At 40.5% G+C, this 576716-nt stretch overlaps 5 protein-coding genes and 1 pseudogene across 6 annotated transcripts; 2 read left to right on the top strand and 4 right to left on the bottom strand.

The window, feature by feature from the left end:
- Positions 1 to 18932: 18932 nt before the first annotated feature.
- Positions 18933 to 19593, bottom strand: LOC308347049 (large ribosomal subunit protein eL18-like; annotated as a pseudogene). Its single transcript has one exon. The product of its transcript is annotated as a large ribosomal subunit protein eL18-like (transcript).
- Positions 19594 to 122649: 103056 nt separating this feature from the next.
- On the bottom strand, positions 122650 to 128187 carry LLPH (LLP homolog, long-term synaptic facilitation factor). The gene is made up of 3 exons (XM_080811999.1): positions 128125 to 128187; positions 125742 to 125961; positions 122650 to 123013 (listed from the first exon to the last, which is right to left on the bottom strand). Exons 2-3 carry the CDS (start codon positions 125944 to 125946, stop codon positions 122835 to 122837), a joined length of 384 nt encoding a protein of 127 aa, XP_080668125.1. The 5' UTR covers positions 125947 to 125961; positions 128125 to 128187; the 3' UTR covers positions 122650 to 122834.
- A 4577-nt stretch (positions 128188 to 132764) lies between these two features.
- On the bottom strand, positions 132765 to 162497 carry TMBIM4 (transmembrane BAX inhibitor motif containing 4). Its single transcript, XM_080812503.1, has 7 exons — positions 162322 to 162497; positions 148066 to 148174; positions 146513 to 146618; positions 143820 to 143853; positions 141830 to 141947; positions 134350 to 134395; positions 132765 to 133802 (listed from the first exon to the last, which is right to left on the bottom strand). Exons 1-7 carry the CDS (start codon positions 162416 to 162418, stop codon positions 133596 to 133598), a joined length of 717 nt encoding a protein of 238 aa, XP_080668629.1. The 5' UTR covers positions 162419 to 162497; the 3' UTR covers positions 132765 to 133595.
- Positions 162498 to 174679: 12182 nt separating this feature from the next.
- IRAK3 (interleukin 1 receptor associated kinase 3) lies at positions 174680 to 221118 on the top strand. The gene is made up of 12 exons (XM_080811790.1): positions 174680 to 174929; positions 189161 to 189343; positions 192100 to 192164; positions 192788 to 192842; positions 194091 to 194242; positions 197928 to 197992; positions 204107 to 204221; positions 205142 to 205260; positions 216918 to 217116; positions 217386 to 217448; positions 217537 to 217701; positions 219479 to 221118. The coding sequence occupies exons 1-12, from the start codon at positions 174776 to 174778 to the stop codon at positions 219992 to 219994; spliced, it is 1851 nt and encodes a 616-aa protein (XP_080667916.1). The 5' UTR covers positions 174680 to 174775; the 3' UTR covers positions 219995 to 221118.
- A 37141-nt stretch (positions 221119 to 258259) lies between these two features.
- Positions 258260 to 288033, top strand: HELB (DNA helicase B). The gene is made up of 13 exons (XM_080812332.1): positions 258260 to 258489; positions 260352 to 260762; positions 261672 to 261841; positions 263921 to 264799; positions 267739 to 267916; positions 269079 to 269220; positions 271453 to 271607; positions 274458 to 274539; positions 275272 to 275331; positions 276524 to 276752; positions 277718 to 277861; positions 283574 to 284074; positions 287835 to 288033. Exons 1-13 carry the CDS (start codon positions 258303 to 258305, stop codon positions 287937 to 287939), a joined length of 3243 nt encoding a protein of 1080 aa, XP_080668458.1. The 5' UTR covers positions 258260 to 258302; the 3' UTR covers positions 287940 to 288033.
- A 4853-nt stretch (positions 288034 to 292886) lies between these two features.
- GRIP1 (glutamate receptor interacting protein 1) lies at positions 292887 to 527756 on the bottom strand (the record flags this gene model as incomplete). The annotated part of the gene is made up of 23 exons (XM_080810212.1): positions 292887 to 294660; positions 296838 to 296984; positions 311424 to 311657; positions 316494 to 316605; positions 317397 to 317553; positions 331013 to 331207; positions 331358 to 331497; positions 333859 to 334003; positions 345419 to 345564; positions 347693 to 347762; positions 358247 to 358327; positions 370499 to 370644; positions 371225 to 371411; positions 380542 to 380694; positions 381392 to 381547; positions 387635 to 387804; positions 389782 to 389929; positions 425172 to 425317; positions 427347 to 427422; positions 431713 to 431796; positions 439141 to 439286; positions 441483 to 441618; positions 527474 to 527756. 23 exons carry the CDS (start codon positions 527754 to 527756, stop codon positions 294433 to 294435), a joined length of 3486 nt encoding a protein of 1161 aa, XP_080666338.1. The 3' UTR covers positions 292887 to 294432.
- Between the last annotated feature and the right edge of the window lie 48960 nt (positions 527757 to 576716).

Here is a 576716-nt window from a genome sequence, read left to right as displayed (position 1 = left end):
TGCATGAAGAGTGTCATTTCCCAGCAGTCCTGAGGATCAGTTTTCCTGCTTCTCTTGATATTCCGATTTGTGGCCTGGAGATATGCTTCAGTTGCTCATTTTTCAACACTGTCATACATGGCTTCTGAAGAAAACAATTTGCAACATTTTAAAAACTCAGATCACTCTTAAATTTATATCTAGATCTAATTAATGCATGAGATAGACTACTGATTATTTATACCGGTAATTAGATGCCTACTGAGCACTAGATTTTTCAGTACTTTAACTTTTTTTTAAAAAGATTTTATTGGGGCACCTGGGTGGCTCAGCGGGTTAAAGCCTCTGCCTTCGGCTTGGGTCATGATCCCAGGGTCCCGGGATCGAGCCCCACATCGGGCTCTCTGCTCAGCGGGGAGCCTGCTTCCTCCTCTCTCTGCCTGCCTCTCTGCCTACTTGTGATCTCTCTGTGTCAAATAAATAAATAAAATCTTTAAAAAAAAAAAATAAAAATAAAAAATAAAAAGATTTTATTTATCTATTTGACAGAGAGAGAGAGAGATCACAAGTAGGCAGAGAGAGAGGGGGAAGCTGGCTCCCCGCTGAGCAGAGAGCCTGATGTGGGGCTCCATCCCAGGACCCTGAGATCGTGACCTGAGCTAAAGGCAGAGGCTTAATCCATTGAGCCACCCATGTACTTTTTATAAAAGTACTTTTGCTTTTATAAAAATATTTAGTAAGATTTAATTAACTTTTCAAAATAATAAATTTAAATATATGAAAGTTAGAAGAAGGCAGAGCCCTTGAACTTTACAGTCATCAGCTTCATTTCCTTATCCACAGTCAATGCATCATGGGTATCTCAGTACATTGGTATGAACATTTTCAGGAGATGGAATCATTTTATGTTAATAATTTTTGTTTAAACTATTGATATGCATTAATTTTCATATATATTTTACCTTCTAATTTTGTAACCAACTGGAAATATTTGGAAGAAATAACTCTCTTGAAAACAAAAATAATTTTAACTTTTAATGTAAAACGTAAAAATTTTAACTTTTAGTGTAAAATAGACAAGAGATATATTCAATTTTGTATCCACTAAATACATTCTACTGTTTAATCTTTTAGATCATAACTGCCAAATGAAATGAATATCTTTATTATAATATAATAAGTGATTTTGCTGAAGTCAAGAAAAATCTATTTTGTAGAATAGCTATATAAAATTATACAAAATAATATATAATAATAGTGAATTCTGTGTATCTTTCTTATAACTCATCCAAATAAATTAAATTAAACAATGTTTATAAATTAAACCTATAAATTAAAGAATGTTTATAAATTAAAGAATGTTTAATAATGATTGATAAATTTAATTCAATCATCTTCAATATTTTGCCAACTTCCAGTCTTTAAAAATAATATTTTCTCATAGTTGTTATTCTGTTATTATGGTGATATATTTGACAAGGGAGGAAGAGAGAACATATTTTATTTTATTGATTAGCTTGATTTATAACTTTTAAACACTTGGTCATTTGGTATGCAAGCCTCCATTCATGCTCTTGCTTGGGTCCTATAAATGTCAGGGGCAGCCTTATTCAAAACACCAAGAGAACACCAAGAAGAGTATGATTAACTCCCAGAGGTCAGAGAATGTTCCACTGGGGAGACATATACCAGGGATAGTTAGGAGCCCATCAAGCAAAGTAAAAAGGGCATCTAGAGAGTGGGAACAGCACATGCAAAGCCGAGTAATCATGTATTGTGAAATGCAGTTAGCTTGACATGGTTGGACATAGAGCTATGTGAGGGTAAGGGAATGTTTGGACATGAGCTAGAATAGAACCCAGGGGAAAACATCTAAAACTGATACACATATCTCTTGTTGGCGCTCATCATCTACTGTTTTTATATATCTATATATTTTTTTTTTTGACAGATATCACAAGTAGGCAGAGAAGCAGGCAGAGAGAAGAGGAAGCAGGCTCCCCGCTGAGCAGAGAACCCGATGTGGGGCTCGATCCCAGGACCCTGAGATCATGACCTGCGCCAAAGGCAGAGGCTTTAACCCACTGAGCCACCCAGGCGTCCCTACTGCTTTTATATTTTATTTTATTAGTTTTTATTTATTTATTTGAGAGAGAGAGAGAGCACAAGCAGGGGTAGGAGCAGAGAGATAGGGAGAGGGAGAAGCAGGCTGTCAACTGAGCAGGGAGCCCGATGCAGGATTCGATCCCAGGAACCAAAGATCATGACCTGAGCTGAAAGCAGATGCTTAACCGACTGAGCCACCCAGGCACCCCTCATCTACAGCTTTTATTCATTTAGAAATATCTTTCTGAGTACTCACTATGCATCAGGCACCAGTCTAGATGCTGGAGGTACAACTACAAACCAGGCACCATTTCTGCTCTCTGGAAGTCTAACTACTGAAAGTCCAGTGGGGCAAGGTGTTCTGTAAGTCACTGTGCAGGTAGGAAGCTTTTGTGTCTTAGGAAGCACCTTGAGTGAGGGATCCTGGTACACATATCTTTGCAAGCCTACTCAGCCCAGGATCTGAAACCAAATAAATATTCCATGAGTATTTGCTGAATTGAAGTGAAAAAAAAAATTGCTGCTGGGATATTTGAATTTATTCTTAAGGATACATTGCAGAAAGCACATTTGTGAACTATTTCCCAAGGTTTCAAGTCTGAGGGATGTTTGGAATCTACTGGCTAATGAGAAATGCTGTAACCGAGTCAAAGATTTACAAACAATAAAATATTATGAACGTTAAAATAATAAGTTATTATTACCAATAATAGCTGCCGTCTACCAATCACTTAGTATATGCTGATCTCTGTGCTAAATGCTCTGCATGAATGATCTCTATGACTTCTTCATTCTTATGCCGACCCTATGACATGGATGGAGATACTGATGGGCAGCAAAATGAATTAAGCTGCCCTGATACAACTAATTAGTAACAGACTAGAAGTTCGAACCCAGATCTGCCTGTATCCAGAGAGACTTGGAAGGTGTCCCTTAACACACACACACACACACACACGCACACGCACAAACACACGCGCATACATGGAACAGACAGTGCTTTTAAAATAGTCCAAAGAGCTGTGATCACCCTCAAAATGCACCGCCTTGTGGTTTTATTCTCTCTTGGTGATTTTATAAGATTTGGACAATGGCCACATCTATATGATAAACAGATGGAGTGTGGACCCTTTCCATCTGGCCCATCTCTAAAACAAGCTCAACTCAATGGGCTGGTCCTGGGGTTTCTGTGGTGAGTGAAAGGATCCTGTAGCCAATATGGAAACATAGTCACTCAATTGATAGAGCTAAGAGACAAGGTTTCATTTGTGAGGTTCCTAAGTTCTGTTAATGAGAATCTATTGCCTTGTCAAGGAACCTGTTGAGAGACACAGGTTTTTGGTTTTTGTTTTTTAATTAGAAGATTTGCTTCTATCAAAAATGTTTAGAAGAATGTAAAAACTAAGAGAGGGGAAAGAATTACTTCTCAGGTTATAAAAGCTTGATGAAGCTCTACAGATGAATCTTTGTTACTAAAAGCCAGAAGATGATTGGAGAGTTTACTGAAGAAAGATAAAGAGCTGGGCCACCATGTGCAGCTGTGCGAGTTGTTCACTGCATAAGGATTCCTGTTAGAGGTGGTGAGACTAAACTTTAGCAATCACTCTGTTTGCCAAATCAAGCACACTGGCGCAGGCTGTGTCTACCCAGGAGAAGAATTTCAAATCTATGTAAATTTACCAAATGTACTGTGGCAGCCCTGCCTTAGCTTCCTTCCATTCAAGGGTGTAGTGGTGACACCAGGTGTTCATCGCCACTCTTCCAAATCCCTCCCACAATGTGAAGCATTTGAGAAACCATATGGTTTAGGAGACTCTAGCTCTGAGCTACTGACCCAATTCTGTAGCGATTAGCCACATGAAGCTCTTGAGCATTTGGAATCTGGCTAATACAAACTGACATGTGCCAGGGACATCTGGGTGGCTCAGTTAGTAAAGCGTCTGCCTTCGGCTTGGGTCGTGATCCCAGGGTCCTGTGATCGAGCCCTACATCGGGCTCCCTGCTCAGCGGGGCACCTGCCTCTCCATCTCCTTCCGCCCCTCTGCCTGCTTGTATTCTCTCTCTCTCTCTCTCTGTGTCAAATGAAAAAATAAAATCTTAAAAAAAAAAATGACATGTTCCGTTAAGGTAAAATACACCTCATATTTTGAAAACTTAGTATGGAAAAGAGTGTAAAATATTCATTAATAATTTTTATACTGATTATGTGTTAAAAATCACAATAATTAACATATTGAGTTAGAAATAATATATTATTAAAATTAAGTTCATTTGTTTCTTTTTAATTTTTTAATGTGGCTATAAGGAATTTTAAAATTACATATTTGGTGTGAGGGGGTAGTGCCAGGTGGTGGTGTAGGACCTCACCTCCTCCTATGGACACAAGCCTATAACTACCTATGGAATAATTCCCATTGAAAAAGAACAAAAAACTAGCTGAAGAGTTGCCTCTGCAAGGGATAAAAGGGCTACACTGAGATGAACAGGAGAGGCAAAGATGTGGTCCTACCAACCCCCCTTCCCCACCCCAGTACAGCAATCCACAAAAGGGACAGATCTCACAGACCCAGAGCCTCTCCCTGAGAAGTGAAGGGTTTTTGCTCCACATAAGTCACCCCAACCCTTAGAAACTGTACTAGACAGACAAAGCCCCCAAAACATCTGTCTGTGGAAACCAACAGATCTTACATCCAGAGGATCCAGGAACTGGAGTGATTTGAAGCACTTTTAAGAGGCTTGCCTATGGACTCCATCATCCTGGGAACCAGCACAAAGGCAGCAGATTGAGAGATAAGGGGATTCTATGTGAAGGTGATTCATTTGTTAGTCTTAAAGTACCTGCTGGATGGGGCAGAAATTAGTTGGGATTTTCCTCAGGAATAGAGTGCTAGTGAGTGCCTTCCCTCCCAACTTTGCTAGCACAGGCAGGCACATATTGACACAAACTCGTTAGAGCCAAATGCATGCCCCACTCCCAATGCTCTTCTCCAGCATTGTTAAAGCATGGGCCTGCCCAGCCCCTGGTACTGTTTCCTGGCTTTGCTAAAACCACAGTCACACCCCCTCCTATCCCAACACTCTCCAGCAGCTGAAGCCAGTAGATGACCTCAGAGAAGACAGGGAATGCCCCTTGATCACCTGGTTCTGATGGCCAAAGGGTCCTGTGTTCCTGGCTCCAGAGAACTGTAACAATCAGAAAGACAGTTCTGGGAAGGATACCATATTCAGAGCACCACACAGATGGGAGGCTAACATACACCTCCAGTCTTCAAAGTGAAAAAGGCCCATTTAATTGTCCTGGAGCTTCAGCTTGAGGGATAAGCTTCAAGTTTGCCAAACATATAAAGGCTACATAGGGGCTCTCAGGGAACACAGGCAAGGAGATACCATCTAGTAGCTTGCTACAACTTCCCAGAGGAGCCCCAATTCTTGCAACTTTCACCCAAGAGATGCCTCCAGATCGCTTAGTCTGAAGGTCAGCAGGGTCTACAATGGCAGCCTCATAGGACTATATATATTGGAATACTTTAGAAGTTTCTGCCTGAGGATCTGTCTGGCAGCCTGAACCCAGGTGCTGACTGAGATCTCTCCCTTCGCAACACTGACAAGTCCTGGCAGACCCGCCACCACTGGGACCTATCAAGAATTAATAAAGCTAAAAATATGGAGGCAGCACTAATGAATGGGTAAAGAAGTTGTGGGGTGGGTGTGTGTGTGTGTGTGTGTGTGTATATTACTTAGCCATAAAAAAAGAATAAAATCTAAAATCTTGCCATTCGCAACAATGTGGTTGTTGAAAGTATAATATTAAAGCAAAATAAGTCAGTCAGAGAAAGAAATACCATACGATTTCACTTGTATGTGGAATTTAAGAAACAAAACCAAAGAAAGGAGGAAAAAGGGAGAAACAAACAAACAAAAAGCCAAAGCCAGAATCTTAATTATAGAGAACAAACTTATGATTACCAGAGGGCAGCTGGTTAGGGGGAAGGGTGACATAGGTGAAGAAGATTAAGAGTACATTTACCTCGATGAGCACTGAGTAATGTATAGAATTGTTGAATCACTGTATTGTACACCTGAAATTAATATAACACTGTATGTTAATTATACTAGAATTAAAATTTTTAAAAAAGAATAGATCAGACTATTTAAACAATCACAAACATTTGAGAGAAGACTAAGAGCTAGGGCAAAAAAAGAGGGATCATAAACTAACCACTTCTTCAAGACTGGGAAGGGTAGGTGCTTCACCCCATATACAGAGAGGCAAATGAACACGGAGAATCAAGCAAAATGAAAAAACAAAGGAATATGTTCCAAATGCAAGAATAAGAAAAACCTAAGAAAAAGACCTTAATGAAACAGAGATAAATAATCTACCTAATAAAGATTTCAAAGTATTGGTCATAAAGTTGCTCACCAAACTTGGGAAAAGAATAAATGAACACAATAGGAACTTCAAGAAGATAGAAAATACAAGAAAATCTCAGCACTGAAAAATATAATAACTGCACTCAAAAATACGCTAGAGGGAATCGAGACCAGATTAAATGAAACAGAAGAATGGACTAGTGACTTGAAAAAGAGGGTAGTAGTCTTCACCCATTCAGAATAGCGAAAGGAAAAATGAATTTTACATAGTAAAGATAGCTGAAGAGACCTATGGAACAACAACAAGAAGACTAACATTTACATTATAAAATCCCCTGGAGAAGAGAGAGGGAAAGTAGCAGAAAAATTATTTAAGGGAATTATGACTGAAAACTTCCCTAATCTGGGGAAGAAAACAGACTTCCAGGTCCATGAAACACAGAGAGTTCCAAATAATATGAACCCAAAGAGATTCACACCAAAAAACATTATAATTAAATGTCAAAAGCTAAAGATAAAAAATCTTAAAAGCAGCAAGAAAAACAATTCCTTAAGGCTATGAGGTGATTTTTCAGCAGAAACTCTGCAGACCAAAAGGCAGTGGGATTATATAGTCAAAGTGCTGAAAAAAAGAACTGAAAACCACAAATACTCTACCCAGCTAGGCTAAAATTCAGAATTGAAAGAGAAATAAAAGTTTTCCAGAGATGCAAAAGCTAAAGGAGTTCATCATCACTAAACCTTATAAGAAATGTTAAAGGAACTTCTCTAAGCTGAAAAGGAAAAACATTAATAACAAGAAAACATATGAAAACAAAAATCTTGCTGGTAAAGGTAAATATGTAGTAAGGGTAGTGGATTAACCACTTATAAAGCTAATATGAAGGTTAAAGCACTAAAATTATAATTACAATAATCCATTAAGGGATACACAATATAAAAAGATATAATATGTGACATCAAAACCATAAAATGTGGTCGGGAGAGTAAATATTTAGAGTTTTCAGAATAAGTTCAAGTTTAAGTTGCTACCAACTTAAAATAGACTGGTATATACATAGGCTGTTATATATGAAACTTACGGTAACCATAAAAGAACCTACAGTAGATACATGAAAGATAACAAGAAAGAAATCAAAAAGTAGTACTAAAGAAATTCATCAAACCACAAGAGAAGTGAGCAAGAGACCAAGAAAGAAACAGAGAGGAACTAAGAAACAGACAGAAAACAGTGAACAAAATGGAAATAAGTACATGCCTTTGGATAATTAGTTTAAATGTAAATGGACTAAATTCTCCAATTAAGAGACATCCGTGGTGGAATGGATTATAAAACAAGACTCAACTATATGTTGCTATAAGAGACTTACTTCATATCTAAGACACACAGACTGATCTTAAGGGTTGGAAAAAAGATTATCCATGCAAATGGAAACAAAGAAACAAGAAAGCTGGGGTAGCTATACTTATATCAGAAAAAATACACTTTATTTTTTAACTTTTTTAAAAAACTTTATTGTACTACTGCTACAACATTGTTTCCATAATGTGGAAAAATATCTTTTAAAATAAAGAAAGAAAAAGAAGGACATTACATAATGATAAAAGAGTCAATATAACAGATGATATAGCATTAGTAAATATTTACACACCAACATAGAAACACCTGAATATATAAAGCAGATATTAATAGACTTAGAGGGACAAATTGACAGCAATACAATAATAGTAAGGAATTTTAATATCCCACTTACTGCAATGGGTATATCATCCAGAAAGAAAATCAATAAGGAAACATCAGCCTTAAATGATACATTAGACCAGATGAACTTAATAGCTATATACAGAACATTCCATCCAAAAGCAGTGGAACATACCTTCTTCTCAAGTGTGCATGTAGATCAAATATTAGGTCACAAAACAAATCTCAATAAATTTAAGAAGTTTGAAATCATATCAAGCATCCTTTCTGACCACAATGGCATGAAACTAGAAATCAATTTTAAGAAGAAAAGCAGGAAAAAAAACCCCACAAATACATAGTTTAAACAACATACTACGAAGCAACCAGTGGGTCAATGGAGAAATCAGAGAGGAAATAAAAATTACTTTGAGATGAATGAAAATGGAAACACAATAACCCTAAGTCTATGGGATTCAGAAAAAGCAGTTCTAAGGGGGAAGTTCATGGCAAGACAGGCCTACCTCAAAAAACAAGAAAAATCTCAAGTAAATAACTTAATTTCACACACACACACACAGTTAGAAAAAGAAAAACAAATGAAGCCCAAAGTTAGTAGAAGGAAGGAAATACTAAATATCAGAGAGGAATAAATTAAATAGAAACTAAAAAATAAAAAGATCAATGAAACTAAAAGCTCATTCTTTGAAAGAATAAACAAAATTGACAAACCTTTACGCAGACTCACCAAGAAAAAGATAGAGAAGGTTCAAATAAGTAAAATCAGAAATTAAAGAGAAGTTACAACTGACACCACAGAAATTTATATAAAAAATCATAAGAGACTACTATGAACAATTATATGTCAACAAGCTGGACAGCGCAGAAGAAATTAATAATATCCTTGAAATATATTATCTTCCAAGACTGAGTTATGAAGAAATAGAAAATCTGAATAGACTAATTTCTAGTAGGAAGATTCAATCAGTAATCAAAAACTTCCCAAAAAAAGAAAGTGCAGTACCAGATGGCTGCAATGGTAAATTCTGCCAAACATTAAAAAATAAATAAATAAAAATTAATACCTATACTTTCAGAAAATTGGAGAAGAAGGAACCCTTCTAAGTTCATTTGACAAGGCCAGCATTACCCCGATACCAAAACCAGACTAGGACACTACCAAAAAAAAGAAAGCTACAGATGATTAAGATAGATGCAAAACTCCTCAACAAAATATTAACAAACTGAATTCAGCAATAATTAAAAGGATCAAACACCCTGATAAAGGTGAACTTAATTCAGAGATGTTCAACATTCACAAATCAATCAACATGATATACCACATTAGCAAGATGAAGGATAAAAATTATGTGATTATCTCAACAGATACAGGAAAAACATTTGACAAAATTCAACATCCATTTCTGATAAAAATCTCTTAACAGAGTGTGGAAAGACAGAACATACCTCAACATAATAGAGGCCATATATGACAAGCCCACTGTTAACATCATACTCAACCATGAAAAGCTAGAATTCTTTTTCTCTAAGATATGGAACAAGGAAAGGATGCCCACTCTTACCACTTTTATTTGTCATAATACTGGAAGGTAGCCAAAGCAATTAGGTAAGAAAAAGAAATAAAAGGCATCCAAACAGGAAAGGAAGAAGTAAAACTGTCACTATTTGCAGATAATAAAATTCAACATAGAGAAAACCCTAAAGACCCCATTAAAAACACTTGGAACTAATATATAAATTCAGTGAAGTTACAGGATACAAACTCAATATACAGAAATCTGTGACATTTCCATTAAGAAAAAGAGAAATTAATGAAACAATCTTGGGGTATCTGGGTGGCTCAGTCGGTAAGCCTCTGCCTTTGGCTCAGGTTATGATCTCGGGGTCCTGGGATCAAGCCCCACATAAGACCCCCTTCTCAGTGGGGAGCTTGCTTTTCCCTCTTCCCTGCTGTTCCTGTACTTATCCTTGTTCTCTCTCTGTCAAATAAATAAAATCTTTTTTTAAAAAAAATCATTTACAATGATATCAAAAAGAATAAAATACCTGTGAGCAGTTTTTTTCTATGCTACCTGGAAATAAATTTAACCAATGCTATGAAAACTCTTTGAGACTGATGAAAGAAACTGAAGAAAACACAAGTAAATAGAAAGATATTCTGTGCCAATGGATTGGAAGAATTAATATTGTTTTGTTTTGGTTTGGTTTGGTTTTTTAAAGATTTTATTTATTTATTTATTTGACAGAGAGAGAGATCACAAGTAGGCAGAGAGGCAGGCAGAGAGAGAGGAAGGTAGCTGGCTCTCTGCTGAGCAGAAAGCCCAATATGGGGCTCGATCCCAGGACCCTGAGATCATGACCTGAGCCAAAGGTGGAGGCTTTAACCCACTGAGCCACCCAGGCATCCCAAGAATTAATATTGTTAAAATGTCCATACTACCCAAAGCAATTTACAAATTCAATGCAATCCTTATCAAAGTCCAATGGCATTTTTCACAGAATTAGGACAAATAATTTTAAAATTTGTGTGCAACCACAAAAGACCACTAATAGCCAAAGCAATATTGAGAAAGGGGGAAAACAAAACAAAACAAAAAGCTGAAGGTATCAGACTCTCCGATTTCAAACTCTACTACAAAATGATGGTAATCAAAACAGTATGGTATTGGCATAAAAACAGACACATAGATTAATGGAACAGGGTAAAGAGCCCAGAAATAAACCCATGCATATATGGCCAATTAATTAATGGCAAAGGAGGCAAGAATATACAATGGGAAAACAACAACTCCTTCAATAAATGGTACTGGGAAAACTGGGCATACACAGCTAGTGCAAAAGAATGACACTGAACCACTATCTTGTTGAAATAATTTACAGAGTTGAATGTAAGACCAGAAATTATAAAACTTCTAGAGGAAAACAAAGATGGTAAGCTCCTTGACATCACTCATATATATATTTGTGGATCTGACTACAAAGTCATTAAAAGCAAAAAGAAAACAAGTGGAACTCCATCAAGCTCAAGTCTTCCTCACACTGAAGGAAACTATCAACAAAATAAAAATACAACCTTCCAAATGGGAAAAGATATTTGAAAATTATATATCTGCCAAAGGGTTAATACCCAAAATATACGAAGAATAAGAAAGCAAACAATTTGATTAAAAAAATGGGCAGAAAATCTGAATAGACTTTTTTTTTTCAAAGGAAACATACAGATGGCCAACAGGCACATGAAAAGATGCTCAACATCACTCATCATCAGGGAAATGCAAATCAATACTATAATGAGATACCACCTTACACCTGTCAGAATGGTTAACATCAAAGAGATAAGAAATAACAAGTGTTAGAAAGGTTTTGGAGAAAAAGAAGCCTCATACACTGTTGGTGGGGTTGTAAGCTGGTACAGCCACTACAGGAAAACAATATGGAGATTTCTCAAAGAATTAAAAATAGTATTACCACATGATCCAGCAGTTCTACAACTGGGTATCTTATCTGAAGAACACAAAAACACTAATTAGAAAAGATATATGCACCTTTATGTTCATTGTAGCTTTATTTATATAGTCAAGATATGGAAACAACCTAAGTGTCTGTCAAGGATGAATAAGTACAGATGTGAGATATATATATATATGTGTGTGTGTGTGTGTGTGAGATATCTCTGTAGATGTGTATATACAACAATGTGATATATGTATGTGTGTGTACATATATATGTAGATGTGTATATAAATATATAATGAATGGAATACTATTCATCCAGAAAAAGGGAAGGAAATCTCACCATTTGTGACACCATGGATGGACCTTAAGGGTATTGTGCTAAATGAAATCAGCCAGAGAAAGACAAATGCCATATGATTTCACTTACATGTAGAATTTAAAAAACAAAACAAAACAAATGAACAAACAAAACAAAACTCATAGATAATGAGAATAGATTAGTGGTTATCAGAAGGGAAGAGTTTTAGGGGGTGGACCAAAATGGTGACGAGGGTCAATTGTATGGTGAGGATGATAACTAGACTTATGACGATGATCGCTTTATAGTATAAATGCAGATATCAAACGATAGTGTTGTTCAGCTGGAGCTGACACAATGTGGCATATTAAGCTTACCTCAATAAGTACAATAATAAAATATGTGGCCTGCGTTATATTTCCGTTAGATAGAGCTGTTGTAGAGCCAGTCAGAGAAGACTTAAATACCCTCCTATCCACTTATGAGCTCTGATTCTTTGGGCAAGTTCTTTAATCACTTCTTTCATATAAAAGTGAATTTATCAAACAAAAAGCAGAAAGAGACGTATAAATGCAGAGAACAAACTGATGGTTGCCAGAAGGGAAAAGGGCAGGGAAATGGGCGAAATGGGCAAAGGGGAGTGGGAGACACAGTTTTCCAGTTATGGAATGAGGAAGTCACTGGAATAAAAGGTGCAGCATGAGGGATACAGTCAATGAGGCTGAATGGCAATTTATGGGGACAGACGGCAGCTCCACTTGTGGTGAGCATAGGGTAATGTATAAATTTACTGAATCCCTATATTGTACACCTGAAACTAATATAATATTGTGTGTCAACTCTACTCAAATTACAAGTAATAATAACAAAAATGAGCTTATAATTTCAGAGTGTTAATTCTGACAATTAAGCCTTCCTGAAGCAGGTTGAAGTTTCGTCCCAGAACCCCCAGCCAGGGAAAGAGACCTTGCAAAGGACCTTGCCTTTGAGCATCGTTTTCACTTTTCAGAAATCCTGCCTTTGCTTCCAAGAAGCCTGCTAACACCAAGGAACCATTCTTGCTGGCATTGTCCAGTGCCACCTGCCTGCACAACACTGAGCCCAGGATCCTGGATAACAAGGCCCTCGGGGCCAAGATACAGACCTCCACCCTTCACCAGCGTCCCTACTCCCAGGTTATGTGTTTCCATCAGCACTAGTCATCGCACCATAAGTATACTTTTCTTTTCCTCTGCCAGGGGACTAAAAACAAAAAAAAATCCAACTCTTCTGCAACCATAATACTCACTTAGTTATGTCTGTGTCCAGCTTTTTCTTGAATAGGTGAAGTTAGGAGGGAATGTTCATCATTTCCATTTTTGAAAAGGCCTCAAAGATCTTAATGTCTTGGTCCAGAAGTGTTTCTTTGTAGGTACATTTACAATGTTTTTACTCACAAATTAGAAAGCTGGGACAGATGTGTTCATATAAATGCTCAACTTCTGACCAAAGTTCTGTCTACTCATTCCATGTTTTCGGGGCGGGTGGGGGGGCAAGGGAGGAGGGTCGACACCAGATATCCACAGGCCAAAAAGTCATAACCTGAGTCAATGGCATGTATCACGGATACTTGTTTCTCAACCACAACCTCACATGCCTCATGGTGATTCATTTGGTTCACTTGCCCACTAAGGCTTGTCCCTGGAATGCTACAACTGCAGTTTTCCACTACAAAGAAACTGACTAATTGATAAACTCAAATCCAACTGACAAAGAAAACAGCAATAAAACAAATGGGTCACTATCTGCTGACCAGATCTAATCTCAGAGAATCATGCAACTTTCTGAGTTTTAGCTAAAATCAGAAAGGAGAGTTAAACTATGTGCTGAAGTCTTTGGGAGGTGTTGGGGGGAGGGGTGGGAAGTGGATCAGAATAAAAGACAGGTAACAAGTATCATTAATTTTAAGAAATCTACTCAATTAATCTCCGTGGTCTTTTGGAGTTCTGGAATTGCCTAACATGGGACCTAGCCCTGGTTATAATACATCAGTGTCTCCACACTCCCTAATGAAAACCAAACAAACCCAGCTCCTTAGCATGGAATTTGAGGCCCTCCATCATTATGCCAGCCCATGGATCCTCTTTTCCAATCTTGACTCTTTCCCTTACCCCTGCCTCCTCCCCTCTGGAATGATCTCACTTCTATGGCTCCATCCACACCATGTTGTGTCACGTCCCCCGTATCTTTGCACATGCTGTTCTCTTGGCTTTTCCCACATCCTTATCTGCCAGCACTTCAAACCCTGCTTAATCATGGCCTCTTCTGTAAATTTTCCATGGCTCTGACCCCACAACAGACCCTCTAAGGTCCTCTATGTTTTTTACCTTAGCATTTCAGAGATTACAGGCATGACTACAGCTATGACACAGTGTCCGTTGATCTCTGTAGGTAGCTGTCTCCTCTTCCAATATGTCCATTCTATGTGGATGAAACACTGTGATTCAATCCCCTGATAAGGCTGGGCCTTGTACAGATTTCTCTGAACCATATGGTTATTGTGAGGCCTCCTTAAAAGGCATTCTCTGAAGGGTTTTTCCAGACTTCACCTCCTACACCTACACTTCACCTCCTTCACCTCCTACACCTGGGCCCAGTTACTCACTCTTCTTCCAGTACTTGTTCTACTCTTTGCGGTCTGCTTTGGGCTTAATGTTTAAGATCCATCCATATTTCCAGCCCCAGACTTTGCCTTGAACACCAAAAACTTACAATCTTAGGTCCAGTTTAATCAATCCCAGTACCAGGACAACCACTAAAGCCAGAATCCTGTCCTTTGGTTCTGCCGGCAGAGGGACACTGCTAATCTCTGTACACACAGGAGTGCAGAAAGAAGCTAGCCTCACTTTGCAGAAGGGAGGTACGCCTTCGTTCTTCTTCACTTGTGTGCCACCTCACCCATGCCAACCTCTACCTCCACAGGAGCAGATTTTCAAAAAATCTGAAGGGTGAGTAGCAGCAGCTTCCCAAGCAGATTGGGTGGTCCCCCCAGAGCCCATCAGGCTTATCTTACCCAGCCTTCCTCTCCCCGACCTTGCCTGTCTCCTTTCTCCCTCAAGTTGCTGGAAATGCTTTCAGAGCCATCACTTACAATAGAATTAGTAGAATTTGTCCAGGCCTGTCTGAAATGGGGTACAAAAACCACAAGAATGAAGTTGTGTGCTTTTTTAATTTAATACTTGGCAATTCCTCTCAAATATGTATCCTGATATGGGAGAGGGGTCGGAATAAGCTATCCTCCTTGTCAGACTCTATTATGTGAGCACAAATCTCCTCCTGGGGCCATTTTGCCTCAAAGAGTGTGTTTTGAATCTTCTCTGTCTTGGAAAAACCCGCAGGAGCTGTGAGTAAGAATGGTGGCATGCAGGGGCCTGGGTGTGGGCTGGGAAGGCTTCAGAGTTTCTGGGAAAGCAACATAATTGTGGTAGGAAGAATTTCTAGGCAATACTGATTTCAGGGAATAGAGGTGAAAGTAAAGGGAAAATAAAACTCAGAAATGAACGTGAAGGATCAAGTGATCTTCCTTTTGAATGGCCTGATTAAGCCCATTATTCCCCAACTGATGGAAAGAAGATCCAGCATTGGGATTATGAACTTGTGCTGTCCACGCTGGCTTCGTATCTACAACGTAAAGGGAGTCTCAAGTCCCCAGCTGGAGGAAAAGGCACCTAAGAAGGTCAGAGATGGTGTAGTTAGTTCCAGATCTCACAAAGGGAAGGGAAGATCTGGTCTCGTCCGTGCAGCCTCTTCTTTTGGAAGCCTATGGTGACCTACAAACATCAGCAAGGACCCTTAAATGGTGTAAGTCAGACCCTCTGCCATCTCCTCTACTTTCTTATTTCAGCTTGGATTAATGGCTCATGATATTGCTTGACAGTGCTTTATTCAAACCAGAACTAACTTCCCTTAAATTTTAGATATGGATAAGGTTTATTCAGAGACCACTGAGAATGGGTTGGATTCCAATAGAAAGGTATAAAAGCTTGTTTTCACATAGAACCCCATTGCTCTCAATGTTTGAAATAAGGCCCTAACCCCATAGGAAGGCAATTTTCAGTTCACCTCAGTGAGCCCTGGAGAGACAGGAGAAGCCAAGGAGAAAGTTTCTCTGAGAATCAGTCAGAAGGCTAGGCCTGTGTTTCTCCATACATTGAGATCAGCTGGGAGTTTTTTAATTCCCAGTGAAAGAAGATAAGCTTAGAAGAAAAGCTCTAAAACTGGCAAACTAGGGCAATTATTGGAGTAGCTGGAATATAGCTGCTGCCTCAACTATAAAATGAGAAGAAAATATTAAATATTAAATGATATCCACTTAACATATGAAATTTATTAACCTAATAATTTATATATTAAGTTATAGTATCAATGTATTAATTTGGTGATTATATTAAACATTATTTTATAAATATAACTTATCAATGTAATTACAACCATTAATTTAATAATGATTAATATTAGATTTATTAGATATATGTTTGATTTAACATATATAACTATTGGATGAGATACCACCCAACCTTCAAAGAACATTTAACTCCTGTATTAGATAAGAATTCTAGAGATTAAAAAAAGGGAGTGGCTCCCCAACTCCTTTTGTAAGCTAGAAGAACCTTGATGTTAAAATTCCACAAGGCAAAAAATAATAATAATAATAATAAAATTTCACAAGGGCAGTATAGTATGAGAAAAACTATATGCTAAATATAGTTATAAACATAGATGCACAAGCTTATGGTAAAATTTAACATTTATTTATTAATCTTTTACAAAAGCAAGTGAGGCAGAGAAAGAGAGTAGAGGAAGGAAGAAAAAAGGAAGAAAGAAAGAAAGATGCAGTAAATTTGGAGCAAAATGAAATCTTAAACATCTTAAACAGATGTAGACTTGTCAACAATCTAAACCAAATGTCTTACTAAACATGAAGCATAAGAAGCATTACTTTTTCTTTGATTGAGATATAATTGACATATAACATTGTATTAGTTTTAGCTTTAAAGTCAGGGACAAGGCAAAGATGCTCACTAGTACTGCTTCTATTCAGGACAGAAACCCAGTAACAGAAAAAAAAGAGAAAACTCAAAAAATGAGCAAAACAGTATGGTCAGTATTAACCCACTTGATATGATTATCTACATGTAAAATTAAAAATATCCATAAGTGATTTAGTAAAATTAATGAGAGCTCATTGAAGTTACTGGATAGACAAGCAATAAATAAAAATAATAGTTTCACTATACCTAATAAAGAACCATTTAGAAAATGTAATTAAGGAAAAGATCTCATCCACAATGGCAGCCAGAAGTTGTAAGGCAGGTAATAAATATAGCAAAAGTTGTACAGTTTCTTACTAGAAAATAGAAAAATGTATTTCAGGACACAAATAAATGGAAAAGTATAGACTGTTAATAGGTAAAAATACTCAATGTTTTGAGAATGACAATTTTTCCCAAATTAGTTTATAAATTTACTGCCATTCTAATTCAGATTTTAAAAGAGATTTTGACTACATTTGACAAACTAACCTTAAAATCCATACGGAAGAATAAAGGACCAATTTTGAAAAATAAGAATAAGGAGGGAAGCATCTTGCCCTCCCAAATCTCAAGATTTATTATAAAGCTTTGGTCCTTAAACAATATGGTATTAGTTTGAAGATAAATAGATGGACTAATGGAACAAGATAGAAAACCCCAATACAGACATACAAATATAGAGAACTTGGTACATGTACTTCTGGTACCTGGTGGGGGGCAGGAGGGAGCTAGCAGTGGCAGAATAAATAGTGGGGAAAGAAAGTTCTATCTCATAAGTGAGGTGGAGAAAATTGACGATCCTTATCATAAAAAAAAAAAGAAAGAAAGAAAGAAAGAAAGAAAGAAAGAAAGAAAGAAAGAAAGAAAATCCCTACAGACTTTATATATATGAGTGAATTCTGTGTTAACTAAAAGTCTATGAAATGCAAAACTTCAAAATTATGAGAAGACAATGTGGAGAGTATCAGTAGAGAAAGAAATATCTTTATGACCTTGTGGTACAGCAGAATTTCTTAAATAAAACACAGAATTTGCCATGTGCTTCAGAGGAATTTGTCCCCTTTCCAGGCCAGAGGCAAATCTTGATGTTAAATCTAATAGGGGAGTTCCATTCCTATTCTGGTAAACAATTGAGCAATGGGCATGTGACCCAGTCCTGTTGAATAAGACATGTGGCAAGTCTGATAGGAAGTTTTTGTGATTTCTTTCTTTCTCTTAAAAAATATTGACACGAAAAAGTCATTAATTTTATTTAAATTTTTTATGTGTGGCTTGTTCGTTTTCACCTCTGTGATGTCCAGAACTCTGGTAGCCATCCTGGGACACATGAGGAAGTTACCCTAAAGGACTCAACAACGTCCTGAGAATAGCAGAGTGGAAAAGAGAAAGAACCCAGAACCCTAACAAAATTGTTGACTTGATTTAAGCCTGTACCTCCGCTTTCCTTTCAAATGAGACAATAAAAACTTCTGGTTTACATATTTTGGATCAGATTTTCTTTTATTTGAAGTCCAAAATTACCTGACATTTGGTCTATGAAATAAGATTTGCTTGTAGATGGTTTAAACACCTAGAAATAATTTTTCTTATAGATCAAGAAATAGAGTTTCTGGCCTCACTATGGGATATAGGAAACAAGAAAGAATATGACCAAAAAAAAAAGCTAGATAATTTACAAAATTACAACTTTTCTTGAATCTGTTACAGAGCTGTGGTCACAGGGCAAACAATTAGCTTAAGAAATGCGAACAAAGATGCCTTCAAGGAGAGCACTTGCTTAGCTACAGCAAAACACCAGATGCTATACAAGCTGGTAAAAAAAAAAAGAAAGAAAGAAAGAAAGAAAAGAAAAAGAAAAAGAAAAAGAAAGAAAGAAAGAAAGTTGGCTAAAAAAAATTTTTTTTTCAGCACCAGAATCTTTTTAATAACAAGGCAAGATCTGGGGTTACTTTTTGTAGCTGATGCTGGCCTTGCTGCATCTGGCCTGCTCCAGCTTCCAGCTCTTGGATTGCACAGAGGGTTTGGTGTGGCTGTGTGGTGTCCCTGGGGCCTTGCCAATATACCCCTATCCTATACCTGTGGGCACTTTCATGGACCAGAGAGTAAGATGGTGCCACAGCCCTTGGGAGAGTCCAGGCCAACTGGTCAAATATGAAGATCTTGCCCCCAGCTTTGTGGATGTGGCTACAGTCATGACTGCTCACACACAGTGCACACATCTTCAGTTTGGGCACCTCCTACCACACACAGTGGTTACAGTCCCTAAAACCACCACTGTTCTGTCTTTCTGACCAGGAAGCTTCATTTTCTGGATCATGCAGGAGAGGAACAGAGGCAGCTGGTTGGTATGACTCATGAATGACCTCTTCAACACAACTTCAATCAACAACTTGGTTAAAACTGGAGTTAGTTCGTTTGGCCAGAAACCCATACAGCTTGACCAACAGTCTCAGGTAGATGTCCTGGATAGTGAGCTCCTTGTGCCAAACCTTTTGGTCTTTGTTGTGGCAAATGTAGGTAACATGATTGAACCTCCTACTCAACCAGGTCCAGAAAACAAACAAACAAAACACACTAAAGTTGTTAATGAATGCAGAATGGTCCATTGTGAGAGGATAGGGTATAGAGTGTAAAATGAAAGCAGAAAACTGCTGAGATCCACAGATAGAGAGGAATTCCCACCCATTTGCAGACCCTTTTCACAGACCTCACTGAGTGTGCATGAGAAAACCAAAAACAGAATGAGTCTGAAGAAACATCCCTTGTGGTACAGGCTTGGAGAAGGAAAGAGCAACCCCTGAGGTGAAGGCATGAAGATTTTCCCATATCCTTCTCTCCTGTCTCCTACAGCCTTATCCCACTGGAAGAAGGGCATTACACCCTGTTACCCTCAAGGTACAGGTGAAGACATATTGCAGGTGAGAAAAGGAACAGAAAAACCCTCTGGGGAAGGGCAAGAATACATTAGGGATTGCCAACTTCCAGATGAGGAGAACCACTGAGAAGGCCCTAACTCTAAGGCACAGGGGTGGAACACTCATCTAAAACTGGGATTGAAGCAGAACAACAAAAGTCACCTCCATGCCACTCCCAACATCAGGTAGCAAACTCCAGAAACAAGTAACATTGACCTTCAAAAGTATGGACAGAGTCCTTTCTGAGGCAAAAGTATAATGGGAAGACCTAAGTCTTAGAGTGAAGCAGACATTGAGAAAAACCTTCTCAATGTTTTTGAGATGATAGGCAAACCACTCCCTATCCTAAACACAAGACAATGCTAGAAGCTGAAGCTTGTGGTAGAGTGATTATAACCATAACAAGAAAATAACCCAAACCCAGCCCTACTGTCTGGGTTGATAGTCTCACACACTAAAGGCCTAGCAAAAATAAAAGTCATGCCCATTATCAGGCATGAATATTACTTACCTAAGTCTGTACTGTTCTACATAAGATGTACAGCTTTCAACCAAAAATTGCAAGACACACAAAGCAGCAAACAAAAATAAAACATCATTAAGAGACAATCAACAAAATCATTCAAATATGACAAAGGTGTTGGAACTATCAACCAGTGACCTTAAGCTCCCTAAAAAAGCTCCTTCAAGAAGAAATAAATAACCTGACTAGTTCTGTATCTTTTAAAAGTATTGAATTTCTAATTAAAAACCTTTCAAAAAAAGAAAATTCCAGGCCAGATGACTTCATGGCAAGTTCTACCAAATGTCTAAGAAAGAAATAATAACAACAACCTTGTACAAACTCTTCCAGAGTTTGTATATAGAAAAGATGGGGGAAATTCTCAATTCATTTAATGATGCCAGCGTTACTCTGATGCTGAAATGGAACAAAGATGTTATAAGAAAAGAACAAGCCAATATCCATCTTGAACAAAGATGAAAAAATCTTTAGCAAAAACTGAGCAAACTGGAATAAAAGGGAACATCTAAAGCTGACACAGAGCATCTATCAAAATTTAATACCTTATATCATATTTAATGGTGAGAAACTGGATGTCCCTCCCCACCCCCACACCCAAGATTAGAAACAAGTCAAAGATGTTCCTCCTACAACTTCTTTACAACATCATACTAGAATTCCTAGCCAATGCAATAAGGCAAGGAAAAGAAATAAGATGTATATAGATTGGGAAGGAATAAATTAGTCAAGAATCATATAAATGGTCTGAAATTTTACCCTATTTGCAAATAAACAAGGTAAACGTCTCTGGTTTCATAGATGCTGGCAAACAGCACGAGATTTCTGAGTCATGGAAAAGGCTGTTATTACTTCATGCAATAGCAATCACCAGAATATCAGTATTGTCTGGTGTTGGTAACTCTAATTCCCACAGAGAAGCATGAAGAGGGCCAGAAAATATCACAAATGGTTAGGGAATCCAAATTTTCTATATTGGTTATCACTAATTGTCAGAGAGTGGGGTCAAGGGTAGAATTTGACTACAAAGAGGAACAGAAAATATTCTGGTGTGATGGAACTATACTATATTTTTAATATAGCAGTAGTTATGTGACTGCATTTGACATCTCATAAAAATTTATATGAAAAAAGGTAAATTTTATTGTATCTAAACTACACTACTTTTCTATCTTTTTTTTTTTTTTAAGATTTTTATTTATTTATTTGACAGAGATATCACAAGTTGGCAGAGAGGCAGGCAGAGAGCGGGGGTGGGGGGCGGCGGGGGGAAGCAGGCTCCCTGCTGAGCAGAGAGCCCAATGAGGGGCTCGATTCAGAACCCTGAGACCATGACCTGAGCTGAAGGTAGAGGCTTAACTCACTGAGCCACCCAAGCACCCCTACACTACTTTTTTAATGAAAAAAAAAATATGGAAAGAGATACAGATAAAAGTGTTATCTAAAAAATATGGATCCTACTTCCAGAAGTTATTCAATTATTTAACTTTAATGGTGATCATTTTCTACATTTGCTTCAATTTTGATTCTCCATTCTGGGTTTCACACTTAACTGATTTTTGTATGTAAAGACAATTCCTGTGTTATACCTACATAATTATTTTTAGTTATAAATTAACTGAAACTTGGTTCAAAATGTTATTAATATACTACCTTGAATTCATGGACATTTTTAATTAACAACTTTATAAGCATTATTAAAACTGTTCCCACAACTCCACAAAGAAGAGAAGAAAATGTAATCATGAGACACAGAAGTTAAACAACTTTCTCAGGCTCAAGCTACATTGACCAGTTCAGATCAGTCCAACTAAAGTCAAGTGCCTTGAGTCTTGTGTGCTACACTCTTATGGTTGGATTAACTGGATCTGGCCACTGTTCAAGGTCAAAAATACATAATCCAAAACCGCCAGTCTAGGGGAGAAATCAGGAGTTGGAGCAAGATTACCAGACCAGGTTGACATTGAAAGATGGAGATCTGGGACAAAATAAACACAATCAATAGGAAGCAAGGAAGGCCAAAATTTTGGAAGTTTGACCAACCTTTTATGCTATGGTGGGACAAACCAGAGGTAAAGGGGCCACCCTGAAAAAATGCAACCCTTTAGACTCTCCAGGTGAAAAACAATGGCCTATTCAATGTGGGCAGTCTTGTAACCTTTCCAGGTTCCCAGATTAACTTTTGCATGCTCAGTTCACCCAGCAACACTGCAAGGTCCAGAAAACAGCCAAATGGCTGATTTTGTGGAATAAAAAGCCAAGCCAGTTGACTAAATACACAATGTCAGCAGTTTGTCAGATGTTTTGGTGTCTTTTTGATGGAACTCTTTCATCATCACTTTGCTTAATATTTCAAAATATGGTTTTAAGTTTAAAAGGAAACACAGAGTAGCAGTAAGAACATATATTTTGGAGTCAAGTAGACTTGACTAAAAAAATCATTGCTGTTTCTAGGTATATGACTTCAGACAATTAGAAAATCTCTGAATCTCAGCATCCCTATATATGATGGGTAAACAATACCTATCCCATGGAATTCCTGTGAGAAATAAATAAAATGGAGTTTGTAAAGGACCTAACACATAGAAGGCATTCAGTGAACAGTAATAACAATAATCATTATTGTTTTAAAAAATACTTCCTATTTAAATTGAAGCTTGTGCACTTCACAAATAATCCATCTAGTTCATTCAGGAAATATTTACTGAGCCTACCATACACCAAACACTCTTCTAGGTACACAGAATTTGACAACAAGGAAAACAAACTCTGTGTCCTCCTGGAACTGGCATTCTACTGGGGATTTGTATATTACATGCCACTCACATAGCAAGAGATTCTTCTTGCACTGAGCCCAGAGTAGAGCTCCTTACCCCACTGAAGCTCAGCCAGCAAGGACCAAGGCCACTGAATTAGCTCTCCTGAGAGAATGGTTTGTGATTTCCCAAACAACTTCTGCATCAACACAATGCCCAGCTAAAGAAAAGAGTTCAGTTCTGCATAATGGGTATCTACTCAAAACAGATCTTAAATTTTGCAGACGCCTCTCATATGGATACACAAGTGACACCATTAGTATTGCAGAGTAATCTTCCTACAGGAGTCACAGACAACCGCCAACTGAAGGCCACGGGTAAATGGGTCAGGAAGCCCAGTGTCATGGCTGAAGAGTAGAAAATATTATTTAAAAAATGAAACTGTCTCTTAAAAAATGTGCAGCCACTACTGTTTCTAGTTGGTGTTGCTGGAGAAAATGCTAGTGTTGCCAGAATGGATTTTTCAATAGAAGCTGAAATCTACATTTTAACATGACATTAAGTGATTTTCCAAGTAAAATCCTTCATCAGTACTGATCAGCCTAGGAGACATCAGTTTGCAACTACTATAGAGCTCCAGAAGAGTCCATTTTCAAAAAGCAATAGCATAAATGATCTTTCATCCCTTTTCACATTTTATACTGAAAGATATTCTTAAAATTGCAAAATGCCAAATGGCAAAGATTTCTAATTCTGTTTGTTTGTTTCTTTGATCTGAATCCACAATTGTTATCCAACATCTCAGAACGTAGAGCGCAAACGGTAGATCCCCTGATTTATGGAAAAGCTACAATTAGGTTGAAGTAATGATGGATTAGAGCAAATAGGAGGCTCTCACCCTGATGTCCTCTAGCTTACTCTTGCCCTCACAGTAAGACATGCGAGGACTTGTTTGTAGTCGCAGAGTTTGTATTGTCTTGACATGGCTGCTGTGGAAAGGCACATCTGTGAAATGTTTACCAGCCTGTCAAGAGTAACAGGACTCTCGAAGCCATTTCAAATGTCATGCCAATCCTTGCGCATAACATCTTTAAAGAGATTGTTGCTTTAGAGATCTTAATATTTAAAAAAAGAAAAAACCAGAAATGCAATACTCTTAGCCACTTAAAAGTGGAGTTTTTTCCACTAAGCAAAGTTGAACTTTTTAAACTTCTTTTTACCAAACAAGCCTTTCTGGTGGTGAGCAAATAAATTAGCATGTGGGTCCTAAGTGCTCTTAAAATCGTTTTGCTATAGATCTGTCCACTGTTTATAATTCCTGAATAAATCTAAAAGTACAGAAAGCCATTCTCTAAAGGTTTATGAGCATTTTTCCATGAAGCAGAAGTCAAACAGAAGATCAAAGACATCTAACAAAATGCTTCAAACTTGGGATAGGGTGGCCTGAAGCCTGGGGAAAAGAAACCAACCTCTCCAGATAGTTTGGAAGATATGTCTTGTTCTTTCAAAATAAAAGGAAATTAAAACATGATAGTCTAAGTATATCAAACTGACATTTTTGACCAATGCTGCTAAAAGTATCAGTCTTTGATATGTTCCACGTAGTATCAAAGGCATTTTAAAACTGGTTAGACAACTGTTTTACCAAGTGGCAAATATGAACAAAATCAGGTGAATTTCTTCTCTATTCTTAACAGCCATTTTTCTCTGGGCTTCTCTGTGTCTTTCAGCAAAGACTTTTCCAGGCTCACCAAGAATTAATATATAGTCTTGAGTTATCTTGAGCAGTATAATGGATTCTATATTTTGAATACTAATTATTTGATGCTTCAGCTTTTGATATGGTACCAATTTACATGCCTACAAACCACTCACTGTAAAAAAGGAAAATAAAACAAAAGAACTAAAATGAATATATTTGCTGGAAAGACATGAATCTATCCAGCCATGATTAAACCCTCAATAAATCTGCTTCTAATCATCCACTGGCATTTAAATACATAGCAACTACTCTATTAAATTTAATTCTCCTTATTTAATGACAGTTATTCTAAATTTAATGACAGTTGTTTAAAATGTATATCCACAGATTACTAACAACATTTTAACAAGATTTCAAAACCAAGGAACACAAGTATGAATCCATCAAATGTCAATAAATCAATTGCTATTTAATGTAGAATGCCCGGATTGTTAATTTGAAGCATACACAAGTGAGAATACTTTGAAAACACTTCAATGAAAAGTAATTTGCTGGGGTGTGTGGTGCGGGGGTGGGGGGGTGCGGGAGGAAGGCAGAAAGGAATCCATCTGTGATCTGCTAATACTATTTCAGCATAAAATTAGGGATATATAACTTTAAAATATATTTACTTTGTATGAAAATATGCATTTGGTGAAGCACATTAAATTTTCCTGATTGGGAGTTGATTTTAACCAGAATACCATTTTCACATTATAAGTCACGTGGTTTTAATTTTTCTGTTGCCAGCTAAATGTATGCTAAAAATATTACATACTATTTTATTCTGGAGATGCACAACCAAGTCGATACAGAACATTCCTTTATATTGAATACAAGAAAAAACATTTTTCAAGTTATGGTGACCACCAAGTCACCAACCATCTGGCAAAACCAAGGCCTTAATCCAGATAATTCTGTTTCTGCCTGCTGGTGGAATTTGCTTTCTGTCAGGACTCTGGTGGCCATACCTTTCTGGTGAGCATGAGCTATCCATGCCATTCTTGCATGGCCCTGCCCTTCCCGCTATCCTCATCCCCATCACTGGGGCATTTACTGGGATCGGCAGTAAAGACTGGCAAGTTCATGTGATGTAAGAATACTAACCTATAAAGCACATCAGTAGACACTTTGTAGCATATGCCGTTTATTAGAGTTTCCATTAAAAGTATTATGTTTCCATACTTTACAACCATAAAAGGGTAAATAATTTCAAAGGATTGCTTGATAGGAGACTTCTGTTTTAAATGGAACTTGGAAATATCTGGGAAATCACTGGAATAAATGTACTTAATAGACCCAATGCTGTGAAGTTCTTTTTAACTGTTTTCTTAAGCACATAAAAAGAGATACCATTTCCTTCAACATTTTTTGAAATAGGTTTTGGTTTGGAGTTTTTCTCTGTAACATTTGACTTATAAATATTTCTTACAATGCTTCCTTTGTTCTTTCTTTCTTTCTTTCTTTCTTTCCCGCTTTCCCTCTTTCCCTCTTTCTTTCTCTTTCTTCTACAACTGAGACGTCTTAACACCAACAGATTTGGCCCCACTTCACTGCTCTATCCTATAGGATAAGTTAGAGCTTCAAGCCAGAAAGTAACATCACATGCCACTCAGGAAAACCTGCTATACCACTTGATATGTTGGCAAATGTATACTAAATGCCCCTACTGAGATATTTTTTTAGAGGAAACAAATTCCACCCATGACACCAAGCAAATAGTTCATCAGTCTGGGCATGTGTGAAGCCAGTACACAATCCATTGCATGGAAAACATGAGATTAGGTAAGTTTCAGAATAAAACTATTTTTAAAAAAATATTGCTCATACTAAACATTTGAAGAAAAGTGAAGTAGTCCATCAAGTATTAACATGTTACAATCTAATTTGATTCATCTACATTAGCTATGTCGAGGTTCCTATTCTCCCAGAAATTACATGAACTTCTGTCTGGTTTTGTTTGTGTAGACATAGTGTTAGAGCACTTGTTTTTTTAATGAGATCATTATTTAAAAGGTGAAGTGAAAAAAGTAAAATAAAATAAAAGGTGAAGTGAGACATTTCTGAGCACCAGCAACCCTAGCCATCAGAGAAAAAATGATGAGCAGGTCACACTGATGGTGAAAATCATTTATTTAATTGTACAAATTAGACATCTCAAAAAGGTGGAGATTAACTTTTTTAAATGCCAAATTTTAAACTCTCAGTAACAACCCTTGGAGCTAAGGAAGAAGAGGAAGCATAACATGGTCAGATGAATTTCCTAGACTTGGTGAAGAGGGCACCAGTCATTGAGAATAGCAACTACCAGATTTGCATGCATGTCACGCACTACACTCAATTCTTGGCTCATATCATATCACTTCATTCTTACCACCCCTCCTCAGCTGCATTTTACAGATGAAGAAATTGAGTCCCAGGGAGACTGAGCAACTTGCACAAGCTCACAGAGTTAGTAGTGTTGCTGCATTTAACCCAAGTCTAATAGAATCCAAAGCTCTGCCCTTTACTACCAAGCAGTATCTCCTGGTTCAGGGTCAGGTATGGCCAGAGGAATAGAAGCCAGAGCCAAACCTAGAGAGAAGCTTGATTCTTCAGAGCTGAGAATGCAGTGAAGTCAAGAAGGAAGTCACCCAATGGCTGTTTATAGAACCAAGGCCTCCTCCTGGCACTGTATGTCTGGTTGGCAGCGAAGAATAAATGCAAGATGCAGGTATGGCCTTTTGGATCTGAGCACAAGATTTAATTTCTGTACTCTGACTCCTGGAGATGAGTAAAAGCTATGTCCTTGCTCTGGTGCTGAGCCAGACCTGCATCTCTGGGTGGTAGAAAGTTGGAGGATTCATCTAGCTAGAATGGGTAAAGAAAGAGGAATAAAGGCAGAGAATGACAACCCAAGGCATATCTTAAGGTGTTATCTTAATATATCAGCTTATATCTTAATAATCCAGTAAAGCTTTACTGGATTATTTACTTTGCTGGATTAGGACACGATCTAGGAGAAACTGGGAAATGGAGAAGAGGAATTCAAGGCAATGAATCACCTTGCCTGCCAAGGAAGTGCAGTTCAGAAGCCAAAAAGAAAACAGGGCTCCATTCCACAAAGCACTCAATCTCCTGAAAGCAACAGTATAAATAGAGTCACCTATGCCAATGAAGGTTTCTAAATGTTTAAACTAGCCAGTAACACCACACAAATGGAGAAGCTAATGCTTGCGGAAGTTAATGATTTGTACCATAGTCACAGAGGGAGTTGGAGATAGAGCAGATGTGAACCTCCAATCTCTTGACTCCCAGGTCTGCACATAAACCTTCAAAAATACAAAGCTTCTAGCCCTGAAATCTGCCCAGCCCTCTGTCTACTGTGTGGTCCCCTGTCAACCTCAACATTGTACTATGCAGAAGGGATTTCTTTCCCCTTACACAGTAAGTCTTGGTGAGCTACATTACGGGGTCTCCTTGCTTTCTCTTTTTATCCTTTCCTTCACTTGACAAATATTTATTGAGTGCTTACTATGCGGTAGGCGCTGTTCTAGATGCTGGGAGTATGTGGCAAACAAGACAAAGACCTTGTTCTCCCAGAGCACACATTTTAGGAGGGATAGACAGACAGTAAACAATGAACAACCAACTAAGAAAATATCAAGGAGTGAAAGTGCAGTGTGGAAACGAAAGCAAAATACCCAGATGGAAAGCAACTGCACAGAATACCTTTGATTGGGTAGTCACGGAAGGCCTCTTAGAGGAAGAGACTTTTGGGGTGAAAGCTGTACGCCAAGAAAAGTCAGCCAAGTGCAGATTGGAGGAAAGCAGATTTTTCAACCCAAACACACTCCTATAGACTTCCCCAGTTATGTTTTCCTTAACCTGGTTTTCTTTTCTACCCAAGACAACTTACAAAATTGCAAATGAGTGGAAGTGCCATCCTACTAAAAAAAAGGCAAAACGTTTTATTCTGAATTTCAAACTTTTGTTAGTAAGCTTTGATATTTTGACTATTACTAACATTAATTTGTATTAATATAGAATTCCCTACACATTTGACAAGAGATTAAGACACAGCAGTGTCTTATATCAGAGAGATTGATACACAAAGGAACTGGGATGTTCACAGAAGAGCTCAATGGCCTGACAAATGTCATATCCAGATTATTCTCAAATTTATGCACACAGCAGATCCTACACTCTCTGGGGTTCACCATTATCATCATCTCTCCCCCATTTTATCGTAGCAGCCTCCTAACTGCTCTCCCAGCTTCTCAACAACCAAGGTTATTTTTTTCAGAAACTCTCAGCGTGTCTCTCCACCACTCACCTATCTCTAACTTACAACTTTCTGCAATAGTAGATGGTTATGGACTGAACTGTGTCCCCCACCCCAAACTCATATATTGAAGCTTTAACCATCAAGGTGCCTATATTAGGAATAAGGCCTTTAAAGAGATAATTATGGTTAAATGAGGTCAAGAGGAGGGAGCCCGGATCCAATAGGACTATTGTCCTTATAAAAAGAGACAGAGACACCAGATCTCTCCCTCTTCCTTGCTCCCTCCCTGTCTCTCTCTCCTATACTCCTCACCCCCAAGCATGAACAGAGGAAAGGCTCTGTGAAGTTATAGCGAGAAGGCCATCATCTGCAAACCAGGAAGAGAGGTCTCACCAGAAACCAACCCTGATGGCACCTTAACCTTGGACGTCTAGCCTCCAGAACTGTGAGAAAACCACTTTCTGTTATTTTAGCCGCCAGCCTCTGCTATCCTGTTGCGGCAGCCTGACCACCCTGCTGCATGGATACTCACCATCTGCTCACCTCACTTTCCCCTCTCGCTCATTTCCTGCTGGCTTCCCTTCTTCCATTCCATCCTAGCCATGTGGCTATCATCCTTGTTCTTTTTGCTTGAAATGCTCCTCTCCAAATATCCACATGGCTCTCTCCCCCTCCTCCTGTAGGGTTTTGCTCAAATGTCCCTTCACAGTGAGACCTTTTGACCACCTCTATTTAAAGTTATAAAAATGTCCCCTCCCCCATGGTTTGTTGCATTTCCTGGCTTTATTTCTCCTTAGAGACTTATCACTTGCCTATGTAATTGATAACTGACATATTTATGTTGATGTATTGTCTATCTTCACATTGTTTTGTAAGCTCCAGGAGGGTAGGGATGGTGAGCTGTTTTGTATTCTGCCAAATGGAGATAGAATGGGGAGTATGTGGGCATGAGAAAGAGGAGAGAGACAGAAAGAGACAGAGAGACAGAGGGGGAGAGAGAGAGAGAGAAAGCCAGAGAGGGGGGCAGAGAGAGAGACAAGATCATCAGTCATATCAAGATTGTGCCCATTGGGGAAGTTCTATTGAGTTCTCTTTTTATTTGGCGGGGGAGGGGGGAGTGGGCAGAGGGAGAGAGAGAGAATCTTAAGCAGGCTCCATGCATGGAGCCCAACTTGGGGCTTGATCTCACAACCCTGAGATCATGACCTAAGCGAAATCAAGAGTCAGACACAACTGATTGAGCCACCCAGGCACCCCTCTAAGGAGTTCTTTGACCAAGTTCCCTAGATATTGATTGTAAATGTTAATCAAATAAAATAAGAAAAGATAATTTAAAGACTTCAAAATCCAGTGAGAAGTACTACTTACTGCACAGCTCCTGGCAGAGAGCTTGTTATAAAATAGATCTTCGATGACTATTTTTTAACTAACTAGTCATCGTTATCATAACCATCATCTCCATAATCTAGTAACTCCCAATGACTATTGTCTGATTATGGAAAAGTTTTTCATCATCTGAAAACATATGAGCTTATGATGGCTAGGACAATGCCTGACTTGTAGTGGAAACTCAGTAAGTATTTGTGGAATTAATTGAATGAATTCTAACACAGTAGAAAATCTAAAACCCTTCTGTGTAGTCCATTATAAAGTATCTTACAATTCCTTTTGGTAACTCAGCTTTCCTTATTCTGCTTGGCTCCAAGCATAGTGCTCAAATCAGTACACATGCCAAAAAACACTATGTTTTTATCTTTGGGACTAAGAAAACTCCGAGTTTCTTCCTCGGTAGGATGGGAAAACGTTGCTGCAAAATGTAGTAGCAGCATTTCACAGTATGCATTTCACAAGTTGTGCATGACACACAGTTTATCTACCAAAACTTTGGTTTAAAATTTAACTTCTTAAGTGAACTATTTTTTTTTTGAGATTTTTAATTTTTAATTTAATTTTATCTTTCAGCTTTGCTTTTTTTCTCCAGCTTTACTAAATGAACCATTTTTAAAAATTTTAATTCAGTTAAGATACAGTGTTATATTAGTTCCTGTTGTACAATATAGTGATTCAGCAATCCTTTTTTTTTTTTTAACTTTATTTATTTATTTGACAGAGAGAGAGAGATCACAAGTAGGCAGAGCAGCAGGCAGAGAGAAAGGGGGAAGCAGGCTCCCTGCTGAGCAGAGAGCCTGATGTGGGGCTCAATCCCAGGACCCTGAGGTCATGACCTGAGCTAAAGGCAGAGGCTTAACCCGCTGAGCCACCAAGGTGCCCCATGATTTAGCAATTCTATACATTACTCAGGGCTCATCATGATAAGTTGTACTCTTGATCTGCTTTACCTAATTCACTCATTCCCCCCCTCCCTTCTGGTAACCACCACTTTTTTCTCTCTAGTTAAGAGCCTGTTTTTTGGGTTGTCTCCTTTTTCCTTTGTTCATTTGTTTTGTTTCTTAAATTCCACATATTTATGAAATTATGTGGTATTTATCTTTATCTTATTTCACATAGCATAACATTCTCTAGCTCCACCTGTGTTGTTGCAAATGGTAAGATTTCGTTCTTTTTTACGGCTGAGTAATTTTCCATTATATATATACCACATCTTCTTTATCCATTCATCTATTGATGGACACGTGGGCTCCTACCATAATTTGGCTATTGTAAATAATCGTCAATAAGCAAAAGGGTGCATATATTTTTTCCAGTTAGTGTTTTTATATTCTTTGGGTAAATACCCAATAATGGAATTACTGGATCATACAGTAACTCTATTTTTTAAAATATTTTATTTATTTATTTGACAGAGAGGTCACAAGTAGGCAAGGAGGCAGGCAGAGAGAGAGGGAAGCAGGCTCCCCTCTGAGCAGAGAGCCCAATGCAGGACTTGATCCCAGGACCCTGAGATCATGACCTGAGCCGAAGACAGAGGCTTAAACCACTGAGCCACCCAGGTGCCGCCAATAACTCTATTTTTAACTTTTTGAGAAACCTCCATACTGTTTTCCAGAGTGGCTGTACCAATCTGCATTCCCTCTGCAAGAGCATTCCCTTTTCTCCATGTCCTCTCCAACACTTGTTGTTTCTTGTGCTTTGGATTTTAAGCCATTCTGACAAGTGGGAGGCAATATCTCAATATGGTTTTGATTTTCATTTCCTTGGTGATGAGTGATGTTGAGCAGCTTTTCATGTGTCTGTTGGTCATCTGTAAGTCTTCTTTGGAGAAAGATCTGTTCATGTCTTCTACCCATTTTTTATTTGGTTCTATGGTTTTTTTGGTGTTGAGTTGTATAAGTTCTTTATATATTTTGGAGAGTGAAGTATTTTTTAATGCGATAGAGATTGTTGAGTTAAATAACAACAAAAAGATTGAGAGGGAGCTTTGCATTTAAAAAACCTACCTACAGAGGGGTGCCTGGGTGGCTCAGTGGGTTAAAGCCTCTGTCTTCAGCTCAGGGCATGATCCCAGGGTGTTGGGATCGAGCCCCGTATGGGGCTCTTTGCTCAATAGGGAGCCTGCTTCCTCCTCTCTCTCTCTGACTGCCTCTCTACCTACTTGTGATCTGTCTGTCAAATAAATAAATAAAATCTTTAAAAAAAAAAAAAAAACAAACCTACCTACAAATAATCATCCATTACACAATCCTGAGGATTGGGAAAATTATTTTTTTGTGATTGTTGTTGGCTTATTTTGTTGTTGCTGTTGTTTTATTAAGTGAGATAAAATTGACATACAACATATTAGCTCTAGCTGTACAACATTAATGATTTGAAATCTGTATTTATTGCAAAATGATTGCTCCAAGAAGTTTAGTTAATAGTCATCACCATGCCATAGTTATGAATTTGTGTGTTTGTGTGTGTGTGTGTGTATGAGAGATTTTAAGATATATTCTTAGCAACTTTCAAATATAAAATACAATATTGTTAACTTCAGTCATCTTGCTGTATATTACATCCCAGAAGTTATTATAAGTGAAAGTTTGTATCCTTTGACCACCTCACCTACTTTGCCCACCTTCTATCCCTCACTTCTGGCAATCACCAATCTGTTCTCAGTATAAACTTGAGGGATTTTTGAGATTCCACATTTTTAAAGATTCCACACAATATCTATCTTTTCCTGTCTGACTTATTTCACTAAGCATAATGCCCTCAAGATCCACCCATGCTGTCAAGTGGCAGAATTTCCTTATTTTTTACGGCTGAATAATATACCATGGAATATATATACCACATTTTGTTTATCCATTCATCCATTGATGGACATGTATGCTGTTTCCACATGTTGGTTTTTATAAAGATGCTGCAATGAACATGGGGTGAAGACACCTTTTTGAGTTAGTGATTTCATTTCCTTCAGGTTAAATACCCAGAAGTGGAATTCCTGGATGTTATGGTAGTTTCATTTTGAGTTTTTTAAGGACCCTCCATACTGTTTTCTACAGTGGTTGCACCAATTTACATTCCCGCCTACAGTGCACAAGTCTTCTCTGCTCTCCCCATCCTTGCCAACGCTAGTTTTCTCTTGTCTTTTTGATACTAGCCTTTCTAATAAGTGTGAGATAATATGTCTACTGATTTTTCTAAGGATAGAAAGTTTAATATTGGAATTGACTTTGTTGCATACATCATAAACAGTTTTCAGATAATTTCCTGTTTATTGAAGGCTTTTTGTACTCTTATTCCATCTCCAAACCCCATCCACTGCCAGCCTCTGACTAAGCCCCTGAGCATCTCCACCAGAAAGCAATGCAGCCAGTCAACTCAATTCTAGGTGAGTAAAGAGTATATGGGGTTGGCAGTCAAAAGTATTGTCAGGAATATCATGGTGTCGTATTTTTCTGTAGATTCCCATGAACCTGGGGCCCTAACCCAATGAGCTGGATAACTGAGCCATATAGTTATGTATATCTTTGCAAAGGGTAGACTGATTTCTCAGTAAATCTAGTAGAATTGTATGACTATCTTCTCAATATGAAGAACATAGCAAGTTTATGTTTTTTACCTTAACAGATTGCAGGGTTCATTTTTAATGTGTTCCTTTTTCTATTTATTGTTCAACTGATTTTTATCAAGTTGGTATTTGTTTGAATTTTTTTTCCCAGTAAGCATTTTTTGGTGGTGCCAATATTAAAACATTAGAAAACCAAAATAAATATATGTAAACACCTGTCCTTTAAACATTGGTTGGGTAGCACCAAAAGCCAACTTCTACATCTTGAGGGTGGAGAAATGACGAAAAGAAGCAGCAGGAACATGAGTGTAGGCTGAGACCACTTGAGGGCATTTGGGTACCTTTATATCTCAAGATAGTGAAGTCGTAGAAGTTAATAAATTGGCCTGTCTTTGGAGACAGATAAGCATTAACAGTAGAGGAGGCTCCTTCTATATCTGTGTCAGAGTTCACTCTGGAATCTTCTGCATTTTCCTGATAATAGTTTAGAAAGAGTTCAAATTTGAAACTATAAGAAAACAGTTGAATTAAGTCGCTACATTAAGTATCATATCCAAATTACCAAAAATTGAAGTATAGGGTTAAAAAAAGGAAAGATACAATACACAATGGGATTGTATGAATCTCCAGACCCCCATTTCTGCAAATTACTCTCCAAATAGTCATAAATCTAAGTAAATTCCTGCAGGACATCTCCCAAACAAAATGTGGCTGAACACAGAAAGCTGAAATACATAAAAAACAGGCTTTGAGTATATATTTTGTCTGGAATTTATTAGGAAACAGAAATGCCACCAAAATGGAAATTGCACACAGGGAAAAAAATTCCATCATGCTTTTATCCGGATAGGTTGGAAGTGATGTAATAAGGCACCATAATTTATGTACATAAATGTGTGGGCAACTTGTTCAGGGAGTGACAAATGCAGTATTCCAGTTAAAAAAAAAAAAAAAGAGGACATCAAAGAAATTTGACCAGCTGCCAAGAACCATTAATCTCTTCCCGACCTTTTTACTATATAGATGCCAAATAGAGCTTGTCATTTTATTCCATCCTCAAAGCAAGATATTCTTATTCATGAAGTTATGAGAGAATGTAACATTTTACTTCGTTTGACATACATCCACAGAGTGTATGGCAACCTCAAGAAGATTTCATTCTTAAAAATAAGGACACTGATAAATCAACAGCCGTACACCTCGAGGATAATGGCTTAAGTCTGACCATAGTCCTCAACTTAATGTGACTGTGATCTTCATTCATCTTGCCATGGTCAACAAACCACATCACAGAAACCACTGTATGTGATACATCACCCACAGCCAGCTCACTAACCAGGAGGGACTTCAAAATAGAGACAGCACTGAATTGTTTCAGATGTGGAAGCAGGAAAAAAAAAAAAAACCCTCAGAATTAAGACAGAATACATTAAGTATCACACTCAAAGAAAACATTGGAGTCGTTGTCCAGAAAAGCTAGGAGCTGTTGGCTGCAGTTACCACAGAATTGTAGCTTTCCATGTGCTAATACTGTTAAGTGATAAACCTTTCCAATGATGTGGCTTTACAGGAAGCCACTTAGCACTCTTCAAATTCATAGTTTGATAGGTTTCCATGGAGAGCTTGCCATAAAGATATTTCCTTCTTTGAATTTCTATAATTTTATCTCTTACACACCTCAGCAATAAAACACAATATGTTACTTATTACCCCTTCTGAAATGAATAACCGCTATTTCCCACCTTGAAACATTACTTCACACAAGTCTGGATGAAAACATTTCTGCGTATCTGGACGTGAACAGAAGAGGCCTCGCAAATAATCATTTAAAATCCACTCAAGTGGATAGCCATAACATTGTCCCCCTCACTGCAACCTCAATAAATATTTAGAATGAAGAGTGTGTGTTTAGTATGAGAGAGAGAAAGCAGAGACAGACAGACAGATGAATGGATGGATGGATAGACGGACGGACACAGGTAGTAAATCATTAGATCAAGATTTATTGAGTTTTTTGAGCAAGTTCCCTAAATGTCGACTTACAGATGGTAGTAAAATAAAATAACAACAAAAAAAAAAGCTTAAAAAGTTCAGAATGCAACAAAGAAGTACTACTGCCCAGCCCCCGGCAAAGGGCCTATCACAAAGTAGAGGTTCTAGAAATATTTTATGAACAGATGGATCATTGTTGCTATAACTGTCCAGTCCTTAATCTAGTGACCCTCTTGCTTCGGCAACTATCCTCTGATTATGGAAAAGTTTTCCTTTGGAAACTTCACAGGAGAGACAGAGCAAGGTCTTCTGTGCGGACACAGGCCTGCTAATGGCAACCATCCCTGCTGGCCTTGGAAAATGAATGTTCCCATCTTCTTCGAAATGGTCTAAAACAACGTCACCTGGCACCTTATAAGAAAGTTATGGAGACATAAAATGGGCCCCATTCTCCCCTTGTTGGTCCACTTGAAGAACAGACCAGAGTCAGAGTACGTAATCATGATCCCAAGCCTCTGAAAACATGCTAATGCTGGGTCTGAAGAGACAGAAGATGAAGCAACAGAAGTCACAACTGTCCTTCCAGTTTCCACTATTCTAACATACACAAAGTAGTCACATTATAGATTTGTATTTTCCAGGGGGGCAAAGAAAAATAAAGCCAACAAAACCAGCGTCACTGACCAATTACTCAACACTGGTCCTTCTTCTCTTTCTCTTAGTTAGTGGTTTTTTTCTAACAGTTCCTAGAACCAAAGCAGCCAGCGTCATCACCATGGAAATGGTGACCGCCACCAAGAGAGCAACCAGCTAGAGCTGTATCTTCACAAGCACAAGGGTGGGAGCTGAAACAGAGGGGCACAAAATGTTAAATCACATGCTGGGATCCAAAATAGATCCAACCAAGAGACAGAGAGAATTTGTCCAGGAAACATCCCCCTCAGAACACAGAATGCCTCAGATTTCTGGATGGGTCCTGCCACCCAGGAACACTGGAAGTGTCCCCTATGGGAGGCAAACAACTTAAATAGGGGGGGGAAACAGATGTTTTAGCAGCCTGAGGCATCCAGAATACAGTCAGACATCATACCTACACTTTGGTGCACCCGGACCAGCAAAAACTCTCCCCTGTCCTGCCATTCTGTCCTGCTTCTAATTCAACCTTAAAAGAGCCACCTCCTCTCAGCCACAACAAAGCCAATTCATGTCCGTTTGTTGCCACTCACTGGATTTTAGTTCCACTTTTAAATTACATATTTATATGAACTCGTCTCATGCTCACCACCCAAAATTTACTTAGTCAGTGATTTTTTAAGATCCCAAGCTAATAAACCATTGAATTCACATGGTTCAAATACTAAGTAATTCTTAAAATCTCATTACTTGAGTGAGACATTTATCTCGAGTTAAATCTACAAAGAAAAAAAAAAGATGTGATGGTAATAGAAACTATTGAAACAGAATCATAAAGTTGGATGTCAAACAATAGGGTACTGTAAATGATTGCCTCCCCAGAAGGTTCTCTCTGATAACCACAGCTACAGAAAACATACGCTAACAATAAATATGACTTCCACAACATCACAGCCCTTTCAGCACTTGGTTCATGTGGGGATGATAAGCAATGGTTCTGCTCTGCATTTTTTGTTCAATAAGAAATTCTTCCTCGCAAATAATAAATTTATAACAAGAGACTGTCTTTGTGACTCAAGCCTGCATTTCTTTAACTTACTGCTTTTCTGGACATAAATTCTATTAGCCTACGTGTGGAAAGTTTGTGAGGGCAACCCGGGACCAGTGGGAATTGGTAAATGCCTCCTAGTTGAAAAGGAAAACATACAATTCACTTTAGAATCTTTGTAGCTCTCTACCATCTTCCTGGCCATTTCAACCCAGCATGGGAATTAATACTACTTCAGTCAACAGTGGATTAGGCAACGATCTACATTCATTCATTATAGTGGGGTAAAGAAAGATCAATTGAAAAAAATAACATGGCGTACGTGAATGTGTATATCATGTCAGTTAGCTGTATATGTATTTCAGAATACCATACCTTTATTTACATTTTAGAAATTGTTTCATTCTAAAGACGATTTCGGTGTTAAAATAGATTCATTCTTCCAGTCTTGGAGTACAAGCAGGGCCCATGTGATACTAAAGATACCCCGCGTATGTAGTTTATTTTACTTAAGCGAACATTTCAGTGATTTTTATAAATCAACAGTGCCCAGGCAATTATATATTTTCCTTCAAAAGAAAATAATACATAATTACAGCACAAAATCAAATTATTTGAACAACACCAGAATTTATCTCACTGTCTATATCTCAATAGCACTTTAATGGCTCTGAACTTAATCGATTATCCTTTTCCTTTTGTTTATCAGCATGAGACCATCTACACGGGCACCATTCAAATGGTATTTGAAGAGTAGTGCTAGCCTTGGAGGGGACGGTCACACACTATACTGAGTTAAGTACAGAAACTAAGAATAAGCACTTAGAAATTTTTACAGCAATTTAACAGGTAATTTTTGCTGTTAAATCTAGTATTAAATATTTGAGACTTACCTTCTGCATGATTTGGGGTATTTTTTAATTTAATTTTTCTAGTAATTTATTGTGGTCCTATTTTACAAAAATATCATTCATGACTGATTGGAAATTTTAAAACTGGGCCTTTGCCACCATGGTTTGAGAAGCATTAGTATAAACTACAATGTGATGGGGGTAGTCAGGGAGCGTTCTTTGGAATAAAATGTACAATACCAAATATATGTATTTCTGTGTGCGTATATATATTTATAATCTTTAGAAACTTAGATCTAGGTCTTATCTATGTAACAGAACAATTAACTTGGCAAAAACAAAGGTCGAAAGTCTGTGAACTCCTTCCCTCAATCTCTCCAGATGTGTTGCAGCTGAAGAGATTATTCAGAAATAGAAGTGGTTTGATTAAAAGACTGAAACAACTGGATTGGCTATGCCTTGATCTTTTTCCTTCCATCTTTCCTTCCTTCGTTCCTTCTTCCCTTCTTTTCTATGTAGAGATGGTATCATCTTCTTCTCTTTCTTTAGAACATGAAACCAAGAGCTTCCTGTCACACACATCAATAAAATGCATCCGTAAAATCCACTGAGGTGGAAAAGGAGGGAAAAAGAGCATATGGATATACGGAGAATCAAAACTATGGACGGGAAATGCAGTTACAGTAGGATCTAGAAAGAAGAGTTCACAACAAAAGAAGCATTTCTTCATGAATCCCTCAAGGGCTTTTTCCCTGAATTATGTCACTTTTTATTCGTGTATTTTAATTGTCTAGAAAAGCGATTTTTTTTTTTTAATCTGAATTTTTGAAGAGCTCTGCTTGGTTCTTTACCTGTGAACAGCCAAAGAAATTTCTTTGAAATCCTTAATGAGCATTCCTTTGGACTCTTTTGGGAAGAGAACTGGTGAAGCCATTTCCCCTGTTGCTCGCCCCTCACCCCCCCCAACCACCCCAGATCCACACTGCAGAACACAGGACTTTCATTACGTCCAAGTCATTTCTTCTCCTTTCTGAAATATGGATGGCTAAAAATAAGACACCAAAGCAACCATATTTCCTCCCACGACTCTGCCTCTTTCTATGTACTCAAGACAACTCGGATTTGTTCTGCCTCACCTATGTCTAATGTTAGACATATGCCCAAGAATCTCTGACTACTTTTGTGTGTCATTTCACAATCAAGGGAACGTATAGTGCAGGCTTATAAGAAAACAGAAAAATTAATCTATATCCCTTAAGCTTTGCAATTCATTTTTCCTCTCTGTCTGTTCTGAAAACTGAACTCCTTGGGTTGGCATTTTGTTGTTGTTGTTGTTAAGATTTTATTTATTTATTTGAGAAAGAGGCAGTGAGAGAGAGCATGAGCGAGGAGAAGGTCAGAGGGAGAAGCAGACTCCCCGTGGAGTTGGGAGCCCGATGTGGGACTCGATCCTGGGACTCTGGGATCATGACCTGAGCCAAAGGCAGTCATCCAACCAACTGAGCCACCTAGGCGTCCCGGGTTGGCGTTTTATCCTACAATTTGTCTTCTGCCCTTTTCCCTACTCCACCCCTCCCCCATGGAGTCTTTGGCTCCAAATCAAAATGGCTTTCAAATGGCCACGACCAAGTTCCAAAGCTCCTACATCTCCTAGAGATTTTCCTTCTTGCCCAGATTTTCCTGCATCCCAACCTTTGTAGGAGAGCATGACTCAAGGTGGGGCTCTGACCCAAAGTATTGCACCTGGACCTCCACCCCAACTGCAGAATTTTATTTGAAGTTTGTTACTCTTTGCCTGCTTCTTAACTTGAGGCCCAATAGTCCTACAATGTCATTTTTTTTTCTCCCTACTGTAATTCAAGAGACAGCTGTCTTTGGAATAAATCCTAAATAGTTGGTCTGGAAATGAACTTTGCAATGGGTCCCTCCTCCATTCTGGCTGATGTTCCCCTATTAATTTCTTTTTCTCTTTCAACCATTCATTGGCTGATGCATCTATAAATACATCTCATCTGTTTTTACTTTGCTTTTTAAGAATAAGCTGATACCAAACACACTGTCTTAATTACATCCACAGGCAAAAGCATAACAAGTTTAAATGTTGTCACAATATAGTTTTAAAAACTTGACATCCTTAATTATGCCAGCTGTGATAAAACTGGCAAATGAAAATTCTAATTTGAATGTGTAAATGAGTAATTCATTTGAAAGGCATTCTTAACATTAATAAGTGAAAACAAACTAGCAACCCACTAAGCAAAAGAAGGCAGTCTGGCAGTAAACTGGTAAGTGTAAGGAGGCAGGGAAACATGGCCCCAGGTCTCTGGGTCAACACACTGCTAAAACCAGACAAGTCAGTCCTTCTAAATTCAAATCAGACTTGAATTTGTACCTCAGTGTCCAAATTATGCACTGACTGTACATTCATAATGATCTGAATCCTACAGGCATTTCAGGAAGGAAGGCCCAGGACAAATTCTGACTTGTTCTCAGAAGTTGGTAGGTTTTGGAAAGTTCTGCTTAAGAGAAGCAGACAAAATTAAAGGAAAGGATAAGCAAAGGATAAGATAAACATCTTTGCAGGATCTTCCCAGAGAGACTGCCCTATACCCAAACCAGTGTTCCAAGCCAACTTTTTTGTGGTTATATTAACATTCTACCCTTTTATAAAAAATGCCTTCGGGGCGCCTGGGTGGCTCAGTGGGTTAAGCCTCTGCCTTCGGCTCGGGTCATGATCTCAGGGTTCTGGGATCAAGTCCCGCATCGGGCTCTCTGCTCAGCGGGGAGCCTGCTTCCCTTCTCTCTCTGCCTGTCTCTCTGCCTACTTGTGATCTCTCTCTCTCTCTGTGTCTGTCAGTAAATAAATCTTTTAAAAAAAAAATGCCTTCTATAAATGCGCCCATGAAATTGTCTCTTCCTTTTCTCTCCACGAGATTCAGAAAGGGAAGAAGATCTCACTTTCAGTCTAGAAAAAAAGCTACTAATCTACAAACTGGTTAAATAATGGTGGTCCATTATATGACTTACTATTTGTCACTCAAGTCCAATACCTTTCAAGTTATTAAACCCATCAGGATTCACTTTTTAAAAAAAATTTGCTGATACAAATAATGATCATGATAGCAAGTATTACTTATATGTTCTTATAGAAAATAATGGTTCTGATGGTACGGTTGATAATTTTCAGATAATAGTAGGCTATTGGGGTTAATTAATATTCTGAATTTTATTTAAAAAAATCCTTGTTTTCTTGAAGTATTCATACATAATTACAACGTTTATTTGACAAAAAGCACTGGAGAAATGAATATCCATTTTGAATGGGAAATAAAAGTCAATGGGAACTTTCTCAGGTATGAAGTGATTATAATGTGGAATTTTTCACATACAAAAATGCCACAAGAAAATAGCAGTTGATCTGTTTTGAGTCATGTGTAGAAACTGGTAGACATATTTTAAAAAGTTTTAACCGAGCCAAAAGAAAAAAGACTTACAGATGGCCGAATGTCAAGACATTGATGGAGAAATATAGGAAGAGTGATGATCAGATGTTTTACTATTTCAATGAGGACAACTCAAAATGAACACGATTAAACTGTAGAAGAATCAAGTTTGGCAACATATAAGAAACTTCAGACTAGCTGAAACCAATTCATCACTACAAAAGCTTACTAAAGGAAACTGTGGAAGAATCTATTTTATTGGAAAAGAATGTTCCCCTTTCTTGAAAGAAAAGAACATCAAGGTCTAGGCTGGTGGTTCTCCACCTTCATTATGTCAGAATCACCTAGAAGGACTGGTTAAAATACAGATGGTTGGTCCCACCCTGAGAGTTTCTGATTCATGGGTCTGGGGTGCAAACCAAGAATCTGTATTTCTGACAAGTTCCAAGGTGATGTCAGTGATGTTGGTCTGGTGGCCACACTCTGAGAACCAGCGTTCAATACTAACTCCATGGTAGGCATCGTCGCATAAGTATCTCACTGATTCTCTGTAACAACTCAGAAGTAGTGACATTTGCGAATATCTTCTCCCATTCCGTGGGTTGCCTCTTTGTTTTGTTGACTGTTTCCTTTGCTGTGCAGAAACTTTTGATCTTGATGAAGTCCCAAAAGTTCATTTTTGCTTTTGTTTCCTTTGCTTTGGGGGACATGTCTTCAAAGAACTTGCTGTGGCCAATGTCAAAGAGGTTACCGCCTATGTTCTCCTCTAGGATTTTGATAGATTCCTGCCTCATGTTGAGGTCTCTTATCCATTTCGAGTTTATCTTTGTGTACGGTGTAAGAGAATGGTCGAGTTTCATTCTTCTATACATAGCTGTCCAATTTTCCCAGCACCATTTATTGAAGAGACTGTCTCTTTTCCACTGTATATTTTTTCCTGCTTTGTTGAAGATTATTTGACCATAGAGTTGAGGGTCCATATCTGGGCTCTCTGCTCTGTTCCACTGGTCTAGGTGTCTGTTTTTGTGCCAGTACCATGCTGTCTTGGTGATTACAGCTTTATATTAAGCTTGAAATCAGGCAACGTGATGCCCCCAGTTTTGTTTTTCTTTTTCAACATTTCTTTAGCAATTTGGGGTCTCTTCTGGTTCCATACAAATTTTAGGATTGTTTATTCCAGCTCTTTGAAAAATACCAGTGAAATTTTGATTGGGATGGCATTGAGAGTATAGATTGCTCTAGGCAGTATAGAAATTTTAACAGTTTATTCTTCTTCAATCTTTTTGTGTCTTCTTCAGTTTCTTTCTGAGTGTTCTGCAGTTCCTCAAGTACAGATCTTTTACCTCTTCAATTAGGTTTATTCCCAGGTATCTTACGGTTCTTGGTGCTATAGTGAATGGAATCGATTCTCTAATTTCCCTTTCTATACGTTCATTGTTTGTGTATAAGAAAGCAACTGATTTCTATACACTGATTTTGTATCCTGCCACATTACTGAATTGCTGTATGAGTTCTAGTAGTTTGGGGGTGGAGTCTTTTGGGTTTTCCATATAAAGTATCATGTCATGTGTGAAGAGAGAGACTTTGACTTCTTCTTTGCCAATTTGAATACCTTTTATTTCTTTTTGTGGTCTGATTGCTGTTGCTAGGACTTCTAGTACTATGTTGAACAACAGTGGTGAGAGTGGACATCCTTGTCGTGTTCCTGATCTCAAAGGAAAGGCTGTCAGCTTTTCCCCATTGAGGATGATATTCACGGTGGGTTTTTCATAAATAGATTTTATGAAGTTGAGGAATGTTCCCTCTATTCCTATACTTTGAAGCATTTTAATCAGGAACGGGTGCTGTAGCTGGTCAAATGCTTTTTCTGCATCAATTGAGAGGACCATGTGGTTCTTCTCTCTTCTCTTATTAATTTGTTCTATCACATTGATTGATTTGCGAATGTTGAACCACACTTGCATCCCATGGATAAATCCCACCCAGTCATGGTGGATAATCTTTTAAATGTACTGTTGGATCCTATTAGCTAGGATCTTGTTGAGAATCTTGGCATCCATATTCATCAGGGATATTGGTCTGAAATTCTCCTTTCTGATGGTGTCTTTGCCTGGTTTGGGAATCCGGGTAATGCTGGCTTCATAAAAGGAATCTGGGGGTGCCTGGGTGGCTTAGTGAGTTAAAGCCTCTGCCTTCAGCTCAGGTCATCATCTCAGGGTCCTGGGATCAAGCCCCACATCAGGCTTTCTGCTCAGTGAGGAGCCTCTCTCTCTGCCTGCCTCTCTGCCTACTTGTGATCTCCGTCTGTCAAATAAATAAATAAAATCTTTAAAAAAAAAAAGAATCTAGAAGTTTTCCTTCTGTTTCTATTTTTTGACACAGCTTCAGGAGAATAGGTATTATTTCTTTTTTCCATTTTATTTTATTTTATTTCTTTTCAGTGTTCCAAAACTCATTGTTTATGCACCACACCCAGTGCTCCATGCAATACACGCCCTCCATAATACCCACCACCAGGCTCACCCAACCCCCCACCCCCCTCCCCTCCAAAACCCTCAGTTTGTTTCTCAGAGTCTGCAGTCTCTCATGGTTTGTCTCCTCCTCTGATTTCCCCCATCTCACTTCTCCTCTCATTTCTTCTTTGAATGCTTGGTAGAATTCTCCAGGGAATCCATCAGGTCCTGGACTCTTGTTTTTTGGGAGGTTTTTGATCACTGCTTCAATCTCGTTACTAGATATTGGTCTATTCAGGTTGTCAATTTCTTCCTGATTCAGTTTTGGAAGTTTATAGGTTTCCAGGAATGCATCCATTTCATCTAGGTTGCTTAACTTATTGGCATATAACTGTTGATAATAATTTTTGATGATTATTTCCTTGGTGTTAGTCGTGATCTCTCCCTTTTAATTCATAATTTTATTAATTTGGGTCCTCTCTCTTTTCTTTTGGATTAGTTTGGCCAGTGGTTTATCAACCTTATTGAGTCTTCCAAAAAACCAGCTTCTAGTTTTGTCGATGTGTTCTACTGTATCTCTAGTTTCTATCTTATCAATCTCGGCTCTAATATTGATTATTTCCCTTCTTGTGTGTGGGGTTGGCTTAATTTGTTGTTGATTCTCCAGTTCTTTAAGGTGTAAAGAGGGCTGGTAATTCTGGATTTTTCAATTTTTTTGAGTGAGTTTTGGTTGGGTATGTATTTCCTCCTGAGGACCACCTTTGCCGTATCTCATAGGTTTTGTACCGATGTGGCTTCATTCTCATTGGTTTCCATGAATTGTTTAAGTTCTTTGATTTCCTGGTTGATCCAAATACTCTTAAACAGGGTGGTCTTTAGCTTGCAAGTGTTTGAATTCCTTCCATACTTTTTCTCGTGGTTGAGTTCCAATTTCAAAGCACTGTGGTCTGAAAATATGCAGGGAATGATATCCAAGATCTATAAAGAACTCAAACTCAACACACACAAAACAGATAATCATGTCAAAAAATGGGCAGAACACATGAACAGACACTTCTCCAAAGAAGACATACAAATGGCTAACAGACACATGAAAAAAGGTTCATCATCACTAGCCATCAGGGAGATTCAAATCAAAACCACATTGAGATACCACCTACACCGGTCAGAATGGCCAAAATTAACAAGACAGTAAACAACATGTGTTGGAGAGGATGTGGAGAAAGGGGAACCCTCTTATACTGTTAGTGGGAATGCAAGTTGGTGAAGCCACTTTGGAAAACAGTGTGGAGATTCCTTAAGAATTTAAAAATAGAGCTACGCTATGACCCTGCAATTGCACTACTGTGTATTTACCCCAAATATACAGATGTAGTGAAAAGAAGGGCCATCTGTACCCCAATGTTCATAGCAGCAATGGCCACAGTCGCCAAACTGTGGAAAGAACCAAGATGCCCTTCAACAGATGAATGGATAAAGAAAATATGGTCCATATATACAATGGAGTATTATGCCTCCATCAGAAAAGATGAATACCCAACTTTTGTATCAATATGGTTAGGACTGGAGGAGATTATGCCGAGTGAAATAATTCAAGCTGAGAGAGTCAATTATCATATGGTTTCACTTACTTGTGGAGCATAAGGAATAACACAGAGGACTTTAGGAGATGGGGGGAAGAAGTGAGTTGGGAGAAATAAGAGGGGGAGAAAAACCATGAGGGACTGTGGACTCTGAGAAATAAACTGAGGGTTTTAGAGGGGCGGAGAGTGGGGGGTTGGGTGAGCCAGGTGATGGATATTAAGGAGGGAATGTATTGCATGGAGCACTGGGTGTGGTGCATAAACAATGAATTTTGGAACACACACATACACAAAAAATAATAAAGTTAAATTAAATTTTTAAAAAAAGAAATAGATATGAAAAAATAAAAGTTAAAAAAAAACTCAGAAGTAGACATAACTCTGAGAGATAGATATACAGATATTCCCTAACTTTCATACATTTCATATATCATGTATGGACAGCTATAACTGCCTTTATATACCCAAACCACCCTTTTGTACATCAGTTGATGAGCAAACTTGCTGAGAGACCCCCTGGTCGCTATCTGACAACTATGATTCAGTTTGGGCAGCAAAGCCGACAGGCAAAAGCCATGTGATAAGTTCACCAAACCATTTTGTTTCTCTCCTGGGCAAACAGGAAAACCACATCTCTCAGTTTCCTTGCATCTAGATGGGATCTTGCACCTATATATGCCCAGTGGAATATGAGCAGATGTGATGTAGTTATGTACATGCCTGGCCCTTTAAAAGACTCAGGAGATTCTCTTCATCCTTTCTCTTTGCTCATCAGCTAGCTGAATATAGTGGATACACCAGAGGCCTCCCAGGGAGGCCCTAATGGATGACAAAGACACCAGGAAAGATGTGAGGACCCCTGAGCCCCCATCTTGGAGAAGAACTGTCTAGGCAAGATCAACCCCTTTGGAGTCTGTGTGAACAAAGAAATAAACTAAGCCCCTGAGGTTTAGAGATTCTCTGCAGCAACAGCTAACAGTAGCTACTTCAATAAATAACTTCCATAGATAAAGCAACCCAAACAAAATTCGATATTTGTGCTTAAGTCTAACTTCAGTGGGATTCTCACTTAAGCAAGCTGACTCTGGTGTTCAGTGGCAAAGCAAAATCAAATTAAAGGACATCGGTGAAATGCTAGCATTTTAATCATTCAAATGTGTCTAAAAAGTAAAACTTACATGGAAACAAGATCCCCCATTGAATCCATTTTTCACTATCTTACAATCAACTTGCAGTCACGTCTTAAGGATCAAAAGCCTGAAAGTGCCTATTTCCTCATTTTTGAATACAGGAAAATTAAAAATCAGAGAGGCTGAACAATTCCCTCAAAGTCATGTTAATAAATAATAGAATTAAGCTTCATTCCAACATTTGTATCAGCCTACACCCTCATTCTTTTCACTGTACTTCACTGCCTCTCATCTCTCAAAATTTGGATGTCTGCCTATCTTGGAAAAAGAAAATATATACGATGATCTTGCAGTACCCCCTTTAAGCAACCTAGTTCTGTGAAAGTTATTCTTATACCTTTCTAATCTTATGAATGCAAGAAGCCTGTGAACAATGTCCTTTTGCCTCCCACGTGGAGGAGTTCCCAGAGATAGGGCTCCAGTCAGCCACATCATGCTACCTCTGCAGAACAACCTTGTTTCTATGAAGTATTTCTGTTCATTTAATGTGAAAAACAAAGTTACCACAACATGAACGAGTATGCTACAGTTTCATGCTATATGCTGTGGGCAGAAAAGTTGGCCTGCATCCCACTTTGTGCCCCAACCACATCTCAGGGGGAAAGAATTCCTCCCATCACTCCATAACAGCTCATTCTGCTCAACTCAGACCCCCACAGATGTGTGGTGATGAAGACAAAAGGTTTCCAAAGACAGAACTGGCAAACAAAAAGCTTGGCGATGCCCTAGCTCTTGAGAAGAAGGAAATAAATTATTTATTTATTAACATCACAATGGTCCTTAGATGAATGTTATAAAAAGCGTCCTTTGTCACCACTGCCATATCAAAGCAAATGTGTATGAGATACTTTAACTGGAAAAATTATTTTTCACTGACAATCCCACAACTTTGACCTCATTGCAGTATTTTGAGAGCCCAGTTTTACCATAAGTCAGTCCGACAGTCTCTTGGGCCCCATAAAATATGTACATCATGGTTAGACATTTGCTTGTGGATGTTAGCAATGTAAAAATAAGCTAGAATAAAGTTATTACCATCCATGTACCTCTGTACCCATAACCACTTCCATGCCTCCAGTTCTGCTAAGATTCTTGCTTGATGGGTGTTTCCTATGAAGATTCCCCTGCCCTCCCATCCAGAGGACTTCCCAATGGACTGTATAGTGATAGAAGCAGCCACTGGGAGAAATTATTATTCAGGTGGCTCTCCAGAGTCCATCAGAAATTAAGACCATACATTGTTTAGGGTCCCAGTGTCACAAGCAAACCCCATGGTTCATACATTTCTCTGCAAACCTCCTGGCTCTTCTCATTCACATCTTTGAGCCATGTCCAAAAATGCAAAGTGAAATATGGTGATGGATGAGAGGAAAGGAGAGATCTTGGGGTGAGGATTCATGTCAACACAATGGAATTCTACCAACAAACTTTTGCTACTTAAATCACTCCCGAAGAGAGAGTTGCACACACTAGGAAGTATACTGGGGCTTCCAGCCACAGAGTTTGGGCACTATCAGGAAGTTTGTCCCCAAGAGAAAGGGGTATCATGTAGACCAGTGTTTCTCAAGTGTTAATATGCATATGAGTCACCTGAGAGCATATTAAAATGCAAGTTCTGATTCAGTTGGTCTGGAGTGGGACTGGAGGGGCTACCTTTCTAACAGATATTAATGTGATGATGCTTTGAGGAACCAGGGTGTAGAAAGTAAGAACACAAAATCTAATTTCTGAATATGTGAGCTGTGAAACCTCGGGCTTCAGGTTTCTTTCCTGGGAAGTAGAGATGAAGTACTCTCCTGTAGGATTATGGTGAACACTAAATAACATGGTTTCATCCACCTGACATGTAATAAGAACTCAATACACTGACTACCATTAATATTGTATTTTTACTGCTCTAATACTGGAGCAGCTTCCAAAACAAACAAACAAAAAAATGATGCCAATTTTCAACTTAGTTTTTTAATAGTGAGACCAAGGTGGGCATAATAAGGTAAAATCTATGTGCATACAAAAGTATTCTGGGTAGGTAAAAAAGAGGGTTAAAAAGAAAACCTGGGGATGAATAAAAGGAGACATCCCCCCCATACTTCCATTCATGCTTAGATAGAAACTAGCATAGTAAGAAATGCATCTCAGTGAAATTACACTAGGAAAAGTACGAGCAGTTATTAGGAGAAGACAAAGAACAAGGTTTTTCTTTTCATTTTTCCCCCAAAGCAAAGGCATTAAGGTAAGACTACAACAACCAAAATACCACATCTCTTTAACCCTCATACCTGTGATTCTCACAAATACTTCCATCATAGGGATAACATAGACTTATCAACTGAATAAAAGAAAGTAAATTAAATTACTGTGATGCATTCCCAGAGTACTCTACCAAAATTTTAGTCAAGTACTTAACTCCTAAGTGTTCCCCAGTTCTCTGAGCTGCACATAAGATGAACTCATTAGTATAAATAATATATTACAGTGACTTCCTATTTAACAAGCACATGTTAAGCACTTCCTATGTCAGGGTATGTACTAATCACTTGGAATATAAAAATAAATAAGATATGGTTCTTTCCCATGACCAGTTTTAATCTAGTTGGGAAGACATATATATCAACAACAATTAAAAAAATGAGACTACACTTTAGTAAGTACAACAGAGATACCCACTGAGTATTTTAAGAGCACAGGTGAAGAATTTCTAAAACAGTAGTTGTGTCCCAATGACCCAAAGGCCAAATATAGCCCATGGGTATAAGATATAGATAGGGACTTTTGGTTTGGATTTAGTCTAATTAGTTGACAGCATTAAAATAAAGGACAACAATAAAATAAAATAAATGCTCAACTTCCTTCCAGAAACAATCAACTGTAGCTGAGTAATGGCTGTACCTTTCAGATGAGATATTCATGGTCTAGTTTACCACTGTTTCCTATTGACCTAATCATACACAGGCTTCACTCATTTACCTTATCAGTCTGGACTGTATGAGATGTTGAGTTTGGCCCAATGAAGGATGGTGAAGAAGTAAAGAATTTCTTCTGGGAGAAATGGATACATGTTCCAGGGTGCCTGGGTGGCTTAGTCAGTTAGGCATCTGACTCTTGATTTTGGCTCAGGTCATGATCTCAGCCTTGTGTCAGCCTCCGTGCTGGGTGTGGAGGCTGCTTAAGATTCTCTCTCCCTCTAACCCTCCCCCTGCTTGCTCTCTCTCTCTCACTCTCTCTCTCTCCCAAGAAAGAAAGAAAGAAAGAAAGACAAAATAAAGAAAGACGAGAGAAAGAAAGGAAGAAAGAAAGAAAGAAATGGATACATGTGAAAGAGATGAAAAATTACCCAAAAAACTCTCATTTTTTAAAAATATTTGTCCACATATTTACCATTTGGATTGCTCTTCATCTCTTTCTGTAGATCCCAATTCCCACTTGGTATCATTCTTCTTCTGCTGAAAGCACTTCTTTTAACATTTCCTACAGTGAAGTTCTATTATCTTTTATTGACCTGAAAGGTTTTTATATTTCCTACAGTTTTGAAAACATTCTTTGCTGGGTATAGAATTCTAGGTTGGTTTTTCTCTTTCAGTGTTTAAAAGTTAGCATTCTATTATATTTAGACCTGCATGGTTTATGATGAAAAGTTTGCTGAAATTATCTTCATTCCTCTGTACAAAATGTAGTTTTCCCCTCCAGCTGCTATTTAAATTTTCTGTTTGGCATTGATTTTGAAGTTTAATTATGATGTGTCTTGGTGTGGTTTTCTTTATGTTACTTCTGTTTGTAGTTTGATGAGCTTCTTGGCTCTGTGGGTTTATATTTTCATAAAATTTGAGTACTTTTCAGCCACTGTGTCTCCAAATAGGGTTTTCATTTTCCTGAAACACATTTCTAGGACTCCAGCCACACATATGTCTTAATATAATCCCAGAGTACACTGAGGCTCTGTTTATATGTGCACATTTATTTTGGGTTTTGTTTTTAGTCTTTTTTTTTTTTCATCTACAATTCATTTTGGATAGTTTCTGTTACTGTGTCTTCAAGCATGGTGATTTTTTTTCTGCAAAATTTAATATCCTGGTAATTTTAACTATTCTATTGTTTTATTCCATAAATTTTCATACCTGCAAGTTATATTTGGGTCTTTTTTTAATATCTTTCATTATGTTTGTGATTTTTTTACATATTTAAGCATAAGAATTGTTTTGTAATGGTACTGTTAAGGTCCTTGTCTTCTAATTATCTCTGTCATTTCTGAATCTGTTTCTATTGATTAATTTTTCTCTTGTTGTGAATCATATTTTCACACTTCTGGCATGTCTAGTAATTACTTTTGGAATTTCACATATTGAATTTTATTTCATTGGGTGCTGTATTTTATTGTCTTCCTTTAAAGAACATTGGATTTTATGGCAGCTCAGTTTGATCTATGAGAGCCTTGCCTTTAAGTTTTTTATGGTGGGTCCACAGTGGCTTTTATTCTAGGAGTAATGTAATCCCTTACTAAGGCATGACCTTTCGAGGACTCTAGCCAATGCCTGAAGTATTTTGAAGTTTCTTCACTCAGGTTGGTGGAAACACAAACTCTTCCCCGTCTTGTGGGAGCTCTAGGTATTGTTCAGCCCAGTGCATTCTGGGTAGTTCTACCCAGTCTTGGTAGTTTCTTCACATGTGTGTGCAGATGATAATATGCAGCCAAACATTTGGGGTAAACTTTGCAGATCTCCACAGTTCCCTTTCCATTTAGTTTCCTCATTTCTGGTAACACACCTTGCAAATGCTAGCCTCCTTGTTCTTCCCAAACTTTGATCTCTGCCTCTTCAACTCTGTGAGACCACCAGACCCTCTTCTGATTCCCCAACCTAGGAAGTAGCCTGGAAACTCTCTCCAAGCTGGAAACTGTGGCAATAAGAGGGCTCACTTCATTTGCTTTCCTACTCACAGATTTAAACCTTTTGTCTAATATCTGACCTTTTGTCTGATTTCTAATTGTTTACAGTCACATGGCAATTGCAGTAGTAGTTACTCATTCATGAGCAGAAGCAGGAGTTAGTGTAGTTAGGAGAAAATGAAGACAAGAAGAGGGAAGAATTTCAGGCAAGAATGATCACATAGGCCAAGGGAAATGGGTGAGAGACAGCAAACATGAGTATGAGGAAGTAACAATTTGGTATTGCTGCACCATAAGATAAAGGCAGACAGAGACTGGGAATATGTGAGTCTGGAGCTGGTGTCTAGAGCCAGATTTTGGGACCTCGGAGATCACATGATTCAGAACTGTGGAACAGGAAGAAAAGCAATGGACAAAGAGGAGACTTGGGTGTGAGTTTTAGCCTATTATTAGCTGTGTAAACTTGACCAATTTTTGTGCTTTAGTTTTCTCATTTGTAAAACAAGAGGCCTTCACCAGTTCTTACCCAAGACTATATTTCAAGGCAAAATTTCTCTAATTGGGCTCAGTGGAGGCAGAGGACACTTCAGCCTGGGACGTTTTCAGAGAAAATAGGTTATTAACAAATAGTATTTATTTCTCACCTACTATAAACCAAGATTTGTGCCCAGTTTTAAATACATTATCTTTCATTCTTACAACAACCCCATCTCACAGATTAGGAAAAAGAAAAGCTAATAGCTTGTTAAAGGTCATATAGGCTAAAAACAATGCAAACAGGATCTGAAGTCTGGGTGGCTGCATTTTGCTGCTTCTGTCCTGGGACCAGGAAGCAGTATGTCCTTAAAGCTCCTTGGATGATTCTAATGTGCTTCCAGGATCAACAAACATCTATTAAAAAGGCTAAAAGCAAGTTCGAGATACCTACCTAATAATAACAGGTAACACCTTCAATAATGTCTCCCCTCCCCCATTACACTAATTCAGACAAACTGGGATTACACCTGTACAATACCCCAACTCTGTAAGAGATGGAGAGGTAGATGGATAGAAAAAGCTTTAATTTTTCCAGAAGAGGATGCATTCAAGAGGTGTCCTCTTCATGGACCTTCTTGGCTCAGTGAATGGTCATGTGTCCTAGCTTGCCCTCTCTGTGCTTTTAGCAATCACACTGACTGACTGAAAATATATTATTTAATAGCGTTGGAGTAAGTTGGCCCGTATTTTATGCAACTTGGTTTCTGAAGCACACCGATGGCTTTAGGGCAAGACTTTACTGTACTCACAGCAAGTAACTGAAACCTTCCTCGGGTCCAGCTGAGCACCCTACCTGTATTATCTCAGCTGATCCATATAACAGCACGGTCATTATTTCTGTTTTACAGGAAACCGGGGCCCGAAGTTACACAGTGGGTCATCCAGAAATGAGGCCAGGCCGTCTGGCTCCAGAGCCAAAAATTTCTGAGCTCTGCATTGCCCTGTTCCTCCCCATGCCATGGCTGCTGGTGAAAGGGTGATGGTCTTTATTTCTCTTTCAGCTATAAATAGCGACACTAGAATAATCAAAAGAATTTTAAAATGTTGTCCTGCCACTCTTTGAAAAGGTAGACTACAACAGAAAAAGGAAAGTCTTGATACCCTGAGACCAAACTGTTACATTCTTCTGGTCTATTGTGGATGAAACCTCATTTTTGGCACATGGGTCATTGCTCAAAAGCAATGTGTGCCTTTATCTTTTTAATCTGTGTGTGGTCTCAGTAACGTACGTGTGTTATGGGCCGTGCCACAAATCTGGCTCTCCCTTCACTGGCAAGGATTTTACTACGCAGACCACGTTAACATGAAAAACCTGGAACAAAGAGCAACACTGACTAGCAGCATCGTTTCCACGGCTAAATGGGCTACATGATGTATATGACCCCTTGATGAGAAAAACAATTTCAAAACATTTTCTTGCACTATGGGAATCAACAACTCTAACTAGGAGATGAGTGCTTAAAAGGTCTAGGGAGGTAAGAAGCCAGCAATTACAAGTGTGTCTCTGCATGCAGGTCTCTGATAGGAAGCAAAATGTTTTACAGAAAGGAATTATACCTGAAACAAGTCTTGATTACCCAGCAGGTAACAGGCCTCAGTGAACTTCTCCAGGGCACAAACAGACATTTTTTTCCCCATGTGAAGTGACTTTTCATACTTCTAGAAGAAAAAAAAAAATAGGGGAAGAAGTTGTTTTCCTAGTAGCCTCCAATCATAGATACCCATCCCCTCCCCAGCAAGACTGGCAGTGAAAACAGTATACACAAGAACAATGCATAATGACTCTATCATTTCATTTAGGCATTAGTTCCCTCAAACAAACAGGCAAAACTCTTTGATCAATCTCACCACAAAATATGAACATTAACATATCATTCCACGCATACTCCCAGCTCCAAACACGGAGGAGCTAACAACAGCAGAAAGAGAAGCCAGATCCAACATGATAGCAAATCGGGTAACAGCCCAGAATAAACAGGTGGTCAACCTTACATTTCTATCACTTTTCATTTAAGAAGCTTTGGACCCAGCATAAAGTTTCTCAATAGTGCGGAACCCTGACAGGGGCAAGGGCTCTGTCCTGGGGCATATTCGGTGTCAGTCCTACAGAAGGAGGTCCCCTTTGAGCAGGAGTCTGGACTGAATGATTCTGGATGTTGGATAGCACACTCTGAGCTGGCTGATGGACACATCCATCCAAGAAGAGAGGAATGCCTACACTTGACCTAGAGCTACTGCAGTATGTCACCTGGAGATGGGCTAGTTCCTTCTGAAGTGAAAACCCCACGCAGCCCTGGGTGTGCTCTAGTGGACATTTGCTATGTGGAGGGTGGGTGGGTAAAGGGCGCTCCCCCCACCCCCCAGAGACTAGGTGGCTAGTCTTCCTGTTCTCTGCGGTCCACTGGCAAGGGTCAAGTTCCTGTACTCCACCAAGGCATCAATGCCTCCAGGAACTCAACCCCTTAGATCCTGGATCCATGCAGTGATGGGGAAATCTTTGCTGGGACTCTACTGTATGGGGTCTGAGGCAAAGCAGGGCCTATAGCAGAACCCAGTGACCCTGCGGGCCCCAGAGAGATGATCCCAATGGCTGCTGAGCGGCTCCCGGCCTGCCTACGTCATTCTAACAGCTGGACTCCCACAACACTCTTTCTCACCACCTGGTGAATCAGAAAGGTCTTCTCCTTTCTGATTCCAGTTCTCCGTATTAAAACCTGAACACCCTCTGAATACAGTCACATGGATATTTTCTTCTAGTTCTAAGTTTTAAAAAATCAAAATTACTCTTAAAAGGAAAACCTTCATCACTGCTTTTGTCTTCTGAACTGCTAGTGAGTTATACAACTCACTTGGTCACAATCAAAATGTCCAAACCTGATCTGAAATGCAGCTCAGACCTGCACAGAGCCTTGGACTTGACTTGAGCTGGGCTGGCTGCTTGCAAGCCTCAGAGAATGCAATTCCTTCTCTTTTCCCCGTGGAGACAACTTTTGTAGGGCTGTGAGCCGAACAGTAAGTGTCCAAGCCTATGATGAGAGCTTTCCTGTGCGCTTCATCAAAACCAAAGCCAAGTCCAAAGGGTTATGTCAAGGAAATCACGTTAGACAGTGCCCTTTCAACATCTAAACATCCATGCCTTTAAGACACTGAATAGAATTGATGATTTTTTTCCCCCAGAGCTATTTGCTCTAAGTTCATGACAACACCAGGAAAACCATCTCTCTTTCTCTTGTTTGCAAGAAGCATTAGATCCAAAGGACAGGCAAGAATCAGTGGGGGGAGGTGGGCGTTACTAGTAGACAATGTCAATGAGACACCACAAAAGTAAATGCAAGCTGTTGTACTCCTCTTCTCTTTCGCTATCAGGGGTAGCAAATGGAAATAAATATAAAATAAATACATTTGCTGGTGGTGAGCGGGGCTGGGAGCGGAGTGGGGAAGGGATTCTTTCTGGTGCTTTCCTATGGCTAAACAGCTAGAAACTGCCTCAGGACAGGCTTCGGCCTTTTCCAGCCAAAAGGAGTATTTGGCAATCGAAGGATATGGTTAAGGGAAAAGATACCCTAAGCTTCAGAAAGGCCTGAGTTCGAGGCTTGGCTCTGCCGCACACACACACACACACACACACACACCCATTTATACTTGTGCTTACTACATTGGGCAGTTGTAAATATAAGTAATATTTATAGAGTACCTATTCCATGCTGGATACTCCTCTTAATGTTTTGTGTCTATTCATTCAGGTAATCCTCACAATGGTAGTAGGTACCGTTCTTGATAGAGGATACAACGATGCCCAATGCCATGCAGCTCAGAAGTAGAGGACCTGGGATTCAGATCCAGGTGCTCTGACCCCAGAACACAAGCTCCTAACGACTACACTGTCTTTCACCTGCACGAGCCCCTGTCTTCCCTTCTTAACAGATGAAGGTTATAAAACTCATAGATTTATCATACGTGTTCAATGAGATATGGTGCAGCACAGGGCCTGGGGTAGGAGAGACAACCAAATAATACAAGGTGTGATTTTCGGCCTTTCTTTCCTTACCCTTTCATCCCAGACCCAAAGAGGCAGAACTTGCAGGGAGGACTTGAAGAAATCATGCTAGTTTCTTTTCTTCCCCACCCAGGGAGTCCTGTGTCCATACACTACCGTGCTACACAGCTAATCCACACAGGAATAACAATGGGGCCCCTGGGTGCCAAGAACATGGTAGGCATTATACAGAACCCGTCTTTCTCCAAAACCTGTCTGCTTCCCAAGCCTGCCCAGTCTCTGCCGCAGGTTTAAGATTACTAGCAATATATCCATCGCAAGAGGGTCGGCTCCTTTGTCTTTAGAGCCTTGGGTCTGTAAGAATACAGGACTTGTTTATTTCGGCTGCAAGGGTGTTTGGGTAGCAGCCAGAGTCTGTAACATTTGGGGTCCTTAAGCCTTTATGCCTCTGTTGTTTGGCCATCACGACTGACTGCATTGACTTGGTTGGAGTTACAACTCAATTTACACCCCATATTCCCCCTTTACTTATTCTGCATCATACAGGACTAGAGATTTAACAGCATTTCTCTGACTTTCTGGCCTCCTTTCAAGACTTTATTTGATTTCTACAAGCCATATAACGGTGTTCTCTGCAGCCAATAAGAAGTCTTCAGTAGGATGTTCTAATGAGGCTCATTCCCTTAGCAACAAGCCCCCACAGCCTCCTCTTCACTCCTGCAGGCCCAGAGAGACAACTCGGCCAAAAACAAACAAACAAACAAACAAAATATGCTCCATTGTCAGAAGGAGGCTAAAGTTTGCTCAACAGGTAAAAGCAAGCTATCATCCAAATGGGAAGGGTGGTTCCTCTGGGAGAAAACTCTCCCTCTGCAGGCACGTGATTCCTGAGAAAGCAACGAGGCCCATAGACCTGCTTGTGAGCCAGGCCATGAGGTGTTGTTCCTGATGCTCACTTGGCCCGTGATTTAAGCTTATTTGCTTCTCGGGGACTTAGTTTTCACCTGTAGAATAGTGGTCTCTGGCACTTTCACCACAGAGCGTAAAACATTTCACCGTATGTTACGTCGTCTTCTCACAATTCTGTAAGTCAGGCCAGATGCTTTGCTTTAGGACCTGAAAGGAAGTAGAGGAACAAAGAAATTGAGGGACTTGCCCAGACCTGCAATATAGCTGGGATAGGAATTCACATTGTTCATCGTAAAGGTAAATGCCCTTGTTCTCTAGAAATATCTTTGCCACAGAATGGAATAATATAGAATTAAATCGTTTTGCTTGCAAGTCGCTTGATTTGGATATTCAGATGAACTTGGGGGGGTTGAAAAACCCGTCGAATAGAAAACATTTATGTTCAGTCAGAAAAAAAAAGGTTCACCAGAGCTGCACGTTATAGAAATATTTCATCCTCGGGGTCTGCCACCATGAAACACTGACTACTTAAGCCTACCTTGTGAAATACATTATTAGTCATTATTAGTTCCATTTTACAGCTGGAGGAACTAAGGAAGAGTGTTCAAATGGCTTCTCTGGGGCCTCAGAGGAAGTCAGTACTGCACGGGAGAAATTCTTGTATTTGCTCTCTCTCCCTCACACAGATAGAGAAAACAGGTTGTCTGGAGAAGTTCTCACAGCTGAAATCGTTCCTGCAACTAGAGGCACAGTCAGCTCACGCCAGCTTTGGAGTACCATAGGAGCGACAGGATTTCTAAAAGACAAAATAAAAACAAATGTGAGCTCCATAGTGGAAAAACTCCTAGGAGGTTGTGTTTCTCTAACCGTCGTCACTGGGCCACCAGGAATTTGGGAGGACCCTACGGCAGTCACAGCCTAGGACATTTACTGTAGTCTTCATGAATTAACTCCGTTTTTGATGGCATTCGAAGAAAAGCTGATGTCTTCTGTACATGTGTGCCAGGCTTTCCGCTAGTTTTCAAGATGTGGAGTGTTTGGTGTGGTGCTGAAGTGTGTGTGTGTGTGTGTGTGTGTGTGTGTGTGTGTGTGGTGTCACTTCCTGAGCATTAACTACCTACCAAGCTCTGTGCCTACTTGTGGGCAATAGAAACAAAAGTATTCTCTCTTCTCCTGAGGAATTTAAAAGTTAGGGAAGGAAACAAAACACAATATCCTAGGTTCTGATAAAACCTGGAGTTTAAATATGTTATTTTAAATTTTGCTGAACCCCACATTCCTTTAGCTTGTCGAATTCTGAAAAAGGTGTTTTTTTTTTTTTCAAAATGCACCTAATAATATCACTACAATCAGTTCTTTACATTTGAAGTTAATTTTTTCCTCTCCCAGTCAATATTTAGGATTAGAACTTCCTAAAAGGCCATTGCACTTAAACTCCCGTATAAAGCAATTGCGTAATTAAAATGCAAACCAAGGCTGCTTAAATCACATCTACATTCCCTTCTTTAGGGGAAATCAGCGACTTCCTTCTGCCAGGGGCTATGCCATGTGTTGAGCATAAAGGAATCAAGGTGAGCCCGACTGGGGGTGGGGGTGGGGGTGGGGGGTGGCCGCAGCGGGAGAGAGACAGAAAGCACTGATTGCAATACAGTAAGGTGGATGCCGGTTAACACCCCTACAATCTACGAGGAGAGCCCAGAGAGCAGCCCCACCACCACGTGGGTGCGTGGGGGTGTGCCGAGGGGAGGCCGGCTTTCTTCATGCAGGAGGTGATGTTTGAGCCGTCCTGCAACAACAGCAGGTCCCCCCGGAGGAGGATGAGGACTTTTCCAGGCAGAAGGAGAAGCATGTGCAGAGACAAAATGGCATGATTTGGGAGTCTCCAGGGGTCTGCCGATCAAAAGAAAACCTCCTGAGAAGGTTGACAAGTCGGGCCGTGTCCGCGGGGTGCTTTGCACCACCGGCTGAGTCAGACACCAGACTGCTTCGGCTAATGAAATCTGCCGCCGGCATCCTCTCCCCCGCGCGCGCGCTCCGGGAGACACCCCTGCCTTCTCTCGCGTCTCCCCGTCTTCCTCTGTCAAATAATGGATGGTAGTGTCTGCTTCGAACTTTCCCGAGCATGGAAAAAAAGACCTTGAGCTCCACCAAGGAGAAGACCCGAGAAGCCGCCACGGGTCCTGGGTGGTGTCGTCTTTGTCAGTTTCAGGAAAGAGCTTCCCGTAATAGGAACCTGTAGTGAAAATTCCAAGGCGTAATTGCTTCATATGTGTGTTAGCCAAGCCTCCAAGACCGCCTCCTTCTGTTGCTTACCCATGGGCTATCTCACTGTCTGTTGGCCCTTATGCACACAATTGGTTGTGCCCTTCCAGTCCTGGCTAATGTGACTTCTCAGGGTGACAAAAGTGAACACCGAGGAGGGCGATAAGATTTGGGAATGATTTGCGTGGACTGTTTTCAGTTTGATCTAGATCACAGAAAATTGAGATTTTTTTTTTCTATTTTGTGGAAAATTAACACAACTGTCAAAATGTTCTTTTACATTGTTTTTCAGTGAAAAATGTTTTCAGCTGGTGTCTAAAATCGTTGGACAGCTAGACTGCTGCTGAATTTCTTGAGTCTTCAGAGAAGTCCCCATAGCGAGGGTAAGCCGTTGACATGGATAGCAAGGGAAAACACTGTATAAAGATAACTATGTTGTGGCTAAAGACCTATCTTAAGCTACAGACCTTGAACAAAGAACAGTTCCAGGTATCTGTGTTTGAAGTTTTGTGGTGAAATAATAATTGGAAGCTTATGTAGATATGCCCTGATTTGTAACTGTTGTATGAAAATATTTTTAAAAGGCTGGACATTTACTAGGTGATACAAAGTGCGGTTTAAAAATTCCATATTGACAAGGTTATGTATATTCACTCAAATCTTTACTGAGTTACTTCATTTGTATAGATACACTCAGATATAAAAGCTTGACACGTCATCTTTAAAAGAGTAATAATTAGGAGCACTTGAGTGGCACAGTTGGCTAAGCGACAGACTCTTGGTTTCTGCTCAGGTCATGACCTAAGGGTCATGAGATCAAGCCCAGGCTCTGCTCAGCAGGAAGTCTGCTTGGGATTCCCTCTCCCTCATCCTCCGACCCTCCCACTCACCCTCTCTGTCTCTCTCTTTCTCTGAAATAAATAAATAAATAAATAAATAAATAAATAAATAAGGAATAATGATTATAATTACCCAAGGAGAACTTACAGTGATTACCATTGGCAAAGACAAAAATGTAACAATATTCTATTACTATGTATTAAGCAATTACTAAGTACCAAGCACTATGCTAATCACTCAATGTATATATTACTTCATTTAATCCTGTTGGTAACCCCTTGAGGTAAGTTTATTATCTCCTTTTTTATAGGTGAGGAATCTGAGAGCTAGAAAGATAAAGAAATTGGTCAAAGCTTGTCAAAGCTGATAATAATACACACAGTTAGGTTTTGATCTCTGGAATTGCCTAATTGCAAGGACTGTTTCTTAACCACTACCTCTTCATTGTCTTAGGCAGTTTGCTTCCTAATAGGAGAGCTACTTATAGTAGATACTTATCCCTGGTTGGTAATATGGTGACATTCTAAAACAACAGTCTTTGATGTAGGTATTATTAATTCTTCCTTTTTAGAGCTGAGTACCTTGAAGCTCAAAGAAATTAAGGAACTTGGGGAGCCTAGGTGGCTCAGTTGGTTGAGCATCCGACTCCTGATTTTGGCTCAGGTGGTGATCTCGGGGTCATGATATCAGGGTCATGGGATCGAGCCCCAAGTGGGGATCCATACTCCATGGGGAGTCTGCCTAAAATTCTTTTTCTCCCTCTTTCTCTGTCCCTCCCCTACTCACGTGCCTGCTCTTTCTCCCTCTCTCTCTCTTAAATAAATAAATAGAAGAAATTAAGGAATTTGCCCAAAGTCTTACCACTAGTATAAAGCAGAGCAAAGACTGAAAGCCAGGTCTTTCCATCTTAAATCCTCTGCTACAATTATGATTATCATTTTTATTCTAAATAGGTAGAAAGAGAAGTAACAGAAAGTTTGCTCTACACAAATATATATGCAAAAAAAATATATATATATATGCATATACACTCAATAAGTAAGGAGGCATTTCTATATGTTTTTGTATAAATAAAATAATAATTCACATCAATTTTTATTTTTTTACAAAAACTTAGTGGCAATTAAAACTTCTATCGATCTCATAATAAAGGTTAAGAGACTCAGATATTTATCAATGCTTATGAAATAAGATTTTACTAATTCTAAGATATAATTTTCTTAGTTCAGCAACTTAATAATATTTCAAAAATGGAGACCTATTAAAATTATAAACAATGATGAAAGTCTTTTTCATGGTAGGCCGAAAAAAAAAAAAAAGGAATAACTCACAATCTACCTGTTTTAACACGGCAAAGGGGAAATTTTTCCAAAATGAATTGTTAATGAAAATTCTGAAGAGATGATGATCCTTGAGAACTTTGGATCTTGTTAGTTCTTGGAGTTGAAATTTTTACATTTAAAATGGAGAGAAGAGTAGAACTTTAGCCCTCAGAAGGATGTTTAGAGGATAATATCATTCAAAAAGTCGGTGCCAACAACAATTTATACACAGCATGAAGAGCAACAAATTCCGCTTCTGTGGTTTGTATCTGGAGAGGCAAACAAGCCAAAAGGAAAAATTCCAAAGAAGGTTCAAATTTATTCTCCAACCTCAGAACCTAGTTCAGGTTTGCCTGTGTGGTTTTATTGCTTAGTTCACACACACAAATTAGCACTGGAGATCCTAAAAGCCAGCTTAAAAAAAAAAAATCTTTTGCTCCTGGTGTTGATGAAAGAAAACACTCTTTCTCAAAAATGTGATTATTTGGTTCCTCACAAGTTCAAGATGTGTGAAAAGAGAGAAGGAAATTTCTTTAAAAGAACTTCCTTCTACCACATTTTAAAATGTTGCTCTTTCGTCAGTGATAGGCAATCAGGGGCTTCTAAAAGTAAAGAAACATAATGGTATCTTTCAAATTAGTCAACAGGGAACTTAGTGTCAAATTATGTATATAACCAGAATACCTTGGAGCCACTTTCTGTAGTTATTTCTTTACAGGGAAAAAATACATACACACACACACACACACACACACACACATTGTAATTTACATTTTAAATCATTGGAACTTAACAGTGACCTTTCCTACAGTAAAATCTCATTGAAAAAAAAAAATCTTGCTACAACCTTCCCTCAAGAATAACTTTTTATAGTTATAGCCAGATAAAATATGATTTGCTTGTAAGGTGAAAGCTTCTACTATATCCTACCATCTGTATTATATATTACTGTGAAATTATATTGAAGTTATAGTGAAACAAGTATTAGAATAAGACCAATTGTCTAACCAAAGAAAACATTCACAAATCTAACAGTTAAAAAAAGGATATGAGAAATGTAAGTTACCAAATACGTATTTTGCTCAAGTCCTATACACGACAATCAGGGAAAGAGTGTGCACACGGCACAGGAGGCCAGGAGTTCAGAGTCCTGCCTGGAGCTCTGGGGTGAGAAGAGTCTCTGTCCTGGCGTAAGCATGTGAGTCACTTGGAAACACACCACGTGCATTAGCGTTTGAACTTTATCTAATACATTTCCACGCTTCTCAGGCCACTGCCGATCAAACTAGTTTTTAAAAATACATTGGCTCTTTTTCTCTCGGCCAACCTCATGAGGTTTTTGTAATTTTGCCCTGGGTGGCATCACAGCGCAGTATGGATCTGTGATCAGGAGAATCTCAGAACTCATTTGTTTACTCCTTAAAACAGGTACCAGCTCCTAAATCTGTGTTTTCATTTAAGTGTGTTCATTTTCAGTTATTTTATCTCAGCATCTTGTTACCTTCTGCAGATGAAAGTTTTCTTCTTGATTTAACAATGTCAAGACCTATGACCTCTGTTACATGTGAGGATTTCCAAGCTGCCTCCTAAACTGGAAAGTATTATTTACGTCCCAAATATTTTTTTTAAAAACTGAAAATGCTCAAAACAAAACAAAAAACCAAGATGCACCAATATGCCCATTTCAATATTTTGAATAAATCTAACTTTTAAAAATGATTAAAAAACCCAAACCAAGTCCCTTTGGCTGAACCCCCTATGACCACCTACTCTGGGTAGATGTAATGAAGCTGAGGTATTGGGGTACGACATCTGGCAAGGACTTGTGAATTACAATTTTCTTTTACAACTGAAAACCATATCCTGGGCAGGCCTCAATGGGGTTTAATGCTGTCAGAGCACACAAGGTTTGTTTTGATCTGTTATAGAGCAACACACATAGCTTTCAGTTCACACTAATAACATCTCCATGTCTGGTATACACCAATCCAGAGGCTACTAATTAAAGGCTGGAATTAACCAAACACAGTTTCACTACAAGACATGTGAAACTTATTAAAACTTAAAAGTAACTGCTGATTCTCAATACAGGCAGAACTAAAGAATGTGGGAGTCTTGTGAGGTTACTTAAGCAAAAAATTTTAAAGCACTTTCAAGATGCTTTGGGCCTGCCTGTTCAGTACACAATGTGTTAACATAATAGGAAAATGTGCTAAACTTAAGATTACTGAAACCAAGAGATGAAAAGGATTCAACAAGGAAACAGATCATTTCCCTCACCAGGGTTAACTTCTACTCTGAGTCTTTGGTCTAACACATAATTCTATATACACTTGTTGGAACAATTACCTTACCATTTTCTCACCAGAAACTGTGTGTTGATTTGGAAATGAAGGGGGAGTGGGGACCAATGGAAGACGGCAGAGAGGAGGTAGGTTTCAGCAGCTAAGTTGTATAAGACTTGTGAGACTACAGCTTTATTTTTTTTTCTTTTTTTTAAAGATTTTCTTCAATTTGACAGACAGAGATCACACGTAGGCAGAGAGGCAGGCAGAGAGAGAGGAAGGGAAGCAGGCTCACTGCTGAGCAGAGAGCCCGATGTGGGACTCGATCCCAGGACCCCGGGATCATGACCTGAGCCGAAGGCAGAGGCTTTAACCCACTGAGCCACCCAGGCGCCCCTACAACTTTATTTATTTATTTTTTTAGCAACGTGTAATGTACAAATAGGGAGGTGGCATGAGTGTACAGTTTGCTGAATTTTCACAAATTAGATTTTTCCATGTAACAGGTACCCAGATCGAGGAATAGAACATTCTTGGCACTCTTACAGATTTGTTTTAACTTAGCAACATATCTTCACCCAGAGTAGGCATTTAGATCTCACTCTATGTCGTGATTTGAAAGAAGAGCAAATCCCCGAACCTGGAAAGCAAAAGGGAATGACAATAATTTTGAGTTTTCTCTGCTTAGTAGTTTTTGATAGGGCTTCTGGGTCCCAACAAGGAATGTGTGACACCAGCTGCTCAAGCTGGTTCCAAGAATGACATAAGAGAGGGGGAGAATGCTTCTGTTAATGTTCTTTCCCTGGGAGGTTCCCTCAAAGCTTAGGCTTATAAAAGTTATGGAAACACTGTGGTTTGGGAGGCTAAGCTCCCCCATTTCTGGAATCAGAGATACCATCCCTGCAACTTACTAGAAAGAAGACCCAGTCCAAGAAGTGTAATCTCTCTGAGCCTCAGAGACCTCATCAATAAAATAAAAAAGTACCAGTCTCACTGAGTTGCCGAGAGGGTCCAGTGAGAGCCCTACGGTGGCACACGGGAGTACAGAGTGCAAAGAAGTAATCAGAAGATGGCATTCATCATTGCTATCATTAGTACAGTGCCCAAAAAAGCGATTCCTCCATTGGAGAAAAGACCTCCAGTTTTCCTCTCCGTTAGATACCAACTCCTCCTCTTGGTGCAGACTTTGTTATCTATCTATTAGCCTTTAGAACCAAATTCAAGACCAAAGAGTGTGTGACCCCTCTTGGTGAAAGAACCTAGTGTACCCTATCCCTCTCTTCCGGGCTTACCTAAATCTTTAAACAAATACCTCTTACCATTTACCCTACCTAAAGTTTTCAAACTCTGGTGTGCCTAGGCGTCCCCTGGATTTCTGGGACTCCGCAGCTACACATTTCTCTTTCACCAGATCTGGGGCGGGCCCCAGGAATCTGCATGCTAATCAGTGCCTCAGTGACTCTGACGTAGATGGCCTCTGGGCCACCATTTCAGAAACACAGACCCTCTGATTCTCAGACCTCAGAGGTTATAAAGAGCATCTGTGAAAGCAGATGAACACTCACTTAATCTATTTTCTGTGCTGAGCAGACAGTGTCCACGGCTGACACTTTCCAACCATTAAAAGAATTTTCCGAGGAATAAAAAAAAAATATTCTCCAAACATACGGGCTACTGGTTTTCATTTCAAGTAGATTATTGGCATATCATTTAAGGTCCTAAGCAGAAATGAGATGCTAATGAAATCAGGTGAGTCGAATCAACGCAACTTTAAAATTCATGAAAGCAAAACTAAGATTCCTGCTAACATATAAATGTAGCATTTTTCTCATTATGGTTTCCTATTTCTTGGGCCTATTTCTTGGTAGCTGACATTGACTGTTTTTTCACATTTTCAGTTCCTCTTATTTTTTTTTTCTAAAAATAGGACCATCAACACCACAGCCCAAGACATTTATGTAGAAAACTTTATATGTACATATGCACTTAGAGATATGTATTTATAGATATTCATTGAGATGAAAATAATGCTTTGTTGAATGGATAATTCTTCCTGGCCTTCACATTTTCTCTCTTTCCACTGGCATCATCATCACCTCATTCAGTGTATATTGAATTATGTCCACATTCGCTTAAAAGATATATCCTTTAAATAAGTTCAATTATAGGTCATTGAAAAAAACAATTTGGCTTCCTTAAGTGAGGTTGCAGACCAGATGGTGAGTTTCGATTTCTTCCGTTGTACTCCATAAGCATCTACGTAGGACCTACTGCGTACTCGATGCTGTTTGCCGCGTTGGGTATTCTCCGTAGTTGAGAGGGAGATGAAAACCACATCGTGGTGGGGCACACGTTCAGGTAAGTACCTGGAGTCACTTCTCTCTACCGAAGAAACACCATTAGCAAATCTGAGCTGTGAATAGACAGATCATTTGGCACCCAATACATCTGAATTTGCTTTCATGGAACAGATCATTTTCATTTCCCTTCCTAGACACCCCACCCACAAATTCCTGCCCAGAGGACACAGTTGTTGGAAACTCCTCCCTCACACAGTTCTTGGCTGCCCAACCCTAGTTCATGGCCTGACATTGTCAAATTTGCTTGCCTTCCTAAGACAACCTGAGCCAATCCATCCCTAGGAAACCACCTGCTGTAGTGAGAAAGAAAAGCTTTGGGACTAGGTGAAAATATATCGGTAATAGTGCTTATCTTGAGAAGTGGGGATAAAGAAGAGAGATTTTTTTTTATGTCCTCCAAATTTTCCGTAATTAACATGTTACTTTCATAATTGGATGAAGTAACTTAGAAAAAGAACGAGGAAAGCATACCTTCAGTTGGGGTGTCCCACCATTAAAAAATAGGGCACAGAGCCATTGTAATCAGTGCTATTACCAGATATACTCTCATTGGTGTTTTAAATTCAACTGCATAGTAAGTTCAAAATATTGTTGCTTTGAAAAAGGACCCTCAGTAGAATACACAATTGTTTTTTTCTTGGATGTCAAGATTTCAGGCATGAGTAAGATTGAAGATGGTTTTGTTTTCTTCTTTTTTCCCTTTAAGTTTTCTAAAATAAGCATGAATAGCTTTTATAATTAGAAACATACCAATAAATGCTATTATTTGAAAAAAGATTTTAGGCTTGCTGAAACCCACAGATATTTAGACTGTGCCCAAATTTATTCTTACACTATAGGAATTTGCCCAACCACTTTCAGTGTGGTGGACAATTTCTTAAAATAGCACTCAATGAATTCATTTGCTTTAATGATTTTATAATTAGATATCTTGTAAATATTCTTGATTTTTAAGTATCTGGTATTGGTATGAGTAGAATCCAGGAAACTATGCAATTAACAAAATTCAATCTCCTTTGGATATGGCCTTTTAAATAAGCAAGCTTCAGATTTACAATGTGGGACTTGTGAAAATGTCTCATTACCTAGGATTATCATAATCCTGGAAATGACAAATTTTAAAATTTGTAGATTCATTTTAAGACCACAGAGAAGGCTGAAAGAAGGAGCCTATATTTATTGTGACCAGGTGTGCCTGGCCACTATCTTTAATAGCCGAGACCACATTGCTCTATCCCCAGAGCTCTGTTCAGGAAGGCATAAAAGGTACGAACGTTTAAGAGGGCCTGGTAAACTTTTCACCTTAACTGCTCAAAGTGTACCTCGTTCTTGGCGTAGAACTTAGCAGCTTCCAACTTAAGGTGAGAAGTGCTGAGATTTCTGAAAACAGATGTTGAAGTCAATAAACTCACTCTATGTCTAACACTTGATCCCACTGGACCAAATAAGAGTGTAAGAAATTGAATTCATTAAAACAAACACGAGAAGGCAAACAAACAGGAAAAGACAAATGATAGAACTGCCTGATTCTAGGCTCAGCCCAAGTGCACCCATCACGGAGATCATTTTTATTCTTCTGTTTCCTCTTAGAGGCAATATTTCACACTGAAAACAAAATTTAAGACATACAGTATTTTAAAACAATACCAAGCCGAGAAAAGGAGAAGGAGACGCACATGTGTCTGGTTTAATTTCCAGGACCCGGAGTTGCAAGCCTGGAAAGAGATCAGATGTTTTAAATACCACCAAGGATAATTTTCCTCAATGGAACCATCATTGAAAAGGAAGTTTTCTTATCATTGGACCCTGTAAACAACCTTTGTCATAAAGATTGAATTGACCCTTAGAGGCTGCATTACTTTAAGCAGCAAAGGGATGAATGGCCTCCAGCCAAGGTCACGGGAGCTGACTGTTCTCCAACACAGAGACCCAGAGGCTACTGGTTGCCTTGCAAGCTTCTTGCATAACTTCCATAGTCCCTGGGTTTGAGCTATGGAGGCCCTCTCAGAGGGCCATTTTGCAGATCCTAGGGCTTAAATGGCACTGGAGTGTTGTAGTCAAGAGCTGGTGTTACTCGATGCCAGACTGCTTGGGTTCAAATCCCAGCTCCCTTTCTTACTAGCTTGACCTCGGGTGACTTATTCTAGTTCTTTCTACCTCCCGTTGATGAGGATGATACTACTACTCTATCATCGGGTTGCCATAAGGTGTCAATAAAGTTAATCCACGTAAAGTTCTCCCATCAATACCTAGCGCAGAGTAAATTCTAAGTATTAACTGTATTCATAAATACAGTCAGTGTGACGCTGCAAATGAGAGAGATCAGGAAGAAAGAACAATTACCAAAGAGAACTGTGAACATTGCCTTAGGAAAAGCAGAAATTATATGCAAACGGATTCATAGTTCCAAGCTATGCAGTTCGGGAATTTTCTTCTCTTTTCTCTTACATCCAGGTGAAAGTCTCCAGGAAATAAGACTGGGAACTTCTATATTATCATCCAAACTTCGCCGTAAACAAACACCAATTTCCCACAAGGCTGGGATAGCATTTTTAAAGGAATAGCCGTCACTTGTGAAACATTTTCACCTGTAAAAGTAATAGCCAAAGCTTGTTCTCAGTTTCACTTAGAACCCATTGTGTGAAGAAGTGAATCTCCTGGGGACTGAACATCAGTTACATGTCAAAGTAGAAAGTATTTTTAATTGCACCCCACCAGTGGGAAATAAGACGGAAGACTAAGGAGGCTGCCTAACGAATGCGAAGTACAATGACGAGTCTAATTCACCAGATTTCTCAAAGGCCTTTCCAACAGCTATTACAGCAGTCAAATGAAGGGGGAAGGTAACAGTGGATTATTACCTTTCACTCAACACTTCTCCCTCTGCCAAGAATTTTTAAATGTCACAGGAATATAATTCACATGCTTCACAGATTGTGAACAATTTTCCCTAAACCTTCAACCATGTATCTAGCAAGCACCGAGGCTCCATATAATCCAAGCACGACAGCAACAGGACAACGCACCACGTGCCCTGCCCCCTTCCCCTCCAAAGCCCCAGGATATGGAAGAGAGGACTCCCGTGTGACACTTGCCCTCAGGGGTGGGTGGGGCACCAGTCACACCCTGAAGCTTTGCCAAAACATTTGAAGAACTGTGAACCAGAAACTCTCGCTGATGGTCATTTTGTCAACTTGACTGGTCCCAGTAAGAAAAGGGAAGATACTCTCCAGCATTTCTGGGCCAATTATTCCTAAACCATGAATTCATGAGAGTGAGAATCACCTCCTTTCAAGCTTGGATGGCCAGTTTAACAAAATCATGACGATCACTAACATTGTTGGTGATCGTCACTAACATCAATCAGAAACTTACTACCTGGGGCATCTGGGTGGTTCAGTGGGTTAAAGCCTCTGCCTTCAGCTCAGGTCATGATCCCGGGGTCCTGGGATCGAGCCGCGAGTCGGGCTCTCTGCTCAGCCGGGAGCCTGCTTCCCTTCCTCTCTCTCTGCCTACTTGTCATCTCTCTATCAAATAAATAAATAAAATCTTAAAAAAAAAAAACCAAAACAAAACAACTTACTATCTACCAGGCACTGTGCTCAAAGTTTTACTATAAGTATTACCTCATTTAATCCTAAGAACCCTATCTTACACTTCAGCAGCCCGAGGCTCAGAGGTTAAGTCAACATCACCCGTGGGCAATTGTGATTTCCGTAATCAATACCCAGTATGTACTTGAATGAATAAGTGAAGTGATGCATTTCCAAGTAGGTCTAGTTTCCCAACACACAGATTCACCAAATATGCACATATAACTAGAGCTGAAGGGAAAAGACGCCAAAAAATGGGTGAGAAACTTTGAAAATTACTAGGACTGCTGAACACAGTTGGGAAGAAATATCATTGCCTACTGCAGAGAAATACAGAGATCAGGATACAGCCCTCCTCCTCGTTATCTTTTTAAAAAAATCTAATTTCTTGGGGTGCCTGGGTGGCTCGGTGGGTTGGACCTCTGCCTTCGGCTCAGGTCATGATCTCAGGGTCCTGGGATCGAGTCCCGAATCGGGCTCTCTGCTCGGCGGGGAGCCTGCTTCCTCCTCTCTCTCTCTCTGCCTGCCTCTCTGCCTACTTGTGATCTCTGTCTGCCAAACAAATATATAAAATCTTTTTTAGAAAATCTAGTGTCTTATGAATATGCTTCACCTGGCTTATAACTGTTTTCAATAACTGTGATTATTATTGCTGTTTTGTTTGGAACTAACAGTGTATTGATCTCCAATAAATGGTGGCTACTCCCTCCCTCTTCCAGTAGGAACAGGGAGCAGCATCATTCTCTTGTTCATTCATTCTGCAATTATGTATGGAACATCTATCCTGTGTCAGGCTCCGGGGATATGGTGGTGAATCAGACATGGTCCTGCTCCCAGGAGCTTGCAGTCCAGCCAGGAAGCCAAATGTTAAACAATTGCCTGGAGAGTTAGCAAATTACAACCGGGATACACACTATCAGGGACAGACACATCATACATGAGGGTATTGGGGTGGTACTCGGCCAGCCTGAAGGAGACGATGAAGGTTGGCACTGACATGGCTTTGAAGCTGAGACCCCAATAGAAAGTATGGAAAATGAATGGAAGTTTGCTGGGGTTGAGTAATAGGTAAAAATGTCCCAAGCGGAGCAAACCGCCTGTGACAGCACGTATAAAGACCTTGAAGCAGGAAAAGAGCTGGATGCAGTATGGATATTCATTTTCTTTTCCTTTTTTTTTTTTTTAAGATTTTATTTATTTATTTGACAGAGAGAGACACAGCGAGAGCAGGAACACAAACAGAGGGAGTGGGAGAAGAAGCAGGCTTCTTGCGGAGCAGGAAGCCCGATGCGTGGCTTGATCCCAGGACCGTAGGATCATGACCCAAGCCAAAGGCAGACGCTTAACAACTGAGCCACCCAGGTGCCCCTTCATTTTCATAATTAAATAATTAACACGTCAGTGGTTGGCAACAGAGCAGTATTTTCTAGAAACTGCTATACAAACTGAGCACTAGAAAATAGGATACGGCCAGACAGACCAAGGATAGTATCCAAACCCTAAATGATACCACTGGCCTTGGTGCAGGAAATTCTTGGGAACATTTGCTCTAAGAGCAACCTCAGAAGTGTTCGTGAGCCTACCAGAAGATCCTATTGCCTCTCTCAGTCTCTGCCTGTCCCATCTCCCACCATACAGAATGAGTATGAGAAAGAGAGAGAGAGAGATTCCTACAGAAGAACCTCTTCCGAAACATTCACCCAGTTCAAGTCTCCCAGCAAAGCAAAACAGGGTGGCAGCTGGCCCCATCACATTTCCATTCTCTTCCCCCACACACTTCCTTCCCTGAATGCCTCCACCCACCTTTAACTTGGACTGATGCATCTGCCAAAGTAAACAAGGGTGCCCTGAAAGAGGGAAAGAAAGAAAGAGAGAGAGAAAGGGAAAGGGAAAGGAGAGGAGAGGAAGAAGAAAGGAGAAAGAAAGAGAGAGAGAAAGAAAGAAAGAAAGAAAGAAAGAGCGAGGAAGCTAGATGGATGGAGAGGAAAAGGGGAAGAATGAATAAAATAAATCCCTTTAGGACTTCTTGCACTTTGGGATTCATACAGCAAAACTATCTGAATGCCAACCTGACTCCTGCAGCTTTTCAAAGTCCACAACAACCCCATCACCCAGCTTAAGTGGCAGAAAAAGCAGACCCACCAACTAATTGCATTCATGATGTGTGGTCTAGAAAATCAATCCGGTAGGAGGACAAAGCCCACACCTCTTCTTTGCAAGTTCCTTTGGTTACCTCACTTACTGTTTTCTCCAGGTAAAGCCTGCAACCTAAGTAGGATCAGTAAAGTAAGGAGCCCTTGATAAAGTGCAGGAAACACAGGGGGGAGGGAGAGGGGACAAGGAGGGCAGAGGGGGAGCTGGAGCCCCTCCATTATCCTGGGAGCCAAGGAAAAGTGTGATCAAAGCCTTCAAAGGCTTCAGTGTACTCTCAAGTTATGGAGAGCAGAGCAGAGAGCAAATAGTTCTTAAATGTTTACTTACAAATTGGTATAAAGCTCCATCACAGGTTACTCAGCATTTTCCGAATTTTGAATCCCTGGAGACTGCTCTCAAGAAAACAGTGCCAGTTTGGCATGGAAATGGGGTGAGTGCCTCCCAGCACACCTGGGATTTCAACAATCTCAAACCTTTTTCAGGAGGCCGGGCAGGGATTTAAACTTGCCCACCTTTCTACACAGAGTCATTCACAGTTCATGACTGACTTTTAAAACTGAAGTTGGACAACCCAGGACTAGGTAAGCCTATCCTTAGTTCTGTTTTGAGTTTTAAAACAATCTCATTGTCCTAACCAAACAAAATGAGGTTGGTTTGTTTTTTTTTTAAGATTTTATTAATTTATTTGACACAGAGAGAGATCACAAGCAGGCAGAGAGGCAAGCGGGGGCGGGGGGCGGGGGGGAGGGGGAAGCAGGCTCCCTGCTGAGCAGAGCGCCCAACACAGGGCTTGATCCCAGGACCCTACTCTGTGCTCAATCACAGGACCCTGAGATTATGACCTGAGCCTAAGGCAGAGGCTTAACTCACTGAGCCACCCAGGCACCCCACAAAAAGAGTTTTGACTTGAGCAAAATATTTAAATGTTACCTGAAAGAAAAATTATATATATATATATATATATATATATATATATATATATATAGTATTGGGGCACCTGGGTGGCTCAGTCGGTTAGGCGTCACCTTCCTCTCAGGTCATGATCCCAGGGTCCTGAGATGAAGCCCAACATCAGGCTCCCTGTTCGATTGGCAGCCGGCTTCTCCCTCTCCATCACTTGTGCTCTATCTCTCAAATAAATAAATAAAATATTAAAAATATATATATGTAGTATATATAAATAAAAATTTTAAAATATGTAAGAGTTATAGATATAAATATGGATAAAGTTCTCTCTTTTGCAGAGGAGTGAGTTCCTCTCTGTCAGTAGTTCTCAAAGCAGGAAAAAGTTAGAGCCTGCAGGGTAATGGTCTGGTTTTCATTTGGTTCACCTCAGTTTCCACAAGAGATAAAGCCAAGCTACCATGTTGCCCGACCGCAGGGAGCTCCGAATTTTTGTAAACCACAGTGTGAATGGTGTAAGGTGGAAAAGCTGTTCCACAAAATATTCTGTTCAGAGAACATTCTAGAACATTGGTGAGCTGCTCATCAGCTTCTTCTTTTACACGTGGCTTCTCCCCACCACTCTCCTAAATGATGCTTCTATTTTAAAAAAATTATTTACTTATTTGTCAAAGAGACTGAGAGAGTGAGCACAAGTAGGGAGAGCAGCAGGCAGAGGGAGAAGCAGGCTGCCTGCTGAGCAAGGAGCCCAGTGCGGGACTTGATCCCAGGACCCTGGGGGCATGACATCCTGAGCCAAAGGCAGACACTTAACTGACTGAGCCAGTCAGGCATCCCCAAAATGATGCTTCTTTTCATCACAAATGTCCTGTGCACAGGAGATGAAGCAGAACTGAGGAAGCAGGGCTCAGTGAGAACCGAGTTTTTAAGAAACACACATTCAGGGGCATCTGGGTGGCTCAGTGGGTTAAAGCCTCTGCCTTTGGCTCAGGTCATGATCCCAGCCTCCTGGGATCGAGCCCCGCATTGGGCTCTCTGCTCAGCGGGGAGCCTGTTTCCTCCTCTCTCTCTGCCTGCTTCTCTGCCTACTTGTGATCTCTGTCTGGCAAATAAATAAATAAATAAATCTTTAAAAAAGAAAGAAAGAAACACACATTCAGTCATTCCGCTTAGCCCCTCTTGCCCCAAAGAAGCCTAAATGTCATTCCTTTTCTGCATCTTCTTAAAATGAGCTATTTTCCACGGAGTGCCACCTCAGTCACCCCTCCCGACTTTGTGAACATTACACAGGTTCCCACAATTCTCAGAGCCTGTAACTGTGGTTCACTCCGCAGCTGAGACCCTGAGCTTCTCAATCAGTTTCCCATTTCCCCGAAGCTTTTGCTCTTCAAAGAAGGACATCTCTGGGCAGTGGCACAACTTTTACTGATACAGCTTAAGTCGATCCTGGGCAACTCGAATTTAACAAAGGATTCAAAGCAGGCAGGAGGAGGGAAGGTGCTTGGAAACTAATGGCTTGGCTTTTAAATCCTCAGTTTCCAGGCTGTACTCCCGGGAGTATCAAGCTTCGAGGACACTTAATATGCTGGTAAAGGTACAGAACCAGAGAGAAACCGTCTGCCCCCGGAAGCATTGGGAACGCAAAGATACATTTAATAATACGATTTGACGGGGGTGGAGAAACAACTTTTTTTCCCCCCAGGGAGAACTTCCTTTGGCACCACAAAATTAAAGGATTTTTTAACCCTGTCTTCTTTTCTGCCTTTCCCAGAGGAAGCAATTGTAAAGGCCGGCCCTTGAAAAATAATATAGCAAAATCTAACTTTATTCCCCTAATCTCTTAATGATGCAGCACCTGGCCGTGATCTATCTAGCATCGCACCAAAAATACCGTATTTGTACCAAGCACATTTGAAATGCTTTAAAATAGTGAAAGTTATTTACTTGATTAAGTTAAAGTGTTTACATAAAAGTGTCGTATTTTGACATCAGTCATACAACACCACATCTGGTACTTCTAATTAAATTGTGTGAAAAAGACGACATTTTTTATTCAGTCGCAACAATATGGCTAATGGAAAGTACAAACGTATGTGTCATGCCTAGCCTGGGATCTGCTCTTACGGCACGCGGCTGCCGAAATCCCCAGATTTGGATTTTGCAAAGCCCTCATAGCTTCCAACACATGTTTTGCCTGAACAAAGACGAAGTAACTGGGCCCCACCTCTGTGAGTCAACCGTTATTATTTTTCCTATTTTGATTTAAACCTCTCCAAGCGCCCTTAGTGAGCTAAAATGTAACAAGAATTAGAAAGAAGTTATCTTAAGGAATTGGTGCTCAGAGCCCAGGTAAGGCGTTTTGTTTTGTTAAGCGTTAGGCCTGCAGATTAGGAAGTAAACTGGAGAAACGTTAATGGGGGAACAGGGGAGTGAAACCCTATTCTTCATTCAGAGCCGGAGTTCATTTGTATCTTTGTTGAAGTGTGGAACCCATACAGTACCTTAAAGACAGCGTGCTCCTTCCTGAAGCTCTTGATTTAAACCACTCGTGTTTTTTCTTTTTTTCCTTCCAGAATTGAGATGAAATATTTTAAATACAACAAATAAAGGACAAAATGGCTTGGCTTGTTAAGGCATGCTTACTTTACTTTTAATATAGACAAATAATACTTCAAAATCCTTTTCTTATTTTTTTAAGTTAAATTATGTCCACCCCATGTGCAGATTCAATTTACAGACTAAGTACACAACCAAATCTAGCTTCCCTGGGAACCATCCATTTGCCTAAGAAGGTAGAGGAGACACTGCTGTATTTTCTTAAAGAGATTCCTGGCATTTTTTTCCTCCTTCGTTTTGCCTTAAAGACTACCTTGAGAAATGTTGCCCAGCAGTAAAAGGAAAATGAGTTCAAGCTTCAAAAATCAGGAAATTTGGGCAGTAAAAACGTAAGTTATAAAGTCAGTGTTGATCAGAAAATAAACCAAGCTCTTTTAAATGGGTTAAGTGTCAGCCATGAAAGAAGGAAAGACCATCGGACTTCCTATGGGATTATTCATCCTTCCTCAGGACAACGCTGCCTCCAAAAGGCTCTTTCGCTGCAAGAGGATATGTTGGCCCAAGATGGTAAAGTATTTGAACACACAAATGGGGTATGCACTTATTTACCATGTACTATGTTCAATTTAAAGAAAATAAACGTGAAGGCAGGAACCGTGAACAAATAGAGGGCATGGTTTTCCATAATTGCGAGGAGGCTTAGGTAATGCTCTCTGTGGTGTTTGATTTAAAATGTTAAAATATTAACAGAAGTTTTCTATAGCAGAGTGTTCCTATCACAGTGAAATGACTCATAAGAATGCTAAATTCAAACCAGATGGGCACAAACATTAACTGAAAAAAAAAATCGGATTTTTAGGGGTCAGCATGGGTCTTCATAAAAATGAAGACCTTGTCTGAGTTCGTGAAAAATGAACTTGCAGTGATAAAAAAGAAAACAAGAGAAAATATTAGCAACTTGATTTTAATTATACAAGCCACTGTCAATTAGAAGAACTAACATTTACAAAACTTTACATTGCCATTTTAATTTGAAAAAGATGACGAGGGTAATCTCTGAGACTTCAGACAAACAGGGACTTGGGTGTCTCCTCCTGGTCAGCCCGAGCCAGGGACGCAGGAGTGCAGTTGTGTGCCACCCTCAGATTCTAGAGAAATCTCTCTGCTTCCCACCAAGAAGGAACCCTCCTTGAAGATTTGTGTGGTAGAGAAACCTCCAACAGTCTGCCCACGGCACGATGCCAGACTCTGCTCTTCTTTCAACAGACCACAGAGGAAAATTCTCTTTGCCGGGTCAGACACCCCACCAAATCTCTCCCCGGCTCTCTCGTTAAAAATACGTTCCCTCGCCTTTCTTCCTTTTTGTTTTTTCCTCCAGAGCTTTTGACCATTTGCAGATTGTCTACAACATGGGCTGTGTTTAAATGCGTACATACCCTACAAGAAGAAAAATATGTGGGCTCAGAATTAATATTGTTTTTGACTTATAGGGAAATTCCAGTTGTGTTTAACTTGGACTGTGGGATCCAGGAACTTTACCGAGAGGAGAAGCGAATATGTTTTGCGCAAAAAAAAATGTGTATGGGGAGTTCCCTACTGTTTTGTTGCTGGAATCTTGGACAACACGGGGAAAAATGACAAGCACATAATTCAGTCTGGCAGCCACACGGCTTTGTGCTGTGAGCCTGTCCGTTCTTACTAGCTAAGCGAGGGCTGGTCTGCTCTGGTGCAAGGATGAGAGACCTCCCAGGAACAAGAAGGTACTTCAGGAAATGGTGTTTCTCATTCAGTAGGTGGCCTCTCCTCTCCGGGTCCGTGTGAATCGATGCCCTGCGTGGTGTTGGGGGCACTGTGCTGCACTGAGCTGTTTACCTTTTGGATGAAACCTAAAACCACAGACCTAACCATTTGTGGTCACCAGAGATCTTATGGCAGACTTTCTAAGAGCAGTTGTGTTAACTCTGGAATCCTGGCGAGAGGCCAACTAAAGTAATTACATTCTGCCTCCCTAAAATTCCCCCTGCAGTTTCCACCCAATCCGATGGTCTCAGGCCCTTCCCCCGCCCCCCACCGGCTCCCAGCGTGGCTGGGCATGGCGGTGAGCAGGCCACGTTGGCCCAGCCTGTGAGTCTGTCCTGGAAGAAGTAGGTCCCTGGTTCTCGCCAAGGTGGGAGGATTTTTCGTTGACTAGCGCTCGTAAAAGTGTGTGGAGAACCTCACTTTAAAAGCGCTCGTGGTATGCAAAGGGGCTGAAATGTTCACACGTTCATCTGTCCCTCAGAGCTGGTGAGCGACGCGCTATTAGGCGGCTCCAAGGGAAGTACAGCCTGAGGAAGCGGGAGGCAGGACTAGAGTCCCGCTGCTCTCGAGCTGGAAATACTGGACGCGTTTCCAAGAAGCACCTCATCTAAATAGAGTATTTCTTCAGGGACATACTGTCATGAGGAGGGATCTCAACATGCTGTCAGATGAGGCACAGGCCTGAAGGAACTGGGGATGTTTGACTAAAAAGAAAAGAAGGAAGAACGGAACAGAGGAACGAACAGAGAAAGAGGGAGGGAGGGAAGAAGAACTGAAAGCTGAAGAGGGAACATGCTTAGCAGCTTCACAGAAAAGAACCAGATCCGGTGGGTGGAAGTTCCAGAGAGGCAGAGGAAAGCCCTTCCTCTCAGGCCCAGCCTAGACTATCTTTACCCACCACCCCCGGGTGTCGGTTCAACTCTTACCCATTCTCGAAGACTGAATTCCTGTTGTATCACCAGATGAAACTCATGCCACGGAAAACTTACCTTATACCAAACTCACTCAGTGCTTACTGCGTGTAGCACTACTGTGGCCCTTGTCACAGGCCCTCAATGGGTAACTCATTAATTCTGCCCATCATCAGTATGTCTCTAAGACTTATCCCAGCATCATACCTCTCCATAACCGCAGAAGTGGTAAGCAAAGTACCTTCACTCAGTTCTTCCCAGGAGCTATTTATTAAGGGACAGTGACATATGTTCTGGGTATACAAAGATGAATAAGATGAATAAGACAAGCCCACCCTCAAGAGTGGACTCCCACTGTGGGCCATATATTATTTTTTAAGTTAATAAATAAGAGGGGGGAAAAACCAAAATACTAGAAGGTTCCGGAAAGATTTTCATGAAGAAGTGATATCTGTGGTGGTCCTTGAAGAAAGTGTACCTTTCTACTAGGTCAAAGTGTCAGTGGGAGACATTTTACAGGGAAGGAACCTTAGAAGCAGAGGCTTGAAAGTGGGAAAACAGAGTAATTTCTTGGACCTATATAAAGACGTTTCTGAAATAGAGGAATAAGTTAGGGAAGAGCAAGAAATGAAAGAAAGGGCTAGTCAAAATCTATTTTGGAGGGTCCTGAGAAAATAGTACTTAATCCAGCAATTAACAGGTGGCAGTGAGAGATTTTATCTTTGTGTTCAGGGGGGACAATATTAAGATGAGACATATGCATTAGGATACGGTATGATATGATATGATATGATATGATACGATACGATACGATATGATATGATATGATATGATTGCTAGGATATGGTTGAGGGCTGGAGTCCATGTTAAGGTAATTGCAGGTCCAACCAGGGCGCTAAAGAGATGCTGCAAGGTGGGGTCGGAGGGAACAGAGAAGACTCATTGCACAGAAATTCAACAAGTTTGCCGTGGGGATATGAAGGGAGATCTCTAGGTTGGAAACCAGATTCTAAAAAAATAAAGAAAAAAGAAAAAAGAAATAAAGAAATCAGGATTCAGATTTGGTTTCCATGGGAAAATGATCAGTTTTGTTTTTTATATGTCAAGTTCAGGAACTTGTGCAGAGTCCAGGGGAAGAGTCCTAGCACGCCTTTGGAAATGCAGTACTGCTCCCCAATAATAAAATACACAGTGGTGAATCTACTGCCTCTGTTGACAAGGTATAGAGTGTTCGCAGGAGCAAACTTCTCGAAAAAGAGAAAGGATCTACCAGACCGTCTGCCGCAGAAGCCAGGCAGGACAAAATGACGCAGGATTTAAGATGATCACTGGTGAGCTTCAAGGATTCGGTAGAAAAGTGGAAGTGCAACAACTCAGAGGAAAGTAGGAATGGGAATGAATATAATAAACATTTGAATCCTAGGAGATTTAGAAAAGCTTCCATCAAGCATATGATTTAAAAAAACTGAATCAACGAGGGATGGATTTAGTAGTGTTGAACTGAGCGAGTGCCCCCAAAATATCATATACACCAAAACAAAACAAAGCATGAGGAATACACACTGGCTTATGGTTTTTCTTGGCAGGGGCACTGAGAAGACAATAAGTGAGGGCTGCTCTGGATGCGGATTTGATTGCGAGGGAGACAGTGAGTATAGATGGATGGCAGGTGCGACATGAAATTGACTCTCTCAGATGGAATCTAAGGAGGCTGGTGGTGAACCTGGCCACATGGTCCAGTTTTGTAGAAATAAGAACGAGGAAGGGGTAGACACACTCCCCGACACCAGCCCAGAACCATGGGAGGTGCTGGGGGATGGAGATGAAGATGTGTGTATCTCTCAGGGAGTGTTCAGAGTGGGAACATTCATGTCGATGACGATGCAACGGTATGATGACCAATCCCAGACTCCACCCCTTAATGACTAGGGCATCCTTAACCTCTAAGCCTCAGTCTCCTATTCTGTAAAATGGGCGTGGCAACCTACCTCACAGGGTTGTTATGAGAATTAAAGAAAATGCTTTTGGCTCAAGGTAAGCACCTAATAAATGGATGTCCCATGTTGCCATATTCTCTTTAACCTGTTTTGATCTGTAGACTTCTAGTGTCACTTTCCTGTGGTGTTACCATCCTGACCGTCTGTGAGCGCTTGCCCTGATTACTTTCTCCTCCACAGGCCAACTGTGTTGTTACTCCCTGGGGAATAGTTAAGGATAATGAATCTCAGCCCTACCAAGTCCTGGTGAATTTTCCAGCACTTTCTCTCTCTGTCTCTATAACCCACAGCAGCTCAGATTAATAGTTGAGAGACTATACCCAAATAGGGATGGGGTGTATACTGAGGAAAGTGGATTCACTTTTTAGTTGCTGGGTCTATCTCCAAAATTTCTCTTTCCCCAGTGGAACACCTTAGCTACAAGTCATTTCCCAGGATCATATCCTCAGGGAATCAGGTGAAGGAAGAACATAACTTCTTCATAGAGACAGCCTTCATAGAGACAGCCATACCCTAGAAGTAGAAAAGGGAGAAATCAGCACATGGTGGGGAATCCCAGTCCTTGCACTCTCTGCTTCTCTTGGGCCCAGAGACTTTCTCTTTGTCAACAGTGCCATCTATACATCCAGTGGCTAAGAATTTAGCTCTTTGCTGCACTTTGAGGAGACCACCATATATTTTGCCTTAAAAATAAGCCCCAACATTTTACCAGCCTTGCAGACTTTACATTTCATTGCTAACATCAATTTAAGAGGGAAAAAAAGATGAATAAAATATTTTTTCTAAAATTGAATGAAATCAACAAGGTTTTCTATTTTGGCGGGGGGACATAAATTGTGACTTTCCCCAAAGATTTAGCAAATTACTAGGTCTAAATTCTTGGAATTTGCTTCTGCAGCTCCCCTGTTTTCAGGAGAATATGGATAGTCCAAAGATACAACCGACTACATGTCTTATCAAGAGACGAGAGGGTGGGAACATAGAATAAGGGTCTTTCAAAAAGGGTTCAAGATCAGTAGGAAAAATAACCCAATGATCTGTCTTGGACTGGCGTTCAAACCTGGCCAGGTGTCAGCTCGCTCTTAGAGAGTCACTGGCAAGCTGGAAGTTCCCCTCATGCCCAAATTTTCACTTTATAGGTGAGAAACATGAAACTGAAAGAGAAATTTTCTTAAGTCCCATTTTAAGAAATAAACATGTAGGAACAGACTAGATATATGGCAACTTCCAAAGTTCTAAGGTTTTGTTCACTGAACCTATATTTTGTTGATCTGCTAACTACAAATTCTAATGCAAGAGACACCGCTACCTAAAAATCCATTCCTTGCCTAGATCCTTAAAGAGACAGAAGTATCCAATTATCATGAAAAGAGAAGATGTTAGGATTTATATATTGCAAACTGTCATCTCATTTCAATCTCTTAGAGTCCCAGTAAGGCTGGTATTATCACCTCGTTGTTAAGATGAGGAAACCTATTTGTCCGAAAGTCACACAACTTGTAAAATGTGAAGCTTGGCTTCCAAGCCCCATTGTCTGTTGCTCTGGTCATGACATTGCATTGATTTCTGAGTTTGCATGTTAAAATTCCATTCGTAATTCCATTTTAGAAATGACTCAAAAAAGAAGAAGAAGAAGTAGTAGTAGTAGTAGTAGTAGTAGTAGTAGAAGTAAAGTAAAGTAAAAAAGAAACCCTTCTCCGGGGGCGCCTGGGTGGCTCAGTTGGTTGAACAAACTGCCTTCAGCTCAGGTCATGATCCCGGACTTCCAGGATCGAGTCCCACATCGGGCTCCCAGCTCCTTGGGGAGTCTGCTTCTCCCTCTGACCTTCTCCTCTCTCATGTTCTCTCTCATTCATTCTCTCTCAAATAAACAAATAAAATCTTAAAAAAAAAAAAAAGAAAAAAGAAAAAAGAAACCCTTCTCCAAAAACAGTGACCTCCAAATCAGATCCAGGGATGAGGGAAAGGTGGACAAAAGGGAGTCATTTGATCCCACTTTCCTCTTGCTGGATCAGGACTCTTTCTTCACTCGTTCAGCCATGCCAAAGAGAATTCATTCCACTTAAAAATGGAGATGCAGCAACATTTCATCAAAAAACAGCTGAGGTATCTTCTGCTATTTTTAGAAAAGAAGTTGAACCCAGAAATTCTGAAAGTTTTCCTACACTTGTTCCTGGAGGCCATCTTTTTTTTAAAATTGTGAACACAAAGGCAATGACAAGGAATATTTTCTTCAAAGTGATACAAATTGTTTCTAATGAAAAGATACGTCGCAATGAGCTCTGTAATTAATACATCCTTTCATTCTCTTAACAAATACTTCTTGGGTACTAATTATGGATTAGACACTATCGAACTTGCAATTTAGCCTCATAATTGGGATCTGAAATAAACAAAGATTTAGGAACCCTTGCCTCCCTAACTAGAAATACGATCCTAGCATTAAGGTGTGTTTCCATCTGGTAATGCAAATCATTAGTTAGCCTTTTCCTAAAAGGGGAGGGGGAAGAAAACAGATTTTATTATGGAATTTACATGTATTGATGCTAGTTGCAAGTAGGAAAAGCACAAAACTACCGAAATTGATAATGAATGCTCCAAGCATTTCGTGCTTCCCACACAAGCATATATCCGGCCACTAATATAAACATAGTCCTCCCACGTAGTCCTGGCATTGCCGAGGGGAGGCATAAAGCAGGAAGGCCTCACCTCATGACCTCTTTGTTTCCCAGCTAACATATGGTAACAGAATTCTTGCTGATTTATTTTATTGAAATCCCAATCAACTGTCCTTAAAGGATATATATTTTTTCAACATCAAAAATATTTCCATAATGTTTCCAGTTGGGTCCTCCAGAAAGAAAACGAATTTCAAAGTTTGTACTCAACACTATTATCATTACTGCCTTGGACATAAATGACATTTTTCTTAGAAAAAGTCAGAGGGTTTCTGAGAGTAAGTGAAATTCAGATGATTTAATTAATTTATCCACTCATACAGATGGTTTCTAAAGGATGAACATAAAAATAAAACACTGCTGTTGGAATTGCTACACCTATTTTCGGACACAACAATTTCACTTCCAGGATTTTACTCTGTAGATATGCTCACACGTGTGAAGCATGATTTGAGGGGTGAGAGCAGAGGGAGGAAAATGCCTTACAGATGAGTTTGAGGCAATATTCAATAAATCTTGGGTTTAAATTCAAACATTGAATGCGTTCAAATTCCTTCAGAAGTATCTGAGCCATTGTTACTGAAGCATCCAGATTGCCACTACTACCCAGTGGCTGCACCCTCAAAAGACAAAATTCGTAGAGGAGAAGGATAAAACCAATTTGCCTTATAAAAAAAAGAAACCGACGTTCTCTAATGCTGAGGAAATGGTGTACCAGAATGTACCCAAGATGGGACACGTTTTCACCTTCCATTTCCCTGCCTAGAGAAATCCTCTTACACTCTCGCTTTGGCACCATGGATGTCCCTGCTTTGCCCCTGACAAGGTTGGGTTGTGACGGGCTGCAATTCTCACACTGTCTGTGCAAAACCTATGAAGCTCAGATTTTTCTAAGTATGACTTTCTTTTTTTTTTTTTTTTTTAAAGAAGATTTTATTTATTTATTTGACAGACAGATCATAAGTAGGCAGAGAGGCAGGCAGAGAGAGAGAGGGGGAAGCAGGCTCCCCGCTGAGCAGAGAGCCCGATGCGGGGCTCGATCCCAGGACCCTGAGATCATGACCTGAGCCGAAGGCAGAGGCTTAACCCACTGAGCCACCCAGGCGCCCCCTAAGTATGACTTTCAATGCATCGTGTTGGTGCATCATTGATTAACCATTTAATTCAAATGTAGGGCAAGTTCTAAAAGAACAAAACTATTGGGACCCTGGTAAACTTTGGTTCCAAGAGAGCTCTCTTAGGTTGACAGCTTTGCTAAGGATAGCCCAAGGTCCTGGGTTTTCCCCTGGGTTAGTTTGCGGTGAACCTGATGGAAAGGCTAAGCCTTTGAGACCTCACTTTGTTGGCCCTTTCATGCCAGATACATTAGCCACTGCTTGACCTTCAAACCACTCCAGGGTGTGGCCCCAATACACGCTTCCAGCCTCACAATTACATCCTACCTCAGCCTCTGCTCCACCTTCCCTCATCTTGCACTTTCCCATTTTTCCCTGCAAGAAAATATGACAAATAATATTGTACAATCTCTGAGGTGAGGAAGGCAGAAACTCCCTCAAATTAGCTTAAGAAAAAGACAAGACATTCAGTTGGCTCATATAAGTGAGTGTTCTATTACCAGATAGACATACTTGAGTGGAGGAACTCTGATCATATCATTAGGACTTGTTTTATCTTTTGACTCTGTTTTCCTCAGACTTACTGCTATTTTTATTAAGATGGATTGGTTGATTGATTGATTGATTGATTGATTTGAGAGAGAGCATGGAAGGGGCACACAGGGGAAGCAGACTCCCCTCCGAGCAGGGAGCACCCATCAGACCCAGGCTCAGTCCTGTTGAGAAGATCATGACCTGAGCTGAAACAAGAGTGGGACTGAGCCACCCAGGGGCTCCAGGTTATCTCTATTCTTATGCAAACTCTGCCCTGTGGAGGTAGGATGGCTGTCCATGCTCCAGAAAATCCCCATCTTTTCTCAGCTTTAAGAGATTTTTCTCTTTAACTGCTTTGGTAAAAATTCTGAAACTGAGGTTCATGGATCTGCTTGGGTTCCATGCCCCCATGCACAGTATTCACTCTGACCCAAGGATTGCAATGTTCTGATTGGTTAGGCCGCCGCCACTGGCCCTTCCCAGTGAAGGAGTGAAGTCAGCTCCCCATAATCTACGTGGAGTAAGAATGGAGGGGCTGTGATCAAGAAAAGGGGGAGTATGTGTGGATGGTGTGAAACAGAAACAGATGTCTGCTACAAAGATTGACTTTCCTTGCTCCAAAAGCCAAAATCTTGTGAGGGAGCTATGCGTAGGAATGGATGATGACCGATCTTGTGAAATTTTGCAGTTCTTAATATTTCCCAAAGAAATACATCTGTGCGATAATGATGAGTTTATTTTACTTCACTGTCATTTTTATGAATTGCTGCTGTTTGAGGCAGAAAAACTAAAACTGGTTTGTCTCCAATTCAATAATAAGAGATTGTTTTATTTGGGGGGAAAAATACACGTAACCCCATGTCTGAAAGCTATTTTCTTTTTTTTGTAACTTTGGGTCCTTGTTTTCATGCATGTATTTTCATAGAAACCTTGGTGGTAAGCAACATTTTGCATTCATTTTTAAAGTTAGATAATTATAAATATGTTTCTGTATTTTCACCAAATAACCTAATGATCTGATTCAGCAATTGCCTAATACTCCATGGAGCAAATCTCTTCTGGTTTCCTTAGTCATTCTCCTATTGTGAGAAAGGTAGGTGGTTTCCAATATTTGTTATGATACAACCCACTGCAACAAACATCTGTGCATATGCAGTGGGCTTTCTTTGTTTTCTTTTGTTTTTTTAAGAATCGCTTCCTTAAGTTACATATCCTAGGGTAACATTACTGTGACAAAAAGTTTAAGTATGCAAAGAGGATTAAAAACATGGGATTTGAAATCAGATATCCTTGAGTTCAAATGCCAGCTCTGTCACTTAGTATGTGACCCAAGACAACCACCCAGCCTTTGTGAATTTCCCCTTCTTACCTGTTAAGTAGGGATGATGATAACTATTGTTTTGGGGTTGTTGAGAGGATCGTATGGAATAATTTGTGTAAAGTATTTAACACAATGTATGGCACACACATCCAACATTATAATTAATATTGGAATTATCATCCTAAATCTCTTGTGATACAGTATCATATTGTCTCCTTAAAAAAAATTTATTAATCTGCACAGAAGTTTACCCAGTTTTAATACATTTGCAAAACATATTTGTAAATCCTATAGCTTACCAACTTAAATTGGTACTACAAGGCTATTTTAAATTGGAAGTTTTAGGGGGCGCCTGGGTGGCTCAGTGGGTTAAAGCCTCTGCCTTCAGCTCGGATCATGATCTCAGGGTCCTGGGATCGAGCCCCGCATCAGGCTCTCTGCTCCGCAGGGAGCCTGCTTCCTCCTCTCTCTATGCCTGCCTCTCTGCCTACTTGTGATCTCTGTCTGTCAAATAAATAAATAAAATCTTTAAAAAAAAAAAAATTGGAAGTTTTATGATAACTTAAGTAAACTTCCTCCTTATATTTTAACACCAAGTAGTTCTCAACTAAAAGGACACTATCACCTCGAGTCTCAATAAGTGAGCCACTTACAATTAGTCGTTCTCAAGATTTTTCCAGCCTAAAATACCTGAGGGATATAACGTACTTCATCAATAACAGTGACATATTATGGCAGAGTTTTTCCATCTGGAGACCATATCCCTTGGAAGTTATACTAGAATTAGAAAAGAGGTGGTTTGAATAAGTCTCTCAGGTGATTTATCTCTTTCATTTAAGAATCACCAATGTAAATAAACATATACATTTAATTGTATTTAAAGTTCTATATACCAATACCCACTACTGTATCAGCCTTGTTTTTCTACCTATAAATATGAGATTGCACTGTCTACAAGGTTAGAGGACTGAGAAACAGGCTATGAGGTAGGGGTATGAGCAGAGAAATCCCCCTCAAATGGCACCTCAACGACATACTTGTTCTAATTCTCACAGGTATAGAGGCTTAATCCTACACCCGACCCCTGTAGCTGCTGTAAAAGCAAGCAAGTGATTAGGCACCACAGTGATGGAGAGGATGGTGATGTGGTACAGTGGGAGACTGAAAGCTCATTAACACTTGGTGACAGATTGATTGATTTTCCCATTTCTTCCCTGATCCAGTGACAGAAATGGACTACAACCACACAGGACCATGGATGGCCCCAATCTCAGGGGGCCTCTCTTCACATAGAGTCAGTGTTTCGAGCCCAGGTAAGACAGAGGACAGGATTTTGTAAATTAAAAACCCAGTGGAATAAGGAGGAAGTGGGAGAAAAGTAGCCCATGGGAAGAGGGGGCAGAGGGTCTCTAAACAAAGTGTAATGGTACAGATTATTAAGGAAAAAAAATAGGTAGCCTTAGCATCTTCTTTGCCCATCATCATCCCAGAAAGAGAAATCTAAATTGAGTCTCTAAGCTCATCAATAAGCCTTAGAACACTGACACCCATCCCCCATCATTACTACCACCGGCCCTTACTCAGGATGGGGAATATGTATAGATCATGCACACTGAAGATTAATCTGAGTACCCTTTGAGGTAAAAGTGATGGAGTTGAACCCAAAGTGGGGAGTTTGAGTTTCTTTGAGAGTGGGGAACAGATGGAGGACAAAGTAGCAAAAGAAGCATCGCTTTATAGAGAGGGATAGCTCTGAGATGCTGATTCTGTGATCGGGGCAGATTATTGGGAGAAGCATCTCTAAGCCTGGCCAGAGCATGGGGCTGAAGAGACAGAGGGCAGAGGCTAGGACAAACCAACTACAATGGGCAGCACAGGGCATAGGAGGAAAGCCAGAGTGGTCCCAGACTACTGCCAAGTCCCACCTTTTGTTTTTACTTAAGACTGGGATTCTTGCCTGATAACATAACATGAAAGAAGCTTCCTCAATGACAACAGATCCGTGGCCACTCAAACAGGTAATGGGCTGAAGCAGAATAAACTTTATCTAGAAAAATAAAGTAGGCTTGTGGTTAAAGATGGCCATAGCCTCTGCTCTCTCTCAAAACCCAACTAAAGCAAGAGTAAAGAAAACATTTTTAAAGCATATACCACAAGAATAAAGAAAAAGAGAGAGAACACAACAACACTTTGAAAACTAAAATCTCGTGGACAAATGCAAATGCATTTAGCAGAGTTAAGAGCTAAATCCTAAGCCAACACCTAAGAATACTGACAAGCAACCTGAATTACACCTGCCACTCACAAAGGCTCAAATATTCATGGTATGATATCTCTGGTTGTAGGGGTGAGATGGACTCAGAACAGAAGGATCTGTTGGAAGTCGGCAGGTGAAATCATTAACTCCTCACCAGATCCCTCTAGCTGACTCCGTGCTGTTGGTTAACTGCCCTCCTTCCACTCCAGCAGAAGACAGGAGGCTCAGTCTCCACAGACAAGGAAATGGAAAGTATTCAGACTGGAGATACCAGGCTCAGTTAAAGACAAAGGTATCATGCTGAAAACATAATGATGAAGTGAGAAGTGACATTCTTTATGTTGAGACCACTGAACCTTCTTCCCCATAGAGCTTCCAGAATCCTGATATCCTGGCAGAAGACTGAAAGTCTTCTCTAGGTCATGTGATTAGCCTAAGAGGAAGATCCTCAATCAAACAGCCTGGACAGCTAACCATCCACATACTCCAAGCCCCTCCCACAAGTACAAAGTTCCAATCATCTTTTTACAGCTCAAATATTAAATATGAGCAGACAATAATGATCACCAGGCATTTGAAGAAATCTTATGTAAAAGAAAGGGGTCCAATCCAACAAAGAGCAAAACACAATAGAGTAAATAACTACTGCTAGAAAAATAAAATGTCAAAGATAGTCGTTGCTATCCAAAGAAAGGTAAAACATTCATGACACAGGAATAGGAATTTACTTTTTTAAAAAAGAAGTACATAGAATATTCAGAGACTTAGGGGCGCCTGGCCGGCTCAGTCGTTAAGCGTCTGCCTTCGGCTCAGGTCATGATCCCAGGGTCCTGGGACTGATCCCCACATTGGGCTCCCTGCTCAGTGGGGAGTCTGCTTCTCCCTCTCCCACTCCCCATGCTTGTGTTCCCTCTCTGGCTGTGTTTCTCTCTGTTAAATAAAAAAAATAAATAAAATATTTTTTAAAAAAGAATATGAAATATTTTGAAAATTTTTATTAAATGATATCTAGTCATTTTTAGATACTCACTAGCAGGTAGGAATGAATGTGGAAAAGCTCTGAATGTCAAATTGCCATCAATATGGAGGGCTTTAAGAAAACTGACAGAAACAAGTTCATTGAATTTTAGTTCTTGGAAGCACGACTTCATATCACCAAATTTATACGAAACACTTGCTAATTTGTAAACACCACTACTTCATAGCATCTGGCAGTTCATTGGAACACCTACCTATGGCAGATTAGATTATTTTTCAGATTCCCTCTTCATCTCACCAATGTTGGGCTCAGATATATGATTTGCCTTGGTCAGTGGAATGTGGGCTGAAGTGACCAGGCAATAATTCCTAGCAGGGCCTTAAAGGTCGTTGCTTGGATCCCCTCACTCCCCTGGGACCTTCTGACTTCTGCCATGGGAAAAACATCCCCCAGTTAACTGCTGTTTCTCCCACCTGGGTGCTGGAATAAGACGTGAATTCCTCCTACACCCTAGACAACACATAGACCCGTGCAAGAGTTACCTGCTTATCACCGTCAGCTGCTGATGTACTGTGGCTGGTTGCTGCCCAGTAGAATGAGGGACTTACGGATTTTTAAAATACAGTGTTTCTAAATTCTATTAAGAAAAAACAGACCTAAAATTCCACACTGTTGAGAAGCTATATACAGGTAAGTAAGGCTTCATACTCCCTTCTGCTGTTATACTTCTATCACTTTTCACCTGTTTTTAGTTTTCATTTTACAAATATCTTTTTCTGAATTGCGCACATACACATTTCAGAAACCCATTATGGATAAACCAGAGTGTTGGCCATCCTGCAAAGATGGCAGAACTAAATCTAAATGGCTTCCTACTGAAGAAAACCAAAAGAGCAGACATGTCTTCTTAAAAGCATCAAAGAACTAACAAAATAGCAAAGAACTGCTGGCCCAAAATCCAGGTGAAGGCAAGACCCCAGAGAGATAAGCCCAGGATTCAAAGCTGCTCAGGCCTTAGGGCATTTGCTGATGTGTAAGAAACAATTTTGAAACTTAGCTGTACTTTGAGCAGGCTTCAAAGGATCAAAAGGATGAAGGTAAAAGCCTAGGGCTTGCCAAAGGCAAAGACTCTGGTAAACTCTTTCTTAAGATCAGTAGAAGGATGAACTGAAAATAACCCAGTCTTCACATGGTTTTACATCTAGCATCATCTGGCTTGTTCAGGAAACTTTAAGCCTTAAAAGGAGATTAAGATACTCCCAGATTGGTAGTGTTCCCAGGCTCCTGGTTGAAGTCAAATAATATGCATTAGAAGAAGACAAGCTTTTAGGCCTCAGAATAGTTGTAAATGCAGTGTCCAACACACAGACAAAAATAATCAGGCAGACGAGAGAGCAAGACACTTCACATGACAACTGGAAGAAATAACAACGGACACATAAACACTTGAGAGATTGAAATGATCAGATGAAGACTACAGAAAAAAATATTCTTACATTTTACCCAGAAAAGTGAAGCCTGAAAATTTCCCTGGAGAACTGGAAACTATAAAAAGTGATAGAGCAGACTAAAACGGAACCAAATAAAAATTCTACATATGAGGAACACAATGGGAAAAGTAGACAGAAATCAAGGTAGTAGACAAACCCAAGGAACTATGTGTATCAAATGCAGGACAGATTATGGTACTACTCTTCCTCCAGATTAACAAACTTCTGCAGCATTAATTCTTGCAGTTAAGAGAACCCATTTAATTCTTCTAAGCTATCACTAATAGTTGGTGCACAGCCAAGTCCATGAGAGAAGAATGGCCTATGTGCAAATACGGGGTGAATTCTGTTGAAGAGGAGCACCTTAGCTTACTGTAGTTTGCATTTCTCTCCCCCCACCTCTCCCTCTCTCTCTCTTTCATTTAAAGACTGAATTATTTCTGTTGACTAGGGTAGAAAGCCAAGCCCACAACCTTGATCTGACCTATGATTTGAGGTAGTTGCTGGCAAATGTAGAATCTCCAAATACATAGTCATTTTAAGAAGCAGGTCTGTTGTAAGATGTTGTGCCAGAGTCCCCACTATTTGTGTCTATAAGACATTGTATTTCAGAATGTAGCAGAAATAGGTTCAGAAGAAAACTTAGAAAGAATAACAATGAAGACACCAGGAAATCTGATAATACATCTTTGTTTCTTTCTTTTTAAAATGAGAGTCATAATCCTTTCCTTTCCCATGTTTTTGTGAAGGAAAGAATAAGCTCTATCTTCAGAGGGCCTTGCTAATTAGCTCCTGCATCTTGACTTTCTCAGTCTTTGGGGGAAACAGCTTCTTCCCCATGACACAAAGTCCTAAACCAGCATCTAGGGCATAACTATTTATGAAAAAAAAAATTTATTGAGCATCTGTGTTTAGAATATAGTAGGCATTCAGTAACTATCAATGCAAATGATAATATTTCTATATTCATTGTAGCGTGTTTTCATTTAGTCTTTGAAGTAGATAAGATTGTCTTAACTCAGAGAAGTTAAGAAACTAGCTGACAATCACACATTAGTATGTGTTAGAGCATCAACTCTAAAACCAGGTCTGTTACCAAGACTAGAACTGTACAAACTGTACGATAATACTCCTTTGTTGAATGAGCTGAATAAACTCCCACACTTGCCAACATCGCTAGCCCCCCTGTGAAGTAGAAAGCACCAGACTTAGCTTGTTTTAGCCATTTAGAAGCAATTAGGTATATTTGCTCTCTGTGCTCTCTCCCCTTGAAAATCTGAAACATTCCTGTGGACACTAAAGCAGTATTGCTCTTGTGATTACCTGTTTGCTGAAACAATGGCCCGGTCCCTTTTTGTGTGTTTCAGGCAATTCCTCAATAGTCTTCATATTTACTTTTTATGGTTTGCCATTTGAAATATCTACTTGGAAGACTGAAAGTAAAACTGCTTTTCCCACAGACCAGTCTCCGTTTCCATTTGATAAACTCCAATGATTTGTCTCTCTGCATGTTTCAAATTCAACTGAAGTCAACAGAGATTTGCTCTTGGCCTCCCTTTTACTATTATCATCCTTGTGCATCGAGGTCAATGAGCTCTTAAATACTGTTGCTTCAGGGAAGGGTGATATGAAGACCCTTACAGCCAATTGCGTTTGAATCTGTTTCCAAACGCCACATGCATTTTTTCCCAATAGAGCAGCACTCCTGGGGACACTTCAGACTTTATGACCACTGATGTCAGGCCTTGGGCATGGGTGCCACTGATCAGGATTTCTCTCTTTCAACAGTTCCTCTGACCTCTTGACCCACTCAACTTCCTGAGGGATTTCCTCAAACCAACTTGCAACCCACATGATCAAAATTCCTACAAAAACCCAACACCAGCTCACCCTCTCTGGACATCCCCAAAACTCCAACTCCCCTTTGTTACCAGGTTACCTCAAAGAATAATTATTGTATTTTCTAGAAGATATAATTCTGCCTGCACCCCCGGAGCAAATAATACATTATATGTTAATAAAAATAACTAATAAAAAAGATATAACTCTGTGTCAAAGCTAGAAAATAAATGAACTAGGAATTAATGATAGAAGTCAATATTGGGGATTAAAAAGAGATCAGTAAGTCTACCAAAATTAAAAAAAAAAAAAAAGGAGTGCCATCAAGAAGGGCAAGGAGACATCCTTGCAAGGCAAGGCAAGGCAGATCTTGCATTTTTCCAATGGATTAAACTTATAACCAGAGTTCACCCCAGGAAGCTAACTTTGTACTCCTGCTTACAAATGCTCATCATCATGTGTGTGCATTCTTCATCTGGAGTCTTGAATGTTCCCACAGTTTTCTCCTTTTACATGTACCTCTGGGACTTGGGTGTCTCTCATTAACACCCTTCTGATAATTGTCCCTGACTTTGTTTCTATTCCAAATACACTTGTGGGGTTAGGCTTAAGTCTTTCACCCTCCGCTCTGCCTTACACTTTTTGCTTCATATCTACCAAATCTTGTTTGACCACTCACTCAGCAGGGAGAATGTCAGCAAAGAGATAGCTGAACGTTTTGTCCAGACTTCCATCCAAGGCAATGGCTTGTTTCGTTAAGAGGTAGCTTTTCTTCCAATTGCTGTATCTACCACTGATCGCGAAGAATCATTTCCTACCCCGAGATCTTCAGGTTTGGAAGTGGAGAGGAGTCTGAAAGAGGGATGGCATCCTCTGCAAAAATCGCATCACTTATTTGTCGGTTTGATCAGGAGCTGTTGTTTCTGTACACATCTCCAAACAGGCGCACTCATGGGAATAAAGACAGTTTTTATGCTGGTCTTTAAAAAAAACACACACACAGTGTGTTACAGTGCATTTCAGCTTCTTCCGATAGGAATGAGTTTCTTTTACAGGGGTACTTAGATCATGAAAAATAGTCTCCTGAGTTTTACTGGGCAATGGTATGACACATAACCACTAAACCTCATATTAGGAAAAAGTGAGCTTAAATAAGAAATTGAAAAATCTGCCTGCAAATAATACTGTAAAAGTTTACAGTCCATCCTAACCATCAAGGATATTTTCCATAACTTTAGGGTTTGATAGTAAAATATATACACACACATATGTATGTTTCTAATAACAAAGCACTAAAGTAAAATAAACCTGCTTGTCCAAATACGGTTGCGTTTCAGTCAAAGTTTTGCTTAATATTCTGAGAAGAGCTTTGAGAAGATAAATGGCCTCAGCCTTGGACGTGATAGCAGGTGCTCATGGTGCCATCTACTGGCTGTTGGTTACATGACTCTCGGTTGAGAGACATTCAGAAAGTTGTTTTCACCCCAGAGCAAACTCAATGGTACCCCATAGGCACAGCTCCACTGGTAGCCCAATTTTAAGGTAATGTTACCCGTGTTGATTTCCTTTTTTATAAAAGGATATCCAAATTCTTGAGTGTTTTCAGAATTATGAGGCATCTCGTTTCCGAACAGCAATGCATCTGCTAATAAAACGCCCGAGCTAACCTTGTGCGGTAGGAACCACAGATAAAAAACCTAACTGCACTGCGATGTCTGGCTCTGCCCAAGCCCCAGAATGAGGAGAGGGAGCACACCTGTGGCCAACTGTGTCTCCATGGAAATACCATCTTAGGCGCATAGAACGTTCCCAGGAGGGTGAATCTGGGCAAGAATGGCAGTGTTGGGTGTTGGTCTAAAGTGATCATTCCTCTGTAAAGACAAGAGTTGACATACCCTGTCCCCCTAACCCCCTAACCCCCTTGGAAGTCATGAGATTACGGCAGGCGGCAGGAGATGGCTCACCTTCACCAGGTTCTCTCTTGAGATCCATTCCTGGAGAGCAGATCCAATGTCTTCTTCCTTCGTTACCTCCCCATTGAATGCGTGCTCTTTCCGTGGTATCTTTCGACTTCCATTTGCCTTTCAGAAGTTAAGCTTGGTCTCCTCTTTAATATTTTCTGGGTCTCAGTGCAAAAGGCCTTTATGGAGATTCTGCACGTCACTAATGAGCTCATGGATTATCCCGCGGGACCTCCTGGGGAGATACTCTAAGTTTGGAGCGCCCATGGGCCTGGATGCTTTCAAATGTAAGCCCACCTCAGCAACAGCAGGAGGCCTTCAGAGCCACCCCCGCTGTCAGTTAAGCGGGTTGACTGAGCAGCCATGTTCCCTCTTACATAAGAGGTCGCATGCAAATCAGGAAGTGGTCTGTAGGTCTCTGTGTGGAGACCACCTGAACAGACTTCTGAAATCTCCTTTTTATTAAAAAATCTATGAAGAAACTATTTTCCAAGAATTAAATTAAATTCCAAACCTGATGTATATTTTGAGGCTAGAGTCCAAGATTCTGAGAGGAGGGTAGAGTCCCTGAACCAAATATCAACCTACCCCCTTCCACATGCAATGATGATCTGTGGTCTCCAAGAAAAGATGTAGTGAAATACTTTGTAGAAATTAGGAATCAAAGACAATTCCTTCCTCCCTTCACAGCAAACCCAGGTCTATCTGCTGTCTTTAAAAATGCTGGTAAGACTTACACTCCAATATTGGAAGCATATTGATGATTTTAGCAATTCTCTTCTCCTCCTGAGAAACAAGATTTGGAAACCTTGAAAGGATCTAAGTGTTTATAAGAGCAAAGAGTATCAAGTCCTGGACCAAAGCACGTATTTTAAACAACAGCTTTTATAGGCATGAGTGATTTTAAAATAAAAGTTGTTCCTAAACATTGTTTTATTTTTAAAAAGCCTGTCTCAATTTAGTTGGCATGGAAAAGAGGCCTAGAAGAAAAATCGTTGTTTCCTGAATGATCATGGAACTCTGAAGACATCACTAAAATGCAACTGATGCCCGTGTAACAGTGGGGTTAATGGAAAGGATTCGTTGGGAGAAACAAAACAGCAGTTTTTCTACCCGGGATATCTGGGCTAAGTAAGAAACCTTTTAGAGAAGGGTAAGTCCTTAATAATTTAACTAAAAATGGAAGGATACAAAATAGATTTGTGAAGCACAGAGAAAAAATACAAGGTAAAATACTGACATCACTGACTGCATCCAGTCAGCTAATATAATTTGTGACTTTTCTTTCTTTTTTTTAAAAAAGATTTTATTTATTTATTTGAGAGAGAGAGAGCACAGGCAGGGGGAGGGGCAGAGGAAGATGGAGCAGTGGGCCCCCCACTGAGCAGGGAGCCTGATGTGGGGCTTGATCCCAGGACCCGGGGATCATGACAGGAGCTGAAGGCGGTCTGTCTACTGACTGAGCCATGCAGGCGTCCCTAATTTGTGAATTTCCAATCTGATATGCCAGGAGGTGTAAGTTTTGGTCTGGGTCTCTTGAGGATCATTCTTTTGTTTCAGGTTCTCTAAAGAAAACTACCAGTTCGTAAGTGCCATGTTTACTCTAGGAAGGAACCCAGGTTATTCCAGAAAGGCACCAAAAATGCACAGCTCCCAGGGAAAAAATGCTCCTGCTGAACTAAAACTTCAATCATATTTGCAATGACAATGATGAGATTATCAGAACAGAGAAACTAAGATAACGTATTTTCTTTTTTAAAAAAATATTTTATTTATTTATTTGAGAGAGAGATGGTGAGAGAGTGAGAGAGAGCATGAGAGTGGAGTGAAGGGCAGAGAGAGAAGCAGACTCCCCACGGAGCAGGGAGCCCGGTGTGGGACTTGATCGCAGGACCCCGGGATCATGACCTGATCTGAAGGCAGACGTTCAACCGACTGAACCATCCAGGTGCCAAAAGATAACATATTTTCATGCCCAAACTTCTAAATATCCTAAGCATTCATTCTTTTTTTTAAAGAAACATACCACCCATTCTGCTTCCTTTGATCAATCCTTCTGGTATTTTCCAATACTTGTATCTAAATGGTGTTGCAAAGGGAAAATAAGGTAGGTTGAAAGAAAGAAAAAGAAAAGTGTGAGGAAGAGCGGGAGAGAGGAGAATACTCAGAAAAAAGAGAGATACTCTAAAGAGAGAGGGAGGAGAGACCAAGAGATAAGAGGGGATGAGCAGGGACATAGCAGGAGAGTGAAAGAGCCAGAGAAAGAAATCAAAGGAGAGCGGAAGGATGGAAGGTGGGGGTGGGCAGGCGGGCACCACAAGAAAGCTGAGAAAAGGGACGGCTAAAACAGGAGAGAAAGGACAGAAGAGAGAAGAAGGCAGACAAAATTACAAGAAGGGGGAGGTTAAAAAGCCAAAGAAAGGCTCCTGTGGGGTTGGATTCTTGGAGAGGTTGAGCAAGAGAGGTAAGAAAGTAGCCACCCAGCCATTCAGAAGCGCAGCAGGTCCCAGCTGGAGGGAATATTATGGAACAACTCCTCCAACTGTCCAGAGTACAGATTCAGAAATAGAGGCCAGCAAGTTAAATAACTGGACGGAAGTCACGCATCTAGATATCGCTGGTGGAAAAAGTCATAGAAACAGGACAGAGGAGCACTTGACGTTTCTGCAACGAACTGTGCGCCCACAGCCCGGCGCCTTGGGCAGGTGGTGGGCCAGCTGGTCTGCGACACGGGACAGGGCCCAGGGCAGGGGGTGGCACAGGCGCGTCCAGAGAGGATTCGGTGTCGTCCGATGTCGTTACTCTGCTCCTAGTGAATTCCCAGGGCAAGTGGCAGCTCCACTGTCAAAGAGAAGTATCAAAAACAGAAGAGCAGTACTAACAAAACTCCAATCCCTCTGGTATTTAGAGGAGGAGGCGAGCTTGAACTCCAGGGTCAGGCTGCCTCCATGTGAATCCTCACTGAGCCACTGCCCCGGACCTTGGAAACGTGTTTTCTTGACCTCGGTCTCCTAGTCAGTAACTTGAGATAAGAATAGTATTTACTGCCCAATACTGTGGTGCAAATGAAATAAAATAATCCGTGTCATGTGTGGACCACGATGCCCCACACACCCTACAAGCACAAATGGGGTTTGGATTCCCTGCTGAGCCCTCCGAGTGTCATCGCCCCCCAACCCGTGTTTAAAGCATTGAACCAACTGCCTTTCTTCTGGGTAAAATACTTGATTCTGAAATGCCTTTCATTCATTAATTTCATTCATTAATAATTTCATTCATTTATGAATGAAGGAGGAAGGAGAGTCCTAGGCTGTCTCTCCAAGGACACCGCTTGGTGAAGTATTGCAAGCACCCCTGACCTATTTTGGAGGACCCAAATTTCTGATGTCACCAGTGTTGGTTATGAAGGATAAACTTCATTTGGCGTCTGACATACTTGCCTGCAGATCTACTGAATGCTATTTGTTTTGAATGAAAACAGAAAATTTAAACTAAGGCAGGGCTTATTAACCAGCAAGCGTTAGTGCTCATCTGTGGCTTTTCCTATTCAGAGATCCTTCCTTGTACCCATCTCAGCTGAGGTGCTGAGCCCTCAGTGACGGCCTCCGTGGCTTTCATGTCACTTCTGAGGGCTCTTTCATGACAGGAAGTGAAGTAAATCAGTTGGGAGACTGATTAGAATCCCTGCTAGAGGCAAGTGGATAAAAATGAGATTAGGGAATGTGAGTGAATCTTTAAATCACTGCACGTGCCCAAATCAATTACATGTAAATATGCCTTCTCCTTCAATCCAGAGGAGTGAGCAGTGATCCAGGAAAAGAGAGACTCGAATTCACAGAGTGGTAAGCGGTAGTTCCTGTCTTGGCTTGGCTTGGCTTCTCTCTCTCTCTCTCTCTTTCACAAAAAGACACACACACACACACACACACACACACACACACACACGAGGGCATGCATGATTTTCCTCAGGTGAAGTGGTCATTTTCCTTCTCTAAAACTTCTCCAGATGTTCTTAAATCTGCTTTGCAATAACCACTCTTCTTATTTATGGCGTGCATTCTAAGTACCCAGCACTGGGTTGGAAATTTTCCATATGTAGCTTCACTTCATCTTCACAACAAATCTGGGACGAGGATAGCGTTGCCCTCTTAAAGATGAGGAAATGGAAGCTCAGAAAATAATAATATCAATCCTCAGAGTTACATGTTTTAATACTTACATGTGCTAGATGGCTTTACATATGCTGCTTCATATCTTCTTAATGATTGTGTGAGATAGATTTTTGTTCCATTCCAGTTTTTAAAGGGGAGAAGAGTGTGGCTCATAATTATTTATAATCACTGTGTACTGCATACCAATTGTGTACCAAGCACTGTGTCACACTCCCCTTTTTTCTTTTTTAAGATTTTATTACTTATTTATTTGACAAAGAGAGAGAATGAGAGAGGAAACTCAGGCAGGGGGAGCTGGAAATGGAGAAGCAGGCTTCCCGCTGAACAGGGAGCCCAATGCAGGCAGGGCTCGATCCCAGGACTCTGGGATAATGACCTGAGCTGCAGGACACTTAATGACTGAGCCACCCAGGCACCCCTGTGTCACGCCTCTTAATACAACACATTATTTTTTGTAATTCTTACAACCTAGTAACCTAGTAGCACAAATCTTACCATCTCCACTTTATGAATAAGTAAATGAGGACATAACAAGGCCAAGAACTTGCCCAATATGACTCAACTAAGGCAAGAATAAGCCAGGATTCTACCCAAGATTTTGGTGATTTCAAGTCTGACTCTTTAACCTGTGCCATGCACCATTCCTACTTCATTGCTTTTCTAATTTTGCATTTTTAATTTTGCTCTATCTCTATTTAATGTAACATAAAGGGTATAATGAAAGAAGCTCCAGGGCCGCCTGGGTGGCTCAGTGGGTTAAAGCCTCTGCCTTCGGCTCAGGTCATGATCCCAGAGTCCTGGGATCAAGCCCCACATGGGGCTCTCTGCTCCACAGGGAGCCTGCTTCCTCCTCTCTCTCTGCCTGCCTCTCTGCCTACTTGTGATCCCTGTCTGCCAAATAAATAAAATCTTTAAAAAAAAAAAAAAAAAAGAAAGAAAAGAAAAGAAAGAAGCTCCAGATCTAGAAGACATGGATTTGAAATCAACTTGAAGGGGCTCCCACTGTCTAAATCTGGGACAATTTGAGCATCAAAATAAATAATGACAGTAAAGGATTATAATCCACTTAGTAAGTAAGAATTCATGTGCCCACACTGATATCAATGAATGAATGAAGGAAGGAAAGGAGGAAGGAAGGAGAAAGCTCTTCCTTAAAGCAGAAAGGCAGATAATAAATAAAGAAAGAATGATGGAATTGGAAGACTACCATAGTGGCAATTACCGTAGTCATAATTAACTCTTATAAGAAACATCAATGGATGTCAAAAGCAGTGGGTGAAAAAAAAAAAAAAAAGTCGAGGGTGAATGTGGAGTAGGGAATGAGATTTTATTTTGTTTTTTAAAAGATTTTATTTATTTATTCGACAGAAAGGGACAGCAAGAGAGGGAACACAAGCAGGGGGAGCTGGAGAGGGAGAAGCAGGCTTCCCACTGAGCAGGGAGCCTGATGCGGGCTCGATCCTTGGACACTGCCATCATGACCTGAGCCGAAGGAAAATGCTTAATGACTGAGCCACTCAGGTGCCTCAGGGAATGAGATTTTATAGTCTCAAAGTATCTCCCCACAAAGTATTTGTTAGTAACAAGGGAGAAAATAACTCTACAGCAGAGAGACAAAGGCAGATGCCACAATCTTAATCAAGAGCTCAAAGTTAACACTCCCAGGAACAGGACAGACACATGCCTCTTGATAAGATGCAACAAAAAAGATCATGAAAAAAACATCAGAAAAAAACACCAACTGAGGGACATTCTACAAATCAAAAATGTCAAGTCATGAAAAGACTGAGGATCTGTTCCAGGATAAAGAGACTGGAAACTCAACTGAGTGTAGCGTGTGTCCTTAGATTAGATTCTCCACTGTAAAGGACGTAAGTAGGAGAATTGGCCAATTTTAAATGAGGTGTCTGGGTGAAAAATGTAGATTTCTTTGAGCTATTCTTGCAACTTGTCTTTAAGTTTGAAATTTGTCAAATAAAGAATTTTTTTTACAGAATTGAACCGCTTTTATGTGACCTTGGGCAAACCATCAAAATTCCCTGAGTTTGTTTTTTGTTCTGTAAAAATGGGGAAATAATTCAGTAGTTCTGATGGGACAATAAATGAGATGATACACACAAAAACAGTGCTTATTAGGGGCTCAGTAAATACTGGTTCCTTTTCCTGTTCAATCTGCTTACTAATACTTTGAACTTGATCTATTGGTGGGGAGAGGGGCCAGAAGGAACAACATGATTTATGCTTTGCTTCACAAGGTGAATGTTCAACATAACATCGGAAGAAACATTTCACAAACTCCAAGCTCACTGCTTTTCTTTGAGTGACCTTAACATCTGCTAAAAAATTATCGTTCCGTAAGGCTGTGATTCCAAAATCGGGGTCCACAGATCTATTCTAGGAGGTCCAGAGAGTTTTCTGAAGCAAGTTTTGTGTGTTTTCATTTAAATGTGAATAAAAACCAATACAATCTTATCAGCATAATCATTTTCAATTGAGTGACTTTAGTGTCCATATTTGCAATTGTTTTTGCAATTTCGGAGCCCAGATTTACAATGGTGTTTATAATTGCTTAGAAACCAAATAGTCCTACTTTTATTATCATGGGCTAATGAGAAAAAGAAGTGGATTCTATAAGTAATTTATGAATTGGTACAGAGAAGGTTACTGCTAGTGAATGCAGAACCCTTGTGTTAATACCAAAAAGATGTCCTGTCCTCAAGACATCTTTTTTTTTTTAAGATCCCATTTATTTATTTGACAGACAGAGATTACGAGTAGGCAGAGAGGCAGGCAGAGAGAGAGGAGGAAGCAGGATCTCTGCGGAGCAGAAAGCCCGATGCGGGGCTTGATCCCAGGACCCTGGGATCATGACCTGAGCCGAAGGCAGAGTTCATGAGCCACCCACTGAGCCACCCAGGCCTGTTCTCAAGACATCTTACCTCCATCTGTCAGACAAATTATCCTACTATAAATAATAAGCACAACAAATTGATAAATGATATACTGTTAGAAGGTGTTAAGTATTTTGGAAAGAGAAAAAGTAGAGCAAGTGAAGGGTAATCAGGAATACTGAATCAGGATTGGGGAAAAGCATCAGGTTCAATATTAAATATATTGACCAGAGTTGGTTCCATGGAAAGGTAACATTTAAGCAAAGACCAAACGGAGGTAAGGGAGATGCCTGAGGCAGATGTCTGAGAGAAGCAGATATCTGGCGGAAGAGTATTTGAGGAAGAGAAAGCCAAGTCACCAAGGCAGGTATGCCTGGTGCATTCAAGAAACAATAAAAGGCCAGAATGGCTGGAGCAGAGTGAGGAAGGGAATGGTAGGAGATGGAACAAGGGTGTGGGACCAATGATGTATTAGATATTGTAGGGCGTTGCAAGGATTTGGGCTTTTAGTTTGGGTGGAATGGGGTTTTGAGCAAAAGAGTAACTTGATGTGAGTAACATTTAGAAAGGATTACTCTGAATAAATTGTAGGTGGCAAAAGCAGAAGTAGGAAGATGGGTTGGGAAGCTACCTTAGTAGTCTACATGAGAAATGACTGGTTCAGACAGAGGATGGTCAATGAGGATGGTACGAAAAAAGATCTGGTTCCATTTTGAAGGTAAAACCAATTGCATATGCCTAAAGATCAGATAACAGTGTGAGACAAAGATAAGATTCCATGATGAATTCAAGGTTGTTGGACTGGGTGATTGGAGATGGATTGTCCAATCCCTGAAAGAGAGAAGGCTGGAGGTAGAGGAGTGGGACGTATATACAGAGTTTGAGATGTCCATTAGGCATCCAGAAGGATATATTCTGGGCCTCCAAACTGGTGGAGAAAGAACTGTGGATGTCCTAAGTGTTTATAGCCATGAGTCTACAGTGTGATGAAGAAAGGGACACAAGCAAATAGAAGAGAACGCAAAGGAATGTCCAGTGTTGACTGCTTGGGAAAAGAAAGATCCACAAAAGAAACTTAGCAGAAACACCCATTGCAGCAGGCCAAAAAGCAGGAGTACAACGTCTGGGAAGTCAGATGAAGGTAGGAATCCTTGGTCCAATTCCTCACTTGCCTGTAACAGGACTATACATCCAAACCACTCGCTGGGTCACTCTGGAGCACACTCCCACGGAGGTGGGGATACTTCCCCCCTTCCACGGGGCTTGGGCATGCGAATAACTTGGGGGGTGTGACAAGCAGAGGCTTGAAGTGGACTTGCGTGGTTTGCCTGATCTCTTGCATTCCTGGCATTTTCCATGAGAAGAACATGTTCTGAGTAGCTGTTGGTTGAAGGGAAATGAAAGCCTCATGGGGTACACCTGAACCCAACCTAGAGCCTAAGCAGATCTGCCCCCTCTAACTTGCAGCCCTGTGAGCGTGAGAAATAAACATATTGTTATGAGCCACTGAGCTTGGGATACAACATCATGGCGGCGTTTGCTGACGATTATGATCACACCTACGTCCCCAGGAACATTTACACAACCCAAAGAGAAAGGAAGTCCCCCTTGGTCATAACGGCCTGCATCTGATTTAGATCAATGATGTGACATTTCTTGCACCTGCATGATGTGGTATAAATTCGTTCCTGCCAGTGTGTGCGTGTGTGTGTGTGTGTGTGTGTGTGTGTGTGTGTGTGTGATTTCTCAGGTGATGCTTAGGACCAGCCACAGAAACCACTAGACTAGATGACCTCTAAGGTTGCTTCCAAATCTAAAACTTCATGATTCTTTTTTTTTTAATGTTATTTATTTATTTGACAGAGAGACACAGCAAACAGCGAGAGAGGGAACACAAGCATGTGGAGAGGGAGAGGGAGAAGCAGGCTTCCTGCTGAACAAGGAGCCAGAACAAGGAGCTCAATCCCAGAACCGCGGGATCATGACCCAAGCCGAAGGCAGCCGCCCAATGGCTCAGCCAACCTAAAAATGGCTCAGCGCCCCTAAAACCTCATGATTCTACGTGTTCCAGCTCATTCCATTTTTTTCACCATGTCACATGTAACTCTTCCCTTCTGGTAGCTTCTGCTTTAAGTCAAATATTGGTCACTGTCCACCCCTAGGCTTTAAAATACCATTACTTCTGAGGTCCTCTGCAACCAGCAAATACACATCCTGTAGATGAGGGAGGAGATGAGCACAGGGATGGGGTAGGAGGCAGTGTGGCTCCTGCGTGGTGTGGAGGGGAGCCATAGAGACTGTCAGTCTCGAGGATATCAGCTTCCAGATCCCCGGACATCAAATGACTGCTTGCAATAGACTGGGAGGGGTCTGGGAAATAGGGCAAAATTCCTTTAATAGCACAAATGTGTAAATAAAAGTACCATAGTAGCAATATTGGACCAATATTAACACTTAACAGATTCTTAGTAGATTTGCCATTGGAACAGAAAACCTAGGAGGAAAATGAAACTATGTGGGGTATTTGAAAGTCTCATCATCACAGATGTTCTGCTGATACACTGGAAATTCCCAGACAGGACCTGACCTTAAATGTAGGCGGATATTGGGGAGGGGGGAAACAAACTGTTGTGTTTGCTCTCTCTCTCTCTCTCATTCTCTCTCTCTGTCTTTAAATAAGCTCCCTGTAACTTCTAGAGAGCATACACAACTGATGGGAGATAAAGTCCACCTTTGGGGGAACTCTCAAGTACTTTTAAAGTTGTTATTCATCTTAATAAGGTGTCAACATAGAAAGCAGACCAGTATTTACATCAGCTCCCAAAGAATTTTTTCTAGCCAAAGACACTGAAATTTTACCGCATTCGAAAGGGATTTCCTTCTTTATCTTTAGAGATTTTAGAATTCCTTCTTTTGTTATTTCCTTCTCTTTCTTTCCCGGAGGGCTGAACTATTCCTACGGTTTTCTTCCTGATCCATCTCATCCTATCCCGAAGAAAGTGTTGAAGGTTGGACAGACCACAGACTATGTTTCGTTGTTCAACTACTTTGAAAGAGGCATAAGGATTCTACAAGCCCTGATAACTTTTCTTGCTCATCTTTAGTATCTTTCTTCATGAATCTTCCATTCTACTTCCAGTGGTGTGTCTGTGTGTGTGCATGTGTGTGAGCATACCTATGAGAGGCGACACTATATTTTTAAGACACAAAAAAACCTTTCTTGGCAAACTTACCTGCTGTTCAGTGACTCTGGGAGGCCATATGCTCTTTCTAGTCTTGACTCATTTGTTCCTTAAGAAGTCTTAAAGCCTGGCTACATTGACAGGAGGATAGTCATGTGACAAAATACTTCCCATTGGATTCATCAAACTCAATTACATAAATCAGTTCAACTAAATAAAAATTATGGTTTGTACCTACAATGGGAAGTATTTCCCACTCTCCACCTGTTAAAAATAACTATCTAGCTTACCTCCAGGGCGCATTAGAAAGTGAAAAAAAAAAAGATGCAACATTGTATTGAATGTGCTACCATTTACATAAGGGGAGGAAAGAATACATATGTACGTGTTTCTAAAAGCTCGAAATATGTCCCAAAGAATACACAGGAAAAAAATTAACTGTGGCTGCCAGTGGGAGCATGGCTGCGGGAGGAGGAAGGAGGGACAGAGACTTCTCTGTGTCTGTGTACTTGAATTTATCATGCATATATTTTAATCTATTCAACAAAAAAGCAAAATCGCAGAAAGACATTTCCATTGGCCTAATTTTAGGAGTCATGGGTTAGAGCGCTCTACTGACATGAAGCTAGGCTTTGGGGTCAGGCAGGTTAAGATCCGAATCCACCTGCTAACGGTGAGACTTGCTGCCAGTGGCTGAACTTGCCTGAAGTCCTCATCTCTGCGAAACAGGGGAAATGTTAACTGCTGTAAAGGACTGCCTCCTGCAAATGAATGGAAGAACACAGGAGGCACTCAAATCCGTAGGCCGGATTTCCGTTCTGTGTGTAGGAAGGGGCCGGCTCTGGCTGCATGATGTCCTTCACAAGTCTAATTTTTTTTTAGAAGATTTATTTATTTGAGAGAGAGAGTGGTGGGGGGACGGACAGAGGGAGAGAATCTTTGAGCAGACTCCCCATGGAGCACAGAGTCCCACGTGGGGGCTCAACCCCATGACCCATGGGATCGCGACCTGAGCTGAAACCAAGAGTCGGTGGCCCAACTGACTGAGCCACCCAGGCATCCCCTTTGTTAACTTTAAAGAGTTAATTGATTGTGGCCTGTTCTTTTCCATCTGTCATATCCAAAGGAACAAAACCTTATTAAGAAGCCCCTGACTCTGCCCCAGGGACAAGTTCTCAGTGCCTCAAAACCAAGATCCCATTGCCTTGAGGGGGAGATGCGTTTGGAGAAAAAAGAAGGAGAGAAACTTTTTACTACTTGTCTTTGGTACATGAAACTTCACCATTAAATGTCTCCCTTTTAGATCTTGGTAGCTAGCAAATCCCTAGCAGCCTCAGTATAGATGATATTTAAACCTCATCTGCTAACACTTTCCCAGGAATTAGTTTAAGCAATTAAAATCATTCCCTCTCCAAACATCACCATCTACCCATAAAAGAGGACTTACGGAAGGCGAGGCCCACCAGCCTCCAGTCTAGTCCAAACCAACTTGGTGAGATTTTAGAAGTAACCTTCTCCCCAAGACCCTTTACTGCCACCTTCTGGAGAACTGTGGGTATCAACTAAACAGATGCCCCTGTGACTGTGAGACCTTGGCACCCCTAGGAATTGTGCAACAGAAAGCGTGCACAATCAGAAACAATGTCCCCAAACAAGCTTCACGGTTTTGCCAAGGGCTGGCACTACTCCAGCTTTACAGGCACCTTGGATATATAGCTGTCACCCCCGAGCTGTGCCCCGCAGGAATTCTTGCCGGCAAGGACTCTCCTTGCCCATCCATGGTACTGGACTGCATTGCTCCTCTCTCTCCCCAAAACCTCTCGAATGGACTATCTGTACGTTCCCTCCAGACCATATCTAAAACCCCTTCAGGAGTCCATGACCTCCCCAGGTGAAAAAGGTTTTAAGGCGCGTGAATTCATCTTTCCATCATTGCTCGAGGCAGCACCATAAATTGTGGCAGCCAGGGGAGGTCGAATGGAATGCAGCATTGCATGCAGGCTCCGAGGATGGGAAACAGATCTGACTAGGTGTCGTCAAAACAAGGCAACTGGCCATTGGAAACTCTGCTGAGGTCTCGGGTGCTGGGGAGTTCGGGAGGAGAGGAGGGGGAAGAAGTCCTGCGGGGCGCACACAGCCAGCCAGCTCCTCATCTCAAAGACACAAATGAGGTTTGGCTTCCTTTCAGCCCACTGATTGCTTTATTTCAAATTACCCTAACTACTTAGCATGGTAAATTAAGTTGAAACCCCCAAAAGTTTGCAGAGGATGTCATCTAATCTGATTAAAAGGAATATTCCCGTCACAAGCGAGGGAGGAAATGGAAATTACTCTGAGCCCACTGCTATTAAATAATTTGCATAGACTTGCATATGCTATACATCAGAAAAGCATATGCTGTTTAGATTTAATGAAATAATTTTCCCTCTCTAAAGACTGTTACAGTTTCTGTCCTTCCCTATCTGTCTTTTTCTTTTCCCATCTGTCTCTTTTTTAATGTTAAAATTATTTCATGGGAAGGGCACATAGCAATGCATGAACTACATGAAATATGCTAATAATCTTCCTGCTGGCGGGGCTGGGAGGTCCTGAAGCTGCAGGGCCAAACTTCCCATGTAGCCTCCCCCACGTCCCCCTCACATAGTTGAAGGCTCCCTTTACAGCCCTTAAAAGGCCCAACTTGATTCATTTGGGGCTTCCATTGATGGGGGGACGGGGGATGGGGCAGGGCGGTTAAAACCAACCCTTTGGCTATACTTTGCAAGGGTTGTTTTCCTAACCCTGAGGAATAGCATCTAAATCAAAATGAAAATGAAAGGAAAAATCCCCATCAAGCCCATGTCATCCGTATCTGTTGAGACTAGGACGCTGCCATTGTGGTTGCACGTGTACAATAATCATCCTTGAAAGATTTTTGTGCCTGCTCTGCTTCTCAAGGTTCAAAACCCTTGACAAATGTTGGCTGCTGTTAAAACATCACCCCTATTTTTATCAATGGAGACAAGGAAGCCCAGATAGATGAACACGATGCAGGGGCAGGGGGTGGGATGGGGGGTGAAATCTATCTATTTTTGTATTCTCTATGGATATTCACTAGTTTGGGGTAATATTTTAGCAGATCTCATGTTCAGTTGTAATGTAGCCAACAGAGGAATTCTAGTGAATTCCCCAACAAAATTACATTAGGATCAAATGTGATCGTTATAAACACTATCCAGATGTTGGGGATGGACTGGATATAACTCTTTAAGCCCCAAATTACAGTATAATAAATGCAAGCATGGGGATCTGCCAATACATCTGAACTTCGTGTCGGAAACCAGGTCTGACCTTAATTTAACTCTATAAGGAACTAAGAGTTTCCCCACTTGCATAGTTAGGACACATCCAAAGATCTCCAAGTCCTACTCTGTCACAAGTTTTATCACTTACTTGAAGAATGACCATATCAGATTCTGGAGTCAAGCCAATCTTAATGCAAGCATTTTATTAACACATTTAGAAAGGAAACAGAATTGCAAATAGAAATAACTACTGAGGTTATGAAACAAACCTGTGAAATGAAATACAATATAATACCAAGGTCACATTTGTCCTTGGTAAATCTCAGGGAGTTAAGATACTATAACAAGCACGAAAATATTTTACTACATAAACCAGGGATGCTAACTAACACAGGCCCACAGAGAAAGATAAAATTGAGCAAGGAAAAACCTCATCCTCTGCCCCTGAAGTTTTCCTTTAGGTTGGTAGCGCTGATATAAACTGATAACTTTGTATGACAGCTCAGGACCGGTACTGAATCATACCCTAGTAAGAACATCAGTGGTGGGGCGCCTGGGTGGCTCCGTGGGTTAAGCCGCTGCCTTCTGCTTGGGTTGTGGAGGCCGAGAAAAATCAAGGCCGTCCCACCTCAGGTTTAGCCTTAGCATAAATACAGCCATCTCAGACCCTTGTGCCCAAGGGCTGAACTTTCCTTACTTACTTTAGGAAGCCCCACCCTACTTTAGTTCTAAAGACCCCCCCACCCTACTTTAGGAAGCCCCACCCTGCTTTGGTTCTGGAGACCCCACCCTGTTTTAGTAACAGGAACCCATAAATACCCCTGCCTTAACCAAGCTCGGGGTCCAAGTCCCTACTCCACTGCATCGAGTATACTTGGGCCCAAGCTTAAGCATGTCACCTCCGGGTCCAAGTTCCTACTCCGCTGTGTCAGGTATACTTGGGCCCAAGCTTAAGCTTGTCAAATAAACCCTCATGTGATTGCATCGGTGCTTGGCTCCTTGGTGGTCTCTCAGACATGAAAACACGGGCACAATAACAGGGTCATGATCCCAGAGTCCTGGAATCCAGTCCTGCATCGGGCTCCTTGTTCAGGAGGGAGCCTGCTTCTCCCTCTGCCTCTGCCTGCCTCTCTGCCTACTTGGGTGCACTCTCTCTCTCTCCTCTCTCTCTCTGACAAATAAATAAATAAATAAAATCTTTAAAAAAAAAAAAAAAGAAGAACATCAGTGCATATAATAGAAGATGAATATTTCAAATATTCTAGTGTCATATAGTCAAATAAAAAGAAAAACAGGTACTCCAAAAAGCAGGAATCAGTAGACTAACCGATGTGTTAAGTAGCGTACTATGGCATGCCTACTAGCTGCATACTATTGTTTTGGATGTTGCTGGAAGAAACAGAAAGTAAAAGGAAATGTTTTAAGGAGAGTCAAATATGCATCAAGTCATTTAAGAGATGTATGTTCTTTCTCTGGATATGTGGAACTATAGAATGGTCTCCTCCCTGGAGAAACTTAAAACATAACATCAAAAACCTGAGATATACAACCCCCCAAATTCAGAAGTTAAATCAGCGAACAAAATAATAAATGTCACAAGTCAGTATTAACTACAGCATTGAGAAGCTCTGTGTATCTCCCACCACCGACTTTCGAAGCAAACAAACAAACAAAAGTTATTTGTAGCAGTCAAAAAAGATTGGGGAAAAAAAAAAAACCAACAACATAAAATCAGCTACCAAAAATGTGAAACTTACAGTATGGTTGTAATTGTTAACCACAAGTAGTTTTCTAAATCACACTTTTTTTGTGAAAAGAAATAAAAATCTATCACTATTACATTTGTATAGTCTGTGAACTCTCCCTCTGCTCCTTCCTGATGGTCTTTCCCATTATTTTCGTCACTCAGTATATGAGTTTGAGGCAAAGGAGTTCAGACAAAGGAATTTCAAGAAGGGAAGTTTGTCTGAAAGTGGAGAACCTGGCTCAGCCGGCTCCATATTGAGACTCAAGATATTTTCCGTAGATAACCCAAGTGTCCACTGATTTTTTTTTTTTAAAGATTTTATTTATTTATTTGTGAGAGAGAGCGAAGGAGTGAGCACAGGCAGGTGGAATGGCAGGCAGAGGCAGAGGGAGAAGCAGGCTTCCCCGCCAAGCAAGGAGCCCGATGTGGGACTCGATCCCAAGACGCTGGGATCATGACCCGAGCCGAAGGCAGCTGCTTAACCAACTGAGCCACCCAGGCATCCCTCCACTGATGTTTTAATGGCAAAACAGAAGTGGTTTATCCGTACAAGAGAATATTATTCAGCCATTAAGATGAATGAACTTCTGACACATGTCACAATATGGATGAACCTTGAGAACATTATGCCAAATGAAAGAAGCCAGATGCAAAAGGACAAATGGAGTATAATTCCCCTTGTGTGGGGGGAATTAAATTCTTAGAGACAAAACAAAATAATGGTTACTGGAGGTTGAAGGGAGGATGGGATGGGGAGTGATTGTTCAATGGGACAAAGTTTCTCTTTGAGATGGTGGAAAAGTTCTGGAAACTGATAGTGGTGATGGTTGCACAACACTGTGAGTGTACTTAATGCCACTGAGTTGTAGCCTTAGCAACGGTTACAATGGTAAATTTTATGTTTTGTGCATTTTACCACAATAACAAAAATTTTTCTCTGGGCGCCTGGGTGGGTGGTTTAGTTGGTTAAGCGTCTGCCTTCAGCTCAGGTCATGATCCCAGGGTCCTGGGATCGAGCCCCGCATCTGGCTCCCTGCTGAGCAGGGAGTCTCCTTCTCCCTCTCCCTCTACCCCTCACCCTGCTCATGCTTGCATGCTCTCTTGCTCACTCGCTCTCCCTCTCTCTCAAATAAATAAATAAGACCTTTATAAGAAAAAGTTAAAATTAAAATTTAAAAAAATTTTTTTTAAATACATAGGAGAAAAGCCAGTGGAAACCAAGGTGCGCTGACAGTGATAGATCTGAAATGTGCAAGGGGAAGATTAGTGAGGACTAGCAGAGAAGGTTTGCTGAAGGCAGACTTCCTCGCAGGGTCAGCCCATTAACTGTGTACGAAACAGTATGGAGTAGGGACTACTACAAGAACTTCGAAGTACTTGGGGGCACCTGGGTGGCTCAGTCCGTTAAGTGTCTCACTCCTGGTTTCGGCTCAGGTCTTGATCTCAGGTTCGTGAGATCGAGCCCTGTGTTGGGCTCCCTGCTCAGTGGGGAGTCTGCTCGAGAGTCTCTCCCTCTGCCCCTCCCCCTCCACGTGCTCTCTTTTTCAAATAAATAAATAAAATCTTTTTAAAAAGTAAAAACAAAAACTTAGAAGTGTCTGACCCACCTAAAGGCAATAATTCAGCTAAAAACCAAGCAAACACTGATCAAAGTGTCTTTAGGGCAAGGGTACCAATTTTTCACTCTGGACGTTAGACATCTATGTGATGTTAGACATTTTGTTACAATAGATATTTTGTTATAGGGCTTCTGCTTCTAAGGACATCTTACCAGAAACTGGAGGGAGAATTTGAGGAGTGACAGAGGGAGATCAGATACAACAACAAAACAACCACCAGCACGCATAGTAAGCTGACTGTGTACTTGGTAGGCACTGGAGGTGTTTTACCTGTGTTTTATTTAATCCACACAACCACCTAGGAGGTAGGAACTACAATTATCCCCCATGTGATAAATGCAGAAACAAGGGCACAGAGAGGTTAAGTCTTTCCCAGGTAGGTAAGTGTAAGAGCCAGCTGGCCATCTGGTTCCAGTCTAGAGTCCCAGCCCTCAAAACATTAAAAAATAAAATAGAATAAAAATAGAGTAGACCAGTGATTCTCAAACTGGAAAACTGTTTCAAGCATACAGTGTTGAAAGAGACATGATATTGAAAGCTGGGAGCATAAAAAAGTTGGCAGATGATGATGAGGTCCGAAGCTCATCTTATATCCACACTTAAGTGGAAAATGAGGGATGAGAATGCGTTGGAGACTGAGGATAGGTTAGAGATGGAGGAAAACACCAGGAGTGTTAATGGCACAAGACAAAAGAAGAGAGGGCTTCAAGAACCTCAGAGACATCAAATTCTACAGAGGAAGAAGGACCAAGCATAGGCTCATACCACCAGATCAGAGTACAATCGCAAACAACCCCCACCCTCAGGCTTTAGAAAAGCCAAGTCTAACTCTCGCTCCAGGTACACGTCCATCACTGGGCAGCTGGGGATTTCTCTTCACACTGATGATCTCTGTCCAGGAGCCAGGCTCACGGAGCAACACCTCCAGAATTGCCCTTTGCCATGGGAGAGAGAATGGGAGAGCAGCTGCCTAAGGGCTAGCTCTTACGAGGTTTTGCCTATACGTGCACCTGTCACTTCCATTCCTATTGTGTTGGCCAAAGTCTGTCACGTAGCCACATCCAAATTAAGGGTGGGGGGCAGGGAAGTGAAATTCTACCATAAACCTAAATGAAATTAGAAATATTTGGTGAACAGCACTAATAACTACCACATTACCCCCAAGAGTAGTCTCCATAACAATATACCCCCTAACATTTACAGATTAAAAACATTTCTTGCATATATTATCTCATACATGTCCCACTAATCCAGATCTATTTTTATTATTTCTATTTTAAAGCTGAGGAAAAGGACTCAGAGAAATTAACTTACTTGCCCAAGGTCACATATTACGGAGTGTCGGGGCTGGGGTTTGAACCCTAATTTCCTGACCCTTTGTCCAGTCCAGGACTGTCTCTCTGATGCCTCCAGGCAGACAGATGGGGGCAGATGTCAGATCTCGGTGGTTGAGAAATCAGTTGCAAGTGAAGAAAAGGAGGAGTTTCACTAGGAAGTTTAGATTTGACCTTGCAGCCACAGAAAGTTTCCTAGCTGGAGAGTGACATATTGGAAGGAATGTGTTAGAAGGCTTAATTTACAGCTCTTCACGTGTGCCTCAGACGAGCGGACGCACACTCCTGGAAGAATTATTCATTGTTTCAGCCTTTTGGGAAAGTGGTTTGGCAATATGGATTGGGAGTCTTGGTAAGAAAATTCATTCTCCAAAAAAAAAAAAAAAAAGAAAGAAAGAAAGAAAAAGAAAAGTTTGTTCTCTAGAACTCCTAAAAGAATATAATCAGATAAGGATTAGTAGGAACATTAATATTACTGGAAAATATTTTCATCAAAAAAATTTTTTTCTGAAAAAATTTTTAAATACCCCAAAATAGGCAAACAAGAATAATTTCAATTTCCCCACAAGATAGAACATAAGGGAACTTCTCAAACAACACTTTTGAAGAATTTTTAATGGCATGGGAAATATTCTCCTGATACCAACTGAAGAAGGCAGAATATAAATTTATACAGGATTAAGGCAGTTATGAAAATATACACACATACATATATTCTCTGGGTGTTTGGATTATGAATGATTGTATTTCATCAAGACTTTCCTGGGTTTTCTAATTTTCTACAACAGATATATGTTACTTTCGTGTATATGAAAAAATTAATAAAAATTACAATAAGCCATAGAAGTTATACAAAATAATAAAAGTCATAAAAAGAAAATAAAATTGGCAACCACACAGGTTGAATTAAAAGAATAGAAGCCAAAAAAAAAAAATACAGCCTTTTCTGGGGGGCACCATGGAAGAGGATGGTCTGTTTCTATTTCAAATAAAACATGTGACACAGGGTGCCTGGGTGGCTCAGTCATTAAGTGTCTGCCTTTGGCTCAGGTCATGATCCCAGGGTCTTGGGATCGAGCCCTGCATCAGGCTTCCTGCTCATCAAGAAGCCTGCTTCTCCCTCTCCCACTCCCCATGCTTGTGTTCCCTCTCTCGATCTCTCTCTCTATGTATCAAATAAATAAATAAAAATCTTTAAATCTCTAGAAACTCTAAAAAAATAAAATAAAAATAAAAAATAAAATAAAATAAAACACGTGACACCACATGTGAGCAAGGGGCACGGCCACCAATGGGATGGGCTCGGTTCTCAACCACGGAAGCAGACCTGTGGGAAACAGCACCAGTCACACACCCTCACTGCATTTAGCCACCCCGTCTTTATTTTTTTAAAGACCGTATTTATTTATTTATTTATCTATCTATCTATTTATTTATTTGACTTATTGTCAGAGAGAGAGAGAGAGAGCACAGAAACAGAGGGAGCAGCAGGCAGAGGGTGAAGCAGGCTCCTTGCTGAGCAGGGAGCCCGATGCGGGACTCGCTTCCAGGACCCTGGGATTAGGACTTGAGTTGAAGTCAGATGCTTAACCGACTGAGCCACCCAGGTGCCCCCTTCCCTGCATATTCTTCATTTTTTTTTAAAGATTTTATTAACTTATTTGACAGAGAGAGACACAGGAAGAGAGGAAAGACAAGCAGGGAAAGTGGGAGAGGAAGAAGCAAGTTTCCCTCTGAGCAGGGAGCCCGATATGGGGCTTGATTCCAGGAATCAGGACCTGATGTGGGGCTTGATCCCAGGACTCTGGAATCATGACCTGAGCCAAAAGCAGAAACTTAACCGATGAACCACCCAGGCATCCCTTCTCTTTGTTTTTGTTTTTGTTTTGCTTTAGTGGCCCCTCTCTTTAGCAAAAGGAAAGGAACAGAATTAATCGTAATATTAGTGAGAATGTTACAATTGCACAGCTAGGTGTCACTGCATTATGGTTTAGGAAAAATCTGGTCTGAGAAGAAAGAGACTTGGGCTCCTAGACTCTGTGCCAAACTCCTAATATCTTGGGAAAATCAGGACCTCAGTTTTCCTTATCTGTTGAAAAGCACAGTGCTAAAATAAGTGATCTCTAAAACATTTTTCACCCTTAAATCCTATAGCTATTTTAAATCCATATTAATTTCATGACAATGAAACCAACTGATAAGTGTATGTGTGTACAAAAGTCTCAATGAGACCACCCACCAAATCAAACTGAATTGGAATGTTTTTCTATGTGCCCCTATTCTGGGTGCCATCCTAATTTAAAACAGAGTCTTTTCTCTAGCATCTAACATTTCCAAAAACAGATTGTAGACGTAAAAGAAAAGTTAGTTGTTAGATTTTTTTAAAATATATATTTACAATGGAATTATTTTCCCCAAGGACTAAAAACAGTCCAGTCAGAGGTGGAAGGTGGGAAACACAAGTCAACACAAACACACCACAAACAACCACCCTTCGGTGTTACCCACCTTGTTTGATAGTCAGGATGAGCTTGTCTTTTTTCTTTCAGATACCATTGTCTTCAAGTAAGAAATTTAGGGGAATGTGAAAACATAAAAGACAACTTAATTTCATTAAGTAGGGATGGGAGATCTAAAACCAATCCAAATCACCTGGATTTCCAAATAAAGAACAAAGCCTTCACTTAATACAAAAATATTTTAAAGCAAGATCCAGCAAACTTCTTGAAAAGCTAGATGGTAAATATTCGGGGCTTTGCAGGCCAGAAGATGGTCTTCATGACTACTCAACTCTGTCTCTGTAACACAAAAGCAATCATAGACAGTATATGAACGAGTGAGTGTAGTAGCTATATTCCAATAAAACTTTATTTATAAAAACAAATGGCCAGCCTGTTTGTCTTTCTCTGTTATAAAGCGTATTTCCTAGTCATGCATCCAGTTAAGGTGAGGCAAGAAGGGTGAAAAGAAAGAGGAAGAAAAACATAAGGAGCAGGAAGACTGAGGTGAAAGGGGAGGAACCAAGGGCAAGGGAGTCAGAGGATGCCTGGAGGGTAGTGATTTGAGCCTGGAGAGGAAATTAAGTAATACCCAGACAGAAGAGGACAGTGTAGAAATAGGGAGGGGAAAAAAAAGAGGGAAAACAGAGGAAGACAAAGTGATAAAGAGGAACAGCACAGAAGCTGGAAATCTATTTCTACCATGGTCACTGGGCCACAGAGAAAAATGCCCTGCATCATTTATAAACAAGAAACACTTTGAACTAAACTTAGCAGATTTTTTTTCCCTAAGAGGTAAATTTAAAAGAAAAAAAAAAAAGTCTGACTTACAACTTTAAACTTTCATTAAATAAAACAATTTTAAAAAATAATTTGCAAGAAACACAGACTGAAGGAGAAAGACTAAAAGCGAAGACATGCAAAGAAAAGGGAGGTACGGAAGGGAGTGCCAACTGGGGACAGGGGCAGGGTGGTGACCACCAGCAGGGAAGAAAAAAAAGGTCAAACTTCCCTGATCTTGGTCTTTGTTCTCTGGAATTCAAGGTGCCAAGTTAGATCTGAAACCTCTGGTCTTGCTGGAGACTTCCTGGGAAAAATATTCTGCTGGAACAGGCCCCGCCATGACATGGTAGCTGTACTTGCTCCCCGAGCCTCCCAATCTATCCCAAGCCCAACGGTCTCAGCCTAACCACTTGTCCTTCCAGAGATGGCTCAGTGTCCAGTTCCCCATTGGCACACCACGAACTCAGTGTGTATGCTGGTCTTTAATGATAAGGGTGGAAAATTAACCCTGGGTCCACTTCCTCATCCACTGGTCACACCTTAGCGTTTCCTTCCAATTACAAAATATACCAAAAGGACATCCAGACCTAGGGGTCCCCTGGCATTTTAGTTCTAATGACTGAAGTCTGTCTGTTCTTCAGGTCTGACCTTCTAAGCCTCATAACCTGGGATGGGAGTGTGAGAAAAGAGAATAAAGCCCTCATACCTATTGGGCAGAATTACACTTAAACCATCTTGATTAAGGGGGTACCTCCCACTCTTCGGCCCCCTTCCATTTCTTTCTCTAGCACGCTCTCTCTTCTCCAGAGACAACTCGACAGCCTCTTTTCAATCCATACTTGGCTTTCAATCACACTCACATTCAGGAAGTTCTTCTTTACATTTAACCCAAATCCCTTCTGCTACAGTTAAAACCCGTTTCGTCAGTGGAGATTTGGAACAGCTGGTTCCCATTCTCTTTATGGCAACTCTTCTTAAAGATTCATAGGCTTATGCAGAACGTCCATACCAACTACACCTAAGGCACAGAGCTTCCTTTTCCTTAGCATTATTCCAAGAATATTTTCCTATACAGTTACTGAAAACCAGTTCCCTAGTTTGCGGAGCGCTGACTCATGGAGCGAATTTCTACAGCTAAAGAAAGACAATAGCTGCTCTCCGATTACTCAAGGGTTTACCTGAATTTTAAATACTTCTGCTTTTGTGAAGACACTGTCAGTTTGAGGTTTGGGACAAAACAAAGACTAAAACTAGGGCAGAATGCTTATGGCTGAGTAGGGAAGCATGTGGGAATGACCAGTCTTTGGCCAACTGCCTACAACTCTGGTCAAGAATATCGCCTCTTTGCGTAAGGCGAGGCATTTTAGAATTTTGACAAATGGCACCCAATGTTGGTCTCTCACTTAAATTTGTAACTCTACCTCTCACCCCACCGTCATGTATCTCAAACTATTTCTTCTCTATATTAACAAACAAAACAAACAAACAAAAAAAACCCTGGAGCAAGACAAAAGATCTTCAGCTGACCCTTAGGAGCAGACGACGTATGTTCTTGAACATCTGGGCTTTTCCCAAGCTATTTTTTTCCGTTATTGTCAAGAGAAAAGAACTTGAGTGGAATGTTTCTCCACAGAGGCACAAGTCTATAATACTCCCTGTTGATTACATATAAAAGACACAAAATATTAGTTTATTAAAAGCAGCTTCAACTCTTGCTGTGCAAAGCAGTTCTCCGATGGAACAGATTTATGAAGTAACAGCTGAAAGGTATGCAGATCACAAGACACATGACAAATGTACTTTATTACACGGATCAGAAATACCATATGTACTAGCAGTTACTGTACAATGATACACAACACCAAACTAAGACCCTTTAAAGGTTTTGCCGATATTGAAAACTTATAAAGGCACAATGTGAGAGTGAGAAAGTGTTTCATAAGATAGCATAATGCCAAGACAAGTCATCGCTTTAGGAAATTAAATACATTCTGCATATTATACACAATGTATTATAGAACTATGCCATTCTCAAAATTGAAATGCAAACAACTTTACCCCATTCATTGTTTAAAGCAGATGTTTACAAAGATTTTCCATCCTTTACAGTGGAACTTAAAGGAATAAATACCAGACTGAACAACATTAACAAATTTAAGATCTCAGATTTTGTTATTTCCACCCAAAAGAGACTTAAGCCTGTAATCGTGGGGCACCAACAGATTGTAAAGAGTAAAATAAGCACAACACGTTTCAGACGTGACAACTTCCGGCCAGGCATTTCTTAGCCAGAAAGGACTTTCACAGGTTTCAACCCAATTTCCAAGCACCACATTTGAATCCATTCTGCTGTGTTCCAGCCAAGTGGCTCTCCAACCCCCCACCCAAGTTCGATAGGATAGGGCCTCTAAGGCTGCATGTTCTATTTTCCATATCAGTTAGAAGGTTCTTCTTAGACTGAATCAAAGTCTGTCCCTCTGAACCGACCATCTGGGCATTCATTCCACAGTAGAGGGCAGCCTTACTCACATCCTAATAGGAGCATAACTTGAGGCATGTACACTGACCTCTTCAAAGGTATTTCCTCTTTCGAAAATCGGGACAAGAGTATTGATCCCACAGCATCATTTTAAGGATTAAATGAAATAATATAGGTAAAGCATTTAACACAACATGCTCTAAATGTTGGTTGTGATCATTACTATTATTCTGCCAAATGAGTCTTCTTTGACATCACGTATTTTTCTCTTGCTCTGAAATAGGTGACGACCCTTGGCATTCAACTACGTGAATTTTAGGGTTTTCTGTAAGCAGACACAAATCTGGCCCTGGCTCTCCTGCTGCCTCATGAGGCTCCGGGAACAGTCGAGTGGCCTTTGACCTGACCTGAGTCCCCAACAGTTCACCACGCACACCCCTCCCTACCCAGCATTTCCTTGTAAAATTAGTGTGTGCTGCAGCGGCATTTCAGGGAAAAAGGATCCTATCTTGTGGCTAGCACGGACTTCAATCACTCTGCCAGGTGGCATCAGAAGTTAGTCACTTGGCTAGTAGGCTGCTTCACAGCCCAGCATCTGCTTCTTGAGCGCAATATTTATAAACTTGGGAATTCCTCAACATCTCTTCAGATGATGACCATTTATGGTGTGGCCAGGTCTGTGCTGATTTAAACTATACACCCCTAACCCTCACAGTCACAAACAATCCACTGCAGGTATTTAAACCAAGGTATTTATAGCCAGTTATTTTGAATTTTCCAACTCCCCAAAATCATATCCCAGATATAGAAACCGAATTTTGAAAATACCCAAATTTCCTAATGAGCAAATATATTCCATGGTGTATTTATTCTAGGCAGCATAGGGGAGGAACAAATATATCTACATCAGTGTGACAATAGGGAAAAAAATGATGTACTCAAAGCCACTGCTTGACTCGGCCTCGAGCTTCGACTGCGGCTCGCACGACTCTCTGGGCGGTCCCGCACCACTGACTCGGGCCCACACCTTTAGAATTGGGGCGGCCCATTCTATAGGAGTACTACCTATGGAGCTCCAGTCTGGGTTAGACTGAAATTTGAGAAAAGGTCTATAAATCGTGAGCCTGCAAAATGGATTGAACCCAACAGAGGTGTTGCTGGGAGGATTAAGTGAGTTAATACTTTGACTGAAGAGTTTAAGTAATATAAACAAGGCCTGTTTAACAGATAACAAATAAATGAAATCAATTTTGAGTCTCCTTATTTTAATTTCTTAAAAACAAAAATGGCATGTTCTATTCAAGTCCTATTGTGATTTAGGCCCCTCTACTTCCAAAAAGTGATTTGGTGCTTAGCTTGAGCTCCATCTGGTGGTTTTACAGCAATTCTCTGGAACACAGGAGTCAAATAAGCGAACAATTTTAAAAAGCTAAGCTAATTGTGTAAAAGACAAAAGGACGATGCTGTACTTAACGTAGGACCCTTAAGAATAAAGCAACAAAGAAAAGAACTTCAGTGGACTGTACCCCTGTACAGTACTGACATTTTGGAATGTCAGTCTAAATTTCCTGCCAAGCTTTGGAGGTGGGAAGAATCTTGCTGGCCGTCCAGTTCAGGACGCCTCAGAGGCCCCAGTCACAGCCTCGTGCAAGACAAGTTCTCTCTCAGACCCACCTGTCGAGAAGCCTTGGGATATCTGAGAGCATGTTTCCCAAGTACGTTTTCCAAGAGTGCGGTCTTGATTTATCATCTTAAGTGAAATCCTGAACAGACACATTTCGTCATTGGACAAACATCAGTGAATGTCCTAAAATCAAGAGGCCCTGGATGAGAGCTTAAAGCTGCTACCACTGGAGTCAAATCAGAAGTTACCTACCACAGAACACACGAACATATCTCTGGCATTGGCCTCTGATGTCAGCTTCAAGAAAATCCAGGGGCACCTGGGTGGCTCAGTCGTTAAGTGCCTGCCTTCGGCTCAGGTCATGACCCCAGGGTCCTGGGATCGAGCCTGCACTGCAGGAGGCCTGCTTCTCCCTCTCCCACTCCCCCTGCTTGTGTTCCCTCTCTCACTGGTCTTTCTCTGTCAAATAAATAAAATCTTAAGAAAAAAAAAGAAAGAAAGAAAAGAAAATACAGCGACAAATTACCGGACAACGCTGCTAAATTTTAAGTAGGCACCGAGTTTGCAACATCATTGATGCGGTCGATTCCTATGATAGCATAACAAATAAGTAACTCGGCTAGTATATTTAGGCCGATATTGCCATTGGCTTAGATATTGTTAGCAACTTTATTTCATGGATACACATGTATTTACTTTGTCCTCACAAACTATCTGTTGCACGCAACTATACCAAAAGGCAAAAGGCGGCCATGGGTAACATTTTCTTCCCAACTCTTTTCTATTAGCTTCGAGAAAAATCTATTTTAAGTATTTAAAAACTATCCACTAACCTTTTGGTGAACTAATCACTGAGTACATTGAGAAGAGTCTATTATATAAGATAATCTATATAATATAATCTACTACATAAGATTTTACTGGCATTGAATTTTATCAATTCAAATCTCCTCAAAGACTTCAGTCATGTCCTCCTATTTCTCTCAAAACCTAGCAGCATGCCTGACATGAATCTGTGTCTTGATGACTAAGTGACTTTATTCTAATAAATTCCATTTTTAACTTGGTTATCCTCTAAGCTAACACCTCTTCTGAGTAGATGCCCAAAACCTTCTCGGTCTCCTTCCCTGTCCTGAGCACGTGCAAAAGTCCCTAGCACACAGGAGGCATTCAATCAGTGTTATTCCAGTGAACATGTAAGGATGGTTAAAAGGACTACAGTAAAATTTCAGAGGGAATAAAAAGTTTAAATTCCTTAAATAAAAATAAATAAGGGTGAAATTAGTAAACTGTAGCAAGACAGACTTAACAAAAGTCATCTCATTTTACCAGCATTTCCAACAGTATATTCTATCCTTCAGAACAATAGTTTGAAAGTCAAAGTTGAACAGTTTTCTCGACTGTTCAATCTCTAGAATACTATACTAATACTTTCTGTGAATCTTCAAGTATGTAGCATTTCCCAAACTGATGTGACTATCAAATGTGTTTCTCACCATGCGTTCAGAAAAACTGCGTCTGAAAAACATACTCTGGGGAATGCTGTGTTATATTAGGCTACATAATATAAAAACTGAAGACCATTAAACTAGTTCCAGAATATTCTATCTCCTGAACAGATGGTGTATACAAATTTGTAGACGTTAATACTCTACCCAAAAACTTCAGGTTTTTTTTTTTTTTTGAAGATTTTATTTATTTATTTGACAGAGAGAGGTCACAAGTAGGCAGAGAGGCAGACAGAGAGGGAGAAGCAGGCTCCCTGCTGAGCAGAGAGCCCAACGTGGGGCTCGATCCCAGGACCCTGGGATCATGACCTGAGCCGAAGGCAGAGGCTTTAACCCACTGAGCCACCCAGGCGCCCCAAACTTCAGTTTTTTTAAACAACTTAATTGAAGGTGGTTTTCTTTACTACTAGAAAACTTGAAGGACAGGTGAAAGAAAAGCTCTTCAAGATCTTGACAAAATCTTTTACTCTGAAGTAAACAAAAGCAAAACTCCAAACAAGTAGTGCTTCTACTCCCATTGTATTTTAAATTTTATAAGTTTCTTTAAGCCTGAATCACCTCAAATTTGTCAGTAGGTCTTTTTTTTTTTTTTTTTTTTTTAATCTTTACTGAGGCCAAACAGTTACAGCCACAGTAACACTTGAGAGAACTGTGATATCTGAGAATCCCTCCACACTGGACAGCATCCAATTAAAGTACCAGCGTAGCTCTCATTCATCAATGAGAACATTTTATTCAAGATCCCAAAACAAAGTTGAGGAGTTAAGTTGGGTTTGAATTGAAGAACAAGGTCAAGTTAAATCTGGAAACAAAGTTTTCGCTTGGTGGAAGTTGAAATCCATGTATACATTCTAATCAAAGATCTGTCCCATGTAGGAGTTTTCAAGTTTTTAAGAGTCTACCAGGCCAAACCCTTGGCCGCCTTTGCTGCTTTTGCTTTGCTTTTCCCCTTCCCTTTTTCTCGCTTTGCCTTCAGCCTTTTCCTTTGTCTCTGGTTCATCCATATGGGGTACTGTCCATGCTGGTCAAGAAGACTCTTTTTGTTTCTCTTAATTTCAGTCTCCATTTTCATGTCATCTGAATAAGAGACAGGAAACTATTAATGCTCATCAATGAAGAAACAATCTTATGAAAAAGCATGTTAAGGCAATAAGAACATGAGACTTGAAAGTGGTCTGAAACTACAAAAGAAAAAAAAATCCCTTTTTCTGTGGAGCACTCTTTGACTAACACTGAAAACTTTCACAGCACATTCAATGGACTCGGACATCCTCCCATGTATTCATACAACCATGAAAGACATAAAAAGTACTTATAAGGAACTAGAAATGTCATTTAGTCACTAAGAAACTTTCTGAAGAATGTGTCATGAGTGTCCATCTTTGGAATAGAAAAGTTAAACAGGAAACATGCATTTAGGCTGTGTAGGTTTGTGTCACTGCATGAAAGCTAAGGTGTATGGCTGTGAGCATATGTGCATTAGAAGAACATTTCTCAGATTAAGTGCTTTCCTGAGCTAAATAAGACAGTTGAACCTTTTAAGAGCAACCACGCTTTTAATGGACAGGCCTTAGATGCAAATGAACTATCAGGAATGGCTGGCCACTTCCAGAGAAGTGTACTTGGAAGGAGTGGGGTAGTAAGCAACAAGCCTGTGATGATAGAGATGGGCAGATGATAAAGAAAAATCTGGACGGGGGAGCTTGGCTGGCTCAGTCAGAGGAGCATGACTCCTTACCTCAGGATCCTGAGTGTAGAGATTACTTAAATAAATAAAAACTTAAAAGAAACAAATAAAAAGAAAACCTGGATATACGGGCGCTTGGTTGGCTCAGTTGGTAGAACAAGTGATTCTTCATCTTGGGGTCATGAGTCTGAGCCCCACACTGGGGGGTAGAATTTACTTAAAAACAAAATTTTATGAAAGAAAAGACAGGAAAGAAAGGAAGACCTGGATATACACTGGGCTGCGCCTCTTTCTTACCCAGAAAACACGCAGAGATCCAGCTCCACTGAACAGAAGACCTGGCAGGAAGCTCGGTGCGGCCACACTGCAGTACATCTATCACCAACCTTATCTTCTGTGAATGGTTTGCCCAGAATGTCCGTCTCTGGGAAATTACCAGGGTATACGGGGTCTTCCATGATCTCCACTGCCTGACATTACATTAATTCATTTATCTGGTTTACTTTTGGTCTCCTCTGATATAATGTAAATCACATCAGGATGGAGGCCAGTTCCCTTGTATTTATGTTTCCTCAGTGCCTAGAATAGTGCCTGCTACAGATCAGCCATTCAATAACTAGTTGTTGAATGATTATTTTACATACTGCTCTAGGTTCTGGGGATACAATGGTCCAAATGTGCTGTCATGGAGCTTACGATGTTCTGTTGAAGGGAGCATAACAAAGCAAACTGTAGCCTGTGTTAAGTGGATTTAAAAAAAAAAAGTACCAGAACCAGATTACCGGTAAGCTCTGATGAGCACATGGAAAGAAAATGAGATGTTTTAAGCAAGGGAATGCCATAACTTACGGGAGGTGAAAGAAGTCAGACACAAAAGGTCACATGTTATATGATTTCTTTTATATGAAATAGCCAGAATAATAAATAAATTAAATAAATCCATAGACACAGAAAACACATTAGTGGTTGCCAGAGACTATGGGAAGGAAGGAAGAAAAAGACTGTACAGGGTTTCCTTTTAAGGTGATGAAAATGTTTTGGAAAGAGGTGATAGTTGGCTAACATCATCAATGTACTAAATACTACTTACTGTATACTTTAAAATGGTTAATTTCATGTTATGCGACTTTTACCTCAATGACCAGAGAGCCAATGGGTAGAGGCAGTGTACATATGAGGAAACACGAGTGTTAAGAAGCTTCAAGGAGAGCTGAATAAAGCAAAAGACTGAGAAATGTGAGATCAAGAGGAGGATTTTTCTTTCTCTTTTTTTCAGAAGGAACATTCCAGAACACAACAGTTGAAGAAACAACCCAGGGGAGAAGAGAGACTGATAAGCAGGATGCATGCGGACAGGCTTTGAGAATGGAGAGGATTCAGAACACAAATAGAGAAACTGGCCTTTGAGAGAGTATCAGCAAGCGGGAAAATGTCTCTGATTGGAGGGCTGAGGATCGCTGCTCCCTTCCTTGGACACCACATAAACCTACTTCTATTTTAAGAGCCCGATTATCATGCACGCTTATTTCAGTTTGTTGCCAAACTGTTATAGGATGTGAAAACCAATGAGTCTTTTCCCTTGCTGAAACGAATATGCTGATGTACACAGCATCCCACTGCAGACTATGATTAAGACAGAGGTACCTAGAATCTGTCAAAATCGAATACAGATTTTGAAAAATCCCAATTTTTCAGGAAAATGATATAATGGTGTACAAGGATTCTTGGAATGGGAACCAGGTGTTGCAAAGGATAAAATGAAGAAAGATCTCCCACCTTGCCTAGTCCCTGACTGAATAGTGTACCCTTCCAATGAGGATTCGTCTACGTCTGTCTACTCCTGTTGTACTTTGTACAACTGAGACACTCAGGCTACTGTATAAGCACCTGAGGCACACTATGAATAATCCAAAACACGCCTATTCAAATGAACCAGCTTTAAAATAGTTCAGCATAAACTACCTAGCAGCATTATAAGTCTTCAAAAAATTACACGGGCATGGCAGGAGGCTTGTACGAAGCACATGCAGCAAAGAACGGAGGGCAGTCAAAGAGGAAAGAAGTCATAAAAGAAAACTGATAGAATTACTATTTGTAAAATGAAGCACATAAACTCACCTTTTTCATCTTGTACCACACACTGAGTTTTCTCTTGACAATGTTTGGGTACCACCACGGTTGCTATCTCTTGAACATCTTTCATTAAAACATCACTATCTATTTTAAGAATACTTTTAAGTCGGCTGAGTTCCTTTGGGGCATTCTTTTTTCTCTTTTCTGCACGCATCTTCCTCTTCCACTTACTCCGTAAGCTTTTAGCCATATTTTACCTGGAAAGCTAATAGAAATACAAATACAAAAGCAAAAATTTGCTATTAAATAAAGGGCAAATCCTTGGAAAACCAGGTCAAAAGGTATCTCTACAGAATATGAACAAATGGAAGGTAAAACTCCTCACTCTGTTCATGATTTATGATGGCATAATGAATTATGTGAGGGTCAACACGTCATATACAGCCATTAAATAACAAGAGCACCAAATTAAACTCCCTGTGGCCGCTGGCAAACTCTAAGTCAAGCCAATTTCTGAAAGCTCCTGGAATTTCCATACAAGATGCAAAAATTTAATTTCCCCGCAAATGCAAAGAGCATCATCAACTTATATTTATACAACAACTTACAAATTACAAAATGGTTTTTTGGGGGGGAGGTGTTTGTGTATTTTTAAAGTAGGCTCCATGTGCAGCTTGAACTCAGCACCCTGAGATCAAGATCTGAGCTAAGATCAAGAGTCTGACTTACCTGACTGAGCTTCCCAGGTGCCCCCAAAATGTTTTTATAAATATTTTTAAATTTTATTTCCTCCAAGCCTATAGGACATCCCACCTGTCGGCCTCATTATCCTCCCCTCAATTCAATGTAGCTATTTTAAGCTTGTCTATTTCCACTCCTGCTGTTCTTCACCCCTTAGCCTCAGCCCTGAATCCTCCGCAAAGCAGTTAGTATGAGTTTTTTTGTTGTTGTTGTTGTTTTGTTTTGTTTTGTTTTTTAAGAGAGAGACTAAGAGTACCAGCAGGGGTAGGGGCAGAGGGAGAGGGAGATACAGAATCTTAATAGGCTCCAAGTTCACAACCCCGAGATCATGATTTGAGCTGAAATCAAGAGTTGGGACGCTGACCCAACTGAGCACCCAGGCGCTCCTAGTGTAAACTTTTAAACTTTGAGCTTTTCATTCTTTTTTTTTTTAAGATTTTATTTATTTATTTGACGACAGAGATCACAAGTAGGCAGAGAGGCAGGCAGAGAGAAAGGAGGAAGCAGGCTCCCTGCTGAGCAGAGAGCCATGTGGGGCTCCATCCCAGGACCCTGGGATCATGACCTGAGCTGAAGGCAGGGGCTTTAACCCACTGAGCCACCCAGATGCCCCTGAGCTTTTCATTCTTTCATGGGATTCCTTAATGATATCCCACCTCATATTCATGATCTACAAGATTATTTGTGACCTAGCCCTGCCTCCTTCAACTCTTTTCTCACCTCATGCTCCAAGTTCCATCCCATCCCCAAGTACCAATTACACCTGAAAAGAGTTAACTCAGTGAAAACCTAGGGACAGGGTGGGGAAGGAAGGAATTATAGGTATTACAGAGGGTTTGGAGGAAGGCTTCTGGGAGTGATTTGCAACATTATTTTGATTGTGCTGATGGATGTTTGTATACATAAAGGAAAACTTATATTACACACTTTAAACACGTGTAATTTATTATACACAATCAAACAATTAAATAAAACATTAAGACATGATTTTGGAAAAAAAGAGGGAAAGAAAAATTTACAAGTCCCAACCAGGTCCACTTTAGCACCTTTCCAATGTGCTGCCCCTATGCCTGGGAGTGATCTTCCCAACGCTTGCACCTTCACTTAAGTACCTCAGAGACAGCTTCTCTGACCCCTACCCCTATAGATTCCCCTCCTTTTATTCTCCAACATACCATCATTTTCTTTCCTTTTAAATGGAATCTGGAGTTATATACTTTCTTTTCTGTCATTCCCGGTGGACTGTGGGCTCCACGAAGGCAGAGGCTAACTAAATAGACCTTGCTTACCGCTGGATCCCCCAAAGCAATGCCCATTTGTTGAATGGCTAACTAATGGAGTACCAGTTTTTGGACGTCAGCAATCACAACTCACTCTGTTCCCTTGTCTACAACAACCCAAAACTTCGAGGGGCAGGTATAGAAGGGTTGCGGTAAACGGCCTTGAGGGCGCAGATTAACCTAAGCGAGACCACCGAAGAAGGAGAGCTCCACCTCGCAAAAAGCACAGGAAAGCCAGGGGCCACCACCAAGACCACGGGAGACCCTCGTCCTTGAAACAGGTCTGCGTCTCCCCCGGACTCAATCTTGCCCAGAGACGGACCGGGCTTGAGACGAGATTCTCTAGGGGCGACGGGATCCAACAACAAGTTCCACAGCCCACTACACCGAGAAAGCAGAGAACTCACCGGGAAACTCACCGACGACACTCAGAAGCACGCTGACCGGAAGCCTCCGCACTTCCGCCTTCCGGCAGCCCCTTCCACAAACCGCAGGGAGTCCCGGGCGGGCGCACTGCACGCCGGGAGCCAAGATGCCCCGGAAAGCCTCAAGAGGCGGGCTCTCCCGAGTCCGGCGCTCGCCTACTTCCTTTGATGGGCGGGCGACTCTGGAGCTTGGCTCCTCCCTTGTGGGTTTCCAAGGGGGATTTGGACAATTCGTAAAATAGCAGTGGAGGCTGGGCGTGAGCCTGTGAGCTCGGACCCGAACAGCGATCCTGGCCAGGTGACCCTGCCTGCCAAAGAGTGAGCTCAGAGACGACCTTCACTTCGCAGGTCCTGCGTCAGATCACGTGTTCTTCGAGAAGCGTTATTGAAATCATTTTAGCTTAAAGCCCTTAAATGTTCCCATCTGGGGTGATGATCTCAGGAATGTACCATTCGTCAAAACTGATCAGGAAACAGAAGGCAAGCTGAGGACAAAGCATAAGCCGACACCCTGCAATCTCACCTCCACTCCTAGATGGGAAATGCTTCCAGGAATTTCCCAACATGCTCCCAGGAATTTCCCAACTGTTATTAACATTAACATTAGTGTTAATACCTTGCTAGAGGGAAGAGAACCTTAAATGGACAATGTCAAGACCTCTGTTATCTTGTAGGTACTTTGGAGGTCCGTCCTCTTTAGCATATCAAAGTTCTTTTGAAACCTCTTTTCCTTATTACCCCCAGTAGGGAGTATATAGGCTCCTCAAGACAGTGTGTGGTGCAGCAGCTCCTTCTGAACACAGGTCCTGTCCCCGTGCTTTAATAAAACCACCATTTTGTACCAAAGACGTCTCAATAATTCTTAATAATTCTCAATAATTCAATAATTCTCAATAATTCTTTCTTGGTCCTCGGCTCCCGACTCCGCCCCACCAAACCTCACCTACGTTCCAAAACCACACTCTTAGTTTATTTAAAAATCTTTAATTCATTCCCTCATTCCTACATGAGTATGCATTCTGTGATAGGCTCTATGTTGGTTATACGAAGATAACTGAAACTAAACTACGGGCTTCAGGAAACTTTGGCCCCTGAGGGAGGGTCGAGGCTTAAGAGCCACTCAGAGCTGGAGCCGGAAGAATCCCCTGGGACCGCAGGCACAGTGGGGAACCTGACTGGAAGCACACTGGTTGCTACACAACAAGCGCCAGCCAGTAGGGCCTCTCCCATGGAACGCCCAATCTGAATAATCACTCAGTGAGGACTACAAAGGCTTTCTGGGATTCAGCTGGTGACCCCATGTTGTCTAGGTGGTGGACATATAGGTGGTGGGGACTTCAAGGCAAAGCTCTACAAAGATGAACATACCTCTGGGAAAAGAGAATTGGGGATGGGTGGTATGTCAGGGCCTGCACAGCTATTTCTTATTATAGAGGGCATAGCACTTTTTTTCTAATTGTGTATGTTTATTACTTTGATAAAAACACTCTTGTCATCAACCTGCTCTTCCCTCCTGTACTCACTGGATACTCCTGTATCTGGACTGGTCTTACCTTTTTCTTCTCACAGAGAAGTAGTGTTTTCCTGTCTCATTATCTGTGGCCTAGATCAGTAGTTCTCAGACTCTGCTTCACTTTGTAATCACCTGAGCCATTTTTAAAAATCCAACTGTCAGACCTCACCCAAAGTAATGAAATCAAGTATCTGTGGGTGAAGCTTAGGGAATTTTTAAAATTCTACAGGTGATTCCAGTGTCCAAGTTTGAGAACCAGTAGTCTAGATTCTTGCTAATCTGAGGTCTACAGAATAGTGGTATCAGCACCACTTGGGAGATTGTTAGAAATGCAGAATGTCAGGTTGCACTCCAGACTTACTGAATAAATTTTAATAAGACAACCCAGGGATCCAGGTTGAAGTTTATGACTCTTTGGTCTACATGTCACCCCATTCCTTCTCTTTTGGGTAATTCATCACTGCTCCTTCTGCATCTATCAATTTCTTCAACTGTCTCCACTGATTTCTTCTCCAAACATATTCCTTTATATAGTAAAACAAAACAGAACAAAACAAAAAGAACAAAAACAAAAAAAAGAACAAAAAATTTTGAAAACAAAAACTCTAGAGTACTCCCTGTATTCCACTTTTTACTAATTAACCCCCATTTTCTTCATAATCCATTTTATTGAATATATTATGTACACATTTTCTCCTTTACTTTGGATCCAGTTGTTTATTCATTGCAATCTGGAATCTTCTACCATGACATGGAAACTGCTCTTCAAAAACAGCCAATAAATTTTAATGGACTAAAATATCCTTATTTTTACTATGTGTAACATTTGAAACTATTGATGTCATTCCATACACAGCCCTTTTAAGCAGTTACCCCTCTAACTTCATGATACTGCTGGAAATACACATAAGCAGGCTCTCATTGATCTTGATTGCTCTAAATCCTAGGTTTTGTCCTGCTTTCCCTTAAAAAATTAATGTAAAAGGTATATTGTAAATATGTTTCAATGAAAATAAATAAAATCCATAATACCAAAAAAAAAAAAAAAAGATGAATAAGCAAAATTCCCAACTGTTCCAAAAAGGCCCACAGCTGGCTGCTGACACTACTAATCCCCCAAAGTGCATCAAGTGGATCAAAGTGTGGTGTGGGGAGGCCCGCAGGAAAAAATGTAGGCAGGCAGGCAGAGTCCACTGGGCCTTTCGCAAAATTACATTCCATACAAACAGTTCTCAGATACTGCTCTTTCTCTGTTTTCTTCCTACTTCTGGCTATACTTTGTACCTTGCGTGTGGAGTTGTTGATCACTCTGTCCGAGTCCTGCTAATTCCACTTTTTAATATATTTCTGGAGTCTGCATATATTCACCTTTACTTTTTATTAGAAATTGAAGTTGTATGTACCCTTTATCCAGCAATTCCGCTCCTAGGTATATCCCGCTGTCTAGGCAAACTAGTATCTGTGCACACTGGGACACATAGGGACAAACCCAGCAGCACTGATTTTGCCAGTAAAAAAGAAGGAACCCTATAAAATTCTTCAACAGGAGAAAGTACAAATAATTATGGTTCACTGACAGAATATAATAGTCTGCATCAGTGGTTTTCAAACTTCTTGGTCTTGTGATCTCTTTACAATCTTAGAAATTCATCATTTGTCACATCAGAAATTAAAACAATTTTTTAAAATTTAACTCCTTTAAAAAAGATAACTGAATTACATGTCTATATTATTTTTGTTTAAAAAAAAACTATTTTCCAAACCAAAAAAAACCTTAATGAAAAAGAATGGCATTGTTTTACATTTTTTAAATGTCAAATATGCGTTTGCTTATTTACTATCTTTAGTCACAATTCAGTGCATTCTGCTTTTGGACTGCCTATAAGAATTAACAGTAGCTGCCATTAACTAAGCACTTAGTTTATATGACACATTCATCTCAATTATTCCTTACAGTAGTCCAGTAAGGTAGGTATTATGATTCTCATTATAAAGATGAGGCAAAAGACCTAAGAAAGGATAAGTAACTTGCCAAAAGTCACATCACCAGTTCGTTGCACAGTAAGGATTCCAATTTAAATGTTCTTACCCACTATGCTATGTTAAACTTGAGTATAACACCATGCAACTGAGGATTCAACAATTAATTGATAATGATGGAGTCAAATTTGCATCTAAAATTCACCAAAGGCTAAATCTATATTATTAATTTACTTCAACTTAATGGCTGGAGAATGATGCTTAGTGGGTGTTATGGGCCGAGTTGTGCTCCCCAAAATTAAGACAACGAAGTCTGTCTTAGTCATTTGGGCTGCGACAACAAAATACTAGAGCTAGTTAGAAACAGCAGAAATTTATTTCTCACAGTCCTGGAGGCTAGGAAGTCCAAGATCAAGGTGCTGGTAGATTCAGTGACTAAAGGCTCTTTCCGTAGTTTGAAGACTGTGTCTTTTCACTACCTCATGTGACAGAAAGGGTAAGGGATCTCTGTGGGGTCACTTCTGTAAGAGCACAAATCCCATTCATGAAAGGTCCATCCTCAGGACCTAGGCATGACCCAGAAGACCCACCTCCTCATACTACCATACTGTCATTAAGTTTCAACATGTGAACTGGCGAGGGGGCAAGGGAAGAGACAAAAAACATTCAGACTGTTACAAGGTCCTAACCTCTAGTATCTCAGAATGTGTCCATTTTTGGAGACAGGGTATTTAAATAAGTAATTAAGGTAAAATGATGTCATTAGGGTAGGGCCTAATCTAAAATGACTTGTGTCCTTTTAAGAAGAGGAAATTTGGATACAGACAAGTACAGAGAGAAAACCATATAAAAACACGTGGAGAAGATGACCATCTACCAGCCAAGAGAGAGATCTCAGAAGAAACCAAACTATGATCTCAGACTTCTAGCCTCCAGAACTGTGAGGAAATAAATTTCTGTTGAAGCCACCCAGTCTGTAGTACTTTGTTAATGGCAGCCTAGCAAACTAATACAGTGAAGGAATTTGTGAAAGTTTGCTTGGCCACTGGTACACTGTTATAATTTCTATACAGAACCTGTAGTTTAAAAAAACTAATAAAGTCAATTTTATGTCAAAATATCTAACTTTCAAGAAGACGTCACACTTTTAATACATCATTTTATAATGAAATGTCAATCACATTTTAATATAATGCTGAATAAGTTGATGGAATTTATCTTTTATACATTTTCCTCTCTAAATAATAAATAAGATCAAAATCTTCTAGTAGAAAGAAATTTATAATTTTTTTAAAGGATTTTATTTATTTATTTGACAGAGAGAGAGATCACAACAAGGCAGAGAGGCAGGCAGAGAGAGAGGGGGAAGCAGGCTCCCCGCTGAGCAGAGAGCCCAATGCGGAGCTCGATCCCAGGACCCTGAGACCATGACCTGAGCCAAAGGCAGAGACTTAAACCACTGAGCCACCCAGGCACCCCATATACTTTCTAATGGTAAGAATACCAGTACTTTTAAATCAAAATCAAATCTAACATTAATTAAGAAAAAATTTAGATAAAATCACTAGACACAGATAAACTGACATTCTAATCTACCCAGGAAATTATTTTTCAATTGCAGATAAACAATCTACATATGGCAAATTTAGGATTGAAAAAACTGAAAAACAGAATTTTGATATCTCCTGAGAATCCAAATCAAGGATTTAGAAATGAGACACAATAAAGAATAGTAAGATTTATATTATTAGTATATAATCTAGTAATTGTATCACATATTTAATATATTACACATAATCAGAATTATTATAATCCCTTTTATACAAGTAATACAGATACTACTATTATACTATATAATAGCTCAGAAGTACATAGCATACGAAGGAAGTCACAGAAGTATTTAACAGTTAATTTTATCTCAACCTTTATTAATGAATCAGTTTCCATATACTGCTTTCAATCACTTTTTATTAATTGCTTCCAAAAACCGCAACACATGCATGAAGAGGTTGATGACATCCAAGTAGAGGCTGATGGCAGCTAATACATACTCTTCAGGTGACAGCCTATGCATCAATGAGTGTGTGTCATAGATGATGAATCCACAGAAAAGAAGGGCTCCCATGGCAGCCAAGACCAACTCCATTGTTTCACTATAGAAAAATAACTATAGGCAAGAAATTAATAAGTTTATATTTAAGAACCCTATTAAGAATACTTAAGTTACTCGCTCTTGAGTTATATATAGCTATATACATATTTAATAATGCTTTACAATTTGGAATGCAAATGTTAAAAGTAGAAAAAGACAAGGCAGGTTCATCCTCATTTCTGTTGGATGTAAAGACGAATGGATGAATTCATTATATCCTTTCTATGCCATTACCCACAACACTGAACAGCAGCATTCCAAATATAAATTATTTAAAAATATATTTCTTTTTCAGAATTGTGTGTGCCACTGGGAGGTTAGTAATTACAAGTGAGGGCCTCTTTCTCTGTAATTTAAGTCACATGTTCATCTTTCTCTCAATCAATAATATTAACATAAGATTTTGATGTTTTTAAGATTATTTTTCACAATTCTATATAAAAATGTTCCAGATAATTGTAACTAAGTGTCCTAGCATAAGAGTACCTCTTACAGTTTTTGAGATTATTTATAGTGACATGGCCAGAATCATAGTTCAAGTTACCAATTTAAAACAACTTACCTTCAAGATTCCTGACAAGCACAAAATCCATAAAACAGCAAACAGTCTATAAAAACAAAATATTAGTAATTTAGAATATTGCTCCTTTACAAGCTATGTGATGTAACATTTACTGAAGAAATAAATCCATCCTGGTATTTGCCAAAGAATAAGTAAAATATAAGAGTTCATAAACATATAATGAATACTACAAAATTCTCAGAAACTAAAAAAACAGCCATCTGCTCAACATTTGTTTTTATGGTGAACAAAACTAATTGAAAGTACCATTTTTAAAGTTTTTGACTGGAATACAAAGAAAATATTGATATAAGCAGAAATATCACTAGAAGCATTTTAAGACAAGGACCTAGAAGACTTCTAGAAAATATATACATGAACAAATGAAAGATAACTGCATTTTTAAACCAAATAACAACAGCAAATTATTCTGTGAACATGCATATCTGTTAAAGTCCCCAATGTACTCCCTATTTTACTTTAATGTATTATAGAAATTAATATACACAAATAATAAATTTGCCACTGGTATAATGAGTTACCACTCATATATATTATATATAATGTATAATTATTATAATATATAGTATAAATATATGACAAAGGACACAAGCAATCAGTCCTTTGTTATCAAATATGTCTTACAAGCCCAAACACACACCTGCTGCTTCAGCCCACAAGGAAATACTGGGGTCAAATTTACCCTCCCTCCTTACATAAAAACCACACAACACCTATGACTGAACAGCAGACAGCACAATACAGTAATTCCTGAGATAAGGGAAGCAAGGAAGGTAAGCTCTGTACCTGACCCAGCTAGAAAGTGTTTCCAGATCATGACAACCCATATGAAACCCCACAGTCTCCCTGAATTGAGATGGTGAGAATTCAGAGGTCAGAGAGGCCATGGGGGTTAGAATTTGTGGAGCAAAATTCCAGAAAGGGGAAAGCTATAAAGAGAGCTAGGTAGCTCTGGTGATATGCAGAGAATTCCCTTGAAGTTCTTAGCTGAGCACAGATTAAGGCACATATATGAAGAAGTGACAAAGCCTGTGGGAAGAAACACCATGGAGAAGCAGGCAGAACAATCCTCAAAGACCATACAGGGCCAGGAATAGTTCATGTTCACCCCAGCCAAAGTGGAAAGACTTCCTAAGACGTGGGGCTTTGAATAATTCTTAGAAAGTTACTGTCTCAATAGAGTGGCCAGAGTAGCCCTCACCTAAATGTTGCTCTGGACCCACCTAACAAGTATGTAAAAGCAAGCGTCAAAAGGCTCAGACAGTTTCCAAGGAACATAACAGCTTTCTAGAAGAGTAAAACCAACATATTTAAAGGAAAACAAAAAAACTCACTACCCAACAATATAAAATTTACAATGACCAGCATCTAATAAAAAATCATAAGGCATGCAAAAGAACAAGGAAATATGACCTATAACAATAAGAAAAATTAGTCAATAGAAACAAATTCAGAAATGACACAATGATAGAATTAGTAAACAATGACATTAAAAAAAAATATTCCATATGTTCAGGAAGGTAGAGGAAAGCATCATCATGAGAAGAAAAATGGAAGACATATATTTTCAAAAGACACAAATTAAATTTCCACAAATGAAAAATATGTCAAATGAAAAATATTCTGGTTGGACTTATAGACACTGAAAAAGAAAAGATTATCAAACTGAAAACAGCAACAGAAATTGACCAAAATGAATCTCAGAGAGAAAACGGGGGGGGGGGGGGGTAAACTGAGCATCCCATGAACCACAGGACAACATCAAGAAGTCTAACATACATGTTGAAGTCTCAATAGAGAGGAGAATGAAGGGGTACATAAAAATGTTTGAAGAAACAATTCCTGAAAATGTTCCAAGTTTGGTGAAAACTTTAAACTGATAAATCCAAGGGCCAGAAGAAACATGAAAAAACCACACCAAGGAATATGATAATCAAATTACTAAAAATGTTAATCAAATTATTTAGAAAATATGAAAGGTGGCTGGAGGATAAAAGACATGATGTACAAAGAACAAAGATAAAGAAAAAAGACTTCTTGTCAGAAAATATATGAACCAGAATACTATGGAATGACATCTGAAATACTGAAAACAGAAAAATAAAAAAGAACACAAAAAACCTAGAATCCTACACTCAGCAAAAATAACAAATTCAAAACCAAAGTTGAAATAAAGATTTTTTTCGGACATGCAACAGCTGAGATCAAGACACCACCCAGCACTATAAGAAATATTAAAAGGGGGCACCTGGGTGGCTTAGTTGGTAAGCGTCTGACTCTTGGTTTCGGCTGATGTTGTGATGACCTCAGGGTTATGAGATCGAGCTTCCCATCAGGCTCCTCACTGGGATGGAGCCTGCTTAAGATTCTCTCTTTCCCTCTTCCTATGCCCCTCCCCCCCCACTTATGTGCATGTGTGCTCCACCCCCCTCTAAAATAAATATATAAATAAAATCTTTTCAAAATAAAATAAACATTAAAAGGAAATCGTTCAGGCAGAAGGAAATACAAGATAGAAAAGTAGATTGACAAAAAGAAATGGAGAACAGAAATGACAAAGTAGTGGGTGAACATAAAACACTTCAACTATTTTTAAATCTCTTTAAAAGATAATGGGGCGCCCGGGTGGCTCAGTGGGTTAAGCCTCTGCCTTCGGCTCAGGTCATGATCCCAGGGTCCTGGGATCAAGCCCCGCATCGGGCTCTCTGCTCAGCAGGGAGCCTGCTTCCTCCTCTCTCTCTGCCTGCCTCTCTGCCTACTTGTAATCTCTATCAAATAAATAAATAAAATCTTAAAAAAAAAAAACACTTTCAGAAAGTCATTCTCAGCTTACAATTCCGTAACATCAGCATCATAATGAAGGGTAACCTAATCCCTATTCATAAATAGCGCAATACTGTAAGTGGCAGAATTAAAACAAAAACCAAAACCATAAGCCTCAATGATACCAAATGTCAGCCATAAAATGGAAGATTGACAAAGTTCTTATAAGAGAGATGGATTTCTTTGGACTGCCATTAAAAAAAAAAAAAAAAAAAAGGTAATTTAATGTGGGCACCAGGGTGGCTCAGTGGGTTAAAGCCTCTGCCTTCAGCTCAGGTCATGATCCCAGGGTCCCAGGATCGAGCCCTGCATCGGGCTCTCTGCTCAGCAGGGAGCCTGCTCCCCCCATCTCTCTCTGCCTGTCTCTCAGCCTGTCTCTCTGCCTACTTGTGATCTCTATCAAATAAATAAATAAAATCTTTAAAAATAAAAAAAAAAGAATTTAATGTTTAGAACAAAAATAGTAATATAAGGTGTATACTATATGTGGAATTAAAAGTTATAGCAACAATAGCACAAAGGTAGGGAAGAGGAGATGTAACTATGCTCTACAGAAAATGGTATATTATTTACAGGCAGACTATGGTGCTCTAAAGATATATAGGGATGCCTGGGTGGCTTAGTCAATTAAGCATGTGCCTTTGGCTCAGCTTATGATCCTAAAGTCTTGGGATTGAGTTCTGTATCTGGTTCCTTGCTCAGCAAGGCTTCTCCCTCTGCCTGCATGTCCCTCTACTTATGCTCGCTCTCTCTGACAGATAAATAAAATCTTACATATATATGTATTTTTTTAAGATTTTATTTATTTGAGAGAGACAGACACACAGAGAGAGGGAACACAAGCAGGGGGAGTGGGAGAGGGAGAAGCAGGCTTCCCACTGAGTAGGGAGCCCAATGCGGGGCTCAATCCCAGGACCCTGTGACCATGACCTGAGCCAAAGGCAGATGCTTAATGACTGAGCCACCCAGGTGCCCCATATATATATATATATATATATATATATATATATAAAATACACACACACACACACACACACACACGTATATAAAAATACACACACACACCCTGTAGGGGCAACTGGCTGGCTCAGTCCATCGAGCATGCAACTCATAGGTTCTAGCCCCATGTTGTAGAGATCGTTTAAATAAAAAAACTAAAAAAAATCTGGAGTAAGAAGAAAGGAAGGAAGGAAGGCAGACAGGCAGGCAGGCAAGCAGTATACTGTTTACAGTATACAGTATAACCTAGAGTAATGCTTATTTAAAAGAGCTATAGCTAATAACTAATAAAGGAGATAAATCAAATCAAATAATCCAAAGAGAGGAAAAGAAGTACAAAGAACAGATGGGACAAACAGAAAGAAAGCTAATGGCAAGATGGGAGGCTTAAATCCAACCAGATCAATAATAACATTTAATGTCAGTGGTCAAAACATTCTAAGAGCAGAGATGATCAGATTGGATAAGGAGAAAAAAAAAAAAAAGCAAGAGCCAACCATATGCTCCCTATAAGAAAACTATTTTAACTACAAAGCTACAAAGAAGCTAAAAATAAAAGGATGGAAAATGATATACCATGTTAATGCAATCAAAAGAAAGCTGGAGTAGCTATATTAATAACGTAAGTTTCAGGACAAATATATTACCAGAGACAACTACTTCAAAATGACAAAGGAGTCATCAAAAGGACATAACAATCCTAACTGTTTATGCATCTAAAAACAGAACTTCAAAATAACATGAAGCAAAACTTACAGAAATGGTAAGAGAATCATACTCTAAATCCATAATTGTAGTTGGAAATTTCAATATTGCTTTGACATTAACTGACACAATGAGCGTGCAGAGATTACGAACTGTGCAGGACACTTAAACAATACTATCAACCAACTTGACGTGATTGACGTTCATCACTCGTCCAACAGCAGCACAATATATGATTCTCTTCAAAGAACATTTACCAAGTATCATAAAATGAATCTCACAGTAAATATTATGGGACTGATAACAAGAAAATATGTTATTTAACAACACAAAAATAAAATCAGATATTAAGTATACATAGTATTGTAGTCATACACGGTGAACTGAGGGCATGGTGAGGTTCCAGCTGTCAATTCTCATGCTGGAACAGCCACAGAATTTCTCTGGATACATCTGGAATACCTACTTAGAATGAAGTATCATGCCACCACATAGTATAGGTCCTTCAGGATTAAAATGGACTCAGGACTTACTTTTTCATACTTAAACTGCACCAAGGAGTGTGGGGAAGGTGGTACTAGGAACTATAACGTATCTGAGGTTTTACCCTACTCTCTGGATGCCCGCACAAGACAGGGGACCACCAGGTCTGAGGAAGAAGTCGATCACAGCAATAGCAGCTGTTAAGGAACAAGCACAATAGAGAGGTATTGTGGGCACAAAGAAATGAGAGAGCCAGTAGAAGGCGTAAGAAAGTAAGTCAGTCACTGGCATTTAAGATTTCTTCAGCGCAACAATCTCTAGTGGCAACAAGCTCCACAATGCAGCCATGGCAGAGAAATGAAAAGTTGCTCAAGAAGAGCTCCAGACACATTGAGAAGCCAAGGCGACAGATGGGCCTCACATGTGGTTCGATGCTAAAGTCTTTAAAGAATGAGGAAGGGCTAGGGCGCCTGGCTGGTTCAGTGGAAAAGCCTGAGACTCTTGATCCTGAGTTCAGAGTTTGAACCCCACACTGGGTGCAGAGGTTACTTAAAATTAAAATTAAAAAAAAAAAAAAAAAAAAAAAAAGAGGGAGGCTTGAACAAAGGGAATCAGTGGCAGTAATGGGGAAGATTGGGAAATGTATACCCAGATACTCAAATGTTAAAACATAAACCTTAAAGCACGAATTTCCAGCATGCTAAGGAAATAATGAAAACACAAGGAGACTGGCGCAGTTTTCAATACTAACCCCTCACCCAAAACTACACAGGGTGTGGGAGAATGAGCAGCTAGAGAACAGTGTTCTCAAGGAGGAATCAAGTTTCAGCTAAAATAAGAAGAAAGATTATTATTATTATTTTTATTTTTAAGACTTTATTTATTTATTTGACAGACAGAGATCACAAATAGGCAAAGAGGCAGGCAGAGAGAGAGGGAAGCAGGCTCCCTGCTGAGCAGAAATCCCAATGTGGGGCTCAATCCCAGGACCCTGAGATCATGACCTGAGCCGAAGGCAGAGGCTTAACCCACTGAGCCACCCAGGTGCCCCAAAAAGAAAGAATATTATTATGAAGAGACTGAAATATAGGCAAGATTGTTTACTAGAATGGGATTTCTAGAGACTATACTAGAATGGATGGGAAGAAGCAAACAGCAAATCTTCCATCATATATACCACATGAATGTGTATCCCCTCCAAAACACAAAAAGCAGGAAGTAAAAAAACTGCTGACTCTCCCGACATCACACTTCATTCTAATACAACTAGTTAAGCATCTTGCACAATTGTTAGTGTTGGCTGACCACTTATATTTTATCGCAACAGAGATTTCTGGTAATCTGGATTACCGGGGGAAAGGGGATGAAAAAATGTTTTGCAAGAGCTTTTGTAAATTTTTAGTGTTGTAACAGGAAAAAGAACAAATGTTGACTAAGCGTCAACAGGAAGCCATTGTGAGCGTAGAAAGGAGTATACACATTCTTACCAGGTGAGGGCAACACTGTATCATTATCCTAACAAAAAGCTTCACCCTGTATATTTACTAGTTTGAAGAAGGATACAGGTTAATCTACATAGGTCAAGAAGTTTTTTTTTTAAGATTTTTTTTTTTTTTTTTAACAGACAGAGATCACAAGTAGGCAGAGAGGCAGGCAGAGAGAGAGGAGGAAGCAGGCTCCCTGCTGAGCAGAGAGCCATGTGGGGCTCGATGATCCCAGGACCCTGGGATCATGACCCGAGCCGAAGGCAGAGGCTTAACCCGCTGAGCCACCCAGGCGCCCCAAGAAGTTTTTAAAGTTCATGCAGATATCACCATCACCTGGGTCATTTACCCTGTTTCTGCCACAAGAAGTGGATGGTCTTGGTACACATTTATGTTAAGACAAAGACCTAAATGATGTAGGCAAGTTCCATAGCATTCATAGAGCATACAAGCCTAGCCTCTCTAGAAAACTGGGGAGATTTTTTTGGGCATTCCCTTCCTTTTCAATATAGAGTGGAAGCAAATGACTCAAAGCCACCTTCCATCTCCTTTTATGTTCTGAAAGTATAGAGCCTGGCTTTAGTTGGTACTCAGAGAGATGTCCTCTCATCACCCTCCATTTTATTTTTATTTTTTTAAAGATTTACTTATTTGAGAGTGCACACCAAGAGAGAGAGAAATACGAGTGGGGGGGGCGGGGCCAAGGGAGAGGGAGAAAGGGAATCTCAAGTAGACTCCCCACTGAGCACAGAGCCCCACTCCCGGGCATTCATCTCAAAACCCATGAGATCATGACCTGAGCAAAAATCAGGAGTTGTGCACTTAACCAACTAAGCCGCCCAGGTGCCCCTCATCACTTTCCATTTTAAAAGACAATATCCAAAGCTAAAGGTACAGCCCTTCTCTTAAGATGACCTATAATGTTAAAGATATTTATCTATCATAGCCATGAATATATAACTTACCCTGCTCCAAATTTGCTGAAATCTCTCTTAGATTGCAGAGTATACACAGTCAAACCAAGAAATACAGCAGTAGTCAGTATAAATGCTTGCAGAACAATATATACATCATAGAAAGTAACTGTAAAATTAAAAAAACACTGATTAAAAATGCATTTAAACATACTCTATATAAAACAGCTTTTTCCTTGGCATTTAACAGAAATGCTATTATTTGCTCCTGTACTACTTGCGAATAAAATTAATTATGAAAAGATTCTTTACTCAGCCTTTAGTACTGATACAGTAAAACCACACTCATACTGCAATAAACAGTCATTCACACAAAATAAGGTGGTCACATTATTATGAAGCTAAAGAAATGACTGGAGAGGTAGGACAGAGCCAGCAGGTTTGGAGTTTGAGGGATATGTCTGGAGTTTGAGGGATATGGTAGAATGACTCTCATCTATCTCTGTCCCCGCTTCATTTTATTACCATCTGTGGTGACTGTTCTTTATGACTTAAATATCAATAGGGATGACTCTGAGTCCTATGACTGGCTGGGAATCTCTGGGCAGTAGCAGCAATTTTAGCAATCACCTGGTTAATTGCATACCCAATTCATCGGTCCAATCAAAGAATCTAGGCAAGGTTGCCATTCACCAATCCTGCAGAGAACAGGAACCAACCACTAACTGCTTTACATCCAAAAATGCATACATAATTGGGGGTTTCTCAAATACACACCAAATTCCCTTCTCACTTTTTAGAATGAACATCTAGATTGACTGTGTCTATTTTAATTGTAATACAACTGCTTAGCATTTTTAAAAAAGGCTACATCCTAACCCCTTTAAAGGAAGTTAAGTGCTTTGAACCCAAAACCATTTAAATAATTTTTAATCTGTCAAGGTTTAAATTCTATTCCTAAATACTACATTCCTGAACAGGATTAGGAAAGTGAATGCAGAAATGAAAAAACAAGAGATTTTGCTTGTCAACAATTTACGTGTAGGATTAGGTGGAAGGGGTATTATAATTAATGAGGAAAATAATGTTCTCAGATTATCCCATCTATGTATTTCTACCCCCAATTCCAATAACTCTGAAATAGATCTCTCTCCTTTATCTTTTACAAATGGTGGGAGCCAAGAAGGACAGAGATGGACTTGATGATAACATTAATAGATAGTAACATTAATAAGTAAATATTAATAACACTTCCTTTCTATGCTGAAAAATTTCAGATCTATTTAAGAGTTATTGTTACTTATATTACAGTTCCTTTACAAAAGGAATAAGCGAATTACCAAATAATATATAGATTTAATAAAACTGACATAGAAAGGTTAAAAGCAGTAATGACAAAAGGAAAAGATAAATATATGAAACATAATAATTGGCAATTTACTGTTATTGACAGTTAATAGTTCATTCTAACCTTTTTTGTACCCCAGGTTAATCATTTTGAGACAATCTGAATATTTATTGTTAATAAATCATGAAATTTTTTACTTGAGACATTACATATGGTACATCAATTATAACACATATTTCCTTTCAAATACAAATTTAACATAAAATATACAGTAGAAATTACCAAGTTTCTTATGGGGCCATCTGATGAAATACGAGACTATATAATAAAGCACAGTTCAGGGCACAATTTGAGAAGCTGGGCTCTGTATTGATGATACATGGCTCAAAATATATTTTATCGGTTCCTTTGAGATCCCTCTAAATTAGGGGGAAAAGATTAGCTACAGTTGTCTTGTTTTTATAAATGGATAAACACACATGCATATTATTCTCATTATTTTCCTAGTTCTTTTCCACTTAGTTGAACTAAGTATAAACATTTAATTTTGCATATATTTTACGAATTCTTCATCTTATGCTATGTATTTGAAATGTGATATCCCATGATATTAAGCTTTAGTCTCAAACACCTTTCAAGATTTATCTACATTGAAACGTTATTGTAACATACAGAAGCACAATTATGACTTACCAACAAAGGCCACAGTCAGAGCTTCGAATAGCGTCTAAAAAAAAAAGAAACTAAAATTACATAAATGCACATAACATTTACGCTATGTCATGTACATGTTCTAATTTCTAACAGTTCCATGTGATTCCATATGTATGATCTCTCTTTAGCTTCAAAGCAGCCTTGTGAATTACACGGGACACATGATACGCCTACCGTAATGAAAATGAGACCTCAGTGTATTGAGTGAGAAGACTTAGATTCTAAGAGTGATCCTATCACTCTTTAAACCCTAACTAGATTTTTTATACTTGTAGCAGGAAGATACAGAAATAGTATGGGAAATTCTATTTTTCTCACTCTGTGTAAGTAAAAATGAAACTGCAAATGATATGCACGTTCATAAAACTTCAATTTCACACATAAACATAGGAAGAATAAAATATTTATGTAGCACTTTAGTGTGGCAGTCCTGAAACTGCCTCCCAGTGTTCATTCTCTTTCTTTCCTAGTAACAGAACTTTCACCTGGACACATAGCTATTCAGATTAAACATTATATTTCTCAGCCTTCCTTTTAGCTACCTCTGGTCATAGGACTTTATTCTAGCCAACAGAATGTGCGTGGGGAGGGGTACAAGTACTAAAAGCAAAGTGGCTGGGGCGCCTGGGTGGCTCACTGAGTTAAATCCTCTGCCATCGGCTCAGGTCATGATCCCAGGGTCCTGGGATCGAGCCCCACCTCGGGCTCTCTGCTCGGCAGGGAGCCTGCTTCCCCCCACCACCCCCACCTGCCTCTCTGCCTACTTGTGATCTCTGTCAAATAAATAAATAAAATCTTTAAAAAAAAAAAAGCAAAAGGGCTTGCTCTCCCTTTTCTCTTCTCATTTTTAAAAATAACTGGAGGGCATATGGCTATGGCGGTGAGCTATCTTATGCCATATACTGCTTCATGAGTCCTTGAACCATAGCAGGTGCCTGAGCCCCAAACAACTTCACTACACAATCATGAACATTTTTACATGAAAGAGAAGTAAACCATCTTGTTTCACCCATGTCACACGTAGCTGAACTCATATCCCAAATAAAAGATTAAGGGATATTGAATTTTTATCCTCTAGTTTCTCTTTCTCCTTAACTACATACCTTTATTTTGTTTTAAATGCTTACTCTACGAACGCCTGGGTAGCTCAGTCAGTTAAGTGTCCAAGTCTTGATTTCAGCTCAGGTCATGAGCTCAGGGTCCAGAAATCAAGCCTCACTTCAGGCTTCATGCTCAGCATGGAGTCTGCCTGAGATTCTCTCCCTCTCCTTCTGCCCCCACCCCGCTCTCACACATTCTCTCTCTCAAAAAAAAAAAAAAAAATTAATAAATGCTTACTCTAGTTAGATTTTACCAACTACCTGATAGATCATATCATAAAGGCAAAGCCAGAAGTAACATCAGTGGCTATGTACTCATACTCTTGGTAGAAGCACTCCTTCTATCTTTCCCCACCTAAAATCAAGAAACCTATCAAAACTAGAGCAAAAATGGCATTAGAAATTGTACATGGATGTGGAGGCAATATTTTGTCATAATGTTGTTGACAGTGTCAGGGAAGTGGTAGCAAAAGATGGCAGAAATATGTTTTTTTCTGGAAAAATAAAATTAAACTTCATTCTAGGTATTTGTGACATGATTTTAGGTAAGAAATCCTACCCCATACTCAAGTATCCAAAAGAAACAGGAGAGGATGAACAGGAGAAAAGGTAATACTAGGAAAACATAACACCACCCCAAAACAGTACTCAGGAAACAAAAGAACCTAAGATTTAAATGAATAACCTTTCCTATAATTGAAATTTCTGAAATCATGAGTTTTTCTTTCATCATATTAATATAAACTTGTTACCAGAATTCATAAACTTTCTTAAGATTAAAGCAACTGAATCTAGCAAATAGCATTTTCACTCTTATTTGACTATAAATATCATTAATATTAGTTTGAAATATTTTGAAGTAAATTTTTGGTTAGAACCCAAAGTCATACTGGATAAGAGAACAAGAAAAATAATTTAAAAAACATATAACTTGAGCTTTACCAACCTATTCTGGTCATATTACAGGATTGGGTTTTTATACACAGTGGTTTGGGTTTTCATTTTCACAAATATCTAAATAGACATGACCTAAAGTGAAGTTCCCCACTCATGATTTTAAAACATATTAGTAGAGCACATCGATTGAGCAAAGAGGTCCTTTAAAAGAACAGAGTACTAAGATAAAAAATAACACTGAGGAATTAATCATAAAGATTTTACTTTAAGGTCTATGAAATTAAGGCTACAATTTTTTCCCAAGAAAATCATAGAATATTAGGGGTCCAAAGTATCACAGAGATAATCCACTTCAACATGTTCACTGTACATATAAGCAGACTTAAGTACAGAAAGACTAAACACCCTGCCAAATGTCACATAACCAGAAGCATCAAAGCCAGGTCATGAGATCCCACCTCATTATTTTTTTCTACTATACCATTATTCACAGAAAAAAAAACTCTAAAACTGACAAATGTTAAAAATTCTAAAATTAATTGTAATTTCCTAAAATATTTATTAAAAACATTGATTTTGTTCTGCTACTATTATATATGTATTTGCATTCAATTAAATAAATAAAGTTAAAACAGAAATAAACGCTAAAGTAAAAGATATTGTCAAAATACTCACAAATCCAAAAAGCAGGTACAGGTTAAGGGGATGCTTATGTCTGTTTACAGTCAATACTAAAATCAAACTCAAAGATCCAAGGGCAAACACCAAAATTAAGGCAGGACTGAAAGACAAAATTGAAAACATTTTTAAGTTTAAAAACAGTATAAATAGTGGGGTGCCTGGGTGCCTGAGTGGCTCAGTGGGTTAAGCCTCTGCCTTCAGCTCATGTCATGATCTCAGGGTTCTGGGAACAAGCCCCACATTGGGCTCTCTGCTCAGTGGGGGACCTGCTTCCCCTTCTCTCTCTCTGCCTACTAGTGATCTCTCTCTCTCTGTCAAATAATTAATTAATTAATAATATAAATAAATATATTTTATATATTATAATAATATAAATATAAGTTAATAAATAATAAATAAATAACCTTAAAAATAGTATAAATAGTATTAACCAATTTAATAAAATTGACCAATTTAATAAAATAGTAATAACCAATTTAATAAAATGTTTTATTTGTTTGTGAAGGTAAGAAAAGGAAATCTGGAAGGAATGACACCAAACTGTCAAAATAAATGATTTTTCTATTCAGGGAATTTGAGGGCTGTGAGCTGGGGAGGAGAGCAAGACAAAGAAAAGAGCCCACAATGAATAAGGAAGACTTTTCCTTTTTACTTCATGAACTTCTATCGTATTTGAATAATTTTTACAATTACCATACTGTTTTTTAACAGAAATACAATAAAGAATAACTATTAAACAGTAAATAAATTTTATATACATTTACTAAATGTAATCTAAATTAAAGAACTTGAGCCCAAAGAGCAAACTCATTTTTTCTGTAGGGGGAGGGATGATAGAAATTGTCTACTTCCAGGAAAATATTCACTCCTTATTTTTCCTTTAATATACAAAATCTATATAACTTTTAGCCATGGAAATCATTATTTTGGAGGTCAGATTCTAAACAAATTGGGGATGAACCATACAAAGCTCCTTTTTATCAGTGAAATTTCTCAGTGAAATTATCTTAGTCATGAGCCAACATTAAAAAAAATTACATATACATTTATTAAGTACCTTTATTTTTCAAGCAGTCTTAGGCTTGGGACTTGGGGGACTAGGCATAGGTGTAATAAAAGCAAAAAACAAATAAATAAATAAAACTTCAACTAGTTGCATACAGTAAAAATTCTTACTACTACCTGAGGAGATGTAGGTTTAAACCTATAAAACTGTAAGCTAAAAAGTTCAGAGGTAAATAATATGTTGCAAGAACATTTTCTCAAAACTAGTCTTCTGTGTAAGAGTTAATAATGAATCTTAGAGTAATGTTTTTTACATCCTAACCTCAGGAGTTAATAGAAAAAAGAAAAGAAATATGTATATATTGTTGCAAGAACATTTTCTCAAAACTAGTCTTCTGTGTAAGAGTTAATAATGAATGTTAGAGTAATGTTTTTTACATCCTAACCTCAGGAGTTAATAGAAAAAAGAAAAGAACTTTGCTTATAATATGGCCTTTCGATCATAAGCAGCAGCTGGAAAGATTTCAGAATCATCAGCTTACCTTTCATGTACAACTGTCCGTATAGACTCAAAATATAAAAAAAAAGCAGCTGTCACTGTAGTTAAGAGAACTTGGAGAGAAAGGATGCTGTAGACTTTTCTTAGAAAGGCTGAAAAAGAAAAATAATTATACATGATTATTTTCTTAAGCATTTATCATAGAACAGCAAGATCAAATCTCTTCTTAGAAACATTAAACTTTTATATATAATCTTTAAATCTCAATCCAAGTAATGTAGTCTACAACTTAAACTAAACAACAACAAAAAAAAAACAAAAAAGACACTTCCAAAGAAATCACAAATTATAAATAAGCGTGAGTTTAAAAAAAATTAATAGCCCTGGGACCCCTGGGTGGCTCAGTGGGTTAAGCATCTGCCTTCAGCTCAAGTCATGATCCCAAGGTCCTGAGATAGAGCCCTGCATCAGGCTCCCCACTCAGCAGGAAGCCTGCTTCTCCCACTCCTTCTGCCTACTGTTCCTTCTGCTTGTGCTCTCTATCAAATAAATAAGTAAAATCTTAAAAAAAAATTAATAGCCCATAATGAAAATGTTTTCAGCGGGGGCACCTGGCTGACTCAGTCAGTAGAGCATATGACTCTTGCACTTGGGGTTGTTGTTCAAACTCCCTGTTGGATGCAGAGCTTACTTCAAAAAAAAAAAGAAAATGTTTTCATCAAAATAAAAAGTATAAAACACATATTTGTACACAGCACCATACAACAAAGCAAAAAGATTAAAAATAGAACATTTCTAAATAACAAATCTATCTTGAGACTGAAAACCAGGAAGAGAAGACATATGATTAGACATAAATTTTAAAAAGAAATCCAAATTTCCAAACAGTACAAATGCTTCCTCAAAATGAAAACTTATCCCTAAAAGGCAAATAATATATAAACTTACTTTTACTCACCTCCTTTTATTTCTCACATATAGTACCTCTGCCTCTAGTTTCTTCTACACAAAAGAAATTCTTACTTTCAGTGTATTTTATTATTAACATCCGTAAATCAACTCTAGGGCCTAACGATTAAAAAACTTAGTAAAGTCATCTGCCATACAGATGATATAAATAAGGTGAACACCCAACTCACCACCAATTTCAGAAAAAAAGACATTGTTTCCACCTCCTCTATGTACACATACTGATAATAACATCCTTCTCCCCTCACCCCCTTAGCTGCTAATCTTTCAACATTCAGCCTTTCTCATTTCCCCAGTCCGAATTAAATGCTCCTTCTGTTCCAGGAGACCCTGAACATACATCTAATTGCTTCATTTTATAATTAATAAGCCTACTGGCCATTAACTCTCATTAAACTCTAAAGACTAAAAACCTCCCTAATAACAGGGAACACATCTCACTCATTTTTGTACCCCAAACACCCAGCCAAGTGGATGGCACACAATGCTCAGTACATTTTATTCACTTTTAAATAATTTGTATTGAATTTATGAAAGGTAAATTTTGCCACTCGACTGTGTTACTCTAGAACAATAGTGGAGCCACATAACTTTTGTAGAGCATCGACTGTGCTTAGAGAGGCAGTAAAAACATTGTTGAATGGGGGTGCCCAGGTGGCTCAGTCAATTAAGCAGCTGCCTTCAGCTTGAGCCATGATCCCAGGGTCCTGGGATCGAGCCCCACATTGGGCTCCTTGCTCAGCAGAGAGCCTGCTTCTCCCTGCCACTCTGCTTACTTGTGCTCTTTCTCTGTCAAATAAATAAATAAAATCTTAAAAAAAAAAATTGTTAAATGACTTTCACCCAACAAACCAGATGAAACATCATTTCTTGCTTGTCATGACAATGCCCATACAATAAATGTTCTCTTTGAAAATAATCCCTACTAGACCCAGCTTCCCAAGTGAGGATGAAGTACTTTGATGGCAGGTCAGCTAAATATCAAGTAATAAATATTCTATGAGAATAAAGGAATTTTCCTAAATACCAAAGATTTAATCCTTAAAATGACCCCAAATTAAATCTTAATTAATGTTTCCGTCTGGTACCTTTTCCAAAATATACAGTGAATGTTCCCTGATGTCTTAAACAGGTTTTACTGAGCATATAATTTAACCAACGACTCACAGTAACACTGATTATCATGTGTATTCTGGCCTACACATAGGTATATGACTTAAACGGAAAGGATACAAATAGGACTAATTTGCTCCATAGATCTATAACTTACTTTCTTAAAAAGGCCCTGATGTCTGCATGCTGTGGAAGGTCATTTCCACCTTTCTCACAAGAGCAGAGAAAAGCACATATTACTGTCATGGACAATGTTATTTGGGCTATCTTTCTGCAAATTTAATTATTAAACTAAAGGCCAAATTATTATTCCCTCAAGGGATTTTCCAGACTGCAAAAAAAACATACATTTAATTTTGATACCATATTATGTACCTCACATAACTCAAACCTATTCCATATATTTTCTCAATTAAGCAGTGAAAGTTAATGTTAATTTTTACCATTTCACGGAACTGTTCCAGAGTTCAAAATAGTATATTTAATGTTTATTTGGATATGGCTGTGTGCACACAAGTGCATATGTAATGAAAGTGTGGAAGAATATACATTAAGGTATTAATAATGGTTTTCTCTGAGCAACATGACTGAAGATGGTTTGCATGTTCAGTTCTTTGCTAATCTGTGTTCTTTATATATCACCAGTAAATATTTATTACTTTTGCAATAGAAAAACATTTTAAAGAAACCTGTGCTAAGCTGGGGCACCTGGCTGGCTGGGTCAGTAGAGAATGTAACTCTTGATCTTGGGGTTGTAATTTCAAGCCCCACACTGGGTGTACAGATTACTTAAAATCTTTTTTTTTTTTTTTAAATTAAAGAAGGGTGCCTGGGTGGCTTGGACATTGAGCATCTGCCTTTGGTTCAGGTCATGGTCCCGGAGTCCTGGAATTGAGTCCTGCATCGGGCTCCATGCTCAGTGGTGAGCCTGCTATTCCCACTCCCTCTGCCTGCCACTCCCCCTGCTTGTGTGCTCTCTCTCTGTGTCAAAGAAATAGAATCTTTTTAAAAATTAAAAAAATTAAAGAAATCTGTGCTAAGCCAATAAATTCATATTCATAAAAATAATCCTTATGCCAATATTCTAGATTTCTAGACACTTTTTAAAAACGACCTTAGCAGTGCCTAAGTGGCTCAGTTAGTTAAGCTTCTGACTCTTGATTTCAGCTCAGGTCATGATCTCAGCATTGTGAGATGGAGCCCATCAGGCTCTGCACTCAGTGAAGAGTGTGCTTAAGATTCTCCCTCTCCCTCTGCCCCTTCCCCCACGTGCATGTGGGCATGTGCACTCTCTTGCTCTCTAAAATAAATAAATCTTTAAAAAATAAAAATTAAATTTAAAAGGACCTTAAATCAGATCCAAAGGAAAAGCAACATGGGACACCCATTTTGAATAACTAATACAAAACGTGGCACAGGCTATACATACTTAGCTCACAGAGCAAAATAAAAGAGCCAACAGGAAAAGAATATAAACCAAACAGCAATTATCTTTCAATTTTTTTTGAATCCTGATCTCTCCCCCTGCTACTTTTATTGCCTCTTTTCTTCTACTCAAACTTAACATGGCCAGAACAGCAACTCTTCATTTCTACCCAGATCTATCCTTCTCCCAGGCTTCTCATCAGTAACCAGCACCAACATTCCCCACACCAAAAATGTGGGGGCATCATCTCTGATTTGCCTCCCTTCTTCCAACTATCCACAACTACTGGAGCCTTCACTTATAAAGTACAACAGGTCCACCTCGTTGGTCTCTGCTACCTCTCTAGTCACAGGCTGTAGGAGCTGTCACCTACTACTAAAACGGTCCTCTTATTGGTCTCCATGCTTCCATTCCTGTCCCACATCCTTCACACAGTGGTCAGAGTGATCTTTTTATAAAATGAACGATGTCATGTGACTCCCTGCTTAAACACTTAGAATAAAATTAAAAGCTCTGAGGTCTACAAGGCCCTACCTGATATAACCTCATCTCACACCAACCACTCTTCCTTTCCTCACTAGCTTTACCCACACTAACTACCTCTCTGTTCAGCAAGCATGCCAACTCCTTCTTTGTCTGGGCCTTTGCCTTTGCTGTTTCCCCTGCCTGGAATGCCTGTGTCCTTCTTTACATGGAATGGTAGTTTAAAACATCGACAGTTTTTGACACTCCCTTCAAGGGACTCACTTCCAACAAAAAGAATACGGCAGCAGTGACAATGTGTATTATTTCTAATAGTCATAAATGGCAATTTTTTAATACCTCAGTTAAAAGAAAAAAGTAATATAGCTACCTACTTGTTCTTTCTTAGAAGACTCACTCTATGGCATTGTTTCTCAACTTTTTTCACTGTGTACCTAAGGAGCCTTCTGGACATTATTTCCCCAATAGTCCTCCAATAAAATTTTAATGGCACAAACATACTGTACATCTGTTTATGTATCATGGTTCTTCAGAAGGCTACAAACCATTGTAAAATCTGAAGGTTTTTTGCTCTCCACCTCAAGAACCAGTTTTCATCCTCTTGGCAGCCATTATTGGCCCCACTGAGAATGAATGCTACAGGAGAAGCCAGCTGCCAATGTTGTGAGGAAACTCAAGTAGTACTATGGAAAGATCCACCAAGTGGTAAAGTGAGGTCTCCTGCCAAAAGCCAGTGAGAAGAAGGTCTATTGCTAATAGTGATGTGAGTGAGAATTCTTGGAAGTGTATCATTCAGTTGACTTCAGCCCCAGCCTACATTTTGACTAGAACCTATGACAAATCCTAATCTAGAATAAGTAAGATGCCTGGCTCTTAAAAACTGATTTAAAAAATTATTTATTCAAGCCACTACATTTTGTGGTAATTTGTCACACAGCAATAGAAAACTCATTCAGACCTTGGTACCTGAAAGTAGGGTGCTGCTGCACCAAAAATCTAAAATATGGAAGAGTCTTTGGAATCAGGCAGTAGGTGGAAGATGGCAGGTCTTTGAGGTACAAGCTCAAAACTTGAAAAAACTGTTTATAGAAGGATGATACCTTTGAGGAAGCTGTGGGTCACAGCTTAAAGGAGAGCAAGGAAAACCTTATTGGAAACTGGAGGTAAGTAAGAAAATCCTTGTTTTGTACTGGCAAAAAAAAAAAAAAAATAGCAACACTGTTACCTGTGGGAACACAGAAAGTAGATAATGTACCTAACGAAGTGTGGGTTCAAACTAAAGGAGATTTCCAGACAAAGTACTGAAGGTACTTGCTGGCCTCTTGCTGCTTATACTAAAATGCAAGAGCAGAGACAGAGGATGTGATTGTAAAATCCTTTGTTAAAACCTCACAAATATCCAATTTTGCACCTCAGAAAAACCATTCAAACAACAAGGCTTCTGAGAAGCTTGAGGAAGCTGTCACTCCTCTAAGCTCACTCTAAGACATTTCTCAGTGTGGCTTTTATCTACCAGAATGAACCTCAAGAAGCACCACGGGAAACCCAAAAACGTTCTGAGGAATTTTACTGGAAAAAATACCATCACATTATGCCTGTCCAACCACCAGATATTAGGTGTGTGGATACAGATCAATTTGTCTCTTTAGTTCCGAGGATACTCAGAAGATATATTTAAGAAACTACACCCAAGGGGCCTCCTCCACATCTGAAATTTATTTAGATGACAAAAATTCTGGATCTTGCACTGAGGCTATACTGGAATAAGACTTTTAGAGGGTATTAGCCTTGCAGGTGGAAAACAGAAAAATCTGTGACCAGAGGAAAGGCTGTGGTATTTTAAAACAGGCCCACCAATTATTAGACGCTTACCTTCTAAAGGTGGGGCCTAAATCCCCTCCCCTGGAGTGTGGACTGGACTTAGTAACTTGCTTCAAGTGAATACAAGAAGGGAGACGTGATGGTGCGTAAGTACCATGACTAGTTCATTAAAGACACAGTGGCTTCCTCGTTGCTCTCTAATGCATCACATGCTCTGGGGGAAGCCAGGTTACATGCCATGAGGACACACAGGGGCCTATGAAGAAGGTCATGTGGCAAAGAACTGAGGGGCCTTCTGTCAACATCCACATGAGGAAGATTTTCAGGAAGATCCTCCAGTCCACTCATGCCTTCAGCTGATTACAGTCCCCATCTTGGCTAGAATCTCATGAGACACCTTGAGCCAGAACCAAGTCAAACCTCTCCCAGAATCCTGACTCTCAGAAATTGTGTGAGACAATAACTATGTGTTGTTCTAAGCTACTAAGTTTGAGGGTAATTTTTTATAAAGCAATAGATCGCTAATAAATGTAGCTAGCTGCTTCTCATCACAACTGCCACCTCCTTTAAGAGGGCGTTCCCTGACCATTCCTTACTTAAACTGCTGCCAAATTACAATTCATAAAGACTGAAATGTTGTCTGGTCACTGTTATATCCTTAATATCAGTACAAGGCCCAATAGTTTTGAAAATAAAGGAAAATGCTCAACTTTACTTACAGAGCTAAAGAAATGCAAATTAAAACAAGGCAATATTTTTTACCGATCAGGAGAGTCAACAAACTAAGGCTCCTGGACTAACTGGAGCCCACCACCAGATTTTGTAAGTAAAATGTTTTGGGGCACACTAGTGCTCCCATGTACATATCATGTATGTATCATCTCCAGCTGCTTCTGCACTACAAAGGTAGAGTTGACTAGTTGCAACAGAGGCCTCATGGCCCCACAAAGCTGAAAATATTCACCATTTGGCTATTTGCAGAAAATGTTTGCCAACCCCTGATCCAACAGACTGCCAAATATGAAAGAGTGTGATGATACTCCGTGTTGGTGAGGGTGCAAAAAAGTACCCTCATATATTGTTTGTCAGGAGTCAACAGGTACAGTCTCTTTGGAGGGGAGGTGATGATATCAATCACACTTAAAGTGCACATACTCTTATGATCCTATAATTTCACTTCTAAAAATTTATCCTAGAGCAATATTTGCAGAAATTCACAAAAATATGAGAAGATTTTCCCTTGAACACTATTTGAAGAAATTTTAAAAAAAGTAACAGCCTAAATAATCTATCAAGAGATGATTAAATAAATTATAGTACATACATACTATGAAAGACCACTGTAGTTAAAGAGTATGATAAAGCTACATGTACTTTTTTTAAATAAAAAAAACTGTAAATGAAAATAAGTTGTAGTAACGTGTATCATCCCAAAGATTATAATGTTGTGCTTCTGAGTCTATAAAATAGTATGTTTTAGTGTTTCACAAATATACATATAGCTAAAACAGACTAGCTTAACAGACTACTATGTTACATATATATTACAACTAGTTACATAAACTAGGTTAATTGGTACTGTAAAGAGCTCAGACAGAGACTTACTCAGAAATTCATTCTCAAAAAAAAAAAAAAAAGAAATTCATTCTCACATAACTTTCCTGTAGCTTCATGGTTTGTGCTTTCCACCAATGAGTAATGACATGTTCCAAAAGTATTTCCCAGAAAACACACACACTACATTTTTTTTAAAGATTTTATTTATTTATTTCACAGAGAGAGAGATCACAAGTAGGCAGAGAAGCAGGCAGAGAGAGGGGGAAGCAGGCTCCCTGCTGAGCAGAGAGCCAGACACGGGGCTTGATCCCAGGACCCTGAGATCATGACCCGAGCTGAAGGCAGAGGCTTAAACCACTGAGCCACCCAGGCGCCCCTCACACACATTACATTTTTAAAGGAATCTCTTTTTACTGCATCTAAAGGCAGTAAGGAAATAAAAGTTTTGAAGTCATAGTTGTTCTCCTTAAGGCATTAGGTTAGCTAACTTAACCTGCTTTAAAAAAAAAACAAACAAAAAACTTAATTTGCTTTAAAAGTCAGGGGGAAGGTTCACTTTGTTTTACCATTTATTTAGTAAAGAACCAGAGACAGATGAGAACCAGTTTTTTAATACGGACATAGTCAGCTTAATCACCAGCCCAATTATCAGAGCTCCTAAGTAAAATGCTCCTGCATTATTTAAATACTCATGAATTATTGAGTTTCTGGTATTTGAGCAGCAATCTTATAGTGACATGAGACCTACGGAGGTAAATCAAGTATAAGGCAATTATTTCTTTAAAAACAATCTGCATATGCAGACATGTGGAAAGAGCATTCACCTAGGGATTATGAAACCCGGTTTCTAGTCCCCCAGCCTCACTGCAAAGAACTATGCTATTTTAGACAAGTGTTTGGAAACTTAGTTTTCTGGTAAAACATATGTGTATATTATGTTAGGGACTGTAATTCCAGAGAAAATAACAGTATTGTTATTACAAAATTTTTTCAGCATTTATATATCCAAACCAGTCCTCCACAGGGATTCTACTTCCTCCTTTAAGCTTGCCTAGATGATTCTGGTTCACACACTCTCACTTCCTTCCCTAAATTCCCTCCAGACTTGGCACTTTAGAATTTCATTTAGTTGCTATCACAGATTAGTTTGACCACTGGCCAACCCAACTAATGCCTTAAGGACAGCAACTGAGACTTCCAAAACTTTTATTTCCTCGCTTCCTTTACATTCAATAAAATGTAGTTTTTAAAAAAATGTAGTGTATCGGGTGCCTGGGTGGCTCAGTGGGTTAAAGCCTCTGCCTTCGGCTCAGGTCATGATCTCAGGGTCCTGGGATCGAGCCCCACATCGGGTTCTCTGCTCAGCGGGGAGCCTGCTTCCTCCTCTCTCTCTGCCTGCGCCTCTGCCTACTTGTGATCTTTCTCTGTCAAATAAATAAATAAAATTTAAAAAAAAATGTAGTGTACCTATTAAATGAATATTAATGATTCAAAATTTTCCTAAATGGCAGTATCCTAACTCAATAAGATTTCTCTAATAACTGCCTTCTATTCACACATCTGATACCACCTCCACAGAAATGTAATTTGCCGCACTAGCTGAAGTTGTCTATCCCTGTCCTTTCCTGAAGTAACTGATTCTCTTTCTTTATCACCTTTGGGATCAGCAGAGACCCTCATTTTCCCCTCTGGTATCTATGCCATAACCAGGAGTTCTAATTCCCTGGGTGTTCTTGCAGTAACAGTTCTTAATTACTCTAATGTATCGCATCATCACATCATCACTGTCCACTTTACGGATGAATGGAATCTGACAGTGCCTTACTGGTTTAAGCAAACATATAGTAAAAAGCTGAATTTGAAAACCAATCCTCCGCAAACTATCCCAAAAAGCTGAAGAGGAAAGAATACTTCCAAATTCATTCTATAAACCAGCTTTACCCCAATATCAAAGCCAAAGACACAAGAAGAAAACTACAGACCAATATCCTTGGTGAATATTGACTTGCAACAAATACTAGCAAGACAGACATACAGAACAATGGAAAAGAAGACCAGAAGTAAACCTTTGCATATATGGTCAAGTGATTTTCAACAAGAATGCCAACACCATTCAATGAAGGAAAGCACTGTCTCTTCAATAAACAGTGCTAGGAAAACTGGATAGCCACACGTGAAAGAATTAAGTCGAACCCCTACCTTACGTCACATACAAAAATTAACTTCAAGGCCTAACCATCAGACCTAAAACTATAAAAACCCCTAGGAAAAAAACACAAGGGAAAAGCTTCATAACATTGGGTTTGGCAATGATTTCTTGAATACGACACTAAAAGCACAGGCAACAAAAGCAAAAATAGATAAATTGCCCTACATCAAAATTTAAAACTCTGTATATCAAAGGATGTAATCAACATAGTAAAAAGGCAACCTATAGAATGGGAGAGAATTTTAAGTCATTATATATAAGAGGTTAATATCTAGAATATATAAGGAATTCTTACAATTCAATAACAAAAAAATATGTAACCCAATTAAAATACGGGCAAAGTCAAGAGAATGAGATGCCACAGACTAACAGAAAACATTTGCAAAGATGCATCTGTTAAAACCACTGTTATCCAAAATATACAAAGAACTCTTCAAACTCTACCATAAGAAAATGAACAACTCACTGAAAAAGCAGGCAAAAGACCTGAACAGACACCTCACTGAACAAAATATACAGATAGCTAATAACATATGGAAAGATGCTCAACATCATATGTCATCGGGGAAATGCAAATTAAAACACTACACACCTATTAGAATGGCTGAAATCCAAAACCTGACACTACCAAATGCTGACAAGAATGTCTAGCAACAGGAACTCTCATTCATTGCTGCCGAATGCAAAGTGGTATAGCTATTTTGGAGGATAGTTTGACAGTTTCTTACAAAACTAATCACACTCTTACACAATCCAGCAACTGTGCTCTAGCAGTGTCTTACAAAACTAAACATACTCTCATCATACAATCCAGCAATCATACTTCTTGGCATTTATCCAAATAAGCTGAAAACTTATGACTACAAAAAAATCTACACATGGAGGTTTACATAGTAACTTTAGCCATAACTGCCAAAAATTGGAGGCAACCAAGATGTCCTTCAGTAGGGGAATGAGTAAACTGAAGTACATGCTGACAATGGACAATTATTCAGCGCTAAAGAGAAATAAGCCATCAAGCCATGAAAAGATATGGAGGAATCTTGAATGCACATTACTAAGTTAAAGAAATCAATCTGAAAAGGCTATATAATGCATGATTCCAACTATAAAACATTCTGGAAAAGGTAAAACTATGGAGACAGTAACAAGATCAGTGGTTACAGGGGCTGGTGGGAGGGAAGGATGAACAGGCAGAGCCAGAGGGGTTTTAAGGCAATGAAACTATCCCATATAATACTAAAATGGGGGATCTTTGTCATTACATATTTGTCAAAACCCATAGGATGTACAATACTGAGAGTGAACTCTAATATAAACTATGGACTCTGGGTGATAATGTGTCAGCTTAGGTTCATGGATTATAACGAAGTGGGAAAGGTTATGTATGAGTAGGAACAGGTTATGTAGGAACTCTGTACTTCCCACTCAGTTTGCTGTGAACCTAAAACTGCTTTAAAAAATTAAGTCCATCTTTAAAAAGGGCGAAGTAGGGGTGCCTGGGTGGCTCAGTGGGTTAAAGCCTCTGCCTTCGGCCCGGGTCGTGATCCTAGGATCCTGGGATCGAGCCCCGCATCGGGCTCTCTGCTCTGCGGGGAGCCTGCTTCCTCCTCTCTCTCTGCCTTGTCTCTCTGCCTACTTGTGATCTCTGTCTATCAAATAAATAAATAAAATCTTAATAAATAAATAAAAATAAAAATAAAAAGGGCAAAGTATTTTAAATAACATTTTTACAAAGAAGATACAAATGGCCCATAAGTATATGAAAAGATGCTGAACATCACTAATTATTAGTGAAATGCAAAGCAAAACCACAATGAGATATCACCTCATACCCATGTGGATGGCTACCCTCAGAGAAACAGGGAAAAGAACAAGTGTCAGTGAGAATGTAGAGAAACTGCAACACTTGTGCAATGTTGGTTAGAATAGAAAATGGTGTTGTCGTGATGTAAAACAGTATCGTGGTTCCCTAAAACACCAAAAATACAATTACCATACTGTGAGATGATATAAAATATATACTGGTTTCTGCCCCAAGTTCCTGGCACGGAGTTCTTGGAACCCTTGTAACTTCCTAACGGATAAAAGCACTAGGAGCATCTTTTGTTCTAACATTTGGTCTTTCACCCCAGTTGCTGACACAGGGTTCCTAAAACCCTTGTAATTTTCTGTGTAATAGGTGTGTCTTTTGTTCTACTGAGGTGATCCCACATGAGCTCTTGAATGAGGGCTGGTCACCAGAAAGAACAAGCCATAAGCAAGTGTAGAATTTTCAGCCCTGCTGAAGTGGGGAGAAGGGAAAAGGTTGAATATGGAGCTAATAATTGATATCCCTAAGTGAGGAAGCTTCCATAAAACATTACGAGTATGGGGTCTGGAGAGCTTCCAGGTTGGTGAACACATCCACATGCTGGAAGGGTGACACAACTCGACTCTGTGGGGACAGAAGCTACTGTGCTTGGTACCCTCCCAGACCTCCCACTATATCTCTCTTCATCTGGCTGTCTACCTGTATCTTTTAATAACGTGGTAAATATAAATGTTTCCTTGAGTTCTGTGAGCTGCTCTGGTAAATTCATCAAAACCAAAAAGGGAGTCATGGGAACCTTCAATGTATAGCCAAGTCTGACAAGTTATGGGTAACCTGGGGACCTATTACTTGCAACTGGCATCTGAAGTGGGGTGAGAGCAGTCTTAAACGGGACTGAGACCTTAACCTGGGGGATCCGATACTATCCACTCAGAGAGAGCATCAGAATTGAGTTCAGACTCATGTCTCATGAGTCTCATGAACTCATGTGTCATGAGTTCATGACACAGAGCGGGTGTCATATCAGAGAACTCCCTGATATGGGGAAAAAAAAAAAACCACACTTTTGGTGACCACAAGTATCAAAACTGAAGTGTTCTGTGTGAGTAATAAAGGAGAAACACAGGAGGAAGAACTGGTTCTTTCCCTACTCAGAAGGGAAAAATGGGTTTTTTACTAAAACACATATGATCCAGCAATTCCACTTCTGGGTATACAGATAAAACAACAGAAAGCAGGATCCCAAGTGGGTATTGTGCACACATGTTTATAGCAGTGATTTCATAGTGAGGTGGAAGCTATCCAGGTGTCTACGAGTGGCTAAACAGAAAAACAAAATGTGATTTTGTCACACAATGGAAAATTATTCAGCCTTAAAAAGGAAGTGTGACACATGCTACAAAATGGATACATCCTGGGGCATCTGGGTGGCTCAGTCTGTTAAGTGTTGGACTCCTGAGTTTGGGTCAGATCTCAAGAGTTGTGAAATACAGCCTCAAGATGGGATCTGCCCAGGGCATGGAGCCTGCTTAATATTCTCTCTCTCCCTCTCCCTCTGCCCCTCCCCCACCTCGCTCTCTTAAAAAAAAAAAAAAAAAAGGAAACAACCTAAAAGTATGCTAACTGAAATAAACCAGTCACAAAAAGATACACACTGCATGGTTCCACTTCTATGAGGTTATCTAGTGGAGCCAAATTCATAAAGCAGAAAGTAGAGTGATCATTGCCAGGCACTGAGAGAGGGGAAAAGAGGGAGTTTTTTGATGATACAGAATTTCAGTTTTACAAGATTAAAAAGTCCTGAAGACTGGTTGTACAAGGTGAATACCTACTGAACTGTACATTTAAATATGGTTAAGAACGTACATTTTTAATGAAATGTGTTTCACCACAACTAAAAATTTAATTGAAAAAACTATGCTCATTTGCCAAAATCATTCCAAAATTCAATTCCAGAAATATCACAGATGTCAGGGATCAAGATTCTTAGCGCATCAGATCGTCCTAATTCTTTTTCCAGAATAAGTTCCAGCCACGGGGACAGAATGAAAATATGGGACAACTTCTGTAATCAACTGGCTGAACTAGAACGGACAATGAACTCCACTTACGTGAAACTAAGCATTTTATATTTTTTAAGCATTTTAAATTCAGTAAATACTGCATAATAACTTAAAACTAATACTGCATTTTGATTGGCCTCTAAAGCTTCCATTGCCAGCAACTGCCTCAATTAAATCTCAAACTTACGTTGAGTTCCAGGTCTTGCAGACACTAAATAGTTAAGAACAGAGATGGTCCCTGTCCTCACCCATCCTACAACCCAGCAAAGGACACAGCCAAGTATACAGAATCTCGAAACGCGATCACACCCCTAAACCGAAAACATGTAAGCAAATAACTGCATTCAGGTGCACGTCACAGTAATCACCTAATAAACTTATTTTCACCTTAAAAAGTAACCCTGAATTTCTTTTAATATCAAGATGCCAAATAAAGGCTGCCGAGATTTTCATGTCCCTTTGTACGGCGAGGAAGGCAGGATTAAAGCGGGATGGGCTTCAGCTCCGGTTCCGGAAGGGAGCGCGCAGCTACCCGACCACGGTGCCTCCCCAGGGCCGCGCTCTCCCTGGGAGCGCTTCCTCCCGACTCCCCGGGGAGGGCGCTCTTCGGCGAAGGCGGGGCGGGGAGCCTCAAGCAAGGCTTTCCTCTGAACCCCAAGGGAGCCGCGCTCCGCCAGCGAGCCCGGCCCCGGGAGGAGCTGCCGGCGGAAGCCAGAAGCCACCCCTAGAGGCCGACAGCGCAGCAGGCTCGGCGCGGAGCTGCCCGCAGGGATCGGGGTGGGGGAAGGGGGATGAGGAGAAGGGGGAGGGGAACGGGAAGGGACGAGGAGGAAGGGAGGACGTACCCATTCGGATGTGCACACTGGCGGAGGCCACGCAGCTGCCATAGTTGAAATCATCCTCGATGGAGGAGCAGGGATAGCGGGGGTCGGGGTCGGCCATGTCGGCAGCAGCACCCCAGCGACCCCGCCGAGCTAGGGAAACGACGCGGACTCAACGGCCTTTAAGCCACTTCCGGGATGAAGCGCTCCAGCCCCAACTAGCCGAGTTCAGCCCGCGCTCATCGATGCGCTCACCGCCGGCGCTGCAGTAAGGCTGAGAGGAAGGAGGCTGCTTCAGCTTGGGGCGGGAGAGAAAATGAATTACGTTCTCGGCGTCATCTAAAATGCAGCCTTTCTGAGATTTTCCCTCGACAAGCTTTTTAAAATTCTCTGACCTGGAGAGCTGCTGAAAGTGATAGAAGCGAGGTCCCATCCATCTGTTCTTTCAACAAATACCCAGCTCATTAACATGGTCCTTCAATAACCACACGGGAGATACACTTTTTATTATTTTTAATATTAATAATATTCCCTAAATTTCTTGAGCACTTTCTATTAGCTAGGCTTTCCGAATGAGGTAATGCCCCATGAGCACAGAAGACAAGCGCCAACCAGAGAAGACTGAAGTGATGCGGGTAGGTTCAGATGAGGGGCGAAGCTTAGGGTAAGATACGGGTGACAAAGAATGAGACTGGATAGTAGAGGAAGGGATGGGAGGGCACAGACAGTGCGAAGGACTGTTTTACCAATCTTTCCTTACCAATCGGAGCTTACTATGAATGCAAAAATAAGGCGGTGGTGTTCTAAGAAGCATGAATGTCCAAGCAATCCTAGCATATCCTTTTTTAACTTGTGTCCCTTCCCAATATTAGCCAATTACTAACACTAAAATGAAGCTACTGAAGGAAAGGAAAAGAGGGGCAACCGTAATTTCTTTTCCTGTACATCCTTGCCAGTAAGCTGAAGGTAAAGAGTGTTAGTAGAATGTGTACATCTCAAGAAGTAAGATAAAAATATTTTGAGTTTGTTGTATATAGCTGTTCCACAGTTCTAGTAAGAATGAAATGCTTATGTACATACAGGCTAGGAAATGCAAACTGTAATTTTGGTGATCCTTATGAGCTTGCCTTTAAAACCGATATTACACCATATAAGGATCAATGATAAAATTAGTGCTAATAATTTTTTTAAAGATTTTATTTATGAATTTGACAGAGAGAGACACAGCGAGAGAGGGAATACAAGCAAGGGGAGTGGAGAGGGAGAAGCAGGCTTCCTGCTGAGCAGGGTCCCCCCCCCCCCCAATGTGGGGCTTGATCCCGGGACCCTGGGATCATGACCTGAGCCAAAGGCAGACGCTTAATGACTGAGCCACCCAGGCACCCTGTGCTAATAATTTTAAATGACATTTTTCCTCCACTTAAGTGACATTAAGTAGCAAGTTAAAAAAAAATCATGGTAAATGAGGAGACTGCAAAAGAAATGAGAGCTTTGGGAAGATTATAAATGGCTTCACAGTGTTTTAGTTTGCTAGGACTGCTGTAATAAATTAGCACAAACTGGTGGCTTAAGACAACAGAAATGTCTTCATTTACAGTTCTGGAGGCCACAAGTCTGAAATGAAGTTGTCAGCGGGGTTAGTTCCTTATGGAGGTTCTCATGGATAATCTGTCCCATGCCTCTCTTCTGGTGTTGGCAGTCCTTGGATTTCCTTGGCTTGTGGTTGCATCACTCCAATCTCTGCCATCATCTTCACCAGGCCTTCTTTCTTCTGTGTTTCTGTGTCCAAATTTCCCTCTTCTTATAAGGAAACCAGTCCTATTCCAGTGTGGCCTCATCTTAACTTGATTACATCTGCAGAGATTTTACAGGCATACCTCATATTATTGTACTTCAGTTTATTACACTTTGAAGATACTGTGTTTTTTTACAAATGGAAGGTTTATGGCAGCCCTGCATTGAGCAAGTCTATTGGCATCATTTTTCCAATAGCATTTGCTCACTTCTCATGCGTCTGTCACATTTGGGTAATTTTCATAATATTTCAAACTTTTTCACTGTTATAATGTTTTTTATGGTGATCTGCACAGTGAGTACTACCCCGTGAAAGCTCATATGATGGTTAGCATTTTTTAGCAATATTTTAAAATTAAGAGATATGCTTTTTCTCTAGAAATGATGCTATTGAACACTTAATATGCTACAGTAGAGGGTAATACAGTATAGTATAATATAGTATAAACTTTTATATGCTTTGGAGACCAAAAATTTATTTGACTCACTTTATTGCAGTATTTGCTTTATTGCAGTGGTCTGGAATTGAATCTGCAATATGTTCCATGTATGCCTATATTTCCAATTGAGGTCACGGTCAAAAGGCATCAGTGGTTAAGACTTAAATGTATACCTTGGGAGCCCACAAGTCAACCTACATCACAGAGGTGGTGACTTTTCAATAGGATCTTGAAAGATAATTAGGGGTTCATCAGGTAGGAGATGCTGAAAAAATCCAAACATGAAACAACTAGTTCAAATTGGAAAAGACCCAGACACTCATGAAGGACATTACAGAAGAATAACATTTGGTGATTAAGTGTATATAAGCATCAGCAAGCATAATGTCTGACATAGCAGGTGCTCAGTAAATCCTAACTATATCAATTGATCAATCAGTTGAACAAAAGTACAGAGTTCTTTTGGCTCCTGTGACCAGACAAAAAGAAGCTGATTTTCTAGGAAATGATCAGATTGGGGCATGCTGAATTGAGATGAAAGAAAGAAATCAAAATGCAATTGTTCAGTAAACACTGGAGGCAGGAGTGAGAAGGAACCTACAGGGCAGGTTAGGGCTAAGGACACATATACGAGAGTGGCCCACATAGAGATAATAGATGTAGAGTGAGGGGCGCCTGGGTGGCTCAGTGGGTTAAAGCCTCTGCCTTCAGCTCAGGTCATGATCTCAGGGTCCTGGGATCGAGCCCCGCATTGGGCTCTCGGCTCAGCGGGGAGCCTGCTTCCCTCCTCTCTCTCTCTCTGCCTGCCTCTCTGCCTAGTTGTGATCTCTGTCAAATAAATAAATAAAATCTTTAAAAAAAATAGATGTAGAGTGAGATTATATGAAATCTTCAAGACCTGGAAAAAAAGATCAATAGAATTCAGCCCATGGGTGCACAGTACAAGCCAAAGGAAGAGTTAGTTGGGAAAACAGAAGAAACAATCAGTAATGTAGGTGGAAAACACTGAGTATTGTCTGAAGAGACCAAAAAAAAAAAAAAAAAAGACCAAAATTCACAAAAGATGGTATGATGAGGGACTAATGCTGTGAAACTGTCAGAATAAGCCCTGAAGAAAGACCATTTGGTCAGAAGTTACTAATATTTTTAGATCCAAATATGCTGGATACTTTCATATACAGGCATATTACCTTCATTATCAAGGCACCAGATTGGATATCCAAGGTTTTGTTTTTCTTTCAAAAAAACAAATGAATAATGAAACAAATTCAGTACAGAACAAGAGGAACTATGACCACTATGAAAGGCCAGAAGATACGGATAACTAATTACCAAGTATTGTTAGAACGTGTACTATGAAACCCAACGATGTGACATTATTTCTTGAACTTCTGTGCAGAGGGTTTGTTATGGACTGAATGTGTGCCCCCATTTATATGTTGAAACCCTAACTCCCCTTGTGGCTGAATCTGAAAAGGGGCCTGTAAGGAGTAAAGTAAGATTAAATGAGGTTATAAAGGTAGGCCCTGATCAGATGGAATCAGTATCCTTATAAGAAGAGACACCAGAATGCTGGTGTGCTCTCTCTCTCTTGCTCATTCTCTCTTTGAATGTGTTTGTGTGTGCGCCCACGCACCCAGAAAAGGCCATCTACAAGCCAGAAGGAGAGTTTTTACCAGAAACTGAACCTTGTGGACACCTTGATCTTGGGATTTGTAGCTTCCAGCACTGTGAAAAAATAAATTTCTCTTACTGAAACCATGCAATCTGTGGTATTTTTAATGCCAGCCTGAACAAACTAATACAGGATTTATTTGGGGGATTTACTAAATAACAAGGAAAAGAAAGCCAAATCCTTGAGAGGGAAAAGGCACACGATTTGTGCTGATAACTTGACAAGGAAATTTGGAAATCCTGAATGAGATTTTGTGTGTGTTTCTCCAACAAACATTGCATCCAGAGTTCACATAGCCCGCAACAGTTTTGCTATCTGTAAAATGCAGTAGTTGGATTAATATCCCTAAGCCATTTTCCATTATCAAATTGCAGTCTAAGTAGAATCTTGACTCCAAAAGAAAAAAATTGTGCCATAATCTCAGATTTATGTCACATGTTTGGGGTACTTCTAGAGATAAATAAATGATTGTGTCAAAAATAAAACTTTAGCTAATATTGAAATTATCGTGAAAAGCCCTTTACTGAAATCTCTTCAATTATAAAAATTAGATTTTAGAAATTAGTGGTGACTAGGCAAAAGTTATTATAGCAACACACTCTAGGGTGAAAAATACTTTGAAAATGACTTAAAAAGAAAATGGTGAAACAGGATGAAGCATGAAAATGTTGAAAGAAATTATTTTCTATAGTTGAGGGTTTTCTAGTTGAGACAATACACGTTAACTTTAGAAAGTGTGGAAAACACAAAGTAAGAAAATAAAATCACCAGTAAACATTCCATCAACCCTAAAAGGATAATTGTTAAAATCATAGTATAGATCATGTTATAAAATAATAGGGTTTTTTAAAAGGATTTTTTTAAAGATTTTATTTATTTATTTGACAGACAGAGATCACAAGTAGGCAGAGAGGCAGGCAGAGAGAGAGAGAGGAGGAAGCAGGCTCCCCGCCGAGCAGAGAGCCCAATGTGGGGCTGGATCCCAGGACCCCAGGATCATGACCTAAGCCGAAGGCAGAGGCTTTAACCCACTGAGCCACCCAAGTGCCCCCAAATAATGGGTTTTTAGGACAATGGTTTTTTTTTGTTTTTGTTTTTTTTTTTTTTAAGATTTTTATTTATTTATTTGACAGAGATCACAAGCAGGCAGAGAGGCAGGAAGAGAGAGAGGAAGGGAAGCAGGCTCCCTGCTGAGCAGAGGGCCCGATGTGGGGCTTGATCCCAGGACCCTGGGATCATGACCTGAGCCGAAGGCAGAGGTTTTAACCCACTGAGCCACCCAGGCGCCCCAGGACAATGTTTTTGATATCTTCGATGGGGAAAAGTTGAATTACAAGACAATGGAAGCCTAATGTTCTTTACAAATACACACATATACACACACATCAGGGGTGCCTGTCCCTGTGTTCAGTCGGTTAAGCAACTGACTCCTAGTTTTAGCTCAGGTTGTGAACTGATGGGTCCCAATCTCATGGGTCCCGAGATCACCCAGCGTCAGGATCCATGCTCAGCTGAGAGTCTGTTTGTGATTCTCTCCCTCTGCCCCTTACCCCGCTCAAATAAATCTTTAAAAATACACAAGCAATAAACTGGAGGAATAACTATTGCATGTTATTATTATTAGGTCATTTTTCTCTTTTAAAAATCTTTTATTTAAATTAAATTTAATTAACATATACTTTGTTAATAGTTCAGAGGTAGAATTCAGTGATTCAGCAGTTGCATACAACACCCAGGGCTCATTACTTCAAGTGCACTCCTTAATGTCCATCACCCAATTATCCCATCCACCCACCCACCTACCCCTCCAGCAACCCTCAGTTTGTTTCCAAGAGTTGAGAGTCTCTTATGGTTTGCCTCCCTGTTTTTGTGTTATTTTATTTTTCTTCCCTTCCCTTACGTCCATCTGTTTTGCTTCTTAAAGTCCACATATGAGTGAAATCCTATGGTATTTCTCTTTCTCTTTCTCTGATTGGCTTATTTTGCTTAGCATAAAACCCTTTAGTTCCATCCACGTCATTGCAAATGGCAAGATTTCATATATTTTGATGGCTGAGTAGTATTCCTCCATATATACATATATCTCACATCTTCTTTATCCATTCATCTGTAGATGGATATCTGGGTTCTTTCCATATTTTAGTTATTGTAGACATTGCTGCTATAAACATTGGGGTACATGTGCCCTTTGAATCACTGTGTTTGTATCATTTGGATAAATACCCAGTAGTGCAATTGCTGGGTCATAGGGTAGCTCTATTTTTAACTTTTTGAGGAAACTCCACACCATTTTCCAGAGTGACTGCACCAGTTTGCATTCCCACCAACAGTATTATTAGGTCATTTTTTAAATAAAGTTGGTTTTTTAAAAAAATTTATTTATTTGACAGAGTGAGAAAGCAAAAGCGGGCAGAGCAGCAGAGGGAGAAGAAGAAGCAGGCTCCGCACTGAGCAGGGAGCCCAATGTGGGGCTCGATCCCAGGACCTTGGGATCATGACCCAAGCCGAAGCCAGTTGCTTAACCAACTGAGCCACCCAGGCGCCCCTTATTAGGTCATTTTAATGAAAGCCTAAAACCATCCAACTCTTACTTCTTAAAATTACCAAGTAATATGCCCCACAAACATTCTTACCCCATACTGACCTTTACCTCATCCCAAACCTCAGTACACCTAGGACCTTCTAAAGCCCAGGGATGGGATAAGGCTCAAAGATGGCATAGGCTAGCGATCTTTATTTTGGAAATTATTTCCCAAACCAAAAAAGTCTATGTCCCACAGTTGGTTGTCCTTTGAGCATCCATCCTTAGGGGTGCTGGGTAAATAGCTGATAGTTTTTCATATACACAAAGAGCTGTTACCTGACTCACCTAATTATTTATTTCTTAGACTTCAATACCTGTGCTTGTCTCTGATAATACTGTGTATCTGTGCCATTATGCCATCTGTGCCCTGGCCTTCAGGGTTCCCTCAGCATCTCCATTTGTGGTTCTTTGCAGTTCATTACTCTCTCTCTCTCTCTCTCTCTTTTTTTAAGATTTTATTTATTCATTTGACAGACAGAGATCACAAGTAGGCAGAAAGGCAGGCAGAGAGAGAGGAGGAAGCATGGTCTCCGCGGAGCAGAGAGCCTCATGCAGGGCTCCATCTCAGGACCCTGGGATCATGACCTGAGCCGAAGGCAGAGGTTTTAACCCACTGAGCCACCCAGGCGCCCCTGTTTATTACTCTCTTGCCTCCAGCTGGGATGGAAATGCTTTCTCTTTCTAGCATCTGAAATTGGGGGTGGGGTTAGGAGGGTAAAAAACATAGTGAGAGTGTTTGAGGGTTAAGCACAGCCACGTCCTTGCCAGAAGCATGTATGCTGGGAGTGGGTGCATGGGGTGCAGGGCTGGTCTGGGTCTGCATGGATTTTCAGTGCAGTCTCATGTGCCTCTAGAACTTCATACTGCTTCCATCCATGCTGCCAGGACCATTCTCTACTAACACTTATTTTCTCCCAGGGACACAGCTGTCTCTACAATGCAGTTTCCATACCCATCTGACATTCCAGAGATAGAGCTGTGTAGATCTGAACTCCAGTTTTGGACAGAGGTTAGTTTCCTTCCCATACTCTTACAGGCCATCAACAACAAACCAAGAACTATCACCACATGTCTGTTTGGTGTATCCATTAGGATGCATTTGTATGTGAATTACAAGATTCCCAGTTTAAAAACTGGCTTATAAGGAATTTGTGTGATATAATTTTAAGTCCAGAAGCAGGACATTCTCTAGAACAAAAGAGCTGCTTAATGCCATTATGAAGGATCTGGTTTTCTCTCTCACGAGACCATCCCCAGGGCTCACTTCATTCTAGTAGTTATATCCATGTGGTTACAAAATGGTTCCAGAGATGACCAAAGCTGCTGCACGTTCTTATTCAGATTCAGAGAGAGGGAGAAATCTCAATGATATTTGGTCCCCCAAGCCATATATTATTGCCAGTTCCAGTCACATGCCAGCCTGACTCTCAGTGCATGGGCCACTGCAGTTTTAAATATGGAGGTCAGGGAAGACTGTAGCAAGATGGGAAGAGCATCCCAGGCAAGGGAACAGCAAGTGCAGGCTTTAATGTGGGACTCTGCCTGGTGTGTTCAAGGACCAGCAAAGAGGCAGTGTGGTTATGCAGGATGAACAAGGGAACAAGATCAGAGGGTAACAGTGGAGTGGGAGAGGGAGAATGAATGCAGATCGGATAAAGAGTTTGACTTTTATTCTGACTGAAATTAGAAGCCATTGTTGGCTTCTAAGCAGATGAGAGACATAATCAGATTTGATTTAAAAGGATGAATCTGGCTGCAGTGTTGAGGAAAGTCTATAGGAAGCAACAGTGGAAGCTGCTTTAGTTCTAAGACAACTGTAGCAAAGCAGGCAAGATACGATGATGGCTCAAACCAGGGTGGCAGTAGCGGAGATGGAGAAAAGTATGATTTTAACTATATTTTGAATAGTCAACAGGGTTTGCTGGTGGATTGAACATGGGCTGGGGAAAAAATAGAGGAGCCTAGAATGACTCTAGTTTTTGGTTCAAGCAACTGGAAGCAAGAGTGACTTGAATGGGGAAGAACGTCGAAGAGCAGATTCAGGAGGCATGATCAAGGGTTCACTTTTGGACAAGTCTGAAGTTGAAGGGAGAAGTCGGAGCTAACCATATGCATTTGGCAGTCCTTGGTAGGTGGATGGTATTTAGAGTCTTGAAACTGGTTGAGATCATCAAGGGAGTGGGTGTACATGGAGAGAACTATGAACTGAACCCTGAGGCACTCCAGCATTAAGTTAAGGGAGAAGAGAAAGGACATCAAGGGAAGATGACCAGTGAAATAAGTTAAAATGTAAGACAATTTGGAAGACAAAGTGTCACAGAAGGAGGGAGGCGATCACCTGTGTCAAAAACTACTGAGAGGTCAAATAAGATGAGACCTAAAAACTGTTATATTCAGCAATGATGTGGACATAGATGACCCTGAGAGCAGTTTCAGTGGAGTAAAGTAGGAGGGGTGGCTCTAGAGTTGGCTTAAGAGAAGATAACAGAAGAAAAGTTGGGAGACAGTGGAATATTCAACCCTTTACTACGAAAAGGAGCAAAGAAATGGGGGGGGGGTAATAATTATGGCATCAAAGTAGGGGAAATGGCATCAAATCGTTTTTTAGTTTATTTTAAAGTGGAAAAAATAACATCGTATTTGTATGCCAATAGAATTGATATGGTAAAGAGTGAGAAATTGATGATGTAGCTGAGACTGAAAAACACTGCCCTTGATGTCTTTGAGGAGGAGGCAAGAAGGAGATCAGATCTAGTGCACAGGTGAAGGGATCAGATTCACATAGGAACCTACATAATCTACCTATAGAAAAGGAGGGAGGCATGTATATCTGTTCAGATACGGGTAGGTAGATAGATGTGATGCTGAGATTCTGTGGAAGTTTTTTTTTTTTTCCCGATACATCAGTACTCTTAATAAATATTCTCAAGATCATCAGCTGAGCACAAGGATGGAGGAGAGGGTAATGGGAGTTGAGAAAAGAGAAGGCATAAAACAGTTGTCAAGGGGACCAGCAGAGTAAATGTACTAAAGGCACGTAGTGTGACAGCCCAGCAGCATAAAGGACCCATTTGAAAGTCATGGTTTTGATTTTAAATTAAGTCCAATCAACAGGTTTTTATTCCCCACCCCACTCCCAGCTACATTCTGGTACACAGGTGTGCAGCCCAAAATTAGAAACTTGTATCTAATCAGGATGGTAGATTCAAGAGAGCTCAACAAAGCCAGAGAGGAGCGAGAGAATGGAAAGCATATGCAAGAGAGGGATTATAAAAATCGAGTGTGGACTTTATGGATAAAGAGAAAAGCAAGGGCATCAAGAGGGTAGAGCCAGAGAAGAGGTAGCAAGATTTTGGATTTGGTATCCCAGTAAGGGGGAAGGATTGTTGGGGTCAGAGTACTAGAACGAATGCACTAAAAGGACAGGAGGTGTGGTCAGAGAGTGGATTCATGAAATAGAAATTACAGAAGGGGTGGTCATTGATAATGACAAGATCTATTGTCATGACTGGCTGAAATAGGGTAGAAGATAGGATTACTGGAGGAGAGGAGAGTCAAAGAACTGGGAGGACAGGGTATTGGAAAGATCATCATTTGCCCAACAAATATTTCAAATCACCAAAGATTAAGATAGGATTAGTATTGGAGAGGACTGCAGGGAGCAGGAGCTATATAGCCTAAAACAGAGAGGGCAGAATTAAGGTGGAAGAGAGCAGTGGATGACAGCAACAGCGAAGCCGTGAGTGATACAACCTGGTGATTTAAAATTCAAAAGTCAAAGGCAGTTTTAAGGAATAGGGAGGGAGCATGGTCTGATACTACCTGCCAACACTGAAAATACAAGAATTTTCATATAATCCATATAGATTTCACATAATCTGGCTTCCATATAAAATTCTTTTTTTAAAAAAATATTTTATTTATTTATTTGACAGACAGAGATCACAAGTAGGCAGAGAGGCAGGCAGAGAGAGAGGGGAAGCAGGCTCCCCGCTGAGCAAAGAGCCCGACGCGGGACTCGATCCCAGGACTCTGGGATCACGACCCGAGCAGAAGGCAGAGGCCTTAACCCACTGAGCCACCCAGGCACCCTCCATATAAAATTCTTGCTTCTCTTTAAGTCAGAAGATCTGGAAAAGCAGACCATGTTGACTGCTTCACTCGGCGACAGTGATTCCTGGTTCCTCTGCGTGGGAGAGTTTAAGTTTGGATCCCCTGTTCTACCAGTTCACCAACTCAATAGCTGTCAAATGCTTGGACCCTGCCTCTGTTGCTCAGTTTACTCAGGTAGTCCCTTTGAGAGGTATAGGGCTTCTTAAGCGTGTTAGGATCGACAATAAAAGCTTAGCTATTTGAACAAAGGGATATAGGAACCTTTCCCCCAAAAGTATTGTATTTACCAATTTTCAAGTGTATTTTGTGGTATACTGTAGCTGAGAACGACCTGGGAATTCAGAGAGGGGTAGGGGTACAAAATGATAGTGTATCATCAATGTTGGTCTCTAGGGGGCACCATTGCCAAAGAGTACAAATCTGAAAGCCTTCAAATAGGGTTGCTATTTTTCAGTTGATGACAATTGTCCACTCTACAATCATTAAGGTTGGGAGTTTTTTCTCACCACTTTCAACGCATCTCCGTTTTTATCAGTAACATTTGTATCATGCCTGTGATGGGCTATTACAGCACACACGATAGAATATTTTAAAAACAATAGTCAATTTTACTTAAACTCCCTGTTGGAAGCAAACGACTCTGTCAAACACTTTGAAGAAGGAAAAAGTAGTGGAACAACGTTTTATCAGGAAAGGCCAGGGAGGGGGCGCCTGGGTGGCTCAGTTGTTAACCCTCTGCCTTCAGCTCAGGTCATGATCCCGGGGTCCTGGGATGGAGAGGGGCACCTGCTTCTCCCTCTCCCACTCCCACTCCCCCTGCTTGTGTTCTCTCTCTGTCAAATAAATAAATAAAATCCTAAAAGAAAGAAAGAAAGAGAGAACGAACGAACGAACGAACGAACGGCAGGCAGGCCAGGGAGAAAAGGATGTAGTAAAACCAAGTAGCAATGTGGAGAATGGGCAGCCTCATTAAGAAAACGAACACAGGGGCGCCTGGGTGGCTCGGTGGGTTAAAGCCTCTGCCTTTGGCTCGGGTCATGATCCCAGACTCCTGGGATCGAGCCCCATATCGGGCTCTCTGCTCAGCAGGGAGCCTGCTTCCTCCTCTCTCTCTGCTTAATTGTGATCTCTGTCAAATAAATAAATAAAATCTTAAAAAAAAAAATGAACACAATTTTCTTCTGCTTTGTTCTCTTTTTTGTTTTCCTGTTGTTTTTTGTTGTTGTTTTGTTTTTGTTTTGTCTTTCCCAACAATCACTTCATATATGCACATTTATCTCTTCAACTTCAGTAAAAGTTGGGAGGAAGAATGTACCAAACCTTTTGAATGGTTGTCTTCAGCTAAGTGTTTTCTTCTTCCAGTTTTTCTGGGTTTTCCAACTGTTCCTCAATAAACATGTGTTGCTTCCTGGCAGGGTAAATCAAAATGCATTTTTCAAAGAAGTGGTGGCAGGTCTCTGTCCATCCCGCCAGGAGCCGGCCCATGCCAGGCCGGCAGGGAGGAGGGGGGGTAATAGACCCCCCTCTGTGAGTTCTGCCCTCCTGGTCTTTCCCCAGCTCTCACTCTCGGCTCTGTCACTCCCGTCGCACCCCAAACCCAGAGCAACCAAAGGGCTGGCCAAAACTTAAAGCCTGTGACAAGGGCCACCCAGAGGCAGGGAGACCCCGCGGCCGTCCTCAGGGGCATCGCTGCCGGGCAGCGCCGTGCGTCATGTGGGGCCCGCCCCTTGCGGGGCTCGGCAAGTTCTGCCGCCTTGGCCTCCGTTGTGGAAGCAGGATTTCCGCGGTTGTGTAATCGCACCTCCCGGGCGCGGAGAGGCCTGGGCTCCGCATCCGTCCTCCGACCGGCCTCTGGTCTCCGGCGGCCGAGCCATGGCCTGGACGGCGGCGGCGACGGCGAGGAGCTGCGGGGCTCGCGGCGCACTCACGGCGCACACGCTCCTGTTCGACCTGCCGCCAACGCTGCTGGGCGAGCTCTGCGCGGTGCTGGACAGCTGCGACGGCGCGCTGGGCTGGCGCGGCCTCGGTGAGTGCGGCCCTCGGAGGCTGCGGCGGGCGGCGGGCGGCGGGCGGCGGGCGGCGGGCGGCGGGCGGGGGGGGGCGGGGGGAGGGGTGCGCCGGGCCGGGGCACGCATGCTCAGTCCGACCTGCCGCGCTTGCGGCAGGACAACCTCGCCCGTCCCGCACCGCGTGGACAGCGGACCTGCGGGGGCTTCCCACGGGCGAAGTGCTAGTTCCTCGCCCAGGGAACTACACAATACTCCCTGAGATCCGAAGACGAGCTCCCTCTTCTCTTTCAAAGACGCTGTGGGTCCCTTGGCCGGATTAAGCGGCAGCTACCCTCCTGAAACCATCCAATGTTTATCAACTGTTCCCGCCTTGCTTGGTTCGGAATATTTTAAGTTAAATCGCCCATGTGATGTCTTCTTATGGCAAAATTACCCTAGAATATAATGTTCATACTAAAACACATTTATCCCTTTAAATTGATTCTTTGGTGTTTTCAGGGCACTTCCAAGTGCCCATCTTAATTAAATTCCAGGTGAAATGCTAACGTAAAATACTATTTGTCATCAATGTGGCTCCCGGTTTTCTTAATATTTCTTGCTTATTTATCCAGTCTGTGGCATGAAGGTTTATGCTAGATGATGTCTTTTTATATCCATCTGGAAAGTTGGCTTTAAAACCATTCTGTGCAGTCATTGGGAAGTTGAGCAACTGCCTTTTGGAAGTCTTGAGTGTGATCACTGGAAATAATTCAGGAAAAAAAAATCTTTGTTGTGTTAAGTACAGGTACTTTTGTCAGATTTGATCTTCCATGGTGACACATTTAATGTTAGTTGAAAATAAGCACAATCATGTCAAAACAACTTAGCCTTTGTTCTCTGAAACACCTTCTTTTTTTAAAAAGGCAAGACTAGCAAAAGACCTATGAGAAAAAAAGTTTTGTTGTTAAAGAACAATATGGTTACACTTTGTGGAATGTGGCATTGGGCTTCTAGGTATATTTAAGAAGCAAAACAGGATCATAGGGAAAGGAAAAAAAAAAAGGACGGAATCAGGGAGGGAGACAAACCATAAGAGACTCTTAATCATAGGAAACAAACAGGGTTGCTGGGGGGAGGGAGGTGGGGGGATGGGGTAACTGGGTGATAAGACATTAAGGAGGGGACATGATATGATAAGCACTGGGTATTATATAAGACTGATGAATCACTGACCTCTACCTCAGATGCCAACAATACATTTTATGTTAATTAATGGAATTTAAACTAAAAAGTGAAAAAAATTAAAACGGTTTGTATATTATAAGCTCTGTAATTTTAATGTATGACCCTTATGTAAAAATATCAGAAAAGATAATACTTGACTCTTTGACTTCTGGGAAACATAGAGTATGCATTTGGGGGATAAGATCCTTCCCACACCAGATCTTTTGGAAATGGATGACATGGACAGTTTTAGGACCCACTGGTTTCCTAGAATACATTCATGAGAGAAGAATGTTTTTGTTGCAGTCCACAGGTAGTCAGTGGGGCCAGGTAGCTATCATAAATGAGTAAAGCAGGATGAAGACTGAACATGGAAGAGTGTATGTCCCATCTAGGAGGGGTGGTTAGTTCTCAGTCCCATGTCACTGATGCTTTTCAGGAAGTCCAGCTCAGTATTGCTGCGTTCGCACACTCTCTATCTCTCTCTCTCTCCGCATTCAAATCCAGACACTCACATTTTACATGGGTTGTCTCATAAAGCGCTTAACAGTTGCCCTTTGAGGCAGGTGCTATTATCATCACCAATGTGTTAATAGATGAGGAAGCCGTGGTACACATTCATTAAGTGACACTTGCCCAAACTGACACAGCTAAGGAGTAGCAGAGCCAGGATTTGAACCATGGCAGTTTGGATCCACTGCCTGTGCCCTTACCCACAGCCACACTACTCTTCCAGACCATGACTTCCTCAAGTTCACAAGTACTGACTGCTCTGCTCTTTCCGCTCTAAAGTACACTCTCTAAAATAGCCTCTCTAAAGTACACTCATTTCAGCCGTGAAAGAACAATTCAGTGAGCCATTTCAAACATGCAGCCCCATTTTTCTAGTTGTGGAAATAAGTGGAGACCAAGAACAAGCAAAAGCTATTTATTCAAAGCAAGGGAGTTAGCCACCATCACTTGCATTTGACAGAGACCCAAAGGCAAGCAAGGAGTGGAAAAGCTTTATGGTAGAAAAAAGAGAAGGCTTCAGGTCTTCCACTATTGGAGGAGTTGGCATGGAGAAGCTATGGACAGGCTAACTAGCAGAATTGTTTAGGGTACATATTTGGCTCTTTCAGGAAGGTCCTGAATTGGAAACAGGGGCAAAAATCAGGGAAGCTGACAGTTGTTAATTGAGTCATAACTATTTGGGACTGATTGCTAAAGAGATTATCGTTTGGCTTCTTGGACTAGCTGCTACAGATGCTAATATGACTTCTCAGACTAGTTACTGTGTATAGTAGATTGACATCCTGGACTGGTTAATGTATGTTGTGAGTCACCATTCTATTTTTATATAGAGTCTGGCCATTGTTCCTTTGTATCTTCTTTCACTGGGGAAGAATCTAAAATGTCTGTTCCTTGATTCTCTAGCTATAATTTACTGTGCACATAGCTAGACTACATAGCTCTGAAAGGAGACCTAGTACAGAGCAGCTGCTTCATGAATTATTGGCTCAGCCAGAAGGGAAGCCTGACTCAGCTCAGGGTGGTTGAGGGCACTGCCCATGTTAAATAGATGCTGAGTTTCCCTATTGGCATGGGAAAAGGAGAAAGACGGGAAGAGGTAGGGGAGGAAAAACTTGACCTTAGAGGGTGAAGGTTAGAGTGCTGGAGGACTGAATCAGGGACACAGTCCCTTTTATGTTCAGGACAGCAGAGAGCCTGAAGATACAGTGTCCAAAATTCCATGTAGAAAACAATGCAATATAATAGGGAAGACTGTCTCAAGCTGATCATGATGCTTGATGATGGTGAATATCAGATGACATTTACAAAGGCAGCTCTGACAAAAGTAGATCATATGGCAGCCTAGTTGTTCACAAACCGGAATCATCTGTGCAATCTTTTAAAGATACAAATGCCAGAGTGCCTGGGTGGCTCAGTCGGTTAAGCATCTGCCTGCAGCTCAGGTCATGATCTCAGAGTCCTGGGATGGAGCCCTGCATCGGGCTCTCTGCTCAGCATGGAGCCTGCTTCTCCCAGTCCCTCTGGTTCTCATTCCCACCACCCCCCACTCCAGATAGTGTGTGCTCTCTTGCTCTCTCTGTCTCTCTCTCTCTCTCAAATAAATAAATAAATAAGATAGAAATGCCTAGGCCCCACCCCCAGACTGTTGATTCAGCGGTTGCTTTAAGGATCCGGCATCTTTCTGTTTTTTGCAGAGGCGAGTCTGATGCACAGCCTGGCTTGGGAGCCATTGCTCTGGCCAAATTCTCTACTTTAGTAGCATCTTAATATACCAGTTATTTTACCACACTCTTTCACTTCTCCACTTAATTGTTTTTTTATCCTGAAACATATTCTTCATATTACTCCTCAAGTCCCTTTTGTCACATATGGTTATTAAGAAGAGGAAATCACAAGGTAATACATTCTCTGGTCGATGATGATTTTATGGCTTTGTAATGAAAGGAGGAGCCCAAGCTGAAAATGTTACTGATCTTATACTCCCTTCCAGACGTGGTAACAGAGCCTCTGGTGACAAGTCATTTCATTACATTATCATAAGGTAGTACTTGAATTAAATTGTTTGGAGCAGTGCACACCATGACCCGTTTCAACACTTGTGATACCCTGGGAAAGAAACCCTTTTACAGGTAATCTGGAATGGGTTGTATTCAGTTTTTTTCCCTCTGAAAAAGAGAAATGAAATTATCATAGAAATTATTATTAACCACTTTAAAGCAAATTAAGTATAAAATCACATTAAATATGTCTTTGAGTATTCAATAAAGAATCAAAATAATAGTCATAATAATAATAAAAGCTGCTATCTATCCAGGGCTTGCTCTCAGACACTCTCTGCTAAGCACTTCATGTGGATTATGTCATTTGTCATGAAAATTCTGTGAAGTAGGTATTTTTCCTATTTCCACTTCATAGGTAAGGAAACTGACTCTCAGAGAATTTAAGTAACTTAAGTCACGGTCTAGTAAAGTGCAGACTAGGATTCTAATCAGATGGTCAGACTCCAGAGCCTACGTTCTTTAAAAAAAAAAAATGTTTAGATTGATTTTATTATTTAGAACAGTTTTAAATTTACAGAAAACTTTAGGAGATTGTACAAAAAATTCTCATCTTTTGTATCTTCCGCATATACTCTGCATCCAGTTCCCCTGTTATTCACATTTTACATTAGTGTGGCACAATTGTTACAATATCAGTGTATTATTATTATCAAAGTCAATATTTTATTCAGATTTCCTTCATTTTTTTCCTAACCCCCCTTCTCTCTCCCAGGATCCCATCCGAGATTACATTTAGTCATCATGTATCCTCAGGCCCCTCTTCACTGTGATCCTGTCTCAGACTTATCTAGTTTTTGGTGACCTTGAGGGTTCTGAGGAATACTGGTCAGTACTGGCCTACCATTTTGTAGAATGTCATTTGACCAAGATTTTACTGATGTTTTACTCGTGATTAGACTGAGATTACGGATTTCTGAAAGGCAGGGGCATGTGGGTGGCTCAGTTAGCTAAGCGTCTGCTATTGGCTCAGGTCATGATTCCCAAGGTGCTGTGTCCCGCATCAGGCTCCCTGCTCAGTGGGGAGCCTGTTTCCGCTGCCTGCCACCTCCCCCCACCCCGCTTCTGTGGTCACACGCTCGCTCTCTCTTTCTGAGACAAATGTATGAGTGGAATCTTTTTTAAAAAAATTTAAAAAACAGATTTTTGAGAGGCAGACTGCAGAGGTAAAGTACCATTTTCAGGACATCATATCAGGGATACCCACTATTTACATGACTTACCCCTGTTGACATTAACCAGAGTTGAGGTCATATCCATCGATTTGCTTTGCTGATACTCTCTCTCTTCCCCTCTTCACAAACTCTTTGGAAGAAAGTCACTAAGTGCAGCCTACACTTAAGGAATGAGGAGTGATGCTTCCCCTCCTTGAAAGTGGAGTGGAGCCTGTGTTCTTTTGACGACCATGGAATTTCTCCCATCTTACAGTGTTCTTTCTAGATCTTATTTTTAGTCTTAAGTTACCACCCCATTTCTCTGTTCCCTTTAAGGTGAAATTCTGTAAAAGGGCTACTTATATTCCAGGCCCTCCAATCTCCCTGGAACCTTCTCCAATCTGGCTTTCACCCCCACTCTTCCATTAAAATACCTCTCATCCTGGGGTGCCTGGGTGGCTCGGTTGGTTGAGCAACTGCCTTCGGCTCAGGTCGTGATCCCAGAGTCCCAGGATCAGGTTCCGCATCGGGCTCCCGGCTCCATGAGGAGTCTGCTTCTCCCTCTGACCTTCTCCCCTGTCATTCTCTCTCTCACTCTCTATCAAATAAATAAATAAAATCTTTAAAAAAAAAACAACTAAAAAAAAAAAACCTCTCATCCAAGTCACAGTGGCTAAAGCCAATGTCAGTTCTCAGTTTCCTCTTATTTGATACACTTCCTTCCTCCTCGAGGCACTTTCTTTACTTCTAGAACTTACACTGTTTATTTTCTTCTCATCTTGCAGGTTCCTCTTTATCTCTCTGACCTCCCCGAGTACCCGTGGGATTAGTCCACAGACCTATGTATCTACCATACCCACGATCTTGTCGGTTCCATCCATATGTTAATAACTGCCCCGTGTCTAGCCTGCATCTCCCTCTCCGACATCAGCACCATCTCTTCTATTTGCCTACTTGACAGACGTCTCCAACATAACAGCCCAGAAAGGCTTCCCTCCACCAGAGTTTTTCCCCATCTTGGCTAATGGCAACCCCATCCTTCACTTGTTCAGGCCAAAAATACTGGTCTTCTTGGACTTCTTGCTTTCTCGCCAAACCACATTCATGTCTCTAAGTCTATGTTGTTAACTCTGCCTTCAGTCTCTATCTAATAATCCGACTGTTTCTTAGGACTGCTGCCACCACCAGCCTGGTCCAAACCGCCATCAGGTCCCACTGAATAATGCCAGGAGCCTCTTTTAAAGATTTTTTATTTATTTATTTGACACAGAGAGAGAGAGAGAGAGGGAAGGAGGGAGAGAGCAGCAGAGGGAGAAGCAGGCTCCCTGCTGAGCAAGTAGGCAGATGCAGGGCTCGATCCCAGAATCCTAGGATCATGACCTGAGCCGAAGGCAGATGCTTAAGGACCAACTGAGCCACCCAGGCACCCCTTTCAGCAGCCTCTTAACTGGGCTCCCTGCTACTGCCCTTGGCCTCCTGGAGTTACTTTTCAGCCAGCAGCCAGTGAGCTAAGGTCATTGTCCTATTCAGAACCCTTCAGTAGCTTCCCATCTCACAGTAAACCCCAAAGTCCTACATGGCTTTTCTCCCTTCCTTCTTGTTTGCCCCATGCCAACTGCATTGGCCTCTCCTGGCACACGCCAGGAACATTTTTCCTGCAGGTAACCCTGAGGCTTATTTCTTCGCTTCCTTTGTATTTTTAGCTATATCTACTGTGACCACTTTATAAAAATTGACACCCTGTGGTCCTTATGCTCCTTTTCCTGCTTCGTTTGTCTTCACATCACTTATTGTCACTCAAACACTTTATCTCTCTTCATTTGTTTTTTGCCCATCTAGATACACGCTTCAAGGGGGCAAAAGGTGTTTTGTTTGCCTTGTTTCCTGCTTACTCCTCTAGCATCTAAAATTGTACCTAGCACAGCGTAGGCATTCTGTAAATATATGTGATTGAATGAATGATGAACAGATGCCTGCTAAACATCCAAAGTTCGTGGCGAAGAGTATTAAACAAAGCACTGTACTAGATACAAGTTGTGGTCCCTGCTTGTCGAGATTTTCCAATTTGATTTTGCCAATTTGTATAGGCAGTAGGCCTATACAGATTCTATAAAAAAGTTGAACAAAGGAAGAAAGTGTGGGGAAACAGTATCAATCATTACCCAGGTATGGAATCACACAGCTTCTGAGCTTTAGCCTGAAACGCTGGTGTTGAGGGTGAACTGTTCTTAAATTGTTTCCCAGAGGTAGTTAATGTTACGTGCGTACCTGAATCTGGGCTTGAGGGAGCAGGGCACATGGAAGGATACCTGAGAAATCACGCACAGCCCTGCCATGGAAAATAAGTCCTGCTCAAGTATGGGTAAAAAGTAAACATAAGCTTAAGTATGGCTCAGAATTACTTCTCATAAAATTTATTAGCTGGTGGGTGTTATGGCGGTAGTCTGGTAAGAGGAGTTGAGCCAACTTACACATTTGACTTCTGTTTGACTTCTTTTGCAATTAAAAATATCTTCAGTTGTGTGTTCTTTTAAAGAAGGCGGCCTTGGGGCACCTGGGTGGCTCAGTCGGTTAAGCGTCTGCTCAGGTCATGATTCCGGAGTCGGAGGACTGAGCTCTGCATTGAGCACTGTGCCAGGCTCTCTGCTCGGTGGGGTGTCTGCTTTTCCCTCTCCCCATGCTCCTCCTCCTGCTTGACACACACACACTCTCTCTCTCTCTCAAATAAATAAAATCATAAATAAATGAATGAATGAATAAATAGAAGGCCTGTGTTGTGTGCTTTGTAGAAAGAAAGAACAGAGGCATCTTTTCCTTTTCCCATCATGTTATTTCAAAACAAACTGTGCAGTCTTAACTTACTAGGGGTTTTGGCATGGGGTTTTATGCAAATACAGATTCCAAACAAGGGTGTGTTGCGTTATTCTAAAAAACCCCTTCAGAGAGCTATTTGCATATGAAGGGATTTCTGCAGTTGAATTCCCCAGAGGTTAGCACCACCTATATAGTTCTGCCCTCTCAAAACAAAGCCCGAAAGGAACTTTGAACATTAAATGATTATTAAGCAATCATGTCTTCAGGTAAACTAATCTCTGAACTTTTCAGGTGGACTTTTTGGCTTCTGTTCTGCCAAGATGCCTTTCAAATGAAAGATTTGCCTTCCAAAAAACAATGTTTTGGGGTGCCTCGGTGGCTTAGGGGGTTAAAGCCTCTACCTTTGGCTCAGGTCACGATCCCAGGGTCCTGGGATCGAACCCCACATCAGGCTCTCTGCTCATCAGGAAGCCTGCTTCCCCCTCTCTCTCTGCCTGCCTCTCTGCCTACTTGTGATCTCTGTATGTCAAATAAATAAATAAAATCTCTAAATAAAAAACAAAAACAAAAACAAAAAACCCCCAATGTTTTAAACAATGCTTAACTGCAGCATATTTTTCTTAATTTATCTTTTCCTTTAGAATGCTCGAGTTTACCAACGCAATTAGTCGTTGAGAAGTTTACTTTTTGTTTAGTACTGTGAATAAACAAAGTTCTGTGTTCTGGAAGAAAACAAGGAAGATTAGAGAAAACCATGAATACTGAAGGATATAACTAACTTGTCAAGAGTCTGCATTCCTGTCCCATCACTCTGAAGCTCTTGTTTTCTAGAATCTGTTCCAAATGAACTATACATTTTATGGATGCTAAATAATGCTGTGTCGTGGTGTTTCTGTGCAGAATGCATCATTGTTGAAGAAAACCTATTAAGATTGCACTGTGAATCCCCAGTTAGAGAAAGAGAAAATGTATTTCATGTCTCATCCTGGAAGTAACCCCATACATGCAGTATCCGTTTCAACTGAGCCTGTATCAGTTTTACATGGTGAACTAGTACTATTGGAAAACACTTTGCAGGGTGCCTGGGTGGCTCAGTGGGTTAAGCCTCTGCCTTTGGCTCAGGTCATGATCTCAGGGTCCTGGGATAGAGCCCTGTATTGGGCTCCCTGCTGAGCAGGGAGCCTGCTTCCCCCTCTCTCTCTGCCTGCCTCTCTGCCTAGTTGTGATTTCTCTCTCTGTCAAATAAATAAATAAAATCTTAAAAAAGAAAGAAAGAAAGAAAAACACCTTGCTTTATATAGACCTGGGGCAAACCCAGAACCCTCTGACCCTGGTCAGTGTTAGGAAACCCAAACCTCAGCTCTCTTGGCATCTGTGGTGCCTCAAGTAACAAGATGAAAGGGCCCAGACCGTGGCCTTTTGCCCTTTTAAAAGGGAAATTCAGAAAGTTAAAAATGGGAATAGAATTATGTGGGAAATCTGACTTGAAAAGTTAACTCCAGATCTCCTTGGCAGTTGTAAGTGTAAGGTCCTATTCAGCCAGAGCGGCCCCACCCCGGTTGAACTGCCATTTTGTTGTAAAACTTAAATTGAACTTGCCCTCCACCCCCCAGGGGAACTTATTTAAAAGCAAGTCCGGGAAACCAGTCCCAAGTAACAAAGTCCAAATGCAAGGGTGGGTCAGGCCAGGTGGAGGTATTCAATCAGTGGGGGCGCATACTGTCTCCTAGCTACCAAGGAGTATGGGCCCCGCCCTTTGGGCACCTTTTGGTCGCCAATGCTGAACTAGGTGATAGGCTGGTTCAAATGTCTACTAGGGTAAATTGTAATTCAATTGGTCACCTAGCATCACTGTGGAGTTTCTTGTGTGTGTTACAATCTCATTGGCCACCTGTGTGTGGCCAGGCCCAACCACATGGCCTTTGCTCTATAAAAGTTAGTCTGGAAAGCAGGGAGGGGTCATCCTCTGTAAGGGGCGTCCCCGACTGGTCTGTTTGACCATCGGTTTGATTCCTGATACTTGGTGCAAAATAAGGCTTTGCTTGACCTTCGCTTTGTATCAGTCTTGCTCCTTTAATCACGGACCCATTATTGGGGTACGTGTCACTCCCTCACACTCCTCCCTAACTGTGGGACTCCACAAGGGTGTCCTCTCTCCTCCTGTCTATCCCAAAGTCATGTCATGTCTTATGCCAAAGATTCAAAGTGGAGTGGGAACTGTTTTTTTTTTTTTTAAGTTTATTTATTTTTTTTTTTTTTAGTGACCTCTACACCCATTGTGGGGCTTGAACTCACAAATCCTGAGATCAAGTGTCACATGCTCTTCTGACCAAGCCAGCCAGGTGCCCCCAGAGGAAGCTGTTTTGTTTTTTTTTTTAAAGCCTATTGTATGTTGCATAATATAATAACTGATAGAGTTCATTATGCCTATTTTATGCCTAATACTCTATAAATATTAGCCAATTAATTTACTAATAGAAAAAATAGAAACCTAAACTTTCACTTTGCTGAAATTTGATATTTAGTGTTCCCCTGTTGGCATGTTAATTTGGAGACTGGGAAGTATTCTAAACACTGGGGGTATTTTAAGGTCATCATATAAACAGCAGACTAGAGAAACTTAGTGTCTGTTTTGGGAGGGATTTCAAATGGATTTCAAAGGATATTTATTAATGACAAGTTTGAAACTGCTCAGTGACTTGCCTGGAGTTGCACCATAGGTCAATGGCAGAGCCACCACTAAACCCACATTTTCATGCATATATCCAGAGGCCACAGGGTCCTTGGTCTTGACTGGTGACTTTTCTCTTCTGAAGACAATATAACCTCAGAGTTCATTCTTTTATCTTGTTTTCCAACTGAAAGTCCAGTGATTTTCTTTTTCCTCCCCTGTGTAGGATATTCCATCTAATAATTCCTTGAGAATTGGCCTCTCTTTAGAAAGACTTACAGTTTTAAACTTGGCTCATGCTCCAGAAACCACTCCTGTAAGAAGCCTTCCATGATGGCCTCATCTTTTTTTTTTTTCTTTCTAAGATTTTATAAGATTTTATTCTTAAGTAATCTCTATACCCAACGTCGGGCTTGAACACACCACCCTAAGATCAAGAGTCCCAGGCTCCACTGACAGACCCAGCCAGGTGCCCCCAGGATGCCTCCATCTTTAGTTAGGGAACCCTCTTCTTACTTCACACATGCTTTCTTTTTCTTTTTCTTTTCTTTTCCTTTTTCTCTTTCTTTTTTTTTTTAAAGATTTACTTATATATTTGAGAGAGAGAGAGAAAATGCATGAGCATGGGGGAGGGCCAGAGGGAGAGAGAGAATCCCAAGCAGACTCCACACTGAGCATGGAGCCCAACATGGGGTACAATCTCATGACCCTGAGATCGTGACCTGAGCTGAAATCAAGAGCCAGGCACTCAACTGACTGAACCACCCAGGCGCCCCTCTACTCACACTTGATGTATGCAGTTACTGTACTGCTAGCACATCAAACCAATGTTCCAACTTGTTAAAAAAAAAATGAAATTCAACCAAGTAAATCTGAAGATCTAATTGGCTTTCTTTAATGATTCATGAATCAATCTGTATCCCATCTAGCAAACAGGGAAGTTCAGGGAGTTGTACAAGATGGAAGGTTTCTATAGGATAGATGGTGGGTCAAGAAAGTTATTAGCAAAAGAAAAGGATTGGTCCTGGCAAGATCACTTTCCCTTAAGGAGAAGAACAAAGTTTCTTATCATGAAGATGACCTCATCTTCCTTTGGGGATAGAGAGGGCCCACGTAACAGATTACTTCATTGCCCCTGATGAGAAGATTTCGGACTGACTACAATTTATATTTCTGGGGGAGGTTGAAACTCCCGTTAGATTAGATATCAAGCCCTGTTTGGTGACTTAACCTAAGTGATGCCCTTTGGGGCCCGTGGTTTTCTTTTTAACAAACTATACTGATTTGCACTATTTCCCCTAAGAGCTTCTAAGAATAGTTAAATAAAGTGTTTATGAAAATTGTGCCACAACCAAATAGGCAGACTACGTCATCAAAGAAATGCATTAAAATAGTTACTATGTCTTGCCAAATATTCTTGCTTTGAAGGTCCCCTTCCATTTTTTTTTTTTTTTTTTTTTAGTAATAAGCTATCTAAAATATATATGGACATTTTGATAGTCCTTGTCTCTTGATGAGACATCATCTCTTCTAAGAAAGAAATAATAAAAATATTCTTGCCAGAACTTAAAATATGGAAGAAAGGCAAAGACATTCCAACTTAATGATGTCAGATAATTTATTGTAGCTGTTTTTTCCGATGCAGCCTAAGCATGCGTTCATATGGAATGTCTCAACTTTATGATCCTTTGACATGTAGTCACAAAAGCTGCCACTTCCTCTCACTCTTCTCTGATGCAAGACATGACTGAAGTAACAGAACACCCAAGATAAAACTTTGTGTGTATTCATCAGGGTGGACCCAAGTGAGACTGCAGGAAAATCACCACTAAAATCACTCAGTGGTTAACATGATAGAGTGTGCCTTTTGCTCGTGGGAAGAGGGCTGAGGGTCCAGGCCTCCATGTGTTGGCCCAACATTCCAGGCTGCTTTGATCCTGAGGCTCTCCCATATTGGCATGTGGCTCTGCCATTGCTGTGGTAGGAATGGGAGCCTGGTGCGTTGTGCCCTGGCTCTTCTGTGTTTCTGGCTGAAAGAGATACACAGGCATAACTCACCCAAGCCGGGACCCAAGCTAACTAACCCAAGACCTAATCCTTCCTCTCTAGTGGGGTAGAGGATGGGAAATGTTGGTGGGCACTGGTAATATTTACCACGTCAATTTTGGGTTCACAGAAAGAGGGGAAGTTATGATTTCATATTGTGATCTCTGTCAACTTTCAGGATTTACTTATACTCTCAGCAAAAACATAAAATTAGAGGAAATAGAAGGACCCAGCAAAAGGTGGAAGGACTGAAAATGTGGGGAGAAGGGATGCCATATTGGATCAGAAGATGTTTGCCTTTCTGATGTCTTGACTGAAATACTGTAACTGGTGTAGGAGCTTCCTAAGAAATTGTTTTTAAACTTCAGAGTCTGAAATAGACAGAACACAGATAGTTCCCTAGGAAGTTTATTACGCGTCTCCCATCTGAGCCCCTGTTCGTCTTTTAAAAGGACGGCAACATTTGAAGAATATCATTGATGAATAGGTGCGTATGAGAGCAAAATGAGAGCAAAGTTTCTTGCTGTTTGGGAATAAAGTTACAAATGAGGAAGAGCTAAAATATACCATGTGGTATTGATTGAGAATCACCGGTATCCTTATAAAATCATGGTTTTCAAGATGTGTACAGACAGAGAAATAGAGGTGTGTGGGCTCATGCGCATACCTAAGTTTCTTAGCTCTCTCTGCTTGGACCGCAGAGAAGCAACGGAACTCTGGCAGTCACGAAAGCATCTAGCACCTACATCTTGTCCTCTAAATACATTATCTAATAAAAGCAACCAGGACTCCTGGGAAAGGCAATCAATTCCAGGGCTGGGGTGGGGGAAATGCAGAATGAGCCTGGAGCATCTCATAGGGTCAGAAAATAAGGAAGTGTTCCAGAAACCATGCGGCTACCAGAAGAACATGGCAACCAACCTGAATGGACAGAGCTGGAATAATTGTGGCACCAAAGTCAATAATAATAATACTGGATTTTAATCTATAGAATAAAATAAACATTCATGAGTCCCTACTGATTTAAATATGTTCATTAAATGGGGGAGAGTGGAGAGCACTTTCTTGTAGAAGAATTATAGTTAGCATAGGAGGAGGAAGGGGAAATAAAAGATCGCCATTAAGCAAACACCACAAAAATTATTATGATATACACGATCCACTGGTGGATGCAAGGGTTTGTGGGTAAAATGTGAGGAGAAACAGGGTATTTCCAGAGTCTCAAAGTATCTCCCCCAACATAGTTATTAATTTTAGGGGGAAAGGTAATGTCATAGTAGAGAAACCTATTAAGGTGGCAGATACCACCTTAACTAAGCAAGCAAGTCAGGATCACTAGTGATAGGACATGGACACCGTGAATCTCTTGATACTATGCACTGAAGAAGACGTAATAGTATTTCGCTGTCCTTAAACACAAGGAAAGACTGAAGTCCATGGGAATCGGGATTAAGAAGTGCCAACAAATGGCACTGTGGGAAACTGGGTAGAATCATAGAACAGGAAAAGGACATTTGTAGAAAGAACTGGTGAACATAAAATAAGGTCTGCAATTGAGTTATGACTGGTTCTGAACATTGTACTAGGTAATGTAAAATGGTAACATGGGAGGAAGTTGGGTGGGAAGTAGATGCTGAAATTAGTTCAAAATCAAAAGTATAAATAATATGAAATAAATAGATAAAATACCCCCAAACAAGTATCCCAAAGTAAAAAAAATATATATATATATTATTATTATTATTATTATTATTTTGTTGTTGTTGTTCTTCCCATTGCAATTTCCACAGCGGAGCGACTTTCAAACAGCTGGCTGGATGTTCGCCACATTGAAAAATATGTAGACCAAGGTAAAAGTGGAACAAGAGAATTACTTTGGTCCTGGGCACAGAAAAACAAGACCATCGGAGACCTTTTAGAGATTCTCCAGGAGATGGGGCATCATCGAGCTATCCATTTGATTGTGAACCATGGTAAACATTTTTTGATTCTTATATGTGGCTCTCAGTCCATTTTTTAGGCGATGTAATTTTTAAATGTAAATATTGCCTTTTATTCAAGACATTGACTGGTCATGTTGTGTCATTTGATTCTTTACCTGAGGCTTTCTCTAAAGGCTTTTATTACTTTTTTTTTTTTTTTTTGGGTGATATTTTCTTTCCTTATTGCCTAAGTTATACAACACATTCCTTTCTACCACTTGTTCAGTTTTTTAAATTTTTTACTTAGAAACTATATGTTTTAAAATGTAGAATCAGTTCTCCATCCGAAACTCTGAACCTATTTGAATCATAACCAGAATCACAATATTTGAGTAAAATATACTTTTATAATTAGTTTTATTATATGATTAGAACTCAAAATATAATTGGGTTCTCCTCCCTGTATTTTATTTTTTTTTGAAGATTTATTCATTTGAGACAGAGGGAGAGAGAGCACTCACACACACACATGTGTGTGTGAGGTACAAATGGGGAGAGGGACGGAGAGAGAGGGAGAGAGATAGTCCTTGAGCACACTCCCCACAGAGCAGGACCCAGGGCTCCATTCCAGGACCCTGAGACCAGGACCTGAGCCAAAACCTAGAGTCAGCAGCTTACCCCACCAAGCCACCCAGGCATTCCCCACCCACCCCACCCCACCCACTGTATTTTAGGACAGATGATACCTGCAGACTAACCCTGGGATGTATCTTTTATCTTTACTGCTGTGTTTATGCCATGGCCTCTAACTCTACCATACTTGTCTGCTATCCATTTCACAGTGGCCTAACCTTTCCCTCCTGTCTGTTTCTGATGCTGTGTCTTGCCTTCCATTTAGAGCAACCTGATAAGTAAAGCTCATGAAGCTTTTTCCATACATCTTTATCAATAAAATAATTTTCTAATGTCACCTGTTCTGTTTATTCCCCTTAAGATTTATTGACTTCAACAAGAGTGATCTTGGATCTTACGTTACAGACTCCGGGCTCTTAGGCTGGAAATTCTTTTGAATCAGCATCCTTATTCTTTTGGCTTTTTCATCCAGACATATTTTTAGTCCTTGGTCTCATAGAATGATTTGGGTGTTGTTAACTTCCTCTTCTATTTTGGAAGAATTTGTAAAGAACCGATGTTAAATTTTGTTCAAACGTTTGGTAGGATTCACCTGTGCTTTTGTTTGTGGGAAATCATGGATTATTAATTCAGTCTCTTTCCTTGCATTACATCCATTCAGATTGTTTCATCTTGAGTTAGTTTTGGCAGTTTGTGACTTTCTAGGAATCTGTCTGTCATTTCAGTTATCTGATTTTTTTTATGTACAGGTATTCATCACCTTCTCTTATAATTCTTTTTATTTCTATGAGGTTGGTAGTTGTGTCTCCTCTTTTGTTTTTGGTTTTAGCAGTTTGAATCTCTTTCTTTCTTTCTTGGTTAGTCTATCTAGAGGATTGTCAATTTTGTGATAATTCCAAAGAACCACTTTGGTTGCATTGATTTTCTCTTTTGTTTTTGTTGTCTATTTCATTTATTTCCACTGTAATCTTAATTCTTTCTTTCCTTCTGCTTCCTTCGGTTTAGCTTACTCTTTTTTTTCTAGTTCCTTAAGGTGAAAATTCAGGTTATGGATTTAAGATTTTTCTTCTTTTTTAAGATAGACATTTACAGCTACAAATTTCCCTTTAAGTACTGCTTCTGCTACGTCCCATAAGTTTTGTTTTCATTTTCATTTATCTCAAAGTATTTTCTAATTTCCCTTGTGATTTCTTCCTGAACTCATTGGTTGCTTATGGATTTGTTGTTTAATTTTCATGTATTTGTGAATTTCCCAAATTTCCTTCTGTTATGAATTTCTATTTACATCCTTCATGGTCGGAGAATATGCTTTGTATGATTTCAATCCTTCCAAATCTATTGAGGCTCATTTTATTGCACAGGATACAGTCTATCCTGGGGTTTGTTCAATGTACACTTGTGAAATATGTGTATATTCTTCTGGATGAAATGTTCTAGAGAATGTCTGCTGGGTCTATTTGGTTTATAGTTTGCTCAAGAAGTCTGTTATTAACTGATTACATTTTGTTGCCAGTCTTCTAAGCAAAATAATTTTGAAAACACTAGAATACAATCTAAGAAAAACTAGATGAAATAAAAATTTTCTGAAGTCTAAATAAAAATGTCAGATGTGACAGCGAAATATTTCAGAGTTTTCATCTTTCGTAGGAAGCTACATAGACTGCCTCAATTCAGACAAAACAAAAGTTACAGTGTGTATTCGGGAGGGGGTGGTAGGTATTTGTGGTTGAACACATGCATGTGTGCACGCACGCACACACGCGCACACCTCTAACACCTTAAGGCATAAGACGGGATAAAATATAAACTAATCTCAGGAGATAAAATCCCATGATTGTAAAACTTTAAAATATATGGGCAAAAAGCTGATACAGTGTTGCTTTTTCCTTTCCGTTTTCTGCTTTATGCTCTAATATATTTAATGATGTCTAACAATAATTTAAGGTAGGTCTTTGTGTGTTAAGTGAACAAAAGCATGTTTGTATCATATTTGATCCTTAGAAAGACATTCACGTATACATACTTGTTACCGTTCAAAGAGAATGAAACTGAGCTTTAGAAATTAACATTACTAGGAAGGTGTTTATTTTTACTGCCTAAGAAAGAAAAAAAAAACCCTGCTTATTAGAGACATAAATTTTTTCTGCATCTAGCTCCCCTTATTTCTCTTTCAGGAGCAGCCTTGAATCCTTCAGAACAGAGGCATCAGGGAGATGGATTTCCAAACATGTTGCCCAAGGTAGAGTGTATGTGCATAGATAATGAACCTTGAACTCGGTTGCATGTGTAATTGAGCATGGGAAATGAAATTGTCAGGCAGAAAAAGGCTGGATTTGCAGGAACTTTTCTAAAACCAGAAAAGCCTTAGTTCTCTCATTACTCTTTGTTTAGTTGGAGATTGAGGAAATTAGAGATTTGTGAATGTTTGAAGAGTGAAAAGCTTTCTCCTTATGGTGATCTGTCATAGATGAGGCTTGGAACTATTCAGAGCGCCGTGAGCTATGCATTTGTCTTAATTCAGTTTTTAATTTTCCTCTTTTAGTTGGCATTTTGTATGTTGCTGTTGGTTTTTATTGGAGCAAATAAATTGGCAGTAATCATTTTTTATAGCATTAAAAGTCATTTAAAATTGACTATAACCATGACATTGAGTTTTTGCAGTGGTATGGAAGGCTTAACTGTATATGGCAATGAATACTATTGGATTAAATAAAGTAACTTTGCTTTCCACTAGCTTTCTTCTAAATTAGATTCTACTCTATTGCACTGTATAGTCCAGGGGGAGCTTTGGATTTCTGTTAAGATCCTGTTCTTTCTAGACTTATGAAATGGAATTACTTCAGTATGTATTTCCTCTCTTAGGAAACAGCCCATGTCACAGTGGATAATGTTCTTATTCCTGAACATAATGAAAAAGGTAAAAAAAAAAAATTTTTTTTTTTTTTTTTTTACTTTAAATCATGTTTTGCTTTAAGTTAACTTACAGGGAGAAATAACCAATAAACCTATTGACTATTCATTAATATGCAGGTTTAGGGTAAAATTTTCATGGATATTGAAATACTTGCAGTTTTGACTGACATAGAACTCTGATGGGTGATATATTATGGTGATATTTAAAAAATCCGTTGGCCAATGGGTAACATAATGGTGGTCTCTTCCCTTAAAGGGGTTTCATATTTTCCATTAGTGAAATTTGCATTTTTATGTGTCATTGGAAAACATTTAAAAATTATACTGTGTTCAGTATAGTTTTAGAGATTTCCATAGCCCTTGCAGAGATCTTTAGAGACGTCTGTAGAGCAATGCTGAAGGTCACTATGAAAATCCCGTTATTTTCCTTATCAACTTTATTACTGTATTATCAGGGAGAATCATTCTGATAAACTTTAATGGCTAGTTAAGGCTCTTTGCCTCATCTTTTACCACTAGATCTGCATCCATTCTTTGGTTCACAAGAGAATTAGTAAAGTTGGATAAGGTTTTGCTTCTTTAAGATTTAATAGTAAGATCTAAATCAAACATCAAATGTGGAAATAGAGCCAAAATTGGGCCCCAAAGGATTTAGCTAAGATTTTCCCTTTAGATATGTATTTGATTACCTTTTAAATATTTTCTCCCAATCTCTACTTTAGAGGATTTTTTGAAAAGCTGAAACATCTTCCTAATTTACTCGAGGAAGTAAGTTAGGAAGAGAGAGGATTTGGTTCATGAAAAATGTTTCCATCAGTCATGCTTGGAGAAAATTGTTTAGTCATAACAAAATTTCCACTTCTATGGTTTTTGGGGTTTTTTTTCGTCATGGTTTTGGGTTCATAGTGAATCAAAAGCAAACCATTGATCTAATGACAAAGAAATCAAATCTTGGAAAACTTTCCCCAACTAAGTTCTTTGGGTGACCTCTTTGGAGGGGTGAGAGAATCACAGTGCTATTGTTGAGATATCTAAAAAGCCATTTGCTGTCCGGAATGGTGGGTGCCAGACCCGAGTAAATGGGCAGAGAGCACATGGTGGGCTTCAGTTTCGGTTCCTGGGCCTTGCCCTGCTGGCTCTCTGTTGGGCTCTGATGTATTTCTAGTATGGAAGTCCTGGTTCTTTATACTGGCGGCATTGATTCTTAAGAAGAGAAAAAGTAACTTCTCTTCTCCCTCCTTCCCTTCCTAAGGAATATTGTTTAAATCCTCCATCAGCTTTCAAGACATCAGCGATGGAACCAAAAATTTCCACAAAGACTTCCTAATTGGAGAAGGGGAGATTTTTGAGGTCTACAGAGCAGAGATCCAAAACCGAACCTATGCCATTAAATTATTTAAACAGGTATGGAAAGAATTACTATCCCAGGATACCCATTCCATTTATTTGCTCATATTTCATACTAGAATGTGTCACTTTTCATCAACATTGAAAGGAGGTATATTTGAAAATAAAGTTTCATAAATGGAAAGAAGATATATGAGCTCAGGTGACTGGAGAAAAGACTGTGAAATGAATGCCTGTCTCACAGGAATGTGGAAGGGAAATTCTTCCCATCCCCAGATGTGTCGAAGGAGGGGGACTTTACTGAAAAGTCTTGCCAGGACCGTTGGCCCTTTGTGTTGGTCTGCTCTGGTTCTCTTGTTCTTTTTAGGACGGGCAGTGTCTGCTCCAGGTAGCTTCCCAGGTTAAGGCACAGGCTGGTATTTATAAATCGTCATGTATCACAGTTCAGGAGGGCTGGAAGAAGGAGATGTCAGGTAGGAGGAGCGAGGCAATGATCAGAGTAGGAACTTAGGAGAAAGCTGAGTGGCCACGGGCAGTAAAGCAGAAAGGGTATTGGGGAGTCAAACTCAGGAGTCAGGAGGAGATAGGGGTGGAAACGGACACCCCAGAGAGCTGCTCTTCATCTCCACTGTTAGTCAGTGGTCAGTAAGCCTTTATTAAACCCTTGCTGTGCTGGGTGCGGGGCAGGGACAGCTAAGGCGTAATTCTGTCCTCAGGGAGCTCAGTCTTCTGGGGCAAACAACTGGCCAGGTAAAGACAAGGTGAACCTGCAGGGTGAAAAGTAGTTGAGCAGAGATTTGTAGAAAAGGTCACGGGAGCCCAGGAGAGACAGCCAGCCCAGGGCGCACCCAGCACCTGGAAGAGTGGCTGGCCCAGGGGAACTACATAAACATTTCTGCAACACACAAATGGGAAAGTGGGTGAAAGGAAGTGACCTTTCAGCTGGAGTTTGAAAGATGACTAGAGTTTTGGCAGGCAGCGAGGGACAGGAGGTGCTTTCTGGGTGGAAGAAAGAGCAGGTGCAGGTGCCTGGAGGTGTGTGCGTGGCAGCATACGTCTTACGAATAACAGATCATTTGGTGGAGGAGAGCTTGGCGTGGGGGGTGGGAAGCTTGCAGCAGGCGCTCCTGGAATGACCGGTCAAGTGTGTGGGTGGTTTGCTTCTAAGTAGGAGAGTGAAAGGACTACGTGTTGTGTTTTTGAAATAAAACTTAGATTACAGGTTAGATGATGGGCTGGAAGGAGGTAGAGGCGTTGGAGGAGAGATGACAAGGGCTAGATGGGAGATGAAATGAAGAAAAGAGGGATTTTTAAGATGTGTAATGAAGACACGAATGGGGCTTAAGCCAATGTCTTCAACCCTATAGCAGAGGCACCTTGGGAGCTTTCTGAATGAGCGGCCTCAGGTTAGGTCAGAGTACTGGGGACGGTGGCAGGCATCAGCATTGGTGAAAAGCTCCCCCCACCCCCCATGGTTCAGATGTGCAGCCAGTGTTGAGACCCAGGGCTGCGGAGCCAGGCAGAGGCAAGGAGAAGGTGTGTCTAAGAGCTGAAGTGAAATGGACCAAATCTCATGACCAGTCAGATAGGGCTGGGGAAGTAGGGGAGAGGATGGATCTGAGTCATTCCTCCTCTACAGCTTGGATTATGGGCTCCCCTTTTTCTTTTATTATTAACCTGATTTTTGCAGTTCCCCAAAGTGCATTTTACCCCACTAATTCTACATGGGCATCTCAAGATTCCTGAGGAGATGAACGTTCTAATAAAGGAATGAAACTATCAGGGCATCTGGGTGGCTCAGTCACTTGAGGATCTGACTCTTGATTTCAGCTCAGGTCATGATCTTGGGGTCATGACTTCAGATCCCTGTGTTGGACATGGAGCCTACTTTTAAAAAATTTAAAAAGATATGAAAACATCTACTGGTAAAATCATTCAAGAGGTTACTCTAGAGGTGGCCTAACTGGAGCCTCTTTCCTAGGGCCACATGTCCCCGCCCCATCTGTATGTTCTTTCAGTGTTGAGCCCCAAGGCCAACTCCCCAAAGGCTCCAGCCATCTGCTTTCCTCTTCTCTCTGCAGCTGCCACCAACTCACACTCCCTTTTGGGAGGTTTTTGGGTTTTGGTTTTTTTTTTTTCTTCAAGGAGTCTGGCTTCAGAATGAAATGTCATTGCCTTTAGATCTCCTTTGCTTCCTGTCCCAGAATTCCTGTCCCACAACGCTCATTTCCTTGATTGCCTTCCAGTATAGTTTTGGTGACCCTCTGACGTGCCCACACAGCATCATAGCATTATCTCCTAATATTGATTTCTTCACCCACCTCTCCCAATGACTTGATGGTCTTCTTGAAAGAGTCTCACTTATCTTTGTACCTTAGAGCCTCTTACAGGGCCTGACCCATGGAAGTTGCTCAATAAATGTTCATTAAGGTGAATTGAATGAAGCATGTATGTCCTTTTCATGAATTTAGCTGCTAATCTCTAGCTGACAAAGTTACCAAAGACTGTACAAAGTCCTACACACACATCAGGAAAGATGGGATAATTTAATGAACAGAACATTTGCCACAGAACACTTGTTTTTAAAGAAATGTGGTTTTGTAAAATTGGGACATTAACTTCAGTAACCTGTCTTTGAGGGATAGAAGTGGGGAAATGTACAAGATGTGTTAGATGGGTGTGTACAGATCACCTGGAGATCCTACAATGCAGATTCCGATTCAGCACGCCTGGGCAGGACCTGAGCTTCAGAATTTCTCACCAGCTCCCAGGGAAGCCAATGTTCCTCACACACAGAAAACCAAACTTTGAGCATTAAGAGAGCTAGATTAGCGTGAACACAAAAAAACTAACCCCTTCATTTTTCAGATTAAGAAAACAACCACCTCAAGGATGTTAAGTGACAAAAAGTCACAAATATTGAGTGTTGGAAATAGGATCAAGACCCAATCCACCTGGCTCCCGGGACAATGGCTTTTTAAAATGTAAATTCTCATAAAGTGGTCCTGGAAAATGATTTGTTAGCCTAGTTTATTGTTTCTGACTTCCTGGATTAACTTTTGGAAAATAGCTTCCAGAATTCCTGTTGGATTTCTCTCCCTTTCTTCCTGAGAACAGAGCTCTAAAAACCCTAATCTGTCTTAGAAACTTACAGCTGATGGAGCCAAAGAATATTTAACTCTTTCATGGTAGAAGTTAGGAACGGGAGATGCGGAGACATGACAGTGAGATCAGGTGTAAGCCATCAAGAAAAATGTCCAGTGCCGGGAGTAGATGCTCATACAATAATATTGAATTCATCAATCTGGTCAATAAATACTCATGTGTCAGACGCTGGGCTAGCTTCTGAAACTCCTTTGAAGTTATATTTCTGAATGTCTTAGTAAGACCTTTTCTTTCTTTCTTTTTTTTTTTTCAAAATTAATACAAAGGTAAACGGAGTTGCCATCTCCAAATGACCCAAACCAGAAATGGCAAATTAGTGAAATCACTTCTAACCAGAATACAGCAACAACAAACTGGATTCTTTGTGAGACCAAGTGGGGAATTTCTGTCACAAAAATAAATAAATAAATAAAATGAAAATCTGATGAAAGCTAGGAATCCTTTCCCCATATTTATATGCATTTACATGAAAAAGGGCAGCTAATTTCCAGGAAGGCTATAGGCCCTGGGTTAAAAATCCCAGAAATAGAGAACCTTTCCTTAATTTTTTTTTCTCATTTTTCTGTATGATATTTAGGAGAAAAAAATGCAGTGTAAGAAACAATGGAAGAGGTTTTTATCTGAGCTTGAAGTTTTACTACTGTGAGTATATTTTGTCTGGAATTTCTCCGTCTGTGCCTGGTTTTCAGCTTTGTGCATCTTTGATGCTAGAACACCATGTTTGGCGTGGTCGGCATGTAATAAATATGGGTTGGCCATGAGAACACCGGGTACATTTTTGACATCTGCTTTAGTCTTTCCCTTAGAATACATTTTAAAATAGACCATTTGCGTAATTCACTTGAACATATTTTAACAAGAAACTGTCACAAGGCAGTGGGTGAAATCATGTGTGACTAACGTGGCTCAAGGTCAAGTAACTCCTAGAACATGAGAATTGTATATATTTGACCATTTCCCCCTTCCTTAGAGACACTTTAGTCCAGAAACTGTTTCATCTGTATAACTCTCTGCAGGAAGAGAGTTTAGACAAAGAAATCAAGTGCTTTTGATGTGCATATTATTTTCTGGGAATTCATTCATGAGCCCGGGAGTCCTCAGAGACAAACTAAAATGACTTCATTTTCATATATATTCATATCTGCAGCTGTGCATCTGCTCATCGGAGGCCCTTAACCCTATAGAGCTCACTCATCACCCTTTATGAAAAGAAAATGTTCTTTTCAGATGTTTTCTAAAGCAATAAGTGAAGTGGGTGGTGGTGGAGGAGACTTTGTGCTAAATCCTTCTTTTATCCCCAGGACCAGAAATCAACACATTAAAAGTCTGATCGTAAAAATTTAATGCGTATCATTTAGTCAACCAAAAACTAAGACCCAAATTGTAATAGCAGAGGGTCCAGCTTTATTTATTTGCTGATGAATAAGTCATAAGTTGGACAATTTCAAAATTCCAAAAGTACCAAAGGGTAAACCAAGAACAGATTTTTTTTCCGCACTATTATCTTTAACCACCCCATCAATTTCCGTAAGGGCAACAGTTACCCGTTTTCTGTATCTCTTCCCAGAGATACTTTATGCATAAGCATGTATGTGTTTTGTTTTCTTATTTTCACACCAGGGGTAGCAAATACATTGTTCACTTTGCTTATTTTAGTATTTCACGGTGTGCTGTACTGTGATTTAATTAACCACTCTCATATCGATGGATTTTTAAGGTTTTTTTCTAATCTTTTAATATTAGAAAGTAATGATGCTGCAACAAGAAAAGCTCGTATATGTTATTTTGTACCTATTTGAGTTTATCTAAGTTCCCATAATAAAATTGCAGGGTCTAATGGTTATATGCATTGTGTAATACCAAATTGTCCTCCAAAAGACATACCAATTTGCATATATAAGAGCGCCTGGCTCCCCATGTTTTTGGCAACATAGCGTTTATTCTTTTTTTTTTTTTTAAAGATTTTATTTATTTATTTGACAGAGAAAGATCACAAGTAGGCAGAGAGAGAGGAGGAAGCAGGCTCCCCGCTGAGCAGAGAACCCGATGTGGGACTCGATCCCAGGACCCCGAGATCATGACCTGAGCCGAAGGCAGAGGCTTTAACCCACTGAGCCACCCAGGCGCCCCATAGCATTTATTCTTAACTTTTAATTTTTGCCAGTGTGCTCGGGGAAAATGGTTTCTCGGTGCGGTTTAAATTTCTTTTTCTGGGGCGCCTGGGTGGCTCAGTAGGTTAAAGCCTCTGCCTTCGGCTTGGGTCATGATCCCGGGGTCCTGGGATCAAGCCCCACATTGGGCTCTGTGCTCGGCGGGGAGCCTGCTTCCCCCTCTCTTTCTGCCTGCCTCTCTGCTGACTTGTGATCTCTGTCAAATGAATAAATAAAATCTTAAAAAAAAAATTTCTTTTTCTATTATGGGTGAATCTTTTCACATATTAAGACACCTTCTGGGATGCCTGGGTGGCTCAGTTGGTTAAGCGGTTGCCTTCGGCTCAGGTCATGATCCCAGGATTCTGGGATCGAGTCCCACATGGGGCTTCTTACTCAGTGGTGAGCCTGCTTCTCCCTCTCCCTCTGCCCCTGCTCATGTGCACTCGCTCTCTTTCTCTTTCTCTCTCTCTGTCAAATAAATAAATTTTTTAAATCTTTAAAAAAAAAGAGACCTTCGTTTTCTATGAAATATCTGATACTATTCTTTGCCCATTTTTTAAAAAAATTGGGCTGTTGGCATTTCTTTTAATGATTTGTAGGAGCATTTTATATATTAGAGAAAATTCACATTATTCTTATTATGAGATGCAAATAATTATTTTTTTACCAGATTGACAACTTGTCTTTGCCTTTTCTGGTGTTTGCTATGTGGAAATGGTTTTAATGTAGTGAATTTTTAAATTTAAATCCAATTAATTAATATATAATGTAGTATTGGTTTCAGAGTAATGTAGTGACTTTAATCTATATTTTCTTTTATGGATTCTGAATTTTATATCATATATATATATATATATATTTTTTTTTTAAGACTCTACCCATCTATTTGACAGAGAGAGAGAACAAGAGAGCAGGGGGAGTGGCAAGCAGAGGGAGAGGGAGGCAAAGAGAGAGGGGAAAAGCAGGCTCCCCGCTGAGCAAGGATCCTGATCCCAGGACCCCAAGATCATGACCTAAGCCAAAGGCAGACACTTCAACTAAGCCACCCAGGCATCCCAGATTCTGAATTTTATATCACAGTTTGAAAGAACTTCCCCAGTGAAAGATCATAAAATAATTCTACCATGGTTTTTTTAAGTCTTTTTATGGTTTCATTTTTTACATGTATACATCTGATCCATTTGGATTTGTTCTGATGAGCTGTTTATGTATGACTTTAGAGAGAATTAACAACTCTATGATGGTGAATATTCTTGTTGTGCTGTTATTATTATTTATATTGCTAATATTTATTTAGTTTTAGGCTTTATACCAATTACATTACATGTAGTAATTCTTTAATCTTCACAACAATCCTGTGAAGTAAATACTGCCGTTATCCCTATTTTGGAGATGAGGAAATTGAAGTAGATCCTACCTTTTTGATCCAACTCATTTCCTAAATCGTCTTCAGTCTCCTTCTCAGGTATTTATTTATGAATAAATCAAGTGTAGCCCTCTCCTTTCAGAGCATGCTGCGTGGTGTGGGGTTAGGAGAGAAGTGCATAAGTCAACAGGCAATTTCAGTAAACGAAGGGGTAAGATGGAGACATAGAGGGCGCTGAGGGAGGGGAACGTGGTGACCTGGGGACTGGGAAGTAGAATAGGCTTCTTAGAAAAAAGTCACACCCAAGCCGAGACCTAAAAGTGAGTTTTTTTAGTTCAATATTAAGGGAATTGTTTAACCCCTGTCCCTTAGACAGAACTGTAAACTCCTTGAGACGTGGCTTCTGATTCCTTTTTGCGCTTCTTTTCCAAGGGGAGAGAAGGAGCTAATAATTTTTGAGGACCCGGTACTTGGCTAAATATTTAACTTTTCATTTAATTTAATTAAGAAATTTGGGAAGGGGTGTCTTAATTATTGTTTAAGTTGAAGAATGTTCGTCTGCTAGGGCTGCCGTCACAAGAGAGACAGGGTGACTTGAACAAAATTTATTTTCTCGCATTTCTGGAGGCTGAGAAGTCCAAGATCAAGGTGGATCTGGTTCTTGGTGAGGATGCTCTCTTGCAGATGTCCGCCCTCTAATTCTGTTCTGACATGGTGGAGAGAGAGAGAGCATGTTCTCCAGTATTTCTTCTTATAAAGGCTGTAATCCCATCATGAGTGATCCCATCCTCTCCTAACACCTTTACATTGGAGGTTAGGGCTTCGATGTTGGAGCTTGGTGGGAGAGGAGAGGAGGGGTGTCGGGGGGAGACATAATCCCGACCACAGCAAAGATACAGGCTTACAGACACTAACTCACTTGGTCAAGTTCACAGCTGATGAAAAGAGCACCAGAGATTCAAACCCAGGTCTGTCTATCGTTCAAGTGTGCCTGCTCTCCCACCCCGTGGGGCCCCGCATCATGTTTCCTCTGCAGCAGGCACTCACAAATATGTGGCAAAATGATTTTAAAGCTTTTGTATCTGCAGACCTTCAGATCTATGTAATCTAAAATCCCACCAACTTAAAAACTTGCAGTGAAAGGATGGGTGAGAAGGGTCTGTAGATGCGAAGCCAGAAATCTTTTTCTATGGCTGCCCCACCTTCCATACCTCACTAACTGGTACAGTGTCCAGTTTTCTGCTGGATTGGTAATATCTAAAAATAAGCAAATGGTCGTTTCTGCTCTGCAAGCAGGAGAGCAGAGCACCTGGCCGTGGCTGTGTCTGTATGAAGTCTGCTATCTGCTTTCCAAAAAGATTTATGTCTCTTTGAATGATTTTAAGGGGCAGGACTCCCAGATAGTGGTACAGATCCATTGTTTAGGCAGCCAAAATGCGCCAGCTGAGTTCCTTTTCAGTCCCTTGCTTTTCATTGTATAATGATGGTCTGGATTATAGTAGGTGTAGGAATTTTGGGTCACGGGCATTTTTCGCCATATTTAAAAGAAAAATATGTCTCTGTGTGTGTATGTACACACACACACACACACACACACACACACACACTTCCTTCTTTAAGGAGGGAGGAATAAAAGAAATCTGAAGCTGTGTGTGTGTATGTGTGCGTATGTGCGTTTTATAGGAAAGTTTTGCTATTAAAGAAACTAATAATAAGTGTTTATAAATAGGATCTTTAAAAAAAAAAAAAGCTTTATTTTAATATTCCCAAGTGTGCCCGGAACATAGTAGGCATCCAGTAAATACTTAAATTGAACTGCGTTCACGGTATGGGTGAATTTCACATTTTGTATTTCAGAGTTGTTACCTGGGTTCTACTGGTTTTCACAGTGATGATACAGGCATTCAAGAAATAGAGCTGAGTGGCTCAGCTGGGGTCATGATCTCAGGGTCCTGGGATCAAGCCCTGTGTTGGGATCCCTGCTCAGTGGGGAGTCTGCTTCTCCCTCCAATCCTCCTCCCTACTTGTGTTCTCTCTCTGTCTGTCTCAAATAAATACATAAAAATCTTAAAAAAAAAAAAAGAAATAGAGTTTTGGGGCACCTGAGTAGCTCAATTGGTTAAGCATCCGTCTCTGGGGCTCTGCTCAAGACATGATCTCAGAGTTGTGAGATCGAGCCCCACATCTGACTCCATGCTCAGTGGGGAGTCTGCTTAAGATTCTCTCTCTCCCTCTGCCCCTTCCCCTGCGTGCATGTTCTCTCTCTCCCCGTCACTTTCGCTCTCTCTCAAATAAATAAATCTTTAAAAAAAAAAAAAAAGAAAGAAAGTCTTTAGGAAAGGAGTCTGAAAATGTATGCTACACTGACAGAACTCTGGAATTTAAAAATCAGTGACATGTTCTTCAATATCAGACTTTATTAATCACATGAATTTTAGATAACTGTACAGGTTTATGAAGACACTGGATGTCACAGCCTTTAGTGGTGTGACTGGTGCCTCGCACAGTATCTGGCAGAATGGATGACTAAATGGATGAATGCAAACAGTCTTCTGTACTCTTCTATTTTGGTGACTTACACAGTGTACCTAAAACAATGAAATAAATAATCTCATTTGTACCATATTTCTTTACTTAATAAATAAGTTACATTGATAAACAATTTTGATAAACATGATTTAATATCAGATAGTGTCATCTATTTATTGTAAAGTTTTCAAGACTCCCAAATCTTAAGAAATCATTACTTTCTTGGGGCACCTGGGTGACTCAGTGGGCTAAACCTCTGCCTTCGGCTCGGGTCATGATCTCAGGGTCCTGGGATCGAGCCCCACATCGGGCTCTCTGCTCAGCAGGGAGCCTGCTTCCTCCTCTCTCTCTCTCTGCCTGCCTCTCTGCCTACTTGTGATCTCTCTGTCTCTCTCTGTTAAATAAATCAATAAAATATTTAAAAAAAAGAAATCATTACTTTCTTAAATTTTCTCTTATATTTGGGTATTTTATTTATAGTTGCATGGTCACAATCAATCAGAGTAGCTAGTATTTGTTAGAGCTCTTTAGACCAATTTGGGAAACAAATCTGTGCCATGTGTCCAATGAGATTACGTCTCCCTTGGCCGAATTTATGTTTTGCTTTGGACCTATTCCCCATCCTACCTTATCACCCCCAAACCACAGCGCTGTTCATTTCCTATTTGCATAAACAATCTGATGGATTTGAATATCTTTTCTTTCGAGGTTTCATCATCCAAACATACTGGAGTTGGCTGCCTATTTTACAAAGAGTGAGAAGTTCTGCCTGGTTTATCCATATATGAGAAATGGATCCCTTTTTGACAGATTACAGTGTGTAGTAAGTTATGCCTATGACTCTCCCTGGCCCTCTGACCCCCTGAATCCCTGAAGAAGCTGCTGAAACATCCTGTGGGATCCAGGAGGCCAAAATGGATTCACAGGAAGGGATAGCTTCCAGTTGCTTTCCCAAGGAAATGGAAGACTTTTCCATCAATTAATATTTTATTCTTAAAAAAGACTGCCTAAATGCCCAAGTTGTTGTGTGTTGTACAGGATGGTGGCCAAAAGATTTGCTGGGTTCTTACTCCTTAGCACTTCCCTATTTCAAAGGAGTTTACATCAACTACTCTTATTTCTTAGATAATTTTTATTTGCGTAACTTCACACAAACTACCACTCAATACAAAGGATAGACATAAAGGTGATACAGACTCCTTAAAGAGAAAGAGGTTGAATACATGCCTTGATTTCTCATGTCTTTGAAAGATAAGTTTAAAAATTCATTCTGAATAGGTTACATTTCAGTTAGGATAAGAATAAAAACATTATTCTCGATAACCCACACTATTAGGCCACAAATAATTTTAAGTCTTATTTAATGAACTTTTTTTTTTTTTAAGTGTGGGGCTTGAACTCATGACCCTGAGATCAAGACCTGAGCTGAGATCAAGAGTCAGATGCTTAACCGACTGAGCCATGTCGTGCCCCTTATTAGTGAACTTCTAAACATAGTTACATTACTGGCCATATTTTGATTAAGCTAATGTTAAAATTATTGGGTATTTCCATTGGCTATAAAAAGGCCTGGTACTATTGGCAGCAGAGGGAAATGTATCTTGAATTACAAATAGGTCGTGGGAAACCAAAGTGTTCATTGCCTCACCTTATCCCGCTTCATCACCTGCTTTTCTTCTGGCATACTCCTATGTAATGAGGACACACATTTCACTCCCATACCAACTACTGATGTCTTTTTAGGGTAACACGGCCCCACTCTCTTGGCACATTCGGATCAGTGTTTTAATCGGAACCTCCAAAGCCATTCAGTACTTGCACAACACGGAGCCATGCTTGGTCATCTGCGGCAGTGTATCAAGGTAAATTATCCCAGAGATTCAGGTGGCGCCCAAAAGCCCCTTTCATCCTCATGGGTGAGTCGGACTTCACACTGTTCTCTACCTGTAGTTTCCCTGGTATGTGTATGTGTGTAAAGATTAAGAATTCTCATCTAAGAAGGGTGTCTGGGTGGCTCTGTCGGTTAAGCATCTGACTCGTGGTTTTGGCTTGGGTCATGGTCTTTGCGGGATGGTCTCAGGATCGTGGGATAGGGTTGTGGGATCAGCCCCTGTCGGGCTCCGCCCTCAGTGTGGAGTCTGCTTGGGATTCTCTCTCTCCCTCTCCCTCTGCCCCTCCCCCACCCACCTCCATGGGTGTGTGCGCAACCTCTCTCTCAAGATAAATAAAATCTTAAAAGAAAAAAAATTCTCATCTAAGTATTTACAACCTTACTGTTTTTTTAATGAACTATAATTGACATATAATACCCAGTTAGTTTCAGGTGTACATTACAGTGATTCAAATTTTTTTTTATTAATGAAAATTGTATCTACCCAATTTAAAAAGCCACATTTATATGGCCAAAGGGAGAGTTTATATTATCTTTGGGAATTATTAATGAACAGCGTAGAATAGACACTATTTGTGTAATTATACCCGACACTGAACTTTGAAATGAACCTTATTACTCTCCCTTTTTTCCTTTTAAGTGAGTTTGAAGGAAGGGTTAAGTGACTTAAACAGAGATTCCAAGGAAGATAACAGCAGTAGACAGTAGACGGTAATTAAAATTCTCTGTCCCTGAGTCTCCAGTGTCTTTCTGATTCCACTGAGCCTAAAGCCTCTTAGCTTTATGTATTCATCTGTGACAAGCCAAGCAGCAACTCCCGGTGTTCGTTTTTGAGACACGAGAAAATTAGAGGCAACATCTTCCATCCTTTTTTATTTTTATTTTTTTTCAGGAGACCTAAAGAATCATTCAGACAGAGAGTAGATACTCTGTAGCAAAATCCCCCTGGTGGATTTTTCCTGTGTGCCCTTCATCTCTAATCTGCCCAAAAGTAGGTAAATACACCATGGCTGAGTAGCGGGGATGACTGAATTTAAAAGGCTTCTGCCTCTTCTGAACCATCTCCTGGTATCTTGAAAAAGCTTTTAGAGTGCTTTTGAGTTGAGCAAAGAGGGACCCATTGCTTACTTCTTTGTTTTTCTGGTGGAATGAACTCCGTATCAAAAGACTCTAGATTTTTCCTGAGTCCTGGTTGTGTGTGGAAACCACCCACAGGTGTCTGCTCCCATGGTGCTGGGGTAATTCATCAACTCTCCTGACCCCAGAGAATCAGCACAGAGTGGGTGCTCCCTCAGGGGACCTGGGTCAGAGATGCACAGCAACGGAATCAGGGGTCTGTCCCAAAGGGCTGAGGTGGTCACCCTCAACCAGAAACGACCCACCTACCTCACCACCAACTCAGCCCAGTATTTTATCTGATAAATAAATATCTGGAATATTGCTGAGCTTATATTCTTTTGGTTTAAACTTAAAGTAAGCCTGGCTTCTTTTCCATCCCAAGTGGTAACACATTAATGTTATTAATTTTTCTTTTGTGTGACTGAGCTCATCACATCCTTTCCTGAACGTGGAACTTGATGGAAGAGAGGGGTAAAAAGAGATAAGAGTGTCAAGGTTCTGGTCCTTGACAGACGAGGGAGACAGGGAAGGCCACCAACTGGAACAAGGGAGCGTCAGGATGGAGGGCTGCACATCCAGTCCCTGCCCATGTCCAAGGTTTTCGGCAGCCGGGGATGTGCCCCGCAGCCTCCTCCAGAGATTAGGTGAGAGCTCAGGCAGTGGTTCTGACACCCACTTTTTCATTGTGGATACATGTCTTCAGGCACGTTCCCAGGAAATGGGCTCCGAAAGGAATGACTTGGCCGCAGGAGGGTTTTAGAGTGCTCTCAGGAACAACAGGGCTGAGGAAGGGAAGAAGGAAGGCAGAATTGGGCAGTTGGAGAAGCTGAGCTGGGATATGGTGATAGAGTCTGACCAGCTCTGCGTGGGACTGTGACTTGGACCATGACTTGGATGAGGTAGCTCCTCTCAGCCAAGGGCAGGTTCCAGGGAGAGGTTTAGCTGTGCGCCATCAGCAGCCACCTCTCCCTGTCTGGGGTTTGTCTCCCTGGGTCCTGAAGGAGGGATCTGGGCCACACCCCTGCAGCCACTGCTGTCCCGGGGAGAGAGATGACTGCCTTGTGCTCTGCAAAATGGACCCAAATTGTTTTTCTTTTTCATCTGCTTCCCTCCCCACCCACCTTCTTCCCATCCTTTCCTCTTAGCTCACTATCCCCTAACGTTTCAGAGACATCTGATTTAAGACACCGACTTTCTGCTTAACGTGATTCTGAGCAAATTGCTTAATTGCTGTAATCCTCAGTGTTTCTCTCTGCAAAATGCTAATAAAAGACTAACAGCATCTATCTCTTAGGATTAGATGACATAAACTACATACGGTGGTTGGCAAAGAGAATGTGCTTATCAAATGGTCAAATGGTGGCTTTTCTTATAATTGGTGGAGATGTGGTAGGAAGCCAGTGGCAAAGGCTAAGAGATACGATGGCCAGTCTGTCCTTTTGCTTACTGCTCTTAATCCGTTCAGGGTGCTAGAATCAAAATACTAGAAAGTGGGTGACTTAAACACACTCTTATTGCTCATGGTTCTGAAGACTGGGAGTCCAAGATCATGGCACCAGCTGATTCTGCGTCTTGTGAAGATCCACTTTCTGACTCATAGATGCCCATCTTTCCTCTGTCCTCACAGGGTGGAAGGGGCAAGAGATCTCTCTGGGCCTTCTTTTATAGGGGTACTTATGCCAGTCATGAGGGCTCTGCCCTCTTGACCTACTTCCCTCCTGAAAGTCTCACCTCCACATACCACCCCACTGGGGGTTAGGATTTCAGCTTATGAATTTGGAGGGGAACACAAACATTCTATGAATGGCATTCACCTCCATCATCTGCTTACTGTGTTTGAAAAGTAGGACCCACAAACCAAGCTCTGTTTTAAGAAAAACCACTTCTGTGTCAACATATATTTATTGAACATCTTGAACATCACGTTTATTTTAGGTTACAAATATTTAAGGAACATCTGTTATATGGAGAGCGTTGTATTAGACCACGTGGGGTAGATGCTGGTGGTCATGATGTTGTCCTTGAAGGTTCCACCTGGTGAGCAGAGGGATAACACAAACACAGAAAATACATGGTACAACACTAGAGAAGCCCAATGCCTGGCTGGTCTGAGAAGGGTCATTCTACTTGCAGAGTTCCAAGCCCAGCCTTTGAGGAGATGGGTCATGGCAGTGGATTGGTTGAAAGAACAAGAGAGAATATTCCTAGCAGAGGCAATAATTTGTTCAACGGAAAGATCAAGTAAAGAGTTACCAAGTGTATAATGAAAGCAAGAGAACCGGGTTGACTGGAGAGGAAGGGACGAGACTGGAGAAGGAAAGGGCTCCTGGGAGGGATGAGGAATGTGGGGGGCAGGGGTGTAGTGGGGTTGCATGCTAAGCAGGCTGAAGGGACTCTTGAGGCGTTTCTGGGACTATAGGTGGGAACAGAAAGATTCTGGAGTCTCTTACGATGTCTCACACTTAGAAGGAGGCTATTTCTTCCAGGCCAGTATCTCAGGTACTTGTCTGGATGTGGTCAACTGTAAAATAATTACAGTAACACTGCTAGACAGAGTGCCCAGCAGTATCACAGATACAGAGCAACCAAAAGAGATCTGGTCAGAGACAGAGAATTTCATGAAAGAGGCAGGATTCAAACTGGATATGTGCTACCAGCATATTTTATGTTTTTTAGTTGGTGAAGGGGCTGCTGAGGGTTGTTGCCTTTCTGGGTCTTCCAAAGGGATCGAGGACTCAAACATAACCATCTATCAATTATACCTGCTCAGGCATGTGTCAGGGTGTGGCGTTCCGGGGCTGTGGGCATTTTTTTGAGATTATGGTTTCACAGGGCTTATGAGTGTGGCGCTGTCTGTTCCAGAGCAAATCAGTCCCTTCTACTGCCAATGAACTCTTGGCCTTTCTGCTGAGCCTGCCAGCAAGAATGTTAATTAGTACCAACTATAACTATAGGTAGACCCTCCCCCTCCCCCTTTTCTTGTGTGCACCTGTTCTCTAGAAACTGGAATGAGATCAACTTCTTTCATTCAGGGCACTGAACATCTGATGGTAACGACATTCAGCCTCCAGCAGTCTTGACCGAATGTGGATTGGTTGACCCAGATTATCCTCCTGATTCTTTCAAATGAGCTCTTCACTTTGCTTTAAACTTGGACCTCCCTGATACTTGGTCCCTGTTTGTCCAGGCTAGTGCTTTGAGGAAGGTCTGAGATTGCTACTCTTCTGCCCGTGTCAAATACATTTTCTCATTCTTTGGAAGGAAAGGCCACTTCTAGGAGAGATGTCATTTTATTGCACGGCCCTGATAATTGGCTCAAAAAAAGACATCTCAAAAGGTGTTTGGCAGTGACCTTTTCTAAGACTAAGTCAGGGCTCTGTTTTTGATGGAGTAAGGAAAGGAAGATATTGTTACCTTTATTTTCTTTTCTTCATTTGGACCTCAGATTGATAAGTCACAGGAGAGTTTGTTGTGTATCATTTGACATCACTAAATAATGTTTTTAATAGTATGAAATAACATGGAACAATGCACGCAAAGTAAAATAAAGTTAAAAAAGCCAAATTGAACTAGTATGCAGTGTACTCTTATAACTTTGCAGAACTACAAATTCATGAATTTTTCAAAAATTTTCAAAAGATTAAGCCTGGGTGGCTCAGCAAGTTAAGCCACTGGCTCTTTCTCTCGGCTCAGGTCTTGATCTCAGGGCCATGGATTCAAACCATGTGTTGGACTCTGTGCTGGGCATGGATGGAGCCTAGCTTAAAAAAAAAAAAAAAAAAAAGATTAAAACATACCACACTATGAATTTAGATGGAGAGACTATGGCTTTTTCACGACTGGTTTGTTTTTTCCTTTTCTATCATGTTTTAAAATTTTTTATTTAAGGATTATGTTCTACTGTTATAATAAAGTAAAACTCCTTGTCTGGAAATGGGTAGGTGACTTCTGCACCTCTTCCCAGAGTTAGGGGGAGGCAGTGAGGTAATGAGTGTGAAGCCCAGGGCCAGGCTTGGCAGTAAGCTGTCATTCCTCCCACGTCATGGACACTGTCTCTAAGCATCTCATCTGGCCTGTCCTTGGACCCTTGCACAGCACGTTATTAGTACTCCATTTGGATGCAGCTCTAACCCCTGAACTTCATTTATTTTGAGCTAAAATCTGTCGTCCTGTGACTTGCCCATTAACCGTTGTTCTGCCACTCTGATCATCTGTATATACTCCAAGGAAACACGAGATGAATTTCATTTTACATTTGCTTGGTAATCAAGAGTTTCTTATCTTTTATGAGTAGCTGAATGAAAAGGTTTCTTTCAGCCAACTATGGTAAACTTAAAGAGTAGCAAATGGAAAAAGGAGGGTTAGGCTTTAGTCCTGGCTCTGCCATTAAGAAGCTATTTTGCCAAAAAAAAAAAAAAAAAAGACTGTTTCATCCCACATTCCATCATTGATGGATTGGTAATGACTTCCCACCTGCAGTGTTGAAAAGCAACCTGGGGTGGGTGCATTCTGAACTCAATTAGTGATGTCTGCCAAGGAAACTGGAAGGTGCTTTGGCAACATTTGGGCCATCTATTCGCCATAGAGGGAGTGGTGTGGGTCTGTTTATGGTTTCAAATTCTCTTAATGAACAAATTGATCAGATCAACACATGTTTGCTTGATATCGCCTATGAACTCAGCATTATGCTTATGTAAACAACATAAGCTGGTTTCTGAGTAAGTGCCAGATGGTATCGTTGGGGCGGCACAGTGGGAACTTGGAGAAAGGAACACCACTGGAATTCAGGGTAGCAGAGTGAAAACTTCAAGGAGAAAGTAAATCTTGGGCTGCAAAGAGGATTTGAATGAAAATAAGGATTTGAATGAAAAATAAAATTTCATTTGAATGAAAATGAAAATAAGTACTTTGCAGGTGAAGGGAACAGTATGGCAGATAAACTGCAGACATATTAAGGAACTCAGTGAAGGCCAGCCTGACTTTAGACGTGACATAAAAGCTCATTGAATAACTTACTCCTCCCAACAGCCCTGAGTTTGGGTATCATTGGTCTTATCTCAGTGTGACAGAGGAGAACGCGGACTTACAGAGGTTTGTAATTGGCCTCTATCCCATGTCTGCAGATGGGGAAGGAGGTAGGGTTCCAGGTTTGTGTGGGTCCAACAATCACGGTCTTATTAAGCAATTAAGGGTTCTGAGCCAGGATTCCTGGGAGCATGTTGGTTTTCTGGGCAGATGGAGAAACTGGGCAGGAGAAGAAACCATCACAAGTGCAAACTTGGGAAATGTTGACATTGAGTGCCTAGTGAAAATGGCAGTAGGCAGCAGACTTTTAGGGGAGATTAGGCCTGGAGGTCTGTTTTGGGAATCTTCATCTTGTTCAAGCAATGAGAATAACTAGTCTTCTAAGGAGACACTGAGGACACAGCTGTAGAACACCCAAGGAGGAAGCCAAGCCCACATTTCAAAGGTATTTTCAAGAAGTCTGGTGGTTTACTTAGCCCAAAAATGTCTTAGTAATTTGAACTCTTCAAAGAGAATGTTATAAAAACAAAATTCACTTCCAGATGGTGGAATTTAAGGAGGAAAAGGATTTAAAGAAAAGAATCTTGCAAAGTTGAAGTCTCTGTTCTTGGCAAAGTCTCTGTTCTTCGGGAAACGAAGATGTTTTTGACTTACAGAATCACATAAAAGCATCTGAAAGCAGTAAACCTTCTTGTTATTTCCATCCTATCCCTTAGCTGGCTTAATTGTTTTCACATTTATGAATGATTTTAAAGTGAAATGCATTTTATCCTCGGCATTTTTCATCCCAGGCATTCATTCCTGTTAATGTTTCCAAAGCCGAGATAATCTCAGTGAACATTTCTAATGTTTCCTCTAAGATCATGTTCTCTGTTCCTATTGCCATGTGTCTCCTGCCAAGTGAAACAGCCTTTCATACAAGGGAGGTGGTTTAGGAAGGAAAGGAGGGGAAAAGCCATATGCTTAAAAATGAATTCTTTAAAAAGGGAAAATGATCAGAGATGTATGGTGGTAGTTAATGCGTGGAGAATTCCCTTTGTGAGGAACTAGAAACACTGAGTGGCTGGGTGGGAGGCCAGAAGCCACAGACAGGCCCCTTCCTACAACCATGACGCCCTTGCCTGAGGACCCAAGCTCCACCTACATTTACCCCCAAGACCTGATGTGTGTGGCCAAGACTCTGGCTCAGCTCTGTGTTTGGTAGGGATGTAAAACCTGCCAGGAATGCAAAGTCCATTTGTTTGGTTGATTGTTTCATGAATGAGTCTCCTCCCTCTCCTCTCCCCCGCACCCCCAAAGATGAACTTTTGTTTTTCAGAACCATTTTAGACACAAACAATTGCTTTTCCTCAGATTTCCCTATTCCCCCGAGTGTCTCCCTTCTTCTAAAATGTCCAGATAGGTTCATTTTTTACTCAGGGCTGCCAGCACAATTAAATAGTACATAAATTTAAATTTGCCCTATTAATTATGTTTGCCATCACTGTCTCTAAACCCCAACATTCACTTATTTATACACATGTGTACAGATGTGCATGCACACATTTATGCCAAACAATTCTTTTTTCTCTCCACGATCTGAGAGTATCTGGAAATGTTACTTTAGTCAGGTCTGAACTTCTCTGGAACTCTTCTGAAACTCCACAGATGCCCTGACACTAATTCACCTGAGGATCCTCAGCTTTCCGGGGTCATCGTGCATCCATCCCTCTGTACTGCGGTGACTTCAGACTGGTGCCTTGAACTTCTAGAGCTACCCAACCAGTTTCCTGGGATTTTAGGGTGGGTGTAGGATGGGCAAAGGCCAGCCTACATCCTTCAGAGTATATTTCAGGGCCCTCCCTGGGTAGCAGGCCTTCTGATGACATGTTCTCATTTAATCCTTGTAATAACCCCGAGAGGTGAGCCTTCTCAGATCTCTTACCCAGGAGGAAACTCAGCATTAGGGAAGTTGTGCTGGTTTGGTTAGAGACAAAATTTCATATTAAAAGCAGGAATATGTGTCCCTGGCTGGGCCAGTGGAGAGCCTAGGACTCATAAGTCATCAAAAAAGCAGTAACCACCTTTAATACTGTCTCTGAGTTCTGCCTGGGTTCAATGGAAAAGAAAGAGAAGGTCGTGCAATTGGAGGGGAAAGAAAGGGCTTCAGCTTCGACAGATGCATGGCTTGCTCAAGTGGTGGGGGAGAGGGTGTGTGTGCCCTTTTCCGGTGACCTGTAGGTTCCCTGAGAAGCTGGATCTTGCCTCATCTGCTGAGGGATATCTTGGTGTCATAACAGCTGGTGACAGACAGCAAGATGTCCTGTTGCCTCAGGCTGTCACAAAGAGGGCAGTGGGTCCTCTTTATCTCTGGGACCAATTCGTGGGAGTCCAGACTTTTCTGGAGAATTGCCAGGCACTCAGAGACTGGGCTACTTTGTATCAATAAGTCCCCCTAAAATCCTTTAAAAATACGTCTTTTTAAAAACCAGTTATGTGCTTACCTGCCAAATGTGTATTTGCACTTCCATTCAAAATCTGCATTAAAATCTAGAGGTATCATCGTGCTTTAGATTTTAGGCCCAATGACTTCGACTAAATCAGGAGAAAAACTAGTGTGCAAAGAAAGCAAATCTTGTAGCCTTTGGGAGGTTCAAGTCCCCCAGAAAGAATTGTCCTGGAGGCTCCCGGCAATAGAGAGATGAAGTATGTGACCCTCCAGAGGCAAGATACATATTGACCGTCTTGTGTAGGATTTTCCCTGTCTCCACAGTGTACCACCACTGATCCTTGTCCTAGAAGAATCATCTAGAGAGGTGATGGTCTGTGTCATAGTAAGTAGCTTTGTGGGAAAGAATAGCAGAAGCAGGTTGTGGAGACACGAATTTGAAGGTGTAGACCATTACCTGTATTTCTCGTCTGCCTCTTTGGTAAGCATGATAGCTAGCAACCTGCTCTTTTGTTCAATTAATTATAGGGTTATATGATTGCAGTTAGTTTATGCTATCTTTCTTTTATTAGTCTGTTTTTACCCCCATATTATTACTATATTATATATTATATATTAATTATTATATAATATTATATTATATATAATTATAATTATATGAGATTATATATTATATATTACCCCCATATTCCATAGACCTGCTTGATAGTTGAAGGCATAGTGTGTTCTATTCAAGGCTGCAGTAAGGGAAAGAATTAGGATGGAACTTACTGTTGAAGGGTCTTTTGCAATTCCTACTTTCTTTTTTTTTTTTTTTAAGATTTTATTTATTTATTTGACAGACAGAGATCACAAGTAGTCAGAGAAGCAGGCAGAGAGAGGGGGAAGCAGGCTCCCTGCCGAGCAGAGAGCCCGATGTGGGGCTCAATCCCAGGACCCTGGGATCATGACCTGAGCTGAAGGCAGAGGCTTTAACCCACTGAGCCACCCAGGCGCCCATGCAATTCCTACTTTCTTAAAACAGAACATTCTTCTACCTCAGCTCCTGTTGACTTTTCTTTAGAATGGAGTAAATCACTGCACTCAAAATCCGTGTTATGCACTCAAAAGTGTGCTGGTCTTTTCACCAAATATCATCATTAAAAGTGTAAACGCGGTGCCCTAGAACGATTTCACACTCTTACCACCGGCCTCTCTCTGACCCGAAGTCCTCTGTGGGTGATGTTGTGTCACACATTGTGGTTACCCGTTCCCCCTAAGTCTGTCGGAAGCATGAGTCAGTTGCTGACAGCTTCCCACTAGCTTTGCTGAGGGCCAAACAAAGGGATTAGATTATGATTTTGTTTTTGATGCTTCATTGTTTTTTTTTTCTCTTGTGCTTAGAAAAGACCCATTCTTCAGGAATTCTCAATGTTTTACAAAATCAGCTTTTGCATCCTCATGGGTCTAGCATTTTCTTTTTTTTTTTTTTTTTTTAATATTCTCTTTTTTTTTTTTTAATTTTTTATTTTAATAAACATATAATGTATTTGGGTCTAGCATTTTCAGTTATGATTTTATTATACCTTCTTTGGAGCTGGAGTTGAGGGAGAAGAGGACGAGATGTCTGACACTGAAACTCTAGCCTTCAGAGCTTTGCTGTCCCTCTGGGCTGAAATCCAGTGTGTGCGTATAGGGGGAGGGGGTGTGTGCAGAAGAGAGCGAGGCTGTCAGTATGGCAGAAGCTGGGCGGCAGAGGATGGGGACCTGGTAATGGGAGTTAATGAACCTCTCTGCCCATCTCACCTCCCGGCACATGTGGCAAACTCCTAAATTAAATATCCTGGTGCTCTAAAATGATCAAGAGATCTCCAGAAGCTTCCTCCTTGACTGGAACACTTGAAGAGTACACGTACCTATGGAAGAAGTAATTATGAACTTAATGTCTATTCTTATCTGGAGCTGGAGAGAAGGTAGGGTCCGCTTCTAGGGGACCCACATCTTCAGAGGTTTGTCAGTATAGTCAACACTGTTTTCCAGATGAGATAGAAGGTGAGTGACCTAGATGTACGTGACCCAGGCTGCCCTTGGCAGCTGCCAAGTTTGCCATATATGGAGAAGAGACAAGGCCAGGAGAAAAGTGAGGACTGGGATTGATACAATTGAGGACTGATACAAGTCTGGAGGGCTGGACTCTCTCTAACGTGCATGGGTCCCACAACAGGTATGGGCGCTAGGACTGATACATGAGGTGAGCTCTTCGGATTTTGCAATTCTCCTGCCACCCTTAAAGGACAGAGAGTGACATCAAGTTGAGAATGTGTTCTTCTGGATCCCTAAAGGGTCCTGTGGAATATCTTCATGCTGTCTGTTGGCAACTCAGTTCTAGACAAAGTTCGGGCTAGAATTCTTTTTTTTTTTCCCCTACTTTTAAAAGATTTTATCCATTCATGTGTGAGAGAGAGAGAGAACAAGCAGTGGGGAGAGGCAGAGGGAGAGAGAAAGAGAGAGAGAGAAGCAGACTCCCCACTGAGCAGAGAGCCTGACACAGGGATCCATCCCAGGAACCGGGATGTCTTGCTGGCAAAGCATCAACTTTACCCAGAAATCCCCTATATGTATCTATAAATTTGAAAAGCTCACTGTTCCTGAGCCAGGTTTCCAGCTTACCTGTTGTTTTTAGGATTGAATGATTTATTTGAAAGAGAGAGAGTGAGAGACAGCGTGTGCACAAATGGGGAGAGGGGTGGAGGGAGAGAGAATCCCAAGCAGATGCCCCACTGAGCATGGAGCTCAAGGGGGCTCAATCCCAGGACCCTGAGATCATGACCTGAGCTGAAATCAAGAGTCGGTCACTCAACCGACGGAGACCCACAGGCGCCCCACGTTTTCATTTTAGAGTTTCATATAATACTTGTATTTATACTTTAAGAAAAATGAGAAAATATCCTCTAGTTCCTGGAAGACTATGTATGTCTTTGTGTTGTTGGCATTTGGAATTAACTGAGCTTGTCATTTTGTTTTTCACCGGAATGCCTTTATGTTTTTGTTTTGTTGGTCCTTGATTACAATTTTAGTGCAAACATACTTCTGGATGATCAGTTCCAACCCAAACTAACTGATTTTGGCATGGCACACTTCCGACCCTACCTGGAACATCAGAGCTCGACCATAAGCATGACCAGCAGCAGCAGTAAACATCTGTGGTATATGCCTGAAGAGTATATCAGACAGGGCAAACTTTCCATTAAGACGGACGTCTACAGCTTTGGAATTGTGAGTACCAGCTCCCAGTCAACCAAGGAGGAAAGCTGATGGCCAGGAATGCTCTAAATTCTAAGAATTTTTTTTTAAGGGCTTTCACTTTTAGACCTCTTGACTTCCTGTTGCTCTTGTCTTATATGTTAATGTTATGTAATCAGTCAAATAGTAAAACGTAGTCATTGAGTCGAGTGAACGTTATCTATTGTCAAGGTGAATCACTGCAACTGACTCTATGTAGGTATTTAACATATGTAACTCATTTTATTACATGTTTCCCATAGGTAATAATGGAAGTTCTGACAGGTTGTAAAGTGGTGTTAGATGATCCAAAGCATATCCAGCTGGTGAGAATTGTCTTTATTTCTGTTCCTATCTCTCCATCATTTTGGGGGTAGAGTTCTGAAAGATAAAGTTGTCTTCTTCTCTTCCTAGAGGGACCTCCTTATGGAATTGATGGAGAAGAGAGGCCTCGATTCATGTCTTTCATTTCTAGATAAGAAAGTGCATCCCTGTCCTCGGAATTTCTCTGCCAAGCTCTTCTCTTTGGCAGGCCAGTGTGCTATCTCGCGGGCAAAGTTAAGACCATCAATGGATGAAGTGCGTACACGTGGTTTTATTCAAAACCAAGCCCACAGAACCATGGAAAATCTAAGCTGGATAAATTGTGTCTAAGTGAATTCTTTATTAATGGGGCAAATCCAGCCCCGAACAGAGAATTCTAGCCTCATAGTTTTTGCAAGTCACCAAGTCACAATATTTGGTACTCTGGCAGAGGTCATTGCTAGGTGAGACCAGGGCACCACAAAAATTTAATGAAAACACTTAAGTGAGTAGTCCAAAGAGAATTTTATCCAACACTCATTTAAGGATCTGGTCCATTAAAAACACATTATATATTTCCTCTATTGATTTTTTAAATTTACTCATCAATTTAATCATCCATTCATTGATTTGCTTATTTGTTCAACAAATATTTAGCTAGTGCTTACTTGACATGTGCCAGACTTGGTTCTGGGTGCTGAGGGTACAACAGTAATCAAGAGACAGTTGCTGCCCTCAAACTCACAGTCCAAAGTGAGAATCAGATTAATTAATATGGCATTCCAGGATGGAGAGATAAGCGTGATGGTAGGTGGAAGCCCAGGTCAATATGGGAACGTAGAGTCGGAACACATACCAAGTCATGGAAGCCTGTCGATGGAGGTGACGGCTGAGCTATAGTCTAAAGAATGGTGAATTTAGGCAACAGTAAGGACAGAAAGACATGTTAATAAGGGAGAATCCAGCTCAGAGATGATGGGTTTTATGGCACTAATACCACGGGCAGTTCATGGACGTGGGATATGGTGACGGAAAAGCTGGGGTGCTTAAAATGATAGTTTCAGGTGATGGACATGAATTCCATTCTGGGATTTGGGGTTTCACCCTGAGTCTATGGTAGAGCTATGAAAGGGTTTTAAACAAGAGGTCAACATAATCTGAATGTAAGGAGCACAAGCCTGTGAGTCAGAGCTATATTTTGGGCTTAGCACCACTAGTAAGAGCTATGAGACCTGGAATCTTGGGCCCAAAAAGAGCTATGAGATATATAGTGGAAGAAACATGGAATTGGGGGCCAGATCTGAGGTCAGGCAACAGATCTGCTCCTTACTGGCCAGTGATACTCATTCCCTTTATCTGAGCCTCAGCTTTATTATCTGTGAAATGGGAACAATAATGTTGTTTGTGCAGATTAAATGATGTGATGTGTGTGGAAGCACTTTGTAAGTAGTGAAGTTCTCTAAATGTATTTTTAAAAATTACACGTGTGTGTGAAGAGATGTTACATGGTCTTCCAGACAAGGTCAGCAGTTTTCTCAGCTTGGGCTGCACATCCAAATCAACTGAGAAGCTTTTAAAATACAGATTCCTGGGCCCCTATCTTCATATGTTGTTGGTGACCATCTTTAGGTTGGGGCCAAGGGATCTGTATTTTAAGAAGGCTCCTATAGGTAATTCTGGCATTTGACAACTACAGATTGGGTCCCCTGGACCCTGACCCTTTCCAGTACTCCCATATTAAGGTTGAAGTAAAAAATGTACAGGGACTCACCCCAGGTCACACAGTAGTTGGTGGCAAATCTGAGCCTCAACTCAGGCCTCTTGGTATTTACTTCAGGCGAGTGTCTTTTATATTTGGCTTTAAGTCTTTTAATTTACTCATTAAACTGAAAGGGTTTAGCTTATTTTTAATACCTTCCCATTCAGAACTCTATAGTTGAACTTAATTCATGAAAATAAGAGAATATTCCGGAATAGGTAGATGGGAAAAAAAGGTAAAAGGAGAGGCTATGGAAGTTTAACATAAATATTTCTTTGCTTCTTGGTGAACTAGGTCCTAACCACTCTTGAAAGTGCTCAAGCCAGCTTATATTTTGCCGAGGACCCTCCCACCTCCCTGAAGTCCCTCAGGTGTCCTTCTCCTCTGTTCTTGGAGAACGTACCGAGTATCCCCGTGGAAGATGATGAAAACCAGAATAATCATTCATTGCCTCATGATAAAGGTTTGAGAAAAGATGGACTGACTCAGAAAGTTCCATTTGAATGTAGCCAGTCGGAGGTGACGTTTCTGGGCTTCGACAGAACGATAGGCAGCAAGAGAAATGAGGATGCTTGCAACAGGCCCAGTTCTTCTTGTCCAGAAAGGTGGTCTCCTGAGCACGCAGCTCTATCCCAGGACCCAAGGACCTATGTTACAGATACAGAACCTTCGGCAGAAGCACCAGGCCATTCGTACAGGAGCAGGCCAGTGGAGACCAGCAGTTCCTGTGAATTTTCCTGGAACGAATGTGAACCGTGCAAAAAGGAATCGACTTCACCAGAAGATAAAGAAGGAAGCAAGTATTGCTAAGGCACCTGAGTACAGGTACCGTCTTGGGAAAATATTGTCACCATCAGTCATGCTAAGAGGACCATCAATGCTGAGTTGAGGTGATGGAGATCAACAATCTGGACAATGCTATTCCTTCCTTCCCAATCCCTAGGCTTAAACCTAGGCTAAACTAGAGCCATTCAAAATTATTTCAGATCATGAGCTCTGACTTCAGACAAACAAAACCTACCAAAAGGGGACTGGGTTCTCCTGGCTTCTTCATCATCAGCGCCATGAGCCCTCAGAGCCTACAGTCTGCCAAGTGGGTTCAGTTCAGTTAGATCCCAGGGTCTGGTGTAGCTGGCTTGATAAGGTTGTAGGAAGTGTCTAATTTGTAAATGTTAACAGATGCCTTTTTAAAGAATTACCTTTTGGTTTGTTCTAATTAACCCTTAGTATGTTTTCTCTTCATCCCTGTCAAGCCCGCCGGCCTGAAAATGAGCCAGATTCGCTCTTGCCTATGACACATTCGCCATAGAACGGAGATTCTTGCCCAAGATCTGGATTTCTGTATTTAAATTCTTAGGATAGTTTATCACATATCGTATGTTGTTGGCTATTACTACATTTTTAAAAAACAAACTTAGAGACCTATTATATCCTGAGAAGAATGTATGAAATTTTATTCAAGTAATTTTTGTTTCTGAGAAAAATGGCCGGTCACAAGGTCTATGTCAGCTTTTTGTTTGATCCTCTACCTGCCAACTCTGTGCCTTTACTCCTCCTGTTTACTGGGTCTCCCCCTATTGAAATCCTACCCAGTCCATCAAGGCCCAGCAGAACTGCCTCTTCCAGGAAGCTTCCCTGATCTCTCCAGCCAGAAGTACACACTTCATAAGCATTCCCATAGCATGGTTTTGTGTTTCTATTTTATACTTGTTACTTTCTGAATTGTAGCAAAGCTGCCTGTGCCACCTTCTCTCTCTTACTAGATTATAAACTACCTGTATTCATGTCCTATTGTTCCTATAATAAATTTTGACAAACTTAGTGGGTTAAAACAATGTAAGTTGGGGTGCCCAACTGGTTCATTCAGTAGAGCATCTGGCTCCTGACCTCAGGGTCATGAGTTCAAAGCCCACATTGAGTGTAGAGATTACTTTAAAAAAAAAAAAAATATATATATATATATAATTTTTAAGTTATATATATATAAATTATTTTACAGTTTACAGTTTAAAAAATATATATGTATATATTTTTTAAATATATGCCAAAAAGAATGCCAAGGACTTCTGACCTCCAGAACTATAAAATAATTTATATATATATGTATATATATAATATATGTATGTATAAATTTATAAATATGTTTATAAATAAATATATATATTATATGTATGTGTGTGTGTGTGTATATATATATATATATATATATATATATATATATATATATAATTTTACAGTTCTGGAGGTCAGAAGTCCTTGGCATTCTTTCTGGAGGCTCTAGGGGAGAATTCGTTCCCTTGCCTTTTCTAGCTTCTAGAGTCTACCTGTGTTGTCTTCCTCCATCCTCAAATCTAGCACTGTGGCATCTCTGAATCTAGATTTCTCTTTCTTTGTCTCTTTGACCTATTCTTCATCACCTCTTTCTCTTACTGTGGCTTTCCTGCCTCACATAAGGATCCTTGTGATTGCGTTGGGTCCACTCAGATAATCCAAAGAAATCTCTGCTTCTCAAGACCCTTAATTTAATCACATAATTCACAGATTTCTGGGATTAGGACATGGATATCTTGCAAGGGGGGTGGTGGGAGAGGGGGCGGGGGAGAGGGCATTACTCTATTAGATTTCCTGAGTGTGTAGGAGCCAACTCTTCAAGGCCTAGTATGTGAGCCCGTACAGAGCTGTTGTTTCCTTACAAGTGAAGTTGAATTAAATTCTCTCTAAGAACCCACATACTAAAAAATTCAGCTATAGTAAACATTGCTGAGTCAAGTGGGGATAAGGACTGTCTTTATGATGATGGATAAAAACATTTCAAGAAAACCATTGCCACGGGGTTAATGGAATTTCCCTCTCTAGAACATTTATAATAAAAGGGTAGACCTGTAGCCTTCTGTGCATCAAAGGAATAGGCTCACACATTTTTTCTTTCTTTCTTTCTTTCTTTCTTTCTTTCTTTCTTTCTTTTTTTTTTTTTGGTGAGTTATTAGGGTTGGGTTAATCATAGATTGGAGTCCAGATTTAGGAACAAATGATTAAAGAAGGAAGTCATCAGGAATCAGGGTCAAGTGAACAGACCAAGGTCAGAAACATGAAGCCACAATTTGGGAAAAAGGGCCTCATGGTGAGGTTGAAATACAATAAGCCTTAGTCTGATTGAGTCTGATTGGCGGGCCACATAAAGACCCAGGTAAGCAGTTGGGAGAGGTCATGCTCAGGCTGGTCCTCAGGGACCCTGACTACCCCCTGCTCTCTTCCCCATATGTTCATGGCACCCGTTAACAATGCTCCCAAATTGCCCATGTCCCCAAACCAGCAGGGGCAAAAGGGTTGGACTAGACTTTGGATGATTTCAATTCCTGTGACCTGTCCTAGTTTGGAAACTCTTGGTTATCCATGTTAATGAAAGGAGACCTAAAAGCCTTTGATGTTTGGCTTTATTTATGTAAGCCATTACAAGACTGATTTAGCTTATCTTAGAAATATAGTCAGAAAGTCTTTTGGCTGAACTGGGGAATTAGCCTGGGATTGTGTGAAGTTGCCACTAATAACACAAAAGTGGTAATTAAGATAATCAAGGATTGACTTTATGTTAAACTGCTTTTCACTTTGAATACAGGCCTCCCAGAACCTTCCATGAGAGGTAAAGGAAGGAAGCTGGGGTGAACACAAACCCGTCCATGACTCAGCCCATGTGGAGGCTGTTGAAATTATGTTGATCTGAATGTGCTTATTTGACTTAAAGCAGTGTTTCTCAAACTTTAGTGTGCATCCAAATGATGTGGAAGCCTTGTTAAGAACACAGATTGCTGGAGCCTGCCCCGTTTCTGATGCATGAGTTCTGGGGTTAGGAATTTGGCTTTCTGACAAGTTCCCAGTGGCTGCTTGTGCTGCTGTTGTGTATACTCTTGAAAGTGTTCTCAAATCTTTATAAATCAGTAGCTTCTACCTTTCCATTTAGGTGTACGTTTTTTGAGAGAGTAATCATTTTTAAAAATCCTTTTGTATTTACCCTATTACTTAGGATTTTGCTTAATTGGAGGAGGAGCTCTAGAAACATTGTTAATCAATAATCTTTTTTGATAAGGTCACCTTGCTAAGGTATGACCACTTTGGAAAACTTAAAAGAGCAAGTCAGATTGGCTGGCAATAACCTGATCAATGATATGGCAAGCAGATGTCACTATGGCTGGAAATGAAAAGCATCTTCTATTTGAGTGATATAGTCCTTGATTTGCCTTCTGGTGGGTGTGTCAATAAATGTTAATTGATAGGAATTCAATCTTGCATCCCACTATGGGCAATAAGAAGGTACCCCTGTGGCTTCAGGAGGTGGAGACTCAGGTACATGAAGAAACTGAGAATGAGCTCCCAGTGTTCCCTTCGATCAGCAAACATGAATTAATAAGGAATGTCACTCATTTTCATTCTTATAACGTACCATGGGCAATCCCCCAGACCGATCCCGTTTGCTTGTTAGGTTTTTGTTCCATTTTATAAGGCCCCAAAGCATAGAGAAAAATATTTTGTTGTTTTTGAAAATAGGTATGGGATTTCTGGCATAGTCACTTTTATTGACTTCTTGAGAATTGTTATAATGATCCGTGACTCACGGCATAATGGTGTAGTTTCATGGGGTAGTACGTTAGCCTGTGTAAAAACAGCTTTTAGGACCTGAGGTGTGGTGAGGGTAGGAAGTGACGGTTATCACGAGTAGCATCTATTAAACATCTGCCAGATCAAAGCACCGTATTGGCTCCTGGGATACACCAAAGGAGGAGGAGAAGGCAACTGGCCCACTCTACAGTTTGGTGACATCTGTCCTTCGAACCACATACCTACGGAACTGAAAGTAAAATGGTGAGGTGGTTACTGTGCACTTTCAAGAGGGGAAGGAAGGCTTTTGGAGAAGCTTGCTGGAGAGAGAGAGAGGGAGGAGAAGAAATAGCAAAGGGGGCCCAGGATGGACATCCGGGGATTGGGGGCCCAGTGCTGTTGCAGAGTTCTGCACAGCACCAGCTCTGAGGCCGGAAGGATAGTGAGGGCAGAGGGAGCCGGGTCCAGAGCTTTCTGTGTTTTTTTCCTGTTTATCCTTCACAGCCACCCCAGAGGTCCAAATCCCATTTTAGGGCGGAGAAGACTGACTTAGGTTAAGGAACATGACTGGGGTCCTCCCAGATCTGGAAGAGCCATGATTTAAATGCACATCTGTCTGATTTCAAGGCCCACGCTCTTTCTCATACTCCACATGGTACAGAGAAGCCCCGCAGATTCAAGGTCTGATGAAAAGGGACGGATGTGAAAAGTCATTCGTTGATTCCACAGTGTTCGTAAGCACACAAGTCTCGCCAGGTCTTTGGCCTTTTTCACTGTCCTGCTCCTCTGTTAAAGTTACCCATGTCTGTAGTCATTAGATGTGAGCTAAATATACTCGCTGATCCAACCATTCATTCATTGAATGAATGTTTGTGGACTGCTTCCTTTGTATCAGGCGCTGTTCTGGGAGCTGGGGACACAGTGCAGATCACACCCAACAAAGATCCCTGCCCTCAGGGAGCTTATGTCCCAGTGAATAAATGAATGAATGTGTGAAAGGAAACTATCGTGGGAGAGTTTTAATTTTGGTTCTAATGCTCACTGGTGGCTCTCAGAGACCAGCCTCACTGAGCTCTGTCAAGGTGTTGTCTGGAATTAGACTCTGGCTTCTTCGCCAGCTCTTCCTAGGGATTCACAGAGGTTCCTCCGTATCCTGTCGTACAGCTGATGTCTCCATGGTAGCTGGCTGCTTTGCTAATAGTGTGCACGAGGCAGTATGGCGTGCCCTGTGGCAATCATAACAGACCTGATTCTTCTACTGATGTGGGGTTTCTTCAGGACGTTTATTTGGCTTCTAATGGCGTCTTCCACTGGCCTCTTTTAAGGAGTCTGAAGTACCTGCATGTACCTCGCCTCCCTATCACCCCATCATGTTAATTGTTGACTTCTCTCTTCTCCACAAAACTGAGACTTCCTTGAAGGCAGGGGCTAAAGCCTGCTTCTTTTTGTATCTCTAACAACTAGCATGGTACCTGGCACATGATATGGCTCAATTAAGAAGTTGTAAAATGGGGGCGCCTGGGTGGCTCAGTGGGTTAAGCCGCTGCCTTCGGCTCAGGTCATGATCTCAGGGTCCTGGGATCGAGTCCCACATTGGGCTCTCTGCTCAGCGGGGAGCCTGCTTCCCTCTCTCTCTCTCTTTGCCTGCCTATCTGCCTACTTGTGATCTCTCTCTGTCAAATAAATAAATAAATAAATCTTAAAAAAAAAAAGTTGTAAAATGAATGAACCAAATAGTCCTTTAAAACATCTTCAAATCATTGGCATCAAGATATCAAGACTGTCATCTGCCATACATCCAAAGTGCATCTTTCTTTTTTTTTTTTTTAAGATTTTATTTATTTATTTGACAGAGAGAGACACACACAGTGAAAGAGGAAACACAAGCATGGGAATGGGAGAGGGAGAAGCAGGCTTCCTGCTGAGCAGGGAGCCTGATGCAGGGCTTGATCCCAGGACCCTGGGATCATGACCTGAGCTGAAGGCGGTCGCTTAACCGACCGAGCCCCCCAGGTGCCCCCAAAGTGCATCTTTCTAATACCCATACTACCAGCATTCATTAGCTTAGATGGTTCCATCCTGCTATTCGCAGATAAAAAGTTATTAATGTCAAATAGTAATGTCTGAGATATCTTGGAAAAGAAGAATTAGACATTGTGTACATTGCTTATAAATTTGCCTCATGGTGGAAAAATTCCCAAACCATTTCTAAGCAATGGTAAACCAACATTTTGATAGAGGATAAACTGGTATTTTTAATAGTTTATTTCCATCTTTCTATATTATTTATATATTTTTGATGGTCTATTGAAATTGACATGCAAGTATTTTCTTGGGAAACATTTTTCCTCCAAAGATCTACATTGCCTACCAAACCTTCACTTCAGAGCCTTCTTATTGATGTCATCTGTCTCATTGAAAACTTTGCGGTTATCTCTATAAATAGCAAGGGAATATTTCCAAAGTTTGTTTTATTGGCTCCTTAATTTTAAAATTTCCTGTAGAGCAACACTGATTGCAATGGAGGCTAAGCAGGTGGAAAGAGCCACTTGTGGGAGATTCAAACTCAGTCAACACTGAGGTGTCTAATAGTGTGGTAGATGCATTCATCACTTATGCTTTGAATGCCTACTATAAGTCATTACTGTGAATTCTGTTACTATAAGATCAAGGAAAATGACATTTAAAAAAAAAAATGACTCTTCTCCGGAATCACACCAATATTGGAATGAGGATGCAAACTGAAAACTTTTTATCCAAATCCAGGAAAATATCTGCTCTGAAAAGGGGTGACTTAAAAATTAAAGGTATCCCCCATTTGAAAATAAAAATAGCAATAAATGTTTATTATTTCATTTGTATTAATTGTATCCTCCCACATTGGCAAATATTAAAGTAATTGACAAAAATATGAGCAAAGGGGCATTCTTGTTCATTTCTGGCAGGAGTGAAAATTGATACAACTTTTCTAGAAGACAATATGTATCAAATTTGGCAGTATGTATCAAAAATTTAAATGATACACTTTCACCCAGCAGTTTGTTTAGACTTTATCCTAATGAATAAAAATTGCACAAGTATGTAAATATGAGGGTAAAGAAGTACTTTATGATGTTTACGATACTAAAACTTGGGGGGAGCACCTGGGTGGCACAGTCGGTTAAGCATCTGACTCCTGATTTTGGCTGCAGTCATGATCTCAGGGCTGTGAGTTCGAGCCTTGTGTCAAGCTCCACGCTCAGTGTGGAATCTGCTTCAGATTCTCTCTCCCTCTCCCTTTGCCCCTCCTCCTTGTTTTCTCTCTCTCAAATAAATAAATATATCTTAAAACAACAACAACAACAAACTTTGGAAACAGCTTAAATATCCTTTAGTAGAAAAATGGGTTAAATAAATTCTAGCCCATATATACCGTTGAGTCATATATGACTGTCATTAAAAATTATTTAGATCTTGTTTATTGCTATGGAAATTTGTTCTTGAAATATTATTGAATGAAAAAGCAGGCTATAGGATAATATGTTCAATATGGGCCCATTTATAATACTGGATATTTTAAAATAGTATATGTTTCATGCAGAGATCTTTGCCAAAAATGATGTCTTTTTCCAGGCTATGGTATTTGGCTGATCCTTAGTTTCTTTAGACTTTTACATGTTTGAAATTTTTATAGTGTGCATGTATCATTTTTGTTACTGGAAAATAATAAAGCTATTTTTATGTTGGAAAAAATATTCTATACATTTCTACATTTGCCTGACTCTTTGCTTCGTTCCGCCCCTGATAACAACTGGCAACTACCAGTAATCTTATATTCCATTGCCCTTTATTATTCCTGTCTTCCAACCCTAGCGACCAAAGCCCCCAAGTAGATCTATCTGATATCCCCTGAATAACAGGTTTTGAGAGGACTTAGAGAAAAGCAATGTGAGATGCAAAAACCAGACAAGCCGAAATACAGAAGAGTGGAGAAGAGATCACAGCGCACAGCTGAGAATGCTTTATAATTAATATTAGTTGATTTTGGTAAAATCTTTAAAAATTACCCTTAAGCTCTATACTTACAAATCAGTACTTCAAGGAATAGCCTACAGTTAAATTAAAAAAAAATTTTTTTAAAAGGTCTTTGGAGAAATAGATTTTTAACCAATCAAGTATCCATTCTTCAGACTTGTGTCCCACTATCCCTTTTTAGCCTACGTAAAATTTTTAACTTGATAAATTTGGTAGACTCGGGGCTGTAGTTATCAGTTGAACATAAAACTTGCCACAGTGCAGAGAGCATGTGACAAAATACCATTTTTCTCCAGCAGGTAGAGTTGGAACCTATGTAACAAGGCTAATGGGGCCCACAATACATTAATTATCCAGGGAAATAGCAAAGTAGACTCCAGGGTAAAATATCAATTCTAATGAGTTCTATCTGGAAGGACTGTTTTGTGGGCACAAGTTACAGAGGATGTAAACATGATAAAAACGCTTCCGAGACAAATCCCGGCTAAAAGATAAATTAGTGCTGGCTTCTTAAGAGCATAACACGGCCATGAATTTTGTTCTCTTGGAATCAGATACATGTGTTGCTGCTATTTTTGTGTTTCCTGGAAGAGAAACACCAGGTAATACCATGGTATCATCACTGCAAAGATTTCAGCAAAAGAGAGGTTAAGGAGGGGCGCCTGGGTGGCTTGGTCAGTTAAGCATCTGCCTCTTGATTTTGGCTCAGGTCTTGACCTCAGGGTGGTGAGATGGGGCCTGGCATCAGGCTCTGTGCTGGGCATGGAGCCTGCTTGAGAGTTTCTCTCTTCCTCACCCTCGGCCCCTACCCCTTCTCATGCACATGCATTCTCCCTCTCTCTCTTAAAAAAAAAAGAGAGAGAGAGAGAGAGGGACATTAGGGAATCTAATACATAAAAATAGTGTAAAGTGAAATCATTCCAACAGCACACTTGGGAGAAGCATGCATAACTTCTGGTACTCTTCTTTATCCCATTATTCACTGATGATAATTTCATGTCCTCCTGAAAGTGTATTGGCTAATTATAGTGTACTTGCTGGACCATTAAACATTGGATCTTGTGATATTTCTTTTTATTTTATGTTTGTAGCATGGGATTTTTTTTTCAGGAATTTTTTTTTCAAGAGCTGCAGCGGCTTTAGCCAAAGGCAAATATTAAGCTGTGACCTTTATTATTTTTATTTCATGTACCCTGGAGGAAAAATGTAAGATTCCGGTCTGCCTACAGAGCCAAGTATGCGTGTTTATATTAGGTCACCACCAGCAGCTCTAAGGCAATTGCATGAGACAAGAGGCAGAGCAATCTATGACATTTTCATTATGCATTTGTCTAGCGGTTTGAAGAGGGGGAAATAATTCATGTGACTACTGGTATCCCGTCTCGGCTATGAAAAGGTATTTCCCTAGGGGTGCCTGGGGGCTCATTCTGTTAAGCCTCCAGCTCTTGATCAGGTCATGATCTCAGAGTCCTGGGATGGAGCCCTGTGTCTGGCTCCCTGCTCAGCACGGAGTCCCCTTGAGGATTTCTGTCCCTCTCTCTCTGCCCCTCCCACCACTTATACTCTCTCACTCTCTGAAACAAATAAACAAACAAACAAATAAATAAAAGGTATGTCTCTAATGAAAAAATTATATTTTAGAAGCCATGGTCTGACATGTCCTCATCTCTCTCCCTGTGTCATATCCCAGCATCATCGGTCCTTGGGTCAATGCCCTTTGAGCGAACCACGTAGTGTCTCTGCATCACAGTTACATGATCTTATCGATCCCAGCAAAACTACACCTCCACTCTACTTCTGCCACTATTTCCAAGGCACACTCTGGACCCCATTCTTTTTTTGTTTTTTTAAAGATTTTTATTTATTTATTTGACAGATAGAGATCACAAGTAGGCAGAGAGGCAGGCAGAGAGAGGAGGAAGCAGGCTCCCTGCTGAGCAGAGAGCCCGATGTGGGGCTCGATCCCAGGACCCTGGGATCATGACCTGAGCTGAAGGCAGAGGCTTTAACCCACTGAGCCACCCAGGTGCCCCTCTGGACCCCATTCTTACCCGAGGCTGCTACACATCAGATATCGTAGGATGTTGTCCTGGACTTGATGAAGACATCCGGTCTGACTTCTCCAGTTTTTCCTGGCCTGTCAATGACCATCCTTTTCCTCGCCATCTGTTCCATGTTTCTCTTTGCGTAGGTTGAGCCATGGGTTCATCTGTATCAGAGTTTATCCTTATGGAGAAATGGAACCCCTAGTAGTTGTTTCAAACAGATGGAATTTAATATTGGGAATTGGTTATCAAAGGGTTGGAAAGGCTAGAAGAGAGAGAGAGAAAAAAAGGAAAATGCAAAGTTATTCAGAGATTAATAACTACAGGAAACCATCCATTGTCATGGTTCTGGGTGGAGGAGAAAGAAGAGAAAAGGTGTAACTAAGAGCCCAGGATCACTGTTCTGCTAAGGCTGCAGAGCGCTTGCTGCTGATGCTTCTGAAACATGCTGCCAAGGAGGAAAGCAGGAACGTGGACCACCATGGACCACCACCTGTGCAACTCCTACATGACTGCCAGGGGCCCGATAAGAAGCAGTGAAAGAAAAAGCTTCTCCCGTTCTTCTACGTTCCATAGGGAGGAGCCAGCTGTCAGGGGGCACCCAGGATGCGGTTTTCTCTAAACTACAAAGGAAAGCAGAGGAGGCAAGAACACACAAATCCTGCCCTCTGGCTCTTCAGCATTACTCTCACCTTTCTACTTCAGGTTTAAACCTCCAGTAACAGTAACAAATATTCCTTAACTAACTGAGGATGCTGTCACTCTTGATAAAGGGGAGACACTGGATCTCATCAGTCATGATCTCTGTCTCCAGGTGATTTTAATTTATCTTCTGCCTAAATTTTCTAAGAATAAAGGTAACCATCACCAACACTTCTTACATACTACAGGAGAAGAGAGAGGGAAAATCAGTAATTGGTGAATGTACACGGATACACACAAAGCAAAGGAAACCTGCACGGCTGCTCTAGTCTTTGTTTCTGTAATTTGTCACAGGCTGCAACGTCACTCTCCTTCCACATTCCCTGTGCCCTGGGCTGGCACGTTTGTTGTGTAGGGCCCCCTCCCAGATGGTGTGCACCAAACCTTCACTCCTAAAGGGTGTGAGTCATCCGCGGTCTTTATGAGCACTAGGACCGCACACTAGCTTTCATCACTGGATGTGGAACTGTTAGTAGGCAGGGTTCCCTGGATGCCAGTCGTAAGCCTTCCTATCCTCCCTGTGCTCACCAGTCTGATTTCCCTCCTTGAGAGCTACAATCAATACCTAGAACTGGTATAATAACCTGCGTCTTTCTTCTTGGCTCAGTGGCATGCAGAGCCCAAAATGGAAGTCTCGACCTTCAGGCTTGTAAAACCACTATGCCTACGTGGGATCACTTCTCACTTCAGATCTGAGAGTTTTAAATTAGCAGAGCTCATGGGGCAGCTGGCTGGCTCAGTTGGCGGAGCATATGACCCTTGAGCTCAGGGTTGTGAGTTTGAGTCCCATGTTGGGGGTAGAGTAAGTCCATATGTACAAACATAAATACATAAATACATAAATAGACGAATAAGCAGAGCTCAGAAATGACAAGACGAGAAGCTGAAAAAAAATATATGAGTGGGTGTTTCTATTTTTCTCAGCACCCTTGTCATCGAATAATGGGAAACATTTTAAGATTTTTTTTTTAATTTATTTATTGGACAGACAGAGATCATAAGTAGGCAGAGAGGCAGGCAGAGAGAGAGGAGGAAGCAGGCTCCCTGCTGAGCAGAGAGCCCGACGCGGGGCTCGATCCCAGGACCCTGGGATCATGACCTGAGCCGAAGGCAGAGGCTTTAACCCACTGAGCCACCCAGGCACCCCGAAACATTTTAAATCATCAATAGCTCTCTTAAAATTTATCATACCAAATCAAATATAATACTTTAAGTATTGTATGTAAAAAGAATATTAGTTTATTCTGTTAATTTGGGTCTATTTCTGTTACTTTAGTCTCAGTTGGTGCTAAGTGTGCATCCCGGTGTGTGTTAAAGCCATCACTTCATACTAGCTCTCACAGAGCTTGTGGGTCTACCAAGGCCTTGAGATCATTTTCATGTAAACTGCTGATAGCATGTATCTCCTTCATCTTTCCCTTATGTGATGGATTGTCACAAAATAAAACAGTAAGCTTATTATATTTTTATTGTCCTAACACTGTCCAACGATTTTTCAATGACTTCCTATGGTTGTCTTGTGTGTTTTGAGTCACTGATCCAGCATTTTGAGGTAGCCCCTGTCTGACTCCATTTCTTATCACTCAGCCTGTTGTTCGGCAACCGAAGCCATACTAGCCTTCCTGTGTGCCAACCTTGTTCCCACCTCAGGACTTCTGCACTCGCTGTTCCCCTGTCTGGAACTCTCTTTCCCCAGAATTTCTCTCTCTGCCTTTACTCCCCCTCCCCTTTGACAATGTGTCAGTTTCCTTCAATTCATTTGTCAGTGCATGACACTATATTATACACTTAGTTGTTTATCGTCAGTCTTCTTCCCTAGAATATAAGCTCCACGAAACTAAGGCTGTTAACATGTTCACCACTAGATCCCCAGCACTTGGAAAATTTCTGGAAACATAATAGGTGTTCAATAAACACTTTTAGAATGGTGGAATTAACTAGTTATTCAAATTTTTAATTCAGTCATCCCAACTATTAGCTCATTTTTTTTTCAGGCTTGCATTATTGGCCAGTTGATGAAGTTATCTTCTCCATCCACAAAATTGTTGATAAAAAGTGCTCTACAAGATAAAGTCAACTTTGGAAACATGAGGCACTTCACCAAGTATCCTCTTCCAGGTTAATGTCTTTCCAGTAATTAAAAAATCTTTAGGAGGGGTGCCTGGAAGCAGGAGACCCCTGAAAGGGGCGCCTTGTACAAGCAGACTAGTTCTTAACATTTTCTTCCTGATTAAAGGTATTTTTTTTCCAGAAGACTTAAAAGTAATCTTGAAGACATTATTCTTTTTAAGTTTTTATTTAAATTCTAGTCAGTTAACATGCAGTGTAATAGTAGTTTCATGTGTACAATGTAGTGATTCAACACTTACATACAATATGGGGTGCTCGTCACAAGCGTACTCTTTAATCCCCATCATCTATTTCCCCCATCCCTCCAGCCACCTCCCCTCTAGGAAACATCAGTTTGTTCTCTATAGTTAAGGGTCTGTTTCTTGGTTTGTCTCTCTTTTCCCCCCTATGATCATTTATTTTGTTTCTTAAATTCCACGCAAGAGTGAAATCATCTGATATTTATCTTTCTCTGATGGACTTATTTCACTTAGCATTATGCCCTCTAGCTCCAGCCATGTCATTGCAAATGGCAAGATTTCATTCTTTTTTATGGCTAAGTAATATTCCATTGTATATATATGCACACCACATCTCCTTTATGCATGCATCGGTTGATGGACACTTGAGCTCTTTCCCTAATTTGGCTCTTGTAGATAATGCTGCTATAAACATCAGGATGCATGTATCATTTCAAATTAGTATTTTTATACTCTTTGGGTAAATAACTAGTAGTACAGGGACACGTGGCTGGCTCAGTTGGTGGAGCATGTGACTCTTGATCTGGGGTTGTAAGTTCAAGTTCCATGTTGGGTGTAGAGAGTACTTAAAAATAAAATCTTAAAAACAAAAATAAATAAATAAATAAATAAATAAATAAATATAAAACCTAGTAGTGTAATTGCTGGATCATAAGGTGATTCTATTTTTAACTTTTTAAGGAAACTCCATACTGTTTTCCAGAGTGGTTGCACCAGTTTGCATTCCCACCAACAGTGTAAGAGTGTAAGAGGGTTCCCCTTTCTCCACATCCCACTTTGAGATGTTATCAACATCTATGAATCAATCCTATGGAAATAATCATAGAGGTGCAAAAATTATTGTTTTAAGGATGTACATTTCTACATTGTTTACAATAGCAAATAGCTGAAAATCATCTAAATATCCAACAATCAGAAATTTTAGTTAAAAAATAAACTTCGGCTAAATGTAGTCCTTGACATAATGTTATACAAGAATGTCTGTCTTAACCATAAGAGACTCTTAATCTCAGGAAACAAACTGAGGGTTGCCAGGGGGAAGGGGGTAGGAAGAGGTTGGTTGGGTTATGGACATTGGGGAGGGTACATGCTATGGTGAGTGCTGTGAAGTGTGTAAGCCTGATGATTCACAGACCTGTACCCCTGGGGCAAATAATACATTATATGTTAATTTTTAAAAAGTTTAAAACAAAGATAATATATGGAAAAAAAAAGAATGTCTGTCTTAAACTGTTAACGGTAAAAGGCAGATTACTAAACACTGTGTAAAACAGGATCCTACTTTTTGCAAAAAGGAAGTGTATGGACACATAGTTGTAGAAAAAGGACTAGAAAAAATTAACAAAGATATCTAAAAATAAGTGGGTGTTAGGATTGTAATGATGCCACCTTTCTTTTCTGCTTATCTATATTTTAAATTTTCTCTACAATGAACATGTATTATTTTAACTTTCAAAATAATTGTCATTATTTGAATAGTTTTAAAATTACTTTTGTAATCTTCTTTGATGGGGTTTAAATAAAAAATAAAAAATCACATGCAACAATATGTCCGTATTTTCATGATGCAGCTTTCTGTGTAAGAAACTTTTATTTTATTTCACGTGTTATTAACATCCTGAAGTGATATTTTAGTACAGAAGCTCTTTAAATTTATTAATCACTTGTATTTCTATCTGTATTAATGCAGACAAGGCTTTTTTGTTGTCGTCCTCTGGGAGAGACTAATGTAAGAGTGAGGATAATGACTCAACCGAATATACAAGGGACTAAGTTTAATTTGTTAGAGCGCTACAGTGATGTGATAACAATTATGATTTCGTTTCCAGCGTGAGAGAGTAGGCTGCATAATAAAGCTTACTTATTGCATGGACTGGAACAGACACCACAAGAGAGCAAGGGCAGATCAGCATGAAACCTTTTCCCACTGGCCAGTCAGTAACACCGTGATGTATATGAAGAGCAGGAGCCGTTGGATGGAGGAACGTGAATATTTCATTATAATTCAATTCAATTTTAATTTAATTTCTAAATTCTGGGAATTTAAAACCAGCATAATGAAAAGTAACGAAATGCAAAGTCCTCTGTCCTCTGGTACATATTCTCTTCACACTCCCATCCTTGTACGCTTCTCTTCTCACCGAAGTTCATTTGCTCACTGCTGACCTCCCTCCCAGACGTTTCTCCTCTCTTCGGTGGGATGTTCATTTGTTTGCAAAGAAACTTTTCTTCATCCTCAACCCGCTCAAGGGAGTTTTACACCTTCTCTATTATCTTAACCAAACCGGTTCTCACCAAGAGCCCTGCTTTGCTTCCTTTACAATCTGTCCAGGGAAGGGTGCTCATTCTGCTAGGAACCTCTAGGTCTGGGTTGGGGGAGGGGGTCTGAACCTTCCAGCTCCACACTGTTGCTCCTGCACTACACATCTCCCAGTCCAGGGCTGGCTTCATGGGCGTGGCTGGTGCCGTCATCCAGGGTCCACGCACAGAAGTACCCCCGGGTGGGGCTCAACGCTCTGGTGTTGCTATCTAGAAACTTGTTATGGGCTGAATGGTGTCCCCCCAAATTCATATGTTGAAGACCTCATACTTAGTACCTCAGAATGTGACTGTGTTAGAACATAGGGTCTTTAAAGAGGTAATGAAGGTTACTGAGGTCACCAGGGAGAGCCTTAATCCAATATGGCTGGCATCCTAATACGAAGAAGAGGTTAGGACACAAACAGCACAGAGGAAAGAGCTGGTAAAGACAGAGAAATAAGCTGGCTGTCTACAAGCCGAGGAGGGAGGCCTCAGATGAAACCAAGCCTGCACACGAGACATCTTGAGCCAGGACTTCCAGCCTCCAGAGAAGCGATGAAATACACTTCTGTTGTTGAAGCCACCCAGTCCGTGGTTCTGTGTTCCAGCAGTGCTAGCAAACTAAGAGAACAATTTTACCTTTTAATTTGTGTTTAGTTTGTAAGTGAAGTCTGATGGAACAGTACTCAAAGGGCATGGAGCCATAGCTCACGTGGGGTCCTGCCTCCCACCATGTCACCACCTTCCCTGGTCAGATTCTTGGTTTCTATACTCCCTCTTCCCCACCCCCAGCAATCTCAGTAATGCCCAATCTGCCCCTTCCTGTCCCCTCCCTGGGTCATGTCAGCAGAGCAAGTCTACCTGTGTCCCATCATTGCTCCCGGTCCCTGGTTGAGGACTACATACAGGCACCAGTAGGCTTAAGGCTGAGGGAACATTCCCTTTGACATACGTGGGGAAGGCACAGAAGCACAATCTCTGTTCCAGAAGGCAGTTGGCAAGGGTGAGCATGTTGCCCACCCTGATCCAGGCCCCAAGTAGGTCCTGGGACAGGGATTGCTGTTCGTTCATGGCTGTCCCTCTGCTCTGGGCTGGGGTGGCAGAACTGGGAAGTCAGTGGGCCACACACTGAGTCATGAGATGGAGCCCCCACAGGGCATCTGTGAGGGTCTGCATTCACTCTCCAAGTGTCCCCGTGTCCAAGGAACCATGACACAAAATTGCAAATAAAAACACCATGACAGGTCAAGAGACTGCAGGGGCAAAGAGAGAGTTTTTTATATTTTAGTAATTTTAACAGCATTATATTCAAATGAAAGCCTTCACAGATTCATTTTTTTAAGATGTATTTATTTATTTTAGGGGGCGGCGGAGCTCGGAAGCAGGGGGAGGGACAGAAAGAGAGAGAGACAGAACCTCAAGCAGACACCTCACTGAGTGAGGAGCCCCAGGCAGAGCTTGATCTCGTGACCCTGAGATCATGACCTGGGCCAAAATCAAGAGTCAGACGCTTAACTGCCTGAGCCACCCAGGAGGCCCCACATTTTCATTTTGTACTGGGCCCTACAAATTATAGAGCCAGCTCTGCCCAGCCCCGTACATAAAAGGTACCACTTTTAGAGCTTAAACAACCCGGCTTTCAGTATCCCTGCTCTGTGCTTACCATTTACTCCCTTTGCTCCTATCTTCATCTCTGCTCCTGGCCTTCATGGGGTGGTAATGCCTTATTAGTGTGTCAGAGCCAGCTACATCTCGCTCTGTCTCCCCGACCTTCGAATCCAGTCTAGGAGAGCAACTCACTCTGGTGGCCACCTTTGTCCTCATTAGCCATCCTCCCCACCTCTCGACCTCATGTTGCCATTTGGTATACGTGCTATGGGGAAGAAGAGTGATGTTGACTTTATAGGTTTGCCGTAAGGCTCAATAAAATAACATATAGGATGGGCTTAGCACAGGGCCTGGCACATAGGCGTTCTCCCTAGAAGGCCAGCATTTCCCCCTTGGCTCACGACCTCCGATTCTTCTGTTCCCACTCTTTTCCTCCCACCAAAGTGGCCTCCAACACTATGATCTGCGCTTTCAATTTTCCTCTTTCATGTCAGTCTATCACAATACCTCTCACCATCCCCGGGCTTCATTTTTTTTTTTCTTTTCTTCTTCTTCTTATTTTTTAAAGATTTTATTTATTTTTTTATTTGAGAGAACGAAGGAGCACAAGTGGGAAAAGGGGTAGAGGGAGAGGCAGGTTTCCTGCTGAGCAGGGAACCCCATGCGGGACTCTATCTGAGGTGGGGATCGACCCCAGGATCCTGGGATCATGACCTGAGCTGAAGGCACAGGCTGGCTGTGCTTAACTGAGCTACCCAGGACCACCATCCCCCTCTGTTTTTTTTCTCATGTTGGTAGTATTCTCATTTTTTTCTGCCATATCTGATCTGCAAAATATGTGCCCTGTACAAATTTATCTGCTTCCCCTCTCGTTGCCTGTGGTCTGCTATCTATGCTCTGGAACCCAAGCCCAGCTGTGCAGGCCTCGGCCAACACACCAGGGCAGCGGCTCCAGCCGGCCCCCTCTGGCCGGTCTCCGTGCACGTGAGAAGGCTTCTCTTCCGGCTTCTTGTCCTTTCCTATCTGACTCTGAGTCACTGTCCCTGATTTCTACTTCAGAGGGGAAAAGAAAACAAAAAACAGGCATTGGACTTGACTCGTCCTTTCCTCCTCTGCCTAAAGATAGATGAACATGTGGTGGGGTCCACCTTCCTTCCCTCTCTTCCAGCATCTTCTTGCCCATGTTCCTATATGCTCCGGATCCCCCTTTTCTCCCAAGCTCGGTCAGTCACTCTTCCTACTTTACCTTCAAACTTTTGTCTCCTGTGTTTGCTTCTTCTCCATGCAGAAACTGAATTATATCCTCTTCAATATTTATGGGGGAAACGCCTCTATTCTCCTCAGCCAGGCCCTTGATAAAGCAGACCACACTGGCTTGCTCCCCTCCCCCACTTCCAGCATGTTCCTCAGTTCCCCCTAATAGATGGTTGTCCTCCATGCCACCAACATTTCTCTCTGTGAGACCATCCATGGGCTCCTAGCTGCCAATCTGTGACCAATATTTAGGCTTGTTTTCTCTGCAGTGTCTGACATTGTTGAATTCTACTTCCTTCTGGAAAAGAATTCCAGAATTCTCATTTCTTTAGGTGCTCTCTTTCTCTCTTTCTGCTTTCTTTACCTTCTCCTTTTGCTCCTTCTCTGCCATTCCCTCAGACAGTGCTTCCATATTCCCCTCTTCTCTCTTCCCCTCGCAAGCTTCCCTTGATGAATTCATTTGCTCTGGTGGCTATGTCGGCCCTCTCGTTTCTGATGACCCCGGTAGTGCTTGGGGGCAGGCCCTCCAGACTAGCTAGCTTAGCACAGTGGCTGTACAGTTGATCTGTCACACTGCTGACCAGCTGAATGGACCTGGGGCAAATCATTAACATATGCAAGTTTCACTTGCTCTCCATGGTACAGTGAGACTAATAATATATAGCTTATGGGCTTATTGTGGGGATTAAAATAATGCACATAAAGCCCAGCTCCTGGCACATATAAATGACTTAATAGATCGTAATGACCCTGCTGCTGCTAATGGCAATGATCTTTAAAAGTTGCAGGGACTCGAGCCCTGATGGGTCTTTGTAAGATCTCATCTACACATGTTAACCTGCCATCAGCTAGTGGTAGTAACTGCAGAATCTGGGTTTGGCTGCTGGCCCCGGCTTCCGTCCACACTCATAGCATTTTCAAGTGTTGCATGGTCTCTGCTCCTCTCCTTCATAACCCACTTCCCTTTTCTGTCTTTACTTCCTGACTTCAATAATCTTCTATTCTAGCTGACCAGATCTTCCCGAGATCGGCAAACTTAAAGAAACCCATTTTTAAACAGTCTCCCATGTCTAGATAAGGCCCAGTAACATTCTCCATGTGTCTTCCTGCAGGATTTGTTACAATTCTGTTAATAGCCAGCAAAGACAGCATGAGGGGCACTACACAATAGGATGAAGACCAGGTCCTTGCCTACTTTTCTACTTTCTCCACTCTCTCATAAGGGCGCATGCACCAAATGAAACTGCTGACAATTTCTAGAAGGTACCAGGCTGTTCCAGCTTCTCTGTTCCAAACAGCTCGTCTCTGTTGCTACCCTCCTCTGTGTACCCACCCCTGACCACCTCTCCCCAAGCCCCTTGCCAAATTTGCTACTTCCACCAACTCCTGCAGCTCTGATCAGCTTTTTTTAAAATAAAGGGTTGTCTCTCAGCCATACTGAACTTCGCTTTTGTCATGTCTTTGTCTCCAGAGCGCAGCACAAGGCCTGGCACACGGACCTTTAGCCTCTCTCCAGAGGGCCAAGAGGAAAATACAAAGCCCTAGAGAAATGCTTCATCAGAATTCCACTAGGGGTCACTTTCTTTACATTTTTGGAAGAAACAGCACAGGCACTTAGTAAATCAATTCTTTATGAAAAATTTAGCTCTGTGTTTAATTTTTAAAGTCATTTATTGTTTATTTAATGGAAATTGAAATTCTGCCGTGTCGTACAAGCCTCGGAGCACTATACAATCTTCAGCTCTTCCTGATTTTATGGATAATGTCAAAATTCATGTTTGGGCAAACAACAAAATTGAACATGGCATTTAATTTTGCATATGAAGAATTCAGATCTCTGAATTTATATGAGAGTTTCTTCCATATTTTTTAGGTTAATATCTTTAGAGAGGGATATTAGTATTTCATTAGTTCCTTTCAAATATGTTTATAGTTTATCCCGAAGACCTAATCTTCTAAAGCTGTATTTCTTTATTCATCTCAGTTGCAAAATTAATGGTGTATTCCTACTGATCTCTTGATCTGCCTGGCTTGCAGTGGGCACTGTAATTTGTGTCATTATCATTATTATCTCTATGAGAAGTGGCCACACAGAATGAGAAACCTGTCTTCTAGGGAGAGTCAGGGAAGACTGCCTCGAGGAGGTTACACTTGTACAAGGATCTGGAGCAAGAAAGAGCCCAACATTTGGACAAACTACCCAAAATTCAGTGTGGCTGAAGCTTAGGATGGAAGAGGGCAATGGTGGGAGAGAAGATAAACTCAGGCGTTACCTGAGTGATCTCAGTAGTTAGCTGGCACCAGCCAGCTCAGAAAGAAGCTTGTAATCATGTTTCATGCTCTGAGCAATGAGAAACCATGAATGGGGTTCATTCTAGGATGACTCTGATTGCGTTGTGGAGAATGGATCAGAGAAGCATAAGGAGGGAGTCAGCAAGACCTTCTAGGAGGCTGTTCACAAAGACATAGCGGAGGCTTGGACCGGGGTGGTCCAGAGAAGCGGACACTGGAAGCTTATTCTTGGGAGGTAAAATTTACACAACTTCATGAGAAATTGCAGGGGTAGGGAGGGTGGAGAAAGCCAGGATATGAGGTGGCCTCTAGGATGCTAGCCTGGGCGATCAGGTGGAAGAGAGTAACATTCAAGGAAGGCCAGGTGTGATACGCCTGTCATAACACCGCTTCTTGACCCCAGCAGCTGATACCGATCACCCATTTCTCTGCTCATTTGGTGTATCATTTCTCTTTCAGCTGGAATACAAGTAAACTGTAGGAGTCTCTGGAATACATAGACTGTCGGAGCGGTTCAGGATCTCACAGATTAGCGACAATGTCATTTTTTTAATTTATCTACTTATTCGTGAGAGACACAGAGTGAGGGGGTGGGGTGGGTGGGGAGGAGCAGAGGGAGAGGGACAAGCAGACTCCATGCTGAGCACGGAGCCCAGTGCAGGGCTTGATCCCACAACCCTGAGATCATGACCGGAGCTGACACCAAAACACTCAACCGACCGAGCCCCCCACAAACCCCAGCAACAGCCTAGTTTTATATGAGCTTGAAGAATCACAGAATTCATCAGGCTTCTGTGGTCCTCCTATACACATAAAACATATCAGGTCCCTATGCTGTGTAACTCTAGGAAATACAGTGAATGTCCAAGTATCTCTAGTTATTTCTAGGAGGATGTTTACATGGCATCTTGTCGTCTAGAACCACCAATGCTCCACCCCTTCCTTAATCCCCCCTGATTGCCTCTTCCTCGGCTCCCCTTCATGTTCTGGCTCTCTCTGAATCCCTTCACTCTAAGTTGGCTATAAAGCTCCAGACATTTATTCCTAGGACCTATGAACCCAGCACTGTTGTCTGTAACTTGCTTTATGAAAGTAGGATTACTAAGTCAATTACAGAACTTTAGACTCAGATATCAGACTGTCCCTTATTCCTTGGCCCGGCCCGCTGCCATACTTCTAGGAATGCTCTCATTTACAACAGGTGTCTTCACCTGGCTCCTCTCATCCCTATCTTCTAGGACCCCAATCCCTTGTCTCCAGTCCCATTCCTAAATCAAGGATCATCCAAAGAAGTTCTCTAAGGACAACACCCTTTTCCCTTTTTTCTATAGCAGTTTGATCCGTTTTATTTACTTGTGTTTAATTTTTCTCATCCTTATTAGACTTTGGGTCCTGGCTTTGCGTGGCCAAGAGTTTCCCCAAAGCTGTTATCTCTAGTTGAACTCTGCTGCACTTTTCAAATAGTCATGATTTCCTTCCTTCTGCCTGTACTCTATTTTTGTTTTTAAAGATTTTGTTTATTTATTTGACAGAGAGCCAGAGAGGGAACACAAGCAGAGGGAGTGGGAGAGGGAGAAGCAGGCTTCCCGCTGAACGGAACTGGATCCCAAGACCCTGGGATCATGACCTGGGCCAAAGGCAGACCCTTAATGACTGAGCCACCCAGGCGACCCTGTCTGTACTCGATTTTAATGAGAAAGCAGAAGGTCCCCAAATTGAAGTGCATAGCTTTTTAGTGATAGATATTTGAGCAGAACACCTCTTTCTGAGACATCTGACCTTGAATCCAGTGTGCTTTCTGTACAGACCTCTCGTCTTCTAGCCGGGGACTTCCTTGAGGGTGTGGAATTGCTAGCTAGCTCAGCACAGTGCCTGGAAGGAAGGAAGATCATGCTCTGTGAATGTTTGCTGAATGGACATGCTACGTCCCTGTTCCCTCAGAATTCTTTAAACCCCAGCTAGCCAGCCTTTCCGGTGCCAGTGACCAGCTGTGACCATTAGAGGGCAGCAGAGGTACAAAAGCGCTCCGCAGGGGACGGTGGAGTCCCTCAGTAACCTACAGAACCTAACTTCAGGGAATACAAAGTGCAGGGCTGTCAGGGTTAGGTAAAACCAAAACCAAATCCAAAAACAAGAAATAGGAAACTCTGGGAATACTTACATTAGAAAATTTTCATTGCTAAAAAAAAAAAAAGAAGAAGAAGAAGAAAATTTTCATTGCTTATCTGAAAGTCGAATGATCCTGGTGTCCTGTATTTCACCTGACAACTGTAACAAGTGCCATTGCACATGAACCTCACATTCAGGAGGTGACTTTGGTCCCTCTCAGGAACCTGTGGGAAGGAGTTTAATGGGGAAGGTGTATGGTGAGCTTACAGAAACCAACTGTGGGCACTCGTCACACAGGGGATTAACTAACGTGTTAGCTTAGCCCAGGCTGGATTCTGCCCTGCAGTAGAAAACTGTAAGGGGACCTGGAGCAATCAGGATGACACATCCTTCCTCTCTCTCTTCCTGCAGGAGACGAACCAGTGCAAAAGATGGCAATGGCTGAAAGAAGATGAGCGACATCTCTACATGCGGGCACGGATTGAGCAACCATTGTTGAACTCCACACAGTGACAGCTGTACCTCGTGTTCACCCTCCTCCTTGATCGGCCTCTTTCAACTCACATGACAACCAATTCTCTTATTCCAGAATCTGCCATTTTCCACATAGTTTTCCTAGGATGCCTCCTTTCCCCAAGGTTCTTTTTCTTTTGAGAGACCTCCTGAAATTATGCTTCTTAAATGTACCTTTCTCTAATTAAGCAGACATCCATTCTTAAGCCAACTGACAAACATAAACATTGAGTAAGTTGAGACACATTTGTTTTAATACATATTGATGGAGGGCCTACTAGGTAGGAGAAAGACTTCACCATGAAGAAACTTGTAATGTAAATAAAACATGCGAAACCAGAAGGGAACCCTTCTCCCCTGTAAGAAGTGATTGATCCAGGTTGGAGAGAATGACTGGTTCCTTTACAAATCACTGTTCTCGTAGTCCCATGAATTTACTTTTGGAAGTAACTTCAGAGTAAGAAAATTTATGATTATGTTATAATTGATCTATGGAATTAGGGAAGTTATCAGTAGAGGCTTCTTTTTTTTTTTTAAGATTTTATTTATTTACTTGGGGGGGGGGCAGAGCAAGACAGAGAGCAAGAGCAGGGAGCAGAAGGAGAGGGAGAAGCAGACTCCCTGACAAGCAGGGGCTCAATCCCAGGACCCCAAGATCATGACCTGACCTAAAGGCAGACACTTAACTGACTAAGCCACCCAGGTGCCCCAGTAGACTTTTCTTTAAATTCTTCCTTAAGGAGAAGTTGCTTGCTTCCTCTTTTCGTATAGGCAGATCTGTCAAAATCTAGCCTCAGTTATCATTCTGTATATAGAAGCAACTGAAATACACAGACACACAGACACACACACACACACACACACACACACACACACACACTTGCATGGCTTCAGGATGAACAGGCAGTAGTGACAACTGGCTGGAGGAGGAGGCTTCTGAGTATTCTAGAATGTTAGTACTTCAAAGACTAGCGATCCATAACCTGGCCCAACTTCCTTACTAACAGATGTAGTAGCTGAGGCCCAGATTTAAAAAAAAAAAAATTGTGTAAGGTCCAACACCAAGTTGGACATGAGCCCAACACTCCCATCTGTGTCTAAGATTAGGTTCTGAAGGACTAGATATGATGCTCGGTGACCTCTAGCTACTAACCTTTTCCTCCTTGGAATCTTTAGTTTAATCTTTAATCAAAGTCCTTGGCTTATATGACCATTTCTCCCTGGGCAGTCTCCTCCCTCTCCTGGATGTTCATTCTCCACCTCCTCTGCTAGTCCCTTCCTCTAGTCTGAAAGGAATGTTCTTGAGAGTTCACTCTCCCACCACCCTCGGCAGAATTTCATCAACTATCATTGTCTTAGGCACTATAAAAACTCTTCAACTCCCAAATCTTTTTCTCTTGTTCTGACCATTTCTCTAGGATCCATATGTTCAACTGTTACTTGGATGTCTTTTTTCCATATGTTCCACAGATATCTCAAACTGTCCAAAATGGAACCCTTATCTTTTCCACACTGGGTTCTCTTCTTGTGTTCCATGTCTGAGATAGTGATGTCATTATCCATCCAAGTCTCCTTGTCCCTACCCCCTTCCCACATGCAAATTGGTCACCAAGTCCTCTCAAGTTTGTCCCCTTAACACCTCTTTAAGAAGTGCTTGCTCTGCATTCACACACCCCTGCCTTAGTTTAGGTAGGAGTTAGAGAGTCACATGCATACAGGAGGTAAACACGTGAGAGGGGACACTTCTGTCTATGAGGGAATGCAGGCCCAGTATTGTCAGATACTCTAAATTGAGAAGCCTAAAACTTTAATATAAAATATTCCGATTTTTAAATGGGGCAAGTCATTTAACTCCTAAAAGACACAAATATTGGATGGAAAACAAGCACACCCTCCCTGTCTCCCCACTGCCACTACCGTCACCATCACCAGGCTTTATCTGCCCTAGAGCTCTGCGTCTAGCACAGTGACTGAAACACACTAGGTGATCAGCAAATGCTTGATGAATGAAAATGGACTGTGCAGTTGTAGGAAGCAAGCTATTATTGAGTTGTTTGTAGTTGAAACTTAAAAAATAATTGTAATTACTGGATCATTATGTGCACATTTTAGTGAATGAAACAATCCAAAAGTATTTCAAGAAAAAGCCAATTATTTTCCTGCTCCATTCCTGTACCCCACAGGTAACTGATATTAATAGTTCAGTGTTTATCCAGTGACACGTTCCCTGTGGCCTTAAGAAAATTATGTAAAATTTTCTTTTCTTTTTTTTTTTAAAAGTGTAAAAGTACTTTACACATTACTCTGCAATGTGCAGTTCCCAGTTAATTATCCAGAATCGACATCTTTTGGCTTGGTAACTATCCACCTAACTTCATTCTTTTAAATAGCTGCAGAATGCTCTTTAATATGATTCGCCATAGTTAATTCAACCACTTTTCTATTGATTAACACTCAGATTGCTGCTAGCTTCTTTTTGCTCTCAGAACAATGTATAATAAATATCTCTATAAAGTTATACAAGGTGCTTCCATGCTTTCTATTTCCATGGGAGAGATTTGCCAAAATGGCATCACTATATTAAAGGATGTGTTGACATATTTTAAAAGACACTATGCAATTACTTTCAAAAGGTTGTAGCAATTCACATTCCCATCAAGGCTTTTGGCAGAGCGAACAGAGAAGATCCCACTGAGAAAATGATGTATGAGCAAAGACTCAAAAGATGGTGAGGGATCTAGCCACACATATCCCGGGGCAAGACAATTCCAGACAGAGGGAACAGATTGTGCAAGGGCCCTGAGACTGATGTGTTCACGGAACAAGAAGGAGGCTGGTGTAGTGGAAGCAGAATGAACAAAGGGAGAACAGGAGATGATAGAGTCAGTGAGATTGATGGTAGCACAGAGCAGGTAGAAACTTATAGGCTTTGCCTTTATCATGAGTGTGATGTGGCGTCATTGCTAGATTTTGAGCAAAGAAGTAATATACTAAGACCTTTTTTAAAAGGATCACTGTGGATCTTAAATTGAGAAATACTCTGTAGGGAGAGCACAGAAGCAGGAGACAAGTTAGGAGGCCACTGCAATAACCTAGCACAGAAAGGACAGTAGAGATGAGACTAGTGGGAAAGTACTGGAGACAGTGAAATGTGTTGGATTCTGGGCATATTTCAAAGGGAGGGTCAGTGGAATTTGCTGATGGATTGGTGATGGGATATAGGAGACAGAGAGGAGTTGGAGATGAATCCAAAGAGTTTGACTAGAGCAACCAAGAGGATGAAGTTGCCATCCATGGTGATGGGGAAGACTCTAGGTGGAGCAGATTTGAGAGGAAAAGGTCAAATTCATATTTGGTCATGTAAGTGTTAAATGTGTATTAGTGATGTAAACAGAGTTGTGGAGCAGGCAGTTGGAAATACAAGTCTGTAGTTCAAAAGAGAGGAAGAAACAGTAATACAAATTTAAGAATTGCAGCATATTAGATGCTGTTTAAAGACAGAAGACCACAAATGAAGAGACTGTAGAGAGAAGACCAAAGACAGAGAGCTCAGGGAGAATAGGGGAGACCAGGAACAGAGACAACACAGAAGCAGCAGCCACAAGAAGGGGAGACAATCAAGAGACTGTGGTGTCCCAGAAACCGGGGGCCCCAGATGTATCAAGGTAGAAAGAGAGATCAAGTGTGTCCAATACAACTGGCTGGTAACATGAGAGGACAGCTGATAAGGGCCCCTCGACCAGCTTAGTCCCCAGAACCTGTGAATATGTGACCTTCTGTGGCAAAAGGGGCTTGGTAGACGTGATCATGTTAACAGTTTAGACATGGGGAGATTATTGTGGATTGTCCGAGTGGGATCAATGTCATCACAAGCATCCTTAAAAAGGGAGGCAAGAGGTTTGGGGTCAGGCACAGAGAAGGAGGAGATGGGACAGTGGAAGCAGAGGTTAGAGTAACGTGGCAAGGACCACAAGAAGGAAGGCAGTCCCACTAACCTGGTTTGAATTTCTGATCTCCAGAAGTGTGTGATGATAAATTTGTGTTGTTTTCAGGCACAAAGTTTGTGATACTCTGTTATAGCAGCAATAGGAAACAAATATGCCAACCCTTGGATTTACCCATGTGAATATCACATGGTGACCTTGGACCAGCGGAGTTTCAGGGGAATGATGGGGAGTCTCTGACTGAAGTGGGCTAACAAAGTCCAGGAGGATATGCAGGACCTTTGGGCAAAATCAGTTAAAAAAAAAAAAAAAGCCTGCTTCAGGCTGGCCAATTGGAAATAGTGATGCCTCAAGGCAGATCAATTTCAAATGTTGTTCCTCAAAAATGACAAAGTGCTGTGTCAAGCATTTTGCTTGGCGAACAAAGAATGAATGAGATTTCAGCCTCTACCCATGCCTCCTCTACCGAATGCCTTTGTGCAGAGCACAAGTTAGCAACGGAGGAGAGGAGTCAAGGATTCCTTTTAAGTGGTTTTGCTGCAGGAGAGCCACGAAGTGGGTTGGCGGCTGGTGGGGGAAGCGAGGACAAAGAAAGGATTTTTAAGTTGGCATATTTGTGTGATGATGGAAGTAATTCATGAGAAAGAGAGAGAAATGAATGATACAGGAGAGAGGGGAGGATAGCTGGATTGATGATCTTGAGTCAATGAGAGGGGCTAGGATCTAGACCGTAACCTAAATGAGGACCACAAGTGAGGGCTTCATATTTGATAAAATCAGTAAGAAGGAACATGGTACAAAAGAAGATAGTGGAATATTAATACTATGTTTGCACTATGAGGACAATGAACACAAAAGGAGGGAAGGGGGAGGATGTGAGATAAAAAGGAGGGAGTTGTAATGAGTTCAGCGAGGAGGGACAGAGGAAGCTGTTGCTGTAGCTTTTATACTTATAACTTTGGGCTCCTAACGAGGGCCCCAGGCATCAGGGGTTCTCACTATTTGAAGGGACTTCTTTTAGTCTTCTTAGACCCTCTCTGGTACCTGGGTCTGGCTGAGATTGGATTGGCATTCATCTGGATGGGGTACATCAAGACAGAACTGGGACCCCATATGGGCTCAGTCAGTACCAGTTTTTCTTTTGGGGGATGATCTCCCACCTCCTGTTTAATGAATGGACTTGACCAGATCTCTCCAGTTGCTCAATGATTCATGCTTATGCAGTCATCCTGGGGTTCTGTGGCTAGGTCCTCGCTCTGGGAGGGTGACCTGGTGAGCCAAACACACCTGGGGGAAGTAGAGGGTGTTTTGCTTTGTTTTGGTTTTATTTTTGTTTTTAGGATTGTGTGAAAGTGAGATTGGACTGTCAGAATGACACTGGCATGCTGATTTAGGGTGGCTTCAATTGTTTATATAGACAGGCACCCTGCAAAAAGTATTTGCACATGGCTCGATACACCCTAGGAATGGCCCTGAGTGTGGCATAGCAGTAACAAAAAGGCAATGAAAGAGACATTTTAAAGGAGGAGGAAGAGGGGTACCTGGGTGGCTCAGTGGGTTAAGCCTCTGCCTTTGGCTCGGGTCATGATTTTGGGCTCCTGGGATCAAGCCCTGCATTGGGCTTCCTGGTCAGCAGGTCTGCTTCTCTCTCTCTCCTTCCCTCTGCCCTCCCCATTGCTCATTCTCTATCAAATAAATAAATAAAATCTCTAAAAAAAAAACAAAGGAAGAGGAAGAATAGACACAACTTCGAGATTGATTAGATGTTTTGATATCTGAGTGTCATCTTTTTAGGTAAATCCACCCCCCTGACTACAGACATAGCTCAAACCCTGTATTTACCCCCATCATTTGGCAATAATATGATTTAACACAGAGATAATAGGTGAGGCTTTTTTAAGAGCAGTGTGGGAGCTGTAAGGAAGTAGTTTTTCTCAAAATATGAAGTAGTGGTCAAATATTATGGGGAAGGTATCAGCCAACAATAATCTTTCCCAAACAGAGCTAGCCAGGAAAGAGGGAAAGAACATTCATTTCTCCCACGTGGACCATTGATCTTAAACCACTGAGTGTGGAGTTCTTACAGGTTGATCCAGCAGCTATGTGAAATTAACAAGCCTCCGCGCAATTTGAGTTATTTATCACGTATGGATGACATCACCGTGTGGCCATCTTTTTAGGATTGTTTTAAATCTACAGTAGGATCACAAAGAAATGTGTGTATGTCTTACAAATCTCAAACACCTAAGAGAAGGCAGCACATCAAGGAGTTTTATTTTGCAGCAATGTGCGTCCGCCCCAACCCTGTGTCCTCACTGTGTGTGTAGATGCTGAGAACATAGCGCTGGGTCTGAATGCGTAGCTTTGGAGAACTCAGGCATGGGAGCCAGATTCCCTGGGTTCAAATCCTGGCTGGGCCACTCCCAGGTATTCAACCTCCTCACAGCCGGTTCCTTGTAAGGAAGATGGCTGTTTTATTGGTACTTACTTCACAGGGCTGTTGGGAAGAGCCAATGAGTTCACAAATTAGGTATTATTGTTGTTCATAAATAAAAGAAGATAAAAATACATTAATGTTCTATTTTTCTCAGTGTAAAAACCTTTTCTGCACCCTCTCCAGATTGTTTTCTTCTATTAAAAATGGAATTTCACAGATTTTATATCCCTGAATGAAATAAGCCACTGGATAAAAGAAGCTGTTGTTAGAGCTTTATAGCCTTTTTTTTTTTGCGGGGGCGGGGGGGCGGAGAATTTTCAGACTCTTTTTTCTACTGCCCTGCATATGATGGCTTTATCCTTAGTGTACTTCTCTCCCTGCTACTCATTCCTTCCCTTTTTGATCCTTATCATTCCAACCTAGTTCTTTGTACCTTATTTTTCTCTAATGCTTGGTAAGCTGGGTGATTTTTTTTTTTTTTCTCCCTGTCTTTGGCCAGAAGTATGAGTCATATGTAGAATCTTCTCACAAATGCAGGGGATTTTCCAGCCATTTAAAAGGAGCCCAGGAAAACACACCTGCTAATCTGAAGGCAGTTTGACTTCTGCAACTAGGCTGACCCTTTGGAAAGCGCAAAGAGATTTCCGTTCCACAGAGTCAGTCTTCTTCATCATCTGCTAATTATGGATTGCACAAGTGCTACATTTTTCACTTGTTCCTCGGTGTGCCTTTCTTCTGTTCAATAATTCATCCCAGAGCCTGTATAACACACTATCTCATCAATGTCAGTTTGATAATATCTCTGCCTCTATTTCCATCAATCACCATTATCTGAAATAACAAACCTCCAGTCATCCTCTGTCCCCTTGATCTCTTTTATTCTGGCCTCTCATACTCATCACTACTTGATATTTATATTTACTTGCTTTTTGACTGTCTCCTTCCACTAGAATATGCAGGGAGTTTTTTTGTTCACTGTTCTTCTCTACTGCCCACAACAGTTACTGTCCTCGAATAAGTACTGACTGAATAAATGAATCGTAACCGCTTGCTCTTCTCACTAATACTTTCCAAAGTTCTACTGCTTTTTTCCCCCCACTTATACAGAATGAGATCAATAATTTTCATAAAATGCCCAACAAAGACCAAGATGGCCAACGAGGGATTGATCGGGGGAATCATACCTCTGTGGTAGCGGAGGTGACCTGCTTTCACTTTGGTGCTTATCTCAATGGAGGCATATTTCTCAGGAAAGGAGGGTCCAAAAATATATTTAAGAAAGCAGTAATTTTTGTAATCAACATATTGTCCTATAATTTGAAAACTTATATACTGAAATAGAAACATAAGAGCATGGATTTAGCCCTACAGATATTTTAGCTTGAGTAAAGACTTACATAGCAATGTAGACTAAGTGGAACTGTAACTGAGGTAACTGGGGCCATTGCTTTGTAACATTTAGAGAGAAGGGCTTAACACCAATGGCAATTAATTATATCAATATTTCCACTGAGGCACCCATGTGGCAAAGAAGAGGGCATGAAGTCTTCATGGGATCTTGCGGTATTATCAACCTGTCTCCTCAGAGGGAAAATCACTTTTATCTTTTACCTTAAAAATTTGTCACTTTTTCATTCTGTATATCATTTTTTAAAAGATTTACTTACTTGAGAGAGAGGAAAGAGAGAGAGAGTGCTTGAGAGCCAGGGAGGGGGCAGGAGAGGGAGAAACTCAAGCACTACCCACACCCCACCCCCCGCCCAGCCCCGCTGAGTGCAGAGCCAGATGCAAGAAATTAAGTGTTGGCAACTTAATTAACCTACTGAGCCACCAGGCACCCCTCTGTATATCATTTAAAAAATATGTATGTAGGGTGCCTGGGTGGCTCAGTGGGTTAAGCGACTGCCTTCAGCTCAGATCATGATTTTGGAGTCCCAGGATTGAGTTCCCACATCAGGGTCCCTGCTCAGCAGGGAGTCTGCTTCTCCTTCTGACCCTCCCTGCTCTCATGCTATCGCCCTCTCTCTCTCATTCTCTCAAATAACTACAAAAAATCTTTAAAAAAATTTAAAATATATAAAGACATATCTTACATATTAAACAATATAACATGAGCCAACTAGACACTCCCCAAAGCCTTTTAGCTTCAGTCTTTTTGTCCCTTTTTGATGTATTACTACTTAACTACTGAGAGTCTGAATTCCTGGTTGGAGAATTATGGAACTAGCTATCAGCTCTTTGTGGGTAGGGCTTTATACGTCCTTAAATCCATTTCCCTACTGCACGATGCTGTCTCAGTGTGTCAGCATTTAAAATTCCACTGAATCACATCCCCAGGGCAGTTTTGCAGCCCCTTGGCCCGTGAGCTCCCGATCTACATACCTTAATTAATTTACAGGAACATTTTGGCAAGGGCTATAATTGTTTCCATATGTCTCTCACTGTGCCCACCAGCACGACCACCTAGTGTAGATCAGTCTTAAGTCAGGAAGGATAGGCTAGGTTCTGTTGACCAGAGAAACAGCTCCGTAATCTTAGTGGATTAACACAACCAAGAATTATTCTTACTCATAGTTGACTGTAAGCCTACAGAACTCTCCTGGGCAGTTGTCCATTATACAAGGGCTCACTGTCGCACCTCACATTCCCACAATCATCAAGGTAAGAAATAACCAAGGATAGAGAGCTGAGCACCCCCAATTAAATGCTTCCCCCTTGAAGTGATATGCTGCTCTTAATTCATTGGCCAAAATAGGTCAGATGGCCATGATTCACCTCAGACTGGTAGGAAAGTACAGTCCTACTGTGTGCCTAGAAGGAGAGGGGAACTAGATATCAGGTGACAATAGAACTTTGTACCATACACATGCCTATGTATTGACTGAATGAAATTGAATGCATTTTTATTATAATTTCTGCTCTGTATATAATTACCAATCTTTTCCGTCATCCTGTTATTTAAGTTCTTTCTTGTTTTGATTCTACTATTCCGCTTCAGACATTACTTTAATAAACAAAAGGGGCAAATTGCTAATTCAAAAACACTCCTCGGGATAAATGAGTCGGAATCACTTTCACATAACTGCGAAACCATCGTGATTATGACTTCACATTAATTGCATGCTTTCCTTCATCACATTAATTAAACAGGTCACTAGATCTTATTTCCTCCCTGCTCTCCTGATAAAATGTTTAGGTTTTACTAATGGTAACCTTACAGTTACCTGCCTTGATACCATCTAGGCATTCTAAAACAAAGACATTTCCAAAATAACCAGAGGACACGTTACATATAACATAGGGAAAAAACTTCCACATGAGGAACAGTATGAATGAGATACCAAAAATTCTTTGCTTCATGATTTAGATTGATTTACTTAACAGGCATTTCTTAGGGTAGATTTCAAGGGGGCATTGAAATGAGAGCGTGATTAGTATGAGATGAATAGCCTTGGTTTCAGGAGAAAATGCGTAAGCCTTCTAAAACCTTCTGTGGCTTCTTGCTACTCTTACTGTGACCTCTCAAAGCACTGCGTGGTCCGGCTCCAGCACTGTACTAGAGCCTCAGCTTGTACCTATCCTGCATGCTCTTGACTTCAGCCATGGGCCTCATGTGAATCCTGGAGTCCCTCTTGTTCTTTCCCACCTTTCTCCCCCATGACACTGACTTTCTGGAAAACCCAGGTCAGCTGTCTTAGAGAATGTCACATATGCCAGATCAAGTTGCCCACATTATGGCCTGTTTTTGTACAGCACAGAGCTAAGACTAGTTTCCATATTTTTAAAGGTTGTGAAAAAGAGAAAGAGGAGAAAGAAGGAAAGGGAGGAGGAGGAGGTGGTGGGAGAATTATGTGATAAAGACCATATGGCCTGCAAAACCTAAAATATTTACTATCTGGCCCTTTACAAAACAGTTTTCTGACTTCTGTCTTTAATCTTTCTGTTTCCTTGTGGTATTAGGAAGTACCATGGTTTCTTCGATTTTAGGCAAGTTGGAAATTAGATCTGGAAATGTGCTGTCCAGTATGGTAGTCAGGCGGGTAGGTGTAGCTACTGGGCACTTGAAATGTGGCTAGTTCAAGTTAATATGTGCTATAAGGGTAAAATACACACCAGATTTCAAAGACTTAACATGAAAACAAGAGTGTAAAGTATGTATTTTTTACAATATTTTATTTATTTATTTGACAGAGAGAGAGATCACAAGTAGGCAGAGAGGCAGGCGGAGAGGGAGGGGAGGCAGGCTCCCTGCAAGCAGAGAGCCTGATAGAGGGCATGATCCCAGGACCCTGAGATCATGACCTGAGCCAAAGGCAGGGGCTTAACCCACTGAGCCACCCAGGCGCCCCACAAGTATAAAATATATCATTAGTGATTTTTATGTTGATTACCACCATGTGGAAGTAATAGTATTTTGGATATATTAGATTAAATGAAATGCATCATTAAAATTAACGGTACCTGTTTCTTTTTAAAATGTGGCTACTAGAATTTTTTAAATTATATATGTAGTTCACATTGTATTTTTATGGACAATGCTGGTGTAAAGCCTTAATTTAAATCAGATAAAATGTTTCTGGCAAGAATACTTCTTAGATGATTTTACATACATCATATCATGAGACATACAACATCAGTTCCTCTCATTAATGACACTAAATTTGACAACCTGATTCAGGGGTGACTGACAAATATCTTCATTGTAAAAGTAAATTTTTCCCTTTGCCTTTTGTAATCTTGTATAGCCATGAGACTGTTGAGCCGTGGTTCCCCACTGACTTTTCACTTAATGGTTTTAGTAGCCTTTGGTGGTCCTCGCTTGAATCAATTATGATGTTGGGGATTGCAAAATGGTGTTTTATACTTTTTGAATTTCTTTTTAAATGTCTTACCTGGCATTCTTTTCTTCCTTTCCTTTTTTTCCTTCCATTTCTTTCTTTCTTAAAAAAGTTTTATTTTTGTTTTTAGTGAATATCACAATGGACACATCATTCTAAAAAAAAAAAAAGATTTATTTATTTCAGAAGGAGACAGAATGTTGGGGAGGCAGGGGCAGAGGGAGAGGGGAAGCAGACTCCCCGCTGAGCATGGGGAGCCCGTGTTGTGCTAGATCTCTGGACCTGGAGATCATGACCTGAGCCGAAACCAAGAGTCAGGTGCTTAACCTATTAATCAACTGAGTCACCCAGGTGCCCCCACATCACTTTTTATGTACTCAGTGTGTTACAATCAAGTGCAGTAATTATTCTTTTTGATCAAATTTCCCTAAATTTGGCCAGTGGAAGTCCCTTCAAGCTGACTCCTGAATCTTTTCATCATAACCGCATTAGTTTTTGAGGGCTTCCTTGGCATCTGATTCAAGAAGTCCCAGGTATGCCTTGTATTTTCCTTGTTTTGGAGGTAGAAACAGCTATTCCTTAAGAAGCCTCTGCTTCCTAGAATGGGAGATGCTACTCCAAAGCCAAGATTAGGGAGGTAGATGTGATCAGAGTTACTGGAGTGACATTACTTTTAGGCCCTCTCAGTAGACAGAACTAGAAAATATATTTTAAGAAATCACAAGATCATACTGATGCTTCTAATTTAACTTTAATATTATAGGAGTTTTTCCTATTTTGTTTGTATTTCTTTTCATGTACATTAAAAACCTTCATTTGATGAAACAAAAAGACATTTACTTATTTGCTTTCTCCTTTGATATGTAATTTCAAAATTATAATAACATTATTAAAACTAACATTAACCATAGTGTGCGGTGAAGTTCAAGATTACTTTGTGGATCTTTTGTCCTCAGCATTATACCCTACTAAAGGTATATAGTCAGAGTAACTTAAAATATTTATTTGAAGTGTTCAAAAGTTACTTGAAGTAATTATTTTCCCTGAAAGGTTATGTTATACATTTGAGAGACATTTTGATTTGTTTCTGTTTGTGTTCCGTTTTAGGTTTGCTTTTGGTTTATTTATTTTTGAACATATGAAACATTCACATGGCTCAGAAGTTCAAACCATTACAAAAAGTTAAACTCAGGGTGCCTGGGTGGTTCAGTGCGTAAAGCCTCTGCCTTCGGCTCAGGTCATGATCTCAGGGTCCTGGGATCAAGTCCTGCATTGGGCTCTCTGCTCAGCAGGGAGCCTGCTTCCCCCTCTCTCTCTGCCTGCCTCTCTGCCTACTTGTGACCTCTCTCTCTCTGTCAAATAAATAAATAAAATCTTTTAAAAAAATAAGTTAAACTCAGAGATCTTTTCCCCATCTTTGTCTCCTCTATCTTGTTTCCATTGTACCTGAGGTAACTACTTTCATTAATTTCTGTGTTCATCTCTCCTGTGTTGCTTTTCCTTCCCTCCTTCCTCCCTTCCTCCCTTCTTTGCTTCCTTCCATCCTTCCTTTTCCCCAAAACAAGCATAACCACATACACATAAATTAAACTACATGCACTGTTTTTGCTTTTTCTTATTTAATATATCTTGGAAACCACTCCCTATCAGTTAATAGAGATCTCCCTCTTTCTTTCTTTTTTAAAATTACTGAAGACTATTCCCTTGTGGGGATATGCCGTAGTCTATTCAATAAATCTCTTAAACACGTTTCTGCTATTTCCAGCCATTTGCCACTCCAAAACTCACTACACAGTGAATAACCTCATGTCTGTGTTGCTTTGTGTTCGTGGAAATATACCTTCAGGGGAGAGCCAGGAATCTTATTTTTAGAAACATCCCAAATGATTATAATGCACAGCCAGATTTGAGTACTGTTGCTTACTGTGTAAAAAAGGTAAAAATGGTATTCAGGAACATAGAATTGCTAACATTTTTCATTTAAAAAAAAAAGATTTTATTTATTTATTTACAGACAGAGATCACAAGTAGGCAGAGAGGCAGGCAGAAAGAGAGAGAGAGGAGGAAGCAGGCTCCCCGCTGAGCAGAGAGCCTGATATGGGGCTCGATCCCAGGACCCTGAGATCATGACCTGAGCCGAAGGCAGAGGCTTTAACCCACTAAGCCACCCAGGCGCCCCCATTTTTCATTTTTTTAAGTGAAGAAACAACAGGTAAAGAAGCAAAGTTCTCACCATCCTGAATCCTCACCTACACTACTTAGAAGAATGCAGTTGAGTTATATAAACAGCAGCTTAATTTCTGGAGTCTTGTGCCCAAATCACTATGTTGGTATCAAGAACATCCTATGTAGACTACGTACGCTTACGTGTATAAATGATCTGGTTTTGGGGAGAAGATACCTTTTAGTTTAGATACACTGAGTCTGAAGTAGCCATGGGCCCTCCATGAGTGGCATCGAATAGGTGGTTGTGGGCACCTGTTTGTAGATCAAGTTAGGAGTTATGAGCATGTAGATGACAGAGTAGGTCAAAGATGATTGAGGGAAAGATTACAGAGTGAGAAGGTGCTCAGGATGGAACCCGGGGGGGAAGAGTAGTATTGAAGACAACAGTAGAGGAGTGCAAAGGAACTATCCATGGCTAGAGAGGTAGGAAAACCTGAGAACACAAGTCATGAACAATGTATTACAAGAAGAAAATAGTTACTAGTGTCAAAGGTTGTTGAGAGGTGAGGTAGACACAGGCAAGAAGGTATTCACTGGATTTAGCAACAAGGAGACAAGTAGTGTGACAGAGCGGATTCAGTGTTGCGGAAACAGTAGCCATTAGGAGTGTTAAGGAAGGAATTCAAGCTCACATACTGGAGCCTTGGAAACAATGGTGTTTTGTAAGCAGCAACACAGTTTTTCTAAAAGCAACAAAGGGACATACTTGTACCCAAAGGGAAAAATCAATTTTAGTATTTTCTCCCACAATTTTTCTTAAACCTTTCGTGCTGGCTGTTGTTCATGTATATTACAATCATAAAATGCTTTAGGATTTAGCAGTGTCTGCTTACTTATTTTGGGTTTATTACTAATAGAGTAATTCCATAATAAACAATACAAAAATAGTGAGAATAATATACGTTATGGTGTTCCTCAAAGAGTAACAAGACTTTCAAACAGTATCCCCAGCAGGTGTGGAAACCATGGCTCCAGAACAACGTTTTTAAGCCACTGCGCTTCTCTTCTACTTCCCTTCCCCAGTGCCCCTCTATACTCTTGGCTATAATCAGGGTTTTTTTTGTTTGTTTGTTTTTTTGCCCCACTCTGAGCAGGTGTAGTCCAGCTTAAAGAAGCTTGGGAGACCAGTTTGTACTCAGAGAAGAAAAGACGAAAAAGACTTTGAATGTCAGGTAATCCAGCTGTTCCCAGACCTGGCTGAGCATCAAAATAGACAATCCTGGGACGTAAATTAAAAAGACAGAATCCTGGGTCCCTGCCCTAGATCTCGATACGGTGTGTATAGAATGGAGCCTAGAGAATTGTACCTCGATTAAGAGCCTTTGCTGACATAAATTCAAGTCCTTAAGGAAACGGAGAACAGGAGCAGTCCTGAGTGAACGGGTCTCCCGTCTGGAGATTCGCGGCTCTGTGCTTTGGGTGGTGGCCGTTTGCCCTGAAGCGCATCTGGGTTTTCGTTTCAGGGTGTTGGGGAGGGCTTTGCTTTTCCGGGCTCTCTAGGCTCTCTAGACGTGGCCTTCCCTCTCATTTCTCTCTCCGGAAGTGCTCGAAGTTCTGCGGGTGCCACACCTGAAGCTGCTCAGCGGGCGGTGTAGTCCAAGCACCGCTCGGACGCTCACTTCTGGATGCCGGATGCGCACGCTCTTCTCCAAACCCCCAATCGCCCCGCCTTCATCCCGCCCCTCCAGGGTCTTATCCCCGCCTTCCGTGGGAGTTTAGGGCGGAGCTTCGCCACAGCCCCGCCCCTCCGCCTGCGCTCGCCGCCGTGGGGGCGTTCCCGGAAGTTCTTAATTCGCGGAGCTGATTGGTGGATCGTGGCCGTGTATCCTGCCCGGGTTTTCCGGAATTTGGGGAGAACTGCAGGGGGAACAATATGGCTTTTTCCAGTCAGCACTTGCGGGAACTGCAGGGACCTCTGCTCCCACCCAAGGACTTGTTGGCGGAGGACGATGACTGTCTGAAAGAGGACGTGGAGGAAGATGAAGACCTGGAGTTTGTGGATGCCGAGGAGCTCTGCAGTGGGGGCGTCAAGGCTGGTACCCTCCCCGGGCGCCTCCACGGTGAGGAAGCCCCCTACCCCGAGGGAATGGGATTGGAGGGTGAAATGTTTCCCGTTCTGGCCTTGTCCTAAGTAAGACGCCCCATTGCTGCTAATAGACGTTTTGGGGGGCATGGCCTAGCTGTTTCATCCTACTTAGGATAGCTAAATAACTAAATAACAATAGCCGTGACTTGAGAATACCACGTGTTAAGCTTGTGCTCAATGTGTTTTATCTCGTTCGATGTTCACAACTCTTTGAGATAGTTTTATTTATTTATTTGACAGAGAGAGAGATCACTAGTAGGCAGAGAGGCAGGCAGAGAGAGAGGAGGAAGCAGGCTCCCCGCTGAGCAGAGAGCCCTATGTGGGGCTCGATTCCAGGACCCTGGGATCATGACCTGAGCCAAAGGCAGAGGCTTAACCCACTGAACCACCCAGGAGCCCCGAGATAGTTTTATTTTTATAGTCGAGGAAACAGTTGGATGTCGAGCCTGTATTCATACCCAGAATTAGAGTTTTAAACTATTTTCCTATCCTACCTGGAGTCAAATATTTATTTGCCAGCTACTCAGAAAATACATACACATACACACACACACACAAACACCTCAAGGCATTGTGGATTCATTAACTTTGTGTCAATAACGTTGTGATGAGAGTTTATCTTGTGTAGTTTCCTGTGCTATGAATAACACCTGTTATGTGTGCGTTGTGAGTGATATCTAAGAAAATTTTAGGGGTAAGACCAGAAAAATGTTATGTGTTGATGGCATTGTTCTGAATTTGCGCTGTCCAGTACAACAGTCACCAGCCTCAGGTGGCTCCTGAGAACTTGAAATGTAGCTGGTGCAACTGAGGAGGTGAAATTTTAAATTTTGTTTAATTGTAATTAATTTAAATTTATTTTTTATTTTTATTTTTTTATAAAGATTTTTATTTATTTATTTGACAGGCAGAGATCACAAGTAGGCAGAGAGGCAGGCAGAGAGAGAAGGAGGGGAAGCAGGCTCCCCGTGGAGCAGAGAACCCGATGTGGGGCTTGATCCCAGGACCCCGGGACCATGACCCGAGCCTATGGCAGAGGCTTTAACCCACTGAGCCACCCAGGCACCCCTTAAATTTAAATAGTCACATGTGAGTGGGCAGCACAAGTTTAGACAGAAAGTTTTCAAGTATTTGTGGAGGGTTTAGTCATTTAGTCGTTTACCCTAAAAGTATTAGCAACTGGATACCATGTTCCAGGCAGGGTGCTGTTTGTTGCCAGGGGGGATACCCAAGAGAGATAAGATAATGAGGTTTCTTTCTTAATGGGGCTTGTTCTTTGGTAAATAAAACAGACATTTTAAAAAATAATTACAGAAGTAACTGTAATATTACTTAATGCATCAAAGGAATAATAAGTAGTGCTCTGAGAGGTTATAACCTTGAGATTCAGGGAAGACTTTCCTGAGGAAGTGACAATTAAATTTAGATGTCGGTAGTAAATGGGGGTAAACAGTAAGGAAGAGAATATTTGAGGCAGATGGAACAATTTGTGCAAAGGTCCTGTGGTGGGAGGGACCATGGGATTTTTTAGAAACTGCATGAAGGTCATTTTTGGTTTAGGTCAGAGTAGCAGAGAGATGGCTGTTTTTAGAAGACAAACAGCAGACTTGCCATGTACCATATTTATCTCTTGGAATACAAGGACAAGTGGAACATTATCTTATTCTAGAGAGCTTACAGGACAGTGGAGGGAGACTGATAAACAGGTAAGTGGAATGTAGATGTAGATATCCTAATAAAACATCTGTACAGGGTGCTGTGGGGAGGAACAGAGTGGTAGATTTGGTAAAACATTGAAAAAGAGGTTTTAAAATGACTTAACTTTTTTTTTTAAAGTTGTAATTTCTGATGAAAACACTCGAGAGCAATGTGACGTGTTTGGACGTTTTCCAGTAACGGGTCCTTGGTGGCGAGTGAAGGTGCACGTGAAACCTGTGGGATCAAGGAGCTACCAAGTTCAAGGATTTCCATCTTACTTTTTACAGTGTGATATGTCACCGCCAAATCAAAAACATATCTGTTCCCTGTTTCTTAAAGACTGCAATTACTCCAGTGATTATATAGATAAATTTTTAGCATGGGTAAATGCTGTATCAAGCTATAAAAACCTCAACTTTGGAAATATTAGGGAAACATTAAGAACTTTCCAAAAGGAAACTGGAAAGAAGGGTCAAAAACAGTCTACACAGAATGAAGAGGAAGAGTCTCTACTGGAAAATGAGATGTGCCTCCCTGTGGAAAACACGAGTAGGTGGGATTTTATCATCCAGCTTTATTGTAATTGAAATACTTAATGCCTAATGTGTTTAAGATATCACCACTATAGTATCTTGGCACACTATTCTTTTTTAAAATCTGTTTTTGAAAATGTGTTTCTGTTGCTTTTGAGTTTGTCATTGTAGTTTCCAGGTTACCTCATCATTAAGGTGGAGAGGTTGAGTGAGAGGATCTTTAAGCTCCTTTCAGTTCCTCCCCAGCTCTAAAACTATGTTTCTCTCTGACTTTTGTGTGAATTGGATTACCTTGAGTCATTAAGAAAAAGTTCAGTTGTTAACTATTCGGTTCCAATTATTATTCTGTTTAAGAAGGCAGAGGAGAAAGAGAAGAATACGAGTATTCCATTTTGGAAAGATTTCAGTCCAAAATGGTATAAAATAATTTTTTAGTATAGTGTTTTATCTGGACATTCACCTGAATGCAATATTTCATTTCTTAATTATATGAAATAAATTTGTCAGGACATCACTGAATGATATCAGTGACAAAAGAATCATGATAACAGTCAGAAAAGTGATTATAAAGGTTAATATGTCAACGATTTATTTTTTATGCTTAGCTTTAAATTTATTTTTATAAATGGAATCACAAATTTTACTCTGATTATATTGTACACAAAAGTAAACAGGAGGCTAAGAAGTGGTTGTCTAAGCATTTGAAGAACATAAATTTTGGAGTTACACACAATGATGAAAGCCACTTCAGTCCCAAATCAATTGTTGTAATACAATCAATTTTCTTGCTGGTTCAAGTAAATTTATTTATCTCTCTTTGATTTGGATTTTTGGAACTGGTTGTGCTCCAGGAGGACGTCCATCACATCGTTGTTCTGTGAGCTCATCTGTATGTTTTGATTTGTTCTTTTCTGTTATCCTGTAGTTCCATTTATAAGTGTAATGACAGCTTTGCAGTTTCCAAAAGTAATGGAATTCCTTCCAGTTCTTCTGCCTCGACACTTTAAACGGCTCATAAGCTCAGGTTCTACGAAGGTGTTGGAAGACATAGAAGAGATGTTAGGTACACATCCATGGAAACTTGGATTTAGTAAAGTAAGTAAGACACTCACCATTTAGTAATCTTGTGTAAGGGAGGATTTCTCAAACTTGACAGTTTTTGCATCTCTTTCAGAGGAAGAAAATTTGTATGGATCTCAATGTTGATTTTTTTTTTAGTGTTAGAACCAACTATAAACTTCTTATACTTGTAGCTCTTATGCAGGAAATTTATGAAGGACAACAAAATAACAAACTTGATGACATTGAAATGGTCAATAATTTAATTTAATAGAAAACATCTTTTTGGTGACTGGCCATTTGCAGTGTGAATATAGATCTCATTGAGGACACAAGTTCTTAGGAATTTGGCAAATCCGTTTAATCCCTCACTTTTCTATTTGAACTTTTGAAAACTTTCATTACTCATGTGGTACATCATGATATAATTGGAATTTTTATTTGGCACAATAATACCACTTACATGTGAATATGAATTTACTTCTGTTCTTACCATTAGAGACCAAGAGTAGGAGTGGCACTATGAGACTTCAGTGGTATTGGAAACCAAACTCAGCACTAAAATGTTGGCAGTACTTTGTTATGGGTGGTTTTCCAAGTGAAATACAGTTTAAAAATTCTGAGATAATTCTTGGATCCCCAAGAATGCTTACTAAATCCCTTCCCCCAATCTGAGAAATACTGGAACAATGCATTTGTTTCCTATGTCAAGTGATGATGACTTCAGTATGTCTTGCAAAATGAAATTCTGGAGCATTAGATTACTATATATATCCAGTAGAGAAGAGAGACAGAACAATGCACATTCTGAGACTCAAGTGGGAACAGGAGACTTGAAATCCCACTGTTCGGTGTGGAAACCACCATCAAGAATAAAGACCATTAGTGAGGTATTAGATGGCTGGGGCTGCCAGCCCTCTAAGTCTGTGCTTCACCCCATGGTCTGGGTTTAAACAACAGAATTTTATTAATAGAAATTTATTTTAAACAATAGAAATTCATTTTCTCATGGTTTAGGAGGTTCTAGGTGTGAAATCAAGTTGTTGGTTGGTTGGTTTCTTCTGAGTCCTTAGCTTGTACATGGTCGTGAGAAGATACTTCTCCCCAGGTCCTCACATAGTCTTCTTTTTGGGCCTATCTGTTGTAATTGCCCTTCTTATAAGGATACCAGTCATACTGGATTAGGGCCATTGACCTCATTTTAACTTAATTACCTATTTAAAGACCGTATCTCCAAATATGGCCACATTTTGACATACTAGCAGGTTAGGATTTCAACATATGAATTTTGCGGGGACACATTTTAGCTCATAAAATGTATAGAGGGCTCCGGGAGGGATGTCTCTGTGGGTGGGGGAGAGAAATGGAGCTGGTGGAGAACCTACTGAGGGGATCATGGTGAAGGAAGTTTAGTGCCCCTTCAGTAGAGTTTGGGCAGAATTGTTGAGAGGCATGTTGAAACCTAAACAAGCCAAGAGAGTGAGGCAGTCATGAACTTCACTATATATACAAGAGTTTGACACAAAAGTTAATATTATTGTGGTATATCTTGTCGCTCAGCTGTGAATCCTAACATCGATTTAACCAAAATTGATTAACAAAATGTATAACTTTTTTTCAGAGATGGGAAGAGGAGAAGCAGGTGTGGAGGTGATGGTATAAAAAATAGAGAGCTTTGAAAAAAAAAAGAGAGCTTCCTTAGAAAAAGACTTACCCTAGGAGGGAGTTAATATTAAATAGCAAAAATTTTTAAAAAAAGGATAGTATAAACAGTACTTAGAACAGTGTTGACTTTATAAGCCATGGAAAGGGTGAGTCAGGGGATTCCTATCTTTTGTGAGAAGCTGCATAGTGTTATTTGACTTTGAAAACTGCCTGTGTATTGTTTTGAGAAAATATAATTTTAATTAAAAATGTATGTAGATCTTTAATTACAGTATGGCAAAAACTTGGTGATGTATTAGGTACCCAGTTTTTTTCCCCCAAATTTTGTTGATATACATGTCCTCTGGGACTTAAGCATTACTAACAAATAATACGGTTTTAGGTAATTCTGATAATATTCACCAACGTTTGTAATTTTTATAAACCAACTTGAACTTTATTTTCTTAAAGATAACCTACACAGAACTGAAGCTTTTGCAATGCGAGGCAAGTTGGACATCATTTTGTCAGTGCAAGTCTCTTCTCCAGTTGATGAGTGATTTGGAGAAGAATGCATTAATAATATATTCGAAACTGAGGCACATATGTCGAGACCAAGGGCACACGTGCATTGAAGAAGCTGACTTAACTTCTAAGTTGTCAGACCAGATGTCCTTCCAAGAGGCTTGGCAGTCTCTGAAGTTTTTGAAGGATGTTGGTGTGGTGACGTACGAGAAGGGCTGTGTCTTCCTTTATGACCTCTACCAGGCTGAGCGAGGCATTGCCTCTTCGATATGTGACCTGATGACGAGGCCTCCGTGGCATTTACGGGTGGATGTCAAGAGGGTGCTGGCATTAATTCACACGACGAACCCTGAGAATTCAAGAAGTGACGAGACGCTGAACGAAAGCCAACCAGATGAATCAAGTTTAGAAAACTCTGTGGACGTTCTGGACCCCCAGGACAGTGGTGACCATGTTTGGGAAAACGGTGAAAATGGCGTGAACGCAGAAATAAGTGAAACTCAGCTAGACCAGGATCAAGTGGCTGCTTTGGAAATGGTTTGCTCCAATGCCGTGACGATCATCAGTGGGAAAGGCGGCTGTGGGAAGACCACCATCGTTAGCCATCTTTTTAAGCATATGGAGCAGTTGGAAGAAAGAGAGGTAAAAAAAGCCTGTGAGGATTTTGAACAGGACCAAGATGTTCCAGAAGAATGGATCACCTTTACCAAGCAAAGCCTTCAGAAGGCCGACAAGGCGCTAGAGGTGTTACTCACTGCCCCAACTGGGAAAGCAGCTGGCTTACTGCGGGAGAAAACTGGTTTTAATGCTTACACACTGTGTCAGGTAAAACTTTGCCCATTTTTAAATTTCTTCCTGATGGCACTCAGTAGGTACTTCTTGGATGTCTTAGGGCTCCTTTCTTTGTAGTAGAACATTTAGATCAGAGCCACTCAGAGCAGCCGGTCTGTAAACTGCGACGGGTTTGCAGGGAGGCAGAAGCTGGTGTGGGAATCTCTCACGGAGAAAGTCTTGCTGTGAAAAGGAATTCGGCCAAATGGAAGTGTAGGCTTCACGATGTAGTCTGTGTAGATTCTGGTATAAGCTTAATTTGGGGTGGGGCTGCTTACAGGCATGTTACCATCCACAGACCTTATCTGAGAAGCATTTGTGTGGGAAGGACAAGGTTTTATCCTATTTTATAGAAGGAAAGCTGCGTAGAAGTGAAGGCTTTGATCATCTGGTTCAGTTCTTTAGTTCCTTTACCCACAACAACGCATGGCCAACAGTCACGTAATAAAATTTTCAAATGAATTGATATGCTGGAAAAACATAGTTGGGGCTGTAGTTGGAACTCATGGAATTTTAAACTTGTCTAGAACTGAAGAGGTTTTTCTAGGTCTGACCTGTCATTTTATAGATCAAGGAACTCAGTTGTTGGAAGATTTCTGAAGGAAATAATCATTGACTTGGACTATAAAGGACAGAGAGGCTAAGGTGAGGAGAAGGACATTTCATTTAGGGGGAAGACCTTTCCACGGGCATTGAGGAGAACGATCATAGTGTGGATAGATGGTTTTGAGGTGATGGCATTAATTAGAATGAATTCTGTGTGCTGTAAAATAATGGAAATTGGATTTGGTTTAGAATGGGAACTTGAGCTTTAAAGTTTGCAAAGTATCTCATTAAATCCTTGGTAAACCAGTGAAATGAGTAGGTGGTATCATCTCCATTTTACAGAAGAGCCCAGTTGAAAATTGGGGGTATTAAATGACTTGCTCAAGATCGGAACCAGGTGTAGAGCCACTAGCCCTTGGATTCAGATTTGTGACCTCCTCTCTCATTGCGCTTTCTGTGCTGCCATAATTCCCTCCTTTATTATAGATCTTGCATACCTAACGGAGCTTGGACTTGGTTTACTGGGGAGCCATTTAGGATCCTAAGCAAGAAAGTGAAATGAAGAAAGCAGTTTTAAGGAAGGTTACATAGAATCACAGAGCTGTGAGCCACCTAAGAAAGGACATTACACATTACCTTTATTGGTCACACAAATGAACATAGCCCTAGAGAAGTTCAGTGTAGCTCACTGATGGTAAAGTCTTATGATTGTTTTATGATTTTTCTCATTATGCCTTCACATCTGATTAGTCTGAAGGGTTGGCTTAGAAGAGGAGAGCTAGAGACGTATTATTACTAAGTTTCATCTTATGTACCAACTCTGATCAATGAGTAGTATCTTAATATCTACTTGGGATGCTGGGAGAACATTTCTGAAGCCACATTTCGGGTCAGGAGAGCGTGTAGGGCCGCAGGAAAGGCATGCCATTTATTTATTCCTTGGGCTTCGGGTTGCCAGATGGAGCAGATAAAAAACAAAAGTATTTTTTCAGTATAAGCAAGTACAAACATAGTTGTACTAAAATGTCATTTATCGTTTATCTGAAATTCTTGTATTAATCAGGCAATCCCATTTTGGGTTAGAATGTAGGGGAACATGATTGTAAGGCGGTGGGAGTAATCTAGGCTCATAGATGGGCCTGTATTGAGTTGGCAACACCAAAAATACAGTGGAAAGTGTCAACCAGGCATTTCTAAGATAACTGATTGAATATATAAAATCAAAGGAAGCAGTTGGCTGTGATTCAGTTGTTCTTTTGAGACAAGGCCATTGAGAGAACGGGGGTTTTGTTGAAGGGAATTGATCATTTGGGTAGAAAACATGAAGGCTTTTACTAAATAATAGACATGTTGAATCTAGCTTCAGTAGAAAAATTAAATAAAGATACGATACCATTTAAGAAATCTGTGTACGTATATAGTTGTACATACTTGCAACGTAGAAACATTTTGGGAATGATGTATACCAATATATTTAATGTTCTCTGGTTTTATTTTCCAGATTTTTCTCCTCATCTGTATTTTAAATTTTTATTTATTTTTTAAAAAGGTTTCTATTTGTCATTTTTGCAAGAGAAAGAAAGAGAAAGCACATGCGTGAGTGAGCATGAGGGGGCGGGTAGGGGAAGAGGGAGAAGCAGGCTCCCCACTGAGCAAGGAGCCCAATGCAGGACTCCGACCCAGGACCCCAGGATCATGACCTGAGCCAAAGGCAGACGCTTAACCAACTGAGCCGCCCAGGCGTCCTCATCTGTATTTTTTAAAAATAGTAAATATTATTACATCTTTAATAAATACTTTTAAGTTGTTTTGTTGTTGGTGGTGGTGGGTGGGTTTTTAAATGTTGGGGGCATATGGGAACTAAGAATATTAGAAGAAAAATAGTATTTTCGTCATTAGGATGGGAAAGCAACCTTATTTCCAGAATGGAGTGTTACAGTTAGGAGGAGAGGAGGGCTGAAGTGACCGGGCCATCTCAGAAGGCCAAGAGGTTTATTTGGGAATGGGAAAGAACGGGGCGCTCTGTCTGGTCAAGAGAGACAAGAGAAGGGTTGAGATGCTGCCAGTGCAATAGTGCCGGGGGCGAAGCTTGTGAAAGGAAACACACATAGTACTTATCAGGAAACCCTTTTTTAAACTGTTTGATCTTTTTTGTTGTTGTTGTTTTTAGATTTATTTGATCTACTTCTCTGTGTGTCCATCCCTTTAGGGTTTTAAAAAGTTTTAACTTGTGTGTCCTCCAGTTCTTTAGACTATCTCCCTGTGTGGCTTTACCTACATCCCCCCCCCACCCCATTTAAGAGTTTTGTTTTAAAATTACGTGTTGTTAAGATTTTGTTCTGTGAACTTTATAACCTGAACTTTGAAATGCCATACTTTGCTTGTAGGTCAATTACAGCTTTTATTTATGGGAGAAGAAAAGCCCGGCCAAGAACCGTCCATGGAAGTTTTCTTCAGTTAGGGTTCTGGTTGTGGATGAAGGGAGTTTGGTATCTGTCAGAATCTTCAAGTCGGTTCTAAAGTTACTGTGTGAGCACTCCAAACTTTCTAAGCTTATTATCCTCGGTAAGTTAAATAGTGTTGGAATCCTAATTGTTTAGTTCAAAGCATTGCAGTTGGTAGCGGCTTACACCATTTCACTGTTTTAGTATCCATATCCTACAGGCAGGAAGCCATTTTTCAGAGCCTCCCCCCACCCCCAGCCCCCCTGAGTTCAGTCTGACCTCTCCCTCTATCAGCTCGGGTGGTTCTTCGTTTGGGCTGGAATATTAGCAGAGCAAGCTGCAAAATGAAATAGAGTTGTCAGGGGTTTCTGCTAATCACCTAAATGATGACTGTTAAAACAGTAAAAATGTCCCACATTTAGAGCAAATAATGATGTAGATCGTTTGGAAATAATAAGAAGACTGAACTATAGACCATTTGGGAGTGCATTTATGATTTTCGGCTAATAACTCAAGTTGGATATCAGTAGCTTCTTAAATCCTTTCCCATTCCGGTGAGATTTAGATTTGGTTGGGTACCGCTGGTCTGTAGATCATATGATTTCTTGGAAAATCATACCTTGGAGAATCATACCGTGAGAAGCAAATTGTATGCAAATAATTCTCTTGGGTCTTTGAGGATGTGCTGTAAGCAGTTGATTCTGTTAATGGCTTATTCATTTCCTCAGTTTCCATTGAGAAAATAGTTGTGGTTTGTTTTTTTTCTTTAAACTCCAGGGTTGGTTTGTTTAAAGAGATTTCTAATAGAGCCAAACATTATCAGTTATGTTATGGGAATTTATCTCTTATCAAATATGTAGGGCTTGTTTGTGTTTATATGTTCATTCTATTTATTTGAGGCCATGGATTCTTCTAGGTCCACTAAGATGTTGAGCAAGATTGAGTAGGTGACTGAATACCATATACCTGAGATTCTAAGGCACGTTTTTCTCTAAAATGTATGTCCCTAGACAGTTTGCCCAGGGTTATAGGTATGAAGGAAGTTCAATTCAGGTGTTACCTTACTGTGTTATCACTGTTTTTAATATCTCAACTGTTCCTTCTGAATGCTTCGTTGTTAAATGTTTTTAAAGAGTTGATGTTCTTAAGTAATTTGGGGGACGCTTTTTTCTTAGAATAACCCTTTATAATTATAGCATATGGCAGTAGGGAGAAATAAAAACAACTTCTAAATTTCAGGAACCCCGTTACCAAATACCTACTATATCTTATTCTTCTCTTAGGTGATATTAGACAGTTGCCCAGCATCGAACCTGGTAACTTGCTGATAGATCTTTTTGAGACTCTTAAGTCAAGAAATTGTGCTATTGAACTAAAGAAAAACCATAGAGCAGAATCTGAGCTAATTGTGAACAATGCCACAAGGTATAGTATAATGAAAATTTTGCATTTTCTCTCTGTTGTATTAGGGATACAAAGTAAGAAAATACCTATTAGCTTTTGTATTAGGGCAGTTCAGTGCGGTACGTTTACTGTGCCCTTCTAGCACAGTTATTCTGGCCTTCGGGCATATATGCACCCTTTGCCCCAGAGTTAGAAAAACAAGGTAATGTTTTTCATTACTGGTCTGGCATGAATTATTGAAATTTAAGAGCAAATGTATTTTCCAATTAAAAAAAAATATATATGAATTAAAGTTGCATCAAGCTTAGAGACTAGAATAAGCCCAAGGGAAACAGAGACTTGGAAATGAGTTCATTAGACTTCAAGGGAGAATGGGAAGAATTATCCCCTAATTTTTGTAAGGGGAGCCCCAAGCCAAAAAAAAAAAAAAGGAATATGGTATTTTCCATGATGAATCCTGGTGGTACCCATGGCATATTATTCCCCTTAGAGTAGAAGAGAATCCTTTTCTTCCCTTAGTCTTTGCATATGCCTTTAGAGTGACCCTCTGTAATATATGTGATGGGATCCCAGAATACTAAGCCTGTTTTATTCATTGGGCCAAGATTTATCTTTGTTTTTTGATACTCTTTTACAAAATGTTGTTTTTGTTGCTCGAACATTTTCATGGTTGGATTCAGCAGAAATGAGAACATTCAAAACTTCCTTTCTCTATGCCCCTGTCTGCCCTGGTTAGGACTGTGGGAGTATAAGAAGGATTGACAGGGATAGGACAGGATGTGGTAGGTTCATATTAATTCATTAAGCACAAGAATGCAGGTGGATGTGTAACATCCTTTTTGTCTAACCAGGGTCCCAGGATCGAGGCCCACATTGGCTCCCTGCTCAGCAGGGAGTCTGCTTCTCCCTTTGACCCTCTCTCCTCTCATGCTCTTTCTCTCTCTCTCTCAAAAAAATAGATAAAATCTTAAAAAAAAAAAAAAAAGAAAGAAAGAAAATCTTGGAGGAATCTAAAGCACATTGGATTTCTTAGAAGTCAGTTTATCTGAAACTTAGGAATTCCTTTTATTAACCCTTTTGGTGTCATTTGAGCTGTGCTGCTTTCATCATTCCTTCTTAATTGTCATCACCAAATATTTAATGTCACATAGAATCCCAGTGATAGCAGATAGCAGAGGGGGCTCATAGAGTTAGAAGTGTTTCATGTTCTGGGTCAGAAGCAAAACAGGAATTCCATGGTGATTCTCAGCACCCCCAAATTTAATTCTGGGATATTTATATATCTGGGATATATAACAATAATAGGACACTGCCCATGGAGCTGTTGTGAGGGTTGAGGGCATTCATCTGTTTTGAGGCACTGTATAACTTAGTTTTTTGTGAATAACAGGTATTAAATGATCTATTGCAAATCAGTTTAACCTTTTGATCTTTGTCTTTTTGATCTTTGATCTTCTTCCCTTTCCTCCTTTTCAACCCTATGAGGAAGGGTTGAAGATGGCAGTAGGGTACCACTAGCTTTGACGCCAGGTTGCCATTAGGTCTTTTCAGGGAGTTGGTCTTCTTCCAGATAACCAAGGGGAGACCTTGTTATGACAAGGCACCTGCCCCATGCTCTGTTTTCTGATAGGATTTGCTAGTCTTGGGAAATACAAGAACAAAAGAAGGAGGAGGGCATAGAATCAAAGAGAAGATGTGGATACTTGGTTCAACTGAGAAAATGAGGCCACATGTATGATACACACAAAAGAAAGGTGAAAAAGAGTGTGATGTAAGCCTATGGAAAAGGCCCCAAAGAGTCCAGATTAATTGAAATAGAAAGGGCTGTGGAGCCAGAAGGGCCCAGATTTACCTCCTAGAACTTCTGCTTTCTACCTCTGTGGCTGGAGGCAGCCCACCGCAGTTGCATAAGCCTCATGCTATGCACCTGTGAAACGAGGATAATACCTACCCTTGTATTGGTCTGGAGGAGAGTAGGTCAAGTTCTCAGAACGGTAAATTCCCTGGCAGTTTTATCTAATGCTTTTAATTTGCTGGGGGTAGGGGACTGACTGATAAATGTAACATTACAGTCTTGCTAATTCTATTTTCAAACTCATTTGCTATTTATAATGCCTATACGGGTAGCCTTTTCATCTTATTTATTGTCTATTAGCAGATATCAGTTATTGTAATGACATTATCTCTGATAATATATGAGGACACATTTTTGGATACTAATGTACTTGCTGTATTATTTTATCTTCACTTAAGAATCTCAAGACGCCAATTTCCAATATTTGATGCAGAGTTGAATATCTCTGATAATCCAACACTCCCTGTGTCAATACAAGATAAAACGTTTATTTTTATCAGACTCCCAGAAGAGGATGCCAGCTCTCAATTATCAAAAAATGATCCTCACTCTTGTAAGTATAAACATCTGTATTATGTAGCATTACGATTTCAGTTTTCTAATATACTTACTAAATGACTAGTTGTAATTTTATTTGGTGGTAAAGATAAATATTGCTAGTAAAACATTTAGGCACTGTTAATAAATAAACTATTTATTCATCGTCAAATGCAGAGGAACTTGGATTTTGTAAAGAAGTAAGTTCTCCAGCCCAACATATGTAACCAGATCTGCCTTAACAGATCATATGTGTAACATCTCATGCTGGAAGGAACTTGGAAAAACTAATGACCCACATCTAAATACACACATACCCAAGAAGTAAGCTCTTGACACATGCATAGTAAGAGCTCAGTATTTGTTGAGTGAAGAGGTGGATGTCGATGATAAGTTTAAAATGAAGCAAAGCCCCAGGAACCCAAGTTCATTCAGGAGAAAGCATATCCTAATTAATGAAGATTTTCTTTTATAGCAATTGGAAAAGTAATTACATTTGCCGTTGGGTACATTTGAGAATCAAAAATAATGGTTAAAGTGTTGCCAAGTTGAGTTCCTACTAGTTCTTTCTGTTTCTTATCAAATGGACAGGCATTGCTTCTAATTATGGGTCTTAGGATGACAACATAACAGGGTCAACAAGAGCACAGGATACGGAGTCTTTTCGCTTACGTGTATGACCTGTGTCACATCACATAACCATTTGTAAAATGGGAATGATAGGACACTGCCCATGGAGCTGTAGTGAGGGTTGAGGGCATTCATCCATTTTAAGGCACTATATAACTTAGTTTTTTGTGAATAATAGATATTAAATGATCTATTACAAATCGGTTAAACCTTTTGATCTTTATTTGTATTCTAAACATACCTAGCAAGCTTTTTTTTAATAGTGTAATGGTTTCCTCAAAATTGAATTCATGAAGGTTTAAATGATTATTACTGAGCATTTATTGTAGTATTGTCATCATTCTTCAGGGTATATCCTAACCACTTAGCAACTTTCATTCCAATGGGAAATTCAGGGTCGTACTGCTTTATGTGTAAGCCTCTCCTGCTTTGTGGGTCATAGTCACAGTTCCCTTGGGTTGGGACCCATTCACATGGTATAATAATTTTTTTCTCTTTTGAAATGGGATCATATAATACATAGTATTCTATAAATGCCCTTTTGATTTTTTTCATTATAGAAATAACTTCTATTCCTTAAAAAATGTCAAATAATTCAGAAGTGTCTGAAGTAAAAATGAATATTTCCCTGTCGTCTTCCTCTCCGTTTCCCCTAAGGCAACCCCCAAAAAGTCACGTACTATTTTTCTTCCTCACGCATTACTCTTACTATGCCTTAAGAATTTGGTGTTGATCCTTTAAACCTTATTATATCCAGACACAAACATATAGTATTTATTTAATCTTATGTGAATAGGATGATAAGCTGCATGTTGCTTTGTGATTTTTTATTAATTATATTGTGAATAATTAATAGGTAACATTCTCACAGCAGCTTAGTTAAGAGTAGGTACTAGTACAGATACAAAGATGAGACTTAGCTGGTTAAGGAATGTGCCCTCTTTGCCACTCCATTTGAAGCTACCTAAAATAAGATTAGTTTTATTTCCGGTGCCCATTCTTTATGTCAATGAGAATGTACTTTAAGAGCGGCCTGTTTCAGAATGACAGCAGAGCTTAGCCGATGCTGTTTTTCCATCTCAATTACACACTTCAGCTGGAAAGTTAGTCCCTTCTTTAAAAGAACTGAATAAATATTCTTTAGAGAGAGGCATGTTGTGCTTTTCCATTAATAATTAAGTTACTGAGTAAATGATTCCCATTATTACAAAGTACAGAGACGGAAGACAGGCTTCATAGCTGGGCTAGAACTTCAGAGGTGCTGAAGTGTGAGAAAAATGCGTGTCTTAGAATCAATGAAATACAGTGTACATATTGATCTGTAAGATGTCGAGAGAATGAGGAAAGCAAGGAGCAGAACAGCGCGATCCTGTACGTGTAGTGGAAAACAATATCCTGTGAGACCTTTGGAAATTCCTGCCCTGGCAGGAATTGGGGTTGGCTGAGGGTGAGCTGAGTGGCCATTTGTTAGTGAGAATCTTCCCCTCATCTGAATGACGAAGGGCTCATAAGCAACTAATTTAATCTTCCTCGAGCAGGGCATCACAAGGCCTGGGTTTTTTCATTCCACGGGATTCATCTGCTACAAGGGGAAGGCACAGAAGCCTAGAATGCTCTTACCTAAGTTTTTCTGTCTTCTCTCTCTCTTGAGAAATGTTCACTGTTTTGTACTATTGGTAAGACAGATGAGAGGAAGTCTCCTTCTCAGCGTTTTGAGGGAGGCTCTAATCATTGTCAGTGATCCGAGGTCTAAAAGGGAGGCCGGCCACCGTCTGCCATTTGGAAAGTGACTTTTACTTCCAAGACCCTCAGCTTCACATTTCTATCTAGAATATAATCGGTGTCTGCGGTCCAGCTATTTCCTAGCTGGCTAGGTATGGCCCCTCTTGGGATGGATGCCCCGGCTGTCAGGGGTTAACCTTTTAGTTGCTGGCTCCTGGGGAGGTCTGGGCGTCTTTGGGGAGCAAATGAAATCAGTGCCAAGTGGTTGTATTACAAATCAGGAGCTGTCCTGGCTAGCGGTTGATGCCTCTGTTGAGGATAGGGCATTTGGGACCTTCATCGTTGTTCTCGCTTCTGGTGCTCTGGCTGTTTTCACAAATGACATTGGCGACCCCACGGCCAGCTTGTATTCCATTTCCCAGAGTCCCCTCAGCAGGAATTCTGAGTTGCTCCATCAAAATAATGTTGTACTTTGGTGCTTTTCTGTGTTCACTTTTTTCTCTTGAATTACCAGATTTATATTCTGCAGTTAGAAACCTACTCAAAGAAAATGACCTACAAGACGCACAAACATCCCAATTTATTGCATTTAGAAGGTAAAGCATTTACAGTATTTTAATGTTCTCAGCCTTGCCTTTAAATCTCATAACTTATATAGATGCTGTTTAAATGGGAGACTCTCATCATTCATCACTGCTAATTCTCTCTCTAATCTTGAGGTCTTTCTTTGTTAGACATGGCAGAGGGCAGTTTTTAAACAGGGCTCTTTGGGTGGCTCAGTCAGTTAAGCGTCTTGACTCTTGGTTTTGGCTCAAGTCATGATCTCGGGGTCGTGGGGTCCAGCCTGCATCAGGCTATGCACCGATCGCTGAGCATGGAGCCTGCTTGGGATTCTCTCTCTCTCTCTCTGCCCCTCTCCCCACTTGCACTATCTTTCTCTCTCTCAAAATAAATAAATAAAATCTTAAAAAAAAATAAATAGGGCTCTTGCTACCAAATATTATCTTTGGAAACTCCCATGAAATCTGAGCGGAACAAAGATTTACATTAAGATAAAAATGACAGAGGCCCTTGGCTGCCTCCGTCTGTGGGATGTGGTGCTCTCGATCTCCGGGTTGTGAAGTCAAGCTCCATGTTGGGTGTAGAGATTACTTAAAAATAAAAACTTCAGAAAAAGAAAAGATAAAAATTACAAGATGCTTTTTCCTGGACCTCTTCCTGGAAACTTTTAGTCTTGTGTAGTACATTGACATCGTGGGTAACAGGAGTAAACACAGAACAGATACCATGACGGTGACCCTCGCTTCTTGCTTGTTCATGTGTTCCAGGCAAGACTGTGACGTCATCAACGCCTGCTGTTGCAAGCACTACACGGGCCGCCTGATCAAGTGAGCACGAAAGATCCGAAAGCTCCAGGACAGTCCTTCCTTTAGTCACCGTTCTTTTATTTGTCTTGACCTTTATCACTGTAGCCACATATTTAAAAATCGTTTTCATTCTCACTTGTGAAGTCAGATGATCTCTTCAATAAGTATAATGTGTATGCTTAGGCGCTGACTGTTGTGGCAATCCATGTCATCAGAAAAATAAGGAATACGGTTTTCCTTGTGGTTTTCAAGTTGGCAACCTCCAGCTTCTCCAAGATGAGTGTGGGGAATTCAGAATGTTTTCCAAATACGATAAGTGCCTAGGTGTGTCCGGGAACCTTAGCAACCGGATACCTGCAGAGAGCACCTTAGTGGACATCTGTCAGAGAAATATGAGTGTGAAAAAGTCGCTCTGTTTACACACAGGAAGAATTAACTCTCTTGTCTTGCATTTATCTACACTTACTATTTAATAAGTGTAGAGAACGTAGAGACATGGAAGTTCTAGAAGAAGCTTCCTGTCTGTTGAGGGAAGCCACAATGAAAACCACTTGAGGTAGCATCACAGAGGGTTAGAGAAGAGCGGCAGGAGGTCATCCAGTCTGTGTCCCAGTGACTGTGATCTTGGGCGAGTGTCAGTTTCGCTTTTCCACATACGTAAAAAGAGGATACCGAGCAGCATTTCCCTTGTGCAGTTGTAGTGAGGATGAAATGAAATAATATCTCTAAAGCACTTAGCCTAGTAACTGGTATATCACCAGCGTTTATTCAATTTCCTGCTGCTATTCTGATAAAGGTCATAATTATTAGACTAGAAATATGCATATGTGGGGTTAAGACGTGAAACAGGGTAGTGATAGGAGAGACATTGGAGAGGAGAGGATGAATTTAAAAGGTAGACTCAATAAGATTTTGGGCAACTTTTAGAATATAGAGGAAAAGAGAGATGTCAGCATTTATGACAAGATTTCTAATTTGAAAAAATTTGGCTGGGATGTGTCTTTGGGTTTGTGGTGCTGTGGAGGGGATAGGTGATCAGACCATGACCGTGGGAGCCTGATTTCTTGTTGACATTTGGAAAACAAAAGTGAAGTAAAGAGAGTATGGAAATCATTTTGAAAATTGGATCAGATCTGAGTGGGGATTAATGCTTAAACAAAATGAAATTGAGTTTTTCCAAACCTCGATGACGTATTCTCATTTTCTGACCCAGAGACCATCGGAATAGACTTCAGTTTGGAGTTGGTGATAAAATTTGTTGTACCAGGAATGCATATCTCTCGGAGTTACTCCATGAAACTACCTCTCCCAGTCAGGAAAGTAATGAACGAGAGGCCAGTGGTGAAGACTTTAATGGTACTCCTCATGGTTTTGCTAAAAACAAGCAAGACTTTGAAAGTGATATTCGACTCTGCAACGGAGAAATATTTTTTATAACAAAGGCAAGTGATAACAGAAAAATAGTACCTTTTTACCTATTAGAGATAGGTGTGTTTTTTTTTTAAATTACCCTAGGTTTGATTCAGAATCTAATATCAGAGTTAACATTCTTCCATAATTTTTTGCTAAAGACTTTTGTATTCACTTTTTTTTTTTTTTTTAAAGATTTTATTTGAGAGAGAGTGAGAAAGAGAACACAAGAAGGGATAGGGTCAGAGGGAGAATCGGACTCCCTGCTGAGCAGGGAGCCTGATGTGGGACTCAGACCCAGGATTCTGGGATCATGACCTGAGCCAAAGGCAGTCACTTAACCGACTCAGCCACCCAGGCACCCTGTATTCATGTTTATGAGGGATATTGGTTTGTAGTTATCTAGTAATGTCTTGTCTGGTTTTGGTGTCAGAGTAATGCTGGCTTCATAAAATGAGTTGGGACATGTTTCTTTCTCTTATATTTCTGGAAGACTTTGTGAAGAAACATTTTTAATAAGTTCGAAGAGCTTGGGTAGCAAGAATAAGGGACAAATGACACACTTACTGTATTTTGCAAAGCATCATTTCCTTGGTTGCTGCTTAACTGTAGATATGAGAAGTTTCGTTGAATTTGTTCTCATTGTGTAAATGCCCTCTTAAACTTCGAGGTTATTCTTTACAAGCTGTGAGGAAAAATCAACTTTTTGCAAAGAGTATATGCAGACTTACAGTGCAAGAAGTGAAATGTGTAGACTTCAGGACAAGTCAGACAATACAGAATGTTCTCCAGAGAGTCAAACTGAGGTCAAGTTTCAAGTTGATTAAAATTTGGCTGTATATGTATTCAGTTTGTGCTCAGGTATAGGTTTTTAGCCTTTTGAAAGTTCTTAATAATTGTGAATATACATGCTATTTTATGTTCAACACAAAAATAGAGTATCTCTACAGTATGTATATTTGAAAACATACAAAATAGTTCTTTGTTTTGGCTATAGGATGTCACTGATGTAACTTTTGGAAAGAGAAGATCTTTGACCATTAATAATGCAGCTGGCTTAGAAATAACTGTGGACTTCGAAAAACTAATGAAATATTGTCACATAAAACATGCATGGGCAAGAACTATCCACACTTTTCAGGTAACAGTGGACATTTATAAAGCTATTTGGACAGGTTTCCAGGCCACAGAGTACCTTCAGTGATTTTCTTCTTAACCTTTGCTCTCTTTATTTGTTGAATGAGAGACAAGGTTACCAAGGTTTACATAAATGGTATTGGGATGTTTATTTATTTTTGCAGCTTACTTTTTTACTGTTGTATAATCAACTTTATTGGGGTATAATTTTCATAGGCATTTATATTTATAAAGCTGGATGCATTTTGATAAATTTCTCCTCTTCCTTTGCTCTTGTGAGGCACCTACTTTCTACTTGGGAATTTTAGTTTTCTATAAGAGTTGGAAAGGTAGCACAGACTGTCCCCACGTACCCTTCCTCCAACTTTCCCTAATGTTAACATCTTATACAACTATGATGTTTTTGTCAAAACTAAGAAATTACTGTTAGAAGAATACTATTAACTAAGCTACATACTTTATTTGGATTTCGCCTGTTTTCCACTAATATCCTTTTTCTGTCCCAGGATCTTATCCTGGACACAACATTGCACTTAGTACAATTTGCATGTAAATTCTGGGGGGGTTTTGGGTGCTGGGGGAGTACAGGATGAAGGGTAGAAGGTGACAGAGAATCTTAAGCAGGTTCCACGCTGGGTTTGGAGCCTGACATGGGACTTGATCTCACAATTCCGAGATCATGACCTGACCTGAAATCAGGGGTTGGTTGCTTAACTGACTGAGCCACCCAGGTGTCCCTTAGCTCTATCTTAATACTTTTGAATTCTTGTAAGTTTTTTGTGATTTCGTTATTTAACTCATTGTTTTGAGCACCCCTCTTTGATGTTGGTATGTTGCTTTAATCATGAAGCTGCATCAGCCTACATTTGCATGGGGAAAAATTTAGGTTACCCTGTATCCTCTACCGGTAGGCAAAAATTAATAGTATAGGGATTTTGTTTTTTTTAAGTAGATGGTGTTTTATTTATTAACCTACTCCATCTCAGCTCCAAAAAGAATTTGAAATGACTTACAAAAAAGCTCACAATTCAGCCCGATTTTTTTTTTAAAGACAAAGAAATGATGTGAAGTGGAAAATATAGGTAAGGCTAATAAAAGAATTCTTGCTAAGAGTGGGATGGAATGCTGATCTGCGCACTGACCTATTTGCTTGCTAATGTTGACGGCAGATTTGGCTCTAAATTTTCAAACCAAGAGAGAGGCAGTCAGTGGACTGTGTCTATGGTTTAAAAAACACAAAACAAAACAAAATGAAACAGCCAGTTGTTTAGAAGTACAAATGTTCCTGGCTGCGAGGTCCTGGCAAAATTTCTCCCATGGATCTTTTTATGATGGGCTCTCTATAATTCTGAAAACTTGTATCATGCAATTTTGGGGAATTTTCTTGAATAATTTCATAAGATTTCTTGTCCTCAGTTTTCTCTGTTTCATCTTTCTAGAATTTCTACTATGTTCAACCTCCAGACTGATTATCCAAATATCTTATCTCTGTCCTATTTTCCATCTCATTATCATTTTGCTGTATTTTCTGAGAGACTTTCTCAAGTTTATAATCCAGTCTTTTTTTACATTTCTGGACAAATGGAGTATGAAGGGGTCTTTTTAGTACTCGATTAAGGTTGTAGTAACTGTCTCTAAATGTTCCTTTTATGGAGTCTGGTTCTTATTTTGTGGTTGAAATAGCATCTCTTACCTCTAAGAACATTCACGTTTGCTCTCTTGTATGAGGTAGTTTGTTTCTTCCAAGTTCAGTTCAGTTCAACAAATATTTATTGAGTCAGACTGTTCTTGGTGCTTGGTTTAGATCAGTCCATGAAACAAAGGTACCCGCCACTGTGAAAACTACATTTGGTGGGTAGGAGGAAGGAGACAGACACAGTAGTAAAACACTAAGTAAACTGTAGTTGACCCATGAACACTGTGGGGGTTTGAGGCACCGACCCTGCCTTGTAGTCAGAAATCCATGTGCAATTTTTGATTTCCCAAAGATTTAACTACTAGTAGTCTACTGTTGACCAGAAGCCTTACCAATAATGTAAAAAGTTGATTAACCACATATCTTGTATGTTCTATGTATTATATACTGTGTTCTTTTTTTTTTTTTTTTAAAGATTTTATTTATTTATCTGACAGACAGCAAGAGAGGAAACATAAGCAGGGGGAATGGGAGAGGGAGAAGCAGGCTTCCTGCCAAGCAGGGAGCCGGACGCAGGCTCAATCCCAGGACCCTGAGTTCATGACCTTAGCCGAAAGCAGATGCTTAACAACTGAGCCACTCAGGCACCCCTATATACTGGTATTCTTAACAATAAAGTACATAAGGGGGCGCCTGGCTGGCTCAGTCAGTAGAGCATGTGACTCTCGGTCTCCAGGTTGTAAGTTCGAGTCCCATAATCTTAAAAACAAAGTAAGCTACGGAGAAGAAAATGTTATTAAGAGAATCATAAAGAAGAGAGCATACATTTGCAGTACTGTACTGTATTTATCAGAAGGAAAAATTAGTGTATAAGTGGACCCATGCAGTTTAAACCCATGTTGTTCCACGGTCAGCTGTATGTGTTATGGTAGAAGTTGGCAAATGCTATGGAAACGGGATGGGGGTAGATGTGGGATGAAGCTGTCATTTTAAATAGTAGTTGGTATAGGCCTCATTGAGAAGGTGGCTTTTATTTATATAGTCCAAAAGTATTTTGAACTTTATTTTTTTAATAAGTTCATGTTGCTATTTATTTTATTTTTTCATTATGTTCAGTTAGTTACTGTGTAGTATGTCATTAGTTTGAGAAGGCAGCATTTGAGCAAAGACTTGAAGGAGGCAAGGAAGTTAACTGTGTGGGTGTCTGGGAGAAGAGCATTCTAGGTGGAGAAAATAGCTAAGGCCAGGGTTCTTAGGTGGGAGCCTGCCTCTTATACTTGAAGCACAGGAACAGCAGGGAGGCTGGCATCAGAGAGTGAGAAGAGATGAGGTCAGAGAAGTAATGTGAGGTAAGGGAAGGTAGAAGGATTGGGGGCCAGGTCACCTCCTTCATCCTCGAGGACTGTAGTATCTAGTATGATATCTATATCTGGCCCACTATCAATTTTTTGTAGATAAAGTTTTATTGGAACACAGCAGCACTGGTTCATTTACATATTGGCTATGACTGCTTTTGCATTGCAAAAGAATTGAATAGTTGTGATAGAGAACATCTGGCCTGCAGAACCTAACATACTTATTTTTTGACCCTTTGAAGAGAAAGTGGTTCCCTCCCACCCCACTCTAAGGTCCATATACACATTCTGTAAAATCTCAAAAGAAATTAATGGTTTGTGTTTATTTTTCCAAATGTTGAGTTTCAGGTCATATTTAGAGAAGAGAAGTAAATGTATAAAAACTTGCCTCCTTCAAGAAGTTCAATAGTTGTAATGATTCAAGGGTGATATGAAAAGAGGATGAATGATTTCTAGCAGGTGATGGAGGTGAAAAGAGGACGAATGATTTCTAGCAGGTGATGGAGGTGAAATTCAGTGTCCCCATCCTGCTTTCCGAGCACATCTTTGGCATGACCATTTCATTTTTAGCATCATTCATTCAGTGAGACACTGGATAAAGAAGAGTGAATAAGAAGGAGCTTACAGTCCAGTGAGGAATACAGCTAAGAAGGTGGAGAGTTCTGTTCCAGCTCGGGGAACGTTCTGTGACAGAGGAAGTACAGGGGGCTGGAGGGTGCACAGTCTGGGAGTGGGTCTGCCCTGGCAGGACCACAGACAGGTTCCTTGTGTCCAGTGGAGCGTGGCTTGGGGTGCGGCGGGCGGGGGGGTGGGAAGGAGAAGGGAAGGCAGCAGGCTCAAAGCTGGCTTTTGAAGGAGTGGGTGAGTCATATGATGGAGTCAGGACTTTGTTTTGAGAGCTCAGGAGCTGTTGATCAGCTCTAAGCAGAGTCTGATGCGATTGGATTTGATTGGATTTGATTGGATCATGAGATGCTGCGAGGACAGAGGGTCGCAGCACCTGTGCGTCTGAGGGAGACCGACTATGAAGCTGTTAAGTTTTTCTGTGTTCGTTGATGATTAGGAACTCAGTGAACTAAGTTTAGGCTAGGCATTTACCTGCCTAGGAATATGCAGTATGAAGTCCAAGGGGAGAAGTGGTGCTGTGTATCTATAAAGTGTACTTAGTATTTGATCAGGTGTCATTTAGGTAGATTTCTGAGACTCAGCAGCACCTAAAGGAAGTGCTTGTCACACTTTTATAATCTGAAGACTTGGTTCCCGTTCTCTGTGTCTAGAGAGCTAGAAGTGCTTGCTGAAAAAGAGGGTTTTAACTGTGGATCTGTATTTTCTGCATGCCCTGTCTTGTCATTCATCTTCCCACAATTCTTTGGTCTAGGGGGATGTGGGGACACGAGATAATGATTCAAAGCACTCCTTAGTTTATGTTGGCACTGAAAATATAGGGACTAAGAATAGCCCTGAAACTTGAAGTTGTTTTCTCACAGTTACATGGTGACATTGGGCATTTTTCTTGCCTGTATAATTCTTGTCTTGCTAAACTTAAAAACCAAATGTTCATTGTTCTTTTGCATTGTTTATCATGATGAAAGCAATGAATGGTTCAACAACGGGAGAATACAGAAAAGTAGAAGAAAAAGGAATCATCCGTAGCTCCCTCCATTTTTGGAGACAGACTCGTTCAATTTTTTTTTTTTTAAAGATTTTATTTATTAGAGAGAGCACAACCAGGGGGAATGGCAGGCATGGGGGGAAGCAGGCTCCCTGCTGAGCTAGGAGCCTGATGCGGGACTTGATCCCAGGACCCTGGGAGCATGACCTGAGTTGAATGCAGACGTTCACTGACTGAGCCACCCAGGTGCCCCTAGTTAAATTTTTTTTTTAATTAAAAAAGAACTTTTAAAAAAGATTTTATCCATTTATTTGAGAGAGAGCGAGCAGGGGGAGTAGCAGGCAGAGGGAGAGGGAGAAGCAGGCTCTCCACCGAACAGGGAGCCTGATGTGGGGCTCAGTCCTAGGACCCTGGAATCCTGACCTGAGCAGAAGGCAGTCACCTATCTGAGCCACCCAGGCACCCCACCCCTAGTTAAATATTTGATAGAATTTTTCCTCCTTTCTTGTGACTTGTCTTGTTAGATATTTATGTTCATTTTGCATGTACTTTTTTGGATCAGAATAGTTTTATTTTGTGTCACATAGTTGTGCTCATTTTTTACGTGAAAGTATCCAGTTTTTAAAATGGTGTTAGATTTCAAAGCATCTTTGATATTTGCAGAATAGTTTATCAAACGTCTGTATACAGATGCTTGATATAAATGTAAACAAAGAAGCAAAATTATCTATGTGCTTATTATTGAATATTTAAGTGTCTATTTTTTGCTATTTAAGTACCAATGGGCTAACACATTTATACATAGAGTCCATACAATCACTGAAAATTCTTTTATTAGGGAAGATTTGGCACTTCACGCTGTCTTTCAAGTTTATTGTTGGGTTTCTACACGCCAGTTGCACATCTCTAAGACCTGAACCTAACCGCATAATTAGGAAACATGAGTTTTTGGGTGATGAATAAACTGGAACTGTAAGGTGGGTTCATAGGAACATTCTGGCCAGGTAGCACTTTGGGGACTTCTCTCTTTTCTGTCTGGGTAGATTGAGGCTGTGTGAAGACATGAACCCATGACACAACATTAACTCTTCTTCCTGCATTATCCCCTCCCAGGGATCCGAAGAGAAGACGGTCGTGTATGTGGTTGGGAAGGCGGGCCGCCAGCACTGGCAGCATGTTTACACCGCGGTGACCAGGGGCCGCTGCCGAGTGTACGTCATCGCGGAAGAGTCTCACCTCCGGGGTGCAATTATGAGAAGCAGCGTTCCCAGAAAAACTCGCTTAAAACATTTTTTGCAAAATGAGCTCTCCATGAGCTGTGCGTCTCCAGCAGATTTTGCCTCCCCGTCTCAGAGCTCCGGAGAGTGCAGAGGACCGAGCACACAGCCCTCAGGGTCCCGGTTCCCTCCAGTCACAACCAGCAATGTGACCACCAATGTCCCCGGAAAGGGAAGCAAGGCCTCCGTGGCTGGGGATCGGATGTTTGCCCATCCCGGAGAGTGGACATCATCTTTCTCCGTTGAAGTGGACCCAGAGGAAGATCCAGCAGAACTTCGCGGGTCCAAAAGAGCCTGTGGCCTGAGTGATGCTGAAAGTCCAAGCAAAATGCGGATGGTAGGAGTTTTAAGTTTTTTAAAGTTTTTTAAGTTAAGCTCCAGTTTTAAGTGCCGCTCACTTCGGTGTGCTTATCCGTGGCTGTGTGTTTGTCAGTAGCGTCACCTTGTGCTGGAGCACTTAGAAACAAGGTGTTCTCACCTCTGTCAGCTGTCCTCTGTCCTGTGCCTGTGCGGTTCTAGCACCGTCTGTCACTTGGCTGGAGGCCGGCCACTCTAGGCTAAACGTCAGTCTGTTGATGCGAGGGGTTGTGCGGGAGAAACCGGTCACCCTGCACCTTCTTTCTGCAAATCTTCCATATCCCCCACCCCTCCTTTTGGTGGCCCCAGCCTCACGTTAATCTGCACTCTCCACTGGAGGGGCTGGTGAATTATCCGTGGTCTCCAAACCCAGTTCCGATAGACCCTTAAGGATTGCTGTCTGTGCTGCCGAGTATACTCGCTCCAGTGTCCTGAGGCTTTCAAGGCAGTGCCAGGGAGAAGGGGCCACGGAGGGAGCCCAGGGGAGAATGTGCTCATGGAACCTGCCAAGGCCAAGCAGAGTTTGAAAGGGAGAAGATGTATAGCCTCTGACCCCACGTGGCATGGAGACAGTGAAACAGTTCTCTAAGCGGGTGCCCAGCCTACGACGCAGCGGGTGATGTCTTGGCGTCTTCGGCAGCCACAAGGATGGAGCATTGTGGCTGGAGCACAGCGTGAAAATGGAGGTTGAGCGGAGGACCCTGGAAGAGTCGGGAAGGCACAAAGGCTCTTCCAAAGAGGTCGGACATCCTCCTGAATGCGATGGAAACACTAGATGCATTTTAAGAGCTCTGTGAACTGAAATTTATGAAGGTCACTTTGGAGTTTAGTAGGTTATGTTTTGGGAGGCTGTAGGGGCCAAGTGCCTTGCAAAAAGATGATTTCAGTAGCTTGAACAGAATGATTAGGTTCTGAAGTCAGGTAGTAGTGATGGGGTTGGAGAAGAGGTGTTTGGGGGGGGTGCATGGGATTTAATGGGCATTTATATATTGGGGGGGTGAGGTTGGGCCTGAGCGTGAGTCTTTGGCTTCTGGCTTGGGCATCCAGGGGGATCCAGGTACCATCAATCAGGATTGGGAAAAGAGGCTGAGACCCAGGTTTTGTAAGGAAAGTGATAAAAGTAGGCATAGTAAAAGAAAAGTGTTTTTTTTTTTTTCCTTCTTGGAAGTAGTAGGATCCCTGCTGATTCTAAGGTCCATTCTTTTTTTGTCTTTGTTTTAAGGATTTTATTTATTTTTTTGGCAGAGAGGGAATACAAGCAGGGGGAGTGGGAGAGGGAGAAGCAGGCTTCCCATTGAGTAGGGAGCCCAATGTGGGGCTCGATCCCAGGGTTCTGGGATCATGACCTGAGCCCAAGGCAGACACTTAATGACTGAGCCACCCAGGCATCCCTCTAAGGTCCATTCTATGCTCCAGATCAACTCTCTGATACGGAATTTCCATCTCAGCACAATGTCGTTTTCTGAAATGGAATGTGTTACCTCTTCCAAAGACCCTGGGATGATAAGGTGTTTGGCGTGGAACAGAAAATTCCAAAGAACGTCGTTTCCTAAAAGTTTCCTGACTTTTATTTCTTCGCACCAGCACGGGTTGGGCGAGTTATGGTTTCTGTGGTAGTACAAAGAGACAGTGACAGCATTATCCCCATCTTACCGGCTGAACTGCCCCAACGTTTGACATTCCGGCCAAGACCAACACTGCAGAAGGTCTACGAACACAAAGAGGCCAGTGCTGGCTGCTGTCACTGTCCAAAGGCTCCAGTGCGAGCAAAGTTTTCTAACTGAAGAGGATAAGTTTTCTCACAATGTTTGCCAGAAATGTGTGACAGCTACGGAAATCCCTAACAATGAGGAAATTAAGAATTCAAAGCCTCAGGCCTGGTAAATTAGGGACTTCTGTGTCTAGACTTTGTAGTGCATTGAGATGTGTGATTTCTGAAAGCTCAGATACAATGACCAGGGCTGTCCCCTTACCTTTACTTCATATCCACATGGCTACATCAGAGCCAAATCAGCATTTAAATTCTGCAGGTACTAAATGACAGAGCCCCTCCTAGATGAAAGCTTTTGCTTCAGTTCTGTGGGTTAACAGCTTTGGGTTTTGAAAAAAGTTTTAAAAGAAAATGTCCTGATTTTGTTTTTTGGGGTTGTGGGGTTTTTTTGTTTTGGTTTGTTTTTTTTGGCCTCATGTTCCACAACCAAAAAGGGAAACACAAAAATGTCCCTTTAAATAAAAGCATATGTATAAATATTCTAAAGTTTATCATATAAAGCAGTGATTTCCAGAATTCTTTGAAAGAAAATTACATTTTGTCCTTAAAATAATCTAGGAAGGATATAATCATAAAATCCCAAATAAAGATAGTTCTTGTCATCTGTCATCTATTTAGTTTTTTTTACTTTAATTTTAATTTTTAAAATATTTTATTTATTTATTTGACAGAGAGACACAGTGAGAGAGGGAACTCAAGCAGGAGGAGTGGGAGAGGGAGAAGCAGGCTTCCCACGGAGCAGGGAGCCCGATGTGGGCTGGATCCCAGGACCCTGGGATCATGCCCTGAGCCAAAGGCAGATGCTTAACAACCAAGCCACACAGGCACCCCTATTTATTTATTTTTAAAGATTTTGTTTACTTATTTGACAAAGAGGGACACAGCGAGAGAGGGAACACAGGCAGGGACAGAGGGAGAGGGAGAAGCAGGCTTCCCTGAGCAGGCAGCCTCATGGGGGGGCTTGATCCCAGGACTCTGGGATCATGTGAGCCGAAGGCAGATGCTTAACCCACTGAGCCACCCCGGTGCCCCTATTTAGATTTATTTAAGGACTTGGCTCATACTTGTAAAGGCTGCAAAGTCCAAAATCTCTTCATAGTAGGTGACCAGACTGGACACCCAGAGTTGATAATGCAGTTTGGGTCCAAAGGCAGGCAGAATTCTCTTTTTCTAGGAGGTGGTCAGTCTTTTTTTTCTGTTAAGGCCTTCAAATGATTGAGTGAGGCCCACCTGCATGATGGAGAGTAATCTGCTTTATTCATCATCTGCTGACTTAAATATTTAGCTCTTCTAAAGATACATTCACAGAAACATCTAGAATGGTATTTGACCAAATATCTGGGTACCATGGCTTGGCTGAGTTGACACATAAAGTTAACCCTTACAAGTGCTCTAAATTGAGCAGATTTAGCATCATGAAAGATGAATTGTGCTTATTTTTCTCATTTCCCTATGGTGGCGAAGCTTTCTCGTGACCATACTGGTCCATTGCCTTGTGCTTGGGAATCACCAATAGCACCAAGGATGCGGGTCTTGCCCTGTCGCGTCTTACCACACCTGACGCTGGCATCATGGGTGTGCACCCTGAGCAGTCAGCCATATGGGGCTTTGTGCTTCAGACCATCCCATACTTGTTTTAATGTTCTGTACTTGTCATCTTGAAGGTCTTAACTTTGAACAAAGGGCCCACATTTTAACCTTGAACTGGGCCGCCAAATTATGTAGGGGCCACACCGTTAGAAATAATATATACGTACTCATTCAACCAATGGTCACTTCTTCATGCCCGTCCCAGGGTTGAGTGCTGAGGATACCACAGGGAGTTGATTGCTCGGGTCTGTTCAAACCTTCCAAGGGAGGGTGGGGGAGGGGGAACGTGTTATGTCTTCCACAGAAGCTGTCAGACGGAATAGAAGTACATAGGGGAAACTATATTTTCACAAAACTATTTTTATTGCTGTCCTTACAGGTGGAAGAATCCTCTCCGCATGTGTCTTCCAGACTACAGAATTTGAGACTAAATCGTTTAACCCCCAGGCAACTTTTCTTATCCACAAATAATCAAGAAACTTAATTTTGTTTCAGATGGCTCAAAGTAATTCTCTGTCTTTTTTCCTACTCCACACGAAATGAACATCATACTTTCAAACTCTCAAGACACAAAACAGGATGTCTGTAACTGGAGTTTTATTTTAAGGTGTTTGTGTTAGCAGATATTTTAAATTCACTGGATCCGAGAAAACCATAATGATTTCAACATCGGTCATCATGAGAACTGGTAGCCCTGGACATAAATGCAGGCAAAATTTGTTGTGTGTTTTTTGGTTTTTAAAAAGACTGTACTTAAGTAAGTTTTATTTTTACAATAATGCCTTTATTGACTTTGATGATCATTGTGGGTGATCTCGGCCAGCGGTTTGAAGCCATGGTCGAGAGAAACCGTAATTACACCTCCTGTGTTATTGACACACATTTCAGGATGTTGGGTCTTCCCCTGATTGTTCAGCTTGCAACGTGGCTGCTCGCTCCGTCCCTGCTGGCCAGACCCACTTCACGCGGGACTGTTTTCCTGGAAATTGCCTTCCGAGTTGGGAGTACTTTTTTTTTTCCTTAATTGGAGATATAATTGACATATACCACTGTGTAAGTTGAAGGTGCACACCATATTGATTTGATACATTTATGTAGTCCACATGATTACTGCTGTCGCATTATCTAACACCATCATGTCACATGATTGTCATTTCTTCTAGGAATACGTTGTTTTGAAAACACTCCACTTGGGAAAATTATTCTCTCTTAGAGTGACTTTTATTATTATTTGTTTGGAGTGTTATTTATTGCTACATGGTAGAAGAAAAAGTTAAGAAAAAAATTTACCTGTGATTCCAATACTTGAAAAATAGCCTCAGTGGGATATAATTTACACACAGTTCGCCCATTTAAAGTGTACAACTCCATGGCTTTTGGTATATTCGCAGAGTTGTGCTAGTACCACTACAATGGGTTTTGGAACATTTTGATCACCCTCCCTCCTCCCCCAAGAAACCCTGTACCTCTTGGCTCTGATCCCCTCATCCCCTCCAGATGTAGGCAACTACTAATTTGTTTTGTCCCTACTCATTTTCCTGTTCCAGACATTTCATAACAATGGGATCATATAATACGTGGTCCTTTGTGACTGACTCCTTTAACTTAGCAGAATGATTTCAGACTTTCTGTTGAGGTATTAGTGCTCCACCTCTCTCTCTATTATTATTAATTTTTACTATGTTAGTCACCATACAGTACGTCACTAGTTTTTGATGCAGTATTTCCAGGTTCATTGTTGACCTATAACACCCAGTGCTCCATGCAATGCATGCCCTCCTTAATCACCGGGCCAAACCATCCCCCCCCCCCCCGCAAAACCCTGTTTATTTCTTAGAGTCCACAGTCTCTTATGGTTCGCCCCCCCTCTGATTCCCCCCACTTCGTTTTTCCTTTCCTTCTCATGTCCTCCATGCTATTCCTTATGCTCCACAAGTAAGTGAAACCATATGATAATTGACTCTCTCAGCTTGAATTATTTCACTCAGCATAATCTCCTCCAATCCTGTCCATGTTGATACAAAAGTTGGGTATTCAGCCTTTCTGATGGGAGGCATAATACTCCATTGTATATATGGACCATATCTTCTTTATCCATTGGTCTGTTGAAGGGCATCTTGGCTCTTTCCACAGTTTGGCTATTGTGGACTTTTTTTTTTTTTTTTTTTTAAAGATTTTATTTATTTATTTGACAGACAGAGATCACAAGCAGGCAGAGAGGCAGGCAGAGAGAGAGGGAAGCAGGCTCCCCGCTGAACAGAGAGCCCGACGCGGGGCTCGATCCCAGGACCCCGGGACCATGACCTGAGCCGAAGGCAGAGGCTTTAACCCACTGAGCCACCCAGGCGCCCCTATTGTGGACTTTTTAAAGATTAAAAAATATTATGTAGAAAGAGCTAGCATTGTTCCTTTTATTGGGTAGAGGTCTTGGAGAATCCAAGCAAGGAAGCTCACTCAGTCAAACCTGATGAAGCCTATATTCTTTGTGGACTGATGGGGAAACTGGCAGCGTCTATAGAGGCCGTATTTCTGGATCGGACCACGTGGGTTTGAGCTGATGGGGCAGAAATCAGGAACTCTGGCCGAATTCTTGCAGGTAGCCCCAGCAGAACTGCCACTGACCTATCTTGCTGTCATTAGTGCTGTGAGGCAAAAGACCTTTCTCTCCTTTTATTACCAAATACTACTCTATTGTGTGGGTGTAGCACATTGAACTTGTCTGTTCATCAGTTGAAAGACATTTGGGTTGTTCCCACTTTTTGGCTATTATAAAACACTACTATGAAATCCGTGTACAAGTACAAGTTTTTCTGTGGACGTATATTTTTATTTCTTTTAATTATATACCTAGGAGTGGAATTGTTTGGTCATATGGTAACTCTGTTTCACCTTTTGAGGAGCTGCCAGATTGTTTTCCAAAGCAGCTGTACCATTTTGTATTTTATTTTCACATTTCTTCACATTCTCTCTAACACCTATTATTATCTGACTTTTTGATTATAGCCATTCAGTGGGTGTGAAGAGATATTTCAATTTTTTTTTTAAGATTTTATTTTTTTTTAAAAGTAATCTCTGTATGAAGTGTGGGGCTTGAACTCACAACTCAAGAGTCACAGTCTACTGACTGACTGAGCCAGCCAGGCAGCCTTCCCTCAACCTGGTTTTGACTTGCATTTCCCTTATGGCTAATGATTTTAATGATCTTTTCATGTCCTTATTGGTCATTTGTAGGACCTCTTTGGAGAAATGTCTATTCAAATCTTTTACCCATTTTTAAATTGGGTTATTTTTCTTTTTATCAAGATATGTGTTCTTTATATATTCTACATACAAGGTCCCTTATTAGAAACGTTATTTGAAAAAAAAAAAAAAAGGATTCCCATTCTGTGGATTTTATTTTCACTTTTATTGATGGTGTCCTTTGAATCACAGATTTTTCAATTCTGATTATGTCCAGTGTATCTCATTTTTGTTGTTATTGCTTATGCTTTGGTGTTATATCCAAGGAACTTCTGCCGAACCAAAGTCATGAAGGTTTACTCCTGTTTTTCTTCTAAGAATTTAAATAGTTTTAGGTTTTACATTTAGCACTTTTGATTCACTTTTAGTTAATTTTTGTGTATGGTGAAGTAACAGTCCAGCTTTGTTCTTTTGCACACGGATATCCAGTTTTTCCAGCTCTATTTCTTGAAGAAACTATTCCTTCCTCATTCACTTGTCTTGACACCCTTATCAAAAATCAATTGATCATAAATGTGAAGGTTTATTTCTGGATTCTGAGTTCCTGAGTCTATTCCATTAATGTATACATCTATTGTTATGCCAGCACCATGCCCTTTGTTAGCTTTGTTTTGAGATCAAGAAAAGTGAGCCCTCCAATTTGTTCTTTTAAGGATTTTGGACTCTTCTGAGTCCCCTGCACTTCCATATGAATTTTAGGATCAGTTCGTCAGTTTCTACAAAACATTCAGTTGGGATTTTGAGGGGTGATTGTATTAAATCTATAGATCTGGGGAGTATTGCCATCTTAATATTAAGTCTTCTGATCCATGAACATGGGTTGTCTATTTATGTCTCCTCATTTTTTCAACATTTTGTTTTGCACTTTTTATTTTTATTTTTTATTTTTTAAAAGATTTTATTTATTTATTTCACAGACAGAGATCACAAGTAGGCAGAGAGGCAGGCAGAGAGAAAGGGGGAAGCAGGCTCCCTGCCACGCAGAGAGCTCAATGTGGGGCTCGATCCCAGGACCCTGGGATCATGACCTGAGCTGAAGGCAGAGGCTTTAACCCACTGAGCCACCCAGGCGCCCCGTTTATTTTTATTTTTTAAATTTTTAAAAAAGATTTTATTTGAGACAGAGAGAGCATGTGTGCACAAGTCGGAAGGAGGATCAGAGGGAGGGGGTGAGGCAGATTCCCCACAGAGCAGAGAGCCTGATGTGGGGGTCTATCCCGGGACGCTGGGATCATGACCCAAACTGAAGGCAGACACCTAACCAACTGAGCCACCCAGGTGCCCCTGTTTTGCATTTCTTAAACGTAGTCCTGGATATTTTATTTTTGATCCTAATGTCAATGGAATTTTTTTTTTCCTTATTTTTGGTCTGTTAATTGCTACTGTATAGAAATATGATTGATCATGTATCTTTCAATCTTGCTAAACTCATTTATTAGTTTTAAGAGGTTTTTAGTTAATTCCTTGGGATTTTCTATATATGAGGTTATATTATCTGCAGATAGAGATAGTTTTACTTCTTTCCAATCTGGATACTTTTTATTTAATTTTCTTGTCTTAAGGCTCTGGCTAGAACCTGCAATAAATTGTTAAATAGAAGTGGTGAGAATGGACTTCCTTGCCTTTTTCCTGTCAATTTACAGGGCCTGCAAGATAGTCTGCAAAAATGAAAATGTTGGGACTACAGTGTAGATTTCTTTTTAAAGATGGTGTGAATTAAAATTTGTATATTTCAATAGTTTATATAAATGTATTTCATAGAATACATATAATGTTCCCTGAGGGCAGGTGCTATTATGATCCTTGAATTAAAACCTGTCTTTGTTACCTAAAATAAATGTATCATTAGTCTGGGAGGGTTTCTGTCTGCAGGCTGTTTTAGGACTTAAACATATCTTTTACATCTTTTCCTTACAGCAGTCCTGGGGTGCAGATATGACCTTCAATACCATGGGTGGGGAAACTGACTCACAGTAACTAAATTTTATGCCACCAGTGAGTACCAGAGCTGGAATTCAAACTGAGATCTGATTTTAAAAGCCATGCTCTTCCCATTCTTCCATGCTGCTTTTCAAATTGATGGCAAAACCTTTCCTCTTTAGAAAATTCTGTACAGTAAGCATTGTGTAAGGCTCATCTAGAATACTAAAATATAATCAAAGTATCCAAAGAACTCCATGTCATAATTTTTGACTTTTTAAAATCACTGTTTATTCCATTTGGTAGAGTATTTTTTTTTTCCATACAAATATTTGCAACAATTTTGAATTCCCCAAAACCATACATAGACGATAAATACCATGCTATTAAAGTATTAAATTTGTACAAAAATACTTTACAGCTTAATACTTGTTTGTTACAAATAAAAATACATATTTAAGTGACTCATGATCTTCTTTTTCTCTTAACATGATTCTGCTTTATACTCTCTTGCCCTGGCGGGTTGTGAAATATGTCCGAAATAATATATTTCTCTGCACAAAAAGAAAGGTGAGCTTTCTCCTTAAACAAAGGACACAGTGTTCAAATGCTTTACCTAAGCAGTTGTTGGAACCATTGACCAAAATGAAAATGTTTGGAAAATAATCATTTCGATATGGAGATTCTACAATCAATATACAGATCTATTTTTTTTAAATATTCACCAAATAACAGTTATTAGCGTAACTATTCAAAAGATCTGAACAAATGAGAACAGTTGCTGACGAACATCTTAAAAGCAACTGTCACAGTTTATTGCTTTGAGGGATGGTAATAATTGGCAATGCATTTTTGTGAAAAATGTATTTACAATTTCAGTAAAGTAGCATGGCTCAGAACAAAAGACAGTCCAGTGTCATTTCAAACGTACATGTGCTGTCCACCCCTCTATAACCAGTTTTCAAAACATGGCAAGCAAGATGAGTTTGATCTGCCTATCATTAAGATAAACCTCATTGTAATAGACTCTTCATTCTCTCTTAAATTCTTAGTCTGGAGTTTTAAAAATAACTACTTCTCAGTGTTACTAAGCACGCTAATCCATTATCAGAGATTCGCAGCTATTAAAAGTGTGTCCTTAAAAAAAAAAAAAACAGGTCACAAGACATATCCTGTTTGTTAATTTGTTGCATAGGGAATAGCATACATCTTAGTTAAAATCATTCCTATATTGGGGCAAAATATTTACCACCACCTATTATGGTCTACGTGCATCATTGCTGAAACGTTTCAAATAATGTTACACCTGGACCCCTCCCATGGCAGCAGTCCCAGCCGCGTCTCAAACTCCAGTTCCCCTAGGAGAGCCAGCTTTGTGACAAGCCTTGTTGGTCAGGTTCTTAACGCTGACGGCTTCATAGTAAGAAACTGCGATTTCAAAGTGAATTAAGGAAATTGTCATAGAGAATATTTTCAAACAGACATTTCTCTTTTTAAAAAGTGACTGGAAGATGAACTTGTAAAAAACTTCCTCTGATGTTAATTGGGGGGAAGGGGCGGCCTCTGTAGTTTTCCTTTCCTCTACCATTGGGCCTGGCAGGGAACGGCCTGCCATCTACCACAGCGGTCACTAAGAAAGAAACCTCTTCAGCTTGAAAGGGGAAGTGAACATGAGCCATGAGAGAGATTTAAAAGACCCCTGTGCTTGCGGTTAATGCCACGTGATATCTGTGCTTTAAATGCCACAGAAATCTCAAAGGGATTTTTTTTAGCACCATGTAGATATTGTCTTTTGTCCTGCTTTATAAAAAGCATTGCTATAATGTGTTAGTGGGTTCTCGTATCTCCAAATTACCACCATGACTAGGCTGTTGGAAAAAAGCACTGTTCTGTTCACTCCATTCTCCTCCCGGCAGAGTCTGTTCTATAGACTTCTGTGAAGCCAGTGGGTTCCTACTAATAACCAAGTCCAGCTTATTACCGGATTCTGCGATGAGGGGCACAACAAGGCAGCAGTCAAAGTCTCTCGTTCGGACATGATTAACCTGAAAAATCAAGAACAGCCGTTTTGAATTACAGTTGTCATTCTCCACACCGAGTAGCACTTCCCGTGTAACAGGTTCCCTGAAGGTGCCTACAGGAGCAGCCTGTGCTGAGAGGTCTATCCGTTCTCTGACCACACAAGGAGGTGGCCACTGGCTGACTTATTCTTTGCTACTAAATCGTAAAGCCCTCGAGAGCTGGGAATGGGGACACATCCCAACATCCCCATTCCGGGCAGGCCGCCTTGCTTATGCTCCAAGGGCTGAATGTTGCCCCCAGTTTCCAGATGAGGTAAGGGAGTCAGAGTGGTGAAGAGATTTGTCTCAGAACAGCAGTTAAGCAGCCCCGCTCAGATGGGCTCCCAGGCAGTCTGGCTGACTCTGAAAGTATGCTCTTGACCGTGATGTTGAACTGCCTCTTGCAAGTGAGCCCATCCCCGTCCTCAGCTGGTACATGTGCTCGTCTTTCATTTCTCCTTACTCGTCGCCAGCAAGGGGTTTCAACCCATCTACAAGCTGCTTCCACTCTTTGCCCTTCATACTCAATCTTCTCATGTCTGGAACCTGACACTTATATACTGTACCACTGACCCCAAATGTCCAATATCCGAATGGTGTCTCCAGGTCTCGTCCGCTTTGGCCTTTAGCACTGGCCGCACTTCACGCCCGCTCACCTGAAAACTCCTTCCTTGGCACTTTGTGACACCACTTTGTGACACCACTTTGTTTTGATCTTACCATTTTGATTCACTTTCAGTTCTTTCCTGCCTTTATCTCTTCCTGTCCTTCAAATTTGTTTTTCTCAGGATTCTAGCCTTGATTCTCTCCTTTTTCTTACTGTAAGCCCACCATAGGTAACTGTATCCAAACACATGCCTTCAGTGTCCTCAATCTCCTAAATCTGGCTCTAACATCTCTGCTAGGCTCTAACAGCTCTGCTGGGCTCTAACATCTCTTCTGAGTGAGGGCTCCAAACTGCCCCCCCACCCCAGGCTGCTCTGCCAGGATGCACTGAAGGAAAAAGGACTCAGGTCTGACACAGGCATCTGGTCTCCTTCCCTGTGGTCTCCCCCCTCCCCATTCTACTCCAATCTACCTATAGTATTACTCTATTGTCGCTCCAATTACAAACGACGTCATTATTCTGCTTAAGAAGTTGATATCCTTGAGGGTTAAGTCCAAGAGCTTTCTCATGGCATTCAAGGCCCTCACAGTCTGAATCCAATCTACTTTTTTAAAAAATTTATTTATTTATTTATTTGACAGACAGAGATCACAAGTAGGCAGAGAGGCAGGCAGAGAGAGGAAGGGAAGCAGGCTCCCTGCTGAGCAGAGAGCCAGATGTGGGGCTCGATCCCAGGACCCTGGGATCATGACCCAAGCTGAAGGCAGAGGCTTTAACCCACTGAGCCACCTAGGCACCCCCCCAATCTACTTTTTAATAGCCTCACTGTCTATGGAAGGAGGGGCAGCACATCCCCAATTTAGCGATTGGGAAGAGCCACATAGTGGTCAAGTAATAACCATTAATTCAGCAAATATTAGAGTATCTGTGAAAAATGAAAGCATCCCATAATGCCAAGATAAGACCAACTGTTCTGCTGCCATCGTAAAAATGATCACCAGAATTTGTTTTAAAACTACCTAACTGATCAGTGATAATGCGCCTTGGTGAACATGTGTTGGAAAGCCAACCGCCCTCGGTACAGCCTCATGCTCTAAAAGTCAGCTCTTTGGTTCTAGACTCATTCCAGCTAAACACACTCTCAAGACTGATGTCAACCCTCTCTTTTGCCTACAAAATGCTATTCCTAAAAACTGTGAATAAAATCAGGGATGGGCTTGGTTCACTGAAATTATTCCTGACCATGACAGCATCCCGCTCACTAAACAAGATCTGGCTTTTCGCTTTCAGAAAAATTGTGTGAGATATTGAGATATCAAGTACTGTATAAGGGGAAATGGGAGCATAAGTTCTCAAGAAGTTTATAATCTGCTGAGGAACATATACAGGGAACCAGACAATTTTGATAACTGGTAAATTCTACCCAAGGAGAAAGTTTCTATCTCATATAGGAAGGGCCCCTAATCTCATCTTGAGGCCAAGAAAGATGGGTAGGCATCGATCGAGTAAGACTTTGAGAAGTGAAATTAAGCAAAAAGGTCACCTGCGGTCTTACCTGTAAGAGTCTATCATAGGGCTTTAAGCCACCAAGATCTCCTGGCCCAGCTGGGCGAATATTTTTGACATACACTCCTTTCTCCAGCAAGCCGTCCGCGACACTGAACCCAAAGTCCTCCATATCAGAGCTCTTGTACAGGGTCACCTGGAAAGTGAGAGCATGCGAAGGACACATTCAGCTTGGCTGCAGACTTTTGTGTGTGAAACTTCTCATCCAGCAATTTTTGCAAATTAATTTACTCAGTAACACCATAGACTTGTAATATATTAGGCAGCTCCTTTTTCCCTTCTCAGAGAACAGGCTTAGAATTTGTAAAGTCCCCCCAGAACTGAGAAGGAAGGAGAGGGGAAAAAGCTGTTCCCCATCTCCCGCCCCACCCCCAGCCCGGGCAGGTGCACTTCTCTGTTTTCTTGGAGCAGCAGGCTGCTGTCCGAAGCAGCCAGCAGCAGCCCATTGCACCTGCTGGGTGTCAGGACAAAGCCAAAGGCCCTTCCTTCCTGCCCACCCTGCCTGATGCTGCTCTGGGTACAGTGCTCAGCATATCACCTTCCTTTGAGCAAATGCCAGCCTGCAGTCCATCATTTTATTTGTTATGGTATTCCAATCAGAATGTCAGTACTGACACCAAATTGAGTTAAAAGACCTGAAGGTGTTCTTGTAACCAACATCTTGCTCTGGGGTCCGGCTTGACTAGCAACCAGGCTTTGGTTTAGCAACTCAAGTCCTTTACCCTTCTCAGCTATGGACCTCACTGGTGCCCTCCGCTCCTATGGCCACCTGCCAGCCAAAGCTTCCCCCGGTCCTCGTGCCTCCCATCTGACCACCTGGAAGAGTTAGTCTGAGGCTCAGACATTCAGCCAATCATGCAAACATTTACCACCTGTGGACTGAGTCCCTACCCTGTTCTAAGCACGGCTCTGGGTGCTGGGGGACAGCAGTGAATGAGAGAAAAGGCTGCCTTCCAGAGGCAAACAAATTTCTGTGTAATATTTACAGATCACCTGCTGGCCGGGCCCTGCCAGGAGGCAAATGAAGCACTTGGTTCTCATTTAATGTCTTAAGCTGGTCACTGATGTCACTAGGTTTTGCCTGATGCCCTGCATACAAACAGATGCCCTCTTCAAGTACTGATCTGGGCTGATACATTGTTTTACTCTAATTGCTTTAAAAAAAGGATTTTATTTTCACCCATCTACATGAATATTTTCTTGTAGAATAGTAAAAACTTCAGGGCTCCAGAGGGCCAAAGGTAAAGATAAAACAGGTGCATTTTTTATACCCAGCTATTTTATTTCAGAGAAGTAGAGAATATTGAAGGAACTACAAAAAATGATGTTAGTGGGTTTTTTTTTTTTTTAATTTTGCTAGGCTAAGAGCTAAAATATCAAGCTGGCTGAGTCTATACTACTCACCAGGCAGCCCACATGGTTCTTGCCATATTAGAGGTGAGGAAATTCAGTTTTACAGACGTTAAGTCATTTGCCCAAGGTCACAAAGGTAATGAATAGTGGGGACCTGTTTGTCTGATTCCAGACACTAAACACAACCATTCTACACTACTGCCACTCAAAATGCTTTATTTCTAGGTTCTAAGATATGCTTTATTTTTCAGCTTTATTTTTCATGTTTTAAAATCTCTGAAATGAGGTGTGTTTCATAATCCATGGCCCCTTAGAGCCTATGAATTAAGATATATATATAAATGTTCTACTGCCACCTGCCTCTTTCCTACAAGGGCACTAGAAGGAAACGGGCCACAAGTCTGTTGCAACTTTGCTTTAAGAGGAAAAAAAAAATGTGCTTTGCAAGTTCAAGTGAGGTCCAGAAACAACACCATCTCTCAGGAGCATGTTAAAATGCCAAGTCTCAGACCTTGCCCTGACTCACTGACTTGACCACTGCAGATCCCTGGGTATCCCTGCTGGGTGTGGTTCTGGGCATACAAGGGGGCTATCAGATGCTCTGAAAAGACGAATCAATGGAACTAACGTTTAATGGGATGATACTCTTTGCAGGCTCATTCCGTCATTGTGTGTGTAAATGTGTGTGTGTGTGTGTGTGTGTCGCTTAGTAAAACCCAGCCCCCCATGCAACATGGACTGTGATAATGTACGGGGAGAAATGTAGGTTCAAACTGCATGAGTGAGAGCATTCCCTCCCCACCAAAACTCAGGAGGGGAGGAGGAGTCTTTTGGTGATCTGGGCTCAGATGGTCTTAGAGAGTATGTGGAAGAGGCACCCAGATCCCAAGCTCCTTGAGGTGAGGAAAGAATCTTTGTTTAGTTCACGGATACCCTGAATCCCTAAAATGATGTCTGCCACATAGTAGGGTTAGTGCTTGTCGAATAATGAAATGACTAGGTGGTGGTTGTTGTTTTTTTAATTTGACAAACTTTTTTCAAAAAATTAGTTTTGGAGGTAGAGTTTAGTGATTCATCAGTTGTATCTAACACCCAGTGCCTTCCTTAATGCCGGTCAACCAGTTACCCCATTCCACTCCCGCCCCCGCCCCCCACCGGCCACCTCCCCTCCAGCAACCCTCAGTTTGCTTCCTATAAATGCAGCATGTCTTATGGTTTGTGGTTGAAATTATAAGCTACTTCGAACTGGCCAAGATGTGCTGTGAGCTTGAACTAAGGGCGATTTAATTCAAGCGGCGCCCCACCCTCTCCCGCCCCAGGACTCTGCCGGGAATTCTCAAGGCTCCCGGAGGAGGGGGGCTGGGGCCCGGGCCAGTACGAAGCTCCAATGGCGCCACCGTGTGGTCATCGAGGTGAAGCATCACAGCCAAGCCGGCCCTGCCTAAGGGCTGAGGAAGCTTAGGGATATGAAAGCTCATGGAGGGTGAGAAACTTCTCCACAGAGAAGTGGTTCAAACCCAGGTGGTAGTGGCTGTGGAGCTCAGATATTCCCATGGCACACCTTCTCTATACCTAGCAGGTGGTTGATTAATAAGCACTCATTACAGAGAAGAATTTTGAGGTTCCTCTATAGTTATGATCTGGCCTCAGGCCATGGGACAGGAAGAGTCCTGCCCCTTGCCTAAGGCGGGGCAGGTGGTTATTGGAGAGGGCTATTTAGAAAAATTTTTTAACTTCCAGTTTTGTTGAGATATAATTGACATACAGCTCTGTAAAAGCTTAAGGTAGACAGCTCCATGAGTTGACATATATATATTGCAAAATCATTACCACAGTAAGTTTAGTTAGGAGAAAGCTATTTTTTAATGGAGAAATTAAAAATGTATTCAAGAGCAGAGAGGCTAGAACAAACAATGATTCCCCATGTGCTCATCTCCCAGATCTAAAAACCATCAAGAGCTTGCCCCACGGGCTCCACCCCCCTTCTTTCTTCTTCTTTGGGGGATTATTTTAAGGCAAATGCCAGTCCTTAAGGCATTTCACTCCTACATACCTCAGGATGAATCTCTAAAAAAGAAAGATCACTCTTTTTACATACCCTGGATGTACGAATTCATTCACAAATTCACCCTGATTCCTTGATATCCTCCAATACCTAGTCCATAACGCAACGTCCCTGATTGTCGCAAAAGTGGTTTTTAGAGTTGTTTTTTTTCACATCAGTATCCCAACAAGGTCAACACAGTAGCATGAGGTTTCTACAAGTCCTCTTGTCTAGAGCATGGCACCACGCTGCTGATTTATTGCGGGAACTGTATTTGTCCTGCAATGTATTCTTCCAGTCCTTGTGTCCCTCTGCGTGAAAGTGACCCTGGGTCCTTGACTGGAGTCAGAGTCAGCTTTGTGGGAAGGGATGTGAATGGATCACAGATGCGACAGGGTGCTCCCTATGACATCACATGATTCAATGTCTAGTTGTCCCACTTTGGGTGGGTTCAGGGGAGGACAGCTTAATACCTTCATTGGAAGGTTCCCCATCAACCTCTCATCTAAATGTTTTTGACCATTGATGACCATTGTCTGAATAATTTCATTAGGGGTTACAGAGTGATAGTCTTTTTCTAATCCTGTAATATCTTCCGTATTTGTTGGCTAGAATTCTTTCATAAAGAACTCTCCTCTCTTCAAACAGTGCTTTTTATTCTGATGCGCACACTGATCTGCCAGAAAGGCAGAATGAATGTTAATTCTTTTCTTTCCTTTTTAGTATAGGGCATTACTACACTAAACACTTCTAATGGTGTCCCAAAGACATTTTTTGTGTGTGCGGGGGATGACTTTCATTAAGTATCACTATGAACACATGGGTTTACATACAGATGTTTGTATTTCAAGTAATTTTCATCATTATTCTTTTGTGTGCTCAAATTTTCTCATCTTTGGCTAAGGGGAGTCTTTCATGTTAACCACTGTGTCCTTTTGATATGACTCATTTGTTGTGATAACTTCCTTGCTTTCTGGCTCAAGATATCATGACTCATCATGAATATTCCTTGCTTCCAGTCTGGAATCAGCCACTCCTCCAAGGCATCTTCATTGGAGGACACATTTTTAGGTTATATTCTAGTCCCCCCCCCCCAATACTCATGCTCCTTTCTCAAAGGAAGGGAGGGAGGAATGGGGAAAGAAGGCTAAATTGGAGGCAGGAGGAGGAGGAGTAAGAAATAGCTAATAGGATTGGTGATAGCCTGCCATTTTGGGGCCCTCTTTATTGGTAGATGAAATCTCTTTGCTCAAAGTTGCTGCTTCTGTGCCCCTCTTTGGCTTTGTCTGTGCCTTCTCTGTGGGATTTCTTGTCCCTCTGCCCTGCATGCCTCTTCGTTTCTAGTTGCGTGCGTTCTCACCATGTGACAAGCAGCCCGCCTGGGGCAGGGAACATCGCAGCTCCTAGAGGATGGTGCCTCCTACTTCTCTGTTCCACTTGCTGCTAGATACAGGGGAAGGTCCTAGGGACCCTGTGCTCATGGCTGGATGGGTAAGTGGGTTGGCATCTAGATGCCCTACAGCCCCAGCCACTCTCTCGGTGCCTCCCAAAGTGAGGGTCAAAAAGCCTAGGCTTGCGATGGACATTAAGGAGCCCACTTCTTCGATCTGAGACCGGTTTTCTGACACAGTGAACCAGTAGCCTTGGAAGGGGGGAGGTGGGGAACATTTAGTGTGGGCCTGGAATAACAGTGAAGTTCTTCATTGCTCAACTAGCCTGGTTCTAGGATGTCAGCTCCATCGCCAGAACTCAGGAGGGGCACCAAATACCGCCAACGCCAGTCAGGGGGTAATACATTAGCGAAAATATTCGGAGTTGGATGTCAGCCGGAGCAGGTTAGCAGATTAGCTCACTGAAGGTCAGAGTTGCTGGCTGAGAGGCTTGGTGTTTTGGAGCCTTAGACCAGATGGCAAACTCTTCAAGATGAGAGGCTAATCAATGGTTTACATTTGAGATGAATCTGTTTCTCTGGCAAGATTTCCTAAGGTTAGAGGAAACTGAATTTTCATAGCCAATCTATTGATCTCCTGGAGAGAGCCAATAACAAAAAAGAAATTATTTAAAGTGATACAACAGATAAGATTCCTGGAATCAATAATTCACAAAAATGGGGAATACAGCTGGCTGCTCTCACAGCAGCGACAATAAATTGTGCCGTGTCACTGCTGCCCTCCTGCTTGTGTGGAGATTGGTGGTAGTTACTGCTGATTTATTTCCTATCCAAAAAGAATCCAAAGGATTCCAAGGTTTAAGTCTTTTTTTTTTTTTTTTTTTTGCCACAGATGAATTCCTTACCCAGGCACTTTCCTCCATATGATTGTTTTTGAACTCCTAGTAACTCTGTGCAGCAGAATTATTCCCTTCCTGCTAATGAGAACACTGACTCTTAAAGAAGGTGATGGACGTACTTGTCTAGTTGCAATGCAGAAGCTCTGGGAGGCAGTACTGGAAAAGTATCTGACCTCATTTACTGTGTTCCTTCCATTACATCATCATTTTTTTTTTTCCCGAACATATAATCTCCTCACTGGTCAGGCAGCCTTTATCCATTTCCAACTGCCCAACCAGCTAAAGATGAATAATTGATCATGCCTGCTACATTTCTTCTGATCAGGGCCCCTTTGTGGCTTTCCCTGAACATCTGCATAAACTCCTGCTCTGAGAGCTCTTCGTGGCCCACTCTGGCTCATGGGAATCAAGATTCTTCACGTGGGGTCTCTGTTTTGTGCTGACCGAAGGATTCAGCTGCAAAACCTGGGCTATGAACCCAAGGCTAGATTTTCCTGTTCTGAAAAGGGCCAGTGAGACTCTTGGAACATTAACTCTGGGCAAGAACGTGGTTCTACAGAGCTCAGTTCAATTTTAACTGTTCACCAGCGCACGGTGCAATTGCTTCTAACCCTCCCAAGAACAGAAGCTTTAACGGGAGGCAAAAGGGTTCACCGTGATTCAAGCTGTGCCTTGTTTTCTATTTCTAAGCAAGTCTATTCACATGTCTGAACAATGTCCTCAAGGCAAAGAGTAGAATCCTAATGTTTCTGTTTTCGGTTTTGACACACGTGAAAATCTTTAAGTAGCAGAAGCAATTCTCCCCCCTTGGATTTTAAAGGCGATTGTGTCTACTGTCTTGAACAAGTCATGGCAAGTGACGGCTATTGCAGAAGCAGTTTCTAAGCCCTGGCCGCCTTCCTACCATTCAGCCCCTGGCCTGATGCCTTAAGGACCAAACCAACACCTATTTCTCAGAGACGGTACTAGTTTCCCCATAAATCACCAGGCGCTTGGATTTATTCTTACAGACACCACTGGGGCAGCTCTCTTCCTTTAAACCTGATAATTCAAGGAATGTTAGCTTTGAGGATAATCCTATATTCCTTGTGGGGCTGGAAGAAAAAAAAAAAAAAAGGTATGGCCTTCCCAACTGCATCCTTCCAGCTCAAGAGGACGTGACTTCAGTTTTTGCCACTCAAAGTGGGCATCAAGACAAGCTGGGTCGGGAAAGGCAGCTGCTGCCCTCCTGTCTGGGGAGCCTTGTTGGCAGAGGAGAGCAAGGGACAGCTGCTTCAAACACTGCCTCCTGCTGCTTTCTGGCAAGCGTGTGGCACCACGGGCTTGAAAAGTAGAGGCTCAACAAGGAGAGATTCAGTAGCTTGGAGTCTGGCTCTAAGTAGGAGCAAGTAAGGGCTGACTTGGCCCTTGGAGAGCCGAGTCCTAGGCAAGGGAATGTCGCAGTTCTTAAGATCTGAGGTGGATTTATGTGCTGCTTCCCCCATTCATGTCAGAGCAACTTCACCTCTCCCATTTCACATCACATCAAACAGAAAAGAGCTAGCTCTGTCTCCAGGTTCTCCAGGAGATCAAACCGAGCCATGGGCACCTTGGTCCCCTAGTTATCGCCAACTCTGTGGTCAGAGAAGGCAGTTAGTTAGTTCTAACAGGATGCCTGGAGGCCAGCACCGAGGAAGTCACGGCCAGCTATCAGGAAAGTCAGAGGCCCATCCCGGCAGCACTCCGCAAGAAGCTGGACCAAACCAGACAAGCCCAAGATGGCAGATGCCATGACAGGAAATCCCTGACCAAGGAAGGAAGGAAACACATGAAACTCTGCATCTCCACCCCCCGTTAACAACTGTCAATAAAAGACAAAAACCCAAACTCCAGGGTGCGCGGCAGCTCGCTCGCTCTCTCTCTTGCCCAATCTCACATCTCCAGAGTATACTTTCACTTTAATACACTTCAATGTTTGTGTCACTTGTCCACCATGTTGTGTGTTGTCTATTCTTGAATTCTTCCATAAGGAGACCAAGAACCTTGCATCTTTGGGATAAACTGAGTGGAGGCCCCAGGGCCCAGGGTCTCTTTCCCCAGTTCACCCAGCAACCCTGCCGCCGGCCCCTTCCCCATGCCAGAGCCACCGCCAAGTTAGTTGGCTGGCAGAGTCTCTGTTCCAGGGTTTTTCTCAGGACTGCCCACTGGTTACTCAGCACCTGCTCCTTCTGCTTCTGCTTTCAGGCTCCCACCTCTGCCCTGGCCTGGCTCTCCTCCAGTTCTTGACCCTTCCCGAATCCCTCTGCACCCCACCGACCTCCGTTCTCCTCAGGTCTGTGGGCCTCCTTGCTCCAGGGGCCACCTGCTTCGCTGGGTGGGAGGCATGCCTTCTGCTCACCCCCTGGGCCTGTGGGAATTCAGGGCCAGGCTCTCGCTGCCATTCAGGAAGCATGACAAGTTACATACAACAGACCAGACCCCTGCTGCACTGAGCGCTGACAGTCTCGATTTTATTCCTCGTTCCAGGTGTTGCTGGGGTCAGACACGTCAAAGATCCTCAGAACAAGGAGAGAGCTCTGTGTCTATCTGAGGGAAAGAAAGAGACAAGCCCTAGGCAAGACCATTTTCAATGTACTCCTTACGATAGCCAGACAGGTAAGAGGACAGAACAGCGGGGAAGGAAGACGTTCAGCAGGCTACTCTCCAAGGACCAGGGGACCAGAGTGACCCTCAGAGAGCATGCCATTTGTAAGCGAACATCCTAGATAAAATACAATATCTTACAACCTATAAATGAGTAGATTTGATCACCACAGAGAGACATAAAAACATCAGGAAGACATGCATGATCTCCGGCCGGAGCTAGACTTAAGGGAAGCTATTAACATTTCTGAAGAGGTCCTCGACCAAGTGCCAAGATGAAGATCAAAAACTAGGAAGTAAGGCACGCTGGAGCCCTGACACTGCCTGAGGGTCATCTGGGTCTGGGGGGCTGTAACTTTGTTGGGATTTACATTTCTAGCGCTCAGAGCTCAGGTCCAGCCAAGGCAGATGGCAACTTACTGAAAGGTAGTGAGATGCAGACTGAGCTCGGCCAGGTAGAGTTGCAGATGAAAAGATGACCTCAGAGGCTTGGCTTTTATTTCTCTATAAGTCACTGGGCAGCTTTAATCCCAGCCCGGAAATCTTATTCTAGCATTCTTGGTTCCCTCCTCCCCTCCGCCGCCACTGACTAAGACATATCATCCCTTTGGACAAGCTTTATCATCCCATAGTCATTCCCCTTCATAGGGTTAAACAAGCATAGGAAAATTTTTGACATGAGCTAATCATTTCTCTAAGAATTATATCGGGGCCTCTGGGTGGCTCAGTGTTAAGTGACTGACTCTTGATTTTGGCTCAGGTCAGGATCTCGGGCTTGTAAGATCGAGCCCTGTGACCAGTCCCAGGCTCAGCTGGGAGTCTGCTTCAGATTCTCGCCCTCTGCCCCTCCCCCTCTCAAATAAATAAATAAATAAATAAATAAATCTTTTTTAAAAAAGAACTATATCTTTTACATTGCATTGCTCCTGTATGTTTTAATAGGATCATACACAAAGGACGCTGGGGGAATCCATTCTGAGGACTGTCGGGCCTGAATACCGTTACTTATTTAAAGCATATAACGTAGACTCCAACCCTTATTCTACAATTCCACATTCCCCCAACAACCTTCTGATGATCAGCTGGCCCTGGTTTTACAGGGAGCGCATATGTTCATCAGACTGAGGTAGTGACTGGTAACTAGACACGCATCCATCTGTCTGCACACAGATTTCCATTCTGGTTTACATCTCCATCTCGGGGGCTCTGAGGCTGAATCCGCTCTTTAGGCGGGGAGGCTGTGGAGACCTCATTTTCTGGGTGTCTGCCTGGCTGAGGCGAGACTCTGAAGGAAGGCGACTTCCCCAGGGGCAATGCTATTTGTGACGGCTCCTCTCCTGAGCAGGATCCTGCCCCTCCTTTGCTAAAGGAGAAAACCAAGGTTCCGAGAAGGGACATGGCTGATGCCTGTCAGCCTGTGACCAAACCTCGGTCTGCCTGACGACGAAGTCCGTGCTCTTTCTAATTTACCCCTCTCCGCCTGGAGGAAGAGAAACTGAAGCTAGCAAAGAGGGGTAGGCAAAAGCAGAAGGTGAGTCTATCCAGTGTGTCATTTTTAGCTTCTCGTGACTTCCACAGTAAGACAATTCGACACAAGCTATTTGGAGAAGGTCGAGGCCTGCCATGAAGACTCATCTGACCTGGAGTACCAACTCCAAACATCTGGTGAAGAAAGACACTTGTGTCTGAATAAGATATGTTCTGCCATTTCGTATTTCCTCCTGGGGCTGAGCCTCTCTCCTCGACTTGGGGAGAATACTGCAGAAGAAGCTGCCATCAGGCACTGCGAGGGACACTCCTTACAAGGACAAGAACAACTTTCTCATATTAAGAAAAACAAAGCTCTCCTCTCAAAGCATTCAGATACATTGAAAATGCAAGTTGAACTTGGCTGGGGAAAAAGTTGACAGCAGCCAAAGCAGCTATAAAAAATAAAGGGGGTCCTAGCAGGTGATTTCAATGTCCCAGGGTCATGCCACCAGCAGCCATAAATAAACATAGATGCTGAAAAAGGATTTTTAAAAACCCTTCTGTAAAATGTAAATACAAATAACTACATACAGTTAAGGACTATAATTTTATTTAAAAACACAAATGACAAGGCAAAAGGAAATGTTCACATGGCCAAAAAAAAAAAAAAGGCCAAATGTTCTGAATGTGGGGAACTTTCTACTCTACAGAAGAAAAATCTTTTCTGCTTCAAAGTATGCAAAGAAGTAAGGCGAGACTTCATCTCAGAAATAGATTAAGTGGACATAAAGGATATTTAAGCATCAGAAGGGAAAGCAGGGTTATCAATGAACTATAGCCAAGATCACAGGCTCCTTATCTGTAAAGAGAAAGAATCTGGGATAAGCTATAGTACAAACCAGAATTCATTTTGAAGATAAAACCCAGAAACTGCAGAGCCAAAGATACAACCTCATTTCCTTTTTCCCCTGCCACCCAGCTGCTGATTTCACTGAAACCATGATTTCACTGAAACAGAATCATCACCTTCTTTATCAAAACCTAAAGGCGTGATCCTCGGTCTTTACAGCACAAAAGAATCCACTGCAGTCCCAGAAAATGCTGAGCAGGCAAGTCTGGGTGGGGTTTAGAAAACTGAATTTTAATAAGCATGCCATGTAATCATGGGGGAGATCATCAGAGGTTTTTACTGCGAACTACTGTCTAAGGGAGTAGTCTGCCAACTTTTGATTAAGACCCATTAATAAATTCTGAAATCAGCTTAATACGATAGCATTTGACAAAAGAACAAAGAAAAAATAGAAAATGTTTGGCATAAACCATGCAATCAAGTTCTGGATGCATTCATATATGAATGTGGATGTTTGCATGTCCTGAATTGTGAGGTAAGACATGTTTCGGATTGTCTCAGCCAACAAATACTGAGGGAACCCGAATATCAGTTCCCTGTGACCCCCTCCGCCCCCGTCCCCCCACTGCCCTACTAAATATCAAATCATCTTGCCAGCTCTAACTTCCTTCCCCATCCAGAGAGCCGAAAAAGGAAGTGGGGCTGTGTTTCCACATTGGTTCCAAGCGTCATGGAGGACAACTAGCTTTTGGGGTCCAGGAGAGAATGCAGACACTTGCTGAGACCTGGAAGAGCCTCAGATACAGCAGAGGACGTGAAATGAAAGAAAACCGTAGAGACCCTGACCCGAGCTTGGGACTTTCTGAAGGCCTGAAGGAAGAGAAAGAATGGAGGCCTGAGCAGAAAGTCACGGGTAAACAAGGGAAAGAAGTTGAAACTCAAGAAAGTGGCAGAGAAGCCCACACCGTGTTCTTCATGTTTGAAGATGGTGTTTGCTTTTTGGTTTTTTTTTTTCCCCAGGAATGAGGATGGATACTTGCCCATTCATACACATCCTCTTGATCCAGCTTCTCATGAAACATAGTATGAGTTCGGAGGTGCTCAGACAGGAACAGATTTGCAACCGTCCTCAAGGAGACAGGTTTCACCAAGCAACCAACAGCCATGTTTCTCATGACACCCAGCCTGGTGTACCGTCGACCTCATCTGGCCCCTCCGCCCTGGTCTCTGCAGTCCCTTGGGAATTCCTCTACCAGATCCATTTGGAAATGTTTACAAAGGGGGCTCAGGGAACTGAAAACCAGCCCTCATCCCACCCATCAAGCTGTGCACCGAGCTCGGGTTTATCTTCACCTTGAAGAAGGAACGTTTTCTAATTCCCTGGCCCTTCCCCATGCCACCACCCACCAGAATGCATTTCCCTCCTTTTTACAAAGGAAAAATAGGCTAAAATACAAACTCTAGGCTAGGAGCACCCCACTGGGAGGATAGTTCAAGTCCATCCGCAAGTCACTGCCCTTTTTCATGGCATCAGGCAATCCCGCGGTGTTCAAAAGTCACCCACATGCAGGGGACAAGCACGACCAGCGGTCCGAGTGACTTCTCTCACGCACATCAGCACTGGAGAACGTACTTAACAGCCAACACGTGGACGGCCCGACAGAGTAACCGAATCACTTACAAAAGGAGAAGATACCCAGGACGTGAGCAGACAGCCACTCCCGGAATTCCATGCTTCCAGCTCAAACTCCCCTGCTGCCTTCACTTCCCTAGATCTTTTTTTCCTTGTGCCTTAGGATGCCCAGGACACCATCTCCTTTTGAGAGTCCTCTTTTGTTAGGGACTGATTCAGAAGGAAAGTGAAGCTACATGCAAGACACGCTTATTGTCCCCACTGAAGGGACTGTTTGAAGTGAAGGCAAAAAGAAGCATCCCGCGGATTAGGTCTTGGCCCATCTGTGTGTGTGAGCCGGTGGCCTCCTGGTCGTACTCTGCCACACAATGTTCCCCCAGTCCACATGCTGCCACCCATCGTGTTGGGATGTGGAGGAGGCCTTCTTAAAAACATAACATCGATTTTCGGCTCAGGCACTTTTTTTAAACCTCAGCTCTAATGACCTGCACACCCAATTTCGCATCATTATTTTTGCTAAATGCTTTCAGTGCAGGAGGGATAGGCTGGTGGGTCTTTGTACCGGTAGCTACCAATATTCTCCCTTTGAGGCAAGTGCCTCACTCTAGAAGTATAAATGACTCTATTTTATGCCTGCTATTTCCCAATCTTATAGATGGAGATAATACATATCTGCTAAGAAGGGCTGTTGTAAGGGCTAAAAATATAAAGAATATAACGTATAATAGGAACTCAATGCATGCTGGTGTCCTTTCCCTTTGGGGCTGAAGGAGGGACCTGGGCAAGAGAATTGGAGAAGAAGGGTGGGCAGTATTCTTAGACACCTGAGGGAATCGGGTGAGGCTCACTTCTTCCTGGTATGGCTGAACTCACATGGACTGGATAGCTTCTGCTACGTAACCCCCAGAGAGGACCTTATGGCCTCCTCGTGGGCTTTGTCAATTAGCATCTTAGGTCATTTGGCACGCAGTGGTAGCTGGTGTGTTCCAAAGAGATGCCTCAATGCAGGGAAACTGAATAAACTAGGTAACCTGTGACATGGGTCTACACCTGCGTCCCCACCCTAAAATATCTGACACTTCTTTGCTTTTCTGTAAGTGTGTAGTGTCCCTGAACGCACAAGGCTCTAAATTCCAGGCTTTGGTCACTTTGGGATGTTTGCATTCCTTCAACATGCCACCATCCCTTTGCACAAGCGTCCGTCTGGGCTTGGAATGCCCTCGCGTCCTCCACCTTCCTGCAGGGTCCACACCTACTTCTAAGAAGCCTTTCCTGTTTCTTCTGTAGTGGGTGAGGGTCTACCCTCTGTCCCCCAAGGCAGCTGAGTCTTGCCTCTCTCATTGTACCTAGCTCACCCTCTTCCTACTGTTCCCCAGACTGTCTCCCCATTAGACTCTGGGCCCCTCAGGGGTGCACAACACACTGGGTCAGTGACTGAATGTGTAGAATATGTATGAAATGAGTGAATGAGTGGTAAAAGAATCAACCCAGGATTGGAACACAGGGTTCAGAACTCAACTTCCTGTTCTAGTCTCTCTTTCACTACATCCTTTGTCAGCTGCAAAATAAATAGCTTCAAGAAGATATAAAGTATCTTTTATAGGGTGCTTGGGGACATTGAAGACTTCAGAGAAAAAAAGGAGGGGCTGGCCTGTTACCTCCTCTCAATCCAACATTTACTTGCTTTTCTGGGTAAGACATAACTGATTACTTGTTAACAGAGTATCAACTACAGAGAGGGTCTTGGTTCTCAAGAAAAGTGGGGTGAGATTATGGCTGTCTATACATCCTTATGTATTTACTAAAAATAAAACATTAGCTCCATGGAAGAAAATCAGAGACACCCCCTGACCACTGCTCTCCTCGCCCCAGGATTCTTACACCTGCCTTGTTTAAACTCGGCAGATTAAAGAGTAAGCATTCCTACATTCAACCCGAAACTCATTTTCAATGAAGCTATGAGTGTAGGACACTTAGAAAATCCTTCTCCCACTTCCAAAGAGGTTGGAATCACAAACCAGTTCATCTAAACTCCATAGGATCCTGAAGCCTCCCATTTTTCGAAGAAGAGTCTGGCCATAAATCAACTTTTAGTAAATTCACTGCTCCAAAGCAAATTGTCCCTGCTCTACAGGACAACCTTCCGAAGATCACATTTGGAGCACAGAGTCTCCGATGATCAGCCTTTAGGCTCTGGCTTCTGTCCCTAGCCGAACCCTTGGTAGAGCGTCATTCCCACGCTTGCACCTGGGCACTCACACTGGGCAGAATGGCTGCTAAAAGGGATGAAGGAAAGGGAAGAGAGCATCCTGACCTTGTGCAGCTCCACAGGAGTCGGGGACATGATCTCCTTGATTTCTTGTTTCATTTTTCTCAGAGGGACAGACTTTCTGCCCACATCTGTGGGCAGGGTGTTGCTCCGAGTTGTTTGGCTATAGTGTGGCCGTGAGCTGCTCCGTTCCTGGAAGCTGGCCTGTCGCCCCAGCTGACTGCGAGGTGATGGGGCCTCGTGATTCAGACTCATCGTGCTCCCCGACATGATTGTCGCCTGTGGCATTGACAATTTTCAGAAACAATTAAGCCGCGGACTGAGAAAAGGGTTTGGTTGTTTGACACTAAGCACATTTCTCCTTCTGCCCAGTCAAAATACAGTCTCTTCGGGGCACAACCAAAGGCTGGAGAATGGACGTACTAATTGAACTATGAAAGTCTGGGAAAATGCTTTCCAAGTGACTTTTATAATGCACATCTCAAATCCAATTTAAGTACTTAAGCCACTGGGTTTATTTAATCAAATACCACCCCTGGCAGTTTTGAGGCAAATTGAAAAGCTCTAACATTTGCTTACTGCAAACTACATTTCAAGTATTAACTTTCCACTGAGTGGGCTCTAAAGATGGGATTCATGAAGCAACTTCAATATATCTTACAGAAATGGACCAAGGACTTTTCAATGGAACCAGGCAGCCTCTTTGGCAATGCTGCCTCCAGCCCCACCTAGAGGTAACAATGGGCTAAAACAGGGCTATTGAGAGAGGCAACAGCCAATGAGGCCGGCCTACCACTGGTACAGGGTCTTTCCTTTCGCTACGTGGCCTGTCTCAGAAGATTGTAGAACCAGCTAGGTATCCACACCATTTGGTGTAGGCCCACATTTTTCAGAAATAGTTTTTGTAGGAGATTCTTAAAGCCCAAAGAGTAATCATTCATTGTGCTGCTGGATTCAACCCTTTGCTCAAAAGCTGGGAAACCTGGATTGGATTTTACCAGTGAACTGGGAGATTTGTTCAGTTTCAAATATGTTCATATGTGGGACACCTGGGTGGCTCAGTTGGTTAAGTGCCTGCCTTTGGCTCAGGTCAAATAAGTTCATATGCAAGGAAAGGCAAGGTAAGATCCCAAATAGGACTGAATCTTGGAAGTGAAACTAAAAAAGCATCTGAAATTAATGTCATGTTGAGGAAGTTCATTTCTCATGGTTAGAAAATGCTAAAATTCTGAAAACGTGTCTGTAAGGGAGCTCCACCCTCCTTGGTAGGATGGTTGAACGATGGCAAACCAGCATTGGTGAGTCCGTCTGAGGTCAAGGGACCAGAAAACAAACTCTGCATCTGTGTTGCTGGCTACACTGTGAGCTGGTGGTTTACATTCATGCTGATGCTGACGTAGTAGAGTGTCATTTGTTGAGTCCTTGTGTTTGCCCATTTAAGCCACACAACAATTTTGAGATAGCCACTGTTGTGACTCCCAAATTGTAGGTGCAGAAACTGAGGCTGACTTACCCAAGGTCACCCAGGTAGTAAATGAACCAAGGGCACAATCTAAAGTTACTGATTAGGAGGGAACACTGCAAAGTGATCGAGTTCTCATTTGTTATCGCTCTAAGATTTTGTAATTCCAAGTCACCTGGTGTTTGGCTACACACACACCAGTACTAAGATCTTTGACTTGTAGCCAAGTATGGGCACACATGTACGTACATCTACGACTCCAATGAAAAAGGAACAAAACCAGTTATTTCATCAATATCCTGACTAGATCAGTTATTGTATTGATAATTTTGAAAAAGAATATTTTAATCATAAGAAAAACCTTACTGGTCGTTGACCATTTACACATGCTCAGTACCACATATATGTGTCTATAGAAGATTGTTTAATACTTGTGATAAGTCTCTATGATACGAATTAGAGTTATCATACCTCCCCACCTCAGTCATGGAAAGGGATGGCTGGGTAAGGTGAGCAAGATGCCCAACAGGCTGGGACTGCAGCCCTCACACTCTGATTCCAGAACCCTTATTCTTGTTACCAGGCTGGATTGCTTCCCAGTCAAGTAGTCGGTTGAAACATATAAAATTGACTTTTTAGGAGATTAAAAAAAATAAACCAAACGGATTATCCGTATTATGGTTTATTTCAGTTAAATCCCTTTTTAAGATGGAAAGCTTTTGACTACTGGCTTTGTTGGGGGTCATGGGACATCCTTTATTTTATGGCACTTAACTCACCAAAAGCATTTCTCTGTCCACTGTAAGTGACAGCACCCAGTGACTATTTTCTTGCAGTGGTGACCATCCGTCTATGGTTTTTTACCTACTTAGATAAATTATCAGTTTTGTTAACATCTATTTTTTATATTCATTTTTCATGGGACCAGTGGGAAACATGTTGGAGGTAAAATACTTAATTATTACGGTAGGGAGATACTGGTTTGAGCCTTGGCCACTACAGATGTTCTAAACCTAGAAAGAGTTCTGATGGAAGTAAGGTGTCAAAGCACAGCTTGATTGCTTTGTTTAAAGTGAACTTCAGGGCGCCTGGGTGGCTCAGCGGATTAAGCCGCTGCCTTCGGCTCAGGTTATGATCTCATGGTCCTGGGATCAAGTCCCGCATTGGGCTCTCTGCTCAGCAGGGAGCCTGCTTCCCTCTCTCTCTGTCTACTTGTAATCTCTGTCTGTCAAATAAATAAATAAAATCTTTAAAGTGAACTTCAACTGAATTACTACAAAGGAGTATAAAAATTAAAACACAAATATAAAAACTAAAATAAAGCTTAAAATAATTATTTTTTAAATTATCTAAGATTTGTTTTCACTTCAGGATTATCTATTGCCTGTTCCCATTTTGCGCAATTAATAATTTATAGCTATAATCCCCTCCCCCAAATTATCAGTGAGATAACTGATATATATTAAACTTAGATATGTTCAAGGGCTTTCTATCTGATATTTAGTTAAGCCTTCTTCCTATATTAAACAAAAAACAGTTAAGGCAGTGTTCATTAATACAAATGGCAAAAATAATAATTTCTTTTGAACAATTATTAAGTGCTATGTTCTGTGTTAAGTGCCATATAATCACTAATCATTATAATCTCCTTATTTTACAGAAGAATAAATATCTGATAAGACAGATTAAGTAACTTGTCCAGAGTCTTAGTTTGAATTTTTCTCCTTTGTTAAAACTATACATTTTTCAGTGTTAAAGTTGAATCTAAATAATTGCTAGCTAATGGGGAGAATGCCTAGTATAGTTTTCATTTCCATTTCAGTTATAATCATTCTTTATCTCAGCTAATCTTCTACACTTATGATGGTTATAGTACGCTGTAACTTTTAATACTAGACGTAAATTTCATATGCAGGAAACCTGCTCCAATAATATTTTTTGCGTCGTAACATTTACAATCAAGCCATCAGAGTTCATTTAAACTAGTACATGAATTGTCTTTGCAATACAAGTATAAGTAAGACTCTAATTTACAGATTTGCCAATCATTCTTCCTTGTTGAGGGCTTTAATTTCCTTTTGGCTTATAAATTCAACCCACTTCCTTTCTGGAGTTATAATTGCAAGGGCCACGCCTGCCTGAAGCTATGTTAGAAATAGTTTCTAGGCTATTGCAATGTAACTTCTATGCTCACAGAAGTCGTTTTCATTAGATAACTCAACCTCTGAGCGAAAACCCAACCTTACTGTGTTCCTTTTCACATCACCTTTGTTTTACCTGCTGTAAAAGAAGTTATTAGAAGAATAGCTGCTTCTTTAAAAGAGAAATATCAAAATGCAAAGCGAAGAAGGCGTAAGAGCCAACCATGCTTTCAAAAGCAAGGGTATGTTCAAGAACTGTTAATTGAGCTCATTATCCAGTTGGGGACCCTTCTGCTAATCATGCTACATATAGGAAGTGGTAAAAGTTTAAATAAGCCAGCTGATACTTAAGCATTTTACTCGTTTTGAAAGTTGCCTGAATCAATTGCTAATGTCTTAGTTTAAGTTTTATAGCAGTATCCATCTCCAGGCTCTTCAACTGTGCTCTGAAGTTTCAATTCATGCCAGGTAATACTATGATATTTATAAATTCAAACTAATATTTTCCTTCATAATTCTCTTTGCGGATTCACAAACATTAGAATCACATCAAATATCCACACATGCAATTGAGAAGCAAAATAATATAAAGATGAGTATTCGTTTTAGAATTGCAATTTCACCCACTTATGCCATTCACATTCCTTATGGTGACTCGGGGACCTCAAATGACATCAAAATAAAAATGAGACTTTTGCCACTCTATTTTTTACAGCTCAGAAAATTTAAAAGAACATAAAAGGAAACAGTCCAGGACCTCCTAGACCAAAGAGTGAATATCGTCAGCAAATTCATGGCTTTGATTAAAGAACTCACCAGGAGTCCAGCTATTATGTTCCATCTCGCCACAACTCCTAGAATTCACACTAAGTTAATACGGAGTCAGGACTTGCAATTACCAGCAAAGCACTGTGTAATATTTTGGCTGCTTTTCACATAGACTGGCCTTTTTCACCAGCTGCATTGTCGTCTACTTTAAGGGCAAAACAAAACAAAATAAAATAAAATTTCCTCTTATGTTCCTCTTCACGATCAAATTAATTGCTATACCAGGTACAAATGAAAACATGCCAAAGAAACCTTTCTAAAGCAGCTCAGAGAATGAGATGCGCCACGGCTGGGGGGCTTAGCTCCCTCCCCGGCGACTCAGTGGCAAACAGGGACAGTCAAGGTTAGCACGGAGCGATGGCAGAAGCCACAAGTCAGTAAGCTCGGGGTAGGGGGTGGAGATGGGGAAATCAATACTTCCAACTGCACTGAATAAAATCAAATTGCTGTCCGGAAGGCAAGGGGGCAGGGAAGGCAGCTTCACAAGCAAAAATATAAACATAAAGGGTAGCTACCAAGAGAGTCATGTTTCTCAAAGACACACGCCTGTCAGCTTTCTCCTGTGGAAAGGGGTTAAAGCTTTTAAATGAACTGATGTGATAAATGCAAACTCAAAAGGACCAAAAAAAAAAAAAAAAAAGTGAATGTAGAAACAATAAAAGTAAGTAGCAGGACCAAGGCTACCTCGAGTTCTCTCAGAATTCCCGACTGTCCACAGGTTTCCAAATCCTCCAGCGCTTGGGACCAGAAGTTCTCCTCTTGCTCAGCCTCTGAACTGTCTGGAGCCCCTGTAAAACTGTCATCAGAAAGCACAGTCCAGGGTGAGAACTTTCTAGACATAATCCCAGAATCTCTCTCTTTCCTCTGTCACACGCCCAAAAAGTGGGAGATCCTTTTTGGATCTGGCTTTCTTCGGCCGTCATCTCCAAGTGAGGCTGCTTTCAGAAAGGGAAAGTATCCTTCCGGAGGGAAAGGACCGAGGGAAGGACCATGGTCTCACTAACAGAATCTGCGTGTTCCGGGCCACGGCCCCATGAACCGCGTCAACATGGCGCCCTGGGGGAAGAGCTTCTGGCTGCTCTGCCTGCTGAAAGACAAGCCAAATTTCAACAGAAAAAATGTTTTCTCACGTATAAATATTAGTATAGATCATCTAAGAGCTATCAATTTTTATCAATTCCCCCGATATATTTTGGTAAGGAACAAAATGCTAAAATACACCTCAATTCAAACTACGGGATCCTTGATGTATTTTTTTTTTAACGTAAATTAATATGAAGCAACCTTTTAAAGGAAAAGAGAGGAGACTAGTCAGAGAGTGAGGACAGGGTTTACAGATACAGATCTTCCCGTGTGCTACTATTGTTTTCATGAGGGGAAACTGAGTTCTTGCCGTGCTGTGGGGTGATGCCCAGGCTCCTGCTGGGCAGGCACAGGTCTCGGAACCCTGCCATGGGGCCGGCAGGGTGATGATGGCAGTTCCTGTCATGCTTCTGATACTAGCGATAGGTGCCATTGGAAGTGGAGAGAGTCAGGTCTGGGCTAATGGCCGCAGTGTGGACAGGCAGCGGTTGATGAAAACCTTACCCACTGACTGTGGACCGGTCCCAGTCTTCATTACTCAGCCCCACGTCTGGGTAGGTCTGGCTTCGTGGCTTAGTGACTGGGGACAGGCTGCCTCTCTGTTTTGGACCCCTCCACTCGTAAGTGTTGAAGTTGTAGCCTGAGGCTTGAAAGCTAGAGCCTGAAACAAAAATCAGGTGTCACCTTCTGTTTGGTAATTTGTCTTTTTCTGCAGTTTCCATTAGCTCACTCAAGGCAGATGACGTTGACTGAATTTGGGTTCAGAAAGGCCATCGAGATAATACTCAAGTCTTACATGCAAAACACGTTCACACACGTTCTGTCAGCTGATGCCAACAACGGCTCTGAGCTAAGACCTTCAGACCCAAGCGGGAGAGCCCACTGCGCTGGACCTGTCGGGAGCAAGTTCTAGAAAGTCAGAACCCTGAACTTCTTATCCAGATACCCTGTGTCCACCTACAGGACGCGTGAGGGCTTCTTACCCAAGTCTGTCCTTTTGAGACTGGAATTTGCCACCAGGTGTGGGTTCTAGGTCCAACCCACTGGTCCGACCAGTGGCTAAGAAGTTGCTGGTTGCAGGGGTGTGGAAGGAGCCTGGCTCTGGGGAGCCGGGGCCCACAAACGTTAGGGATGGGCCTGAGGATGACTCACCCAATAAGAAGTGACATTGTTAGCAGAAGAGGGGTGGAATAAGAATGGTGACAGCAATAACAATAGGGATCACAGAGTGGGTACTTACGCACCTGAAACTTCACTGAGTGCTTGATTTGCATCGCCTTATTTATTCTTCCTAACTGTCTTCGAAGGTAGTACTATTATTTGCATTTTACATATGAGCATACTAAAGGCTTAGAACAGTGGTTCAAGTATGTAGGGGTATCCTCAAACTCTCCCCGGGGGTGGGGGTTTCCAGTCATAACCTTAGGAGAATCAGTTCTTAGACCCTCAAGTTCCTTAAGCACATCTTCCCAAAATCAACCCCACTGAAAAGGACCAGGGTTCTGAGATCTGTTGGCTCTCCCTTCTTACTTCCTCCTTCACAGTTGTTTTTCTGTCACTTTACAAATGAAAGACATATTTCTTAACCATCTCAAACCTTTTGAAGGAGCTTTGCCCTGGGATGCAAAACCCCCCAGTTGTCAAATCAAGGGATAATTTGGGAAAGACTTGCTCCTGTGAGAAGGTCTCCTGGGAGCAGCGTCTTAATTCAACCAGGCACAGACTCCTGGCAAGGCTTTCCCCTTCCATCATCCACCTGTCTCTCTGCATCTCAGAGTTAGAATTCAAAACAGTTGTTGGGTGGGAGGTGGGCACGTTATTATGTTTATTTGAATTGCAAAATGAAGACTGACTTCCTTTCTGACAGGGAGTTAAGTATGATTAGCTTGACGGGTGAGGCAAGGAGGAATGGCTTTGGCAACTGGGTCGTATAACGGACATTTTCCACAAATTTGAACTAAATCCATGGTTCCAGATTTTGACAAATATATAGTTATGGCATATTCACAACCAACTGGAAATTATAGTCTTTGAAAGTATTTAAATTTGGGGAGGAAAAAAATGAGATGACATTGATGGGGTATGAGGTTTTTCAAAATTATTTTGAAAGGTTTAAATGGAAGAGCAGGGGCTTGCAAGCAGGTCTGTCTCCACAGCGTGTTCTGTAATCGTGATACACGGCTCCATCCACCATTTTGGGTTGTGACCCCCTGTGTGTGTGTGTGTGCGCATACGTGTGTGTGTCTGTATGTGTTTGCATGTGTGTACTGGGTTGCAATATAATACGTATTTCCAACTGTGTTTAAAAACTGTTAAGACAAAAGACAAACAAGAAACCCACAAAAAACCCAAAATAGTTAATACAGCGAACAGGCCTTGGCCACCATTTTTACAGACCATGAAATGAGTGGATCACATACGACGACGGTCACCACGGTATCCCTGTTTCGTCCTACTCACTTTCCCTCCCCTTGTTAGAACCTACAATGCCATCCTTACTAACAGAACACAGAGGAAACAGGATACCCAAAGGATAATGCTCTGATCAAAAGGACTTGATCTCAAGAATGCAGAGGAACGCCCGCAGCTGCAAGAACCTTCTGCGAACCTTCTGTTTTAGGATCCCAAGCATTGGGAGTTCTTGGCACAGAGAAAATATTTACAGTTTGGTATCTCATTTTCTTCCTGGGTAATGACAGAAGTATGGCTAGCCATTTGGGAAGAAATTTTGTGTGATCGATGTGCTGTTTTCTGTCAAAAGTGTTGAATTAGGGGCGCCTGGGTGGCTCACTGGGTTAAAGCCTCTGCCTTCGACTCAGGTCATGATCCCAGGGTCCTGGGATGGAGCCCCGCATTAGGCTCTCTGCTCAGCAGGGAGCCTGCTTCACCTTCTCTCTCTCTGGCTGCCTCTCTGCCTACCTGTGATCTCTGTTTATCAAATAAATAAATAAAATCTTTTAAAAAAAGTGTTGAATTAAGGAAACACACGGGTCTCTTCTTGAAGGGGAGTGACTATATGTGACACCATTTCTCCTGACTTCCTCTCCACAGGCTACCCATTTTCTCCTTCCCAACCAGATAAACCAACCCATCAAATAAGCGAAGTCTTACTTTTTGTGATACGAAAAAAGTTAGGGGAAGACTGTACCTCACTTGCCTTAACTAGCCTTCAACTTGCCAAGGGAGACAAATGGTAAACGGTGGTGTCCTCAGGACAATATCCTTTTCTGGTGGGCTAAAATTAGCCTGTTTCACTGATCAGTTCCCCGGGGGAGTTCCAACGTGTTTTAAACTGGACAGATTGGGACACCTGGGTGGCTCAGTTGGTTGAGCCGCTGCCTTCGGCTCAGGTCGTGATCTCAGGGTCCTGGGATCGAGTCCCACATCGGGCTCCTTGCTCAGCAGGGAGCCTGCTTCTCTCGCTGCCTCTGCCTGCCTCTCTGCCTGCTTGTGTGTACTCTCTCTCTGACAAATAAATAAATAAAATCTTAAAAAAAAAAAAACTGGACAGATTAACTTTTCGATTTTCCTTCCAACTGTTGTTTGCAAGTACTTCTTAGTGAGTGCGCAAAAGAGTGGAAGGATGGCCTTGAGCAGATGTGCAGAATTGTTCATTACTCGGGAAACACCTCTCTTGAAAAGCGTGTCTGTCTACACCAAGGGTGCCTTGTGTTATTAAGCAATATTAAATGATTATTATATTATAACAAAGAAGGGCCTGAAGAGGGGGTAAATTTCAAATATTCTTTGATTAGGTGTAGGCTCAAAAGACCTGGGTCCACCCCTGGGGCTAATAATACATTATATATTAATTAAAAAAAACAAAACAAAACAAAACCTGGGTCCCAACCACGCCGTGCTGGCACAGGGATTGACTAAGAGACATGGGTTCAAATCCCAGCTTTGCCACTTCTTTGCTCTGTAGCTGTGGCCAACTCACCTCAGTGTAAAATGAGGGATAACCATACATACTGACATGAGGACAGAGAACAACATACACAAACTCTCACACATAAAGAGGTTTTAATAAATACAGGTGCCCATTACTTTTATTGTGTACTAAGCCATTTAGCTTCTCCAGATCTCAATTTCCTGCTCTTTCCTGCTGCCTGGAATGTAGATGAAATAGCTGGTGCTCTGTAGCCACCCTGGGTCATGTGGTAAGCCCAAAGATGGAAGCCAAGTGCTGGGCATAATAAAGAAGAAATATTGAAGAGCTTGGGTCTTTGAGGACCCTGGAGAGCTATATGCCAGCTCCGAAATGCCTGTTTGTTTGTTTGTTTGTTTGTTTTTTTAATGATTTAAGTCATTGTAATATTAGAGTATTCAGTTCTATTCAGCTAATTCAATCCAACTGATATGCTGGGGTACAGTTAGCTGAGAGTTTGTAGATCTGACTTCCTCCTCATTTAAGTCCTAGCATCTAGACTTGGATTAGGAGAAGGGAGATAAGAACTGATTCTGGCTGCATGTCCAAGCCAGATTTTCCAGAAAAAAAATTTTTTTTAAACAAAAACCCACCTCTCCAAAAACCAAAAATAGTTGATATTTTAATCCATAGCTGACTCCATTTCTACTTCTCCACTGATTGAGAATGGGTAAAGGTGGTGAATAAATTGATGAAGATATTAACATACTGATGAACAGACCTAGTGCTGTGTGGTACCAAAGAGCAAAGCTTGTTTGGTGAGGAGTGAGCAGCTCAGGGTGTGTAGACACAAAGGTCCTGGAAGGAACTGTCTGGAGATGAGACTGATAAAGCGGTTGGGAACTAGATTACCAAAAAACTCTGATTTAAACTAAGCATCTTTGATGTAATCCTAAAACAACAGAGAACCATCCAGAAGGTTTTGTGTGTTTGTTTTTGAGTGGCAAGATTAGATTTAGGTTTCTTTTTTTTAAGATCATTGATGGTAATATAACTCAGAGTATATGGTGAGGAAGTAAATATTTCAGGCCTGATGAAAGTTTTATATCAAAGATGTGGTGTCTAAATGTGGTGTCTCTCCCAGTTGGGTGTTGGATGAGGGGCCCCCAAATGTGGGGGAACAACTGGGTGGTGTGGGCAGTAAAAGGATTCACACTCGGAACAAAGGAGATAGAGGAGTATTGAATACATTGCAAGGGAGCGGCTGGCAGGACAGGAAGGGAGAGGATATCTGCCCTCCCTGGGGACTGCTGGGGACTTGTGGGTGAGTGCTGCTTTTAAAAGGGGGAAGGTGAGGAGGTACAGGACACACAGAACTCTCCCTTTATTTTAGTGACTGTGCCTGGTTGGAGTAGCCCATTGGTCAGTTAGGGCCTATGGATATCTTGAGGCAGGTCCCCTGAGGGCCAGTCTGTATCCAGCCAGGGGGTCACTGTGGGCCCTTTCTGCATTCCATTGCTCAAGTCTGTGGGCCTCAAGGCAGCCTGTACAACAGGCAGTGACAATGAATGGAGAGACAGGAGAGATATGAAGCTGGAGGTAGGAGAGGCTGGGTCCTGTGACACTGTGGGGCCACCTGCCTCGCCTGCCTCTTTGCTACAGTGGGAGAAAAATAATTAACCTTGCTTAGACACCATCATTTGTATTTTCTTTCATATGCAGGTGAACTCCATCCCCAACTGGTGCAGGCGGAGGACGACTGCATAATGTAAAACAGGACATGTCTGACAGAAATTAAGTGAAGACAAGCTGCTTGCCATAGCTGAGAACTCAGAGTTCAGAAGTTCTGAGGAATATCCTTTTTCATGGGGAGTCAAACTTAAAAGCCATGGGAAGAATGGAATCAGTGAGGCAGCCCACATGTCAGAAAAACCAACTGCCAGAAACAGAATTGTTTTTACTGAATGGTGGTGTGAGCACATAAAATTAAAATGCAAGGATGAGCTAGATTTTAAATTCAAAATTTATAAAATAAACACCTTGAGAGACAGATGTAATTTTTAAAAATGTATTTCCTAAGTAATTACTCCTTTTATTTAGAATTGGAAACCTTTCTTTTTTCCTCCCTCTTTCCTTCCTTCCTTCTTTCAATCTAGGTTTCTTTTCTTTTTTTTTTTTTTAAGATTTTATTTATTTATTTGACAGACAGAGATCACAGTAGGCAGAGAGGCAGGCAGAGAGAGAGGGAGAGGCAGACTCCCCACTGAGCAGAGAGCCCGATGCGGGGCTCGATCTGAGGACCCTGAGATCATGACCTGAGCTGAAGGCAGAGACTTTAACCCACTGAGCCATCCAGGTGCCTCCATCTAGGTTTTGATATCTGTTTTTTTCCTTTGTATCATAATGTGAGGTGTGTTATGGACTGAATTGTACCTGCACCTAAGTTCCTATGTTGATGCCCTAGCCATCGATGTGACTGTATTTAAGGATAGAGCCTTTAAAGAGGTAATTAAGGTTAAATGTGGTTATAAGGTGGGGCCATTGTTCAGTCTGACTAGTGTCCTTATATGAAGAGAAAATTTGGACACCCATGAAAGATACCAAGGATGAGCACACACAGAAGAAAGGGCATGTGAGGAAGGGAGAAGGCAACCAACAGTTTGCAAACCAAGGAAACAGACCTGAGGACAAACCACACCAGATACCTTGATCTTGGATTTCTAGCCTTCCAGGCAGTGGAAAATGAATTTCTATTGTTTAGGCCACCCAGTTTCTGGTACTTTGTTATAGCAGCCAAAGCACACTGATACAAGGTATAAAATTCAATCTAGATTCCTTTCACTGAGAGTAATGTTTAGTTTTGTTCGTTAGTGTTATGGAAAATAGGTCTTCACAAATGTTGGCACTTCTAATAGCGTATGGAATCTTGGTACAATGATTTTTATTTTGAGGGTAACCATACTTCAGATACTTGTAAGATTCTCATATTCCAACATTGTACTATTTAGTTTTCAGTACCACAACATTGTGAAGGTTAATACCTTATACTTGTAGCTCTTAATTCACACTCTGTATTAGCTTTAAAAAGTGAACTAAACAATGTTGGTTCATATTCATAAAATTTGGAAATCAGAGAATGGTTTTGGAATTCAGTCTTCAACTCTACAATTTTGGGCCTGTAGCTCCTGCCATTACTTTCATTTTTGGAAGCCAATTTTAGTACAGGAAAGCACACCAGATAATTCTCTGCCAAACTTGTTTCCTAAAAATCCAGTTTTGTTAAGAACGAGAAAATCACATCATACATTTATGTAACTATTTGTAATTGTTCTAGCCAAGAAATATTCAAAGTGTTTAGGTGAGAATGTTGTTTTAAAAAGGCAGAGCAAAATAGTTCTTTACCTTCTCTAGAAATCACCTCAAAACAGGAAGGGTTGACAAATAACATAACCTACATCTTTAGCAAAACTAGAAGCTCTAACCATAAATACATAAGAAAAAGTTACCAAATTCCACGAGTCAAAAAGGAGGTGGGAGGCAGTGCTTAAAAGCCAAGAGGAGACACCTATAACCAGCAATTTCAGAGAGGGCCCAGTCTTTCAAAGCAGGGGCCATGGCATAAAGCAAAACAACAATGCTTTGTTTGCAACACTAGAATGGATCTTATAGGCTGGTGGCAGCAAGTTCCCCAGGACCAGTGCATTAGGGTAAAGCCAAGGAGGTGGGTAAAATACAACACCTACAGATATACCACCACTGCAGGAAGCAATCTGTCAGAGAGGCAGGCTAGCAGAGAAGAATTCTGTATTGTTGGCAACCTACAGTTGCGTCTCTGGGCTGAGGAAGAATGCACTCATCACAGGTTACTGTGAGCTGCGGGGTAATTTTTACTAGCCTGGAGCACAAAGTTAGGGTCCTCTGTCTCAGACCTCCTTTCAAACTTCCAATTTAGAAAGAAGTCATCTCATTCAAAGATGAGCAGTAATTCTAAAGGAACTAGCATAAGATGTATACCAAGTTAATATAAAAAAAAAAAAGGAGAGAAGGAACAGGAAAACAAAGTAATAGATGATGAAGGATACTCATGAGTAAAAGACTGCCACAGAGCAAATGATAAATATGACCAAACAAATCATCACAAAATGTTAAAAATATACACCGAAACTATCATCTCTATAAAGCAAGATATCAAAGCAGATATATAAGAGCTATGGAAACCTGGACAAGCCAACATGATAGAAGGAGATAAAACATGAGCTTGTAGAAATCAGAAGGGAGATTAAGGAGAAAAATAAAAGTCCCCACACCCACCCTGGCCACCAATGGCAAGAATACTGCTCAGGGTCCTGCTCTGTAAATCTCTTTATGTACTATGTTGTATGCCTTAACTACATTAAGGAGAAGTCGGGCTCTTTGTACATATTGGTGTCTTTTTTTCCCCCCTAAGTTTTAACTTAAATTCTAGTGTAATATTAGTTTCAGGTGTACAAATAGTGATTCAACACTTCCATAATGTTGGCCTCTTCTCAGTCATCATTATCTTTATGAAAACTACAAGGAAGCATGGAAATAGGTGAATTATGCATCAAATTCTAGTTACAAACAGAAAATCTAAGAATAAAGTTAATCAAATTAAAAGCAAAAATTTATTTTAGAAAACAAGAATAGAACTGATAAATACATTCAAGGGTCAGTTCTTTGGAAAAATGCTAAATAAAAATAAACTATTACCAGTATACTCATGGGAAAAAAGAATAAAAACACAAATGTACCAAATATGGAACAATATTCGGGATATAATTCTAGAAACCAAGAAAATAAAAAGAAACAAATTCCTTAACTGTGTGCAAATATATTTGAAAACCTGTATGAAATACATTTTTTTCCCTGAGAAAATAAAAATGATAAAAATGACCTCAAAATGGATCCAGCAATCCTACTTCTGCATATATATCTATCCAAAGGAAATAGAGTAGGTATCTTGAAGAGCTAGAACTGTGGCATTATTCACCATAGTCAAGACACAGAAACAACCTAAGTGCCATTGACAGATGAATGGATAAAGAAGTGTAGTAATATATACACAACAGAAAATTATTCAGCCATAAAAGTGAAGAAAATCTTATTTGCAATGACATGGAAGAACCTGGACAATATTATGTTAAGTGAAATAAGTGAAAGACAGAAAGACAAATATTATATTAGCTTAGTTATATGTCAAACCTAAATTAAAAAAAAAAAGTCAAACTCAGCTCTTAGAAACAGAAAGTAGAATGTGTTTGGGGCCAGGGAGTGGGAGAACGTTGGTCTAATGGCATACAGTTTCATTTATAAGATGAATGAGTTCTGGGAATCTAAAGTGAGCATGGTGACTATATAAAACTATATATTAAAATAAGATTGTATTGTGTACTTGAAAAGTGCTAAGCAAGTAGATTTTTTTTTAAAGATTTTATTTATTTATTTAACAGACAGAGATCACAAATAGGCAGAGAGGCAGGCAGAGAGAGAGAGGAGGGAGGAGACTCCCTGCTGAGCAGAGAGCCCAATGTGGGGCTCGATTCCAGGACCCTGAGATCATGACCTGAGCCGAAGGCAGATGCTTCAACCCACTGGGCCACCCAGGCGCCCCTAAACAAGTAGATCTTAAGCATTCTCACCACACACACCCACACACAAATGGTAACTATGCAAGTTGATGGGTGTGTTCATCAACTTGGTGGTAATCATTTCACAATGTGTTTGCATATCATAATCATCACATTGTACACGTTGCCAATTATACCTTAATAAAGCTGAAAAAAGTGAACTGAAAAGAGAGAAATATCTAAAGCTTAATGTGGGATAAGACAGAAAACATAGCTACCTGAGTTGAGAGTCAAGAATTACAGACATCGAAAGAGCTACACCATTCATGAGAATGACAGAGTCCAGGTACCAGCAAACTGTCAGTCTCCCTTGTATTGAATGACCTTTGCTAAATCCAAGGAAAGGGTTTTCTGAGTTAAAAAGAGGAATAAAGGGGTGCCTGGGTGGCTCAGTCGGTTAAGTGTCTGCCTTCAGCTCAGGTTGTGATCCTGAGGTCCTGGGATTGAGTCCTGCTTTGGGTTCCCTGCTACCTCTGTCTCTGCTTCTCTCTCTCTCTGTCCCCCATAAATAAATAAATAAAATCTTAAAAAAATAATAGAAAGAGGAATAAGAAAGCCAGAAGGGGGCCAAAGTATAAGATTTTGATAAAGCAGAAGGGCATAGGTATAAGGGTCAGGAGAATGGGAAGAGAAGAAGCTGACCCAGAGGCAGAGAAGAAACGTTTTGCATCCTAGAGTTGCGCAGTAGAATTGAGTGTCATCCCAGCATGAGACTTCCGTAAACACCCACCATACCCCCCAGCTTGGGTTACTCCATCCTATTTCTCTCTGCATTAACTAATAGTTTGTGCCATAGGTACTTGGTAATTGTCTGGCCCTTCCACTGGCTTATGTCTTCCATGAGAATAGGGACCACAACTTTTTTGCTGATCACTGTAGATCCACTGGACTTCTATTGTGCCAGCCATTATATATTTGTTGAATGAATGAATGGGGCAAATTTGACATTTTGGAGAAGCAGCAGAAAACAATAAGGAATGTGGCTACAGAGACACTGGACCCAAGAGGGAGGTGAGCATCACGGAGGTGTGAGAGCTTGCTGGCAATGGGACAGCTATTGTGTGATAAGAATGGGCAAGGTCTTCCCGGTAGATGGTATATGGTAGAGTCCCCTGAGAGGCTGGAGCCACAGGTTGAAGAGATCACCTACATGTCACAGCATAGTATTTGACGGGGAAAAAAGTGTGGTTCTGTGTCTTGCTTTTATTTATTTATTTATAAAAGATTTTATTTATTCATTTAACAGAGAGAGAGAGAGAGAGAGAGATCACAAGTAGGCAGAAAGGCAGGTAGAGGGGGAGGGGAAAGCAGTCTCCCCGCTGAGCAGAGATTCCCAATGTGGGGCTCCATCCCAGGACCCTGAGACAATGACCAGAGCCGAAGGCAGAGGCTTAACCCACTGAGCCACCCAGGCGCCCCACATGCCTTGCTTTTAAAAAAGTCAGTGTCGCTCACGGAATCTGGAAAGACTTGGTTTAACCTAATAACACAAGTAAAAGAAAAAAAAAGCTGGACTTTGAGAACTTGGTAAGCAGTAAGCACAAAATGAGTGACAGATAGGATTCAACCACCACAATTCTGTCAAGGTAGATAGGCTACTTTCATAGGGTCTGAAATTCTCAGTGATGAAGGTGATAGGCTTGAGTTGCTCTGGGCTGTCAGACTGTTGTATAACCTTTCTTTCTGAGCACTACACTTTAATAAGTAGGGAGTTAAACTTGAACATACTCAGAAGAGAGGCCTTCCGGATGATAAAGATACTCAAAAGTAAGTTTCATGTGAGGAACCGTTAAGGACCTGGGGCAATTTTGCTTGGAGACAGAAAGACTTCAGAGAGGCATGAGGGCTCTCTTTCAGTTACCTGAAGGGCTGTCAAGCGGAAGAGGCTTTAGTCTAGTTCTGAATGACCTTGAGGGTAGAATGGAGACTAATAGGCAGGAGCTACAAGCAGAGAGATTTCCACTCAATACAAGTGAGAACTTTGGGCTCCTGGTGTGGGTTGGGGAGATCTGTCTCAGCCCTCAGGGAGCGCCTGGTCCCCGTGGGCGCTCGGGTCCACAAGCAACCTGACTTCCAAACTCTCTGCTAACACTGAGATCCTGTGATCAACCAGCATTTCGACATCCACATTCCTTATGAGAACTGAGATGAGTGCTTGGGATGGGCTGTTTACAAATATGAGGTATTGTTACTGCGTTTTCATCATCCTGGAGGACTTCGATTCTCTTACAATTGCCATCTTTTCTCTTTATCTTCATGAAGATTTCTAACTTATTGATGCCCAATTTAATATTACTATGACTACTATTCTCTGTCTAGGAATTCAAATTTTCAAAAGCCTCATGAATAATAAATGGTTCTTCATTTTATATTCATGTGGGAAAGGCTCTATATTTAGTGTGCTAATGAGGGTTCTCATCCTATGGTGTAAAAGGTCAGAGTCGCTAAGTTCTTTCTTTCAAATTATTTTTTTAAGTTTTTAAATGTATTTAGTCATTTTAAGTATTCTCTACACTCGATGTGGGGCTCAGACTCATGACCCCAAGGTCAAGTGTAGCTCGATCCACTGACTGAGCCAGGCAGGCAGTCCTGAGAGTAACTAAGTTCTTACAGATTACCTTATGGGCAGAACTCATTAAAATCAGTAACATCCTTACCAAAAAAAAAAAAAAAAAAAAAAAATCTTTGTAACAAGAAAGTCTCCAAATTAAGAAGCAACAAATAAGCAAGCATATTAATAAACAAACCTCGGAGTTCTACTCTGATAGAATCTGACTTCTTCTGTCTTTTATCAGAGACCTCTGGTGGCTCGTCAACTCACAGGCAATGAGAAATCAAGAATTTGATCAATGACAAGTTGATAGACAAGTTATCTGGTGGCACAGCTAACTTGTCACAAGATATTATGACTTAGAAACACTAATTACCAGATGAACAAAAGCTCTAATTTTATTTTGGGTCTTCAAAATATTTTCTCCAGTATAATAATAAATTTCTCCCGCATAATAATAAATAATAAATTCTAATAAATAAATTTATTATTTATAATAATAAATAATAAATAAATAAATAAATTTATATATATAAAATAAATTCCAGTATCATTTCTAATAAGTAAGTACTTGACGATTTTTGAAATATCATTCCTTTTCCTTGTCCTCCCCTCCTCTCTTCATGGGACTTGACAAAGAGTGACCTAGGCAAAGGCAAGGTGAGAGAAGAAAACTAGCAGAACCAGAAACAGAGTGAACTGGTTACAGAGCCTTCCAGAGTTAGTTAATTAACTAAGTTGCAAAGCAACCCCCAAACTTCTGGTTTACGTATTTTATTCTCTGACTGACTTAAATCAGAGCAGAAAAGGGATTTGGAGGCTGGGATTTATACCAGGCAAAGAAGAGAAGGTAAACTCTGTTTTTGTTTTTGTATAGATTCCCTAACTTTATTTAACGTCCTATCACTTGATATTTTTGTTTCACTAATATTTAGGCATTGCAAGCAATGTGGGAAACAACATCTCTGTATCTCTGTCTCTGGTATAATTATTTCCTTAGGATAAAGTCCTGGAATGGAATTGCAAGGTCTAAGAGATGAGGAGCATTTGGAAGGCTTTACGGTATCGTCTTTAAGGTGAATCTGTTATATTTTGCTTCTAAACAAAACCCTCTGTGTAGCTTGTGCCCTACCCACTTTCCGTACATGTGAAGATGGCCAGGATGCCCCAGTCAACACTCCTGCCCAGTCCGTCCACCTTCAGGTAGGTAAGCAGCTGTGGCTTGACCTGGAATTCAAATATTCTCTAGGCACACATGGGCAATCTGGAACATCCTTTTCTTGAGGGTTATTTTCACTGGAGATCCAGATGGGGGCAATCACATCTCAATCCCATACAGGAGAAATACAAAGAATTTCTGACACACTTTTCTTCTGATGCCAGGTATCATTGGAAGGAGACAGATGTTTAAAAGAAGCTTTTAGTTTATTAGTCTGCCTTCAGTCTAATACTTTTTGTGTGTTTACGTTCTGTGAGTGAGGTTTAACTTCTAATGTAGGTCATACTTCTTCACATGAAGCTGATGCCTGTAAAGAAAAATCTACTCTATACTTTTATATATTGTGGTTACAACTCTCTCATCATGGGTATTCAGCAAACCTGTATAAGTTTCTACTAAAAGTCAGGAGGAGGCAGGAATAAATGGGGTCACAGATCATCGGCTCACCTCTCAAAGCACACCTGCGGCACTCCCCAATCCATCTTTGTGGAAAGCCTGCTTACAAAAGTAAGAAAGGGGCCTGTCTTCGGTGAACCACTTTATTGTATGGTTTGCCTCCTATTAATCTAAGCATGAAGGACAAGCTCTGAATTGAACACTCAGACATCAGCAGACCTAATGCGGGCTCGCTAGTGTTTGATAAATGTTCAGGACTTATCAGTATTAAGGAGGAGAAAATGCAAGGCCACCATATTCAGCAACCATCCAGTTGCACTGAAGCAGACACAAGTAAAATAAATAAATTTGTTTTCTCCCCAAAGAGCAGAGGATAGATCTTTGAGGAGCACAGGCTTCAGCTGTAAGCCCTCTCTGTTCCCCGAGGCTCGGACGTACCTTGATTCCCATAGCTGCTGTCTATCCCAGAGCTGTCCCACGAGTCCACCGCACTGTCCACACTGGGCACAGTGGACGGGTATGTGTCGGTGAGCTTGCCTGGCTTCTGCCCTGGAGAGGGGTCCTCCTCCACATCTCCCAGGTCACTCAGGTGGCTAGCCATGGGGAATTTCTTGGGACTGGATGCTGATTGGGCTGCAAAGACAGAGAAGGAGTTTAAGTCTGAGGGTAAATGTCAATAAGAAGATATTCCAATACTCCCTCTGGAGAGTCGTCTTCCCTAGAAAGATACAGAGGGACAGAAATGCACCGAAAATCCGTAACTGTGGCTCTCAACCCACTCACCATCTGTCTGTTTCTTAATTTTCAAGGTGACAGTCTCTCCTGCCATCTGTAACAAATGGATGGCTTCACTCAGAGGCTTTCCTTTCAAGCTGCTGCTGTTGATAGCCAGGATTCGGTCTCCTATGTGGATGGCGCCAGTTCTGAAACACCAAATAATAATAGGAAAGGTAGAAAAATCCCTGTGTGCCACTGAATAGAAATTCCCTGCCATACTTTATATATTCATGATAATAAAGCCTTGGCAAGGGTCTCTAGAAGCCACTTCTTGCTTTCTCCTGGGCAATGTTACAAGATAACTGCATCTTTTGTGAATAACTTTTTAGTTTCAAATAAAATTAGAAGAATTGTTTTAATTAGGGTGTAAAATGGACTTGCCGTGCTTTTTGAATTCTAAGAAAGCAGAGGCATTCGGTAACCCTCTTAAAAATCCCAAGGAAGGGGCGCCTGGGTGGCTCAGTGGGTTAAAGCCTCTGCCTTTGGCTCAGGTCATGGTCCCAGGGTCCTGGGATCCAGCCCCACATCGGGCTCTCTGCTCAGCGGGGGGCCTGCCTCCCCCCTCTCTCTGCCTGCCTCTCTGCCTACTTGTGATCTCTGTCTGTCAAATAAATAAATAAATAAATAAATCTTTAAAAAAAAAATCCCAAGGAAATAAACAATGCTGGACAGTAAATGCAGTGATACTTGGGATGGAGCATTGCTTCTTTGCACAGATTTAACTGTAAATTACAGGTTGAACACACCCGTGACCCTAGCTCACCAGAAGTGAGGCTCTGAGGGATGGGGACCTCCCTCAGACCCTGGTGTGGCAGGGTCCCTCTGTTGGTCATTCAAAGGATTGAAAAGGCTCAGAGAACCAATTCGTGCTACATTTGAATCCAACTCTGCCACTCTTGGGTCGAGTGACCCGGATTTCTTATTTTACCCTCTCTGGGTATCACTTGCCTGGTCACTGCAATGGGGCAATCACCTCTCAGGGGGGCCTTGAGGATTAAATAGGAAAACATATGTAAAGGGCTTGGCCCACTGCTTGAAATGTGGAAAAAGAAAATTTCTTGATCAACGATCGAATCGACCTTTGGCCTTTTCTCTTCTCTTTCCATCCTCACCTGATTCTGAGCAGGCAGGCTGGAATTTATAGCTCCGCTGTTCACCATACCCATCTTTGGGAGCCCTGAGTGGGGCGGGTGTCCATTCATCAGCATTCAAACTCAGGGATGGTCTAAAAACTCAGATCTCTCCAGCAGGGTTACAGGCTGTCGAAGGGGAGTCCCAAGCACCAGACTCTTGTCCTGGCTTAGTGCCCAGGACAGTGAGTGAGGGAATGAGCCCAGCTCACCCGGCTGCCTGCGGGTGAGTGAGCTGACCGCAGCTTGCCTCTGGGGTAGTGGCAGCAGCAACGGGGGTAACAGAGGGGACACGGGGTCACACCAGTTATGAGGGACTGCTGACCAAATCCACCCAAGCACCTACTCTCAAAGAATATATTTTCTTTGGAAAAAAGGGAAAAGATCACGTCATTCATTCATAAAGGATCTCCAGTTTAGAAAAGGTCTAGGTTGTAAGCCAAGAAACACTTGACCAGTGGGTTGCCGAACTGGATCAACATGAAACTTTTCTTGTTGTCTCCCTGATAGAGATACCTAGGATGGTCTCTCTAACAGAGGAAGCTAGGAAAGGAGGATATCTGAAGAATACCCCATCATAGGTGTCTCTGCTAACATCACAATATGACTCCCCAACAGGGTAACCCATTCTCAGCTGCCTCAGTGCCCTCATTCAGCAGATGAAGATCTTGGATGAGCTGATTTCCATGGGGCCTTGCAGCTCCAAGGCTCTGCAGTGCTACAGCTCTGTTGTGCAAACCATTATCTGCGTCAGCATGATGTGTGTGCATTCCTGAGCTAGATTACTGGAGGGAAGGTTTGGAATATGCACCACAACGCGTCTCAGAGAGAAAGGCGATTTAATGGGGTTTAGGGGTGGGCGCGCATCTTGGCCAAAAGAACCAATGGACATTCTAAATCACATTATGGAGATGGGTCACTGTGCTTTGTCTCCCCAAAGCTTTGAAGACAAAGCCTGTGTCACCCTCTTTGGAAAACACAGCAGCCAAGCCCAGTACCTGTCAGGTAATACAGGCTCAGTAAATGTTTGCTGAATTGAACTGGACAAGCCTTTTAACCTCCCTGAACTTCAGTCTCCTCCTCTCAAAACGGACATGATATAAATCCACCTTCAGTCCACTGTGGTCAAACGTAGACACTTCCGGCAAGTAATATCAATGTTAAGCCCATGACATCTTTTACTGCCTGTAAGATGCCCTTCGAAGTCAAGTTGCAGCTCTGCCTGACAGTTCTCAAGCTCTAGGATCAATCCTTTGTGCAGATGTGAAAAAGTTAACAGGTAACCAAGCAGGGGAGGGGAGCATGTATTCTCTGAAGCTGTGAGGAAGGAAACCCAGCCCAGACCCAGCTAATTGTAGCAGTTTCTTGAAATGTTACCTTTCAGCTAATCCCCCTTTAGTGAGGCTTGAAATGATTATAGGATCAAACGGCTCTTCAGTTCCTGAAATTGTGATGCCAAGGGGCCCCCCATAGCGCTTGAGCTCCACAGTGTAAATAATGGCTCCGGAACTTTCTTGCTCATCTGCAATAAATGCCAAGGAGTCATAATTGGTTTCTTCGGGGGGGAAAAAAAGCAAAGTAATAAGACACATATATTCATACATAAAATAAACTCAAGACATCATCATTAAAGCATTATGTCTCAGAAAATTATTTGGGGAGGTAGATTCTCCTTTGTAAGATATTACATTCTAATACAGGGATGTGGTCGTCATTAGTGTTGGGGGAGGGGTCCACTGCCTAATGACCTACGTTTTAAATCAGGGAGTGACCCGCTGGACTTCGGGCCCTTTAGCCTGTGTCCATGCCTAGCACAGGGCTTGCCCTGCACTTCCTTAGAGTGCCCTAAATACCCGTGAGAGGAGAGAGTCATGTGGCGACAGAGACTGGGACAACCCATTCCTATTTCCAAGCCTTCCCAAGCAAGCTAACTTTCAGTACAGAGAAGATCTTACTCAGGGTTGGAGCAAACTTTAACATATCTGTGGTTAAGTGGGGCTTAGAGAAGTTGGCCTGGAAATCTAGAATCCCTTCCACATTATGCCACTGATCGTATCTTAAAATGTCAATCCTGTGGATGAATTCCCAGATACTGAAGTGCAGGTTTGAATGGTTCTCCGTCCTCTGTTCTAGAGAGGAAGAGCCATGTCAAGTACGTTTCAGGAGAACAGACCAGGCTGCTACACGGCCATAAACTGATCTTCCCTGTTTCACACCGGCATGAAGGAAATCGTCTGTTAACACGGTCTGCCTACAGCATTGGCCCGCACCATGTCATGGGACACCTTCGACACGGCTGGGTGTTTGGACTGTCAGGATTACAAATACGCCGTCTCAGACTTCAAAGTGTTGTATTTGCTTATGACATGCTTAAAGTTCTTGAGCATTTCTTGTTTTATTCCTTGAGCCCGGGAGCTGTGAATGGTTAGGGAGTGGTTTCATTTCTGTACCTAAGGATACAATGAAATGGTCCAGCAGCTACTTTAACGAAACAGTCAGCTTTTACAGACCAACTGTATCATAGCTAAAGGTTGACACAGTCACATTTCTGCAATGAGCAGCTGTTCGTTTATGACATGAAACCCTGAAATAAGGAGGAAAAGCAAAGCTTGAATTAACAATTCAATTATCTATGTGTACAGTGAACAATTACAAGGAACATAAAATGAAAGGTCTATAGAGTAACGTACGAAGCGATGTGTCCTCTCCGACCAGCACTTACTTCATTTCTGCCACAGAGCAGGCTTTTGGAATGTACCCGTCCCTTCCTCTTCCACAATCCTCTACTTCTAATAAGCTACACACAGATAACTAAAGACTGTCTACCATACCCTACAATGTTTAAATCAACCTCTTAGGATATAAAAATATTCAATATTACACTCAAGTTTATATATATGTATATATATAATTTTTAAAGATTTTATTTATTTATTTGAGAGAGAGAGAGAGTGTGCACATGTGGGTAGGAAGGAGCACGGAGCCCCCAACACAGGGCCCAATCTCAGGACCCCGAGACCATGATGCTAGCTGAAACCAAGAGTCAGATGCCCAACTGACTGAGCCACCCTGGCGCCCCTACACTCCAGTTTATATTGACAACTGAGACTCCTCCACATCAAGCTTCAGTAATTCGTTTGATGGTTCGCAAACTCCTTACAGGTTTCTATTTGTGGTGGCCACTCAGGTTGTGATAAGCTGCTATCGAGTTGCTAGGAGAGGCCTGAGGATACAGTGCAGTGTGGAGGCTGGGGAGGCCCGAGGGTACAGTGCAGTGTGGAGGCTGAGGCCAAAAGTCGAAATTTTTCTATACTATGATCTACCATCACCCTTCAGAGCTGGCTTTGATAGAAGTGGATAGGGTGTTATTAGATTGATTACATGTGCTTTGTAGACTGTGCCTCCTACTATATTCTGGATAAAATTCTAGGCGAGTCCTTTGCTCAGTAGACCTTGGCCTAGTTAAGTATCAGCTGCCACTAGGCACTCTGCTGGTCAGTCAGGGTGGGTGTTTATGCCAGGGGAAAGACCCTGGCCCTTTATTGTTCTCCCTTATAGGGCAAGCAGGAGGCCTACCTTGTCAGTGGTCACCAAGCATCCTGGGTTTGGCCACCAGCTCTTCATGGGAGTTGTGGGAAGTAACAGCTCTCTAGTACCTGGAACCCAGCTGCCCAGAACCCAGGAGACTGCGGGAAGTTTCAGTTGCAACTTCAGTCCAGATGAAAATAAACATTGGCCTACAGGATGCTGGACTGGGTTCAGTCCCACTCAATGAGAAAATGTGGAGAAACTGGTTCTAATTTGCTCATTCTTTAGGCAACCCAGAGTGCGTGCCCTGGGTTATTTTTTGACCATTTGGCAACTTGCGTCACAAAGATGACAAACTAACATCAGAAATGGAGTAAATGGGTTTAAGTTCATTTCAGGTGGGGACATTTTAAATTAGGTAGCTGAGGCCTCACAATAACAAGAAGGTAATTCTTAAGGCACTCAATGAGTTTAAATAGTGATGGGAATGCAAATAAAAATAAATAAATAAAAATGTAAAAATGGCAGTATTTTAGTGAGGAAGGACACATTCCTGTTACAACACCGCGATGGAAACCGGAAGAAGTGATGCTGTGTTTAAATTATGTCAGGGGCGCCTGGGTGGCTCAGTTGGTTAAGCATTTGCCTTTAGCTCAGGTTATGGTCCCAGGGTCCTGGGATGGAGCCCCATGGCAGGGTCCCTGCTCAGCGGGGGAGCCTACTTCTTCCTCTCCCTCTGCCTGCTGTTTCCCCTGCTTGTGCGCTTTCTCTCTCTCTGTCAAAGAAATAAATAAAATCTAAAAAAAAATTATGACAGGAATAGAAGCTGATTTCTGATTTCTTCAATAAACAAATTATTAGAATGAAAAATCAGGGAAATTTTAAGGGACGTTACAACCAAAAGCAATGAGTAGATCTTTTTGGACCCCAATTAAAATCAACTTTATAAAATATCTATCTATCTATCTATCTATCTATCTATCCGTCCATCTCTATCCATCTGCTACCTAACTATGTATGTATATGAAACTCAGGAAATGGTACATTGAGTAGATATTAGATGATATTAAGAATTATTGATAATATTTTGAACTGTGATGAGATAGAGTTATGTATTGTAGAAATCCTTCTAAAAAGTAGCATTTAGGGATACAGTAATATTTACAAGATGGAATGATATGTCTGGAATTTCTTCCGTATAATTCAGTGTGTGGGTGGGGTGGGACAATTAGGCTGGGAACAGAGCTGAAGCAGGGTGGATCCTAAGTTAATAACTGTTGAAGCTAGGTGATGTATGCTGGTTCCTTACACCATTTTTCTCTATTTTAAAAATATACTTGAAGCTTTCCTAATACAATTTTTTTAAAAGAGAAAATATTGGGGTACCTGGCTGGCTCAGTTGGAGGAGCGTGATGTGCCTTTTGATCTCAGGGTCCTGAGTTCAAGCCCTACCTTGAGTGTAGACATTACTCAAACAAATAAACTTTAAAAAATAAAAGATGTTAATTCCCTTAGAAAACCCTAGAGGATGCCTTGAGTAAACGGCTTACTTAATTAGCTTGGCTTCCTTTCTTTCGTAGATGATGATGGTGGCTGTGTATACCCAGTATCATCCAGACCCTTCTGCCCATCTGCCTAGCAGGCAAGGTTCCCAGAGCTTCCCACTGCCACTGGCTCTAGCGGAGGCTCCCACCTCGGCTCTGCCCTGCTTTTCACAGCAACAATTTCTTCCTAATTTGTTTTCCTGGTTGGGCCCCAGCCTTTGCCCCTCCTACTTGTGCCCCCCACCGCCGCCACCCATTTTCACCAGTGCCAGACAATATACAATTCCTTCTCTTTTCTTCCCAGAATACTTCTAAAGCATAAATCTGAAGAGCTTACTCTCTTACTTGAAGCTTTTCAGTAGTTCCCAATTTTTTAAGAATAAAATACAGCCTCTTTGCACGAGCTGAGCTGGAGCCTCTGTGTCTCCAGAGGGCCAGGCCATCCACTCTCCCGCAGTCCAATCTCCTACCTTCTCTCCTTACCGAACCACTGCAGTTCCCTAAAAAGCACTTTTCTCACGTGGCCAGCCTCGCATGCGTTACTCCCCATGCACCAACACCTTTCTCCTGCGTATTCTTCCAGTGTTCTCAACTTCTCTTAATTCTTGTTTTTGTTCCCCTCGCCAAGGGGGACAATGAAATGAAACAAAGTCTTGTTCCCCTTGCCAAGGAGGGAAATGAAATGAAACTTAAATTCCCTCTAACAAGAGAAATTAAATATGAAGGGATAGATCCAGTCAGGTAGGGTCGAACGCCGAAGAGCGACAAACCATCGTCACATAATGTCTAGGATTCTTTGCTTCTGGAGAACCAATCTTTGCCCCATAAGAATGCCTGTTCTAGTGCCTGTTCTAATGGCTGTTCTACTTTTCACTCTAATGTTTGAATGATTTCTCTACTTGTCTCCTTCATTCGAACAGGATCACCTTACAACAGACATTTTCTCTTCATGTCCCCAGAACAATGCTGGCACCGAGGAGATTTTGGTAAATGTGTGGATAAGTGAGAGAGGGGTACATGGGGGTTGTTAGCCCGAGTCACAGTTCCAAGGGAGGAGGTCTCTGAGTTTTGCGAGTCACCCTCCTTGCTCCTCTGAGGTCCGGTTCCCTCCTGCAAGGTGATGCACACCCAATATGGCTCCCTCAAAGACAGACACTCAGACCCGGGCTGCCACTTTGGGAACCAGCTACGCTAAAGCACTCTCCCTCCACAGGGCCAAGAACATCTGAGTCAGCTTCAGGCTGCACTTCCAACTCCATCTGCCTTCTCGGGCATTAGCCCAACTGGCAGTGGGAGGGCCTACAGCTTAGGAGGGTGATAACTTCCGTGTATGCTCACACCATTTGGGGGGTGGAAGCACTCCAAGACCCTCTCCCCCTGAGGCTGCTCCAGCTTAGAAAGGAGCAACTGAGAGTGTTTAACCAGAACAAAAACTTTCTGAGACAGAAAAAAAACACAGGATCACCACTACGTCTCAAAATGAGCCCAAACAGATGTTAATGATATTATAAGAAGCTTTTGTATCACAACAGAAGGTTTACAACTCTTAGTGAAAGACATGAAAAGGGGCCAGCCTACTTGTTTGCTCTGCTCAGCTCTAGTTAAGAAAATTAATGGGACCACAGAACAGATGCAAAATTGCAGCATTACTTATCTGCAATGTTATTTTCGGGCTTCTTGAGTGCTGCCTGTTTAACAAAATGAACGCTATCTGGCTTGAATCCATAATGGCAGCTGCTTATGTGGACCAAATAGGAGGCTTGGATTTGGGAGTGAGCCTTTGGAATGCATACATGTGCAGGTCAATCAAAGTTCACTTCAACTAAAAGCGATGGACTTCATTTTACACAGTATGGCTACATTTCTTGGGGGACAGGCCTGAGAAAATGAACCATGTAGAAGAGCGCCCTTATAGCTTCCTACTGCTGTGTGGTCTTTCTATCTGGCCCTGTCACAACAGTCTGCCAACAGGGTTCCAAGGAGTTGTTGAGTGTCTAAGAAGAGAATTTGAATTTCTTTATGTTACCGATTATTTATTTATTATTATTATTATTATTATTATTATTATTTATTAGTCTCCAAGTTGGGCTGCTTTGTGACAGTGCTTCGCAAAGTGTAGTCTTGGGACCAGGAACTTCAGCATTATCCAAGTACGTGTTGGAAATACACATTCTCAGCTTCACTCAGCCCTGCAGGAACCCTAGACTCTGGGGGAGAGGCCCACTCACCTGTTTTTAACAAGCCTTCTGGGTGATTCTGACTAGACTTTGAAACCATTACTTTGAGATCAAGCATTAAAAAAAAAAAGAGAGAGAAGAAGAAAATAAACTTTCTTTCCCTCCCTTCCTTCCTTCCTCTCTCTCTCTCTCTCCCTTTCCTTTCCTTTCCTCTCCTTTTTCTCTTTCTCTCTTTCTTTCTTTCTTATTTTAAATCTTTATCATAGGTTCTTTTTTTGGAGCCAGTCTTTTGCCAAAACCATCCCTACTATTGCCCCTAGCACAGCTAGGATCATTCTCACTTGCTTACAATGGGGTCTTTCTGCTACTTCAACCTAGATTTGGGGGGTGGGGAGCTGGGATAAATTATTCAGCTGGCTTAGCAATGATGAACTGAAAAAAAAAAATACAAGAGCTCAAATCTTTGAAGGGCAGATTGAACTGGTACTAAGGCTATACACGCCTAAGACTCTATTTGGAAATGTGTAACGGTAATTTGCTTTGGATGGGACAAATTGCAGCCTGGAAATGTTTCTCTGCACAATTAGAGCGAATGCAGGTAAAATGCTGAATTTAGAGTCTCTAAAACATGCTCTATATTAGATTTAGGTGCTCTAAATCAAGAGAGAAATCATTAGCAGCTATGCATTTGATTGGCACAAAGGCAGTCATACAGAGAGGTCCGTAGGAATTTTTGGGGACAGGTTTGGAAGGCCCCTCTACTTCTTCCTACAAGTCCCCAAATTCTCGACTGTTTTGCCTCAGGCTCCTCCTTAGCTGTCCAATATCTCCCTCTTCATTTCCATTGGATCTAGAAGCAATCAAAGAAAAACAATAGATTTTATGTCAAGAGGATTATTTGCATCTTTGGGGAACTAAGGTTTGGGTAACAGCCTTGTTCTGGAGCCTCAGACCCAGGCAGGAACCATCTGGCTTTACTTGACTTGTCTTCCTATGGTAATGAAAGATAACAAATGCAAAAGCTCCTGAAGGCAGAATGGTCACTGATTATCGGGGGGTATAGTGGTGGGGGGCGAACCCCCATAATTCCAACTGTTCCAAAAGATTTGGGAAATAAATAAAGCTAAAATTAATTTTTAAAGCACCCTAATAATGGCAGTTAGCATTTAGGATTCATTGGGCCTTATTAGGTGCCAAACATCATTGCTGAGTGCTTAAATATATTACCTCCTTCGATCCTTCAAACAGCCATGTGAAGTAGTCATTAAATGGACATTTATGGACGAGAATTTCATTTTCCCATTTCCCAGCTTGTCGGTTGTGAAGCTAGTTCGTGTTCTTAGTCATTTCATCCTACTGCTCCCTAGGCCAAGGCTAGAAACAGAGTGGATTCTGACTCTTGAATGCCTCATTCTCCAGTAACCAACCGCAACCAGTCATCACTGACCAAACACTTTGGCCTCACTCCCCTGCTTGGTGTCTTTTAATGGCTCCCATTGGCTTCTGGAGTGAAGTTCAAATTTCTTAACATGGTTTAGGACTGCAATGATCTGGCTTCAATGCATCTTCCTACTCACCTTCTACAAAGTCCTTACACATAATTTTTGCCTCAGCTACATCTGCTACTAGGATGTGCCATGCTCTCTGATCTGCTTTGGCTCATTCTCTTCTGGTTAATTCTAACATGTTTCCAAATGCTTCCACGACCAGGGTTGACAGAAGCATCTTCTTATCTCCCCCGGCTCAAATGGATGCCTCTACATTCTCTTAACATTTTGTGCTTACACCTAGGACATTCATCATATTACTTATTTTCTTCTGTATCTCATATAAGGTGGTGACTTGACTTGGGGGCAGAGATTGTATCTTTTCTTATCTAAGACCTGGTTAACCCTAACACCTCATAGAACCAAATAAATGCTGGTGGCATGACCGAATGAAAAACAAAGACTTTAACAACTTTGGAGAGTGGTTCTACCATCTCCTTGGGTAAGGGACAAGGCAGAACAACGCCATTAGTATGACTGGAAGATGAGCTCATGTTCTGAAGCAGCATCTATTAAACCAATTGCAGTATTGCTAGCTTAGGAAACCAAGTTATACTGAGTATGCCTATCAAGTTTCTATAACTGATGAGAGAAGCAAGATGGAGAGGGGCAGATGGTTAAGGAAAGAAATGGAAGACTCCTGGAGTACAGAAAATCCGATATCAGTATGAACAACATTTTAGGGAGCGAAGATTATATACTGAGTATTGCCGTTTTAAAATATTGAGACAGGGGCGCCTAGGTGGCTCGGTGTGTTAAAGCCTCTGCCTTCAGCTCAGGTCATGATCCCAGGAGGGTCCTGGGATCAAGCCCCACATTGGGCTCTCTGCTCAGCAGGGAGCCTGCTTCCTCCTCTCTCTCTGCCTGCCTCTCTGCCTACTTGTGATCTCTGTCAAATAAATAAATAAAATATTAAAAGATAAAATAAAATAAAATAAAATAAAATAAAATAAAATAAAATAAAATATTGAGACAAAGGATGGTAATAATTCAAATCATCAGTTTAATTTCAGATGAAGCACAGTATCAAACTTCCAAAATCAGTGACTGTTGTAATGATTAATGGTTATTTCCCATTCATTTAAATCTTGATGAAGGATAAGACAATGGAGGGGAAAGGCTTTTTTAGGATATATTAGTAACAAAAAGAGTTTCCATGTATTGCATAAGAACTGTGCTGGTAAACATTTCTATTAGTAAGTTACAGCTGCTCCCTAAGGTGGGTATTACTACGTGTACATGACTGCAAATGCAGCTGGATCTAAGACTGGTTAAGTAACTTTCCCAAACTCAAATAGTTAAAATGTTGTAGAGCCGCCTTGAATGCATTCATTTTGAATAATTTCTTCCCCTACTCCTTGCTCTGCTCTAAATAAAAGAGAATTCAGTTACTCAAATTATACTTGTATTCTCATTTGGAAGAGGATAGAGAAACACTCAAATTCTTCCAAATCAATGATCAGATGGTAATTTTCAAATAGTGCTCTGTTATAAAAACATGTCTGCATGAGTATATTATTTTCATATACCAATTTAAGGAAATCTGGTTTGGGTAAGTATGAATCTCACACCTATATATTAGTCTTATTTTGGGTAGGTGCATGGTTTTCAATGGAAGGATTTAGGATTTTAAAAATAGCACCTCCTAGAGATTTAAAAAAAAACAAAACAACTTAATAAGCAAGAGAATTACCATAGGATTAGGCATCGGGATTGTAGAGGGAAAGGTCTACAGGGGAAAAAATAAGCTGAAGGGAAGAAGCAATTGAAGTAAGACTGGGCTCTCCAAGTGCTCGGTTATTGTTTCTGAAACTCCTCCCGCCTGACATATCTGCACAGCCTGGCTTCAGTACTGGGAGAATGGCCAACTGTGGGCACTATACATATTCATCTCCGGCTTGGCTCTTTTGTTCTGCACGAAAGGTAGCTGAGATCTGCGTAGTTTGGCAAATCATGCAAAATGGGTTTCTCCACAGAGCTTTGCCTCTTCACTAGGACAGAACCCAGACTGATGCTTGAGGCTTTATCCTTTTTTGAAATAAATCCCCCAAAGAAAGTGCAATTGAAGCATGCTTGTAAGGAGAAGAATGCAAATGTTGGTACAGAAGATCAGTTGGTTGAGAAATAATGAGTGGAAATTTTTAAGTGTTGGTTATAAAATACATTTGGATACAATCATCCTTACCAGCTGTACCAATGGATGCAACTACCAACTTATTTTGACTTTAAGCAGGAATCAAAAACACATGGCCTGACATGACCATAAACTTTAGATCTAGATGGCTTAATTATAGAAGATTCCAGAACATTGACAATAATTCGTCATCGGTGGGAATAAAGTTATATACAGTAGAAGCTCTCTTAAGCAATTTCTCTTTAGCCATTACTGGAATAATTGCGGTTCTTTATCTTCTTTGTAAAATATACCTACCAATGCCACTGAATGCCCCAGAGTAATAGGTCTTTCTTTCTAGTACCTCTGTGCACCTCTGTGTCTGCTAACAATTGAGTTGTAAGCTTAAAAATTTAGAGTCAATTTTGTTTATTCCAAAGCCTGTTTATGTCAGTTTTCCTAGTTTTTGTAACTATGTAATTTAATGAATCTTACATAACTTATGAAACAGGAGAATAGTGGTTCTATGAAAACAAAATCAAATGATTTGGAAAAATTCAATAAGGGGAGTCACTAGGCAAAAATCTACTAATTCTGTAGAGAAAAAAGTTGAAAACATCTGGCAAATAAAAACCTAACTGGAGTGAACATTCAGATTACTTTAAATTCTTTAAATTTTCACTGTATTAAAACAAAACAAAACAAAATAAAAACTGGGAAATACAAACTGTATATTATATATAAGGTTTGGGCCAATAAGTAAAAAGGCTTGTAACTATGATCAGCAGGATGAAATTCACAGCAAAGAAGTTGGCTTCACCCATAATATTGGCAAAATTTTAAATTAAATGTTCATGCTATCCATATCTATCAATTTCTGTAATTCCCCACATTAGCTGCATCTTTCAATTATGGACTTTTTTCAATTACCTCTAGGTTTTTATTGTAATCAGATAGAAGAACTTCTACTGCCGGGCTGCTCAGATTGTGTTTCTTGGACCACAGTAGTATCATCAGGAAATCTGTTAGAAATTCAGAATCTCAGGCCTCATCTGGGGGTAGTGGCCAGGAACTGTGTTTTAACAAGCTTTTCAGGTGATTCTGAGGCCTACGAAAGTTTGAGAAGCACTGCCCCACTATATTCATCCATTACTGGAAACCCTACAAATGGATATGGCCCTTTTAGAAAGGAACATGGTACAAGACTTGTCAGAAATCCTGAGAAGTTCCTTTTTATTCATACTCGGCAATTCTACTTCTAAAAATGTTTCCTAAGGAAATAATTCAGAAGAAGAAGAAAAGTTGATTAAAGATATCCATACATAAAGATGTCCATGATTACACTATCTGCGATAGTGAAACAGTTGGAAGAAATCCAAGTGAGAAGAGAAAAATGATAAATAAGCTACAGGCAGTAAACAAAAAAATGTTCGGTATTAAGTGTTTGGAAAGTGGTAATGTCCTTATAAAGTTATAATGTGCACTATGGCTATAATTATGTAATATAAATACCAACTAGAAAGTGACTGGTTCTGGGGTGTCTGGGTGGCTCAGTCGGTAAAGTGACTACCTTCAGCTCAGGTCATGATCTCGGGGTCCTGGGATAGAGCCCCGCATCAGACTCTTTGCTCAGCAGGGAGTCTGCTTCTCTCTCTCCCTCTACCCTTCCCCCCCTGCTCATTCTCTTTCTCTCTCTCTCAAATAAATAAATAAAATCTCTAAAAAAATGACTGGTTCCATTGTATTAGGGTAGTACTAGATGATGATTTAATTTTCACTTTTGAACATTATTTTGATATAACCATAATAATGCTTTATAATAAAAATGCCTTAATTATATCATTAAAAGCACCATTGTTTAAAATTCATCCTACACTCTCAACACACAATTTAAAGACCCTCTTTAAACGATGCGAAACACCGCTGCAGTGTCACTAGCCAGCGGTCGTATGTAAAACATCAAGATCTAACATCTGCGACAGATGGGCAGTTAGAGAAATCAGTCTCAAATAAGGAAGCTTTCCGTACCTGAATTATCTTCATCTTTGCGGATTTTGAGCTTCACCAGGTCTTCACACTGCTGGAGGATCTGAACTGCATCTTCCATTGAACAGTTGTCCAGTCGGATGTTATCTATTGCAAGTAATTTATCCCCGAGTTCCAGGGTGCCAGTCCTGTTAGCCAATGCAGAGCAACACATGATTAATGAGCACTCACCCGGGTCATTTAAGAGGCATTAAGAATAATGTAGCATTATGGCAGTCTTTAGAGAAGAGACGTTCTTCAACTCTTTTTAAATTGCATTTTATTAACAAATCCCTTTTTTCTAGTCTTAGTTTGGATGGCTGCCATGACATTACATTTCAGAGTATTAAAAACATTTTTTTAATATTTTTTAAAAAAATTTATTTGACAGAGAGAGATCACAAGTAGCCAGAGAGGCAAGCAGAGAGAGAGAGAGGGAGAAGCAGGCTCCCTGCTGAGCAGAGAGCCTGATGTGGAGTTCGATCCCAGGACCCCGAGATCATGACCTGAGCCAAAGGCAGAGGCTTAACCCACTGAGCCACCCAGGTCCCCAACATTTTTTTTTTTTTAAACTAGTTTCTTGAACTAGTCCAGGACCACTATATAAGCTTCACTCAGGAATTCAAACTTTCCTAGGAAGGGAGGTAATGGTGCAGGGTGCACAGACACTGGGTGTCCTCATGCTTCTCCACACTGCTGCACTACTTGTCAGGTACTAGGAGAGAGTTGGGAGAGTGAGGGGAGTCATGGTGGGTTAAATTTCATGGGGATCTGAATCCTGGCGTCCCTGCCATTTCCACCTGCACCGGGAAACCCAGGGCCATTGAGAGTAACACTGGCACTGGACCTCTGCAGGTCTGTTGAAGATTTTTAAGGTCCATCATGAGATGAGAAAAATAATGAGAATGTGTATGTTTTTGTAGGTATATACATGTATACACATACATATATATGTATACACGTACATATTTGTACACTGAAGGTTATGTTTTGGTAAGAACTATCCTTGAGGAATTATGTCTGTGACAGAGATTGCTAATTGCTTTCAGCCTCTATCCTCCTCGCTTTTCTTCTGGATCATTCCCTGAAGATGCACAGCCCGGACTCTCTCAGCACCACTCCCACTTCCCTTCTGTGGCTAGAAAATTGCAATGACCAGAGCAAACTGGTGAGGATAACAGAGTTGCCTCCCCAGCCTCGCATTGCCTGCCTACCTCCCAACTGTAACATGAGACACACACTGCAGACTTCTTTGTCCCAGTCCATTTATGAGTCTCCCTGTCATGGAATCTGAGTTTATAGTTATATACCTAGACTCATACAATGTCCTTTCTACTTATTGAGTATTAAAATATTACTTTAATGAAATGACTGTGATAATGGATGGAATATTAAAAAAAAAAGTCCTTAATTGGACAATAGAAAGTTAATAGTCTTTTATCAGTATTCCCAAAGATTTAAAAATATTTTTGATCTAGGAGCACCTGGATGGTGCAGTTGGCCAAGTGTCTGACTCAGAATCTAAGGGTTTAGACTCAGGTCATGATCTCCAGGTTGTGAGATCTGGCCCCGAGTTGGGCTCTGCTCCCGTTTGCTGGAGATTCTCTCTCCCTCTCCCTCTGTCCCTCCCGCTCATGTCCTTTCTCTCTCTAAAATAAGTGAGTAAATCATTAAAATAAGTATTTTTGATCTGTGAAATCAAAAGTTTGAGACTCTCTGGTTTTGATGGTATATGGACCAAACAGAAGACAAACATTGTTCAAGGCTCAAGGACCTAGCTTGGGTAGGGAGGACATTCTGGCATCTAGAAAAGCTCTTCCACAAGCAATGATGTATCTCCATGTGGGGCGTTTCTTATAATTGGGGCCATTTCCAGTTTTTTAGCTGGAAAATGAAGGCTGGAAGATGATCAGTGAAGGAGAGTGTGATGGACTCAGGAAGGACCCTAAAAGGTGACTGTTGTCTGCAGTGGGTACAGAAATAGATTGACATAAGGAGAGCTACAAAGTCATTGCATGAGGGATGTTGAATACAATCGCTTAACAGTGGCTGTCTGGAGAATATTAAGAATCCCATGATCCACTAAGAAGGTCTACCTTGGATGTGGAAAGGGTGTCATCTCTACTTTAATTAAGGAATGTCTTATACCTGGTTGGCTCAGTTAGTAGAGCATGTGACTCTTGATCTTGTGGTCGTGAGTTCAAGCCCCATGTTGGGGGTAGTTACTTTGAGAAAAAGAAATGCCTTGGAGTGAACCAGAAAATTCATTTTCCTTACCTGTGTGCCACACTTCCTTTCTTGATATCTGATATGACAAGGGGATCTCCTGGTTTTCTGCTAGATGGTGCTGTAATAATGAAGTTAGAATCTTTATATCCATGATTCACCCACACCGTATAGTTCCTATCTTATAGCAATGGTTAATGCAAGTATATATTTGCTTTGTATGCAAAGCAAAGATGCCAGCAAATGAATTAGAAAATGTGCACATTACATTTTCTTAATATAAAAATGTGTTAAAGTATGTATAAGCTTAAAAACGAAAGCAAAGTCATTTTAAATTTGCAATTGGAGAAAGCAATCACGGAGCTGACCATCGGGTTTAAATCTATTTCAACCTGTGATTCCAGAGAGAACGGTGAAGGGTGAGTACCCAAAGAGGAGACTATCAAAAGTGACTGGGGGCTCTCGTTAGTGGTATCCATATGTGCTCCCTTCTCCTACTTCTTCCCTTACTTCTTTTTGGTGAGGAGACATCACCTTTTGTGGGACCGTGCCATATTACTTCAGGTATATGGAATTGGAAAGTGGATGAGATTCAGTGATTTAAAGTCCTTTTTCCCCCAGAAGGAAATCTTTTGCTAGATAGACTGTAAATCTTAACATTTGGCTCACACATTCATACCTAAAATGCTCTGAAGTGTTCTGGAATATGAATATTTTATCTTATTGACAGCAGTCAATATTTGACTTAATTATATTTTTATACATATTCATACTCTAAATGTGAACATACAACTTTTATTGAGTTTACAGATTATCCTATTATCCTACACAGTGGTCAGTTTTTGGTTTTATAACTTCTCTCAGATATTTCTATTTGATGAGAATGAAAAGCAATTAGTTTTGAGTCTACCGTAGAGTTAATCCTGAAAATGAGCTATAGTTCACACAGCACAAAAATATCATCTTGTCTAGAAAGTGTATATTTAATTTAGGTGTTTGATAATTAAAATAACCCATACTGACATTTATAAAAAAAAAACAATTTGCCTCTGAGAGGAGATGTTTTGCCAGTTTGAAGTCTGTAGTGATTTCCTTTTAAGGATCATTAAAAGGCCCCTAAAGTAAGATTTTATTATAAACAGGCTGATCACCCCATAATAGTCATAGAACCATATCATATCCCATAATCCCATCTGAATCCCAGGAAAATGTTTATGCATAAGAACAGATGGTTTAATATTTCAACATAACATTGAAAGAAAAAGCAAATACATAAACCAATATCTTACCCACTGTCTAAATTAGCCCATAGTAAATGTTAATGGGACTTGATTCAATCATTATTCTTAGCTTCTAGCAAAGTATGCAAAACATTCTATTCACTACAATTAATTCATAATTTGAACCTCCACTCGATTTGATATAATTCCTCCAGAGAAATAGAAATATTTAGCATTTTTATACATGTCATATTTTACAACTACAAATCGTTTTGGACATAGGGCTCAAAGACAAAAACTTTGTTATTACCCCAAAATACAACTTTTTAGCATCTGCCAATGACTTTATACTCTATTTTGCCAAGCTATAGTAACCATCACAAAGCACTCAATGTTTCCCCTGGTTTTTAATAAAATCCATGTTCCACCGAAATGGTCTGAAATGAAACAATAGTGGAGGCAACAAAATACATCAAACCCATCTCTGTCATCTTTGCAACAGAGGAAAATAGCACTGGGGTCTCTTGGACACACCCACCCAGCTTTACAGAGAGGTTTGAAACTTATTATGCCATATGGACACATATGGTGGCCATTCTCATGTTTGCTAGATTCTTCTCTTTCTCCTTTAACCAAGATCATACCTGAGGCTTGAGAAGCTCATCAGGGTAGATGCCCTTTGGAGTTGATGAAGTTGAACCCGGAAGTTGGTCCAAATCTGTACGAGCTCCTGGCACTGTGGCTCCCGTGCCTACCAGGCACGTTAAATGTGGTTCTGGGGGCTCAGATATTGTTTGCATACCCTAGGACCTATGTTTTAATTCTCCACTACCTGGGAAGAAGTCATAAACCAAGCATGCTTTGCTTGACTTGTAGGGCTTTAAAAAATTAGATTAGTTGTCAACATTTAAAAATTAGTAGATTTCATACACATGTATAGTTTGTTTTAAAAAACTGGACAGGCAATATGGTAGAATGATCAAGAGCTTGGCAGCTATAATGTTTGGGTCCAAAATCCTGGCTCTACCACTGATCAGCCACGGGCATTTGAGTGCATAGTCTTTAGGCACCTGAGTTGATCTGCGAATGGTGATGAAGAATAGTAAGAGTGCTTACCTCAGCGTTTTTGTGGCAAGGATTGAGATTCACATTAAAGCGATTAGACCAGTGCACAAGCAATGCATAACATAATTGTTTACTGTTATTATTATCCAGCAACACTGGACACTTCCAACTCCCCCTTTGGATGGAGCCTCCAGTTTCCCATTTGCCACTGTCCTCCATGGATGGATCTCATTCACTGACTTGCCTCACCTCTGAGGGCTTCTGAATTTGTGACCCTTTGAGAATACACTAGTGCTTAATGGTTCAAATTTGATTGAAGTTCTCCACAGAATCATTTGTTTAATACATATTTATTGATACTAACTATAAGCTAGGCAGCTCTGCTTTGAGCACCAGCCATGAAACCCCATAGAAGTTGCATAAAATGGTGGGGGTGAGGGGTGGGGCAGGGATGGTTAAATCTCATGAAGTTATTAGCCATGAAACTCTCTCTTCTCCAAAATGAGTACAGCGGGGAAGGCCATACAAACCATCATATGGCAGGGAGGTTACCCTAAATGGGTCAAGTGTGTGGCCTAGCAAAGAAGGGTAGCGCATGGTTACGAAGTTCTCAAAAAGACAAAATAGTTTCACAACCTCTTGAAATCTCAATATAAACTGGTGAAATGTATGGAACTGAAAGGCTAGCAAAGGAGAAAGAACAAGACACAAATCCCATGTTCTAGGATACATGTTAAATTTAAAATACTGCCTTTTCCATAGTCATAGTTCATAAAATAATTTTAATTCAAACTCTTCTACCTCTGTTAGTTGTTTTTGTTTTACTAGAGCTACATTTTTGAGTCATCTACAAGTTTTTTTTCTAAACTCATCACTTTCATGTCTTTTAAGGCTATTTTGGTGTCCAAGAAGATGATGTCACTAGAAATTGTATCCTAAATCACAAGTACCCATTCGTAGAACATCACAATGACTGATATTTTCATGCTGCTCATAGATGGACATTCTTGATCCTCACAAGAAAACTGCCTACTATATTATTTTTTAAAATTTACTTTTACTTATTTATATCAGAATCATATATGCATACAACTTGAAGAGTCCAATTTCTCCAAGACCAGCCCTTCATTTCTTACTTCCCCAGATGCTGCTGCTATATTGCTAAATAACATACAACTGTTACTATTTAATTATTTTTCAGTGCTAATTATTTACCATCTGTTATGAAAGATGCTATACCAGCACCATATTCACATACATGTCTTGTCCAGTGGGCTCCCCACATTCTTCCATCGCAGTTTGGTCTGAATTTTTTATAAGATCGATATTTGGTATTTTCCTCTGTATGACTACCTAAACAGTATTCACAGATAAGTCATGTAGCATACCATGACTACTTGCCTTTTCATAGGGTATGTTTTCCCTGTAGTTGTCAATTGCCTTGGTGTCTCTGGATAGTTTTCTTGTATTTATCATGAATTCAACTCCTCAGATCCCAAGCTATACAAATTTTCTCTTAGTATGATAAATCATATCAGGGTTTCTAGCAGAGGGTTACAACTTGTTTGGACTGTTTACTTTCTAGGGTTGCTCCATAGATCTTGGGAACTTCCTTCTCACAGACCCTGGAAGATGTTCTCTTGACTTCTGTTACACTAAAACAAGGAGGCCATTAGACTAAGCGGGCTGTAAAGCTGTGATGGCCTATAGAAGCAACCCAAAATCTAAGCCTGTCAATGCCTCAAAGCTATAAAATCAAAATGCTAAGGAAAACCAATCACAAACAGCCAACTAGGCTTTAAGTTATAGCTGATCAATAATTTCCTTTCTCTGTGTCTGTACTTTCTCTACCTGTCTTCCCCCAGGCTCTTGTGGATAGAGCCCTCCTAATTCCTTCCACTTTGGCACTGCCTGATTTGAATCTATTTTTACTTAAATAAACCCTTTACATTTTCAATATGCCTCAGCTCATCTCTTAACCCCTCTCTCTTACATCCTTGGAGACCTCACACTTTTCTCTCCTCTTTCATTCTGTAATGGCTATTATTTGGATATTGTATCCTTTCGACTCAGCCTGTATACTTCTTTTCTATCCTAGCTTCCTTATTTGTGGTTTTCTTCTAATTTCTGGCACCTTCTCTCACCTTTATTTTCCAATATTTTAATTTCTGCCATGTTCTTAAGTTCCAAGAGGTCTTTGTCCACCCTGGTATGTTACGTTATGTTATTTATTTATTTTTGTTATGTTATTTTAGACTAGTATTCATTTCTTGCTTCCACCCACACTTTCTTGGGTTGGTACTGACGTTAATAAAACCTTGTTCTTTTCTAAAGTTTTCTTCTTCCTGAATGTGCTGCTTCTGCTTTTCTTCTTTGTTTCTGGTGATAGACTTGCATATCAGATTCTTCCCTCTGGTGTCTGCTTTTTCTTAGCTGTCTGTTCACATGAAAGAGGCAGCCCTACAAAGCTGTTAGAAAGCTTGGTGCACCTGAGAGGGGTCTGTGGACTCTGATCCTCCCTGGACAGTTCAGGCCAGGCTGTTTCTTTGGGTCAGATGGCTCTGATTCTTCCTCTTGCTTGGAGGGTATTAAGCCTGGCTACCTTGCTTCTCTGAATTTATGGAGGAGAAGACTAGCAGTCTCAACATTCAGTATGTACACTTTTTAAAAAAAAAAAAAAAGGTTTTATTTATTTGACAGACAGAGAGGGAATACAAGCTGGAGGAGCGGGACAGGGAGAAGCACAGCAGGCAGCCGGATGAGGGGGCTCAATCCCAGGATTCGGGGATCATGACCCGAGCCAGGCAGACTCTTAACAACTGAGCCACCCAGGTGGCCCCGCCTCATCTGTTTTTGTAGAGCAGTACAGCTACCCTCCGCTGTGCTCTCCCAGGCCACAGCCCCTCCATTTCCTGCTTTCCCGAGAATGAAACTCCGTTCTTCTGTGGAGGGGAGATGTGCCTGGATGTGCTGGCTGGCAGAAGGCATCTAAGGGACTAATTCATTTTTCACAGACTTTCAACCATTCCTCATGTCTCAGCTCTCCCATCACTCTCACTTCTGGAAGTTCCTCATTCCACCAGTTTCTGATGCTGCTGGGACTTTAGGATGCAAATCCGGTTCCCTGTCAGCTTTCCCTTCTACTTCTTTAAATTCATCTTTCTCCATCTTCTCTGCTACTTCCAAATTTGGACGCGGCTATCTATATTCCTTTTCTTCTTACGGGTTTGTGCCTTTTGAAAAATCTTACACTGTTGTTTTTAAATGGTCTGGGGTGGGAGCAGCGCTAAATGCCAGGGTTCAAGCTATCATCTTTTGACCCTGAAGATTTAAAATCATTAGTCCAGGGACTCCTGGGTGGCTCAGTTGGTAAGCCGCTGCCTTTAGCTTGGGTCATGATCCCAGGGTCCTGGGATTGAGTCCTGCATCAGGCTCCATGCTCAGTGGGGAGCTGCTTCTCTTTCTGCCTCTGCCTGCCACTCTGCCTGCTTGTGCTCTCTCTCTGACAAATAAATAAATTCTTAAAAAAGAAAAAAAATCATTAGTCCTCTTTCACTATCAGAAACTGATTCTTAAAGTGAATATGGATTCTTTGCTTCTCAAATAATTGTTGGAAAGGTGGAAAGTGACATTCTCTATCTTTTGCTTTAAAAACTTTGTATTAGAAGACAGGTATTAGAAGACAGGTAAAATCTTCTGGATTTTGTTGTAATTAAACTTGAATCAATAAAGCATTCCAAGAACATTCGATAATATCTAGCCATTCATGGATCTTACTCTACTAGTCAGGGTACTTTGATCAAAGGGCCTGATAAAGTGTCCAAACTATACTGGACACACACACAGTCATTCAGTTTTGCTTTACTTGCAACCTTATATATGATACTTGGCAAGTAAAACAAGTTATTTGATTTGAAATGGAGCAGTGAGTAGAATTTTTATTGCAAAGTTTGCAAAAAACTTGAGCCATTCTCTTCTAAATACGCTTAAGACTTAAGGGAAAAAATGACAGATTTGTTGTGCTTGTCATAAAGGCTGTTTTATGATTTTATACAAAAAAAAAAAAAAAAAAAAAAAAAAAAGCAAGCAAGGCTTTGTTCCTGAAAACAATTCGGTCAAAACTAAAAAGGAAAGCCAACAAATTAACTGCACTCATAAAATGCTGTCTTTTGCTTTTCTGATAAAGGATGTGGGAAAGGTCATCAATCATGTAGAGGCAGTGATGAGCGCTGGTGGGACAGCAAAACCCACGTTAGGACAGACAGAATGGGTTTGAAACCCGTGCAGCCTTTATGAGCTCTGGGGCCTGGGCAGGTTACCCAGCCGAGCCTTCCTTTTCTATAAAATGGGAATAGATGCCACAGGGCCGCTCTAAGGCGTAAGTGGGGAACACACAAATAAACTGCTTATGGTCATGCTTGGCACAAAGTAGATACAAATCCTTGTAGTAAAACTGCAAAAAGAAAACATCAGTATCAAAAAGACTTTACTGACAACTGAGCATGACAGAGTTAAGGGGCGTGGTCTGCGGTGAGGGTGGGTGGGGGGCGCTGCGCGGCTGGGCATGCGCTCTGCTTTCCCACTGGCTGAGGTCTTAGAGCTTCAGGACGCCGTTTCCGGCATGAGGCCGTTTCACTTTATTTGCTAGAATAGATTGCTCCACATTATAGCAATAACATCAATAAAAGTCATGGCTGATGCTAATGTGCTATGAATGTCTCATCAGGAACTTAAGAAAATTAGTCTAAAACTGCTCACCACATCCCAAATCAGAGAGACTCATTTCTCAGTCAATTAGGTATGAAGAGTGAGTGAGGCTTCAGCCGAGCGTGCAAGGCTCTGGCAGAACGTTTCCCGGGATGAAGGCTGTGTTTTACTACTCAGGTTCTCACAGGGTGAAGGAGACAGAAGAAAGCTTTGCACAGAGAGAGTGGGACACATCAGTAGACCCCTGCACGCCTCAGTTTCACTAACAGTACCTGGGTGTTGGAGAAGAGGGTCCCTTGCTTTCCTCCCTAAGTGCTAGAGTGGCAGTTGGTGTGAAATTTTGTGGGGGTAGAGCTTGGATTAAGCTACCTCAGGAAGCTCTATATGTAAAATAAATAGCAGTCATCATAATAATGAACACGTGTTTAGGGCTCATAACTGGTCTAGGCACTTTACATTTACCAGCTCATTTAATCTTCTCAACAATGCTACAAAGAAGGGAACAAGCGCACTGTTTTATAGACAAGGAAATGGTACACAGAGGTCAAGAGGGTCGAGGAGTGGAGAAGTGTGTGCTCTGAGGCCTTGCTCTTTTTTTTTTTTTTAAATATTTTATTTATTTATTTGACAGACAGAGATCACAAGTAGGCAGAGAGGCAGGCAGAGAGAGAGGGAGAAGCAGACTCCCCTGCTGAGCAGAGAGCCTGATGCGGGGGCTCAATCCCAGGACCCTGGGATCATGACTTGAGCCGAAGGCAGCCGCTTAACGGACTGAGCCTCCCAGGCGCCTCTGAGGCCTTGCTCTTAATCATTTTCCAAGTTAGTGCTTCTTTAGTTCACCCATGGGCCTTTGCATAAACATCTGTATTCATCATCACCTTCAAAGGCTCATTTTCTGGAATGCACAGTGGTTAGCAGAAGATTGTCAGCAGAAGATTATTTTTGATAGACTCCTTATTCATTCACTCCACAAAGACAGGAATTAAATAAGCACCTTGTATATGCCAGGAACCATGCTAGGCCTCAGTAGTTCACTTCATAACAATATAATTGGATTCTGGCCTTTTTTTTTTTTTTTTTAAGTAAATTCTGTTTTCTCAATTGGGAAAATAGTAGTATTTTCCACGAGGAGACACAAATTCAGCATGGTGATGGTAAGTTGTATAAAGGGAGCTGTAGGTCTGGATGGGCTGACAAACGGATCTGACAAGCTTATGTATCATTCCTCCATCCAGGAACGGCAGAACACTTCCAGCTTCCATGAAGAGCTTTAGTTTATGCTGGTTGAAAGTCAGGCCATTCTTGTGGGGGTTTTGGGGAAGTTTCCATTGTTGGCATTAAATGTCATACTTAGTTCACACACAAAACCATCATAAAGCATAATTTTAAATGATTCTTCATATGAATAAAATATGTTGTGGTTGTGTATACATGAATACACTTCAAACAAATGGAGCATCTAAATATTGGCTTTAAAAGAGGAATACATCACAGGATCAGTTTTTAAATGGGGACTCTCCTTTATAGTTGTATTTTTATGTATGTCAATTTTTTCTTTAATTGAAGTTAGTGGACACACAATATTACATTGGTGTCAGGTGTAAGACATACCAATTCGACAAGTCTACATGCTACACTGGGCTCACCAGCATGTAGCCATCACCTGTCACCATTGCAATGCTCTTATAATACCACTGACTCCGTGCTGTCCCTTTTATTTCTGTGATTCCTGTGACTTATTCATTCCATAACTGAAGCTGTACCTCCCTCTTCCCTTCACCCATTTTGTCGTTCTCCCTACCCTCCTCCCCTTACATATATCAATTTTTAAGAATAAATCTATTTTTTATATATAAAAATAAATCTATTTTTTAAAAAAGACCATTTTCCCACTTAAAATTTGGAAGGAAACGACTATGTGACAATAGGCTTCCCAGCTGTGGGTGTCTCCAGCGGACTCATTAGCAGTAAGTATCTCTAAGGACAGGGAGTGTGTTTTCAAAACTTAGCATAGGCTCTAGGCATCCTAGGCACTCAGAACGCATTTATTTCATGCAGGTGAAGGGAAGAAAGAATAGAGTGGAAGGCAGGATGCCTGTACGCAGCCAGCCGGACAGTTATACACTCCTCGGAGGGAGACTGCTTTCGCAGCCAGTACTGACGGAATAAATCAATGGAGTGGAATAAATAGAATAAATGAAAGCAGTCTTAAAGTAACGTGGGGGTTGCGGCAGCCACCCTGAGTCCCAAATATTTTTAGAATAGTACGTTCTGATGAGCTCTCCCTTTATTTCAGTAACTACCGCTGTTGACAGAATAATGGTATACTCTCTTTGTTCCATAATGAACAAATTGAGAGGCTTAGTGATCCGATTAAAGGCACAAATGACTTCAGTAGTACCTAGAATAGGTCTGGAGTCTCCAAAATCCCATCTCATCTTTCTACTTAGCAGAGAGAGACATGGAGACACATCAGTCTTCCTTCTCTCTCAGGAGGCCATACAGGGGTTCAGGACGTGGGTGCGAGCACTCTCTCGTGCATGTGGCTTCTTGCTCTTTACATTTATTCTGTATTGTAGTTCCACTATTTTCAGGGCTGCACTGGATCTGTCTGATGTATTGGTTATACCCCAAATTTCATTTTCACTGTTACACTGATATTGTCGAAGTTGAAGCGGACGGCCCCCATTTCATACCAGCCCAGCTGAGAATGCTTTTTGCCTTGACCCCTGACCTAAGTGGGATCCAATAGTGTGTAATGAGGCACTTCACGTGAGCTCATCGCTCTTTCTTGAAGGGACCACTCCTTGGTCACAAACACTGCCTCTTTGGTGTTTATACATTAATCATTTGCTTCATTTTCTTGGGGGCATTTGTGGACGAACCCAGTTTATGGATAGTAAAAGCATAAAAACTTTAATTCCCATTCTATAAATGTTTCTCAAAGCTGTTTTACCAAAACAGTTATAAATCTAGAGCTCGAGGAAAGGAGGGAATTTAACACATTTATATGTTCTGCTTTTCTTTTTGGTTTGGTTACCCAGACGTCTTAGACCATGCAGGAATTCCAAAAGTTACTAAATGAAGAGACATTATTTTTAGTCTTGCAAAATAGCTTCTAGATGCATAGTGGACAGACAGGAGCATTGTCTTGAAATAAACGCGATTTTTGTTAGACGGATTATTGTGAAAACTTAACCCACAATATATTAAAATGTAGAGAATGTATATGCACTTCTACGCTCATCTAATCATTCATGGTGGGGGTGAGACACATTTATTGAGTCCTCATTACCTGCCTTGGACTAGACTAGGTATAAACAATATGTTCTTTTATTTCACACTTCAAATAATCCTATATCTTGTAGATAGCCTTATTTGCATTTTACAGATGAAGAAACCTAAGATTGGAGAGAATTTAAGTCACTTGCCCTATTTGCAAGTTAGTTAAGAGAGGGAGGAGGGACTGGCTCGCTCCACCCATGCGTAATGTGAATTAGAAACTTGGCAATGACACTTCAGAAACTTTTGTCAACCTCTAAGTCATTCGACAACACAGTTTTCTAATGTCTTTTTAAGATTCTACATTTTAAAGGAAGTCACTTTTACTTACAACTTATGGTTATTCCAAGTTCCACACTGTGCTTCTTAGGGAGCTTCACATGAAATGTCCCACTACTTGGGATGACAGACTCTGGAATTTCAAAACAGAGAAGAGAGGATGTTTGTAGGCAACCAGGAAGCATGGAGCACCAGTCAATGAAAATGTGTCAGGAATTCTTGTATCATAAGCATCTGAAGTTAAAGTTGAAGGAACTGACGGAAGGCAAATGCCTGTAAAATCCTGGTAAGTTATGCTTCTGGTGAAGAAAAGATGTCCTGTCCCAAGGCAGCTGTGTTTTGTTTATGGCAACACCTGAGCTCAGTATTAGTGAAGTGTCATTTGGGCAACCTTTGGGCCAAATTCACTTGGAATGCAAGTTACAAAAACAGATTCCCTGCATGCATGCATGCATGCCTGCATTCATTCATTTGCCAGAGGGAGAGCACAAGCAGGGGGAGCTGCAGGCAGATGGAGAAGCAGGCTCTCCGCTGAGCTGGGAGCCCAATGTGGGGCTTGATCCCAGGACCCTGGGATCACAAGCTGAGCCGAAGGTAGACACCTAACCCACTGAGCCACCCAGGTGTCCCACAAATACAGATTCCCGAATCATCCCGTATCTACAGAATCAGAACTTCTGAAGATAAAACCTAGAAATTAGCATTTTAAGCATGTTCTCCAGGTGATTCTTAGGCACACCAACATTTAAGAACCACAGGTCTGGTTATCTTCTTTTTTCCTCTTCAGCCATGTTTCCCCAGAGTTAACCTATTCTGCAATACTTTGTCTTCAACTGTTGTTTGAAGGTAGCTGGAGAAATAGGTTTTGGGAGAAAGTTTCAGTTTGATGTTGTTAGGTCTGTGATCAAAGGAGCGAGACTGATACAAAGGGAAGGTCGAGCAAGCATCAAGAATCAAACCGACCATTCAGGGCCGCCTCTTACAGAGAGAGCGAGCGACCCCCAGCCTCACAGACTAACTTTTATAGAGCAAAGGCCATGTGGTTGAGCCTGGCCACACACAGGTGGTCAATGAGGTTGTAACACACAGAGAAAGCTGCGCAGTCATGCTAGGTCATGCTAGGTCACACACGGGTGGCCATTTGAATTACAATTCACCCCATAGTAGCTATTTGAACTAGCCTATCACCTTGGTCAGAATTGGTGCCCAGAAGGCGCCCAAAAGGTGGGGCCCACAACTCCTTGGTAGCTAGGGAGACAGTATGCGCGCCCCACTGATTGGATGTCTCCACCTGGCCACCTGGCCGGACTCTTCCCTGCATTCCCTGCATTCCCTGCTCTGTTATCTCCACCTGACCTGACCTGCCCTTTTATTTGGGCTCTGTTATCAGGGACTGGTTGACCATATTTTACTGGTTTCCCCGGACTTGCTTTTAAGTAAGTTCCCCTGGTGGGGGGCAGGGTCAGTTTAAGTTTTACTGCATAAACAACAAAATCACTGTTTAACGATATGAAATCGCTCTGGCTAAGTAGGCCCTTACAATGTGATGGTTGTTGATTTGGGGGGTTAGGGAGGTGCCTTAATTTGTACTATAAAGAGTGTAGAAACAAGAAGTAGAAACAAGAGTGATGCTCAAAGTATTTCTCAAACTTTCAGACCGGATGCTGCCTGCGGGGTTGGAACACAGGGCCCCAGGAGGCCCCAACTGCCCTCTAATTTCTGGATCCTGGGAGCTCCAGGAGGTCCCAGGGAGCAGCAAGAAGGCAGGGGGCACTGGAACAGGGTGAAGGTGGGCTCAGACACTGGCCAAGCACTTCAGAGGTAACTAACATTGTTGCAACAGAAAGAGAACCAGCGTGCCCTGGTTGAAACACGACCATGGATTGAGCTAAATTGATTTTACCAGGGCTTGACCAGTATTTGAGAAAAGAAAGAACTGCTACAAATTCTTAAATATACTCTTCTTCAAATTCCTTTAGCAGTCTGGGAAACCTTCAATTAGAGATAAGGTTAAAAAGAAAATATCCTCTGAAGAGATAACATCTATTCACACTAAGCTGCTAATGACTGTAATCCTTTCTTTTAGGTTTTGGAAAGGCGTGCAAGGGGCAGACAGGGGAAGCATTAGCATAAGGGGAGGCCTGTGGGATGGGGAGCTCAACTATTTTTACTGCTTTATTGTGCTCAATGCTAGCTCCCCAGCCTACACAGCAGGGATTGACAACAACTATGGGGCCCCTGGTTCAATGTGCAAATCCCATATTTAACACATTTCCTGTCACTGCAAAGCACGGGTGAAAAGTTGGGTCGGCCTCATGGAAACGGAGCTGGAGTACTCCCTTCTTCTGCCTTAACTTGCTCTTCCAGGCCTTTTACTTTTTCCCCGGGAGAAATGCAGGCAGTAAATCTTACAAGACCAGAATCTCATCTTCCAATTTTGCCACAGGCTATTAAGACTTCCAAGATTTGCCATAGACTGTTAAACTGGAAAACACAATAAAAATTTGGTTTCTCTGGGCCCTCTAGGCTTCTAGAATGCCACCTGTGAAAAAAAAAGGGGGGGGGTCCCCAGGCTGTCCCTCACAGCTGTTGTGCCCAGTAAAAGCAAGTCTACCCTTTTGGGCCTGTTCTTTCCTTCCAGGGCTTTGCTCACTTTCCAAGAAAGCTAGGGGGGGTTGCTGCTTCTCCCAGCCCCTCACACTTGTCTTTCTTTCATTTTTTAAGTTTTTATTTAAGTTTCAGTTAGTTAACATACAGCATAATGTTAGTTTCAGGTGTACAATTTAGTGATTCGACACTTCCATACAACACTTGGTACTCATGACAAGTGCCCCCCCCACCCCCCCATCCCCTTCACCTATTTCCCTCATCCCCCCACCCACCTCCCCTCTGGTAACCATCTGTTTGTTCCCGATAGTTAAGAGGCTGTTTCTTAGTTTCTCTCTCTCTCTCTTTCCCACTTTCTTCGTTTGTTTCTTAAATTCCACACATGAGTGAAATCATATGGTATTTGTCTCTGACTGACTTATTTCGCTTAGCACCTCCCACTCTTCCTAACTCTTCTGTGAGTGTCACAGACTGTGAGTGGATGTTTTTGGCTTCACTGTTGTCCTCAGCTAACACTCTGATATCCTGGAGAGGATCCATATAGATTTGTTAATTAATTAATAATTTGTACCCTTAGGCACCTGGGTGGCTCAGCTGGTTAAGCATCTGCTTTCAGCTCAGGTCATAATCCCAGAGTCCTGGGATTGAATCCCACACTGGGCTCCTTGCTCAGTGGGGAGCCTGTTCTCCCTGTGCCCCTTTCCCTGCACCCCCCTCCCCGCTTGTGCTCTCCTTCTCTCTCCCTCTCTCTCTCACAAAAATAAGTAAATAAAATCTTAAAAAAAAAAAATTGTACCCTTCCATTTCCCAATAGGACTTGAGATAGACAAAATTATTTCCCCTAACAGATTTCAAAAAGACTGGCTAGTTTTGCTACATTGGTGTAGAAAAAGAAATGAGGGGGCGCCTGGGTGTCTCAGTCGTTAAGCGTCTGCCTTCAGCTCAGGTCATGGTCCCAGGGTCCTGGGATCAAGTCCCACATCGGGCTCCTTGCTTAGCGGGAAGCCTGCTTTTCTCTCTCCCACTCCTTCTGCTTGTCTTCCCTCTCTCACTGTGTCTCTCTCTGTCAAATAAATAAATAAAATCTTAAAAAAAAAAAAAAAGAAAGAAATGAGGTAAGTAACATGTAGGTGTGCTTTATTTCCTCATCTTGGAGGCTGCAGGTATCATAAATACTTACTTCCAAAATATTCCTCAAATCTGGGTCTTCCCTCCATCTCACCCCTAAGTCCTCTACACGCCTCCTTCTGGTAATGGAAGGCTAATTGCCACCTTATATATATTACTTTATATATGTATAAAGTAACAGTTTACGAATGTGGAATTAGCAGGCAGACCGGGGGCAGAGAGGGCATTTGAAGGGGCCCCATTTTGTCCATCTGCACCAACAGCTGGTCTGGGGAGAGAAGGGAGGAACAATGAGGCGGAGAGGAGGAGCGTGCATGAGGTCTTGAAGATCGCCTGTACTTGGCCTTGAAGCCCTCCTGTCTGGTTCTAGGCCCTCCTGGGGGCTATCCTGTCCTCCCAGGCACTTCCAGTAAGTGCCCCCTCTCTGTCTCATTCAGCTCGGGGCATATCTGTTGCTTGCAACTGAACCATCTCTGATGAACACATTGGTCTAGCAGAGGCAATGGGATAGGAGCTAAGAGCAGAATGCCTCCACCGAAGTGTTCATGGGAGTGTTAGGAATTTGATTACCCAGATAAAGCACACAAGTGGCCCATAAGTAAATGCATAAGAAGCTTTAGAGGCACAAACAGCTTCGCTCGTTATGGAACTCATTTCATGTATGTTTGTTTTAGTGTTATGTGCTTTTTACCAAAATCCTCCGTGAAAGGGGAGGGGAGAATATGGCATGGTTGTATGTATGTATACATGTATTCCTGTAGGTGCATAACAGCTTGTTCATAACGCTATACAAGTAAGATCTTGCAACCCTAAGGGCCAGGAATCATTGATCTAGAAGAGCTACCATAGCAACATTTTGCTTTTATACATTTTTAATGCAGGGAACCTTGACCAAGATGAACATTGTTAATGACACTGGAGGAGATGTTATCACTTCCCGGAAAACAGTAATGAATCATGTTTGACTACATAAGATTTGAAATATTCATAGTGATGAACAAATATCAACAAATGAGTCTCTTTGATCAGCTGTGGCTTCATTCTAACCTTTAAATACCAACATGATTTATTTTATATTTGGTAATTTTTTTTGCCTACACAGTTATTTGGTGGGTAAAGCAAAGGCATACGTAATTTGGTGTTTCAAAAAAGATGTTTGGAGAAACAATAGGTTTAGAGTAAGTAAATAGAATGTTTATTTTGTTAGACCCCCGTGATTATTTTGTGCTTCCCTCATTTTGCTTTATCTTTGTTAATACTCTAATTAAAAACACATTTGGGTAAACAAAGGCACCCTTCTTTCCAATTGGCTTGCTTTTTCTGCCTGAAGCATTCGTTGTTGGCACAGTAAGATAATCACTGCATCCTAATTCATTAACCTGGACATTCTTGTGAGATTCGAAAAATTAAGAGATTTTAAGGGGGGGGCGGTAAATGTAAATGCTTAATCCCCTCCCAACTCAGAGGAAAACACTGGGGGCTCTAGTAATGATGACAAACATCATTTGACAGCATTTTCACTGGAACTTCTTTCCAGAACTAAGCTGCATCTTTTCCAACAAAATAACTTCAAAATGAAAGCAGAATCCTCAAGTATTTACGCTTTTTTAGACTGGTATTTAAAAGACAGTATTGAAAAAAGGCAAAATGTAAATTGTGCATATATTATGAGTATAGCTTTATAAAATTATATGTATGGTAAAGGAAATATAAATATATATTATTACATATTATTATATTAGATATATATAAATATATATGGTAAATAGGTATGGTAAAGAAATAGAAAAAAACTAAACTTTTGTTTTTAGAGTGATGAGGCTATGAGTCATTCCAGCTTTAAAAAGAATTCTGTAAATGTTATCACAGTGTTGTTTGTACAGTAGTACCCATTTAAAGAGAGAGATTTAGGCAAGAGTGTACTCGCCGTCAAGTTTTTTAAACACTCTCTATGTCACTTAAAATAGTTATAAAATAGAAGTGGCTAATCTCTGAGACGAGTAGCTTGGGAATAAATATCTGGGTAAAATATACTTTTGAGGAAGAATTTTAGAAATAGGTGGCCCACGCCTGTACAATTAGGAGTGAATCCAGAAGGATAGGGCAGTCTTGAAATTGCTCATGCCTAGATATTGCCTACCAATGTTCCAAGTTCTCAAATGGCTAAAAAAAAACCTCTTTCTGATTCCAGCAGTTTCCAACAGATGCCAGTAGACTGGTAATGACTAGCTAGAGTGTTTTTTTGGAGATTCTGATGTTGTGTCTGGGCTCAGCAGGAGGATACTGAAATCAATTAGTGAGATCAGCCATGAACAAGGGAAGAGAGAAAGATAGCATGGGAGCATATTGTTTTCTGGCCCTAGTCTACATCATTTCTATCCATTCGAAATGGACTGAATTATGGAACAACCAGGGTAGGGGAGAAGACCTTAGGTCTCTTATTCAGGCAAGTTTGGTACTGAATAAAGTGAGTTTACTAGACATAGTTTCTATTTCTTAGGAGCCTAAACCAAGGATATTAAAGTATTTAATCAACAAATATTAATATATACATCTATATTAAGAATGGATTAAATAATGAATAAATATTGAGGATACACATAAAATAAAAATGCGTTTATAGCACAAGTAAATACTTAGAGACTGATTATGGAAGAGGTCAAATCGTGCTGGCCATTCACAATGGAGGTGTTTCAAGTAAATGCTACCCAACCTCCTACAGTGGGCAGGATAGCCACCTCCCCTTGACAAACAATGACAGTAGAACAGAAACCCTGCTCTTTCATGCTGGAAACTCTGACATCTCTTTGAAGAGGCAGTGTAACATGATATGAAGAAGACAGGTGCAAGTCAACAGATCTGGGATCTACTATTCACTTTGCTGTATGACCTTGAGTTCCCCACCCAAACTTCAATTTCCCCATCTACAAATAAACAAAGGTATTGGATTGTAAGAGTCACTTCACCACTAATGTTGTGAGCTTGTAGTGAGGACATTCTGGGGCTTGCAGACGGCCTCCTTTGAAAACCATACCCTCACCACCATCTGACTGATTCTTACAGGGTCCTTCTACCAGATTCCTGCTTGGCTGTGATGAACCAAATCCAAGAATTAGAAATTTGAACTGGCTGGTCTTGGCAAAGATGGGGCAATCAAGTATACTCAAAAGTCAGAAAGAACTTGTGCAGAGACAAATAAAGCAGATATGCAGAAACATGCAGCACGGAGAGACCAGGAACCCCAGAGAAATAGCGGGTATGGGACCAGTTCTGGATGCAAACTGAAATTCCTGGTTCCAGTCCCTCAGGAGAGGCAACTGTACTTCATTCATTCGTTCACCGCATCTTGGCTGAGAGTCTCCTGCATTCCAAGCGCTATTCTAGGGGCTGGGATACATTCATGAACAGAAGGCACAAAATCCCTGACAGCATAGATTTTTTTTCTGCTGGAGAAGACAAGACAATAAATAAATCCACAATATAACATCAGAGCATGAGAAAGGCTAAGAAGAACCATAAGTCTGAGAAAGGGGACAAAGTGATAGATGGTGAGGAAATGATTCTCTGAACAAGTGATATTTGAGCAAAGACCTGAAGGAAGAGAGCAGACCACCTGAACATGGTGGGGAAGAGCTACAGGTAGGGGAAACTGCAGAGATCCTTTGATAGGGTTGTGTCTGGCGTGTCAAGAGCAGCTAGTTCATATTCCTTTCCTCATTCCAAGTCCTGCCCTCCTTCTGGGAGATTCCATGGTATGCAAGATCTTTCCCTCACACTGCATTTCCAATTCCCAGACCTCTGGTTGAATAATATTCACCTCCACTCTATATCACTTCAGCAGCCTGCTACCCTGAGCCATTCTTGATCTCTGAAATCCTAAGCTCTAATATGCCACTTTGACTCAGTCTCCTGCCATTAGCTCCCTTCTCAACTTTCTCTCAGCATGCCCATTTCTCTTCCCGAGTACTCCTAGATCCTTCAGTCCTCCCTTTCTTCCCAGTCTATCACGTGGCTCCATTATTGACTTCCCCTCTGCAACCTGGATTCCTTCAAGGCAGTATGTCCAGTGGTTAGAGCGTGGCCTTTGGAGCCAGAATGCCTGGGTGAAAATTCCAGCCCTACCAGTCACTATGTGGGCCTCAGTTTTCATAGTAATCATAGTAACCTCAGTAATCATAGTAACCTCCACTGCTGTTATAAGTGAGCTAATACACAGTGCTTAGAGGAGTGACATGCTATAGAGCAAGCATTTGATAAATATTATCGTGATTTCTGAAGTTGTCACCATATTTATTCATGTGCTCTTCCTGCAACAATTTGACCCACTGTGACTTTAGTTTTCTTCCTGTTGAACCTTCTCCAGAAATCTCCATCTCTGGCTCAGTCTAACTGCCACCACCTCTACTGTTATTCCTCAGTAGCTGAGGTCACCTGACCAAGAACTACTTGACCATACAGGTTGACAGGGCTATCCACTTGGAGCTTCTGGACTTTGCCTGGTCTACTGCGCAGCTCGAAAATCCCTTCACAGGAGTCTGGTTAGCTTTCTCACTCATTTCCCCATTAGGTATTCTAAACTATCACCCTTTTCAATTCCCCAAGATGCTGATCTTTTTACCTTCGCTTGACAGTTCTTACATGAAACCCTAAATACAGATAAAAATGTATTTATATTCTCACATCCTACTCTTTATTTTTTTAAAAAAGATTTTATTTGTTTATTTGAGAGAGAGAGAGAGAGAGAGCATGAGAGGAGAGAGGTCAGAGGGAGAAGCAGACTCCCTGCTGAGCAGGGAGCCCGATGTGGGACTCGATCCCGGGACTCCAGTATCATGACCTGAGCTGAAGGCAGTCGCTTAACCAACTGAGCCACCCAGGTGCCCACATCCTACTCTTTAAACTCACAAGAGGCAGGTGCCAACCTTCTGTCTTAGGCCCACCTATGTTCTAGATAACTTCTCCTCTCATTCCTGTAGGGATCCATACCCATCAGTTATCTTTTTTCTCCTTCATTTACTTTATACCGCAAGCATGCTCAGATCCCTCCAATAGCAACAAAACAAAACAACAAAACAAAATAACTCCCCTCTGGACCCTGAAGCCCCCTCTATCATTTATGCCATCTTTTTTTTCATCCACAGCTATACTTCCTAACATTGCCACAGGTTCCCTAGGGCAAAACTGATTTTGACTGAGAACCACTGGGTGGAGGATAAGGCAGTATAAAGGAGTGTCCAGTATGTAATAAAATGCTGGAGCAGTTCTAAAAAGAGAAGTCCACAGTGGCCTCCATCTTTTTTATCCATTCACTGCATTTGTCTGGCCATACTCTGTTCCGAAACCCAGCTCCTTGGCAGAAAGCAAGCATAGCTTGTCCGTCATTCTCCACCCTTTCCTCACCCCTCAGCTTACTAGTCTGACTTGGGCCCCCCAGTTCCCTGAAACTACTCTGCAATGTGCTTTTTCCTAATTGCCAAATACAGTGGACCCTTCCTGCCTTATATTACTTGAATTCTCTGAAACACATTTATGCTATTGACCATGACCTTGAAATTCTTGCTTTGGCTTCCAAAATGCTACCTTTTTTGGTTCTCCCTCCACTTCTCAGACTGCATCTTCATTATCTCCTTTGCTAGCATCCTTCCCCTTTCAATTTTAGTTTAATCTCTCCTCAGGCAGAATCCCCCCCTTCCTGTCACTTGTTCCTTAGTGCTCGCCTGTATTCCAAAGACTTTACCAATCACTGACAGGTGGTCCCCCCTCAAGGCTGCTCTCTGCCCCAGACACTCACCCCCCATCCTAGGCCCCAGGAGGTATTGCTGGAGGTCCCCTGGGCCCATCCTTTTACATTCCAGTGGCAACACACATTCAGTAAGTCTGTTCTTATCTTGCAACAGTTCTTGCTCTTGCCTAATTGATTCTGAGCACTTGGTGGATATTAATCCTTTATATTTTCCCTTTAAATGATCTGAAGGTAGCACAGTGCCTAGCATTTAGAGACTGGTGCTCGACAATTGCCTTTTGAATTCAGGAAAGGATCTGCTTGTACTTTCCCCCCTAGAACTGGCAGTGGGTTTACCAATTCAGGTCTAAAATAGAATTTGCTGTCACCCTCAAATTTCCATCCTTTAAGTCTTCCTCTCTTTAAAGTCATCACTGTTTACTCAGTTACTGACCCTTCCACTCAGGAGTCATCCATGATCTTCCCTTTCTCTCATCTTCCATATTCATTCCATAAGCGAGGTCTGTGAGCCCTGCTTCAAGCCACATCCTAAATTTTACTCTTTGTCACTATCTCTAGCTCTACCACCTTGTCCAAGCTGCCATGATTGTTTACGGATCCAACCCCTGCAACTTCCTAACTAGGTTTTCTGCTTCTGCTTTTGTCCCTTTTCATTTCAGAAGGATCTCTAACACATCCATCAGGATAGCTCACTACTGTCCATAAAACGCTCCACGATATCATTATACTTGGAATATAAATTCTTTATGCCAAGGCACTGCATTAATTGGCCCCTTATAATCTCTCTCACCCCATCTCCAATTTCAAATCTAATCCCCATTCTCAACTTCCTTATGCTACAGTAAGCGTCCCCCCTAACCCTTTAAAAGACTTATTTACTTACTTGAGAGAGAGTGTGTGTGAGCATGCATGCCCATGTGAGTAGGGGGAGGGGCAGAGGGAGAGAGAGAATCTCAAGCTGATTCCCCACTGAGTGTGGAGCCTCATGTGGGTCTTGATCCCATGACCATAAGATCATGACCTGAACTGAAATCTAGAGTCGGACACTTAACTGACTGAGCCATCCAGGCACCTCAGTAAGAGCCACTCAGCCAAACCCACCCAGCTTATTATTCTGGTTCAAGTCTTTTACACTGGCTCTTCCTTCTACCTGGAGTACTCTGTTCCCATATTCCCACAGAGCTGGCTCCTTCCCAACTGTCAAATCTCGGGTCAAATATGACTTCCTCCAAGAGTCATCCCATGAAAATAGCTCTCCACAGCCATCCTCTAATTCCCCATTCTGCTTTATTTTCCTCAGAGCACTTATTATTGCTTCCATTTATATTTATTAACTTAAAAATCAACTTTTTGTAATACCACAAGCTTCACGAAGAAAGGGATTTTTTTCACTCCTTGTCTACTGTTTCATCTCCAATGGACCTCCAGTGAACACTCAGCAAGTGTTTGTTGGGATAATGCAATCTCTATGTCCAAAGGCACATCTTTAGTGATTGGTAAAGATTATTGGCTCTTCACTGTGTGAAGACAATTTTATTAAATAGACACTGGCACCAACCTCTACAACCCACACACCTGTTAGCTACTGACAAGGATTCCCTTCCTGACCAAACTTACGTCAGGCTCCTCTTCTCAACCAGGCCTTGTCTTTGGCCTAGTCCATGGCCTGCTTAGCCCCGTTTTAGTAAGAATCCTGCTCAGTCAGTTTTTTGAGAATCTCTCCTCCCTTGAGTAGACAATCAAATTCCTTATCTCCACACCCTCGGTATCGAATTAAGTTCCTGTTAGTCAGTTTCCATTCCATGACTCCCTCCCCCTTCCCTTGCTCAGTGGCCTTACATTCCCAGCTGTCCTTAATGTTTTTTTTTTTTTTTAAAGATTTTATTTATTTATTTGACAGACAGAGATCACAAGTAGGCAGAGAGGCAGGCAGAGAGAGGGGGAAGCAGACTCCCTGCTGAGCAGAGAGCCCGATGCGGGACTTGATCCCAGGACCCTGGGATCATGACCTGAGCCGAAAGCAGAGGCTTTAACCCACTGAGCCACCCAGGTTCCCAATGTTTTTGAACTTAAATTCAATTTCTCTTCCCTATCCAAGTCTTAATTTCTCTTGAAATAGTCCTGAAGAAAGCCTTCCTTGGGGCACCTGGGTGGCTCAGTGGGTTAAGCCTCTACTTTCAGCTCAGGTCATGATCCCAGGGTCCTGGGATCGAGCCCTGCATTGGGCTCTCTGCACAGTGGGGAGCCTGCTTTCTCCCTCTCTCTCTGCCTGCCTCTCTGCCTACTTGTGATCTCTGTCTGTCAAATAAATAAATAAAGTTAAAAACAAAAATGAAGAAAGCCTTCCTTGTTTTTAACAAGTGTCTGTTGCAGTTTTCTTTTTAACACTAGAGACCAAATATTTACCAACTGTGCTTGTATAAATCCACCTAATGAATTTTCATTGTTCCCTACCAAACTTTCATATGTTCTTTGCAGTGGGAAGGGTCAAAGAGAGGCTTTTCTTGTCTGCGTGACAGAAGAATATGGTTTCTCTGGCATATAAGGACAAATCTAGAAGAATACAGGCTATGTGATTTTTTTTTTATCACCCTTATAGTAGCTATTACTTATTCATTTTGTCACATTTATTTTCAACTGTTCTTATGGTGACACTTTAATGAATAGTACAAAAACAATGCTCCATACAAAATGACACCCCAAATCTCCTAAACAAAAATGTATTTGGTATATAAAAAAATAGTCCCACTTCTGCCACATAATCCATATAATTCACACGCAGTCCACTGCCAACTCTGCAGCTGACTTGTGATTATATGATCATACCTGCGACATCAAACTCGATTTCCAGTGTGACCTTGCTTGTGATTGAAGAGTCTCGGAGGAGCTGGTTGGCTTCCTCAAAGGTGCTGTCTTCAGTCGGAATCCCATTAATGGCCATCACTCTGTCTCCAATCTGTAGCACCCCACATCTATATTTAGAACCACATGTTAGAGGTTGTAGACGGAGCGGGTAATTATCAGGTGGATGTTGCCAAATCTATTTTGTTTGATCCTTGTGAAATAGCATACCCATTTGGTTTTGTTTATTCAATGCTGTGGGCATCATATGACGTCAACTGCAAGGTCTTGCCCTCTTGCATTTGACGGCTACAAATGTGAGGGAGTCTCGATGTATCCCAGAGGAGTGATTCATAATTTAGCACTGTGGTATTCTTTTAATCAGATCTGGACCAATATACAGTAATGGTGAATGTATAGTCCCCGCACAGCAGAGAAATTATTATAATAAAGTTTGAACTTCAGGGATGTTCTTTCCCTTTTAGTTAATATGCCACCAGTCCCTGATGGACAAAAATCTGCCAGATAAAGGCATCTGTGCTCATTATTCTTCTCAAACCTTATCAAGAACATAAAATTTTATTGGTCGAACAGAGAGTTCATTACATCCTGCATTTCCTGCATTGAGCACTGTTCCATAATTTATTAGCTAGTCAGAGATAGCCGGCACAAGAAATGCACAGAAAAAGATGCTGTGAAAGAGTGTCTTACCTCTCTGCTGGGCTGTCAGCTTCAATATAGGAAATCAGAGGTGGAGAAGAGAGCGTCTCCGTGGCAAAAACACTGCCCTGCAGTTGGATCCCAAATCCTGTGACAGGATCTGCTGTCAGCACAACTTCTGTGGTTTCTGTGTGAACAACCTGCCCAGCCAAGCCCACTGTGCTGGAGGCTAATGACACTAGAGGAACAAACACCAAAAAATGCCTTTAGGTTGAGGCAAGCACAAGGAATACCAGCATTTCTTTCTTTTCTTATTATTAGACAGAGAGAGAGAGAGAAAGGAAGGGGGAAGAGGGAGAGAATCTCATGCAGGCTCCATGCCCAGCACAGAGCAGGATGCAGGGCTTGATCTCAAGACCCTGAGATCATGGCCTGAGCTGAAATCAAGAGTTGGATGCTTAACCAACTGAGCCACCCAGGCGTCCCAGAATACCAGCATTTCTGACACAGATCATGTCTTCGAAGAAAAAAAAAAAAAGCTCATTGGCAATGGTGGAGGTGATACTTTGGTCTTCTGGACAAAAATTCCATCAGAGCTGAACTAGATAAAGGAATCTCCCGATATCTGTTACATTTTAGTCACAGTGTTACATACTCAGTCACATACTCAGCCCTGGTACCAGGGACAGTTGTGGGAGCTGTACGAAGAGGACAGCTTTGGGACTGGGTATCTGGCTTTTGATCCTGGCTCCATCAGTAGGCAACCAGCTGTGTAACCTTGGGGGAAGGCATTAATTTCTTTCCTATGAAAAAAGAGTTGAGCTAACTGGTCTAATACGTTTTTCCCTCTATCCATTGGTGCCTAAGCTTTAAGGTTTTTATAAACAATCTGACCTTCAGCTTTGAAGAAAAAGTCTGGCTCCTGGAGTGGTGAGGATGAGCTCGTCATCAACCTTATTCTAGTATTGGGTTGGCATGATAGAATTGTTGAAACTTTACATTTCTCCTTTCCCCAAATTTAGGCTCTTCGGTCTTCATTCTTTCTCACGGCATCTCCATCTACTTTGTCATCTCTTGTTGCATTCATTCTTCTGATACTCTTCTAAGCCCCAGGTACCCATCTCTGTCTTGTTCCTATCCCCAGTTTGGGTCATGGAAAGGCCACTCCACTCCTAGATGCCTATCAGCATTGCCCACTGGGACCCTTGCCTCCTTTACTCTCTATGAGCAAGCCCTCTGAACAGTCCGATGTTGGACCGTCATTTCCTCCAAAAGAGATCTTTTGGCCTCTTTACTGTAATTAAAACTAGCTGACACCATATATCTCAAAACTCGCTGCAACCAGAAGCCATTTTCTTTTCGCTTTCCCTGCATGGGGCAAGGAGAAAGAGTTCACAGCCCTTCTTGCTCCACACATCCGATGTTTGTTTGTTTGTTTTTTACCATAAGCCACTTCTACTTTAAAGTTCTGTATAACGTACGTACTTCTCCTTTATCTCACCTTCAAACCCATACTTTTCTACATTTCCTGTTTCCTCCCATTTCTTCACTGACATCAGAGCTTGACTTTTAATTTGCCTCTTCTAATCTGTAGCTTTTCCATATCCTCAGTATCTTTGACATGATGGCAACACACAATGCACTATGTTTAAGGTTCTTTAGCTCTCCCAGTGCTGATTATTGGCAATCCCACCCGACTTCAGCTCTCCATAAGCAGAGCCCTGTGCTGGACCCCAGCATCCTTCAAACTGGAGAGAACTCCAGGATCTTCCTAACGGACCCTCCTTATTGATCACGCAACCTTATTAGCCATCTCTCCCAGTCCTTTGGCCCTAACTTTCCCTTCTTGATGGCTTCTAGCCCCACTGCCTTTCACTTGTCTTCCAATCTAGTGGTTTTCAAGTGGTTTTGGCAGCAATAGCTTCCACCCGCTCCCCCCACTTCAAACGAAAGTGTGTAAGGGATGCCTTTGTATTCCAGATAAAAACAGAGCTACTAAAGGTACTGAGTTAGGAACAGGAGACCCTAGAGGAGGCTTCCCCATCCCTCATGTGTGAATCTGCGGAACCCAGTTTGAAAGCTATCATCTTTACCTATTGCCTTTTACTAGCATCATTTCCCTCCACACTCCACTTGGACCCCTGGTGACCACTTCAATGAGGCATCTGGGGGTATCAGAGATGCTTAAACCTCATGACATTTTCTACAGTCTAATATACTATACTCTTTGATAATGTCTGCCCAAGTCCACTGCTCGTACTAGTTTGCTGAACAAAGTCACTATGAATTCACACAATTCTTTATGGGGCCCTGGAATCTTCTGTTATGTAATATTTGATTTCTCATAGGATCTGTCTCAAACATTTCTAACATTTTAAGGACCAAACTTTACTCCTACCTTCATTTCCTTCATTGACAAGAGTTCCTTGAAAACATTCTTTTCCACCTCAATTTCTCTGAATCATTATCTGCTCTCACTTCCTTTTTCTTCCTGCTTCAGGAGGATGTATCCTCCTTCCCTTTCAAGGCCAGCTCCTCCTTTCTGATTCTGTTTCCTCTCCCTGTGATTTTGTGCCATAAAAACTTTCTCACTTCTTCCAACTTTCCTGCTCACTCTCCTAGCTTTCTGACCTCTCCCTATAGGTTTTGTACTGATTCCAAAACTGCTTAAAACTTGGCCTCTCCCTTCACCCTTTACTGAATCTACTCTCACTGATGACTTCCTGATTGCAAAAATCAAGGGCCTTATCCACTCTAACTACCCTGCAGCAACTGGCCTTGGGAACCATCCTTTTCTTTCTGAAATTACTCTCTTGGTTTCAATGAAGCTTTGTTCTTAGTTTCTGGCTTTTCCCAGCCCCTTCCAGTTCCTTTGCCTTCTCTGCACTGCAGAGAGTTGCTCATGGTTCTCTTCTTAGGCTTCTCTCCTTTCCCTCATTCACTTCTCACACTTCTGTAATATGACCTCTGTGTGTATCTTCTCAAATCTAACCCTCCGGTTTCTCTCAGGCCCCAGTGATGAATTTCTGGACTTGGATATCCCATCCACAAGAATATCTCACTGACTCTTCAAACTCAAAGTTTTAGAAATTGAGTTAATCTTTTTTTCTTTCTCATTCCTGCTATCGTTTCTATGAATAGGACCATCATACTTCTAGTTCACCAGGCTTGAAATTCCGAAGTGGGCTTTAACTCCCAACATCCCCATTGTCTCAAATTCAATCGACTAGTAAGTCCTTTGAAGATGACCACTAAAATATAACCTCTACAAATCCTCTTTTCCCTTCTTACCTTTAATGCTTCAATTCTGGCTTTTACTATTTTTATTTAAAGTATTTGAACATGCATGTTTCTGGTCCTTCTGTGCCCAACACTTTCTGCATAATATTGCCAGATTAACTTTCTCTTCATGAGGAGGCCCCCAGTTCATCTACTCTCTGCAGGAGATCCTCACCATTGCTCATATAGATCACTGTAGACTTACAACCTGTGTCCTTGCCTCTTGTCTTATGCTAACAGCCTCCGAATTGCTGCCAGTGTGGCTTTTCTCATATATGCAGGTCATCGCCCAATTTAGAATCTTTCAATGCCTCCCTGTTTCCTGTAGAACATCATCTTCAATGCTGGCAGATCTCACAAGACCCTTCCTAAGTTCATGCTCTTCTGCCTATCCAGTCTCGTGCTCCTTGATGCTCCCTCCATGTGCCATGTCCTGCAGCCCTGTTTTCATCCTTCTGTCCCTTTAGCCCTTCCCCTGGGTTTTCAATGTCCCCTTCCCTGCCTTATCCAGGTACTCATTTTTCACATATCCACACTTCAAACACACAGTCCTATTTCAGTATTTATCAGGTTTTTATTTACCTGACTTTCTCTCCACTTGACCCTGAGTTCTCTAAAGATTGGGACAGAGCTCTCTTCCTCTTTGAAATCCCAATGTCTGGAACATTCAAAGAACACTAAATAAACAAAGAACAAACTGGGTCTTGTGACATCACCCACATGTTCCTTTTGGGAATCAATAGTTCAGTTTGGAATCACCAGGTTCTGCTGACTTATGGAACTAGAAGTTGTTCCTCGGACCCCAATTATCTCTACTATATGGTTCATTCCAACATTGTAGCCGACATGGCAGAGGATGGTGAGGTGGATCATTTGTCTGTGCGGAGGAAGGAAAATCACCTTCTTCTTAAGAAGCACCATCATTGTCCTCACAACAGAATTCGTACTGTCGAGACTAAAGTAGCCTGCAGTAAAGGGTAAAGTCAGCTTCCAACTCTGAGCTTTTTACAGGTGGTGGCCTAGGTCATTCCCAGATCTGACCCAGGGACTACCTCATATTATTCACACTTGATCTCAGCCAAAAGGCTGAGAAGCGATATCCCTTATTAATTCAGATCACACTTTCTAGTGTGCCTTTGTTGATGCCAACTGTACTTTGATTGTCCTTCATATCATGCATTTGTTGTTGGTGGCAGACAACGACTAGAGGTACTCAGCAACAATCTGGAGAGCTGGGTTTCTTTCCGGTCTGTTCTCATTGCAGGCAGGAACACAATAGTAGAATGTCACCTATCTGGCAGATTACTTTTATTCTGTCTTCTAGGTGATGATTTCCAGACTTCATTAGGAATACTTTACTCCTGTCAATTTTCCTATAGGTTCACATTAATATGTATTTTTTTCCATTTGAGGTCTCAGTTTTGTACAGATTTTTAGATTACTTAATTGAAGTTAAAAGCTTTGAACCCTTAAGTCAGCTGACTGGCATTTCCACTAAGAGAGAATTAAGAAGAAATGGGTCAATCATAATAGGAAGGATTAGGCTGGATACAGTAAAGACCTTCTCAAAGGACACACTTGCTACATTTTTGGAACGGTTAGAGAAGAGAAGACAGTTGAGAAACTGAAATCTCTGGAAGGTTTTGAAAACAGAAATAAGTGCTCGCTGTGGGCATCGTTAAGTTCGTAAGCTTTATCAGGAGGAAATTCGAGGCAATATAAATTATTAGGACCTTTAATTTAGGATTAAAATATGTTAAACGTTGGTTCTATAATCATATAAATTTATAATTTATCTAATAAATATAGGATTATATTAAATAATCTAGGTTTTTATAATTAACTCTGAAAGTTCTTTGGCATATTGAAATCTGTTCTTTGAAACAATAAAATTTCATTTGAAATAGTACATACTGATTACTCACAGATATTAAAGTCTTGCAAATTATTACCAGATATGAAAAAGATAAATTGTACATTTAAAGATGATGAGCCAGGAGAAAAAAACAACCAATATTACTTGGAGGAAAAAAAGATGAGCTTGATTACCCTGCTTCATTAATGCGGCCAACCAGCAAGAGAAAAAGGTGATTTATTATGAATTATAACCCTGTAGTTTACACATTTGTATGATGGATTCTCTCCCTAGTAGCAGATACTCCAGGAGGGTACTGGCTCTGGCCTGAAGGGTGCCCAATGCTACTCACAGGTGAAGAAGGGAATGGCTAAGTTGCTGCCATAATGTACATGTATCTTGCTCACTAGTGTGTGGCAAGGTTGTGTTCAGGCTTCGCATCTGCTCTGTCCTGTTCCTGTTCACACTTGGAGGGTTCTGTTCACAGACAAGACAAGAATTGTCTTGTCTCACCTAATGTAAGTAGGAGGAAAACGGACGATCACTTTTTAGCTTCTAAAGTTTTAAAAATCTGCCGAATGTTTTCTTCACTTAGAAGTCTGTGAGGTTGACTGTCCGATACGAAAAGCATTTAAAAGGTATCCAGAGCAAGGGGCCGCAAAGATTTATTAATATACTGTGTTTCTCACTATTCGATCCCGTACCTCACGACCTCTAGCTCACTGAAGTGTTCCCCATCGGAGTCAGCCTGCTGTGGGTCCAGCACACGTGATCCGGTTCCGGTGTCCAGCAGCTCCCTTCTCCAAATGAGGGTGGGCTTGGCGGTGTGCGGGGGTGGGGGCGGGGAGGGCGCAGCTCATGAGCCACCTCCTGGAGGGCTCCCTGCATGCTCACATCTACAAGCTTACCATTAGCTGCCTTTGCCTTCCGGCCTTTCCTCAGGGGTCGGTGGCAGGGACAGAAGTTGTTCGGCTTCTTCATTCTCTTCCTTTCGGCTCTCTTCAGTATTGGCCACCCTGCTAGTAAATGGTGATGGCACAAGAGGCAAAGACTGTTCTGGGGACGTGGTCTAGCTTCCACACTTGACTGCAGGTCAGGCGGACTGCAAACAGACAGAGTCTACACTGGCTCTGTGTGCAGAAGCGGGAAGCCGGGGGAAAGAAGCAGGTCCACCGCTCAGTCATGCTGCCATCACGGGGGGGATGATAGGGTTCTGGAAAAGGCCTTGACCTCCAAGCAGCCCAGGCTGGGGGGCAAAGGTCAGTAAGATTCCAAAAGAGGTGGCAAGAGGGTTCCCTTTGTGACACGGCCCTGCAACGCTCCCAGGGCTTTGTGACACTTCTCCCAGCCCCGTGCTGGGATACTCATCATTCTTCCTGTGAAGCAAACACGGCACTTTCTTCTTTTAATTCTTGTCACGTGTTGCCACAGACTTCGTGTATTTTCCCCCTTTGGTCAATGAGACAGAATGTTTTAATATTTAGGGGAGAAGAATTTAATTCTTCTTGGCATGCCCTTCTCTACCAGAAACATATGTGGGAATTTTTTTCTGTTTTGCAAGCTCTGGCCTCACCTCATCACCAATACAGCGTAGAAGCTTTTTATCATATTTGTTGTGACTCTGCCATGATTCACCGTCCATACAAATGGACTGGTTGCCATAGAAACGTAAGTATTAGAAAAGGGGAAGCAAACGGCACAGAATAAAGACATAAATAAAGTGGTGGAAGTAAACTATGGTATAGTGAGAGAGTAATCAAACTTTTATTATCCATTCTTTGGGAAAACCTTTACATCTAATATGACCATACCAAGAAGCAAGGAGAGACAGGGAAAAAGAGAGAGAGAGAGAGAGAGAAAGAGGGAGGGAGGGAGAAGAGAAACTAAAAAACAAAACAAAACAAAAAAACAAACAAAAACCACCAACAACAAAAAATCCCCAAATCCAAAAAACTTCATTCTTTTTTTTTCTGATTTCGGAGTACTGTCATTGTTTTTATAGGTCTCTTTGGAGTAAGAATAAAAACGTTGGATGTTATTGTTTGATTGCAATACAAAATGTCTGATCTCTTGAGACACATTCAGAAACATTCTGGTAGGCATACGGTCAAAGATGCTTGGTGGCTAATGTCTACCACAAACACAAGTCGCTTGAGCCAGCTTTCCATTTCTGTTTTTCCTATGATGGAGCATCACTTTCTGGTTCCAAACAGAATTTCTGAGTTGGTTTTGAGTGTCAGTGACAGCCTGGCCTCGGCTTTGTTTCCTACTACAGAATTCAAGCGATGTAAATGTCACCCTGAGATAGCCAAACATGTTATTACTCATTCGTAGCCACTAATGTTTTTAATTAATGCAGCGAGTCTTACCTAACACAAATAAATATTTAGCCAGTGAAGCAGAAGTACAAACAGTAATGAATTTGCTTTAATTGCTCTTCCCTGCTGAGGGCTGTGAGCCTGTTGCTATCAGTGAGGGACGCTGCCCATGGAGGCAATATATCTAAAAAAATTTCATATACAGAAATCCACCACCAACCCTGAAAGTTTATACAGAAGACTCAAAACCTATGTAGTAAGCTAAAGTAACCACTTTGGAAAATGCCTAAATTTGAGAACACCGCCAATAGATTTTTGCACATGACAATTTAGATACAAGGAATAATAACTAACACTTAAACTATTCAAATGGCTAGCAAATGGGTAAGTTAAATAGTGTTAACCATTTACCAGGTGTTCTAGTGTCTATCTATCTATCTATCTGTAATTATAGTACTTATTTCATTGGATAATTGTGAAAATTATACATATAATAATACACATGTGTATAATATGTATACCCACATATGTATATATAGTTAGCATATAATTTTATTATAATATGCACAATATATATTTAATCATATATAATACATATATATTCACATCATAGCCTGGAGTGTATTTCTTGTCCCGTATGTCCTTTTGGTGGGAAGAATATATATATTCTCTCATATAATCTTCACAATTACCCAATGAAGTAAGCACTACAATTACTCCGCAGTTTGTAGCTATGGAAGCCAAGGCATAGAGAGTTCAGGCGACTTGCTGAAGGTCCTACAGGAATGATGCTGGGAGGGGAACATGGGCACTCTGTCCTCATCACCAGTTCACTCTACTGCCTTCAACTAGTTTCTTCCAAGAGGGAATAGTTTACTTTGGTGTCAGCTAAGAAACATATGAGACTCTAGAAGCTGTTTATTCTCATTTTAACCAAACTCAATCTTCCTTCTAGTTTCCCAATTTCAAATTTACTGTCATGTACCTATACTAAAGATGACAAAACCCCTTATACTTGAAGGGATATGCGAGTCCAAATCACGAATATACCACAGTGGTGACCCTATCTTTTGCAATGGTTTTCTTTGTAAGGAAACTGTCAGCTTCCTACAGCACGAAGAGATGGTTTCCCAGTGTGGGTGATGGCTGGTTTCCCGCATCGATGGTGGCCTGGTGGGTCCATTTGTGAAGATGAATCTCTGGAAAACAAGCTGAAGAGCCAATAGGTCCAGACATCCCTTCTCATAAGAACATTCTCTCTTCACTTCCAGCCTTGAAGTACCTGGGTTTCATTCTATTTAGGTAACGTAAGGGTGTTCCTTATTTTATTTCTATGGTAAGCACAGGGAGAGAGCCCATCTTCTTGGAGCTTTTCTATAGGAATCATAATTGCAGCCCCAAAGGGGACAGATAGGACAAGAGACACTCACACCTCTCTGGACTGTGATTAGATCTGGCTGGAAAGATAAGTGAGGAAATTTATAATCTTATTAAACAAATGTACGGGATTCTCATCTTTATCAGAAGGGGGACTTAGTTTTCAAAAAATTGCTTTAGCGTGAATAAGAAATTAAGAACAAATGTTTCATGTCCAAAGCTACCCAAAATGGAAGGAGTCTCCAAGGAAAAAAAAATCACCTCTTTGGTTATTTTCTCAATTCAAAAGAGCAAGAAAAAAAAATTTCAGAGACGAAGTTATAGGCGGAGGCAGTATGAACTAATTCAGTCTGAAATTGTATTCCACGCAATTGCTATCATAGAGATAATAGATATCATTTCCCCGATCTCTGACAGAGAGCTGTGAGCTCCTTAGCAACCACATGATCATTTAGGCACTGTAAACCACGTTTGCCACTGACGCCAAGCTGCCCACACACTTTCTCCAGGCCAGAGACAATGGTTACCATTTCACTTACGTGAGCTTTTGAAGTCTTTCTTTTTCAGTCTCCGCCTCATCATGGTTCCACGAGGGCTAGTAGAGTAGAGGCTTCGAGGTAAAGTCCCCATGTTCAGGGAACTCAGGCTGTATGCACTCATGGAGGTAGGAGAGAAGGAGGACACCAAAGCTGCTGTAAGAAAGTAGACACTTGGCACAGAGCGTTCTCAGGGGGTTGGGAGCCTGCTACCCTTGCCGACCAGCAATGATCCACAAAGACAGAGGACGCACAGCAAAGGCTAGGAAGTACCCCAACCAGACAGAGGGCAGGTCTCGGAGGCCATGGAGACAGCCCTTCAGAATCTCCAGTTCCCAGAGCCTACAACCACTTGAGGAGCACCACGACCCTCGGGAGCACAATGAAACACAGAGATGCTCTATCAACGCTGCTTTAGACAGACACAAATAAGCATTAAAACAAGTTTCCCCATAAATGACAACTCCATGTATCAGGTACATTGTCTCATTTTCATGGATACATTCTGACATGAATTTCCCAAGTGGTGCCAAATACACAAGGAAATGCTGGGAACACTGTAGTCTCCATAATCTTTGGAACTGTTATCTCCTGACCACATATAAAGCCTTCTGAACAGGGACATCCTTCCCTAATGACAAATGCTTTCTGAAGGGGAAAAAAAAAAAGACTCAGATGTCAGAAATGGTAAGTCGCTACTACAAAAAAAAAAAAAGCTACTACAAAAACTTGCTACTACAAAAAAAAAAAAAGCACATAACACTCATGAAGCCAAATATGGTATGAATTAGATGAGGAAGAGGAAGAATATCATTTCAATAAAAGAGCAGGAGGAGAAAGTCTGGAACATTACGAGGGCTGTTTGAAGGAGGCGCTTTCGGGCCCGTCAGGGCTGGCACTCTGCAATGGTCAGGGTGGGTCGTATGAGGGTGATGGTAGGTGTGAAGGCTGCAGTGGTTGCCGGCCCAGGAATCCCACGCAAGTTGCCTGTCGCTCCTCTGAATTTTCACTGCCCACATGAAGTGATGATGAGAAATAAGAAAAACAAACAAAGAACCAAAAAAAAAAAAAAAAGGAAAAAGTAACTGAATTGTACAAATAAAAAGTGTAACCAAAAAAATGAAAGCTGCTTACAAAAAAAGAAAAAAAAATGTACTGCCTTTGCCCTTTCTCAGTGGTCAGCAAAACAGATGATTAACATCCGGGATGGAAGCCTTTCATCTTCCCAAGAATAATGCGTGTCTTTTCCCAGCCCATTTTTTTCTCCCTTTAAAATGACTACTGAATCAATTTCTAATCTCCCCCTGTGCTTTGCAGCAGAGATTAAAAACATTTTTTTTAAACACTTAAAAGTCAACCCCATAAAGATCTATGGCACATGACTAGTAATTAAAGATTTGCACATCTTGGACAGTTAGTAGCACTTGTTTTGAGAAAAAGAAAAGAAGGAACAATAAATCACATTGGCTCATGATTTGAGTGGTTTACCAGCCACACATCACAATTTCCTGTTCCAACATTGTAATTACACTCCAATCCATCATTTGGACTTGATTTTTCTTAAAACAACAACAACAACAACAACAACAACAACAACAACAAAAAACCCCAAACCCATTCTCAATCATCTATCAATATCAAAATCTTATTTGTATCCTCATACGGAGAAAATAAAAGTCTCATTATACTTTAAACTTTTTTGTATTTTTGAAAAAAATTTGTTTACATTTGAAAGAAATAACTCTCAAAAGAGCTCACATGTTCTTCTATTTTAAGATGCCATAACTTTTTAAAAATTAACATATAATGTATCATTTGTTTCAGGGGTATGGGTCTGTGATCGATGCCATAATGTTTTAATAAAGCTTATTTCAAAAGTTTCCTGTCTCCTTTATTGAAAAAGAAAATGTATATTGTGTTTGTATTCTAATTTCGACATTATTTAGATTTTATTTTCTACCCAGCATTCTGAAGGAGGGGCAAGGTTATGTTTGTTACTAGGTCTGATATGAGATTTTTTTCATTGAATAATCTTAAAGAGTTAAAAATAACACATGAACTCATATCTCCTTTCAGGGTCATGATTCTAAAGTAAAGTAAAAAGATGCCTAACGTGTGAATTATTGGACAACATTTATTCATGTAGAGGGTCAAATACAAGTTTTTGAATGAGGCTCATTCAGATAAGGGCTGAGGTTGTACCACCTGTGATAACCAGCACCACTGGCCTTTCTGGAAGAGACGCTCGTGGAACCAAAGCACCACCAGGGAAGGGCACTGCGGGCTGCAACCCACCCGGCTTTCAGTCCTGGCTGCAGCCCAGCCTCTCTCTAGGACCCTGGCCCGTTACTCAGTCTCCCTAAGCCTCAGTTTCCTCACATGTCAAGGGGAAATCGAGAAGGTTTCTCCCCTGCAGGACGATTGCAGGAATTACGCACACAGTGCTTCACAGGGTGCTGGTGCACACGATGAAAACAAATGAACTCTTGCTACATAGACTGAGTCGGCCTCTTTTCCATCCACTTGGCTATACATAAAGTCTCTCTTAAAGGAAAAAGATGTTATCTCTCACTTAACAGATTTCACTCACTGGACACTCAGGTTTAGAGACTATCTCAGGAATCTGCAGAACACTTGCACAGGCACTGTAATTTTATAGCTCTGTGCCTCCTGGCCCTTTCCTTCTGTCCCACTCCTGTTTCTAGTTTGGGTTCCAGCTCCCTGTCCACATCCTAGATTCAAGCCATTATCTCCCTGACCCTTGCAACACCAGCAGACTTGGTTTCCCGATGCATCTACTACATATGTCTCTCCCAGTATCTGTAAGGCAGGGTAATCTTTCTTTTTCTTTTTTTTTTTTTTTTAATTTTATTTGAGAGAGAGAGACAGTGAGAGAGCATGAGAGGGGAGGACAGAGGGAGAGGCAGACTCCCCATGGAGCTGGGAGCCTGATGTGGGACTCGATCCCAGGACTCCGGGATCATGATCTGAGCCGAAGGTAGTCACTTAACCAACTGAGCCACCCAGGCGCCCCAAGACAGGGTAATCTTTTAAACAAGTCACTCCCATTTAAGCTGCTTCAGTGGGTTACAATTACAAGGAGAATTGAATGTGACCTCTACTTATCACTCCAGCTTTCTCCCTATCACTCTCCCCCGTTGTGTTGGTCTTAGAGCTATTCTTAGAACAAGCCAGGGTGCTTCCTGCCACAGGGCATTTGCCTGTGCTCTTCTTTCTTCTCCCAGTTGCCTGCAGAGTTGGCTCCCTCTTATCATGCAGGTCTCAGCTAAGGGGCTACCTCACTGCCCTATCCCACACTGTCCCATTACTACTCTTTAGTCTTCACAGCACTTATCACAGTCTGAAATGGCTTTATTTACTTAACATGTTTTAAATGTTTGTCTCTCTATACTAAAATTCCATGAGAATTTACTTGGCTTGTCTGGCTCACTAGATGTATTGTAGCAGCTAGAACAGTGCCTGGTCCATAATGACGGATGAATGAATGAATGCATAAGTGAATAAGAATGAGCCAGAGTGTATGCGTCCACATTGCAGCAGCATTTTCCTTGTGATAAAGAGTGTTGCAGGGGAAGTTCATAATGGATTCTCTTTGCCCATCCTCATTCTATTTTGGGGAGTACAAGAAGACCTCTTAGAAAGATGCAATCATTGCTGTGTCTGGCTAATCCACACCAACAGCCACTCTAATGAACTTCTTACACAGTACTGTCTGTGTTTCAAATGAAGACAGAGCATAGAGAATGGACTTTAGAACCCTACACTCACTTTCTGATCCAGTTCTTTAAGGAGGCCTTTGAAAATCACTGGGCATTTTTTTATGACTGTAGCACCCAATTAACAAATCCATAAGAAAGATATTATTGACCACTATTAGGTGCCCAGCCCTGTGCCAATTGCTACAAGCAGATTAAGTGTAGGTTAGTAACCTGTACCTTGACTCTGAACTGTTCCTGATGACTATAGCTTCATATATATGAAATACTAAGGGGCAAAAATGACATAAGAGAAGGCATGAAATTGCATGCCATACATAATGAATGCAAAAGGTGTTCAACAAAAAATGTGGGCCAGGGAAGCCAGCTATTGCCTCTTTTGAACATACACTCCAAATCTATTCTGTTTTATGGTGGTGTACTTGATACTCGCTCGCTTGCGGGGCAAGTATTTCAGGAGTTTAAAGATAAATGTTACATTTTGCAAAAACCATTTCTCTACCTTCTCCCATTTAATGGTCCCCATAATAACAGCCAACTCTCACTGAGCACTTGTTATATACCAGGCATTGTGCTAAACGTTTTTTCATGGATTGTCTTAGATAATTCTCACAATACACTTAGGAGGCAGGCACTGCTGTTATTATTACGCCCATCTTACAGATAAAGAAACTGAGGAATAGAAGAGTGGGAGAGCTTGCTTACGGTCCCAAGGGGTGGAGGCAGAATAAAACCTGCAAGTCTGATTCAAGAGTTCCTGCCTGGAACCACCACACCCTGCCTCTTCCTGTGGGTGTTCCTGGATTTGACAGAGTCACATGCGTAGCAAGTTAAAAATAAAATGCTCTTTACATCTCCCATGTTGGCATCATTCTTGGAGTCTTACGAGGTATCTGACATGGAGGGGACTTTTGTCTGCTCTCCTCTCTTGCTGTACCCTCCTGCCCTGTCTGGGATGTCTAACAGGCAATAGCGGCTTTCATGGTTGTTGCTGGAGCTCACAAATGGAAGGTTCTCCAGGCACTGAATGTACTGAACTGTGTTACTCTGCTCCCATGTTCTCTTCCAAAGTCTCGTGAACTTCAATCACGATTATGTCTCCCAAAGACCCTCTGTGGGACCAATTTCTAACCTTATTGGAAACTCAACAATAACTCCATGTTGGCATTTTTAGTGCTATTTATCAGCAAAAGGCACAGTTAATCTCATTCTTAGCTGATGTGCCCATTTCTTTATTTCTCTGAAAACACTGTGGCAGTGAATGCTTTGTTGGGAAGCAAAATTTGGGAACTGTATCTTCATTCACCTTGGGATGAGAGACATGCTGTTCAGGCATCAGAATTCCTGAAAAAAAAAAAAACCTGAACTTTCTTGTGGACAAAGGGTAAAACTATATAAAACTACTCGCTCACATTAAAGACCCTCAGAAGTTTGAGAATATATAAAAATACATAAAATTCTTTAGGTATTTTTCCCCTTCTTAACTTTGATTAAATTATGTTTTGGAGCCAATACTGTTGTCCTCTTGGAAATGCCAGTCTGATTTTAATGCAAAATGCAGGGAGATGCCTGTAGGCCAGATAAGAAAGATGGTACTGTCAGCCAAAGTAGATGATAAGGTCGGAAGCGGAAGCTAGAATTACTTCAACTACCAGCCCCCATCCTCCACCCCTCCAAAAAAATCACAATGACATCAGGTTTTCCACAGTGAAAAAAAATTTTTTTTTTGTTCTTGGTCTCCAGGTCTCTTGTATATAAACGTACCCTCTCAAACTGTCTTGACAGGTAAAAATTTTTAAATATTTCATGCGTTGGAAACTAGTTGGACTACTTATGATTTGTACACAGGGCCAATAAAAAGGGGGAAACGGGGCTGCTAAAGATAATGACATTTTGCAAGGGTCTGCTCCTTAGTCTAATTCTCTGACAGCAGAATTTACCAAAATGAATCTCACGCAGAGAAAGCACGACACTGTGTGCGTTCATAGACCCACCGCGGTCCAGATCCGGTGACGACTTTGGGCTAATTTAGAAGAAACTTAGTTTTAGAAATCTCTCCCCTCTGCCAGTGTGCCCTGTGGGGTCTCCTGAGCGGAAAGGGGCACATTCCCATGAACCCCTTACCGTTTCTAGTCAAAGGAGGCAGAGTTTCCTTCCCTAACCTGCCTCCACTGCGATACTTCTCTGCTCCATTGTGTCAAATTAAAATCTGATAAAGGTAATGCTTTTCTAGAGATTTTCATTAGCTCCAGGGCTGTCTAAGCTCCATTTAATTAAAAAAGGTTGCATCCAGCTGACTCATTCAGTATGAAAATGATCTGGTCCGTCTTTTTTTTTTTCTTTCCCCAAAGTGCGGTGGGTTTCAGAAGGTGGGAGACACATGATACAAATGATATCCTCACAAGCAAAATTTCAGTTCCAGGGGAAATTGTTCTCTTTCTCTAAAAAAAAAACAAAACAAAAAAAAACAAAAAAACAAACACAAAAAAATGCTCTTCTCCAGTCGGGCCCCCTGACAGCACTCCTGAAGCTTCAAGGAATCGATTTCAAGGAATAAAAAAGGAAGCCGCTTGGTGTAAGGAAAAGGAGAGAGGAGTTGGAACAAGGACTCCACTAGAGAGACTTTCTTCATGTGATTTGGGGTTCCAAGTCCTTTATCTTGTACCCGGTTTTGTTTAAAGATGCCTAAGGGGTGGTATATAAACACTTAGCACACATTTCTCTGAGTGTCTGTACAGTACAAATGTGGGTCCCCTCAGCTGACAGCTGTTACTGAATAAATGCAGTCAAACATTCTGATACTCCCAGGAATGGTCCTTGGTCACAGAGGTAGTTCTCCATCCTAAAAAGCTACTCTGGCAAAGAGACAATATATAGAGAAAGTCAACCTTTCCTAGGACTGTTTTTTGTTTTTTTCCTCTTCAAATATTTGAAGGGTGTGCCATTAATACCCACTCATAATTATTTTTTAAAAAGTGAGAGTTCTACAATTTGCCTTTGTTGTCCTTCAAGTAGAATGGAAATTCAATATGCCTAACAGGAAGTCCAATTATTTCCTTTCTCTCCACACTCAATTCGCAACAAAGGCTTTAAAAAAAAAAAAAAAGTACGAGCCTGAAAATTCCGTTTCAAACCCTGCTTCTTTCCTCAGTTCTGAGGTTTCAAATAAATTACGTTTGGCTCAGGGATTGGGGTGGGGGGAAGGATCTGGAAGATGAAGAAAAACCAACAAAGATAATCTGCAGCTTTGAAAGAAATAAAGCCAGGAGTAGACTCCCTGTCTCTCGCCTCAAACTCTGCTGGAGAGGCAATAACTACAAGGGGAAGATAAAGAGAATTATCTAGATGGGTCCTCTCACCGTGGTCGGGTCCCTTCAGGGCCAGGCGGGTCTGATGATGGGGAAGAATCTCAAGCTTGACCTGGTCCGTGGTGTTTGCCAGGAACTGAGTGGCTTCCGCTAACGTACAGTACTCCATGCTCGTCCCGTCGATAGACAGGATGTGGTCTCCCACGTGCAGGGCACCACATCTACAGAAAGGGAAAGGACACGTCCTCAGTAGAAGCGCCTTCCGCTTTGGAATATGACGTTCACGTCCTTCACAGTTAACGTTTCACACAGTTTCAATTGACTTAAGAAAGGAAAAGTTTGAGTGTTATAGGAAACACCATCTGTCAAATGTTAAGTACCTCGCGTGTGAATAGGAATGTAGAAAATAACAGAAAAACTCCAGGAAACGTTTTTCTCTCGTGCTTCTTAAAAAAGAAGAGATTACTTTGGGGAGGCGGTGCCAAAAGTTGAAGGGAAGTGGGTGGGAGGGAAGAGAAGAACAGGACAATTTTTCCCCTTGGCTTTATTTTTTTTTTCTGTGATTTTTTTTCCCCCTTGTTGGTTTTTATATCTATACATACGAGCTGGTAAATATTCAGAATGTCAAGATGTGACTCATAATTGGAGGGGGATCATTTACAACTATTTTATGTGTGAATGGGAATAACTGGGGGGTGGGGAGAGTGTCAGCTAATGCTTTCTCAGAACCTCTCACAGGAGCTGCCAAATCACCACTGCTTTAATTATTCTACTTTATTTTGTTATTCTGGAGTTAAACAATGATTAGTACAAAAGCTCTCGATGGTGATGGAAATTATGCAGGAGTCAAAAGAGTCAAAAAGGAGGCCTGCGTGGTGAGTGAAGGGGAAAGCTGGGGGGAGGGGCTAGCTGCTACATCTTGCTGAACTCAAAGAGACTGGCTACTGGATGAGTTGAGAAAAGCAAACACAGCAGTCAGCATCCCGACGTACCAGTCAAGTGGACAGCTCCTTAAACTGGTTACCCCCTGCGGAATGGGAAAAAAACAGGGAGAAAATTAAAGCATCCTGCACCATTGAACTGGAGAACACCCCTGGATCAATGGCCGTCACTGGTAAAGGACCGAATGTAGGGTAAGACCACAGTGGAGCTGTAGACTGATCACTGCAGGAGCTGAAGACTGACCACAGTGCAGCTGCAGACCGACCACTACAGGGTTTGCTGCAGGTTACCGCATCAGAGTGCGAGGCTTCCTAGGGAGGGTGAGGGTATATGGAAAAGAGGCTGGAAACATGCAGGGGAGGTGGGGCCTCTCCGAGTGTATAGAGCAATTTCCACGGTGAGAACAGTCTCCTTCTCAAGACAAAAAAAAAAAAAAAAAAAAGGCATTTCAAGTCATCCCTTTCATCTAAAAATCAAATTCCGTGCCGATGCCCTTGGAGAGCTTCAGCGATGGAAGTGGGGGTTTTCTTACCGGGAGCTGGGAAATAATTTATTAGGTGGGCAGGTAGTCTTTTTGCCCCCAACCCTTCTTACCTTATAAGTCTAAAACAGTAATTAGGAAGAAAAACTCAGGAAGAAGGGCTTTTGTTTTCATGGTGTCATAGGAACAAGTGCTGTTTCAGGGGCCCTTGAAAACTGTGAAACCCTAAGATGAACATTCTGTGACAGCGTGAGACCTCTCTTTAAAGACTGCATTGTTTCAAAAATACTATTTTACTCATTTAAGAAAAAAGGAATGAGATTTTTATCAGATTTTGAAAAGATTTATTTGTTAACAGTTCAGGAAAACGTATGACTTCTCTAAAGGGAGCATACTGAAGACAGGCTCTGCTATCCTACACCAAAAGCAATCTATCGCCCTAGAACAGTAGGAAAACTAGTTCAGTTGCTTGACTTTCTTTTTTCCCATCTCTAACAGCCACACCAAACATCGGATGAGACAAGAGAACATGGTGGGGTGGCTGATAAGGTAGGTGAATTTTTAAGCCCTTAGAACCGTAACTTGCTTTCTTGATGAAACTTGTATAAACGGGCAGGAGAATTGTTTTCTTTAATCATATATGTATGTGTGTGATGCATGTGTACATGTGTAAGTATTACATGTGTGTATATACACATAGAAATACATATATATATATATATTTATATTTTAGCACATGCGGTTTTGAAAAGTAGGCACTTTGTACAACACCCACCTGTCTGCAATACTTGCAGATTTGATTTTGTCTATGACAATGACCTGTTTGTTACAGCACATCGAGGTAGTGAGGGCAACCCCAAGGCTGGCACCAGGAGTTTTGGCAACTTCGACTAGCAGTGGCCCGGATGCCGTTGCCACAGTATCTATGGAAGAACAAATTTCAGAAAACAAAACAAAACAAAACAAAACCAGTAAGCAAACAGACACACGAAAAATGTGGACAATGTTCAGTCTGATGTTGGTCTGTTAACGTTATCGCTGAAACTTACATTTCCCTCCAGGTACCATCCTCCCGGCCAGTGGTAACTTCTTAGAGCACCTTTTATGACACCTGTTCTGCCCAGCTTGCATATCCAGTAATACGTACACAGGTTTACCTCTTCAATTAAAGTTCAAGCTTCACATGAGTTGAGATAATGTCTTGTGTGTCCTTATGCCCTCTTTATCACTTGGCACTGCCTGGAAGTACTAGGTTTCTCAATAAAAGGTTTTCAAACAGCACCTACTGTGGATGGATGGATGGATGGATGGATGGATGGTTGGTTGGATGGGAGAGATGGATGAACAGATGAAATCTCTCAGTAGCCAAGTACTAGGAATGCACACACTAAGTTGAACTTGTAAATCCTTTGCATCTTTCCCTATTCTGGACCTGATCTGAGGTCACCTCACCCTCTGCAGTGACTTCACACCACACAGACCTTATTTTTGACTTGGAACACTCTTTATTCCTTCAACTCCTACTCACCCTGGGGACTCAGTGTAAATATCAGCTCCTCTGAGAAGCCTCTCCTGACTCAGGATTTGGGGAGATCCCTTTCTCATGTGCTCCTACAGCCTGCTACATTCCTTCTGTTGCTGCACACACCTCACTGTTTCGCAGTGGTCAGTGTGGATTACGTGCTTCTGTCCTTCACCAGACCGCGAGCTGGCTGTGAAGGCAGAGATGACGTCTTGTTGATCACAACATTCTCAGTGCCTGGCATAATGATAGGCCCAGAGGAGATGAGTGATGAACAGTTGTTGAATGAATGCACGAGTAAATGAGAAAGCTCATGCAGTCCCTTAAAGTTCAGAAGAGGCAGGGGTCCTATGGGTGAGAGCCTTGGACATGGAATGAAAACACCTGTGTTTAATCCTTTTTGTCACAATATTTTCATCATGGCACCTCAGAGAAGTTACGAAAACTTTCTAAGTCAGCTTGCTCGCCTACAAAACGCTATCCTTTCCAGAGTGTTTATTTTGATGAAATCAATGTCTTGCTAAAGTGTTTTGTAATTTACAAAGTGCTAGACATTGATTATTGCTATATGGCGACCCCAACCATTTTGTAAGACTACATTACAAGACTCTAATATTTCTCCGATTTTCTACTGCTTTCATTAATGCAACTTTGTCTTTTCCGCAAGGACATCTTTATCACAGAGGCGACGCTCAGATACGATAAGCTAGGAAATCGGTATTCCTGTTGTTGAAGCTCAGGCAGTATGGACTGAAGCTGAAAGTTCCACTGGAGAGAGCTATTTTCAGTTTGCTATGAAACAAGGTATTTCTTTTCTTTCTTTCTTTCTTTCTTTTTTTTTTAAAGATGTTATTTATTTGACAGAGAGAAAGAGAGAGAGAGAGATCACAAGTAGGCAGAGAGGCAGACAGAGAGAGAGGGGGAAGCCGGATCCCTGCTGAGCAGAGAGCCCAATGCAGGGGCTCGATCCCAGGACCCTGAGATCATGACCTGAGCCGAAGGGAGAGGCTTAACTCACTCAGCCACCCAGGCACCCCACAAGGCATTTCTTGAAAAAGGTAAAGATGAGAACATTCATGCCAGCAACATCCATATTCCAGTGCTAAGGATTCTTGTATATACTACGTTTCCTTCTTTTTTCTTTTCTTTCTTTTTTTTTTTTTTAGATTTTATTTAAGCGACTGAGACAACACAAATGGGGGGGGGGTGAGTAGAGTGGGGAAGGGCAGAGGGAGAGGGAAAAGCAAACTCCCTGCTGAGCAGGGAGCCTGATGTGGGGTGAGCAGGACTCGCCTGGGACTCCAGGATCATGACCTGAGCCCAAAGGCAGATGCTTACCCACTGAGCCACCCAGGCGCCTTATACTTGCTTCTTAAGTGGTTGGTGATATTGCAATAATTCAGTCCTAAAAAAGGCTAAGTGACCATTAGGGCCTGTCAGTTCTCTTCCTGTCAATTCTGGGGCAGAATCTCATTAATAATAGCTGGGAGGACTCAAAGCTCTTAGTCTGCTAGCAGGACTTTTTGACTCTGGGGTGTTCTGACTATAATTTTCTCATGAACCTAACTCTTGTGGCTGTGACTCTCTCTCGTCTTGCTCACCTTGCTGTGTCAGCACCCTGGTCTAGGGCCGTCAATAACGTCTGGCTTCTCCTCCTTCTCCCTTACTGCTGCCTTGTTTCTCTCCAGTGCCTCACTTGGTCACGGTGCTGCCCAGGGTCCTGCTCTACTCTCACCTTGCGGTTTACAGTGAGTGGTGGCTATGTGCAACAGTGGTTTGCACCTGATTTGCCTCAACTGGGACCCCCTGATAAAGAATTCTGGTCAGTCCTCATAACCTCTGTTTTGGTGGTCCTTACCTCACTAGGGTAGTGGATTCCACCCACCTCTCAACTTTCACACTCCAAGTTCTGTGATTAAGTACACAAAATCTGGTGCCTCGAGCTTCACTCCCTGAAGTCTACTGTCCTCCCCTTCCTTGAGCAGGCTCCCCAGCAAGCTCTCTTCTTGCTTAGGTTGACCCTCATGTCAGCTCTGGCCCAGCAGGGCCTTTCCTCACACTATCTTTAGAGAACTTTAGAAAGACTTAATTAATTAATCAAGGAATAATACATTAGTTTGAGGTATATGATATGATGATCTGATATTCATTCATATATGCTGTGAAATGGTCACCACAAAAATAGAAGGAATAACTTTAGAAGGACAAATTTCCAAAACCACTTCTCATAGACTGGTTGGATTTTAATAGATAGCTTTGTGAGGTGATAATCACATATATTCCTCTACCTGGTTTTCTCATGTCGAAAGATAAATTTCTTTGGCTTAACAGATGAAAGAGATAAAAGTTTCTCTGGTCCTTATAACTTAACCTCTTAACAAATGACAGAGACTGGTGGTTGTTCCTTGTTATCCCATCTTTCCTTCTTTCTTCAGTAATAAGCTGCTCAGCTAAGGACATTTCCCAGCCTCCTTTGCAGGGAGGTGCATCCATGTGACCAAGTTCCAGCCAATGGGGAGTGAGTAGAACTGAGAAGTGAGCCATTTGTTGCTGTTGCGGTATGGGCCCAGCACTGGTAACCCATCTTTGGCCACGTAGACGAGAGCAGGGAGCCACGTAGAACAAGCTTAGGCTTCTGAAACCCTATCTCCAGAGATCGGAGCTCTCCCATTAAATAAACTTCTATCATATTTAAGCTAAGATATTAGGTTTGGGTCTTTGTTAAAAGCTAAATCTATATCCTGATAAGCCTTTTCACTTGAGTCTAGCCCTCCGATGTATCCTTCTTGAATTGCTATTCTAAGAGACAGCTATTTATAACTAGGTATTTGCAGATGTAAATTTTTTATAAAACCACAATCAACCATTACCCAGTACACATGATGTATTCATTCTTCTTAAAAGCATTACATCATGATTAAAGATCAGAGTTTTTAAAAGAGATTATCAGTATATGTGGAAATTGTTTAAATGCAAACTCTTACATTGCTATTCTTTTTTCCCTGGCCTATATTTGTCAAGGTCCTAACAATTATATTATTGTATGGTCCTAATGTTCCAGTTATAGTGAAGAATGAATGTTAAGCTTTTCCTTTAGAAAGAAATGAGAGGAACAGGGGTATCAAGAAACACAGAAAAATACTGGCAGACTTGAAGGGAACTGATTACCCATGAGAAGCGTTTTACTTGTTGTTCTTTAAGGACATAATTAGTGCTTAAGAAGACTTTTAAGATGCACGCAAAGGTCCTATATCAGGCTATAGTGATCTAGAAGAACAGAACAATTAGGAGAAATTGTTGGTAGGAAAGGAGGTGGACAGAAAGTCAAAAGGGAAGGGCTACACATTAAATGCATGGGAGTAGCTGACAAAATAGGTTTAAGGAGATCATGGGAGACCTTTGCTCCCATCATCCCTTTAGCTTTGCCTTTGGCTGTTAGTGCCCTGCTATCACTGAATTATGGCTCCTCCCATGTGGAGGGGGTCTTGGGGTCAGACTGAGGAGAATGGGGTGGGTCTAGAACAAGTGTCAGGTTTTCTTGAAGTAGATGATGTATATACAATTAAAGCAGTTTATGGGGGTAAAAAAAAGAAGCACAGAGAAAGTGCACCAGATCTTCTACTGCCATTAATTTAGAAGAGAAGAGAGATCATACCCACAGTTGCTCTGGTGCACCTCTAGAGTAAGTTTCTCTTTATGTAGTACTTTTCCCAATAAGGCTTCAAAGGAACAAGTGCAATATTTCCATTTGGGAGAGCCATATGTGCCATGAATGAGTTTCTTTTAAATTTTAAAGTAGAAAGCCTCAGAGTTCTGAGAAGAGAAATTTAAAGTCCTGATTAAGGGAAGAAGCAGTGTACTTCTAAGCTGGGCTCAGAGCTGGAAGCTGGGAAGGTAATGCCTAGTGATGACACCAACTCACCATAAAGCCCAAGCCATCATTTCCTTTAGACCTCATTTTCTTCATTAGTAAAATAAGGGGACTTCAATAAAAGCTCTCTAGCTTTGATAATCTATGGCTCTACAAAGAAATAGCAACGTCAGGTAAGGAAAAGCCGAGGGAATCAGTAACTTACAGAAGGTTAATAAACTTTATAAAAATATGCAGTAGCTAAATTTAAATTCCAGTATCCTGCTAATGAGTAGAGGAGGTGAATTCTTCTAGACAACCCATGTTTACCAAGATGGGTTGTGAAACCTCACGCTTTTAAGTATTTTGAGAACAACAATAATATCCTTTAAAGATTGAGGTTGAGGGATGGACTCCCATCTTTATACACTCATTATGTAATATTAAGATTTTACATTAAGACGTTTCCAGGGCACAACTTTAACTTTCTAACAAGACTGTCATAATGAGGTCCTATCTTATGCAGGAAAAAATACAGATGTGGAAAGGAAAGGTAGGTGCTTATCTCAGGGAAGGATGATAAGGGATTTAAAAAAAAATTTAAATTCAATTTAGGTAAAATACACTGTATTATTAATCTCAGGGGTAGAATTTAGTGATTCATTTGTTGCTTATAACACCCAGTGCTCATTACATCAAGTGCCCTCCTTAATGCCTGTCACCGAGTTATCCTATCCACCCACCCAACTCCCTTCCAGCAACCCTCAGTTTGTTTCCTAGAGTTAAGAGTCTCTTATGGTTTGCCTCCCTCTCTGTTTTTATCTTATTTTATTTTTTTCTTCCCTTCTTCTATGCTCATCTGTTTTGTTTCCTAAATTTCACATATGAGTGAAAGCATATTGTATTTGTCTTTCCCTGACTTATTTTTCTGAGCATACTACTCTCTAGCTCCATCCATGTTGTTGCAAATGGCAAGATTTCATTCTTTTTGATGGTGGAGTAATATTCCACTATATACGTATCTGTATACACACACACACATACACCACAAGGATGATCAGGGATTGTTGACAACAGTTTACTGAATATGAGCTCAGCCTTCCATTGTCTCTCCTTAGTAGCCCAGTTTCACTTAATCACAATCACTCTTAAATTTATGTGTCCAGCGTATATCCACCCCCTAAGCTCCCACTGCTACTACTGCCACCTTGAACAATTCTTGGATGTTTCATGAGCACAACAAACATAATATGTGAAAAACTGACGGTGAGCCCACCACATTTCACTGGTTCTTCTTCATGTTTTCTTCTCCCAGTGACTGACTCCCGTTATACTCCTTCACGCAAACCAGAAACCTAGCAGTCATCTCAGTTCCATCTTCTCCCACATCCTCACAAATTCCTCTTGACTCCTTGATTCCTAATAGATCTCAACTTCATCCTTTCTTTTCATCTCCACAATCACTCTTTCAGTCTAAGTTACCACCATCTGATAGCCTCTCCCCCCTCCCCCAAGCCAGTGATCTTTTTAAAAGTGTGTATCTCACCATGTTGATGCCAGGCTTAAATCCTTTCAATAGCTGTTCATGTGGGTAAAAAAAAAAAAATTAACACCATCTACAAGGACCTACATCTGGCTCCTGCTTACCTCACCTGTTCTATTTTCCACCATTCTGCTCTTGTTCTTTCTTCTCCAGCCCCCTCCTTTGCTTTCTTCAAAAATGCCGTGTGCCTTTTTGCCTCTGGTCCCTTCTGTCTATCTGGAATGCTCCAACTCTCCCCCATTTCTCTTTCACCTACTTCTTCACCACTGCCTTGCTCAAGTGTCACTTCCTCAGGGATTCCTGCCCTGCCTCGCAAGCCATGTCAACCTTCCTGAGAAATGCATTAGTAGAACCCTTTGGTTTTTCTTCATAGCACTTCTAATCAATGCCATTCAACAATTATTTGTTTAATTAGATATTTACTTAATTGTTCTTGGGTAAACATGGAAGCTCCACAAAGCAGGCATTATATAAGCCCTCCTCATGACTGTGGTTCTCCACAGTCTACAGTGTCTATGTATACAGTAGGTGCTCAGTGATATTTGTTGGTGAAGCAAGTGAAAACACAAACACCTATTATTTTAAGTGCTCTGCAAAATATACTGATGATGCGGAATTAAATCATACTCTTTCGCTTGAAGCAGTCCCTAGTGTAGTTGGGATCATGTTAACCCTGTGCTTAAATCCTTTCAATGGCTATTCTTGTAACAAGCTCCATATGCATGCATAATGTTGATGATGAAGAGTATTTTTCTTTTGTCTAGATTCTAAGCCTGCATAATGAATTCCTTCTAATGCTTCATAATATCAGACTGAGAAGTGTGTGAATTTATCTAGTAGTGAAAGAATTAGGGAACAGTCCATCGGCAGAAAGGTTAACCCACCTTCTTCCAGATGGAACTTGAGCTCATTGGTCATTCCACTTCTAAAGTGGGTATTACAGCAGCTGAAAATGGTCAAGTAAATAAGTCACCTCCAGGATTATAAGCTTTTTAAAAAGACTGCTGTCATTTAAGGATGGACACAAAGGTCCTATGCCTTAAAACCATGAAGAGATGTGAATGCTCTGGGTGTCCAGGAGAGGACATTGTCTGGCCCCAGGAGAATCTGCCAGACCAGCTTATCTGCAGAGGACCTGAGCAAATCATGTTGACCTACAGCTCAACAGAACCACAGAGTAGAATATGCTTATTTGAGTCAGGATCCTCACAAGAGACAGATGATACACTCAAATTAGGATAACTTGATGAGAATTTAATTAAAAAAAAACTATTTAGAAAGATGTGGGCAGGTTAGAGGGAAACTACAGGGATAATGCAATACTCTGGGGCCAGAAGCAAAGAGCACCTTACTACCCTGTCTTGAAGCAGCAAAGGACGGAGCTGTTAGTGAAATGGGGATTCAGAAAGGACTGTGTGGAAAGGACTACCTGACAGGAGCTGGCACCTTCCGTCAAAGGATGTAGACAGCTCCAGTAAACCCACGGAAAAGAAGCCAGGGAATAGCACTCTCCATCCCTGTTCTCCCTCCCTCTCAGCCCCTGCCATGATTCCCTCAGCTAAACCCAACTGGAGCCTGAGGCCATGAGAGCCCATTACGCAGGCCCTGTAGGTCAGAGCACATAGCAGCATGGAGAAGGGTGGCCAGAAGATCTAGAGGGAAAAAGGAGGATGTCCTTGTTCATATATATCTCTACTCAATTTCTTTCTACAAAGTCAGGGGGCTGCCCGCTTTAAACTAAATATGTAATACAAAAAAATAATCAGGAAGAAGAAAAGGAGCCTACACTGCCTTGCCCACAAGGGTTAATAGAGATGCTCTGAACTGCAAAAATGACTCAGAACTACAGGTAAATTGAAGGAGACAGAAAGTAGATTGCTAGTTTCCAGGGCTTGGGGACAGAGGGGAAGAGGAGTGACTGCTTAAGTTTTGCATCTAGACAGAGCTGATCGTTGCACAATGTTATACATGTACTAAATGCTACTATCAAGTTGTACACATTAGCATGGTTAATTATAGATTATGTGAATTTTGCTTCAGTAAAATGAAAAAAAAAAAAAAGAAATGATGCTGAGTTTCCTGGAAACTGGGACAATAAAGGAAGCATGGTCAATTACGCAGTAATCAATATTGCAAAGGGGGAAGTCTTCTAGTCCCTATATGGGAAATAAGGATTTTTCTATCAGAGAGAAAGATATCTCTCCCATGAGATTTCATATATGTGGTGCTAATTGATATAATGGGGAATTTCCTCAACACATTTTTATAATAGGACACAGAAGTGGTTTCCAATGGCTATTCCTTGATCAAGGCTAAGGAATAAAATTGAAAAACAAATCAATGATGGTGTCTCTACAAAGGAATAAGCTAATGTGGTGGTCAACTTGATCTAAAGCCAGACCCTAGGGTAGACAGACTAGATACTTCTCTGGGGATCTTTCTTAGATATCAATCTTTTCCCTCACTTGGGTTTCCAACAGAAGTTGGATATCAGACATTTCAAGAAGGTCCTCTGTGAGAAGACTCTGGTATGCTGGTATTTTATATACATGACTGAGACCAGATCCATTTAGTTTAGACATCAGATGAATCAGGGGCATGATTAATGTACTTTTCAGGAGGCCTAACCAGATCCTTGCCAGGTTAGAAGATCACCTACCTCACATTCCCACAGAACTGAGCTTTCTAAGTCTGCAGCTAACTCATCATTCTTGCAACAAAATGAATTTTAAAAGTACATTTATTGAGCACTAACTATATGCCACAACACCAGAGAGTACTGGGACTCAAAGATGAAAATGTATTACCCCTTCCTTCTAGTAACCCCTGGGGATCCCTTGCCAAGAGGGTTGGGGAGTAGGATAGAACTCCTGGATTCCACTACGGAAAATGATTCTGTTGGACCTCCTTAAGTTTTTAGTTATTATTATTTTTTTTAAACTGCAGGATATACAATGTTTGCAATTCCCCCCACCCCATGGAATCTTTAATATAGTAGGGTCAATGTGCTTATAAAAAATAATGGGTCATCAAAGAGGATGTGATTTCTAGGTTTCTAGGAAAATTACTCAAATAGGTCGAAAGATCCATAGAAGATGACCAAAGTTCCCTGTCCATGAGGACTGTCTGTAGAAAGGCAATTGGTATTACCAAACATCTATGGTACATTTCATGGAATGGTAATGACAATGAGACCTAATGGGATCTGAGGAGTTCCGAGCACAGTGAGTTGGGATGGTTAGGATAAGCTTTTTGGATAACACAGAATTTGATATGAATGTTTCTCAGCTGCCTTTATTTTAATGGGCTCTAAGAAAACAACAAAACTATTTTAGCAAGTAAGCTTTCCAGCATTACCCATGTGGCAGTTACTTTCTGCATCACAGAAGGGGATCTACAAATGCTAACGTTTAATTGATCATTAGCCTTTTCTGGCAATTGCTTTCCATAATAAATGTTTCCCCACAACAACATCAAGAAGCTCATACTGCCTTGTGGTATTAAGCCCATTTCCCTAGTTGCCACCTAATTCCATTTACAGAAGGCCTTATGAAAAGTAGGCATCCAGAAGCCCTGGCTTTATTCCAAGATGTCTAAGAAGATGCATAGCAAAAGTAAAAGCCAGCAGACAGGGTGGATGAATGAGGCACCCTTATTTAAGAAAGTGCAAGAGGGAAAAAATGGAGTGTGTCAAAATGAGAAAAATAAACAGAAGAAAAATCAGGAAGAAATAATCAAGAGCCCATCCCCTGACAGAAGATTAGTTTGTCCTGCCTAAGTGAAGCATGGCTGAGAAAAATGGATCATGCAGATATAAATTATTCATGGTTAAAGAGGGCTCAGTCATTAAGATATTTACACTATGGCTGAAGCCCTTGCACGCTGTGTTGATTTATGGGCTACATAATTACATAAGATACGCTGATGACTGTTTGCATGGGAAACACTCCGGATTTTTTATTTTGTTAATCAGTTTTCCCACTCTGAGCCCTGCATTTCAATCAGAGCACAAGGCTTGATTAGAACCTCCCGGGGTGGCAGAAAGACTGCATGGTATTATTAGCTTTGCCTGCCTTCCATTCATTCTGATGAAAAGTACCTTTGGGGTGCTTTTCCATTTACCCATTAGTTAAAAGTATTTTTATTAGTGATAGCCTATTCAAATAATGCTACTAATAATTTCAATCTCTTTCAGATGAACTAAACTCTAAAAAGAATTTTTTTAACTTTCAAAAAAATTGCCAGTTTTTTTTTGTTGTTGTTTGTTTGTTTACTGAAATACACTGCCTGGGAAATATTCCCAATACAACAGAGTGTACCTTCCATGTTCAAATGAGGTTTATCTTAAATCCTAGGTTTTTTCTAGGGAGTTAAAGGAGATAGCTGGCATAGTTACTGTACTGTAAGAAGAGTCCAAAGTAAGTGAAACTCAATAATAGGTCCCACGTTAACTTGAGCTTGGCTAAAGCATGGTTGATGATTGACTTTTGTTCTCTGTAGGAGCTCACCCTGGGAATCTGATTACCTTCGGACTATCTTGGCCCCTTACTCCACATTACATGACTTATATTTTTTGTACCCTGCTTATTGGCTCATAGTGTTCTGTAAACTTTTTATTGAAGTATAACAAACATACAGAGAAATGCATAAATCATAAATCAGCTGCTTGATAACTTTTCATAAACTGAATACATCTGTGTACCCATACCCAGATCCACAAATAGAACAGTACCAGCATCAAAGAATCCCCCCACTGTATAGTCCTTTAAATCACTCCCTTGTCCCAGGTAACCACTGTCTTGACTTCTACCAGCATTGGTTAGTACTGCTTATTTTTGTAGTTTTAAAAAACAGACCCAGTTCTTACTCTTCTGATTCCGGCTTCTTCTGCTCAATATTACGTTAGTGAGATTCATGGATATTGTTGGGAACAATTTTAGGTCATTCATTCTCATTGCTATGTAATATTCCATTGGGTGATTATGCCATAGTTTATCCATTCTACTATTTAGGTTTGGAGCTGTTGTTAACAAATATTGTTATGAACATTCTACTGTGTCTTTTGGTGAACACAGAAATGCATTTCTGTGGGAGTCATAACTAGGAGTGAATTGTTGGGTTGTGGGGTATGAATATGTCAACTCAAATAGATACTGTCAAAGAGTTTTCCAGAAGAGTTGTATGAATTTACCTTCTAACCAGCAGGGAATGAGAGTTCCAGTTGTCCCCCCATCTCTGTCACTTTGTGCTATGGTCAGTCTCTTCCACTGTGGCCATTCAGGCAGGTGTGGTAGTGGTATCACATTGTGGTTTCCCTTTGCATCTCCGTGATTACTAAGGTGTTGAGCCATCTTTCCTGGCTTATTGGCCACTTTTATAACTTTTTAAAAAAATATTTTATTTATTTATTTGACAGACAGAGATCACAAATAGGCAGAGAGAGAGGAGGAAGCAGGCTCCCCACTGAGCAGAGAGCCCGATGCAGGGCTCGATCCCAGGACCCTGGGATCATGACCTGAGCCGAAGGCAGAGGATTTAACCCACTGAGCCACCCAGGCGCCTCTTGATAACTTTTTTTTTAATAAAGTGCCTGTTCAAGTTTTTCCTTCCAACTTTCCATTAGGTTGTCTGGTTTATTGACTTGCAGGAATTTAAAAATAGCATATTCTGATATGAGTCTTTTATTGGATACATGGTTTGCAAATATATTTTTCCCCTCTGCAGCTTCCATTTCAGACTTTTAATGGTGTCTTTTTAGACACCAGACTTTTAATGATGTCTTTTAAGTGAAGAGAAGTTCTTAATTATTCTTTTTTTCTCTTATGGTACTTTCTGTGTTCTCTTTAAGAAATCTCTGCTTACTATGAAGTCATGATGATGTTATCCCATACTTTTTCTAAAGGCTTTATTATTTAATTTTCACTATAGATAGGGAATCCATCTGAATTGATTTCTATGTATGGTATGGGGCAGTGTCACGATATACTTTTTCCACATGGATATAACCGACCCATCATCATGTCAAAGAAAACAAAACAAAACCATTCTTTTCTCACTGCATTGCAATGTCACCTTTGTCATAAACTAGGAGACTATATATGTATATTTCTGTTTCTGAACACTCTTTCTGTCACATTGGTCAATTTGTCCTTCTTATGCCAGTGCCACACTGTCTGAATTATGTTAGCTTTTTCACAAATCCTGACACGTGGTAGGATTAGTACTCTCTTCTTCTTCCAGACTGCCTTGGGTTTTCTTGGCCCATTGCAGAGTGATGTCTCACCATGAATGTAGTTCAGGGGAAACTAGAACCCAGTAGCTAAATAAATGAAAGAGTTTTGGCCCCTGGCTAAGGGAATAATACTATATGAAATAATCATCTTAGGATTGACATGGCAGGTTTCAATATTAAATTTTATAGACTGACATAGTACTCATAGATATTTAAACGTGTTTTGTAGGATACTAACAAAAGTCTTCCAACTCTAATTTCTCAGGCCGTAATCTTATCCCACGTAGATAAATAATAAAAAGTTTTTAAATTTTTAAAACAGAGGATGAGAAAAATTAGGTCACAACATTTCTTAAAGAAATTTATGAGCTCAGACATAGTGAGTTGGGGTGCACATTGTAGATAATGTCATGTCTCTGACTGCACAAACTCCAGAAGCTTCCATTTCCACTGCCAGTCCTAATGTGATGACTTTGTAAAAATGGTGTAATTTCACCAAGAGCAAGCTTTCAGGAAACTCACAAAATCTATGTCCTATTTGCTTTAAAAAGTGTAAACAGCCAAATGAATCTGGCGTTTAAGTGACCAGCACCAAGGGGAAAGTAGAAATATTTGCCACAAAGTGAAAAATTCCTTGCCCTGATTATTAAAAACATTTGGCATTTACGCATGGCTACTGTGTCATCATCGTATTCCCTATCATCATTCTCCAGGAAGTCTGATTCCTCCTCAGTCTAAAAATAGTCCCTGTCAGGTTTTCTGAGCTGGATAAGTGATCCACGCAAAAAAAAGGGATGAATCTCCATCAGATTCTGCTGAGGCAGAGAAAGTACTTAAGTAGGAATAAGTGTCTGCCAGCCTGAAAAAGAATTCCTACTACTCAGGATTCTTAACCTCCCAGGGCTAAGAGGAACGGTCAGTCAGGAAGAGCAAAGGGTTCAACAGCAAGACATAGACTCTCTGGCACCCTGTGCTAGATTCAGCTTTACATATACAGTTAAAAAAAAGGTATCCTAGCTCCCTAGGAACCAGATCTGAAATAAGACAAATGAATACCAACCACACAGACATCCTAAAAGCCGACTTACTTGTACGTTGCCAAAAATACACTTAAAGCATCTATATTTCTGACTGACCTTGGGTTTTTATAGGGGGTAAAGACAGTATTTAAAGAAAGCAATGCTGGGCAAATGTACAGACCTAAAGATATGGCTAGATAAAAAAAGGAAAAACAACTTGATCATCATGTATTAAAACCATAATGTCTTGTCAATGAAGAAGCAAACGACACCTAACCAGGGAATCAAGAGTGACAGCCACCACCGCTGGCCCCGTCCCCGCCCCCCCCACGCCACAGCTTGGGCCAATGGTGATCACTGGATAGAAATAATAAGCACAGAGTCTAGTGTTTTGAATCTGGTAGGTCCTCAGTAAATATTGATTTATTAATCATAAATAAATAAAATTTCTAATTAGAAAAGTTTGACATTGGGGCACCTGGGTGGCTCAGTGGGTTAAGCCTCTGCCTTTGGCTCAGGTCATGATCTCAGGGTCCTGGGATCGAGTCCCACATCGGGCTCTCTGCTCAGTGGGGAGCCTGCTCCCCGCCACCCCCGCCTGCCTCTCTGCCTACTTGTGATCTCTGTCAAATAAATAAATAAAATCTTTAAAATAAAAAAAAAGAAAAGAGAAAAGTTTGACATAGCTGGAAAAAATAGAAAATAAGTTGGATGGCAGATCTGAAAAAGTTTAGATAGGCTGGAATGATGGGTGAATATTTAGAAATTATTGTTCAACAGCGCAAACAATGATATGCCTTCCCTTTCTGCTGTGAATTATAGTTTACAAAGTGCTTTCCTATATATCATCATGTTCTCTTTGTCACAACCCTCTGGGATAGGATGGTCATTTTAAATGCTCTCCAGGTAATTCCATTGTAGATTAAGCGTGGAGGACTCCTGCTTTAGGCTTTGGCAGGAGGTCGTCTGCTATTAGTACTAAACATTAAAAAAAAAAAAAAAAAAGAAAAGAAAAGAAGTCGTCAAATAGGGGTGCCTGGGTGGCTCAGTCAGTTAAACAACTGCCTTTAGCTAGGGTCATGGTCTCCTCCAGGTCCTGGGATCAAGCCCCAGGTCAGATTTCCTGCTTAGTGGGTAGTCTGCTTCTCCCTCTCCTTCTGCTCTTCTCACCACTTGTGTTCTCTCTCTCTCTCAAAATAAATAAATAAAACATCTTAAAAAAAAAAGTGTTCAAATAGAGCTTGGTAAGGAAGATCCTGAAGGGATTCCTGCATTGGTGGTCCAAGCAGATGCTGCTGAGATTTAACTGTAGTGTGTTAACTTTAGAGAGTACCATCTCCAGGGAGCCTTGTGTGTCTTCAGAAGTGTGTTTTGAACATCATCTTTCCATTACAGTTATACAGTTAGACATATATATATATATATATATATATATATATATATATTCTTGTATTCAAGCCTTCTATAGGCATCTGTCTCTTGACCAGGGAGGGCATTTGAAGGTGACAAACAGCCTTTTATGCTACTCTAAGATACTCTACTATTGAAGAGAAATTGGAACAACCCCTGGAATATTTCAAAAGATGAGAGTAGAAAACCTCCCTAAATCAGTACACACAGCAGAAAGTAGAGCCAAGTAGTTCCGCCGTGAATTTGAGAATCTCTGGAGTCCAAGCACCTTTGGCACTTGACTGGAGACTTAAGGAAGGTGGGAGCCTTTGCCGAAGGACAAGAGCTGACAAACGGCTCCAGTGTAAAGCCATCATTATGGAACCCTGACTCAGATGATGGTGCCGTGATATCTTCATTACGTTAGGAAGTGAACACAGACCCTACTTTGGGAGTATACTTGTGTTCCTTTTCCTGGACTGTCTAGTCCTCTCCTGTCTTTGGAGACAAACGAGATCCTAATGCTTTTGGCTCATTGTGGCGATCAGGGTGGTCATGCAGTGCTTGGGAATCCGTGAAGATGTCTCTGGATGTGCATGAGCTATTAAGAGACCAAGGGAAAAAACAGGTAGAAGGATTCCTGGATTCCTATGCCCCACTCCCTTAGTCTGAGTAGCTTTACAAGAATTCGTATCAGTAAAAACGCCTGAATGATTAAATACCAGTAGATAATTAATTCACTGTCTCACTTTCTTCCTCTTACTCAGAACTCTCTTAGGTACTTAATGTTAAATATTTGATGCTCTGGGACTTTTTTTCCCTCAGTAATGCACTTGGGCCTAAAATGATTATATTTTCTTATTTTTTAAAAGAATTAATTTACCTACTTACTTACTTGAGAGAGAGACACAGAGAAAAACAGCACAAGCATGGAGAGAGGCAGAGGGAGAGGGAGAGGCAGAGAATCTTAAGCAGATTCCACGCTGAGCACAGAGCCAGACCTGGGGCTCGATCTCATGACCCTGAGATCGTGACCTGAGCCGAAACCAAGAGTCAGATGCTTAACCAATGGAGCTAGCCACCCAGGCACACCTCAAGTAATTATATTTTAAAGAATAAGATTTCACTTTTATTTTTAAATATTCCCTGTAAGTCTTTTATTTTTGAAAGAATATCAACTGAGTCTTACATTTCAACTTCAGAATTTTAGGTTTAGAATATATAAAGACCCATTTCATTAGTTTTTCTGCTGCTTCCAAAGCTTTCATCCATACTTAAAATATTTCCTGTTTCATACATTGGCCGTAATGACTGTCAGTCTTCTGTGGGCACATAATCAGATGTGTGAGGGCAATCTGGGTTTAATCTTAGGTTTTACAATATTATCTATGTGAACTTGGGCAGTAAATGCCACCTCTTCAAGACAATTTCTTCACTTATGAAAAATAAGGATAACGATTTATATGTCACAAGATTGCTATGACAGTTAGAATTGATGAAACAGGTAAAGTACTTTGTGTAATGCTTCACAGAAATTAACCACACACATTAGTACTTCTGTCCTTCTTTGCTACTTCCTGGGATAAACCCAGGACATGCTGATGTCATCTATGCTGCTTAATTAACTTCCTAGTTGATGTGAACAATTACTTTCTTTACTTAACTACAGAAAGAGAAAAAAACTCTTACATCAGTAAATGAAATTATTATTTATATGCCCCCAGAAGTTTGAATCTTTGCCTAATGTACTATGTAGTGATGTTGTCATTAAGAGAAAGTTTTAACAGAAGAGAAAGGAAGGGCAGGACGACAGAGCTGGACAGTATTCTAGTATATCATTAGTTAGATTTTCTTGTGTCTTTCCACTTACTTAACTTTAAGTGCCGTAAATGATTCCAATATTCCTCTCTCTCTACAATTTCAGATTATCTACATTGCTATGGATTTATTTTATAACCTATAACTAATGAATCCATATCTTGGACAAGGTAGTCAAGAAACACATGTGGAGCCTTTGAATGATACAATAATGAAAATTAAATCAATTTTCATTTTTTTTCCACAGATGGGATATTTAGTATATCTGCCAAATGATATCTTCAGCTTGAATGACCGCACTAAAATCTCAGGCCCCCACATGCCCTCCTGAGTTCAAGAATTCTGCAAGTAAGGCTGCCAAACTTTTACTGCAATTCTGTTTGGATAGGAAGGCTCAGGTGAAGCGGATTCTGCAAGGCAAATGTCCCCCTCAGCACAAAACTATCCTGTAAGGGACTCAACAGATGGCGTTCAAGTAAGGAAATCATCTCTGAGAAGGAAGATGTTCCAGAGTATCCCAAAGCACTTCTCCACAGTGTGAGACATCTTAGACAGAGTCTGTAGCAAAATCTGAAAGGGGTCCTGAGAAGCAGGCAACCAACAGCCAGGAACTCAAGAGCATAAGGCAAAAAGGCTGGTGAGATTTCCCATGTATGCTGCTAAAATATTGCTGGAGTACTCGACCCAGTTCTTGTGGATTAATGATAAGCACTCCTCCCATCTCTCTCAGAGAGAGAGAATGTGTGTAGCTTAGTAGTATTTTTTTTTTTAACCTCTTGATAGTCACAAAGTTCAACATGCCAGGATGAAAGGCTCCAATGAGCCCAATAGGTCAGGTCTCAAAAACTTGCTTGTTCAATTATCCGATGCTTATCTGGAATCACAGTTATGAATGTCTAAGAGAATCTCCCTTTTTACCAGTATCTATAGGGCTCAGGCCTCTGTGGAAGGCAGGGGATATGACAGAGGCTGGACAGAGAGTATGGACGATACAACAGATCTACATTCCCAATTAACAGCAACAGCTATCATTAAACAGAGGCTGAGGATCCTCAAATGATCTCAAATGCAGAACACCGAGATTTCAACCAGCCAAGACCCTGTAGCAGGTCAACTCGCCAAAGCTACGGAATTAGGAACTTTGATCATGAAGACTCATACTTACTCCTCTGGTAAAACAAGAGTCTTCTAAAATAGCAGATATGGACACAGGGTGATACAGGTCACTTTGAACTCTGATCCCAGCACTTCCCAATCTTCAAAGAACTATAGAGAAATATTTGTTGCTTGTACACTAGTGCATCTAATTTGGGGGGAGACTGGTATATTCCCTAAGAGTCTGGATCTCCAGACTAATGTTTACTGTTAGACTCTAGAGCTATGTGTGGTGTCTTGGAATCACTGAAAATAGCTAATGAAAATTTGGACAAGAAAGCAGCTGCAGGTATGGGCCAGTGAGTCACCAAAAAGCCTTCCAAGTGGCTCTCTGGGATTCAGGCACCCTGATGGTTTTGTCTGTTACCTGGAGGAAATGCTTCTTGGAGGAAAGAGAAGGGAAGGAGAGGGAGGGTGGTGGTGAGAGAAGGGGAGGGCAGGAATGAGAAGGGGAGGGGAGAAAGAAGGAGACAAAAGAGAAAGGGGAAGGGAGGGGAAGGAAGAGAAGAATGAGTAATAATATTAGATTAGGAATACGAATTGGTTACTTAAGACTTTATTGCATCTTTTACTAGTACCTTTGGAGTTCTTCAGAGATGAGTAAATACTTATTCTCAATTTAGTGCAATACAGTAGATGCACTGTCCTTAAGCTGTTAGTGTTTCATTCATTTAACAAATATTTAATGTGCACTTTCTTTGGGCTGCACTCACATACTGCGCATACAGTGGTGAAAAGTATTTACTGTCCCTGTCCCCACCCTTTTGGTGCTTACAGTGTCCTGAAGGAGACAACAGATTAGCTGGTCAACAAATCAGCATTACAAGGGTGATAATTACTGTGAAGGAAAAGGAAGGGTTCCCTGGGCAAGTAGAACAGGAAGACCTAAGTGAAACGGGGTGCCAGGAAAGTTTTCTCTGAAGAAGTGACACGGAAGCGGAGACATTAAAGGATATGTACGAAATAGTTGGGTAAAGAATGTGTTTGTGCCCAAGGGCGGGAGGATCACTTCTGAGGCAGTGGGAACAACTTGCAAAGTCCCTGAGGATGGGAGCCTGGTATGGGGGAGGGGTTTACAAAAAAAGAGCCCTGGGACTCTAAGAGAAGAGAGCTTCTGGGAAACCATGGAAAGTAAAGCTGGGGGCAGCTCTGGGACAGAGCATACAGGGATTCAGGGGCACAGCACAGAGTTTAACTTTATTGGAAATTTAGTGGGGCCATACTGAGTTAAGGGGCCATAGGAGTTAAAGGTCTTTGGGGCTTCTGTGGGAGCACAGATATGAGTGGGAGTGGGGGGGTCGAAGAGGAGACTGGGAGGTAACTGGGAGAGGGCTCACTGCATCTGTGAGTGACAGGCAAGGACGAATGCCTGGAAAGCTAAATGGAACAAGCCAGGTGACGACAGGGAGAAGAACTGGCTGGGTGGAAGCAGGGTGAGGGAAAGTGAAGGATGAGCCAGGGCTCTGGTTTGAGAACTCGGATGGAGGCACCACCACCTGAGATGGGGAAGATGAGAGAACAGGTCAGGGGCAGGAGTCAAGTTCAGTTCTCAACACTGAGCTTTAGAAATTATCATATAACGTGGCATTAAGACTGCTCAGGTGGTTAAATGGCTTTGAGCAAAACTTCTGGAATCAGACATAACAGTTTGAATCCTGGCTCTGTTATACTCTACCGAGGCAAATTATTTTACTTTCTCCTCTTCCTGAACTGGGGGATATACACACATCTACCTCTGAAGGTAAGAACACAATGAGATAATGTTTATAAAATGCCTTCAACAGAGTAAGTACTTAGTAAATGGTAGTTAGGACTACTATAATTTGCTAATAGCAGCATTAGCATCGTATATGATGTTAAAGGCTGAATTTTGATTTTGACATTTATAAACCGTGTCATCCAGGCGAATAATGTATGTTAGATTTCTAATTTTTAAAGCAGCCAAAATCCTTCCTTTTCTTCAATATAAGACATATAAAAACTGTAACGATAACTTGAACATCCTTGATTTTTGTCTTGAACCTATAGGACCCACCAATAGGTGATGAGAAACCCAGATGAACGATTCTTTCTTTGTACCGCAAGGAAGAGAAGATTAACAATATTTAGTCTGTGGCCATAGGAGCTCTGTAAAAACAGGAGTGCCCTCAGGGAAAGACCCTATTTAAGGTCAGTCTCACATGTGTTCCCTGAGAAGGAACAAAAAGTTGCTTAACATATGCAAACATTAACTGCAGAGTTCTTACCTAATATTCTAGAAATGTAAACATTTCTTCAGCATTAACCATTATATGTGTGATGACCATGAAGCAAGCCTATGTTTTGATTTGTTCAATCAAAGTGCAAATGAGTTTAGCAGCTTAGTGTGAACTGACCTATAATTGTAGAAGTCGTGTAGATTCTTGTATCAATCAGAAAGCATCAGACTCGCACGGTCAATATAATTCTTTAAGGCTTTCTCAAAAAACATGGTTTAATAGAGGCAAGAGCAAGATAAAATAGGATAAGGATTGTAAAATGTCCTGTAGACTAAAAGCGTTCTCAACACATAAGAAGTTATTTTGAATATCATTAAGTTGAAGGGAAAGGTAGGCTTCACGTGAATTACTCCTTGTTTATTTGTTCATTCATCTGTTCAGTCAACCAAGAGATAAACAGGGCACTACAGAGGATACAGTATGGGTATGAAGTAGCCCCTGCCCTCAAGGAGTTTTCCATCTCAGAGAAGAGAGAAGTCACACACATAAACAACGACACTCCCATACTCAGTGGCGTAAAGACTGTAAAAAATGTATTAAAGAAGATATCATAGAAGCTAGGATGACAGAGGGATTGCTGCCAACTGGAGTTGCTAGGTCTAGCTTCAAGAAACAGAAGTATGTTTTCTCATTGGCAGATATTGTCTTCATGTGTTTCTAATGAAACAGAAGCCAATGGGTCTCTGGTTTATTTCTTTGTTTCCACTCTGACGTTGTTGATGTCAGCAAAAAATGTGGGTTTGTTTTTTGGAGAGGGTCATGTTTTCTTTTTCCATTTAGCCTAGGAATGGTGGATCCCACCTGCCACACGCCTTTAAAATAATAAAATATGTCTAGAATATGGAAAAAAAAAAAAAGAAACAGAAGTAAAGCCGAAAGGCTGTAATAGAGTGCGAAAGCTCACAGAACAACAAAAATAATAACAATAGTAACAGCAGATTTTTTATTTCTATGTATGCTGGGAATATACCAAGTGCTTTAAATGTATTAACAACATTAATCACCACGGTAACCACAGGAAGGAGCTGCTATGATGAATCCCCATTTTACAGATGGGGAAACTGAGGCCTAGAAGGAGGACACACCTAGAAAGTTGCAGAGCCAGTAATCATACCTGAGTCCTTTTAATAGTTGCAGGTGGGATGAAAGTCCTGAGGAAATACACAAAAATGGTAGGACATCGTTCACAAATTATTAAATGTCCAGTGTGGCTGACGAAGCCCAGGATTTCCAGGGATACAACAAAAAACAAATTTAGAAAGGTAGGTCAGGAAAAGCTTGGGGACAGCCTGAGTCTCAGAATAAAGACTTTCGGTTTTATTTTATAGCTAACGGGTGGGGAGATGTCCAAATAAAGATGGCAGTCGTTGTCAGAATAGACGATAACATTGTGAGAGAGTATGTCCAGAGACAGGAAAAGTAAAGAGGTTGGGGGAAGAAGTTTGGAATGGCTCTTTGCATTTTACTTGTTCTAAAATAAAATAATTCGGTAGGAGGTTTGGTCTGTTTAGCAGTCATTTGATGTTTGTTGTGAATTACTCCGTTAGATGCTCTGGTGATTTCAAGTGGGATTAATGCTGGGTAGTAGTGCCCTCATAGAGATCAGGTGAAAACTTGCTGGCTTTTCTATTTCCTATTTTATTACCAACACGACCCCTTCAGGTGATGAGAACTAAAACCTGCAGAGAGATGCTGGGTATTGGTGTGTTTCTAAAGGAAATGAGTATGAAAAGTTTGATCTCAATCTGCTTCTGTGAATTCACAGTAGAAAATTCTTCAGTTATCTTCAAGTAAACCAGAGGGTCCTTACAAAAATGCTCTGACCTCCTGACTTTCATGAGGACAGATTCAGAGCAGTTTCTAGCATTATAACTGTGGATCATACAGAACATCCAGGAGGCAGGGGACTACAGTGGTGCAAGCATATTGAACAAACGGACAGTGGCATCTGGTAGCCATGTTCAGTATCACAGCCGCAAAGACAAGTAGAAATACAATTTATTCCCTACATATTTATGACTACTGGCAGTCAACCTGATACTTTAACACCTACTAGTATTCCATAAATAATGCTAAAAAATAATAATTTTACTATACACTAGGCACCGAAGTGGATGCTGTTGAACAAAGGTAACAAAAGTATGGAGAAAGAGGTTTCATGTCTCATAGGAAGTTTGTGGTCTTCTGTTTCTTTGGAAGTTATCGCCCATAACTATACAAATGATTAATGGAAAGTATAAAGATATGAAAAGACACAAAGAAGAATAAATTTTCCCCAGTAAAAGATGGTTTGGTGCTCATCTGAATTAAGGAATTAAGCAAGGAATTAAAGAACTAGTATCCAATCACAGAGAAAAGTAATCTTGATTAGTACTTGGGTAGTACTCTAAAAAAAAAAAAAATGGCCATGAACTGACCTTGTGATCGAGAGAAGTGCTTATCTGTTACCCTTCTTAAAAGGAAATATAATTCTGCTCTACCTAATACATGTACATGACCTTAAAGAAACCATGCAAAGAGATTTCCCCTGACAGAATCCAGTCAGTTTTTCATTTTTCTAAAACACACTAAAATTAAAGAGCTAATTTTCCCCTTAAGGGACATGTTTAATTTTAGAAGATAATATTCAATCAGAAATTGAGGGAATTTTAACCCATTTTCCATTAATTTATTAATGTCTCAGAATGCCAAGATGAAGATTCTTGCAGTTAATGGTTTCACAGCAGCAAGTTGGCCTGATGCCTATTACAGAAATGCTGGGAAGAAATCTCAGGGAAATTGTAATTGTCCATGAGATTGCTGGGTTTGTTTTGATTAACAAGGGAAATGACCAGCTTTCCTTTTTAGATAGTGTTTTGGCTGTAACCATTTTAGTTCACTTTGAACTACAGTTAAATGCTATTTTAAACTATTTTTGTACATAGTATTTTGCTTTGGAGTTACATCATTGAGAAAAGAAGTGGTAATTACTTCTTAAATCTTTCATGAGAAGTTGCTAAATTCGAAGACCCAGAATTTTAGAGCTGGAAGAAACTTTGAGATGATGTGGTCCAGTCTCCTCATGTCCCAAGTGACAAATAGTGGTCCAAAAGACTTAAAAGACACTTCTGATTCTATTACAATGGATAGCACCTAATATATAGTAAAATGGGCTCTTGTCAAAAAGGTAGATATTAAATTGCTGACCTATATTACTCCTACACTGGTACCGCCACCCATCTCCTTAGTACCTAATATAACACTGAACTCCTAGGAGTGAACTCCTGATTGATGTTCTATAGTATTTTATGTTCTTACATTAGTGTTACTGAGTTATTTAAAAATGTGCACGAGTACATCTTACACTAAAAAATCAGACTATCCACATCACTTTAGAGACCCAGAAACTAAAAACTAACGTACTCAGGATGGGCTTTCAATGGACATATCTGCTGCCAAGCCCAAGGAAAGAATCAGGGTGTAATCAGCATGAGGAAACAGGCCAGTAGGAAGCAGAATGGGGAGGGGCACCTGGGTGGCTCAGTGGGTTAAGCCTCTGCCTTCAGCTCACGTCATGATCTCAGGGTCCTGGGATTGAGCCCCGCATTGGGCTCTCTGCTCAGCAGGAAGCCTGCTTCCCCCTCTCTCTCTGCCTGCTGCTCTCCCTACTTGTGATCTCTCTCTCTCTCTCTCTGCCAAATAAATTAAAAAAAAAAACAAACAACAAAAAACGGAAGCAGAAAGGGGAAGCAAGAGTGGCTCAGATGAGAGGGACTGAGAGTTGGCTGTTCTGAGTTAGGCTGAGCATCTCTACTACTCTACATGACGAATAGTTGTAGCTTTAAGCCCTAGTTTGTGATATTTTGCTCCCTAGCACTAGTTAATACTAACACTTTGCTCATAGCACTAGCTAATAGTTATCGAGGACTAAAATCCAATGACAACATTGGATTTGGTAGATGGAGACGGTAGAACAAACTAGATGGAATTTTACATCCTCCTCTAGGCATCTGTATGTCTAAATCTTAGGACATTTCCAAAAAAACAACCAAGAAGTTTCGTGGAATGTTACAGCTTAAATCTACCAATTCTAGCATTTCTTTTCCATGTCGTAGTTAGGGTTAATTGGTAATGTACGTAACTAAAATAGGGTTTGTATACATAACGTACAAAGAACTCACATTAAATTTATAATGATAGAGTTGCCTAACAGAAGGAAAAAAAATGGATCAAAAGTCTTGAACCAACACACCGCAAAGGAGAATATGATGAAAAGGTTCCCAACATCCTTATTCATCTGGAAATAGACATTAAAGTCACAAAGACATACCATCACACACTCTCAGAATGGTTAGAATGAAAAGGATTGACAATGCCAAGTGCTGGGGAAGATGTGAAGGAAGCAAAACAGTTGGTGCAAATGAAAATGGGTACATCCACTTTGAAGAATTGTTTAAGACCATCTACTAAAGTTGAGCATAAATGTAACTTATGGCCTAGCATTTTCACTCCTAGGGATAACCTCAGAGAAACACATAACCATGTTCACTCAAAGACATACGCCACAATGTTCACAGCAGCATTACTTATAAGAGTCTAATCTGGACAGTACCCAAATGATCCACAGGAAGGGCTAAATTGTGATCTAGTGCAATAGGAGAATACTATGATGACAATGAAAAAGAATGAATTGCTGTTACAAGTAACAGTAGGAGAGCACCTTACAAAAACACTGTTGGACAAGAGAAACCCAAGGCCAAAGAAATACACTATCTGATTCCATTTATATACAGTTCAAAAATCAGGAAAATAATAAATTTATGGTTTAGGAAGTCAAGATGGGGTTACACTGAGGAAACAGATGAAGTAGTGATTGGGTGGAGACAGAGTGGGGTTTTTGGTAATAATAGTTATGTTCTATTTCTTGACCTGAGTGGAGAACATACGAGTGAAAAGTCAACGAGGTGTAAAAATAAGATTTCAGCACTTTCCTATTTGTGTCTTGTACTATAACACACCAGTAAAGTTAAAAACACATCTATTATAATCTAGTAATATAAAATAAAAACATACTTTTTCTAATTTAAGGTAACTCTCTCATCATCCACTCCTTTTGCATCCACAAACATATGACAAGTGGCTCTGAGTTTGAATACGTAAAAGAACGAGATGAGGAAGAATAAGAGTGTTCTGCAAAAATTAATTTTTTAGGTAAAAATGTTATAAGGAAACCTACCTTCTATCTTAGAAAAATAACATTCCAAATAAATGGCTGTTGCCATTTGAAGATTAGACTTTTTAATGTAGAAAACTCTTTATGAAATTATCTATGACGTGGAGGTTATGCTGGTCTCCCACAAAGCACGTATGCTATAAATACTTCTAGGAGCCCTTGAAAAACTCAGTTTCCAGTACATCAAGATCATCTGGAAGAAACGCACTAGAACGTACAAATAGTGGCCAATTTCCTCTTGGTGCCTGTGACTCAGAAGTTGCTGGTAGAAGGGTTATATCTAAATCTTGATATTCTGAAAAAATGAAATGCAAAGCATAGCCAAGATCCAGTCGTGATAACACCAATAAACCAACACTTTTGATTGCAAAAGTGTTAGTCATCTTTTCTGAAGACTCGTAATGTACGTAATGTACTTGGAAACTACTAAGGACTATCCATACATCTGGGCAAACATATAATACACTTGGGCATTTCCAAGGAAAGGATAATATTTTTCTCGGCATCCTTGGTTTTGCATGCTGGCTTAGTCCAGGTAAATAAAAGGAAAGGTTTGAAGCTGAGCAGAGAAACTGTTAAGAGGAGAGTCAGAGGCTTACAGGAACACAGGAAAACACCCACAGGCAGATTGAGAGGTTTTTGTGATTTAAAGATTCATAATGTCATTCTGCAAGGTAAGAAGATGTCATGAAGTAACTTCATTTTAGACCTACCACATAAGCATTGATATTTCGCTATATTCTATACACATCCACTTAATGGTGATTAGTCATTAGAACAGCTAATCTATAGGTGATTGCATTGTTCAATCTGCCGTTATCATTAAGAGCCTCCTATGTATATCTGGAGTCTCCACGTGAGATAAAGAAATAAGCAAAGAAGATGATTCAGTCAGTGGTCCCAAGGAGTCTACGGAAACCGGAGGCACAACAGAAAAACTCACAGGTAACTAAGGCAAGACAAAACGTAAATCCCTCATAAGTTGCCAGGAAAGTACTAGTGGGGTTCAAAAGGGAGAGAAAATGAGAGAAACTGGGTGAACTAAATCAGAGTAGGATCAGGGAAAGAGGTGGAGTTGACTCAGGTATATTTATATAGAGAGAGTGTATTTTTGAAAGGTCTATGCATGGGAATAATAGATATTAGAAACAACAGTAAAGGGGTGCCTGGGTGGCTCAGTGGGTTAAGCCTCTGCCTTTGGCTCAGGTCATGATCTCAGGGTCCTGGGATCGAGCCCCACATCGGGCTCTCTGCTCGGCAGGGAGCCTGCTTCCCCCTGTCTCTCTCTCTGCCTGTTGCTCTGCGTACTTGTGATCTCTGTCTGTCAAATAAATAAATAAAACCATAAAAAAAAAAAAACCAACATTAGAAAAATGCACAGTATTTGAGAAAACATTTTAGTACCTTTCCATCTTAGTATCAACAATAATAACTTGTTGGTTACATTTGACATCTACTAAAATGATTCTGATTACTGTTTCTTAGTAAAAAATCTTACTTAAATTATACTACAGTGAGCCTTGTTTAATACGGCCAACAGGAAATCCATATTAACTGATGGCTCTCCACAGGGCTTCCCATGGAAGAAAGAGGGAAGTTATAAAATAAATAATTATTAGAGGATCTTAAAATTTTAAAAAATCCTGAATAAGCTATTTTAGTACAGATTTGGTATAATCTTCTAAACCTCTTGACTCTGCACTGATCTAAAGATTAATGTTCAGAACAATGTCCTTGAGATAACTGTGTGCTCCTCTCTTCCAAAGACTCAAGTATCTTTAATATCAAATACATTATCAGAAACATATTTTAGAAATATTTTTAGCAAAGTTTTAAGCAAAGTAAGTGTTTTGATGAATTTTAGAAAATAAAATTATCCAGGACACATATGTCTCAAATATTCTTTTTATCAGTGACTCAGTACTGTCACAGAATAAAGCTTCAGCTGCTTCTTAATTTAGGGTAATAATGGGAGACCTGAGGTTCATTTTAGGGAAGTGGAGCATGGAAAGAGTCAACTTTAATTTCCCAGAATTCAGTAACAGTTTAGTTTAGTTATGGTAAGCACTTTATATACATTCACTCAATCTTTCCATCAAACCATTGTAGAAGTGCTATTATCATCCCTGGTTTAGAGATAGGAAGGTTGAAGCTTGGAGAGGCTCAGTAACATGTCCAAGGTCAACAGAGAGCCAAGACCCATCCAAGTTTGTTTGACTTCAAAAGTTTGTTTGACTTAATGAAGTCATTGTTTTCAGATGTTCTTGCTCTCCATGTATTTTATGTTACTTGGTTTCCAGTAGCAGAACTCGCAGACCCAGGTGTTTGGTAATACACTTCAACAATAATAAAGGGGGATGCTTTTCCCTACAAATATTTTAAACAAGTAGTTCATGTTTACTGAGCACATATTTTGTGCCAATTGCTGAGTATGTATTGATTCTTTTGCTTCTCATAGCAACTTGTGAGTTTGGTAGTATAATTACCACCACTCTGCAAAGGAAAAATCTGTCCTCTGTGACTCAGCACTTTGCTTTGGTTTTCCATCTCTTCCACTGGATGCTCCTTCTCAACTTACTCCAGAGGTTCCGCTTTACCCTTCCGACCTGTGACTTGTCACTTTTGGAGAGCCCCAGAGCTCAGTCCTCTCTTCTCTCTCTCACTTCCTTATGGTGCCTCATGGTTTTAAGATCCATCTCTGTGCTGTTGGCTCAATAATTCATATCACCAGGCAGCTGGGTGGCTCAGTCATTAAGCGTCTGCCTTTGGCTCAAGTCATGATACCAGAGTCCTGGAATCGAGCCTTGCATCAGGGTCTCTGTTTGGTGGGAAGCCTGTTTCTCCCTCTCCCACTCCCCCTACTTATGTTCCCTCTCTCGCTGTCTCTCTCTGTCAAATAAATAAATAAAAAATCTTAAAAAAAAATTCATATCACCTACCCTAACCTCTGCAGTAAAATCCAGGCTTAAATACCCAACTGCATACTCTACACATCACTTAGATGATAGACATCTGAAACATAACATATCCAAAATTGAACTCTTAATTTCCTTCTCACAGTCTTCCTTATCTCAATACACTTTCCTTAAAATTTTAACACAGACTAACTTCACTTCGATTAATAAAATCTAAAGTTGCAACCGTTTTCCTAAATAGGTTACTGAATTTGCTGACATTTATATTCTGAGATTTGCTGAAAAATATATCTGATTCCAAGGTTGAGATTTATGGTTGTATGCATACACACACATACACACACACTTAGAAATAATTTGTGTACATTTAAAAATGTATAAATAAATAAGATCAATATTTATATCTACGATTATGGATACACTCGTCTAAGATACACTGTGTCATACTTTTAATAGTATATGAATAAATAAAAGTACTAAAAGTAAAACCAATGCAACAAGTATGTCCCACTGGCAAATGAAAAGGCACTCCACATGGTTATTCACTGAGGCAATGTACATTAAACTTAAAGTGGGGAACCATTACACATCCATCAGAAGAGTTAGCATGAATCAGACTGAGAATACCAAGTGCTGGTGAGGTTGTGAAGGAAAGGAAACTCTCACATTAGAGAAAATATAACTCATGTTAGTGGGAATATAATGCTTAACATTAAAATATGGCCTCAAAAGGGCATCTATTACTTTCATCAAGTTAACACCATCTGCTCTGGGGAAGTGCCATTTTTCTGTCTCATTCTGTTGGAGCTGTTTACCATACATTCCTGCCTCCCTTATCAAAAGAGCAAGGAGTGTATTATATCCCTGGACATAGTGATTAGTGTAATGGTCAGCTTTTGCTTCAAGCTAAGTCACTAAGAATCCTCTAGGGGTGATCCAATCTCATTTCTTTCTCTGGCCTCATCAACGTTCAAGATACTGTAGACTTGTGGCTGCTGGGGCCATCTTATCAGAAGATAAGGGGAGTCGTTTCCAGGCAAGGAGACTAGAGAGACAGAAGGCCTACGACATTACTGAACTTGTATTTGACACTAGGATACACCGCGGACTTCTAACTTTTGCAGGCAAATAAATTCCCTCCTGATGCTAGGTTATATTGGGTTCCTGTTATTTGTACTTGATGGTGTCCTCGTATACTGTTGAACTACTGCTCCTCATTTTCCCAATTTAAGCCCTCAAGTTTTCTATTGCATTTTTTGGCATCTATTTAGCTTTCTCGAAGAGTGATAGAAAGGTATCTGAATGGAGGCCCATAAACTTTGTGTTTTACATATTCTTTCATAAATTTATTTCTTTTGTATTTCTAAATAGCTCCTAGTTCCTAGTTTCTTTTAAAAAATGAATGTCTTTTTATTTTAAATGTTTACTTATTGAGGACTTTAGTATCTTAATGAGCTGAATAGCTGAATAATAAGAATAATGATATTATTCTTATTTTATAGAAGGAAAACATAATACAAAGAAATGAAGTCATTGAGTCTAACTTCAAGGGAGATTGGCAAAAGTACAAAATAGGAATCAATATAATCTAATGCCTATCTCAACACATTTTCCATTAGGATTTGATGAATATATTATGTTTAAAAGAATTGATAATCTTTAGGCCAGTACCTGACCCAGAGTCTTAAGGGTTATAGAACATGTTTGTTTGTTTGTTTGTTTGTTTTTAAGATATTATTTATTTATTTGACACACAGAGATTACAAGTAGGCAGAGAGGCAGGCAGAGAGAGAGGAGGAAGCAGGCTCCCTGCTGAGCAGGGAGCCTGATGCGGGGCTTGGTCCCAGGACTCTGGGATCATGACCTGAGCCGAAGACAGAGGCTTCAACCCACTGAGCCACCCAGGTGCCTTAGAACATGTTTAATACTTATATTCAACAAAGAAAATATCAGTGTCTTTGTTACCAAAGTTCTGGTTGACTGAATATTTTCCCATTTAAAATTCCTTTTCTGCTCATATCCTGTTAAAAATTTGACAAAACTAATTTTCTTGGTTTATCAAATATTAAGTCTATGAATGTTAGATTTTTTTTCACAAAAAACAGGGTGGTAAACTATTTTTTAATGGCAATTGACTTACAAAGAGTTTGAAATGCTGATTGGGCCTCTTAGAGTACATAGGCTGTGTTGTATAAGAACTCATTTCATTCCTTTTGAGGAAGAAAAGTTACAAAAGTTATAAAAGAAAAAGTATTACCAAAAAAGGGAAATATGTTTTTTGTTAGAAAAGAAAGTTTCCATTAATATCTGATGGGCAATTATAATTTAAAGAATCCCATATTCTAAGGCACCATTTTTACTTCTCTTTTCTCAAACTGTCATTCTCAATCATTTGACCTTGTGGATACTCAACATTATCGTAACCCAATTAGGAGAACAGGAATGGGAAAAAGCAAAAAAGACCAACATCAGGTAAGACAATTAGAATAGAGAAACTGAGAGCAGAATATTGAAACGAATTGGGTGGCTGGAAAGGAAAGGAGGAAGAACAGAGGATGAAGTAGAGGAAGAAAAGAGAGAAAAAAGAATTGAAAAAGAAATTGAAAAAAAATTGAAAAACCCAAATCAACGTTTGCTCATTTGCTACATAAAGCTAACAAAACTTAGAATAATATGACAGATGTAGTATATAGATAAATATTTTTTCCAAATATAAATGTGTGTCCTTTGATATGGTAACAAGAGCTCATATGCTCATACTTCAGTTTAAAAGTCTGATCCAGAATTTTGGTGTGTTGTGCTCGCTTCGGCAGCACATATACTAAAATTGGAACGATACAGAGAAGATTAGCATGGCCCCTGCGCAAGGATGACAGAATTTTGGTGTGAAACTAGATACAGAGATCAGAACAACTAGCCCAGATGTAGAGGTTAGTATATTTAATAATTAAAAGTATGATTAAAAAAATTAAAAAATAGGGGATATGTGATAGATCTTTCATTAAGTGATTGGGATATTAGATAACTTTAGAAAAAAATAATATTTAAATTCTAAGAAAAAAGTTAAGTCAAAAAAAAACACTTCAATATGTTAAAAATGGGAAACTACTGACAAAAGTTTTTAAAAAAACTGATAAGGATGAATGTCCTTAATATTTAGTTTATACAAACCAATAAAAAATTAAGAGCATATCCAATAGGGAGTGAATAAAGGTAAAAGCATACAATAAAAAATGAAACAGGCTAGTGTTCATATGAAAAAATATTCACTTATACTAGAAATTTTTAAGAGTAAATTAAAATATAAATGCAATTTTCACTTAACAAATCAGAGGGATTAAAAGTGATAATATCTAATATTGACAAGCTCTGGTGAGATAGGTACACTTAAAACATTGCTGGTAGTAATATAAAATAGTATAAATTTTCTGGAGGACAATTTAGAATGATATGCCAAATATTTAAATAAGAACTACATACTTTAATGAAATAAGAAATACAAAGATTTGGGTAAAAGGATATTCATTCCAGTTATTTGTAATAGCACTTTATTGGGAAATGGTTATGCAAACGCAGCATTTATTTTTGAGTGGGCTATGAAGTACGAATTTAACTGAATTTTCCCCATGTGGCTAGTTGACCCAGCATCATACACTGACTAGTTCAACCTTTCCCCACAGATGTAAGATTATACCTGTGTTTCCATATCCACAGTGGTTTGTTTGTAGGTATTCCATTCTCTTCCACTGATCTCTTTATTATCCTATGGCTAATATTACACAGACTTAACAGCATCATTTTAGAATGAGTCTTGATATTGGGTAGAACAAGTTTTTCTGCTTTCCTATTGTTTCAAAAACATTTTGGCCTCCCCTCCTCCCTTTCTTACTCAAAGTACATTTTAGAAATAGCTTAGTAAGGTCCTCCCAAAGATCCTTTTAAGACTTTGGGTAGAATTGAATTTATGGATGCATTTGAGAGAAATGACATCTCTTAGATATTAAGACTTCCCATTCAATAACGTGACATAGGTCTTCATTTAAGTATTTTTTTAATGTATATGCCTGTATCTATATATTTATGTAATGGGCACACACAACTTTTTTTATATTTATTCCTCTCTATTGCTATTATAAACGGTATCCTAAAATTTTAACTTTCTGTTTTTGGCTGATATAAAGAAATGCAACTGATTTTTGTACACTGATCTTATATTTAGCAACTTAGAGACCTCTTAATGTGTTTCCTTCCCGATGGCCCACTTTCCCCTATGTTAGGGGCTATTTGAGAACTCTGAGGTGTGGAAACTGTCGAACATCATTCAGAACATGTGAACTGGGGTGAAGGCAGACAGATGGGTCACCCCTTCCTTTCCTGACTCTGGCAATAATGGAACATGGAGGAATTTCCTCTGAAGTGGTATCTATCCCCATGCGAGAGTGCTTGCCTCTTTGAGGTAGAGTGCTCAGGCCCTATAGACTATTGTTTCCTTCATTTTGGGAGCTGGTTCCTTTTAAGCTTTCAGGTTTTAGTCCACACGTCACCTTTTCACTGACCACCCTACTGGCATCTGAACTCTCCCCTGTATTTTCCTTTATTCCCTATCACAGAATCCAGTTCATACCCTTTATAGCAGGTAATGATCACATATCATGGGTGTATGTTTGATCAAGTTCTTGTTTACTGTCTGTCCTCCCCTCCACTGCAGGCTTCATAACACGCAGGGACCAAATCTGTTTACAGTACTCCTATATTTGTGTTACCTGCCACTTAGCTCAATAAATATTGGTGGACTGAATGAATGATTAGATATATTAAACATCTGTTTAATTTTTAATGTTAATAATATATTGTACCATCATTTAAAATATATTTTACTGTATAATTTTATTTTAACTCCATTACCTTTAACATAGGCATCGCTAGTCCCCATTTGACAAATGAGATAACAAAGGCACAGGGAAATAAGTAACACAGTCCAAATTAACAGCTAGAAATCAATGGAGTGAAAAACAGGGCTCAAATCACCTAACTCCGAATCCCATTCAAAACTATATAACAAAAGAGAAAGAAATAGAAAAGAAGGAGGGAGAGGATACAAGAGAAGATAGATGAGGGAGGAAAGTTCACTTATTTCTGAATTTTCCATGTCAAGGGCATATCATTCAGTTTATTCTGCTAAGAACTCCTTAAATCTCATACTTTAAATCTTTTCAGAAGCTTCATACCTCATTAAAACATTTCAGGATAGTAGATATATTAAGACTTCCAAGCAACACTGTTCTCCATGAATCATACAGAGTGGGAAAGAAAGGAGTTTGCAGTTATAGAGTAAGTCTCTTTTCCTCCAATACGCTTCACCAGTATAAAACTTCCTGGTAAAATCCAGTCAGATAATTATGTCTGATAATTGCAAGAAGTACTTAGAACATGATTTAGTTTCAATTTCAAGTTACAATTCATTATTTTATAACTTTTCCTGCCTTAGTTAAAATTACACAAAACTTTGGCTCTCTCGTAACATTTAAAAGCCAGATGAGAGTATCTTCCAAGTTTTACCATAGTTGTGAGGGTAGAAATAGAATTCATTTCCATTGGAAGCATTATTGAAAGAAAGAATAGTACACTACATTTTGCTAGATATGTCTTCTAAGGTGAGGGAAAGAAAAGCAAAAATAAACTATTGGGACTACATCAAAGTAAAAAGCTTTTACACAGCAAAGGAAACTATCAACAAAACAAAAAGGCTACCTAGTAAATGGGAGAAGATCTGCAAATGGTACATCTGATAAAGGTTAATATACAAAATGTATAAAGAACTTCTACAACTCAACACTGAAAAACCAAATAATCCCACTAAAAATGGGCAGAAGAACTGAACAGACATTTTTCCACAGAAGATATTCAGATACAAACAGACACATGAGACACATAAGAAGATGCTCGACATCACTAATTACCAGTTGGTGAGGATGTGGAAGAGAAGGAACCCTCATGCACTGTGGGTGGGAATGTAAACTGGTGCTTCAGTATGGGGGGGGGGGTTCTTCAAAAAATTAAAAATTGCAATACCCTATGTTCCAATAATTCCACTATTGGGTTTTTACCTAAAGAAGACAAAAACACTAAGTTGATAAGATACATGAACCTTTATGTTTATTGCATTATTTTCAATAGCTAAGATACAGAAACAACCTAAGTGTCCACAGATAGATGAATAGATTAGGAAGGTGTGTTATCTGATGCAGCCATAAAAAAGGATGAGACAGTGCCAGTTGAGACCACATGGATGGACCTAGTGGGCATTCTGCTACATGAAGTGAGTCAGACAAGGCAAATACTGTATGATTTCATTCATAAGTGGAATCTTAAAAAAACAAACAAATGAATAAACAAACAAAAGGCAGAATCAGACCTATAAATACAGAGAACAAACTGATGGTCACCAGAAGGGAAAAGGGTGGGGGGATGGGCAAAATGGGTGAAGGGGAGTGGGAGATGGAGGTTTCCAGTTATGGAATGAACACGTCATGGGATTGAAAGGCGCAGCAGAGGGGATATAATCAAAGGTACTGTAATAGTGCTGCATGGGGACGGATGGTAGCTACAGTTGTGGTGAGCATAGCATTACATACAAGCTTGTCAAATCACTATGTGTACACCTGAAACGAAAGCTACATTGTGTCAGCTCTATTTAAAAAAAATACTACACTCAACAGTATTTGTACTTTAATCAATGATTCTCATTGATTTTAATCAATGATTCCGTATGTCCCCTTTTCTTTCTCTGTTCCTAAATCTAATGATAAGGTGCTTGGTAATTTCCACTGATTCTGATTAGCGAGCTTCACACTGTGAAGTTCCAAGAAGGAAAGAAATCTCCCATTATTCCCAGTCTCCGGGTAGTAAAAGACAAAGCACCAGCCCTTACGTTAATAATACTATTTTTGTGATTTGGCAGGGAAAATACTTTGCTGCCAAAGGGTAATCCACACAGCAGAACTGATAGCTAAGTGAAACGCTCTGACGGAATGGTACCTTATTACAGAAGCTATTGACACAAGAACTCTAACTCGCTGAAAAGTACCACTCACCTCTTCCTGAACCCAACAGAGTAATGATACAGTACTGACGAAATTCTATCCGCTGCAGGAGGACAGAACACTCCATTCTTAATCCAGAGCGGTTTTTCAGGGATGGACAATGACATGACCTAGAGCTTAGTGAGCCCCATGTCAGGACTCAGACATACCCATCACTGAGACATCGTATTCTATCAGCAGTGTTGCTTCTTGTCCGCACTGTTTAAGAATACTCATGGCTTCAGCATGTGTGGTTCCGAGAAGCCGAATTCCATCCACACTGAGCAACCTGTCGCCAGGTTTGATCGTACCCTCTCTGCAGGGGGAACAGAGAAACAGTCTTCGTTAGTGGAACATAATGTGGCTTAGCATTAACCGTCGCTTAGCTAAAGTGGTTCTTTCACGTGTTTGGCCATCCATCCCATTTGCATTTCCTTTTAAGCATCGTTGTGACAGTACGAGAGGAAAGCCGTAACCCTGAGCTGAAAATTGCTGCAATATGAGTGTCAGTAATAAGGAAATGACTGCACATCAGTCAACCACTAAGTCACCCACACTTAACTCTTGGGGCACAAAAGTATGAAATGCACAGTTTTCTTCCCTTTTCTAGGTTTTTGCCAAAATATCCAAAATTGATTTACTAGAGCCTGGCTTTGGAAAACTAGGTAAATGCTACTAGAAAGTAGCATTTATCTAGTTTTCCAAAGCCAGGTGAGCAGAAAAGCCTGCTGATTCCATTCAGTTTATTATCGGTGAACCCAGGTGGGACAGGGAGCACTGGTGAAAAATTTCCCTAGTCTATAAATTTCCCTATTGATTTATCAGGCCATTTTGGCAATCATTAAATTGACTCAGTCTCATATTCCCTATGAGAGAGGGAAATACTATTCTTTCTGCTGTGACACTCAAGGTACTGGAAAAAGATGCCTCAGATATTAGGGTACACCACTAAAATACAGCCCAGGAGCCTCCCAGATCATAACCGCCCTGCCTCAGGGAGGGTCATGAGATGAGAAAACCAAATGGGGGGATTACAAGTTTAGGATTTGAAAGGATAAAAATCTCTTAAATATCTTTCACCTAGATAACTCTCTTAAGAATTTTGACTCTAAATTTTTATATTAAATTTTTAGATTCCATTTCATCCCAAATTAAATTGGTTATACGTTGCTCACAAACTAGTGGCCTGCTTCTGACGTTTTGGTCAACCCCAACCTAAATGTTAATAAGGAACGGAAATGTTATTTACTTCTGGAAAAATCATTGACAAGAGAAACCAATATCTTCGTAGTCTCTTACTTTATATTAAACACAAACTTTTTAGAAAAGTAAGCTAACAGCATGAATTTTGAAGGAAAGGAAACCTGAATTCCTATCCTGGCTCTTCCGTGTATAAGCTAGCTGCCAAGTCACTTAAGCATACCATACCTCAATTTTGTCACCTGTAAGTGTGGATAAAAATACTTCATTTCGTAGGCAGCTGCGAGGATGAAATAAAATAATGTCTGCCAAGCATTTAGTATGCTTCCTGGCACATGGTTAAGTGCTCAATAAATAGTATGTATCATTACTGTTTCTATTGCATAAGAGAAGGTTTAAAAACTGTATCCTCGTTTGAAACATAGTGCAAAGTCTGGGGTAATCAGGGGATTTTTTCCCAACCCCTCAACAATATTGAATAGCAGGAGTTGTGGTCTCCTGCCGTTATGGAATTGACTTTTGCTGTGGGAAATTAATACAAAGACAAGTATCTCCTGAGACAGCTAAGTTGTGAGTTTACTTAGGACCCCCCACCCCATGTTAATGACGTGAAAGGAAAGAGCTGCCCTTTCAAATATTCTAATCAGTAAGGAAGAGATAGCTCTAGACACTGACAACGCTCCTTCCCTCTTACTAAAATCACTTTCAGGGGCGCCTGGGTGGCTCGGTCGGTTAAGCTGCTGCCTTCGGCTCAGGTCACGATCCTGGGGTCCTGGGATTGAGCCCTGCGTCAGGCTCCCTGCTCAGCGGGAAGCCTGCTTCTCCCTCTCCCACTCCCCCTGCTTGTGTTCCCTCTCTCAATGTGTCTCTATCAAATAAATAAATAAAATCTTAAAAAAAAGAAAAAGCCTGAAGACCTTGAAAGACAGGTATTGGTGTCTACATTTTACAGTGGAGGAAACTGAGCTCAGAACCGTTCAGTCACTTGCCAAACACATAGCATAATTAAGGGTCAAGCCTGAAGTCTAACCTTCTTTCTTCTGATTCCACAGCCCGAACAGTTTCAATTTTCCCATTCCAACATATTTGCTTACCCCAGCTTTGTGTAATCTATCTGGACAGCAACACAGAGAGACAACGTTTACCTGTCAGCTGGTCCTCCAGGACGAACGCATGTTATTACAACTGGACGAGATTTATTTCTATCATCGTGTGCTCCTCCTAGCAAAAAAAAAAAAAAGAAAGAAAGAAAGAAAGAAATACAGCTTAACAATGTTTTTGTTAAAAAGAATCACTTACGAAATGCCAGCATGGAACTAACGTACATTTTGTTGCTGTGCAGAGGGAAACATGGAAATTTTTTCCAAAAATCTTCTTCGTTTTATATAGAATGTGCTTTTGAAGTCACAATGTCTCCGCCTCTCAATAAATATAAGGCTGGATTCAGGGGTGATACAGAAAATATTTAACAACTAGGGTCACAAGAGCATGAACTATTGGCGAGTACTAGCCTAATGAGAACAACCAGTTATGAGCAAAGTAAGTGCAGGTGGCTATCCCTGGGGCCAATGAGCCTGGGCTATGACACAGGTGAGTAGGTCTACAACCTGACACAAAGGAAGCAAAAACTGAAGAGGGAAAAAGTATATAAGTACCTAAAGCAAGGAAGAAAAAATTCAAGAGGCTGAAGTCTGTTCCATTAAAGTTGGGCTGTTCAAAAAATCGGGGGCAAATTTGACAGACTATTTCAAAACAACTGCAATGCTTATATGGAGATTTTAGTTCTGTATAAGGACAATTTCTGCTCAAGAATTCTTGGAAACAGAGAAACTTCAAGATGGAAGGTAATTTATTATAAATTCTCTTCTACATCCAGGACCCCTTTGTAAGACTTCCACACTCTGGGCTCCCCCGCCTTTTCTTGAGACCCCCCAGATGGCCTACTTATTAGATTTGAGGAGCTCATTTTACAGTTGGACACATTGTGGTGTTGGAAGCTTCTTTCTAATTATTCATCTGATACCTTCTCCCTTCAGCTTTCATCTCCTGGTCCTTGTTCTATTGTTTAGAGCAGTAACACAAAAATGGATGCTCTCTACTCTAGGAAACACTTTCTGAAAGTAGGAAACAGTGATCATACACTTGTAAAGTCTCAACTTCTTCAGGCTGGACATCTCCACTTTCTTAACTATTCTGCATCTGGCCTGGTTTCTTTATACATTACCATCCTGGCTGCCCGCCTGGGGGTCCCTAGTTTGCCAGTATCTGAAAAGTATGAATATTAACTATCAAATACTCCATCCCTAACGCCTGCCTGGTAGAACAGACTGGCATTTCCCAAACTTGGAACAGGTAGAGAGGTCAACTTAAAGAATCTAGCCCCAACGAAAAATCAAAAGGCATTCACTGCTCCTGATGAACGCAAATGCTTCCTTTCTGCTCACTTCTACTACAAATGATTTATTCAGTCTGGCTGAATGATACGAGCTCCATTTCAGTATCTCATTCTTTCCCTCAGTTTGATGGCTTCTTTCAAAGTTCCTCTTTACTTACAATAGGAAATTCACAACTTCCTCAGAAAAGCATTTTTAAAATGCAAATCATGACAATAAATTACAGCATATGCTTACCCACATTTATATAAATACTATTATGTAATTTCTCTTTGGCAAGATGATCATAAAAAGATAGATCTGTTTTCTCCTGAAGGGATGTTGATTTAGAAAAGGATGGGAGGGCCCAAGACAGTACGAGACTTCCCATAATTTTGATCTGGTCTACATTTAAATCTGTAACAGTGAATGCATGGCAAAGGGTGATATAGCTCTAAATTTCTCGATATGTGGCATTTTATCAGTATTTGAAATAAAGACCACATTTAGCTTATGATTTTCCTAGTTCTAGACATTTGGAGCTGCAAAGCAAAAGAGAGACCACTCAGAGACCAGGAGTATTCTCAATTCTAGTTGCATGTTAGCATCACTCGCCTGGAATGCTTTTTAAAAATATTCATGCAGGGGCCACAATGCAGACCAAATCTGAATATTGGGCTCCATGTATTAGGTGAGTAGACCCTATCTACAATTTTCTAGCTGAGAATGACTGATAAAGTTTCCTCGCCCAAAGTGAAAAGGAACTTAGTGGCAGAGTGCTTTCCCTACTATGCCAAGCCATCTTCCTTAGCTTGGTGGCAAGGGCATTAACTCAAATTTAACTCTGCAAATTTCAGACCAGACATCATTTTTCATTCTATAGGTGAAAGGTTCTATTGTTTGGGGAGTCAAGGTTTTAGAACCTCTCACAAATAGCGTTAGAAATGCAATTCCATTCATCAGGTTAAAGCCCGCTTTATTGTTCCAACACCCATTCTAACTGGTGAAGAAGAAATTCACCAATACGGAATGGAGGTCTTCCGTCTGTGATACTGTCCTCCTGATCCTGTCCTCTTCCTTCCTGAAAGTCCTGGTGTTCTCACTGAAATAAGTTTAGCTCAAAATCCATCGATGCCATGATGTCTTCTCTGCCTTGATAACATCAACCCGCAGTACTTTCTCATTCTGCACCTCTTTTTGGGATGAATCAGGATTCTGAAGGGAGGGGTGGGGGCCACCTTTTGAGCATGGACAACCCTTCAGGTGGGCCTCAAACTACTTTAAAAATATAAATGCTTCCTTTGATTCTCCTGAAAAATTGTACAAAATTCCACAAACTTTTACATTCAACTGATGTACTAAGGGAGTGTTTAAAGCCTACAAAAATGTGGTTTTCATAAACTAAAACTGATTCATTTTTACGAAGGTTTTAAAATCAGTGTAACACTAAGAAGTCTATGTCCACACAAATCTAGGCCACATTCAAGTATTTACTCATTTATTTATTAAGCACCTATGATGTACCAGGTAGTATTCTAGGCTCATCCTAGAAAATGCTTATTCTTCATGCATATACAGATACTTGAAATTCTTGCAAATGGTGGGATGGGCATTTTGTTGACATTATATTGTCGGTTGTCTTGAGGTGGTTATAGATTTCAAATGCTTCCATTCTTTTTTTGTTCCTAATGATAAATTACTGTTGCTTTAGCTCTTTCATTAGCAATTTGATTTGTTATTGATTAACCATATAGCAACTAGTAATGAATATTTGCACCAGCAGTATTTTTTACTGCAGCTTTTCAATAATTAGGGTTGTAGGCATGTAGTTCAAGTGTGTCTTTCTATCATACCTATATTGCAAAAACAGATTTGTATCCACCACCCTCTGAGCCAAAATTACTTGTATACTGACTTTTTATTATATTCTTCTAGTTCTTTTGCACGGCAATGTTGGAATGGTTAAAGATAAATGATGAAGGTACAACGTTCCATCTAAAAATAGGAGCTGGTCAGGAAAAGGTAATAATTGCTGGTCTAAATCACTCAGTGAGTTCCACATTTTCCCTTTTCTCTATCATTCACTTGGGTACTTTATCAACTTATGTCTTAAATTCACTGGATTATAATTCCCTGCAGATAGGGAGCTGTCTTATGACTCCCTAGTACTCGGCCCTCTGCTGACATGCTGACATGCTGACAAGTCCTTAATAAATATATGATTGATTTGCTAGATAACTGGCATGGAATGGAATCTAATGTTTAAAGCTTATTTATTTAAGACAAGTCTATATAAGTGAACACATTTCTTATTCCTTGATGCATGTATGTTTATTAAGATGCTTAATTTTAACTAATGTTTTAATAATTTGGATAAAAATTTGACCTGGTGAAATATAAAATATTATAGGTAAAGATAAAAAAATCAAGAAATGTGAAATGTTAAAAAAATTCCTTGATGCCTACAGAGTTCCCTATTGAAATTTATTGTCACACTAGGAATTACAAGATGTTTATCTGCAGTTTTTAAGGTATGAAACTGCTAATAAGAAAAATAAAATATTGAAAGCCAGAATTACAACTCAGAATTGATGATTTTATAGACAAGTTGGAGTCACTTGAAATCTTTATTATTAATGTCATTCCATAATAAAGTAAGTTAAGCTGATGCACATAGGTTCTCAGGGATTAGATCATCTTCAATCCATTTTTAGAAAGCCACAATAACAAAATGTATTTCAGGAGAAAATATACAAAGTTGCTTAATCCTAGTGTATTAAATCAAATCAAGCCATATTCATCAACGTTTTTGACTCGAAGGTAAAAAAAGTATAAAGGGAAAGCAAAACACATGTTGAAAAGCGGTTAAATCAGTAGGACGAATGAATTGACAAGGTTTACAAACAGTGACTTCTTGCTCTGTATTAATGGGCTGAAAACAAATTTAGGTCATTTGGATTCTTTGATTCCCACTCATTGCTTTATTTTTTAAAATAATGGTGCAAATATTATAAGGTGACTTTATGCATTAGAAACATCTGTTGTTGTTGTTTGGATGACTTTCTAGTTCACTGCTAATATTTCATTGACAAATTCTTCAAGAATATCAGATGATTCATATTTTCCAGCCACCACCTACCTCGTATTACAAAACCAAAGGTATTGCCTTCTTTATGTAATGTGACCTCCACCGTTCGGAAAATAACACTTGATCCTTGAACAGCTGAATGCCAGGAAGAGAGAAAGAAATGTAAGTCTTAAGTCATAAGAACACATCCATTTTTTTTGATGTGGCATAAGACACTACAGATCCCGTTGCAAATTATTTTTATTATGAGTAATCAAGGGGCAATAATTTCTTTTCAAAGACAACATTACAAAAAATACTTGGAATGTCACACAAATACCATAAAATAGTCTGCATAAGTGATTTAGGCTTAGGCCCAAGTGGAGTCAAATTCATGGGTACTTTCTTCCGTCTTATGTAGCCAGCTTGTAAGTAGAACATATAATAATCACATTGTTAAAACTCATATAACAAGAGAGACGATTTTCATATACTCAATAGAATTATTTCCCCTCTGTAAAATTTAAAACCAATTTTGATTTTTGTAGAACTTGAAATAATGTATTTATATTTATTTTTGCAGTTAATATGGGAAGAAAAAGTGCTACTCTCAAATTATCATTAACAAATGACGCTGATGCAGGTAGATTTCCTGACATGATGGATGCATAGCAATTAACAAGGGTAACCCAAATCAAACTTGGAGGGCAAAAAAAAAAATTCTAAGTATATTCAGAATATTACTGCTGTCTAATAAAATAAAGATTAACTTAATTTTATTTAATACCATTAGGCATATGTTGTGTTTGTCTGCTTATTGCTTCTATTTTACAAAATAAAATTGCATGATCAAGTTGATATATCTAATTAATAATGTATACAGTATACGTGTGTAATACAGGGTATAAGTTGCAGAAAGGTATAGTAACTAAATTCTTCTGTGAGATTGTTTTCAGGAAAGTGGTGAGTATTTCTGGTTATATAGTACACCACTGCTGAATTAATAAAAAACAAATTTCTACAAATGAATATTTCATCATTATGGATACAGGGATGTTTTTATTCAGAAAGACAAAAGAATCTGCAAATAGTAGAATTTGATGGTCTTGGATCCTAATCTTGAATTTGTATAATGATAACTAATTATCTGATGCTGTGTTTATTACCAATGGCACACTTTTTACATTGCTATTCGATCTTGAGAACTTTATCACATGAAACTACCAACAAGAGGGGAGCCTGGGTGGCTTAGTCATTTAGGTCTCCAACTCTTGGTTTCAGCTCAGATCATGATCTCATGGGTCATGGGAGTGAGCCCCATGCTGGGTTGGGCACTCAGCCTGGAACCTCCTTGAGGGTCTCTCCCTCTGCCTCCCCCCACCACCATGTGTGTGCTCTCTCTCTCTCTCTCAAATAAATAAACCTTTAAAAAATAAAACTATCCACTAGAAATATATGGGTAGACTAGATATAGGTATAGAGTCTATAGATAGAATTTAATTGCATCTTTTAAAAGAACATTTCTTACCATTTACAGATTTTAATTTAGCATTAGTTACAACTATTTTTAATTATCAGAAATTCTGAATCCTCAAAGGAATAAACGTGATTATGAAAAGTACACAGTTAAATTCACAAAACTGCACACAACGGGCTGGGATATAAAGTACAACATGAACCTGGACCTGCTGAAAAACAATATAAACCTACAGCTGAACAAATGTTTTGGTATACTGCTGATTTAATTAAATGTCATACTCTTGCTATCCGGGGAATTTTAGTTCATTTTAATCAGCTAGGAACAGTACATTGAAATAGCTGAAACTGTTGAGGTACAGTTTTAATTAAATGAAAAAAAATTGAGTTCAAACCAAATGTTTTCTTATTTCCATGACCCAATAAGCCACTTGAAGTAATTGGTTAAGAACACGATCTTTTTGTTCTACTGGAACAAATAGAAAGGAAAGGAAAAGATATGGGGAGACATAATTAATGAGCATTTACTGTGTGTCAGAGAATCTGCAGAATGGTTTATAAATATTATTTCATTTAATCATTAAATCAACTTTCAATTATATACCACCAAATTTTAATTCTGGACCACCTGTCCTTGTTGGCTGGGTGTCTGTTCTGGGAATGAAAGACACCATAATTTTAATTTTGCTTGAGCTAAATCTTGCTGACCACAACATCTTACAATCAAATCTAGAGTCAACAGAAAGACTTTTAGGATTGTCTACAGCTTTAGATTATCCACACTCTTGCTGTTCCTCATTTACAAAACTAAATGTGAATGTTGATTGTATTTTGATATACTTAATGAAATAGATTTGGTCTTCATAATTTTTGTTTGCATGACTAGATCTTGGTGACCGGGTTTGCATATTCAGTAGCTGGACACCCTATATTGACACATGAATTGTATTCATTACTTCACATTTGCATATGTGGACATATGGACATATCGATATGCTCTAAGTAAGGGGCTTCCCCAAAGAATGAAATCTAGTACACAAAAGGGTTAGATTGAAATGAATTTTGCCATGCAAAAACTGTTGTATTGTTGTCCCTTGTTTCCATCTATGAAATTGTATTATTTTACTATGGCAGATAAGATTTTTCTAAATTATATACTACGCCCCGCCTCCCCAACTTCTACCTCAACAGCAGAATAGAAGTTGGATACTTTTCCTCCTCATTATCTCATTGTGTTGGCCTTCTGTGTGACTTGCTTTGGGCAATAGGATGTTAAGAGATGTAAAAAAAGGTTCAGAAGGTGCTCAGGGAGGTGGGCTTGTCCTGTTTTCCCTTCACCATTGTCACAGGTGGAGGAAGAGCTTTCTCTGGGTAGCTTCTGCTTCCTCACACTGAATCCCAGGATGAACTACATGGAGGGGATCTGAGACTGCTTCCCCAGTTCCCCATCATTATCTTCATCATCATTATCATCAATTACCTGTCTCTCTTAGAACTGGAATTGAGAAGTAAGGAGGCCATCTCAGGGACATGCTTTTTAGTTTGTTTGTTTTAAAGATTTTTAATTTATTTTTTTGACACAGAGAGACACAGCGAAAGAGGGAACACAAGCAGGGGGAGTGGGAGAGGGAGAACTAGGCTTCCCACTGAGCAGGGAGCCCGATGCAGGGCTCGATCCCAGGACCCTGGGATCATGACCTGAGCTGAAGACAGACACTTAACGAGTAAGCCACCCAGACACCCCTCAGGGGCACGTTTTAACACATTTATTTGAATTAAAGAAGTCCCTTTTCTGAGAGAAAGCTAGTCTGATTTAGCTGATGGTGTAACAGTGAGGACTGCCTTTGCCAATCAGATGCCGTGGCGGACGTTTTCCATAAAATAAATGAAGCAAATGTGTAGCACCAAGGTCTGACTGGAAACACCATTTAAAGACATATAAATATTATGCCAGAAACTACATCCTCTCCAATTATTTAGGCTCATGATAAGGAATGTTAGGTGCCAACTAAAAAAATGAATGACAATTATGTAATATTTCAAAATCCTTTAAGGGGTTATGTCACCGTAAAATATGAAGGCACCGCTCCAGACCAAGTTTAATACATAAATACCTAAGATATGGATTGGTAATAGCCTCTCTATATACAAAACACCACATAATTTTTAAGTCGAAAAGAACTTCAGAGCTCATGTAGGTCAACCATTCCTTTTTCATAAAGAATCTGAATCTTAAAGCAGGTAAGTGGTTTGTATAAGGTCCAACTTCCATTTCTTCTCTATCAGATCACATACACGCAGACACATGCCCACGTGTATCTTTCCTCCACTTCCTCCTGGACTCTGGGGGTGGCTGAGCCTCAAACTGCAGTGACTCTTGAGAGAGCTTCCAGTCTCGGCCTCTGGAGGCTTATCTCTCGGCAATCAGCTCTTCTCCCCAGGTCCTCCCGCAGCGGCCTGCTCCTGCTAGCTGTCTGAGCTCAGCGAAGGGGCTGCTTATTAATCCCTTCCATCTCCCTGAACTCAAAGATCTTATTAATTTATCCAAATATAATAGAGACAGAGAAAATCTGCAGAGGATAGATCTCTTCCATCTGATTTCTACCGTCGCATTCACACTTTTGTTTTTTAAAAATATCTTTTCCCCTTTTCCCATCAGCTTTAATGCATGAGGAAGGAAAAGCTGGTATAATCACCAAGTCAGGATAGTTTTGAATCCCCGTATATGTCTGACCCCTACTGTCTCCTGTTTAACTTTACTAAAGCTGTATTTATTCAGGATGTCACCTCGCTTTTGGAAAATTATAACACCCTTTGGGCTTATAGCCTCTTACCTATTCTCCATTTGGCTCCCTAAAATGATAACTCTAAAAACTCAAATATGACGATGATGATCCTTGGCTTTAAAAGCTGTTAAAGGCTCCTTATCGCCCACCTGATAGCATCCAAGCTCCACCAATATGGTTTCCAAGACCCTCCACCATATTGTTCCTATTTACCTTGTTGGTCGTATCCCCCTCCTGGTCTTCGCTTTCCCTTTGTGCTTCAGCAACTCCAGTGTGTTTGTGGTTCCAACCTGTGCGCTGGGCTATGTTCTTACTTCCTTGCTGTACCCTCTGCCTAAAATGTTCCTTTTCTTAGTGGACCTGCAGAACCTCCTTCAGATCCTCTGAAACCCCTAGTTCTACATAACCCCTAACTCCGCAAATCTCCATTCCTGGCCTTACCCCTGGACAGCTATTCTAAGAGTTCTTTTCAGGAAGAGGTTGTGTTTTATTGATATTTATATCCCCAGTGGAATAAAAATGGTTAATCAAAGAGTATTAGCTCTAGATATCTGGATTCTCTTAACTCCTTGGTGATGGTCTGAGATAGTGATTTCAAAACAAATGGACTCTTTTGAAGTTCAAGAAAACATAGTACTTTAGTGTAATCATGGCTAATCATGGTAATGATGGCTGACAGGCACTATGGCTTGCTAAGCGCATGGTGATGACCTAAATACATGATAACAGCCTTGAATTCCTATCAAAATTCTACACTTACTATAGCCATTTTACAGATGAGAAACCTAAGACTAGGAGAACTTAAATAACAAAGCGAGAAAGGGGAAAACTGACATTTAACCAGTGACACAGTCTAAGCTCTCAATGCTCAATTCTACTGCTTACTCTTGCTGAAGATGAAAAATGGTATAGCAAGGTTTTTGAACACAGACTTCAATGGATTTTGTTATAAAAACACTATTGCATTTTTGGTGTTAGGTTTTATGTTAGGAATAAAAACTCATGATTGGTCATATACACTCAATCCTCGAGTGTTCTCATCTGGTCCCAAAGCTTCAAATACCTTCTATGTTCCCATTACTCGAAATGTACATTTCCAGCTCAGATCCTTCTTCCAAACTCCTAACCCCAACTCCAGTTCTTTTCTTGACATCGCCTTTCTGCACATCAAATAGACACCTCCACGGTAGCATTTCAAACAATGAACTTCTGATCTTCTCCTCACAAATCAGCTCTGCCCACATTCTTGCCCACCCCCCATTAATGGCAACCCTACGTTTTAGTTGCTCAGGCTCAAAATCTCAGGTGGTCCTTGACTGCTCTATTTCTGCACAACCCACATCAAATATATCGAGAAATCCTGTTGGCTCTACCTTCAAAGTGATCAAGAATGTACCTGCTTTTTCCCTACCTCCACCTCCGTCTCTCACCTGGACCACTGTAACAGCCCCCCAACTGGCCTCCCAGGGTCTCCCCACTGCCACTGCAGTGTCTTCTCAACACAGCAGCCAGAGGAAGCCTTTGAAAATAGACATCAGATCAGGTCCCTCCTTTGCCCCAAATCATACAATGCCTTCCCCTAACACTCAGAGCAAAACTTAAGGTCCTCCCGGTGACCTACAGATAGACCCCATCCTTTATATTTCTGATCTCCTCTCCTAACTTTTCTTCTTTCTTTCGCTCCAGCCCAATCACCCTTAACGTTTCTACCACAACCCCAGTATATTTCTGCCTTGAATCTCAGCACTGGCTGTTTCTCTTTCTGCAGTCCTCTTCCCCCAGAAATGCACCCAGCTATGTTTCTCACCTCCTTCGAGTCATTGGCTAGTGTCTCTCTCTCAGTGACGCTGTTCCTAACCACCCCATTCAAAATGGTAATCTTACCCCTCTCTCAGCACTCCCAATCCCTCTCCCGACTCTTTCCTTTCCCCCATAGCATTCACAACCCCTGGCATTCATACTATCTTGTCTCCTTCCTATTGTGATCCTATTTTGTTATCTGTCTTCCTCTGTCAGAATGTACAGAGCGGTGGCTGCATTGTAGCAAATGCTCAAGAAGACACTGCTGAACAAATGAGCTATTATCAGTTATTAATATTCAACTTGAGTTCTCACCGGGAGAGAAAAGCAAAGAGCTTTCTTAGGGTAGCGTTTGTATTAATAACATTAACAGGAGAGAAAGTGCTAGAACAGCCCAGCTCAAATGCAGGATGGCAGTAACACAGAGCATATGTCTATATCACCGTGAATAAACGTATGGACTTTGGAGTCAGGGAGTCTGGGTTCACATCCTGACTTGGCTGCCTATGTATTTGGGAAAGATACTTAACTTAAGCCTCTATAAAATGAGAATAATAATAATAACAATGCCCGATTAATTAATTAATTAATTAATGCCGATTAATTTGTGTATTGGTTATTATTTTTTATATATTTATTATGTATTTATTTATTTATTATTTATATTATTTATTACTATTTTTATGGCGTCAGGCACTGTTCTCATTGCTCTACGAACACTAACTCACTTAATCCTCACGACAGATCTATGGGTAAGAACGAGTATCATGCCCATTACCCAGATATGGGAACTGTGACATGGAAAGCTTAAGTAACTTTCTCAAAGGCATGCAGTTAGTTAAAGGTGAAGCTGGGGTTTGGGCGTGGCTATGAGACCCCAAAGTTCAGCTCTGCTATGGTGACCCCCTTATGATGAGGATTAAGTGTATCTGTGCAAGTCAGGTTTCTTATCATGCTGGAGATTTAGTAAGTTCCGAAAATGTGTGGTTCTATTACTATTATTGTTACTTGATAATAATGAGTTCTGAATCTATTTTTATGGTTCAGAAATTAACATAACTATAGAAGAATCAACATAAAACACACCAAACATGCTTTTCCTGGTCACTAAGTACAAAGCCTGGATGGAAGTGAATGCATAGAACTTATAAATATGTTGACTGTTTATGAAAGTAGCTTAAATGGCAAATATGATGCACACAGATCACCTTAATGGAACACAAATCCTATATAATTTTATGGTTATCTGTGCTCTTTTTAATTCTTCCAGAGTGGGTTATAGGTTTATCAATTCAAATAATTTCTAAATACCAAGAAACCCTGCTCTGTCATTCCTGTACCGAGACAATGTTGGCCAAAGGGGGGGGGGAATGGAGAACCCATTGTTTTAGGCAAAAACATGGCCCAGCTGTTCTGCCCCAGAGTTGCGATTACTTACAGACTGGCGGCAGCTCATACTCGACTTCAAGAACCACTCTTTCGCCGACGTTCTTCAGCAAGCTGATGATCTCATCATGGCGGAATTTGGCCAGGTTGATCCCATTCACTGCTTTGATGTAGTCCCCCACATCCAGCTGGTCACTTCTGCAACACAGGGAATGTCGCTTCAGCGGACCCATCCTCTCTACGGGCCTGACTATGTTTTCCACATTCCCTTCGTGAAAATTCACGCAAGCCCCCAAGGCCTGTGTGGCCAGAGCCCCTGCCTTCTAGGGTGCGGCTGTCCCCTCTCCCCGCCCCCAGCCCCAGGAGTAGGAGTAGAGCTGAAGGTGGATGAGAGATTCAGCGATCCCTCCCCTGCTGACCGGGATACTTTGAAAGCCCTCTACAGCATCTGCTGTGGTCTCTAATTTCCCCCTAACCCATTGCATCTTTTATTTTTAAAGAGCACCATGACACAAAATAAAGAGGTTTCTGGTTGTTGTTTGGTTGCTCTGCTTGTAAAGAGTTGGTTCTCTAGGAACAGAGTATCCAGATCCCGGCACGCCAGGGATAAAAGGGACTTTTTCTTCCTTTTTATCTCTACCATTTTTGCTGCCGGCCTCCCGGACATTTCCTAGCTCTCAAGATCTTCCCTGGGAGTTTGCTGAGGGCTAAGGAAAGGGTCAGCTTCTTTTGCTACTTATTGCTTACAGCAGGATTAAAAAAAAAAAAAGAAAAAGAAAAAGAACAAATTACAATGAGAGCATTGGGTTTCAGTACCGTTCTTGCCTCTCTCTGGCACCATAAGAGGACTGTGGCTCATTTGGGGGTTTTAGGCAGACTTTATTTCTAAGGCAAGAGCAGGCAGTGAGACCAAAGACAGTCCTTACAATCTGCATCACGAATGAGGACCTTCAGTAATACTCTGTCCCCAAACAGAAACACCTAAATGCATTTATTTTCTATAAGTCCAGCTCGAACCATTCCTCTTCGGCGAACTCTCCTAATCTGCTCCAGCCTGCGGTCCCTCCATGCTACCCCTCCTCCCTCGGGTTTACTCTTTCTCACTGGACAACTTAGCGACCTAAGGCTCCGTGACAATGCTCACCTTGTCGCTTTTTACTATCATGCAATGTTGTTACTGTTGCCACGCTTTTCACGCTTTTTATACCTATCTCCTCTAGTAAATTATAAGCCCCCCCTAGGGTAGGGATCTTATCTGTAATTATTTTAGTTTACTACTTGGAAAATGGTAGTGCCTTCAACAATGAATAGTTGGGCACTGGTCATGTGACCGGTACAGCACCACCTTTAATTATGGCATCAATACAACTGAAGATGGCATTTTTCCCCTCTATGTGCTCTTGCTTCCGGGCTATGTAGGAAAAAGTTCTGGAGATATACGAAGCCCTAGCATCACAGATGGGCCACGACCGTTATAAAATAAAGGAGGCCGTGGGGGTGCAAAGAAGGCTCTCTCCTCCTGAGAAAAGGAGATTAAGGTGCTTGTGTTGACATCAGCCTACTTTATAAACAATACCCAGATTATGGAGCAATCAATTAGATGAAGCTCATATATTGTACAAACAAGCTGATCATCCAAAGTAAGCACCATTCTCGATGATACTTTATAAAGCAAGAACTCTAAAACTTAATTTGTGATTTCGTGGACAAGACTATCAGTGTCCAGGATATAAGACCCATGAACTTCACTTGTAATGAAGCCTGATTGCCCCATCTAAAGTACTTGGTGACTCCGTCTATAAAGCGAGCCCTCCTGTACCCAGCAAGCAAGACATTCTGGCTTTGGCCATGACTAGGCCAATGTGCCGTTCATCAGAACAAGGACACCGTGAGATGTCTTCATCTAAGCTTTCTATCCTTTTGGAAGTTGTGTCTTTGTCTTGATGAAAGGGAAGCTCTCACAGGTAGAAAAGTAGAGACGATGTGGGACAAGCGGAACTGTCACTCAGACACTCGGAGCTGGCCTCCCTCCTCCTCTAGGCTCACCACATCCCTCCACGCCAGGCTCCCCAGTGCCCATTATATGGATCATCTGTCCCGTTTCTGTGATCGGAGTGACTCAATCCCACAGCAGCCTGTCTGTTGTTCAGCGGCACAGTTGGGGACGACAGCCACACAGGTTTTTTAAAATGAAAGTCTTCTGAGGGCCTGGTGGCTCCCGGGTGACTCGGTACAGGCCAGAAAAGCTTCTGAAAACATGCCCCAGTACGCTTCTGCCCGGCAGAAGGCAGCTGTCATATTTATTTATTAGTGACCTTTTCTGATGGAGCCTCAATTTTCACATTAATCACCCCCCTGTGTTCCTTTTCCTACATCCCCCTGAGATGCAGTTACCTAGCAGCAATTCCTCCTTGCCGGAGGTTCGAGACTCTGGGCTTGCCGTCCTTGTCAACTCCGCCCGATACCGTCAGCCCGAGGGTGGTGCCCTCCTTCTTCATCAGCTCAACCACAGTGGAGCCTTTGAATTCCTCTGTGAAAAGAAAAGCATTTGCCTTATTAAATGACAGTCGAAGCATGAGATACTGTTGCGCCTGGTGAAGTGTCTCCTTCCCATAAACTCTCCCTGCTTTTTCTTTTATGAGAAAAGATCTGCAGCCTCTTTTCCACCGCAATTTGCAGAGTATCTCAGAAAGACGTCCATGCAGGTTAAGCGGAGAAGATATTCCATTAGAGGTTATTAAAATGGGTACCAGTGGGGTAGTTCCATCTAGGGTCACAATAAAGAGGCCAGCATGGATTATATGCAAATGACAATATCTGCCCTTTGTTTTCTGCTGTTCTCAAGCGACTTTCTTGGGTTTCTCTCCTTGCAACTCCAACGGGAAGAATTGAGAGTTGCAAGATAAGGGCCTAGAACAGAGTTTTAAGTAATGATACAACAAGAATGATTTTAAATAATAATATATATTATGCAGCAGCAAACTCCAAGCTTTTGGTACGATTCGGCTGAATACAGCAATGGACACAAGAGAAGAGAGCTGTCTATAGGTTCAAGAAAAATATTCCTTTGAGAGGCAGGGCAAAGGTCGTGGTGGGGAGGGAGGGAAAAAATGAAACAAGATGGGACTGGGGAGGGAGACCAAACCATAAGAGACTCTTAATCTCAGGAAACAAACTGAGGGTTGCTGGGGGGAAGGGGAGGAGGGATAGGGTGGTTGGGTGATGGACACGGGGAGGGTATGTGCTATGGTGAGTGCTGTGAATTGTGTGAGACTGATGATTCACAGACCTGTACCCCTGGGGCAAATAATACATTATATGTTAATTAAAAAAAGATTAAAAAAAAGAAAAATATTCCTGACTCTATTGTTTTTCGTCTTTCGGGAAACAAAGTATAATGGCTTCAGGTAACAACTCATATCACTTTGTACAGGGCGTGTCACAGTATGGTAAGGCAGGGTTGGTCCTCAGAATCCCCAGGTAACTGCCATAAATCCCTCATTCTATACTTTCAAATTTAAGATCTCACAGATCTTGTCCACACAATGTCTCTACCCCAAGAGGGGACCCAAATCTTCTGATTTTAGGCACAACAGAAAGTGAGAAAACTTTGAGCATATCCTTTCTTTCAGAAGTAAAAATGGATAGGTCAACTTTGACCTATCCAGAGGTTAATTATGATAAACACTCTTTTCAAGTTCTCTGCTGTTATTCCCCCCTCTGCATACACACTTTCTGGAGAGGGATGGGGAAATTCAAGTTGCCCAGTTCCTCCTCAATCACATTACGAATTTCAGGAGTTATGATCTTCTAGGACATCAAAGACACTCATATTAAAATGCAAGAATGGACTTTATTCTTTGAAGTTAAGAAACCCAAAAGGTTATTGGCACACCTCTTCCCCTTCCTTAATTAGACATAACAGAGTTAATTATCATTTCAAAAATCTATAGGAATGCTTACCATGAAGTTTTTAAATTGTTGCTGCTGGTATACTACCTCACTAGCCAATGAAAAAACTCGAATCATGTTCGGGAGGAAAATTTTCACTCATCTGACCTAGTAAGGAGAACAGAGTATTCCAGGAAGGAAGGTGAGGGGCCAGGCCACTGATTTCCTCACCAATGTACTGAGTCGCATTCCAGGCAAGGAGATTGCCAGGTCCTGTGACCTTAGCACCCTAGAACACCCACTGTTTCATGATAGACTCACAACCCTGCATATGTGAGTGGTACTGCTTTTTAACCCACTGAGCCACCCAGGTGCCCCATAGTGGTACTGCTTTTTAAAGCAGAAGCCAAGGAAGAGTCTATGAGTGTGAATGATGTCAGCTTCATTCTCTACATTTTGTATGAGAGACCAAACCATGATTGAAATTCAAGGATCAAAATTCTGGTCATGCATACAAAAGCACAGGGCCTTTTCCATCATTTACCTGAAGCGTTTGAAACAAAATTCCATCACTGTGTGCATTTAACCTGTATCCCCTCAAATCAGAATAAAACAGTCCCTTCTCCCTCCCATAAAAACATAAATAAGCTCAGCGGATATTTACAGATCCCAACTTAACAACCAGCCCCTATAAGTCCTTCTCGGCAGGAGGCTAGGTATACATTACGTTCAAAATTAGGTTAAATCATTAAAGTAATGAGAATGACATAACAGATGACTAGACACAATAGAGAGTCATAATGTGCTCAACGATTTTGCCCAACAAAAGAATTCTTTGCATTTTCTTTAAATACGTAGATTGATCCGTATATTTAATCATTTGGTCACAGATCTTTACTTGAAGAATTGGGAGGACAGTTTTTTAAGGGCTTATCTCAAAGGTCAATCAGAAATGGACAAAGAGGGGCGTCTGGGTGGCTCAGTGGGTTAAGCCTCTGCCTTCGGCTCAGGTCATGATCTCAGGGTCCTGGGATCGAGCCCCACATCGGGTTCTCTGCTCAGCAGGGAGCCTGCTTCCTCCTCTCTGTCTCTGCCTGCCTCTCTGCATACTTGTGATCTCTATCTGTCAAATAAATAAATAAAATCTTAAAAAAAAAAAAGAAATGGACAAAGAAGCAACTATGAAACAGTAATAACTGGCAAGGCAGAAATAAGTTTTAACTAACAGGACCTTCATTCCTACTCAGGTTTTCAAGAACATGTTTCCTGCCTAAAATGGGATACCTACATAAGGTGCAGACTTATGGGATGTGGACAATGCAGTTTTCTCCAGAAGGGACCCAGGTCCTTCTTTACTAGGCTTCTGGCTGAATCCTGGAAATCTAGAAAAAGCTTAATTCCTTTAGTTTAATTTGTTCTTGTTAAAATATAAATCCATCTGGGCTTCTTTTTAAACTGGTAATAGTCAATTACCCTCCTATTTTAAAATGTTTCCAAACTTTCCCCAAGTGCTAGTTTTAGTAACACGAAAGAGAAAATATTGACGCGCCAGATAATTGAGTAATTTGTGCATTCATTGATTCAAGCATTTATTGAGTGCCTACTATGAGCCAGACAATGAAACTCAAAAGATGAAAAAGTCACAGACGCTTGCAGCCTAGTCACAGAGGCAAATGAGTCCCAGACCACCATGCCAGAGTGTGTTCTGGGGCAAGGTGGCCACATGGGAGACAGGCTTGGCTACGATGTAGCCAAGTGAAGAGTGGCTGTTCCCAATGCCGCATCTATTTCACAATTTTGTCTCCTGTCTAATCTGTCTGTATCTATCGACCAGGATAAGCTGAGCAGAACAGACTAAAGGAGGAATCTAAATTAGGCAAAACTCAGGAGTAAAGAGAGAATATTGTTGCAAGAAAATGTGCTGAATCATGCGAATGTTAACTGCCAGTAAGCATATCTAGACCCCAAAGGACTGACTAAATCTTCTGCGGGTGTTTTGAAGGAACAGGAGAAAAGCAGCAATTGGGAGAGGGAGGAACATGCTTCTGCAGTTTACTTCCTGCTAATCTGCACTCTCCGTCAGATGAATCGATCATGGTATGTATTTTTTGGTGTTTAATGTTTTTAATGATCTAATGGCAAAGAGAAATGATGACAGATGCATTCAGTTGCATGAGTTCATGTACATATCAAAGCTTACTGAACAAAACTCTGCAGCAAAACACAGGAATTTAGGCAAGTCAATATGTAGTGACAATTTCTTTCTTTGTGATTTAAATTGTAAACAACCCTTCTCAAATTAAGAGGACCATGTAGAGAAGGCTGTAGCTTCCCCAAATTAGCAAGCAGCACAGGGAACAGATGATGCCCAATTGGCAAGGAATGAGATGGTTCTGGATTAGACGTTTTCCTTCATCACCATATTTAATTATCTTAGCAAAGAAATTGCAGGTTTACATCTGTATCTGTACTCACTCAACATAGCCAACAAGAATCACACTGATAGAGTGGGATTTAGTTGTTTGTAATTCAATCCTCTTGATTACTGAACTCCAGAAAGCTTTAAGGAAGGTAATAGTGATGCCTGGTGAAAGGAGGAGAATTATGAAAAGTTCTTGCAAACAAGAAAGTTCAATAACATAGTTAAAAAATTAATGTGCAGGAAGCCATATTCTTTACGTAAACAAATAGATGGTTAGAAGTTATCATAGAAGGAAAAAAAAGCCATTTACAATAGCACACACACACAAAAAAATCCCAGGAAAAATTTAATGAAAAGGTACAAGATTTACAGGAAGAAAACATCAAAAACATTTCTGAGGAACAGAAGATGAGAACAAATGTAAAAGCACTGCATTGATTCATTCAATAAAAAAATGAACACTTACTACATGCCATGCATCATTCTAGGCTTTGGAGATATAAAACTGAATAAAACCGAGAAAATCGTTGCCATCTAGGAATTAATATTCTAGCAATTACTAGAATATTAATATATATATTTATATATATCAAACCTAACATATATATATAACATCAAATCTAACATTATATATATATTATATATATATAATCTAACATCAAAAATATGTCAATTCTCTTTAACCTCTGAAGTTCATAATATCAATAAAAATGCCAATAAGATTTTTTCAGACACAAGATATATTTAATATTATTGCAAAAATGGAACATGCATCCTTGCAAAGATTCTGCAAATAATTGTGGTCCCAAAGTAGAGCCGTTTAATTAATGTTGCTATGAAAGAATACAGAGAGACTGTCCATGATGCCAACTGAATGAGGTACTGGAATCATGACTGGAGGTTATGCTACTAATTATAGATACCCAGATACTCTGGAAGCATGAGCCTGGAGTGGGAAGGCTGGCAATGCCTCTTTGTATGCGTTGCAGATGTTGGTCAGAGTCTGGATCTTCTAGGCTTTACCAAAGGAGAGAAGCAGAAAGAAAGAAAGGAAGGAAGGAAGGATGGGAGGGAGGAAGGAAGGAAGGAAGAAAGAAAGAAAGGGAGGGAGGGAGGGAAGAAGGAAGGGAGGGATGAAGAAAGAAAGAGAGAGGAAGGAGGGAGGGAGAAAAGAAAAAAGAAAAGAAGTAGCATAGACATAGGGCATTCAGAACCCATCATTAGACCATCCTAGTGTTTTGTAATACTGATTTGCATAAAATAAAGGTATGGCATAGGAATCATATTTTGTTCCATAAAACTCTTTGGCATCTGGACATTCTGGCTTCATGGCTTATTTAAAAAAATATAATTGGTGGGTATTACAGAGGGTGTGTATTGCATGGAGCACTGGGTGCGGTGCATAAACAATGAATTCTGGAACACTGAAAAGAAATTTAAAAAAGAAATAAAAATTTAAAAAATATATACTATTAGTTTACTGTGGGAGAAAAAAATCTGCAAACACAAATTACGTGAAATGTGATATACAAAAAAAAAAAAAGAAGAAGAAGAAGACGTCAAGAAAGGGCTGTCATGGTGCAACCTGCGAGGACCCTTATCCGGCTGGGCAAGTAGTGCTCTGGATGGCTCCTTGGAAGAGTGATCCCCGAGCTTTCTTGACAAGAGCCTCAGTTCAGCAAATGGAGAAGGGAAGATAGTAGAGGCACAGGAACAGTAAATGATAGGTGATTACATGGGTTCTGGGAAGAGGATATCCATCAGTTCAATTTGCACTTTGTCCATCAGGCTGTGTGTTAGAATCACCTGGGGAGCTTTTCAAATACCAATGCCTGGGCCAAACCCAGAACAAACCATCAGAGTACCCCCTGATGGTAATTTTTTAAATGAAACTTTAAATTTTGAGATAACTATAGATGCTCATGGAGTTCTAGGAAATATTGTAGAGATCCTGTATACCCTCTGTCTTGTTTTCCCTTGTGGTAACATCATGTGAAACTGTAATACAATATCACAAGCAGGATATTGACATGATGCTGTCAAAATACAATATAATAAGTTCCCACACCCACTTCTCTCCTCCCTGGACACCTTCCTTAACCCCTGGCAAACCCTAACCCATTCTCTGTGCTCATAACTTTGTCATTATAAGACTGTTAAATAAATTGCATCATACAGTTTGAAAGTTTTGTGGTTGACTTTTTACATTCTGTACAATCTTCTATACTGTAACAATAGTTTGCTCCTTTTTATTGCTGAGTAGTAGTCCATGGCATAGATATACCACTGTCTGCTTAACCATTTACCTGTTGAAAGATGTGTAGGTTGTTTGTTGTTTGGGACCGTTATGAATAAAGCTACTGTAAACATTCATGCACAGGTTTTTGTGTGAACCATAATAATTCATTTCTCTGGAATAAATGTCCAGGAGTACAACTGCTGGGTCATATGGTAGTTCTATATTTACTTTTCTTTTTTTGATTATTTAATTTTATTATGTTATGTTAGTCACCACACAGTACTTCATCGGTTTTTGATGTAGTAGTGTTCCATGATTCATTATTTGCATATAACACCCGGTGCTCATTGCAATACGTGCCCTCCTTAGTACCCATCACTGGGCTTACCCATCCCTCCATCCCCCCCTCTGAAATCTTCAGTTTGTTTCCTGGAGTCCATAGTCTCTCATGGTTCATCTCCCCCCCGATTCCCTCCCCTCATACTTACTTTTCTACTAAATTGCTAAATTGTTTTTCAAGATAGCCATACCATTTTATACCCCCACCAGCAGTGTATGAATGATTCAGTTTTTCTACATCCTGTCCACTACTTGATGTTAGCCATACTGATAGGTGTGTCAGTAATATCTAATTATGGTTTTAATTTTTGTGTAATTTGAGTCATTTCCCTAATGGAAGGGAAACAGAAATAGAGGGGAATACTGAGTGCCTATGAGCCAGACAATGAAACTCGAAGATGAAAACGTCACAGATGCTTGCAGCCTAGTCAGAGAGGCAAATGAGTCCTAGACCACCATTTGTGGTCTGTGTGTGTATTTATTTGCCATCTGCATGTCTGACAGATGACGTATCTTGCCATCTGACATTTCTTTGGTGAAATGTCTCTTTATGTCTTTTGCCTATTTTCTTTAGATCACTTGCTTTTTTACTACTGAGCTTTGAAAATTGTTATATATTTGAGGTAATAATCCCTTGTTGATGATGAGATTTGCAAATATTTTCTCCCAGTCTGTAGATTTTCTTTTCATCCTTTTAACAAGGTCTTCTGTAGAGCAAATATTTTTAATTTTGATGAAGTGTAATTAGTCAATTTTTCCTTTTATGGGTCATGTTCTTGTCAAGTCTCAGAATTCTTCACCAAGCCTCAGATCCTGAAAATTTTCTCCTTTCTTCTTTAGTTTCTAAAAGTTCTATAATAATATTATAACATACTATAACCATAACATTATAGAACTATTCATTTTGAGTTAAATTTTATTTAAAGTGTGAGACTCAGTAAAAAAATTCATATATTTTTTGAGGGGAAAGTTCTATAGATGACCAATTGCTCCAATACCATTTGTTGAATAAGCTATCTTTCCTCCATTAAATTGCTTTTGCACCTTTTCAAAAATAAATTATTTTATATACCATTACTAAGTACTTCTGATTCTTTCAATTTGTATGTATTATTTTTTTATTTTTTTTCCAAATTGCTAGTAAGTGGTTAGGATACAATATACACTGTGTTTGTCAATTTCCAGATTCTTCATTCTTTATTCTTTATTTTGTTCCATTGATGTATTTATCCCTCCACAGATACCCCACAGTCCTTATTACTGTATCTATAAAATGAGTCTTGAAATTGGGTAGGCTGATTCCTCCCTCTTTATTGTTCCTTTAAAAAATTATTTCAATTATTTCTTTGCCTTTCCATATAAATTTTGGAAGTATTTTCTATATCTACAAAAACTTTACCTGGGATTTTTATAGGATCTGCATTAAGACTGTATGCCAGTTTAGAAAGAATAGACATCTTTACTATGTTGAATTTTCAAATCTATGAACCTGTTATGTCTCTCCAGTTACACAGACCTTCTTTGATTCATTCATCAGCATAGCGTAATTTTCAGCATACAAGTTCTATACACGGTTTATTAGTTTTACACCTGAATATTTCATTTTGGGGGTAACAACTATAAATGGTATTATGTTATTAATTTTGATGTACATATATTCATTGCTAGTGTATACATGTATAATTGATTTTTGTATATTAATTTTGTATCTTGTGGTCTTGCTGAACTCAATACTTCAAGGAGGTTTTTTTTTGTTTGTTTGTTTGTTTTGGCTTCCTTAGGGTTTTCTATGTAGACCATCATGTTCTCTGCAAAAAAGGATACTTTTATTTGTTTCCAATCAGTATGCCTTTTATTTTTCCTTTCTAGCGTAAAGCATGAGTTAGAAACCCCAGCACAATGTTGAATGAGTGCTAAGAGTGGATATCCTTGCCTTCTTTCCTGTCTTAGGGGAAAGACATCAGGTGCTTCATCATTAAGTATTATGTTAGTTGTAGGTTTTTGTAGATACTCTTCATCAAGCTGAGGAAGTTCCCCTCTATTTCTATTTTTCTGAGAATTTTTATCATGATGAGTATGAATATTGTCAATTTTTTCACCTTGATTAGTTGTGGATCATGTGACTCTTCTTCTTTAAAGTGATAATGTAGTGGCTTACACTGATTTTCTAATATTAGACCAATCTTGCAAACCAGAAATCAATCCTACTCATTCATTATATATAATTCTTTTTATACATTGATGGATTCTATTGCTAATATTTTGGTAAGGATTTTCTTTGCATCTATATTCATGAGGGATATAGTACGTAGTTTCTTTTTGTGCTATCTTTGGTTTTGGTATCAGGGTAATAATATGAGTTTCATAATATGAATTGGAGAATACATCCCTTCCTTTTCTATTTTCTGAAGAGATTATACAGAATTGGTGTTTATTCTTTTTAAACATTTGGTGTAATTTTTCAATGAAGCCACTTGAATCTGAACTTTTTTTTCTTTTGCAGGTTTTAGATTACAAATTCAATCTCCTTAATAGTTATAGGACTATTTATATTAACTATGTCACATTGTGGTCACATTGTGTTGTGGTACGTTGTGCTTTTCAAGGAATTGGTCCATTTCAATTATGAAAATCCTTGCAGGGGGGGGAACTGGGCATAGGTATCTTTTTTAAAGCTCCCCAGGTGATTCTGACATGGAGTCAAGTTTGAGAGATACTGATTTAGAGATTGGTGCCATGAGGAAAGATGGGTAGAAAATGCTCAGATTTAAGTTTTAGGAAAGGTAAGCCTGTTATTAGGTAAAGTAGTGGACTTGGTAATGATGGCATGAAGTGTTAAGGAGAAAGGTATTAGATTTGGGTCAAGGAGAACCCTTAAAAGCCACTGCAGTAAAATAATGTAAGTTAGACTTTGTTGTGACAACAAATAAAAAAATGAACAATTGCTCAACCACAACAGAAGTTTATTCTGCTCATATACAAGCCTAAGGTGGGTGTTCCTGACCAGCACCCAGTCCTCTCCACATAATGGTTCAGGAATCTATGCTTTGTTCCATTTTACAACACTGTCATCTTCCAGGACTCTGGTTTCCAAGTTATGAGCTAAGATGCCTCAAGGTTCCCTAGTGAACTCACAGGACCACTGTAGACTATTTTAAATTTTTGAGGAACATAGAGCCATTCTTGATATCTGTTGGACACAACACCACCTATTATCTTGAAGTAGTTTTGCTCAACATTGGATAAAACTGCATTGCTTTTGTTGATGTCCTACCTTTCCAAAGTTAGGTTTTGAGTTTTATAAGAAGGGAGCTCCATGTGAAAATCAATGTAGAACAGGAAATAAAGCTGTTAATGTTTGATTTGAAAGTCTGAGAAGTTGTGCAGTGGCCAGCAAACAAACATATACCATTCTAAGTACTTCTGATTCTTTCAGTTTGTATGGTTTTTTTTTTTTTCCCCAAATTGCTAGTTAGTGGTTAGGATAATATGTACTATGTTGTTTGGACTTAGCTACTTAATAAATGGAACTATTGATATTTCATTTGACCTGGAGCTCCTGTAAAAAAAAAAATTAATTACTGAGACATTAAGGGCTCTACAACTGAGAAAGTTTGGAAACTTCTGCCCTAGGACTTTAACCTGTCTTCATGCACCTGGGGCAAGGGGAAAAAGCACTTTCTTAAAAGCCACACTGGTCTGCTTCTGTTCACATTCCAATGGCAAGAATTCATTCCATGTCCACACCTAACTGTAAGGGAGGCTAAGAATTGGAATGTAGACAGATACCAAAGCTATAAGGGTAGGCTGGCTTTTTAGGGACAGGTAGGCAACATATGAGAGACTGAAATCCATCAACAGCTATATGGATGGTATGATATGGATTCCAGATATACCAGAGACAAATCACTGTGTGGGGAGTGAGGAACTGTGAGGGGCTAGAGGGGCTAGAGGACCTCAGGGATTCAAACTCGTTTGATTGGGGAATATTGATGTCTGTCACTAAGAAAGGGAATCTAGAAAATGAGAGGAAGTTACTGTGGCTATGTCTCATTGAAGAGGGGACAGTCACACGATATAATACCATATACAGAGAAGGAAAATGTGACTTAAATATCCGGGGAAAAACCTAGTGCTAGGATAGTTTTTGTCATACCTTAAACAAAGTGAGTGGTCTATAAGACCCTCACCCTACAGCTGTTAAAAAAAAAAAAAAAAAAGTACATTTTAAAAGCAACCTCCATAGGCACATTCAGCCAAATAAGCATTGGTGAAACACTTTACTTCTTGAAGTTCCATTAACTACATAGATTCTACAAAAAGATATCATAACCAGTGAAATGGAAATACTACTGATGAATACTTTATGCCATAAGTCACACATTTCCCAATGCTAATGATAAGGAGAGTGTTTTCTCCCCCCTCCCCCGCATCTCCAGTGCCTAGAATGGTGCCTGGCGTATTAGTAGGTATTCCTGGTAACTGCTGAGTGAATGAGCACATCAGTTCCAACAGAGGGAATTATGACTAGGCAATGAGCATTGGCTTGCAGCGAACAGAATTATTGTTGGATGGTGCAGAAGCAAAAATGATAAAGGAGCAGAATTTAAACAGCAGAAGACATGGTTATTTCCCTAAGCTTACTTGGTTGATCATCATCATCATTATTATTTTTACCATTTCTTTAGTGAGGGGGATTGAGGCCCACACCAGAATACCATAGCTATATCTGTGTATTACTTTTGGAGAGAATATCACTGCTCACACTCCAGTTTTATCTATATATTACTTTTAGCAGTGCCACTAGCAAGTTTATCCCCCTCAGGAAATAAGCAGATGCTTTTTCCAATACTCATTCCAAGTTCCTCCTAACAACCCCTGGTTCAGCAAAGCTGCTGGGATCAAAGCTGGGTTTCTGTGATGAATGGCTGTATTTTCAGTCTCAGTTCTTGCCACCCAGACTTGCAGAGAAAGGTCTTCTGGCACTTTCTACCTCTGTGTAGTGACATGAAGGATGGACCTGAATTTCTCTCATCCCCTGGGAATCTGAGCATAAGTTAGACTAGTGGCAGGGATGTACAGCACATAAATATTACCTAGCACAAATATTCATGTGAAACAAAATTATGATTGGTATTTATCTTACACAGTGATAGGGATGGCTGGATTAATATCCGTATGTTTCTTAGGGCACCTCAAGAGAAAAAGAACATATAAATATGCAGGACCGAATATAAAAACCTGAGCCTCCTGAAAGTACATGATAAATAGATTGGGATTTTAAAATAGATAAAGCTGAGATGTGGATTCCAGTGTAACTGATTCAGATACAATATGTCTCCTAAAGTATTGGGAAAAGGTGTCACTGATTTTAAAATATGGCAAAACTAGAATTCTTTCAGTTTCCCACTTTTTCAAAATCAGTGATTTAATTGTCAAAATTTGGTATTAAAGTTTCCCAGTGTCACAACTTATTAACACATTATTTAATTTTTCTGGGTCTTAGTTTCCTAATCTCTAAAATAGTGGTAATAAGAGTACTTACTCTTAGGGTGTTGTGAAAACTAAGTGATAAAATTCTTCTAAGGAACTTATTAAGTGACCTTATTATATGTGGCACACGGTATAATATATATTTATTATATTAATATGTATTAATTATTATTGTACTTATTATAGCACCTGCTACATGCCACACATTGAGTGTTCAAAATATATGTTAGTCATAGTATTAGTATTATCACTAGGACCTTATATTCCAGGTGTGCAGATGACCAATATTCTACTGTTTCTGATTGTTATGAATAGAAGACAAAACAATCAGCAGTGGCATGTCACCATTTGTCGAGTCATATATTCCTTTGAGAATCTAATGAAAGCCATGGGCTCCCGCTCCAGAGAAGTTTTGTATACAATCTCAGGGGAATTCACTCTTGACCACATCCCTGTACTCAAGAAACCATAAGGCTCTTGAGTCACATCAGATTTGAGCAATGTGAAAATCAGAGAACAACAGCTGCTAGGCTGATATTTTCTAATTTGTGCACATAATCAGGTAGGGGTCATGAAACAGCAAATAATGCCCCAAACCACCATTCATACGCTCCTACGTAGTCATTTAATAATCGAAAGGAAACCATATCCACGATAGAAGAAACAGGAAGTAACTCACCTCAGCGAAACTTCCCCTCTTCCTGAGCGGAATGGCCTATGCGGTGGGCATGTATTTCTGAGAATCCATAAGGACCAGCAAAAGGCAGTGTGCAGAGAATCCAGTGACTGCACTTGTCTTAAGAGCCCCAGGCAATTTTCCTTTGGGACAACTCTCCCTCTGTGACTTTTTACTTGCAGCTGGTTTTAACCACATTTTCCAAGTTGTTGACACAATCGAAAACTGGATTCCACAAGTGAATCTTAAAGAATTGGCACAGCTAATTTTGAACTTATTTGGATCTTCAGTGGTCTCCTAGAGAAGTTAACTGCATTCTGACAGCTACTTGTGGACCATATCGGTTCAAAAATATTTTTGAGCTCTAGCATTTCAAAGACCGATAATCACTGCCCTTACCCTTTACAGCTCACATTCTACATGTCTAAGGGACAGACGCCTAGGCTAATAAGTTCAGTTAAGTGTGTTTGGTCCACAGAATGGCCCGGGAGCCTAAAGAATCACAGTTCAACCTGTGGTCCTGGGAAAACCTCCTGCAGCCTATAGATGTGCAGTTAGAGATTTAAGTTCATCCTTCAGGTGATAGTTAGTTCTTAGGTGATATCTATTAAGATATAAAAAGATATAAAAAGCCAGAGCTACTGTGTAGGGCTGGATTAGAATGATCAGATGGTCTGGTCTGGGAGTCCAGTTGAACTAAAGGGATGAGAGATAGGTCTTGTTCAGCTGAGGGGTGAGAAGAGAGAAGCACTCTGGGAGGGAAGGAAGACATTGAGACAGACAGATGTCCGGTTGAGCTAGTCATCAGGGGGTTAAACAGCTTAGCTAGTTCCTCCTGGGACTTAGCAGCAGCTAAGGCACTGTTGCTTCTTCAAAGATAACTGGAAGGACACTGCTTGGGGTCTTATTCTGTGTGAGAAGGAAATGGGTGGATGATGAACTTCAACGAGAAATCAGACTTCTTAAATAATCAGGGCAAAGTGGACTGAGAGCTATGCTTGCTCGCTTGGCTTCCTCCTTCCCGGGATACCTCAGTACCCAGGAGTCCAGCATGAGGTAGACAGCCTGACTGAATAAAGAAGTCAAAATAAGGAAATATTCTGACACTTTAAAGATTATCCATCCTTTTAGAGCAATTAATACTTTTCAAAATGTTCTCACATCCACGATCGCATTTAACGTTTAGAACAACTCTGTGAAGAGGATGACACTCCCATTTTACAGATTAGGAAACTGAGATTTGAAAATTAGTTTGCTGTGCAGAACTTTGTACCTGTTTCAGCACATGAAAATTGCACCCTCGTATAACTGAAAGCTATAAATGTTCAGACTCATCATCAATTAATGGCAAAACAAGGGTCATAGAATGTAATGAAACGCTATTGAGAAAGGGGCTGAAAAATAAGGTCCTCCCCAGGCAGAGTCCAAGCCACCAGAGTAACAGTAAGCTAGTGAGCTAGTCCCTCTCACGTTGTGACGATGTCATAGGTATTTATTTGACTTTGTCTTGTTTTACGAGACTTGATCTGTTTCAAATAAAGGAACAGATGGAGAACTAACAGTGCACTCACCGCAGACAAACAAGAGGCAAGGCATCAAGGGAACCCTTTCGGCTCTCCATGGAGAAGCCAGGCAGCAGGGCTGTAGTGAATTTGAGTTTTATTGGAACCCTCTTGAGACTTCACTGGAATTCAGAACAGGCGGAGGCTGCGCTGCCCCCATCAAGGACAGCTCCCACATCCTACCTTTGACTTCCTCCACCCGGACAAGGTCAGGAGACTTCTCTCCTAGCCCCTCTCCTGGTCCGGCTCTTTTCTTTGGCTCCACATGGGAAACACCTATATTCTCATCCCAAAGAAAAGGTTTCCCATTAAGGTGAGCAGCAGGGAATGAACAGACAAGTCGGGGTCATTACTGCTTCCTCTCTGTATTAGTACCTCCATCACCGTAGGGAACACGAACTTACCCAACTATCTTGCAGCTTCATTCTGAATATGAAATGTTTTAGCCCTTTCTGTCTCTCCCTGTCTCTCTCCCTCCATCCTTCCATTGAATAGTTACTGATAATTTGCTAAATGCTGGGCCCTTTGCTATCTAGCAGTAAACAAGACAGACTCAGCCCCTGCCCTCAAAGAATTTATATCCTAGTAAGAAATATAGATCCTAAACAATTAAAAGTCATAACAAATATGATTAGTAATAATTAGCGAAACAAAGGTAAGGATTCTAAGTCCAGGGCTAAGTAGGAAACAACTGCTTGAAAAATATTCACAACTGGTTCACTATGTTCACGTGGTCACATGGTTTTGTAACATTTGAAAAAGATATTTTGGAGTTCTTTTTCGTAAAGAGTTGCCCCCCCAACCCAATTCCAAAAGCTTCAGGTACCACAAAACCTAGATCTTCCTCTGGTAACACCACCTTACACCTGAATAGAGCTTTAAGAGTTGCCTCATACAGTAACATGCATTTTCTCATTTGATTCTCATGGAAACCCAGGATCTAAGGATGAAAACATTGAAGCTGTCCAAGGTTAGATGACTTGCCTAAGGACACCATATAAAGCAACTTATTTGCTAGAACTTAAAACCAAGTGCTCTAATCCCATTTTCAACCTTCTTTCCACTACATCATTTTGCTTCACTCAGGCTCTCTTGGTTTGATGAGTTGCCCAAGTGGCACTTCACCAAGTAGTCCATATACACAATGGAGTATTATGCCTCCATCAGAAAGGATGAATACCCAACTTTTGTATCAACATGGATGGAACTGGAAGAGATAATGCTGAGTGAAATAAGTCAAGCAGAGAGAGTCAATTATCATATGGTTTCACTTATTTCTGGAGCATAAGCAATAACATGGAGGGAGGCACCTGGGTGGCTCAGTGGGTTAAAGCCTCTGCCTTCGACTCAGGTCATTGTCCCAGGGTCCTGAGATCGAGCCCCACATCGGGCTCTCTGCTTGGCGGGGAGCCTGCTTCCTCCTTTCTTCTGCCTGCTTCTCTGCCTATTTGTGATCTCTGTCAAATAAAAAAAAAAAGAAAGAAAGAAAGAAAAGAAAAGAAATAACATGGAGGACATGGGGAGATGGAGAGAAGGGAGTTGAGGGAAATTGGAGAGGGAGATGAACCATGAGAAACTGTGGACTCTGAAAAACAATCTGAGGGTTTTGGAGGAGCAGGGGGGTGGGAAGTTGAGTGAGCCTGGTGGTGGGTACTACGGAGGGCACATATTGCATGGAGCACTGGGTGTGGTGCATAAACAATGAATTCTGGTACACTGAAAAGAAATTAAAAAAATAAAAATTTTTTTAAAAAAAGTCCCAAATTCTAATAAAAAATTTCTAAGATTATTTTTCTTTCTCTTCTTGAATGTAACTATGAAACATTAAAACAAATTGTGGTTCAAACTGATTGTGAAGGTCGCTTCCACACAACAGATAAAAGAATATTTACTGATTTGTATTAAGTGAGCGACCTGCCAAATCCTCATTTGGAAGGCCACCCCAGTTCCAGAAAATAACACCTTTGTGTTGAATTTCATGAAACATATGCCTTGCTGAGTATCTAAAGAAAAGGCTTACTCTTTTTTTTTATTGTTTTAATTTTTGTTCAACTCAGTGATATATATACACATATGAACATATTTTTCTCCTATCTGAAATCTGGATACACATTTCCTAGAAGAAAATCACCACTCTCGTTTTCTTCCCCACTGCATACTCTCCCTTAACAGATTCATCACGCGGTCTGAATACAATACCCGCCTGTGTTATCAAGTAGGAACAGAGCAAAGGACAGTTTCTTTTTAAAAGCACAATGCCCTACCAACGCCTTTAAAATCCATTAAAGAAATATCTCACCAAGCCCAGGAGAGCATTACAATAATTGCTTCTCTCACCCAGGTGAAAAAGGACATACCTGTCAACGAAAGAAGTGCAGAAGCAATTAACACCTCAACACTCTCCTGGGAAATTGCTTAAATTAAGGAAATAAGAGGGATGCTTTATGGTTATTGTATTTCTCATATTTAGTTACTAGCATGGCTGGAGAGTGCCTCAGTCATTCCCAACTACTCTCCCCCAAGTAACAGGGTCAGGAGCCAGCATGGGCATGACTCGGGGTGTATGTGGATGACTCCATGTGTGGCCCATATGGGTTCTTCATTTACTCCATTTTTCCCGGGTTAGGAGCAGAAATAGGGCTGGTAGATGCACTAATGAAATCTACATCCAAGGCTAGATATGTCTTAAATCAGTAGCTTCTCAGGCATACAAAACTCATTTCTGAATTCTGTGCTACCACAACGGAACTGCTTTCTTCTTGCTCTCCCAAAGCTGGACTACCAAAAGTTCATGTTTACCAAGCCTTCTCTACAAATAGCAGAGGCCTGTGATTGAGCTGGGGAATGAATCAGACAGGTAAAAGCCTTTGTTTGTCAGCCACAAGATCTAAAGAGAACCTAGAAACCCAATCTATCATCTCTCCCTCTTCTGGGAAACACCCAGTAATGTTATATGGCCTTTATTGTACAATATAGGTACACAAATCTGCTTAGGGTTTTGAGAGAAGCTGAAAATAGGGCCTGGGATTCTACAAATCTTAGTAAAGGGAAAATATATTTCTTTCTTTCCTCCCCACCCCATCCCCAAAGTTGGAATATTGAAGAGGGACCAAAGCCACTCAGAACTCCCAGAGAAAATTACAGAGGATGCTGTAGTTCTCCATCCCCGCCCCCCTTTTTTTAACGGGTGAGGTCAGGTAAAAATGAAAAAGAAAGCACGGCAGAAGAAAAGCATCAATGAACCCAGAAAGATGCTGGGGGAGACTTTGAAGGAGGAGGGCAGTTCTTCACCCTTCCTGGTGACTGAATTATACTACAGACAGCCTTAGAGTTCAAGACCTACTTTCATTTGTTTTTTTTCACTCTGTGCCTATAAACACCATCCAGCACCTGTTTAAATACTCGGAGAGCCATCGATATCTTCTTCAGACAGTTTCAGTGACTAATAACTGCACTCACTAAACACCTTATGTGGACCAAGACTGACGTAGGCTGTGGCAGACAGATTCTCGTGTGGTCCTCTATGATCCCTAACTCCTGATCACAAGCCCTTGTGTTGCTCCTTTTCTTGAATGTGGGTGTGACTCGTATCTAACCCACAGAATATGGCAAAGGTGCTGGGATGAATGTGATTACGGGTATGTGATTTTGCACACATGGCTGGGTTGCTCATCTTGCTGGAGGTTTTCCCACCCTTGTGGGCTTTGAGGTAGTGGACAACCATGTTGGGGCTGAAGGCAGCATCTGGCTGACAGCCAGCAAGAAACTGAAACCCTGAACTGAATTCGGCCAACAATCTGTGTGAACACAGAAGCAGATCCTTCCCCGGTCAGGTCTTATGAGATTGCAGCCCTGGTGACGCCTTGACTGCAGCTGTGTCAGACCCTACAAAGAAGACCAGAGGAGCTATGCCTAGATTACTGATGCATGGAAATTTTTAAGCTGCTAAGACTGCGGTAATATGGTTACCCTGCAATAGAATACCAACATAGATGCTCTCTATGCATCAACCTTTATTCATAGACTTCATTACCCTCCCATTTCACACAATGGGAAATGGGATCACACAATGGGATACACAAAGCATGACACTTAAGTAACCAGCCAAAGTTCCCACAGCAGTAGGTGCAGGGCTGGAATTCAAAAGGGACAGGCTAACTCCAGAGCCTGTGTTCCCAACCGGTGAGGTATACTGCCTTTCTGTACTCTTACGAAGTAATACGTTAAGTTGCTTCCAAATCTGATTTCCTACAGCTTACACTTTTAGCAGCGGTCAAGAACCCAAATACAGGTACTAATTAGAGATAATAAATGAATGAAACAAGCCGTGTGCCACCTGATCCATAGAGTGTGGTGTGGGCATGAAATAGAGAGCAGAGAAATGGCCACTGTCTCATGGTATTTACCGGCCAAAGGGAAGCTCAGGCTTCCCTGAGCTGGTGGGATGATGTTGGTTGGGGACCTCTGGGATACATGTTCCAGTTACACCTCTGGGATCATGGAGAACACATTGATCCCTTTTCCATATGACTTAAAATATCTGAAACTAGTGATGGTTTTTGTTTCGAATCTTCTATTTTCTCCTACTTATATGAAAAGTGACAACCTCACCTTTATGTTGCGCTGCCTTGTGGATCACCTTCTTGACATGCGTGGAAGGGTTTATCAGGTTGCTGCCTCTGCGGTGTGAGCTGGCAGAGATGCCTTCTCCTCGTCTCCATCTGTGGGGTTGGGTCTGGTATGCCCACCAAGATAAGGTCCTGCCCAGTAGCTCTAATCCACGAATTTTCCTTCTTGTCATTACCGACTCCAGCTTAAGATTCAGATGATACGTAAGGGTATGGAGCAAAGTCTGAGTTGAGGATGCCCTTCCACACTCTGCCTCTACTCCTCCTCTCATCTCAGGAAACCACTGTCAAAATTTGTGTCTAAACGTCCATTCTCTTGTCGGACACTAATATTTAACCTAAATTGGATCAAAGAACTCAATGATAACTTGCTGTTTTCAATATAACACGTATGTCTTGGAGATCTTTTCACCACAGGGACTATATAGGTCCACTTCACGCTTTTTAGAAGTCTTGTGAACTTTCTTTGAAGGATTTGTGTGATCATGCCTCATTTGATAGATACTTGAGGTTGTTTCCAGTATTTTACTAATAAGCAATGCTTCAGTGAACATCTCCGTATATATGGATTTGCTGGCACATTTTATTTCCAGTCCTGCCCATTTTCAGCCACACCCCACCTGTCCACTCATGGCTGACTGGAAGCCCTCTCAGTTCCACTTTTCAACAGTGAGGCAACAGAGCTGGGGGAGGTCTCTTCCTCTCTCCAGAGCCGCCCTTTCCCAACGCTAATAATGCTCTATCTCAAAAGCAAGCAGTGATGGTGACAATGGTTGTTGGGAGGCTACTTATACTTTTTGAAAGCATTTCTTTATAGAATGGGGATGATCCTCAAAAACTACCAAATCTCATAAGTAGGCAACTTACAGTTACGTATTTGTGCATAAGGATGAGGACTGCTGTGGGATAGATCTCCAGAAAAGCTGGGAAAAGTGGATATATTTTTAAACATTTGGATGGATGCTACCAATGTGTCTTCTAAGAAATTTATATTCCTATCAACAATATATGTTCTTATTTTCCTGTGTCCTTAATATAATTTAAACATTTGCCATTTCATTTTCTTATAAACTCCTAATATATCCTTCCTTTTATCTCTTGCTCCTGAGAACAGAGGATGAGTTCTTGTTCCCATAGCTACTACACCTTCATGTGGGCTTCTAGAAAGAATAGTTCTTGGATATGCTTTATTAGAATATGGACAACTTTTTCATGTGAGAACAATAGGAGGTGTTAAGGACACCTAGAAGAATGTTTTCGAGTTCTCTAGGCCCTAACAAGAACGTGGGAAGAAGCTTAATGCTGGTAGAAGCTGGGCTAATGTTACTTTCAGCATGGTGAAATGTTGGGTTACTCAATTCTAATGATGCATATCTCGAGCGGCTTCTAAGGAGAATGATCTTAAATTGGAAAAGGTAGAATTTAAAATTAATGCATGAGAAAACTGCTGAAAGTAGGTAAAGTGATAGTAGAACAATTCCTTGGCTGTTTAAAATCTATTTTAAGGAGGCTTCTAGAGTCAGAAAAATGACCTCCCCTAGCATTAAGAGAATGTACAGATGTGACCATGAAAAGAAGATAAAAATGAAAGATATGCCAAAAGACTAGGAACGAGTAAGCATCTCAATTTTTACAATGAAGGGCTCTGGAAATCATAGATTGCTAGGATTAAGGGCATGTCCTGGTAAAATTTGAGATAGAGGGACGCCTGGGTGGCTCAGTTGGTTGGGCGGCTGCCTTCGGCTCAGGTCATGATTCTAGCGTCCTGGGATCGAGTCCCACATCCGGCTCCCTGCTCGGTGGGGAGCCTGCTTCTCCCTCTGTTTCTGCCTGCCACTCTGTCTGCCTGTGCGTGCTCGCTCTCTCTCTCTCTCTAACCAATAAATAAATAAAAAAAAATCTTTAAAAAAAAATTTGAGATAGAATTATCTCACCACTGAAGAATAAGGCATACAAATCAACATTATATATAAAAACAATATAATATAAGTACACACTTAAGCCTTTCGGTGGGCTTTGAGAAAGATCTCTCATGATAACCTGTGGACAGAACAGAGTACCGTGAACTCAAAGCCTGTGGTTTTAAAACTCACTGAGGATGATAACCAAAGGCTGCAAATCAGTGTTAATAGGGGGAGGGTCAAGATTCCTGGTGGGGTGCTTCAGAGTTCTGTCCTTGGTCCTGCTTATGCCCCCAATTCTTAACACTCTTCGATGCTTATCAAATTTGTGGCTAATGCACTGCTAAGAAGAGTGGTAAGTATCTGTGATGAGCAGGAATAGAGACTATTTCTACCATGTCGCAAAGATGAGCTAAACCATTTGAGGGCTGATTATGGAGCTGAAAGATGAGGAGCTCTGGATTCAGATGATTCTAAACTCAAACACCAGCTCTGTTGTTGCATAAACTTGGGCAAGTCACTCAAGCGTCTGTAAGCCTGCATTTCTTCCCCCATAAAATGGAGATAATTAACTATCTCTTTTGAATAAACAAGGCTGGCACATGATAGATGCCCAACAATTGTTAGTACCCTTCCCTCCTCTTCTCAAATTTTACTAGCTGAAGACAATAGAAGTGAACGTGCAGACAACAGAACGAAGGGTCCAGTGTTGCCCAGCCTTACACAGAGTGCTACTGCTCAAGGCAGAAAGGCTAACTCTTGGGAACGATTTATGAGAACAATGCCCACGGGGTGCCAGGCCAGCACAAACAAATATCTCTATTTCATGTAAAAAATACAACCTTAATCTGCATTAACCCAATAGAGAGCATCCGGGTCACGGAAGGAGATGGTTTTCTCACACCGTGCTCTCTTTAGTTAGAGGAAATTTCACTTTTGGCTGCCACAGGGTGAAGAGCATTAACCACCTTAGAAAGACTACTAGGGTGAGGAAAACATGTCATGGAAAGCAAGATTGAAGGAATGGATCTGCTTTACCTGGTTAAACAACAAGAACGATGGCAACTCAGGGAAGAGATGATCACTGCATGAAAGTACGTGAAGAACTTACTTTGGTGAAATTCAGGAGGATTAGAAGAACCAATGCGCGGAGGTACAGGGTGGGAAATTTCAATCCATTGGAATGAAGAACAGTTCCTAACAAGTAGAGATATTAGAAAAAAAAAAAAGTGGGGGCTACCTTGGAAGGTAGTAAGTTTCCTGTCTCTAAAAATATTGAAGCAGAAGAAGTTAGATGTGGAGTTTCCTATATTGAAAGAGGAAAACAGAAAAAAAAGGTGCCATGTGTGTGCATGCATGTGCACATGGACGTGAGTGTGGTAGGGTTAAGTGTTTATTAGAGAACGAGTAAGAATATTATGAGTTGTACTCATCATTCCATCCATTATTTTATAATGTTTGATGTGTAACAGTGATCAGATCCTAAGGTAAGTGGTGAAAGGAGTCTTTATACAACCAACATGGACTTCACTGAGATATGAACCCTACTAGGCAAAACTTTGTGGGGGGAAATTTTGATAAAGGCGTATTTTCTTGAATTTAAGGGACTCTAACCTCAAATTAGAGATGAGTGTAGAATCCAGAAAAATAATTGTAGAGCAGCTTGAAACAGGATGAGCTAAAAATGCCAAAAAATTCAATAAAAACACATGAAATTCTGGGTTTTCATAAAAAGAAATGACCGTGGAAGGGAGAAGTTGGAGGAGAGCTCCCAAAGGAAATGGAATAGAAAGCGGCAACGTGGGGTATCAGCATTAGGTGGGTGAGTTCATTTTACCCTGTTTGATTTGAAGAGGTAGGGTTTGTAAGAGACAAGAGGGTTTTATTTAATTAGAGATCTACAGAGCTGCCTGTTGAGCCTTGGAACTTGCCCTAGGAAATCTATTCTCCCAGCCTTTGAAATGACACCTCCTCTCTCTACTAGCCTATACCATTCCCTTCACCACCTTATTCTCTGTAATGATCTCACTTCCTATTTCATGAAGAAAATAGAACACGGAAGAGGACACACACACACACACACACACACACACACACACACACACAGAAGGAAGAGAACTCACACATCCTCTCAGCAGGAAATCTACCACCTGCCTGCCTTTGTGCCTTGGACTGTCTGCCTTGCCTCCTGCTGACACATCCACTGAATGCTGGGTCGTCTCCCTCTAGCCTCTTCAAAGACTTTGTGTTTGCTTTTACCCCCTCTCCCTCCTGCGTCAATTTCTCCCACTCCACTGGATCAGCCATATTAGTATTACCCACAGTTATCTCTCCCATATTATTTTTTAAAATTATGTTATGTAAGTCACCCTACATATTTTTTAAAGAAAAAGAGTCCCTCACTCCCAGGATCACAGGTCCTCTCCAACAACTGCCCCATTTTCCCACTCCTCTTGATAGCTTTATGTTGAGAGGCTGAAAAGATTGTCTACCTTCTCTGCCTCTGTTTACTTAAGTCCTATTCTTACATCAACCCACTCAAATCAGACTTTTGCTCATACCATGTTATTGAAACTAGCCAGAGTCACTAAAAACCCCCTTCTTAGGGAATCTTATGGTCAATTCTCAGCCCTCATCTTATTCATCTTATCAACAATATTTGACCCAGTTTCTTTCTCCCTCCTCAGTGACATGTGGTTCTCAGCTTGGATTCCTGGTATATTCTCCCGGTTCCCCTCCTACTGCTTCTGTTTTGTTCAAGTCTCCCGTTGAAACTTCCTTCACAGCTGACCTCTGAAGGCTGGTGTGCTCCAGCCTCAGGGCTTGGACCCCATCTTAATCTATCTGCACACCTAAACGATATCACCCATCCCCAGGGGTGTATGTATGGCTGCTGATCCCACAGTCTGTATCTCCACTGGCTTCTCCTTTGAGTTCCCTACTCCCTCTACCGCTGACCTAGGGCTTCTTCAGTGGCTCTCTATCTTGGTAAATGGCACTTCTGTTTACCCAGTGAAGAGAAAAAACCATGGACTCATCCTAGACTCCTGTTTTCTTCTCACATTCCACATTTTATTTTTAAGTAGGTTCTCGGGAGTCTTTATTCAAAATTTGACCGTTTTTCAATATCTGCACCTACATCATCCTAGCCTGACTCACCACCATTTCTCTTTTCTATTTTTTTTTTAAAGATTTTATTTACTTTTTTGTGTATGTGTGTGTGTGTGAGTGAGCGAACGAGAGAGAGAACACAAGCAGGAGGAATGGCAGGTAGAGGGAGAAGCAGGCTCCCCATTGAGCAAGGAGACTGATGTAGGACTCGATCCCAGGACCCAAGCTGAAGGCAGAGGCTTAACTGACTGAGCCACCCAGACATCCTGACTCCCCATCAATTCTTGTCTGAAATACTGGAATGGCAACTGATCTTTCTGTTTCCACCCTTGTCTCCTTCAAGTCTATTTTCCATATAGAAGCCAGAGAAATTTTAAAAAGAAAATTGTATCGTACCTCAACTGTTTGACCCTGGCAGTGGCTTTGGGTCACACTCAGAATAAATTCCAAACTCTTACCTTGGCTATAAGCTCTACAGAACCCACCTTTGTCTCTCCTTCTCCAACCTCCCTCCTCCCCTCCTTCCTTCCTTTCTTTTTCCTTCCCTCCTTCCTCCTTCCTTCCTCCCTCCCTCCTTCCCCTTCTTTCTCTCAAATTTTATTTTTAAATAATCTCTATACTTTTAAGTAATCTCTACAATGTGGGGCTCAAACCTACAGCTCTGAGATCAAGAGTTGCATTCTCTACCAACTGAGCCAGCTAAGCAACCCCTGACCTCATTTATTACCACTCTTAGTCTTGCTCCTCCCTTTCTGACCACGCTGGACTTCTCTCAGTTTCTTTAACAAACCAAACTTGTTCTGACCTCAGGGCCTTTGCACTTGCTATTCTTTTGATCTATACTTCATTTCCTCCAGAACATTATATGGGTTACCCCTCATTTTAAGCTCCCCAGATGCTATTTCCTCCCAGAGGCCATCCTTGACTTTCCTCACAAACCCAGAGCCCCTGTCTTTCTGCATCCACTACTTTCTACCCCTTATACTAGTTTATTCCATGCTATTGTACTTAGCATAGTCTGACCTTATGTTAGGCACTTGTTGAATGTATGTCTCCTTGACTAGCAGGCCAACTCCAGGAAGACAGAGGCTTGTAGGATATTCCTAGTACCTGGAATAGTAATAGGCACATAGCAGGTGCCCAAGAAGTTGTTGGACAATTAAATGTTGAAGGACTGTATAAGGGTCACTTTTGATAAAAATTCAGAATAAAAAAAATGAGAGATCATGTTAATTATAATGGATTTAAGGAGAAAATAAAAGTATGGCTGGAGAAAAAAATAAAAGCAATGTAGTGAAGTATGCAAGGGTAGAAGGCATGGAATCAAAGTGCAGTTTACATTCTGTGCAGAAAACAGGAAAGCACCAGAAGTGCAATCAAACTCTTAAAGAGAAGAAGATATTTGGCAGGTGCTGTAAAGTATTTTCTCCCAATTATGATGCAGAAATCTTATAACATCAGTTTAACATCTAATTCATTAATAGGTTCTAGAATGTATAAGAATGTTTAATCATTTTATTTTTAAATATATTATATATATTTTTTATTTTATATGTATTTTATATTTTATATATATTTTATTTTATTTTATATATATTATAAATATATTTTTATATTATATATATATTTTTTATATTTTATATATATTTTATATTTTATATATATATATTTTATATATATATGTGTGTGTGTGTGTGTGTATGGGGGGGGAGGGAGGGAGAGAGAGAAAGAGATGGCATGCACATTGCCTAGAGTCAGTCTTTACTCATTTAATCCGATAGTGGGGGATATATATATATATCCTTATTTTAGAAACCTCTTTGCAAAGTTAAATGCTTAGCCATGAAATGGGGATTGATTCCATTTATTCAGTGTTATCCTGAAGTTCTGTATTATTCTAAGGTTTTAAAAGGGAAACATAGAATATGGTATTACCAGTTTAAGAATAAGTATTCACAAGCCTGCTTGGCCAATTTTAATTTTTTCCTTTGAATCGGAAGCCCTGAAAAATCACAAATGTATAGAAGAAAGTATAGCACAGTCTGAAGCATGGCCAGTTTTCTTCCCTGGATTCTCCTAGGCCTTTGTTACTGGAGAAATCATGGTATGATCCCCCGGACTTTAGCCTTCACTCACTGACCAACTCCACTGAAGGGTACCGGTTGGTTTTGACTGAGATGGATTCCCTAAATTTTCCGTACACTTCTGAGCAGAGGTTCACGTGGCCTGTAGAAGTCAAAGTCTTTATACCTCTTACTCATTAAGGATCGTCTTCACCACCCTCTCCTCTGCATTGTTCAGGATTCTAGCTGAACTTGAGTTTTATCTAGGGTCTGTCCAAGCTCCACAATTCTCCAGGCCCTGTGACCATGGGCAAGTTATTTTAGCTCTCCAAACTTAAATTTGCCTATCTGTTAGAGAAGAATAAATGAAACTTACTTCCTGAAGGAGTTTTGGGGAAGAGAAAAACAGTATTTATCAACATGGTTAGTCCAGTACTGGAAGCATAGCATGAAGTAAATGGCAAGTAGTATTTTTATAATTTTCTATAGCTTCCCTCATTTTTTCTTTCTAGATTAGGTTACTCTTATGATCCATGCATTCTTGTCTATCCCTAAGCTCTGGATTAATATTGTTCAACCTCCTCTTTTCCTTTTAGTATCTCTTCTCATTTCCTAGCAAAAGTCCTAAATGCCTTCTACTGCCATTCAAAAGACCCATGTCTGCGCTATGAATCTACAACTACTTAGCAACATACAAACGAAGTACACAGCATTGGGGTTCTCGAAGTCATTTCTTTTGAGAAGAATCTCATTCCAACGCAGTGCTTCCTGAAGTATGGTGTATATACACGTTAACAGATGTATTTGAGAGGACACACAACCTTTTTTTTTTTTTCAGTGTTCCAGAATTCATGGTTTATGCACCACACCCAGTGCTCCATGCAATCCGTGCCCTCCTTAATATCCACCACCAGGCTCACCCAACCCCCGACCCCCTTCCCCTCCCAAACCCTCAGTTTGTTTCTCAGAGTCCACAGTCTCTGACACAGAGCCTTTTGAAAAAGTTCAGGATTAGAAATTTTAAAAATTTATGTTAGAAAATATAATTAGTATCTCAAAGCCCAGATAACAAAGGTTTGGATAAAGCTAAGAAAAAAGGGAATTGATTTAAATTTACTGAAAACCACAGCAATTATGGTATGGATAGAACACAGATATATCGCCGACATGATGAGGATGACATGTGAGTGACAGAAATTTGGGAAACTATTCCAAGTCATGTAATAAGAGAATATTGATGGGCCCAACTGCTCTATTCTACCGTAAATTGTGTAAGATGGTTCTTCACTTTCCCTAGCACCAATCAATACAACTTTCACCCAGCTTAATTCTCTAAAGTCACTTGATTTAAAAACCCTGATTGAAGGGCTCCCTAACTTGGAAACGGGGAGAATTAATTTTTCTTCAGCGCAAAAGTCTCAAAGGGAAAAGGCTTTCTCCTTATAGTTCTTGTCCACATATCCTTGAGCCTCCTTGTAAAATGGTCTTCAGACGCTGGGAGGCTGTGCTGGCCACCACGGCCACCCCATCCCATTACTATGTGTATCCGGAGCATGACAGTGACCAAATGCCACCACTCCTGTAGCACAAGGTGGTGGTGGGGGGCTCGGGAAATATCGAGGCACAATAATAATTCCCTACAAATAATTTTCCCCTAAATGGCATGCTGGGAGAATTATTGCTTAAAAATTGTTCACCATATACATGTCACTTTATTATATTTCACCCATGTTTAGTAAGGTGTGAGAGAAGTTCAAACATAATAGACTGTCATTTTTCTGAATTGCTAATGAAAGTGGCAGCACCAAGCACACAAATCAAGCCAGCTGGTCTTGCCCAGCGTTATTTGAGAGCTCACTACGTGCGACCAGCCACACAGCAAAGTGGATCAGTTCTCCGGGGGAAATCTTTAATGTGCACCTGCCATCATAAGTAATAAATTCTGCTTTGCATCCATCTATTTATAGACTCTGGCTATTTTCACATATTTTTTAGCCTTTTTTTTTTTCCCCTAGAGCAGAACAACTTGAATGACTCACTCTCATCTTGTCAATTTCATTGTTAAATCCTGCGTTGTGCAGCGTTCTAGGACGGCATGGACATTTTCTGCTCCGATGGAAACAGGTAAGGCTGGAGGGGGACCTCTGGCCTTTAAAATACTCTAGTTTCTAGCTGACCTATATTTCACTCATTCTTCTTGGGCCATGGACGATTTCCTTAGAAATGTATTTGGTGCAACCTCAAGGCCCACGTGAACAAGGGCTACACAGCATTCCATGAGTCAGAAAATATAGGGTAAAGAGACACTGTTAGACTTCTTTCGTAAGGAAGCGTACTAGTCATAAGGTCACAGATTCTGCCCAGAGCAGAGCTGCCTGCCACTTTCTGCCTGCTCATTCATTCTTCAAGTCCTGACTGAACACCTACCATTTGCTTAGCTCTGTTCTATGCACTGGACACACACTTGGCAACAAGACATGGGCAGTAACTGCCCTCCAGCAGCTTACATTGGGTGGAATGAGAAAGAAAGAAAAAAAAAAACCAAAACAATAAATCAATGAGGCAATTTCAGAGCGTGGGAGATACAGGACTATGGCCAGAACAAACAACCAAGTAAGGGTATGGACAGACTCTCAGACATCTCTGAAGCTACCCATAGTCTTAGCTTGATCAGCTCAGAAGTTTTTTGCTAAGGATGTGATTTAGTTTTGCTGATTCCTTAAATATCCAGTCATCAGAATGCTGGTAAACACCGCTTTGTTTTTTTTTTTTTTTTTTTTAAGATTTTATTTATTTGACACAGAGAGAGAGAGAGAGAGAGAGAGAGATCACAAGTAGGCAGAGAGGCAGGCAGGGAGAGGGGGAAGCAGGCTCCCTGCTGAGCAGAGAGCCCGATGCGGGGCTCGATCCCAGGACCCTGAGATCATGACCTGGGCCGAAGGCAGAGACTCAACCCAGTGAGCCACCTAGGTGCCCAACACTGCTATGTTTTGTTCCGAATGCTGACTGTGAGGGGTTCCGGGAAGGCACACACCGGACCTGAGTCCCCTTGTCCTTCTCTTGGCCCGCTGTTTCCTTCTGAGGATGCGGGGAGAGCCTGGCTGAGGGGCAGAGGTGCTTGTCCTTTCCTATTCTCCCGCGTGGGTCACTCCCTCACTAACAGCAGAGTTTGACGCAGTATCTTTGGGCAACATTGGTGCACTATGGCACCATTCTTTTTTTTTTTTGGACTTTAAATCTTTGAAATAAGTTGAAAATTCTAAGAGTGGTAGAAACACTATGCAGGCCTCCTTCAGACACACACACACACACACACACACACACACACACACACACAGAAACAGCAAATTTTCTTTTCTAAATCATTTGAGAATACACTGGAAATATAATGGTCCTTTACTCTTTTTCCCCAGCTTTACCGAGATGTAACTGATAAAACCAGAAGATACTTTAAGTGAACAATATGATGATTTGATATACATATATGTTGTGCAGCACCTTTCTTTGTAGGACATTGCATTCATGCTTGATTCCACTGACTGGAGTTTGCCACCAATGAGACTCCCCTATTTTTTGGAGGAACTCTGTGGTGGAACCACATACATGCCCCCATACACAATCTTATAGCTACAAAATCCTAGTGTAAATGTCACATTCTATGTGCTGTAATAATGAAAATGTTGACCGATATAGTGTCAAATTGTGTGTTAATGAAGACAGGAAAGTGCTGGACAGAGAAGGCAGAACCTTCCTCCTTAATTCAATGTTGCCAGCTTCTCCGTGGTGCCAAGGGCCCGGTAGTATTTTCCAGACTGATTTTTCCATAGGCGTTGACCCTTTTCTGGATGTATTCTAAACAGCTTGGGTGTGTACATCTTGGGCTAATGGACATTTCAGACTCAGCTCCATATTTTTACTCCACCGGTAAATACCCAAATGTGAGAAGCAAGAAAGACTGATACAAACTTTATTCCATTATGGCCAAATTGATGTGTCTTTTTTTTATATTCTAGGAGAAAAAAAATCCCGCATGAACTTTTGTAGCCCATTCTGGCTACAGTTAAGATAATTTTCCTGGGGCGCCAATGTTTGGAAATACAATAGATGTGAACGCTTGACATCTTCTTGCATTTTTGAACTGCCCAGATATCTTTGCCAAGACTAGCATAATCAAAGAAAGCTGTCCTACTTGGAAAGAGGAAGCATGTCAAATAAATAATACACTAACTCTAGGCCTTGAGGTCTACAGTAGTATCCTATCTTTTCCCTTCATTAATATTAGACACATAATTAAATCTTTCATCTCTAAGTTGGTAATGCAACAAATTATTGCAAAATGTGTTAAACTAAGAATCAGTAGAAATTTCCTCTAATTTGGACAGACCCTTGAAGTGGCCAAATTTCAGTTCACCAGTATTCTGTCAAATAAACGGGAACAGATCAAGAGATTCTTTTTAATAAACATAGATGTGTGGTAGAATCTGTTACTTCAAAATATCTTTGTACTTGGAAATCATCTTCTCTTTGATAAAAAAAAATAGTCAGAAAAGAGATTGAAGATATGTTTCCTTAATATTTTTTAACAGACTTAACAGGTCTTTAATCTAAATTTAAACTTCAGTGTTGTAGAGACACTCATGTCGTTTTTTTTACTATCATCATTATTAAAATTTTACAAAACTTTATGAAAGGCTAAAAAATCTTTTTTTCCTGCACATTTAGTGTCATACGAGACATGATTAAAATGACAAATTTCCAAATAACATGAATAATGCATTTCCCCTTTATCCAAAGCAAATGTATTTTGCTCCTAAGAGACGTTTAATCCATTCCCTTTTTTGAGAAGAGAAAAGGAGGAGGATGAAAGGATTTACAGTTTGAATTGTCACTTAAGAAAATTACATATTTGACTTGTGAGTATAAAATAATTGCTGCAGTAATTTTGAGTTTAGACAGGGGTTGTGGATCTTGATATGAATGAAAAGCAAATTATATTTCTGTTAACATTCAAGGTTTTCTCTTTGGACAGAATTATTACAAGTTGCTCCTTGTTATGCCATGAATACAGTGGAACCCATGTTAAGAAATCTTGGCTATGCATATGCGTATAACTATTTACTCCAGGAAGCACCAGGTCTACATTTGTAGAATAAGTTTCAAAGAACTAAGCTTTCATAAAACTTGGAAGAAGTTTAATAGGCTTTCCACTACCCTACACCCTTCCTCCACTACACTCTTACCCCTTCCATCAGAGAAAGTGCTAATGCGAATGATCAAATTCAGTCACCACCATAGGATTGTTGAGAGTGGAGTCGGGGTAGATGTGAGGAAACCCATAGCTCCTTAAGGTTCCAGCTTCCTTGTGTTTCCTTCTGGTATCTGGGCAGCAAAATGGCTGTAGGGCTGCATCTGCCTTGAGAGCTACCTTTGCACTGAGAAGATCTATGTTCTGCTAGATTAGCCAAGAAAGACCTGTTTAGGCCTTCTTTCAATTCCTTGTTGCGTTCCTAGTTACAGCCTTCCCTGCTACCAAGGCGGTAAAACATATTTGAGGAGGGTAAGACTGGGAGGGGAGTGCAGGAGAAAGGAACAAAGACTGTAAGCTTGCATTCTGCTCTTACGGCTTCATGTGGTCCAATGGAGTTCAACAGGAGAACATTTTAGGATTTTTTTAGCTAAAGCTTCTGCAATTAATAAAGAGTATGCACTTCCCCAGACTCTTCCTCTGTGGACTTAGTAGGCGTAAATGTAGTAAACATAGTAGGTGACTGGTCAAGACTTCTGGATGCTGGGTTAGATCTCTCCTTAAGTGACTTCTTGGCCATAGATCAAGGGAGGACCCTCATTTCCCCTTTTTGTTAGAACAAGAATTAATAGGGACTTTTAAGTAAGATAGTAAAGTCAAGTAAGTAAAGGTTCAGAACTCCAAGTGTTGGAAGTCAGGAAGCAGTTTCTAAGGAGTTCCTTAATCTTCTCCTTACAATAAAGTAAGTAATAATCAGCTATTAACCACTTTGGTTTCTTAACCCTCTGGCTGGTGAAGTCTCTCTTCTTGGACTGTTCTAAATAAGAGGGTTTTCAAGACCCCCAACCCTTCTGACTGCTACCTCACCAGAGATGAACAGAAAGATGTTTATCCACGTGTAAACCCTACGAGAATAACCCACGAAACCTACAAAAAAGGTTCGTGATTCTAATTAAAATGATTCTAGGGACGCCTGGGTGGCTCAGTTGGTTAAGCGGCTGCCTTCGGCTCAGGTCATGATTCCAGCGTCCTGGGATCGAGTCCCACATCCGGCTCCCTGCTCGGTGGGGAGCCTGCTTCTCCCTCTGTTTCTGCCTGCCACTCTGTCTGCCTGTGTGCGCTCGCTCTCTCTCTCTAACCAATAAATAAATAAAATCTTTAAAAAAAATAAATAAATTGATTCTAATTAAATTGATATTAGGAGGACCAAAGGAAAAAGTTCTGTAATGAAGAATCACTGTGTGTCATGAACTGAGGATTATGATGAACGGCTTCTGTGTACCTAGCATGTAACTAAAAAAAAAAAAAAAACTACTGAATGACTGTAGGGAAGATTTTGGCCCTCAAATATGTGTTATAATTTAGTAACACTAGAGAACCCATGAAAAGAAAACATGATTATAGTCAGTGCTTTTGTCCAATATCACATAAAGTGGTAAGGACACCAGGATGTCTCTTCACTCTTTCCAGCATACCAGGTAATGTAAAGAAGCCAGCAAGGGATTGGTGGATAACTGGCATTCTTGACCTTCAAACTTTGGGTACTTCCTTACTGCTGACAAGGAGAAAGTACAGAACACAGCCCATGGCTGACTACAGTAGTTTTTCTCAATGTGACTAGCATTAAGAATGATGTTTTATAGGATGGCATAGAAGAAATCTCGGCACGGGGTGATGCCATCCAATTATGGAATTCAAATTACTTTAGAATCTTCAAAGCACACAAACAAGGATGTATAACACGTTCACAATATGCCTCTTTACAAGCCATGTACTTTCATAATGAATCCAAGCCTTCAGAATAAGAATAAAAATAACCACATGTCATTCTTATAGAAGTAAATAATGATCATGGGCAGGGTTGCTCAGAAACTGGACTCGTATTGCTCTTATTCAAATAGAAAAATTCCTGTTTTCACTGTCAGAGTTTGCCAAACCATTCAATTTAATGTTTGAAACACTGCTTTATTTCTCCTGAATTGTTAAACTACTATGCTCTAAAATCCCACAGCTAAGGTTTAGCGGTACTCAATCTACTCATATAAAATACATAAACTCATTATTTTTTATACATGTCTAAATGTATTAATGGTTTTAACTCTTCTCTTATGAACAGTTGCTTCCATAAGCAGTTTTCCATGAATTAACTCGTTTACATCAAGCTTCAGTAGTATTTTGAATTTTTTCCCTTCTTTAGAACTTTTGTGTCATTCTCAAACTCAAAGCTTCCAACTACTGAAGTTTTGGAGTAAAGCCATTTTAAGATGTTTGTCCAAAATGTTTTGTTGAAGAAACAGGTATCACTTATTCAAGTATAAGAATCCTAATCACAGCTTCCTAAGGAGACAAAGCCCCAGAATTTTACAAGAGTTGCCCTGGAAGTCAATCCATGTTCAAAGAGCTAAGAAGAAAGGACCAATTTGTTATTCAGCAAATATACGTTCTGCCACAGCAATTTTGAACCCCTTTGTTCTGGCTTGTATGTCTCAGTAAAGAAATAGATGCTGCTGTGAAAGTCACCCCCTGGAAACAGAGAAGAGAGTAAGCAAATGAATGAGAGCGGACATAACTTCAAGTCATTTTACAAAGGATTTGCACATAGATGATTTCTCACAAGTTGGCAAGCTTTCCCAAAGGCTAGCTATGAATATCCTTTGAACAAGTTGTGTAGAATGCAGTCCACATCCTATGAAATTGCACTGATTTTTATTACCAAGTTGGAACTATTTAGGATCACCAAATAACAGGGTTCAAAAGTAAAACAGCTGAAAAATCCAACAGTCTGGTCTAACCTGGGATGCTCTGTCTCCTCACAGCCAACGCTCCATCAGGCGGCTTTGTCTGGCTGGCGGATTTAGTGTAGGGGCTCTCATCTGCAAAGGTACAATGAAGCGTTTGGTTAATTTCCATCCGGTTTCTAACGCAGTGAAGACCTTTTAATGGATTGTAATCCTTCTGCCAGAGAGAGGTGATATGGTACGGATAGGAGAAAGAGTTGGGAGATCTGAGTCTTAACCTGGACTTAGCTGTGGGACAAGCCATTTGAAATGCTCTGAACATTTGTTTTCTCACCTATAAAAGAGGGAGATACTCTCATTTACCTCTTAGGATTGTCAGGATCAAGCTATAATGTACATGAAGACATAAAAATGATAAGAACTATGCAAATATAGTGTACAAATTATTTGCCTTTCACCTAGATGCATTGATCAGTAAGTATCAGTGAATATCACTAAGAGGAAGAGAAAGAAGGAATAAAATGGCTCAGTGGGCACTAAGAGTAATCAGGTCAAAGAAATGAAAAAAAAAAGGTTATATTGCAGATGACAGAGCATTATAAGCAGATGACAGAGCATTAGTATTGCAGGAAAATAGAGACACACAGAATTAGTAGGTTGCTCTTGGAAGTGAGAAATGGCATCCAAGCAAAATGAAGGGATTGGGACATTTAGAGTAAGACCAGAGAAGCTATGTTGAGAACAGGGGAGGAATGATGGTTTGGCAAAAGAAACGTGTATTGCAATGGACTAATCCACCCTCTTTGAGAAAGAGATAAAAATAACCTACAGAACCATGAGGAGAACAACTGAAAAGACAGAAGGACTAAAGCTCAGCATATCTGTGACAGTTAGGCAAGAAGCTGAACGAACAAAACACTATGTGACAAGATCATAGAAGTGATGGGTCCATGAAAATTTAAGGAAAGTAACTTATATTTAAATACAGAAAATTCTGTATTTTAGAAATATAGAAAATATTCTGGCTTGGAATACAGGAGTAATGATCTAGGATGGCAAATATTAGGGTTAAAAAAGAAAGGAAGTATTCTTCCCAGTTTGCATGGGGCATTTGCATAAAGTAAGAGATGTCTGAGTGACAACCTTAAACATTTTCAAGAATAAGATGTATATGGCCTGAGTAGACATAATGTAAAATAATTATCTAGCAAATCTAGTCAAGCTAGATGATCCAAATGGTACTTCTGGTCACACTGTAAGGTAGGTTTATTGTGGTTTTTGTTGGAATAGGAAGTCATTAAATGATCGAAAAGAACCATACTGTACATCATAAACTGTTAAATGTAACAGTGATTTAATTCAGTAAGTAGGCTTTATCATCTGAAAACATTAGTTCTCCCAACTAAGTGGTCTGTGTTTCAAAATTGAGGAATTTGATTCTGTTCTAGGATGTACTTCTGGTTGAAATGATTCACGATTTCTTCATAAAACTAACAAGGCCTTTATAAGCAATGACAAAAAAGAAAGATTAATACTGCTATAGGCTGCAATTAACTTAAAAAATGGAAATCATGCTGTTTCATGTTTATATTCCATTTGTCACACAATTCTTTATGTTCTTCCAACCCTAAATGTAATCTACCAACTTTCAGATACCAATACAATCAACAGCATCATTCCTGTTTATGACATACTATCCTAGATCTTTGACTCTTCTCCTTGCAAATGCAATTTTGAGTCATAATCAGAAACCACAACACAAAATGTAAGCATTGGACTACAGAAGTCTCTATCTGCCCCACCATTTCCCCTTGAGTATGTGAGTACTTTTCTCACAGTACTGATTTCATAACCAGGCAATATGCTTTATACAGCACCTATTAAAACAAACTTACTCTATGTGAATATCTGGATTCTTTATAAAACCAATTAAAAATATTTTTTCTTTCATAATCCAAAACTTTGAAACTGTATGAGTACACAGTGTTGAGCCAGGGAGATATAGATCATAACAACCAGTTTTAGGGACAGTGTCTTGGAAGCCTAAAGGCTTTCCTCAATTTTCAATTTGTCAAGAGTCCAGCCAATTAAAGTCTTGGGTTGAATCCAGTATTGGATTTTCTTAAAGGGCAATAAGAGATTTGCCCAGGACACTCTGGGGGATTTTTGCACTCAACGGTCTATTTTAAGGAGCTCTTTCTCCTTTCCTTCCTTCCTTCCTTTTTCTTTCTCTCTTTCTTCTTTCTTTCTTTTTGAAATTTACCACTTTACACTACATAAGTAGTCAACCTTGGTAAAATTGTTTTCTCATTTATATCTGAAAACGGTTTCCTGATTTAGAGCTGAGATTGTCTAGTTATGCACATCCTTACAAGGTTGAAACCACATTACAGATGATCACCTGGCCAGCCTCTACATATCCATCCCCCACCCCCACCTTCCCAATATTAAGAGTGTCCTTATTGAGTGTAAACAAAAATCTAGAAGCCAAAAGTTGTATTGGTCAAAATTCCAGACTGAAGTAAATTGGATATTATCCAAAAATAGTTTGCCAAAGTCAGTCAGGTTGAAAGCAATAATTTCTAATGGAAGGGAGTCAGAATCCTGGCAACATCTATCATGAGAGTTAAGGGGAGCACAGCAACTCTGCAGTATGGCACCATTTAACATCTGTGTGTGTGTTTTTATACGTGTCAGAGGTAGAATGTCGTGATTCATCAGTTGTGTATAAGACCCAGTGCTCATTATATCAAGTGCCCTCCTTAATGTCTATCACACAATTACCCCATCCCCAACCCACTCTCCTCCAGCAACCTTTTGTTTGTTTCCTAGACTACATCATCTCTTATGGTTTGCCTCCCTTTTGATTTTCATCTTATTTCACTTTTCCTCCCCTTCCCCTATGTTATTCTGTTGTGTTTCTTAAATTTCATGTATGAGTGAAATCATATGGTATTTGTCTTTCTCTGACTGACAATACCCTCTAGTTCCAACCATGTTATTGCAAATGGTAAGATTTTATTCTTTCTGATGGCTGAGTAAATTCCATTGTATACATACACCACATCTTCCTTATTCATTCACCTAGCGATGGACATCTGGGTTCTTTCCATATTTTGGCTATTGTGGACATTGTTGCTATAAACAATGGGGTGGATGTGCCCCCCCCCCATACTGTTTTCCAGAGTGGCTGCACCAGTTTGCATTCCCACCAACTGTGTAAGAGGGTTCCTCTTTCTCCACATCCTTGCCAACATCTGTTGTTTTCTGAGTTGGTAATTTTGGTTATTCTGATCAGTGAGAGGTAGTTTCTCATTGTGGTTTTGATTTGTTTTTCCCCTATGCTGAGTGATATCGAGCATTTTTTTCATATGTCTATTTCTAAATAAACATTTCCTAAGAATATGTTTATTTTAAACCTTTAGGAGGCATGATGGGCCTTTTATAAAAAGCTACCCATGGGACGCCTGGGTGGCTCAGTTGGTTAAGCCGCTGCCTTCGGCTCAGGTCATGATCCCAGGGTCCTGGGATTGAGTCCCACATCGGGCTCCTTGCTCAGCAGGGAGCTTCTCTCGCTGCCTCTCCCTGCCTCTCTGCCTGCTTGTGTGTACTCTCTCTCTGACAAATAAATAAATAAAATCTTAAAAAAAAAAAAAAAAGCTACCCATGTCCAGAATGGACATGAACTTTTGATGTGATTTACTCAAAGTCAACTCTTGATTCAAACTTTGCTTGAAAGTAGAAGTGGAGAAAAGACACTGAATAAATCAGTGGCTGATGGGTCCACAGTAGGATACTAAAGGACAAGAATGTCTGGGGTACATTTTAATCCTTAAGCGTAAAGTCATGGAAAGCTATGGAGTCTTCTATTGTGGTTTTCTCATGTGTTCCTTAATGGAGATTGGTTCATGTATCATTAGAATTTCAATGGTTATAAGGGATGATTCAGACCACTCTTTTCATTTAGAGTCAGGACTTAAAGTCCAGAGAGGTAAATTTATAGAAAACACAACTAGAGTGAGTCTGGATTGATTTTCTTTTATTTTTATTCACATGCTCTTTCCTCCTTATGCTATATCCTCACGGGTGAACAATGAGCTTTGATAGGTTCTTAGTCACATGCTTCTGTGTCACACAGGTAAGGCCTGGACACTCCGCTCCAGTGGGGAGCTTGCATAGTATAAGTTAATTCCTATGGAGAAGGCTATGATAAAGGAGCAACCATACCTAATTCCTTTTGTGTCTACATAAGTCTCATCCCCGCCTTCCTCCACATATTTGTTTGCCTAAAAAGAAGTATACTTAAATTATACCATGGAACCAGGCTACACTTTTAGTTCCTTTTTTGGAAGATAGAAATTTAAAATAAAAGCCAATATAATGCACTGTTCCTCAGTAAGGACCTTAAAAGTTTCACTGAATGTAAGATCCATGTTAATACTTCTTTATCTTATCAGGGAGACACACTAAGAAGACTTTCAAGTTCCACCCAATTACATAAATGAATTTAAAAAATAGGTCAAGTAATAAGGAATAAGGAATCAGTAGATAATATCTCCAGAACAGGGTCTGACGCATAATATGCATTCATTAAACATTTGTTGATAGATGATTGAAAGATATTCAACTTAGATTAGAGCATTGATTATAAATAAGCAACCTGAAGAAAGTCAAACATCTGTTATGAGCTATCCTCCTTCCTACCTCTGATTTTCTTTTTCTAGGTTTATAGCCTATTCCTTTTAATGTCATATCATCACCCAGCAGCTATTAAGTACTGACTTAACATGTATGTTAAAAATTTGTGATCTTTGTAAAACTAGTATTAAAATATATTTCCTTTAATTTTCACTCAGACTACAGAAAGATTTCTCAAACAACCTTTAAAATAATGCCTTTAATAAGAAAAAGACTTCTGATTTTCACACAGGACTTCCAGCTTTGATTTTGATGGTGGGTCATTTTAAAAGGGATCATTATTTTTTTTTTTTAAAGATTTTATTTATTTGACAGACAGAGATCACAAGTAGGCAGAGAGGCAGGCAGAGAGAGGAAGGGAAGCAGGCTTCCTGCTGAGCAGAGAGCCCGATGCGGGGCTCGATCCCAGGACTCTGGGATCATGACCTGAGCCGAAGGCAGAGGCTTTAACCCACTGCGCCACCCAGGTGCCCCTAAAAGGGATCATTATTGAAAGTCATCACAGGGGCAAAGCAGACATTCAACTGGTGAGCTACTGCTCACTGAAGTGAATGCTATAAGTAATCATTAAGGGCATCACAGGGTGTCAGAACTGTCAGCCTTTCCTAATGACATCTTAGCAGTTAAATAATCACTGTCACACTTGATGGCCACCCACTGTCATAGGAGCATATATAGGTTATAACAAGGAAGAGCACAGGGCGCCTTTAGAGTGACATCCCAGGGGGCTAGGGAAAATACCTTCCATTAAATGGAGAAATGACACTGTGACAGAGGCACAGAAAGGGCTTAGTCAAGCATATACGTAAAACAGAAGTGGAACAATGGGGAAGACCATCTGTCCCTCCCATTCCCTCGAGCTTGGTCAGTCTCCTCATGTGCCAAACACAGGAGGAGCAAACACAGATCATTTGTTTTGATTACATATTCCAAGTGAAGCTGGTGTTTATAAACCTGGAAAGCTAACAGCAGGCACCTAAGGAGTAATGCTTCATTCTGGATCATGACCAAAGCCCATGCTGGAGCTGAGAGAACCACACCTTGAGGAACGCACTCAGGTCCCCTCCTGTTCTCATAACCTTGAATGGCTGCCTGACATCAAATAGCATCCATGTGTAATCAGGCTGCTGCTTCTCTCTCCATCTTCTGCCTCCCCCATTCCCAGTGTCTGGGCTTCCCAGAGGGAGCGGCTGTGAATATGGTTTCAAGAACCCCTAGCTATGTTCATGGCTTTGTTGAAGAAAAAAAAAATTAATGTTCTCGGGCTGAGACTAATCAGCTTATGCTAAACAATTCCTAGCAACCAATTATGCACAATTGAGGCACCTGCTAAGCCAATGGATCCCTTAATTTCTTGATTAGGGAAAAAAAAAGACATTTTGTGCAATTAAACATTATGACCATTTCCTAGTAGCGGAGAGATAGGCAGCTCATGCCACAATGTTCATGCACGTCATTATGAACTCAGAAGAAAACTGTTTTTCATGAATGAACAAAATGAAATTCATTGTGAAGGGATTAATCTGTCCCTTGAATTCAATTACATTCCACAAATTTTAGTGCCTACTATGTGCAAACTAGGACTCAAAGTGGATAAAAGATAATAAAACTTTAAGTGGAATGGTGATTGAAGAATCCTTATTACTTTGTGGGTTTGAGACTAGAACATGAGCTTCATTAGCTGAGGGGGGAAATGAGCACAGGCTTAGGGTACTGGTGGGGGAGGTGGCGCACGGGAAGAGAAAGGGAGCTCCACTGCAAAAAACGTATCCAGAATTCTGCAATCAGAAAAATCAAGAAACAGGCCATTTTAATTTTCAACTAACATGCAAGTCTTGCGTGATGTGGGACCATAATCTTTTCAGGACCTGGGTCTTGTGAACATTTTATCCCAGCCCAGCATGAATGTATTGTAAGTCGGCTGTGCTTTTTTTTTTAGAAACTAGACCACCAGTTGAGTTCGCTGCCTTGGAGGTTTGATGGCACATTCTAAAATTTAAGCAAGATTCCCTATAGGGTAGTTGTAAAAGGGTTTTGACAATAGACACCTTATTAAAATAATGTATAAATACAAGCACCATGACCCACATAATGTAAAGAAAAACACACTCAAAAATATGGCCCAATACTCCTCTTCAATCCCAAATAGTTCTTAGTCTCTGATAAAATAACCTTTTTCCCCCTAGGGCCAAACCAAAAAATGCACCCTCAATTTTTCCTAGAGTCAGAAGCTTCTGAGTCATACATGGGCTTCAGTTCTATAACTGTGGTGTGTTGAAGCGACAATACGGGTAAATGCTGACATCTGACCGTGAGAGCGAATTAGTTTAATCTCCTTGCCTAATGGATGAAGTAGTCCACAAACTAGGTTTAAATCAGAAGGGAGTGGGAATGATCTGAGCTTGATGGTAGAAGGCAGAGGTAGCGTGTTCCTCCGGTCCAGTCTTCTTCCTACGAAGAGATGGTTTCCCTCCTCTCTTCTGTTAGTTGTTTTGCATCTGCTGGACATTATTGTCTCTCCTTGACTCTGCAGGCCTCTGTACAGTTTTATAAATCAGACACAGACGTGCTTTATGTTCTTAAAGGGGACCAGCTCTTTTGCTTTTGAACATTAAATAAAGAAATCATTCAGAGAGTGACTTCATTTTAAAAACAAACGTACAGTTTCTTCACAACACAATGATAGAATGTCCTCTGAAATTATATTAATCATAATCGCATAACCATTTCAGGGATTAAATACTACAGCTAAAAACAATGCCAAGACTAGAGTTCATATTGCTGTAGACCTGTCTTACAAGACCATTTTTCTCCCTCCCTGCTCCATTCGCTAACTCCTTGCTACTCAAAGCGTGGTCCATAGATAAGCAGCCTGGGCATCACCAGGGAGTTAGTCATAAAGGTAGATAATCAGGGCCCACCCCAGACCTACGGAATCGGATTTAACAAATTCTTCGGGTGATTTGTATGCACATGAAAGTTTGGGACGCTCTGTCCAATTGATTTGACCAACAGCAAAAGCACGGGTAGTGAGGATGCATCTGTTCTGATTGTCACCTGATTGTGTCACTGGCGGCTCGCAGGAAGCTGTCAGACTGTCAGAATAGCTTCAACGGTATCCCCCGTTCTCAAATACTATAATTATCAAATTACTTATGGAATGATCTCCTCAAATGGAAATGAAACTGTTGTAATGTCCTCTCTTGATTCACTTTAAACACTCTGACAATCCTAAAATGACTACTTTATGGAGATAACCGGATACATCTAAGGTCAGATTACCTACAACAGTTGATTGATTAAGGCGGAGACAGGAAACAGTACGGTGTTACTAACCCCGAGTCAGTATAAGACAACTGAAAATGAAAAGTTATGTCCTGTCTCATGGTAGGAACATGGGGGAAAGAATCTTCTGTGGTACTATCTCCTTAAATGCTTTTCTTCAGACACAAAGTTGCTTCCTTGCATGCACAGAGTTCTTTTTGGAACCAGGAAGTTCTCCAGCACAGAACCTGGCCTATGATCTTCATGCAGGAATGCATGGGACCGCTGTGGCCGCCGAGCATCTGGTCAACCTTGTGGAAGTGGCCTGCAGTTAACTGTGCTGCTTGGTGATGCCTACAGGTTTTTTGGAAGAGTAATATCTCTAGGCAGGTTAACTTGTACATCCTCTCTGAAATTAATGAGCATGAAATTACACATTTTCTGCCTCTGGCATTCCCATTGCTCATGTGTCTGAATCACAAACGATAACTCCTATGTTCTTCTTAGTATTGTTTCCAGTAGGAACAGATGAACAAGAATCAGAGCAGTCACAGATTGGCCTCATCACCAAAGAATCAACATTTCTAGAGGGATGGACACTATGCCATGAGGATTATTTTCATTACCATATCTTAGATCCCAATTAAAAACTTTAAAAAGTTAAATTCAGTATAGCTTCTACATTTTCTATATGTAGGGAGGGCTATATGCTTTGATTCTCTGACTACACTACCAGATCATGCCAGCTAATATTCTTGGTATCTTAACATTATGAAATATGTTTAGATTCAACAAGCTCTTAGTATTAGAATAATAATGTAGTAAAAAATATTAGTTACTTCCGGGTAACAAGTACTGGCTATCTGAAGCCACATTTGCTAATTCTTACTTAAAAAGTGCACCATTGGGGCGCCTGGGTGGCTCAGTCATTAAGCGTCTGACTTCGGCTCGGTTCATGATTCTGGGTCCTGGGATCAAGCCCTGCATTGGGCTCCTTGCTTGGGTGGGAGACTGCTTCTCCCTCTCCCACTTGCCCTGCTTCTGTTCCCTCTCTCGCTGTGTCTCTCTCTGTCAAATAAATGAATAAAATCTTAAAAAAAAATTAAAATAAAAAAATTAAAAGTGCACCACTATTCAGGAAAAGTATTTGAGTATAAACAGGCTAGAACATATCTGAATATTATTGGAGGGTCATAAGAGTCGATGATTATATATTATAGCGACCAGAGCTGGGTGGATCAATAGAAATAAAACATTTGGAGAAATTAAGGTTCCCCCCATTTTTTGACCAATAAATAATATGAAATTAATTAGTTACTTTGAGGGGTGCCTGGGTGGCTCAGTGGGTTAAAGCCTCTGCCTTCAGCTCAGGTCATGATCTCAGGGTCCTGGGATCAAGCTCTGCATCGGGCTCTCTGCTCAGCGGGGAGTCTGCTTCCCTTCCTCTCTCTCTGCCTGCCTCTGCCTGCTTGTGATCTCTGTCTCTGTGTCAAATAAATAAATAAAATCTTAAAAAAAAAAAAAAGAAGTTACTTTGATAAATACAGAGCACAAACCAGTGTTTGGGAGAGGGGTTGGGTGGGAAATGGGTAAAACAGATGAAGGAGATGAAGAGTGCTTTCATTTTGCTGAGCACTGAGCAATGTATAGGATTGTTGAATCATTGCACATCTGAAACGAATACAACACTGCATGTTAATTATACTGGAATAAAAATAATTAAAAGAAAAGAAGTTACTTGGACACATATTGATCACAATGTCAACTGGAGTACATCTGGGGAAAATTTTACTGAAAGTACATGGATTTACTAGTGATAACTCATGAAACAAAATGTTCAACATGTCTTCATTGAAAGGATTGAGATTTTTTTTTAAAAATAAACATATAATGTATTTTTATCCCCAGGGGTACAGGTCTGTGAATCACCAGGTTTACACATTTCACAGCACTCATCATAGCACATACCCTCCCCAATGTCCATTTCCCCACCACCCTCTCCCGTCCCCCCTCCCCCCAGCAACCCTCAGTCTGTTTTTTGAGATTGAGTCTTTTATGGTTTGTCTAGGATTGAGATTTTTAAAAACATTCCAGTAACAATGGTCACAGCTTCAAAACTGGATCATTTAAATGATTACATCTCTTGATTACTCAAATCTCTTCATTTTTTGGTCCCTTTGTCTGGGACACTTTTTGCATTTCTAGTATAAGCTGCAGAGAAGAAGGTGGAGCTTTTTGCAAAAACCAGGGCTCTCCAAGAACTCTTCTTTTAGATGATATTACTACAATACTTTCTATATTTAGAACATTTCAGTATGAAATATCAGTTGCAAGAATGAGGTTAAAATTTATGGAAAAAATAAGAGGAAGCAAAATGCAATCCAGATGACGTCATTTTAAGAGGTCTACATCTTGTGCCCATGAGTGAATAAACACTGGATATCATTAGATAAAAGAATGATTAGCCTATAGTTGCCAGGTGGAGCATTCTGGTGTAGGTTTGATTATTGAGAAAACAGCCTTTAAAGCCTTCACCTGTTGCTAGCAATCAGTGACAATTTTATAACCAAGGCCACTTTCCAATCTGGTTCAATGGCTCAGTATTTTTCCTTTTTTTAAAATTTTTATTTTTCCTGTTAACCAAGTGTAGTGTAAGCTAAACAAATGCCAGCTTCTGCCAAATTACTTTATACAAATAAATGATCAGATAGCCCACGACTGCCACTGAATTTCTAGATGAAACTGAAAAAGTATTATTACCACCATTCAGACTCAGTTTCTAATATATAAGCTGAATCTATATGTAACGTCCTTGAATAATAGAATGGGAAACATAAGTAGTATAAATTTTTTTTAATTTTTTTAAATCTTTTTTTTAAGGTTTTATTTATTTATTGGACAGACAGAGATCAGAGTAGGCAGAGAGGCAGGCAGAGAGAGAGAGGGTGAACCAGGCTCCCCACTGAGCAGAGAGCCCGATGCGGGGCTCGATCCCAGGACCCTGGGATCATGGCCTGAGCCGAAGGCAGAGGCTTTAACCCACCGAGCCACCCATGCGCCCCAGTAGTATAAATTTATAAGCTGACGTTTTGGAGCTAGGAGTGGAGACTGTTGTCCCCAGCATCATTGATCTGCCCGAAGCACAAGGACCATATGTACCAAACCCTCCTTCGTGGCTCAAGTGTGTGGTGGCTTTAGAAACAATACTCCAAAGGATGTTTCCCATATGCCAAGAAAAACCAAAGCTTTTTCAAGAGTCTACTTTCATTAATAATCAAAACAGTGAAACAGGAGATGAGACTTTGTGGTAATGGGGCAAAGAGATTAAGACAGGAAAAAAAAGTGAACCTCAGGTTGAATTCCCTGGCTATGTGTGAAAGATACAAGACACATGAAGAAAAATTAGGGTTTGACCTTAATCATCTAAGATTTTTTAGATGCTTCTGTCTTTATAAATCAACGCCATTGATTCCCCCTACAAATAACCCAAATACTTTCTTAGAGATGTTTCCTTTACTTCTGACTTTCTGCTCTCTTTAGGAAGTAGTCCAAACTACTTGAGAAAACCATAAGACATTTAAAAATGTAAATAATACTAGTAATACTGTAAACAATTAGAGGTAATCCTTAGGACTTATTGTATGACATCATGAGTCTTAGTCCTTTATGTGTTTAATTTTATCCTCACAAATCAATAATACTTAGAACTGTGCACGCACTCACACACACACATATACACACACACCATACAAAAGATAAATTCATTTTACGAAAGGAGTTCTGGTTTAAAGGAAGAATTTGCCATTGTTCACCCTAAATAGTAGATCCCATGGCGAATTTATTTATTTATTTAAAGATTTTGTTTATTCATTTGACGGAGAAAGACACAGCGAAAGAGGCAACACAAGCAGGGGGAGAGGGAGAAGCAGGCTTCCCACTGAGCAAGGAGCCTGATGCGGGGCTCGATCCCAGTATACTGGAATCACGACCTGACCTGAAGGCAGACGCTTAATGACTGAGCCACCCAGGTGCCCCTCTCTGGGTTTTTAAAGGCAACTCCTACTATATTAAAACCGAGAGCCGAGAGCAGTGTGGAGTATACCACATGCCTAGCACTGTGCATAGTACCTCGTATACATTATCAAGAGTCACAACAATACAATTGTGCAGGTACCATTATACTACTCGAAACACAAGGATATAGAGGCTTATAGAGATGAAAACAACAAGCCTGAATGTTCCCAGGGAGCAAAGTGCAGAAACAAAGCATTAACTTACTCGTCTTTATAGGGTCAGCTCCTAACCACAATGATATACTATTCACCAAAATTTGATTCACATCCATTTTTATAATTTCTCTGTGTGTGTGTGTGTGTGTGTGTGTGTGTGTGAGAGAGAGAGAGAGAGAGAGAGAGAGAGAAGAGAGGCACATTTTCATACACAAGTCACCCCTGGGTATATTCTGAGTGACTACATATCACTGACAGAGGATGGGACTTAGGGCTGCATTTGAAGATCTCCTGGAATTTCAGTTTAGAAAAGAAAATATGTACTCCCGGTTTTTAGATCTTACTTCCTTGCCACGAATTCTTAGCTTAATTTATGACATAAGATTCACGTTTTTTCCTGGCACATAAACAAATCACTTGAAAGAATGCCTTTTAGCCAAGAAGCCCCAAGCATTTTAGGAGATGAAATCTGGCTGAATTTATCTCTCTAACTCCTACTCTATGGCAACCATTCTCTACTGATAGGGCAGTTATGAACAGGTTCCTACTACAAGTGGTTTATCATCTTAAAAATGAATAAATAGTGGGACACTCTCTTTTCTCCTTTCGTATTCCAGACACCATGTTCATACCCTGCTGCTTACAATATTTCAAACCTTTCATTAGTGTTCATGCAGCTAGAAGGGGAAAATAAATCTTGGACAAGGCAACAACTAGCAATACAATGAAGAAAATGGTGGCATGCCTCGGGCAGTTGGCAAAGGAGCTCACTGAAGTCCGTCTTTCCTCTTCGGCTGGCTCCCCCAGACCATATCTACAAAGAGCCAGGCCCCAGAGCAGGGGTGCTGCAGTCTCGCTTCTCAGACTCAGGAGTGGATCTGGGCAGCAGAGTTACTGGACAGATGGGTGCAGACTCTTTGCCAGACCTAACAATTTCACAGGGAGCCTACGAAGCCCAGTGACTAACACCTATTAGCTATTCTTTCCAAGACTGTCATCTCTTCTCACCTTGGCTCATTTCAGGACCTACTTACTTTTTAATAGCTTATAATTTAAAAAAATTCCCAGGTTTAAGGTCAGTTTGTAAGTGTGAGCTAGTGTCGTTATATACCATTTTAGAGCTAACACCTTTTTGCCCGTTGGGTGAAGGGTGAGAATCACATTTGGACGCCTTGGGAAAAACATACTCCATACACACGCCTTGGATTGCCACATGTTTTGCCTTATTAATTCATTGCTAGGTCAAGCAATAGCAGATGACTGCTTATCAAACAGATGACATGTGTTTTTAATGTGTGATTAAAGCAGGATTTATCATGGCTGTCAGAATCCAGGGTGTGTGTGATTTTTGTTATTTAAAGCCCTACTTTGGATACTCTCTGGTTTTACAGTGAGAGGCAGGGATTATACAGGCAAAACTTTACAAGGGTGTTAGACCAGAAATAATTTTTGTATGCAAAACATTAAACCCACTTAATACACTGGAATTTTACTATAATGCAACTTTCGTAGTTCACATGGCTCTGTCAGCTACTGTGTTAGAAGGTTACTTACTAACTGTGCAAGTCAGTTACTTACTCTCTTTGAGCACCACTCTCCTCAACCTATAAAATGTAAATAGCACTGTACGTACCTCCTAGGTTTGCTGTGAGCATTGAGTAAACAGGGTAAAGAAAGCACCAGGACGGATCTGAGTTCAAAAGGTGGTGGTTCCATCCCTTTACCTGGTGTATTAGGAAGCTGAGGGATAGGCAAGAGGCAGCAGGGACTCCTCAGCCACAAATGTTTTCACGATAGCCCTTACCATGCTACCTTGTAATCATCAACCTGTTTTTCTTCATAATATGAACTCCTTTGAGTGAGGATTTACTTTGATACTTACAGGTATTATTATCCCCATTTTTACAGATGAGAAAACTGCATCTCAGGGAAGCCAAAAATCCTTCTAAGGCTAAACAGCTAGTAAGTGGCAGACCATTCTTTTCCTAATACTGCTGCACTGCCTCAATAAAGAGAGCTTACACAGCAAACAACCTTGAGTGGAGAGGGAAGCATGTTCTCTGCCTGTTTAAACCAAAATGAGTGTCGTCCAACCTGTCCTTCCATTTTCTATCATAATGAAGAGGCAGATACTTGACACGTCATTTTTTTTTTTCCAAAGCTATGGGACACCATTTGCACAGTTTTCAGATGGAGAAATTCACTGATATTAAGTGGTCTATTATGATTCAATTTGTCAGTGGCAAAATAAAAATTAAAACCCAAGTACCTAGATTTAATAGTCCAAAGATGATCAAATTACCTTCATTTGCTTCTGAGACAAATTATTCAGACATACAATTTCCTCACGAATTACTTGCTTGTCTAACTCTCCTTGGGTTATGTCTACTTCATCAACTCTGCTACTTTTTCACATAAATCTTGCCTGAACAAAGATTCAGCTTTTATAGTTAATTAGGACAAACAAGGAAAATGCAATTCAACTTCACAAAACGTGAATGTTTAATTTTGAACTGATTTGGTAACATTATACTCACTAGGACTCTTCGAATTTTCCAATTAACAAGTTACTGACGTGTACAAACATCTAGAATAAAAGAAACCCTTTCTTCCATCATTGTTTGTCAGTTTCATTACTGAATTTGGGTCTGCTTTGGGACACTTCAACCATGAAAGTAATCATGGAAAACTATATTGGATTCTATTAGCAATAATACCTTAGAGGAGGTTCATTTATGATAACTAAAACTTTTCTCCAACTGACTCTCATCTGGCATATAATTTGCCTAAGGTATCATACTGTCAAAGCTTTAGAAGGGTTCTTCTAAGCACTTAACTCTGAGCCACAGTGTATTTTGAAACAGAGATTTTTATGAAATCCAAGGTTGACAAGCAAATCACTAAGTATTTTTTCAATGTGAACATGGTTTAAATTTTCTAGATCAGTGTATATCAATGCCATAGGAGACAACCAGGAAGATCAATATCTATATTTTCATATCTGTAACTATATATTTGTATCCACAGCTATGTCTACATACAGATATACATAAATACACACACAAACTCATACATGCATATTTGATAGATGCAGTTTTCCCTACATATATATCTATATACCTGTGAGTGCTGGTTAAAAAAAAGTATGCATATGAACAGGAGATCTAAAAGGAACTTTCAACCCCAAGACAAGCCTCCTCTCCTATCCTGTAGGGCAGATGCCATGGGCAGAAGTTGGAGGCCATCACCTTTATTACAGTGACCCCCCACCCCCACCCCTGAGTCCTGCAGTAAAATGAGCAACACCTTAGCACTAATGGCAAGAATCAAGATGGTACGGAGCATCTAGAACATCCAAGACATGTCAACTGCTAGAAAATACATGCAAATTGGTGTTTTGAGTTGTAAAAATTCACAGACTTTGGGATTCTATGTTTAGGATTGCTACATTATCACAAGAGATGCTTTCAGAGAAATGGGATTTAGCTTGGAGACCGCCTACCAATACATAATGCACGTCCCTAAGCATATAGAGGAACAGAACAATTACATGAGAAGTTAATTTATCTCAGGGATCCAAAGTGAATAATTCAAATACAGCACAGCAGACGTTGTACAGGTGGGCACGATGACCATTGACACGTTCCGTCTACACGTGTACTGCGGAAGGACACAGCTTAGCAGGGCATGCATGTGTGGGTAGACCTACTGAAGATTCTGGGTCCTGATTTTAAGTATCGTCTACCTTCACGTTTCTCCACTGTATGCTGCAGCTTTTATTGGCTTCTTATTTTGCTTAAGACAAGCTTAACAAAACATTTGTTATTTATTGCGGTAGAAAGAGTAAACAACACATAATGGCTATGCTGGGTACAATAAAGCTCAGATATCTGTTTCTTTGACAATTAGGGATGTATTGCTTGAAATAAGTACAAGCGTTTGTACGTTATCTGAAAAACGTTACATTTATGTAAACAGAGATCATAAAACTGAAATATGAAAGCACCACTGGCACTACTCCCATCAGCATCTTCCCTCCAGGAAACCAGTTCAAGGGACACTTTTCACAAATTCCAATTATGGGAGATTTGAGCTAAAATCTATTAGGTCACACAATTCTTTGTTAAACCAAGTAGAAAGCTTTACCACCTTTCTTAAATATCTACACATTTAATTGGAAAAAAAGATGTTAAATTTGGTGGAGAAATACCAGAAAGCCTCGAGCAACTTGCATACTTAAATCATCTTTTCCTTTATCTTTTTTCTTTTTGATCCCAGAACTTCCTGCATCACATATTTGCACGTAACTAAGATGCAGCACGGTGCAGAGGTTGAGCCTCTAGGTCCCAGTGGGCCCCTAGGCTCAGTGGAGGGCGAGCTGGTCAGTGAGTAATGTTTATCAGACTTACGACCTGGATGTCCATTCACTAAACGATCTCTTCTCATCTAGAGGGCAAATCATGTAGGCCTCTTACAAATTTCATAAATAGAAAGGAGGCAGACATTGACCACATCTGTAGTTTCTGTCCCCAGCAAAGATAGGCCAACTGGAAGTAGGTGAGAGAAAGCAATTCTTTATTTTTCTTCTACAATTTCTCTCCTTAAAAAAAAATAATTTTTAAGTAACTTCTGTACCCAATATGGGGCTTGAACCTACAACCCTGAGATCAAGAACCCTATGTTGCACTGACTGAGCCAGCTAGGTGCCTCCTCTCCTTTTTTTTTTTTTTAATTGAAGTATAATTGACCTATGATACCCAATTTGTTTCAGGTATACCTCAAAAGCATTTGATATTTTTATATATTATGAAATGATTCCCACAAGTCTAGTTACCATCTGTCACTATACAAAGTTAATATAATATACCTGACCACCTTCCCCATGCTACACATTACATCCCCATGACCTCTTTCAACCCCTACTCTGGTAACCAACAATGTATTTCATGTATCTATGAGTCCTTTTCTGTTTTGTTTTGTTTGTTCACTTATCATGTTTTAGATCCCATGTATAAGTGAAATCATATTGTATCTGCCTTTCTCTGCCTTTATTTCACTTAGCATAATACCCTCTAGGCCCACCACATTGTCACAAATGGTAAGATTTCATTCCTTTTTAATGGCCGCGTAATACTACATTGTATATATAACACATCTTCCTCATCCATTCATCTATGGATAGACAATTGCTTCCATATTTGGCTATTGTAAATAATGCTGCAGTAAACATAGGAGGACTTATATCTCTTTGGATTGTGGTTTCATTTTCTTCGGATAAATACCCAGAAGTGGAATTGCTGGATCATATGGTAGATCTATTTTTAATTTTTTGAGAAATTGGGGCACCTGGGTGGCTCAGCGGGTTAAGCCTCTGCCTTCGGCTCAGGTCATGGTCTCAGGGTCCTGGGATGGAGCCCCGCATTGGGCTCTCTGCTCAGCGGGGAGCCTGCTTCCCTCTCTTTCTGTGCCAAATAAATAAATAAATAATCTTTTAATTTTTTGAGAAACCGTCATGCTGTTTTCTAGAGTGGCTACACCAATTTACATTTCTACCAATAGCGTATGAGGGTTCCCTTTTCTCTACACCCTTACCAACACTTTTTTTTTGTCTTTTTGCTAACAGCCAATCTGACAGGTATGAGGTGATATTTCATTGTGGCTTTAATTTGCATTTTCCTGATGATTATTGATGTTGAGCATATTTTCATGTGCCGATTGGCCATCTGAATGTATTCTTTCAAAAAAATGGTTCTTGGAGTCCTCTGTTCATTTTTTTAATTGGGTTTTTTTAATTACAGAATTTTTCTTCTTAAGGCTTATAGCAACAGAATGCATATGTGTACTGTTTTTATATTATATTCACCTGAATGCCTAACATTTTTCTCAGCTAATATGACTGCCAAGAATTCAAACATAGAAATGGGGCTTCTTTTGTGGATAGTTAACTTGGTAATGTGGAAGGCATCCAGGCTTTATAGTCTTAAAGTATTTGAAACTTGGTTTCTCCATTTACTTTGGGCACATTACATAAATCCTCTAAGCCTTTATTTTCTCATCTCTCAAACAGGGATAACAATACCTGTTTTTCAAACTTGTGAGAATTAATTGGGGGAATGTGTATAAAGACCCTGGGGTGGGGCACAGGCTCATTAACACCAGCTCCTTCCTGCTACTCTGGCCTGGTAAGGTGTCAGGGACCTCTTGGACACGTGATAAATATTAACTGATCGTGTTTAGTAGAAATAAAAATCATGCAAATGGGGATTTTTAAGGGCCTGGACTTCTTCTTTTTCATTCGCTTTTATTTTATTATGAGGGAATGTCGTTCCGAACCCTGACAACAGAGAACAAAGACATTGCTGTTCACACATAATTGAATTACTTAGAGATGAGTTCTGAGAGGGCTAAAATGGCTCCTTAAAAACACAGTTAAATAATCCTAAAAATACACAGGAAACCTATTAAATATCAAACATATCTTTAAAAAATAATATGGTAAATCCTCCCAGAGCCACAACTCAGTCCCCTAAAACAGACACGTCAGGTAGGCAAATGCCAATTCTTTCATTGTACTAGAATATCATTTATTAAATTACTTCTTTTGTGGTGCCCCGGTGGCCCTGGGACTAATGCTCCTCGTAAAGGTTTAAGTTAAAATGAGAAAAATGACTTGCTCATCTGATCCTTTATGGATAATTATCACTAATTGCACAAATCTGGTTTGCATTTGTTCATTAAGTATCTCCAGTGGTGTTGCTTTGTATACAGCCCAACTCTGGGATGCACACACCGTCTACACACAGAATGTTTTTTACGTTATAATTCAGTTCAGAGTTTTAATTAAATAAATGAGAATCAGCTGAATAACAAGGCAGCCACAGCTTTTAAATAATGAACATGCACTAGTGTCCTTGCTTTACATGACGAATGGTGACAAAGGACAGGCTGGCATCATCATCCAGTCTGGCAACAACTATGAAAAAAAGAGCTTTTTAATTTCTTTCTACAAAATTTTATTTTAAAAAGTGAAATAGGGCAAAAGACAAGTACTCCTGGGTATTATAAATCATCTCCTAGCTAGGGAGAGAGATCTGCTGGAAGGCTGCCCAGGGCACACCAATTTGTTCTCTTTTCCTAAATCACTATTAGGGGGCAATTACTTTTCATCAGATTTAAGTTTATTCTCTGCAAACATTACAAAAGTGCTTCTGTATCCTGGAGTTTAAAAATATAAACATAGTACACCCTTAAAATGCAGTATAGGTAGCACCAACTTCTGATCAGAAGGTTGTCTCATCATTAACGTTATTCTAAAACTATTCCATGATCTCTTCATTCTGGACATCTTGGCAGCATCACAGGAGTCAATTTCTCTGTGTGCATGGGTTTAGGTATACCAGATGGCCCTAGCTTCCCACTTACCTCAACAATCAACATTTTTTTGGCCTCCACAGATTGATATCTCCCTTCCCTTCTCTCCTCCCTCTTTCAGCCTATAAATATGGATAGGACTCTCCTTTTTGTAGCTACTCACCCTCACCATCTCCACCAGTTCCATGCCTTTAAATGCTAATGACTCCCCCTGAACTCCAGACTCAGGATATACAACTGTCTGTCTATCATTTCACCTGAATATTGAGAAGGCACTTCAATCTTAATGTGTCCAAAGTAAAATGATTGATTCCCCCTACCACCAGTACTCCATGGCACCCCCATTCAGGCAGCTGCCACAGGCCCAAACCTCTGAATTATCTTGGATTCTCTTTTGCCTTTACATTCTACCTTGAATTCATAAGCATGTTCTGCTGGCTCTTCCTTAGAATATTTATCCAGCTCATTCACTTATCACCACCCATACTGCTACCACCCTGACCTAAGTCACCATCAGCTCCCTGCACTACTGAAACAGACCTCAAAATTTGCCCATTTATTGCCCATATGACTTCCCGAGTTTATCTAACTGCCCCCACCCAACCCCCCTGCAGAAGTCATAATACTCTTTGGCTTAAAGTTCTTTAGAGGCTTTCCATTATACTTAGAGCAACATGCAGAAACCTAACCATGGTGTCAGGTACAATCAGATCCTACTCATCTCTCTTACTTCATGTTGTATCTTTCTATCTTTTTCCTCTCCATTCACTATACTCCAGCCACAGTGGCCTTCCCGTGGCTCCTTGACCATGGTAAGGTCCTTCTCACCTCAGAGCTCTTACTCCTTCTATTCCTTCTGCCTGGAAGATTATTCCCCCAGGCCTTTGCACAACCAGTCTCTTATTATTCTGATCTTGCTGAAATGCCCTCTCTCCATCCTTGGGCATCGTTTCCCAATTTGGCCCACTCTTCCCAAGCCACTCTCTATCCATTAACTTATTTTTATTTCTTCTCCAACACTTAGAGCTATGAGCCATATCTGTTTTATTACTTGTCTGGTGTCTATTTCCCCCACTAGAATATGAACTGGATATGAGCAGGAGCCTTGGATATAGTCTATGTGTCTTAGCACATAGTATGTATTTGTTGAATGGATATTTTGAAGGCCTTCCTGACCAACATATTTACGTAATAATGTATAGACATACCACATAATAAAGTCAAATACAGCAACTAAAATCCTTTATAATAATTTAAAATAATGAAATCATGCGTTTGGCCATAGGGCTCAAGAACTGGGAAGGAACTTCAAAATTATAAGGCAACTCCTTACTTTATAATGTCTTGAGCATCTGAGAGGGTCAATGAGCCACCAACAGTTCACAAAGGAAAAGAGGCAGAGTCCGGCCTGGCCGGGTCCCTGGATTTGCAGCATCCAATACAGTGGGCTGCTACTTATTATATATTACACACGAGCAATTGTATAGAACTCATTGACAACACAAGAAACACAAATTCAGCATCAAAATACATAGACACTATGCACCAGTAAAAGTATGATTTTGAAGCATAAATTTGATTTATCTTAAATGAATATGCTAATGGTCATAATAAATGGTAATCTTTTAATTAAAAGTATGCTTGCATTAGAATTTAGAATATGTTTTCAGGGACCGTTGAATGACATGTCTCTAGAAATGAGACCAGGAAAGTTTTTTTGTTTGTTTGTTTGGTTTTTTTTGCCAGAGAGAGCAAGAGTACACACAAGCAGGCAGAGAGGCAGGCAGAGGCAGCGAGAGAAGCAGGCTCCCTGCTGAGCAAGGAGCCCGATGCAGGACTCGATCCCAGGACCCTGGGATCATGACCTGAGCCGAAGGCAGCGGCCCAACCAACTGAGCCACCCAGGTGTCTCAAGACCAGGAAAGTTTTAACTGACACTTAGTTTCTCTCCATAAACATCTATAAATATCACTTCCAGAAATCTTCATAGCTGCATCTCATTGTCTGGGTGGTTTTAGTTAAGAGACAAAATGATGTATATAATTCAGCTCTTTTGAGTACCTAGGGATTTCATAAAATTGAGAGAGGCCTACACTACTTAAAATTTTTGAGACAATTGGTATTTTTCTTCAGTAATGAAATAACCAAATGGGGTTACCCAAATTATGCTATACCTTAAATATTTATAGTGAACAAATTGACATATTAAGCTCCAAAGAGTGCCTTATAGTTAGTTATAGGATTTATAAAATATGTTTATCTCTCATGCATTTAGAGCTTTGTGATCTACTGCAGGGACATACACTGTGAAATTTTAAGAGGAACACCTACGCCTTGTAATGCTGTCCATGAATCTCTGGGACACGTATGTACAAATAATGGTAAAAATCTAAGCTGGAAGTTCTTTATAAAAGTGAGACCTGAGCCAAGTGGCCCTCTTAGCACCCATGACAGGCCTTGTATATCTGATTTTCTTTGCTTTTTACCTTCATTCCAACCACAAGCAAGACATGTGGGAACAGGATGGTAGAGGATGGGAGAGACATTAGCCTCAAACGTTAGCTAAAATCAACTGTACAGAGAAGTGAGGGAAGGACAGAAACTTTTTGACTCAGAACTGGAAAACCGATGAACCAAATAAGTAAAAGTGACTGATATGACTGTCTGCATCTCTCTCAACCCACTCTCTCTCTGATTTTCAGGGGGAAAATAAGTGGCTGTTTGGGATGAGGACAATCTGCTTTGGCCAAATCCTGACATGCACATTCCAGGCATGGACTAAAATGACAGCAAAATACCCATTTATTAGAAGAAATCCCCAAAGGCCTTATCAGAGTTGCAGATGGATGTTCTGAAAGGTCTACTGGGTTCCTGAAGGGTAAGTCACAGAAGAAATGAAACCAAACCTGTCTTCTTAAGAGCTAGGGAACAATTTGACAAGCAATTGGTGTGTGTGTGTGTGTGTGTGTGTGTGTGTGTGTGTGTGTGTGTTAGAGATGCATATTCTGAGGTGTCTTTCAACTTCAGAAACCAGCACTACAGCAGGACTGGAAAATAAGCCAGCTTTAATTATTCAAAGAGACCCCATCTCAGATCTGGCTCTTTCTTTCACCTAGCCAAAGGAAAAAAATGCTTGGAAATTGCTGCTTTGGTGGTCCTATTCATCTTTTTAAAATGACATTATCCATTTAATAAGCCTTAGTTCTCCACCGTTTTTTACAAGAATGGTGTTTAATCAAAGCTAATGATATCAGGGTACTTGAATCATCACATGAATTAATTGAGCAATATGAATGCTTCATCACATTCTCTTTTTATTTCTTTCAATATTAATTAGGATCATTTCCCAAGGAAAGTAGAGGTCCCAGGGATGACTTGGATATCCAACTTTTCTACTCCCAGGGGGCATATTCCACAGAAAGATTGGTTTTGGTTAGAGATCCATTTCTAAGATTTGCCCAAATCTGTGATATTTACACATATTTGATTTTAACTCACTATAAGCAAAGGCCAGTAGGAAAAAGGGACTGTGATAGTAATAGAAATTCAAAGAAAAGGAAACAGGAAAAGTAAAAAAAAGTTGTTTAAACTTACTCATAAGAAATGCAAATTATGGTTCTTGGTGCTATAGTAAATGGAATCGATTCTCTAATTTCCCTTTCTGTATTTTCATTGTTAGTGTATAAGAAAGCCACTGATTTCTGTACATCGACTTTGTAATCTGCCACGTTACTGAATTGCTATATGAGTTCTAGTAGTTTGGGGGTGGAGCCTTTGGGTTTTCCATATAAAGAATCATGTCATCTGCGAAGAGAGAGAGTTTGACTTCTTCATTGCCAATTTGGATACCTTCTATTTCTCTTTGTTGTCTGATTGCTGTTGCTAGGGCTTCTAATACTATGTTGAACAAGAGTGGTGAGAGTGGGCATCCTTGTCGTGTTCCTGATGTCAACGGGAAGGCTGTAAGCTTTTTCCCATTGAGGATGATATTTGCTGTGGGTCTTTCATAGATAGATTTTATGAAGTTCAGGAATGTTCCCTCTATCCCTATACTTTGAAGCGTCTTAATCAGGAACAGATGCTGGATTTTGTCAAATGCTTTTTCTGCATCAATTGAGAGGACCATGTGGTTCTTCTCTCTTCTCTTATTGATTTGTTCTATCACATTGATTGATTTGCGAATGTTGAACCATCCTTGTAACCCAGGGATGAATCCCACCTGGCCATGGTGGATAATCTTTTTAATGTGCTGTTGGATCCTGTTTGCTAGGATCTTGTTGAGAATCTTAGCATCCATATTCATCAGTGATATTGGTCTGAAATTCTTCTTTTTGGTAGGGTCTTTGCCTGGTTTGGGGACCAGGGTAATGCTGGCTTCATCAAAAAATGGGCAGAAGATATGAACAGACACTTCTCCAATGAAGACATACAAATGGCTACCAGACACATGAAAAAATGTTCATCATCACTAGCCATCAGGGAGATTCAAATTAAAACCACATTGAGATACCACCTTACACCAGTTAGAATGGCCAAAATTAGCAAGACAGGAAACAACGTGTGTTGGAGAGGATGTGGAGAAAGGGGAACCCTCTTACACTGTTGGTGGGAGTGCAAGTTGGTGCAGCTACTTTGGAGAACAGTGTGGAGATTCCTCAAGAAATTAAAAATAGAGCTTCCCTATGACCCTGCAATTGTACTACTGGGTATTTACCCCAAAGATACAGATGTAGTGAAAAGAAGGGCCATCTGTACCCCAATGTTTATAGCAGCAATGGCCACGGTAGCCAAACTGTGGAAAGAACCAAGATGCCCTTCAACGGACGAATGGATAAGGAAGATGTGGTCCATATACACTATGGAGTATTATGTCTCCATCAGAAAGGATGAATACTCAATTTTTGTAGCAACATGGACGGGACTGGAAGAGATTACGCTGAGTGCAAAAGTCAAGCAGAGAGAGTCAATTATCATATGGTTTCACTTATTTGTGGAGCATAACAAATAACATGGAGGACATGGGGAGATGGAGAGGAGAAGGGAGTTGAGGGAGATTGGAAGGGGAGGTGAACCATGAGAGACTATGGACTCTGAAAAACAACCCGAGGGTTTTGAAGGGGTGGGGGAGGGTGGTTGGGGGAACTAGGTGGTGGGTATTAGGGAGGGCACGTATTGCATGGAGCACTGGGTGTGGTGCAAAAACAATGAATACTGTTACGCTGAAAATTAAAAAAATTAAAAAATAAAAAATATACCCGGGGAAAAAAAAAGAAATGCAAATTAAAGCCATATGAAATACCACTTTTTTTTTTTCACTTCCCAGATTAGCAAAATCCTCCAAGTTGGATAACATACATATTGGTGAGGCTGTGGGGAAACAGAAACCATCACACACTATGGGTGGAAATATGATCCAGTATAACCTTGGAAAAGGTCAATTTGACGATATTTATCAACATCATAAATGCATATGCCCTCTGACCCAGATTTCCACTAATGTGATTTACCTTACATACACACTTATGCATGTATAAAACAATATATGTAAAAGGATATTCATTATAGTAATTTCATACTAGCAAAATATTGGAAACCATTAAAATGGTCATGAATAAAGACTGGAAACATGTTCACAAATGAGGGACTAGTTAAATAAATTAGAATGTACCCATAAAAAACCTACCATCCAACTATAAATAATGATAAACCATTTTTTGTGCCAAAATGGAAAGATTCCCAAGATATATCTTCTCAGTGAAAAATGCAACATACAAAACAGTGTGCACAGAATGCTATGTTTTGTTTTATAAAGGAAAGTTATGAATATGAATTTATATTTGCTTATGTTTGCATAAAGAACATCTGGAGGAATTCTAAGAAATGAGTAAGCATTATTTTCATTTTGTGCATGTAGTGGTGGGATCTCGTTGGCTGGGGATTATGGAAGAGAGTGAATTTTTTCACTATATACCTTTTTATATGTTTTGTGTTTCAAACCATCTGTTTATCCCAGAATCTACCTTTTTACCTATTAAAAAAATAAAGTATAATTGATTAAAATGTTACAATTTCTGATTTTTCCAAAAATATACTGCATCTCTGTTACTGAATACACTTGAATTTTCTCTGGCAGCTTTCTTTGCCAAGGAAGAGTCTTAAAATACCAGAAGATAAGCATTAAAGACATTTCATGAACGCACGTGCATAATGAAACACTTCTAAAGACCCACTAATGTATTAGTGAATTAAGTTCCTTGAGAATTAGCATTGATTAAATGTCATACTTGTAAAACAATTAGGAACTAAAGCTTATTAGATGGGGACCAACTGAAAAAAGGCAAGTACTATTAACATCTGGATTAAAGGACAAACATGCAGTGTTCATGCAGCTATCATATATCATCTTGGTGAGATACGTTAAAAATCTGTTTATTATTATTATTTTTTTGCAGGTTTCTAACACTGGAAAGTTAAAACTCCTATTACTCTAATACTCTTTAAAATGATGTTCAGGCATGTATGAACCAAAGGTATTTAAAATATTCAGATATAAGGGTAAAGGGCATTTCCTCCAAGTTTGTTGTTGTTGCAGTTATTTGAGGCCTTGCCTGGATAATTAAAATACAGAGGGAGCCCAATGCATCCATATCAAGATAGAAGACAAAATAACATAAGCTAAAATGCACACACTCAATTCAAAGGAAACACTGTGAATAGAGAAAAATTCAGGAGCCACAGGGCAAGAGGTACTACTATGTATGAGTCCTATTCCTCTTGTAAAAAGAAAACAAAAAAATTACATAAGGTATGTTTAAATGGACTCATAATGGCCACAATTCACAATTTTAAAAGGACACACTGGGGACTAGGTACTGGATCACAGGATCTCATGGGTCAATGTGGAGTAGGAAAAAATGGACCTATGTAGAGAGAACCATTCTGGGTGGTTTGCTTTGGTCTCCCTGAATCACAAGTACACATCAAGGATCTTTTGCTTTCTTCCTGGTGGCACCTTTGATGAAAATAGCAGCTCACAGTGTTTGTACTCAAGACCCATATCAAAAGAACAGAGAGGGAAGCTTCTAGCATCTGCCATGTATCAGCTGATAAAAAATAAGAGCAATAAATGAACACTGAAGGTGAAATCAATAAAGACAATAAAATAGTCAAAATGTTAAACTTTTTCATCTTTACCTGCTCTGTCCAAGAAAATCAACGAAGATTTAAAAAAACAAAGACTTGAGGGTTATTATCAAGAAACAGCCTTATCAAAACGGTTATAAAAAGTAAGTGAATAGATAACTATATTCTCCATTGAAAGAGCAAACATCTGAGGAGAGATCTCCATGCAGAGGGGACAGAAAAGAAGGCAATTAAGAAATACTAGTTAACTACTATACGGTTTTGATTGTTGAAGGAGGAGTAAAAGTAATTCATTGCTTGGGATTGATATTGCTGCCTCTTACAAACCCACTAACAGAAAGAACTCTTATTTAGAAAGCACGTTACAATTTTAACTTTACATCCATTCTCCCATTTGATGAGCTGGTATTATCATCACTGGAGTATACAGAGAGACCAAAGCTCAAAGACATTAAGTTACCTGCACAAATTTGCACACATAGAAAGTAGTGGGACAGATTCAAACTCAGTTCATGACTCCACAAATTCTAAGCTCTGGGCTCCACAGATCAAGTAATGATGCTCTCGTAGCCTTCGTGAAATGAGGCATTCAGTTCCCTTCTAGAGTGACCAGCGAGGGAGGAACAGAATTTTGTTTGTTTGTTTTAGGCATAAATTTTATTTTAATTTTTCCACCTTTTTATTTTATTTTTGTTAACATATAATGTATCATTTGTTTCAGGGATTCATCAGTCTTACACAATTCACAGCACTCACCATAGTGCATACCCTCCCCAATGTCTATCACCCAGCCACCCCAACCCTTCCACATCCCTCCAGTCCAGCAACCTTCAGTTCGTTTCCTGAGATTAAGAGTTTCTTATGGTTTGTCTCCCTCTCCGGTTTCATCTTGCTTCATTTTTTCCTCTTTTCCCCCATGATCTTCTGTCTTGTTTCTCAAATTCCACATATCATCAAGATCATATGATAATTGTCTTTCTCTGACTGACTTACTTTGCTTAGCATAATACCTTCTAGTTCCACCCACGTCATTGCAAACGGCAAGAATTCATTTCTTTGATAGATGCATTGTATATATATACACCACATCTTCTTTATCCATTCATCTGTTGATGGACATCTAGGCTTCTTCCATAGTTTGGGTATTGTGGACATTGCTGCTACAAACATTGAGTTGCATGTGGCCCTTCGGATCACTACATTTGTATCTTTGGGGTAAATCCCCAGTAGTGCAATGGCTGGGTCACTGGGTAGCTCTATTTTCAACTTTTTGAGGAACTTTCACACTGTTTTCCAGAGTGGCTGTACCAGTTTGCATTCCCACCAACAGTGTAGGAGGGTTCCCCTTTCTCTGCATCCTTGTCAACACCCGTTGTTTCCTGACTTGTTAATTTTAGCCATTCTGACTGGTGTGAGGTGGTATCTCATTGTGGTTTTGATTTGTATTTCCCTGATGCCGAGTGATGTGGAGCCCTTTTTCATGTGTCTGTTGGCCATTTGGATGTCTTCTTTGGAGAAATATCTGTTCATGTCTTCTGCCCATTTCTTGATTGGATTATTTGTTCTTTGGGTGTTGAGTTTGATAAGTTCTTTCTAGATTTTGGATACTAGCCCTTCATCTGATATGTCATCTGCAAATATCTTCTCCCATTCTGTCGGTTGTCTTTTGGTTTTGTTGATTGTTTCCTTTGCTATGCAAAAGCTTTTTATCCTGATAAAGCCCCAATAGTTAATTTTTGCCCTTGCTTCCCTTGCCTTTGGCGATGTGTCTAGGAAGAAGTTGCTGTGGCTGAGGTCGATGAGGTTGCTGCCTATGACGAACAGTATTTTGACAGTCTGTGCCAATGGTGTGCTGAGGGAACTCTCAAAAATAGGTTCAGTGTTAGTTACAAAGACACATTGATTCATTGTCATCATCCAGGATCCTCAATTCCCTGCACCCAAAAGGCCAATATAATTTTGAACCATGAGTTGAGCAAGGGATCGATTTTCCTTTGATTCAAATTCCTGAGTAGGCTGCTCTGGAAACCTGGGAAAGCTTCGCTCTTACCTTCTGGACATTCTACTTTAATATCAGACAGATGTTAACAATTAGAGATGTTCAAAGAACAATAAACAATTAAGGAGCCAGCATGATTGATCTCATACTGCAGGTAATTGCTCTCTGGGGACATCGTGCCATTCTTGAGAGCGAGAACAATCAGCGCTTCACAAAGCTGCAGACCAGGGCTTTGAAAAAATTCTGGCCTTCTCCTGACCTCCTCCTTCCCCCCACCCCTCCTGCCACCACCCACCTAAAGCCTCGTTGCCTCTTCAGCTGGAGAAAGTGGCGTAAGGGGCTTCTTCCTCATCAGAAATTAAGAGTTGGGTTTTAGAAGTTCTTTTGAAGTTTGTAAGCTGGAGCACGAGGTTATTCACTCAGAACATCTTTAACTGGCTCGAATATACACACTCCAAAAGTCCCAAAGGCAGCAAGTAGATAATGAGTGAAATAAAAATCCAAAGAGATTATTGTGTTTAGAAAAGTTTTACCTTTGGGAAAATGTTTTATAAATTGCAGGACATAGTTATTCCATCAATTTTTTTTTGATATTGTGGTAAAATACACATAACATAAAATTTACCACCTTACTCATTTTTAAGTGTACAGTTTAGTGGTCTTAAATACATTTATATTGTGGTACAACTAAAACCACCATCCGCCTCCTCAACTCTTTTCGCCTTATAAAACTGGAAGTCTACAGCCTTTAAACAACACCTTCCTGTTCCTCCCGCCCTTCAGCCCTTGGTAACCTCTATTCTACTCTCTCTCTTCATGAATTTGCCTATTCTAGGTACCTCAGATAAGTGGAACCACACAATATTTGTCCCTTTATGTCTGGTTTATTTCATTTAGAATAATGTCTTCAAGGTTCACCTGTGTTTTAGCATATTATCATACTTCCATTCCTTTTTAGGTTGAATAATACTTCTTGTATGTATATACCACATTTTGTTTACCCATTCATCTGTTCATGGACTTTGGGGCTGCCCACCTTTTGGTTATCGTGAATAATGCTGCTATGAACATTGGTGTGCAAGTATCTGTTCAAGTTCTTGTTTTCAGTTCTTTTGGGTATATATCTAAGAGTGAAATTGCTGGATCATATGGTAATTCTATGTTTAACTTTTTGAGGAACTCAAATTATTTTCTACAGTGACTGCACCATTTTGTATTCCCATTAATAATGCAAAAGGCTTCCAATTCCTCCACATCCTTGCCAATATTTGATAGTTGTCATTTTCCATTGGTTTTTTGTTTGGTTTTGGTTTTGAATAATATCTGTTCTAATGGTTTAGAGGTGGTATCTCATTGTAGTTTTAATTTCATGCCCTTAATGATTAGTGATGTTGAGTATTGTTTCTTTGGCTTATAGGGCGTATTTATATTTCCTTTGGAGAAATGTCTACTCAAGTCCTTTGCCCATTTCTCAATTGGGTTGGTTTTTATTTTTGTTGTTGTTGTTGAGTTGTAGGAGCTCCTTCTATATTTTGGAATACATTAATCCTTTATGAGATATATGATTTGCAAACATTTTCTCCCACTCCGTGAGTTGTCTTATCATCACTCTATTGACAGTGTCCTTTGATGCATGAAAGTTTTTAATTTTGATGGAGTCTAATTTATCTATTTTGCTTTTGATGCCTGTGTCTTTGATGTCATACCAAAGAAATCACTGTAGTGATTCCATTTGATCAGTCTCTGATACCATTTTCAGCAGCATTCTCAGATTACTCTGCAAGCCACCTATAATACACTTATTTATTTATTCCCAAATAAATTCTAAAGAAATACAATGTGATACGCTAAGGAGCAAAAGATGCATGGGTGACTTCAAATTGGCTCCCAATTGTCTTTAAGGTTCAAACTGGATGGCATTGGTTTTCCTTCATGACCTGATCCCTGCCTACTTCTTTAGCCTCATCTCACCCTTGCCATCTAACTTCAGTAATCCTAAATTCCCTGTGCTCTGGAATATTCTACATATGTCCTCTTACCTGCCTAACTTATATTCATCCTTCAAGTCTTAACCTAGTCAGCACTTTTTCCAGGAAGTATCTCATGATCTGTCCTGATTTCCAACCAGCTTCCAGCTGGCCAGGGGGTTGATGTGCTAGCTTTGAAATCCTGTGGCACCCCATGTGCTGTCTATCACAGGATTTGTTCTACAGAATTATGATCTATTTAGCTCTCTCCTCCTCTAGATCACAAATCCCAGACAGTAACCATATCTATAATTTATTTTTATCACTATATCTTAAGTATCTAGAATAATTCCTCATAAATAGTAGATGCTCAGTAAATATCTGATGAATGGACAAATAAACCAGACAGACAGCTTTTCCAATCCAGTGTTCTATTTTTAGTTAAAGAAATCTGTTCATGAGGAGGCATGGAATTTAAACATTTAACCAAATATCCCTGATTTTCTCAATAATTGCTTCTCTGTGAAGTTTATCTAACAAACTTTAAGTGTTTTAAGTACTTTAAAAACATTAATTCATTTAATCTTCATAACGGCCTGATGAGGTAAGTATTATCTGCTGTTTCCAAGGAATGAAAAAGAGCAGAGAGATGTTTAGTCACTTGCCAATGGTCATAGAGCTACTAACCGGGCTTGTGCCCATTTAGAGTTAGTCACCCTGTACCATCTCTCGGTTGTGGTAAGTTCCAACTAAATGTGAAACAATATATACTGGAACATTTCAGACTTACAAGGATGGTCAAGTTCATGATGTTTATGATATCGTCAACTTGGCTCACGTCCTCCTCAGATTTATAGTCTGATTTACTTTGTAGGAACCCTGAGTTTCCTAACTGGTACTCATGCGTCTGTCAACCTTTCACTCCTCTAACTTCCTCTGTGAGAAGCTGAGCTCACGTCCTCATCCCTTTTGGAGGCTCAGCTCCTGGAAACATTGCAAGTACAGGTGGACCATATTATTTTTAGGATTAACAACAAAATTTCTTACTTGGTTTCCGATACCTCTTTGTTTTCAATTTTTAAAGATTTTTATATTTATTTATTTATTTATTTGACAGAGAGAGAGGGAGAGAGAGAGAGAGATCACAAGCAGGCAGAGAGAGAGGGGGAAGCAGGCTCCCCGCTGAGCAGAGAGCCCGATGTGGGACTCGATCCCAGGACTCTGAGATCATGACCTGAGCCGAAAGCAGAGGCTTAACCCACTGAGCCACCCAGGCGCCCCTTTGTTTTCAATGTTATCAAGATGTTCAAATAACTAGCTAAAATGACCCTTACATTCTTTTTTCAACCTTAGCTGATAGTATGTCAGCTTACCACTTTAAGGGATATTTGAACTCTTTTCTCACAAATTTATTATCTTTTGGTTGCCTTCAGTAAAACTCATTTTCAGCCACATTATTATTATTATTACACAGCAAGGTGTCTCTTTAAATAGAGTTCCTCTGTCCCTCTGTCTCTCCCTCCCTCATTAATTCATCTGTCCAACTACTGATTCAGCACTTCCAAGGTGCCAAGCACGGTGTTAGATGATGGAAACGTAACTCTTACCCTGAAGAAGCCAGTGTTTTTCCCCATTTAAAATGGTTTGTTCAAAGCCATGCAAGTTAAATAATCCTATGATTTTAGATATTAAAAAGTAATATTGTAAGAAAATAGATTACAATCACTTCTCTTTTTTCCATATTCATGTATGTCCTCTCGAAAGGCTAGAATACAGTTGCACAGAGGTCAGTACCATTACCTTGGTTTGAATAACTCAACAGAACATCTCATTTTGGAAAGTATAAAAATATGTAACAAGGTGATTTACAACTTTAAGTTAAAGTACATAATAGATAGCTAGAGTTAAGAGTTAATCAACTTAAAGCTGAAAAGAGAGAAAAAAATTAGAAGTAAAGTAACATTTTAGGGCAGGATGGATATATTAGAAATTTATCACTGGATAGACTGCAAAACATCTCTTGCATCTGAGTAATAAATAAAATTTATTGATTCTCTGACTATTAGAGAAATAAAGCATGTAAAATTATCATTTATGCTAAGGACATAGAGTAAAGAACCAGAATTATTCTCTGTAGCAAGCACTAGGCTGATGGTTACTAGCACATACAGCCACTTTTATATCTCTTGCCCTTTTTAATCTATCTCCAAGGAAAGACAGTGGTTATTATTTGGTTTTCCCCATGTAAAATTTCTCATATAATGCAGTAAATCTTTAAAAGTTACATGAGAAGTACATTTTTCTTTCAGGATTTTCGTTCATAGTTAAGAATGCTTGGGGGTATATTTCATTTACCATGGACAACATTTCCAATTTAACTTGTTCCAGAGAACGTAACATTTGCAGCTAATTTCCAACATAACATTTAGAAATAGCTCAAAGTGAAAACCCATTATTGGTTTTTGCCCCGTTTAAAAGCCAAATGCAAATGAAAACCAAGGCAAGACTGTATTTTGCTTTTGGATCCTACATTTCGGTTGCTTTTCCAGAAAACTGGGTTTGGTGTAGGTGGCAAGCTTGCGATGTCATTGTTCGTTTAACACACAAATCAGGAAGGTCTCAAGGAGCAGAGGACCCATGTTAACATGTCAGGACCTTATTCTTATGGATCTGCCAGATGGGTGGCCATCTTCTCTAAATTACATATATTATATTAGCTTCATTTTTTGCTAAACAATATAATTCAAATACCAGCTTTCCTATTTCTATCAGCTTCTCATTATGGATAGCTTACATTATGTTTTGCCCAAACTGAACTGACTCTCTGATGTGGCTCATGCATCTCACTTGCAAATGGACAGATATTCACATATGTACTTTCCCATAAGAACTGATGACCAGTGGGTCTTTTTGAGTATTTCTAATGTTAAAAATTACTACACTAATTTTCAAAGAGACTTATAAAGTAATAAAATATTTACAAATTTAGATTGAAATACATTCATTCGTACTATTGCATAAAAAAACCATAGTTGGTATTAGTGACTTTTTTTAAACATAATTACCCTCTGACAAGATGCATAAAATGAGGAAATTCAAAATGATAGAATTAACCTTGGAGTTTGAGGCAATATGTAGTTTTATAACTGTTAGAGTTTAATGGAAAATGTCACTGAGGTGGAAAAATTTTGCAAACATATATTTTAGATGGGAAGTCTAAAAGGGAATCATTTTAAGATAACCTATCAAATTTGAGGAGTTGGGGATGATATAGATTAGAAGTTTGCCAAAAATATAAATAGCATAAAGAGTATACAAAGAGATTCGCAAGTATCTTCATATAGGATTCAACAAATACTTATTTCATGCCTACTAAAAATTTCAGATATTCAAGAGTCCTGAGTGGAAAGAAGGAAGCACCATGGGGTAGGGAATGCCCCTCTGTGAAGGCGACATGTGCTGAGATTCAAATAAGGACAAGGAGCCAGCCCTACCTCTGGGGAGGAGGGCTCCAGGCAAAGGCAAGAGCAGGCACACCAGTCTCAAGTGCACATTAAAAGTATATTTTCACAAGATGAAACCAGACAGGGAGATAAACCATAAGAGACTCTCAATCTCAGGAAACAAACTGAGGGTTGCTGGAGGGAGGGAGCTGGGAGGGATGGGGTATAGGTGATGGACACTGGGGAGGGTATGTGCTATGGTGAGTGCTGTGAATTGTGTAAGACTGATGATTCACAGACCTGTACCCCTGAGCAAATAATACATTATACGTTAATTTAAAAAAGTGTAATTTCAAAACCAAATGCTGAAAGAGTCAAACAAAAGTTCAGTTACAAATTAATGTATCCCTAGAGAGCATATATATTGGATACTGATAAAATATATGTATACACATGTACATGTATATACAGACATATATGTATACTAAATATATGTACATACATAGTTTTCTATAAAGAAAACTGAAAGTAAATTTCTTAAATGTTTTGAACATAAGCCAGCACAAGCTAGGAATAGCTGGCTAGTTCATATCCTGAAAACATTTGCTTACATTTGTCCTAATAAATCTGCCTTGTCCTTATATCTCTTAGCCTTTCTGCCAGTGTTTACTTTCTGTCCCCTTATCCTGTGAGCCGGGGAAGCTGAGAAAGCCTACTGTCTCAATTAAAAAGAGGTATAGTCAGTGTCACAAATCCACGTTTCACAGTTCTGGAAATGAGCACAGAATCCTGATGAGACAGTGCACTGCTTTCTTCTATGGAGGTGGCTCTGCAGGTGGCAAAAAGAAAGAGCACTGAGCTGGGACACCCAGGGACTTGGCATGGATGCGATTTTGCCAGGATTCATGCTCTTGTGCTCTCTGACCATCTCTGCCTGGTCCAAGTAATTCATTTGCATGGACATTAAGCTCCAAATGTCATTGCACACTGTGTCTTCCCATTTTCTAACCACAGGTGCTTATAGATCAGGCTCTTGCTCAACCTGCCACTGGCTGCTAAGCCATTATCTGTCCTATAGAGCCTTAGGAGAGCTGTCCTCCTTCCTTTGATAAAGGATACTTAGATGTTCTTTGTCATCACTCGGGACAACTCAACAACTGACGCTGTATTACTTTTCGTTTTCATCAGATGGTTTCTTTGTGGCGGGGAACAGTGTCTAATCTTAGGACTTTATACTTCTGTATTAGGAAGGCGACTGCAACCCAGAAATTTAAGCACAATCACCTAGTCCACCAAATCTTTTATCTTGGACTAACAGACTCCTAACTGGTTTTCCTGACTCTTCTTCAATCATCAGACCTGTATCTGCAGAACAAAATGAAACCATCAGTCCACCTGCTTATTCACTCATTGTTCAAGAAATATCCACAATATCTTTTGAATATCTTCCATGTGTCAAGCACATGTCTTAAAGTTTCAAAGTGACTGTGTCAGGACTCGCAGTAGTCAGAGAGGGATGAATCAGGTAGGTTACTGTAGGGAACAAGTGACGTTTTTGTCTGATTTAGCAGCTATTTCTTCCTTTATTAGCACCTCCTGATGGATATACAGACAGATGGACATAGATATACATATAGATACCTCTATCCACCTATCTACCCATCCATCCATGTGCTAATTCCAACATTTGTGCATTTAGGTCTAACTGTGCCCCGAAGGCTTAAAGCCAATGATGGAAACACTGACAAACCACAAAAGGAGTACTGAGTTGGAAACAACCAGCTTTGCCTGGAGCAGCTGGGGAAACACACACCCACCCAGCACCTGCCAATTCTTCACTATTCTTCAAATGTCACCTCTTCAGGGAACACTTTCTCTCCTTCTCCCCAGAAGGATGACTTCATTTTACTCTGCTCTTCATAGATTATGAGGTCACAGATGCCAGAGAGCATGGCTTGGTCATGTTTGTATCTCCCAGCGCTTATCATCGTGCCTGTTAGACTGGATACAGAGTATTCCTTCAACAGAAATGCCTCGAGTGCCTCTATGTCTCCAGCCCTAATTGGATGCAGGAGGTTCAGAGAGGAGCAAGGCTGGGCCTGCCCTTGAAGAATTCACCAGGATGGCTAATATGTACAGAGAACTGGCCTTCAGAAGGAAACCTGAATTAACTTGTTCCATTTCTCATTTTCCGCTTTTCTCCATGTCCTTTTCTGTCACCGTACTCTGGTTAACTCCCCGTCCGAGCCTAATACAAATGTTACCATGTCACTTTTCAGACAGCCTTGCCAGTTTCCTTGTTACATGTTCTCAAAATACCTTGTATTTCTCCTGTATATAAACGAGTCCTTCTCAACCAGGGGTGATTTGGTCCCCTTTCCTGAGGACATCTGGCAATAGCTGGAGACAGTTTTGATTGTTACTACTGGGAGGGGGGTTTGCTGTTGACATATAAAGGACAGGGATCCTTCTAAATGTCTCACAAAATACAGGACAATTCCCCACAACAAAGAATTATCTGGCCCCAAATGTCAAGAGCTTGAGAAACACTTACAATAAATCATCACAGTTTAGAACTATTGATCTACCTTTGTCATTCTTTTTCCCCATTAAATGTTAAGTTCCAAAAGGGGAGGAGCTAATTCTGCTTTGCATCATTATATTCCCAAAGACTTTCAAGTAGTAGGGACTCAACACACACTTGTTGAACACAGTCTTTAAAATATGTTAAATCTGCTCTCTGAAACAGAATACAGTATTCAAGCAACTTATCCTTTATTGCAAGTATGTATATTAGCATGCAACATTAAATTCTTTCTATTCATTTACCATTTCCTAGAAACAAAACTTGTTGGTTGCATGGCTGTATTTTGGTCTAAGTGAGGAGGCTCCTTTCCAAAATGAAAATATCACATATGGAACTATTTGTTTTAAATTATTAGAAATTCTTGGGAGATTGAAAAGATGCATGAAATGCATGGTTCTAGATGCAATAATGCTTCATAAAATTTGCAGTACACAGACAGAACTGACAAGTTTCAACGACACAACTGGCAGGAAGTCTAACGTGCATGATGCCCAGCATGTCACACAGCGATCAGAGTGGCATCACCAAAATAGCCCTGAAATAAATGATAACACAGATTTCTATACTTCAAAACTGCTCCCTAGGAACAATAAACTTGGATTCTACTGAGCTGTGTCTTCAATAAGTGGTAGTTCTAAACCCTCTAATTATAATCTCGAGTCAAAATATTTGCTTTAAATTTAACTCAAGTGAACATTCAAATGTGATTTTTATATAAAAGTCAATTTCTGGAAGAGCTATGAGGTAAAAACATTTGGAAAAGGACTCAGTTAATTATTAAACTGACTCAGAAACAATGTATTAATACACACTACTTTATAAAAATAAAAAGCAATTCGTTTATAAAGGACACTGTCTTTAAAAGCATGTTACAATTGCACACCGGACCTACTTTCATCCAGAGATGTTTACCTTCTCTTTGAGGCAGTGAACTATTTAAATATACACAGAACCTTCATTTGAAAGCATGCTAAACACTCATCTTTTATATTTCCCTGTTGACATTCTGTATGGAAAGAACACTTTAAGATCCCAGTTTTGAAGAATACAAACTTAAATTTGACTTTTAAAGATGGACATTTTTTCCCCCCTGAAAAATCTCGAGGCACTGTTAGTCACTCTGTCAAATATAGGTCACGGCTTTGGGGCTTTCAGGCACCTTTTCTGCTTTTGAGTTTGGCAACTACAATGCACAAGGACCTTTTTGCTAGGTTCTGAAGAAGATGTGGAAAATTCCAGAATCCTTATCTTCCAATACCAGCTCAGAGCCTCCCTGGATTTGTTTTCTTCTGCTCTCTGCCCTCAGGATATATGTTCAAGACTTTATTGTTCTATCACGGGACTACAAAGCCCATGAGGGCAGGGAGCAGAGAGTTTTTGAATGGGTCAGTAACATTTTACGAATCACAGAGCAGTATCTGCTTCTGCATCTCATCATCCTTTCAGTGCCGTAAAAGATGTTCCCCACTAGAGTAAAGTCACAATTGAAGGAGAAATGTCTATTCTTAGGATTTTATTGGGATTGCCTTATAGAGATGAAGGGCCAGAAAACATTCTGGCTAAATCAAATTTCTATATATGTTGGCTGCATTTATTACAATAATTGGGAATAGCACATGAGGAAAGTAAAATTTCCTATGACTCTAGTGATAGTAAGATAATTGGAAAAGCTATGATTTTCTTGGTCATGGACTTGATCCGAAAATCATTGGAGCTGGGCTATTTTTTATTCATTTTTTCCCCCACACAGTATCTTGTACATTGTAGGTGCTTAATAAGTATTTGTTCATTGGCTTTGTTTACTATTTGGATAAAAGGGATATTAAAAGTGCTATTCAAATAGAACATGAAAACTTATAAGAAAAATAAATACTACTTATATGCAACTTTTATTTTTATCACTATAACAGCAATGCTAAAGACCTTTGTAGTGTATCACTGTTTTCGTTGCCATCTTTCTCCATTTAGTAAGCATTAGGCAGAAGATTTTACTCTTTGTCTTAATATAATGCCAACCATTGTAGTCATCTGACTTTCTATGTAAAAAGGGAAAAGGGCAAATGAAACTATCCTTGTCATTATTATGGGAGACTGGTGACAAACTATAGAATGGTGGTCCCACCATGTGAGTCAGTGATACAGAAATTTCTATCTAAGCAGAAGATTGTCACAAACTCTCTTAAGGTGACAGAACTACAGCAAAAATGGAATGAACAGGTATTAACACTGAATATGGGCCAAGGGCTGGTCCCAAAATGCAAATACACAAATACAAATGTACATTATTTCTGGAATCCTAGAAACCCATACTGAATCCAAGGTTAAAACCATTGTTTAAGGGGTGCTTGGGGGGCTCAGTGGGTTAAGCCTCTGCCTTGAGCTCAGGTCATGATCTCAGGGTCCTGGGATCGAGCCCCACATCGGGCTCTCTGTTCAGCGGGGAGCCTGCTTCCCCCTTTCTCTCTGCCTGCCTCTCTGCCTACTTGTGATCTCTGTCTGTCAAATAAATAAAATATTTAAAAACAACAACAACAACAAAACCCATTGTTTAAGATAAATGTACATATTCCCGCTCTGAATCATTATGTATTGATCAAATGTAACACTCAGAGTCTACGGGAAGCCTATAATCCTTATGAATTGGTATCAATTCCACTTAACAAACAAGAAAGGAAAAGCTCATGGGGCGCCTGGGTGGCTCATAGGGTTAAGCCTCTGCCTTCGGCTCGGGTCATGATTCCAGGGTCCTGGGATCGAGCCCCGCATCAGGCTCTCTGCTCAGCAGGGAGCCTGCTTCCCCCACCTCTCTCTGCCTGCCTCTCTGCCTACTTGTGATCTCTCTCTCTGTGTCAAATAAATAAATAAAATCTTTAAAAAAAAAAGAAAGGAAAAGCTCAGGATGGGTAAGTAACTTGCTCAAGGGACAGTAAAGGGTAGGATAAGAAATCTGTTTGTATAGCAGATAGAAGCGTGTCTGTAATTAGTTTTTAAGTAAGCCCTATGCCCAACATGCAGCTTGAACTCATGACTCTGAGATCAAGAGTTGCACGCTCTACCAACTGAACCAGCCAGGCACCCGAGAATGTCTGCCATTTTTAAAGATGACCCTATATAAGTGAAGACTTCATCTCAAATCTCAAAAATTAAAAAAAAGGATAAGTGGAAAAAGAGGGCAATGGGTGTTTTGTAACTTTTGAATACCTAAAGATGACCACAGCTTTTGTCTTTAAATCAGTAAAGACACAGATTAAATTACCACTATCCCCATTTTACTGAAGAGTATTAATTACCCGAAGTTAAATAAGTTGCATAAATTTTCTTAGCTATAAGTGACAGCATTAAAATTTGAATGAGGAAGTTGGGTTCCAGAGGCCATGCCGTTGTCCTCTGTACTATGTGATGTCTGACCACACCCTTAAGCAGTCTCTGGCTTCATCCGTCTTTATTATCCTTTATCCTTTATATCCTATCCTGATCCTTTATTAGTCTTAAACCGAAGTTGCCAATGGCAGTCAAATCACATGTTGTAAGTGCACCTGAGAGTAGGATCTTGAAGGAACTCTGCACCTTCAAGTTCAAGAGATCAGAGTCCAGGTAACCCTCAGATAAATGGGAAGATTCATATGTATGAGATTCATAAGCTTTCATTCAGTTTTTCAAAGAGGTGTAAAATGGTTTATGTTTTCCTTCGAAAATGGTCCATCTCTGCATTTTTGCTTGGTGTTATATTTCATGAGGCAACAAAGGCTTCATGTCTTCCATTCCTGGTAATAAGTGATTAATCACAATCACCTGTCACACTTAATTGAGCATTCATTCCACGAAAAGATTTTCTACAAGCTCCAAAGTGAAATTTACATTTTAATGTCCACAGATAAAAAAGTATAGCAGTATGTGTTACTTTTTTTTCACTATGAAAACCATTTTCAAGAATTTAGACTGTTAAATAATCATTCCTTTTATGAGACTAGCTCCAAAGATACATATAAATTTTGAAGTCTATAGTATTATTTAACAATTTTAGTGCTTTAAGTTTTGCAGCCGATCATGGAAGACTTGCTCTTATAGCTTTCTCTGCAGAGTCGTCTTAATTATAGGGAAATCCCTTTACAAACGGTTCTCCATTTACAGTGCTTCAGCTGGAACCTCATATTGGTTTTATTGGAAATGATGAAAAATTACTCTGCCTGGGACACAGCGTTAACAATCAGGATTGGAAGTGAACTACACTCTTTTAGCTTTAGAAAAATTTAGACTTAGCATATTTCCTTTTAAACAGTTTTTCCCAAAGAGGTTTAATAAAGCAAAAACCTTTTAGAATTTCAGAACCCTAGTGAATTTTGCAAGGTGAAAGGATTCCTACAGGTTATCTGATTCGATCTGTACATTCAATTGACAAATAAATTTCACCCAATTTACAGAGTGAAAGAACCAGGACTAGAAGCCCTGGGTATGGGCTGCCATTGTGCCTTCTTCCTGTACTTTTCATATAGCTCACATGGGTGGGAGGGTTCTCTGGTCCTCATGACAGTGATTTCTTTCAGTCTTTCTTCATAGCATTTATGACAACCTGGCTTTTGTTGTATACTCATTTGGTTATTGTCTTTCTCCACGAGAGCAAAGAATCTGTGGCTTCTAAGGGTGTGTCACAAGATAGGACTCGATAAACACTTGATAAATTAAGTTTAAAATTTAATACTCAACATTCCCCCATCGTTTACATTTTATTTCCTAAAATATCCATGTTTGCTTTAACTAGAAGTTTAAAAATTAAATATCTTAATGTCCTCAAGGTAGAAGACTTCTTAAATAAGATAAGTCATAAAAGGAGAAAATAATAAATTCTGCTACATTAAAATTAGGGGTTTCTGATTCAACAAAAACCCACCATAAAGAATTGTAAATAAGAGTCACATATCAAGAGAAGAAAATTGTCACACATATAAGCAACAAAAGATTAGTGTCTGGAATACACAAATAAGTGCTAAAAATCAAAAAGGAAAATGAATCCAAATTATGCATTAGATTTAAAAATGATAAAAGATATAAATGTATATTTTAAAGAAAAGCAAACACAAGTGCTAATAATGGCCAATAATGACCAATAAAAATAAGATTGATACTCAACCTCTTTAGTAATCAGGGAAATAAAAATTAAAAACCACAGTGATATATACTCAAAAGAATTGAAAGCCAGGACTCAAGCAGTGCACCGATATTTGTGCACTTGTTTGTAAATCCATGTTCATTGCAGCATTATTCACGATAGCCAAAAGGTGACAGCAACCCAAGTATCCATCGACAAATGAGTGGATAAACAAAATGTGTTTTGTTTACAAATGGAATACTTACAATGGAATATTATTCAGACTTTAAAAGGAAGGAACTTCTGACAGATGCTATGACACGGATGAAAACTTAAAGGCATTTATGTCAGATGAAATAAGCCAAGCATGAAAAGACAAATACTGTATGGTTTCACTTATACAAGGTACAAAGAAGAGTCAAATTCATAGAAAGTGCAATGGTGGTTGCCAGGGGCTGGCAGGAAGTCAGGATAAAGAGGCACTGCTTAATGGGTGTGAAGTTTCATTTTGAGAAGATGAAAAAGTTCTGAGAATGGATTATGGTGATGGCTGCACAGCAATAAGAATGTACTTAATATCACTGAACTGTACACTTAAAATGGTTAGAATAATAAATTTTAGGTTATATATGGTTTACCACAATAGAAAAAGAAACCACAAGGAGATATAATTTATACCCACTTAGTTAACAAAACACAAAACAAAAACCCCCAAACTTCTGAAAATATCAAGTATTCATAACTACGATGGACTGAATTGTGTCCCCCCCAGATTCATACATTGAAGCTCTGACCCTTCCCCCACCCCATGATTGTATGGGAGACAAGGCCTTTCAGGAGCTGATTAAAATTAAATGAGGTCATAAGGGTGGCGTCCTGATCCTATCAAACTTACACCCTTGTCAAAAAGAAGAGATATCAGAGAACTTGTTCCCTCCCTCTCTCCTAGTAAGGACACCTCAGGAAGGCAGCCCTCTACAAGCCAGGAAAAGAGCTCTCACCAGAAACTGAACCCTGGTCTTGGACTTGACAGTCCCCAGAACAGTGAGAAGATAAATTTCTGTTGTTCGAGTCACCTAGTCTTTGGGATGGAAGCCCAAGCCGACTAAGTAATAGTGGAAAAGGGGAACTCGCGTGCTGCTGACAGGAGTATATGTGGGGATAATCTGGTCTAGCCAACGTGAAGGGGGACACACTCCTAACCCAGCAACCCCAGGGCACGGCGTGCACTCCGGAGAAACTTGAGCATATGTGCAACAGAGGATTAAGTACATGGGAGTTAACTGGGACAGCTTTTGTACTAGCAGAATCTGTAAACAGCCAGAATAGACACTGAGAGGACAACAGAAACTATCAAGGAAAATAGCTGAGTAATAAATTGAAAAACACAGGATGGTATTACTCCTGGAAAGATAAAGGAACAATGACATCCTTGAGGGGAGGACAGAGGGTTCACACGGTCATCAACATTCTGTATTTTAAGCTGGGTGGTAGGTATGTGGATGTCTTACTATTCCCGAAATCATGCCTATCCATTCTGCAGACTCTTATTTTATAGAATATTATTAACAATTAAATAAATGAGGGGTGCCTGGGTGGCTCAGTCAGTTGAGCATCAGACTTCAGCTCAGGTCATGATCTCGGGGTCCTGGATCAGGCCCCGTGTTGGGCTCCCCACTAAGCAGGGAGTCTGCTTGTCCCTCTCCTTCCACGCCTCTCCCTGCTTGGGCTCCCTTTCTCTCTCCCAAATAAATAAATAAATAAATAGAATATTTTTTAAAACCAATTAAATAAATGAAATTAATGACAATATTCAATACCAATGGCATATAGCTTAACTACATTTCATTCATATCAGTCCAAAATTTTGGATTATAATTTTATCTCTCTTCCCTTGTTACAAAAGATGATAAAGAGTTAAAGAAAGTAACTGTATTCGGTTTAAAGATCTCAACTTTTCATTTTCTCCACTAAGAAAGTGAGCATCCTGGGACCAAATTTTCCATTAAGACCACAGAATCCTCTACTGATCTCACAGCCCTCCTGGTCTTGCTTAGGCCTATCATACAACTTCCTGGTACAAGTGTCTATCATACGATAATGCAGGAGAGAGAGACATGGAAGGTCATAAATAAATAGCATATAAAACTTCAACTTTCAGGGCACAATTGGGACAGATAACAAAGCAAGCAAAATTCTGATTTAATAAATTACCTGCACTGTCTAAAAGAGTTGGCTATATAAATCACAATTTTACCAGAAGTGCTGCACAATCTACCAAATGCAGTGTGAACAGTAAAGAAAAATCTTCTGTATGTTGTCAACCAAGACTCCTCATCACATATACAAAGTCCAAGGGCCACTTCAAGATATGCCACAGGCTTATACACACAACCGTTAAAAGCAACTTCCCCCTTTGGGGTGAGAATGTTATTGTTCACACGAAAGCATACAGTGTTTTGTTTTTGTTTTTGTTATGGCTGGAGGTAGGAGTGAGGAGTTAGAGAGAATGAGAAGAATGAGCAAAGAGTTAAAAAAAAATGTTGAAACCATCAAGAAATGCTATATTTTACATGTTATCCCGCCAGGGTAAATAAATTATTCTGGGGGCACCAGAATGTGACACATAACTGTTTCAGGTGCATTCATATTTACCATTTGATTTAATCCTCAATATATCATCTTAGATAGGAATTACTTTTCCCATTTTATATACGAAGAGAGAGACACAAAGAGAGATTAAAGAATTTGCCCACGGAGACAGTGTGGGTAAGTAAAAGTGTTGGAAGTCAAACTTAGTTCTTACTCAAAGTACAGTACTGTGTCCACTATACTATTTCATTATGACTGCCTTAAAAATAATTTTTTTAAATGACAGCAAATAGGCAGAGGGAATTAAGAGGCACAAACTTCCAGTTTTAAGTCACAGGATGAAATGCACAGCACAGGGAATGTAGTCAAGAAGACTGTAAAACCATGTGTGGTGTCAGATGGCAAACGGACTCATCTCACTGTGTAATGTATAGAATTGTTAGATCATTACGTTGTGTACATAAAACTAATATAACATTGTGCACCAACTATAATGAAAAACAATCAGCAAAAAAAAAAAAAAAAAAAAAAGAGATAGCAAAAATAACAAGTCAAGAAGTAATCAGCCAGACTCTTCTCTCTCCTTTCAGACTCTTCTATCTTTTTGGTCATATTCCTGCTTATTAATTACTAAGAGGAATCATAGAAATAAAACATGGAACCAACTTTGTCAATTTTGGTCCTTCTTTAAAATTCAGATCATGATGTCCAAGAGGAGTCTTAGGATTTCTTTCTTCTTTTTTCTTTTTTGTCTCAGCCTTATATCCTGTAGTTTTATTTATGGCCCACGTAAAGTGTGTGTGGTGCAGTGTTGGCCCAGAGTGGGAACTCTGGAACGAGAGGGCCTGGGTATAAATCCAGAGGCAACACTTACAACTCTGTGCCCTTGGGCATCTTCTATAACCTCTCTGTGTCTCAGTATTGTTGAAAAATGAGGATTTCATCTCATGGTATGGTTTTGAGAGTCAAATAATATAATGCAGGTAAAGCATTTAATAGTTCCTGACAGATAACAAGAGCTTAATAAATGTAGGCATTACTATAGGCAGCAAATATACATGCACACATACTAATAAATGTTAGGTATTGGTATTATACTATACTAGTAGCACAGCTTATTACTAGTAAAGCAAACTTAGGTGCCGAGGTATGGGGGCAGGAACACAGAGGCAGAAAAGGATTAGGCAGAGGCTGAGTTTGGGGTGGGTTTTGAAGAGTGAGCACAAGTCAGATATGAAGAAGGTACGTGTACTGGGGAGCAGGGGTATTTCAGGATGAGGGAATGATGCTAGCGAAATCACAAAGCATGAGCTCGCACAGCATGCGGGGTGGGTAGGTGGGGTAGCACACCCGTGTTGGGGGACCAATCACAGTGAAGTAGTAGGAGTGGAGATCACATTGAGGGAGACCCCAGGGATTGGATAGTAAGTGGAAAATGACTCTTCCAGGCAGGTAGGCTGTGAAAGATTAAATGTTCTAGGAGTTAGAAAGAACCACAGAAAAGACTGATAAAAAATCCAGCATAAAACGTCCACTTGAACAGCAATCAAACTCTTATTTCATTTACAAAATTTGCATTTTCTAGTATGAAGATACTAGAGGTATTTCAGAGGTACAGGTGTAGAAAACACCTGCATCAAATATCCTCATTGCTATTTTTCTACTAAAAATTGCCACACATGAGAATGAGTGAAATCTGTTTTCTCAAGACACATATAAGGAGCTGGATGACTTTAGTACAAGCGCAATTATACTACCAGAATTAAAACTGAAGTTGAGACAAACTTGAAGGAGATAGAATTTAAAAAATATCTGTCTGTATCCATCCTGAACTGTGAGTAACCTCTTAGATGTATGATGTGCCTTTCCACACAGCCATGCCTGTCTCTAGAAAGTTCTCCTTCTTTTTCCTTTTGGTCTGCTATCTTCTACTTTGGCCTTCGAAATTTAACGGAAGGGTCATTTTCTCTGGGCACCTTTTCCAAGCCTCCAATCTGCTTTAAATACACATCCTTTTGCTCCCAGACCTCATGCATATTCCCATCTGAACAATTAAACTATATCACACTGTATTACAACTGTTGGTGTTACATTTATTTGCAAACTGTGAGGTCGGTAAAGGTAGGGACCATGGTTATTCAGAACAGAGTTTGTGCATGACTCTACACTCCTAATTACAAGCATGTTACTTAGCACACATGTGGCACTAAATAATTGCATGTTGTTCATTACTTCAACATCAGACAAGCACAGACTGAAAAATAAATTAATTACCCTTAGACTAACAGGATGACTTCCAAACAGGTTTCTTGTTTCTCTACCTGAAAAACTACAAATTGAAAACATGGCAAAATGCCCCAAAGGCATCCAAGGCAGTAGAGAAGTCTCAGATAATGTTTCTCGAAGTTGCTTTGGGCCATGGTATAAACATGAATTCTTTCTTTCTCAGGTGCACTGAAACTCTACTTCGGTTTCCAGATCAGTCCACCCCCAGACCAATAGTTATGATTTTTCATTATTGTGAAAGAAGAACAACTCTCTCATCCACAAAATAGGCTGTTAACAGCATTGCTGGATCATTTTCTCCACGTACAAGCATAAAAACAAAAAGGGGAGTATTCAAGGGATTAATGTTTCAAGGTAAAGCCATACAGCGTTTTGCCATAATCTTTCAAGAGAATCTCCTCTCTGGTTCTCCCAAAGCACACTTTCCATACCAAGAAAAATCACTTGAATTTCAAGGCAAAAACAGACAAAATAGTGCCTGGAAATATTTTGTAAAACCTCAGTGCAGGGAGAAGTTCCTTACAGAAAAAGAAGAGAAGAACATTACAGTGAGTTAGTGGAAAAAAAAATTCAATGCAAAGAGTGTCAATAACTTTTTGAGAGGCTCCTCCAAATTTGAGCTTGATGCCTAAGATATGCCAGAGGGGGCTACGTGTGGGAGCACACAGTGGGAAGACTCACATTTCCCTCTCATCTTAGATTAAATATAGCTTTATTAGACACATCGAGGTAGTCATTCTTGAGGGTTATTTGTCAGTCTAGCTCAGTTCCTTTAACCATGCCAGGCTCTGCGGAAACAGGAATAACGAGCCAGTGCTGGTGCCTCACGGAACTCACAAAAACAGACACAGGCAGCCACCTGTGGTGAGTGCGAAGCTCCATGCACGTGATAACACAACAGCTGCTGTAGGCTCTGCAAAAATGGTGTAGCATCTGGGTCTGAGCGATGAGCCTAAACGTCGTCCAATCAAGTGAAGAAGTATGGGCATGGGTCTCTGAGAAGTCGATCCAAAGAAATCATCAGTTGAGAATCTGGTGAAGTGAAAGGATCCCCAAAGGTGGTGACACTATGGGTCATCTCTTTCTCTTTGGGGATGTATCCTGTAAAGGTCTTGGTGTTATCAGCCCTGGCACTGTGTAGAACACGCTCATGTTGGTCCAGTGAGAAGGGGAAGTAAGTATCACCCCTCTGAGCGAGCAAATCATAAACTAGATTAATAATTTTTAAAAAGATGGAGAGGATGGCAATAGTTTCCATAACAATCATGCTGCCAATGGAATGAGTAGCCTAGAATGAGAACAAGAGTCATAGACATACACAACATGACCATATTGCTTCCTTCGCCACTTCCTTCTTCAATACGAATGGACTGTGTCCCTCAGTGCCAAGTTACAAGGGTAATTACAGTAGTAAATAAGACAGAGACTCAGGTGGCCCTGTCGGTCCAGTGGAGGACAAACTAGTGAGCAGATTCTTACAATGCAAGGTTATATGGCATCCTAGGGGATTTACAGGTGGGGAGGGAAGGCACAGTGGGAGCAACGAAATTGGACTTTGTGAGAAGAGGCAGGGAAGTGACATCTAAACTGAGACCACCAAGAAAAAAGGGGGGTGGGGAGGAGAGAACTCCAGACTGACGGACCAACATATAAAAAGTAGAGAGGCAACACGTACACTCCCTGGGCTGGAAGCAGCTCCAGACAGTCGGAACAAGGACCCCACTGGGAGGTGTGTGCACGTGCGCAGTAGCAACAGAGAAGAGAAACAGGCTAGGTTGGTAAGTAGGATCCAGATCACCACTAGCCCTGAGAACGTATTAGCGACTTTAAGCTTTCCGTTTAGTCTAGTGGGGGGGAGGGCGATTACAGAACCTGCAGCGCACAAATGACAGAAGTAGATCTGTGCTTCCTGAAGGTCCTTCTGCAGGGTGGGTGACAGGCCGGAGGGGACCACGCAGGGCCCAGGAGGGCAGTTAGAAATTTAATCTAAGTAATCCGAAGACCAACATTTGGAGATTGTTTAGAGCAATTTTAAAGCCCATTGGGAAGAATAAACGAACGAGAATAGACATGACTCCTAAGCTCTCCATCCTCTGTCCTAGCCAAGACATGAAATTCACTGTACAACTACTGTCATTAAAATAGAGTGATAATAGTGCAGAAATGGAGCAGACAGGTGGTTGGAACAAAGACTCAAGAAATATATGGGAATTTAGGTCATGACAAAATGGCAAGTGGAATTGTTTAAAAAACTAATTGAGCCTTAACTGTACCTAACAACAAAATAAATTCTAGAGGAAATAAAGATTTAAATGTACTAAACAGAAACAGGTAAAAACCAATGCTAGGTAGTTCACAAAAGGAGAAGAGTAAAGGCTCAGTAAACAGAGATCCCAATTTTTACCCAGCAGACTGGCAAGAATGTAAAAAGATAATATTCCTGGACAGTGAGATTATAGGAGAATAAGGGCACTCCCACTCCCTTGGAGAGAATATCAAATTGGTATGTCCTTTCTGGAAGACAGTTTAGTAATATAAATCAAACTCTTAAAAATGTGCATGTTGTTTGATCTAGAAACCTCATGCCTAGAAATTTATCCTAAGGAAATAACTGGACAGCTACCTAAACATGTATGTACAATGGAGGCAATTGCAACAATTTTTTAAATTTATTTTTTAATATTTTAAAAATTATGTTATGTTAGTCACCATATGGTACATCATTAGTTTTTGATGTAGTGTTCCAGGATTCATTGTTTGTGTATAACATCCAGTGCTCCATGCAATACGTGCCCTCCTTAACACCCATCATTGGGCTCACCCATCCCCCCATCTCCCCATCCCCCTAAAACCCTCAGTTTGATTCCTGGAGTCCATAGTCTTTCATGGTTCATCAACATTTTGAATAGATATTAGTGACAACTAAAATGTCCTGAAACAATGAAGTACTGTAGAACCATTTAATGTAAAGATATGGAATGATTTTAATGACATGAAAAATATTTGCAGCTTATTGATAAGTGAATAAACAAGATTATAGAACAGAATGGATAGTACAATTCTATCACACGTATTTGCACTGAAAAAAAAAAAGGGGGAAGTTTATATAGAACTGTTGACAGTTTTCTCCATTGAGATTAGAATTGATTTCTGTTTTCTCCTGTGTTTTCTGAAAATTTATTGCCAGAACTACTTTTATAATAAGAAAAAAAGCCCTCTATTTCCCTTTACAAAGACGTGTCAAGAATATTGTTGATGGCAGAGTTAACTCAAGAGGAGGCAGGAAAGAGCATGTGCCTGTGTCATATTCCAAGCCATTAACAAGGGCCTGCTGTCCAGTGTCTCCTTTAGATCCAAGGGAAAAACTGGACACAGGAAGACTTTCTACAACAAACCTTCAAAAAATGATATTTACCCCAAAGGTAGAGATGTCATGAAAAGAAGGGGCACCTGCACTCCAATGTTCACAGCAGGAATGTCCACAATAGTCAAACTGTGGAAGGAGCCAAGATGCCCTTCAACAGATGAAGGGATAAAGATGATGTGGTCCATATACACAATGGAATATTACTCAGACATCAGAAAGGATAAATAGCCAATTTTGCACCCACATGGATGGAACTAGAGGGAATTATGCTAAGTGACATAAGTCAAGCAGAGAAAGACAATTACCATATGGTTTCACTCATATGTGGCACATAAGCAATAGCATGCAGGACCATAGGGAAGGGAGGGAATTCCAAAGGGGGAGAAATCAGAGAGGGAGACGAACCATGAGAGACTCTGGACCCCGGGAAACAGAGTGTTTTAGAGAGCAGAGGATGGGGGGGGGGTAACAAGGTGAAGGGTATTGAGGAGGGCACGTGTTGTGATGGGCACTGGTTTTTATACTTAACTAATGAATCACTGAACACGACATCAAAAACTACTTATGTACTAAACAGTGGTTAACTGACATAATAATAATAAAAAAAGATGAAAATCCTTGTCAGAAAAGCCAACAGTCTTACTGACTAAATTACAATATATTTTACAGTTCGATCACATGGATAATCTAGACAGCTGAACCACACTTTCACACTCCCCATTATCATGCTTGCCTATTGATCAAACCAGGTCAAATATTTATAATTACAATTTATAATACAACTTGGGTTAAAGAATTATAGTTTTCAGGTGCCTGGGTGGCTCAGTTAAACGTCTGCCTTCAGCTCAGGTCATGATCTCAGAGACCTGGGATCGAGTCCCACATTAGGCTCCGTGCTCAGCGGGGAGTCTGCTTCTCCCTCTCCCTCTGCCCCACCCCCCCCCATTCCCTCTCTTGCTCTCTCTCTCTCTAACAAATAAATAAAAATACTTAAAAAAAAAAAAGAAACGTTTTCTCTAGTGTAGGGCATGCCACAGTTGCATGAATTCTCATGCCACTTTATGTTTTTTCACTTATGAAAAAATAAAAAGCTGTTTGATATACTCTAACTTTGCCTATCAAGCCTGGCACGTATTATTATGGTGAATGTTGTTTTCATAATAATTCAAAATCAATAACACTACATGCCACCTTACTTTTGTAATGTATGGCTTCCCATGTTTAGTGAAGAAACAGGCATTCTTATTATTAGTATCAATATTATTATTCCTACTTATACAGATAAGAGAAGTTACTATCAGAGGAGGTGATATCCCCAAGGTTTTCACGGTCAGTCACAAATGCAGATTCATACCTGGTTTTGCTTTCCTGGTGGTATTTTTTTTTTTTCTGCCTTCTACAAATAAGACTTTTTAAATGAGAAATACTGGAGTTGAATAATTTTATTTTTCTATAATCTACATAATACAGAATTTTAAAATTACAGAGCTCATAAATTTCAGTCTCCTGATCTTATTGAGAAAGAAACTGAAGCCTAGGGAGAGGAAATGACTTCTCATATCTCAGCTCATTAGCAGAATGGGAGCCAGACCTCAAGTCACTTATTTCCATTATAGTGTTCATTGTGCTACAGAGAGAAACAGGACCCTACTATAGTCATGACAATTTAAGAGCATTTCACTTACATTTAGTTCCCACAATAACCCTGTGAGGTGTTACTCCTGTTATTCCCATTTTGGAGAATTTAAGTGACTTTGTAACACCTTTAGTCATAGAGCACAAGGCTTTCTAGCTAAGGCCAGAACTTTTGCACTCCGAAATCAAGGCTCGGGTGTGTTTTCTATAACTAACTTTCAATTCGAAGGGAGCCATTGCTGAAAAGTTTTGGAAACTTAAAATTATATAGCAATCTTATAAAAAGATTCACAAAGTGTAAGATAATTATTTTCCAAGAAAAAAAAAATCTTTTCGATCATAGATCTTCTCAAAGCATAGGCTTTCTATAGATAATTGAAAACTGAACTCAGAGAATAATGAAAGCTTACCACTGTTTAGTTTAGCAAGAAATTCGAGAGGGTTCTGATCCAGGTTAACCTTTGTATCATTAATATCAGGTGGCTTACAGCTTAAATAGAAATCATCAATGTAAGCATCTAGGGCTTCGGAGGCAGAGAAATATGGCTTTTCTTTATACTGGATGGAACCATCAATATTAAAGGAGATGCTGTTGAAGACTAAAGTTGCTGGAAGAGAAGGCTCAGAAGTGCTAAAGTGATGTTTCTTAACTGATTTTGCCATGACTTTCTCAAACTGGGCTGCAATGTCCATTCATCTTTCAAAAAACTCTAAACACAGAAAAAGGTAGACACGATTTCAGTTAAATAGGGCTGGGTGAGATATAGAATCCTTGCTACTCTTTGCACCATGTGTATTTATTTTCTTACAAATGCAATTGCTTTTTTCTCCCCTTTTATGCTTTATGTATATTGAGCTCTCAAGCAATGTTCACTGATTAACAGTTTTACTGACATGGCCAGAAGTAGAAGTTGCACTTTAGAAACAAATTAGGGAACTAGAATATGAGCTTTTCCAGGTAAAGCATAACATAGAGGTTCTACTCTCCTTTGGTTTTAGTTTTACTGGATTGGATGAGCAATCGTGGAGTCCTGAGATATTTTTATTTGCTACAATAAAAAAGGACAAGCCTCCAGAATCATGTTGTAGTTTTTATTCCCTATGCCTGCTTCCACTCCATTAATGGGACAGGGGAAGCCATGTAAGAAGACAAGAAAACAGGAATAGAGGACCCTGGCACAAAAATGATGTCAGAGACTGGGAAGCAAGACGAAGTGTGTGCTGAAAGGAGGAGATTTAGTAGGGACATTGGGTCCTCTGATCTTCTGGTACTCTGGCCTTCATGCAAGAGTTCAGCTGCCATGAGCCTTTGTAGTCCCACCTTGCATCAACCTCTTCGTCTCCATAGCAACTATGAAAAACAGGTGCTATCAGTACTCTCATTTCCAAGATAAGAATATGATGGCACAAGGAGATGAAATAGCTTGTCTGAAGGTATAGAGCAAGGAATCAATAGCTAAGGTTAGACTCCAGTGGTTGGATCTGAGCTTGGACTTAACCATTGCACTAGACCACCAGCCCCACTGTCTCAGGTGTGCTAGAACTGCTGGTGTGACCTGTGATCTCTAAACGTCAGCCACAGGTAACATGCCAGAACTGTCTGCCAAGGTTGGGTGCCTGAGTTCCGTGGTGTCTCATTTCTCAAACGTTTAAGAGCATTCACTGGTACGTGCAAGGGGAAATGGCATTTATTTGATAACAACATATAAGTAATGCCAAAGAGAGAGTACTCACTTTTCAGTCCTTTGAAATTCAAATGGATATGTTGTATTTTCAGAATGTTACATTACATGACATCATAATGCCCCAAATTTCCATTTGTGGAATATTACTTTGTTTCCTCTAATGTAATGGAGTTATACCGAGGCCTCAGAACCTGAAGAAAACTATAGATCCTCTTCCCACAAAAATGCACAATGGCAGACACAAATACAAGGGGTTCTAAGATTCTGGAAGCTCATTCACAGTCCCCTTGCTGCTGAACCCCACAGGAAGACTTTCTGTCCAAAGGAAGTGATAGACACGGGAAGAAAGGAAGGGCGAGAAGGCTTACTAGGAAAAGAACAGTAAGGAGACTCCTTCACCAGGAACGAAACAAACTAACCTGGCACCATCTACTCTTGGAAATATGATGAGAAAATATCTTCTGTTATTTTAAAGGCTTAGCTCAAATGGCACTTTTCGTTTGTAAATCATAACCATGGTCATCTTCGTTGTCCTCCTCTAGATCTGTGAGTACGAACTGTTACTAAAACAGACGATGGGCTTTAGAACAAAGGAAGAAGTAGGTTAAATTCAGTTCTATCTTTCACTAGCTCTGTGCCTCTATCCCCTCCCCAATATGGGACTTCTTCCTTTTTAAATTCTGCTTAATAATACTTCACTCATAGAGTGGCTGCGTTTGATCTTCTGCTACTTTGTTCCAGAATGGTCACATCAGGGGTAAAATACTGAAATATTTTCAAAACAGCTGGTAAAAGCTGCTGCCCTTCAGACGTATCCGCCCCCCGACCCCCAACACATACCTCCTGTACCAGTGCCTTCTTGCTACCCCAGCCCTGACCCACCTGACCCAGAAGCCCTCAGACCTTCCCACAATCCAGCAAGATAAGGGATACTATCCGGCTCTCTAGGACTCTGTGCCAGCTCTGGCTGATGTCCCTTCTGTCTGGCCAGTGTCTGGCCATACAGATTATTAAATGTGTTGAATATCATCCCTGAGAAGATAATGGTATGCAGAACCTGTGAATGTTTTTCCTTTCCTCGTCCTTAGGTACTTTGCCTCACCCTATTCATATGAATCATATAGCTTGACCTACATGAGAGCTGGGTATGTGTCTTATTCCCTCTCTAAGTTCAAACAAAATAAGGAGTGCATGAGTATCCCAGGCTTTCCAGCCCATGGCAGTTGCTCGATACATGTGTGTCGAACTGAATCTCAATCAAGATGTTCCTTTTGCTATAAAGCATTCCAGAGTGATTTCTGCAGCCGTGACAATGGTCAGGAAGATCAAGTCCTTTGGGTTTATTAGTCGCTGCTGAGAGAAACAAAATGGGCAAATAGGATAACGTTACCAAGTCAAGGATTTAATGAGAGGAGGGCTCAATGCACAGAACAAGAAGCTGATGAGGGAGCTGGTGAGATTATCATCCATGGGGGCAATATTTTTGAGGTTCACTTACAGCAAATCTTTAGCATCAGACTGTCCTATGTGCATCTATAGCTCAAAGTCCTGTTTTAACTGGACTTTGAGCTATAGATAATGTAAAGGTGTTTTCTGTATCACCTAATTGCATGAATAACACTGTAAAGGAAACTTGATAATTACGTATTTCTAAAACAATATAGAGGGAAAAATCAATGTATGAACCATGTTGATAGTGCTGGTGAGTGAACGTTATTTATAAACTTAAGTATTTCTTTGGCTTCCATTTTATCATACACATGGTACTGTGCAAATTCATTCTCTTGGATTTTCACCTCTTTTTTTTTTTTTTTTTTACTTGTAGGGGATAAGCAAAGAAAGGAATGACTACTCTTCTAGTTTAAAAGCAAGATGACCATATGCAATAACTAAGAGAAGAAAAAAAATAATTTCTTTCTTTTTTTTTTAAGATTTTTTTTTTAATTTATTTGAAAGCAAGAGAGAGCATGAGAAGGGGGAGGGTCAGAGGGAGAAGCAGACCCCCCGCCAAGCAGGGAGCCCGGTGCGGGACTCGATCCCGGGACTCCAGGATCATGACCTGAGCCGAAGGCAGTCGCTCAACCAACGGAGCCACCCGGGCGCCCAATCAATAATTTCCTAACTAGAAATCAAATAAAATGCAGATTGTCTAGCTATTTCCCCTGGCAATTTCCTGTTTGAAGTTGGTCCACCTCTATTCTCTTTGATAGTATTTTAAAAAATGTATTCAATCTATAAAACCTCAGAGTACATCCATCTACCAGGAGTCAACAGATTCCTGAAGAACAGAGAAGATTTTAAGCAGGACTAGAGAAAATCATCAGCTCTGGCTTTCTTATTATTTCACATCACATCAGACTCAGTCAAGAAGTGTAGTCCCTTGATCCTGGGCAGGGAGAAAGGTTTAGAGATTTGCACAAAGTTCAGTTTCCTTCTCTCATTCCATTCAATTAAACACAAAATTATTGACTGCCAATGTGCAAGGAATCATGCTAAGTGCTGCACAGGGATACAGTGATGGACTAGACTTTACTTCCCTCACAAGAAGCTTATAGTCTAGTAGGAAAGATAAAAACAGCACATAAATAAGTGCTATCCAAGAACAGGCACACTAGTTAGTGCCATCGAGCACCCCCAAGGGTGGCTGGAACACAGAGAAGAGAGAAATTACCTCTGTTTGATGGAATTGGGGGAAGTTTCATTTTAGACAGAATATTTAAACTAGGACTTGCAAAAGAGGTAGGATTTAGAAACATGGAAATGGGGGAAAACACAATCCAGGAAGAAGGAACCACATAATCAAAGACAGTGAAATAAAGATACAAAGAGAGACACCTGCATGCATATCTAGATGGAGGACTAGATCTGATTTTCTTGGGTTGTCAGGTAGTGAGAGAAGAGGATGGAAATACAATCTTCTCTACTGGACAGCCGAAGTGGTGAGCTTCAGGGCCAGGTATGATATCTACCTTAAAGAAAAGGAAAACTGAGCCACAGAGAGCTTTGAGAGTGCTCTCAGGGAACAGATCTAGTGAGTAATAGATCTGAGACTTAGAACATCAAAGGTCATATTCTTTCCACCGCATCCCCAGGTCCACCATCTGCCTGTCTTCCCCCAAGAACAGCTGAGTAAAATAAGCACAGACTTTCCTAGCCATGCCTTCCCTCTGTACCTGGTGATTAACTCCAAATCCAAGTGAGAGTATCCCGCCCTACCTGTGCAGCAACCAGGAGTCTGTACCCCAGCTTAGATCATTGGTGGACTAATGCTTTTGAAAGTCTGTTTGGGGGCAGGGGTGGAGGGCTCAGCTCATGATCTTGGAATCCTGGGATCAAGCCCCACATCGGGCTCTCTGCTCAGTGGGGAGACTGCCTCCCCTTCTATCTCTGCCTGCCTGTCTGCCTACTGTGATCTCTCTCTCTCTCTCTCTCTCTCTCTCTCTGTTAAATAAGTAAATAAATCTTAAAAAAAAAAAAAAAAAGAAGAAAAGAAAGTCTACTTGGGTCATCTAGTCAATGGGATATGTTACTATCCAGAGCCCATAGATGCCAGCTATCTCAGGATGCTTAAGGGAGACAAGAAGCATCAGGGCAGAAATATTCCTTAATCTTACGGGTTTTGTCCAAGAAATGTAGTAATCAAATAAAACATGTTTTACTCAAGAGAGATTATCTTCTCTGTTGTCAGTCTGATTCTGATAAAGTTTTGAGCCTTCAAAGATCAAGCTATAGACACGCTATGCTTCAGAATTTGAAATTTAGTAGAATAAAGTCCCTGCAAAGTTTCTCGGTACAGAGGGCCTAATGGAAATACTTCGCACATTACATTAATCGCCAGACACTGTGACAATACCTTGTACCTGTAATACCTTCTTTGAAGGACAGCTTACACATATGGTCACTATTATTAACTATTCAGATTTTAAACCACAGGCTGATTCTTAATTACCGAGAAAGAATTAGAGAGGAAACCAGTGTCTGAAACACGTAGGACTTTACAGATCAAAAATGTTCTCTTTGAGGCTTGTTCACTAGTAATTTGGTACACGGTAGACAATGAGCAATAATGTAAACTGGTGTTACCCTCGTGTTTTGCAGTTTGGGGTAGCTAATATATTATTTTGTTTATTATGTACAACAGGTGGAGGTGCAGAGGGAGAGAGAGAGAGAGAGAATCTCAAGCAGATTCCCAGCTGAGCGTGGAGTCGCATGTGAGGCTCGTGACCATGAGATCGTGACCTGAGCCAAAATCAAGAGTCAGACCCTTAACTGACTGAGCCACCTAGGGTCCCTGGGGTATGCAATATTTTAGGTTAATAGCTTACTGCAGTGCTCTGTCACAGTCTTTTACAAACCCAAATAGCAACCCTTATAGACACATGTAAAAAATAAATACTTATAGTAAATGTAGAAAGGTAATACAGAGCAGAGTGTCAGCTGTCTGGCTCTGGTAGCACACTGATCAGTTTCACATCTAGCAGCATGACTTGGGGCAAACTACCCAACTCCTCTGTCCCTAAACTTCCTCATCTCTAAAATGGTAATAAGAAAACCAATTCAGGGGCATCTGGGTGGCTCAGTGGGTTAAGCCTCTGCCTTTGGCTCAGGTAATGATCCCAGGGTCCTGGCACTGAGCCCCGCATCGGGCTCTCTGCTCTGCAGGGAGCCTGCTTCCCCTCTCTCTCTGCCTGCCTCTCTGCCTACTGTGATCTTTGTCTGTCAAATAAATAAATAAAATCTTTAAAAATTTTAAAAAAATTTAAAAAAAAAGAACAAATTCACAGCCCTGATGTAAGGGGATGATATGGTTAACATGTAGAAAAATGCCTTAATATACATGGAAGGTGTTCAGTAAATGGAGGTTGCAGTTGTTATTATGATTGCTTAATATACATTAGTATATATCACCTACTTGTGATAGGACCTCTTGCTAGAATATTCATTTCCCATGGGGACACATATATTTTGTGATTTCAGGGGATTCTACCCTGCCCAGTCAAGCCGTGGTGTAGCAACTTTGGAATATTAAGCACCAAAATAAGAAACCTAGAATTCCATTCATTGTATCCATTAATCTCCTTAAATTCACATTCCATAGATAAAAGGATTATCCTAAAGCAGGATCGATATTTGATTCATTCCACATTCTAGAATCTTCTGTAGAGCCCAGGAAGCCTGAGGCTGGAGGAGAGGCATCAGCAAAATTTAAATTATTTCCTAAATCTTAAGCTTTAAGAGTTATTGTGTTCTGCTCTAGGGATCTGCTTTTCTCTCTATGTCATTTAGCATTTTTCCCCCAAAACATATTCAGTTTCTCTTTATTTCCAAATCAGAATACTCACAATTATTGTTCTTCTAGTGTAGATGTGAGCACTTCAGCAAAAATAGCTGCCAAAAGGCTTTAAAAGATTTTATTCACTTTAATATGCCGTGACTAATTGGGGAAAACAGCAAACAAGCACATTAGGATCATATCTGTAGGCCTGTAACCACTCACCGGCACATGGGCGACACGTTCAGTGGATTGTATTGGGTAATGAGGAAAAAATTCCTTTGCTTGGTGGAAATCTCTGTGAATATAATTGCAAGGAGGAGGAAAGGAGTTTTTACTCAGGGTTTCTAAACTAGAGAATATCATCCATCACCTCTGAATACATTGCTTTTATTATGGAAAAGATACTAGAATCAGGAAGGAAGCACAGGCACTCCGCATTTTGAATTTTCTCAGCAAAGGCGGTGGCTTCTGGAAATTATTGTGAGAAAAATTAAAACACTAGGAAGTAAAGGGGGTTCTGGGTAGTATGTTTAAGTTTAATGGAGGAGAAGTATTCTACTTTTTGGGAAAAATGAAAAAAAAATTTCTTAATACAAAATCAAACGAGGAAAAACAAATTCTTATTCCACTACTCCTATGTGTAGGCCCTACAGTGGGGGCTACGGAGAAAAACAAAGAACCATCAGAGATGCCTTTGCCTTCTTGGAGATTCTAAAACAGTGGGAGACAGAAGCATGATTTTGAAATTTAGCAACTGGCATGGAGCAATTTGTGTTAAGGTGACGAGTAGAGTCAAGAAGTGAAGCCTTTGCACAGGCGGTGCTGGGCAAAGTATCCCACTAGCAAGCTGATGCGCCATGTCCATATCTCTCCACATGCTTTTCTCTCGTTTGACCAAAGCTAATTTGACTAATGAGAAGTCTAGCCTTTCCTCTTAGAATCTGATGAAAGATTTCCACTTCTGGGACTCTTACTTGGGACTTTCTTTAGGGCCTATGTATGCCTCACAAATGGCAGAAAGGCATAGATGAGGATTATAAAACAGGCTACAAGCTTTTCATTTCTAGTTCATTTGATCTATGAAGTAGAAATGCCAGTTGCTTTACCTGAAAGATTTGAGATAGGAAGAATATCAAAAACAAAACAAAACTCTAACACTGAAATGTTTTAATTTGGTTGTTCTAGGATAAACTTTATTGTGCTCACAATTAATTGTGTCAGAGGAGTTGCGGTTGGTGAATGTATTATGGCTCTGCCACTCTTGGTATGAGCTGGGTCCTTGGTTCCTTGATAGTGATTCTAGATCACAGGTTCTCAGTTTTCACACATAATTTTCACTGAGTTTCCAAATTTACAAGGGAATCAAAAACCCCCATGAATCTCTTTCCCTCAAGTATTAACATGTAATCAGTCTAACTACTACTCTATTATAATTTTCCAAATATCTGTTTTGCCAAACACCAAGCTACTAAAACAGGGCACGTTATAAGCTTTAGATACCTTTGTAAGGTGAACAGCTCACATTTTCACACAATTTTTAACAATTTTATACTAGCCTACCTATCTCCTAAAAGTATCACCTAATGTGAATACTCATTTGGGAAACAGAAGAAGCAAACAATCTATCATCTCCAAATTAGGGGTTGCTCCATTTATTAATCTGATGTACTACAAGCTTTATCTCAGTATTAACTTTTCTTCGGTTTCTTACACGCCTTGGCATGTCAGCATTTATGTCACCAAAAGGATATCGAACCCAAGAAATTGTTGACCCACACTAGACCTAAATGAAGAAACTATTTGCTATAAGAACATGGCAAATCTACCGTAAACCCCATCCAAAAGATTGTTTCTCCTGCTCATACCAAACCATAGCAGTGAAAATTTAAAACAAAACTAAGAGAGCATAGCCACACTTCAAAACAAGATAAGCATCTCTATGGCCCAAAATTTGAACTGAAATGTACACCCTTGGGTGGAAATTGGAGTGGCCTATTGGGCTCAGGATTGGATAGACTGTAGTGCCCTGATGAACACACAGAATCTGAGAGAATGGAGATTAAAAGCCCATGGATGCAGGATGTCAGTGGTTACAGGATCATCACATGAGACAGTGAGGTGGGACAGGCATCCCTGCTAGCGGGCAGAGGTTGCTGTGACCACTACCAGGGGTGTGATCGCTACTTGGTTGCAGAGGAGGGAAGGAGCAGAGCTACCAAGCACCAGACTTAAGCTCCAGATTTAAACTCTCTCAGTCACAGGAAAAGAAGCCCTAGTGGTCTTATAAAAAACCTGCTTCCCAATGGTTGAACCCGGGAGGACAGAAGAAAACTACAACAATTTGGGACAAGAAGAAGTGATCTTGAGGAAAGGGGGAAAGAATAAAAAAATCAAAACAACAACAACAACCAAACCAAAACTTTCATCAAAGATGAACCTGCAGACAAAAAGCATAATACAGTACCAAAGCGAATTCAGTCCATGTCAAAAATATAGTAAGAACAGAGAGATAGGTCAAGTTCTACATAAGAGGTGGGATTTGAATCATACTTGCAGGAAGAGGTTTTGGAAAGGTAGAAAAGGAAGGGGCATTTTGTGAAGAAGAAACATCATATGCAAAATCATGGAAGTTGGATATGGAAAGCTGCTTGCTTGCTTGCTTTCTTGGAGGCACTGGAAGGTTGATGAGATACCTTGGAAATGCTGGAAAAGGGAGACATGCTTTATAAATTGAGATGGGGCCAAACTATGGTGTGCCCAATTGCCATGGAGAGATGCTAAATGTGACTTGTGAACAATGGGAGCAGGCAAAGATGTGATGAGGGAGGTGACAGCATGGCCACAGGAGGAAATAGAGGGCGAATGTGGTAGCCGCCAGACATTTCAGGAGGCGCTGAAAGTAGTTAAGATGTTAAAGGAGGGGGCGCCTGGGTGGCTCAGTGGGTTAAAGCCTCTGCCTTCGGCTCAGGTCATGATCCCAGGGTCCTGGGATCCAGCCCTGCATCGGGCTCTCTGCTCAGCGGGGAGCCTGCTTCCCCCTCTCTCTCTGCCTGCCTCTCTGCCTACTTGTAATCTCTGTCTGTCAAATAAATAAATAAATAAATAATCTTAAAAAAAAAAAAAGATGTTAAAGGAGGATGTCTGTGCCATAATGATAAAACAAAAATGGAAAAAGATGGTTCGAAGGTAGATTTCATAAGTAACAGATTGGGTTAGCCACGGGGGAAAAACAAGAGGGAAATTTTAAGTATTTCAGGTCTGGGAGTCTACTGCCACTCAAGCAGTGGTGAAAATTAGAAAAGGCATTCCCTTAGGAATAAATTTTTAAAAATCTAATTTAGTGGTGCTAGTATTTTATATTCTCATTTTTTTAAATTATCTATTTAAAATACTGTAAGCAGGAAGACGGAGAAAACATGGGATGGCTTAGCAGCCATCATCAAGATTGAACAAATGTTGACGAAATCGCACCAGATATTTTTAAAGAAATAGTGTTGCAGATATAACTATAGACCAACATCTCCAATTCATTTCCCTCTTCCATCCCCCAGAGGCAACCACTATCCTCAACTGGGTGTTGTTATCATTCAGCTATGGAGGGTTTTTTTTATTTTTCCTATAATTGGATATTCTTATATAATATATACTATAGTTTTGTGTGCCTTAAAAATTCACATAAAATCATGCTGCATATTTTTTGCAATTTTTCTTTCTTTTTTCCTCACTATTATGCTTTGAGCATGTATTAATGTTGATACAGGTAGACCTAGTTTACTGATACATCATATTTGAAGGAAATTAGATACACTGAAGGTTAGGTGGGAGATTAGAGCTGTAGGTGCTGATTTGGAGCCTATAAACATACAGAGAATAATTGAAACGTGAGGGCAGCTTTGTTTTCCAGGCGAGGATGGGGCATCCACAAGACTCTGAGTTTTTGGAATGCAATGACCCTGCGTTACTCATCTTTGAAAGCCCCGCAGACCCAGTCATGATGTGAGATTCCATGAAAGTCTGCAAAATGAAGGAATGGACAAATAAACAGCATTCCTCCCTCCCCTGCTCTTCTTTTGCTATAAAATATGCATTGCACAGTTTGGAAACTGGCAACCAGAGGCAAATTTGAACTATAAGTAAACTTTATTAGCCAACACGGTATTTTTTTTTCAATAGAATCAACATTTTAAAATTGTGAGATTTCCCGATTAAAAAAACCAGACACCTGGCTTTTATTGCAAAATCTAAATATCTGATAATGGCTGGCTTGTACTTCTGCCTGGCAAGAATCGAGGTGAGTAGCTGCAGCCACCTTTAAACAGGCCATATGTTTCCAGCATGACACCACCCCTTCCCACGGTGGCTCTGACACCAAGGCCAATTGTCAGTTACAATGGATTATTGCTCGCCCTGTTGTTCTCCTGATGGTGAGAAATATCTCGTTGTATCCCAGCCTCTGAAAAGGAGGGGACAAATAGAGGTGGACTGATAGGGCCCAGTGCTTCACACCAAACTGGAGAGAACACGGTTCTTTGCAAAAGTGAAGACTATATCCTTAGATGTTTAACGTACAATGGTACACCTTAACAGAGTGTCTAGGGTGGACAGTCTAGGTCGTGGGGAATGGCATTTATTTATTAAATAAATATTAAAAATTTGGATTCTGTTGGCATTTCAGTAAGCAATCCAGCCCTCTCTTCTCAAATACTTTTAGAATACAATACCTTTACGTGAACTATAAAGAAAGAAACTTTCTCTTTAGCGTTTTAGTATTTATTTTTGCACAGTTTTCATCCCAGTAAAAAATCCTCCCTAATAAGCGGGAAGCCTTCCTAATCTCTGTTTTCTCTATTAGATTGCCCCAATGGGAGCAGTCATAACTCTGCTACAGCTTCTTATCAGCACATATAATAATTCTAAAAATTGAAATGTGTATGGTTTTGATTTAAATAAGAAAATACGGGAGTGGTTCATTTTAACTCTAGCTCTAGCAGATCTGCCTCACCAAATCGCCATCTTTAAATGATGTGAGACAACTCTGTAATAACAACTTCTCAGTCCAGGATGCACCACCAGGAAGGCTCCTGGAGGGAGAAAGTTGACGAGCTGTCGGCATACAGTTGATCCCCAAGAAAAGTCACTCTTTGACTATAGGAGGACCCTCAGTAAGGCAGAACACTTCTGTCCTTGGGAGTCACTCTGGGGGCCCAGTCCTTACAGCTGGACAGAGTACAGCATCAGAAAAGGTGGTGGGGACAGGGAGGCTCAAGGTTCTAAGTGGAGTGTCCTTGTGGCTGAAAACAATACTTTTGTTGAGCTTTATTCTGATCTTCTGCTCAAATGAATTAAGTCTTTCAGGTGGTCCTTTACCTCAATAGAAGGTTATTTTTATTGAGGAAGAAATGGTGTTTGATTAGGAAGTAATTTTTTCCCAAGCTTAGGAGTGGAGGAGAAGCAGTTCTAAAAGCTGTACCGTCCCTTATCCCATGTTTATATGGGTTTAAGTGGGTTTATTTCTAGCTACAACAGTTTCTTTTCACTGCATTTTAAAGATTTCCCCCCTACATTTAGCATATATCAAGCTGCCCTGAGAATTAATAAAATCTTTATTATTGGTTAAGAGAAAGACGATACACAAAGCATGATAGCCATAATGTCTTTGAGACAACAGGAGGCACTCTATTTTAGGCGATTTTAAGGTTTACTCTTAAATACTGTTTTTTTTAAAAAAGCATTTGTTTTGGGGATTCAACTTAAATTTTGGTTCTTACAGAACCAAAAGATATTTTAAATTTTATAAGTGAATAGTTTACCATACACTCTCACCTTAATAAGGTGATTCCTTCCTGGGATGGCAAATTCTCAATTTTAAAATGCACTTACTAACGAAATAAATGGTACATAATTATTTGAATAGTAAATAAACAATATTACGTAGAGTAATTTTTATTTGATTGGTATGTTGATGCAGAAAAAAACCCCAGAGAGACAAAAGAAATCAATAAGAACAATGGAAACAATGCACATCATTATTGCTACTATCAATTAGCAAATTACTTTGAGAACTTAATGCAGCTGATGCTAACTGTAGATCTGAATGAAGCCTCTCTGAAGCTAGAAATGGTCCTTGTAATATGAAGAAATGCCCAGTAAGTATGGTACCAAATAAACTTGTCGTCTTATATTCTTGTAATCCATAGCTCTGTGGAGCATTTTGGAGGTGTGACATTTGGATATGATAAGCAATTAACTTAAAAATCCCTTATTTAGGGGCGCCTGGGTGGCTCAGTGGGTTAAAGCCTCTGCCTTCGGCTCGGGTCGTGGTCCCGGGGTCCTGGGATCGAGCCCCACGTCGGGCTTTCTGCTCAGCGGGGATCCTGCCTCCCCCTCTCTCTCTCTGCCTGCCTCTCTGCCTACATGTGATCTCTGTCTGTGAAATAAATAAATTAATTAAAAAAAAATCCCTTATTTAAAAAGCAACTCCTGGGTCGCCTGGGAAGCTCAGTTAAGTGTCTGACTCTCTCTCTCTCTCTCTCTCTCTTTTTTTTTTTTTTTTAGTTTATTTGACAGACAGAGATCACACGTAGGCAGAGAGACAGGCAGAGAGACAGGCCGAGAGAGGAGGAAGCAGGCTCCCTGCTGAGCAGAGAGCCCGATGCGGGGCTCAATCCCAGGACCCTGGGATCATGACCTGAGCCGAAGGCAGAGGCTTTAACCCACTGAGCCACCCAGGGGCCCCAAGTGTCTGACTCTTAATCTCAGTTCTGGTCAAGATCTCAGTTGTGGGATTGAGCCCTGTGTTGGGCTCCATGTTTAGCAAGGAGTCTGCTTGAGATTCTGTCCCTCCCCCTCTGCCCTGCCTCTCAAAAATAAATAAATAAATCTTTAAAAAAAATAAAAGCTAGCTCCTGAACTCTTTGGTTTTCTTACTATGCTCTAGCAATATTGTCCCCTTGATGAGACATATAAACCAAGCTCATTGTAGCCACGGGGCCTTTGCATTTGCTATTCCCTCTATGTAGAACACTTTTCCCTTATATATCCACATGGCTTTCAGGTCTCGGCTTTCAAATGTCATCTCATCAGCGAGGCCATCCCTGACTATCCTACCACAAATAGTGCCTTTCCCCCACATCCTCCTTTAACTCCCTGCACAACAGTATGAGCATGCATTTATTTGCATATTTGTTTATTGTCTGACTCCATCATTAGAAGTTAAGCTCCATAAATGTAGGAACAACCCTTGTTTGTTCACTGCTGTGTAAACCCCATCACCCAGAGCTTCATCTTTTAGTAGGTGCTCAGTTAATAATTGTAAATGAATGAAGTTGTCATTGTACATTTCTTTAAAAACAACTTTGCTTTACATCCTTCAAAACAAAACATTTAAAAAGCTACACTTCCACACATATGTAATAATACAGTGTCACACAATTATTTATTTATTTATTTATTTAAAAAGACAGAAAGAGCATGTGATCAGGTAGGGAGGGGCAAAGGGGGAGAGAGAATCCCAAGCAGGCTCCACACTCAGCGCAGAGTATGACCCAGGGCCCAATCCCACGACCGATCACACCAGAGCCAAAAATCAAGAGTCGGACACTCAACTGACTGAGCCACCCGGGCTTCCTAATGTACTATTTCCGTTCTATAGGCTACTAAAAAAGAATACATGTACCAATCTCTGTGTAGATTCTAATTTAACATAAACTGTATATACACACTGAATTCTTTCTCCTTTCAAATGGTTGTTTCTGATGGTATATCTAGTCTGTGCTCTAAACTTGGATATTTAAAAGATATATTCCCTGAAGGACCCAGATTTGTACCTACCATATACTCACTAGAGGCTCAATTGTTAACTCTTGGTGAATTGTTGCTATACAATTTTCCTGCAAAATCTCTCTAGCAGAAAAGAAAATGAAGTTCTATCTTGCCTTTAGATCAGAAAAATGGTCTTATATAGCATAAACTTCCCAAATATCTCTCAGGTTAACACACAGGTCCTACACACAAAATAAACAAAGGCTTGTCTTTCTATTAAAAAGAATCCAATAGGGGCCCCTGGGTGGCTCAGTGGGTTAAAGCCTCTGCCTTCGGCTCAGGTCATGGTCTCAGGGTCCTGGGATCGAGCCCCGCATCGGGCTCTCTGCTCAGCGGGGAGCCTGCTTCCTCCTCTCTCCCTGCCTGCCTCTCTGACTACTTGTAATCTCTCTCTGTCAAATAAATAAATAAAGTCTTTAAAAAAAAAAAAAAAGAATCCAATTGCTTTATAAAGATAGCCATCAAAATAAATCAGTGTTCATGCTTCTCTAAAACTAAACTGTCCAGTCTTTACTATGATTGTTCTGCAGGTGCCTAACCTGCAGATGATTCAACAGCCTCAGTACAACTTTTCTCCAGTGAACTGTTGGCCATTTGTGAGGCAAAGCTCTCATTACTGTGTCCTCATTAGAATCGTCCTCGTCTATCTTCAAACTTTAATTCTATTACTAAAATGGGTTCAAGCATCCATACACTAAAATAAGATCAATATCATAACACACCACACCACCTATTTTTTTTTTTTTTTTTAGATTTTACTTATCTATTTTGAAAGAGAGAGACACATAGGGCAAGCAGGGGTGGGGGAGAGGGGTAGAGGGACAAGGAGGCTCCCTGCTGAGCATGAGGCCAGACAGGAAGCTCGAGCCCAGGACCCTGAGATCATGACCTGAGCCAAAATCAGACACTTAACCCACTGAGCCACCCAGGTGCCCCTACCACACCACCTGTTATAATGATGTGCTTATCTAGTCAAAGGAGTGGCAATATTCTAGTATTAGAATATTTATCAAATTGTTCCTATGTCACAGATAAACATTTAATGGTGTTTGAGGCAGGGAAGAAAAATAATAAAATTCATGAATTATCCTCATTGATATTTTAAATCAAGAACTTATTCCTCAGCTAACAACTTATTAATGAAAATTGCTTATTATTAATCCAGGGTCTACTACTAAAAATATGTTTATATTGTACAACTATAATACTTCAAATCTTTTTATTTCATAGGAACATAACTCTATACAATACTTATGTAAAATTTTACAAAGCACTCTCACATATATTTCCCATAAGCCATTTTTAGTTCACTATTTCATACGATTTCACATTCTAACACACTTCTATTTTCTGCAGAGATGTGTGAATAGAGGCTAAGTTATTAATTATAAATTCAATTTTATATATTTATATATTTATATTTACTGATTGCCTGATATCTTCCAGGCATCTTGCTAGGTGCCAGAGATACTGAGAGGAGTAAAATATGGGTCATGATCTTTATAGTAGTGGCTGTTTAGACATGGAGAAAGTAAATGTATTTTTGCAGGGCATCCAATAAATTTGCATGTACATGTTTGTATGTATATATATGTGTATTCATAAATACACATAAATCAAATACATATATATTATGTATATACATATATAATTATCATATGTATATCATCTGATCTCCCCACATAAGTCAATAGTTACTTATACTCTGAACATACATAAATATTGAAGTTGGAGTAAATGTTATAATTTTTAGGAAAATCAAAGCTTAATATGCAGATATATGGTGACTTCCTAGAAATAGAAATATGCTCAAGGTTCCAGCTATGATGAAAGATTCATGGCCTTATAGAAATTGAGTAATATTTTGGGGGGGAAAATGGCTCCTTTACAGTAATCTGAAAGCAGTTGCCCTTCAGAGTCAGAAGCAACCTATGTAGCTGATTTGAACTTCCTGTGCTGAGTATCCACTGGGCAGAGAGGTTAAAGATCTGTCTCTGGAGATTTGGATCTTGAGGAGATTTTACTCATCTGGAATTCCCAATGAAAAAGTCAAGTGCTGAAGCAGTGAAACAACCCAAGTCCCTAGGAGTTGATTTCTCAAAGCAGAGATGACTTCTCTCACAAACCACCACCACAACAAGAAAAGCCCCACTAGCTCTGAGGGCAAGGTCCTGTGGAAGTGAAACCCTAGTTAACTTCTGGAAAAAAACAGGAGAGGTGGGAAAGAGACCATTACAAACTGTTTTCAGTTTGACTTCAGGACTGTCTAGAATAAATTCATCATCGTCTTGATCAGAATCCCAGACAATCTTTATTTCAGTATCACACGCTACATAACTAACATACTACACTCAGTTTTGCCTAAAATTTCACTGAAGTGATAGAAAATATGAGATCACATTTTTCCCCCAAACTAATGTTTTTCTGAGTCCTCATTGAGTTTTGCCTTAAGCATTAGCCAAGGACCAACCCAAGCCTTTACAATGGCCAGTGCCCTATTTATATAACTACCAACCTATGTTGCTTTCCATCTCTACCCTTAAGAAAATTTAAATAAAATTTATCCTAAATTTAATCTTCAATACTCAATATAATTATTCTAAGATTTCACCATATGTATCAGTTGAACAGTGAAATTTCAGGCAGGTAGGATTTAGATAAAGCAATGATCTCTTCCTTCCCATAAATCACACTGCACTTTTCTTACTCTAGGTTCAGTGGAAGATTTAAGATCTAATATTCTAAGACAGTCGTACTCTTGTGCATGTAGGGTGACACTAATTGTGTATCATCCTTGTAAGATTTAAGAAAACAAACACTCCAAACATGTTCACTGTCCTGTGTTTCAAATGAGGAACCAGGCAGAGAAAGCAAAACGTCCTTCTGAAGAGGTTTTACTTTTAACTATGGGTAACTAATATCTACTAATTTTGATGGCCCGTTCTTTTCCATTTCACTGTCTGCTGGAACCAAGAGTCCTGCTTCCTCCCTCCCTCCCAGGTTCCTTCCCCGTCTCCCCATCTACTCTCCCACCAAACATCTGTACAAGTTCAACAAGTATGGAGGAAATCGTGCATAAACCATTTAACTTCCAATCTTTGCAGAGTAACATTTCTTTGGAGCCGGGGAAGGGTTCTAATAAATTGCTGCAAACAACTTTTGGCTGACAAGAGATTCTTGTGCACTGTAATCTGAGTGATAAGGTCTCCAGGAGGGAGAGCAGACGCACACATTTCTTTAGGTGACTGGGTGATTACTTCATGATGCTTTTCCCACATTTTATGGCTTATAGGTCTGCCTTTTCCTAGCATTTGGTGAATACAAAACCAAAACAAACAAAAAAACCACAAACTCTTTAAAAAATTTCTATCACTCACCGAAATGTTGAAAAAGATCTCAGGAAAACACCCCTTCCTCCAAGAATCGCTAAATTTCTGTCCCAGGCAGCTGTGACTTTTGTGTCCAGACCACTTACTGTAATGACTTTCTTTGGCATAAATCCTTTGTGGTGGGCTACCCTTTCAAAGTGGGAAACCACCTTACCTTTCATTTAAAGTGCAAATCAATGACTCATTTTCTTCATTAAAAAGAAAAAGAAAAGGGAAGCCTGGGTCCCTCAATCTATTGTCTTACATTAAGGAGTCAGTTTTCCACTGTTAATTACTGCTCTACCCTTGCTTTATCACACTAAGACGAGGTAAGACTTTTTGTCTTGTTCATTGATCTTTTTTGCCTTTGATTCTATAAACAGGAACTATCTGTAAGTCAAGCCGTACACTCTTGGATTAAAGCCCAGGCTATTAACGCTTTTTCAAAGGGTATGCCATAATACTACAGTCAGAATCATTGTGGATAAGAATACTTGTTTGACAGATCAAGTTCTAATTCTAAGTGGTGCAGCATCCCCTTTCTTGTTAACCTTCATCAAGATAACGTGATAATGTTTTGTGCTCAACTGGAATTCTGCCCATAGGTTCTAACAAATTGAAAGATGACAGTATGCCATTATTTTATTACCAGGATATATCAATTAATTATTGCTATAAAGAATTTAGCACAATATATACTTACAATAAAGTACTTATATTTGGCAGACATTCTCTAATATACAAATGAAAAACTAAACCTCTCCCACCCTAAATTTACTTATTCAGCTATCTAGGATGGGGGGAGCTTACTTTGTAGAGAACATAAGTTGCCAGACTCCTCAGGAAGTAGTTATATTGGAAACGAGACAGTATAGGGGGGTCTGCTTCTTTCCTTGTCTGGGTTGGCCAGTTTGTAAGCACCGCCTTTTAGATGTTATGGATTCAAATCACCTTTTTTGTGCTTCATGGCACAGAACTTAGACGTTTCATAGAATTGACTTGAAATGATTTGACAGGTTCAAAATGCAGAAGCTCTGCACTATGGAGGTGTCAGAGGTGGGGGAGGGAATTTACTCTAGAAGCAGACATCCCTGTAGTTATTTTGTGTGAAAGTAGGAGGCTTGTATCTAGGATAGAATATGTCAGACTCCTAAGTTTATGTAACAGGACATAAACTATGCTTTCTGCACTTCTAAACTCTAAATCACATGACTCTAATTTTATAAACAATACCAGAGAATGCTGGCACTTGAAGCAATTCTTAGAAAATTCACCTTTCAATATTTGCCAAGACTATGTTTGAAACAACTAGTTTTGAAAGCTACTGTCTAAGGCTTTACTAACGACTAGGGCTTCTATGTTGGCTATGTTCCAGTCTGTACTGCGGTAAACTAATGTGTCCCCAAATCTGGTTTCTGCAGTTGAGTATTTTATTGAAAAAAGGTCCCATCATCAAATAAATTGGGAAAATACTGGATTAAACAAAATTAATTAGCTTTATTTCTTACTGGACTTCTAAGAATCTTTAATATGCTAATATAATTTTGAATCTACAAAAGGGAGATCACAGTTTGTTGCATTTTTCCATTTCTTGAACCCATTTTTGATGGACTGACTATTAACATCTAGAATAATTAGTTTTCTGAAGAACAAAGGTTGGGAAATGCTCCAGAAATCATTATGTCCAGATTCTACTACAAGAATTTTCTGTGAAATAACTTCTCTGCATTATGATATAACACCATGACTTTGGGTTTTACAGTGAGTCAGTAAAAGAAAGAAGTTTTTTACTTTTGTTTTTTTAAAGATTTCTTTCTTTATTTGAGAGTGAGAGAGCATAAGTGTGAGCATAAGAGCAAGCAGGGGAAGAGGCAGAGGGAGAGAATATCCAAGCAGACTACCACTGAGTGTGGAGCCTGATGGGGGGGCTTGATCTTATGTTAGTAGGATTAGTCTTGCAATGATTGTTCTTGTGCAAATTTTTGAGTCATATATTATTTATTTTTGCGTTCTCTTTCCTAGATTACAGGAAATATATATACACACACACATACATATATGTATGTGTGTGTATATATATATATATATATATATATATATATATATATGTAGTTTTCTCTTTTTTCTTTTTTTTAAGATTTTATTTATGTATTTGACAGAGAGAGAGATCACAAGTAGGCAGAGAGACAGGCAGAGAGAGAGGGGGAAGCAGGCTCCCTGCTGAGCAAAGAGCCCAATGCTGGGCTCCATCCCAGGACCCTGAGATCATGACCTGAGCCGAAGGCAGAGGCTTAACACACTGAGCCACCCAGGCACCCCTGAGGTAGTTTTTTCTAAAAGTGCATGTTGGATATAAATTGTCTAAATCATTCCATGTCTAAGGATGTCTTTATTTTATGCTCACCTTTGATTAATAGCTCAAGGTTTAAAAGCATACCTTTTCAGAATTTTCAAAGTGCCAAAAATCTTTTTCTAGGATCTAGTGTTATAAAAAGCCTGATACCAAGTGGATTCTTTCATAGGAAACCTATTTTTATTTATCTTGATAAGCTCTTAGGAGCTTCTTTTTTTTTTTTTTTTTTTTTCATAATGTCCTAGGATTTTAAGAGAATTTGTCTAAATCTTTTTATAGTCATCCTGTTTAGGGCTCAATGGGCCCTTTCAATCTGAAAATATTCTTCAGTTTCAGGAATTTATATCAATCATTTCATTATAATTCCTCTCTTCTTTTCTTCTGCTCATGTCTTTTTAGGTTGCTGCTGTGTCTTTCTCATTGATCTTCTTCCTATGTATTTACTTTCTTCAAATATGTACCTTTATTTTGTCAACTTTTTCTTTTAATGAATATTTATTTCAGGAGTCCTATTTTTATATTTTAAGAAGTCCATGTATTTCCCTTTTGTCCCCTTATCATTATAGCTGAGCTTGTTTTATGAATGTAATGTCTTCCTAAATGTTTCTGAGGCTGGTAATCAGAATTTTAAAAAAAATGTATCTTTATACCCAAATTGCCTCCTCTTTCTTCATGACATTTGCTAGCCCTCAAACATCAGCAGTTATCAATTTACATTTATTCATGAAGAACTAGGTTGCTTAATACAAGTAGCTAGTGTGAGTTAAATAGGTATGTTTTCTGAACCAAATTTTCCTCAGAATGACAGAGCACGGTAACTGGCAGGCTTTACGTGAAGGACCGGAGCTGAGATCAGACAGCAAAGCAAAAGAGCATGTTATACCTGCCTATTCCTCACTAACTCCATCTGAAAATGGGGAGGGCTTTCCTCTGAGGGTCATCATTGCAGATCCATAAATTCCTTGAAAGACTGGTTTTCTAGTTTTAGATGAGGAAATAATGCTATAATGGAAGGTGGGTGAAGGGGAGGGGACTGACTTTCCCAGCGGCTCCATCCTTCAAAAATATCACCTTATTTTCTAAATCCCTTCTTCCTCACGTCCCAAATCACAGAAAGTTTGGAGCCTGTTTGTGCCCCATTGCCAGGAAGCATGTGTTCCTCCTCTATTGTTCTTGTATTTGCTCTGGACTGTAATGTCTGCTTTGGTTTATCTACTTTCCGTCTTTCAGAAATTTCTGAAAAATCTCTGGTCTCTTGATACCATTCCTCCCATTTTTAGAACTGCCCTATTTATTTTCATGCTGACATTTGGGACGTCGCTGAGGGAAAAGTTTTTGGGCAGTGTGCCTTGAGCCCCTAATTCTTACACAAAACTTAACACGTGGGAGGCATACATTTAAAACAAATATCATCTACATAAGAATATCATTAGGAATTAATATTCTTGGAAATTGTCTTGATTCTGAGACTTTATAACTAAATTTTCACAGTTTATGAGCCAAATTTACTAAGAAACCATTTAGAAAACAAAGGCAATAAATGAAATTCGTTTTTGATCTGTATGAGGTCACCTAGCTTTAGAGAACGGGAGAGACTCAATTCAATCAGAAACTCTGTGGGGTCCTAGATAGTCCCCAGATTGAATCAATTGGGAATTTTGTCATGCAGAATTTAACAACAGTTTGTCCTTCAGCCTCCAGCTCCCTGGTGCTATTCCTGGATGCCTGCCAGTATCTTCCCCTAGTCTGTCCTTCCCCTAGACTGCAGGCTTCAGGCCGAGGAGGGAGAGGAGGTGGGCATGGAACACCCCTCTTGTTAAAAGAGAAATTGGGAAATTAACAGGTGTGAGAGAATGCTGAACCTCCTTGGAATAGTCCTGGGGCTTACTTCCTGATGTAATATTAAAATGTGAAAAAACATTTTTAAAAAATCAAGAGCTCTGGTGAAAGCAAAGGGGTTATCTGAGACATTTCAGGTTCAAAGTAAACATGCAAGAGTGATTAATCCAGATCATTAGAAACTAACATTATCCATTCTGGGGCACCTGGGTGGCTCAGTTGGTTAAGAGTCTGTTTTTGGCTCAGGTCATGATCTCAGGGTCCTGGAATGGAGTCCCGCTTCGGGCTTCCTGCACAGGGAGGAGCCTGCTGCTCCCCGACTTGTGCTCTATTTGTCAAATAAATAAATAAAACCTTAAAAAAAAAAAAAAAGAAACAGCATCCATTCAATATGGTGTTTTCTTTGCACCAAATACAGTGTACTTGCTGTTGATAAAATGATCAGTAAAGCATTATATATTAACTGCAAAGAATTCATAGTCTGATGGTTGTATGTAGATTAACATATAATCACTATCCCATATAGAAAGCATCATGAAAGACATCTATATAGTTTTTATGAACACCAAGAGCAGAGGTATCTATCCAATGGCGTGTTGGTAAATGTTCAACAACCGGCTTTCTAGGGCATAGGCTTTGCCAATTTCTATGGCAGAAATACTCATGGCCAGTTTCAAGTTGATGTGCAGTAGCACACCTTTATATAGTATTTCCGCCATACTGATACACCAGACTTTAAGAGTACAATTAATAAAATGTAGGAAAATAATAACTAGCTAATAGGCAGAAAGTAATGAATTTGGAGTATTTATTACCTTTGTTTTTAATATAATTTATTTAATTGTAAGTTTATATAAAATAATGCTTAGTAATAAATGTGCTTCACAACCAGCTCACAAAACTCTTGAAAAACTAGCTATTGGTTTGTAGGCCAGTACAAGTGGGCTCCAGCAAACAACTACCCACAACTGAGGGATGGGGAGACAGACATCCTGCAGGATACACACGAGGGTGGGACACTTTACCGTAAGCAGGTTTATGTCCATTAGAATTGGAAGAAGAACAGTAAAAAAAGGAAAGAGGGAGTAGGAAGAAGAGCTGATGATGCCCAGGAGAACAGTGCACTCCATGTAGCCAAAGCAACACAACTTTATAACCCTGATTTCTAAACTATGCTCTTGCTAAACAATCACCTTCTGCTTAGCAGGGAGAGGATGGGAGGCGTCAGCTGGCCCTCAGTGCCTGGAACGGTAAGGACAGGAAAATAACATGGAAATCAAACATGCTTTCCATCCCTACTGGGACATTCCTTCTAGTTTATGATAAGGTGTTCTATCATGGGGGCAGTGGCAGGGGTGGGGGATGTTTCAGGGAGGACTTACAATGGCTCACTAAAAGGAAGACCCAGTGAAAAATCGTAGTTAGCATTGGCATTCATTACTCAACACAGAGCTGGGGGATGCCAAGGTTTGCTGACTCTGGTGGTGTTCTACGGAATATGAGTGATCCAGGAGTCCACAAGTGGTTGAGTCAACTGTCGCTTTTAAGCTATATTTTAAAAACTCTTATCAACATGTATATACTCATGGTAGAGCATTTGACTGCAAAATGTATATACGCAAATATGTTATAACCCATATAGGGTGTCTTTGATTGGAACTGACAGAAAACCTGTCTCTAGTTTAATTTAGATGTTGGGGAAAAACTATCAGCTAATGTCACTAAAGAAGTCTAGGGGTAGAGCTCAAGCTCACTCAAGGTAGTTTTGACCAGAGGCTCAAGTAATGGCACTGGGACCTACTGTCTTTTTCTCTTGGCTCCATTCCCATTCTCAGAAGGGCTCTGCCTATGAAGTCACAGGAAGGCTAGTCTGTTCAATTTCTCCCTCCCAGGTGACTAAAATTCCTGGGCTTGTCTCTGGCCAAAACACATCTGATTCCAAAGGAGAAGTTTGGGGTCTCTATGAAGCTGCCTAAATGGTTAGGTCCCCAGCTCCCAAACTCAACTGCACGACACAATCACCCAGGATATTTTTCAAAACTTCCTAGGCACACACTCACCCCCAGTCGATTAAATCACAATCTCTGGGGTTGATGCAGGTGTCACCATTTTTTCAAGCTCCTCAGGTGATTCCAATGCAGAGACAAATTTAGAAACCGCTGGATTAGGAGCTCCTAAGAATATGAGCTTTTAGAATCTCCTTCTCATTCACTAAGAAAGTCAGGTTAGGTTAATTTCCTTAATTCCTTCCTCAAAATCTTTCTTCCTATGCTTTCCCATCTCTGTGATAGAATGTTCCTCGGTTTGCCCAGCTTGGCATCCATCTGTATCCTCTATCTGCATTCTGTTCCCCTCCTCTTGCCCTGCCTTGCCTGACTCCAGGAATCATCCTTTGTCTGCTTTGTATCTTGAAGTTCATCTTTCTGCTGGCTTTTTCTCCAGAGACCTTGAAAGACATGCTCCTATCTCTCTTATTCCATAATACCCTTCCCTATTCCCTGTGGCCTCACCCTCTACTCCTAGGGGCTACTGCCCAGCTGGCCTCCCCTCTACTGTCCACCTTACAAGAGTGGGCTGCACTCTCAGCCTTATCATCTGGCTGTGGACATCACTATTCTCCTGAAACTGTTCTCTCAGAGGTCAGCAATGACCCACTTACAAAAGTGAATGCCTGTTTCTTTCTCTCTCTTTCTCACTGAAGGCTGCTCTCTGTCCCCTTTTTGAAATACTGTCCTAGCTTTGTTTTTTTGGCTATTACAGCATCCAAATGATCCTTCCCTCCTTGTTTTTCTTTCTGCCACCTTAGTTAGCTTAAGAAAGCCTTGGAGAAAATGGATATGTGTCCCAAACATATTTTTATAGGAAATATGTATCAGGAAACTTTAAAGCAACTAAGGCAACAATTTAGAACACAAAAGAAATTCTTTAAAGATGCTCAACACCACCATTTATCAGAGTGAAAATCTGGAAACAAACTAGGGAGATATGCTAATTATGGTAATCCACACAATAGAATACTATCAACCGACTGTAAATTTTCCTACCACAACTGTGTGTGTTAATGTGCACAAATGGGTAAGATTTTAAGAAGAAAACGGAGGGGCAAAAGGATGTATTGCACACACAACAGAAATTGAAGTCTTATTAAATACCATGCAGAATAAGTTGTAAATCAACTTGGTTGATTTCCCCAAGGTATCCATTGTAACACTGGCAGCACATCTTTAGTGACATTAGACTTCACCTTATTTTATTTTTTTTAAAAGATTATTTGTTTATTTATTTGATAGACAGATCACAAGTAGGCAGAGAGGCAGGCAGAGAGAGGAAGGGAAGCAGGCTCCCCACTGAACAGATTGAGCCCGATGTAGGGCTCAATCCCAGGACCCTGAGATCATGACCTGAGCTAAGGGCAGAGGCTTTAATCCACTGAGTCACCCAGGTGCCCCAAGACTTCACCTTATTTTAAAAGGAATTCAGTTTTGTTTTGAAAACTGAACAGAAAGTTTCCTTAGCACAGATTTTAATTACTGTGCTTTTTAAACAACTGAGTCTGAATTATTTTAATAAGAAGTGTTTTCTCATTTTCCCATTGCCCAAAAGCTTGGTCTGAACTGAGGTGGTCACCATTGACTAAGAAATATGAGACCATTTTGTTTTTATAGCTTTTATAATGGCAAGGTCAAAGTGTCTCTTTCCATTTGAAAGGTGAAGTAGCATCCTTCAAGAAGCTAAATGTGATAAACATCGGGTTCGTGGCTTTTCCTTTGAATATATGTGGTATTGAAACTGTAATAAAGTAATTACAAAAGAAATGGTGCAAAAAATAGATTCGTAAGCGTAGATTATTAAATTTTAGTTTAACATGTCATTCTCATGTATATGTGCAAAATAGTGCCGAGACTTAATAAAAGAGAGAAAGAGTGAAAGAAGGATTTAAACATTGACTGCTACCTTATATTCTGAGAAATTTTCAGAATACTATATTTTGCCTTCTCTCCAATAGTAGGAGATAACTAAAAATATGTTTTCTGCCAGAATAAATGGAATTTACTACGATAAAAAAATCTGGAATAAATCAACCACTATAGTCAATTAAAATTAAATTATTTTGTTATGGCTAACACGAGCATAAACCATACAAAAGTCTTCACATATGATTGTTAACGTATAGATGGGGAAACTGAGATTCAGTGAGGGCGTTCTCATTTCTGCCACACAAGTAAAAAAAGAAGAGCTGGGGCGGGATCATGTATCTTCTTACTTCCAAATCAATTCTATTTCCCCTATACCAAATGGAATGCGATGCATTGCTTTAGTTGGTTGTCTAGATGGACACGTATATGGTTCCCATCCACTCCTACTACTCTAGAAAAATCTGGTGGCAAAAATGAATCATTGAGTCTCATTTTCCCCAAATGTACAAGTTAACACATTAGCATGACTATCTGAAATTGGCCTTCCTTTTCCCAGCAACAAACCAGCTTTTTCTTCCTGATCAGCCACAATTATGTTAGAAGGGGATGGACTCCTTCTAGTTCATTGGAGGTTATGTGAGGGATAGCCAAACAGTCCCTCAGTAGGACAGGTGCCTCCCACAAGGAGATAAAGCATTTCTAGTACGCAATGCCTATGCAGAAGATGGGTGGGTGGGGATGGGAAATAAACCTGCAACTACGAGAAGTCTAGCCAGTTTACAAAAGAAAAGGCTGAGACGACTAGGAGTAATATGGTACAAGCCACTGTTCAATGTAAAAGCTCCAGAGCACGGGGCCAGGAGGATGGGAAGAATTCCATCACACTCACCACCACTAGCAGCACCTGGGGGAGAACGACACACCAGAGATCTGGTTCCAGAATTCACCCTTTCTGACAGTTTCTGTGTTTGTGAGAGAAATTTGTCCGTGCTTTAGCAACACCTCAAACTCCCAACAAAATAAGCAATTTTATTTTGTGAAACAACTTTTAAGTGCATGGGGTATTTTTAAAATTTTATAGACGGGAATGATAAACTAGCTTTGATAGGGTGAAATGAAGTGGTAGAGGCAAAGGAGAAAGGATATGTTTTCAGGTGAGGTTTGAAAAGGGATGGAAAGTTAATGAGGTGAAGAGATACAGTCAAACTGTTCCAGATGGCAGGATCTGACAGAGGAGGCCAGCGAGGGTTAGCAAAAGAAATGAGGATGGGGAGATGGGAGACTGAGGTCCAGCAGAGAGAGGGCATTCTCAACCAAGATGATAATCATTCTGAATCACATCACGGAGTGGATGAGGAGCCATTCGAGGAGAATGCTGGAGGAGCTGGGAGACCAGACACAGACAGATGGGCAAGTGCAGAGGGACCTAAACAGAAAATCTGAGGCTATCCGAAGAGGAGCAGTCATGTCCAGAACAATGCCATGAGCCCGATGAATTCCTTGGATGGAAAGAATGTAGCAGAAAGGGAAGGGGTGGGCGCCTGGGTGGCTCAGTGGATTAAAGCCTCTGCCTTCAGGGTCCTGGGATCGAGCCCCGCATCAGGCTCTCTGCTCAGCAGGGGGCCTGCTTCCTCCTCTCTCTCTGCCTGCCTCTCTGCCTACTTGTGATCTCTGTCTGTCAAATAAATAAATAAAATCTTTAAAAAAAAAAAAAGAAAGGGAAGGGGTAAGAAGTCTTTTTCCTTTTCCACCAAACAAAAGAATTAAATGCATTATTGCGGTTGATTGAGATTGCATATGGGAAATGAATTTCTGAATACGAAAAAAATTAAACACTGGATGAGTGTCAAAGTATCTTGGAGTTTAGAGGGACTCAGAGGTCACTTGAATAATCCTTTGGAAGACTGTCAGACACGTTGTGAGATTGTTCTTGTTGGGGAGAATTAAGAATGAGATTGCTGGCTGTCTAAGATAGTTGAGTTTCAGTTCTCTCAGGAGACAAGTCCTAGATTAATGTCTGACCTTCCTTTTCAAGCACGATGAGTCTGTGATCGGGGGAAGCGTAAGGAGCAAAGACTGAAGGGAAGAGACTATGGGTATGATCGGAACAAAGCCTTTTAGTCCTGCTCAGTGTCAGTGGCTAAAGTCATGCCCATGGATGCTAAGGCAGCGGAAGAGAAGAAAGGATACCGAGGTTGGGAGGAGAGATAAGGAAGGAGAAAGAGGCAGAGAGAAAAAAAGAGGCACAGCAGGGAACAGTTGGATGCCAGCCACAAATGTCTCACTCAGATACCCCACTGGGATGCAGGTCAACAGGGCTGCCTGTCTAGGAAGCTAATGGGACAGGCCAGAGACAGTTAATTCTAATTCCAGGCCACGTGTGTGTTTGGGAAGGGGGAGGAAGGGAAGGCAGGCAGGAAATAAAATGACCCTGAGGCCATTTATGATTTTGGAATCTGAAGTAAAATGAAGGCGGAGAATTTTGGACATGAGGTTTGAGCCAGTAGAGAGAAGACGGGAAGACAAACTGAATGGTGACAAAACACAAAAGGTGACCAGGGCCCATGCTCCCTGTGGAATGTCAGTAAATATTCATTGGCTGATGTTGACTTTGGTAGACAGAGGGAAACCGGTGAAAGGGAAACGCCACCGCCAACGGGGCGTGGAAGTTCAGATCTCTGGGCCCCAAACAGGGGCGCCTGAGGAGGGAGTAGAGTCACACCCATCACCACCACAGAAAGTGATGCTGAGCACATGAGGCCAACCAGCCTCAAGGAAAAAGAAATGATGAAACCATGACAGGAGAGAACGCACAAAGCCTGTCAAAGCTGTGAAAATATATTCCCTTCTCAGAGAATATATTCACTTGTCTCGAGGCCCGTAGCCCCTGGCGGAGAAAGCAGGACTCCCAGACGTAGCAGCTGTGAAGGTAGACGCCAAGAAGCCTTCCTTTACTCACTCAAGAAACTTCCTCTCTCAGATGTGGCTAGAAAGCTGAGAAAATGTTATTTTTGAATTTGGCTCCAAGGCCAGGTAATCAGCAGACAGTCTCATTCTGCAGGAGAGGACAGGCCTAGTGGCAGAAGACAGCATCTCTTCTCCAGATTTCAATGCTAGGTGGAAAAGAATGCTTTTGACAGTATCTGGTCTATGGGGGGCTCAAAGTTCCTGTCCTAATGGTAGGGGTAGGCCTTTCAAGTTAAGGTTATTTTCTTCTGGTTCTACCTTTGTAGGGGACCAAGAAGGCAGACAAATTGGAAGTTGCTTGAAGGCTTCATAAGAAAAGAAGACTCGATTCCCAAATCTGAGAAGTGTTAAGTTTGCCTAAAACATGCTCTGATATAATACTGTGGGCCATGCTTCTGTGTGGGATGATCCTTGAAAATTATTCTCAAATAAAGAACTACTCACTTATCGTTAAAAATACATTGATTAAAAAATGCTTGATAAAAACTCAACACCCGAAGAACAAATAATCCAATCAAGAAATGGGCAGAGGACATGAACAGACATTTCTGCAAAGAAGACATCCAGATGGCCAACAGACACATGAAAAAGTGCTCCACATCACTCAGCATCAGGGAAATACAAATCAAAACCACAGTGAGACCACCTCACACCAGTCAGAATGGCTAAAATTAAGAAGTCAGGAAACAACATGCTGGTGAGGATGCGGAGAAAGGGGAACCCTCCTACACTGTTGGTGGCAAGGCAAGCTGGTGCAACTACTCTGGAAAACAGCATGGAGATTCCTCAAAAAGTTGAAAATGGAGCTACCCTACAACCTGCAATCGCACTCCTGGGTATTTACCCTAAAGATACAAACATAGTGATCCGAAGGGTCACGTGCACCCGAATGTTTATAGCAGCAATGTCCACAATAGCCAAACTACAGAAAGAACCTAGATGTCCATCAACAGATGAATGGATAAAGAAGATGAGGTATATATATACACAATGGAATACTATGCAGCCATCAAAAGAAATGAAATCTTGCCCTTTGCAACCACGTGGATGGAACTAGAGGGTATTATGCTGAGCGAAATAAGTCAATCAGAGAAAGACAACTATCATATGATCTCCCTGATATGAGGAAGTGGAAAAGCAATGTGGGTGGTTTGGGGGGTAGGAAAAGAATAAATGAAACAAGATGGGATCGGGAGGGAGACAAACCATAAGAGACTCTTACTGTAACAAAACAAACTGAGGGTGACTGGGGGGGGGGGGTAGGGAGAGGGTGGTGGGGTTATGGACACTGGGGAGGGTATGTGATATGGTGAATGCTGTGAAGTGTGTAAACCTGGCGATTCACAGACCTGTACCCCTGGGGCTAATAATACATTATATGTTTATAAAAATTTAAAAATTTTTAAAAAATGCTTGATACACCTATAAAAATCCCCGCCTAGGATTCTAGCGCAAAAAATGGCAGTCCCTGGCACACACAGTAGGCACTCAACAGGTATCTGCTACATGGACAATAGAGAGGTGAATGAAGAAGCTAAAAAACAAGTCAGCTACAAAGAGTGTAGGTATGTGTAGAAAACAGTTTTCCTTTTATTGCACCCTTTTCTCCTTAAGAGAATTTAAAAAGATACTGCATTTGCCATTGCAATTGTGGGCGACATGAAGCAAGGTTGTTTTGAAAACATGAAGCTCATCTCCCCTCCCCCGCCCAAGACCCGGATAAGGTTCTAGCCACCAGGGGTCTAGTAAAGAACTTGAAACATTTGCTAAGCTCTCATGGATAATTCACAAGTCCCACCCATTTCAACAACGCAAATCCTATTCATTTTACCAAACATTGCTCTGAGCCTACTGCACTGTGCTAAGTATCTGGAGGAGGTGTATTAGTGGCAGTCCTCAGTGAGTGTAAACAATACAAAGGTTTGGGGGGTGGAGGTTGAGGGTGTGGGAATCGTGTGGCCAGCAAAGAAGGAAACTTCATCCCAGTGCAAATCCACAATCATATCTGCAACCCCCCCACAAGAAAACCCAAAGGAGGACCATTAAGATGACAATTCCTTATATTTCTTGGTTTTATTAGAACAGCCTAAGAAAAAGAGCACCACAGGTAGGCGTGGGGTTCAAAGAACTCAATGAACAACAGGTAGCCTTGGTGGGCCTTGAACCTGGTGTGACTGAACTGTGAGTGGATGGCAAGGTAAGGCACGGCTCCACTCAGGCATATCCCTGCCAACATTCCAACATCCAGTCAGACATGCAGAGGAGTCAAATTATGGTAAATTGTTTCCATATATAGATTTTATTTTAGTCATCAATTGACAGTCTTAAGCTAAGTACTGAATAGAAAACAGCAGATATAAAGATTTGGGGGGGAAAACGAAATGGCAACGACAAAGAAGGCATTAATACTTTCTTCATTTTCCTAGATTTTTAGCAACTGCCTTAATAAACATTTAAATCCCCTTCCACTGCAGGGGACCAATGCTTCTAAATGACTCAGAAAACTGGTAAAAGTTAAAAAAAAAATTTGTAATAACATTGTTTGGGTCCACTCTCATTTTTAATATGTAGGACTTATGAAAGAATTTCTGATACACATGAGTAAAAATTATTGTTCCATGATTATTGTGTAAGAAGAGCATCAACTTCTCAACATCAAGATAGGTAAATGCTAAAATCAGCTAAGAAAAGAACTTTTCAGAATAAGAGTCCTTTCTTTAAAAGTCTTAGCCAAAACCATGAGGGATAGTCTTTTAATAGTGATTCATAAACAGAAATTGTGCATTTATACCAATTGCCAAGGATACCATCAAAACAGAATTTACAACCCCATGCTAACAGCCTAATTTAAAATGGATAGTCTTTCCTATATTTTCCCCAAAGTACCTTTTAAAAGACTTGCTCTGCTATCCAAACAACTTGCAAATGCATTGGGTAAGTTGGGCTATAGTATTTATTCTCTTTCCTGTTATTGACTCAAGATCTATTTCTCACTATTTGCTTTGTGCTCATTCTTCTGCCAAATAAAATATTAATTGCATTTTTAGCTGCACTGCTGGTGATCAAAGAACTCTGATATGTCAAGCTAAACTGATAGAAATAGCATCCATTACCATATTTATAGGTTCAGAGCTCCTAGAGCATAATTACACCCATTAATTACTTGACAGTACTCTATATTACAAGCTTAAAAAGAAAGACATTTGCAGGTACACCAATGAGTAAAGTTTTTTTTTTTTTTAAATAATCAATTCTCTCTAAAGAAGATCCTATCTAAAGGAAAGAAAGCAAGAGGGCTCTCATATCTATACGTAGCTAAGGGAGAATTTTTAAGCATTCACTAACTTTGCAACAGAAGGCACACAAAGTAAAATGAGATGGCACAGATAGAGGGATTTCCAAGAAAAGCATAATTTAAATGTTTCAGAGAGATTCAATTAATATTTTAGAGTTCTAAGAGATAATCTTGAGCCAGCAATTCTTGATGATAAGCTACAGAGCAATGATTTTTACTTTCAAATAAACTTCTTCAAATATCACCTAGGACCAGAGCATTTCAAATTACCTACATTTCTGAGCATGCACTTCTAACACATAAAACCAAAATAAAGCTGTCCTCGGAGAAAGCTCATGAGACGTTGGAAATTAATCAAATAAACAATGATTCTGTAGATTCCCCAGCTGTGCGAGTCCTGAAGCTGCCAGCTGCGTTTAGCACATGTACGAGGTAAAGGACGGTAACACACACTTGACTTCTCTTGACCAGTTAATCAGTATGCAAAATGACGGTTTCTCATAATAACTTCAGCACCGGACCCCAACACGTTTTCTTTTCAGCAATGACTGAAGTCGTTAAGAAGAAAAAAAAGAAAGAAAGAAAGAAAAGAAAAGAAAAAGAAAAAAAAAAAAACACACAAGCCAGGTTTCTTCCTAATCTCAGCACGAACACAACCAGGATGGAAGGACAAAAAGCAAAGCCGACTCCACCTGTACGTGTATTTATACATATTTCACAGAATTCTTTGTTGCCTGACAATAAATCGTAAAGGCAGTCATATCTGAAAGTAAAAACCGTTAAACTGTGTTTCTAGGCGACTGCAACAGACTCGAAGAGTGAATAACAAGGAAATCACGGTACCTTTAGTAAGTCGTCTCAGAATTTGACAACGGCATTTAAAAGAGACAGCTATCATTCTTGCTCACTGCTTTCTGTGGCAAAGTGTACTCAGGGCTCTGCTCTGGTGGCCGCAGAGGCAGCAGCATATGAATTCCTTGCGCACATACCAGGAGAAAGGTAGTCCCAGTGGGGAGTGACAAAGCTTAATTCCTCTTGGCTGATGCAGAGGTCCGCTACATGTCATCTGGCAAAGCTGTGTCATTCACAACTACTACCACCCCTGCCCGCCACAGCCTCCTCCCCCTGCACAATCACAATGGCTTAGAAAGTGAGGCTGTTTCGATAGCAACAAAGCACCAAATTGTGGAAAACAGGGACAACGCTGGGAGAGGAGCCGTTCCATAAATCTAATACTAAGCGCCGAGCAAGGCATTCAGTTTGAGGCAAAGGGCTACGTATTCCAGCCGTTTCACCAGCCCCCACTCCCTCTCATCTCAGCATCAAGTCAGTGTGCTTTATGTGTCTCATTTAACTGGAAATGGTAGTGAAATGCTTGCACCCACACTTTACAAAGAAACGCATATATCATCTACTATGTTTTCGCAACAAGAATGGAAGGCACAAGGGAGGGAGGCGGTTTATCTCTGTGATTCAGGACAAAATAGAAGGGAAACAGCCCTATCACAGAGTCAGAAAGACCTATTTGGCACTTTGCAAATCCGTGAGGGGCCAAGGCAGTCTAGGTTTGGAGACGAAATGCAAGAAGGGGTAAGGGAAAGGGCTCAGGCAAGGTGGACCATCAGGCAGATGGAGACCCAGCCCTCTTAATTACCCTTTCAAAAAAAAAAAAAAATTGTCTGGAAAGCAACACAGTCAAGACTGTTCCTAAAGATACCAGGAATAAATGCAAACAAGGCCAAGTACTTCTATTTTTAATGTATTTTATTATCCTGTTTCCCAAACAGCCCTCCCCCAAACCATTCTTCTCATTATGCAAATAAAACAGTCTTGCAACATTGCAGATAATCTGTCAGTATCTCTGCTTCAGTGGAGTAAAGAGGAAATTAACAAACCCTTCACAATCCATTCACAAAATGACATGAAGGCGGAGCACATTTCTTCATCTGTTTACACCAGCCTACTCATCATAGAGTCAATACAAACTAACATTTGGTATGGAATTTTCATCAAAATCCAAGAAGCTCCTGCAGGAGTTAATACAAACATTCAGAACCCCTCCAGAAAAATCACAGTTGGCCAGCAACTTAAAAAAAAACAGCAATTAGTCAAAATGAAAAGATATATCACTGTCCAAACTATTTGATTAATATTTCTAGGACTGAATGGATTATTCATACAGTCTTATTTTCTACCCCCAAGGCTGGGGGAAAAAAAAAAAAAACCTATCAAACTGGTTTCTAAAATAACTTCCATAACCCAAATTTAGTCATAGAGCTTTCTCCTCTTCATTCATAAATTCCATATTAAGTCAATTTCAAACTGCTGATATTGAAATGAATATGCCTTCTATTTGGGGTCTAATAGAAAAATAATTTGTGTAAAAAGTAGCTGAATATCATATGCATTTACTTTAAAGGTTTTGAAAAGAACACAATTCCCTTACCAAAGACAGTCTCACTAAAGCAGTCAGCTACCACTAATCAATAGGAAAGTACATTAAATAGATTGTATTACAGAATCGAATTTTTATAACTGTTCCAATTAGCATAAATCTGTTTTTGCATTTCAACCCATCTCATTTTCATCTTTATTAGGTCATCCCTAGTAATCTTTTAGCTTCCTTGATATTTTTTTTTTTTTGCTTTAATAGATATGTACCTTAGTGCTAGAGAATTGGGTTATTAACCAAAGTGAGATAAATATTTATAGTTAGCTCTTTAAAAGATCCTTCCCTAAATTTCACATCTTTCTTTAAATCAAGGTACTCAGAATATGCAGTCGTCAAATAGCATTAGTAAAATCTTGCCCATGGACTAGCGCCACTCCAGCCCATTTTATTAATGTCTATTCAAATAAAACTCAGAATCATACAGGAATCTCTTGCCCCCTGCTGTTATGCTTACTCTGATCTAATTTGCTTCTTCCTTAAGGCTAAAGTGATCAAATATTTCCTCTTTTACTAGAATGCTCAATTCTTTTTTCAATGCTCTGTCTTCTGGTCCTAAGAAAGATCCTCAGAACTACTAAAATACCCTATTTTCTTGGCAGTAGAAAAAACCCTACCCTGGAGCCGCTTGAAAGGTTCCTGGAGGCTCAAATTAGGGGAATTTTTTTTTTCCTCTTTGGAAATTATGGCTGCCAATCCATATATATCCTATTAGCCAGCTCAGGCTGAGCTCCAGGAATCTTACAGAAATAGAACCATCTTGGAGTGACCCTTTTCTAGGAAATGAAGGAATCTGCCATGTGCTCCTACCTCCTTCCATTTTTGGTCTCTCTGGTCCTCAGAGATTTCCCCAGGAGCCATTCCCAGCTCTTCCTTCTTATCCGAAGCCCTTCCTCCTCTCTTCACCGGATTCCAGCCTAGCCTACATCCTGTACTCTAATGCTGATGGAACGGCTTCTAGCAGGCAAGCTTTTTCTATATCACAGTTCAAGGGCCCATAGGACAGAGGTCCCAAGGAGGTGAGGCAACTGAACCACGGCCTACTAACGTAAGCCGCCATTGGACCAAGTAACCTACATTTCTCAGCCACCAGTTTAACACAAGTATTTGTCGGTGGAACCCTATAGTCAACTGTGTCGATTATGGTGGCTCGGTGGGGGTCTAGATAACACAAACTTAACAGCATGCTCTGGAGGGTCACCAAGTGGGGAATGTAGAGATACAAAGCAGGCAAAATGGTAGAAACTATTCTTCTGACTAAGATCCAAAGTGATCTGGAAAAGAGTTGATGAAGTTTAACTTTTTTTTTTTTTAATCTCAGTATATGAAAACATGTGCTTACTGGATTCAGGGCTGATTACTCCCTTAAAATGATAATTCTTATTTCACGGTTTCTTTATAGTATTAGTTTTCCCAGGCCCCCTGGGTGGCTCAGTCAGTTAAGCGTCTGACTCCTGATTTTTGGCTCAGGTCATGATCTCAGGGTTTTAAGATCCAGGCCCATGTGGGTCTCCACACTCATTGGGGAATCTGCTTGAGATTCTCTCCCCCTCTCTATCTGCCCTTCCCTGCTCCCTCCCTCCCTCTCTAAATTAAATAAATAAATAAATAAATATGATTTCCTAAGTGTGTGTGTGTTTACAAAGCACTGTCATACACAATGTTTCACTGGCATGACTCTGGTGTGGGGTTTTGTTCCTGGTAAGGAACCTGGTTCTCAGAGAGAGAATTCTTCATCAAAGTCACTCAGCCAGTCAGTTGCAAAGAACAGGAAAGAGGCCAAGGCTTCTCACCTGGGCCAAATATTCTTTCTACTCTTTACCTTTTCACTGTGTCCCTTCTCCACTGATAGAAACTGTTTTCTTGATTACAGGGGGAGAATCCAATGAACAAAGAACCTTTCCGTGCAGTTACATTTTACAGTCTACCACTCTGAGCTCCCTTTCTCCCCTGCCTCTACCCACGCCCCTCTTAGGTCCTGCTAGTGTGTATCCAAAACCACGGTGACTGAAAGGACCCAGAAACTGGTGGTGGTTAAGACCACTTCCTCCAGGTTCCAGACCATTATGACCCAAGTGTTTACCAGAAGAGCCCATTCTGACTGGGTGGTATCTTTGTCATATTTGTTTTTAAATATTTTCATATCACTGCCAGTGACAGTATGGTACAAATTTCATCATGGGATGGAGAATGGAAGTGTGGACCAAAACCAAACCAAACCAAACCAAAAGAAGACAAAACAACATTTCAGACTGGCTTAGGATTCATATATACATATATATGAAATTTATATCATATATATCATATATTTATAAAATTTATTTATATATAAATATATAAAATAAATTGAAATATACTTGTAAACATAAACATATGATAAATATATAATAACCATATATAATATAGTAATATATATCATATAACATATATCATATATAATAATAAATATATAAATATAAATATAGAATATATATTATATATAACATATGTTTATATATTATATATAAAATAATAAATATAAATATAATATGTATATAATTTACTTTTAAGTAGGCTTCATGCCCAACGTGGGGTTTGAACTCATGACCCTGAGATCAAGAGTTGCACGCTCCACTGACTGAGCCAGCCAGGTACACCTCCAATATATTTCCAAAACTATTCTGCAGCACTATCAACAATGGGAACAACCCTCTCTGCCACACAGATGATCTTACTCTGCTATTTCTTCTCATCTCCTTGATGCTTCTCTATTGGACTCTTTCTTCTATGTAAAATCTCCAGCCGCCAAAATCAACACTGCTGCTTACGATTCTTCTGATGCATAATAAATCATAAGCCACAAGTTTTCTGCCATATACCTCTACCTGGGAAATTCATTTATTTTACTTATTTTTAAGATTTTATTTATTTATTTGAGGGGTGGGGAGACAGCATGAACAGGGGGAGGGGCAGAGGGACAGGGACAAGCAGACTCCCTGCTGACTGGGGAGCATCACGTAGGGCTCCACCCCAGGACCTGGGACGACAACCTGAACCGAAGTCAGACGCTTAACTTACAGAGCTACCCAGGTGCCCTAGGAAATTCATTAAACACACACACACACACACACACACACACACACACACACACAATGGGGTCAATTCCACAAATAAATACCCCGCTATTTTATATCATTAGAATCAATTTGATTAAAGTACTAATGTAATGTGTACCTTCTTCTTCATGTCAGCTGATTTTGTAAATCTGTTACAAAATATACTTCATAGATCCCACTGGTTTGAGTATTGGGCTCTTACCTTTCTTTTTTTTCGAATGCAGCTGATTCTAAATGTTTAGCATGGCGAGGTCATTATTTAGATAGCACAGGATATCTTGAATTTGCTAGTATTGAATCAGTATACTGACTTTCCCCCCCTCACACTTGGTAACTGTTAGGTATCTCCCAAGTCTTGAGGGGATTTTAGAAAATGGTGTTCTTGGAGGTTTCAGAATGTGAGGAGAACCTCCTTTTCAGCTACTTACAGATAATCTCACTAGTTCATGCTCAGTTTATGACAATCAGTTGTTTTTTTGTTTCCTTTTCAACGGTGTTTAAAGTAACTCTGATCCTCACACACATTCTAATTCTCTTGACCACCATCTGCCACTGAATTCACGGAGTGTGTTGGCTGAGACCAAACTCTCGGATGGGGCTCTGCACGGAACCCGTCCAGGCCGAGCTGCCGCTGAGGACCGCTGAGAAGCCGGCAAAGCCAGACCTCGCGTGCAGAGAGAGGTTCCAAGGGTGTGGAGATTTGGTGTAATTGCCCAAGACAGGATTTATTAGGCATTTTTTACAAATATTTTATGAGAAAACATTTGTGTGGAAGTAATGATGCCCTTTAGGAAGTGTCATTAGGATATACTGTGGCAAATCCAGGGTGATTAAGAAGCACTTAGTGGCTGTGAGACTCTGGTGGGCCTGCCTTCAGAGGGAGGGAGTAATGCACACTCTGCGTGGGATTTGCTGATCTGCTCACGGCTCTAATGCTCTTCACGGGGCCAAGGCAAGAAGTTTGCCTCCACCTCACCACGAGAAGGCCGAGAAAGCTCCCACCAAGGTAACAACCTTAGAAATTTGTCAGCTGAAAGCATCTGGCGGGAAATGGTAAAGAATGGAGTATGGAGAAAATGAGAAATGGAGCACACAAGAAAACGCGCCAGAAATCAGCCCCATAAGAGACCAGGTTAAACTGACTAGTTACCGCGGCCCCATGGAAAGAGAAGATGGTATAGTGGTCAAAAGCCCAGACTTTAGAGGGCGCCTGGGTGGCTCAGTGGGTTAAAGCCTCTGCCTTGGGCTCAGGTCATGATCCCAGGGTCCTGGGATCCAGCCCCGCATCAGGCTCTCTGCTCAGCGGGGAGCCTGCTTCTCCCCTCTCTCTCTCTCTCTGTCTGCCTTTTGGCCTACTTGTGATGTCTGTCTGTCCAATAAATACATAAATAAATATCTTTAAAAAAAAAAGCCCAGACTTTAGAATCAAATTGACCGGCTTTGATCCTGCTTTTCCCACTAAATGGCCGTGTGATCTTGAGCAAGTTAGTGAACCTCTCTGCTCTTCATTTGTTAAATGGTGAAAATCCTTTCTTGGCTTGTTTTCATAATTCACTGAATTATTTGTGTAAAGTGCCTAGAACAGAGAATAGGAAAACAATTTCCACTAATCACTATGTATTTGGTAGGGAATACAGTCATATCATCTGGCATTTGGTTATAGGGCCCAGACTCTTGAGGTAGGGCTAGGATTATGAATCAAAATGATTTGTTTTCCATGAGGTCTTCCATGATTGCAATGGCATGAGATAATCTCCCCTCAACTCCTAAAATGTTTCCTGCCCTCACGTATTTTCCGTTCCGGTTCCTGAACGATGGCATTGCCCCAAGTACAGTCAGAGCACCTTACCCACTTCTGCCGCACTGAATTTACTCTAGGTTCCAGCAGCCACCTCTCTGCTTTGACTCTCAAATCTTGGTCTACAACTCAATCTTGCTCTCATTCCAAACCGCATTCCCTGGTCCTTGATTCCCAGATCGGTGTCACTACCCATGGCCATCTCAGATTAGCCAGGAACCCAATGTAGCCCCTCACTTTGTCCCCAGCAAGATGCCTTTTCCTCCTTCATGCACTTGCTGACATCAACTCCCTCTTCCTCAGCAGTCTGTTCCTTTCAAGTCCTTCTTTAAAACCCCTCTCAACACTCTCCCATTCTGACCATGAGCATCTAGTTGAAAGCTCCATAGTTGCTGTTACACAGGAGTCTTTCTTACAAACATGTATTAACTGTTCTGTCCTAGGCATTAGGGCACTGGACCCCTCCTGGGTATTCCAGCCGACTCATCCCACAATTAGTGGCCAACACTTCTCAAAATTTTTACTCATATCTGAGTAGTTCTTTGGGGGCAGCATTACTCTTCAAATTTTGCAATACTAGTCAAATTTTGAGGGTTTTTTAGGGCAAAATTAAAGGGTACTTAATATAAATAATCTCATGCATTAGGACAACAGATAGCCCAGGATATTCAAATACTTTGACTATAATTTGAAGATCACCTAGAGGTAAGCGGTTTATTTGAACAATGAAGAAAGGTGGACTATGTCATACAAAAAAGCTTCTGCCCAGCAAAGGAAACCACACAGAAAATGAGAAGGCAACCTACTGAATGAAAGAAAATATTTGTAAATCATATATCTGATAAGGGGATAATACCCAAAATATATAAAGAGCTCATACAACTCAATAGCAAACCAAACCAAACCAAACCAAACCAAACCAAACAAAAAAACCCCACTAAACATAAGTAGAGGATCTGAATAGACATTTGCAAAGAAGACACAGATGCCCACCAAGTACAAGACAACATCACCAACTGTCAGGAAAATAACAAATCTACAATGAAGTATCATCTCACACCTGTAAGACCGGCTATTATTAAAAAAAAAAAAAAAAAAAAGGCAAGAAATAACAAGTGTTGGTGAGGACATGGAGAAATAGGGGACCCTTGCCCACTGTTGGTGGGAATGCAAACTGGTGCAGCCACTATGGAAAACGGTATGGAAGGTCCTCAAAAAATTAAAAATAGAAAAACCATGTGACCCAGTAATTCCACTTCTGGTATTTATCCAAAACAAAAACAAAAACAAAACAGAACAACAACAACAAAAAGCACACAAAAAAACAAACAAAAAAACCCAAGACATAACCAAACCAAACCAAACCACTAATTTGAAAATAAATTTGCACCTCCAGGTTCCTGCAGCATTATTTACAATAGCCAAGATAAGAAAACTACCTAAGTGTGTGTCAATGGATAAAGAAAATGTATGTTTATATTGTGTGTGTGTGTGTGTGTGTGTGTGTGTGTGTGTAGTATCAAATACATATAAGCATATAATGGAACATTATTTCAGCTATAAAAAAGACTGAAATCTTGCCATTTGTGACAACATGGATGGACCCTGAGGATATTACGCTAAATGAAGTGTCAGACTGAGAAAGACATATATACTGTATGATCTTACTTATATGTGGAATCTAAAAAAAACAAACCAAACCCAAGCTCAGGGATAGAGAAAACAGATTGGAGGGTAGCCAGAAGCAAGACATGGGGAGTGAGCAAAATGGGTGAAGGTGGTCAACAGGTATGAACTTCCAGTTATGAATTAAATAAGTCCTGGGGATACAATGTACAGCATAATGACTACTGTACTCCATATCTGAAAATTGCTAAGAGAGTAAATCTTTTTGGTTTTTTTTTTTTTGTTTTTGGTACAAACTCTTTTTCCCCCCCTAGGAGAGTAAATCTTAAAAATTCTCATCACACACACAAAAATTCTGTTAATTATGTATGGTGACTGATGTTAACACGAATTACTGGTATCAGTATGGTGATGCTTTTGCAATGTATTCAAATAATGAATCATTATATTGTGTACGAGAAACTAATACAATGTTATATGTCAATGATACCTCAATTTTTTTTTTAAAAAAGGGAAATCTAATAGGAGAGGCTCTATAGGTATTAAAAAGACTAACTTATAGGAGCAGGGACTAAAGCTGATTTAAGGGACTGTTAATTTTCCACACCTCCAGGATGTGTGCAGGGGTTTATGTGCTACTAAGGCAAGAAATAAAACTAATTCAAAAGCCTAATCATAAGGAGTGTGTGCATGGAAACGAGATCAGATCAAGGGCAGAAATAGAATTTCCCAAGGGGTTTGGATGAAGCCCTTATACAGCCCACCTCCATACTCAATCTATTACAACCTATTGATTTATTTTTCCCGAGGTCACTAAACACTATCTAATATACTATTTTAATTATTTGTTTATTGTCTGCCTTCTGCCACCTGGAGCTTTTTCTTTTTCCAAATTAGAGATTTTTTTTTTTTTTTTGGTCTGTATTCATTGCCTAGCACTGTACCTAGCACATGGGCAATATTCAATAAAATTTTTGGCAAATAAATAAGTTGGGCATGGGGACTTCCTTCTAGTGGACTTCTTTTATAAGCAATACTATTTCTAAAGCTCTTCTATAAAAGATGAAGTTAACAACTTTAGGGGGAAAAAAAAGGTTCTGCCACGTTAAGATCAAATTCTTCCAAATAACAACATGTTTCTTGAAGACTGTCTGTTTGTGGAGGGGGCGGGGTGGAAAAAAGAGAAAGATGCCATGTACCTTCCTTTCCAGAACACACCTCAGATTTATTCCTGGCGCTTCTGACAAGATGATTCATAAGGATCTTGTTGTTCTCCAAATATGAAGTAACACACAACACAGCCAGTTTTTCACTGAAGTCAGAGGCAGCAAGAACAACCAAGAAAAACCCAAAGTAAAAGATGCTAAAATTAAAAAGAATTCTCTCTGGCTTGGTGAGAAAAAAGAAAGTAGCAAATGAGAATTATCTTGATAGCAGATTCTGGTCTAACGCCCATAATTGTGGGTTGTCAAGGATATTATGTATCTCTAAAATAGCAGATGTGTCTGTTTTTAAAATTTTCTAAATCCAGTAGCACACAGCTAAATAACTTTGTAATTCCATCTTTAACAGGGCTTTGTACTATAACAATTAACCTCCAAACTCACCTTGTTGCTGTTTTAGCTGCTATTTTGACAGTTTTCATTTTGTTGACACGGAAGTTACACCTTCCATGGTAAGAAAGGCAGGCATTAAAAACAAACTACACCTCCAAGCCACCTCAGTTCTAAGACAATTTACTCATTCAAATAAAGTTGAGCTGACAATATTTTAAGATATCCCAGAGAGACATAACCATCTAAAGAATTTGAATGCAATGAGGGAAAAGGAAATCTTGATATTATTACCATATCAGATACAATGAAATCGACAGACTCCATCAGTCCTCCAAGCCACGTGCAATACAATTGGAGGACTAATGCCACCATCCGCTATAATATTATAACCAAATGACACGGAAATGATGGTAGAAAGTATGAAAAAGGAAAAGTATATATGGTAAATAGGATGGCAGAAGGGAAAGATGCCCTAAGGACACAGAAGTCTCAGGTTAAATTTGGACGTGGTACGAATTGGCTGTTTGATCTTGGGTAAGAGTTCCTGAGCAACTCCTTTATGCTCACCACCACCATGGGTCCTGCAAGTACGAAGGTAAAAAAGATCACACTCTTTTTTGCCAAAATGGGCACTAGTGGGGGAATTTCAACGCAGAACACTCTACGCTCTACACCAGAATTCCAAACAACAAACTACAGAACCACTTTACATAAAACGACATAAAGCCTTATAAACTGCTTATCTGTGCAGCATCACAGATAAGAGTAACAAAGAGTAACATCTTTGAAGAAGAGTAACACTTTAAATTTTTCTTTTGAGGAGCCACTGTCAGTCCATGTAGTGTGGGTGGAGTGGGCACCCCCTCATCACCCCTCCAGGACATTAGGTCTGACCAAATGAGCACATGATCCACTTAATCACATGGATTGGTGCAGAAATAGGCAGTCATACAAGTCTGTCTGATGAGATGCAATCCTAGGATTTTTGTTAGAACAACTACAAAGGAAATATTCTTCTAGCAAGAATTAGGTTAGAAGCCTGGAGCCGCCATCTTATCACCACTTTGGGAGAAGTGACCTTTGACCGGTGCTAAGACAGAGGAAAACAGTCAAGCGATGGAAGATTTTGTTGGAATATCTGGATCCATCCATTCCTGAAGCCATAACAGACTATACACAAATATAACTTTATATTTGTCAGTAGACAAATATAACTTTTGGTTATATTTGTCAGTATTGTCCCCTGTTTGCTAATCCAGCTTGAACTGAGTTTCTGTCACTTGGGATCGGAAGTGTTTTGGTTACTACTCTTTCCCTTTTCTTTTTAAAGATTTCTTTATTTTAGAGAGGGGAGGAGGGAAGAGGGAGAGAATCTCAAGCAGACTCCCCACTGAATGCAGAGCCCGACACAGGGCTTTATCTCAGACCCTGAGATCATGACTCAGCCAAAACCAAGAGTTGGATGCTTAACCAAATGAGCCACCCAGGCATCCTGATTGTCTCTCTAAACTCCCCTACAGTTCTGCCGTTCTATTATAATACTGATATTATATCAGCATTATACTGCAAATGAGATAAGAAGAAGGCACTTTGTTGATTTTAAAGTGCTCTACAAGGAATAGGAGGGCTTTGAAAATAACAATATTCAAATTCAAATAGATACATATGTGTGTAAATGTGCAAGTGTGTGTGTGTGTGTGTACTGAAAAAAAGTTAAGAGGCTCCAGGGTGCACACCATTTGTAGTAATACAGTGATATAAGAAGTACAGACACAGAAAACAAGGAAGAGAAAGGTCTGGCTCCTTCTGTGCTTCCTTCATAGGAAATCCCCATTTTAGCAAATCTCAAAGGTTTCAGCTAACCATTACCTAAGCTGTGTTCCTAAGCTCATTACCACACCCCTGAAGGACTCTTTTCACTCTGTTAAAAAAGAAAAATAGTAGCCATTATTTTTCACTTTTTTCCCCATAAAAATAACATTAAGGGCTCCTTGGAGATATCTTACAAACACTTTCAATCACTGATCAGTGATTCTGAGGGGGAAAAAATCATGTCAAGGTGTTTCTTTTACTTTCCTCTAAAAGAGGACCAACCTTCTAATAATACCTAGACCGGGACAAGGCTCGATAAAGGCGGAAGGAGAGCAGAAACCAGAATAAGAGAAAACAAGCTGGTGTGGAGGGATAGTCTATGTTCGGTCTCTTTCTCTTATCGGGCATCTTCTTAAGATCCAGGTAGAGGAGCGCCTGACGTCCAGCAAGAGCCAACTGGGTTTTGGATTCTGGCTGTGCAATGGGGTGGATAGCTACTAGGGGGCGGCAAAGGATCACAAGTGAGAGCGCAGGGTTCAGGTAGGCTGCAGGAACAGATGGGGTGACTGGGAAACTAAGTCCAGCTGCCCGTCACAAGACTGGGAGGATTAACTTGCAGAGGGCCCCTCAGAGTTCTTATGCAGCTCATGAGCTCTTATGCAGCTCAGTCTGGGTCCACAGCAATGCAAGGACTCACCGAGTATCCATGATAGGATCACAGGTGGAGAGGTACCAGGAAACCAGGAGTGCAGGGGAAGCCAAGAGAGAGCCCAAATGAAGGAAAGGTGATGGGGAGATTAGAGGGACCTGCATTCTGGGTAGAATTCAGGGATGAGGTTCATGGGTTATGATGACTATTGTCATATTTTCCATCATCACTGTCATTGCCAACAGCAGCAACAGCATGGTTAGCATTTATGTGGAGCTCCCTGGGTGCTGGGCATGGTCTAAGCCTTGACATACATTGATTTTCTCAGTGAGTCTTCACAAAAAGCCCATGCAGGAGAAACTATTTTTGCCCCCTTTTGGCATTTGAGGGAGTTCCTTCTACTTGCTCACTACACTTTGGAGCAATGATTGTAATTTGCCCAGTCAACTCTTCAGGGAACTGAAAGTTTCTGGGGGAGGGGGGAGTAGGAGGGAGGGACAAAGGCAAGTCTTTGCATCTTGAAGGTCTCGGCACCTAAGACTTGGAGAACAGTAAGTTCTTAATAAGTTTCTTTTTCTTGAATGAAATAAAGCATGAACGAAGAGGACAGGACTAAGGGAACAAGGATGTCCTATTTCAAAGTGTACAGTCGGTGTACATTGGGATGTAAAAGGCTGGGGACTAACCACACAAGAGCTGTACCTCTCAGATTCCTGTGCCCAGAAGAAAGCCCTAATGGAGGCACCTCAGCTCCAGGTGGTGGGGTCCTGCCACAGCTTTCACTTGCAGGAGGTCCTTATTACCTTTGGATTTCTCTTCCTTAGCCCTTTTCTTATAGAAGAGGAGCTGATCGCTTCTTGGCCTTTTGGCTAAGATCAACTATAGAACAGAAGCTGAATATATAGACATTCTAGGAAGCATTATATTAACCACGGGCTGGCAGTAGGCACTGCACGTGTCTGGCATAGGCATTCTGGAACAGTCTGGGGCTTTCTAGTGTGAGGTCACCTGAGGGGTCTGGATGCTTCTGGGGACGTTGGCTAAGGGAGCTCTAATAAGAAGTGTCAGGTTCTAGGGCCTCTGTCTCCATTTCTGAATCCTCTCTGGGTTCCCGGAGGCTCCCCTAGATCTTTGGCTTCTCCATGAGCATCCGTCTTGGAAGTAGGATCCCAGTCTCTTGGGAGTTTTCCTAGAAAGTTTTAGAAACTCCCTAGCTTCAAAATATATAGGAGAAGTACCTCAAGGGCCAGCAGACTCCAAATATACCCAACCATTTTCATCACAGAGGGCTCTTAAAAAGATCCTGAGGGACACTGGGAAGCCAGCTTCACATATGAGGCACAGAGGGGAGAGTCTGTGGTCCTGCTCCCAAATCCTTGATGGCCTAAGCCTCTTAAATACCTATTATCTATGGATTTTTAAGGCAGTGTTATTTAATACAATACAAGCTACAAATGTAAGACCATATATAATTTACTGTTTTCTAGGAGTCACATTAAAAAATGTAAAAAAAAAAAAACAAAACAAAACAGATAAAATTAATGAGATAGCCCTCACTTTATTTTATCCAGGAGATCTATATTTTCATTTATCATGTGATTGATGTAAAAAATTATCAATGCAATTTTTACCATTTTTCCCTCACACTAAGTCCCTGCAATCTGGTGAGTATTTTATATTTATAACACATCTCAATTTGGAAAAGCTGTATTTCGAGGGCTCACTATGCACATGCAGCTACCATATTGAATGGCACAGGCCTAGGACAACTCTATAACAATTACGAAAAGAACTGTCGCCATGAGACAGCATTTTGTTGTGGGACAAATTCTGCTTCCTGTCCTACCCTTTATTTCCTGTCCAGACAAATGACACATCATTCATCTAGTTTCCCCAGGTCCAGACACCTGGCTGTCATCCTGGCCTCCCTCTTCATTCCCATACCCAACTGTCTACCAGGTCCTTCATCCCCCAGCAGCTACTACCTTGCTTTAAAACCACACCCTGGATTGCATCAGTCTTACCATTAAGGTTGCATGAATTTTCTCTATGCTCATCTCAGACCCCTTTGAGTCATCTTTCTGACTTTTGCTTTTTTTAAAAAAAAAAAAAAAGGTCGATTATCCCTGTCTGAAACTCTTTCAGTCTCTGTGTTAATGCCTTCAAGGATCTTCAAGAAGTGGTCCCTACCTGCTTCTCCAGTCTCTCCACTGCTGTTTGTAAAGATCCAGCCACACAGAATGATAAGGAACACCCAAGCCTACTCCAAAATCCACACTTTCACTTGCTGTCCCACCCTTGCCTGGGATTCTGTGAAATGCTCTTACTACTTACCCGCTCATCTCTTCTACTGGGCTCCCTGGGAAGAGGTGGGTCTCATTTGCCCTTGACTCTGTAACACTGAACATGTAACTGGAACAGTGCAGGCACGTGATGCATGAATGGATGAATAAATAGTAAAATTCAACAGACCTTAGTTTGAGATGAGACTTCATCAATTTCTAGCTACATAGCCCCAGAGAAGTCAACCTCTCTAAACACCAGATTCCTCACCTACAAATTGTGAATTGTAATACTTGTCCTGTCCATCTCACAGGCTTGTAAAATTGTTACATAAATTATTATATAAAATGTATAAAATATTTACAAAACTTACATATACTAGTGTATAAAACATACAGTTATACACATACACACAGATTTGCCTGGAGATACATGTATATGTCTCCAGGCAAATCTCTCAAGCCATTCCCTTCCTCCCCAATACCCCACCCAAAAGGCTCAGATTTTACAATACAATTAATCAACACCAGTTATGAGAAGCATTAACAATCTGAAACATTTATCTGTTACAGATCACTTTCTTCAGGTCAAGAGATTTCTCAATATAATTTTCAGCTGTGAACTATGAATTACAAGTCAATGAGAAGTTTTCAGGTACAGAATTTAATCTACATGAAAATACTAATTAAAGCAGGAGAGGGAGGTAGCTAGCTTTACATACACGCCCAAAACTAACATAGTAAACAGCCTTATAAACGACTTCATTCCGTGACGCATAACACCTTGTGATAACCATGTTTTGGATACTGTTAGAGATATGAGAAAGAAGCTGTGGGCACCTGCCTTGAGGAGCTTAAGCTCTGGTTAAATGAATCATGGCATAGTTCTCAGCAGTATATGTGCTGTAGTCATTCAGAGTGGAAAAAATGTGATTAGGGGTTCAGGTCTTTTAGGAAGTCTTCATGGAAGAAGCAAGTCTTGGAAGAAAGACCAAGATTTTTGGTAAGAAAAAAACCACATCACATTCTGTGTCAAAAATGCAAAGGAATGGAGTCAAACCATATACATTAAATTTATGTGATTTCAGTCCTTTGGGCCTCTCTCTCCGCTCACTCTCTCTTTACACACACACACACACACACACACACACACACACACACACACACACACAATATGCTATATTTTATATAACATATTCTCTATATTTTCATATTCCACAAGAATTCTTAGTTCTTGGTTGACTCTCATTAGATGAGCATTTTGCCATGTTGAAAATGATTCTATGACTCAGCATCTACATTTTGGCTGGCTCTTTTATCTGCTTGACCCAAGAAATACAAGGATTGGTCAAGGATAATTCTGACTTTATGAGATTTTTGATTCATCTAACTTTAGAACTATCCACCGCGTGCTCAACTCCAGTGCTACTAAATTCAGACTTTCTAGATCAATTCTGATGAAGTCATTTCTCATAGTAAGGATGTTCTTTAAGCACTGTGCCTTTAGTCATTTATATCCATGGTCCTCACTGAGGACAAGAGCACAAACTGTTAGAAACATTACATTTGTGCAAATCCTGTGATGTATGTTCGGGCCAATAAGGAAAAACTATCAAATGGACACAGCAGAATTTTCTTCCACAGTACCAGAAAAGAGTCAAAACATTTAATTAAAAATAAAACAGAGAAGAGCTTACTTTCAAGTTTTAAGGGATAATAAAAAATGCATATATTTTTATTTATTTTATTTTTTGAGAGAGAGAGTGTGAGTGTGGTGGGGAGAGGCAGAGAGAGGTGGGGGGGTGGGGCGGGGAGAGCATCTTCAGCAGCCTCCATGCCCAGGGCAGAGTCTGACTGTCTGATGAC

Source organism: Martes martes, assembly GCF_963455335.1.
Source record: "Martes martes genome assembly, chromosome: 8".
NCBI lineage: Eukaryota > Metazoa > Chordata > Mammalia > Carnivora > Mustelidae > Martes > Martes martes.
This window is presented reverse-complemented; position numbering and strand designations above follow the sequence as displayed.

Bases quoted from the DNA above. Each gene is read 5' to 3' on its own strand.
- LLPH (XM_080811999.1), bottom strand. From the start codon at position 125,946: ATGGCTAAAAGCTTACGGAGTAAGTGGAAGAGGAAGATGCGTGCAGAA. The intron at 123,014-125,741 runs GTGAGTTTATGT...TCTCTTATTCAG, and splicing joins TGTGGTACAAGATGAAAAAG to ATGACATGAAAATGGAGACT.
- TMBIM4 (XM_080812503.1), bottom strand. From the start codon at position 162,418: ATGGCCGACCCCGACCCCCGCTATCCCTGCTCCTCCATCGAGGATGAT. The intron at 143,854-146,512 runs GTGAGTATTTTG...TTTTTTTTTTAG, and splicing joins TGTACCTGCTTTTTGGATTT to ACGCTATTCGAAGCTCTGAC. The intron at 133,803-134,349 runs GTAAGTTGTTTT...TCTTGCCTATAG, and splicing joins GCTTGTCAGGAATCTTGAAG to TTATTTTTCTATAGTGAAAC.
- HELB (XM_080812332.1), top strand. From the start codon at position 258,303: ATGGCTTTTTCCAGTCAGCACTTGCGGGAACTGCAGGGACCTCTGCTC. The intron at 274,540-275,271 runs GTAAAGCATTTA...CATGTGTTCCAG, and splicing joins CAATTTATTGCATTTAGAAG to GCAAGACTGTGACGTCATCA. The intron at 275,332-276,523 runs GTGAGCACGAAA...TTTCTGACCCAG, and splicing joins TACACGGGCCGCCTGATCAA to AGACCATCGGAATAGACTTC.
- IRAK3 (XM_080811790.1), top strand. From the start codon at position 174,776: ATGGCCTGGACGGCGGCGGCGACGGCGAGGAGCTGCGGGGCTCGCGGC. The intron at 192,165-192,787 runs GTAGAGTGTATG...TTCCTCTCTTAG, and splicing joins TTCCAAACATGTTGCCCAAG to GAAACAGCCCATGTCACAGT. The intron at 217,117-217,385 runs GTGAGTACCAGC...TGTTTCCCATAG, and splicing joins ACGTCTACAGCTTTGGAATT to GTAATAATGGAAGTTCTGAC.